The sequence below is a fragment of the Python bivittatus genome, unplaced genomic scaffold (assembly GCF_059951505.1).
Source record: "Python bivittatus isolate LINGU-HERP-01145 unplaced genomic scaffold, Pbiv_v1 ctg000330_np1212, whole genome shotgun sequence".
Lineage (NCBI taxonomy): Eukaryota > Metazoa > Chordata > Lepidosauria > Squamata > Pythonidae > Python > Python bivittatus.
In genome coordinates, this window is record NW_028277058.1 from 34,405,770 (window position 1) to 34,945,661 (window position 539,892).

Genomic DNA, 539,892 nt, shown 5'->3' on the forward strand with positions numbered 1-539,892 from the left:
TTTCAGTAATAGATACACACCCTTGTTCAGAATATAGTGCTTTGCACAACAATATCAAGATCTACACAATCCATTATTGTTTTAAATATATATATCCCAGTAAATAATAAGTTGTCTCTAAAAAAAAAACTTTTTACCACCAAGAAATACATCCAATATACTGTTGCTATAGAAAATGAGTTTGTAGAATATTTCTTTTCAATAACAATAATATAATTGGGTGAAGGTATAGTTTTGTAGAATTAATAGCAAATGATAGAGACAGCATTTTCATCACATCCTTCTAAAAATACTTAATTTTTGACCTTGGTGATGGTAGTTCAACTTGCTTCTTAACTCATGACAGTGACTGTTTTTGGTTTTTGGTTTTGTTTTTGGTTTTTTAGATTAATCTATTCAACAACTCTAAGGATTTGGTGTAATGGCCATAGATCAGAATATTTAACAACTCTAAAACACATTCCATGAACTGGGACTGCTAGTTGGTTCAATTAATAATCCTGCGTGTTCCTTTTCTTGTTTAAATTTTTGTTTTCTGAATTTAGTAGGTAGCAAATAATATGTGTGTTTTGTTTGGATAGGCTATGTTCAAGATGTAAGCTAAATGTGACCATATACAAGATGCACATTAATGAATTAGACATTTTTTCTGTATATCAGGAATACATATTACTTGCATATTGCATTCATAGTATCATATTTCTAGTTTGAAGTGATCTTCTGGAAGAAATATACTGACATCATTCCAGAATAGCTTTTGATAGCCTTATACTACACATTCTTATAATCTTCGAAAGCTGTCTCTTTTTGGTGACCTTTACAAGTAGTAGAAGCAAATTCATACTGTCTGAAGCAATACCTTTTCCTAAATGTTCTACAATATAGTTTCATTGAATTATCATGGGCTCTAGTATTAAAAAGGTGAGAAAAATCTATCCATTTTCTTAATACTTTGCCTTCAGGATACCCTTCATGCTGCCTAGTGAGAGAGGAAAATGTAAAAGGGAAATGTAAAATCTCTCTCTCACACATACACACACACACATCAAAATCTGTGACAATGTTTTAGAATGGCTTCTAAATAATAGTAATGCTGATACAGGCAGTCCCTGGGTTAAGAACAAGTTCTGTAACTAAACCTGTCTTTAACTCTAATTTGTATGTAAGTCAGAATTTGAACTTATGAACAGGTTGCCTGTTACAAAAAGTGGTGGTTGGCGTTCTCCTTCCTGGAGCCAACGAACTGCTGAAGCCACACAATGTTTTCATGAATCATTGAAAACAGGCTGTATATTAAAAATGCACGGCTTCAGCAGTTCATAAAAACAGCTTCAGCAGTTCATCAGCTCCAGGTAGGAGAATGCCAACCACCATTTTTTGTAACAGGCAGCTTGTTCGTAAGTATGAGTTGTCCATAACTCAGACATTCTTAACCTGGGAAGTGCCTGTACTCTCTTTAGTCTCATCTCACAGGCTCCTTTCAGAGATGACAGAATGAGATTTCTCCTCAGACACTTGTCACTGCTTTTCAAGTTAAATTTGTAGAGCATGTTAATTTTCTGATCAATGTCCTTTCATTTTCCAAATCTCTCACTTTTCCCCTTTCTATTTCTGTCAGTACCTGTGCTTCATTTAATTAAACTATTTCTGTTGGTTTGCTTTAATTTTCATAAACAGGTGAAGCATGAGTTGTAGCATATGTAGTAAGACTATCCTAAAGGGTGGAAAAAAACTAATTGGTTCTTGTGCTAGATAGTGCACTTCTTATGGGCAAAGAAAAGCCTTTGGGGGAGGGGAGTTATAGTAGCAACAGTGACACAATTCTAACACTTGAGGCTTGGTTACTTAAAAGCTTTCTCCATGCTGTTTTGGGCACTATTCTGGTCAAGAAAATGCAAAATATGAATGCTGTTCTTGCTTGTTTGCTTGTATGTAGAGGAAACCAAGTAGTAGTTTCCCATGAACAGCACTTGATACATCTTTTACCTGCCTTTACCTTTTTTTTTTTTTCCCTCAAATTAATTAAGATTTATTTACTGTTCACCACCATAGACCATTCTTAAGCAAAATGGGCAGGCTACAGTTGAGAATTTATGTTAATTTAATTTTGCTAAAATATGGCCTAGTGGTATACACACACATTAAATTGAAAAATTCGAAGTCTTGCCTATTGAACAAGGTTACCCTGTTAAGTGTACATATATAGACAGTGCATACTGGAGAGAAAGTAGTTAAACTCTAAAAAAAGGGATGGATGGGTGGATAGATAACTCTTCAACCAGGGTCAGATATTTATTACTGACAGTATACAGTAATTGGAGAATGGTAAATGTTTTTCATGCTCCAATTCCTACCACACCCAATACCAGCAGACCTGGGCTGCTGTCCAGAACCTAAGTAGGTTAGTACTTGATGGAACACCAGGAAATCCCATTATAGGAGGTGAGCCATGTTTGTCTAATGGCAAAAACTCAGGAGGAGCTGGGTAGCACTTTTCTAACTGTTATTAAAAGGCATAAGGCACTTCTTGAGCTCACTTTATCAGGTGCAAAAAATGTAGGATTTAAGTTGGAGTGAGGCAGGGGAAAGCGGAGAACTGGTTGGCCTGTCTTCGTATGGCTCTAAAACTAGAGAGTTAAAATAGATCCTGAAAGAACGCAGTGAGAAGCCATTGTTAAGAAGGCTATTTGGATTGCCCTTGAAGTCAGTAGAAACTGGAACTTTTACTTTTTAAATCTTTTAATATAAATGCAATTTATGATTAATATTCCATGTAACCTAATCCAGAGACTTTAAAAAATACAAGATAATTACGTACATAACGTTAAAAGTGACAAACTCGTAATAGTTCAATGGCATGCACACTGGTATTGCAGCAACCATGCACCGTGGTAATCAGCCTTGCCACTGGTGGTAACCACAAGGCAACAAACGCTATTTTTACAGTTTGGTAAAGCAGTATCGGGCAGATCAGATCACCCAGGCATCCCGCTAAGTAGGCGGGCCACCTCGGGGACGACCTGTACCCGCTCAAAAATTCTTCTCACATTGTTAGTGAGGACCCGGGCGTCACCCCGGATCGTTATTTTCCTTACTCATAAGTTTAAGGCATACTGTTTCTATCTTTAAAAAGGAAAGGTAGTTGACAACAGAGCCGTTCTACGTGAGGGTGAACGGTGTAAGGACAAAGAAATAGGATGTTAGCAATTGAAATCTCTGTTACGTATCTGATTACCCAGTAATCAAGAAACAAATCTTATAATCTGGAAAATTATTTATTCAACTTCTCATTTTATATATGCAAATTAAAATAATTGTCGCTTTGGATTATGGGAAGCTAACCTCCACAAAATCTCCAACCCCTTATTACGCGTGATGTTGTCAAAAGTCGCGAGAAGCCGTAATGTTGCGTGCGCAGGGACGAGAGCTGAGAGAAAAGGGAGCAGTGTGAGACCGGAAGTAGTTGGATCTCATGTCCGGTCTTCGGTCGCTACGACTTTTCTCCGGGCCTAGAGAAAATATGGCGGACTTATCTTTGGATGAACTGATCAGGAAGCGTGGCGTCAATGTGAATACAAAAGGGAGGTGAGCTGAAAGGATTATCAGCCTTGCAGAGAAACTACGGGACTGGAACCCAGTTGTTGGCGACGGTCCGCTCCCTCCGCCCCATCGTAGCACGCAGAATAGATCCGTGCTGTGTCCGGGAGGGAGGGCCCGCCCAGAGCGACATCCTGTCTTCTGATTGGTTTGTCGTTTTGTCAGTCGTAACCTGCTAGAGAGTTCGGTTCTGTTGACCCAATCTGAGTAGTGAGGGGGCGTCGGGTCGCAGGAAGGCTGCGAGAGCGGGGCTCCGGGCGAGAGGGGCACGCGGGTCGCAGGTAGAAAAACAGCATGCGGTATGTGAGGGCTGAGTAGGAAGCTTTTCGGGGTCCCCGCCGCCAGCCCCAGTGTATCCAGCAGTTGACTCCCTGTCTCAGGCGGTGGTTTCCGTTAGCCCCATCTTTACCTACTGCAGCTTGCTCTGGTTTTGTTTTGTTTTTCTTTTTGGAATGAGGCTCTTGGTTCTGTATAATGCAAAAAGTGTATTCCATGGAGGCTCCAGTAGAGGCGTCTAAAAACATTTTGCTGACATGTTATCCAAGAAGTGCATCTCTGGAAAAGCCATAGTGTACATAGGCTGTATCATTTACACCCTAAACAATTACCAATTTCAGAGACTTCTTGGGATTGTGAGCAAAAACACACCATCCTATTACTTTCTTGGCATCATTGAGAACTCTAAATCAGGCCATATAATGTTCTCCAGAGAGCCATGCAAATCAGAAAGATAGGAACTGCAGATTCAACAATGAAGAGACTCTCAGGTTTGGGGAGATTTGGCTAGTTCATACTTTCAGATTCTTTTTTGTCCCTAATTCTCTCAACATTTTTCCTATTGTCTTCCCACTTCTTCTGGCTAATTTTTTTTTTTTTCCCAGATTGCCATCCATCATCAGTCAGTTCTATTTCATACTCTGCATCTTCAGTGAAACTTTTCTTGAGGCACATCTTTCTTATTTTTATATTACTGGCCAGTTCATCTTTTCCATTTGTTGATTTCTGTTGTCCATTCCTTCAGCATACATTCAGCCTTCTGTGATGAATTGGAACTACTCAGTTATTTTTTAAAAAAATATTGAATAGCTATAACTAATGTCTGACATTTCTCTTTCAGACTGAACATGAGGCCAGTCTTTGGAGGCATCAGATCTCGAATTGGAATCCAGCAAACCTTTCTAAGCAGACCAGCACCTAGTGTTGGTTTTCAGCAGACATTTGATGCACGTCAAAAGATTGGTGTTACTGATGCCAGACACAAAATTGGTGTGAAAGATGCTAGGGAGAAACTGCTTCAGAAAGATGCCAGGTTCAAAATCAAAGGGAAAGTTCAAGATGCCCGGGAGATGCTAAATTCCCGGAAACAGCAGAGTATTGAAAAGGTGACCAAAGTTGTTGATGCTAGAGAGAAAATTAGTTTGAAAAGAAGTGCTCCAACTGCAGCCACTGTGAACACTATTGTGGAAACAGTATGCCCTGCTGTGAAGATCACAAAAACAATACAAGTAAGTTATTCCTAATTCACCAGCTTGGTTTTCTGGCTTCGGGAGAAATGGCTTTATGTTTTTCAAATAAAAATATTAGAGAAAGTAACAGTGCAGTTTGTATCAACTCTTGACGCTCATTTCAACTGAAATCAGGATTCTCGCAGAATGTTTTTTAACAAGATTTGATTGATTGATTGATTGATTGATTTAAATGTATTGGCCACCCAATTCCAGTGGACTCTGGGTACCGTACAAAACTAAAAAAACATAAAAACAAAATCAACAGGCAGCCCAGACTAAAATACTCTACTAAGAAAACCCACAAAACAAAATAGGGGCCATTAAGCAATGACAAATATCAACCCCAGGCCTGGGACCACAGCCAGGTTTTCAAGCCTTTCTGGAAACCTAGGAAAGAGGGCGCCATCCTTATCTCCAGGGGGATGCTATTCCAGAGGGTGGGGGGTGCAACAGAGAAGGCACACTTCCTAGACCCCACAAGATGGCAAAATTTAATGGAGGGGACCTGGACCGCGCCCGTTCTTCTGGAACACACTGGGCAGGCAGAAACAATTAGATATTTTTATTTATTTATCAAATTTGTCACCGCCCATCTCGTTAGGAAACAACTCTATATAACTGGTGTCTCAGGTTGAATTGCACTTCGAAGCCAACTAACAGCCATTGCAGCTTGCATAGCAGTGGTGACACATGGGCACATTGAGGTGCACCCATTACTGCTTGCGCTGCTGCATTTTGAACCAGTTATAACTTCCAGGTGGTCTTCAAGGGCAGCCCCATGTAGAGCTCATTGCAATAATCCAAGCATGAGGTGACCAGGGCATGAGTAACTGTCTGAAGGGTCTCCCGATCGAGGAAAGGGTGCAACTGGCACACAAAATGTACTTGTGCAAAGGCCACAGCTGCTACCTGCTCTTCAAGCAGTAGCTACAAGTCCAGAAGGACACCCCAAGTTCCATACCAGTCTTGACCAAGGATGGTGACATCCCTGACCTAAGGGGTCCAAACAGTTACAGCCACTCAGTCTTGTAGGATTGAGCTGAAGTCTGTTCTGCCCCATCCAGACCTAAACGGCCTCCAGACACTGGGTCAAGACATTGATAGCTGTGCCACTTGGGGTTGAGATACAGAGCTGGGTATCATCAGCATTGATACCACACCTTAAGCTGGCAGATGACCTCACCCCGTGGTTTCATGTAGATGTTGAAGAGGAGAGTGTTGAGCCCTGAGGTACCCCAGACGTGAGGGGCCGCAGACACGATCTCTCCCCCCTGTCAACACTGACTGGAACTGACCTGAGGAAGTAGGTGAACCACTTGAGCACAGTGCCTCCCACTCTTAACCCCCACAGCTGGTCCAGAAGGATACTGTGGTTGACAGTATTATAAGCCACTGAGAGATCAAGGAGCACTAGGATGGATGCACAACCCCCATCGTGGCTCCACCAAAGGTCATCAACAAGCGTGACCAGTGCTCTCTGTACTGTATCCTGGCCTGACACCAGACAGAAACAGGTCCAAATTTATTGAAAAAGAATAAGATAGTGTTACAGAAGTCTCAGCAGTGGATTGCTTTTAGATTAGAACTGGATTTATCTCTCAGCTGTTAAGACAGGGACTTCAGTTTTTAACAGATGAGCAAGGATGTCACTCTCCAGTGTTCTGAATATACAATTACAACTTTTTTGTAATGATAAGAGAATCGATGCATATGAGAAGTCTAGCTGTCTGTTCTCTAGATCAAAGGTGAGGAATTTGCTCATTTCAGGATTGTTCACCATAGTAAAATAATATTTTTCTTATGCAGTGTTCCCAGTGTTTGGGAAATACTACTGCAATTAAGTTTATAGCAGATGCAGATATTTCTTTTACCTATATGTAAGAATGTAATATGTATTACATAGAACTGCATTACTTATATGATAAATTTGTAATCTATATTTTCCACTTGCATAAGTTTCAGCAAGAGCAGGCAACTTGGTACTATGTGGCTGTTTTGGGCTTCAGTTCTTATCAAGACAGTATAAGCAGTATCCAAAGAGCCTTGTTTGCTTAATCTTGTGGTTATATGAAAGGTTATATAAAGCATTGATTTATGTTGTATCTTGAGTAAACAAAACAGTGTTTTATTTTAAAGAAAGTTTCCTTGAGTTGAAAGATTCCTTGAGTTGAGCTAGGCTCCTGGTGATCACCTCTTTGCAATTTTCTTGGCAGTATATGGAAGTAGCTGGCCCATGTCTATTTTCAGATCTAGTTAATAGTTTTGCAATTCCCAGGTTGTCCCCTTTGACAACTTTCTAAGATCAGCCAAGACTGGCTAGATGCTATTACCCGCTGAGGCAATGTTTATGAGTTTGATATAAGATGTCACTGATGGTTCCATTTACTTCATTAAATGTGCTATAAAAGAGAAAAGGGAAGAGAGACTGTATCTCTTGAAGCAGAAAGATACTCTGAAAATATCAGTATTGCATTACTCATTAAATGTATCAGCTTGCCATCTGGTTTACAAAGCTATATTGTTCAATGCTAGTAGCCCTTAACTTGACCATTTGTTTAGCAACCATTTGAAGTTACGATAGTGCTGAAAAAAGTGACTTACAACAATCCTCACACTTACTACCATTGCAGTGTCCCCATGGTCACATGATCATGATTTGGGCACTTGGCAACTGTCACGCATTTACGATGGTTGCAATGTCCTATAGTCACATGATCACCATTTGCGACTTTCCCAGACAGCTTCCAACAAGCAAAATAAGTGGAGAAGTCAGCATGGAAGGTTGCAAGTCACGTAATGTCTTGCTTAACTGGTGATTCGCTTAATGACCATGGCAAAAAAGGTCGTAAAATTGGGTGTGGTCACGTGATGCCTCACTTAGCGACCACACTGCTTAACAATGAATTTTCCAGTCCTTGTTGTGGTCGTAAGCCAAGGACTACCTATAATTTTAAGTTCACCCACAGAAACAATGTATATTGTGCACACAGAAATGGTGGTATATACATGTAAGTATCAAAATTGTGATTGTTTGTTTGTAAATTGTTATTGTGAGCCGCCCAGAGTCACCCATTGGGGGAGATGGGCAGCATACAAGTTTAACAATCAATCAATCAGTAAATAAAATGCTTGTGGAAATACCTTGACATAACTTCTTAGCAGTATGCATATGCCGCCTTACCTGCCATTAGCAGATGAAGGAACTAGCTCAGCCACTTTAGTCTTCTCCAGTTTCATGCTAGAAGTTTACCAATCTACTTTGTCTCTATGCCAGGCACTTCACGCTTAGGGCATTCTGCAACATATTAACAAGCTTATCCAGTTCTTCCTTCTTTGTTCAGTTATAATCCAGAAATTGTCAACTTAAAAATGTAGAGTCAAACAAATCCCAACAATTCCTTCTACTTTTTTAGTTCCATTCTAGGGAAGAAGCCCTTAGAACAGCCTCCTCCACAGAGGTTGATTGATTATGGTAAATGTATTGAGTCTTAAATGTAGAATTTGTTTTAAAAAGCAAGTGGTTGTTTTGAATAGTCTGATTGATAGATGATTGAGTTAAAGCTTGCTTTTCAGTAAAAAGTACAGTGTTCTTTCCCGGGTTTTGTCATCAGATCTCACAAATAAAACCAGGCTGATTCCAAATGTCTGACTAAAAGTCAGAAAAAGTTTGGGGTAATGATTCTATAAAGCAATGAAGCTTCTCTGAGAATCTTTACAAAAACCTTGGAAGCAGAGCACAACTATGGGACAGAAAACAATTCCTGCAGTTTTGCTTTCCTTTTCTACCTGTACAATATTATGTGCTTAATTTCTATACCATATTAAAAAGCCTTTTATTACAGTTATTGGAAAAGATTGTAGAATAATGTAGCTTTAAGGCTTCAAAAATTGGGTAAATAAGTAATTGATCTGTTTATTACTAGAAGCACTAAAGAATAACAATTCACATTTTTGTAATTTTCCTTAAATTAAGTCAGAAGTTGATGTATCCTGATGCTGATTTTATCTTTTTCCTCTTCTCTTATCACAATAACAGCAGAAGGCTGCAATTCCATCACATACTCATTCTGCAGGTATGAAGGTCAACATTGTGAATAATCACACACACAAACAGGTGCGTGCCTTTAAGTAACTATCAGTTCATACCTATTTGTATACATTTTGCTACCATGCATACAATATTGACAAATAACAAATCACTGAAGTATATTTTAGCGCTTTGGGATTCTTCCATATAGTTCTATACTCCTCAGCTGTGCACTATCTTTAGTTCTGCAATATTAGGCAAATATTAGGGTGCATCAGGAAATGGCTTGCCAGAGCCAAATCTACTGTTCCAATCCAGTCATCCAGAGGGCTGCGAAAGGTTCTTCTCTTCATGAGATTGATGGAGTATGGGTGAGATGATAGGCCTTCTGTATGGTAGCCCCCACGCTATGAAATATTTCCTGCCCAGAATACCCTGAAATTGGGGATGGTTTTAAGTACCATCAAATAAATAAATATTGCCATCAGTCTTCACTCTGCCTGCCCATCTATCATGATGCTAGTGGCAAGAGTCACTTTATGTGAGATGGGCGGCTATATAAATATGATAAATAATAAATAAATAATCTTCTGAGATATACAGGTAGCCCTCACTTAATGACTGTTTGTTTAATGACGGTTCAAAGTTACAATGACTTTGGAAAAGTGCTTTATGACCTATACTTGCACTTACAACCATTGCAATCCATCGCATACCCCCATCACGTGATCACGATTTGCAACCTTTTTTACAACAGTCATTAAGCGAATCACTGGTCATTAAGCGAATCATGTAGTTAAGCGAATTCCTGCAAAAACGTCCAGCTGAAGCTGGATTCGCTTAACAACCAGGTAATTCACTTAACAACCATCATAAAATTGGGTCCAGTCACGTGCTGACTTGCATAATTACTGCCCTGCTTAACAACCAATTTTCCAGTCCCTATTGTGATTGTTAAGCAAGGATTACTTGTAATGGTAGACACTGACATAGCTATTTTGATTGCCATTGGCTTATCTGCTATCACTTTACAAAATAATGCTCAGTTTTGAAAAGACTTGACGCCCAGTAAATAAATACCTTTGCATTTAATGTACTTGTTTTTGAAAATGTAAGCCACTAAATTTAGAGTACCACGTAGAGCAGCATGTTGCATAACATCCTAGTAAGTGAAAAATTCTAAGGACTAGCTCAGTCTTCAACATTATTTTCATTGAGTGGAAAACTCAAATCAGCTGCAAAGAGCAATATATGAAATATGAATCGCTCCTTGTAATCAGACCAGGAAAGAAAAGGTTACATTCCCCTCCTGTACTGTGATTCCAGTCCTGTTCATACACACTCCTCTTCCATTATCAATCTTCATTCCAGAAATCACGCATCATAAATGTAAAAGTCCAATTAATATAATAATCAGTTTGTTATTTAAAATTTGAATTATAGCATACATGAGCATCTTCTATTTAACTGTAAGTATTCCCAAGCTGTCCTGGGTTTCTAAATGGCTTTTGGAATTACCTGATTGAACAGTTTTGAAGCATTTCAATAAGCATGCAATATATGCGTGGAAATATTTATATTTTTCTATTAAAATAATCATATTTCTTCAGAATTGTGATATCCATGATAGCAGAATTGAAGCCCACAGCAGCTTACTTGTTGAGGTTAGCTGTTACTTCAACACAGCCCAATTCTTTTTAAAATACCCATTTCACAGCCACAATGAGAAATATAAAATTATTTCCATTATAAGTCACCAACTTATTTTCTATCTATTTTAGTGCCTATATGATACAGAGGATGACGACGAAACTGTATCTCCCCTTCCTAATAAACAGATGAAAATCACTACAACAAATAGCTTCCTGCAGAATGCAGTAAGGATCTGGTTTTATAATCTTCTTTTCTTTCTACCTATAGTGGGCATATACAGATAAATATGCATATTCTCTCTATTCACACTGGATTAACATCCTGGTTCCAGCTTTACAAGCCTTGTGGTCTCTTTCAGATTTGTACTGCTTCTTGCACCTATTCCAGGACAGAGTGACAATTGCCTGTATCTGGCAGATGTAGAGCCTCATAGAATTAATGTGCAATTAATTTGTCTTTCCATCTTTTGAGCTAGCCAGTAATTGAAATCTGTCCAGATTCTATTCTACTGCAAACTAACGCTATCATTTATCATTCTGATGAAGGATAGTTAAAAAGGCAAGTGGAAAGTTGTCTTTGGTAATCTAATCTTGTGTCTTACTATTAAATCAGCATCACCACAGTTCTGGGGCATAATTTCTGTTGTTTTGTTGTCTTGAAAGACCACATTATTGTGAGGAAGAGGTATTTCCCTTCCAAGTTTGATCATTGTCATGTTGAATCTTAATGCACTAAGTCATTTTAACCATGGGTTGTTGAACAAATAATAGTGATCTGGTCCAAGCATATTATCAATGATTTATCATTATGTTGGGGGTCATACATTGTACAAAGCCACAAATAAACCATATTATAACTTAGCATTATGTGTGAGTCCAGCCAACATCTTGTTGATAAGACAATATCTTATGGAATATATGTTGCAGATCTGTTAAAGAATGATCTCTGAAAAATATTGCTTCACTTTTATCTCTATTGGTTGAAGGCTCAGAAAGAAGTCATCATTGTTTGCTGAACTAGACTGAAAATGCTTTTACTGTTTACCTTAAAAACTTTATTTTATGAAATAATGCCAAAGATCCTCCATCCTAACTTAAATAAAACCATGAAAGGAAGTCTCAGTGTCCATCCTTGATCTAGCTAAACATCTGCCACTTAATTCTGTTCAGGGTAAAAGAAGCTATAGCTTTAAAAAACCTACTTGCAGCAGTGTTACTTCTCTTAAAGGGATTATTGTGACAGATAAATAGGCTGTGGGTTTCAACCAAAATTAGTGATCTGTGCTTAAGTCATTTTGCTTGCTTGCTTATATATCTACCTCCCTACCTACTTGTATGCCACCTCAATCACTGATGTAACTCTAGGTGGCTTACATATTAAGGTTAAATTAAAAAAAGAACAACAACTAAACAGCAATAGTAACTACAGCACATCAGGAGAAAGAATCAAATTCAAAGATCAAAATATATTACCAGGGAATAGAACATCTCATTCTATCATCATCCACTTCTGCTTTTATAACTTTAAACTCTGAATCTGTCAAACAGAATTGCATGCTGTAATCCAGAAAGATTCCTGCTGTAGCTTTAGAATTTTGGAATTTTGTAATAAAGAGCATTGAGGGAGGGTAGATAATGCTTTGAGCATATTAGAACTATATTTTCTGGATGAGTGATATCACCTTAGAATTCAGTGCTACTTTACAGTCCCTGGGGAGAAGAAAGTTTTCTTCCAAAGCTTCCAGAGTTTCATGAGTTAGAATAAGCAGAGTTAAGTGGATGAATTAGCTCCCAGATTGTATGCTGAGATTTTTAGAAAGAAATAAAACAAGATATTTCTTTTGCTTGATTAAAATATACTAACATCTGGTTTGACCATTATACTCAGTGATGGTGTATTTAACCATCCTTTATTAAATCACAAGTGGCTGGGTTCACAAAGCATGCTATCTTAAATGCAAACAAATCATGTTGTACCTTAATATGATGTGTGAACTTTTGGCTTGGTTGTATAATAGGGCTGTGCAGCACTTTGAAAATGAATCCAAAGAATTGCTTGGATCCTTATGTAAGCATAGCACCTCTCTGTTATTCATTAAAGCAGCCCAACCTTTTTCAGGCTTCAGTGGTGTTAATTTAAAGAATCCATCCATTAAAGTTAAAGCAACTCTTTTAAGATTATTTTGTAGAACAATTGTTGGGAAAGATGGAGCTACTTTAAAGAGTCGCAGACAAGTGCAACATGCATACTCCAAAATATATTTTTAGAATGAAATCCAAGTACTACATAATTCAGTGATTTTGCATTGAACATTATATATTTATAAATTAAATAATCAGAAGAGTTGGGCAGTGTCAGCCCTGAAGCCTAGCACTGCCCAACAGATACTGGCCATGGAAGCCTACACCAGTATATTAATCAGAAGAGTGTTAATTTTACAAAACATTCTATTATCTGTTTACCTTATGTTTCAAAAAAATCACTGGAAGAATCAGTGGTGTTTTTAAAAAATCTGAATTAGGAGCACATATTTCCCAAGAATCCCAAGCATTCAAGCTATCAATTGGTAATATTTTTTATTCCTTTGATCACAGTGGTAGGCTCAAAAGTGTATGTGCTGTATAGGCTGATACAGTATACAATCAGGTATAACAATAGCTCTTCATATACAGCTCTTTGATAGGGCTCATAACACAGTCCTGGAGCAGAGAGCATCATCTGTGAAAAGAAAGACAAGGTAGTCAAAGGGCTAGGGTTTCAGTATAGCTCTTTGTCCAACAACATCAGGCCAAAGCAAAATCTGTAATACAAGTGGAGTTCTTGGTTATTTGCTTACAGACGTTTCATTACCCATAGAAGTAAATGTGCATAACCACACTTCATTTATACACGTTGCAGTTTGGCTATACCTGGCCGTTTGATTCATTCTGCTGCTGAATTTTTGTGTAGATTGGGTTAATCAGTTTACACCACAATGTAATTTGATATGCTTCATTGTAGTATGTTGTATGAACTGAGCTAATTTAATTTGTAAATCATTTTATAGTTCAGGGTATTATGTGAACTCAGCCATTTGTGGTTGATTTTTGTGAACCATAGTTCAGCCAGCTATGGCTTAATATGCTGTATGAACCAGCCAAAATCAAACCAAACCACAGTAATACTTAATACAAGGTGTGAACCTATCTTGTGTTGTAAAAATCAATAATTCTGCCATGTGCTGTGCTGCCCTTGGGCTTATTCTAATTCAGCTATATACATTCTGACCATACAGCCTGAGAAAATGAAAATGTTATCAATCGTAATAATATAGTACTATACTACTTAGTATTATTAAATAGTATAATCTATTGTATCCTCCCCATGGGATAATTGGCCTAATCCTAAGGAGTCTGAATAGATTTTAAGGGATAAAGTGGATGATTTAAGCTTTTTCAAGGCTTAAGGCTCCTTTGCACCCCCAATCTCCCGATGGGTTCACAAGTGCCCAGTCTGAGGAGACACAGAAGGGGTATTACAGGGTACCTTTTCTGCAGGGAAAGGCAGCATGGTCCCATCTGTGATTACATACCACGCTCTTTCAGAAAGGAAGGGATGGAGAGAAGCATTCTGAAAAGAAGCGTTCTGAAAAGAAGCTTATTAGGATCAAAACGGTGAATAGCAATTTTGATTGCTACATTGAATGCTTATTGATTTTTGTTGTGGTATTATGATGTTCTTAGTGTAATTTGTGAGCTGATTGTTCTCTATACCATTTGGTTTATCGCAAATGATCCACATGTTTTGTTGCCCTAACAGCCTAAGTCATTCTCTGCCCACAGACTTAGAATCTGTAAATAAACAGGGCTTATGCTAATTAATGTCCTTTGGACTGCCTGCCTGGCTTTTAATATAAAAAAGGAATATATTTTAACATTTTAGCCTATACTTCATTAGGATTGTTGGCTTATTTTCTTGTTTCAAATATATGTTTACCTCTGAAAAATAGTTTACTTTTAACTCCTATATTTTGCCCAGCCAGTTTGTACCTTTTGCTATCCTCCATCCTATGATTATATTAGAAGAATTATTTGAAATGTCTGTAATAGTATTTTAGTATTGCCATTATGCCACAAACTGGCTGGGCAAAGTATAGCAGAACTATGTGATTTTTAAAAATATATCCTAAATTTGATAAAACATTTACTGATGGAAGCACCATATTTCAACAACCTTACTCTGATGCATGACATTTCTAGTGAAGAAAACTTCAGTAGAAAGATTGAAGCTTGATAGTGTGATAATCTGTTTTTAAAAAGAAACATGAAATGCTTCAGTTTTCAGTACAGTCTGAAACTCCAGCTGACAGGTCCTGGTTAGATGAATAACAAAGGAAATATTTTAGTGGGTTAGCTTAATTCAACAGCTGCAAGTCTTGTCTAGCCCACATGAGTTTACTCCTGCAGTTAAATTGTCTGACATGAGAGATCTTGGTTTGTGGTACTATTTGGCTGTTGGTCTTTTGAAGAAAAGAAATTGTTTCTGGCATTTCCAATATTTTATTTTTTATTTGTGCAGGCCGGACTCAGTGGCAACAAGTTTTCTCTCTCAAAGACAGTCCCTCTTACAAAAGTAGTCCAGAATGATGCATATACAGCCCCCCCAGTCCCACCCTCCCCCATCCGAACAAAGGCCCTCACAAACATGTCTAGAACCTTAGTGACCAAGGAGGAACCTCCTAAAGAACCTGCAGTGGTTGAGGTGAGTTGAAGATGCAGAAGGGATTCTTTGTGTGCTGGCCACAGGATTGTAGTACTTTTTAAATTAATTTTAGTCCTGTAAAATGAGATGAACAAATATTCTTTCCTTTTCCCAAATACAAACATGCACAACTTGAGGCCACACCCAACAAAGCACCTCCAGGGTACTGTTCCCAAAGAATTCCTGAATATGATAGAAATGGGAAAAGGACTAGAAAAGAAATATATTAATTATACTCGGTTGTATTACATTAAATTAAATTATGGTTAGTTTTTGTCTTGGTCCATACTTTTAAAACGGTGGCTTCCACGATGCCACTCATAACTGTGTGTGGTTCTCTGCCTGGAAAAAAAATTGTAAACACATTCACACACACACATACCGCTGAACCAAAATCCAGAATTGTATATAACATGAAGCACTAATAGAATCCGATATAAATTTTTGCTGAATAAATATGCCTTATATGGTGGTTGGATATGAGTTTAGAAGGAATATTCTGAACTTGTAGAAATTCAACTGTAGACGTTTTACTTTTCCATTTTGCTTGTGTGTAGTATTACATCACTGTTATGTTTCCTCTATTTATTTGTAGTTGACATTTGTCTTATTTTTTTCTGATAGCCAACCTTTAGTCCTTTAGAGGGTACTAAGATGACTGTGAATAATTTACACCCTCGTGTTACAGAAGAGGATATTGTTGTGAGTATTGTATGTTGAAGTCTGAGACTAGCCTGTTTTCTGAATCCATATTGTTCCTAGTGAATAGTGTAATAAGAGATATATACTTTTTTTGAGAACCTGGAAATTTTACCAAAAGCTAACTAGTAGTCTACTTAAGTTGATCCCATTCATCCCTTAGATATCTTCAAATGTACAATAATTTAAACACCAGGAGTAATTTAACAGTTCCAGGGAGAGTCTTATGTATGTGACACTGAACTACAAGGGCCTGGAATTCTTCAGTTTGTTGTAAGCTTGACATAGTATATAAGTATATAATATTTTCAAACTGTAAGGAATCTGGAACATATATAACATATAGGCAATGGTGTAGGGCCTCACTCATAATCAGACCTTTCCTCACATATCTTTTTTGCTATAAAAATTGGGAGCATGGCAACTCTTCAATACTAGATGTTTTGTTACTACGGATTTAATTTACTGATAATAAATGTGACTTCATAAATACAAAAACTGGAAGAGGTATCTAAATTACGTTATACAACTATGTGCTCCCTCCATATTTAGATGGACCATATATTTAATTATGTACTGGCGGCAAATAGAGCAGGGAGCTTCATGCCCTGACTTCCTGAATATGTTTGCCTTGCTAATGTGGGAAACAGAAAGATGGAATAAAGGCATGGGAGTATCAAAGCAGTGTTATGTTCTTAATGGGTTTTTTCCAATGTGATGGTGCAGATCAGTGTGTTCTCAATCTCAGTACTAAATATCCCTGTTCACTGTCTTAAAAGGAGGTACATGCATTAGGTAGTATTTAAATCTAGTATCTTGCTGCTATTGCTTTAACCATCCTGTCTTGTTTAAAGCTGGGACAATGCTATATTTTTTATTCCAAAAATGACAACTCTTTCCTCAGGAATTGTTCTGTGTGTGTGGTGCCCTAAAGCGAGCTCGTCTAGTGAACCCTGGGATGGCTGAAGTTGTGTTTGTGAAAAAGGAAGATGCCATCACTGCATATAAGAAATATAACAACAGATGCTTGGATGGTAAGTATAAGCCTCATATGGAAGGCTGAGCTGGGTGTGGGTTTTTTTTGTTTGTTTTTTGGCTTTGCCATAGATCCAAAATACTTTAAACATTTTCAGGAAAACAGAGAGTCAAACAATAAAGATGTTTTCCATTTTGCCAGGATTTTAGAACACAGATTTTTGCAAACTAGGTATTTTTCAAATTAAGAAGGATTTCTCATTTTATTATTAAAAGAAGAAAAATCATGGAAATGATGCTTCTGGCAGTGAATACAAAGTGAGGAAAAAGTGAAAGACTGCATTGAACATCCTCCAGACTTTGATTTTCCAGAATTTGTGTCCACCTTAGCAACACCTCTAATAGCAGTAATTTGGGTATAAAGCATTGCATCTTTTGACATTATCATGTTTATTTTTTTCTCACTAGGGCAGCCAATGAAATGTAATCTTTTCATTAATGGAAATGTCATCACATCAGACCAGCCTATCTTGCTGTAAGTATGTTACGTTCATAAAATTAAAGACCTTTAAAGGCAGAATATAAATGTAAGATGTAAATAAATTAAACCTCTCTTAGGTTATCAGCCTGAAAATGTAAAGAGCTGTTTCGGTTCAGCATTATAATTGATAGCCATTTCATTCCTCATTATCAGTAGGTGTTGGAGGTCCTGATATTTCTAGTTTTGTTCTTCCTTTTCCTTTCCGTTATTCTTGTATATAAAAAAATAAATACTATTGCTTGAGTCTGTATTCTTCCAGGAGGCTAAATATAATCTTATTTCTTGTTACTCTGCCCAGTCGATTGAGTGACACCCCTTCGGTGAAGAAAGAAGCTGAACCACGTCGAACAAGCACAGGAACATCCTCAAATCCAGCAGCTGAAGTGGATCCTGACACCATCTTGAAGGCGCTCTTCAAATCCTCGGGGACTTCTGCTTCTGTGCAGCCTACAGAGTTCAAAATCAAACTTTGAAAAGTAGCAGTCAAAAGTGAACTAGTAAACTGAGTGTGGAAAATTGGGAGACATGCGGGAACACAATTGTTGTGTTGGACTGCACTCAAACCTTTGTTTTTCTACAGTTGCTACCTTTCCTGTACAGTAGTGTTCCCCTAAATGTGTTTGTTGTTTTCATAGTTGGAATTTTTGTCCCAATATTTCTAATGGAATAATTTCCCCTTCCTCCACTGAGATCTGTATCACCATGTAACTCTTCCTTTATTTCACCTGCTTCCCCACTGCAGTATCCAGCCAGTTAAAGTACACCTAGTTAAGGGTGTGATAAGGATCTATTGTGGCTTTCATTCTTTTAGTAAGAAATAGTGTCCCTTTTGCTTTATACTAATAATAAACAACATTTCATTTCAATATATCTGTGTCTGTGGAAGAGACTTGGTATAATACTGTACTCCCAGGAATTTGATAATAGCTCTGTCTCCCATTCTAAAATTGGTAAAAAAGAAACAGCAAATGAAATGTTCATGCAGCAACTAATGGAAGAGATTAGGAAGACAGTGAGAATATGTATAAGTACAAGTATATAACATATTCTACATTACTTTCATTGCCATGTATTCATGTTATTAATACGTTGATGGAGGAATGGGTACTGGCGTTGTGAACTTCAGGACATTACATAGATGTGCTTTTCCCATGGATTTGTTTGAATGCCAGTAAAATATTTAACTTCATTTTCTAGTATCTATATTATGTTTTTTCCAATATCTTACAATGAAGTTGTATACTGCAGAGGAAAATATTGACAGTGTCTCCCAGTTAAGCAGAACAAGCCGATACTGTAAGCTAGTTTTTACATGGTGCTTTACCAGTAGAGGTCTGTATTCTGCCAGCCCTGATCTCAATAGAATTCAAGTCAGACCCATATTTTGCTACACTTAAACTTTTCTGAGAAATGCTGGCTCCAGAACATTTGTAACAGCTGTCCACAAGCTTATTCAATGCAATCTTCTCTAGCCTGCAAAACAGCTGATCACTTAACAGTTGATTGAGTCAAATATCAATAGAAAACAGCACCTGTTTTCTGTTCTTAAGGAGTTACATATTTGTATAAATTGTATCCCTAAGTCTTTCTCTCTGGATAAGATTCTTCTGCTGCCATGCAGCACTATTTCTATTAAAAAGTGGTAAGAGCACCTTATATTAACTATTTGACATAAAATAGAGAAAGGTGGGCAGTGAAAGAAGTTACCTAAAAGTAAGAAAGATGTATTTTTTGTCCATGTGCAATTTTACTTGATGTACACATTTTTGCTAAAAGATTTTAAAAAAGAAAAACCTGGTTTTTTTTAAAGCATCATGATAACACAGTGAAATAGTGCTGGATAACTCCTTGACTTTTTATTCTCTCAACTGCAAGATTTAAACATTTTCATGTCTGCTACAATTCTCTAGTAACAGCTTCTTCCACTGTAGGCCTGATGCTCAGTAGTTGCTCTTCATTCTGTATCACGTCTTGGTTTAATCTCACAGGGACATACCAGTTAAATTGTATCACTTCAGGACATGAAGCATTGTTCCCTATGGAATGCTAATCTGGATTACTAATTTTGGAATAATCACACTTCTCTCCTACTGGGGAAATGTACTTTTGAGCGAACAGGTATTTTTCTGCAGAAATGCTGTTCCTTGTATCTGTCCTTCATTAGCAGCAGTGGGGTTGGTTACAGGGAAGGTTAACCCAAGGACACAATGTAACATGTTTCTGAATAAATATTTGTTATACAGAGAATATTCTACATTCCTTTTTTTAAAGATGCAAAATATTAAGTCTGTAATGTTTATTCAATTTTGGGAGTGCCTCCCTTTAGTCTAAACAACAATCAACTTATAAGAGCATAAGGCTGTTTATGGAAGTGGGCATGTTTAGTACTCTCCTGTGGATGAGGAAGTTACTGTATTACTCTGCAAATTTAGAGTAAACATGTTCAGATCAACCTTCTCCCTTAGACATTACTTTTCACATGCAGGAAGATTTTGATGGCAGTTGTTTGAGAAATCAGGAGAAAATTGATGGGTTAAAATAACTATATCAGATAAGAATATATGATATTTAACATTTTCCATTACAAAATGGAGCAATTCATTCTGCCTATGTAGACTTTAAATCCTGTGCTTAAACTGAGGGACACTGGCACACTTTTATCCCAGTTAAATGGAAGCTCCTAGCCAAACGTGATTTAAACTGATCACGGTTCAGTTTCGTCAGAAATCCTGGGACTCTAGGGTACGCTGGTAAGGGTCAAACAGCCTAGAAAAAGGCAACAGCAAACCGCTTCCGTATCGCTGCCAGTCATCAGAAATTTTCCTCATCTTGAAAGGAAAATCTTCCATATGCTGATTTACTCATCCCATCAAACCGAGGGATCCTCTATGGAAGCTTCACACACACGGAGGACTTTCTACGATGCTTTAAAAACGATGTAACGCTAGAAAGTACACTAGTTTTCAGCTCCAAGATTAGCCGTGGAAACTAATTTCCCGCGTGTTTTTGGTCTCCGAAGCTTCTCTATTTCCAGGGCCTTCCCTTTCCTCGCCGGTTACAAAGATTTCATGGATATGAAAACAGGCTTTGAAAAGAAGCGTGTGTCAGCGCGCGCCATCCTTTCCAAACGAGCTTGGCAAAACATCTTTCTTCAGCTGTTTCTTGCCTTAATCTCATCATAGCCCTAAAACCTTCTCCTGCAAAAGGCAACCGGACGGCGTATGGCTAACCCAGCAGGAACACGCATATTATTAGTGTAGTCCTACGCCTGGCTCCCCGGGCATAAAATCCCTTCGGGGTTGTGGGACTTCGTTCCGGGTAACAAGCATCTTCGAGTACAACACCGCCCCGCGGATACGCAAAACGCGGGAACAAAACCACTCTTCGATTTCCCCGGGAAAGCGATCGGTCGCAGGAAACCTCGCGATACCCATCATTTGCGAAGGATGACGCAATTTCCCTCCGAACCAAGATGGCGGCTTCCGGAGTGAAGTGTGTGAGAAATGGAGAAGCTGTTGCTCCCCTGGGATACACAGGTGAGTAGAAAATGGGGCAGGGAGAAGGAGAAAGAAGTCTCTCTGTTACTCCTGCGAGCTACTCCCTCGGTTGCCTGACAGTTTCAGTGGCTTCCGCCCTCGCTGCGACAGTCGGCTTATATACATCCTTTTGTTTTTTTCAGTAATGTGGCAAACATAATTTATGTACAAGTGCAAAAAGCCTGCATACGAGTCAGTATAGTATTCCGCTTGTGCATGTGGTTGGGAGCTGGTTTTCCCCAGGAGGAGGGTAATGGAGAGATTAATTAAATAAATTGACTCTGCCGGAAAGTGGCTTAGATTTTGGACGGGGAATCTAAATAAATCTTGATTCCACTTCTGACCTGAGTATTCAGTAAATGCATACATAGTGTATACATACATACCCACAATAGAATTTGCTTTCACAGTAAGCAACGTTATATAGAGTGCAAAAAAGGTATGAAATAGTAAACCACTGAAATGAAACATACGAAATAAAAAAGGAATTATAACTAAATCTAGTTTACACGACCAATCACTATACCTCTCCATAGAGCAGCATCTGCAAGGAGGGCAGACAGGTTCGGGCTGACAAAAGCAGTGGGGCAGTATTGTGATGCAAATCCCATCCCTTTTCCACATGCATTGCACTGTTGCATAAATGCCTGGTGTGGTGCAAAAGCAACAAGATGCTGCAGATGCTGCTCTCTATGAATTTCTACCTTGCAAACCCTCATCTTCTTTTGTCCTTCATGTGCTTGTCTGTCTTGTTTTGAAGATCTCATCAATTCCATCCAACCACAACTTTCTTGTTTTTTCTCTTCCCCTTGATCCATCCATTGCTTCTTCATATATTTGTTTTGCAATTAGGTCTTCATTCATTTTCTCTTCATGATCAAACCATTTCAACATACTTTTCTAACATAAGTCGCTCACTTTTATATTGATATTCAGTACCCATACATTTTTTACTTTGTCTCTTCTTGTTTTACTATAAATATTTCTTAGGATCCCATTCTCATTGCATTTAGTCTACCTTTACATTTCTCCTGACATACCCAACTCTGACTTACCTGTAATAAAATGGGCAGAAAAATGTTTTTATACATAGCCATATTCACTTCTTTCAAAAAACATTCATTCCTGACAAAAGACCACATATTATCTACTAATTTTCTCCAGTAAATGTCTGAACATTTCTCTGTTTTCCCACTTTTAGTAAACATTTTGTCAAAGTACCCAAATTCATCTACTTGCTTTAGTTTTTCACCATTTACCTATAACTTGCAATTTTTCACTCCCTTTTCCCATAAAACACAGTGATCTTTGATCAATGGTCAAATGTGTATTTGTTGCCTCATATCATATATATATTCAGTGCAAATTATTCAGGTTCTCAACCAACAATATGAATATATTCCTATATATACTCCTATATATAGAAGTACACACATTCATGTCTTCAGCTAATAAACTTCTAATGTCCTCATAATTGTTCCTGATACATTGATCCATAAATACATTAAATAACCAATGGACATAAAAAATCTTTGTCTTACTCCTTGCTCAGTGCTGAACCATTCACTAAGCATTCCATTTATTCTCACACATATTTTCTTATTATGTGCCTTTGTGTTAGTCTGGACTTCTGGCAGCTACATTGGACAAGTTCAATGTAGTTCCCTTGTATATTCTCTTAGCACATTCAGCAACCAACTGCAAAACTTTCCATAATTCCATTCTATTCATTTTACTTTATCAACAAAAGTGAAATACATTTTCTTTCTCATTCATGCATTTCTCAGTGAAGAGCAAAAATCTGCCCAGCATATACCTGCAGCATATGTACTGTGCCTTCAGATCAGTCTTGACTACATAGACACATCCTTGCAGTTTTCTTGGCAACATTTCAGAAGTGGTTTGCCATTGCTTTCTTTCTAGGGTTGCTGGTGAATGACTAGCCCAGTGTCACTCATCTGGCTTCCAATGCCTAAGGAGGATGAGAACTCAGGTCTCTCTGCTCATTTTTTTTTTTTTTTGCTCATTGCTCCCTTATGTCCTTTTGATCAGAATTTTGTTGAACACCTTCCTAGGCATACTTAAAATATGAATCCCTCTGTAGTTTTTGCATTCACTCATGCTACCTTTTCTTTGTATAAGGAAACAATAACAGTATTATTTCAATTGTCATGCACAGATGCAGTTTTCACATGTATGGTAAACAAGTTGCACAGCTTTTCCATAAACAAATGCCACCCATATTTTAATCTGCAATTATACCATCTAACAGGCAGCTTTCCCACATATCAACATTCTCACAATATTTCTTAAGAAATGAACTGATTACAGGGCTATCAGGAGTGTTTGTCACCATTTGCAATAGGGATGTCACAAGTGAACTGTGTTTATTGGATTGTAAACCCACCTGTCACATTTATCCAGTTAAACTGGGCAACATTCAGAGTCAGCTACCCTGCAGAACAGTACTCTACAGTGAATTGTCCTTCCTCTGTTATTAAAATACTATTTTTTCAATTGTATTGGTGCTACTTCTTAAATATGGAAACATGTTTATTTAAAACTCCCACAAACTCACTGAGTTTAGATGTACATGTACACTCTGCATGCTCTTTTGTCCTGATGATTGTGGAGCTTTCAGAATGCCTTTGAAGAGAAAAATGGATTTACTGCATAGGCATCCTGAATCTAGACATCAGCAGAAACCAAGAACACAGAGTACTGATATACCTAAGCTTATCAGGCCAACCAGTATAGGGCATTTTGCATTTTAAATGCACTCTGAAGTCTCCACAAACAAGGTAGGGAACTAGTCTTCCGTCACCCTCAAGTGGGTTGATTGGGGGAAATCCAGCAAGGAAGGCAAGTTGCTTCACCAAGTCAGAATCCAAGCTTGAACAACAGGATATTGCCACGTAACCTGTTCTGAAGAATATGTTCTTGTTTAAGATGTTGGTTGGCAGGCAAGAAATTTACCACTGACCAGACCTTGGGATTGTTTGCCCCAATGAGTTTATTGAACAAAACTCAATAAAATTGGAAATTCATCCATACAGTACAACCACCCCTCTATCCCAATTATCAAAACAAAGACTATGCACATAGAAAGCTGAATATCAGGATTCAGTCTAGGACCTTTTTCTTCCATCTATGGGGATAATTACCATGATTATCCATTTTAAACGTGGAACTCTCAGACAAGGTTTTCCCATGTCAGTATACTGCAAATTCAGTACAATGGGGAGCCATGTTTTTGTTCATTACGTAACTGTCAAATTCGTGAAGCAAGAGACCTACTTGACAAAAAAAAGTTTGCTCAAGTAAGCAGTTCTCTTATGAATTTGTAGTGGTTCTGTTTAAGTATTTGCCTGTACAGAAGTAGAAATAAAGTGGAGAGGAGATATTGAGGCTCATGCAAGCCCTACTCTCCAGCCACAACTTTGTCTATTGTTAAAAGTTCAGAAAAAAGAGTTTATAATTGTCTATAGCCCATGAGGAGTAAGGTGGATAGATGCAGCAGATGCATCTGTAAGAGTGGGGACAGATCTTACATGCATACTTACATCCATTTTAATTTCTCAGTTTTAATGTTCTCTGTGTGGAGAGAAAAGTCTGCCTAGGCTTCCTTTATTTCAGGAGGTTTTGCCCCCAGTCTAATCAAAAGTCAATCAACTTAAAGAGAATATTTCTCAAGGAAAATAGTAGTATTATTTAAGGGACAGCCTCTGTCTCTTATGTTTGCTTTGTTTAATCAGTCTAATGCTTTAAGCAAATTACAAACCTCTTAAAAGAATTTAAGGGAAAACGGTTAAATGCAAAAATAAATATTGCACAAAAGAAAAATATTGCACAAAAGAAAAGCCAAAGAAGTAAGCCTGCACCTATCTTACTTTGCCCAGTCACATATCAACATAGTAATAAAACATTTCCTTCTTCACAAACCTACTAGCTTGGCCTCAAGCATTTAGTCATTCATCAGTGTACAGCTGTTAGTGCAAATAAACTTGTGGGATGCTGCTCCCCTCCTGGAGATGATAAGGGTTCTAATTCAATAATCTGAAGGGCATCAGATTGGGAAAAGCTGCTTTAGACTCTGTTCAGAGCTGCTACATGTTGCAGAGAAACTGTAGCACAGTTTTTTTAAAGGGGCAAAGTATTCTATTTATTGAAATAATTGGCTCACACATGTGACAGCACCTGCAATGATTATTTTTTTATCTATCAAATATTCACCAATATTAGTTTTTTTGCTGAAGTTATTTGACTAGAAAATGCTTCTGTTCCTTTTTAGCTATTCCAGTCAAGTTTTCTGAGAAGCACCAGTCACCTCATTATCTTTATGTGAAAGAACACAAAGTCAGAGAGGGCAGAGATCCTAAGAGGCCTCAAAACCGAACTCTTTTTGTCCTAAATATCCCTCCATATTTTACAGAGGTGAGTTTATTTGAGGAAGGAGAGGGGGATTATATAAGCAATGGGGACTTGGACATTCAGAACAGAGGTACAGTGGTACCTCAGGTCACGAATGCTTCTGTTCACGACCACTTCGGGTCATGAACAGCACCGTTCACAAAATTTTGCTTCCGTCCGCGAACTCCGCATCGGGTGACGAACAGGATCCGCGGCCATTTTCCCTCCCGTGACACGTGGTCGTGGCTTCCTGTAGGGAGGGGGACTCTCCCTCCAAGCAATAACCGCCTCCCCACCCGCCTTCCTGTCCTCCACGCCAGAAGTCACCTCAAGCAAGGTTAGCGTTCTCTCTCTTCGTACTGCACTGTACTGTATTTTGTTTTATATTTTTGTGGTTTAAAAAAAAAAATACATATGGTTCAGAACGGATTAACCGTAATTACATTGAACCTTATGGGAAAATTTGATTCGGGACACGACCAAAATCGGTTGGCGACCAAATTCGGAAGGGTCAGAACGGATTAACCGTATTTACATTGAACCTTATGGGAAAATTTGATTCGGGTCGCGACCAATTTGGGTCGCGACCAGAGTCGCAGAACGAATTAAGTTCGTGACCCGAGGTACCACTGTATTACAAATGTTGGTAACAAGATAACTTTGAGAAGATAATATACATTGGACTTTGATTATAAATGCAAATCTGCTGGAAAAAATGGTTGTCTTTGTCATTCTGTTAAGTGAACTTATTTTAGTCTCTCTGAACATCTGCTTAACATGGTCCCTCTAACTTGGTGCCCACAAGATTTGTTGGCTTTCAGCTTCCATAGCTTTATGGTACGGTATGGGACAGCTGATTGTAGATATTTGCAACAGTGGTTGGACTGAATGACCAAATAGTGTATCAAGAAAGCTTTGTTTCCGTAGAAAGTTTAGATTTTAAAGTTTGAGCAGATAAAGAAGTAGTACGGTGTATTGGTTAAAGGAATAAATATGCCTCTTTCCCTCTGTCACCCCCAGTCCGCATGAAGGACAGAGTTAATTCTCAGAATTGTGATCAGGTTTATTGCCAAAAGATAGGTACAGCATGCCAAGACCCCAGAAGAAAGGTACAGCATGTAAGAGCTCTTAAAAAAGGGATACACAACTTGCAGGGGGCCATGCTGAATCTTTGAATGGCATGTTGAGTGCTGGAGTCCAAAAAAATAAGGTGAAACAAACAATGAGCAGGATAAATGGAATAAAAATAAATGCAGTTAAATATATATAATATGACGTCTGGCCATTTATTTTATAATTTCCCTCTTCTCTCACATTAAAAATTACACAACCATGGAAACCTTTAGAGGGATTCTGGAAGCAACATCAAAAGCCACATACAATACTAGGTCCTCAAGTTGTGCACCGATTGAAGAGAAGGAAGATGTGAGCTGTAATCTGCCTGCTACAGATAGCTGAGGATGTTAGGCAAGATAGAAGAAACCATTTCACCCTCCAGAAATGTCCATCCTCTAACCATGCTGAAATCTTTTTTGCCTTCCTTTAAGGAATGTTTATCAAGGCTGTTCTCCAACTTTTGCCCTGTACAATCTGTGGAGATGTATGAAAAGCCAAAGGCAGGAGATGGGACAGAAACACCCAGGACCAAATTCTTCAATATCAAGACACCATTGGTAAATTGAGAACATGGAAGATAATAACACAATGAAGGAAACTAAGGCATTACCTTTTTAAGAAGAACAAATGAGAACTTTTGAAAAAGACCGGAGCAAGCGTTTCATTATGATGGTCAGGTGTTACCTTCTCCCTGGCTTACTGTTACTGATTCCTCAATGAAATCAGCTGGGTGCTTATTTGTGTGTCAAGATCTTTTAGACTAACAAACTTACTGTGTTCTGTTGTGGTAGCTTATAGCTGAAAGGGATTGAGTCCCTTTCTAGCTTGCCTCAGCTTGGCTTATAAAGGCCTCTACTGATTATCCTTGATAATTCTTGCAGGCTGATTTCTTGATTCTTTAAAGGGCGCAGAGGTGAGGCCTTTGCTTAAGAAGCCATTTTTGGACCTGACCTATTTTATTAACTAGTGTGCAGTATCCAATATATCATATTTAGCTAAGCTTTTCTGTGGGTTCTGGATTAGGCAGGATTCATAAATGTTTCCAGACCTATATTTGGGAGAACCTGAAACTAATCCCAGGCAAGACAGACATTACTGATTCCAGGGGCCGACTTTGGAATTTTAGAGATGTGTGTATTTTGAATGGGGTTTCAGATAGAAAACATAATGACAAATGAACAGCCAGGATGAGCCTGGAGCAGCTGTCTCTATGGCTACCACAGCATTCTAGTTTTTGGCACAGTGAATCCTAAAACAATGTGCTGCTTGCTTCACAGGGATTCCAAGTAGCTTATGTGGTATTCAAGAGACCTGCTGGAGTACAGGCTGCCAAATCCTCATCACTGCAAGGGCCCCTGATAATATTTTCAGACAGCCATCCTGTGCAAACTGGCATTCACAGTAAGTTAAGCAGAAATGCTATGCATTTTTCTTTTCCAAATCTGGCATATAGAAGTCTGCATTTGAGGCTGCACCCAGTAGTCCCTAAGAAGTATCAGACAGAACTGGAAATCCAGGGTTCAATTCTCTCTTCACACATTTGATTTCAGACTTGTGATTTCTCTGCCTGATCTGACTCATGATAAACATTTAGAATGAAAATCAAGAAGGGAATGGAAATACAGAAAGGATTTGAGTTCTGAGCAACAAAAAATGAAATGCAAATATAATAAAATCCTGCTGCTAGCCAAAAAGCTGCTTGTTTCTCAATTAATGATTTTGGATGGGATTCAAGATGCTGGTTATCACCTATAAATCTCTTCATGGCACAGGGACTGGTCATTGAAGGGATACCTATCTCCCATCAACAGAGTCAGCATGTTCTGAGTCCCATCCCTTCTCTGTCATGGTGCCTGCCCTCTGGAATGAGGGTCCCCTGAAATCTGGGTGTCTCCCACTCTGATGGCATTTTGGGGGGCATTAAAAACCTGGCTCTTCTCCCATGCTCTGGACTAGGGTGGTTGGAGTCCCTGTCGATGTTTATGTGTTGACCAGATTTGCCATCTGTTTACTGGTATAAGATTATTTTAATACTTCTTGTTTTGTGAGCTGCTCAGAATCAGTCTGGAGTCAGGCAGCACCTAAATCAAACAAATAAATAAATAAAATAGGTAAAATTAAATCGAAAAGGCAAATATCTTGAAGGATAGCGTTGACAAAGGAAGTTATAGAATAGCATGTACATTTGTTCAAAATAATACTAATTAAAATAAGACCCCATAAAATGTAAATCAGATTTAAATTCTTCTTAATCCCATTTGTCCTAACCTCAATATTCAAAGAAATTTTAGATTACCTATGGCTTGTTTTACTTGTATCAAAATTGGAGGTTTTGATTCTGATCCAGAACGTAGCAGAGGCAGTGATAGGCATACCTCGTTATGCCCACGTGACACCTCTGCTCCACGAACTGCACTAGCTACCAGTAGGTTTTTGGGAGCAATTCAACCAATTTTACTGGTTATCCCCTGTAAAACCCTTCATGGCAAGGGCCTGATCATCTGGAAGGCCACTTATCTCCCATCAACAGTCAGCATGCCATGAGTCCCATCAATTAAACAGTACCATCTGGTGGGACCCAGGAGTGAGCCTGCGCAGTCATATTGCCTCCTTCTGGAACACCATTTTCCCCAAGATTTGTATGGCCCTCAACATGGTCCTGTTTAAATAAGCCCTTAAGACCTAGCTCTATCCCCAGACCCTGGATTAATTCATTCATTCATTCATTCAATTTGTATGGCCACCCATGAGTGGCAAGCAATCTTAAAATAAATTTAAAAATTTCTGTCATAAATGTGGGTGATGCACTCCTTGTATGATGTTTCAGTTCTTGTTTATTGATTATTTTTTCCAGATTTTTGATGATTTCTGCATTTTACAGTATTGTACTGTTGTATTTGTAAGCCATCCAGAATCATAACAGATTGGGGTATCCTATAAATTTCATAAATAAATATTTACCAGTCAAGAAAAATGAATGAATCAGACCACAATATCTTAAAATATCAACATTATTACTAAGACCAAGAAGATCAAATCTCAGTGACATTGAGTTTGATTTATTGCAATGTATAATGTAAAAAGATAAGATATCAACTCTCATATTAATATAAAGAATGCATATTTTGGATTTATAAAATATAATATATGTTCTACATAGCAGTGAAAACCTGGGGTAGTTAAGCATGAGCAAGAAGTTCTAAAACAAGTTTAAAAAGGAGGGAATGGATATCTTTGATGAAGCATTCTATAAAATTTTGAAGAATTTACCTCAGGAGGGTCTCTTAGCAGTTATTCATTTGTTAATTGGACTCATAGGCCTTGATTTTGTTGCTACTTTTAAAATTCTGCATTTGTTAGAGGTTTTGGAAAAATCAGCTGGTGGCTTCTTATCAACTGATAAGTCATTTGAATAAGTTGAAAGAATTAGATGAAATTGATAGGGTTACACAAACCATTTGTAGCACCCCTAAGATCCTGCTAGCTGAAGCTTCAAGCCAGACATAAAATTCACTTCTGCCAGAATTGCTGCTGAAGCAAGCAATGGCCTCTTCACACTGATGTTAATTATTGTCAGTTCTTGTAAATAGTGTTTTTTTTTCTTCCTAGCATTTTCCCTTGGGTGCAGGATCTGCTTTTTTTTTTTTTTTCCCCGGATCAACCGAGTGTTGATCCATTGGTTATGACAGGAATTGACCAACCGGCTTGTCGCTCAAGCCTGACATTGTGGGCTGAGAGAAAGTGACTGGCCCAAAGTCACCCAGCCGGTTTTCATGCCCAAGGCAGGACTAGAACTCACAGTCTCCTGGTTTCTAGCCTGGAGTCTTAACCACTAGACCAGACTGGCTCTCATTCTTGTAAATAGTGTAAGGTTTGAAAAAGTGAATTAGATCCTTTTGCTATTAAAATGAGGTTATAGAACAGAAAATTTTGTTTTGTGTCTGTTGGACATCTCAGAGAATATTTAATAATGGTTGGCTGCAATTGCCCAGCTATTGGAGATGCAGTTCAGCAGTCTGACTCACGTGATTTGGCATCTCTTATTGCCATATTTTGGATTGAAATCCCTAATTTGATAACATAAGATTTATCACTGTATATCAAGGATGCATATCCTGGCTATATCCCCAGTATTTAGAATTTATCAAGGCTTGAGAACTTTTTTGCAAAAGGGAATGACCAAAATAATTGTTATATAACACTGGCAGTATAAATCCGCACCTGATTTCCAGTGGTGGATTGCCATTATATATTGCTAATATTTGAATTAGCTTCTCTGTGGGTATAGGTGTATGATAAAAGGGCAAAGCAATTTGTTCCACATTTTTGGCATTGTTGTTTATGATATAAATGCCCTGATATTTTTTTTAAATTTTAAATCACATTTATTTGTTAGATTTCTATCCTGCCTCTTGTGTAAGAGCTCGAGGCAGCAGGCATAATGCTCCTTCCTCCTGTTTTTCCCCACAACAGTCCTGTGAGTTAGGCTGTGGTGAGAACTGGATTGGCCCCAAGCCCCCCAGTGAGCTTTTATGGCTGAGGGAGGACTAGAACCTGGGTTTCCCTAATGGCAGTCCAGCATCACAGCATTACACCCCCGCTGGCTCTCATATTGGATGTATGTATGCATTTATATTGTTGGTTTGTTTGATGTAATAACATATTATAAAAATGTGTAAACCTCTGTGCTTACATGTAGTACAATTTGCCCTACAACATTGAATCTGGTTCGGAATATGTGAAGAGGAACTTCCAGATTCTCAAAGGACATTTTTCTCTTTTCATATCTTGAGAATTGCACCACAAAGTTGCTGATTATTTTGTTCCCACTCTTTCAGAATGGATTGCCAGATACACAGCATCAATTATGGATCCTGGTGAGCTGAAGACAGAAGTGGATTCTTTCATGCAAACCTATGATCAAAAGGTTGCAAAGGTACAGCAACCAGAGATATAATTGTGCTTGGAAAGTACTGCCTATCTTCAAAGGGTCTTTCCTTGATCCAACTCCTCCGGAATGGGTTAGGATTAGTAATGGCAGGCATGGTGCAGTGATTAAAATGTTCAGGTGGACCCTGGGAAACTGGAGTTTAGTTCCTCTCAGTCAGAAAGCTCACTGAGTGACCTTGGACTAGCCATTATTTGCCTGCCCACATTATCTCACAGAGTTTATTTGAGAATATGTAAACAGGCAGAAGAGAAACATGCATGTAAGAAAAGCAAAGTGGGATATAAAATGATAATATAAATGTATTCAATCCAAGGATTATAGGATTTTTTCAATATTGTACCACTTTATGTCCACCATACTGAACTTGGCCAAGGTCATTTTCTCTCCGACGTGTATCACATATCTAGAAAGTGGTTATTTGGACAATTACATTATCCATATTTCCTGAGAACAAAATTCTGCTTTTATAAGAAAGCCCACTTTGTACAAGGCTGGGATTTCTTCAAGTTAAGAATGGCTTTCTGGATTGTAAATACTGCTTGAAATCAAGTATGACATCAAACTGTTTTCATACAGCCTTGAGATATTTTTTTCTCCCATTTATCCACATTCCTGGAATAGGAAGAAGCCAAAGCTGAAAAAGAAGAAGGTGTTCCTGATAAGGAAGGGTGGGTGAAAGTGACAAGGAAAGGCCGAAGGCCTGGTCTTCCATGGACAGAAGCAGCCAATTTGCGGGCCCTAGAGAGAGAGAAACGCAAGAGAGCACGCAAGGAACTGCTCAATTTTTATGCATGGCAACATCGTGAAACCAAGAGAGAACGTGAGTAATTTCCCTTTCATGTACGTTTCAAGGCATTGAGTTGAGCACCACAAGGTTCAGGCAACATTTTTTATTAATCTCTTGGATGAAGAGTTATAAGGAATACTTATCAAATTTGCAGAATAAAATTATTATGGTGGAATAGCCTATAGGACAGAAATAACATTCAAAACTATATGAAAATTAGATTATGAATTTCAACAGATAAATGCAGAATTCTTCAGATGCACAGGTATAGAATGCAGGCTACCTGGCCTGTTAATAATACTTGATATGAAGTTCTTGGCATTGTAGTTAACTGCAGTTGAGTATGAGTCAGCATTGTGATGTGCTGCAAAAGAAAGGCAAATGCGGTTTCAGGCTTCATTAACAGAATTATAGTTTCAAGTTGTTGAAAGTAATAATTCCACTTTCTTGTACATTGGTGCAACTATATCTAGAGTTCCAGGCACTACACTTTAAAAGGAATTCTAGTTGATCGTTGGAAAAAACTTTCTAACAGTTAAGAGCAATTTAACAGTGAGCTAATTAAGCTGGGTGTGCTCAAGTAGAAGCTAGGCAGTTATCTATCAGAGATGCTTTAATTTGGATTTCTGCACTGAGAAGGCTGGACTCAGGGGCCTAAATGCCATTTCCTATGCTGGGATATACATTATTAGAAAAAAAATTAGCTCAGATTTGCTAGGCTTGTTTTCAGAAACAATTTCAACCAATTCTTGTCTGTTCAGGAGACAGCAGACAGACAGACAGATTTTATGCCTTTGAGTCAGCATTCACTGCCTGGACAAGTCCCTGCATTTTTCTTGACAAGATTTCGGAAGTGGTTTGCCATTGCCTCCTTCCTAGGGCTGAAAGAGTGACTGGCCTGAGGTCAGCCAGCTGGCTTTGTACCTAAGGCGGGAGTAGAACTTAGTCTCCTGGTTTCTAGCCTGGTGCCTTAACCACTGCACGAAACTGGCTCTCCAGGATATAACACACTTCCTAATTACAAAGGAGCATAGTTTGAATAACATCAGATGGTTTTGTTTAGGTAACATAGCCTCTTTCTAATCAATCTGGAGAGCAACTGAAGTTTTGGGTTTTATTTGGGTGAGCAATGATGATGCAGTAAAAACATATAGTACATTGCCTTGGTGAGCCAAGAGAAGGAGAACTGAAATTGAGAGGCTTTGTTTTCTTTTGTTCTGCTTAAGTCTCTTAGTAAATCATGGATCAATAGTGTAGAATCCCAATATCTCTTAAAGTTAAATGTTCAAATAATATTAGCATTATTAGCATTAATAATGACCAACATTTTGCAAGATTATGAGCAAAAACTGCATAATCTCATAAGATTTTGTTATCTTGAGAGATTTTGGTCATTTGCTTTATTAAGCTTTTTTTTTTTTTTTTTTTTAAAGCACCATTGCCTTTGTCTAAAACAGCTAACAACCCCTGCAGTAATTCAAAAAACTATAAAAAAGAAGGGTTGGTTGTAGCAGGGATTTGCCAAAGGGAAGCCACTAAAAATTGAAATGCAAAAAAACAAAAAAAACGAAACTGGGTTCCAAATTCAAGCTATGTATCATAGCAAGTCTCTAACTGTTGGAGTTCAGAAGTAATAGGCATTTTTGCTAAGCTCGGAGATAAAGACTTTCAAAAAACCAGGTAATTTGCAAATGGCAATTTCCAGTTACACACCAGAAAAGGATTTTTTTTTCTTACCAAACAAAAAAGGGTACGGTTAAGAGAGTTTATCTCTTGCAAGTTCCTCTTAAAAATTAGGCACTTCATGGCCAATCTAAGGTGATAGGGTTACTGTCTTATAAGGAACACTGAGGACAACAAGGCATTAAACAATTTTGGGGAGTTCCAGGGCAGCATCAATGGACACTTCTTTGTTGATTTTGGCAGGAGATAATATTTGATCCTAGCCCCTACAGCCTTTATAGTTAATCTTGGCAGATAAAATGTAGTAGAAAAAATATTGGGCTCTAAAATTAGAATTTAACATATGGCATAGAGATGATATTAAAGCTAAAATTGTTAAGTTTTAAATATTTCTTTCTGTGCAATATGCAGTACTCTGCAATTCAGCAAAAGGCCACATTACTTTGGGGAAGTTACCTGTTGGGACCTGTATGCTATTGAGGGGTTAAACTTGCCAGAGATGAGGCATAAGTCCAGAGCAAATGGGGTCTGGATCAATCCTTTTTTTGTAGCTCTTTTTCTCCCCAGTTAAAATGCTGCTGCCAGAGGGACAGATTATTCCTAGATCACCTGAAAGTCAGCTGGAACTCAACCATCACCCAACTCAGAACTGTTATACTAAATAAGACAAAATGGAATGGAAAGATTGCTGAGTGCAGAAAAATGTTTTCACATTCTCTGGCTTACTGCCACTGTGTTATCAGGTGACATAACAGCAAATAGGTTGGTAGTTGTGAAAGCATTTTTCTTCCTCATCTCTATTTTTCAGTAATAATTTGAATCACTCAGAGTAGTTACCTGCTAGTGGATAATAGGATTGAAAACTTAACTTAAGCAGGCTGGTTTAAGAGCTAGATCCTCACCTCTCCTTTCTAATGCCTTTTGTGTATCTTTCAGACATAGCCCAGCTAAGGAAGAAATTTGAAGAGGATAAGCAGAAAATTGCTCTCATGAGGGCACACCGGAAGTTCCGCCCCTACTAACTTGGAGAAGTCATGGCTGTTCCCAGGAGGGCAGTAGCCAGAGTAAGAAATTCATAGAGAGTTTTTCATTAGGAAACCAGCCCTGCTCTCTTGGATGGACTCTTGCTTCAGCTGCTAAAGCAAGAGGTAACAACTGCAGTCATTGTATTAAGTCTCTTTGAAGCTGATAATTCAATGTCAGAGAATTTTCCATTTACAAGCTGCATCTTGATTTCATCCTAGGACTTCCTATCCCCACAAACTGAGGACCTTTCAAACAGTTTTTATAATGAACCATTCTGTAGTGTATTTCTTTAGTGTCACTTAATGAAAGAATTGAAAGGCAGCTGTTCAAAAAAAACAAACAAACCCCAAACTGTAATTATTCTAAGCTATGAATGTCAAGGGGTTTAATTATTTTTTATTTTTTTAAAAAAAGAGAAAATGAACAAGCAAAAAAAGAGAAAGAAATTATGCAGAGATATTATACCAGTAAGTGGACAAAGAAGTTGCAAAAGTTGTACAGCTGATGCTGAGTATATTATTGATGAGAAATTAAAAACCATAATGCATTAAGTTATTTGTAACAATAAGGAAAAGGAGCTGAATGCCAAAGTCTCCACTAGTTTGTTATTTAAAGATATCATTAAAAAAGGACTACCAAAAACATTATAGGTAAATATTTAGTTTCTGACTTCCCCTTTGTTGTGCTCTGACTGATATACAACATTTATAAACATTTTTTTAAAAAATTCTATTTTCACTTCTTTAGTAATTCTTTTTCCCCTTAAAAACCACACATTAAATGCTTAAATTTACCTTGCTACATAATATGTAATATATATGGAAGCTAGTCTTGCTTAAATTTGGTCAAACTTCTGTTTTGTTATGCTGTTAAAATTTCCATTTCTGCACATTTAAGTTCCCAGTATGTTATCTTCAGTAACATATCAGTTTCCCAGGGCTTATTGGTGCCTTTTGGGTAGAATGGGGCATATTATGCAACAGCAGAATAAATGAAGATAGCTATATTGGTATGGTGACCATATTTTCTTGGAAACAAAGGACAAACCTGAAAAAGGGGCAAATCTGAAAGAGGTTCATAAGGATAAAAAAATGTAAAGTAATTATTTATGTTCATAACTTCTTTACAAAGGAAAATTCAAGAGCAAAACCAAGAAAAACTTTACAAAACCTTTTGCACTTACAAACCACTTTACGAAATAAAAACATCTAAAATCAAACAGTATATGTAAATTTATTTTAAAAAGACAGTTCAATTTCCATATTCTTCACATGAATGTGAAAAACTCTGCATTAAATACCATTAACCGGTAAAAGTTAAATGACCAAATAAAGGACAAAAATGAGTTTTTCCAAAAGAAATAAATCTAAAGGACTGCTTTCTGAAATAAAGGACCTTTACAATAAAGAACGTATGGTCACTGTATATATAGGTAACCTTGGTCTTAGCATGTTTTATGAACCAAACTATCAAATTAAACTATTTGATATAATGTATCTGTTCAGGCACGGTAGCTTCTGCAAACTCAGCAACTGAATTTGGCAACCCAGGTGAGAGCAAGTTCCACTGCCGTTGAACACCGCAATTCTAATCCCAGTGAGAGGCCATTGGGTTTTTCAGAGTTGATCGAAGAGCTCTGGCGATGGAAAAAACTTTCTATCCTTTAGGCCAATGCATTCAAATCTCATAGCATTTGACACCAGCCACAGTTAAAAAGTTGTATTGGTGAAGGGATTAAACTTAGAATTTAGCACCCACCAACCACATTCACAACACAGGGAAGAACTTACATTGTTCCCAAGAAAAGGAAAGAAGTCTCTCCTTCTGTGCCAAGTTTTGTAATGGGATGTTTGAGGTTTTGAGATGGAAACCTTCCATACTGAATGGCAGTATCACTCTGCCAAACATTACAGTGTTTATCCATGAATAAATAATTGAAAACATGAAACGGAATAGATACGCTACACTTCCCCCTTTCTTTTGAAGTTATTCTTGAATAATTTCAAGTAGTGAAGGGTTGTGTGCTCATTTTTTTCCTCTTCCAGCTTCTCTTTGACCATGTAACCTTGGGGTGTTATGTAGCACATTTGGAAATTTAAAAGCTTAATGAATGCCTCTAAACTGTGGCTACCACTATTGAGGGGGGATGCAGGTGGCAGCTGGTAAAAGTTTAAGAATCTACTGAAGAAGGCAGAAGGGACTGGATCTTGCCCACATACTGAAACATGCTATTAATAAAATATTTCAAGCCCTTTTCATCAATATATGATTATGGCATTTTTTTCAGATAATTCTCAAATTCAACAAAAGCAAAGTATAGTTTAAAAAATACAACATTAAGGAACAGAGTAACCAGCTGAAATGTTCCTTTCTGTGCTCTCTTTCTGGGATATTACCAGTTTTGAAGCTAAATTGACAGATGTAGACAGGGGTTCTGTGTACTGGCTACCCTGCTGCTAGTAATAGAGTTCTTCACTGAGCTGGCAGGAGTAGCATCAGAGATGGTGCTGGGGAGACTTCAATTCTCATGCTGATCCCACTGTGACAGTTATGGTTCAGATTCCCCATTTCGGAATCTGCCCAAGATACAGGTCATCCTTGAGTCTTATTTTTGTCCTGAAAGGACAAGGTCCATATATGGAGGGACAGGATCACAACTTTGCTGTTGATGGACCACTATCTTGGGAGACTTGGATTGTTGCAGCATATTCCATGCTCTAGGCCAGATTAAATTGTTCCACTCCAGAAGGTTCTATTGGGAAGTGTTTTCCCAAACCTATCCAGCAGCTTCACTGAGGCATGAATAATAATGTAACACTGAAAAGATAAACTTAGTGCCAGTTGTACATCCTTGAAGTGTGAGTTCCCTGCAATTCTCTTACAGTCAAACCAAAGGCAGAACAAAACGCTTCAGGGTTATTTTAAAGCTCTAGAAATGAATTATTTCCTATGTATTCTTCAGTTATGCAAAGTAGGTTTTGCTATAAGGAATAAAGTGAATAGCTAAAGCATTTATCCCAGTCACAAGGCTCATTTAGGTGGACAGAGTTCCCAGCAACTTCAATATGTTATCGGCACTAAGGACACAAGGGAAAAACAATTATAAATTGGCAAAAGACAACATGCAAGGACATGAAATACTGAAAGTGTGATGCTATTATATTTGTTACTTACCATTTAGAAACAATTTAAATGCAAAAATAAGCCAATCAAAAGCAATAATGAAATAAATGCAATTCATCCCAAAATTAAATGCTAATATTTTAAAACAACCAGACCTTATGGGATATACAGGTTTGAGAAAGTGGAAAGGAATGCCATATGGAATTCTTGGGATGATCAAGGAAAATATTTGATATGTATTTTCCCTGATGGGTGAAAGCAGACATTGGATAAGAAGTTCTGTACAGGAATTTCTGAGAGGCAATGGATCTCCACCCTACCCTACACAGAACATTTTCTCAGTGCAAGGGGAATAGGAGAGCATGTCTTCACCTCTTTCCCTGCACAGAGAAATGGATGTCGGTGAATCTGATTTTCCTTCGCTAAACTCCACATGTGATTTAGTAAACCAGTCTTCACAGAGGCCATGGTTAGCCATCACAAGCTGCATGCAGTCCTTTTAGTACCTTCTCTGCAGCCTTTGAAGTACCCTGAGATCTTGACATGATGTGGTCATTATTTTTTGTTTATTAGCAAATGTAATGGGTGGGAATAGAACATTTTCTGTACACTGAAGTCTGTACAGTACTTTGGAAACACAACTCACACTGTTTTGTGTTGATTTTTTTCTTCCTTCTCTACCTCTCCTATGTATGTAATTAAATGTGCTCTACAGTTTTGAATTAAACATACAGTCAGGTCCAGAAATATTGGGACATCGACACAATTCTAGCATCTTTGGCTCTATACACCACCGCAATGGATTTGGAATGAAACAAACACAATGTGCCTTAACTGCAGACTGTCAGCTTTAATTTGAGGGTATGTACATCCAACTCAGGTGAACGGTGTAGGAAGTACAACAGTTTGCATATGTGCCTCCCACTTGTGAAGGGACCAAAAGTAATGGGACAATTGGCTTCTCAGCTGTTCCCTGGCCAGGTGTGTGATATTCCCTCAGTACCCCAATTACAATGTGCAGATAAAAGGCCCAGAGTTCATTTCAAGTGTGCTATTTGCATTTGGAATCTGTTGCTGTCAACTCTCAAGATGAGATCCAAAGAGCTGTCACTATCAGTGAAGCAAGCCATCATTAGGCTGAAGAAACAAAACAAACCCATCAGAGAGATAGCAAGAACATTAGGCATGGCCAAAACAACTGTTTGGAACATCCTCAAAAAGAAGGAACGCACCAGTGAGCTCAGCAACACCAAAAGACCCGGGAGACAACGGAAAACAACTGTGGTGGATGACCGAAGAATCCTTTCCCTGGTGAAAAAAACACTCTTCACAACAGTTGGCCAGATCAAGAACACTCTCCAGGAGGTAGGTGTATGTGTGTTAAAGTCAACAATCAAAAGAAGATGTCACCAGAGTGAATACAGAGGGTTCACCACAAGATGTAAACCATTGGTGAGCCTCAAAAACAGGAAGGACAGATTAGAGTTTGCCAAACGACATCTAAAAAAGCCTTCACAGTTCTGGAACAACATCCTATGGACAGATGAGACCAAGATCAACTTGTACCAGAGTGATGGGAAGAAAAGAGTATGGAGAAGGAAAGGAACTGCTCATGATCCTAAGCATACCACCTCATCAGTGAAGCATGGTGGTGGTAGTGCCATGGCGTGGGCATGTATGGCTGCCAATGGAACTGGTTCTCTTGTATTTATTGATGATGTGACTGCTGACAAAAGCAGCAGGATGAATTCTGCAGTGTTTCGGGCAATATTATCTGCTCACATTCAGCCAAATGCTGCAGAACTCATTGGACGGCACTTCACAGTACAGATGGACAATGACCCAAAGCATACTGCAAAAGCAACCAAAGAGTTTTTGAAGGGACAGAAGTGGAATGTTATGCAATGGCCAAGTCAATCACCTGACCTGAATCCCATTGAGCATGCATTTCACTTGCTGAAGACAAAACTGAAGGGAAAATGCCCCAAGAACAAGCAGGAACTGAAGACAGTTGCAGTAGAGGCCTGGCAGAGCATCACCAGGGATGAAACCCAGCGTCTGGTGATGTCTATGCGTTCCAGGCTTCAGGCTGTGATTGACTGCAACGGATTTGCAACCAAGTATTAAAAAGGGAAAGTTTGATTTATGATTATTATTCTGTCCCATTACTTTTGGTCCCTTCACAAGTGGGAGGCACATATGCAAACTGTTGTAATTCCTACACCGTTCACCTGAGTTGGATGTACATACCCTCACATTAAAGCTGACAGTCTGCAGTTAAAGCACATTGTTTGTTTCATTCCACATCCATTGTGGTGGTGTATAGAGCCAAAGATGTTAGAATTGCGTCAATGTCCCAATATTTCTGGACCTGACTGTAGTAGGCTTAAAGCAGCAGAAAGCAGCATGTGGTCCGTGCAGCTTCCCTAACCCCCCTTATGCAAAACTGGGTTGAAATTTTTGTTCTTGTCCAGCTCAAGGGAGAAGTCATGTGTCCACCCTGTCTGAGATAGCATTAACTATTGATCCAGATAGAGTACTAGTACAGTTGTTAGCAGCCTCAAGAAACTCTGGTAATTTGCAGCCCTACCAGAAATTTTTTAACTAGTAATAGTACATCCTGTATCAGAAACATTCTCTGCCAATTACAGTGGGGCAAAAAAGTATTTAGTCAGCCACCAATTGTGCAAGTTCTCCCACTTAAAAAGATGAGAGAGGCCTGTAATTTTCATCATAGGTATACCTCAACTATGAGAGACAAAATGAGAAAAAAAATTCCAGAAACTCACATTGTCTGATTTTTAAAGAATTTATTTGCAAATCATGGTGGAAAATAAGTATTTGGTCAATATCAAAAGTTCATCTCAATACTTTGTTATATATCCTTTGTTGGCAATGACAGAGGTCAAACGTTTTCTGTAAGTCTTCACAAGGTTTTCACACACTGTTGCTGGTATTTTGGCCCATTCCTCCATGCAGATCTCCTCTAGAACAGTGATGTTTTGGGGCTGTCGCTGGGCAACACGGACTTTCAACTCCCTCCAAAGGTTTTCCATGGGGTTGAGATCTGGAGACTGGCTAGGCCACTCCAGATCCTTGAAATGCTTCTTACGAAGCCACTCCTTCGTTGCCCGGGTGGTGTGTTTGGGATCATTGTCATGCTGAAAGACCCAGCCACGTTTCATCTTCAATGCCCTTGCTGATGGAAGGAGGCGTTCACTCAAAATCTCACGATACATGGCCCCATTCATTCTTTCCTTTACACGGATCAGTCGTCCTGGTCCCTTTGCAGAAAAACAGCCCCAAAGCATGATGTTTCCACCCCCATGCTTCATAGTAGGTATGGTGTTCTTTGGATGCAACTCAGCATTCTCTCTCCTCCAAACATGATGAGTTGAGTTTAGACCAAAACGTTCTACAAAACCTTGTGAAGACTTACAGAAAACGTTTGACCTCTGTCATTGCCAACAAAGGATATATAACAAAGTATTGAGATGAACTTTTGATATTGACCAAATACTTATTTTCCACCATGATTTGCAAATAAATTCTTTAAAAATCAGACAATGTGATTTTCTGGATTTTTTTCCCCATTTTGTCTCTCATAGTTGAGGTATACCTATGATGAAAATTACAGGCCTCTCTCATCTTTTTAAGTGGGAGAACTTGCACAATTGGTGGCTGACTAAATACTTTTTTGCCCCACTGTATCTATGTTCTCCTCTTGTCAGGTTCTGTTGGCCCATCATAGCAATTTTTTACCTCCTGGCACTTCTGTAACCCCTTGCTACAGCAAAACCTTCCCACTCGTCTGTTAACTGGCTGTTTGCTTCCAGTAAACTAGCAAAGAAAAAATTATAAACTTGCTACTGAAAAATAGGCGAGAAAGATCATTCTGGAAATGCTATGCCATCATCTAATTGTTCCACAAAGTATGCTTGCCAAATACTATATCTTCAATTTTACTTTTCATTGCTAATCCACCTATGTATTGTTGGTAATTTTTTTGATCTGTCCTTTAAAACATTTGCCATTCTTGCTCTGTTTCATTCAGGGATGTACAAAATATGCTGTTTTCATCTAAGTATTGTATTGTAGAACTCAGCTGTATAATTAAATCCACAAATTTGTGGTTGGATGGGCAATTAGGGCATAGTTTTATTTCAGACCAAAAGAAGCTGAAAATAGGCATGGATTGCTTTATTAGCATCTGGTGCTGTTCAGCTACTTTACTGGCTGCCACTCTTGGATACCAGGATTATTATGATAATATGATCTTCTGGCAAATGAATGAGGTGATAAGGAGCATTTCATGTTTTACCATTGTTGAAAATAAAACTGAGAATATAGATTAGAAATAAGGTTTAAAAATGGAAGGTAGAACTTGAGTCAATGTCTTGGTCTAAGAAAAGTGAAAGCAGTTTTTCTAACTAATTGGCACTAGAGCAATCAATTTAAAGAATGACAAGCTCATTTTTTTAAAATTCTGCCACTAAAATCATGATGTTTCTGGAATTGAAAAATACAGGTAGTCCTCAATTTATGACCACAATAGGGACCAGAAAATTCATAGTTAAGCAGTGTGGTCATTAAGTGAGGCATCATGTGACTGCAACCAATTTTACATTTTTTTGTGGTGGTTGTTAAGCAAATCTCTGCAGTCATTAAGTGAATCACATGACTGTTAAGTGAATTACGTGATCAAGTGAATCACGTGGTTCCCCACTGATTTTGCTTTTTGGAAGCCAGCTGGGATGGTTGCAAATGGCAATCATGTGACCCTGGGATGCTGCAACCATTGTAAATATATGCCAGTTGCCAAGCACCCAATTTTGATTACGTGACTGCAGGGATGCTGCAATGGTTGTAAGTGCGAGGACCAGTCATAAGTTGCTTTTTTCAGCACTATCATAACTTTGAATGGTCACTAAACAAATTAAGAGGAAAGTTTATTTTAAAACTTATCAGATTAGTTCCAATAGGCCTAGAAAAACTTGAATATCTTTTAAAAATGATTAAGCCTAGTTCTATATAACAGTAATGGGAGAACTAAATAAAAGAGCCTACTACAGATCATGGCACCCCCGGATGCATTGGGACTGCAACCTCCCAGTTCAGGGTCATCCAGCTGGAAATACTGAGAGCCACAGGCCTAACACATCTGGAGGACACAAGCTGGCTACAGCAATACCAAGGGATAGCAGTTGTAGCTGGATGCTACAATACCATTGGGCCATCAAAATATTAATATCAAAGTATTATAATAAATCTCATCATCCTCATTCTCAGTTTGATTCCATATGGACTGGGCATTAAGGTATGGCTCCCTTAATTCATGATTTGCTTTCTTAACAAATATACTAAGCCATAAATGGTGGTTTACAAACTGCAGTGGCTAGGCTCAGGCACTACCTTATAGCTTATGACAATGAGTTAATTCAACCAATGAGTGAACTGAGCCATTTCTTTTTGGAGATTGCCAGAGGAAAGTAACTTAAATTTGTTGTTTCTAAGAATTTGGGGGTTGAGAATTTTTTTATTTTTTTTTTAATATGGCAAACCTTAATAAATTTAGGGCACTTTGAACAAGGTTTCTTCTGTGGCCAGTTTTTACTAAACCACATAGTTCAAAGTTAGGTGGCTTGATCCTCACCTCTGAACTTGACAGGGCATCCCTAGGGTTGAGGGGAGAGTTTGGCTTTCTTTATAATCTTCACCCTACTCATAACCTTGCCAATAAGAGAGCCAATGAACAAGAATAAAATTCAGTATGGGGTTTGTGCCATTGTAGGAACAACATTATGTATACATACAAACACTACTTCATTTTTTTTAGCTCAACAAGTAAAGGTCAGAAAGGACAATGTCATATTATGACAATATTTCTAGAATCAGTCATTTGGAAACCTGAGAAGGACTTGAAGCAGATATGAAATTCCTTTATATTGCATCACTGATACATGCAATTGTTCATTTTAAGAGAGTAAAATCTTCTTGGATATTTTTTGATGACCTAAGCTATCTGTGTGTCAAAGACTGACCCCAAGGTTGACTTCAAGCATTACGTAAGCAAAAAGGGCTGAAACATTTTTTAATTCTGAGACACAAGATAATGTTTGGAAATAGTTCAGGTAGACACCTCTCTGATTCATTGGAGTATAATGAGGATGTACAGCACAATCAGACTTCCAAGATTCTGTTGTTATAGCCAACCTCAGTGAAAGTAGTTCTAGTCTTCCTGTGAAGTTTATTTCCTGGTTTGGTCTATCTAGTGGGGCTGACACCTCAATTAAAACCATTCCAGGAACAGAGGTGAGAAAAAAGTTACTATCCCTCACCCATAGATCTGATTCATAGATTGTTTTATCACCCAATTTGCAGAATAAAACACAATTGGTTGGGTTTGTCCAATATCTAAACCAAAGTCAAGAAAACCACATTACTGTATCACTATCGATAGAGATAAGACCCTAATTCCAATATGAGAAGTGATGTGTAGTCATTAGATTTTTGTCTTGAAAAGGTTCTTCATTTTCTACAACAGCAGCCTCAAAATGACACATACTTATTACCCTAAATTATACAGCTGAAATGAAAAAAAAGCTTGGGATTTTTCTGTGGATGAACAGTGAGATCCATTCAGTTCCAATACTTAGGGGAAAAAATCCCTAGATCAGATTCTTACTGTACATATTTAAAATTGTCAGTAGATACCAGCATTTAGCTAACCTTGGCTATACTCAAAAACCTAAGCAAGGCTGAGGCAAGCTACTACTTGGATTGGAACCCTCCAGAAAATTCCAAGGCTTTGGATTAGACTGGGAAGTCTAAAAACATCCCAGAAGAAAGCAATGCCAATCCATTTCCATATTGGTTCCAAGAAAACAAGTACATGCCACCAGGAATCAAGCTTGAATTTACATGCCTTTTACATCTGTTTGGAGTGAGGTACTGAACAGGATGCTGCAAAGTTAAACCCTGACCACAAAACTCACTCAAAATTCCAAATGTGACTTCTAGAAGTTTGCCCAACCATAAAATAGATCGGCCACCCACCTAAAAAAAGGTAGAAATTAAATGGCAATGAAAAGAGCCAATTTCTGTGACTTCAAACAGGGAACAAATGAATGGTTTCCATCTCTGAACCAAATGCTGCAATAACTACCAAATGGATTAATCATTCAAGAACTATGGAAAAAATATCAAACTATTCTGAAAACAAGAAGCATATACCCAAACTGTGCCTCATGAAGGTAAACTGCCTCCAACTCAAGGCTGAAAAAAGAAACAGAAGGTATCACTCCTTCCCCCCATCTCATACTGTAGTTAACCCTTCTCATCGCAATCTTCTGAGTTTATGTACAGAATTTTGGTGGGATTAGGGAGATTACACAAGGACAGAAAATGCACAGAATACTGCTTCCATCGACCCAGTTCTGCACACAATTAAGGCTTGAACTAACAAACTATTTAAGAGTGCCCTCTGTATGTGTGGATTTCAACTCTTAGCCAGGCTGGCAGAACAGAACAGGTAAAATCTACACACCTGGAATGTTCTGTACCCTGTTTGGAGAAGGGTAATCTAAATTGTTTGGAAGCTTAGCAAACCACAATGGACTCAGTGCTGCAATCGGTACCATACCAGAGTCCAGAAAGGTTCCAAGTATGGGATGAACCAAAGAATATGCAATCAGTTTGTCTGAGTTTATTGAGAATGTATTTGAGAAAAGGTAAAGCATCTCACTGCTGTCACCCAGGGAAAAGCAAGATGATAGAAAGTCACGACAAAAAGATTCATATAGCCATTTTGTCTGCCCACATCATGCGATTCTGAGATGTAGAGCTGTGCACAAACTATTAGTCTCACATATACTATGACTGCAACGTCTGTAAAATATATGGGTTTTATGGACATATTAGCATCTCTATCACCACATAGGCACAGTGGCACCACTCCTGTAGGAGCTATATTCTTTACACTGAGATTAGTACTGATGCTCATGATTTATTTGTAATATATTGCCTTGGTGAAAAATCAAAGTTCTCAATAAAGCAGTACATTTTTAATTTGCAATGTTATGTTCAATGTCATCTTCCAGGTATTTATTCTAATGGTTTGGTTTATTTATTTTGTCTTTATAATTGGTTTATTTGAGCCTCATACAAGAGTGATAAAATAAACTTTTCGACCAGCAGCTACGTAAGTCAGGGGTAGTGTAACTAGCAAAACTAGCCTTCTACAAAAGCTAAGAAGTGCACCTGAGAGATTGCTGAAAGAGACGAGTTACACAAAAACCTACAACAATTTAGTAAAATTATTGCAAAATACAGCAGTAATTATTATTTTATTGCTACTAAAATGTGGCTCATTTTATTTGATTTGATTTTGGTGCTGCCCAAGTACAGAGTGACTGGGCGACTCACAATATAAAACAGAATACAGGTACAATAACATAAAGAAAAATTACAGTAAGAGAAATAACACATACTCCTTTCCCACAATGCAGTTACCATAACTTCTCCTCAACCAGCCTCAGCGGCGTCTAGATTCACCCGGCCACAGTGCTTCCCTGCACCTTACGAGCGCAAATTTGGATTCGGACTGCGCTGCAGTGCTGAGAAAACCTGCTTATGGGAGAAATGCTATTAGCAAAAAACTCACAGTCACTATTAGTATATATTTACGGGACGAAATGCCAAAGTTCCTTCTAGTTACAGATCTACTATCACACCGCACACACACGCTTTTTTCCCCCTCCGTGTATTAATATGAAAAAGGGAAGCCTCAGAGGGTAAAAGCCGAACGAGAGAGCCACCCCGCCCCATCTAATGTTATAGTTATCGCAGTAACCAGCCAACTCTGGCCCCGCAGGACGCAGGTTTCCCTCTCTCAAGCGAAGAGTAAAGAGCAGCTTTTCCCGCCGGCCCTAACTGGTTTCCGGAACCACCGAGGAGGCCTTTCTCGTCGCTGGAGACCGAAGGAGGGAGCTGGAGGCTCTTAAAGATACCAAGCGCTAATCCGCTCTGTTTTCTTGTGTAGAGATTTAAACAGATATCTAGTGTAAGGTAGGCCGAGGCATTTTACTTAGGAAGAAGTGAAGTCTTCTTTCTTTCTGTGAGGTTTATTCTCAAGCTAAACGCTATCCCTGATGACAGAATTCCGACAACAGCGTCCCCCAGACTGCCAAATGGCCCCCTTCCTACTGGCTGCCTGAAACGCCATTTTAAATGAGACAATTCGATCAGACCTTCCAGGGCTGGAAGGTTGAGAGTTTGTTCCCTCTGGCAGCAGCAGCTTTCTCTGTATCTTGACGGAATTGGTTAATTTGATTAATGTTCCTGGTGCTATATCTAGATGGGGAAGGATTATTTCTTACTTTTTTCATGTTCACAAATGCCCTTTCTGGAGTGAGTTTTATGAATAATTTTATTCATAAAATAAATTTTATGAGCTGGGAAGTCAGGTTTTTGAGACTGAGAGGAAAGGTTCCAAGTTCCACCATCTTGCCTCTAGCACATTCTTGTCACCAAAGGGGGAGAGCGCCACCCATGGCCTAGGCAGCGGCAGCAACAGCAGCAACTAATCACCTCTCTCCAGTGTGGGCAGCATGTCTACCAGCCTTGTTCCTCAGGCATGGTAAGAAGAACACCATGGGGGCAGCAGTTTTTAGAACAATGTATTTTCTTCCCATCTCAAGGGATATTGATGAGGGTTTATGAATGAGCCAAAAGTGTATTGAGGAGAGCATGTGCTAAAATAGCTGCTGTAGGCATTCTCTCCTTTCTCAATTAAAAAAAATGTCAACATTTATTTCCCTCTTGTAGAACAGTTTCAGGACTCCGTTCCAATAAAAAGAAATCCAGCTGAATGGGTTGCCTGTGTCATTCCAAGTGCATGCACTGGGGAAAGTATGGAAGCTGTGAAATTGCCTTTTGTTTCTTCATGAATGTAATATCACGGATGCCAGGAATTCCTGGTTTAGTTATTTGATTTATTACTACTCTTCTATATTTCCGTATTGCAAAGCCACTTCCAGCAGTTGATACCATAAGAACAATAAATACGTTTTTGGAGAGTGGGCACATTTGATACTTAGAAGCATGCTCTGGATGTTTAAAGAAAATCAGTTCCATTGGGAGAGCTTGCTCATTTACAAAATAGCTCTCATAGGAGAGTGTCAGATCATAAATACTGTAAACTAGGGCTGCTGTTTGGAAATTGTTACAGGTAGTCCCTGGGTTAAGAATACCCAGGTTACAGACAACCCATAGTTAAGAACAGAGCCTATATAACTATGGTAAAATCTGGAATGAAGTGAAAAAAGATTTGGTAAGATGGGAAAAATTACGACTGTCTCTCACGGGGAGAATCTCTGTGATTAAAATGAACGTTTTGCCTAGGATGCTGTTTCTTTTTCAGACTATACTGATTTTGACTACAGATTTACCGTTTAAACAGTGGCAGAGAGATATTTCCAAGTTTATTTGGAAAGGATAAAAACCGAGAATTAAATATAAATTGTTACAAAATGCCAAGGAACAAGGAGGTTTTTTTTTTTTTTAATCTGCGCTCAGTCGTTACCGACTCTGCAGTGACTGCTTGGACAAGTCCTTGCAGTTTTCAAGGCAAGGTGTTTCGGAAGTGGTTTGCCAGAGCCTCCTTCCTAGAGCGGAGCCCAGCTGGTGAGCGCAGGAGGCGGGGTTTCCGTTGCTTCACGCCCTTTTCGGGCGCGCACAGTTTTTCGCACTTACCGGCAACTGCTCCCGACTCCTTTTCCAAGGCGCCGCCAGCATTTTTCCTCCCACCGGAGTGAGAGTCCCCATTTATCTACTCACGTGAGTTTTCGAACTGTTTGGGTTTGCCTAATTTAAAACTGTATTTTGATGCTTGTTGTTTGCTTTGGATGAAGGAGTGGATAACCTTGGAGAATAAAGAACTATTACAACTTGAAGGTCATGAATTAAGATTTGGGTGGCATGCCTATTTGTGGTATGATAAAGTTAAAATTAATAAGGATTTTAAAGACCAATATATTAGGAATGCCTTATTGCCAATTTGGAACAAATATAAGGTAAGACTGTCTCCTAACGTACCCTTGTGGTTGTCATCTCAGGAAGCATTTACTAGAAGAGAAAATGTGGGAGAAATGAAGTGGTTAAAGTATAAAGATTTATTAAATTTTGAAGACGATGAACCAAGTTTTAAAACAAGAGAACAGTCAGAATCAGGTTTTATATGTCATTGGTTTACTCATATGCAATTGTCTGAACGTTTTAAGCTGGATAAAAAGAACTATAGATTTGTTAATGAAACATCTTACCTCGAGACTCAACTTTGTATAAATGATGAACATGTTATTGCTAAAATGTATAAGTTGTTACAGATGAATCTAGAAGATGAACAAGTTAAGGAATGTATGATTAAATGGGCTAAAAGCTTCAGATGCAATATTATGTTGGAACAATGGGAAAATATGTGGAACAAAGGTTTGAAATTTACATTGAAATTTAAAAGAATTTTTTTATAAAATGATGAACCGCTGGTATTTAACTCCTGATAAGTTATCAAAAATGTATACTGGTATAACAAATGTTCATTGGAAATGTTCGCAGGGTGAAGGAACCTTTTATCATCTTTGGTGGACCTGTGAAAAGGCTAAAAAATTTTGGGACCAGATATGTATTGCTATTCAAAAGATTCTCAAAGTGAGCATTCAAAAAAAACCAGAATTGTTCCTATTGGGTTTGATGGAGAAAGGACTGGAGAAACAACATGGAATTTTTCTTCTATACATGACTATAGCTGCAAGACTGTTATATGAACAAAAATGGAAGGATTCACAAATACCTACAGTCGAAGAATGGGTTATTAAATTAATGGGCATGGCTCAAATGGTGAAGTTAACAGTGTTAATAAGAGATAATACTGTTTCCAAATTTGTCTCCTCATGGCAACCCTTCTTAGATTACGTGCTTGGGTGGGAAAAAAATGAAGCTTTCATTGTGGGATTTAATGATTAGATGGTTTGTGTTGATAGAAATAATGTGAATTTGGATTAATTAGTGGTAAGAGATTAACCTTTTTTAAATTTGTATTTATATCTGTATTGGAGATAGTCGGAAGTCACTTTGTTTCATTTTTCTATCTGTTCTCACTATTTTAGTTTTTGTCTTTTTCTTTTAGTTCTATCTTCTTTCTTTTCTATATTCTCTGATTGTATTTTAACTGTGCTTTTTATATATCTTAATAAAAGTTTTAGAAGAGCAAAAAGGAACAGAGCCTATATAGCAAAATTTGAGTTAAATACACAATGATTTGAGTTAAATGCATAATGGTTTGAGGTCATTACACAATACTATTTATTCAGCATTATACAATAATACTGTTCTGGCTTAAGTACAAATTCAACTTAAGGACCTTGGGAACAGAACTTGTTCTTAAAACTGGGGACTACTGTATTCCTGCCAGAGATGCTACAAAGTAGTCACTGAAAGGTTGTATAATTCCTGTACTTGCCATATTCTGTTTTGTTATTCTGTAAACGACGAGTTACAAATAGTAACTGTGCATTTAAATTTGCAGAAATACGTTGTGTTTAACTTCGTATCGTGTAGAGCAGTGGTTCTTAACCTTGACAACTTTAAGATGTATGGACTTCAGCTCCCAGAATTCCCCAGCCAACATGCTGGCTAGGGAATTCTGGGAGTTGAAGTCCATACTTCTTAAAGTTGTCAAGGTTGAGAAACACTGGTGTAAAGGAATCCAGCACAGCTCTGAGGACAGAGTATGCTCAATACAGAACACAGAGTATCTATTGAAGCAAAACAATTTTGTGCATATGTGAATGAGTAGAAAGGAGTGCTGTATACTGAAAAACCATTATATGTAGGGGGATAATATTCTGAGTGGGAACATTCTAAATTACAACAGTTTGTTTCCTGTCTTATTTGTAACTGCTTACAAAAATACAACGTGGACAGTAATTTTAATTTTGTCCTGATTATGTCCTAAGGTTATTTTTTGCTTGTACCACTTCACAGTTGCAAATCCAGATGGTGCTCATACTATCCAAAATAAGCAGACTCTTTCTGAAATATAAACACATTCTAATTATGTCTCCATCCTGGCTTTGAATAGCTATGTTCCATCACAGATCATTAAGGACACAATGCAGACTATAGGAGCCTAGTAAAGTCATCTTTTGATCTCGAGGCATCACCGTAACAATCCCCAAAGTGTGCTTTTGAAGTTTAAGCCACTGGGCTAGATAGTTGACTCTGAAAAGTGTGTTTTATGTGTTAATGATTACTTGATGGGTAAGATTTGTCTCTTGAATTTGTAATTATATTATATAGCACATACTATAGCTTTTTTTTCCTTGGACTATATCTGATGCATTAGTATGAACATGAAAAAATATTCCTGTTAATAGTTTAGGACAAATGGTGTAAAAGTGTGAATTCATTTGTTCTGAGATTTATCCTACCAAATGAGTTAAATGAAAATGCAGTTTCTGCTTTATAGCAGATGTGTGATGTATATTAGATTTTCTCTCAGTTGTGTTCAGTATGTTTCTGCATTAAAAGGTTGGGAGATTTAACTTCTGTAATGTGTTTAATTACGTCTTCCAAGCAAAACACGTCTTAATCTGCTTTGGTTCTGCAAATCAATTAATAATTGCTTTTCAAGATCAATCCTTGACCACTGCTGCATCTCAAACATGGATACTCAGAGATTTGTAGGAAAATCCTCAAAAGCATGTTGCTGACTTGTTGTTGCTTTCAAGGATACATTTTAATACAAATTGTTACTGTCCAGCCATAATGAAAGACATATTCTGCTGGATTTTTTAAATAAAAAGAATGCTATGACTCTAGTAATCTTGGAACAGCTATATTAAAATGTGTTTAAAATATTAAAGCAAAGTGGAAATTTCCAGTTTTGCCAGATACTATCCATAAACATCATTTGTTGTGCTAGAGTAATGAAGACAATAAGGGAAATAGCATTATTTATCATTAGATGTTAAATAATGCTAGATGGATGACTTTACAGGTAGTCCTCAATCAACCACCAGCACTGAACAAATGGTGGTTACTACCAGTCCTCAGAGTTCCGGCTGTCCCAGCACCCCCGCAGTCACATGATCATGATCTGGGTGCTTGGCAACTCGTTCACACAACCAATTTCAGTGCCCTGTGATTCATGTGATTACCATTTGCAAGCTTCCCTGCTGGCTTCCCCAGAAAGTCAACGGGAAAGCCAACAGGGAGGTTTGCAATTCACTGGGGTAAGTCACGCACCCTCCCCCAGCCCCTCTGCACTTATGCCACACCGGCCACTCACACACACCCCGCACACCCTCCCCAACTTGCACCATACCTCTCGCACACCTCCTTGTGCACCTGACCCACACATCTCTCAGGCACCCCCTCGCACTCTCCACAACCCTCCCTTGCACTCTTACACACACTCAACCTGCGCTGTGCCTCTCATGTACCCCCACGTACCCTCCCTGACCCTCCCTCACATACCCGCACATCCCCTTGGTCCCTCCCCTGCAGCTACTTACCTGACTGCTGGCCTGGGACTTGCAACTTCCTGCCAGCTTCCCCACTGACTTTGGTTATGAGAAACCGGGAGGAAGTTGCCTCATCTAATGACGGTGGGATTCGATTAACAACACCAACTGGGACTGCAGTGCACATTGTCACTAAGCAATGTGGTCACACTTTACGATTGCATCACTCAGTGATGGAAATTCCGGTCCCAATTACTATTGCAAGTCAAGGACTACCTATAGATGTTAATAATTAAATAGATGGCTGATCTTGTCAGATTCAGCCGGCACGGCACCGCAAAGCGCTGCTCAGCTGCGCCTAGTCAATTTCACCACCCGGGCGCTAGCCGAGGAAAAGGGGAAGTGAAACTGTGAACTGATTACAGCCAGGTGGCAACGCCTAACTCAAACCGCAAGCGGATACTTTGTATCAGCGCCGGCTGCCCTCGAGTGCTGCAGACAAAGGGGAGTGCAGAGGATCAGAAGGGAAGCAATCAGCACATGATTGAGAACTCCCGGCTTTACGTGCAACAGGAAAACCCAACAAAGACAACAACCGCACAACCCATAGACGGCAATCAAGAACACAAAAGAACTGGATTGAATCTGCCATTTGGGCGAGGGGGGATTACTGCGGGTACTCTGTAACCAAGTAACGGGGAAAAGTGCAGGAATAGGTAAACTATAAAATACAATTGTAAGATGTGCTAAGCCAATCCTGGCTTTGTCTGTACTTACTTATGTTATGCTCGAGTAAACTGCTTTGCTGAACACGTGTCACGAGAGTTTCTCTGAGACGAACGGGGTAAACCTTACCGATCTAACTATAGACTGCAAGTTTATCAAGCCTTATTCAGGTTGAAAATTAAGGAAGAGACTATTGGAACTAAATGTGTTTAAAATTTTAAAGCATAGTGGAAATTTCAAGTTTTGCCAGGTACTATCCATAAATATCATTTGTTGTGCCAGAGTAATGAGGACAGTAAGGGAAATGGCATTATTTAACATTAGATGTTAAATAATTTAACATTAGATGTTAAATAATGCTAGATGGATGACTAACATCTTTACAGATAGTCCTTGACCATTCATTAAATGACTTAAGTTATGACAGTGCTGAACGAGTGGTGGTTACGATCAGTCCTCAGAGTTTGTAAATTTGCAGCTGCCTAGGATGTATATGATTTGGCCTTGAGCATTCCATTTTTATTCCAGAGAAGCAGAATTGGACTCTTACCTCATTATATGAAACTGAGGAAGAAAATGCTGGGAAGAGGAGATATAGGGCTTATCCATATCCTCTGGTTATCTTATCACCAGAATAGGCCGGCAACCCTTTCTGGAGGGCAGAAACAGATGACATCACCCTCTATTAATCCCCTGGTCACCACCAAAGGGACCTCAGGGCACATACTTTTCAAGATACATTGCCTTAAGCACTTCAGTCTGTTTGGGATAGCATGCTTCAGTTTGTTTCCAGGTATATGTCACAGAGACAGGAACACTTGTCAAACTGTCAATACTTATCAGGCTTTCTAATAACTTTTAGAGCTATCTTTATCCTGCATGCTATCATAGCATAGTTGCTATAAATCTTGCTTTATAAGTAGAAGTTTGCTGATTTTAAACCCAGGAGGTTTTTTTTAATTGCTTTTTTTTAATTACTATTTTTCTTTCCCAGAGTTTCCTACTTCTCACTGTGCTTTTTTAACAACAGCAAAAAAATCCAATGGTGCATCATTTCATTGTTTTTCTAGCCACAGCAAGTAGAAAAGTTTCATCTTTAGCTCCCAAATGGCTCATGGTTATTTAGGCTACTTGGAAACTGATAGTGAAACCTTCTATCTGGAGTGAGCAGAAAAACAATGATACATTGCTGTACTTATTTAAAAATGCAGGGAAAAGTAGGAAGCTCAGGAAAAAAAGATGTACTGATTATGACATAGAGTCTGGTTACATGAGGGACCACCTATCTCCCATAGTATCTGCCTGACCAATTTGATCTGGCAGGGTTGGTGCACTCCAGGTTCCTTCAATTAAACAATGCTATCTATTGGGACCCTGGAAGCACACCTTCTTTGTAGCAGCAGCTCCCCCTGAAATGAGGTTCCCCCCAAGATTCAGATGGCCCCCACCCTACTGGTGTTTCAAAGGGGCTTGAAGACCTGGCTCTTCTCTCAGGCGTTTAGTGAGGGTGAGCGAAGCCCCTTGGATTGGGTGAGTCTGCTTAGGTTTCCCCATTCCAGTCCAGTTTCTGTCATCTTTACTATCTTTTATTCTTTATTTTTTGTTTCTTATTGTATTTTTAAAAATATTTTTAGTTGTGAGCCACCCAGAGTCATTGGGAGTCAGGCAGCATATAAATGTAATAAAGAAACAGTTTAATTAAATTAAATTAAAAATCTGTTGGGTTTCAAATCAACTTTCCATAAAAATGTTTGTTCTCTTGCATGTATGTGCTTTTTGATACTTTACCTTTGTATATATACATTAAATTTAATGTGTGTGTGTGTGTGTGTGCGTGCATGTATAGTCTGCGTGTATACCCACACATACATAAATTTCAAGTAGTCCTTGTTTAGTGACCACAATTAGGACCAGCAACTCAGTTGTTAAGTGAAACAGTTGCTAAGGGAAACATTACAATTTTACGATCTTACTTCAGCTTTCCTTTGCTTTATAGACCTGCAAAAGTCATAAATGTTAGGACTGATCGCAAAGTTACTTTTTTATCACTGTCGTTACTGCTAATGGTTGCTATATGAGGCAGTCCCTAAAGAAGGACTACCTGTATATGATTATATAAAATTGACCACAGGAAAGAAAGGCAGGTGGGAGGCACAGCAGCAAGAACTGCTCAGTGGGAGGGCTTGATAGCCTGCTGTCCAGACTGAGTACTTTGCAACTATTGCCAAACTTTCTCAGTCCAGCAGGCTTTTCTTAAACCAGTTTAGAGTCAAGACAGCAAGACCATAGGACCAGAGCAGTTTAAATGGTAAGTGTGGATACAGGTAGTTCTTCTTTAACAACGATTTGTTCAGTGACTGTTCAAACTTACAAGGGTGCTGAATGAGTGGTAGTCACAACCATTCCTCATACTTACAGCTGTCATAGCATCCTCATTCGCACATGATTGCAATCTGGGTGCTTGGTGCCTGGCTTGTGATTACACATTGCAGCGTCCCACGGTCACATAATTGCAATTTGTGACCTTCCCTGCTGGCTTCTGACAAGCAGTCAATAGGGAAGCCAGCAGGAAGTTGCAAGTGACGGTCACATGAGTTCCTCACTTAATGACCCATGCAGTCCTTGCTTAACAATGGCAACCGGGACTGCCGGAACTGCCATCACTAAGCAGCACAGGCACGTGGTTTTTCAACTCACAACCTGTTGGACATTTGCAAGATCTACACCTTTAACAGTATTAACTATAGAGATTGTTTTTGGCTATGAACTATTAGAATCAGGTGGCAAACTCTGTATAGGAGAAGCATCCTTCCTCTTACTTGTTCTGCTGCTTTCCTGATTTTACCTTTTTAGGCTCACTGCTTATTCCCTGCTGTCTGGTATACAGTGGAACCTCGGGTTATGAACTTAATCCGTTCCATGACTCTGGTCGCAACCCGAATTGGTCACAACCCGAAGCAAATTACTTTCTTTGGAGCCATGCTGACAAGCACACCAAAAACCTTCCAAAACGCCACAAAACACACCACAAGCCTCACCGAACGTCTCCTTGCTACCGCGATCTCGCCCACAGGAAGCCGCGACCGTGTGGCAGCAGGGAAAATGGCCGCGGATCCGGTTTGTAACCTGAGGCAGAGTTCGCAAACCAAGGTAAATTTTTGCGGCCGGAGCTGGTCGTAACTCGAAAAGTTCGTTAACAGAGGCGTTCCTGACCCGAGATACCACTGTATTTATATTTGTATTATTTATATTCTTTGTTGTCACTGAAGATATATTTTATACTTAAGTTTTCCTTTTTGTATATTTTAAATAGATATAAAAGTTGACATTTATATTCCTTGTCTCCTCTTAATCTCATTACCCAACACAACCATGTCACTTAACAATGAAGTTTCCAGTCCCAATTAGTGTTGTTAAGCAAGGACTACCTGTATTCCTATAATCCATGTTTAGAGATTATACTGTTTATTAAATAACAAATAAATGGCCAAGGACTTAGATTTGGACTGCATCTTGTCTATGCTGTCAGAAAATGAGGTCTAATGGTGGTTATGTTTGTCTCAGAATGCTGGATGCCATTTTAATTCAGTCTGCAATCTTCATCTGGATGCTGATTCAAAATGTAAACTTCAAGAACACATTACAGTGGTACCTCTACTTACAAATGCCCCTACTTATGAATTTTTCAAGATACGACCAGCTCCAGCCCCAAAAATTTACCTCTACTTACGAACTCGCCTCTACTTACAAACTGGATCCGCGGCCATTTTCCCTGCTGCCATGCGGTCGCGGCTTCCTGTGGGCAAGATCGCGGTAGCAAGGAGACGTTTGGTGAGGCTTGTGGTGTGTTTTGTGGCGTTTGGAAGGTTTTTGAGGTTTAAAAATAAAATGCATATGTTTCAGAACTGTTTAGCCATATTTACATTGAACCTTATGGGGGAAATTTACCTCGGGATGCGACCAAATTCAGAGGGCGGATTAGCCGTATTTACATTGAACCTTATGGGGAAATTTGCCTCGTGGTGCGACCAAATTCGGAGGGCAGAACGGATTAATTGGATTTACATTGAACCTCATGGGAAACTTTACCTCGACTTGAGACCAACTTGAGTTGCAACCAGAGTCACGGAACGGATTAAATTCATAACTAGAGGTAAGACTGTATTTGCCCCGATTTTGAATCTCTTTATTCCTTCTAGTCCTTGTTCAAGATCTGGGGATCTTGAAAGCTTGTGGCATCTTAATACTTTTTAAAAGAAAATTAAAGTAAAATATATTAAATAAGTGAACAAAGTTATGCCAGAATGTGGGGATTTAGATTTTTTTTAAGGAGCATTATTGCATTTTTTTCTTAAAGCAAAAAATGCATTAAAAAATAGATCACTTTATAGCATCACCTTGTGAATGCAAGATATATATTAGAATTCAATGGAGCCTCCACTCTTGGTGAAATTGTTTAATAACAATAGTACTACATTTGTATTTTTATACAAACTGGTACTTAAAAAAAATGAAAATCTTTTGCTGTGCAGGTTTTGGGAGATGTTTTGATCTTCTAAAAGTTTGTTGTGTAGAGTGTGACAATGTAAAATTTAGTCTCTGAGCACTGTAAATTTGATGTTAACTTTTAATTCCCATAAACTGATACTGAATGTTTTTTATGGGCAGCACTAGAATGTGGACCATAGAGATTGATGGTTAGATGTTTTTCATTCAAGAGATATGTGCTAAGTTCCTTTTCCATATCCTCAGTGAATTTCATTTTTTTAAATCAAGATAGCATTTCCTAACTTTTCAGCATGCTCACTGAATGTTTGTTGGAATTTCCCCATGATTTCCCTCTAATATTTTAATCCTTTTGTAAACCTTGAGTTGCTTCCCAGTCACGCTGATACCTTTCTTTTGTGTACAGATGGTGCTGTTTGACTATAGAAGTTATCATGCTGTTAGTATATGACACTTTTATCTTGTTTTTTAAAAATTGTTGCCGATATTTGCAGAATGGGGTGAGAAATAAATACTAATTATACCTGTTTTGAAACAGGAATAGCTTTTCTGCAATTACATGAGTGTATATTGTCTTCTGAATTTATTTTCTGCTATCACAATCTGCAAGGAAATGTGTTTGTGAGGGACCATAATTGTTAATTTCTATAGGTACAGAGTGTTTGAATTCTTGCTTTTGGCTTATAAAGCAATCCTGTATGATGGATGCATGCAATCTCATTGAACAAGTAGGGTGTTGGGGATGTGAAATGTTAGTACAAAACCCATGAGGAGGAGAGAGGATTCATTCCTACCTGGTGGAGAGCTCATGTGAGACAGGCTTGGTTGAAACCCCATATTTTCCAACACCCCTTCTTTTCAACCTTGCATGTCTCCATGTCCTACAATATTTAATTTTTTTTCTTAGTTCCTGATAACTGGTTCTTGACAACGGCTTCGTGAAGATGTCCGCTGTCATGTTTCCTGTGGGACAGAGTCTAGTTTGATTAACCCTTGTTGTTGCAACTCTCTCACCACATGATACTTTACATCAATGTGCTTAGTTCTCCCACCTACTTTCTCTGACTGTGAAAGTCTGATGCAACTCTGATTGTGTTCAAAGATTTGTATAGGGGTTGGTTCCTCTATACGCATGTCTGCAAGCAACAATCTAAGCCACACAGTCTCATTACATGTGTCTGTTGCTGCCACATAGTCTGCTTCTGCAGAGGACTGTGCTATTGTGCTTTGCTTGTGACTTCCCCAGCTTACTGTTCCACCCCCATAGAGAAATACATAGCCACTAGTGGACTTACAGTCAACAATGTTTTCTGCCCAGTCTGCATCTGTGAATCCCACTAGTCTAGGATTCTCAGTGGCTGGCAGTTTTAGTTTTAGGTGCATGGTCTCCTTTAGGTAACTTCCCACCCTCTTGACCCCAGTCCAGTCTCTCTGTGTGGGCGTACTTGTCTTTCTGCATAGAATGCCCACTGTAGCTGCAATGTCTGGTCTAGTGGTGGTGGCTAGATACAACAATTTTCCTATGGCACTTCATTGTTCTCTGGTAGGAGATTGCTGGGTTCTTGTTGCTTGTAGAAAGCCGTTTCCATTGGTTTAGGCACAGGATTGACATTTTGCAATCCTAAGCTTTCCAACAGTTCTAGAATCATTGGTTCTGACTTAGAAGAAAGCTCCCATCTTCTTCTCTCTCGATCTGTATTCCTAAGTAGTAGCTGGCATTGACCAGATGCTTCACTTCTACTTCTCTATTAGTTGAGAAACAATATCATTAAAGTCCCTCTTGTTATTGTGGCAAATCATTAAATCATCCACATAACAAAGTATATACACATCCCTCCCATTTCTGTGTCTTGTGTATAGGCAGGGATCAGCTTTTCCTTGAACAAAACCCTGGTCAAGAAGAATTTGGTTTAACTTCTTGTTCCATGCTCTGGCTGCCTGCTTCAGGCCATAAATCCCCTTCTGAAGCTTGCAAATGAGATGCTTGGTATTGGGATTACTGAAGCCTGGAGGCTGTGTCATGTAAAGTTCTTCTGTCTCCCCGTGTAAAAATGCAGTTTTAACATCTAAGTGTTCGACGTCCATGTTCCTGGATGCTGCTAGACTTAGAAGCATTCTAATTGTGGTGTGTTTCACAACAGGAGCAAAATATTCATCATAGTCCTGTCCATATTTCTGTGAGTAGCCTTTTGCTACCAATCTGGCCTTGTACCTTGCCATTCTCATCTTGTTTTGCCTTGAACATCCACTTACAACCGATGGCCTTCATGCCTTTTGGTAGTTTAGTTAAAGTCCATGTTTTGTTTTTGTACAGAGCATCTAGCTCCTCCTGTGCTGTCCTTTACCACTTACATGCCTCATCTGCTGGCATTTGCAGCATCTCATTCCACGATGTGGGTTTGCTTGGTAGCGATGACCTTGTCAGCTGGAACTCCTTTGTTGGGTCATGATGAGCGTCTCAGAGCAGGTTCAGGAGTGACGACTGGTAGTTCACCCTCTTCTGCATCCTCAGCCTCATCATCTGTCTCTGGTGGAGTCTCTTCCTGGGCTTCCATCTCCCTCTGGGTTAGTGTGGTTGTGTCTTCTGGTGTCAGGCTGAACATCTCAGGCTGGTAACTGCTGCTGCTGGTTTCTCTGCAGATTATCCACCTGAGTGCAGCAGCCTCTCTCCCTCTCATCAAAGTATACCACTCTGCATACGCTTACTCTTCCCATCTTTGGGTTCAGGATTCTATATCCCTTGCTTCCTGGAGCATAGCCAATCATGACCCCTTCTTCAGCTCTAGGGTCTAGTTTGGATCTCCTTTCTTTTGGTACGTGGGCATAGGCCTTAGATCCAAACATTCTTAAATGTTTGACACTTGGTTTTCACCAATGCCAAAGCTCAGAAGGCGTTATCTTATTGGCTCTGGTTGGCAATCTATTTTGTAAGTATGTAGCTGTGATAACAGCATTTGCCCAGTATTTGTCAGGTAGATCTGCCTCTAACAGCATACACCTTACCACGTCCATCAATGATCTGTTCTTTCGTTCTGCGACTCCATTATTCTCTGGCGTGTAAGGAGTGGTTAATCTGTGCTCTATGCCTAGTTGTGTAAGGTATGTCTGCATGGTGTTAGAAATGAACTCACTGTCTCTGTCGCTTTGAAGGGCTTAAGGGGTCCAGTTGAATTTATTCCTTACCATAGCAACGTATGTCTTCAGCATATCCCCAGTTTGGGACTTTTCCTTCATCAGATAGGTTATACGATACCTGGAAAAATCATCTATAAAACATATTATGTATTTGTTTCCACCTGCTGACGTTTGAAGAGGTCCACATAAATCAGTGTGGATAAGTTCAAGTGGTTTAGTTGCATGCTTTCCCTTTGTTTGGGTATGGCAGGCCTTGTTGCCTTTCTTCTGATGCACACTACACACTTTGACTGGTATTTTTCGCAATTGCTTAGTTCAAGGTCTCTTACCATATTTTCCTTCATTCTAAAAATTGCATCAAAGTCCCTGTGTGCAAACTGCATGTGCCATATGGTGGTGCTGATGTCCTTCTTTCTCTGCTGCTGTTGGCAGGTGAGGCTGACATCTGGTGGTGGCTGTTCACAGTTCACCTGGCACACTCCATTTTTTTCAAAGCCTGTAACATAAATCTGCCTACCGCTGGTTACTTCACATGTTCTATTGGCTTTAAACATTATATTGAAACCTTTTCTGTTTAATGATCGCATACTCAGCAAATTGGTTGTCAATCGTGGTACATAATACACATCTGACACTATGAGGTCTTTGTTTTTTTCTCCATTAAAACATCTCAAGGGTATTTTGCCTTTTCCTCTTATTGAGATGGAATTCCCATCAGCAAGAGCAATGTTCCCTTGTGGCTCTTCAGTCAGTTCACTAAAGTTATCTCTATTCCCACAAAGATGTTGGCTTGCACCTGAATCTAAGATCCATTGACTTTTGGTTTCATTAGAATTAGCTCCAAGAGCATTTTCTGCTCTGAAAATTGTATGAACTAATTTTTCCTTGGAATGCATTCCTTTTGAAAAATCCTTTTGGCTTTGCTTTTACAAAATCTAGCTATGTGCCCTGGCTTATTGCAGGAATGACAAACAATGGGTTTATTGTTGTGCTGATGAGCAATCGATAGCTTCTGCTCACATTTCCCTTTTTCTGCCAGGTAACCCATGTCTTTTGTTGACTTTTTATGGAAGTACAAATAATTTTTCTATCTCCTCACTTCACTTCTAATAGCTCCAAACAATTGAGACAAATTCATCCCTTATAAATTCTGCGCTGCTACGAAAGGGTAATATTTGTCAGGTAATGAGCTTAATAGAAAAGCCATTTTTAGTCTTTAATTCATGAGATTTTGAATTGTGCTCAGCCTTTCAAAGATAGACTGCATTCTCAATAAATCCTCATTAATATCCTCATCTTCTAAAAAACTAGATGCAATCAGTTTTCTCAGTAACAAAATAATCTTCTGATCATCATTTTCTAAATATAATGTCCTCAGGTTCTCAATCATTTCTTTGGCAGCAGGAAGATCTTTTATTTCTGCCAGTCTGTGATCAGGTAGTGAACTAGAAATTAAAATCGTGGCCCTTTTGTTTTTCTGTTCCCATAATCTCTTGGCTTCCTCAAAATCCCCTGGTTGCAGTTGAGGGGAATCTAAACAATCTAGGCTGTCCCGAAAGTCCAATTGTAGCCTTAGTCTGTATAGCCAAGCTGAAAAATTATCTTCATTCAACTTTGGGATGGGGGGAAGCCATGGTTAAAAAGAGAGAAAAAAGAAAAATCTGAACTGAGCCTTTTTTTTAAATGTGCAAGCAGTTTCTTGGCTGTAAGACCAAAGAAACCTCCTGGGCTGATACACTGGGCCCATAACCCAATGTTGGGGTTGTGAAATGTTAGTACAAAACCCATGAGGAGGAGAGAGGATTCATTCTTACCTTGTGGAGAGCCATGAGGAAAAGAGAAAGAAAATGAGGGAAACAGGAAAAAAGGTGGGATCCAAGCCCCTCCCACACAAAGCAGCAAAGCTAGGCCACAGCGAAGCTGCCCCTCCCTTTGTGCTAGTGTGAGACAGGCTTGGTTGAAACCCCATATTTTCCAAGATAGGGAACCATTGAGAGATCATTATAAACTGAAAACTACCAATATTATGATTAATTGGACATCTCCATTTATTTCAGTGAGACTTGTGCAGTAGAATTTGAGTTAATTTTGTGATTAGATAACTTATAAATTGAATAAGTAAATGAACAAACTTCCCATGGATTATGTCAGTGATGGCAAACCTTTTGGACTCGGCATGTCAAAAATTCGGAAAATGCCTAACTTCTTAGCTGGCATCTCTCTCTCTCTCTCTCTCTCTCTCTCTCTCTCACACACACACACACACACACACACCCCAAACAAAAGAAAAACAATTCTTTACATATTCGTTTATTTTAAAAATGCAGTCCAATCATGTGTAGTGCTATGTATTATACAGAGAAACGTCAAAGAATTACAAAAATGAAATACAAGTAAAGCAAACTCAGTTTCTTTGGTAATTCAGGGAGAATAGTTGTTGTTGGGTGTTGGTGAACACTGGCATGTCACCCAAAACATCATGGTGTGTCACCTTTGACATGTGTGTCTTAAGTTTGCCATCACTGGATTATGCCATCTGACTTTCTGTCTTGTGCACCAAAATGTCATGGGCCAGCCCTGATCCCGTGTAATACATGACTTGCAATAATATAAGACTAAAATGTTATATCAGTTAATAATATGGTTGTCACTTTATGTACTTTCTACATTTAATTTCCTTCTGATTGCAGGGGTGAGGAATCTACAAGGAACTAGTATTCAATTAAACACTGTTCCTCCAAGAAAACAGAAGTGATTGAGATTATTTCTTAGTGTGCAGTAGCATGGAACCTGAGACAACTCATCCAATAATACATTTGCTGATAAAGTCATGGCTACCAGACTGTACATTATGATCAATCTTCTCTGGACTCTTCAGTGTGAAGGTTAAAAAAAAAAGTTAAATATAATGTTAGAGAAAGGATAGACTCTCCTTACAGAGAGTAAGGAGATTTCTTCATGTGTTATCAGTATAATACTAGATTGGCTGCATTTGGAACTCATGGGAAAGTGTTCTGCTTCTTTTAAGGGGGAAGAGGAAACTGTCTTACCAGTGGGATCTTAGATTCTGCTTATGAGTTCCATCGCTACAGTATATGTCTTTTTGACATGTTGACAGTTGCAAGATCTTCGGAACATACTAGAAAGGGTGTACAGGAATTTCAGTAGCATACTTTTCAGAGTGTTAGCTCAGTGTCTCCTAAATGTGAGGAGAAAAACCTGTGGTATGTTAAACAAAGGAGTTTTGAAAAATTCTCCCTACATGCCCACTGTCTCTCGACCACTGGTTTATAATACTGTGTAAGCTGAGCAATCAGGACATTTCAGCCCTCACTTTCCACATACCAGGATTAATAAAATAAGAGGAAGTTGATGGCTATATAGAGAGCTATGCTGTACCTTTCTACAGCAGCTTGTTTATAAGCTATGGATATCATTTGAAATTTCCCAGGCCAATGCAGATAGCTCCACAGTTCAGCAGAAGCTTGGTTTCTTATTGGCATTGACTTCTATCTGGCTTCCTGTACTTTGCTGGGCATATTCCAAGTTGGACCATAATGGGTGTATTCAGAATGTTAATATCTAAATTAAAAGAACTTGGGGAGGACTCATCACACCTTGCTATAGGAGAAAGAAACAACCCTTGAGTTCACCCTCCCAAGAATATTTAATCTAGATTTAGGACAAGTGTGTAACTTTTTGGGCAAGGGTGAGACTCGGCCCTAAGTGGCTACATTCCTAAAAGTAGATATATCCAGGACCCTTTAAGTCTCACTCATATATACGTTAAAATAAAATATAGTTATTGTTACTTTCTAGTCATGTCTTTATTTTCTACTTTTTTCATCTTAAAAATTAAAATGTGATTAAAAACTTTCGCAGTCATGTGATCGTGATCTGGGTGCTTGGCAACCAGTTCACAGTTATGATCAGTTGTCCCATGATCACAATTGCCATTTGCAACTTCCCCTGCCCGCTTCCCCAGAAAGTCAATGGGGAAGCTGGCAGGGAAGGTCACAAGTCACTGGGGTAAGTCTACCCCACCCATGCAACCTCTCCCAGCCACTCACGCACCCTGACACAAAACAGTATGACATTTGAAATACTCCAGGAGATTTTTGAAGCATAGGGTCAGAAATTAGCAGCTACAGATCAGTAATGATATCTGCTTCTCTGGATAGACTATGTCCAAAAGATGTTACCGAAGGAATCACAGATGTGAAACAAATTTTGCCTTATACAGAAATATCAGAACCAGAAATACTGGATAATAAAAAAAGCATGGGTTGTAAATACAGAAAAGGCAGTTAAGGTGAAAATAGAAGCCAAGAAAATGACCCAGATAAGGACTTTCTACTGGATATACAAAAGTTGATTAAAGCTTTGAAAATTGGAAATACAAATTATGTTTCTGAATTCAAATCAAAGTATTGCAAGTTCTCTACCTGCATTTGTTGTACAAATTCTTATCATTCAATAAGGAGACATTGAAATACCAATTTCTATATACCTTGACCAGTTTCTGAAACGCACAATTCAAAGTAATTGCATTATGGTCTACTACATAACAAACATCAATATTACATTCTTGAGTTTGGTGATATAAAGTCGATGACAATAAAAAATAATCAAGCCTAAAAAATTCTGGTGCATACTTGAATAAAATGTATATTCTCTTTTAGTTGGATATATCAAGCACCAAGGGTCTATTCAATTCAATTCTTCAAGTGCCCGAATTTTTGAATGGGAAGCATATAAATCATATAACCGAGATCAAATTATTGCTTATGCATTAGATTAGTTGTAGATTTAATAGACTTGAATAAAAACAAAGAGCAATTTGTAATTTTATCATTAGATGTTGAAAAAGCTTTGACAAAATATATAGACGGTATATGTTTGGTGTACTAAACAGGTCCAGATTTTCTTTGAAATTCATGAAATGGATCATGATATTATATGAGTCACCCACATCTAAAGTAAAGGTTAATGGCATGGTCTCTGCTACTTTCCTACTATTTAAAGGAACTAGACAAGGATGTCCACTTTCACCCTTGTTTTTTAATACCTGTGAGAAACTCTTGGTTTGTCCTATTAAACAACATAGGGAGTTATGTACGGAATAGTACATAATTCAGTTGAATACAAATTGGTCTTATTTGCAGATGACATTCTCCTATTTATTTCTAAACCTCACACTACTATTCCAGTGTTGATGCAAATGATAGATGCCTTTAGTAAAATAGCAGGATATTCTATTAATTGGTCCAAATTGGAATTGATGCCAATAAGTGAAAATTTGGTTGCCAATTCATTTAAGGAATATCAATTCCATATTTGTACAAAATCCGTTAAATATTTAGGAATGTGCATACCAAAATATATAACTCAGTAATATGTAATATAAATAAAATGTATAACGAGGTTTCTTCAGATATTGATAGATGGGAGTCATTGAACTTCATCCTTTGGGGAAAGGTGAATGCTCTCAGAATGAATATTCCCAGATTAATTTATATTCTGAGAAGAATTCCATATGTCTGGAAAATATTTTCAGAAAATAAACTCTTTGAACAGAAAATTTTTATGGGGTTCTTCGATTCTGAAATACCCCTACAGAAAATGCAATTACCAATGAATGAGGGAGGATTCGCTTTTCCAGATCTGGAGCTATATCATCAAGCTTACCTATTGTCAAGTATTAAATACTGGAAACCAGCAGTTGGTGTTAATTTTCCAATTTGGGCAACTTTGGAATATACATATATAGCACCTTTGGTTGGATGGACAGTGTTAGGATCTAAATACAATAGAACTCTAGTATCTCTGGAAACAATTATGTCAGTTCAGAAAGCTATGGAATGGAATGTCTAATAAAAAAAAAAAAAATTGACCCCTTTTCCCATGCTAAATTTATGGGAAAACCCAACATTAAAAATTAGGAAAAAGATGCCGATATGGAAAAATTAGATAAAAGCAGGGATATTGGCTTTGGATAATTGATAGATGATGAAGATGAATTTTTAACCTATGCTGTGTTTACAGCTACAACATTTGTTAACAACATTGTTTGGACCAGCAGCATTTTCAGCTTCTGAGACACCTGAGATACTAGAACAACTTTTTAAATCCTTTAAAACTAAAAAGCCTGCTATTAGTTTTTATAGATATTTGATATCAATAAATCAATTTGATATGCGGTTGCTAAGAAATTACTGGAATAAAGAATTAGAGGTTCCTATATTGCCTAGACAATGGAAGAGTGTCTTAACTTCTATAGCAAGAGTGGCAATGGACCTTAAATTATGAGTTATACAACAAAAAATAATATTTAGAATTTATTGGACTCCACTACATTTGTATAGAAAAGGACTATCTAAGACAGCATGTTGTTGGAGATGTAATAGGAATAATGCTTCTTTAAAGCACATGTTTTTACAATTTTTATTTTCATTTTATTTATTATTAAATTTATATGCCACCCATCTCCCCCAGCAGGTGACTTTGGGCAGCTTACAATTAAAATCCAAGACAATAAAAACAATAAAAATATAAATATCCACAATTAAAATAACAAGTAACAATTCTATATAAAAAGCCAATATACAATTCAAGATGATGGGGGGAACAGTGTCAATCATCCCACCAGCCAATTCCAGCAATGCGAGCCCCCATCAGGCCCCCAGGCCATCTGGCATTGCCATTTTTTACACCTTTTCAGAAGGCCAGGAGACTGGGGGCAGCCTGCACCTCAGGTGGCAAACTGTTCCACAGGGTGGGAGCCATGGCAGAAAAGGCCCTATTCCTAGACCCTGCCAGCCGGAATTCCTTGACTGGTGGGGTCCGCAACATGCCCCTTCTGCTAGATTGAGTGGGGCGGGCGGATATAACAGGGGCGAGTAAGTCCTATACTTACCAAGTTTTGGAAGATAGTAGTGGACTATATAAATGTGATTTTGCAACAAAAGTTAAAATTTTCAAAGGGTAATATTCTCTTGGACTACATACCTAGTACATGGAATTTGACAACTGGACAACGTAAATGGATTCTTCATGCCCTTATGATGGCTAAAAGACTGATATTACAGCACTGGAAAGATAAATGTATGGCCCCATTCACTCAATGGATTGAAGACCTGATTACACTTGGCACCTATGAGCAGATTGCCTCTAGACATAGACTTTGTATGGACAAGCATAATGAAATATGGGAATTTATACAAAATACAGTAGGTTAAAAAAAAAAGCATGATACTTATATAAGTATTAGAAATTAATATATTTATATTTGCATAATATTTGTATTAGATATGCATATAAAGAATTGAAACTGCTGTTATAATGATACGTTATATTTTGTTTCTTTTTTCTGTTGTTTTTTCCCCTTTTTTTTAAAGTACTTATGTGTTTTTTTCCTTCCTTGACAATGTATGTATTTCTATCCAATTATCTTTGTGTTTTGTTCTTTTTTTTTCTGTTATTATTTTAAAAACAATAAAAAATAATTTAAAAAAATAGAAATACAAGTGATAAGCCAAGAGAATGACTTGAATAATGACTTTTTATTGGAAAAAAGAGGTTTGCTAAAGCCTCGAAGAAGCCTTTGGGATGGGAAAAATTGAGAGACTAAATCCTACGACAACGTCTAAATGAATTAAAGATCATTAGAAATAAAGGGAAGGAATATAAAGTTGGTTTGTTTGACCAAGGTTAAAATAAGACATGCTTCTATAAAGCTCTGGTACCCCTTTACAGATTTTTTGCTGATACCAAGACTGAAAAGTTGATGATTTATGGATTTTCATATAGATAAGGAACAGGTTATAGGAAGAAGATATATTTGTTTGTAACCTCTTATGGGCTGAAGAGTTATTAAGTTTGTTTATACTTGTCATGAAATTGAAAGTCACTTCTTTAAATACTTCTTTATCTTCTTTTTCTTTATTTCTTTTTCTTTCCTTGCACTTTTTATTCCTTCTATCTCTCTTTTTCTTTCTGAGCTTAGTTTGTATTTGCTTTTACTATTGTAATCAAAAATTTCAATAAAATTTATTTTAAAAAAGAGATTGGGATTTAAACAGTTTTTATATGTTTTCTTTTCTTTTTATGAATGGAATTGAAAGTGAACATCTGACAGTGATGAAGCACAAATGAATTAATTACCTTAAAAACAAACCAATTTAATATGACACAGTTCTGTACCTGTCCAGCTGATCTGATCTGAATGATATACAAAGATCACACTGACAAATTAAGAAACAAAAAAATATGTCAGCTGTAAGAAAAAAAATACTACAGAGATTTTAAGACAATCTTTCTGTGGCTTCTATTCCATTGAAGAATTCACAACAGAAAGGAGTTAATCTATCTGAAGATGCTTTTTTAACTACAACACACTTCAATTCATATGGAAGTTGAGAAATTTGCAGGAAATTTGCCCAGCCTGAAATTATAGGAAAAAAGGAACTGAGGCTAAAGATTCTGAGAGGCATTTCAAGAAGATTGAGACTGGTTTAAAGAATACTTAACTGAACATGCATTTGAAGTCCAATACATCTGAAGGGCACCACTGCAATTCTATTACTTTTGCTCAAAAAATTATTTCAGATGATCAGATTTTTAAGATAACATGGTGAATTGCCAGATATAAATATGGGACAAACATATTAAATCAAACCTTATTACGGTCAAAGACCAGCATAATGGGATAAACATAGACACCATGTGTAACACATCTTCTTTTAAATAGGCTTCAACTTTGAATAAACTATCCTTTTCTTGACTCTTAACATGCACAAGAATGTGAAATTTTATATATACTGTATTTATAGAAAATATATTAGTTAGCTACTATGTATGGTGTGTGTGTGAGATACCTGGCAATTGCACGGATTAGTCCCTGCAGTTTTCTTGGCAAGATTTTTGAAAGAGGTTTACCACCGAGAGACAGTAGCTGGCCCAAGGTCACCAGCTGGCTTAACACCTAAGACAGGACTAGAACTCACAGTCCCCCATTACTAGGCTTGTGCCTTAACCATAGCACCAAACCAGCTCTCTATTATGCATGGTACATTTTAAAAAATTAATGGACAGATAGAATTACTATGGAATCTGAAGTAAATATTTAATATGCTAATAAAGCTAAATTCAATGTTGCACAATTAATTGGTGTGTTTTTTAAAATTATAGTCCCACAGCAGTATGCTACACTTACAGGATATGTTTGTATATTTTAGTCTTAAAAGTAAAAATAATCATTTTTATGTTGCAGATTTTCTTTAATTTAAAATTATTATTACTTCACAATGATAATTCCCATTTCTATACTGGAGATGTGCCTTCCTTTTTTTCTCCTTGTAGATAAAGAATATATAGCCCCTTTTGCTATGGGGATGTGCCTTAGCCCATTACCATTATGCTGACTGTTTTGAGGATCATGGGAACAGTCTTGTTGCTTTGGAGGAGAGAGACAGCTTTTCCAGCATATTCTTATTTGCTACTTGGGGTGCAATAAGATTATGACTATGCTAGCTGGGGAGTTAATGGCAGCTGAAATCCAGTATAAATGGAGGACATCAAGTTGCATAAGGCTGAATCCAACTATTTGTTTCAATGTTTGGAATGAGGCTTTTACATGATTAAGGAAAATGTTCATTAAGGAAATGAATTTTAATTTTAACACCGATCAATTAAATTGTGTTGGGCCCAACTTTTAATGAGTGTACAGATAAATGCCGCTTGCTAATGTTATTTGGCATTGCGGGCTCTAGTACCTTTAAAAACAGGGGACGTGGTGGCGCAGTGGCTTAATGACGCTGAAAGTTGCAAGCCAGAAATGGTCGACACTTCAGTGGCTCGAGCCCAGCTCCGTGCGGCAGAGTGAGCTCCTGTCTCATCCCTAGCTTCTGCCAACCCAGCAGCTCGAAAGCATCTGCGAGTAGATAAATGGGTACTCTCACCCTCACTCATCCAGGCAGTTGCCACAGAATTATCCACAATTGAGTGCGGATAAAAAAAAAAAAAGTACCTTTAAAAGTAAATGCTTAAAAATGTACTTAGGATGAAATACAGGAACATATTCAGGCTGTTCTAGACTCCTAAGTAACATTAATATCCCAGAGTACTGCCTCTGGTCTCTTAAATTTAATTTAAAATTTAAAAATGCAGGCAGACACTTAGCTGCCACCTCTGTTTAGAAGTTGGTATGGCCCATGATTGATTATCAATGTAATTCACTCAAAGCTTGCAAATTTCCAATTCTTCACTAATATCTTCTGACTATCTGGCCTACTAATGGTCCTTCCATCTTCATGCTGCTAGGGAAATAGCCACCATGATTTTGGCAACCTACTATTTCCATAATCAAATATTGAAATGTCCTCCCACTTGGGAGGCATTAGATAGAATTTTAGCATTAATACATTTATTATACATTTGTAGTGACAAGTTACGTTTCTTTCTGCACACATTTATATGCATACTTTGCTTCTCCTTTTGTATATTCAGAAGACAAAAAAGACAGATCTAGGCTTGGAAGAAATACTCCAAATCAGGAAGCCTATGAAATGCAGCTCTTTGGGGGTATCTTTTGCTGACTGAAGATCCAAAGAACAGCCCCTCTTTTAAATCTGTCCCCAGCCTTCCATATCTCAGAGGTTCAAATCTAAAAGCACTGACTCTTCAGTACCTCATGATCTTTTAAATAGAAATAGGTGTAGATAGAGAGTTATGGATTTACTCTGCGGCCTCTCTTTGTCTATCTGTCAATCTGTCTACTGTCTGCCTGCACACATACACAGAGCACATGCTCTTGGACTCTCCTCCATTAGGATGTCGCCTAGGTGCTCAGCTTTGCCTATATAATATTTATTTATTATTAAATTAAATTATTTAATTAATTATTATTATCCTGTAAATAAATCTTCTTTCTGCTACAATTATAAGATCTGCTTCTTTAATTGTGATTCAGGTCAGATTCCTGATCTCAGGAACACTCACGTGCACCCAGAGAATACTTCAACCTCCAACACCATAGAAAGTACAGGAGAAGGAGATTCTCACATATGAATAGAGTTATTGCATTATGCAGACCCAGTGTGAGGGTTCAGTTTTGCCTGAAGAGGAACTGCATGCTGCATTCTACAAAAAATTAAGTATTAAAATCAGTCTATTTCTTTGCCCACCTAAACTGCGATATTAAATATAAAATTTAATAAATATAGGATTTCACTGTTTATTATTGAAGTTATTTAACTCCATTTGCATCAAGACTGACATATTTAAATTGCATGCATTTAAAATAATAATTTATATAATGCATTATCAAAGCAATACAGTTCAGAAGTGGTTAAGATTATTTGCACTCGTTTTCTGTCATGGAAAACAACTTGATTAATATGAGGGGAGATCTAGGTTCAGGTCCACCATCTGCCATGAAGTGACTGTGAGCCAATCATTCTTTCTCAGCTCAACCTATTCCACCGGGTTGTTGTGAGGAAAGATAGGAAGAGGGAGCGCTATACACTGTGCCTTGAGCTCTTGAAGGAAAGGCAGGATTTAAATATAACCAAACAAGCAAACAAACAAAATAGTGAAGGGCCATTTTCTATTAATATTTCCATGGCATAAATCTTCCCCAACACAGGAAGTGGAATTAGAGGTGGGACAGAGATGCTCTAAGCATTTTCATTTCTCAAGCACTTCTAGGATTTGGCTCACCATCAAAGCCAATCTGGGTTTAGCAAACCTAATTCCATTCCCTTGGCATAAATAATGGGGAGGTAAAGAAGACACAGATCCACACAGCAGCAAGTTCCCTCAAAGACCTCCATCCATGGTAGAAACAAACCAGCAGGGCTTCAGAACCAGAGGCAGATTCAGTGTGGACAGTTCCAAAATGTGCCCATGTACTAAGTGTGGTTAGACAACTTGCATCCAACATTTGACACCCTGATATTTTAATGTGACTTCTTGGGACAGTTCCTGGTTCACTGCTAAAATGTGGAGGTGTTGTTAATTGCTGAAATGTATTTATGTAGGAATGGTGGAACAGCTTATTGCCAATTTTTATTAGCTTCCATGCACAACTTATTGCTTTTCCCACCCAAACTTTCTTCTTTTTCCCCCCATTCTCCTGCCTTCTGAGACTTGGAAATCAGACTGTTTGTAAGCAGAAGTTTGGTTTCTGGAGGCAGCTCTGTTCTCTCATCTATTCTGATAAACAGCAACTACTGTTAGTGAAAATTCTTGGTATTGTTAAATTTAGTACTGGAAATAATATTTGTTAGTAACTTATAGCATAAATAATTGTATTATTAGGTTGAAAAGTAATCATAATGGGTAAAAAATTAATACTGTACTAGATACAAATTGAAGATTTTAAAAAGAAAGAGGAAATGATATAAAAGTATAAAATTCATTATTGGATAAATTAATTATTTGGGAATTATCTGAGTATGAAGAAAGAACTAGTTAATTATTTTTATTTTTTGCTCTGATCTTGTCCACTATTTCATGCAGAATTCAGGACGGTGGCATACAAGATTGTCCTTGCCCACCCCCCAAGAGGTTATCCACCCCTGTGTCATATATTCTTATCAAGATTCTGAGAAGTTTTTAGAAGTCTATTTCACAAATAAGAGAGCGGTGTTAGCCCAAAACTTGAGGGCCTATCTCTTAAAGTTTGAGGCTAAAATTAGATTTAAACCAAAGTCCATCACTTTGTCTGTTATACTGAATAATTAATATATATAAAGGAGCAAGTACAATTTTCTTCTGAGGTTCAGTGGCAACTTATAGAAAATATTTTAGTCATATAAGGCATGGGAAATGTTTTGTCCCTTCAGGAAATAAATTGCTTTCTTCTCAGGGTTGAATTCAAGATATGTAACATGTTACAAGTACAGTGGTACCTCTACTTATGAACACCCCTACTTACAGATTTTTCGAGATACGACCAGCTCCAGCCCCAAAAATTTACCTCTACTTACGAACTTGCCTCTACTTATGAACCGGATCTGCAGCCATTTTCCCTGCTGCCATGCGGTCGCGGCTTCCTGTGGGTGAGATCACGGTAGCAAGGAGACGTTCGGTGAGGCTTGTGGTGTGTTTTGTGGCGTTTGGAAGGTTTTTGTGGCGTTTGGAAGGTTTTTGAGGTTTAAAAATAAAATGCATATGTTTCAGAACTGTTTAGCCGTATTTACATTGAACCTTATGTGGGAAATTTACCTCGGGATGCGACCAAATTCGGAGGGCGGATTAGCCATATTTACATTGAACCTTATGGGGAAATTTGCCTCGTGGTGCGACCAAATTCGGAGGGCGGAATGGATTAATTGGATTTACATTGAACCTCATGGGAAACTTTACCTCGACTTGAGACCAACTCGAGTTGCAACCAGAGTCACGGAACGGATTAAGTTCGTAACTAGAGGTACCACTGTGCTAGCTTTTTAGTCCCATGCTATCAAGAAAGGATCCCTAACAATGTACTGCTACTACACATAAACGAGTAAATAACTCAGAGCCATATTTTCATACCAAGACTATTCCACTGTAGAATCCTACACCGTATTATGTTTTGGGAATCCTGGGTAACATGCATAATTTACACTGAAATCCTATGTATGACAACTCGCAATAAATGTCATTTTTCAAATATATTTTTATAGGAAATTATTTTTTTCTTTAAGAAAAATATTTTCTTATTTTCTCTTTACCTTATATATTCTGCTTTAGGAGTTAAAGCCTTGTTTTTAAGGTTTTAAAAAGACCTTTTTGTCCATAAAAAATACAGTAATAAGATGCCCCCAACTAAGATGGGGTTGATATTATTATCTTTTTCTAAGCATTTCTTAATAGATTGGCTAGTTTTGAGAAATAATCACAGATTCTTCGTGATAAAAGGAGGTGAGAAAATAATGGAATTCAGCTCCAGAGCTTTTTATTTGGAGGAGTTAATCATCTGTCAGAGCTGCATTATATTTGACAAGCCCTCCTTCCACTGGCAACAAAAGGCCTTTGAGATATACTACCGTTTGGAGCAGATTACTATACAGTATAGGAAATTGGAGAATTAGGAAAACAATCTAACAGAGCCTGGATTCACATTTCTATTTCACTTTAATAATTTAAATTGTAATCGCTCTGTGCAAAATTATTGGAATCCCAATGAAAACCTGAATGCTGCATTTGAGAACTTTAAATGTGAACACAGTTTACATGTTGAACATTTCTAATTGGAAATAAGCCCTTAGTGTTCAATGGTCCTGAAGTTTTTACATATGAGTTTTCTACTCTTTTTCATTTTTTTCTATACCAGTTCTTTCAAAGGCATCATTAGAAATTGTTCAACTGAATTTTGGAAGAATCTGTCAGTATTGATTGCTATTTTGTATTGATGTGATTTATATTAGTCCTGTTTAGACCTAATTATTCATACATTGAGAGAATATATAAGCTTGTCAGAAACTAGAAGTATAGTAAGGCAATCTCTCTCTCTCTCTCTCTCTCTCTCTCTCTCTCGCTTTTGAGTCAGTCTTGACTCCTGGCAATTGCCTGGACAGGTCCCTGCAGTTTTCTTGGCAAGATTTCAGAAGTGGTTTGCCATTGCCTGCATACTACACAGTAAGTCATAGATTTTGCAAACTTTCGGGTTTACAAAATGAATTGTCACGCAAGATTTGCATTCATAACATTTAATTATGTCATTTAGATCCCTTTATTTTTAATTAGCAATGTGCTTTTCATATTAGAATTATATACAGAGCAAGAGACACATCCATTTTGCTTATAATCCAAAATATTTTATATGCTAATTTTTCTAACTCAAGTTATAAAGCGAACATTTGGATTTCAGTGTCATATATCTGTTATCTCATTTTCATGCTTGGCTCTGAAAGCGTAAAAAAGTTGCCAGAGCTTTTCTCTTTAGACAAGATCAGTTGGACTGCCAGCTGCTTAATTTCCAGATTATATCTGTGTTGCTCCTGGGGCCAATTTGAATGTTAGTTGTTCTCTGGAAAGAGCAGATGTGGAGTCAACTGTAGTTTAGAGTACCCAGAAAAATGTTATATATGAACTAGAAATTTGTAGATCTTATTCACATATTTAAGTGGATTCTGTACTATATGTACCACAGAATGAAATCTTTGCTGTTTGCTTCCAACATCTATATACACACACTTATTTTTTCCAAGGAGTTATGAGCAGAAATCAGATCTAATAGAATTAAAATGGATAGATCCTCCCCAAACTACCTCCAAATTAGAACTTCTATTGCTGTCCACAAACTGCAGAGTATAGACATTATTAGCTTGGTCATGATTCTTAAGATTTCCCTCAATCTACCAGCAAATAATAGGTCATTTCTGTGTCTTTGTGCTGTGGTGATGGTTTTGTTTGCACTTCATAGAGAAATCAGGTATCTCTATACTCTGAATTCTTGATCAGTGCTGTGATGCCACTGAATGTGCTGCTTTTTGCTATGCAATGTAGAGAGACAAGACTAATCTTTAATCTGAAGGTAATTTAGGAAGATTCTATGGTTATATATTTTATTTATTATACCAATTTGCTTACCTTCTTGCCATCTTATTAAAATAGCCTGCCTCCAGATATATGAATGAAATAGGTGTGTTTGTTTGTTTATGAGATTTATAAACCTCTTCACTCCATAGGATTCTAAAGCAGTTCAGGTCCTTCTGAAGGGATTTGACGATTAACTTTGAAGTGAAGTGAATAGCTATTTGATTGCTGGTCTTGTTGATCTTATGAAAGCGGAGGGTGTCAATGCACTTGTTCCTAGTCATTCTTTCTATTTCTATACTACTTCTTTAGCTTATTGAGAGTAAGGAAGAGTTGAAGTAATCTGGAGTACCGTCCAATGCAATTTTCCCAAAGAATAAAGGAAGCTTATATCATGGGACTTTTCCTATAGAAAAAACAGTCTGTTTTAGGATGTGCTGTCAGTAATTTTATATTTAAGCAGAGTCATTTGATTCTTTTTCCTACAAGAATCCCATTTGTGCTCATGAGCCATTGCTTTGTTTTGTTTTTGTCAAACCTTCAGAAATTAAAATGAAGGGGATATAAAAATAAATTACAAGTCTTAGCTGATTTCATCTAAAAATATTAACTTTTTTTAAAAAAAATTGTACCCTGTACCCAGGAATATTTTTGCTGTGGATAAAGAGGCTTTTTGGCTGAAGAGCAAAATGAAAAAAAACACTTAAAGGAACAAGGATATGTTAATATTTTTCAGATGGTCCACATAACGATCTTGTTTGAACATAATGCTAATATATCCTTTTTAATTAAGGGGTTACTTAATAAATCACAATGCTCAAAGTTTACATGTTACTCTAACCTAAAACCTAACAAATAAGAGTTTGTCAGAATATGACAATGTGAATCCAATCATAGTTAAATTCTACCATTTGAGGGGCCAGCAGGTAGATTCTTATAATTACATCAGTTTGTCATTGTCCTAGTGCTGAACTTATATTTCAGTAAAAACAAACATCAGGTAGAAAAAAACAAGATAATTAAATCCCACCATACTGTCTAAGCTTATATATTAGGTTGTACAAGCTATAAGTTTCAAAGATTCATTAAATAAATCTTATGGCCTATGATTATTGGCAGATTTATTGAAGATAGTCCTTGTAATGGCAATGCTTACTTCATCAGATGCATGAAATAGGCCTAGAAAATGCAAAATATTTTATTAATGTTGTTTGTTGGTTTGTTATAAAATTTAATAGAAAATTTAAGAATTTATAAAGTGATTCTAAAGGACATAGGGATGTTTGCTCCTAGATATGTTCATCCCTGCAAACGTCACTCTACCTGATTCTCCTCCACCCTGATGGGTAGGGACTGAACCCAGGATTTTCTACCCAATAAACCCTTGGGCATGCTGGCTGTAAATCAGAAAATTGTATTCCAAATGTCAGAAAACGACAGACACGGGTTCGGTTATCCAGTAGACAGAAGTTTTTATTGGGCACATTTGCAAAGGTGGGTCCCTCCCGCAGCAATGGAGGAACCCCGAAGCAAGGTCTGACAGGTTTTTATACCCCCTATCTGTCCTCCCCCTCCTACGAGGGCTTGGCTCACAATCTCACCTTTTTTACCACCCCGGAGCGCCGCTAATTAACCGCAAAACCGCAGACATTCCACTTTCCGAATCCAATCAGCTCAATACACATTCCAATCCCCACTTGACCCGACAGCCGCCCCCTGCCGTTTCTCTTCACTCTGGAGCGAACGTGCCTCTTGCCTGCAGTCTTTCCTCCCTCCTGCCGTCCCTCTCCACTCTGGTGCGAGTGTGCCTTCTGTCCATCCTCCCTCCTGCCACCCTCCCAAGGCTGCCCCATGGTGCACAGCGCTCTCCCTTAGCAAACATGGTTCGTTTGAGGCCCTCACTTCTCCCTGCCTTCTCACAATCCCCCCTTTTTCTTTTCACGCCTCTGTTGGGCCTCAAACCTGGCTAACAGGATTGCTCCCTCGTCCCGGACCCGGGGCTTCACACACTGGGACAGGTAATTCCCACAAGCAGGGAGGCATTGCATTAAGCAACATACTAGGACCAGTAAGGCAATGAAGCCAATGGCTAGTACAGAAAGTTGTTTTAACCAAGCAAAGTTAGGTAACCAACTAGTGAGCCACGACCAATTCCATCCCTCTGGATCCTCGGATATGCGAGAGGCTAAGGTCTTCAACTTGGCTAGTTTTGCTTCAATATAATTCTCATTGTTGGTTAGGTTAAAGCAACAAAGACCTTGAAAAGATTCACAGCCTTGTCCTGCCCTTAATAGGAGATAGTCTATAGCTATCCGATTTTGAATGACCGCCCTCCTGATCTCAGTGACTTCTTCAGTGAGGGCTGCAATGAGAGAGGATGTAAGGTTGACACTTTTAGCCAGGAGGCAGGCCACCTTCCTTAGGTCCAGGTAAGCCCTTCCACTTAGTGCAGGAACCCCTACTAAGGAGAGGGCCAGAGCCATGGCTTCTGTTTCGGACAAGAGTGTCACATCACTCTCACAATCAGATGGCAGCTCCCTTTTTCTTTTTCTCTTTTGATGGGTGCGCTTGCATTGGAGGCAGGGCATATAGAGAGGTCAGGCGCCCTATGGCACAAGGGCCCCCTGAACTATAGGCTGGAACATAGGTGTAAGCTTCATGTCCACATAACAAAAAGAAACCTTTAGGTAGGTATAGAGGGGTTGAGGCGTAAGGGATATTATAGACCCCTCCACAAGTGAAAGCAGGACCTTTTGAGGGCAATGGGGGGTACGGTTCTGGGTATTGTTGAAATATACACATTGAGTTGCATTGGTTATCCCCAAGAGATTTAGAGCCATTTGCCTTTGATTAGTCCAGGGTCTTGGTATGGGAGAAGACCCAAAATGATAGAACATCCCCCCCCCCACGGGGATCATCCCCAGTGATCAAAGCTGTCTGTGCCAATTCTACGCCTTTATGTTGGTCATCTCCTCCCCTGCCTTAGTTCAGTTCCTTTTAAGTTTTACTTTGAGTCCGTCTCCCGGTTGGGCAGTCCATGGTCGGGGGTCGGGAGCTCGCTTAACCCGATGGTAGTGGGTCCAACCCCCGTCGGGTCCGAACCGCTGATTCAGTTGTCAGGAGAACTTGGTATGGTCCCTCCCAAGACGGCTTCAGCTTCTCATCCTTCCACGTCTTTATCAGGACCCAATCCTCTGGCTTGTGGGGGTGTTGGTCTTTCAGCAAGGGGGCCGTTGAGCGAGGAGTCCCTGTTTTCTTAGAGACAAGAGAGATTGTGACAGTACCAAGAGATACTTTCTCAGGAAGGCATCCTTTAGCTCGGGGATAGGCTCTCCCATTGGAGCCAGGAAAGGTCTTCCCATCATCAGCTCGAATGGGGAGACCCCCACATCCTTGCGAGGGGCTGTCCGCATTCGAAGCAGGGCAACCGGAAGTGTCTTTGTCCAAGGTAGCCCTGTTTCCAATCCCAGTTTGGTGAGATGTTGCTTCAACACCCCGTTGGCCCTTCCCACTTTCCCACTGGAGTCAGGATGCCAAGGGGTGTGGAGTTCCCATCGAACCCCCAGGCTCCAGTACCACAGCTTTACAGTGTCTACCAAAGCCTGCCCCCCCGTGAGACCCTTCGTGCAGTTTCTCCACCATCCCCCTCATGTCAGCACGGCTCACTACTGGGGTCCCCTCAATTGTAACCCAATGACCTGCTTCCTCCCTGCAACCTTCCCTTTCCAGCAGCTGTGAGTAAACCCCGTTCCAGCCAAATTTTCCTGAAAGTGTGCACTACTCCCCAGGCGTATCGCGAGTCTGTGTAGACGGTGAGGGACACTCCCTTTCCCAACTCTAGTGCCCGTTTCAAAGCGTGCACTTCACACAGCTGAGCCGACCAGTCCGCTGGTAGTGCCCCCTTCTCTATTGTCTCTCCCTCCGCAGTCACTATGCGTACCCTGACTTCCTTTGTCCCTGCTCTACTCGGCTAGACCCATCCACAAACCAGACCTCACCCTCCTCCAGCGGGACCTCCTGCAGGTCCTCCCGGGTCTTTGTTTGCAGCTGCAACAGGGTGGAGCACTCGTGCTCCGCCGGCTCCCATTCTTTCCGCTCCCCTGCAAGAAACTCCGCTGGGTTCAAATTCCTGTCTGTTCCTACCACCACATCAGGACTTATCCGGAGAACTGTCTCATATTTCAACATCCTTCCTTCTGTCATCCAAGCAGCCGCCTGCTGACTAAGCACACTTAAGATCTGATGGGGTGAATGGACAATCACGGGGCTCCCAAAAGTGAGTTTTTTCCCTTCTGTCACTAGCACAGCAGCGGCAGCCACTGCCTGCACACAAGTCGGCCATCCCCTCACCACTGGTTCTAGGGCTTTGCTCAGGAAGGCCACTGGTTGATATTTCCCAGCCCGTCTCTGAGTCAGCACTCCAATGGCAGTTCCCCCATGGGCTGTAACGTATAGGTGAAAGGGGGCCAAGTTCGGTAGAGCCAGAGCCGGGGCCGTCACCAGGCTCCTTCGTAATTCTCCCCACTTCTCTGTGTCCCCGTCTGTCCATTCTACCCTGTCAGATGATCCTTTCAACTTCTCATACAGAAACTGAGCCTTGCTCATGTACTCATCTATCCATAGCCGGCAATATCCTACTAGACCCAGAAACCGCCGCACCTCCGTTTTAGTATGAGGGGCTTCAACTGCATTATCCCCTGTATCCGAGAAGGATCAATCAACTTCTCGCCCTTCCGGAGTACATGTCCTAAATACTTGACCTCCCTTTCCACAAATTGGACCTTCCCTTTTGACACCTTCAATCCTTCTTCAGCCAACCAGTTCAATAAAGCCACTGAGTCTTCTCTCACCTTTACTTCCTTCTCTCCAGACACCAACAAATCATCCACATACTGCAGCACCCGAGAACCCCCAGGGGCCCGGAACCCCTGGAGTTTCTCTTCCAATGCCTGTCCAAACAAGAGGGGGCTCTCGGTGTACCTCTGGGGCAGCACCGTCCATCTCAGTTGTTGCTTCAGCCCACGCCTCCCATCCCGGGACAGCGGGTATTGGGCTTGCCGCAAACCCGTCACCCCTGGTTTCAAGGGGATGCTAATTGGGGCGATGCGAAACCGACCCGCCCCCCCTCCCCTGCCCATACCTCAGGGTTCACTACCTCCACGTCCGCCTCCCGCAACAAACACATCCTTTCTGCCTGTTCCACATTCCACAACTCCACTACTAGACTACCCATTAGATCCCTTCCCAGCAAGTTCACTCTCGCCTGTGGGATCAGTAACACATCTGCAGTTACCTCCTTCCCATTCCACTCCAGTCTCACTCCCTCCAGTACGTCTGCCTTGACCGGAGAGCCTCCCACCCCCATCACCGATACCGACGTGCCCCGGGATTTCGCAATCCCTGGGATCGGTTGGCACAGCGATGTTCGAGAGGCTCCGGTGTCCACGAGGAACTGCTGTTCCTCACCAGTGGGACCCACCGTGATGTTTACCAAGGGTTCCCCGTGGGTCCCGGTTGGGGAACCATGACCCCCCTAGTCGTACAGGGGGAAACTCCTCTCATGTTCTCCCGATGTTCAGCATTATTGGGATCCCAATTTGGGTCTGCCAGAGGGAATTTAGTATCTGCGGCCGGGGCATTTGGGACATTTGCATTCCTTTGCTCCCAAGCCCCGAGCGCAGCTCGCCAAATCTGGCCCCTCTCTTCTGGCGTATAGAGGTGGGCTAAAATGTAATTCAGTTCCCCCAGGAGTATTCCACCGGGCCGAGAAAAAGTTCCAATTGTTCGGCGGCGGTATGGGCGTTCTCTTGCATACGAGGGAGGGTCTTTTTTTTTTTTAATTCCCTCAACTCACTGGGTTTGATGGGAACCGTTACGTAACTGGTGACGGTCACCCCCTGTGCGTTCGTTCCGTTCGGGACTTCCCGGACGGGGAAGGCACTGGCCGACCTTAGAATAAAGGGCAAGTTCTGAATGTCTTGGTTCAGCTGGTCCAGCTCTTTCCGCAGCCCGGGATAGGGTGGGGGCGCCGGAGGGGGAGCGGTAGGAAGAGGAGGAGGAGGAGGAGGTGGCGGCCCCCATTGAGGTCCAGTCAGCCAGAGGTCCTCCTCATCTTCCTGTTCTTTTTGGACAAAAATTTTGGCTAACTTGGGTCGAGGCCCCTCCCAATGAACATGGAACCAGACTTCCACATAGGGTTCCTGTGTTAACATTTTATGCTCCACGATGTAGTTTTTTTTAGTTGGGTCACCCAGTAATTACTGGGGATTCCAAGAGTATCCCAATGGTAGGGGAATTCGGGGTCCACTAGTGGATATTTTGGCCATTCTTTAGTGCACAAAGTTATCATGGTCGGTTTTTCCAGACCCCTGGTGAATGGACACAACCAGGGTGTCTCCCATTGTTGCAACAATTGTCCTAATGGAGAATCCGTGGGGATTCCCCCTACTGCGTTTTTCCCACTGGCCCCTGGCCTTACACTCTTACTCTGCGCCTTACCCATCCTTCCTGACTACGTTTCCCACCTTACAGAAGGTCCCGGACTCTTCTGTCCCCTTGCGGCGTCCAACGCCTCGTAACCACGCTAATCTCCCCGAGATTATGGGTAGGCTGTACTCACCAGACCTCCCAGAGGTCCCCTCGTCGGCCGGCTTCCTCTTTACTTCTGTCTGACTGGCGATTGGAGTCCCGTCCCGGATCCGACTTCGGGGAAAACGGGAGACACCTCAACGGGGTGTTACGGCCGATTACTCACCGGTTCCCCACAGTCCGGTCCACGTCGAGGACTCCTGGCTGGCTCGCCAATTTTGTCAGAAAACGACAGACACGGGTTCGGTTATCCAGTAGACAGAAGTTTTTATTGGGCACGTTTGCAAAGTGGGTCCCTCCCGCAGCAATGGAGGAACCCCGAAGCAAGGTCTGACAGGTTTTTATACCCCCTATCTGTCCTCCCCCTCCTACGAGGGCTTGGCTCACAATCTCACCTTTTTTACCGCCCCGGAGCGCCGCTAATTAACCGCAAAACCGCAGACATTCCACTTTCCGAATCCAATCAGCGCAATACACATTCCAATCCCCACTTGACCCGACAGCCGCCCCCTGCCGTTTCTCTTCACTCTGGTGCGAACGTGCCTCTTGCCTGCAGTCTTTCCTCCCTCCTGCCGTCCCTCTCCACTCTGGTGCGAGTGTGCCTTCTGCCCATCCTCCCTCCTGCCGTCCCCCCAAGGCTGCCCCATGGTGCACAGCGCTCTCCCCTAGCAAACATGGTTCGTTTGAGGCCCTCACTTCTCCCTGCCTTCTCACACAAACATATCTGGAACTGGAAGGTATCAGTTTAGGAGCTGCTCAGATATATCACATTCTGAATAATATTTAGCAGCAATGCTACTATTGAAAATATTATTATTAAATAATAATATATACTTAGACTAGATATGGCCAGCTGGAGTAAATCCAGTTGTATATTTTAGCATTTTGCAAAAAGACTAGATTCATTTAAGTTACAATTTTAGGAATAGAATTCAATTTAGTGCAGGAGAAGGGAAAATGACTGGGGAGGATATAACAGCATTTCTGAAATATCTAAATATTACTACAGCAGGGGAGAAAGGTGAGGGGAAGAAGAGAATGTTTACAAGGAAATAAGAAGCAATTGAGATTGCAGTATAATTGAAAAGAAGTATAGAAGAAAATGTTGTCCTTCCCTGATTTTATTAAGCAAGAAGAATTCCTATCGTGAATTCAACCTAACAAACATTGTCCTTGCTGCTAGATGATGATTAATAATCTCTTTTTATGTTGTGCTATATGTAATATTTACAGACAGGAAGGACGATGGATTTAGAAAAACTAACCTTTGAACCAGCAGGTGGTGCCTCTGATTCTCGCTGGCTCCCTTTTTTGTAGGTCTTATTTTTCCAAAACCTTCTGCTTTTACCATTGCTGGAATTGTATACATATAGCCTATGCCTATGAGAAATATAATCAGCTTGAGTATCTTTACTAATGCTTTATAAAACAACTGTGAATATGCCTGTATGGACATGAACAGAATGTTTGTTAAATATACTATTGGATAGGAGCTGTCAAGAATAAAATATTTTACACACAGTTTATGCCATTCTGATATTAACGTCTCAGATACGATATGTATTTTGGGGGTAGTAGAGAAGGGGGAAATTATTTCAGAAGCCAAACAATGGAAATATTTTGCATAATGGTCAAATCAATGGAGTAAGGCAATAGTCTCTTTGTGGTTGTTAACCTTCCTTAAAACTCTACATTGAATGTTTTGAGACAAGACTTTTTATTGTGCTATCACCCTGCCTCATCAATGCTTCATACTATTAATTGCCCCAGAGACATAAAAAACAAGGATAACATGCAAGATTTTTTACCGATACATGGGTTTTTCTATACATTTTAGATTTCCTTGGACAATTGCTAATTTTGCTGTTATTACTAACCCAGTCAGTCAACATTGCTTCATTGTAGGCAAATCATTATTTTGTAGAATGGTTAAGAATGCAGAGTTATTTTCTTCAGTTAATGATGTAGTTTATGAAGCATCCTGTTAAGGTAAATTTCCAGAGTTATAGCTCTTTCTGGTGGTTTCCCAAGTTCTTCTCTAATTTATTAGAAGAATATTAGCACAGTATTAATGCACACTGCTCTAGATAATTAACAGTACCATTCACATAACCAAATTGAACAGCCTTAAAGTCACTTTCTGCTCCCAACTCTTCCTTACTTGTTAGGATTGTAGGCATGTTGTATGCTTGAACATTCTCTACTTCAGTAGTAGAAAATTGTGGCCCTTGTACATCAAGTTCAATTTTGTCTAAAACTGGTCCATATAGGGATTACTATTAGGAAACATATCATCTTCCACTGCAAGCATGGTACAATAAGAATATATTTTCTTCTTTGCCTAAATTTTTCAGGATCTGCCTGGAGTTCATTTGCCAATACAGCCTTAGTGATGCCATAGTCATCAGCCTTCAAAACTTGAGACCTAAAGTTTTTAAATTAATTCTCCAGTCCACATATAGCAAAAAATGAGAGAGAAAATACCATTTCTCCAGACTGACGTATGCTCATTATTCACCATGTAGAGGCAACAAAAAATATTGGATATGTGTTTGCTTATCTAATGGGCTGTGAAGAACTGTTTACTGTCAGGTTTAAAAAAAAGAGAATGGCTTGCTCTGAAGGACTGAACCATCTTAAGGTACCTTCTAGTCGATGAAGATCAACATTTCAAAACACAAATAATAAATAACTACTAAATAAAGCTTTAGTTTCAGCTAAAATTATTTCCTCTCGATAGCCAAATAAGATAATTTGCTTTATCAGATAAGGTATGTTAAGATACCAAAGTCAGTCCTACTTCAGAAAAATCTTGCGTAGTACCTTTATCTCTTCAGAGCAACAGCACTCAGATGGGTGCACTTGTACCAGCCTTGTGGGTTGGTATGGGTTTCCACTATCTTTTGTTCATTGGTTACAATTTGGCATCTTCATCTAGTGGATAGAAGTTATATTGTGGCACCCATCAAAAAAGTTGGGTGTTGGTTCTTCTTTAATCTTCAATTTAGTTCTTGAACCATTAGCTTAAGATCTTAAGAATGTGATGGGACTCGATGCTGAATATAAATTGTTCTTATGGCTATCCTTCATAATTATGCAATGCATTACCAAAACTGATTTAAGTTGGTTAATCCACTGACTAGAATAAGTCTAATTTCCTGCCTTTGGTTCCACTATTTCTATAAACTATTGCAAGAGATTAGAAATTACAATGTATACAGAAACTATAAAATATTTGGGTTTATATCTTCTTGAAACATATCACAGTATGTTGAATTAAATGACTAAACCTATAGATACAATTTAAGTAGATATAAGTTGATGATTAAAACTTATATAAGTCTTTGGGCCAAGATTAATGTTATTAAAATGAATATCACATTGAGTAACTATGAGTTTTCCTGACAAAACCTAGGATTTGATTTTTTTTTTTTTTTGCAGGTGAATCTTTGTGATGATATTCCATGGACTGACACTTTGTTTCTGAATCATAATGATGGGTCCAGGTTTTGTTAGCACTAGTATTGAAAATAAGGAAAAAAGAAGGAATTGGAAAAAGAGAAAATAGTAAAAAGCAAAAGCACAGAAAAGAAAAGAAAAGAAAAGAAAAGAAAAAGAAAAAAATACAAAAGAAAAAGAATTGACTTTCGATCCTCCCCACAACAGATATATGTAACATTATATATCAAACTCTTGCTGTAAATTTACAACATAACCCATATTATTTCTAATCATCAAACCCATACAACATAATTTCATTTTTTCTATCCTGCAAAAAGTTCAAAAAAATTCCAATTAATACTAAAATTACACAATTTCTTGAGTCAAAGCCATCAATTTCACCATCTCAGCCAACTCCATCAACCTCACCAACCATTCTTCCACTATAGATAATGTCTTATCTTTCCACCTCTGTGCATTTAAAAACCTTGTCGCTGTTATCATATATAAAAATAAAGTTATAGATAATGTCAAATCCTTCCACCTTTATACATACAAAAACCTTACTATTGTCATATATAAAAACTGAAATTCCATAAATTTAATAACAAATATATTTTAACCTTAGCTAACTTTATATTGAGAACCTTAAAACATTGTCATTCAGTTCTGGTTGCAAAAGCAAATTCCATTAATAACTACTGAAAGCCTCAGCATATATGTTAACCATTGTCCAATAAATTCACTTTGTAAACCTTCTGTTTACTTTTAAAAAGCTTAAACTTTAAACCTTTCAAATAATGTCCCACAAGTTGATTCACCATCACCTCCTTGTCCAGTAACATCTCCAGTAATTTCTCTTTGTCTCTTCCCAGGAATAGCCTCACCAATTCAATACATTCCTTTTGCAAATCCAACATAAAAAATCTTTCCAAATCACTCTTCTCCATTAAACATTGTAACATCAGTTGATTCCATTTGGAATTCCATTCTGGCATCTTTTTCCACATCATCCTTTGACCATCTTAAGTCCATGTTTGAATCCACAACTTCTTTATTCATACCACCTTCACAGTCCAACATTTTTTTGAACTCCAATTCTACATTCAAATCAGTCTCCACCTCTTTTTCAAAGTCAACCATCTTATCCACTCTTTCTTCTATCTTTTTTTCAAGAGATGAATTTAGTTTCTAGTTCATCAAACATTGACTGGAGTAAACTTTTAACAGTTGCTCCAAAGGACCTCTTGTAGCCATTACTACTACTACTTCTTTTTTTCCTTTTAGACAAGTAAAACTATAGCCAGATATAATTAATTACAGTACAAGCAAAAGTAAACTGACAGTTCACGCCCTCTAGTGTCTTTCAAGCTGGAATTGCAGGCACGCTTCAAAGAGAACACACAGGGATGGAGTTACAGTCTCCTTCTGTTTTGGAAACCCAGCCAATTAACAGGGATAGGCTAGCACAACACAAAACTTTCCCATGGAAAAAGCAAACTTCATCACTTCAAATAGAGTTTTGTAAAAAAAATAAACTTCTAACAAATAAACCTTCCCTTTTCAGTGTAAATAACTTTTAAGTCTCTTCTAAATTCTGCTTATCATCCAGCTTTTTGCAAATTAATCAGATTCAAATTAATACTCTATTTCTTCTTTTAAAAGTATAGTCCCCAAAATAAGGATAAGCCCCAAGAGAATTACTTATCTGTTGCAAAGGAAGGTCTCTCTTAAGTTACAAAATAGTTATATTCCACAGTGTTTAGAAATGAGGTTTGGTTGGCTCTAGTGTCCTTAAAAAAGGCTGTGCCACAGTTCAAACAAAGATGGATCCCCCAACTCTCAGCCACTCAACGTGAAAGCCGTTTGCAGAAGCTTTTGTCTCCATATGAGTCAATTTCCTTGCTTCTTCCTTGATCCAGAGCAAGTTGGATGGCCAGCACTTGCCAGCTGTGGTGCTGTCTCCCCTCTCATGGAGAGATGATTAAGCCGCCATTGTCCCCACTGGAAGTCCTATGAAGAAATTCCTCATCTTCATTCTTATAAAGTGACAATTGCTGACAAATTTCAACTCTTCAAACTTTCATCTCTGTCATCAGCATTCCAGGAATCCATCTTGCATAAATCTTCTGATATTGAAGAATATCAATAGTGTGACCTGTTACACATAAATCAGTTCTTTCTAGTTCACCACCTGTACATTTCGGTGGCCCAACAACACACACTACTCATCTCAAAACAGTCATCCCCATAAACAACTTGGATTCAGTGGTGAATTTCATTTGGAAGGACTCCTTTGATTGATTGATTGATTGATTGATTGATTGATTGATCAAATTTATATGCCACCCATCTCACTATCAGTGACTCTAGGCGGCTCACAAGTAAAAAACATGAAAAACATTTAAAAACTACAACGCACATTAAAAGACTACAGACAAAAGATGGAGAGAGCATCCTCAAGGTGCCAGCCGCCCCCAATGTTGGGAACCCCCATTGGATCCCCAAGCTAGTCGGCAGAGCCAGGTCTTAAGGCTCTTCTGGAAGGCCAGAAGAGTGGGGGCCAACCTCACTTCAGGGGGCAAGATATTCCGCAGGGCGGGGGTGACAGCAGAAAAGGCTCTCCTCCTAGACCCCACCAGTTGAAATTCTCTAACCAACAGGGTCCACAACATGCCCTTCCTACCAGACTGAGTGGGGTAGGCCAATGTAACCTGGGCAAGGCAGTTCATCAGGTAATCTGGGCCCATGCCATGAAGGGCTTTAAAGCTCATAACCAACATCTTGAATTGGACCTAGAAGCAAACCAGCACCCAATGCAGCTCACGCAGCAGAGGTGTTACATGCGCAACCCTAGGGGTGCCCAAAACTGCCCACACTGCTGCATTCTGTACCAGCTGTAGCTTCTGGATACTTTTCAAGGGTAGCCCCATGTGGAGTGCATTGCAACAGTCCATCCAGTTAAGAATTCAATCAAGGCACATTGCTTAAAGGGCACTGATGAATACTCACTGCAGGCTTCCATTTCACAATAGCAACACCGCCTTTTCTCACAATTTTCCACCAATAATATGAAACAACATATGCTAAAGGACATGTCAGAGCTTCTAGTGCATCAGTACTGTCATTGTTAGCAACTTAGAACATTGGAGGCATTACTTTTCACTCAATTCTCCTGTGTGTCTTTCTATCTGTCTGGGATTATAAAAAAGGCTACTTGTCAGGACTCAACTAGATGTAATGGGAAAGATGGTGAGCAGAATCTGGTTTTTAAATGTAAAGCACCAACATGAAATAATTAATTTGATCTTGGAAAGGGCAATGGGAAGGATGATTTGATATTTTCCTCTTGTCCCCTTGTTCCAGTCTAAATCTTTCCTTCTCTAATAATTGTCTAATATGAGGATTCAGAGGAAAACCCAAGATGATGGAACCCTGAGTTAATGACCATATAGGTGGAGATGTATTAACAGGATCTAACTCTTCCATTGAGAAAGAAATTCCAACAAGCCTTTGTAAATTTAGAGTACAGAGTAGGTAGAACCATTTTCCCCAAGCTGGGTTCCCTTTAGATCTATGGCCAACTCCTAGAATTAGATATGAAATTAGCATACTGGTAGGAAAATTCTGGGAGTTGAAATTCATATATCCAGAGAGCTTCCAAATTGTGGAAGCCTGGGGTAGAAAGGAGTTGTCCACCTCCCGGGAAAGTTTCCTCAGGATAAAAAGTATACTCAAGAGTAGATTCATAAATAGTGTTTCTGGCTGGTTAAACCTGAAGGCAGGTTTTATTGAGACTGGGTGGTGCTCTAGGCAGGAGTACAAAAGCATTCAGTTTCTAACATGCCAGTGCTGGATTGTTGATCAAGCCTGAGGCCTTACTTTAAACATGTAATTCTGCTGTTAGTCTCCCCAAACTGTTATTAGACTGTTTTCAGATTCGGAATACTCTTCGACAAATGACCTGCTTGGATACATTATTTGACTTTTTGTTTAATTTTGGATTTCATTGTCTAGTGCCTGCCTGCCTGCTTGCTTTGCCTCTGCTGCTGCTCTATGCATTACTGTTGCAGGGCTTTTCCTGGAGAGTTTCCCACTCCTAGAGCTGGGCATTTTAGGCCCATATAAAACAAAGAACTTTTGATTTAATTTTCACCTTGAAACCACAAGCACATTGTGTATCAAAGCCAGCTTTCGAAAGCATCACTTCTCAAGAGTTGCCTGCAGAGTGGGATATGTATACTGTACCTGGTCTACATACTATGGCACACCATTTTTTGTTTTGAGCATTGGCTGGATGTGATGAACCTAGTGTATTTATGCCACATTATGGATTGTGGGAAATAATCTGGAATAGTTCCCCCCCCCCCCATTTTGGTCCTAATATGGCAAAACATGACTCTGGGTTTCAACAATTTATTAAGATTTCCCACATAGACATTTCTTATTAAAAATATGTAAAAATAAGTATTGTTTTTAAAAAATCCAAAAGGCTGTCCAAGGGAAGAGAGAGTGGATCTATCCTCTGTTAAAACAGAAAAGGATATGGACCAATTTTTTGCGTGTGTGTGTGTGTGTGTGTGTGTGTGTGTAATTAATAGCTATTAAGCAGGAAAACTGTCACTTAGGTTTTCAAATGGGAGCTAGATGGATCTTTGTTATATAGTATGATTCTAGGAAATGCTTTACAATTGAACAGATGATGTGATGCATTTTGAGGGTGTGGATGCTACAATAGGCAACAGTCAAAGTCCAGTGCCCTTTGGGACTGTTCGCAAATCTAATGCCTCACATTGGACTTTCACTGCCATTAATCCCCACTCAGCATTACTAGGGAATACAGGAGAAGAAACGTTCAATCTGGAGAACACCAGACTGGGGAAGGTTGAGTTAATTAACATTTCTGGGGTGCCGTAAAATAAGTATCTGGACCAGAGTTGCTGCTAAAATATATCAGAGGACAGGAACTGCTAGGATTAGCATGGATATCTTGGCCCTCATAAGAGCTAATCCCATATTGCGTTATTTGAAGTGGGGCCATTTCTCAGCTCCCCCCAAAAAGGGGGGCCCAAGCTACAGTAGCGCCCGCACCCCCGTTGCAACGAAGCCGGTTCGCCTTCGAAGACTCCACTTGGGTCTTCTCCGCATAGACTTTCCTTGCCTGGAGAAGCAGGAAAGGGAGGGGGAAGGGAAAGGGAGAATCAGGGAGAGTTACTCTCCTACACTTCAAGGCATGACTGTGAGATGCCAGACCCTAATCAACATCCACGGGTGCCTCCCGGCTCGAGCCTCTTCAGCCCCAGTAGCGGCGAGGAGAACCAAGCACTCCCTGGCAACGGCAGCCGCGCTCCTCCTCTCTGTCATCAGCCAGTTCTGTCTGACACATTGAGGAAAGGCAGCCGAGTATTGTCCTAAAACCGGGGGGGGGTGTTTAGGAGGAAAAGAGGGGTGGAAATAATTCAATCAATCACATGACTTGACAGGATTTCTAACCATTTTCTTTATCGTGCGGCGAAATCGTATCTATAGAAAAGCAGAGCGTCCCCTCCCCCCCCCATATTCCCACGCCCACAGAGAAGCTAAGATGGGGCAATAGAAAAGCATCTCAAGGTAAGCGTTTCCTCGTGGAAGGCAAATTTTAAGGAGAATTTGCTTCACCCCGCACCCCTTGGGCTGGGGCGACGGGGGTTGCTCGTTGTTCATGTGTCTGCGATGCCCGAGGAGAGAGGATCGGGAGGGTTGGAAGGGGCTCTGCCTTCGGGGCTGCTTTCCGTAGGTTCTCTTTCTGGAGCTGTAAAAAAGCCGCGCGAGCGGTATCCCTCAGCCTTCCGATCTCGGTGCAGAAGAAACACCTCCCTCCCGAGGTCTTTAGGCGTGAATATCGCGCAGAAGGAAGTGCGGGAAGGTATTCGGCGTTGAAGGCGCCGTGAGCAAATCCGGGGAGCAGCGGGAAGCCCCGAAGGTGAAACTATGCACGAAGGCACTTCAAACCAAACACAAAAGATGGCCAAGAGCAATAACCCATCAAGTGTAACTTGAGCCGATTCTCTTTGGCGGGTTTGAAGACAAGAGGGTTGTGTGACTGAAGGCCAGAGGGAGGGACGCCGTGAGCGGCGAAGGAGCGGCCGGGCTCGCGTTTCGCATTCTTCAGCTCCCTTCCTCCCCCTGAGTAAGCGTGAATGGAGGGCAGCCGCACGCGGGATTTCTGCCGCTCAGGCTTAACCCTTGAGAGCAGGTCTTCCCCTCTCCCAGCTGGAGGAAAACACTTCTGAGGCTGTGGAGAAATTGATGGTGGTCCCCTCAGCTCAATTTGGGGGGGGGCGGGGCGCGAATTAACTGCCATTTTTCCCTTGGGACGTTTTACATGGCCTGCGATTTCTCTTTCCTAAACTCCTTGCCAGGTGTGAACTTATCTTACAGAGGCTTGAGGCCCAATTCTCCACCATTACTATCGGAAATTTGCAATTCCGATCGAAATGTCAGTATCAAAAAAGGTAAATAAAAACCCCACATATTTCCCTCGGGTTTCCACTATTTTTTGCACAATGCATTTGAATAGTTAAAAGAAGAGTAGAGAATCTGGCTTCGATGAAGTCATTAGACTACAGCCTCACACAGGCTGGGGCTGATAGGGGTTGGAGTCCAACAAGTTTAAAAAGACCAGAGGTTCATCACAACGACTTTAAAAGATAGACAGTTGTTGAAAGTATGTTAGTTTCATTGCCCATTAGAGTAATAAGATCTCTGAGGAAAAACAGCTCACCTGGGCAGTGAGTTTCAGAGAACCACAGGCATTTAATGTAACCCATTTCCAAAATGTACTTCAGTCAGACATTATTTAATACAATAAAGCCCCTTCTTGCTTTGAGTAAGGTTATGGTGTTTTGAAAGGAGTAGTACATACAAGGTGAAAATTGGTTAGATTCAAATATCAAACTTAACTATAAACAAACTACCTTATGCCTTAGTCTGTTGGGTGAGTCTAATCAGTGATGATTCCTTAAAAGTTAATTATTACCATGGCTTAATGAAATGTGTGAACCCAATCTTGTTCAGAGACAGTGAAATAAATCACAGAAATGGTGCAGAAAGACAAGTTCACCAATATTAAAACATTAAATTGAAATTATTAAAATTGATTAACAGTTATAACCTTTTGAAAGAATTGCTTATTTTCATATTTGGGATATGAAAGGTGCCCATCCTTTTATATATAAAAGGTTGGCTTTTCCCCCAGGTGCTGGGATAGGATAAGGTTGGAGCCTGAGAATTGTATGGATTGATGGATTGGAGATGGCAGGTCAAGTGTTGTGTTTGGTTTTACTATTGTTGTGAGCTGCCAAGAGTTGTATTTTACAAGATGGGCAGCCATATAAATCTTTTAAGTAAAATAAATTTAATAAAAGCTGCAAAAAATGAGGCCAAATGCAACTCTCAAGCAAACATATTCCATAACCTAGGAGCAAGGCAGGAAAAAGTCCTTTCTTGTGTGCCAGATAATGGAGCCTCCAACAGCAGGGGCATTTTTTAAAGGGCTTCTCCTGTAGGTCTTAATGCCAGAGCAGGTTCATAATGGGAAAGGTAGTCAGATAATCAGACTGTAACCTTCTAAACGTTAATATCAACTTATGTTCAGTAAACAGCTGGCAGATCTTTCAGTGCAACCCTATTCCTTGTTCAATTTAGTAGCTTGGTTGATGCATTTTGGTCCACTTGCAACTTGCATAAACTTAAAAAGATAGTCTGTGTTAGGGTATGAATGACTGTTGCAAAATCTCACCAGTCTTCTGATAACTGGGTAAACAGGCTTCTTACCAGAGCTTCCAACCATGAATCCAGTGTCAACTGAAGATTAAGGACAGCTCCTAGACTGTGAACATTTTTATGGAGGAAGAGCAGCTCTATCCTAAAAACCTGAATCTCCATCCCAGAGTACAATTTTTTATTGACCAACAGCCATTCTATCTTGTTTGGATTTAATTTCAGCTTGTTCTCTTCAGCCCATCACTGAATTTAGGCAACATTCAAGGGTCTCTGGAACTGGATTATATGGAGCAATAGAACTTAGTGTTATCAATGTATGGATGCACTGCATTTAAAAGACAACCTTCTATGTTATAGCATTCTAAGCTACAGCTGTCTGTTATATCAGAATATCATACTTGAAGAACATTAACACTAAAACACTTTAACAATGGATCTTAAAAAAACACAAAAGGCCCATATAACTCAATAAAAATCACTGCATTTTTGAAGTAAGAAATAATAACCCAAAGAACTTAAGAATATATAATTAAATTTAGTTTGCATTAACATCGTTCACTATACCTTTCTATATCTTTCCCTCCTTGCAAATTATACCTGCTTCCACTGTGTCCATATACTAATTCATACATTATCTAATAATATCATCAATTCCATCCAGCTAAGACTTTCTCAATTTTTCCTTCCTTGGCGTAGTTTTTCCCAGATCAATCTACTTCTTTTGCACTGGTCACTCACCTTTGCATTCCATTCACATTCATTCAGTTCCCATTCATTCTTGATTCTATTTCTTCTTGTCCTACTGCACACATTTCTTAAGTACCCATTCTCATTGCATTCAACTTTTATATTTGCCCTGATATACCTCGTTTCATCTAGCCAAGTGGGCAAAATCCTGCTGATATACATACCTGCATTCTCTTTTGGCAGACTTCACTCTTCACAATAGATCACATGCTACTAAATGCCTTTCTGCCAGCATTTATACATCTGAAAATGTTTTAGTAAATGTTCTACCAAGGCATTCACATTTATCTACTTGCTTTAGTTTTTTGCCATTTATGTATAATTTGTAATTGTTCATAGCTGCCTTGATTTTTGATATGTTAATTTTTAGATCCGTTCCCCTTGCAGCATCATAAATTATAACATTTGCTGCAAAAATTGGAATCCTCAGCCAGTAATATGGTATTGTCTGAATACAAACAGAACATGTGCATTTATGTCCCCACCCTGTATGGCAGTAATGTCAGTATTTATTATTCATAAATTAATTTACATGTATCTGCATTTATTCATAAATACATTAAACAGCAGGGGGAACATCACACATCCTTGTCTTACTCCCTGCTTGAATGTTGAACCTTTTCCTCAGCATTCCACTTATACATGCTTTACTTCCATCTTATACTGATTTTATCTCAACCAACCTTCAACTTGATATTCATGTGCAACATTCTGTAGTTAAGCCTGTTCATTCTGTCACATTCTTTCTTTAAATCAAGCAATATACAATAAACTTTCACATCTTTGTACATTTTTCAGTGACCTGAAGAACAGAAATTTAATCAGCACACCACCTTCCTGGCATAAAGCCATACTGCACTGTCAAAATTTTGCTCATTGTCACTCTTTCAGTCAGAGCCAAACACTTTCTCAGGTATGTTTAACTAATCCCTCATAGCTTTTTCATTTGCTCTTGCTACCTTTCCCATTGTACAGAGGAAGAATAGTGACATCCTTCCAATCATCAGGTAGCGATGCAGTCTTCACACACGTATGGAACCACATAGCCACTTCATAAACAAACCATGTCCACATTTTAACATTTCTCCAGTTATGCCATGTACATATGCAGCCTGGTCATCTTCCAACCTTCTCACAGCATTTACAGTGGGGCAAAAAAGTATTTAGTCAGCCACCAATTGTGCAAGTTCTCCCACTTAAAAAGATGAGAGAGGCCTGTAATTTTCATCATAGGTATACCTCAACTATGAGAGACAAAATGGGAAAAATCCAGAAAATCACATTGTCTGATTTTTAAAGAATTTATTTGCAAATCATGGTGGAAAATAAGTATTTGGTCACCTACAAACAAGCAAGATGTCTGGCTCTCACAGACCTGTAACTACTTCTTTAAGAGGCTCCTCTGTCCTCCACTCGTTACCTGTAGTAATGGTACCTGTTTGACCTTGTTATCAGTATAAAAGACACATGTCCACAACCTCAAACAGTCACACTTCAAACTCCATTATGGCCAAGACTAAAGAGCTGTCGAAGGACACCAGAAACAAAATTGTAGACCTGCACCAGGCTGGGAAGACTGAATCTGCAATAGGCAAGCAGCTTGGTGTGAAGAAATCAACTGTGGGAGCAATAATTAGAAAATGGAAGACATACAAGACCACTGATAATCTCCCTCGATCTGGGGCTCCACGCAAGATCTCACCCCGTGGGGTCAAAATGATCACAAGAACGGTGAGCAAAAATCCCAGAACCACACAGGGGGACCTAGTGAATGACCTGCAGAGAGCTGGGACCAAAGGAACAAAGGCTACCATCAGTAACACACTACGCTGCCAGGGACTCAAATCCTGCAGTGCCAGACGTGTCCCCCTGCTTAAGCCAGTACATGTCTGGGCCTGTCTGAAGTTTGCTAGAGAACATTTGGATGATCCAGAAGAGGATTGGGAGAATGTCATATGGTCAGATGAAACCAAAGTAGAACGTTTTGGTCTAAACTCAACTCGTTGTGTTTGGAGGAGAGAGAATGCTGAGTTGCATCCAAAGAACACCATACCTACTGTGATCATGCTTTGGGGCTGTTTTTCTGCAAAGGGACCAGGACAACTGATCCGTGTAAAGGAAAGAATGAATGGGACCATGTATCGTGAGATTTTGAGTGAACACCTCCTTCCATCAGCAAGGGCATTGAAGATGAAATGTGGCTGGGTCTTTCAGCATGACAATGATCCCAAACACACCGCCCAGGCAACGAAGGAGTGGCTTCGTAAGAAGCATTTCAAGGTCCTGGAGTAGCCTAGCCAGTCTCCAGATCTCAACCCCATGGAAAACCTTTGGAGGGAGTTGAAAGTCCGTGTTGCCCAGCGACAGCCCCAAAACATCACTGCTCCAGAGGAGCTCTGCATGGAGGAATGGGCCAAAATACCAGCAGTAGTGTGTGAAAACCTTGTGAAGACTTACAGAAAACGTTTGACCTCTGTCATTGCCAACAAAGGATATATAACAAAGTATTGAGATGAACTTTTGATATTGACCAAATACTTATTTTCCACCATGATTTGCAAATAAATTCTTTAAAAATCAGACTGTGATTTTCTGGATTTTTCCCCCCCATTTTGTCTCTCATAGTTGAGGTATACCTATGATGAAAATTACAGGCCTCTCTCATCTTTTTAAGTGGTAGAACTTGCACAATTGGTGGCTGACTAAATACCTTTTTGCCCCACTGTATGACTGCATTCATTTTTTCTTCTTCAACAGCAATGTTTGTAGCATTTTTTTCCGTTCCATTCCAGTCTTGAACAAATTGTTGTCATTCCCATACAGATCTCTACAATTCCCCTTCCTAGCATCTCCTCACTTCAGTTTCATCTAGAAGCTCCTTGCTTATCCCTCCTCACTCAGTTTCAAAACAAATTTTTATTTCCATAAAAATTGCTTTGCATTTCTTCTGCCTGTTTTAATTATTCCTCACTGTGTTTGACTATATTCTGTGCAAATATCTTTTCCTCTGAATGTAATATACAATAAGTTTCTCACATCGACATTTTTGCAGCAATTATTCTCTTATGGAATGCAACAAAATGTGTGGACTTACACTACACTGTGTGCATAATTATTAGGCAAGTTGTATTTTTGAGGATGAATTTCATTATTGAACAACTACAGCGCTCTCAGTCAATCCAAATTGTTAATAAACCTCAAACCTGAATATTTAAAAAAGTAAAAGTGAGGTTTTGGCTTTCTTAGGAGCATATCTATATGTGCACAATTATTGGGCAACTATTAGTGTCCAGAATTATTATGCAACTAAATGAAAAACAAAAATTCCCCCATCTCACTCATTTATTTTCATCTGTTAAAGTGAGAAAAACAAACAACTCAAAATTTACATAAACATTTCTGACATTTCAAACAAAAAATCAGTGACCAATATAGCCACCCTTCTTTGCAATAACAGTCATAAGCCTTCCATTCATGGAGTCTGTCAGTTTCTTGATCTGTTGACAATCAACTTTTTGTGCAGCAGCAACCACAGCCTCCCAGACACTGTTCAGAGAGGTGTACTGTTTTCCTTCACCGTAAATCTCCCGTTTAAGAAGGGCCCACAAGTTCTCAATAGGGTTTAGGTCAGGTGAGGAAGGGGGCCATGTCATTATTCTTTCATCTTTGAGGCCTTTACTGGCTAGCCACGCAGTGGAGTACTTCGATGCATGCGATGGAGCATTGTCCTGCATGAACATCATGGTCTTCTTGAAAGATGCAGACTTTTTCCTGTATCACTGCTTGAAGAAAGTGTCTTCTAAAAACTGGCAGTAGGTTTGGGAGTTGATTTTGAGTCCATCTTCAACCCGAAAAGGTCCAACTAGCTTATCTGTAATAATACCAGCCCATACCAGTACCCCACCTCCACCTTGCTGGCATCTGAGTCGAAGTGGAGTTCTATGCCCGTTACTGATCCAGCCACGGGCCCATCCATCTGGTCCGTCAAGAGTCACTCTCATCTCATCAGTCCATAAAACCTTTGAAAAATCTGTCTTCAGATATTTCTTGGCCCAGCCTTGCCGTTTCAACTTATGTGTCTTATTCAGTGGTGGTCGAGTTTCAGCCTTCCTTACCTTGGCCATGTCTCTGAGCACTGAACACCTTGTACTTCTGGGCACTCCAGGTAGGTTGCGGTTCTGGAATATGGCAGCACTGAAGGATAATGGGTTCCTGGTAGCTTCACGTTTGATTCTTCTCAAATCTTTGGCAGTTAATTTGCATCTTTTTTTCTCAACATGTTTCTTGTGACCCTATTGACTATTTGCAGCAAAACGTTTGATGGTTCTGTGGTCACGCCCCAATATCTTAGCAATTTCAAGAGTGCTGCATCCCTCTGAAAGACTTTTTACAATTTTTGACTTTTCAGAGTCAGTTAAATCTCTTTTTTGGCCCATTTTGCCTGAGGAAAAGAAGCTGCCTAATAATTATGCACAGCTTGATATAGGGTGTTGCTCTCCTTAGGCCACACCCTCCCTCATTACAGAAATACACATCACCTGATATGCTTATATCCAATAAGCATTCAGGTTTATACAGCTTGGAGGTGGAAAATATGCATAAAAATGATGATATGGTCAAAATATTCACTTGCCTAATAATTGTGCACACGGTGTAGTAGGAAAACAGTGTTTGATGGAACGATGAGGTGAAAGGCTGTGAGTGAGAAACAAAAAGCATGAAAATACTGGTCAATGGAAAAAAATAAACTGAATTTCTATGAGAGGTTTGATTTTTAATGCTGGAAGCACTACAGCTGGAATTAAGTTGTTTGAAAATTGAGATATGGACAGGTAGAAGCAGTGTGTTATGCAGTATTTCAGCCTTTCTGCCTTCTAGATACATCTCAGGCTAAACCTAACATTTTTTTAAATGTCAAGAACGTAAAATCAACATGCTTATGCCTATTTAAAAACAAGTGTTGCTTTCCAAGAACTAGTATTAAAAAGTTTCATAGGATTGCTCTGTGTCTGCCCCATTTGTTGGTCCCCAGGTAGTTGCAGTGGAGAAGGCCTGAGAGATACAGCTGATGTTAACCATTTACAATATTATTTTTCATCCCCTCCTGTCCATTTTGTCTCCACAAGAACCTTAGGAGGAAATTAAATGCTGAATTAGGGTTTAAATTTAATCTGGGTCTCTCCAGTCTAACATTGTAACCACTGTATCATGCTCATGAACGAGTATGGCTCATCAGGGGCTGCACTATGGCTGTTGAATGTAGGGACCTTCAGGATTTGTTCCCTTAAATACTGAAGGAAGTTGAAGAACTTTGTGTACTATTTCCGTTTACGAAGGCAGAGCTAATGTCTCTGTGTGAAAAATTAGTGGGTTATCGCTAGTTGGGGAAAGTCAGATGAGAAAAAATTAGAGGCAGTTTTTAAAGAGGGGAAAATAGAATCTAGTGTGAAATTATTTGGGGTTAGACATGGAAAAGAAAGTATTCACTGTATTTTGTTTTTGAGATGTAAATGAAGGGGAACAATTTAGTTGCAATGAAATTGATTTAGCAGATCAAAATATGTGTGTTAAGCTTTTAGTAAGTTTAACTCATCTAATTTAGCTAAAAGAAAACACCTGCCAAAATGGGGGAAGGAAGGAAGGAAATTCTGCCCCTAACTCCTCTGATAATATCACCACTGTATCATGAAACTAAAAAAAACAAAACCTTCAAAAGTGCAGTTCCCAGGGGTGCAGAAAGGTTGCTCACCTCTGGCTTGCAATAGCTGGCAGCAGATTTCAGTAGAAAAAATCCTGCCAGGGCTTACCTGGAGTTGTTGGTGATTGAGCATTGTTAGTAATTGCTTTCCTGCCAAGTCATGTTGCCACTGCAGTTATAACTGACTGCGTTATTATGAGTTATGATGTTTGTCCCAATTTTTTTCCCTTCCTTTTCTTTTAAATGGACATTGATTCTTACCTAGCTTCTCAGAAGATAATACAGTATCTGTGATTCTGTGTAGTTGTGGGAAATTATCCATTAATTAATCAGATACCCTGGCACAACGTTGTTTAGTGCTTCCATTCCTCCCTTTCATATTTTTTCCTAAACTGAAATAGAATGACACGAGACTGTTAGAGTGCACTTCCTTCATTTTTGATGCTTCTGAAAATGCATTCCGTTTTCACTGTCATTTTTTAAAGGCTGCCCTTTTTAAAATCCTTATATTAACTTTTATGCTGGATGTGTGGTGTGTGTGCCTTCAAGTCAGTTTTGACTCCTGGTGACTGCCTGGACAAGTCCCTGCAGTTTTCTTGGCAAGATTTCAGAAGTGGTTTGCCATTGCCTTCTTCCTAGGACTAAGAGAGAATGATTGGCCCAAGGTCACTCAGTTGGTTTCAGGTCTAAGGCAGGACTAGAACTCACAGCCTTCCAGTTTCTAGCTTGTTGCCTTAACCACTACACCAAGCTGGCTCTTTTTATACTGGATCCCTTACTATAATTAGTCATTGATGTGGTGGTATAAAGTTGCAGCTCAATCCTCTTGATTTCAGTGGCTTTTGTCATATCTAACTTTGCATAGGATGAGTGGCTAATAGACTAGTCAATTACAACAAAAACAATATACATTTATCTCTGCTGTTCTGAAAGAAAGTTTTGGTGGTGAGTTGTGGTTCTGGGTGAGAGACAGGAGTGAAAGGGATGATTTATTTCATTTATTCTACTGAATTTTTATACCACCTAGTCAAACAACTCTGGGCTGTATAAATATGAATTCATAAAATATAGACTATAGAATAACTACTTGATTTATAGATACAGAGCCAGTCACTCTGTCTCAGCCCAACCTATATGACAGGGCTGTTGTTGTGGTGGAGAAAAATAGAAGGGGAGAAAGGTGTCTTGGTCATCTTGAACTCCTGGATTAAAAGTAGGATATAAATAAAATCTAAATAAATAAATATTCAAAGGGAGCTAGAAAAGTATATTGTATAAATCATATTTGTAGATTAAGCCAAAATTACAATGGTTTATTGGACTTGGTCCGGAGAATTCTGAGTTCAGATCACCGCTCTGCTGTGTATTTCATGTGTTATCTTATAGCATTCCTTCTGAGATCCCATGTGTACTGCTGTCATCTTTATGAAAGAAGGGAGGCATAAGTATATACCAAGTTAGGCCATTTGAAATGGCACCCATTCTTCCCTTGTGGCTTTCTGGAAGGAATGTTCATTGTGAAATTCAGCTCATAATAGGTTAAACTGATTTAAAAAATGATGGGGGGGGCAGACTTGCTTCCAAGTAAGGAATAGCAGCTGGCATGGTTTGTGTGGAGTATGTGTTTGATTTAAATCTGAAACCTCCCCCCCATGGGGAATGTTTGGATTCAGGTTTGAGGGACGTAGGTAGAGAACCCAGGAAAGAAGGAAGGAACATAGCCATTCAAGAACCACTGCTGCAGCATTGTATCTGCCACCATCGCCCCACCACTTTATTTATCATTGTTTCTGGTGCCTATCCTGTCATGGATGCTTGTTAGTTGTCTAGTGTTATTGGATCAATTTATGCCCATGCACCTTAAAAATATGGCATAATGCATGGATGAATTCAAGCCACTACATGTACTTTAGATCCAGCTTTCTCTTGGCTGATATTTGCCAGGAGTGATCCACTGAGGAAGATATTTTGCTTGATAATTAATACCTCTCTCAACTGGGAGGTGCCACAGTCTGCCTTGAAGGAGGTAGTGGTATTTACTGTTCTTGACCAATACACCTGTATTTTACCAAGATAACTACATGGAGAGACAATAAAAATTATTGATGATATAGTGCCAGATGGTGGGCCACTCAGGCCAGATGGCACTAAACATACTACTTAGGAAGAGCTGAGGGACTTTCGGAGTACTAGTGATGTTTATGATGTGGCTAGATTGAAGCCTTTGGGACATCTAGTTGCTGATGCTGCCATTTAGGAAAAGAAAATTCTGCAAAGTTGCAAAGACAGAATTATAAAGGGAATATGGAATGTAAGAAGCATGAACATGGGAAGACCCAACACAGTGAAAGATGAAATGAATCAACCACACATTGACCTCTTAGGCATCAGTAAATTGAAACGGCCTGGAATTGGATCTTTTCAGTCAGAAGATCACACTGTTTACTACTCAGGACATGAAAAACAAAGAAGGAATGGCATTGCTTTCATAATCAGGAATGATATAGCAAGGTTAGTACTTGGGCACATACATTCTTTTACTGAATCATATCAATTAGATTTCATGGACTACCCTTTAATATGGCATTTATCTAAGTTGGTGCTATAACTGTTGACACAGAAGAGGTTAATGAGTTTTGTGATGAAGTTCAATCTGAAATCAACAGAACATGGAAGCAAAATGTGCTGCTTGTGTTTGGAAATTGGAATCCCAAAGTTGGAAATATTAAGGAGGAAAATGTTGTTGGACTGTATGGCCCAGGAAACCAAAATGAAGCAGGAGAATGATTTATCAGTTTCTGCCAATCCAGTCATTTCTTCATTGCTAACAATGTTCCAACAACCAACATAATGTTTGTATAGAACAGAAAGTGGGAATTGCCAGAAAGAAGAGAAGCCAAAGCCAAGAAGAAATTTAACAAAGAATTTCAGAGAGCTGTTAGAAAATACAAGAAGCAGTATTACAATACAGGTAAGTCTTTGGCTTATGTCCATTCATTCAGTGACCATTCAAAGTTATGGCAGCCCTGAAAAAATGAATGTATGACCGGTCCTCAAAGCTGCAGCCATCGCAGCACCCTTTCAGTCACGTGATCACCGTTTGCAACCTTGCCTGCTGGCTTCCCACAAGCAGTCAATGGGGAAGCTGCCAGGGAAGGTCACAAGTTGCTCCAGTAAGTCACTCCTGCTTTTTCTCCCAACCACAGCACTCCGCAGCCTATGACGGTCCTCTACTGGCCTCCCTGTGAATGGAATATTCACAGAAATATGATAGCAATAGAAGGATCAGTAAAGGTTCTAACTGAATAATGCCAACAAATCTGGAGAATGATACAGCAGCCATCAGTTTTGAAAGAGGTCAATCTATATACCAATACCAAAGGTACTAGACTTAACAGAGGGTACAAAAGTATGTACAGTATCCTTAACTTCACATGCTAGCAAAATAATGCTTAGGATCATCCAACACAGATTAGAGCCTTAAATGGAAAGGGAAATGGTTATTGTTCAAGCTATTTTTAAAAAGGCCTAGGAACAATCAACTATCATTGATGCACATTGGATAATTGAGAAAGGATATCAGAAATAAGTCAATATGTGCTTAATTGATTACTGTATGGCCTTCAGTTGTGTCAACAATGTCAAGCAGTGGAATATCCTTAGAGAAATAGAAATCCCAGAACATTTAATTGTCCTCATGTGAAACCTGTACACAGGATAAGAGGCCACAATCTGGACAGAACATAGTAAAACAGGCTGGTTGCAGGTTGGCAAAGGAGTGAGACAAGGCTGTATACTCTCTCCCTATTTATTCAGTCTATCTGCTGAGTATATATTGAAGGAGGCTGGATTAGAAGAGTCACTTGGATTGAGATGGGCAGCTATATAAATTGCATAAATAAATAAAATAAAATAAGCATGGTTTTCAAACTGGAGGAAGAAACATCAGTAGCTGCTATGCTGATGACACTATTCTGTTCGCTGAAAGTGCATATGATCTGCAAGCTCTAGTAATGAAAATCAAGGAGTACAGTGAAAAAAACAGGACTAAGATTAAATATAAAGATTGAACTAATGACACCAGGTACAGCAACCAGCCTTAGAATTAACAGTGAAGATATTTATTTATTTAAATGTATTTATCTAAATAATTTATATGGCTGCCCATCTCACAACAGTGACTGGGCAACATACAAAGATTAAAGCCCAACAATTAAAACTATAACCCATAGCACCCGAGGTGAATAACACTTCCCAATCATAAAATCCCATCCACAACAGGGCTAGCCTAACCTTCTGACCTGAACACCTGGGGAAACAGCCAGGTCTTCAGAGCCTTACAGACAGCCAGTAGGATCAGGGCCATCCAGATCTCTGAGGGGATGCTGTTCCACAAGGCAGGTACTACCACAAAGATGGGAAGGTTCCTGGTTTCAACAAGATAACATTGTTTAATAGAGGGGACTCAGAGCATGTCCCCTCTGCTAGATATGATGGGTCTAGCAGAAACAACAGAAGGAAGGTGCAAGGACTTTATAGTTGACAACCAGCACTTTAAATCACACCTGGAAGTCTACTAGGAGCCAGTGCAGCTCGCAGAGTAGTAGAGTTACATAGGTATAATGAGAGACACCAAAAACTCCCTGTGTTGCTGCATTCTGGACCAGCTGGACCTTCTGAATCCTCTTCAAGGGCAGCCCCATGTAAGCAGAGTTTTAAACAAGTTTTGTAAGAAGGGCCTTTAATAATGGTTGATTTTAGGAAAATGTGTTATGCTTTTGGGACCTTTGCGAAGTATATACTACTAAAACTCTCATGTTTGATTGTTTGTAACCATCAATTGGGTGAATTGGTGCATCGTAGGGCAACAATTTTTCAACCAAGGTATCTCAAATGGGCTAACTTACAGAGTGCATCCAGAAGGGAGGGGAGGAAGTGGAAAGGAGGGGAGGAGGGGAAGGGAGGAAGGAAAATTTCCAATGTTTTCTGCCAGCTTCCCATAAGGAAAGTCAATGGGTCAGAAGTCGCTTCCACTCCCACTGCTTTTTTGCCCACCCATGGTCGTTCCGTTTCTCTGTTTAGATAAAGAAATACCTCTGAAACAATGACCCAATGGGTCACAGGTTGTTTAGTTCATCTTCTAAAAATCATTATTCTAGAAAAAATTTTCTGTGTCACTTCTCTCTTTAATTGTCAAACTCATTTGCCTTTAAAACAGGTGTTTACAATTACACATTCTCTACTATGCTTTCTTCCTTTGATCCTGCCCTGAAACTAAAATGTAAAATCTGTGACATCACGTTCATTCACCATGGCAACAGGCTCTGATTTACCTATTTCAGTTTACTTAAAAAGCATGTATCAAATGTTAGCTTAAAATTCTACTATTTTTAAAGAAAAATCACCAGAGAGTAGAAGTAGCATACTGTATTTTGTCCAATCTTAAAATATGTAATAATTTCTTTTGAAATTAATTTAACCTGGGTATGTTAGTTCAAGCATCAGGCTGTAATTCAACAGTAAATTCTAATTCTCTTAGAGCTTGGATTAAACCCTTCTTTTATTTGTTTAACCCAGAAGGATTCTAGATGAATGTTTCAGTACCTGAAGTGCTTTCTTCAAGTACCTAAGAGCTAAACAATATTCTGAGGGCTTTTCCATAAAACATGGTAGAGTACAGTTTCTGAAACATAATGTTTCTAATCAGTTTAGTTATGCCTACTGGTGCATTTTCATAACTCCCAAGTGTTTGTAGTCTTCAAAAGATTAAAAACTCCAGTGTGATACAAGCATATAACTCATGGAAATGTAGAGTCAAAGAGCAAGGGTTTTCCTTTACTTTTTTCATACTTGATTTTTAACTGGTAAATATTCATATACAAATGTCCATCTGCCTTTTTTATAAAAGATGTTGATTATTGGCTTCATGCCTGAACGAAGGAAACCAAAAACGAATGGAGTAACTTGACTTGAGAATTCATCCTTCTGTTGGTAAAAAGCCTGGTTTCTTAGGGACTGAATCCAAACTGAGTCTTTTGGGACTGTTTATGATAAAAATAATTGTGTGCATTTATTAGGCACCTGAACTATATAGGTGATGAAATTGTTGGCTATGTTCAGGTGAAGAATATGGCTAGAGTCCCATTACAACTTGAGCAAGCTTTTGTTATTTGGTTTTATAGTATTTTTATTAAAGATTATAATTACAATAGTAAAAACTAATACAACTAAAAGAAAGAAGAATAAAAAGAGCAGAAGGTAAAAAAAGAGAAAAAAGGAAAAATAGAGAAATTAGAAAAGAAAGAAAAGAATATAGTAAAGAAAAAGAAAAATATATAAAAAAATGACTTCCCACTTTCATCACAAGAAGTATAAACCATTTTAGTAACTTATCACCTCCTCTTAAAATACAACAAATCATCTCTTCTTCCCATATCCCATCTCTTATCTATAAACAAATCCATAAAACCTCGTCATTTCAGTCCTGGTGTCAGCAAAAGTCCATTAAGGGTTACCAGAAATAAGAACATATCTGTTAACCTTGATCAAATAAACCAAATTTATATTCCCCCCATTTACTTCTAACAATCTTAATCTTTAGTCCATTCAAATAATGTCCTAGAACTTGATTTCTTTTCAATTTTTATTTTTCCTTTTTCACAAGATTCTTCAAAATTTAACAAAGCTCTTTTGTAAATCCAATATAGGAAAATTATCCAGCTCACTTTCTTTATTATTTGTATATCCCTTTTAATTATTAAAACATCAACCGATTTCTTTTGTATGCCCAGTGTAACAGCTCTTTCTATGTTATTCTTGTAGCCTGTCACTTGTAAATCCACCTTCAACTTGATCTTGTCAGGTAAAACCTAGAAGCACCTAGGTTAACAGAGCAGATGTCTCTGTTAACACTATTAATATTAACTTCTGTGTCCATTTTTCAAAATTATCCTTCAATATGTCCAGTGTTAGAATATTTTGTTCCATTCTGTAATTGTAAGTCGATTTTATGTGTTCTTCTCCTTTACTTGTAATCTTTAATCCTCTAGTGTCCAATTTTTAAAATCTTACTATGTTTTTTAAAAAAAATTCAAAACAAAAGCATTTTCCCATGGGAAGGATTCTTTATAATTAATTCCAAAATCTTATTTCAAATGTATCTGGACCCTTAGTTCCTTTGTAACTTTCTTAAATCAAAGTTTTAATCACCCTTTTGCTGTTTATTCCAAAAAACATTTTTTTAAAGTTCTTAAACTTATAGTTAAAACTTTCTTTCACAAAGGATTGAAGGGAAATTCACCCAGTGCTGTCAAACATTTCGATCCAAAGGTTTCTAATAGCTGAAAATCAGTTAACAAGCAATTTCTGAAAGCAATTAGAAAAAGAAGTATGTAAACTTAGTGTTCTTTCAAAGGCGCCAACTGCAATTTGAACAAGATGGCTATTCCCTCATCTCCCAGAGCTCTAAACCCGCTGGAGACTGCTATTGTGCATTCTCCTCGTGAGAAGCACCTGTTTGGGGCACCTGTGGGCAATATCAAGTCCTCTCCTTGTTCAGAGAGGTCTGAAGAGCTCTTTGTTCTTTGCCATGGTTGTCAGCTCTGCTTTTCATGGAGCTGTCTTCAGTCTGCCATTTCTTCCTCCTGAAGTTCCATCTTGTGCAAGCTTTTGGAGGCTGTGGCTGGAGTGATGTTTCAAATGGCTGTGATTGGGCTTTTGGTTTTTTCCAGGGTTTGGGAAAGGAAAGTTTAGGGCTTTCCTTTATTTTAAAACTGTGTTAAACTTATGAGAGATTACTCTACAGTAGTTTTTCTGTCACTAATTTTCAGCAATTATAGTCAAGGGAGGCTTTGAAGGTTGCAAGTTGCTCACCTCTGAAAGAGCGGTAGAGAAGGTAACACTTGATTTGAGTCACTGAAACTTCTTATTAGTGAGGAAGAATCCAGAAAACTCATTTTGATCCAGTTTGCCTTCTGTGCAATTACCTGAGGTTACACTGTAAAGAACCTAACTGACTCGACTCATATATCATGCTAAAGCATCATGTTCGTTTTGGTTTTAGTTCACGGTGTTGTGTGAATCTAACCATTTAGTTTATAAACCACAATTTATAACTTAGTATGTTGTGTGAACTTCAGTTGTGGCTTATTCAAAAACCCATGTTTAAAAGTGTATGAACCCTCACTATTGGTTTCTATACAAATATACAGTGGGGCAAAAAAAATATTTAGTCAGCCACCAATTGTGCAAGTTCTCCCACTTAAAAAGATGAGAGAGGCCTGTAATTTTCATCATAGGTATACCTCAACTATGAGAGACAAAATGAGGGGGGAAATCCAGAAAATCACATTGTCTGATTTTTAAAGAATTTATTTGCAAATCATGGTGGAAAATAAGTATTTGGTCAATATCAAAAGTTCATCTCAATACTTTATATATCCTTTGTTGGCAATGACAGAGGTCAAACGTTTTCTGTAAGTCTTCACAAGGTTTTCACACACTGTTGCTGGTATTGTGGCCCATTCCTCCATGCAGAGCTCCTCTAGAGCAGTGATGTTTTGGGGCTGTCGCTGGGCAACACGGACTTTCAACTCCCTCCAAAGGTTTTCCATGGGGTTGAGATCTGGAGACTGGCTAGGCCACTCCAGGACCTTGAAATGCTTCTTACGAAGCCACTCCTTCGTTGCCCGGGCGGGGTGTTTGGGATCATTGTCATGCTGAAAGACCCAGCCACGTTTCATCTTCAATGCCCTTGCTGATGGAAGGAGGTGTTCACTCAAAATCTCACGATACATGGCCCCATTCATTCTTTCCTTTACACGGATCAGTCGTCCTGGTCCCTTTGCAGAAAAACAGCCCCAAAGCATGATGTTTCCACCCCCATGCTTCACAGTAGGTATGGTGTTCTTTGGATGAACTCAGCATTCTCTCTCCTCCAAACACAACGAGTTGAGTTTAGACCAAAACGTTCTACTTTGGTTTCATCTGACCATATGACATTCTCCCAATCCTCTTCTGGATCATCCAAATGCTCTCTAGCAAACTTCAGACAGGCCCAGACATGTACTGGCTTAAGCAGGGGGACACGTCTGGCACTGCAGGATTTGAGTCCCTGGCAGCGTAGTGTGTTACTGATGGTAGCCTTTGTTCCTTTGGTCCCAGCTCTCTGCAGGTCATTCACTAGATCCCCCCGTGTGGTTCTGGGATTTTTGCTCACCGTTCTTGTGATCATTTTGACCCCACGGGGTGAGATCTTGTGTGGAGCCCCAGATCGAGGGAGATTATCAGTGGTCTTGTATGTCTTCCATTTTCTAATTATTGCTCCCACAGTTGATTTCTTCACACCAAGCTGCTTGCCTATTGCAGATTCAGTCTTCCCAGCCTGGTGCAGGTCTACAATTTTGTTTCTGGTGTCCTTCAACAGCTCTTTGGTCTTGGCCATAGTGGAGTTTGGAGTGTGACTGTTTGAGGTTGTGGACAGATGTCTTTTATACTGATAACAAGGTCAAACAGGTACCATTACTATAGGTAACGAGTGGAGGACAGAGGAGCCTCTTAAAGAAGTAGTTACAGGTCTGTGAGAGCCAGACATCTTGCTTGTTTGTAGGTGACCAAATACTTATTTTCCACCATGATTTGCAAATAAATTCTTTAAAAATCAGACAATGTGATTTTCTGGATTTTCCCCCCCATTTTGTCTCTCATAGTTGAGGTATACCTATGATGAAAATTACAGGCCTCTCTCATCTTTTTAAGTGGGAGAACTTGCACAATTGGTGGCTGACTAAATACTTTTTTGCCCCACTGTAAGTCAGCCACTTTGAACCTGGGGTGTTGTCCCACAATGTTTAGTCAGAATGTCTAGAGAGCATGATAACTAAAAATTATGGAAGCTGAAGTCCAATATATCTTGTGATGTCAGTTTGGGGAAGATTGTTATAAAATGTGATGGGTGTGTATGTGTGTATGATAGCAAATTTAATAAAATAAGGAAAGCATTCAGAGCATAACTTCTGAATTTTTTTTGCAACCCACTTACTAGAATGGTCATAGAAGGCCCAACCTATTTACTAGCAGTGGTCTTCTAAATATTCTTCTATGTAATGAAGTATCTGTGTGTATTTCTGCTCTTCCCTTGTATCTGTGTGCACTGGGTCACATGACCAGGAGGGAGGAGGGCTTTCCCATAGGATGCATTAAGGGAATATTTTCTGGATTTTATTCTCCTTGGCCCCTGGTTGTATCTCACGTTGGATCTCACACACACTACAGTACTCAGAAGGGGCTTCAACCACCCTAGCCAAAAGCCTGGGTGAAAAGCCAAGTCTTCAAGGCCCTCCGAAATGCCAGTGGGGTGGGAGCCATCTGGATCTTGGGGAAAACCTCAGGGCAGGTGCTAAGACAAAGAAGAAAATGTTTTCAGGGTCCTGATAGATGGCATTGTTTAATTAAAGGAATCCAGAGCCCACCAACCCTGTTGGATTGAATTGGCCAGGCAGATACTATGGGAGATAGGTGGTCCCTCAGGTAACCAAGCCCTATGCCATATAGGGCCCTAGAGGAAAGGATTGGGATCTTGAATTGCACCTGAAAGCAAACTGGCAATCAGTACAGCTCACAAAGCAGAGGTGTTAATGGGCATTCCAAGACATGCCCATCACTGCCCATGCCTCTGCACTCTGGGCCAGTTGAATCTTCCAGGTGATCTTCAAGGGCAGCCCCATGTTGAGCATATTGCAGTAGTCAAGCCATAGGGTGACCAGGGTGTGAGAGATTATCTGAAGGACCTCCTGATACAGAAAAAGACACAATTTGTGCACCATACAAAGTTATACAAAGACCTTCCTTACCACAACTACAACTCCCCCTTTAAGCAGGAGCTGTGAATCCAGGAAGACTCCCAGATTACGGACCACTCTTGAGTAGAGAAGTGCTACCCCATCCAAGGTTAAAGAAGGAATATCCCTGGATAGGTGGCCCAAACACCCACAGCCATTTGGTCTTGGTAGGATTGAGCTGAAGACAATTCCTCCGCATCCAAACCCACACAGCCTCCAGGCAGTAGGACAGAACTTCACCAGCCTTAAAATCAACCATAACATATTGTAATGTGTGAATCCACTGCTGTTTTGCTGACTTTGAACATCTTGCTAGAATGGTTTGTTTAATCATTATTCATTGAATACATCACAGCTGTCTGCATGTGCAAAGCCAAAAGTCCATTATTAAAAAAACCAATAGTTGCATTCATATAATCAGTCAGAAAACAGATTTTAGCTTAATGCAATATGTGAACACAGTCTTACAGTAGCATTTGTGATAATCAGTTTTTGCAGTTTTGCAGTTTTGTGCATAATTATTGAGAGAAAACCTGACTGAATTCAGCTGGACTAACCTTGGAGCATGGGATTATGGGATTGTTTTGTAAAAAAAACCTGTGCCCTGAACTCTTTTCTAGTAATTTAGACCAACTAGAATAGATCAGTATGCCTCAAGTGGAAAAAAAGGTGCATTAGACATTAAGTATATCAATGAACATGGAAATAGAATTAATGTGCTACATATTTCATTAACTAATAAATGTTTGTGTGTGTGTATACAAATGTAAGGCATAGCCTATTCATTTTTCTTTCTGATAACTATCATCTTCAGCAAAGGTTGCGTGTAATTTAAAATAGCCTCCACCAAAAGAAATTATAATCCTCCCCAATACATCATGGTGATGATCGTAAATCTATAAGAATTTAAGTTGATAAGCAACATAGGAAATATAAGGCAAAGGAAACAAAATGTTTTGCAGTTGTGAAGCCACTGGGTGAGGTCATCTATTGGCACATATTCATTAGTATTGTCAATATGCCAATGATATCCAGATGTACATCTCACCCTGGGCTGAATGGGAGATGCAATGGAAGTCCTGACCCTGTGCCTGGAGGCCATCAAAACATGCACTGAGAAGAAAAAAGCTCAGATTCAACCCAAGCAAGACAGTGGGTGTTGGTTCAGAAGCCAACTGATTCTGAAGTGGTATCAACCTTGGCTCTTAATGGGGTTGCACTACCCCTGAAAGAGCAGGCTTGCAATCTGAGGGCCTCCTGGACCCCCAGCTTTTGCTGGAGGACCAGATGGAGACTCTGGTCAGAAGGGCCTTTGCCTAGCTTTGGCCAGTTTGTTATCTGCAGCTTTACATAGAACAGGATGCTCTGAAGATGGTTAGTTACACCCATGCCTGGATTACTGCAGTTCACTCTACATGAGGCTGCTCTTGAAGGTCACCCAGAAACTTGAACTGTTGCAAAATGCAGCTGCCCATGTACTTACTGGACAGTCATAATATTGTCACAGAACACCACTGTTGTGGAAACTGTATTGGTTACTGCACTATTTTCAAGTGCTGTTTATAACTTATAAAGCCCTATATAGCTCAAGACCTGGGTATGTATGTATGTATTTTGGTGCCTTCGAATCAGCGTTGAGCTGCCTGAACTAGTCCTTGCAGTTTTCTTGGCACAATTTCAGAAATGGCTTGCCATTGCCTTCTTCCCAGGGATGAGACAGAGTGACTGCCCAAAGCCACCCAGCTGGCTTTGTACCTAATGCAAGACTAGAATGCAGTCTTATGATTTCTGGACTGGTGCCTTAACTACTACACCATACTGGCTCTTTGGGTATTTTAGAGACTGCCTATTCCAAGTAAATCTGCCTGCCCAATGTGGGTTAATAGGGAGCACCTATTGAGCTCCTATCAGGAGAAGTGGCTGGAGAGAGTTTGGAGGCAAGCATTCTTGGTAACTGTTCCCCTAATATGGAATAGCTCACTCCCTAAGGCAAGAATGGCTCCAATCTTTTGGCCATCTGGAGAATAGGTAAAACCTGGCTTTTCTGGAAGGCCTTTGACATTTAAGCCACTGAAGGAAGATCCATGCCATTACTGTTGGTTATCCATTACAGTTTTATTGTTTTTATTACATTATTCCTTGTATTGTATTTTGATTTTGTACACAACCTGGAGTCTCTGGAGTGAGGGGTGTATGTGTGTATTTATCTATAAATCAAATAAATAAACACACACTTTGAGGAGCTACTTTCATGGACTGACTTGATGTTCCTGTCATAGCTTTATTACCCATCCTCTTCCCAGCACAGATATCAACAGTATTTGTTTAATAGGGCTTCTTTCTTATATTGGCGTATGCTACATTGTGTGGCTTCTACTTGCTGGGCATGCTCTAAATGCTGCATGCTAACAAGTCTATGTTGACAGAAAACTAGAAAGGAATATAAATTGGGGATTGCACTCAACATACAGTAAACCTTTTCACTTTAGCATGCAGCTGGCTTTCTGTTTCTGTAGTACATTTAGCCAAATTGAACACTTGTATATTGAGGACTTTTATAGAAGACTGGATTACAAAGGTGCTGTTCAGGAGGTGGAATGAAGTTCTGGAAGGATATAGAATTGTATGAAAGCATATATAGAGGGGGAAACTGGTAAGTATTCCTTCCAATACATAGTGTTGTTTCTGTAAAGTACAGAGAGCTTTTGTCAACAGTAGTCAGCATTGCTACACTCTGAACAAATTTGCAGATGGTCCAGAATATCAAAGAAGTGACATAGACTGGAGAAACAGCAAAGAATCAAGTCTCTTGAAGAATGAGATCCTCAATTTTGAGGGTGTATTTCCCCTATATTCTTTGCATTGTTTGCTTTAACTACTCTTCGTTGTTCCTCATTTTGTCCTGGGTCATTGAGATTTTTAAAAAATCCACTTACTATGTATGATATAGTAAGACAGGTGTATATTTACAGTATGTCCATGATCCAGGAAAAAAAAATGAAGGGGGAAAAAACACTTGTTGAAAGGAAGGGGAGAAAGTTGTGGCAAACAACTTTTTATTCTAATGTAATATTTTAAATTTAATATTTTCTTTCCCCACTTAATTAATCCTTTAATTATTTCCTTGTCTTGCTTTTTCCAGTGATACTTTTCGTATTTCTGAGGCTGCAGCATTCAGTGTAAATGCCTATCTTACATTTCTTAGGAGTTTTTGGATTTTCTTCATGAACCACACTGCTACACTTCCAGAATGGTAGCTTTGAAGAACTTTCTTGCATGAATGCATTGCCAATTTACCAATCTGAAAAGGATGCTTCTCCATCTGCTTTATAAATTGCTTGTTAAATTAGCAATTGTGCTCTTTCGTTATCGCTTTCAGCTCATATTTAACTGTTGCCTTTACTGTAGTACTGCTGCTACATTTTTTAATTTATTATTTGGGCTTATATGCTGCTCCAAGAGTCTACATAAGCATATGTACGTTTGTGAAATTTATTTATTTATTTATATTTCAAATTTAGTCACTGCCCATCTCACTCAAAGAGCAAAATGCCCTGGTAAAGAGTTGTTAGGATCCAGAAAAACCCTACTTTTAATTTTGATTGTGCCATGAATTTGGGTTGAGTCTTCTAGCTTTACCTCCTCCATCCCATTGCTACTAGACTGTGAGGATAATAATACTGACTAATTTGCAGAAACCGGAATGAATCCTGGTATCCTGAATGTACCAAAGGTATTCCTTTTGCAGAAGAGTGACTCTGTTCCTCAGCATGGCATCTTCTTCAATATGTTAAAATGCTGGTTTTAACAATGCTTCCAATTTATTTACTAGGGATAAACCCATCATTTCTCCAGATTACCTTTTAAAGACAGAGTATGCACCAGTACATTGCATGTACTTCCACGTTGGTGGGATAAAAGCAACAATATGTTGGTTTGCAAGACAGTATCTAAATTAGATGTCTTAGCTTGTGTAGAATAGCATGAGCATGCTTAGCCTTTGGTTGTACTTATGACATGCCAAAATGTGTCACAATTCACTGGTAATTATCCTTACCATTAGCAGGGAGTATTGCCTGTTGCACAGATATGTTTAAGGTTGATAACCTTGTCTTACCTTTTCTGTTTTACTAAAAAGCATTATGTGAAAGTGTCAATTGATCAAAGCCACAGTAGGCTGTGGAACTAATAACTTTGGGCCCAAACTTCCATGGCAAATGGAAGATTGCAACTTGGCATATAAGAGGAGTACAGAATACAGAGCAATAATTAATAAATGAAATAGAAATTAAAATAGATATGTTGTCTGTAAAACTAAGAGAAATGGGAAGGATGTAACAGATTTGAATGAAGGTAGTCTGAAGTTGTAGAGCAGAATTGATGAATACATGTGGGGAAATAAAGGTGTGAATTTAATTATGAATGAAAATGCTAAAATATGTGTCCAAGAAGTATGAATTGGTGCCATCTAGATTCCTACTGGTGCTTATGGAAGTAGGAATAAATAGGTTGATGCTGTGCTGGATCAGACCAAAGCTTGTCTGATCTAGTGTTTTACTTTCATGGTGCTATATTATGCTTTTACAAAGCCCACAAATAAGATTTGCGCACTCAGTCTCTTGCTTGAAAATAAAATAGCAAGCATATTAGTCCTTTTAAATCAATATACTATGCAGTGTGACCCATGACAAATATTGTGGTATCTTGGGTTGCTCCATCTCAGGACATCACTGAACTAAAAAAGATGCAGTAGTGTTTTTGATTTAGTGACAGAAGTCTAAAAACCCACTCAAATGAATGAATGGAAGGGCATCTGAACTGGCTGGTGCCAAGTTTTTGAAAGAGTGTACTGCTCAGGTCAGATGATATGAGAGGAATGAAGTAGGCAGTAGTCCAGGGCTGAGTTGTGAAATAACATGTGTCAAGGGCAAGCAGGCAGTCCAAAATACCCATTCTCTAGCAACAGCTGTAAAAGAAAAAGCAAAACTGAAAGAGAAAAGAATCAAATCTCTTTTGAAGAATGAAATCCTCATATTTCTGAGTGTATTTCCCCTGCCTTCTTTGTATAGTCTGCTTTGATTGCCCTTTGTTTTTCCTCAGTCTGAAGCCCTGGATAATAGAGATTTTCATCCAGTGGTGACTGTGTAAGCCAACCAGGGCAGACATATAGCTATATCCAATGACCAGAAAAAAGTAGAAAGAAGATATTGCAGTGAGGAATGGGAAAATGGTGGCTAACAGCTTTTCATTCTAATTTAATATAAATTATTCCAAATGCATTCTACATATCTACTTCCTCTTTTTAACTCATCAGCAATTATCAAACTAGTACACAAGAATATGAAGGGCAAGATGCATTCAGAATCAGGCAACCCATTGTCAAAACTGATCAGCATAAGGAACTGGCCCAAGCTGCGCTCACAATAGCAATCTTGTGGATAGCTTTTGGGATTTATTGCTCTGACAAGGACTCCAATAGACTAAAAGTTTTTATCTGTGTGAGTTGAGGCCAAATTAGGGAGCATTCCCCAGAGGAACAAGATCTTGATGTTTAAAAGGAGCTCACCATGCTGCAGTGTCTGATAAAGTGGTGGTAGTTCTGTCCTGTTTGTAGAGTCCTCAGAGTCTGAAGGCAAAGAGTTGTTTCTTGGCATAATGGAGGGAAGCTGATAAATTACATGGTCCATAAAGTTGGATTATGCCACCTTGGGGAGGGGGCGGTTGTTTGCTGATCTTGAGACAATTCAGTGTTTAAAATTACGAATGTAAGTGAACTAAAAGTGGGAAGAAAGGGCAATCAAAATTATTGTGTTTCAGCAGTATCTTACATTTGTAGAAAAGGCTACGGTGGTCTAGAGTTATTTTTGATAGAGAAAACAGGAAACACAAAAGATATTGTAGTGATTGATAACATTAGGTATGCTGTAGAGAGTTTCTTCCTACTAGAATCTGGAGTCACCCAATTAGATTAATAGATTCTGGACACAGTTGCTGTTCAAAGTGTAACTTAATTTAGGTAATTGGCTACCATAAGGTATAATGAAAGCAACTTTAAAGGATTTGAATTTTATGTCTGAAAATCTCTTTTATTTTCAAAACAGAATACTTGCCCTCTGCCAACTCCTTACTTAATTTATCTTCATAACAGTCGTGACTGAAGGTGATTGGATTAAATTTGCTCAGTATTCATACCTAAATGAAGTTTTGAACCTAGATCTCCAGTATGCTAGATTGGCTTTAGACAATGTATAAAGGATAGATCTGTCAATCCTGGTACATGTAGGAAACCTATGTTAGAAGTTTGTGTGTGTAGGGCAAGCAACATAGCAAAACTGTTGTCTTCCTGCCATGCTGTAAGTTCTCAGAAGCAAGGCTGTGATGTTTTTCATTGGTGGCACCTAGAACAAACCCAGCTCCATAGAGAGGTGGTCTACCATCTATGGCCAAACATACCCTTGATTTGCTGCACACCTTATGCACCGTCTGTTCCCATATATTGTGAATAAACTTAGCATACAGTATACAATTATTACTTACTTTATTTTCCTTCTACACCACTCTTTCTCTCAATCAAGCCCAGAACAATTTACAGGAAAAAAACTGGCTTAAATAGCAATACCACAATAAACTCGCAATCCTTTAAAAAGCATAAATAAAAAAAATTAAAAACTTCATTTTTCAAAAATTAAAAATAAATAAAAGGAGTATAAACGGCAACCTAGAAGTCTGGTTCCAGAGTAGTTGTTATCCCACAAATGCCTGGGTAAATAGACTTGATTTCAATTCTTAAAGCAGATTTTCCCCAGGAAAGAGTTCTGTAATTGGTGCACTAACACTGGGAAGATCCTACTCTTGATTATTGCGAGCTGCATCCAAAAGCAGGGCTTCTTTCCCTTGATATTAATGTACAGGTTGTATTATCTTTTTTTCCCACACTGATTTTTTGAGGGGGAGGGGGGATTAGTGCCTTTATTAAAAGGCAGGATGAATGGGATGTCATAAAATCTGTTTTAATCATTTTTGTCAGTTCTGAAATTGCTCAAAATTTGTGTTGCAAAATATAAAAAATAGGTTTTCAAAATGGAAGCATTCATTCATCAAAATAATCAACCAACTATTACTTTAGACTTGCACTATGGCAGGAATAGCACCTAGAAACATGCATGCAGTCAGAAATTTGCTCGGTTTTGCAGATGCAGAAGACCAATCTCCTGGTCCAATATATTTAATCACTATAGAACTCTTGACATTGAGCTCATCCAGAGGTGGTATTAAAGTGCTGTTATGCATTGCAGGACCTGCTTTAAATTATGCTGGCTTAAAGAAATGCTGAACTGAAGCAGAATAGTGCTTCTTTCTGCAGAAGAAATGAGGTAAGGGGAGAGAGGCAAGTGAAAACACTTCCTTTGCTGCCTGTTACTGGCAGTAGAAGACCTGCTTGTTGGGGTTTGCTTGGACAAGGGTCGATGGATACCTTGGACAGAGGCTTTAACCACCTTTCAAGTTGCCCAAGTGACAGGTCACTGGTGACTATTTCTGAGTACAGGTCTACCGGTTTTCTGAAAGCCCAAGTGATATTCTCTATCCACAGGGAGTATCTGAATAATCTCAGGGTAGTCAAACATGCTGACTCCTTTAGTACCACATAGTCATTCACTCCACTATTACAAATGCTGTTCTAATTCACAGAATCTAGAAGAGTTAATTGGGTCCATCAGATAGTGTTCTTGCTAGTGCTGCCAGGCTCTGCAGTCTGTCTGGACTGCAATCCAAGGGCAATCATCCTTGGGGAAATGTGACAAAGGCATCAGTTCCTTCAGTTATGTAAGTTTATGTCTTCCAGATTTCACATGGCTGTACTATAGGAGTTGTAGGTCAATATAGGCAGGCTTCCACAGTGGTAGCACCCACATTGTAGAATATGCTATTTCTGGAGATGCTGCTGGTTTTCAGGAAATCACTTGAAAGATTTCTTTTTATGTGGGTTTTTTGATGCCTAGCTGTGGAGGGTGGGGTTCCACCTTAATTTATTATTAAATTGGTGATTTTTAAATGTATTTTAAGGGATTGTTTTATATTGACATTATTATAGTCATTTGATTGGAGTGATATATAAATCCTATTTTTATATACTCTGTGTGTTTGTGTACCAACTTGGGAATGCTACATTTTTGATTCTTGAGCAATTCAGCTTTTATACCCTGAATATCCTAACAGCATTATATACAAATGCTGTATTTTTATACATTTGAGATGGTTGGAGGGGGAAAAAAATCTGTGAGAACAGGGCATTAAAACATCATGGAACAGGATGTTTGTAGAAACTGCAAAGACCCATACATCATTCAGCTCATCCATATATGCACCCTTGTTGTTGCAAAGGATTGCAACAAGGAACAACAGTGATACTTGAGAGACTAAGAAGAAAGTCTTATGAATCTGCAAGTTGATTATTTGTTCAGATGATCCCAATAGATTTTGTTTGTAGAGAGATCTGTGTATATCCAAACTGATGCAAGGAAGGAAATACTAGATCCCCTGAAAAATTGATTGCAAGCTGAAATGCTTGTTCTCCAAAAAGCTTTTGGGAGTTAATTGGTGTGGGTACATAGAAATAAAAGCTAAATGTAGTAGGTAGCTCTGTTAGATTGTCAGTTTTGTGCCAGCATACCAGTAGTATGCATTAGTCATGCATCAATTTTTATTTCTGAACGTGCTTTATGTTGCTTGAAATACATTAGATGGGGAGACAGAATAAATCTGAATTAGTGCAGCTTTTCATGCATTATGCTAAATGAGAGAGACAAAAAGTGATTTCAAGATAAAAGAGTCATGTTGCTGATGAGCCACAATTGAAGGCTGATAGAATTTATCAAAAATACTTTGGCTGGTCCATCTAGTGCACGATGTAATTTCTTGCAGTAAATTGCTGCTTTTGACGCTGTGCTTTCTTTGAGCTTGTTTTTTCTTGTCAGCCATTTTGAATCTGTGAAACATAGCTTTGCCAGTAATGGAAGAGCATAATGATTGAGGCACTACAACAGTAAGTGAAGAAAGCTATACCCCTCACTTTAACAAGGAGAGTGAAATGGAATACTGAAAGTTACAAATAATAAACAGTTGCATTCATTCATCTGCGTTCCATGTTACCCTGTTCAGCATTTAGGTATGATAGGTCCTCACCCAAACTGACTTCCATTCTTCTGGCTACAGATATGGCCTTTACTCTTTTCCATTATGGACTTCTTTAACTTCCAGAGAAAGTGGTGACTATTATGGAAATTATTCCCCTGCAGTTGTGCAAATTTTCAACTCTGCAGGATTTTAGAATGACAGGAACAGTTGAGTATTGGAAGATACAGAACCACTGTGCAGCCACACATTTCTTGTTTTGGGGGTGGGATTGTAAGTAAATTGCTTTGTTTATATAGATTTTGTTTAATTTCAAAATCATTAATATAGCCACAGTCTATCATTTGTTATGTGTTTTTAGTGAAAAATGCTAGTTCTGTCTTCCCCTTATTTTACCAAAATACAATCTTAAGGATTCTCTCCTAATTCTGTACATTTGAAAAGCCCCTCTGGTTGATTAGTGTGAAAACAGTTCTTTGTATGTATGTTCACTAAACAATCAACATGCAGTAAGATACCAAGATATAGAAAGATGTATATTTTCCAGATCAGAACATTTGACATGTGACTGAATTGTTTGGCCCCTGGAGAGACTGAGGAAAGACACTCTTTGGAACAGAAACTGTAATTGTTATTGTATCTGTCTATTCATTCTAACAGCACTTTAAAGAGTCTGGGGCAGTCAGGAAGGGGGTTTTGAACCCTCCAGCTTTTCTGCTCATATGTTTCTTCTGTCGCTAAAACATCAGTGTACTGCTCCAGGAAGCATCCATTCCCATGTCCCCTGTGCTAACTACTCCTTCCTGTTTGGCCATAGTAGCAGCATTTTAAAAAGAGCAAAAGAGCAACTATACCAAAAGGAAATTCTTCATGTTAACTCATAATTGCATTATAGACTTTGATGCCATGAGATTAAGATATGGCCACTGCTTGGCATGTTACCTAGATATGGGTGTGTTTTTTTTTTAATGATTGCTCATAAAATTAAAAACTTAAATCCATACAGAATAAAATCAGGTGAAATCAGATTATGTCAAAATTAGTTATGATTCCATTATAACAGCTATATTAATGGAGGAGCTCTGAACCATCTGTAGATCATTCTGCCTTCAGAACATTAATAGCATGTCTTAAACTCAGGAGGATGTTTGTTTGTTACGGTTTCTGTTTTGCTCCTACCTGAAAGTATTCTGTATGGCTTACATTCTCTTCTTACAATAGGAAGGTTAAAAAATTAAAATCAACAATAATTTTCCACTATAGTTAGAATTATAAAAACTTAGGCACCTATGAAACAATGAAACATGAAACAAAAAGCCATGATAGGAACTTACTACTCATGGTAGTTCTATTTCCAAGCTTCTCTTAAAGGTCACGTTTTAGCATCTTTCCTAAAACTTAAGAAGGTGGGTGCTAATTCAACCTCAAGAGATATTCTCCTCCAATGAAAAGGTGCTGCAACAGAGACGGCTTGACAGTGTGGCCCCTGAAGATGTTGGTCCCTAAGAGAAGAGGTCTGGCCATAGCTTAGTCTTCCTAATTGTGTTAGATGGCAGAAACCACTGGGGAAAGGCAGTCCTTCTTAGGTCCTAAAAGATGACACTGTGTAATTGAGGGGACCCAGAGTGCACCCACTCTGCTGGCACATACCAGCTGGGCAGAAACCAGACTTGCAAGATTCTGTTACTGTAGCCAATCTAAATAAAAGTCATTTTAGCCTTCCTATGGAGCTTATTTCTTGGTCTGCTATTCATAGTGGGGCTGACGTCAATCTTGCAAATCTGATTGTGCTTTACTTCCTTCCCCCTCTTACTCCTGTCAATTAGGGAGGTGAATGTCTGAGCCACTTTCACATTCCTTCTGCTTTTTTTGACTTAAGGCACATTTTTCCCTTCATCACTTTGGTAATGAATCTCCCCTATCTCTGTCAAGGTCATCTTTTAAAATCTATACCCAGATGTATACTGGCAATCAGTACAGCTCACACAACAGAGGTCTCACATGGGAATCCCAAGGGAAGCCTATCACTGCTTGTACCACTGTATTCTGGATCATCTGAAGCTTCCAAGTGGTCATCAAGGGCAGCCCCATGTAGAGCGCATTAGAATTGTCGAGCTGTGAGGTGACAAGGGCATGAGTAACTGTTTGAAGGGCTACCCAATCCAAGAATAGGCGCAGATGGTGCACCAGATGGAGCTGTGCAAAGACCCTCTTGGCCACTGCTGCCCCTTGTTCTTCAAGCAAGAGCTGTAAGTCCAAGAGGACCCCCAAGTTACACACCACTCCTGAATGGGGAAGTGCCACCCCAGCCAGGAGTAAAGATGAAAAGTCTCCATACCTAGGTGGTCTCACCAGCCACAGTCACAACCATTAGGTCTTGGTCAGTTTGAGCCAGAGTCAGTGTCTCCCCATCCAGGCCTGTACAGTCTCCATGCCCTGGGACAGGACCTCAGTGTGGCATTTTAATACTAGCTTAAAGATTGACAATGTGGATATAATTATATTAAAAGAATTTCTCATCAGAATTTTACATAAGAGAAAGGATTACTTTTTTTTTTTTTGATGGAGATATTGAAACAGAAGAAGATATTGTTTTGTTGGGATAAACTGGAGGGAGTGATTTTTACTTTCCAAAAGAAAAGATTTCAACTGAATTCTGTTCATAAAGCTAAAGAATTTCTGCAAAAATTAAAAGAAGACCTGGAGGAGATGCAAATGGAGGAGGATGAGAAGACAATCTCAAAAGCCAAACAGGTCCAGGAGGAAGAAGAAAAAGAGGACTCTGAGTTGGGTACCACAGGTATAGACTTTTCTAAATTATTAGCTTAATTATAGATTACAAATGGCTAATGTGGAATATTAATGGAGCAAATGCTCCACAAAAGAGAAGAAAAGTGTTTCATCATTTAAAAAAACTTAAGATGTAATTTGTTTACAAGAGACTCATATTAGAAAAATGGACATAAAATATTTGATTTGGAAGAATTTGGGACAAGAATTTATTTTGGCAGGTCCAAAAACAGTTAATGGAGTTGTGTTATACAGTGGGGCAAAAAAGTATTTAGTCAGCCACCAATTGTGCAAGTTCTCCCACTTAAAAAGATGAGAGAGGCCTGTAATTTTCATCATAGGCATACCTCAACTATGAGAGACAAAATGGGGAAAAAAATCCAGAAAATCACATTGTCTGATTTTTAAAGAATTTATTTGCAAATCATGGTGGAAAATAAGTATTTGGTCAATATCAAAAGTTCATCTCAATACTTTGTTATATATCCTTTGTTGGCAATGACAGAGGTCAAACGTGTTCTGTAAGTCTTCACAAGGTTTTCACACACTACTGCTGGTATTTTGGCCCATTCCTCCATGCAGATCTCCTCTAGAGCAGTGATGTTTTGGGGCTGTCGCTGGGCAACACGGACTTTCAACTCCCTCCAAAGGTTTTCCATGGGGTTGAGATCTGGAGACTAGCTAGGCCACTCCAGATCCTTGAAATGCTTCTTACGAAGCCACTCCTTCGTTGCCCGGGCAGGGTGTTTGGGATCATTGTCATGCTGAAAGACCCAGCCACGTTTCATCTTCAATGCCCTTGCTGATGGAAGGAGGTGTTCACTCAAAATCTCACGATACATGGCCCCATTCATTCTTTCCTTTACACGGATCAGTCGTCCTGGTCCCTTTGCAGAAAAACAGCCCCAAAGCATGATGTTTCCACCCCCATGCTTCACAGTAGGTATGGTGTTCTTTGGATGCAACTCAGCATTCTCTCTCCTCCAAACACGACAAGTTGAGTTTAGACCAAAACGTTCTACTTTGGTTTCATCTGACCATATGACATTCTCCCAATCCTCTTCTGGATCATCCAAATGCTCTCTAGCAAACTTCAGACGGGCCCGGACATGTACTGGCTTAAGCAGGGGGACACGTCTGGCACTGCAGGATTTGAGTCCCTGGCGGCGTAGTGTGTTACTGATGGTAGCCTTTGTTACTTTGGTCCCAGCTCTCTGCAGGTCATTCACTAGGTCCCCCTGTGTGGTTCTGGGATTTTTGCTCACCATTCTTGTGATCATTTTGACCCCACAGGGTGAGATCTTGCATGGAACCCCAGATTGAAGGAGATTATCAGTGGTCTTATATGTCTTCCATTTTCTAATTATTGCTCCCACAGTTGATTTCTTCACACCAAGCTGCTTGCCTATTGCAGATTCAGTCTTCCCAGCCTGGTGCAGGTCTACAATTTTGTTTCTGGTGTCCTTCAACAGCTCTTTGGTCTTGGCCATAGTGGAGTTTGGAGTGTGACTGTTTGAGGTTGTGGACAGGTGTCTTTTATACTGATAACAAGGTCAAACAGGTGCCATTACTACAGGTAACAAGTGGAGGACAGAGGAGCCTCTTAAAGAAGTAGTTACAGGTCTGTGAGAGCCAGACATCTTGCTTGTTTGTAGGTGACCAAATACTTATTTTCCACCATGATTTGCCAATAAATTCTTTAAAAATCAGACAATGTGATTTTCTGGATTTTTTTTCCCATTTTGTCTCTCATAGTTGAGCTATACCTATGATGAAAATTACAGGCCTTTCTCATCTTTTTAAGTGGGAGAGCTTGCACAATTGGTGGCTGACTAAATACCTTTTTGCCCCACTGTATGTTAACCCACAGTTAAAACCAAAATTAGTATTGGCTGATGAACATGATAAATTTATTGGAGTAGAAATTGAATTACAGGGAATCAAAACATTAATCTTGGGACTTTATCCTCCAAATGAAGATAAAGGAAAAAAATTTAAATATCTTAAGGAAAAGTGGATAAATTTTTCTAATGAAATTGGTGTCTGATGGGAGATTGGAATGGAATGGTATACCCACAATTGGATAGAACATCAGAGAAGGAAGTTAAAAAGAATCAGGGTAAATTATCTAAGACATTTTTTTTATTTGATGGACAATCTATCTTTAGCGGATAAGTGGCAACTCTAAAGAATATACTTACTTTTCAGAAAAACACAGATCATTCTCAAGGATAGATATGATTTGGATTTCAAAGACTTTAGCTGTTAATATTTCTAAAGTAGAGATTTGACCAAAGACTTTTTTTTATCATAACTCACTAAGTTGGACTTTTAAAAGAAAATCTAATTCATTCAGGTGGAAATTAAATGAAATGTTACTGCAAAAGGAAGAGATAGTGAAAGTTTGTAAAAAAATTAATAGATTTTTTAAAGAATAATCTAAATAAAGGAATGGACTTGAGAAGGGTTTGCGATGCAAGTAAACCTTTTATTAGAGGGTAATTCATTCAGTATAACATTGAGTATAAAAAGAGGAATCAAGAGAAAATGCAAGCTATTTTGGAGGAGATAAAGAGGAAAGAGGATGAACTAAAGTTAACACCAGAAAAGTTGAGTATTTCAAACCAAATTAAACTTTTACAGCAACATCTATCTATGTTAACAGTGAGAGAATTGGAAAAAAAGATGAACTATGTCAAACAAAAAACCTTTGAATTTGCAAATAAACTGGGGAGATGGTTGGCCTATAAATTAAGAAAGGAGAAAGAAAAGAAAATGATTATGAAACTTCAAGAAGGTGATGCTGTAATAATGGACAATGAGTCTATACAAAAACATTTTCCATCAGTACTAATTTATATAAAAGACAGGAACTCGCTCTGGAAAAAAATAAATTACTGCCTAAAAAACCAAAATTTACCAAAGCTTATGGATAACCAAAAACAGATTATGAATGGACCTATAACAATAATGGAGTATCTGAAGCTATAAAAAAAATTAAAGCAAGTAAAGCACCAGGACCAGATGGGCTTCCAGGAAAATACTACAACAATTTTGAGGATTAAATATTCTAACCTCTCCAATCTATGATGAACTCTATATTGGCAGAAGGTGGGATACCAGTCTTAGAAGGAGGCTAGTATAGCATTATTATTACTATTATTACGTAAAGAAGGACAAGATTTGAACCTAACTAAAAATTATAGACCAATATCATTATTGAATAATGATTATAAGTTGTTCACAACAATCTTAGCAGACAAACTGAAAGTTATATTACAAGAATTTATTCATGAAGATCAATGTTGATTTTTACCTAAAAGACAATTAAAAGATAATATCGAAGAGTGTTGGACATCATAGAATATTTGGAACACCACAATGAAAAACAAGCTGCATTAATTTTTTTGGATGCAGAGAAAGCTTTTGACAATTTAAATTGGCCTTTTATGTTCAAAGTTTTGGAAGATATAAATTTTGGAGGGAATTTTATAAAAAGTGAAATCAATGTATACATCACAGAAAGTGTAAATTATTGTGAATAGAGACTTAACCAAATCATGTGAGATACAAAAGGGAATGGTTGTCCACTGTTTCCCTTTTGTTTATTTTAGTTTTGGAAATTTTGAATAGAGATATAAGGAGAGATGAGAAGATAAGAGGCATAAAAATTAAGAAAGAGACATATAAGTTGAGACCCTTTGCGAATGATTTGGTGTTGGTGCTGGAAGGAGATCGAAACTTTAATGAAAAAATTGAAAGAATTTGGTGTTTTGTCTGGTTTTAAACTTAATAAGCAAAAGACTAAAATGTTAATGAAAAATATGAGGACACAAGAAGAATTGATGAATAAAACAGGTTTTAAGACTGAAAAAAAGGTTAAATATTTGGGGTGAATTTGACAAATAGTAATTGTATGTTGTTTCAAAATAATTATGTTAAGACTTGGAATGAAATTAAAAAAGATAAGATGGGGAAAATTACAATTGTCATTGCTGGGAAGAATTTCTATAATTAAGATGAATATTTTACCTAGAATGTTATTTTTGTTTCAAACAATACCTGTTATGACAACTGACGTTCCATTTAAACAATGGCATAAAGACATACCTAAATTTGTGTGGCAAGATAACCAACAAATTAAGTACAAAGTTTTACAAGATACTAAAGAAAGAGGAGGTTTAGGTCTCCCGGATTTGAATCTGTATTTTGTAACTTGTTGTTTGGTTTGGATGAAAGCGTGGGTGCTGCTGAGAAATAGGAGATTATTGTAACTAGAGGGCATGACCTAAGATTTGGGTGGTATGGCTATTTATGGTACGATAAAGTTAATGTACAGTGGGGCAAAAAAGTATTTAGTCAGCCACCAATTGTGCAAGTTCTCCCACTTAAAAAGATGAGAGAGGCCTGTAATTTTCATCATAGGTATACCTCAACTATGAGAGACAACATGGGGAACAAAATCCAGAAAATCACATTGTCTGATTTTTAAAGAATTTATTTGCAAATCATGGTGGAAAATAAGTATTTGGTCAATATCAAAAGTTAATCTCAATACTTTGTTATATATCCTTTGTTGGCAATGACAGAGGTCAAACGTTTTCTGTAAGTCTTCACAAGGTTTTCACACACTGTTGCTGGTATTGTGGCCCATTCCTCCATGCAGAGCTCCTCTAGAGCAGTGATGTTTTGGGGCTGTCGCTGGGCAACACGGACTTTCAACTCCCTCCAAAGGTTTTCCATGGGGTTGAGATCTGGAGACTGGCTAGGCCACTCCAGATCCTTGAAATGCTTCTTACGAAGCCATTCCTTCGTTGCCCGGGTGGTGTGTTTGGGATCATTGTCATGCTGAAAGACCCAGCCACGTTTCATCTTCAATGCCCTTGCTGATGGAAGGAGGCGTTCACTCAAAATCTCACGATACATGGCCCCATTCATTCTTTCCTTTACACGGATCAGTCGTCCTGGTCCCTTTGCAGAAAAACAGCCCCAAAGCATGATGTTTCCACCCCCATGCTTCACAGTAGGTATGGTGTTCTTTGGATGCAACTCAGCATTCTCTCTTCTCCAAACACGACAAGTTGAGTTTAGACCAAAGCATTCTACTTTGGTTTCATCTGACCATATGGCATTCTCCCAATCCTCTTCTGGATCATCCAAATGCTCTCTAGCAAACTTCAGACAGGCCCAGACATGTACTGGCTTAAGCAAGGGGACACGTCTGGCACTGCAGGATTTGAGTCCCTGGCGGCGTAGTGTGTTACTGATGGTAGCCTTTGTTACTTTGGTCCCAGCTCTCTGCAGGTCATTCACTAGGTCCCCCCATGTGGTTCTGGGATTTTTGCTCACCGTTCTTGTGATCATTTTGACCCCACAGGGTGAGATCTTGCGTGGAGCCCCAGATCAAGGGAGGTTATCAGTGGTCTTGTATGTCTTCCATTTTCTAATTATTGCTCCCACAGTTGATTTCTTCACACCAAGCTGCTTGCCTATTGCAGATTCAGTCTTCCCAGCCTGGTGCAGGTCTACAATTTTGTTTCTAGTGTCCTTCAACAGCTCTTTGGTCTTGGCCATAGTGGAGTTTGGAGTGTGACTGTTTGAGGTTGTGGACAGGTGTCTTTTATATTGATAACAAGGTCAAACAGGTGCCATTACTACAGGTAACGAGTGGAGGACAGAGGAGCCTCTTAAAGAAGTAGTTACAGGTCTGTGAGAGCCAGACATCTTGCTTGTTTGTAGGTGACCAAATACTTATTTTCCACCATGATTTGCAAATAAATTCTTTAAAAATCAGACAATGTGATTTTCTGGATTTCCCCCCATTTTGTCTCTCATAGTTGAGGTATACCTATGATGAAAATTACAGGCCTCTCTCATCTTTTTAAGTGGGAGAACTTGCACAATTGGTGGCTGACTAAATACTTTTTTGCCCCACTATAGATTTTAAAAATATTTTATTAGACATGCCCTATTGAGAATATGGAACAGATATGAATCTAGGTTGTCTCCGTAAGTTCCGTTATGGTTGTCACCACGAGAAGCTTTTTATAGAAGAGAAATGATAACTAAACATAAATAGTTAATTTATGGTGACATACTGTAATTTTCTCAAAGGGACTTTAAATTAAAGACAAGAGATGAATTGATATCAGAAGAATACATGTGTCAATGGTTTGCCTATATACAATTGCAAGAAAGACTTAAAATAGATAAAAGGACTTATACTTTTGAATATGGTAAGACTGAATTTGAAGCAGAATTATGTACTAATGATGAACACATTATTGTAAAGATGTATAAAGTTTTTTTGAAACTGAAGATAGAAGTTGAACAAGTTAAGGACTGTATAATAAAATGGGCTAAAAACTTACAGATGGAACAATGGGAAAATATATGGCAGAAAGGACTGAAATTTGCATTGTGTTATAACCTTAAAGAGAACTTTTATAAAATGATGTATTGTTGGTACTTGTCGCCAGAAAAATTATCTAAAATGTACAAAGGTACTTCAAATGTATGTTGGAAATGTGAACAATAAGAAGGGACATTTTATCATCTCTGGTGGACTTGTAAAAAAGCAAAAAAATTTGGAATGAGATACATATTTTCACATAGAATATTTTAGAGATTAATGTTCAGTCCAAACCAGAGACTTTCCTTTTGGGCTTGATGGATAAATACTTGGAAAAAACCTATAGAACTTTGTTCTTATATATGATAACAGCAGCAAGGCTTTTATATGCACAGAGGTGGAAAGATAAGATACTATCTACAATGGAAGAATGGATGGTGAAGCTGATGGAGTTGATTGAGATGGCAAAATTGACAGCTTTGATTCGAGATAAGACATTGTGTAATTTTAATGCTAACTGGAAACCTTTTTTGGACTTTTTGTGGGAAACAGAAAAAAATGAAATTATGTTGTATGGATTTGATGATTAGAAATAATATGGGTTAATAGAAATAATGGAAGTTATGTATATTTAGAGTAAGAGTTTGATGTATATCGTTACTTACATCTGTTGCAAGGAGGGTTGGAAGTCAATTCTTTTTTCTTATGTCTTCTTTTTTTCTGCACTTGATCTTACTATCCATTTTTTTCTAATTTCTCTTTTCTTATTATTCTTTTTCTTAATATTCTTGTTAGTTTTTACTGTTCTTTAAAATAAATTAATAAAGTTATTTTTAAAAATAGAGTACAATGTTACATGAGAGAACTTTGACCCATCACTACTTGAGCAGCTGCATCATGGACCAGTTGCAGCTTCTGGATGTTCTTTAAAGGCAAGTCAATGTACAGTGAATTACTGTAATCCAAACAGGAGGTGACTGAGCCATGAACAACTCTAAGCAGGCCTTCTACCTCAGGAATGGTTGCACCTGATGCACCAGATATTATTGTGCAAAAGCCACTCTTTCTTCCTGGAATTAAGCCTGAGCTGTTTTTCCAGATTAACAGCCTCCAGGTCCAGAGTAGAACTTCTACCAGACCTGTTTGGCCCAGGGTCACAATAAATAACTCTATATTATATGCATACTAGTGATACCTGACCCCTAGAGGCTTCATATAAATATTGAATAGGAGAGATTGATGCGTTGAGCCCTAAGCCCTTTGTTCGCCCTTACCACTAATTGGAACCTACCCCTCAGCAAGGAAAACCACTATAAAACAATGCCCCTCAGTTCCAACCCAAAGGACCAATCCAAGATGATACCAGAATTGATAGAATCAAAAACCAAAGGAAGATGCAACAGAAACAGAAGACTCATATGGCCCCTGTTCCAGTCTTGCCACAGGTCATCCACAAGAGTAAGCAATGCTTTGGTACCATATCAAGGCCTGAAACCTGAATTAAAGAGATGCAGATAATTTGTTTCCTCTGCAACTGCAGGTCCACTACCTTCTCAACAACGTTCCTCAAAAAGGGAAGGCTGGATGGTAGTTAACTAATACTTCTGGGTCAAGTTGTGCCATAGAAATCCACTGTAGCCCCCAGAGAGGAAGACAAACATACTATCTCAGATTACTCTCATAATTGTCCACTTCACTTCTCTCCCTGGGGAGCAATGCCTGAGCATTGGTTGAGTATCCTCGCCTTCCTCCCTCCCTGAAAGACCAGTTTGGGTTCCAGCTGATGATTTTTGTTTGTTGCTTTCTATTGTTTTCTCTACAGGCTGCTCCCTCATATGAACAGGATGCATCTAGCACCTGCTCTACACTGTAAATAACAGTAGGTGGTAGGTTCCAAATTAAAATCAGTGTTATGGAAGATACTATCCATTTAACCTTACTTTTTGTTTAAACTGCTGGCCAGGGCACTAGACTAATGAATAAGCAAGTATATATGTATCTTTACTGTAGATCAGTGATTCTCAACCTTTTTGAAGCTGCCGCCTCCCTAAGGAGCGGAAAATTTTTCAACACCACCCTTTGTGAAAATCCTGTAATTTAGGGTATGGGGGGGGGGAGTTACTGAATTATAAAAGGCAAAAATTTTAAGTAATTTTTTTCAGTAGACTTACACACCAAATTTGTTCGATTTAACTCGATACTTTTGCCCTTGAAGGTAATTGCATTCCTTTTATTAAAATTAAAATGACTAATGCAAAAAAAATGCTTAAATGCTCTTTTATGTAAATACATTTATTTCAAAATGCTGTAAATACGTTTATTTATTTTTTTGATGCTCTTTTTAAAAAATTTTTATTTTTTTATTTTTTTAATTTTTTTTGCAAATGCTTTTTTAATGTTTAAAAATTCTTTATTCTTAATTAGATAATTTTAAAAAACAGCAAAAAAATACGCTAAAAGAGTAATATCAATGAAACATGCTTGATATGTCAGTGGGATGGTTGTGCTTGATGGTTCAGAGCCAGTTTCTGAACGTTCGGTTCAATAATGTTAGAGAGATGAAGGCGCAAGTCCCCTCTTTCCACGATTTGGAGTCGACTTTTCTTTTTTGTAAAATTGTAAAAACAGAAATGAAGCGAACGAAAAGCAACTCAAGAAACACGGGTCAAATCAAACATTCATACAGAAAGGACGCTCAACGCATGCGCTGCGATTAATCACGCGGGAAGACAGCTGATGCATGCGCTGCGATTAATCGTGCGGGAAGGCAGCTGATGCACGCGCTGCGATTAATCGCGCGGGAAAACAGCTGACGCATGCGCTGTGCTGGTTGGGATCGGAGAAGAATCGTAGTGTCGAGTTCTTCAAGGTCATCCTACCTAGAATACAAATTCGTCTCACCATTCTTAGAAGTGCGTGAGGGCAGCCGTCGTGTAAGTTCGTTTTATTGCTGGTACAAATGGTGTAAACCGGATAATCAATTTAATAAATTTTTTGGGGAGTTTTAAAATTAAGTTCGAATGCCAAAACATGCTCATCGCCCCTCTACCGCCCAAAACATGCCCACCGCCCCCCTACTGCCCAAAACAAGTTCACCGCCCCTCAGCATCCTCCCACTGCCCCCTGGGGGACGGTACCGCCCCCATTGAGAACCAATGCTGTAGATAGTTTCAAATGTGTCATTTCTTTGTAATAGAGATTGGTAATAAGGGCCCTTCATTATTTTTGGCTTTAGAGACGTTAGGATGGACTTTGATGGGCACAGATGTTTTGATCCCTCTTTACTCCATGAAGAAATGTAAATGAGGCAGTAGCTGATGAGGGAGAAGGGAAGGTGAGTCCTGCTAAGATGCTATTCATATGCTTGACTGTTAGGCAAAAGTGGTGTAGGAGGGGCCCAGGAGAATTACTTGGCCCAGGAGGATCTAAACTATTGGTTCACATAGTATTCTCCTTGATTAACACAAATATATATGGATGCTAGTATACATAAGGGAAAGGAAATGGGCTTCTCAGCTTCCTAAATGTGGAGTTATAGCCCAGATTCAAAGCTGCAGTCCATTATGAATGTGATCACATCCACCACATTTAGCCTCCAATTATGTCTTGAGATTGGGAAAGAACAACATTTCATGATTCTGGCCTGTTGTTTTAACTGAGGAGATGAACAACTGTTCTATGGTGGTTGCAATATGGGTTCAAGTCTGAAGAGCAGCCTCTCTTGCCCAGGCATGTGTTCCTCCTCCCAACATTTAAATGGTCAGTGCGGATTTTTGTTCCTTTTTATAGCCGGAATTAAACTCCTGACTTCTGTTTTCCAAAATTGTGCACCCAGAGTTGTAGGAGGTTGTACTTATGTGTTTTTGTAGCTTCCCATTTTCAAGTACTCTGGCTCTTCTGATTGACTACTTGAGTCTTGTTTTGTGTGTGCCTTATATCTGTAGGTTAAGAAAACTGTTTGTGCTGCCTAAAGGCAGGTTATTGATATCCCACTGGAGCTGCAGTAAGTTGTGGGCTTTTCCTCTTACCCTTTGCATCCAGTGCCCCAAGTAAAGGTGTTATACAAATAAGGCAATTCAAACCTTTATCTGTAGGAATGCTTGGGAGCTGGCATACTGGAGATGATTGCTGGTTGTGCCAGTAAGTTGATGGAGTTATTAACATCATGGATCTGTGGTGATGCAGACAGGTGAATCCCTACTGTTTTATGTGTAAGGTTTGCCCCGTTCGACAGAGAAACTCCCGTGACATGTGTGGTTCACAAAAGAGGTTTACTCATGCGTAACGTAGCAGTCACAAGCAAAGCCAGGACTGGCTTGGTACAATTGCATCACTCGTTATATTCCCCCCTTCCTGCGCTTTTTTCCCCCCGCGATCACATTACCGTTGCGGATTATCGGCCCCCCAATAATCCCTCTTAATTGTCCATGATGGCAGGTTCGGTCAGGGTCCATTGTCCTTGATTGACAGTCCCCCTCCGGCTTGGGTTGGTCCCCCCCCGTTACGTGCAAGCCCGAGGGTTCTGTGTTGCATGGCGATCTTGTTTCGCTGCCTGCGGCCCCGTTCATTGTTGGCTTGCGCCATTATCAGTGTAGAGTTAAAACTTCCGCTGCGGTTTTCCTGTTTGGCTGGGCGCAGGTGGCCCATTAATTAGCGGCGCTTTCAGTTCCTCTTTCCCTCGCTAGCTGCCACTGGTGGAGTTCGCGTGGTCTGGCTGCGAGCTTCTCCGAAGCCCCGTGCTGACCGAACCTGACATTATGTTCATTGGCTCCTCTCTTGTATAGGCAGACTGTTTATGTATTATTTTATTTGTATGCTCTATGTCCTGTTATTCTGGTAAGTACTCAATCCAACTAACAAAATTAAGAAAAAACAGAATATAAAAAAGTTCAAAACACAGAGTAAACTTTTCAGTAACACAAGAAAGTGTTACATTATTCAAACTATTAAAAGCCTGGTGAATATGATATGATTCCTGTACATTGCACTTATTACTAGTCTAGCTGCTACATTTACATCAACTTCCAGATGCTCCTACATAGAGTGCATTGCAGTAGCCAAGATAAGCTGGACTGAAAATTATGGGAAAGTTATAGATATTCCCAAAAACCCTACAATGCTATGCTCTCCGCTTACCTGTGTTTTCCCATCATTTTTTCTGAACTGAACATGTGTTACATACACACAGGCAATTCACATTAAAAACGGGCTCAGATAACATCCTGGCCCAGGGGCATAGGGGAAGAACCACATCTTTAAGGCCTTTACAAAGGCCAGCAGGGCCAGGGCCATCTGAATCTCAGGGGGAATGTTATTCCATAGGGCAGTGTGGTGACAGGAAGGCATGCCTCCTGAATCCCATAAAATGATGCTGTTTAATTGTCACCTTGTGGCACCCAGGAAGCATGCTGCAGGATACCCAATCCTATCAGTTTGTGTTGGATGAGCAGAGATAATTGGTATCCAGTTCCTGTTCCACAAAGGGCTTTATAGATGACACCTGCCACCTTGAATTTCACCCAGAAGCCCACTGGCAACCAGCACAGCTTGCTTAATAACTGTGTTACATGGGCATACCAAGATGCAGCGGTAACTATTTGTACTGCTGCTGCAATTATAACTTCTGAGTGGTCTTCAAGGGCAGCACTATGTAGAATACAATCCATTAGGCCATGGATAAGACATGAGTGACTAAGGCCTCCTAAGTGAGGAACTGATGCAGTTGGCTCACAATATGAATTTGTGCAAAGGCCCTCCTAGCCATGGCTGCTACCTCCTTTTTGAACAGGAGCTGAGAATCTGTGAGGATGCCCAAATTGCTCACCTGTTCTGTCTGGGGAAGGGTAGTCTCATCCAGAACTAACAGTGGAAAGACTAAGGATCCAGGTGTCCCCAAAATCCACAGCTAGTCAGTCTTGCTAGGGTTGATCCTGAATCTGTTCCTCCCCATCCATATGCAATCTTGATGGCACTGCTTTGCCAGCATAGGATTGAGATATAACAATATCATCAGCATACTGATAATACCTAACCCAAAGCTGATGGACAACCTCACCCAATTGTTTCATGCAGATGCTAAATAGCAGGGAGAGCGTTGAACCCTGAGGTACTCCAGAAAACAAGGGCATAGATTTAATACTCTCCCTTTGCTGCCTGGAACCAAGCCTGAAGGAAGAAGAACCACTGCAACATCATATCCTCCACTCCTAATCCCATGAGCCAATCCAGAAGGATGCTGTGATTGATGGTATCAAAAGGTGCTGAGAGATCAAGGAGAGATCAAGGCCGTGATAGATGAATTGAAGGTTGGTTCCTGAATGAAGTAAGAATGATATATGTTGGAGTTAAAGCGCACATATGAATAAATGCTTAGCAAATGGTTCATCATTGTATGAGGAGTAAAAGGATTATAGTCCCCTTGGTTTAATGTATTTATGGATAAATGTACAAGGAATGCTTGTGATTTAGAGGTATATTGGTTGGGAACGCAAATGTGTATGTAGTTTGTATACAGATTATGCATGTTGCTGGCTGAGATTTGCAGGGAATGTTAAATTTTATGATGTAGCAGGGTGTATGCTTTAAGGATGGAATGGTGGGTAGAATGTTCCCCAAGGAAGTAATGCCATATTGCTGGGGTTTGGTTTAGTTTTTTATTTATTCCATTTCTGGATCTAATCTGACTATTGTACTGGAGAATTTGTAAACCTCTCCTAGTCATTTTTATTGGAACAGCTTATAAATTCAGTTTAAAAAATGAAGGTATAGCATAAACTAGGTATATTCCCTTTTCTTTTTCTTATCTTATGCCTTTAATTTCTTTTGCTTACTATTTCTTTGGCCTTTTCTGTGCTCTGCCATAAAGTTGTTTCTCCAAAAGGGATAAGCAAGGTATCTGTGCATATATGCTATCCAATAAAGAATATTTTCAGAAATGCTAGTTCCTAGTTTGAATTTTGAAAAAAATTGCTCCTTCTCTATATCTTTTCTAATACTACAAAATTTAATTTGATCTGTGATAATAGGAACAGAACTAAGTCCTCAAGAGCTGGATATAGACACTGCAATGTATATTAGCTATTTCTTTTATTTTGTAGCACTTCTTAGTATTCTTTACCTTAGCATACTGATACATATTTTCAGTGATTCCAGAGCTGCCTTCTCGTGTTTCAAGAGAATTAAGAATTCATTGACAGAATGTAGTCTGCAATCTCCATGCAGGAGATGCTGTCAAAATTTTAGTATCCATGTTTGGCAAAGAAATCAAGTGATAGCTTGTACACTCTACTGAGTCTTTACCTGGCTTCAATATTACAGGCATAGCAGCATCACAAAGACATTATTATGCATCTTCAATAGAACAGGAACAAAGCATGTATGTCTATCTGGGCCAGGAGCCTTTCCTGTTTTAGGGCTTTAATAGTGTCTGTAATAATAACGGTTCAGCCAGATCAGCAGTTTGATTTTGAAAAACTGTGAGAGCTTGATCTGTCAAAGTCAGAGACCGACTTCTGGAGAACAAACTGATTGGTTACCATAGAAAGGCATAGCTAGTCACTGCTCTTCCCAACCCAAAATATAATGCCCTTAACCTGTTGTGCTACATGGGGAGAAGAAACACAAAAATTGATCTTGCTTCTACTATTAATGAAGCCTGCATTGTGTATTTATTTATTTATTTAGTGGATTTATAGGGCCACCCAACTGCATGTGACTCTAGGCAACATACAATAGAAACAATAAATAAACAAAAATAACTATACAACGTTAAAAAAGAACAGCCTAATATATATAATATAAAATGGTGGCCAAATGAGATAATTAGACAACCAAAAGAAGACTGCACCCAACTGGATCCGAACACTTGGGGATAATAGCTTTTCTAATGGCAAGCAGAGTTGAGGCCTATTGCATATTGGGGGCGGGGGCGGAGGGAGAGATAATTCCAGACAACAAAGGAAGCCACTGAAAAGGCACTCTTCTTAGGTTCCATAAGATAGCAATATTTAAAAGGGGAACCTGGAGCATACCTTCCCTAAGGGAGCATGTGGGGTGGGCAGATGTTCTTGGGAGAAGGCAGTCCTGCAAATAACCCACTTCTATGTCAGATGTTAGGCAGCTATTTTTTTAGAAAGGTTGGCTACTTGGGGGCTATTTTTAAATATACTGTTATAAGAGTTCTAAAACTGTGTTTAAAAGAAGCCTGCCTAAGAGTTGACAGGCAAGGGGGAATGCGCAATATAGTGTAAGAAAACTCCCACTTCTCAGTATAATCCTGCAACTCCACTGGCTGTTAGTCTAACAGGTATGGCTGCTTTGTTCAGCTGTTCAATGCTCAAGGTTAACATTTGGGAATCTTTTATTCACGACATTTACTTTAATCAGTATATCATGCCACAACATTAAGCCACATGGAAATGTGAAGTTTATCTGCATTTCTGGTGATTACATTTCCCTGTGCCATTTTTCTCCCACAAGTAGTTCTTGTCAAAGCATTATATTTTAGATTGGTATCAACTAGAGATTATTTGATGTTTGATAGGCTTTATTACCTCCATTTGACTTTCCCATCACATGGCACTCAGTGGTTTCAGTGTTGGAGGTGGTATTTCCAGATTTTGATTCAAAATTGCCATTGATGAGTCAATGCAGAGAAAAATACACAGATGCTTAAGTTATATTAAAAAATTCAGCAACCTCACTAGAAATTGATACATCACTGACCACCAAGTTAAATGAATGAGAACAGCATAAGACAAAAAAAGCTTGAGGTTTTATCTCTTGGATCCATGTTTGCATTCCTCTGTTCTTCCTTTTCATATTGGCCCTGACCTCTCATGTCAGCTATAGTAATTATCATACCTACTAGCATTTTAAGAAGCACATTTGTTATTCCAGCTCCTGTAAGTAGCATCAATTTCAACAAATTCTAAAATATGCTCTCTGACAGTTACCACTGAAGGTGCATTTTCAGTAAGTTCTGCTGTTGTTATAAATCACAAAATCACATAGTATTTTTCTGTATAGCTAATGTCAGATTTACAGTCCAGAATAACAAAGTAATATCTTGCTGACTTCAAATCTTCCACAACTGCTGTTTGATTTTTTTTGCCAGTAATTGTATGATCTCATCTAAGAATTGTTTTTCCAAAGTAATGATTTGTTTAGATTTCTTGGGTGTGTCTCTTCTTAGATGTTCCTGGACCTGGAGTAACACATCAAATTGTGCTCTCAGCTCCACAATTTTAAATTTCAATTTTTCAGCATATATATCTGGTTGGAATTGTCATGTAGTTCTAGGTTGTGCTCTGATGCAGTCTTCTTCTGATGTTGTTCATTAATGGTGGAATTTAAAATTAGTCTCATTTCAAGCTGCTGCCACCTATGGAATGCTCTTTGGTGATCATTTCCTTCTCAAGACAATAAGATTCTAACCTGATTTTCCCATCCTTTCTTCCTTTGGAACCTAGTGTGGCTAGACTTAAAGAGTTTGCAACAAAAACAGTTTGCAGTATTCTTGGTTTGAGTATGTAATCCATGGCTTTTCCCTGTGATACTAATGGGGATTTTATCCTAATAAAGTATTGTATGAAATCTTCTATTTGTTCAGAGAACATTAAGGTTTTTTTTTTTACTTCCTGCTCAGTGAAACATGAAGTTTTACTGAGGCAGGATTATAAATACTGAGCTAATCACAGAGATAGTAGTCCTATATATTTGTATGATGCAATCTGAGATTTGGGTGGATGATGTAGAGGAGTGAAGTTAAGAGCCTTTCTTAGAACACAGTACTTTATTGTCGAAAATTGCTTCAGTATCTCCAGACAATAGCATTTTTTAAATCCAAGACAGTACTTTTATTTCCCTAAAAACTTGTGGAACTGAAATTAATATATTTCTTACCCAAAACAGTTTGATTTTCAAATCTTATTGTTGCATTATGCTGAAACCGAAATCCAAACACTGAACAAATTATATCCTTACTTTTGACCTTGACATGTTTGCAGGAATGTCACTGTCCGGAAGATCAAGCAAGAGATTCTTCTGCAGTAATCTTACTCTTTCTGGACTGTGAGCTTCTGGACTGTAACTAGCTTTATAGGTATTGTCATTATAGACATTAACTATTGTGGAGCAACACTAATTGGTAACTATTAACCTGATGTATGCAAAATTGCAAAAGTTCAAATGCATAAATGCAATAATTAATGACACTAAGATGCTCTGTTAAAATATTGTTCCAATTAAGTGTTTGCTGTATTTTTATTTTCTCTTGTGAGCTGCCTTGAATACCCTATTGCTAATAATGAGGGTTATAAATTTTAAAAAATAGTTAATTAGTTCCATTTCCTTTCCTTCTCTTCCATCCTTAACTGTATATCTCATAATGTTGTCAGAAATTATGTAAGTCAGGCCAGTTGGCTTGTGATTCAGCATATATGTGGATGAAGCCATAATAGAGGCTGGGCAACCCAGAAAATTCAGCTAGCTGTGTAGCCACATCTTGAATGCAGATGGTTTAATGTAAACTGTTATGGGCTTGCTCTGCATTCACATTTGGATTGTCTGGCTTAAAAGTAATTTTAGATTCCGTTTACAGGCTTTCTGGGCACTTATCCCAGAGATCCCTGCAGAGATTCCCAAAACAGTGCACTGTGGGTGGGACCTTTCAAACAGGCTGCATCCCCATTTGGATTAAAACAGCTGAGACAGAAACAGTCCTGAGTTAAATAAGCCTTTGGCCCTGCTGAAATGTGATTTACTCGGAACAGCATGATGCAAGTATGTAAATAATTTGGAATAGTTATATGGACAAACAGTGCTAAATTCCTAGGGAGAAAAAGCAACATGTTGCATGGTAAATTTCTTTCATAGGGCACATGGCATCACAATGATAGTGTGGAATCAGGACAGGAAAAAACTCCCAAAGTATGAAAAGTGTCTGTGTGTTAATCCTTGGGTTTAATTATAAAAAGGAACAATTCTGGGATTAAGATATCCCTTTCTGTCCAGAAAGAGGCTTCCCTGATTTGGTGGTGGGAAATTATTTGCAGCTTTCCAGAAACTGTACAGAAATGGAGTGAATGGCAATATCCTAAATTCCCTTAGTATTGCAAAATACCCCAAAGGATAATCCTGAAAGTACCTCAGTCTTGAAACTGACACAGTTAATTCCCTCTCATTGCTTTCAGTGAGAGGGAAAAGTTAAGAAAACAAATAACAGAAAAGAAATCCTTACAGGTAGGAATGGGGGGGGGGTGCGCAAAGGAAATGTCTTTATGTTTACCACTATGAGCCAGCAGTTATCTGAACGTAATTATATTTTCACTATGAATTCCATCTGCCCGCCCATAGGCATCTGTGTGGGCTAAGGGGGACAAGTGGTGAAACACATATCATGAAATCATGATGCAAACCCCACAACTTGCATCAGACTTTGAAACACAAGTACATTATGGTAGGATTTGTGTGGTGATGTCAACATTAGGATTGTCATTTTTCTATCATCATAAGTCATTGCAGAAGCCAAATATCCTCATCCACCCAACCTGGTACTCAGGATTCCTCTGTTTCTATTTTATTAAGACCTCTTCTAACCTATGTTAAAGCATTGCTTCCCAAACCTGGGTAAATTACCCCAAATTGGATAAAAGTGGTTTTTCTTTGGGTAAGAACACACAAACCCATTCACAACTGGGACATTTAAATTGACTTAAAGATTGCCACATGTACTAAAATATATTTGAAAATCTCCCAAAATATTCCTGTTAAGACGAAAATTGATGAAATTACCAATGGTAATTTGTTGAAATGACATAAAGGTCATTCAATTATATTGTTTTTATAACACAGGTAGTCCTCGAGTTACGACCCTTCATTCAGCAATTGTTCAGAGTTACAACGGTGCTGAAGGAAGGGACTTACGTCCTCAGAGTTCTACCTGTTGTAGCACCCCTGCAGTCATGTGAACAAAATTTGGGCGCTTGGCAACCAGTTCGCACTTATGACCGGTTGCAGCATCCCGCGGTCACATGATCACCATTTGAAACCTTCCCTAATGACTCCCCCCAAGCAAAGTCAGTGGGGAAGCCAGCAGGGGAGGTCACAAGTTGCTTGGGTAAGTCTCCCTACCCATCCTGGCCTTTCCTTGCTTGCATGCACCGCACTCTCCTTTTCCCCTTTGCTCGGACGCACACATCATGCCCTCCTTCCCCCCTTCACTTGTATGCACACACTGTGCCCTTCTTTCCCCCTGAGTTTTGGGTAATAAAGCAAAATGTTTGGGAAGCACTGCTCTAAAATGTTAATTGTATATAAAATTTATATTATGCTTTAGTTCAGGTTCATCTCTTTACCAGTTATCAAATTCTGCATAAATACTTTTTGTAATGGCTACAGAAATTTAAAAGTATATCCAAAGTGGGAAAAGTATTTACCTGTATCTTACTGCAAGTGAAAATAGGGCTAGTCTTAAAATTACTAACATTTATTTTTATCTATATATCTATATACATTCATATTTCCCCTTTATTAACCTCACCTGTCATTATTGCCTCCATAATCATATACTCCAGAAGGAACAAACTGTATGTATTCATGGGATTAGCTGTAGATGAATAAATGAACTTAAAAAATAAAAAATGTGATCATCCTGATCTAAAGGTTCTTACCATTGCAATAATTTTTAGCAAGCCAATGCTCTGCAGTCATTAGTTTAATTTGCACCGCAAGCTAATCCATAATATAGACTTGGTGTGTTGTATGAATCCCAACTCTCTGGTTTGTAGGCCCTGGTTTATGGTTTGCTGCAGTATGTGAACCCCCCATAATGTCTCATTTAAGAAATCATGGTTTAGTGTGATGTGTGAACTCAATCATTGAGTAGCACCTGAATGTGCTAATAACTTTGAAAAAGTAATGCCAATAGTAACTTAGTTACTATTTGTATTCCCACAAAGCTCAGAGCAAGTTCAGTTTCTTCATTATACAATCACTGATTCATATAAGCAATTTTGTATCTTCTTGCTTCAAATGAAAGTTATTCTTTATATAATTTTTCAGGTACCCCAAGTAACCTGTCATCTTCAGAAGACTTACCAGATATAAGAAATGTAATATGTAATATAACATTGTAAACAAATCCACCAGAGAATGCAGGGAGAAAGTTGGTTACCTAGGTGATGGAAAAAAACATTTGAAAGCCTCTGGAGAGAAAACTGGTGAAAAGAGTGAAGGATTAAAAAATGAGATGCTGTTGAAGAAGTCAACAAAAGAACTAGAGTTAGCAATGGGAAAGTAAAAAAAAGATTTAAATTTCAAGGGTGAGAAGGGACCATCCCTGAAAAAGATACAGGTAGTCCTTGTTTAGCAACTGTTTGCAGTTACGATGGTGATGAAAAAGTAACTTTGCAACCAATCCTCACATTTACGACCTTCATGGGTCTGTAAAACAAAGGAAAGCTGAAGTAAGATCATGAGCACAGTTGCGGTTTCACTTAGCAACGGCTTTGCTTAACTACCAGGTTGCTTGTCCCAATTGTGGTTGCCAAATGAGGACTACCTGTAAATGTAGAGATCTGCTTGTCAGGCCTGTAATAATTTGGGATTTCTTGTGTTTCTTGAAAAGATGCCATCAGATGTGGGAGTGGAAATAGTATTTGAGAAGTAGTTTTTTATGATAGCAGCAACTCAAATGCCCCTTTCATTGGTGCCTACTAAATAGTTCTCTTTTACATGCAGAAAACTATACATTTGAGACAATAAGGGTTTTATGAGATAGACTTTTTGAACCATTATGCTTGGCAAATACACAGTGCAACAAAAACATTGTTGCACAGTTTTCATAACCTGTTAAAACACAGCTGCTTTCAACATTCATCTTATTAGCCAGACCCAACTTGTCTTTGGAATTGGACTATAGCTGAGCTGTTGCTACCTGTGATTGAAATGGCATTATGTGTTTTATTAATCAAAGCAAGCAAACAAAGGTACTAGATGCTTTCAGATGTCAGAGTTATCCACTGACAAAGAAGCAAGTACAATACCCCATGGTTTTCCTCTGATAGGATTCGTCTATTGTTTTCCTGAGCTGCTCAGACATTGATCTGGCAATAATATTGTTTTAGTGTACTACCTAAGAGTTCTGCCTTTACATGAATTCTTGGATGACATCCAAGATTACCCTTGCTGGGATTTGGCACAGTGCCTTGTAGTTAAATAGGGTATTCGGAGAAGAGATTGGATGTGGCTAGTCTTCTCACTGATTGCCTGGAAAAGTAAAAACTATGACTGAAAACATTTTCATATATAATTATAGGATCTGAGAGGTTGCAGCAAAATGTAAAGGGGAAAAAATAACCTTTAGACATTTTCAAAAGCAAAAATTTAACATTTCAGGGAATTTTAGCAACATAGGAAAGTAATAGGAAAATTCCAGCTTTGGAGAAAAATCAGTGATAGCTGTGAAAAGAGCAAATTCCATATCAGGAATGATAAGAAAGGGGATTTAAAAAATGGCTATGTAGCAAGGGAGGTAGTGGTTATACATTTCTGTGTCAAACATTAACATGAGCCTAAGTTCCTGTGGGATCCGGGTGAAAGCTCCACCAGGCAGGTAGCTTTGCAATGCTACCACCTGTACTTGAGTGGATAGATACTTCTCCTCAACTGGAATCTGGATGGAGCAGAATAGGAAACCTCTCTCCCCAGGACTAAGTGGCTCCATTTCCCCCTTTTAACCAGGATTATGAGAGCCAGTTTGGTGTAGTGGTTAAGGCATCAGGCTAGAAACTGGGAGACCATGAGTTCTAGTCCCACCTTAGGCACACAGTCTGCTGGGTGACCTTGGGCCAGTCACTCTCTCTTAGCCCTAGGAAGGAGGCAATGGCAAACTACTTCTGCAAAACCTTGCCAAGAAAACTGAGGGACTTGTCTAGGCAGTCACCAGGAGTCAAAAACTACTTGAAAGCGGCGCATGCACACGCACATACACACACACAAAATTAGGCCTAAGCAGGGATAATATTAGCACAAACCCAATAAGATACAAAGAATTTTATTTCAGTAAGGGCAAGGGGAAAATATGAAAAGGGTTCATGTATAAAAAAATTATTTAAAAATTAATATAAACATTTTGGAAAAAAAAGAACAATTTACACAGGGCTTAGATCTGTATACTAAAGCCACCACTCATTAATCTGAGCAAACCAAGAGATAGTAGTTGAATTTTTATTTAGTAAGCATTTATATTTAAGTGTGGTACATGCAAAACAATAAAAATTACAGTGCAGCATAAACCAGTATCAGTAGTATAACAATATAATAATCTAAACCATTATCTACTTCCAGCACTACCATAGCTTAAATTAGTACTGACACTGACATTTCTTCCAGTTCATAAATGTCCTGAAAAAGAAGTGTTTTAGGAGCCTTTTTAAATCTCAGGAGATCAGACTCCAAATGTAATTCAAGGGGATTGGATTCTAAAGAGTAGGAGCTAGGTGGGAGGAACCTCTGTAACATGAGGTGGTCATTCTGACATGAACGGAAAACTAAATGATCCTGAATGCACAATTGAGACAAGCACACAGAAACATCAATTATAATCAAGTTATTTACATACCTAGGTGTTCTGTATACATGTCCCAGCTGGTAAGCACCAGCATTTGAATTAGTAATGTTCCTGAAGATCTAGCTAGTAGAAAGATTAGCTAGGAAAGAAGAAATAGAAGTACCACCAGGCCACTCATTTAAGAGTCAGCAGGTAGCCTGCAGGCCCCACTACAATCTTATAATTCCTTTATATAAATCTGCATGATGTAGTACTTAATGTAGAATTTTTTCCTTCTCATAAGGTTAAGACACACAGCCATTAAATGGGTGAATAGTGGAAGATCCAGAATAGACAAAAGAATGTACTTTGTTAGAGATTATATAGTTTAGATATAGAATTCAGTTTGAGACAAGGCACTGGCCATCAACATCAGAAGTTTTAAAACAGGGTCCAAGTAATTCACAGATAATTAACCTATGAGAACTACTGTATACTTCCAGAATTAGGGGGAACATACTTCTGAATATCAACTGCTAGAAAACAATAGCAAGCAAAGGAACTTTTGCTGAAGTCCTGATTCTAGACTTCCCCAGGTGTCCAGCTGGCTTATGGGAAGACATTTATGACAGACATTTGTTCTGATCCAGTTCTGCTCATTATGTTTTACCTGCAACAGTTGATGATATTCCCATAGAACTTTTATTTCTCAAAATGCACAATTGTATCATGTCTTGATTAGTAGTTTATATATATAAAATTGAAACTATAAGCGTGCTGTAGGTTGTTAATGTTTAGGTGTACAATCAGAATGGTATTCAGGGGAGTAGTTATCCTCTTGCTGTCTACCTCTGGTCAATTTCTCTAGGTACCTTGAAATCTAGGTAATATACAATGAGAATGTCAGTCTTCAAGGAAGTATTTGGCTAGTATAAACTGAGCTGGAGCCAGCACAGTTGTTCGTAGCTACTGGACCAAACCTAAGCCTTGAAAACAATAATGAACAGTTTTAGCTTGATACGATACAATAAAAAAAGTTGTCTTGTACAAAGCAAGAGCTAATTGTAGTTCATGAAGAACTACAAGGACTTTTCTGCTCCTACTACTCAGACTCCTTTAAAACTAGAGATGTTAGAGTCCTCTGCTATGCAGATCATATATTTTTATATAGAACTGCTAGCACTCCCCCAGCAGCTGACTGGGTCTAGTACAGATTTGAGAGCCATACATCATTCAAGAATAACTGAGATCAGAATCTGTAGGAATTACTTTGAATGTTCAAGAAAATATGACATTGGCAAGTGTAGGTATGTGGGTGGGGTGTGTGTGTGTGTGTGAGAGAGAGACAGTTAATCCAAAAGTTGAATATTATTAAAAAGGGAAGCTGTAAAGGAGGAACAGCTAAGCCTTCCTTTGGAAAACCACTGTCATTGTCTGAAGGTCAGAGGACATTATTATAAAATCAAACATTCCATAAGAAGAATCGAAGACTGTTAAATATTCATGGCCCTCTTTTGTATGAATGAGACTATATGATTCTCAAGAGATCCAGTCTAGTAAAATGCATACTTTCTACAAGTTTTCCAAGAGCTCAGAAATGAGGGGAAGAGAGTAAATGATCCCTAATACTTACAGAATTTAGGAGCCAGAAATCTTGGTTTACACATAGGGAGACATCTTTCTTTTTGATAAAAAAAAAAGTGAAGAACACTGATAGGGGAAGAAGAGGAATGTATAAAGACTTTTAAATGTTTATCAGTGACTTTTAGGCAGTGTAACTCTGCTTGACATTGGGTAGTAGTACTTTGTGGAAATCTGGGCTCTAGGGATGAGATTAACTGCAATCACAAAACTGATGAGGACAGTTCCTCCTTCCCAAACACATCAGCACAGTTTATGGGGTTTTTTTAAGTGATTAATGAAAAACATAATAAAAAAAAAGTCCATGTATGAGGCAGGCAAGGTAGGAGGCTATATTTGGTGAATGGTGGTAGGGAGTGGTGATGTTAGACACCCTGCAGGCTGTGAATCTTGCATCCCAAAATTGCTGTCATCCTCATTCCAATTAATATGTGGATTATCAGCTAGTCCTTTTCCACTATTGTAAGGAAATGTAATGAAGAGGCCAAATAAAGTTGCAGAAACTACTTATGATCATCTGTAGTGTGTTGTAGAGGTCCTGTGGACTCTGTGATGAGTCTTGAGCAAAAGAGGCAGCCATCACCAGACTCAACCCTAACAGAAAGTGGGACAAACTAGATGGGCAAAGTATATTTGCATGCAATATAAAATTCAGTGAAATTGCCTGTGGCATCAGAATCTACTATGGCTTGCAATTATATTCTAGTGCTATTCTGGTCTGTAAGATAAAAGGAATGACTAATATCATTTAACTTTGCATGTCTAGGCTTCACTGAATTTCTCATTGCCCCAGCCTCTGAACTGGGACTGCCTCATTTCCCAGCAAGCCAGATTTTGTATGTTTTGAGCATCTGCTTGCAAAATGTCTTCCTTTCCCACAGTATAGCAGTTTGCTGATGATTCAGGTGGGGATCTTAGCAGGGCACTCATGTGTGAAGTAGCCAGGTTCTTCACAATGTAGATACAGGCCTTGTATGTGGCAGCACAAGTTTTCTTGGGCAGATAGCAGTGTCTGCTGGCTTGCAGCAACATGGGTTCAGCTTCTGAAATCTGAAATGAAGGAGAAAAGGGATGAGGTAACGAAAGACAATAAGGATGCCTTTACTTACTGCCTATATTTTGTTGCAATTCTTTGAGTTTTCCACTGATGCCCAAGCAGAATTGTGTTTATGCTTTCACCCTATCAGAGGTGCCTTGATGAATGAGCTCATCCCACATTTCAGCTGACAGTCCCTCTTTGAACTGGTCAATTAAGCCTCTTTCATTCCAGCCCACATCCTGAGCTAACAACTGAAACTCAGCAGCAAACTCTCACACCAAACATTTACTCTGTTATAAGTGAAAGATTTCACAGTTGGCAATCACTTGCTTGACCAGATCCTCGAAGTTAGCTCTTAGGTGTGCCACAAAATTAGTGTAGTTGCCCAAGATTATGCTGTTTTAAATCAGAAGAAACTCCCTCAGTTATTTGGATAATTATAAATCCTACGTAAGTTAGGTCTGTGAGAAAATCATCTGGTTTCAGGGGAATATATAATTGCATTGAGTGAGAAGGCAGTAGCTTTTCCTTGGATTCTCATCATAATTGTCAGGCAAGGAAGTTGATACTTATGTTGAAGGACTGCAGCAGCTACTCCAATAATGGCTGAATGATCTTGGGGTGGATCTGGTATGGGAACTACAGGTTTTGGTAGATTCTGCCCCAGATTTGCTGTCTGGGCTAACTGGTCCATCTGAGTTGTCATGTGGGTCTGACTGGAGCAAAGCAGTATGGAGTTGGTTATTGGGGTTGCAGAAGGGTCTGTCACCCTTGTTTTATCCTTGGTCTCTAGGCAAAAGCACTCCTCTTATACGAGTAGGGGAGAGAGAGAGCAAATCAGACTTCACACCTGGAATGACAATAAATCTGAGTTTTCCAAATACTTAACCTCTTATTTAACAATAAGCTTAACTATGCAGAAGTTTCTCAGACATGACTTGATTAGAGTAGAATCTTTATTACAGACAAAAATGAAGCCTTTTACACAACAGAGGATTTGTTCCCTCTGCAGTACAAAGAAGTCATGGATGGCAGGAGAAGCAGAGAGAAGGAGGAGCTGATTACCCACCAACTCTTGAATCTCACAGAGTTATCTTTGTATTTGGGGACCTGGCAGGTTGAGAGCCCTACCATTATACATTCCCACTTTGTCAGCTTGAGACCCTACAGATTCTTGACTCTGTAAATCAGGGGTCTCAAACTCAATTTGTCACAAGTTCTTTAACCTGAGGGTCTTAACACTGAGACTTTGATACAAAAGCTACTTACTTTTAACAGTTACATTTTATCTGTGGCCCTGCAGATTGTAACAGTATGTTCAGAACTTGGCAACCAGCCAGCTGCATGTTCCTCACCTGTCAAGAAAATGATTAGCCCCCTCACCTATTTACAGACAGTCTGTGAAAAAGTTTTAGTATTAAACTGAGAGACAAATTGGGTTCTAAAGTAAAAACAATTCATTTGCTGAAATTTCTGTAATCTTATTGCATATTTTTCCAATAAACCTAGTTAAAGGAAAATCTGGGAAAACTTTGTTTTGGGTTGCAGTTGGTTGCCAAGAGCTTGATGCAGATGTTGCTGAATTCTCAGCTCCCAGCAGCCCCAGGCAATCTGGCCAAGGATGAGGGATTTTGAGTGCTGTAGCTCAACATTGTCAGAGGTGCTACAGGCTATCTACTGCAGATAGACTGTCTTTCAAAGGAAAGCTGCAGTTTCTAAGGAACCTCTGCTTCTGAGTCAAATTTCCAAATCTTTTACTACTGGAGGCAAAAGTAGAACAAGTGTAGAATTTTTAATTCTCCTCCCTGCTCCTCCTCCCAGTTCTTCTTTGCCAAAGAGGAGGTGGAAAAGGATTCAAACAGAAGTATGCAGCTCAGACAACTCATGTCTGCCATACATGAGAATGCACTATTGCCATCTCAGTGCAGGAGTGATACTTCAGCCCTGGTAGCTTTAGCGTGTGTTCACTTTGTTGTTGCCTATATGAAGTGGGAAGATATCACCATTGCTTCTGCTTTTTCCAATCTCAGCTCCTGCAACAGGAGCAGAATAGAGTCTCTTCCACTCATCCTTCTGCCACCCAGACCTTCTCTAACATGACAGCTGGATTCACAAGGATAATTCTTGGCAACAGTGTTGGGCTGGAGGAAGGTGAGCTACCAAGGGAGAAGAAAGGGAATGGCACTTGCCTGTGTCTGTTTGTCCTCCTTATCCAGTTGACTACCTCCTACCACAGAAAATCTTTAAGCTTTCTTGAAGGGAAAGGTTGCAAATATGGTACTGGGAACAAGTGAGCAAATGCATACCAACTGTTAAAGGTGGGTGGTTGGGAGCAGACTGAGCATATGCAGTCAGAAGAAAATTATTTGTATGTACATTGGACTTCAAATTGTCCTGAGAGTTTATAGCTTGACCCATAAGAATCTACAGAAGGAGTAAAGTTACTAAAAGGTCCTATATGATGAACATACCAGAGAATGCAGTTTTATCTCAGGAAATCAAATATTGATCTTTAGTTCAGTCGGTGCAAACAAAACCCAGATTGTTAAGGAAAGGCCATACTAGTTCGGGGGGGGGGGGGCAAGGAACTGAATATGTGGTTAAGTTCCCAGGAATCCAGTTTAAACTCATGAGTCTATCATGTGACTATCCTTAAGCTCTACTATGCATGAGAAGCTCTGATGTTTAACATCTTGGTATAATTAATTTGAGGAAAAGGATGTTCCAGATAACATTTGTTTGGGAGACTGAAAGAGTTACATGAAATCCCACAGATCTCAGAAGACAGAAGTCTGGCAAACAGATTGCTGCCTAGGCCATGACACACACAGGATACACTTCCCTAACCGCCACCTCCATTGATATGGATAATAGGTACTCTATTCAGGGCATTTGAAAGAATGCCTTTGAGAAGTTGTATCAGTGTCTGTGTGGTTACCACTTTTAATTGTAGATAGATCATGCTGTACTCTGATGGTTGTAAGAATTTAGTTGTGCAAGAATATAACTTCAGTTTTGTAAAAGACAAAACTAACTTTGTGGTAAATGTGCTATCCAGGGGGCCATACGAAGACAGCATCTGAGTTTATGAGCTCAAACAGGACATACATTTTCTATCACTATTCATATAACTTTTCCATTATGGTTATTAACTTTTCCTAAAAGTTCATTAACAGCTGATTTGGGTTTAGAGTAAGTCCAATAAACTAATAAGTTACGCCTCCTTTAGACATATTCTTCACCCTTAGCCTCAACTGAAAGATGGGAGTATAATAAATTAAGGGGACTTTTGATTTTGAGTGATGAGGCAGTGAAGGACAGGAAGGCCTGGCATGATATGGTTCATGGGGTCACAAAGAGTCAGACACAACTTAATGACTGAACAACAAGTGGTTATTTGGGGAACTTTTAAACATTGTCAAAATGTAGTCATTGTCTTTCCCAGCAAGAGAAAAGTGGGATTCAGGGGAGAGGAAGTTATGATTTCCTTGGTTTCTGGGTGGGTTTTGGTTGGAGGCCTCTGCTGAAAGCAGATACCTGAAGAAAAGAGATTTCATGCAACTGGGCCTGAAGATTCAAGGCCAAAGCTTTGAAAACACACAGAAAATGGGAGCCAGTAAAGAAAAGTTGGCAATAACTATTTACTTAGTTGCATGTGAGTTTTTTTAAATTTCTGTTCAGTTGCTGCATGCTTGATTTTGAGTGATTTTGTATATCTCCTTGTTTGTTTAGATTATTTACTTAGATTACTGTGTGCTGGTTTTGGAATTGGTTGTGAACCGCCCAGAGTCCCTCCTTATGGGGGAGTTGGGCGGTGATATAAATTTGATTTATAAATAAATAAATGCAGATCTCATCCACATGGCTTTTTTTGCAGTTAAACTATTCCCTCGTATTCCTATATTATTGCTTTTATTCAAATAAAAATCCTTCTTGATTACTTCAGTACTGGCTTTGTAACAAGCATGATACACTCCATTTAGGCTTGGTAGACCTGATTAAAATGGGAAATCTGGACCTATTCACTTAAAATCTGATTTCTAGGTATTCCCAGTTCTGCCCACCTGAACGCCAGATGAATAGGGGCATCTCCACATTCAAGAAAAGGAGTATAAAACTATCCACCCAGGTAAAACTCTTTCCCCTGGGTGGATAGCCATATTTAGATTCCCTGGAATTTAGGTAGAGGGATGTGTGAGGATAGAGATCCCTGGGAAGGGTCTGGCAGCCCCAGCTTTCTCCTTCTACTTTCTTTCTACAGGCCATCAATCTTTATAGTTACTTAGACTTTAGATAATCACTGGTTATATTCATTGTCAGTAAGTAAGGCCCAGGAAGAGAGTCTTTTCTGTTGTGGCACCCACCCTGATTCCCCCAGAATCAGATTGGTCTTAATCCTACTGGCTTTTTGGAAGGCCTTACAGGTGTGGTTTGGCCACTGGGCTTGGGGATCTGGGTGTGTGGTAGAGCCTGTATAGTGGTTATGTTGATTGTTGTTGTTATTGCTTTTTTATACCTTGGCTGCTGATTGTGTAGTATGGTTTTTATATGGTTTGATATATGATTTGTATGTTGTACTTTGTTTTTTATATTGTTTTCAGTTGTTGTAAGCTGCCCAGAATCATGTATTTGAGATGGGGGCTATATAAATTGAAGTAATAAATGAATAAAGCCATAATCCAAGACATCATAAAAATCTGACAGCCTTTCATATGTGGCGGAAGCTCAAAGATTTGCCTCTGGCATAACTTGGGAGTGCTAGAAATAAAAAAATAATGTTTTAAAGACAAATCTACGAAAGAATGTTTAAAATACATTTTGCAAAATCTGAATCATATTGGATCTGCCAAAACACAGTGGCAGCATCAGGCATAAGATAACTTGAGCACCTGCAAGTTGAGGAAGAATGTCATCTGTAGCAGGAAAGAGCTGCTGTGTTCAGTTTTGTTTTCCAATCTATGTATATGCAAGCTATGTCATTTTTCTGGGGATTTGATACTATTGTTGCACACTAGTCTGTTGGTGCAGTGTGTTTCACATTGGATCATCCTTTCCAGTTAGGCTTTATAGAACGGATGCCATTTTGGCTCTATGCACTGTTATAGAATACAGTCCTTCTTTAATCCTTTATTGGAATTATCTTCAAGGTTCCTAATTCTCTGTTATTCTCTGGTGAGTTATTCTACCTGGTGCACTAGTTCCATTATGATAGCTATCTTTTGGCTTAGAAAGCTATCTGATCATATATGATATATACTTTGTGCTCATATTTCTGACTTTGTACTGAATATGAATTGTCTATAAATTTGTGCTGCCAAACACACAAAGCACTTGATGATCTGTTGGAAAAGAAGCAAACTCTGGACACTTCTGTAAACTATTTCTGAAATCAGTTACATCAACCTCAGTTTCAGTTTTAACGCACGCTGCGTGGCTATTAATTTGCAAAGATCTACAGGGAGACAGATAGACTACACTCCATGACCAGAAAGCACAGTTCCAGAAAGAAACATTCATTGTTATCCCCATGTTTTTCAACTTTTCAAGTATGAGAGACAATTGCAAAATGTCCTACTGTCTTGCATTTACAGCATTCAGCAGTTTTAGGAGGACAGTTTTGCTTTCTGTGTGTATTCTTTGCCATGATTAGGTGCACATTGACTTGAACATCAGCTGAAGCTTGTCTGGCCTTGTTTTCTGCCTGTTCCCCCTATAGATGCTTATTTGGATGGCAGAAGCCTTTTAGCAACTACCATTAGCATTCCTTGGTCCTATCACAGGTCCTTGATCAGTTCATAGTGGAAAGTCTTATTTTTTTTAAGTAGGTTGCATCTCTGGTTTTTGGGATTAAGTCTTTCCAAAATGCCAACAACCTAAGTGTTGTTCCTAAGTGAAGGGTCTGAAAGAGCTCACAGCTGGAAAGTGTAAGAGATTTTCTCTCAAAGTCAAAAGTTTGTATATAGCTAATCTGAGAGCCTGAGAAAGAAGAAAGAAAGAAAGTTCTTAAAGGTACATTGAGAAAACTGAATAGTAATGGTCTGGAGTCTGCAGTCAAGATCTGCAATGCTTCGGGCATGTTTGTATTACTGCTTGAGAACAAGCTAATACATATTTGCAACATGTACAATCTCATAAGCGTAACTGAAGAAAGGAAATAGAGTACAACTATACTTCACCTGATGCAGGAGGACTACATTTTCTAATATCAGAAAAAACATTTGTGACTACAAGAGCAATGGAGGAGGTAACTCTCCATAAGAAAGAGAATCAAAGGAACAAGTCCAGTGCCCAACAGTGATAGTCAGAAGCAAGGGAAATAAAAGATATGCTCATTATTTTTATTCAGAAACAGATATCAGCCTCTCACAGATGAAATAGGCCCTGAGTCTTAGGGGAGGGGAAAGAGGCACTGTGTAGGTACTATGGGTCCTTGAAGGGCAGAGAGCATGCAGTTGTATTCTGCAAGAAGATAGAAGAATTGTGATAGCTAGTGACTTTCTCCTATGAGGAATCAAAACAAATGTGTATAGACCAGACCAACTATCTCATGAAGTATGCTGTTTGCCAGGAGCAAAGATCAGGGATGTGTCAGAACAACTTTCAACAGCAAATCCATTGACAATTATTTCTTCTTGCTAATCCACATGGGGACAAATGATATTGCAGCTACAACCATACCACCATAAACCTTTGAAGTTCTGGAAAGCAAAGTCAAGATCCTTGGAAGTTGAGATGGAATTCTTATCCATCTTTCTAATCCATGCAAGGATACTGGAAAGGAAAAGGAGAGTTCTGTAAATGATATTTAATGTCTGGATCCCAGATTATAGTTGTGTGCTATATAATTGTGCACTATAGACAGAAGTGGGAGTGTTGCTGTAATAGGACCCATTAAGCCATTCAGTGACAAAAAGAACATTCTCATAAAATACATGGCTTTATCTATACACTTATACTCAGAGTATAAGAAATAAAGAAGATGAATTCCAACTCCTAGTACACGAAGGCAAACATGATTTAAGAGATATAATGGAAACATAGTGGGATGTCTTCCATGAATGGAATATAGCAGTTGAAAGATAAAATTTATTCAAAATGAAAAGAAGCCACAGAAAGGGAAGAGGAATTGCACAGTATGTTAAAAGTATCCACCTCTGCTCAGAAATCCAAATGAATTAACTGGACAATATTATAGGTAGTTTCTGGAATTAAATCAGGGCCAGATTAAAGCCAACTGATGGCCTAAGCACAGCTCAACAATGGTGCACCTCAGCCCTTCCATTGCTTAAAGCCTGACAAGACATTAAGACTCAATAAGTGCTGAAAACTAAAGTTGAGTGTGGCAGTAAAAGACTTAAAGGCATGATAAGGAAAAAAAACCTCTGTGATGTTCCCTTGGTGCCATAAGCACATACTTATTTTGCTTAACTGTTAATCCAGGACTGTAGGAAGGAATAAAAGCAATACTATTATTGGTGTCTACAATTGCCTGTTCAGCTAAGGAGAATGTATGAGTGATGTTTTCCAAAAGTGAAATGCAGATCTTTTAAACAAGCCTGAAGTAGTAATGGTAAGGGACTTGAATTACCTCTACATCTGTTGAGAGAGAAACACTGCCAAGTATAGTTCTTTCAGACAATTCCTAACTTGTTGACCATTGTTTTCTTTAGAGGAAGGAGGAAGGAACTAGAGGATACGTGATCCTTGACTTGATATTAATCAAAAGGGAAAACTAAGTGAATGAAGTGAACAGATAATGAACATTGAGGAAACATTACCATACAGTTAAGGATAACTAAAGCTGAGTAAAATTGAATATATATCTTGGACTTCAGAAAAGTGGATTTTAGTAAACTCAGAACATAATTCTCATAAATAATTAGGATTCCACAGCAGGAAAAGCTAATGGGAAAACAAGCTTAAGATGAATAGATATTTTTAAGACTTTTTATTTGAAATTAAAGAGCCAGTTTGGTCTAGTGGTTAAGGCATCAGGCTAAAACTGGGAGACCATGAGTTCTAGTCCCACCTGTGATGGAATGGCGTTATGAAGGCCATGCTCAGGGAGATGCGTTTCCTTAGCCCTCACAGGAGCGTGGGAAGTTTAAGAAGATGAGACTGGCACCACCCTAAGGAATTCACGGTGTTGTGGCTTGCTGGCTTGGGAACTTAGGTTCAGTCTGGAGAGATTTCTGTCTTGAGGTGGAAGCTAATAAACGCAACAGACCTGTATTTGCACTGTCTTGTGGAGTTCTTTGGGCTGAACCTGACACCACCAGGCACAAAGCCAGCTGGGTGACTTTGGGCCAGTCACTTTCTCTCAGCCCTAGGAAGGAGGCACTGGCAAACCACTTCTGAAAAACCTTGTCAAGAAAACTGTAGGGACTTGTCCAGGCAGTCTCCAAGAATTGGACATGATTGAATGGATAGGGAGAAAAAACATTTTTTTGCAATTATTTTTTTACAAATGCAAACAATACAGTGGGGGGGGAAAGGGCATCAGAAGAAGTTGTTTCTGAAAACAGAAAAGGATACATATGCAAAGTGAAAAGTGGGACAGATCACTAAGGAAGAAGAGATATAGGGAGCCTGGAAACATATAGAGGGTGTCAGAAAAACTATCCCCCCTCCCAGTTTGTCACAGTTGGTTTAAATATACTTTTATTCCGATTTCCATGTCTCTCTTCTGGAATGTTCCATACAGGTAATCCTTGACTTATGATCACAATAAGGACTGGAAAATTCATCATTAGGTGGTGTCGTTAAGCGCACCCAATTTTATAACATTTCACACGGTTCCCCATTGATTTTGCTTGTTGGAAGCTGTCCAGGAAGGTCGCAAATGGCAATCACATGACCCTGGGATGCTGCAATCATTGTAAATACTTGCTGGTTGCCAAGTGCCCAAATTTTGATCACATGACTGTGGGAATGCTGCAACAGTCGTAATTGTGAGGACTGGTTGCAAGTCACTTTTTCAGTTCCCTCATAACTTCGAATGGTCACTAAACAAATGGTTGTAACTCAAGGACTACCTATGGTCTGTGATAATTAGGGGGGTTGTCTGTCAGAGACTGATTTTTGTGCTAATGAAGAGACCTGCTTTCTAAAATCTCCTGCATATCTTTTTTTAAAAAATGAATGCCTTGCATGTATAATTGAGAAGAAGGAAGGAAATAGTTAACACATTTAATATAGATTAGACAGAAGGTTGCATTTATTTTTGTAAAAATGTTGGTTACACCTTTTGCCTTGATAGCTGAAATGCTGTCTTAGATAGCAAATAAAATTATCCTGGTTACCTGAATTGTTCCCAAGGGGCCTCTTTTTCAACCAGCCTAGTCGTACTACTATATATTATTCCCAGAAGAAGGACGTTGACTAAACTCAGAAGGTAATCAAGAACACAGCAGTGGTATCTGACCTGAGAGAGTATCTTGAGAGAAGTGGAAGCCAGAGAGGATGGCAGGAGACCTGACAGCTGTGGGGAGATTTGGAGCCTGGATCTGAAAACTGTACAACTGCATGACATGGAAAATGTGCACAGGTTTCTGTAGAATGTAATGCTGTGTAACTCATGTCAAAAGGTGAAGGGAGAAAGAAAGAGCAAAGAGCAGAGACTTTCTGTGCCTGTCTCACGATCTCATTACATAAAGCTGCCAAAAGAGGTCAGCCATTGTGACTTGCTGACAAGTTGGCTGGAAGGGGCCATGATTTGAAAGGGAAATGATGTTGATCACTTTTTCTAAAAACGAAACAACCCTCTACTCAGCAGTATGATAATTAAGTGATAATGGCTGAGTTTTTTACTTTCTAGGGTTTTTTTTTTTAAATCTTAGAATAAGAGTTGTCTCTCTTGGGGGAGAGCCAAATATTTTGTGAGTGTCAGAAGCTGGCAATGAGACATTCACTTGCTTCTTTTCTCTAGTATAGCTGGAAAAGGGCTGTTTCAAATTCAAAATGGTTCAGATTTGAAACTTTTGTGTACCCCAGTTTGTAGTACTTGGGGTTTTGTGTGTGTGTGACTAAGTGTGCCTTCAAATCAGTGTTTACTCCTGGCAACTGCCTGAACAAATCCCTGCAGTTTTCTTGGCAAGATTTCAGAAGTGGTTTGCCATTGCCTGCTTCCTAGGGCTCAGAGAGAATGACTGGCCCAAAGTCACTCAGCTGGTTTTGTGCCTAAGGCGGGACTAGAACTCACAGTCTCCTGGTTTCTAGCCTGGTGCCTTCACCACTACACCAAACTGGCTCATGAATGCTTGTATTATCTCATAAATAATCCTGTGAAGTAGATTATGTTGAGAGATAATGACTGGCCCAGCATCACCCAGTGAATTTAATGTCTGGATGGACTATACATATATGAAATAAAATCAATGTTTGCATGAAATTGTGTGTTCGTGTACAAAAAATAAACTCATTCTAATTTAATCCACACTTCTTATAGTTTCTTCTTCTTTTTTTAGTGTTTTCTTCTGGTTCTGTTTCACAATGAGGATTAAAGGACTTTTCATTTCTTTGTAAAGGATAAAGGTATGACTAATGGAATGTTTAACATATACTTAAGATATAACTTTTTATTGTTCTGGAAAGAAGGATATATAGATAATTTACTGTGAGCTTTAAAGGCCATTTCATATATCATGAACAGGTAAAATGTAAAATTTGTCTATGGTAACATAACTTCCATCCACTTCTTTTTTATAGAAATGTATGCTTAGGATGCCAGGATTAGGAACTGCTTCAAGTCATATGCAATGTTAAACATGTATTTGATGTTGTATTAAGTGTAACATATCCATTAATCAGGAATCTGCAATCTTATTAAAACTGTATGTCATGCATAATAAATAGAGCAAATATGAAAATAGAAGTCTTAAAATGAATGGAATTCATTTACATTTCTTAGTATATTTTCAGATCCATTCTGAAACACTGGTTTTACTCATTACTGAGTTGTATTGTATTAATCTGTATACAATTTCAATAAAATACAAAGAAAATACAATATTTGAAACAGATCATCACTTAAGATTTGCTTTTTAACTATGATTCATGGCATAAATGCAGCAAATCACTTCTCACTCTGCCTTGTAGAATCAACATTTCAAAATCTCATGTTTTGCAGAGACAGCAATTCTTTCAAGAGCAAGAAAAAAAATGAAAAGAATGTCTGTTACCCATATCATAATTCTGTGTGCATTTGTCCTCTTTTTGGGCAACCTGTCAAAACTGAGCTAGTGATTCTAATTTAATGAAAAAAACACTGGATATATTCCATGTGAATTTAAACATTCACATAGAATATTTTACCAGAAAGCTTAAGGTCAGTATAAAGAAAGAGAAGCACAAGTTAATAAGAAACGTCAATAAAACATATCAGGGGGCAAAGGCAGGTTTGGAGGGATCTGTTTTTCCCTGTATTTCCTTCCACTTATTCATTATTGCCCCCCCAACCCTATTTTGTTCCCTTAATTGGATTGAAAGGTGCAGGAACTATCTGTAGTCAGTAAGTCACAATGATCAACTTATAGTGATTGCTGTTAAATCAGTCATTTGAGAGCAGGTTTTCTATTTAAGGCAACTGAGACAAGTAAAAAAAAAACAAAAAACCACCACAGAATTTATGCATTCTGGTTTTTATCTGGCATATTTAAAACATTAGGAATTTTCCTTAATAGAAAAAGTATACCCAAATGTCTAAGCATAAGATGGACCTTTAAGGTTTGTGTATGTATCAGTTAACCAAAAAATCCAGCCCTATCATTTATTTCAATAAGGTTCTATTACTTGAGGGAGTCTTCTAAGAAAGAAATAAGTAGAAGTCAAGCAAGGGAGGAGGATAGTAATGAGTGTTTAGGTTTACCTCCTTATGCATGGAATACATAAGTATCTACAGTACTGTTGACCTGGAACTGCTCTTCTCCTGACATGCATAACATTTACAGTTCACAGTTATTTGCTCTATTTAAATAGAGTAAAAATTAGTAACAGTAATGCAAACAACAATGTCTAAATGCTACCTAAATTCAGTGTCAATGTAAACTCTTTTCTTTAATCAGAATAACACCATGAGAGGCAGCCTCAGGTACCACTGACCATTGAACAAGATTTTATTGAGGATGTTTTAAAGTTATTCAGTGATAAAATGATCTAAACTGCTCAACTGTGGGCGTAATACATTGTGAAGATAAGCAGTATCTGTGCTGGTGAAATAAGAGAACTGGTACTTAACTTTTTTAAAGTCAGTTTTATTTGATTTCTTGTGCAGATCTTGAAACCTTCTATGCAAGTATTTATAAAATAACTGTAAAGGCCGATCTTTCAAGGGGTGGCCTTACCTTTCAGATCAATTTTATGCAAATAAATTGATTTTGCTAAAATAGTCTCTCTTCTGTTGCTATGGCAATGTATCCTTCCTTCACTGCTGCAGAGGCTTTCTATGGTTTTTCTTGTGTGTCTATTCCTTATATCTTATTTCTTTCCTTTTTTTGCTCAACCTATTACAACTAGTCCCTAATGTTTATTTTTGACATAGTAGAATTTTCTACTCATATAGGTGAGATATATGATTGACAGAAAAGAGCAAAATCAACATGAGGTCTATGTACCCTTTTTACAATGTTATTTCACAGTTTCACTATGTGTATCACTAAATTAGAATGAATCATCCAGTAGGATTGATAGACTACTTGTGGCATAGGATTCTGATTTTACAAGATTGGAACTAAAACCTTGAGATAATTAAGGCTTCCCTTGCTTAATATTGGCACTGACTATTCTGATATTATCCCACCATCTCAGGCTGATTTAGAGGAATGAACTGTTGCTGCTTAATTTTAGTATTTCTCTGTGTATTAATTTAGGAGGAGGTCAGACGTTCTGTTCTTAATCCTTGTGTTAAATTCACCAATTAAATAATTCACTAATGCTTGCATGTATGACCTAGTTAAAAGCATATGACTGCACACTGAAATCACTTTTGGAATAAAAACTTATTGCTGGAATGATACAGTTTGGGGTAGGAGCAGGAAAAAAGATTCAAGTTTAACACCATCAATGTACATGGCAATTAAGTATTATCTGAGTGTGTAACAAGGGACTTAGGTGAACTGGTTAGCTTTGTGTTTTTGATTCTTTGGAGAAACCTCTTTTTTCCTGATGCAGTGAAAGGCTTAAGAAAAACACTGCTGTGTTATTTTGCAAGAGTTTGGTTGCATTTGGCAAATGCTCCTGAGGGAAGTTGATTGTGGAAGGCAGGGACCTTGAAGCACTTTATTCTTCTAAAGTGTCATACAGAATAAAAATGTTAGCACTATGTGGCATAAATGCTCCAATTTGTAGGTCAGGCAAAATCACACATATCATGGGCTACATGTGACAACCCCCTTCCAAGACTGCACCATCAAGACTCAGTCTAACTGGATAGTTTCTACTATTCTGAAAGAAATCAAGTCCAACAGGCACAGTAGTTTGTTAAGCCTGTGATGAGGTTAACTTACATCTGTTTTGTAAAAAATATACAAAGAAGGAGGTTAAAAGTCCAGTTTGACTCCTTCAGTAATGTAACCATGAATCCATCAGTGCTGGGAGTCTGGGAAAAATTTCTGCTATATAAACCAGACTTTAATCTTATCATTAATGAATTTGCTTATCATATTTATATATCATCAAATCAAAATAAGTCACAGCCATTTACAGTACAAATACAACCAAAAATATAATATCCGAACATGTAATCAATAAAACAACAAGCAATAATATTAATAGGTTAGTGAAATAATAGTAACCTTGACCTTAGTGCCAAACCTTGTCTAAATGGCAGCACATTATAACTTAAAGTCTTTCTAAAAGAGTTCTTTTTTTAGCTGCCTTCTGGAAAGATGTCAGGGTAGGAACCAGCCAAGCCTTTACACCATGGCAAAACACTGTCCCTGAGCTCTGTCCCTATCCCATCTCTCATCATAGATGTTGGGAACGATGGGCATTTCAATCTAGGATTAGCACACAGGATCAACTGGTTTCTCCTCAAGAAAGCATTCTTGAAGATGTTTGGGAGCCAACCCACATAGGACTTTGTAGATTAAAACCAACACTTTGAACTGTACCTAGAAACATATCAGAAAGCCACGCGGTGCCTACAATACAACTGTAAGCAGTTCTTACCTGTCAGTATGCAGGCAGTTTTTGAACAATCTTCAAAGGCAGACCCATATAAACCACATTACAGTAGCCTCACCTGGTAGTGATGAGGCATAAATTTCTGTTGCCAGGTCTCCTATGCCAGGTAGGACCACAAATGGACAAAGGTTTCTGAGACCATGATTGCTCCTTCATGGGGAATGTCACCCCTTCTAGAGTTAAAACAGGAGCAGATTGAGAGCCAGAGAGTCCTGGACAAACAGCAGTTCTGTCTTGTTAGGGATCACATTCAAGTGTGCAAACTGGGAGTCCTCCTGGAAATATGGCTATTACTGAATGGGCAAGTGGAGGTTGTGGCCAAGAAGGTATACCAGTTGCAGCTCTAGCTGAGCTGTGAGGATCTTGCAATGGTGACTTATTCTTCATGACTTCTTCAAAGTGCTCTACATAGGGCTGCCTATGAAGAGCACTTGGAAATTGCAATTAGTTCAAAATGCAGCAGTCTAGCTTCTGGAGAATATTACCTGCTAAAAGAACATTACATGTGTGTTTTGGGCCCATACATTGATTATCAGTACGTTTCCAAGTATAATTCAAAGTGCTAGTTTTAACTTACAAGACTCCATATGGCTTGGCATCTAGGTACCTACAGGACCACCTTTTTCTTCCCAGATTGGCCCATCCAATATGTTCTTCCTGGGATAAGCTTTTGGTCATACCTCATTTTCATGAAGGAAAAGGAATGGAAGCTAGAAAGTGCTGTACTTTCATTACTGCTCCAGCGTTGTGGATTAACCTCCTCTTACAGTTAAAGCTTACTCCCTCCTTTCTAACTTCATAGAGGCTCCTGAAGACAGAACTTTTCTGAAGAGTGTTGGGTTGAATAGTTTATAATCTTTATTTTATTTTTAATTACTTATATTGATTTAATCATTGATATTATTTCATTTGGTTTGAGGATGATTTTAATTATTTTTCATTATCATCATTACTATAATTTATCCTTGTATTGTTGTTCTGGTATGATTAGTTATTGATTGTTTTAATTTATTTATATTTACTATGGACAGTTTAACTGTTATTGATATTTTATTGATTCTTCTGTAAACCTCCATGATTCTGTATTGATTTGGCAGTGTAGAATAAACAATAATAAATAAAAGAAAAAATTGAAAAAAATGATTATAACGCTAGTTATGTATTAATCCCAATTTGCATTTCAGATAAGTGATGTTCTCTTGCAGAAAGTTTAACCTTATGGCAAATTTAGAGTGTAAAGAGTATACTTTAGTAAAGAGAATTGTTAAAATAATACATGGCTTGGCATAGGGCCTGGTTACTCGAGGGACCACCTGCCTTGCATAGTGTCTGTCCAGCCGATCCAATCTGGCAGGGTTAGCATGTTCCAGGTTCCTTCAGTTAAACAATGCCATCTATCAGGACTCCAGAAGCATGCCTTCTCTTTTTTTATATAGTAATTTTATTAAAAATTACAAATACAACAATAAAAACCAATACAAACTAAAGAAAAAAGAAAAAAATAGAAGGTGCAGAAAAGAAGAAAAAGAAAGAAAAATAGAAAAGAAAGAAAAAATAAGAATATAGTAAAGAAAAAACCAGCAGTTGCTGGTAAGCGTGAAAAACCGCGCGCGCCCGAAAAGGGCGCGAAGCAATGGAAACCCCGCCTCCTGCGCTCGCCAGCTGGGGTCTGCTCTAGGAAGGAGGCACTGGCAAACCACTTCCGAAACACCTTGCCTTGAAAACTGCAAGGACTCGTCCAAGCAGTCACTGCAGAGTCGTTAACGACTGAGCGCAGATAATATGTGTGTGTGTGTGTGTGTGTATATATATATATACGCATAGAAAGAAGTGACTTCCCCTTCATCACAACAAATACAAACAATTTTAGTAACTTATCACCTTCTCTTAAAATACAACAAATAATCTCTTCTTCCCATATTCCACCTCATCATTTCAGTCCTGATGTCAGCAAAAATCCATTAAGCGTTACCAGAGATAACAACGTATCTATTTTAGCCTTGATCGAATAAACCAACTTTATATTCCTTCCTTTTATTTCTAACAATCTTGACTTTTAGTCCATTCAAATAATGTCCTAGAACTTGCTTTCTTTTCATTTTTTCTTTGTCCCTTCTCACAAAATTCTTCAAAGCTTTAACAAGCTTCTTTTGGAAATCCAATATAGGAAAATTATCCAGGTCACTCTCTTTGTTTGTTATTTGTAGACCCCTTTTAATTTGATTAAGATATCAGCTGGTTTCTTTTGTATGTCCAGTGTAACATTTGTTTCCATGTCATTTTTGTAGCCTGTCATTTTTAAATCCACTTTCAAATCAGTCTTGATCTTGTCGGGTAAAACTTGTTCCTCTTCCATAACATTTTTTAAACACAGTCTATCTATAGAGGCAGACACTCTTAATATTAACTTCTGGGTCCATTGTTCAAAAGTATCCTTCAATATGTCCAATGTTAAAATATTTTGCTTCATTTTGTGTATGGAAGTTGAATTTAAGTGTTCTTCTCCTTTAATTGTAATCTTTAGTTCCTTCTAGTTCCCTCTTGTGTCCAATTTTTAAAGTCTTATCTTATTATGTTTTTTTTAAAGAATTCAAAACAAAAGGATTTTCCCACAGGAAGGATTCTTTATAATTAATTTCAAAATCTTATTTCAAATTTATCTGGACCCTTAGTCTGTTTGTAACATTCTGAAATCAAAGCTTTAATCACCCTTTTGCTGCTTATCCCAGCAAAAAAAAAAATTAAGTCCTTAAACTTGTATTTAAAACTTCTTTCACTAAGGATTGAAGGAAATTCACTTGGTACTGTAAAACCTGTTGGTCCAAAGGTTCCTAATACCTGAAAAGCAGTTAACATGCTATTTCCACAAGTGATTAGAAAAAGAAGTACGTGAACCCAGTGTCCTTGTAAAGGCACTGACCATGGTTTGATCAAGATGGCTATTCCCTTGTCTCCCAGAGCTCTAAACCCACCAGAGACCTCTGTCTTGCAGTCTTCCCACAGGGAGCAACTGTCTAGAACCCTTGTGGGCAATCTCAAATTCTCTCCTTGTCCAGAGGAATTACAAAGACGGCTGGTGTGTGTCTTCTGGGCTGTGTGGCCATGTTCTGGAAGTTTTGTTTCCTAACGTTTCGCCAGCATCTGTGACCGGCATCTTCAGAGAGCAGGAGCACAGACAGGAGCAGTTCTCTCTGTGCTCTCTATGCCGGTCACAGATGCTGGCGAAACGTTAGGAAACAAAACTTCCAGAACATGGCCACACAGCCCGGAAGACACACACCAGCCATCGTATTCCGGCCGTGAAAGCCTTAGACAATACATTGAATTACAAAGAGCTGGTCTATTCACCAGCTCTTCATTCTGTCATGGTCACCTTCAGTCCACCATTTCTTCCCCAGACGTCCGAAAGCACGCCTTCTCTATGGAGCACCTGCCCTCTGGAATAAAGTTCTCCCTCAGATTCAACACCCTACAGGTGTTTTAAAGTGCCCTGAGGACCTGGCTCTTCTCCCAAGCCTTTGGCAAGTGTGACTGACAAACGGCCCCTTTTTTCTTTTTCTTTGTTCCTATCTGGATTTGCTATCTTTGCCATCTTTGTTCTTTCTTGTTTTCTTATTTTAATGTTTTTTCAACAATTTGTAGATCATCTAGAGTTGCTGGGAGTCAGGCGATAAATGAATAAATAAACACGAAGTCCTTTTTTCCCCAGTCACATCATATTCTGCAACTTAATTTGTTTCTGGAAGGATGAATAGGAAAAATGTAGAAATAAATGTAGAAATATGTTAACAATAAATGTTGTTTTTGGTCTTTGGCTCTCAATAACTGTTTATATACTGATTTGCTAATAGTGAGCTTTGTTATTGATGGAGATTCAGAAAAGCATGAATAATAGAAATCACTAGTTCAAATATAACTCAGAGGAATCTGAATTTTTTTTTTTATTCTTTATTTGGAATATGAATAAAATAACAAAAATCATTCCCCAGGTTAAGAACGAGTTCTGTTCCCAAGGTCTGTTCTTAAGTCAAATTTGTATGTAAGCCAGAACAGTATTATTGTATAATACTGTATAAGTAGTATTAGTAATTAACCCGAACCCAGGGCTGTGGGATCAGCATATAAAACCTTTGACTCTGACTCCTTTATTCATGGTACCTCTGACTCCTTTAATTATACATCGTTATAGGAAATAAATTATAAATATACTAATTATATATTTCCAAAATATGTTATATTTTGAAATTTTCAGAGAACTTGAAATTAAAATATATCCTGAAAAAAATAGGTTAATCAAATTATTATCTACGAAATAGGAAATTTTTACATATTGTATTATTTAATTATATACAAATTAAATTTATTATATACAATATAAATTTATTTACTGGACTGCAACTCCAGTAACCCAAGAATTGCTTCCGACTCTGACTCTGACTCCACGACTCCGACTCCACAGCCCTGCTCGAACCATTGTGTACTGTATTTAACTCAAATCATTGTGTATTTAACTCAAATTTTGCTACAGTAGGCTCCGTTCTTAACTATGGGTTGTCTGTAAATTGGGGTTTCTTAACCTGGGGACTACCTGTAGTTCTGCATTTTCTATTGTGAGAAGGAAATCAAACTCTTCCCCATGCAAGCAGGAGATTTGACTTTCCCACTTGCTCCACCCTGCCATTCAATCTTTCCACAACTATCAAGGTAAAAGGTTAACATTTACAATTAGAATGGGTTCACCTAAAAGATTAAAATGTGGTAGGAAGAGTCAACATTCCTTGAACCTAGCCAAAAGATCTCCTTAATCAAATAACAAAGGATCTGGCAGGAAGAGCTAACATTCCTTGAACTTGGCCAAAATCTTAATCAAATAACAAAATATCTCTTCCCCAAAGACATCTGCATCTCAATCAAGCAGGGCTTAGAAGGTAAATACCTCAGTTCAACACCAATCAGGCAGTGCTAGATAGGCAAACACAGGATGCCTGATTAGAGGGAAACCACAGTTCAGCAGGGTGCCTGACCTCAGCGGTCCCTCTTGGAACTCCAGCTAATTACACTTTTTTTAAAAAAATAAAAACTGTATTATATAGAAAGTACAATTAAAATACAAAACAGAGAGTACAGCAAAAAAAGAGAATAGAACTAAAAGAAAAAAGACAAAAACTAAAATAGTGAGAATACATAGAAAAATGAAACAAAGTGACTTCCAACTATCTGCAATACAGATATAAATACAAATTGAAAGAAAATTAATCTCTTACCACTAATTAATCCAAATTCTCATTATTTCTATCAACACAAACCATCTAGTCATTAAAACCCACAATCAGAGCCTATTTTTTTTTCCCACACAAGGACGTAATCTAAGAACGGTTGCCATGAGGAGACAAATTTAGAAACAATATTATCTCTTATTAACGCTGTTAATTTCGCCATTTGAGCCAAGTCCATTAATTTAATAATCCATTCTTCAATTGCAGGTATTTGTGAATCCTTCCATTTTTGTGCATATAACAGTCTTGCAGCTGTAATCATGTATAAAAGCAAAGTTCCATGTTGTTTCTGCAGTCCTTTCTCATCAAACCCAACAGGAACAGTTCTGACTTTTTTTGAATGCTCAGTTTGAGAATTTTTTGAATAGCAATACATATCTGGTCCCAAAATTTTTTAGCCTTTTCACAGATCCACCAAAGATGATAAAAGGTTCCTTCACTATGCGAACATTTCCAACTAACATTTGTTACACCAGCATGCATTTTTGATAACTTATCAGGAGTTAAGTACCAACAATACATCATTTTATAAAGATTTTCTTTTAAATTATAATTCAACATAAATTTCAAACCTTTGTTCCACATATTTTCCCATTGTTCCAACATGATATTGTATCTGAAGTTTTTAGCCCATTTAATCATACATTCCTTAACTTATTCATCATCTAGATTCATCTGTAACAACTTCTTATACATTTTAGCAATAACATGTTCATCGTTTATACAAAGTTGAGTCTTGAGGTAAGATGTTTCATTAACAAATCTATAGTTCTTTTTATCCAGCTTAAAACATTCAGACAATTGCATATGAGTAAACCAATGACATATAAAACCTTCTGATTCTAACTGTTCTCTTGTTTTAAAGCTTGGTTCACCCTCCTCAAAATTTAACAAATCTTTATATTTTAACCACTTCATTTCTCCCACATTTTCTCTTCTAGTAAATGCTTCTTAAGGTGATAACCACAAAGGTACATTAGGAGACAATTTTACCTTATATTTATTCTAGATCTGCAGTAAGGCATTTCTAATATAATGGTTTTTAAAATCCTTATTAACTTTAACTTTATCATACCACAAATAGGCATGCCACCCAAATCTTAATTCATGACTTTCAAGTTGTAATAGTTCTTTATTCTCCAAGGTTATCCACTCCCTCATCCAAAGCAAATAACAAGCATGAAAATACAGTTTTAAATTAGGCAAACCCAAACCTCCTCATTCCTTGGCATCTTGTAACAATTTATATTTAATTCTCAGTTTTTATCCTTGCCAAATAAACTTGGAAATATCTCTCTGCCACTGTTTAAATGGTAAATCTGTAGTCAAAATTGGTATAGTTTGAAAAAGAAACAACATCCTAGGCAAAACATTCATTTTAATCACAGAGAGTCTCCCCATGAGAGACAGTTGTAATTTTTCCCATCTTACCAAATCTTTTTTCACTTCATTCCAAATTTTGCCATAGTTATTCTGGAACAACACACTATTTTTGGTTGACAAAATCACCCCCAGATATCTCACCTTTTTTTCAATCCTGAAGCCCGTCTTACTCATCAGCACATCTTGATTAGGCAGGGTCATATTTTTTAATTAACATTTTTGTTTTTTGTTTATTTACTTTAAAACCCGCCAATGAGCCGAATTCCTTCAGTTTCTTCATCAGATGCTCGGCAGATTCCTGAGGATCCTGTAGTATCAAAACTAAGCCATCAGCAAAAGCCCTCAGTTTAAAAACCTCTTGTTTGATCTTTAAGCCCTTTATTTGTTCGTCCCTTCTAATATCTCTATTAAAAACTTCAAGAACCAAGATAAAAAGCAAAGGCAACAAAGGGCAACCTTGTCTTGTTCCTTTTTGTATATGACATGGTTCAGTTAATTCTTCATTCACAATCATACTGGCCTTCTGAGGCATATAAATTGACTTAATTCCCTGTATAAAATGTTCTCCAAAGTCCATGCTTTCCAAAACTTTAAACATAAACATCCAATTCAAATTGTCAAAATCTTTCTCTGCATCCCAAAAAAATAAAATAAGAGCTGTCTGACATTCATTATGATATTGTAGATATTCTGTAATATCCAGCACAACTCTGACATTATCTTTTAGGCAAAACTCCACATTGGTCATGATGAATAAATTCCTGTAAGATTTGTTTTAACCTTTCTGCCAACATTGAAACAAATATTTTATAATCATTATTCAGCAATGAAATTGGTCTATAATTCTTAATGAGGAAAGGATCCTGTCCTTTAGGTAAAACAGCTAATTACACTTTCTACTCTACCAGTGGACCAGTAAAACACTGGATGCATGAACAAAGAATGTCTAAGCAGTCTTGCACTCTTGTTCCTAGAGGGTGGGCATTCTTTTGCACCTTTCAAGGAACAATAGCACAATCTTCTCCATATAAAGTGCTCTTTGGGAATTCTTGCTTGTGCTTGTGTGTTGTGCTCTTGGAAATAAACTTTACCTCTGTTTCAAACAACCACCTGTGCATTTTATTCCGGGCTCAGAAACGAACTTGGTAAGATACCCTTCCAAGAATATCATTGCATTTACTGCTTTAGAACAGAAAATAAAAACATGCTTAATGCAGACAAGACCATTGTACTGAAGCTATCATTGTTTGTTACATAGTTGTTCTGACAATGAATCAGGGAAAGTCAAGCAAATTTTTTTGCTACCATTCTTACAAATTAACAGGAAGAAGGATTAGTTTGAAAAAAAAAAAAGCAGGGAGAGGCTGCACCTCTTTGGTATACTAATCTATGAGTGTTGGATTGGAGGGGAAATTTCTTTCATATTGATCTCATCTAGACAAATCTTTCTAGAGGTTTCATGAGCTCTCTAGAAGGCAGGTAGTGTAGTAATACAGCAGTTTCTGTAGCCAGAGAATAAAATCAACCAGGAAAAAAAAAATAGCACATTTTCTCTCAGCACAGGGGGTTCTTCCACAAGACAGCCTTCAAGTGCTTGTCTTTTGTACTAAAGACAAGAAATGAAGCTCATGGAAGAAATAGGTGTCTGGATTACAATCCATTCCTCCTCTTTAGCAGTGTTCCTGGCTAGGTGATCTGTCTGGACAATAATTAACACATCACCCAGAATTCTCAAGCTTCTTTCAGTGGATGGATAATTGACAGAATGAATTTTGAATGAGCCTGTCTCTGTTGATTCCTCCTTCTACTTAACAATTTTGAAGTTCCTCAGCCCAATGTATCCTGCAGCATCCGCAAGACTGCTAGACATTCTTTGTTCACACATCCAGTGTTTTACTGGTCCACTGGTGGAGTAGTTTAAAATGTGTTAGAAAAATAATAAGTCTTCCAGTGATTGCTAAGCAGCTGTGGTGTACAGTTGCCTGTAATGAATGGTCACCAGATTGGAAGAGTCTGTTATCTCACTTGCACTCAAGCACAACACAAACCTGCTCTAGCAACATCTTTTTTACTCCATGAGTTTGTCTTTATTTCTGTTCTAGTCGATGAGAAAGACATCATTAAGTTATACTGGTGTTAAAAGTAGCATTTTCCCCTTTATTCCAACACTCTACAAGAGCAGCTTTGAGGTCTATAAGGTCTGTTAGATTTTGTCACTCATGGAGACTATTCTTTGATGGATGTCTCCCCCTGTGAGTTATTTATTTTTTCCTCCTTGAAGCTGGCTACAAAGTTGTGGGGAGGCAAACTTGATTAAAGATGATGCATTGCTTAATTTAAGACCCACTACTTTAGGGCTACATGCCTTTGATGCCATAATGCAAATTATCATCAGGGTTGCATACAAATAAGTTACTATACCTTCATCTTAGTGCTTAATAGTCACCTGTATTACTTAGGGTTGGTTGCAGGGATTGACACTGTTGATCTGCCAACACCAGTCCTAGAAAAGAAAGTCTTTGTCTTCCCTGTTTCTCTGAGATGGACCTAGAGGGAAGCAGAAAATGGGCAACACCAAGAATTTGGAAGGAGGTGTGGCACTCGTTCAGGAAAGTGGGACCCATTTAGTCAGTTTTTCTCAAAAATCTGGAACACTGGAATTATTACACATATTATGTAACTTTTTTCTGCCGTGTAATTTCATGCGTGATTCATGGTATGGTGTAGTTTTAATGTAATTTAGTTTGGGTGGTTATTTCTATGCAGTAGTTACATATGGCTAGCAGTATCAAGATGAGGAAATATTCTCCTCAACCCAGTGTTTTCCAGATGCGTTCAGATTATAGCTCCCAGAAACCACAGCCTGCCTTGCTAAAGGCATCTGAAGAGCAGTAGGTGGGGAAGGCAATCTTGACCTGATCAGTTTTTATGGCTAGAGGTCTCTTTTTGGGAATCGTTTACATTAGTGGAATGATAAAGTTTTAGGTTTCAATAGGAGGGATATCCCAACCTTTAAAAGGTTCTAGAATGTAGAAAACTAAAATAATTTCAAAATAATTGTTTCAAAAGTTTGCATGTATTTAAAGAAACATTAATCAAGAGGAGAAAAATAAAGAAAAATCGCTCCTCTGATGAGTATAGAGAATATATATCAATATAATTTTTGCATGAAAAATGCCTATCTTACGGTTCAAAGGCATGTAAGCAATAGTATTTTTATAGGAATTATTTAATTGAAAACATGTATATAATTGCTTTAATGCATAAAAGAAAGTAAATTATTTCCATAAACAAAGAATCTTGAAATAATGAGGGAATGTTGCAGCAATACATGGAAGAATAAGAACTTGCATTTTTCCTCCATAGCAACAGAACAAATCAGTAGCTAGGAATGGAGCAACAACTGCCACAAAATAGTGCAAACTAAAGATGATTCTGTACTGCTTCAGTATAAATTAGCAAATTTCAATATTTTTCATTATGTACATTCTATTTCTCCATCAACAGAGGTTTCAAATGTATCAGATTGGATAATCCAGTCCTTTTTTTCAATCTATTACTGCCTAAATATATTGGGACTACCAACAACGGCTTGGCAGAGAATTTTGAGAAATGCAGCCCAAGCATATCTGAAGGGCTCCAGGTTGTGGAAGTCTGAGGACTGAGTCCAATGGAATAGGATGTTTTTTATTTCAGAGAGAGCCAGTTTTTAGCATGGATGCTACAAGCAGCATAGGCAGCAAGAGAATAAGGCTTATGGACCTACCGATGCTTGTGCTATTCTGTTGTGTGCTTAATGTTAATGTAAATCAGAGGCCAAACAATATTTCAGTGTGATACATGCATGGCAATGTGCTCTAAAATAACTCTATCTTATACTTTCAATGTTTATAAATATATGACTTGACCCTAGTGAAATATTGGTCCCAGCATTTAAACAACTATGATAATAATAGCATATACTTATGCTAGTAATAACAATACTAATAGACAAAATGATTAAGCAATTCCTCTGTGTGTAAAGATTGTGATGTTTGGGAATGTTTGATAGAAAGAAATAAGGTGGGGAGGTATGATAAAAGGTTTTAAAATTATTATATGTGAAAAGTGAAACGACTTTCCTCCCTTAAATGATAATATTAAACCTTAGAGTAAGAAATTCAGGGCAGGTAAAAGAAAATACTTCAGTCTGCAGGTAGAGTTTTCTGTCACATGATGATGATAAGAATAGTTTGTAAATAGTTACTGTATATTTATAGAGTTTGGAAGCTGGCTATGACCCCGAAAAAATCAAAACCCAGGTGGGCTTTAGAAGGATGAGAGAAAAGGGAGGGAGAATTGGCTGCTGAGTTGGAGAAATGTAAGGGAATTTGTCTAAAACAGCCAGAGAAAGAGGTCTCTTGCCATCTCTGGGGAAAGGTTAATTCAATGCTGGAAGGAAAAGACCCAGTGAATTCAGGAACAAAGAAGAATAGATAAAGAAATCCGGTATCTGTAGAAGGGTACATTAAAGCAGCATTTCTCATATATCCCACTGGGGGGATGCAGAAATCATCTAGGGGGGATACAGCTCCTCTTTCCAAATCAGGAAAATGCCCACAAGACAGACAGACAGACGGCGGGGAGGGGGACAGAGCAGCCAGCTTTCCATCAAGTGCAAGAGGCAAAAAGAACTGGGCATCTCAGCGGTACCCTTCCTTGAGTTCAGAACTGGGGTGGGCTTAGGGTAAGGCAGCTCTCAGAGTGGGAAATGCTGCTTCAGCCCCATTTAGCAATAGAAATTACAGAAAAAGCTCTTAAAACTGACAATAACTGGTAAATAGAATGACTATAAAAAGTCAAAATTATAAAGTATCTTTTGGGGACTAGGTTCTTTGATAGAATGACTAGTGGGACTTGAAATATAAAAGGATGAAGGCCACTGATTTAAAAATTTTCAAATTTCTGGTGCCTTTGCAACTCAAGCAAAGTATTTTGTAGGTATATATTCCAGCAACTATCTTCCCTTTTAATTGTTAATTCTAGTTGAAACAGTAAATTAAATACTGCTTGCTTATGAAAGCTAGGTTTGTAAATTTTGTTGTTTAAAGCCCAACTGTCTGTTTGCCCTCCTTACCCAGATATGTAACATTGTCAGGACAAGTTCAATAATCATTTAAGAAGGAAGAATTTACAAGCAATCAGAGGAAAAGAGCAGTGTTCTCAACAAAGCAGTGAGAAGCAGCAGTACTAAGGACACACTACAGGTGGCTGTCAGCTCAGAGGACTTTAAAGGGAATTAGGAAATTCATGAAGGATAAGACTATTAATCACTACAAGTTATAATGGCTATATATCCTAGGATAGAGATAGTATGCCATTCAATATTAGTGGCCAGTAAACACAATCAGAAGGGGCTACTGTATTCTTATGCAGCTTATGGGATAGTATTAGGTTTTGCCCTCTTTCTTTGTAGCCCCAAGAGGTACCCCAGATTTTTAAGGTAGTAGGAAATTCTACTACCCATTGTTAGAAGGAGTTCTGGCATTAGATGGTAAGATTTTTTTCCAGTCATGCATTTTATTTCACCACAAATGAGAAAGTGAAATGTGATATCATTTTGACTTGGCCCTACTTACAATCTAGTTGTTAGAATTTAGAATTGAAGATAATATAATTTCTATTGATGGAATATTGTAGTGAATGTTTCATCAAACCAATGTTGATTCTCCTCTCTGACTAATATACCTATATAATATATATTACCAAGCACATTTGTCTAACGCATACATCAGATTTTTAGGAATACACTTAAAATTAGAGCCAATTTGCTGTAGTGGTTAAGACATTAGGCCAGAAACAGGGAGACCGTGGGTTCTAGTCCCACCTTAGGCACAAAGCCATCTGGGTGACCTTGCACCAGTCACTCTCTCTCAACCCTAGGAAGGAGGCAATGGCAAACCACTTCTGAAAGACCTTGCCAAGAAAACTGCAAGGACTTGTTCAGGCAGTTGCCAGGAGTCAAGACTGACTTGAAGCCACACACACACTCAATATTTTTAATGTATACCTTTAAAAAAACTTATTTTGCTTCTTTGGTTTCATATTGAATTTAGTAAATCTGAAATTCAGGGTAAATATATTTAGAATCATATAGATGTTTTTAGTTTTTGCTTAAGAAAACATTGGTAATATATAGCTCAAAACAGTGAGAAGGATTACAGCATTAAAATACTTTTTCAATGTGCTGAAAGCACAAGTGCCTTCTGTCTTGAAAATCTTGTTCTATGACTGCTCTGAACCTCTCCTGCATAATATCTAATAAGGTTGAAAAATTGATTACTCTAGAGCAGAAGGGTTCATTCTGGAATATGTATGCAATCTAGTTCTGTTCTCAACAATCACTAATCATCACTAGTTTGTGAATTGGAAATGTGAAAAAATCCAGTCCTTTGTTATCCTGATGTTATGTATAAAAGATGTTTGAATCTGAAAAACAGGCAACTAATCAGAAAGAGTGATCTTCAGTCTAAGAGCAAAATATATTTTTAAATCCTTTTTCCTGATGGGGTTCTGGTTGAGATAATTTCTTTGCATCTAAAATTCCATTTGATAATCTATAATCTTCCCTGCTTTGGAGCTATAATGTAGGTAGCTGGAAAAGAGAACCACAGTTGGAATGCTATTCCTGTAAAGTGCTTTGGAATAAAGGGGTTATTTAGGAATGTAAAGGTGTTATTCAACACCTCTTTGGCTTTCTAATGTTTCCTTCAAACTGCTGTCTTCCTAAATCCACTGTCTCAATGTGTATTTGAAAGAAGTGGGTGTGTATGAGAGAGAGTGCAGCAGTCTCTCTTACTGTCTAAGAACAAGAAGAATGTGCTGAGCCCTCTGGCTGGGAGCCAGGATTCTCTGTGGAAGTATAAATCGACCGGGGGTGGGGTGGGGGGAGGAGATTAATGTCGGCCGTCTTCATTAGTGGGTCCCTTGAGGAAGCCAGGACTACCGTGAGCTGTGAATGAGACCAGCTGGGGAGGGGAAGGATGGGTTCACTGTTTTTATCACCTCCTTTAGTGTCTCCGGAGGAGAAGAGAGAGAATGATAGCAATGGAAGGACACAAAATGAAGGAAGCTGAAGCTTTCTAGCAGAACACTTGCTGCCTTCTCATTGGATGGAGAGGTATTTGGCTGCTAGTCTGCTTCTCCAATCAGTACCCAATGAGCTGTTTGGACTACTTGGCATGCTAATTGGGAGGAGAAGAGAGGAAATTGGCCCCGTGGCAGCATGATGCCCTGCCATGCCAAACAAGTGAGAGTAATTATTCTCGCAGCCCCTTCATTATATGGGTTTTCAGGGTAACCAGAAAGGAATAATTCTTCTCAGACCTGTTTTTTTTTCTTTGCTTTTTTTCACTGATCCAAGTAATTTTACCTCCAGCCCTTCAGAGCTCTTTGTATACTTAACTCCTTCATACTAAATCTTTGTCTTCCTCAAGCCCCCCCCCCTTTTTTGGTGCCTATAAGGGCCTGATTTTGCATGCATGCAAGTTTGCTTTAGCCCAAGCTGCTCAGTATGGAAATGATTGCATTTTTATGAGAGAATGCTCCCCCCCTCCGCTTTTTGTCTAAATCTTGAAGAAACATATTTCTTGTACAGCCCTTGACAGATTGAATTGTGATGGAGCTGCTACCGGTATGATCCAGTTAAAGCTAGTTGCTCCTCCCCTCCCTTTTCCTCCTCCCCTCTTTCTACATGCAGTGGAAGGATGCAGATATGACAGCTCTCGATCTTGGAGTTCTTTATCCATAAATACAGGTATGACACTCACTGCCTGTCTGAACTCTGATTTCAGGGGATCACAGAGAGGGAAGTTTGTTGTTTCTTGCCCCTTTTTAGTCCATACATGCTTATGGTCAGTCCCCAGTGGGATGAATTGAGTGTTTGAATATAAATGCATTTTATAGCAATGGGACACAGAACTGCTTAAGATATAAACAAAAGCTTGATACACTGGAGCTTTGTATTGTCTGCTTCAGTCTGGTTCAAGGCTAGATACAGTCCATAAATAGACTGGATTGTACATTACTGAGAGACTACAGAATTTGGGCCGAATTCATAATATTTCTTTCACAACTGCCTGGCACTATCTGTAACTAGGCACTTGGAACAGGTGCTGTTGCTTCCTTGGCTGAAATGAGCATTTAGACAGCCAGGAAAATTGAAGCTCTTGCTTTAAACGTCCACTTTTTCTCTGTGAAATGAGGCCTAAGTGATTCCTGTCCAGACAACTGATCAGACATTCTTCCCATTCCTGTTCTTTTTCATTCCTGTTTATCTGTAAGTAATTGGAGTCAAAATGATCATTGGATGGTTAAACAAGATCCAGTATTTGACTCCTTTTCCTCCTAGTTACAGAGTCAGAGATTTGTATTTAGAACAGAAGAGAGGTTCTGAAATTTTATCAGGAATTATGTGGGTAAACCTTTGTTGTCTTCTTGTGTGTTCTCCAGATAGTGACAAAATGGTTCATTTATTTCACAGGGCTTTCATATTACTAAGTTTGGCTCTTTTATAAATATTTTATATTTCTAAAATGCGTTAAATCCCTGTTATCTCCTGCTGTGTACATTGAAACTGAAATTACTTCAGTATCTCATGTCAGGAAGATGAAAAATGCAAAAACTATGTTTGAATAACAACAACAATAACAACAACAACAACAACAATTTGGTTTGGTCAGACTTTGATATTGTTACATTGTAGGAATGGTTCTTGCTATTTTATACTTGTAATCACTATGGCCTTTGAACAATGCATTTAAATTACTTAAGGCACATGTAATATTTATGTATTACAGTAACAGTATTCAGTGTTTATACAATGTATATCCTGTTTGCTTAAAGTGTTTCACATATATTTATTAATCTATACAATAGACTTATAAGGCAGGCGAATGTTAATGCCTGCAGATAATTCTGGTTAAAATACAGCAATCTGTCTAAAGCCATTGAGAGAGTTCATGGCTAACTGACATTAGTTTTATATATTTTTCTTATAACCACTAACATTGCTTCCAGAAAGCATTTTCTTGAATCTGCTCATGTAACAAGTTAAATAATACTTTTTGTTACATTAAGTAACCATTGGAGGAGTGCTACAGTACTTGAGGAAAAAAGTTTGAATTATTTGCTCCAGAAAGAGCAGGAATTGGGGAGGAAAGAAAAGAGTGAAAATAACTTAAAGGTGTCTGCAGAATCCAATCCTTTTATCAAAATGAAAGCAGTGTTGCATTGTTGTATCAGAGCTCCACCCTTTTGTGTGTGTGTGTGTGTGTATGATGTCATTACACATGTACAAAAGGGTAAGAAGGGTAGTCATGATGGCACAGTATTGATCTTGACACATACATCCTCCTCACCCCAGATGCCTGTGCACATAGTACAGCATACATATATCTATGTGTTGGTTGATCTTAAGAAAGAAGACAATAACAAAGGTCAGTGAGATAAGAAGTATATTTTTTAAAAGAAAGAGAGAGAGAACAGTTCTGAAAGGTTTGCATCCTGGGTCAGTGCTATGTTTTGTTAGAATTTTGCTATTCAACATACCTATGTAAAATTTTGAAGACTCATTGGGGAATTCTTCATATGAGTCTTCAAAATGTTATATAGGTGTGTATGATTTAGCTACTTTTTAAAGACATAAATTATGCTGGGATGTGTGGAACTCCAGTATAATGCATAGTGTGGCCCTCTGTACAACTGGATGGCAACAGCAAAGTCAAATAGACTGTATTACAGGATTTTAGTCATTATCAGATTGTCAGGAAGAATTGTGCTGTGACATTGGTAATTCTGGATTGGAAAAGAAAAGTTATTGCTTGAAGGGATTACAAATAGCCACTGCCCTTATATTCAAAATTTCAAATTCATTTTATGTTTCAAAGAAATCAGTTCTTTTACAAGGGCTTGGAGGTTAAACCTTCCTGGGGACCAACCCTTAAAAGACCATAAGCTCCATTTAACACATTTTCTTCATTTCTAGTTTTAATGCATTCCTGTGCTTCAGTATTTAGAAGTAAGTCACACTGAATGATATGAGCCTTACTCCAGGTAAGTATGAGGACTGCAGTCTACACATTTAACTCAATGGGACATATTTCTGAACAAACATACAGGGACTTGGAATGCATATGATTCATTAATAGGTAAAACTTGGAAATACAACACCTGAGGATATGTGGTAGAAGCTAGAAAGATTAAAAGAAAAAATTTCCCTACTCTGCTTTTTTTTCATAGTCTTTAGCCCCATTTCTTGTTGTTCTCCCAAGCATGAATATGGAATAACCCCTCCCCCCAAATTCTGGGCTGTTGTCAATAACAAGCATTTTTGCTGTGCCTTATTTGCCTATTTTTTTTTTATCCCTGTAGAAATGAAAAAGAGAACAAGAAGATGCTAGGGATTAAAAAAAAAAACGATAGGCAAATAAGGCACAGCAAAAATGTTTATTATTGACAACAGCCCAGAAGTTGGGCTCCTTAATCACAAAAATTCTTGGAAGTAAATGTTAAATATGTCCAAGACCCCTATCCCTTTTCACCGTTTGTTCATTATGATTTCAGACGCCCATGGGCAAGGTAAAGGAAAGAAACAGAGAAATGTTCTCATTTTGTTTTTAAATGTATATAGGAGAGAGAATTGCAGGCAGGCAAACTGTCAGCTTAGCAGCAGGAGAAAGAGAGAGACTCCATCTCTGAAAATGTGCAGTACATGTCTGTCAATTTTGAGTGATCTGTTTGTAGTGCTAAACATCATAGTTACTTTCCTGACAACAGTGGATCTGAATATTTCCATCAGCTTCCACTGTTTTTACAGGTTCAGAAACCAGGTGAGGATGAATGTCATAGTGTCTTTCGATATGACAACTTCCTCCCTCTGTCTCTGTGCTAGTGCTGTTGCATTTGAGCCAACAGCATTGTATGAAATCTCTGTATTATGGAAAAGAGGAAACTGCTGTGGGAGAATAGCTTGGTTGCTTGTGGTTCCCCCCCCCCCCCATTTTTATCTTAAGTTAAAAATAATGACCCTGAACCAAATCTAGGGGTAGAAGTGGATGCATATTTCAAATAAAGCAAAGAGTCCCCTCCAATAATTTTCCTTAAAAAGTAAAAGATTCAGAAGATGATTTAAAATTATTTTAATAAGAAGTAAATATATTTGCTAATATTCTCCAATTCTTTAAAGAGATCTTACCATTTATTGATATAATTGGAAAATTTAATATCTAAAAAAATACAATTTTTGAAAATTTTGTTGCCTATTACATACAGAGTATCATGCTTTTATCCAAAGTACCAGTAACTGCAACAGATGTAAGACTGTTGTCTTAACCTTCAGCAACTGCTTTTAACTTATAAATCAACCATTTTGTCTACTCTCAGGATATATTCTACTGCTTTGATCTTATTCCTCACTCTGTCTTAGAACTATTATCTGAATTCATTAGTTTGTATTTAAGATTTTGAAAATATCATTTAAAATTACATTATATTTGGGATGTTACGCACACATGGATTCCTAGGTTACAATGATTGTTGGTTTACCAGTTGTTTTCTTTTCTGAAGAAAGTGGAATATGCGTGACTATATATTTATTTTTTAAAAAAATCTTAAATTGCTCTTCAACTCTTCATCAGTTTCTTGATGGTTAGAATAAAAATAAAACATAGTAAAAGTATGAATAAATTAAAAAATGAAAACAACAACTACAACTAAAAAAATATAAAAGCTTGGGAGTATCAACATAACTTTACCCCTTATCATGTATACAGATTCTTGAGGCAGATAGCTTTTTACTGACAGAATGGGTACCTAAAAAACCCACCTGGTTACCTGGATTAGAAGTGAAGCGGTCTAAACATTTAATTCAGGAAGAAACTAAACTTAAATTATGGCTGTGCAGTGCTTCAAATTTTATTCCAAAAATGATTTTTGGAGCATGCAGGGGCACGAATGGAGCACTAGCCTGGAATTCTAAATCAACCATGTTTTTTTCTGGAATCACATGGGAGTTTCAGAAGGCAGTCATAGAATCCCAGGAAAAGACATGACTGCTTTAAAGAGTTTGCATTCCTATGTGCTCCAGAACACCTTTTAGGAATTGAATTCAAAGTGCTGTACAATCATATTTCCGGCTGTTCAAGATTCTGCTGCACTGCTGGTATAAATATATTAATATTGCCTGTGTTGCTGAAAATGGTTACAGATTTCAAAGGTGAAATTTGAATTTATATCAAGTGCAGGAACGTGATTTTATTTTTCTGCCTTAGTGGCCCTCTCCCAATTTAGTAATTGTTCAGACTTTATATTTTCAATCCTAGAACTTGCAACATAGTACTCCTATAAAGAGGAACAGAAGAATAGCCTGTAAATTTTATTTTTCTGTTATATCCCGGAGTATCATTGTTATCAGGCATACTTTGCTAAATATAAGCATTTTGTTTGGAAGAAAGCTTCCTCATTTTCCATTTATCTTATGACATTATTAAAATCTTCCATGCTGAGGCAGCCGAACAGTGGCTATGCATTTTTAAGAATGCAGCAAAAATAGTGGCTGCCTGCATCAACCTTCATTGTCACTGAGGTTCAGTTCCACTGGTTTCACACTGGAGCCTAGGGATGACTTGTTTTTATGACAATGGCCTATTTAGTGAAAATATGAGTACCACATTGGAACATGCCCCAAAGCTGTGCTTCATAGCAGACTGTTTGGCCACTGTGCTGTCTTCTCATCCCGTCAGTTGCTGCTGTAAGTTGTACTGACCTCAGACTTTCAGAACATCAGAACCAGTTAGAGATGATACATCATATACATTCATACCTAGATCCAAACTTTATATATTTTGGACACACACATACATACACATATATGTACAACCAGTTTTTGATCTTTCACAGAGATAAATTAGTTTATGACTTTATAGTTCTACTGTATCTGGTAATATCTGATGATATAATATGATATGATATGATATGATATGATATGATATGATATGATATGATATGATGTCTGCCATAAACAAGAATCAACTCCTAGGGATTTTCAATAAACTAAAAACTATAGAAACACACAATAAAGTCCCAAAGCAGTAAGAACTAATAAACAACACAGGTGCTAGCCCCAATCTCAGTAGCAGTGACAATGACAGGCCCAGCCCAAGAACCACGACGAGACAGTCTAGTCCAATATGGTTCCTTTATTAGCTCACTCCTAATAGACAGAATCTTGCCAGACTAAACCTATGCTAAAGCAACTAGTGGATATACCCTGTGAAACTCTAGGGAAGGGCTGTCCTTATCCTCTTTGTCTTCCCACGTTTCTGCTGTGGACTGAGAAAGCACTTGCTCTGGAATGTTCCCCCTTCCTCCTGATAACCTTGATCCTCCATTCCAGTATCTTCCTCACTCACGCCATCCATTACAGACAACCCTCAAATGCCTATAGAAAAAAAATTACACCTTTTCAAAAAGACACCAGGGGAGTTGCTCTATCTCTTCTGATGGCAGACTGTTCCATAAAGTGGGGGCTACCATAGACAAAGATTGTTCCAGGCCTCCACTGCTTCATTTCATGTGTATGTGGTGGTGGTGAGGGACTATGAACATCTTTCCCAGCAGTTTCATGTTACAAAATAAGAATGATAGAATTGAACCATGTGGTACCCCACAAAAGAGAGCCCACCAGACTGATCTGTCATTCCCCCCCCCCAATGGACTGGTCCATCTAGGGAGAGGCAGAATCACTGCAAAATGGTGATACCTGCCCCTAGCATTTCATAGGCAGTCCAGAAAAATACCATGATTAGTGCCATTGAATGCTGCTGGGAGGTCAAATAAGACCTGCTCTTATCTAAGTCCTGATGAAGGTCATCTATCAGAGCAACCAATGCCATTTCCATTCTATATTCAGGCATGAACCGTACCTGAAAGATCAAGATAATCTGCTAGGTCTACGCCACTCTGCACCTGAAGCTCCACCCACTTCTCAATAATCTTCCCTAAAAAGGGAAAGGTTGGAGACAGTGTGGTAATTGTCTATTATAACTGGATCCTGGGAAGGTCTGTTTGACACTGACTCCTCCAAGGCTTCCAGTATAACCCAGTCTCTTAAAAAGCTACTCCTAGTCCCTCTCCCAAATATCTAAAGGAGCCATAAAGGGGATGGGTTTAAGCCCCAAGTGTTGGATTACCCTGTCCACTTCATTAGAGTCAACAGGCTGAAATGAACCATACATCTGTAAAGGCCGCTGTATGCTTTATATGTACTGTACAGGGGACAGAGGTCATATCTTCAGAGGAATGTGCCATTCTGGAAGGATCCATCTGTCTTCATCTATGCTAACCTAAAGAAAGCCTGTCCTATTTCATCTTAAAATCTTGCTGTTTGGATTACCTCCAACAGATTGTGCTATGAATTGGCCAAGTACCCACAATCAGCAGGCTTATGCTGCTCATAAACCACTGACCTGTCCTTGATACTGTCATGATAGGTCTCCCAATGACCATATATGTTAGATTGCTGCTCAACTATATGTATGAATCATCAAGTCCACAATTAAATAGAACTGATTAATTACCTGTAACTGTAGAGCTTTGAGTAATTATCTTAGTGATGCAGGGGGAGGAATGATGGGAGAAGGAAAGTACTTGGCATATTCTAAGATACTTTTCTTTCTCTAGAAATGTGGCAGTGATGAATCCTGAAATTCAGAATAAATTTCATAGCTTAGTTCAAATTAAGCTTTGCCTCTCTCACTTTATAATTCCAAATAATTTATTTTTTTGGCCCTAACACTTTACCATCTTAGCTCAGCACTTTCTTACAATGGCCAACCAGATGTCTCTGGGGTACTTGCTAACAGGAGATGGAGACATACCTCTTTTATAGTTTCAACTGACATTTGGAGATATACTTCCCACAACCCCAGGGTAACACTGAGGCTTCAAGACCATTAGTCTTGATAGACCTGTACTCCATGCATTTATTTATCACTATTTAATCTAGTGCCCATCACTTCATCTTGTAATTCCACAAATTAATTACTCACTGTATGAAACAGTACTTTCTTTTATTTGTTTTAGCTTTCTTTCCAGTCAACTTTGTTGAATGACCATTGATCCTAGTGTTGAGAGAGAGAGAGATCTTAGCTGCTATAGGGGCTAATATTGCTCCTTCTCCAGACTTTCAAGAATATTAGCAAGGAGTGGAACATTTCTGGTGTAATGAACAGAGAAGAAAATTCCTGTCAGTGCAGGGATAAAGAGTCCCTTCATAGTTTTCCTTGCTTTGTCAATCAGGCTAAGTTCCCCCTGCCCTTTCTCTGTTGAACCAGAACAGTAGGGGTGGTGATCAGGAAAAGCATTTTGTTAAAATAGATGACCTGTACATTCTGTTCTAATTTTCTGTTATTCAAGGCTAGAAATGTACTTGAAAAATGAAAGGACAGCATCTGAGCTAGATGAATTACCCAGCAATAGTGGAGAACATACATAGCTTAGAGTTGAAATGTTTGGATCTTAGTGTTCACTAGCTTGGTTTTCTTCTTGCAAATGTTTCATTACCGAACTAGGTAATATTATCAGTGCTTTCATAAAAGGGAGTGAGGTTTACTGGCTTCTTATGTGTGGCAGCTTGTCCTACCTATCTTGATCAGGGTAGTTGTAGTATGTGGTGCCTGTTTCTGATCAGCCTACCTAATTTCGTTGGGTGCATTTTTTCATCTTAGATTGTTTCTGCCCATGTTATTGGTTTTTACTTATCTATGTGTTGATTACTGAATGTGCGATGAGGGACAAAGTGCTTTGGGCTGTTTGCTTTCTTCTTGGGCCTTTGTTTGTTTTTTGAAAAGTTTGTAGAAACAGGAGAACCTCTATGGGATCACGTATCTCAGGATCCATAGCAGATAGTCATGCAATGTCTGAAAGTGTGCAATGTCTGCAAGCAAGAGCTCTCCCATACATAAAACCCAAATTATGGAAATCATCTGAACAGCAAATGTAGCACAGGTAATATTTGCATAGTGGATGAGACCTATTCCTTCAGTTCCTAAATCAGTCTTTCTCAACCTGGATGTTTTCCACATGTATAATTTTGATCACTGGGAATGGTTGTAATTGTAGTCAACACATTAAATGACACCAGGTTGGAGGTGGTTTTCTGAAACTGTTCATTGGTGTAAACTATTAAATTCTTTTTCCTCTGCTTCCCTCAGAGGCTTAGAAATTGAAGCTTAAAGAAATGATCATGAAAGGGAAGAAAATGGATTGAAATCTCTTCCCCAAAATATATTTGCTAATTACTATATTTTAAGGGCTGTTTTATAAATTTGCCATTGTAATAATCTCTTGGACAATAGAGAATCCGGGCAGTTACTTATGTACTTACTATACATACATACATACATTCAAAGCAAGCTGAATTAAGTAAGGCTTGTTTGTTTACTTATTCATTAAATTTATATCTTGCCTTTACTTCAGAAGCTCAAAATAATATGCATAGTATTTCCTGTCCAATTTTTTTTCCGTACTAGAATCCTATGAGGTACCTTGGAGCTGAGAGATAGTAATAATATAAACAGGTTTATACCATATTGTGGCCTTAGCTTACACTGTCATAGATTCTTCATTCAAAATAATAAAAAAAAATTAACTTCAGACTAAATGTGAATACAATCAGATTATACACTTTATGGCCTTAAAAACATGGATAAGAGACAAGGACTGATAGGTCAAGATAGAAAGCAGAGATTTCTAAGAAAAGTATATTGAATTTTCAAATATTGAGAACATGATCTCTCTATAGCTTTGCATGCTCACAGATTCTCCTTTAGGTTTTGCCTTCTACACTTAATCCTTATGTTGAGAAGTAAGCCTTGAGAACTTGCAGAATTCTGTTCAAAAACACTGCTCATTTGCCCCTTGTATGTCTGTTTTGTAGTCTTCAAATAGTGTTGTCCCACCATAAAGTAGGATGAGTAGGTAGAATGAGATGGTTCATTTTTCAGCTGTAGTGATTTTAATAATAACAATAACAATAACAGTAATATATTAAATTTATATGCTGCCTGACTCTCAGTGACTCTGGGCAGTTTACAGATTGTTTAAAACATTTAAAACAAGAAAACTGTGCACAAGGCTGTTGTTATCAGAAGGCAAAACTTCTGAAAAAAAAACTTAGTTAAAATGCCTATTACTATCTGCTGTTGGATTTATATGGGAATTGCTACACTTCACTGAGTTCGTGCAGAGACTCATAACTAAACAATAATAATTGTTAGTGAAAGCAGTAAAAATATCCCTTAAATTAAAAAAAAAATCCAAGGTTAACCAATATCTGAAAACTTCCTCTGCTTGAAAAGTTACAGTTTGAAGATCATTTAAATGTTTTAATGTTTTATTGCTGCTTTAATTCTGAAATAAAATGTGTATGGGAATAAATAGATCAAAATTTGATTACAGATATGTGCCGGTTTGTATACTCAAATCGTATCCATCTTTTTGTATTCACAAAGACTGAGAGAGATGGGACTGAAGAATAACTGCCATAAGAACTGGAAAAATGTTCCAGTAAATAACAGCATTCACAACTCTTTGGCTAAGACTAAAAATAGTGTATATTTTATCATGAAAATGATTAGATCAGGTTTTGAAAGGATGTGTTATACCAAAGGAGGAATTTCAGCCTGGAACTTCTTTTGTCACTGTAACACTAAGATGGGAAAAGTCAGTGAGTTCTCCCTGTACAGGAAAGTTTCTAGTAATTCTCTGGGTTGGATTGGCTACATTTACAACTAAATGGATCCATTTTTCCCAGTGTGGAGTTATGATTGTGAGAAATGCTTAATCTGGCATTATTCTGCTTCTAAAACCCTGCCTCCCTTCCATTCCCCAATTCCAGATGGAGTGGAACTATAGCAGCTAAATAGTTACTTCCTTTCCCCCAAATTTCTCTCCAGGTTATGGCTGTTATGCTTCATGGTTTCTACAAGACAATTCTTACCACAAAGAAAAGTGAAATATTGCTCTCATCCGTGCAGCACGTTTTGCAATAGTAACATTTATCTCCTTGCATAACTTACAATAATAAAAGATCTCCCCCCCTCCCCCACTTTAGCAGTGAGAGAGGGCATCAACTTTCGTGTGAATGGTTGTTTTTGTCTGAAATGTCTCAGGCCTTTATTGCCCTTCTTCTAACATACTACATATCCAGATTTTGTGCTTTCAAGCCTAATTTACTTCACCTGTTCTTGTAGTATATTTTACATTGAATTTCTGTTCAGTACGAATTGCTTGATTGTTTCTTAAAATGGTGACCATATAATATAGCGAAGCTTCCTCAAGCTGCTGTGCTTCAGGTCTATTAACCAAACTTGTATCATTTCTATCTTGTATAGCCACCACAGTGGGGATCTGTAGTCACATGTGGGAGGTTTTCAGTTTGGGAAAAACTGACATAATGACATCCTAAATTTTAGTATTCCTTTCTTGAGCCCATGCAATTTCTTTAAAGAAATAGATTTACTGTTTAACTGTTTCTACTGTCATACAATTTTATATTTTTTCTAAAACAAAATTGATAGGAATTTATGTGTACATGTATGCATGCAGTTGCCGTATATGAGCTTCAATCATTTGCGTGGAAAAAACTGAGTAAATTATATATTGAACTGCTAACTGGTGTGAAGGCCTTGTGGTTTCCATGGTAACTGGGCTGGAAATAGCTCCATGTGACATCAGAATGGTACAGGTAAAGTGAGATCTAGCCTCCCCCTCCCCCTCCCCCTCCAAAGAGCAGAGTAGGTACAAAATACAAGGCGTGTATTAGCAAATACTAATACACTAGCATTTGCACTTAACATATTTAAATATTCAGACAACCAAAGGTGGATAAGTCTTCCAATTTCTAGTTAAATAAAAACAATTTTTTGATAAGATGCCAGAAGAATATCCCTCCCCCATATCCCTTCAGTATGGTAATATATTTTCTGTATACAAACTTTCCAGATAATGCAGTGCAAATGGGGGTTGGTAGAAAAAGAAGGGTGAAGGGGCTCCTTCCCTGTTCTATACATAAAGATGATTGCCATTGGTTCATATGCATACAGTTTGATCTCTCTGTCATGGTTTTTCAAAGTATTGTGTGGATGAAAGTGACATAAGTGTAAGAGGCTTGAATCAATGAGTTGATTGTTACAAGATAAAATATTGCATGGATATGAACATTTTTACATTTCAGTTGAAAGTGAGAGGATTTTTTAAAAGGTATCTCATAATCAAACTGTTAGTCATTAATTTTAAATAGTTGTACAGAATCCAGCAGATCAATTTAAATAGTCTGACTGAAGAGTATTGATATAGTATAGCCTACTGCCTCCCTTGGACCCTATTTTAAAGCAGCTACTTCCAACCTGGTGTCCCCAGTTGTGTTGGAATTATACCATGCCCAATTGCTGGGATTTGTGGGAGCTGTAATCTCAGCACATTTGGTTATATTAAATTGAAGGAGATTACAGCTGAAGTGGGCAGCCCCTATATATACACAGTCTGTGTGTGTGTGTGTGTGTGTGTGTGTGTGTGTATGATCTCCTTTCGCTATAATTTACTGCTTATGGGGAGAAAGAAAAGAATGTTGGAAAGAGAAAAAAGGAAAGAAAATGTGTGCCTCCACTCACTTTTGGCTCTGACCCCATCCATGGCGGGTTTCACACCCACCCACCCACCATGCAGCCCTAAGAGAATGTGGGTGTCTCATTTCAGATTATTATTTATTTTTTGGATTTGGGGGCTTACTTCATTTTCTTCTTCAATTTAGGTTTAAAATAAGATTAGGTTTGAAACAGAGCATTGCATTGGGGAGGGAAGCAGAATAGTAGGAGCTAGTGTTAATGATTTTACCAGGGTAAGTTCCTGGTGAAAAGTTTTTCCTCTCTCTAAGCATTAGGATCAGGGGTTATCCAGTGAAGCTGATTTGAAGGTTATTTAGAACAGACAGAAGAAATAGAAGTGGAATTCATTACAAAAGACATAGTGAATTTAGAAGACTTTAAAAGAGGACTAAATAAATTCATAAAGGATATATCTTTTGAGGGCTATTGGTCTTAAAGACTCCATGTTATTTCATGTTCAGGGTCAGCAGGCCTTCAGAAATCAGTTGCAGGGGAAGATTAGTCAATCTTCTGCTTGTGATCACCCCAGAAGAGTTTGGCTGACTACTATGAGAAATGAAATGGTCCATTTACTTTCGGGGTGGCTGGCTTCACACACATCACTGACTTATTTTTGGAAGTACTGATGTCTTCCAGTTCCCATCACTCAAATCACCTGCCTCCTACCTGGCAAGGATTTTGCTGCTGAGCATCTAAAGGGGTGAAGTGAAAGGGAAAGGTGAAATAAAAGGTAAGCATGGAATATCAAATCAGAGAAGCTTTTTTATCATTCTTGTGTAACATATTGTATGACTCCATCTGGAAGTACTCAGTAAACCCAGATTAAAAATCTTTGGTGGTTTCTCTGCTCCCTCAAATACTGCTATTGCAGTTATTTTCAAAACCAGGGAACAAGCAACAGGAGTGTCTCAGAATGATTAATCATATATAACAGAAATGAATCTTCAGGGAAAATAATTCAAGAGACTTGTGCTGCCTTTTCCCTATTTGCAATTTTCATTTCCCTGGTCTTGATGCTTTTTTTGACTGACTACCTCATTCCTCCCCATACCAGTGGGATAGAGAGAATGGTCCTAGAATTTATTTATTAGATTTTTAAACCACCTTAGACTTGTGACTCTTAGTGGTTTACAGGCTTCTATATCAATCAATCAGTCAGTTTATTACAGTCATAGACCAGTATATACAGGCCTCTATAATACAACAATACAAACTAAAATAATAAAACTAGAAACAATAATTAAATCAAAATTAAAATAGTAATTGTATTCTCTCTTTCTTATAAATATATTAGCAGAATTTTGAATTCTATTACATTAGAGAAAAAGAGCTTGTAAAGACAGCAGGTAGGATGATGGAGAGACTTCCAAACACCTATATTTATCTAGGAGAATATGTGACCTGTTTATGTAATGCTGAAAAGATCCTTCTAGTGCAATTTATTTGTCTTTCCCTCCTGTCATTTTTGTAAGGGGAAAAACCAACATAAGATTTTATAGCTCATGCCCTAATCACAAGGACATTTTTGTCATTTTCTTCTACCACCACACCCACAAAATTGTAGTAACATGTTGCCAGTGTCATACTGGGAAAGGTACTTGAATGAAAAAATGCTGACATGCCACCATCATATAAATGTCTGTATTCTGAAGTGTGTGGTACTAAGAGTTTGCTATAAATAGAAAAGCATAGGATTTCTTGCCTAAAGAGAAATTGGGATTCTTGATAAAATTCCATTTAGTACATAAGCCTCTTTGTAGAGCATCAAATGGAATACTCAGAAATCTCCTTTACTATTTTTTATCCTATCCAATAATATTGGAAGAAAATATTATCTTACAGACTCCAGGCAGGTTAGCTGATGGTTGTAGCAACAACTGCTCTTCTTTCTCATCTATATATGACCATTTTTGCTTCCTGCGATGGATCATATCCCCACAGGTATTTTAGTGTACTATCCTGAAGTGAAGTCTTCCCCAGTCCCATACCTCTCAGAATTCTCCACTGGCTAAGTGTCCCATCCCATTTTGAAAGTGCCAGATTGGTGAAAGGTACTATAGTATCATCTTGACTTTTCAGGTAGCCAGAGGAGAAGGAAGGATCTGGTAGACTTCTTCCATCTTTGAGGGGATCTAGAACCACCACCAACTACTAGTGTCTTTTTTTCTTTCTTTCTTTCTTAGTTCCCTGGGGAATGTAGAAGTAATGATAGAGATAGAATCTTAAGGAAACAAAACAGAGGTTATATCAATTATATCTACTTAGGATGGTCTATACCTGCCTCAATTCTATTTTTTTTTCCTTAATCAGATGTAAGAAGTAAACATCCCATCCCTAGTTTGCTGCTTTAAATTTTTTTGCATTTTATCTTTTCCTCGCATTAGAAAAATCTTCCAATATCTCCAGAAAAAAAAAAAAGGGTCAAAGACTAATTCAGTATGTAAAACACACATTTTTAATGAATGTTGCATAGGAGGATGGGGAAACATGTCAGAGACACTGGAGAGTTAATGGTAGGCTGAGGACATTTTCAAACGACATGCACACCATTTCTATTCCCAAGTCTTTCACTGATCAGTTTGTACCATCAATTGTAATATTATATCTTGTTTGGTTTTTATTTTATTTTTAATGTGTTTCTCTTTGCAATTCTGGTCAGTGACCTTAATAACAATTATATTCTAGGCTAAATTGAGGGAGATTACTATTAGATTAGCCCATCAATGGTACTATAACATATCTATGAGATGGCAAGAGAAGTTACATACTTATCAATTCAAATTTGATTCACATTAAATAACAAGCTACCAAAGTCCAAATAACCACTAGATAGCCCCAGAGGGATAGATCTAAGGTAACTGCATTCTCTTTCTTACATATGTTACTCACAACAAAATATGGGATACCAACTCACTCAGGAGCCAGTTACAATATAAGAGTCACCAAGTAAAAGCAGCTTTCATATACCAAGATGCACACCATGGAATTATTATCCTCTCCCATATATCTTTGGAACTGTAAGCATCCAGCAGGAGATTTGAAAGGGGGTGAGGAGAGAAAAAACAAAGGGCAAGCAGCGTGATATCCCAAATTGATCTTGGATATCCTTAAATAAATTTCTGAAGTTGAAGTGAGGCCTTCTGCTCTGAGGAGGAGAAGACAGTAAAATAGCAGCCCCTCTATATGAAGCCCTTTGCCCAACACTGTTCTTCTTGATGTCAAATATAATTTAGCTGGCTTAAAATTGATAAGTCTCATAAATAGATTTAAAATACAAATGTTAAATGGCCCTGTTAGAAATGATTTTCCTGGACAATATATATTTTGGTCAGCTCATAAATTTTCTACCATAGATTATTTAATAATTTCTAGAGACTTGGCTGCATGCCTTGAATACTTTGGCATAGGCCCTAGATCCAAAAATGATCACTTTCCTCTTAATTTTTACCTGTCAATGTATGCAAGGCTGAATCAGGAATCAAGTTAAAGTCCACTTAAATTGCCTAAAGGTGAATGGCTTTCATAGCCAGATGGAATGTCTCCCTTGGAGATGGGTTGTCTCAGTGGTTTCAGTCTGAGGAAGGAAGTGCATACTTTTCAAACCTGTGCATCTTTGGGGCACATTTCAATTCACCTGACTCCCAAGATAGTATTTGTTGTATATCATGCTCTTGTAGTCAGGCTCCAATCTTTTGTAAGGAGGACAAAGACCAGTTCGAACTGGAGGGGGCACCATTCCAATCATTAGTTTGACAAACCTGTATTGCCCCTATAATGGCATTATTGGACTCTTACACAACCTTACAAAAGGCCAATTTAATAGATTCCACTCAAGTCTTAAAGGAACAGAAGAGACAATATAAGGCCCTGCTTGGAAGGGAAAAAAAACTTTTGATCAGAAATAAATATGGTTGCAACTAATCAGAGCTACAAAGTAAACAAAAACAAAAACCCTCCCTATTGTGGCATGTTATAACAAGTTGTTCCTATACTGGTGTTACCCAATTGCATTGCAGCATTCCTTCCAATAGCTGGGTATGTTACTTCGAAACTTAAATTACGACTCTTATGTTGATGCCTAAATGATGGATATGTCTTTGTCCTCACTATCCCAGTTACATGCAAGGAAGTAAAACATGATCAACCAACTTAAGTGTGGTAAAGCTCCCAGTGGCAATTGTATCCCCCCGAGCTAATTAAATCTAACTTTAATAAGTGGGCACCAGTATTGACCTCTCTCTTTTTATATATTAATCTCACAGATAAGATCCCAGAGGACTGGAGGGTAACATTAATTCTTTGCCTATATAAAAAGGCCAACAGGAATCACACAGCTAATTATAGGCCAATTAGCCTATTGAACATCATTAGCAAATTACATGCCAGGTCACCAAACTCAATACCTGAGTGGTAGCTGAAGGAATAAGTAAACCCAAGCAAGTGGGTTTCCAATTGGGACAATGCATAATGCTACAACATCTAGCTGATAAATATACAAATCATTATAGTTTGACTTTATTTACAGCCTTTATTGATTTTAAAGCAGCATTCAGTAACATCTTTGAGATGAGACTCTGGGACATTTTGAGTAGATCTTCTATAGATATGGTGGGGCAAAAAAGTATTTAGTCAGCCACCAATTGTGCAAGTTCTCCCACTTAAAAAGATGAGAGAGGCCTGTAATTTTCATCATAGGTATACCTCAACTATGAGAGATAAAATGGGGGAAAAAATCCAGAAAATCACATTGTCTGATTTTTAAAGAATTTATTTGCAAATCATGGTGGAAAATAAGTATTTGGTCAATATCAAAAGTTCATCTCAATACTTTGTTATATATCCTTTGTTGGCAATGAGGTCAAACATTTTCTGTAAGTCTTCACAAGGTTTTCACACACTGTTGCTGTTATTTTGGCCCATTCCTCCATGCAGAGCTCCTCTAGAGCAGTGATGTTTTGGGGCTGACGCTGGGCAACACGGACTTTCAACTCCCTCCAAAGGTTTTCCATGGGGTTGAGATCTGGAGACTGGCTAGGCCACTCCAGGACCTTGAAATGCTTCTTACGAAGCCACTCCTTTGTTGCCCGGGCGGGGTGTTTGGGATCATTGTCATGCTGAAAGACCCAGCCACGTTTCATCTTCAATGCCCTTGCTGATGGAAGGAGGTGTTCACTCAAAATCTCACGATACATGGCCCCATTCATTCTTTCCTTTACACGGATCAGTCGTCCTGGTCCCTTTGCAGAAAAACAGCCCCAAAGCATGATGTTTCCACCCCCATGCTTCAGAGTAGGTATGGTGTTCTTCGGATGCGACTCAGCATTCTCTCTCCTCCAAACACGACAAGTTGAGTTTAGACCAAAACATTCTACTTTGGTTTCATCTGACCATATGACATTCTCCCAATCCTCTTCCGGATCATCCAAATGCTCTCTAGCAAACTTCAGACGGGCCCAGACATGTACTGGCTTAAGCAGGGGGACACATCTGGCACTGCAGGATTTGAGTCCCTGGCAGCGTAGTGTGTTACTGATGGTAGCCTTTGTTCCTTTGGTCCCAGCTCTCCGCAGGTCATTCACTAGGTCCCCCCATGTGGTTCTGGGATTTTTGCTCACCGTTCTTGTGATCATTTTGACCCCACGGGGTGAGATCCTGCATGGAGCCCCAGATCAAGGGAGATTATCAATGGTCTTGTATGTCTTCCATTTTCTAATTATTGCTCCCACAGTTGATTTCTTCACACCAAGCTGCTTGCCTATTGCTGATTCAGTCTTCCCAGCCTGGTGCAGGTCTACAATTTTGTTTCTAGTGTCCTTCAACAGCTCTTTGGTCTTGGCCATAGTGGAGTTTGGAGTGTGACTGTTTGAGGTTGTGGACAGGTGTCTTTTATACTGTTAACAAGGTCAAACATGTGCCATTACTACAGGTAATGAGTGGAGGAGAGAGGAGCCTCTTAAAGAAGTAGTTACAGGTCTGTGAGAGCCAGACATCTTGCTTGTTTGTAGGTGACCAAATACTTATTTTCCACCATGATTTGCAAATAAATTCTTTAAAAATCAGACAACGTGATTTCCTGGATTTTTTCCCCTATTTTGTCTCTCTTAGTTGAGGTATACCTATGATGAAAATTACAGGCCTCTCTCATCTTTTTAAGTGGGAGAACTTGCACAATTGGTGGCTGACTAAATACTTTTTTGCCCCACTGTAAAGGACTCTTGTTGCTAATTCATAAGTTATATGAAAAAAAACAGCTTTGGGGTAAGATGCAACCAGGGAGGGGATCTGTCTGATTCCATCCAGACATCTAAGAGGATGAAACAAGGAATATTTTAGCTCCATTGCTTTTTTAATATATACATTTACTCTCTGATTAAAACTCTCCAAAGAGTTGACGCCCAAAATAGCTGACCTCCCAATTCTACTTTAAGCAGATGATGCAGTCCTTCTCTCTCTGTCTTATCTAGGTATGAAGTGGGCTCTGAGAACCCTAGCATCCTACTGTAAAGAGCAGTAATTGGTCATTAATTACAATAAATCCAAACTTTTAGTTTTTTCCAATAAAAGACAAAAGCACAAGTGCATTATTGATTCTTATAAACTAGAGCAGGTTAAAATATTTAAAATATTTGGGAATAGTCTTTCAGGCTCCTAGGAAATTAACACCTCTGGTTAATTCTGTCACTTCTGTTGCCCAAAGGAGTGCATTAACTATAACCAAATTTTATAGACAGCAAGGGGCAAATTACATCCCAGTGGCAATTAAATTGTTTATGGTTAACTATTGCTCAACTATTGTATGGTATATAGCTTGGCCCCTTCACAAATCTATGGGCATATGAAAGCATTTAATTGAGCTTCCTTAGGACTCTGTTTGGTTCTCCAAAATGTGTCCTTAATGCAGTTTTGAGGCTTGAAGTTCATGTTCCAAACATTAAGGCTCAGGCTTGGTCCAGGATTTTATCTTCATGGCTCAGAATCGTGTTTGATCCTACAGGGCTGTTACCTCTTCTGTTTACAACAGCTACCATCTTGTTGGTATCAAATTGTATGGAGAAATTACATAATCTCAGTCTTTCTCCAGAATATATAGGCCAATTAATCCTTATGGAGACCAAATCAGTGGTAAAGCAACAAATTAGGGACAGTGATCATCAGAATAACTTCACCATTGTTCCTGAATTTTATCACCAAACTTTGCCCTTGTGGCTCTAGGGTGCTAGAAACACTTGCCTAAGTCTTCTTACAGTCTCCCTTATATGAAGATGCACTTTACTGTCTTCATTTATTCCCAAATTTTAGGGTCATATAGATAGATTTTATGTTCATTATTCTTTAAAGGATGTTAACTTTTCACTTACATTCCAGGTTGCCAAATACCTTTACCAAGCTTCAGAACTGCCCAAAATTTTGACTTAGATGTGTTGTTCTATCAATTTATGATAATTTCTTGGTAATGGGTTTGCTGTAGCAATCTATTTTCTTTCTCTTATTTGTAATACTGGTCAAAATCTGTAATAAATAAGTTTTAATTTCCAATTTCTCTATCCTTGTTAATTCTCACAGGCATTTTGTCTGTGACTGGTGAGTAAACAGTTCAAGCAACTATTCAGAATGAAGATCTTGATGGAGCATGCTCTTAGGTGCTCTTCTTCAAGACTTCAAGCATTTAACATCCAGCAGAATTTTCAGCTCAAGTGCTGGGACTTCCAGACAAGGTACCTCATGAAGGTAATCCGTGGAGAAGATGCGTCCGTCGGTCGGTCGGTCTGTCTGTCTGTCTGTCTGTCTGTCTGTCTGTCTGTCTATCTATCTATCTATCTATCTATCTATCTATCTATCTATCTATCTATCTATCATCTTGGTATGCTACTTCCCAATTAAAATCTTGAATCAGTTTACCATAGAATTAAAAGAGGTAAAAGCATATATTTTTACCTTTACCTTTCATTGGTAAAAGCATATATTAAATAAAATACAAAGTACTATAAACAATAAACAATAGCATAGGTAAACCAGCAGTAAGGAAGCTAAAAATATCAGAATGGCATTAACACATTTGCCATAAAGCAAAACTTCTGCACATCCTTTATCCATACCCACCCCTCTTCCTATCCCTCTGAGCCTTCTTTATGCTATTTTCTTTTGTCAAAGCACATTACCCATAAAGGATTTCTGTTTCTCCTCAATTAGGAAATGCTAATAAATCCTTAATCAGTTAGCTGTATCTCCCACACACATTGTATAAAAAGTATGCTATTAGCCATAAATCTCCAAATACAGTTCCTATCAAGTATCAATGAAGGCAATGGAGAGTAAAGCCGCTTTTGATTACCAAGCATTCACTTTTTTTCATTGCAAGATGAGAATTAAAGTACAGGGCCATAGCAAGGATGAACTAGTCGTCTTTACGGCCACATTATCTCCCCTTATAAGTAAATCTTCAAATAGAGAACATGGGGCTACTAATTAGAAAGTATGAAACTAAATTATGGAGAATGGAAAAGAGCCTTCCTAAATTCCCTGCTGCAATTAAGTTGTTGCAGCTAAAGCCCGAGCACAATTGCTATACGGGGCTCAATTGGGACCATATAACAGCATGATTACCTTAGAAAGAATACAAACAACATTTCTAAGAAACATCTTCCAGGTTACCCACTGTGTCCCAAATGCTGTACTTCGATGGGAAGCAGGAGTCAGGAAACCCGAATCTAATCTCTGGATAAATATCTTCACCTACTGGTTAAAATTACATCACAACCCCTGTGGCAGATAACTTCAAATCCTCTTGGGAAATAGTTATTCAAAAGAAACCGAGTCTCTATGGTTTCTCCAGTGATGCCATTTTAACCTTAGAGTTAGATCAATGTTAGGGCAAAGGATCTTAGATATAGAAGGCCAAACAGAAACTGCTGTATTTCCTCATAATATAATTGCTAAGAACCAAATCTTAGCACCCAAACCAGCTTCGTATTTATATCATATTACAGTCCCCAAATTCAAGACAGCCTTATATCTAGCCCGATTTAATGTCTTCCCCACAGTTGTTTTGGAAGGGAAGTATAGGAAAACCCCATATGAAACCCGATATTGCCCCTGTGACATGGGTGCCCTAGAAACCACAGCCAATGTTCTTTTGTATTGTCAGTTCTACAGGGGTCTTTGCCACCAGTTGATTACCCCCATTTTATTTAAATTTCCAGGGCACCTGATAATTTTTATTTGCTTTACCAAGATAAATGTATTTCCCTAAAAGTAGCAAAATTCTGCTACACTATGTATAAGCTTCTCCCACAAATGGTTGCTAACAGTAATTGATGTTAGGGGATAATTTTGCTTTGTTTGTTTTATAGAATGTACTTTTATTGGCCAATGACTGAAATAAAGTTTCTGTATGTCTGTCCTAAATCTTTTTTTTAAATAATTTTTATTAAAGAAATTTTCAACAGAATAAAAATACCAATTTTGAATTGAAGAAAAGAAGAACTGGGAAAAGTAATAAAGTGAAAAAGAAATAAAGCAAAAGAAATAGGAAAAAAAAGAAAAAATAAAGAACTGGCTTCCGATCTTCTTAACAGTTATAAGTACATTTATATTTTACACTCTCTCTATAAGGTTACATCATAATTTCCCTCTTTGCATAATCTACCCTTTTTAATCATCAAATCCATAAATCATCAGTTCATTTTTTTCATCAAAAAGTCAATAAGGGGTTTCCAGTCATTAATAAATGTAGTTGTTGATCTTTCTCTAAGCAAACAAGTTAATTTTGCCTTCTCTGCTAACTCATCTTCACCAACCATTCCTCTATTGTGGGTATTTCAAAGTCTTTACATTTTTGCACATATACTGTAGTAGTGTTGCAGCGGTGATCATATATAAAAATAATCTTCCATTGCTCTTTTCTGTCCATTAGTTCCAGCAAAGAAAGTTCTGCTTTCAGTTGAATATCAGTCTTTAAAATTCTTTGTATCATTGTACATATTTGAACCCAGAATTTTCTGGTATTTTATAAGTTCACCAGGCATGATAAAATGACCCTTCATTTTGTCCACATTTCCAACATAAATTGAGTACCTTTATACATTCTAGATAATTTTTCTGGAGTCATATACCAATGGTACATCATTTTATAAAAATTATCTTTTAAATTATAACATAGTGTGAATTTCAATCCTTTCAACCACATTTTCCCACTGTTCCAACAATATGTGATAACCAAAGTTTTTAGCCCATTTTATCATACACTCTTTCACTTGTTCTTCCTCCATTTCAAATTTCAGCAAGAGTTTATATATTTTACCAATTATGTGTTCATCATTTGTACATAATTCAACTTCAGATGTTGTCTTCTGGTGCTCAATTCCAAACGTCCTGTTGTCTACTTTAAATCTTTCCCTTAACTGTGCATACAAAAACCATTGAAAACTAAATCCCTCTGCAGCCAGTTGCTCTCTTGGTTTCATTTTATTCTCCATGCTCTTGTTCTAATAGGTTAACTATTTCTCTTTACCTGGTTTCCTATAAAATGCTGCTTGTGCTGAGACCCATAAAGGCATTTTCGGGCACAGTCTGGATGTATATTTATTCCATATTCTCAATATGGCACTTCTAATATAGAGATTTTTAAAATCTACGTTAACAACTTTATCGTATCCGCTTCACTTCTCCAGAAATTTGTTTCATCTCTCCGGCTATTTCTTTCACATAACTGTCCATCTTCTCTATTCTTTCTTCCATTTTTTTTTCCAAAATCACAGATTTAGCTCCTAATTCACCAAACATTGGTTTAAGTAAACTTAAAGCGACCATCTTCTCCTCTAACGGTTGCTCTACAGAGCCTCGTATTTCTCGCATTTCTTTCACTGCTTTCCTGGTAGCCATGATCTTTTTATTTTTTTTTCCTTTGCACAAGTAAAACGGCTAGCCGGATATAATTAATTACAAGAGAAAGTAAACTAACAGTTCACGCCCTCTAGTGTCTTTCAAGCTGGAATTGCAGGCACACTTCAAAGAGAACACGCAGGGATCAGGTTGCAGTCTCCTTCTGTTTTGGAAACCCAGCCAATTAACAGGGATAGGCCAGCACAACACAAAACTTTCCCATGGAAAAACACAAACCTCTTTACTGCACATAGAGTTTCGTAGAAAAATAAACTTCTAACAAATAAATCTTCCCTTTTCACTGTAAATAACTTTTAAGTCTTTTTAAAATTCCAACTTACATCCAGCTTTTTGCGAATTACTCAGATTAAAATTAAAACTCTATTTCTTCTTTTAAAAATAGAGTCCCAAAAATAAGATAAGCCCCAAGAGAATTACTTATCTGTTGCAAAGGAAGGTCTCTGTTAAATTGAAAAATAATTATAATTCACAGTGTTTAGAAATGAGGTTTGGTCGGCGCTAGTGTCCATAAATGGCTGCACCTCAGCTGCAAATTAAGATGGACCCCGTGTCCCAGCCGCTCAACCAAAAAGCCGTTCGCAGAGGCTTTTATCTCTGCGATTAGCTTTCGAGGAACAGCTGTCCAGAGGGCAGATGGGTTGATTTCACGCTTCCTCCTTGATCTGGAGCAAGTTAAGTGGCTAGTGCTTGCTGCAAGCCACCAATCAGTTGGGGTGCTGTCTCCCCTCTCGTGGAGAAATGATTAGGCCACCATTGTCCCCCCCCCCCCGGAGGTCTCAGCAGCATCCACTCTTTTATCCAAACCAAACAGCAGGCTGCAAAATACAACTTCAAATCAGGCAATCCCAGCCCTTCTCGTTCCTTTGCATCTTGGAGGACTTTGTATTTAACCCTTGGCTTTTTCCCTTGCCATACAAACTTAGATATATCTTTCTGCCATTGCTTACATGGTGCATTGGTTGTCAAAATACAGGTAGTCCTCACTTAACAACCACAATTGGAACCGGAATTTCTGTCACTAAGCAATGTGGTTATAAAACAAGACATCATGTGACTGCATCACTTAGCGACCGGAATCTGGGCACTTCCGGTTGCCGTTGTTAACCAAGAATCACAGGCCATTAAGCAAGTACCCACCCCAATCCGAGCCATTCTGGGCTTGGTCCCTCCCAGCCCCGAGCCTCAGTAAGGTAAGGGACTGCCTCCAACTCCCCCCCCACTTATCTCTCCCACCATCTCTGCCCTTCTGGTTGCCCTGCACCTTGCCTTGCAGGGCAGCAAGCAGCCCCAGGACTGCATGGCTCTGGGGCTGCTTGCCATACCCCAGGAAGCCACAGCCATCTCAGTCCAGTCCTAGCCACTGTCGCCCTCGCCACCCTGTACTCCAAGACCCCTGCCACCCTGTGCTCCACTGCCCCTGCTGACCTTTGCTGTGTTCTTGCTCCAAAAAGCCCCTTTGCAAAAAGCTCCTAGAGCATGGTGCATCAAAATGCACCTTTGCCAAAATCTCCTAGGCGGGGTTTTACTTTGCACTGCAAACAAACAAAAAAATTAAGACAAAAACCTAGTGCAGCCCTGCTGGAGGGCTAAGGCTGGCCCAGTCTACCTGGCAGCCAAAGTCAGGGCCAGTCTTATCTGCCTTCCTGAGAAGGAGGACCAGTCTACCTGCAGAAAATGGAAGGGAGGGGGTTGAAGGTGGCCGCAAGGGACCAGTCTACCCACCTATCACGGCCAGAGGACATTCTTGGGAGCAGGCCAGTCTACCTGCAAGGGAAGAAAAAAAAAAAAAAAGGAAAGGGAAAGAAGAAGGGGTGCTGCTTTTTTTCTTTTTTGCAGTGCGAAGCAAAAGCCCAGCCCTGCCCCGCCCAGGAGCTTTTTACAAAAGGCTTTTTGGAGCAAAAAGATGGTGAAGATCATCTGGGGTGGCAGAGTGCAGGGCGGCAGGTGGCCAAGAGTGACAAATTTGATATATAAATATATAAATAAATATAAATAAATAAAGAGGGCATAAAAGGAGGAAGAGATAGGCTAGTGGGGGGAGTTGAAGCGCCCCTGCAGTTCTAAGTGTGGACAGGCAGCCAATCATCCGAATTTTGATCATGTGACCACAGGGGCACCAGTCGTCACTTTTTTCAGCACGTTCATAACTTCATATGGTTGCTGAACGAATGGTCGTTAAGCAAGGACTACCTGTACTTATTGTTTGAAACAAAAACATCATTCTTCATTCATTTTTATCACAGAGATTCTCCCCAGCAGTAACAACTGTAGTTTCTCTCATCTTAACGTATGCTTCTTAATTTCATTCCATGTCTTAACATAATTATTCTGAAATAACATACAGTTATAGTAATACTCAAATATTTCACTTTTTTCTCAGTCTTAAAACCAGTTTTTTCCATCAGTTTCATTTGATTTTCCATTTCCATATTCTTTGTTAACATCTTTGCCTTTTAGTGATTTATTTTATTTATTAATCAAATTTGTATAGCCACCCATCTCTCAGAAAAGCAATTCTGGGTGACTTATAACAACCCAATAAAAACAACACACAAACAATCAGTATAAAAATCAATATTAAAAGATAAATATGATAAAAAAACAAATATACAAACCCTAGGCAAGAGAAAATAAGGATAGCTAACTCAGCAGTGGAGCCGTCTAAGCATGTCTCCAGCTCCCTGGGAGCCCCAGGCCTTCTGACATAACCAGGTCTTGAGGGACTTCCGGAAGGTCAAAAGGGATGGAGCTAATCTAATATTGGGGGGAAGAATGTTCCACAAGGCAGGTGCAACAGCAGAGAAGTCCCAACACCTGGGACCCTCCAAATGTATGTCCCTAGTTGTTGGTATCCTCAGTATGCTTTCTCTGCTAGATCTGATGGGGGAAGCTGATATAATCAGAAAGATGCAGTCCCTCAGATAACCCGGTCCCATGCCATAAAGGGCTTTAAAGATTAAAACCATCACCTTGAACTGGACCCCGAAGCAAACTGGAGCAGCTCATGGAGCAGAGGTGTAACATGTGCTGTCTTAGAAGTGTACATAATTGCTTGTGCTGTTGCATTCTGCACCAGCTGAAGCTTCTGGATACTCTTCAAGGGCAGCCCCATGTAGAGCACATTACAGTAGTCCAACCTGGAGGTGACTAGGGTATGAGTGACTGTAAGCAGGGCTGCTGGTCCAGGAACGGCGCAACTGACACACAGAAGAAAGCTATGCAAAGGCCCTCCTAGCCACAACTGTCACCTGCTCCTTGAGCTGCATCCAGCAACTTTGGAAATAGCCAGATGAATAATCGGAGGAGAAGGTTCTAACAGAAGTGTGTATAATACTCACCTATTGGCAATTAACTAGCATGGTTCCTTCCAAGAAGGTGACAGCTCTCCAAAAAAGATGGATTATAGTCAAACAAATCTGAGCCTCTGTGTGTGTGTGTGTGTGTGTGTGTGTGTGTGTGTGTTCTGCTACCCAGATTGTGCTGAGTCTGTCTGGGGTAGTACCACCCTATCGACCACCAAAGATGGCATAGTACCAGAAAAAGTGGCCCCCAAAACCCAGAGCCACTCAGTCTTGCCAGGGTTCAGCTGAAGCCTGTTTTCCCCATCCAGACCTACACAGCGCTGGGATAGTTCATGGCATCGCTTAATTTGTCTGGGGTAGAGATATACCCCTAGAGAGTTCACCCAGTAGCCTCATGTAGATGCTAAAAAGGAGAGGAGAAAGCACTGAACTCTGTGGTACCCCACATAGTAGGTGCTGTGGGTGGGACTTCTCCCTAATCAAAACCAACTGGAATCGGCCTGAAGGAAGGGGGCAAACCAGCACAACACTGTGCTGCCCACCCCTCCCCAATCCTCTGAGCTGGCCCAAAAGAATACTGTGGTCAGTGGTATCGAAAGCCACTGAGAGGTCAAGTAGGACAAGGATGGAAGCACAGCCCCCATCCCACTCAGGCCAGAGATCATCCAAAAGCACGGCCAATGCCATTTCTGTCCCATACCCGGGTCTGAATCCTGACTGAAAAGGATTCAGATAATCCACTTCCTACAAGGCCCTCTGAAGCTGTTGCACAACCACCTTCCTCACCACCTTCCTGAAGGGAGGTGAGATACTGGACGCAAATTGTCTAGTATGATAGGGTCCAGCAATGGCTTCTTGAGGAGGGAGCAGACTAAGGCCTCTTTAAGAGGTAGAGGAACAACCCCTCACTCAATTAACCGCTGCTCGAACCCACTCACACAACAACCCCAGCTGCTTTAACCAGCCAGAAGGGGCATGGATCTAAAGAGCAGGTGACTGAGGTCACAGACCTGAGGACCCTGTCCACTTCCTCAGGCCCAAAAGGATCAAACTCTTCCCAGATAACTGGGCAAGACTCCTCCCCAGGCATCTCCTCTGGACTTGAAGCAAAGCCAGCATCCAGCTGAGTGACTTTATCCAACAGATCCTATGCAAATCCCTCTGCACGCCCCTGTAAGAGGCTCCCCGCACCCCCTTTACCCAAGAGGGCCCATGTTACCCGAAACAGGACTGTAGGGTGGCAACCTGTGGATGCAATAAGGGCAAAGTACTGATGCTTCGCCACCCTTATTGCCACAAGGTCGGCCTTAATAGCGGAATAGTCTCTAACCTGTGTTCAGTCGAGTTTGTCCTTTGTTGAGTGCCAGCAACACTCCAGTTATCTCTTCTCCTGTTTCATCTCCCTTAACGCCTCCATGAACCATGGGGAACCATGGGATTATTAATTTAAAACCAGCTAATGCCCCAAAATCCTTTAGTTTTTCCATTAGTATTTCTATTCCTTCCAAAGGGTCTTCCAAGATTATCACCAAATCATCAGCAAACACCCATAATTTATATGCATCAAAAGCAACTTTGACGTCAGACAATCAACATTCCCATGAAGATCTGGTCTATTTATTTAATTGCAAATAATGCCAAAAGCATTTTCACCAAAATGTTAATCTTTCAAATTTATACAGTCCCCTTTATCTGTTTGTAACTTTCTTAGTCAAAATCTTGTTAAGCTCTTTGCTGTTATTTTAAAGTATTTTTAAAAATATTATTTTCCTCTTCACTTTTTGTAATTCGGAAGGAAGGCTGACTCACCGAGTGGTTGTTTTCTTTGACCCGCTGTTTCAAAGACCTCTTTTCAATTGTAAATTGATTGAATTTAAAATTGATTAAGAAAGTGAGGGTTTGCATACAAAAGGATGTTGATTTGTCTGTTCAGGATCTTTGGCATGTAAACATCCATAGAACAGAGAAATCCTAGATGTCATTGACATAAAGATTAAACAACATCGGGGCCAAAATGGATCCTTGTCTTACACCTTTGTAAGTGGGTATGCTCTGTGTAAGAGAGCCATTGACTCCAGTACGGACTTTCAGGCATGTGTTTGTATAGAGGGCCTTTACCAGGTATAAAAGTCTAGGTTCCATATTTAGCTTAGCAAACTTCTTCCATAAGATATCTCTGTTTATGGAGTCAAATGCTGCACTAAGATCTATGAAAGATATAAACAGATGTTTACCACCTATTGTATATTTAGTAATAAAATGGTGTAATACAAAGCAGTTGTCTATTGTGGAGTACTCAGTTCTGAACCCAGCCTGTTCTTCCACTAATATATTCTCCTCAAACGCCCAATTCTCTATTTTTCTCAAAAGATGTTTTGCGACATCTTAGCTGTTATATCAATAAGGCTTATGGGTCTGTAATTTTTCGGGTCTTCCTTATCTCCTTTTTTGTGTATGGGACCAATGATGGAGAGTTCCCAACCTGCTGGAATATGCCCAACGTTGTCTGTATATATAAACAGTCCTGCTAGCAGTGGAGCCCACCAGTCAATGTGTGTCCTGAAAAGTTCTGGGGGTAGGAAGTCTTCACCAGGTGCCTTACTGGGTTTCAGTGACTGAATAACCTCCAATATGTATTGCAAATTCAGGGAATTACTGTTCCAACATATTTAGAGAATGCCAGATTTTAAAAGTTTGGCATAAGCTCATTTCATGATTCTGTACTGACATTTTAATTATTTCCGAGATGAAAAGCTATCATGGGGGGGGGTTTCTCCTTTTCAGTTTCTATGTGCTGTGTTTGGTGAAAGAAAAAAAAGGGAACAATTCAATAAATTGTTGTATGTTAAACAGATATCTTAGCATCTTACCATATGGAGGGCAAAACCATTTCACTGAAAATATCTTTGTCCACTTTGATTACTAATTCAGTTGGCCCTTTGGAGCAGCTTCCTTATTTTGTCCAAGCTTCTTAGGAATTCTGGGAATTGTAGTCCCAGAACATCTGGAGAGGGAGGGCAGAACAGGATGGCTGATTTAGCCTATTACTCCCAAATGCATAGAATTCTTAATTACTGAACTGAATCTTCCATATTTCCCAACATGTGAGGAACTGTCTTGGACATGAATTTCCAAGATGGTATCATAAAAGCATTTCTATTGGCATGGTATTGTTTCACACAACAGGTTATATCATACATACATAGAATCAGAGAATGTAAGATTTGGAAGAGACCTTGAAGATCATCTAGTCTAGCTTCCTGCCCAGAGCAGGGCTCCAATATACAGCATCCTTGACAGGTGGCCACTGAGCCTAAATTTAAACACCTCCAGTAAAAGGCAGTTCATCACCTCCTGAGCTGGTCTGTTCCATTGTTGAACAGCTCTTACCATTAGGAATTTTTGTCTAATATTTAATCAACAATTACTTCCTTGTAACTGAACCCCACTGTTTATTTACTGTCTCCTAGAACAGTTTTGACCAATGTCATCCTGTCATCTACATGACAGCCCTTCAGATACTTGAAGAGAGCTGTCATGTCTCCCTGCAGTCTTCTCCGCATATCCCACACCTCCAACTGTTCCTCATAATTTTTTTTTCATCCAGGTCCTATATCATCTTGGTGGCTGTCTTCCAAAAATGCTCCAGTATGTCATTATTTTTCGAAAAATACAGTGCCACCAATTGAATGCAATATTCTAGGTGTGATCTGGCAAATGCAAAACATAAAGGAATAGTAACTTTTCTTGATCTTGACATTATACTTTTGTTGATATAGGCAGGGGTTGCATTTGATTTTTTGCAGCTATATCACACTGTTGGCACAAGTTTAGCTTTGATTCATCAAGATACCCAGATTCTTTTCATATATATGCCTGGTATGGTTCCCCCCACTGCCATCTTATATTCATGCCTTTGATTTTTCCTACCAAAATGTAGGATTTTGGATTTCTCTCAGTTGAAATGCACTTTGCTGTCTTTTGCACAATGTTCCAACTTTTCAGTTTTCTCCTAAATCTTGATACTATCCTCTAGGGCAGTGTTTCTCAACCTTGGCAACTTTAAGATGTGTGGACTTCAACTCCCAGAATTCCCTGGCCAGCATGCTGGGAATTCTGGGAGTTGAAGTTCACATATCTTAAAGTTGCCAAGTTGAGAAACACTGCTCTAGAGTGTTCGCTGTCCCCTCCCCACTTTGTGTATGTGTGATCTACAAATTGGATGATCATAATTGATCACCCAAGACATTTATAAATATGTTGAACAACCCAGGATCTATCAGCCAGGTTTTGATGTCTGTGTGATTATGATATACAGTACATGACCCTATCAGCCCTGACAGTTGGTCACACTTGTTGGCGGTAATAGGAATTGTAGTCCAAAACATCTGATCAGGTACCAGTTTGATGAATGATGCCTCAGAAAGGACTATCTGGACCGGTTCTGACCTTGAGTTTAACTTACCATTCTATGCATTGTATATTTTGCTGCTTGGTTAAAATCAGATTTTAAAATTAATTTTTCTCTCAACCTTTTTTGTTTAGCCCCAGCAGAAGCATGGAGTCTGAAGAGATCCTTCTGTTTTTAAATATTGCACAGAATACAGCATGTTATCAGATATGCCTTTTAGCACTGTAGCTTGCAAACTGCCTGCAGGAAATACAGTGGGGCAAAAGAGTATTTAGTCAGCCACCAATTGTGCATGTTCTCCCACTTAAAAAGATGAGAGAGGCCTGTAATTTTCATCATAGGTATACCTCAACTATGAGAGACAAAATAGGGGAAAAAATCCAGAAAATCACATTGTCTGATTTTTAAAGAATTTATTTGCAAATCATGGTGGAAAATAAGTATTTGGTCACCTACAAACAAGCAAGATGTCTGGCTCTCACAGACCTGTAACTACTTCTTTAAGAGGCTCCTCTGTCCTCCACTCATTACCTGTAGTAATGGCACCTGTTTGACCTTGTTATCAGTATAAAAGACACCTGTCCACAACCTCAAACAGTCACACTCCAAACTCCACTATGGCCAAGACCAAAGAGCTGTTGAAGGACACCAGAAACAAAATTGTAGACCTGCACCAGGCTGGGAAGACTGAATCTGCAATAGGCAAGCAGCTTGGTGTGAAGAAATCAACTGTGGGAGCAATAATTAGAAAATGGAAGACATACAAGACCACTGATAATCTCCCTCGATCTGTGGCTCCATGCAAGATCTCACCCTGTGGGGTCAAAATGATCACAAGAATGGTGAGCAAAAATCCCAGAACCACACAGGGGGACCTAGTGAATGACCTGCAGAGAGCTGGGACCAAAGTAACAAAGGCTACCATCAGTAACACACTATGCCGCCAGGGACTCAAATCTTGCAGTGTCAGATGTGTCCTCCTGCTTAAGCCAGTACATGTCCGGGCCCGTCTGAAGTTTGCTAGAGAGCATTTGGATGATCCAGAAGAGGATTGGGAGAATGTCATATGGTCAGATGAAACCAAAGTAGAACATATTGGTCTACTCAACTCGTCATGTTTGGAGGAGAGAGAATGCTGAGTTGCATCCAAAGAACACCATACCTACTGTGAAGCATGGGGGTGGAAACATCATGCTTTGGGGCTGTTTTTCTGCAAAGGGACCAGGACGACTGATCCGTGTAAAGGAAAGAATGAATGGGGCCATGTATCGTGAGATTTTGAGTAAACACCTCCTTCCATCAGCAAGGGCATTGAAGATGAAACGTGGCTGGGTCTTTCAGCATGACAATGATCCCAAACACCCCGCCCGGGCAATGAAGGAGTGGCTTTGTAAGAAGCATTTCAAGGTCCTGAAGTGGCCTAGCCAGTCTCCAGATCTCAACCCCATGGAAAACCTTTGGAGGGAGTTGAAAGTCCATGTTGCCCAGCGACAGCCCCAAAACATCACTGCTCTAGAGGAGCTCTGCATGGAGGAATGGGCCAAAATACCAGCAACAGTGTGTGAAAACCTTGTGAAGACTTACAGAAAACGTTTGACCTCTGTCATTGCCAACAAAGGATATATAACAAAGTATTGAGATGAACTTTTGATATTGACCAAATACTTATTTTCCACCATGATTTGCAAATAAATTCTTTAAAAATCAGACAATGTGATTTTCTGGATTTTTTCCCCCATGTTGTCTCTCATAGTTGAGGTATACCTATGATGAAAATTACAGGCCTCTCTCATCTTTTTAAGTGGGAGAACTTGCACAATTGGTGGCTGACTAAATACTTTTTTGCCCCACTCTAGCACTTGTATATGGAAAACTGGAAGAATTAATCCTGTAGCAAATGTAGAACAGAATAGAAAATATTTTGAACACTTAATTACTAAAGAATAGCACAATAATAAAATAAGGCGATCAAACAAAGTGAATTAAGTTGGCCCATTAAAAAATCCATAACCAGCAATAACTTTATTAGGATCAGCCAAATATGCATAAATTGTTGTTGCCACAAAATTAGTTTCTATGTATTGCTGCATAAATTTTGTTCCAAGATATGAGGACATTTTTCATTTTAAATTTTAACATATTATTTTTAACATTACTGAAAAGGTTGCAGTGAATAATTATGCAGTTATTCTGCAGATGCGCATATTTCTTTCCATGGGTAAAAAAAAGAATTTCCTTTTAAAACAAAGCAACCAATGTAGGTAGAATCTCACTCACTGTTCAGTGTTTCATAAACTCTGTTCACTCATTCATCCAGTCTTCATTTTCTCTTACCTTCTCAGCTCCATCCAAACAATTTCTACTATAGTATCTCATCACTTCTTCCTAAAAAAAACCCCTGCCTATAAGATTTGATTATGTGTCATTGGTGTTTACTCTTAGTGACAACATAGATAGACCTCTCCAGAATTATCTGTCTCCACCCCCGCCCTTCAGGTCTTCCAATGGTGCACCCATTGTTGCTGTAATCAAGTCATCTACCTTGCTGCTGGTCAACCTCTTCTCTTTCCTTCCACTTTTCCCAGCATTATAGACTTTGCAAGGGAGCTGGAGCTTTGCAAAATGTGTCCAGACAATGATAATTTGAGCCTGATCATTTGTGCTTTAAATGAGAACTCTGGATTGATTTGTTCTATGTTCCATTTGTTTGTTTTCTTGACTATCCATGGTATTGTAGAAGTCTTCAACACTGATGTTTAAAAGCATCAGTAGGCTTTTTGATCTGTGTCTTAAAAGTCCAACTTTTCCTTCCATGCAGTATAACAGGGAAAACCATTGCTTACATGATTCTGATCTTTGAAGGTATAAACACATAATGCAGATTAATACTTATGAAGGAAGAGATGCAGAAAGGCTAGATGGTGGCTGTAAATGGTTTTAAAAATAAAAAGGAGGTAAAGATTTGGTAGGAAGAAGAATGATTTTAAAGAAAATAAAAAACAAACTCAAGCTGATGAGGGAAGAGGGAAATCCTAAACAAAGATTTACACTAACATATATTTCATTACTCCAATCACCATCTTCTTTTCTTTTTCTCTGGATTGAATACTAATTCTACCACCCAGATATTATTTTGCTGTTGCAGAGATTTCTGGGGTAATTTGAGTTTTCCTAATGGGAAGAGCAATCAGCATCAATAGGTCACAATTCTGTTGTGTTCTTTTTAATTCTACCTAGAAAGAGCACACGATTCTTTTCTCTGCTTCCCGCTTCAAACGTGCCCCCTCCCCCCTTGGCACAGAGTGTCTTCAAGGCTCCTGCAATCTTAGTTAGGCTTCCAGGGCAATCCTCTATTTCCTGGTGAGAAAGCACCAGATAGAGTGGAGCAGCTACTCTCTCATGGCCAGAGAAGCATGAGAAAATAGTACTTCGTTTTCTTCATAAGCTACCTATCCTAGCAGAAAGTGAAATATTGTCTTACAGTTACATTCTAATGGGATAAGTGCCTGAAGAAGAAGTGGAAATCTTTTATATTTGCTTCTGCCCAAGACAGAAAAGGATGTAGATATTAGTAAATTACCATCTGGTTCTGATTTGGCATAATTCAGAATCCTTTCAACAGAGGCCCAGTATTTGGACATTAAATAATGCCTGTTTAACTGCCCAGAGTCACTTTGCAGTGAGATGGGCAGTGACAAATTTGAAATATAACTAAATAAATAACTAAATAAATAATTGTTCTGAGAAGAATCCATGCCTTTTCTTGAAATATTCTGAACAGACTCTTGTAGAATGTCATTATGACAGCCAATTTCAGTAGCTTTCTGGCAGACTAAATAAGCACATCTTTAGAAAGGTAATGAAAAAGCATCTCATCCAAGCCAAATAACCACATTATAAGAACCTCAAGGATGAAAACAGCAGAGTTGCCTACAATATTAGATTTATTTCATTGTCTTTTGAAATGCAGACTATTTCCTGTGATTTCTGGTTGTGGGCTTGGTGTCAAAGAATGCTATCTTTCAGTGAATGGCAATGTGTAAGGCTTGAATATCTGATTTAACCTCCAAAAGTGACTGTAATTCTGGGTATTATTCCTGTGGAGAGTCAGGTGTACTGGTACATTGATAAGTAACTATATGCCAAAGGATCCTGTTTAGAGAAATATATAAATTCTGTTCTTTCTTTATTAGTGACTAAGCTAAAACAAACAGATGTCCTATGAAGTGCATGAGTAAAAGGATGCATATGACAAAAAGAATATTATTGCCCCTAATATTGTTGGGTGCTGCCATAGCTATAGCATCACCAGTATGTATCCAGCATTGTGTTGGGGAAAAGTGAGCATTAACATTATGTTCCTGGATTTGTGACTTTATTTCAACTTTTATTATAAATGGCTTTACTTTATCCTACATGCATAAATATATTTTCCTTCTACTATATGTTAACTGAAAACTTATTTCAAAGCAGGATGTACTATATAAGAAAGGAAGTGGGACAGATAGAATATTTGCCTAAGAGATACCTTGAAACTTGCCTCTTCAGCCACTGTTGAACTGATATAAGCTTGGCAGACACTGCTGCAGTGTATTTATATTAAACTTGCTTTAAGTTAAGCAGTGTGTTAATTGCAAAAGGGGGTGTATAGTGTGACAGTAAAAGGAAAGGAATGATGAGCTCCTGAAGTATTGATATATAATCTGAAAGAAATTTAGACCACTCAATTAGACAGCTGTTTGGAAAGATTTCCAAGCATAATTCTGTCATAGAGATGCTGCCCAACTTTAATGCCTATTTTTAGAAATAAACAATCTAGAAATGTTAATATGTGTGTCTGTGAATGTTTCTATAGCTATAAATATAGTTATCTGTATAGTGTATCTATTGATATAGATACATATTCTTAAATGTCTGTAGTGTTCATTGGATTTTTAAAATGAGAGGCACGCTTTATATTACATATTGTGATCCAACACATAATGTTCAAAGGTTCTTAGGACAATGCATGGAATAATATTGTCTCACAAAACCTTTCTACAGAAGCCTGAAACCTATGTAAGATATTTATTCCTTCTGCCCCTAAAACACTGAAATTATTTTTGGTCCTGAGATTACATTTTCATTCAGCAGTATTCATTGCCTAGAAAGGAAATGCATCTGTTAATTCGAACATGGAAAACATATATGGCTTATCAGTGTTGATGTGGGCTGTCCAATATGACAGATTCAGGTATTACTGAATTACTGTTAAGGAAAGATGACTAATGATAAAGGTGAAAGAGGGACCAGGCAATCATTGTGGTTCAGTGCACACGTTAATGTTCCAATCACATCCTGGAAGTCTAAATGTGGGATAAAACCTTGATGTTAATTTTTCAGTGACTCTTTCACTTTCCAGTTACCTGCTTATTATTAACATAATCAATATCCTTTTCAGATAAAATTACTACATCATATTTTCATCTGTCATTGTGCTTCTTGTTTATTTTCATGATCTACTTTCATATCCAATTGTTCTACATATACGCTCTCACACTGATGCTAATATATTGTGGTGGATATAACTTCTACCTCTTTTGCCCATTATCCCCTTTTCTCATCTAAGTTACTTGAACTGGTGAGCAATATATGTATTTATATTTCCTTGTTCCAAATAAAAATAACTGCAAGAATCCTATTGTTAAGATACATACTAGGGGAGTGAGATTTCCATATATGAATGTTTTGTGAGGATATGTCATTTTATGGTAACTTTCAGCTTTGTTTGTTTGTTTTTATTTTTTGTTTCTTTTTATTGGTTTAGTATGGGGAAAGAAAGAAAAAAGATACAAAGAGAAAAAAGGAAATAAAAAAGGAAAAAGAAGCAAATGTATTTTATATTGCATTATATGCTAGATTGGAGGAGCATATAAATCCAGTAAATGAATTGCATATGTATTTAAAATAAACCTTTATAATATGCATGTGTGTGTGTGTGTGTGTGTGTGTATACTTATTTGTGTGTTTGGTTTTTTTTGAAAAACAAAGCATTAAACCTTGAACACACAGAATAATATTGATCAGTCTTTCTGTTAGATTGATAAAGCAAATACATATCATTAAATGAGAATTGTAAATTCAGGGTGATATTTTTTCCATTGTGAAAGTTTTTTTTTTTTTAACTAAGCCTCAGGCTCAGTGAATCCATAGTTCATCATATATTAATACATTTCAAATTGTTGCTATATAATTCACAATCACATTCACATCTTTCAATAATATTACTCTTTCAAAAACTATATTAAGAAATTTATGGGTATGAAACAATAGTGGAGCAGGTCCATATATATGAGTAAGTGTACTCTCAATCACTTTACTCTCCAGTATAATGAAATTGACAGAAAATCCTTTTTAAACACTTGCTGAACTGTCCAAATAAACATGAAAAAATATTTTAAGTTAATCTTAAGAATCATACTTAACCATTGATTTGTTAATATGGGATATTGCAACTCTTTATTCCAAAGTTCTTGCAAATAATTTATATCCATGTTAACAGTACCTTTTAACTGCCTTTAAAAATGCTGTAGATATAGAACAATCCAAAACATCTTTCAGTGGTAATAGTAATTCGGAAATTTTAGATGTTACTAATACATCTGAACCTAAATTATAAAATCAAAAGTTATTTTAATTAAATATACTGCTATTCCACAGTTTTAGAACAATCCGAATTCCTCTGGCAATTACTCAAGTGGTTTAAAAATGTGATTGGCATAAGCTGATCTAAAGTAATAACAACCGTATTAGCCCATCCATAGCTGGGGAATATTTAAAATAATATCTTTTCCCACATGCTAATTGGTATTTTTAACTATCTGTTTATGTTTATATTAGTCTGAAATAAACAGTTTGAAATATTTATATCTACAAATATTTATATTTATATATATATTATATTTATGAAATATATATATCTAATATATCTAATAATATATTTGTATATATAATATATATCTAATATCTAATATTAAAAATTCAAGCGCCAAACAAAGCTCCACCTTTTACAGATTTCCATAGATATCTTTGAGTGTATAGGCTTTTACATTTTCATTTCTTGTGGTGCATTGATGGCTATGAGCAATTTTAATGCTCACAATTTTCAACTATGAGTATAGAAGGACATATTTTAATAAATTATATAAATTTAATAAATTATTGATGTTATTTCAATATAAAATTAACATAGGCAATTATTTCACTATTTCTGCAAATCAACACAAATGACTCAGCCACAGGCCAGTACTGATAACACACAAGCGGTATCAGTCATTTGTCACTTAGTGGTGCTAACAGATAGGTGGTTTCTAGCATTATAATTCTATTTTATTTATTTATTTATTTATTTATTGTCCTGAATGGTTTTTTTTCAAAGTGAGGAGAGAGAATAAGAACAGAAGAAGCAGTAGGAAAATAGAAAATTACAAGTGGAAGATGATGAAGAAGTATAAGATGTTATAATTATGTGTATGATGCATATGATGCATGCAATTTTGTACATTTATACATGACCTTGTATAAAATTCCATGAAGGAGGCAGGACAAGTGCACAATAAAAGCCTTGTTTGGGAACACTGTAGTTGAAAAACTGTAAATGACTGGTACTAAAAATTCTTTTTTGTCTACTAGTACTGGCCAGAAGGGTCTCACATCTACTGCATATACATAAATTTTAGGGGGGGGAGGCTTTCTTCTTTATGATCTCTACAAAGTCAGATATGCCTTTAATATTTACATAATAGATACAGGTAGTCCTCATTTAGCAACTGACTCATTTAGCAACCATTCGCAGTTACGATGGTGATGAAGAAGTAACTTTGTGACCAGTCCTCACATTTACAACCTTTGTAGGTCTGTAAAGCAAAGGAAAGCTGAAGTAAGATCATAAGCACAGTCGTGGTTTCACTTAGTGACTGCTTCACTTAACCAGTTGCTGGTCCCAGTTGTGGTTGCTAAATGAAGACTACCTGTATCTATGACAGTACTTTCTGAGTCCTTAAAAGCCAGTTAGAGGATAACAGTTTTCATCTCATATTTTCTAATTTTATTATTTCCTTTATCATTTTGTGCCATTTTAAAATCAGGAGGAAAGAAGGAAAGTGATATATGGATGGTGTTCTATCCCCTAGAAGAAACTGCATGCTTCTGCAAAAAGAATTTGTACTCTGTGTTTCTCTGTAGCACCACTGTGTGGAAATGCCTTTCTTCTCTTCATTTCCATCTTCCTCCCTCCCTCCCTCCCTCCCTCCCTCTTTATATCTTTGCATCTTGCTTTGAAAAAAGGTGGAATTTAGAGATAAAGAATCCAAAGTGAAAGGGACTTGTGTTTCAACTGCATAACAATGGTTACCATCTGGAAAAAGACTAAGCTGGCATACAGTCACAGACAGACTTCCCAGCTACCAGTATGATTGTGTTTTAGCTCAGGATGGAAGAGTGCCAGTTTAGATTATTTACTGCAGAATCTGGAATGATTGAGGAATGGTATGGATGGAAAAGGAAGAGCATTGCTGAAAGAAGGAGACAAGATTGGAAAACAGAAGCAGATATATGAAATGGAGGCTTTTTAAGGAGACAGGATTGAATGAGGGAAAACAGGGGCCCTAGCCAGGAGGTGTACCTTGTGTGACTCAGGCCAAGAGGAAAAAGCAGGCAAATACTGCAGAAAGCATATTGTGTGGACCATCAGCACAGATTAAATAGCCCCAAAGCTATCCTGTACTTTTAGTAACTATGACTGCTATGCCTAAGGGGTGCCACCATTTGGGGACCAGTCAGTAGCCAGAATGGGAAAGGCAGAGACCAGCATGAGGAGCAGCAGAAATGGCGATGGGATCAACAAAACAGCTATGGCTAATTTTCATCTAGGAGGCCAGAGGAGAGGAAACAATGTAAAAAATGGTGGCAAGACAACAAATGAAGCAAGGGAGAAGGATCAAGAAATAAAGAAGTGTAAGGAGGGAAGAGATCAGCCATGAATGGACAGGATTAACAATGCATCACCTAGAATATAAATTCCTGTTGTGTGGTCAGGCTTGAGGAATAAATTAGAGATGCTACAGTGTATCATCTTCCAGCTATACAGTGGCATCCCTGTCTAAGCTGCTTGACTTCATTGCCAGAATGGTAGTTGATTTGCTAAGGCCTTTAGTACTGAAGGATATCAAACTATTGTTGCTGGGGCTGGCTCTTGGGAATTCATGGCCACCATTACAACCATTGGCCTGCCTCAGATTATTATGGGCCTGCCTCAAACAGGAAGCTACACATTAGATACAGTCATTATCTTGGAATAGGTGAATTGCAATCTGTTGGTAGGAGGTATTTCGATTGGATCTTATCATGGGCAGATTATTTTTTTTACAACTATGAGGTGCTGGTACTACCAATCTCCAGGGCTAGGGGGATGGTGTCTGGTGTACCCTATGAGCTTTTAAAGGGCACTTGATAAGTTTCACAATAATTTGCCAGACAGCTGTTAGGCCCCTAGTCAACCTCTGGAATACAAAAGACATGGAAGTACTTGATAGGATTATTCTCCTTCTTTGCTGATCCCAGGGCTCCTTAGCATACAGGTTCTGGAAAGTAATCAACAATGGGGAAAGTCTTAAGTTCCAAGGAAACATTCACAACACTGGAGCTATAACAGAAAAACAACTGTTGCTGGTCTTGATCTCTGTTACCTCAGAAAAGTGGGAAATTACCAAGAGTTTTTCCCAGGATGAGCATATCGGATAGGCCAACTCTGTCTGGAGAAGGCAGTCCTAAAATACCTTGGTGCCAAGCTGTATAGGGCTTTATAGGTTAAAACAAGCATTTTGAGTTGTACCCAGAAACCTACTGGCAAGCAGTGCAGGGCCCACAATAATATGTTCCTGGCAATTAGGATCAGTGAATAATTGGACTACCATATTTTGTACTACCTGCAGTTTCTGAGTGGTGGTCTGAGGCAATTCCATTTAGACAGCATTGCTGTATCCCATCTGGCTTGTGATGAGGGCCTGAGCTAATGCTGTAAGATCCTCCCACTCCAAGTCTACCTGGTACACTAGACACCTACAGTAGTTGTGAGTCCAAGAGGACCAAATCATGGACCTACTTCCTTAAGGGTAGTGCTTCTTCTTTGAGAAACAATATAGGGGCTGACAGATAACCCCAAAAAACAAACAGCAACTCCATCTTGCTTGAGTTCAAACTCCTGATAATGTAAGAATGTTCTGAGAATGAGGGGTATTACTATGTTTGAGGGGAGAGTATGTATAATGGTATTTTATTGTATAGTTTTGTTGTTTGTTATTTCCCTAACTTTGTAAATCTCTTAGAGTTGGTCCAGCCACAAACATCAATGTTACAATAAGTAAATGCAAAAATAAAGAATAAAATATATTTCTAACACTTTCTTAGGTATAAGAATATTATCATTGCCATAATTTTAAAAGAGCTAGATTTCTCACAACCATTTAAAAGTAAAATAGCTTTTTCCTGAACAATATTGTTACATCCCAATCCACAGAGTCAACCTTTCTCCTTTTAAAGAACAAGCATTGCTTTTTTAATATCATTGTAAAAATGTGCATAGGGGACAAATACTTGGTTTGAGTCTTGGAACGACCTGATTTAGCATTTAAATAAGCAGAACAGCAGACCTAAGACAATATGTGATGTCAGTATTACTGAATAAGAGGCAGTAACAATAATTCAATACCTGAGAGAATTAGGATAATAAATAATTTACCACCTCTTTGACATTGCAAGAATATTCCAAAATAAAAAATAATATATCTAAGATGTGTGCAGCTTCCTTTGGCTTGAGGGCTGCACCAGGCTTTGTGCAGAATGTTAAGGACTCCAAAAGTGAGTAATCAGACCACTTTACTATCTACTACACACATTCAACATATGAATTTGGTAACATAATGGAGCACCTAAGCACCATCTGCCATCCTGTTACACAGTCTTCCAGACACATAAGCTTGTATTTGGAGGGTGATAAACTCATCTGGAAAAGCATTGAGCTGGAGCAGATTAGGGTTTTTCAAATGTACAGAGCTCTCATGGGTGGGGAGAAAAAAAAATGAAAATGACCTGATGAGCTGGCAGAAAAGGAGTTGGAGAAGATGATAATAGCTAGCAAAGTATGCAGTACTTTGGCTACTGAAGATTTGCAGGTTCCTGGGTAGACTGAAGACACCAAAGAATTCCCTGGTAATGGGAAAATCAGCATGGTTTCAAAGGAAGTGGTTCCTTGCCCACAATTTCCAGAGGAAGAAGAGGATCTGGAGACAAGAAGATCCACATTCTGCTTAGCTATGAAAGATTCCCAGATAAGCATAATTAAAGCCCTTGATTAACTCTAAGAAGGTGAATTTAGTTCTATTGGCACACACAGCTATAGTTTAGAATAGATATCATGACATAGTAGCAGAAGTATGATTCTTGAAGGCATGGGTTGTCATGCATGATTTTTTTACTTCTTGATTATGTTCCCCACAGTCTTTTTCTAACCTAAAGAATTCTAAAGAATAAAGCTATAAATCAAGTTGCCACATTCCAGTCTCTCTTTTAAAGTCTTTGTGGGCTAGTGAAGAAGAGAGGGAATTGCTTGCTTAAGCTAAATGCTGCTTGTGTGATTAGCCTTGAAGGCTGAAAGGGAAACCAGTGCTTTCTATCTTTCAATAAGGTATTAGAAATAAATAATTCACAAGAAGGTCTTTGTGTGCTGTAGTTTGTCTGGGTAGATCTTGGGAACTTGTACACACACACACACATGACAGGTTGAATATCTAAGCACGACTTAGTATTAATCATAAATATTTCCTTAGAAAATGCATGCCAAATAATATAACAAACAGTAGCATAATGTTTTAATTTAGATTTGCTTGTCCTAACACCTTTGTAACGTTTGAGCTGGTTTTGTTTTTGACTGGGTAAATGAAAAAAGTAAAAGATGTATAGCAGTCAAATTGGGGATGGAGACTTTGCTCACATGTGGCAGAGTTTTCATTTTGTTAAGTATCTTCTCATAGGGAATGAAAACAAAACCAGAGTAGCAGGGACACTGTATTTTATGGATTCTCCTGTTATTAGGTCTACGTTGGGAGGCCAGAAAGGAGAGTCAGCCATTCTTTAATTTCTGTCTGAATTGGATGGCATATCAGATTGTGATTAAGGTGAGATAGTTTAAATCAAATAACAATATAGACTGTTATTAAGGAAGTCTATCTTAATCATAGTCTGAGTCCAGAGCTGGGTTCAGATGATATGTTAAGCCAGACCAAATGGCTTTGCATATTGTGTGAACACCCTAATTGATACTTCACCTTAATCAGATTGCTTCTATTCACTGAATGGCACTGAACATAATTGAAGGGCATCTGTAAAAAAAGAGGTGGTGTTTAAAAATATGCCAAGATGAAAATTCTGATTGAAGGCATTCTGCTGAGCTTTTTTAAACTGACAGAAAATGAGAGAGGAAGTATTTAGATTACTGTTTAATAGTCCTTATTTTTTTTAATTCTATGTCTGCATATTTGGAAACAATTTGCAAAAAGAAAACACTGCCTTCCTTTCTCCATCCTCCCCCCTTAATATGTGCACGTTTTCTCTTATCTTGCAATGAAAGTTTACCTTCTGTTCTGCAGTGTGGGGTTAGCCTCCAGAGCTCTCCCCAAAATTACTGTTTTATAATGTTTAATGTGACAGAAGGTAACATGTCATAAATTAACAAGAAATAATTTAAATTGTCTTTTCGCCTGTACCACTTTTTCAAGTGTGGTTCCTGGATACCACTCAAAGATTAAGTGCTGCCCTTAGCCTGAAAATAATAATAATAATAATAATAATAATAATAATAATAATAATAATAATAATAATTCCATGTTCTAATGTTAGAGCTATTAAATACTCGTGGAAGATGCAGTTGCCTCTGTTTTCCTGTTAGTATCAGTGCCACTTGCTTGCTAGCCAATACAAGAATGTCACTTAGTTAATAGTAAATTGAAGCTGTTTGCTTTTTCCCTTCCTTGGCTTAGTTCCTCTACTTCTTCTGTTGAGGACAAATCTCTTTGCAACCTTTTCAGTCATAACACACATTCCACAGACAGAACTGAGCTTTGGAATTCAGAACCCTGGTATGTATATGACTTTTAGTCCTCCTGCTGGCTGCAGATTGGTTTTCTTGCATCTTTGACCTTCAAGAAATCAGCATCCATTATTGTCATTTGTATATCCTGTGCACTGTTACAGCAACTATTCTAGTCGTCTAGCATGTTCTACTGATTTTAATATCTTTCCTAATTCTCTCCCTTTGTCCATTTCTTCCTGCCCATCAGTGTTTACTGATGTTGACTACTAATCTAGGCTTACTCTTGAAGATGGGAGAAGACATACACAGAAATATGTTTTCCTTAATTATAATGACTTCTGCTTTTTTCCTATTTTTTCCTAATCTATTTTGAGTTACTGTATTTCTTATAATTAAATTTTGTTCTAGTGTATATGTGCATGCATGTTTTGTGTATATTTATTTATTTACACCGACATATTTTGCTAGCATTTCTTCTTGTGATCCTTTGTTACTCTTGCAGATATGTGTTTGAATAAGAGCCTTTTCCCCCTCCCCTTTCCTTTTTTTAAAAAATCCTCCCTGCTCCATCCTGCAGTGAAGTCACAATCCAGTGTTTGTAGACTTCATGTGATGTCACAGAGTCAGTCTTGTGACTTCACTTGCAGTCTCAAACAGAAGGTGCAAGACGGGTTTGGAGGAGAGGGGAGAAAAAAAAACCCCACCTCTTCCCATTGCCCTCACTCTCTTCGTTGTAAATCCAGTAGCTGAGATAAATCGGAAGGGGGTGGGGAGAAGCAGCAGGAAAAAAAGCTGAGAATGATGCCTGAAAGCAGGTACAGTAAAACTGGCTTTATGTCTGTCTTCTTCTGGTTGGAAGTTCCAGTTGCCCCGGAGAGGCCAGATTTTGCAGACCATGCGCACGTGGGGGAGGGGGTGGTGCTGCTGGGGGTAGTGTGTGTGCGCGCGTGTCACCCAGCGACGCTCTGGCTGTATGGTGCCATCGGCTGTAGTGTGTTTGTGTGTGACAGAGAGAGTGTGCGTGCGGGGAAAGAGGCAGTGAGCGATGGCAGGCGAGTGAGCCGCTTTAGACCATTTCTCAGAGGCAGGCAGCTGGCGTCCTATTGGGCTGGCCGCGGCGAGCCTCTTCCTGGTCCGTTTCAAAAGGCCGCAGCTGCTCGCTGCAGTCTGTCTTGCGGCTTTGCGCATGTGACATAAATGGGTTATTGGGCTTGGGCGCCTCTTAGGTTGATGTCGTATTTTCTGTTTTACTTTTGCTTTGCAGGTTATTGGGGGCGGGGGTGGCAGCAGTTTGCCCAGAGCAAAGAGCGCAGGGAAAGAGGGCCTTGGGGTCAAAGACTTCGGTTGGGGGCCGACGATTCTTTGGCGAGAGAGAGAGAAAAAAAAACCTCGTTCTCCATCTTTTGCACTGACGACATCATAATAGCAATGCGGATGCAGCAACAGCAGCAGCAGCCAAGCAACACTCGGTTTCCCTCCCCCGCCGGCGGGTGCGTTTGCCTAAGCTTTCGCCGCCTTTCCTTCTCGTCTCTAGCGCCGTTTTTTGTCATTTGTACCAAGAAGAGGTTTTGTTTTACATGGGCGGCAAATGGGTGGCTTCCCCTGAAGGTTCTGGTATAATAAGGCTCTTGTGAAAGAATCAAACCGTAGGCTTTTAAGCGACGGAGCAAAGGTTTTTCTTTTCGGGCTGCCCAGAAAACCGTCATTTTCTATTTCCATTTTGTGCCTTGCCGGAGAAGGACGGGGAGGGAGCGCGAGGAGGAAGAGTGTGTAATGCTCTTTCGGCTCTCCGCACTTGTTAAATCCATGGCTCCGGAGGAGGGGACTTAAAGGGTGCTCTGCAGGTGAAGGGTGCCCTCCTGAAGAGGACCCTGTCCTCTCTCCACCTCTAGGAAGGCATTTACTGACAAAAAATAGTCCTCTTGCTTCCTATTCAAAATGTTGATTCCCATACTGATCTGCCAATGTTGTATGCCTTGCCATCACAACATCCAGGAAGTCATTCTGTCCTTTTGTTTGCTTCCTGGTCCCAGGCCAGAAAGGAAGAATAAGATAGCAGCATCTGGGAAGATTTGCTCTGATCTTAACTAGATTAAAGTCAAAACATCCAGGATACTGGTTTCTCAGTACACTTACTTTGCCACTTACTATTTTTCCTTTAATATTTTCTGCAGTTTTGCCAGCGTATTGAAGACCAATTCAGAAAGACAGCTTTGCTGGCATTGACCTGGTTTTTAAGAATAAATAACATTCATTGCATAACCCTAACTCTAGATAGTAATAATGGTGGGGGATTCCAAAGAAACAGGTCCTATGTGGATCCCAGACTTGTCTGGAAGTTACTTCCAAACTGTGACTCTGATTTTAGTTTCAAACGTGTGAACAACAGTCAAGAGCCATTGTAGGGTAATGAAAATGGTAATTTTGGATTATGAGCTGCCTGCATATTTTAGTCCGAAACGTGGGGGCCAGCACACTACAGTACTTGATAGTATCACACTGAGTCAGTGCACTGTCATCTGCATCTAATAACAGACTTCAGGTCCAATTCAAAGGCTAGATTTTAACCTTTAAATCTGGGTTGATTATCTGTTCTTTTGAACGGCATTTCCTGAATCTCTTTTTCCCCACCATTAGAACAGAAAGCTCAGAGATGCAAGCTTTTTATTATAGCAGGTACTGTAACTTAAATGTTACTTGTCCTTTTGGACTTTAAACATCTCCCTTTAGAAATCTTTAAAGAGCTTGGTTCTACTCACACATGCATGCTGTGCTAAATATGGACCCTAGATAACGAACTGGAGGATTCTAATCAGGATTACTTCAACATTTTGCCTACAAAATATTCCATGTTTTTTTCCTACAGCAGCTTGCGTTATGCCTATATTGTAATCCATTTTGGGTGCTAATGGAGACTTTTAAAAAAATTTCCACACATTTTTAGATTAATGCTTTTAGAGCTTGGTACTCTTTTTGTGCTGTCAGTTTTATTTTTATTGTATTTTTATTTTAATTGCTGTATTTTACTTCTATCACATACTGTTTGTATTAATTTTCTTTCGTGTTATATTTTCATTACTTTTGCACTTCATGTTTTAACTGATTGTATAATGCCCACTGAATTTCAGTTAGTAGGTAATTTAAAATGCAGTTATAAAGAAATATACTACAATAATTTGCTAGTTTTAATTATAAACCTCACAGGCTAGTGCCCACTCAGAAAAAAAGAAATTGAGATAGAGAGATGCTGAGTATTGAGTAAGTACTTAGATTCAGATCTTTGCTTAACTAAGACGTTTATGGGCTGAATTATGGATGAATGTTTTTCTCTGCACCTTTGTTGCAGGATTTCAGGGAAGCCAAATCACTTCTATAACCTCTCATCTGATTAAAGTGGGAATAAAAATGTAACCAAGATAAGCTTTTTCACTTTCCTCAGATGCACTTTATTCTTGTATTACATATTCTATCCCACCATTCAAAACAAGTTCTTAGGTTGGCAAATCACTCATTTTTAGTTAGTAAATTAAGACTAGATGGTTAAGGAAAAGAGCTCAAACTCTCCAGTCTAAGGGGAAAATGTAGTTCTATCAATTCAAAACACAGTAACATCTTTCATTTGCATAGTAGTAATAAATATGGCCTCTTTTTTTATTCTCTGTGTCTTCACATCATAGCATGTTTAATTTTCCTCTATACAAAAGGACTGCAAGGATGCTTCTGAACTAGACCAAACTGTATAGTTGTTAAGCCTCACAACTTTTTAGAAGAGGTAAGGATACATCTTCAGTTTGCAACCTTCCCGTGTTTTTTATTATATCATTTTTCATATTGGGGTTAGGAACTTAAAGGGAAGAACGAATAGACCCATAATGCCTTTTAATGGGGAGTGTTACCAATTACTTAAACATGCAGAGTCTACATTTTGTATCATTTATACAAAAGTATAAGGGAGTCAGAGGGTGGGCCGCTCCCAGGGAAGGTGTCCCTGGTGTTTGTTACCAGTGGTATGTTCTGGCCCTCTAGACTCAGACCCAGACCTTGGACAGCAGACCCACAGAGGTCCTGGCTTTTGGCTGCTGCTTCTTAATGCCAGGTCAGTTAACAACAAGGCCCCCCTTATATGTGATTTGATCACTGAGGAGCGGGCCGACCTGGCGTGTAATCACCAAGACCTAGCTGGGCCCTGAAGGAAGGGTGCCCCTTTCGGAAATGTGCCCAGCTGAGTTCATGGTCTGGCACCAGCTGAGATCCCAGGGCAGGGGAGGAGGGATAGCGATTGTCATTCGGGAATCTCTTTTGGCCTTCAGGGGCGCTGCTTCACAAGTGGCTGATTGTGAGACTCTGTTACTGAAGTTGGGCTCGTGAGAACAGTTGGGATTGTTGTTGCTGTACCAGCCTTCCTGCTGCGTAGCAACTTCCTTGCCTGAGCTGCTGGAGGCCATTGTGGGGCCACAGGTGGGGTTCCCCAGACTTATGGTCTTGGGGGACTTCAACTTGCCATCCCTAGGGTGAGCCTCAGAGGCAGCTCTGGAGTTCATGGTCACCATGGCAGCCATGGGCCTGTCCCAGGTTATTCATGACCCAACTTGGGACAGTGGCCTCCCGCTGGACTTGATTTTCTTGTCAGAGCAGTGGCAATGAGATCTGAAGGAGGAATTACATCTATCCCCCTTGTCATGGTCAGACAGGTTCTCCTATGCTACCCCCTCTGCAGGGAGGCGGGACCTATTCAACTGGTCCGCCCATGGGAACTGAAGGGTCCCATTGGGCTCCAAAGGGAGCTGGAAGTTATACCTGAGGGTCTGCTGCAGAATCCAGTGGAGGCCTTGGCCACTGCCTGGAATAGAAAAGCGGCTGAGGCCTTGGACAAGATTGCACCCGTGTGACCCCTCCTAGCCCATTGAGCCCAACACTCCCCGTGGTTCACAGAGGAGTTGAGGGCCTTGAAAAGGATTAAGAGATGTCTAGAGCGCCACTGGAGGAAAACAAGGACCAAACATGACTGAACACAAGCTAGAGCGATGATAAGACCTACCTTGTAGTGGTAGGAGCGGCAAAATGTCTACATTTCTCTGCTCTTATTGTATCCACAGAATGCCACACAGCCGCCCTGTTTAAGGTCACCTGATCCCTTTTTGGAAAGGGGGGCCCAGTGGCCTATTTACAGGGGTGCACTGAGGAGTTTTCTGGGCATCTAGAGGATAAAATCGCTCGCATCCAGTCCCAGTCAGATACCAAGCATGCAGCATGGTCTATAGAGATGCCCAGGTTATGGACTTACCCTGTTATCTGGGAACAGTTTGATCCTGTTGAATCCAAGGAAGTGGACAGGGTCCTCTTGCCTACCAGATCCATGCCCTTCCTGGCTGGTTAAGGCTACTTGGGAGATGACGTGGGTGGGTCCAGGCGATGGTGAATTCATCTTTGAGGGAGGGTGTGTTTCCAGCGGCATTTAAAGAGGCACTGGTGCTTCCCCTCCTCAAGAAACCATCACTGAATCCCACCATACTGGGCAATTTTTGTCCAGTCTCCTACCTCTCCTTTTTAGGGAAGGTGGTTGAGAAGGTGGTAGCATTGCAGCTCCAGAGGATCCTGGAGGAAACGGATTATCTGGACTCCTTCCAGTCAGGTTTCAGGCCTGGATTTGAGATGGAAATGGCATTGGTCGCATTCATGGATGATCTCTGGGGGGAGCGGGATGGAGGTAGTGCATCCATCCTTGCTCTTCTTGACCTCTCAGCGGCTTTCAGTACCATCAACCATGGTATCCTTTTGGGTCGACTTAGGGAGTTGGGAGTGGGCAGCGCAGTTTGCTGGTTCTCTTCCTTCCTCCAAGGTCGATTCCAATCAGTGTTGATTGGGAGCAAGAGATCCAGCCCACGGCCCCTCCGTTGTGGGGTGCCACAAGGTTCGGTACTCTCTCCGCTCCTTTTTAACATCTACATGAAACCAGTGGGTGAGATCATCCGCCACCATGGGATGAGGTATCGTCAATATGCAGATGATACCCAGTTATACATCTCCATCCTGGGTGACTTGAGTGATGCCATAATCACCCTTTCACGGTGCCTGGGGGCTGTGTGGGTCTAGATGAGGAGCGACAGGCTTCAGCTGAACCCTGGTAAGAGAGAGTGGCTGTGGATTGGAGGCTCCTCTGTATCCGAGAACTTACCATCTTTGGTTTTGGATGGGGTTGCACTGCCCCAAACAGACCCGGTACGTAATCTGGGGGTCCTCCTGGACTCGCGACTACTGCTCAAAGAGCAGGTAGCAGTCGTGGCCAGGAGGACCTTTGCCTACTTTTGGATGGTGGTGCCAGTTACACCCCTTCTTGGATCAGGAGTGTAAAATCGCAGTACTCAGTTCCCAATGAAAGCCACTCCCATTGAAGCCAATGCAAGTTCAAAGAAAAGTTCATTTATTGGAAAGTAGTGTACAGCTCTAAAGCATAGCTGGAACTGAGTCCCACAGGCGCCAAAACCCAATTTTACTTCATTCCCATTTTACTCCCCCTTCTGCCTTTGAATCTCTTCTGCTCATGTTGATGAGGTCCTCAGGTTCCCAGGTTGGTATGACCTTGGGAGTTCTGGGTGCCAGATAACCCATCTGTGCCTAACAGTTCACATTCCATTCTCCCCCCACCCCCGCTACTGTGATGGCAGAAACTAAGCAAGTGAAGTAGCAGTGCTGGATTGCAAGGTTCTGACAAGAAGGGGCTCTGGTCAGTCACTCATGCCTTGGTCATCTCTCGGTTAGACTATTGCAATGCGCTCTACATGGGGCTACCCTTGAAGAGTATCCAGAAGCTACAGCTGGTTCAAAATGCAGCCGTGGAGATGATATGAGGTGCCCCTAGGATGGCACATATAACACCTTTGCTGCGGGAGCTGCATTGGGTGCCAGTTTGCTTCTGGGTCCAATTCAGGGTGTTGGTTATTACCTTTAAAGCCCTACATGGTATAGGTCCAGGTTACCTGAGGGACTGTCTCATCCCCATTACATCAACCCATCCTACCTGGTCAGGCAGAGAGGGCATGTTGCAGATCCCATCAGCGAGGGAATGTTGGCTGGCAGGCTGCCATTGCCCTCACCCTTTGGAATATTCTCCCCCCAGAGGTGCAGTGGGCCCCCATCCTCCCAGCTTTCTGAAAAGGTTTAAAGACCTGGCTCTGTGGGTGTGCATGGGGTGATATGGGCTCTACCCGTCTCTGGGGGTGGTTAGCCCCCTGATGACGCTCCCTGGAATTACTCGCCAACTCTCCATCTTCTTGGAACCTATTTATTTTTAGAACTGTTTTTATGTTGTGTTTTAATGAATTTTATCTTGCTGTAAGCTACCCAGAGTCATTTCATGAGATGGGGGAGTGACAGATTAAATAAATATATAAATACCTATGTCCATACTGTGCTGGTGGCTACTAATAATGACATAAGAGCATAAGCAAAGCCCTCCTGGATCAGACCCCTGGCCCATCTAATCCAGCAGTCTGTTCTCACAATGGCCAACCAACTGCCCAAGTCCACTGGTCTCCCAGCCAATGGTCTTTAGTCACACTGCCATCAAGGTTAATAGTCACTGATCCTCATGATTTTCATGAATTGGTCTAATACTTTTTTGAAGCTGGTAGCCAGCACCATATTTCTTGGTAGCAAATTCCAAACTTCAATTATGCCTTGTATTTTAAACAATCCTTTTTTTCTGTCATGATTTTTTCAAGATTCAATTTCATTGGGTGACCTCTAGTTCTAGAATTTTGGAATGGGGAACAAAGATTCTTGTCCACTTTATCTAAACCATGTATAATTTTGTACACCTCTTTTCTAGACTAAAAAGCCCCAAATGTGCCAACCTTTCCTTATAGGGAAGCTGCTCCAGCCCCTTGATCAATTTAGTTGCTTTCCTCTGTACTTTCTCTAGCTCCATTATATGCTTGTGAGGTGTAGCAGCCAGAATTTCACACAATATTCCAGGTATGGTCACATCATTGATTTATATAAGGGCATTATAATATTGGTATCTCTATTTTCAATACCTTTTCTTATTATCTTAACATACAGTTGGCCTTTTTTTTTTACAGCAGATGAACATTCTGTTGACACTTTCATTGGGCTGTTTACCATTACTTCAAGTTCTTCTTCATCAGTCACTGCTAGCTCTAATCCCATTAGTTTGTATGAGTAGTTAGGATTTTTGGCATCAATGTGGATCACTTTGCACATTGAATGATATCTACTGTTTTGATGCCCACTCCCCTAATGTGCAGGAATCCCTTTGGAGCTCTTTGCAGTCCTTATTGTTATTACCATTCTGAACAATTTAGTGTCATCGGCAAACTTGGCTATTCCACTAGTCATGCCTGATTCCAGATCATTTGTAAAAATATATTAGAAAGCACTGGTCCTAGGACAGAACTCGGGGGGATCCCACTAGGTACATCCCTCCATTGAGAGAAATGTCCTTTTATGCCTACTCTTTGTTTTCTTTAACTAGTTGTTTATCAGTAAGAGGACCTGCTCTTTCGCTCCATAGCTCTTAAACTTACAGAGAAGTCTTTGATGAGGGACTAAAGGCTTTTTGAAATAAATAGACAATGTCTTTTGGCTGGTCCTTATCTGCATGTTTACAAACACCATAAAAAAACTCTAGTAGGTTAGAGGAAGAAATGGCAGACTGAAGTTTGCAGAGCTGACGACTGCAGTGGAATGAAGAACCGGCGAGAAGACCAGCTCTTTGATTATTCCTCTCTGGACAAGGAGAGAATTTGAGATTGCCCACAAGGGCTCTAAACAATTGCTTCCCGTGGGAAGACTGCAAGACAGCAGTCTCCACTGGGTTTAGAACTCTGGGAGATGAGGGAATAGCCATCTTGCTCAAAGTATGGTCGACACCTTTAAAAGGACACTGAGTTCTCATACTTCCTTTTCTAATCACTTTCGGAAATTGCTTGTTAAGTGCTTTTCAGCTATTAGAAACCTTTGGGTCAACAAGTTTTGGGGCACCCAGTGAGTTTCCTTCAATCCTTAGCAAAAGAAGTTTTAAATACAAGGTTAAGGACTTTGTTTTTTTTTTCTAAAATAAACAGCAAAAGGGTGATTAAAACTTCAATTTTAGAAAATTACAAATGGAATAAGGGTTCAGATAAATTTGAAATAAGATTTTGGAATTAATTATAAAGAATTCTTCCATTGGGAAAATGCTTTTGTTTGAATTCTTAATTTTAAAAAAAAAACTTTAAAAATTGAACACTAGAGGGACTAGAAGGAACTAAAGATTACAATTAAAGGAGAACACTCAAACTCCACTTGCTAATACAGAATGAATCAAAATATTTTAACATTGGACATACTGAAAGATATTTTTGATCAATGTACCCAGAAGTTAATTTTAAGAGTGTCTGCCTCTATAGATAAACTGTGTTTAAAAGATGTTATGGAAGAGGAACAAGTTTAACCTGACAAGATTGAGACTGATTTGAAAGTGGATTTAAAAATGATAGGGTACAAAAATAACCATGGAAAAAGATGTTACACTGGACATACAAAGGAAGCAGCTGATGTCTTAAGAATTAAATGGGATATACAAATAAACCAAGAGAGTGACCTGGATAATTTTTCCATACTGGGTTTCCAAAAGAGGCTTGTTAACGCTTTGAAGAATTTTGTGAGAAGGGACAAAGAAACAATTTTAAAAAATAAAGTTCTGGGACATTATTTGAAGGAGCTAAGGATCAAGATTGTTAGAAGCAAAAGGAAGGAATATAAATGGTTTATTTGATCAAGGTTAAAATAGGTATGTTGTTATCTCTGGTAAACCTTAATGGACTTTTGCTGAGATCAGGACTGAAATGACAAGGCTTCAAGGATTTGTTTATAGATAAGAGATGGGATATGGGAAGAAGAGATCATTTGTTGTAGTTTAAGAGAAAGTGATGTTACTAAAATTGTTTATATTTGTGATGAAGGAGGAAGTCATTTCTTTATATATTTCTTTTCTTTTTCTTTACTATATTATTTTTTCTTTTCTATTTTTCTATTTTTTCTTTTTTTTTCCTGGACTATTCTTTCTTTTTCTTTTCTTTTTTTAGTTTGTATTAGTTTTTATTGTTGTAATTGTAATTTTTAATAGAATTACTGTTTAAAAAAAAACTCTAGTAGATTAGTTAGCCAGAATCTTCTCTTAGTGCAGCCATGTTGAGTATCCTTGAGCAAGGCCTGTGTCTCCAAATCTTTGGTAATGTTATCTTTCATAACAGTTTCTAATTTCTTCCCCAGGACAAATTTTAAGCTGACAGCCATATAGTTACCTGGATGTCCCTGTGAGCCATTCTTAAATTGGAATTATGTTGGCCACCTTCCAGTCCTCAACTTCTGAGGCTGAGTGTAGAGACAGGTTACCTATTTTAGTTAGGACATCCACAATCTCAGCTTTAAGCTCATTAACCCTTGTGTGGATGCCATGGGGGTCTGTGATTTGTTAATGTCCAGTTTTGTCAATAAGGTCTAGTATTACTCCTCTTGTCACCACTATATGGCTCAGGTCATCCTTCCTGAGAACAGGAGCTCAGGTTCAGGGATCTACCCCAATTTTTATCCTGTGAAGACAGAAAACATGGAATTCGTTCAGCTTCTTTGCGATTTCCTTTTCTCTTCTTAGCATACCCTTGACTCCTTCTTCATCCAAGGGACCAATGGTTTCCCTGGCTGACTCCCTGCTTCTATTTTTTAAAAAACTTTATTAATTTTCAGTAAAGAATAAAATATAAGAAAACAGAAAAAAAAACAAAGAGAAAGAAAAGGTCAGAAAAAAAGAATAAAGCTGAAAGTGCAGAACAAGAAAATAAAAGGGAAAAGAAAAAAGATGACTTCTGACTTTCTGTGTTACAGTACAAATACAAAATACATAATCTTTTACTTTAAGAGTATAACTAATACAAAGTGCTTCTCTTATCCTAAACTCTATTAATTGTCAAACTTCCAAATAGGCATGTCATTTTTACAATTCCAGACAAATTAGAAAAATAAAAGCAATTTCCAAACAGAAACAAGCCTAACTCCCCCCTTTTTTAATCTCAATATAATCTATGTCACCCTTTCCACCACTTCCATTATTGTCATTTTCTCTTCTTCAATCATAAATATCTGTTCTTTGCGATCTGCGAGCCTATAAAAATCTCACTACTATTACCATATATATCATCCCTTCCCAAAGGTAATAGAAGGCACTTTCATATTACTCATATTTCCCATACACAATAACACTCCCTTATGTAATCCTAATGGCATCCTCATTCAGTCCTCATCAACCAGAAACCGCTCTAATAAGTATGAAAAATCATAATCTATATTCATTTTTTTCTGATAGTAACAATAATCCTAATAACTTCGTCATAAAATCCTGGTCCCCAAAAAATACCATTAATCTGTCTGAAACCACAGCCTATGTTTAAACCATAATCAAACAGATTTACTTAATACACTTTGTTTATTTTTAAGGAGTTCTATCTTTAGTCCTAGCAAACAGTGCCCCACAAGTTGAATCTTTATCATTTTCTCCTTGTCTTCTTCTTTCAGGAACAATTGCAATCAATTCTCTTTATCTCTCAGTGGTTTAAGATCTTCTTTTTGTAAATCCAAAATAGTATCATCATCAGGCTGTTCTGAAGTAACTATAAGTCCCAAGTAAGATTATTTTTCTTTAAAATCCTGTAAGGTATCCAACTCTCCTTCTTCCATATCTTTATTATCTGTATTATTGTCCAAAGTATCCAACTTGTAATCGACTTGTCTCACATCAACAACAGTCTCCTTTAATTTAGCATCCAGTTTCCTTTCCAAATTATCAAATTTAACCTCCAGGGACTGAATATTTTTTCCTGCAAAATTTTGGAAGGTAATCTTGAAACGCTCATCCCTGCGGTTTGATCTCTTAGTAGCCATGGTCAATAGCACTCTCTTATGTCAAAAATACAAATTACATCTTCCCCAAAGAAAATAGAGAAAGGAGGAAACTCCAATTATCTCATTTTACATTCTTCTCCAATCAGCACAAAGTAAGTAGAAAAACAAAACAGAGTTCACGTAGCTCCCATATTCACAGTCCAATAACACAAACCCAAGTGCAGATTCACCAAATAAATAAATAAATAAAAAGTCCTTTTCTCTTGTTTCTTAAAAATTAATAAAAAATCCAAGCCTTTGCCTTTTTTGCTGAATAAACAAATCTACTATCCCAATCAAAAAAGAAAAGAAAATATTTCCACAAAGTACCAATAATCACCAAAAGGAGAAAGTACACTGTAACCAAAGAAAACTTTTTTAACCATATAGAAGTTAAAAAAAAAATTATTTTAGAAATGAGAGGGTCAGCGCAAGTATCTGTTTTTCCCAGCTTCGTCATGGGTTAGAACTTGATGGTAACCCTGCCTCCCAGCTGATCACTCACCAGTCAATCCCGAAAGTCTTTGTTTGAGGGTCGTCTTGTTGTGAAAAGCTGTCCAGAGGTCGTGTGGGACGATTTCTAGGATTCTCCTTAACTTTGGAGAATTCTTTGGGCTCCCAGAAGCCTGCCTGAACCTTAAACTGCTGTGACGATGACTCTCCGCTTGAAAGCGAGGATCTAATACGCTGCCATTTCCCACCGGAAGCCTTCTGACTCCCTGCTTCTAATGCATTTGAAGAAGCTTTTATTAACTGTCTTAACAGTTTTGGCACTATGCTCCTTGGATTTTCTTTTTGCCTCCCTCACTGACTCTGTGCATTTATTTTGCCAGAGTTTATGTTCCCTTTTGTTTTCTTCATTAGACCAGGTCTTCCACTTTCTAAATGCTTTCTTGGCCCTAAAAGCTTATTTTATAATGCTGGTCAACCACGCAAACCTCTTCTTGGACTTCGGGACCATTTTCCTAATTTTAGGAAAAGATTATGTCTGAACCTCTGTTATTGTGGTTTTAAAAAACAGCCAAGCTTTATGGAGCTTGCCCTTCCAACCTTCCTTTTGAGTTTCCTTTTCACTAGTGTTCTCAATGTAGAGAAATTCCCTTTTTTGAAGTCAAATATGACTGTGTGGGACTTACAATGTAGGTTATTGCTTCTTTGAATGTTGAATTTTATTGCATTTTGGTCACTATTCCCAATCAGCTCAACTATATATATATGTCTCACAACCAACTGCTCCAGTGCACAGTCATTTATAGTATCTTACCTATCATGGTTTAAACACACATTCACTCAGTCAATGTGTGGGTAATTGAAATCTCCCAGAATTACAAGACTTCCTTTTTGGGGTGCTTCTCTGATCTTCTTCTCCATTTCCAGATCTTCTTGAGCATCTTGGTTAGGGGGACAATTGTACACCCCCAGTATTAGCCTACTTTTCTGACTTGATATTTCTACCCAGAGCCAATTCTGTTGAATGATCTGCCCCTTTGGGGTTGTCAAGGTAACTTGTTTCAATGAAGATAACTTGATTCAATAGATACACCATACTAAATATGACATAATTGAAGAGCAATCTTAGGCAGTGCAGTGATTGGAAGAAAAGGGAAAATCACTGCAGAAAGTAGTGCCTGTTTAACAATACCAAGGAATAGTCCCAGAAAGTCCCAGTGAATTCCACTGTTTCCCAACAATCAGGAGGTTATTTGCTGCCTGCATTTTCATTAAAATTATAAATCAGTTAACAAAGATGACAGATGTCAGCCAACCAGTTCAGTGGCTAAATTCATACTTTGCATTAAGCCATATGTCCTTTGTTGTTTTAGTGTATTGCCCTGTGTACATGTAGCCAGTCTGCACCAAAACATTAACTTCACAACATGAGTCCTTATATTGTGGCCAAAAAGCCCTGTGGAAGAGTTACAGTAATGCTAACTGGAGTGCTGAATGTTAATTCACCAAAGAAGTTTGACTGTATTCTCTCAACTGCTGTCAACAGTGCTAGGTAGCAGCTCATTTTCATTTCAGAGGTTTGTGGCCAGCAGGATCCTCTTTGGTGTAACCTGCATGCTTGCCCCATGTCTCTTCATAGGAAACATTGCAATCACCTCTTTAATTAGACATATTTAGACAGCAGATATTTCTATGGACGTTGCAAAGAGAAGAAAGACAGACTATGACTGAATCTATACATTATGCCAAAATGTTATTTAATTATGACTTTTTGAGTAAGCCACTGGGGCTGGGTCCATATGTTAGATAAAACCACAGATCCCCAATGTGGCACAAGAGTGACAGCATGTCTGCCAAAATGTTTCATGATACCTACCAAGCTTCTATCCCAGTGTCTCAACCTTGGGCACTTTAAGATGGGTGGACTTTAACTTCCAGAATTCCCCAGCCAGCCTGGCTGGGGAATTCTGGGAGTTGAAGTCCACCCATCTTAAAGCTCTATCCTATGTATTTTTGTTTTTTGAGATTCTTTTAAGTAAAAAAAAAAACATGAATGGGAAGTTAGCTGCCAAAATAAAAAACAAAAACCCCACAACCTCAAGTATAATTTTCATACCCAGTGATGTATTTTGGCCCCACATAAACCCCAAAAGCATAATTAGAAAACAAAATGGTGGGTGGCTATAGTCTATGGCTTCATTTACATTCTGGTATAGGGATAGAGGGATATTATGTGATATACTTACTATGGTAGACCCATCTTGTGAGAATCCACTAACATGCCCTCAGATGTTTCTGTTGAGTACCACTGCAACCTCAAGTTGGGGATGCCTGCACCAAGCCATTAGCCATAGCTTTTACAAACCAGTGGCTGAATTTCTCCAATGGACTGAGCCAAAATCAAACAAGCTTTCTAGCAGCATAGCACTGTGTATGAACCCTTTTAATTAATCACATGGGAAAGTGGAAAGAATTTTGCAGTTTTCTCCCCAGTAATAAATGGTGTAACTAGAAGATGCCTTGCAGGCCCAGTTAAAACAGTAGCATTTTGAGTTCCTGACTTATGTACTAGAGTCCTAGAACAAAGTACTGTATCCGTTTACATGCATTTCGAAGATATGGGTAGGCCTTTTCCACTTTTGTCAGAAAGCTTTGTGCAAAATACTCTTACCATGTTCCTTCTTCAGTGACATAAATTCTATGACTACAGCCATTCAGTTGTACTTAATAGATGTAAATTTAGTCAAAACCTACCTCATTTGAATCAATGGAGAAGAGATGGATGAACAGACCCATGAAATTGCCTGTTTACTTCACTAGATTTTAAATCTTCAAGTTGTATCACTTTTTTGCAGGCATGCAAAAGCATTTGGGATAGGAGAAACGTCTCTCCCCTTTCCACTTGGGTTGCAATACACTTCTGCAGCTCATTGAATGGGTTTTGGTGACACTTATTCCTGAAGAAGCCTGAGCAGAATTGCAGGTTTGGTGCAGTAAGTGTGAAAGTGTTTGTGTGTTGTCTAGGAGTGCCATTGGTGAACTTCAATTGTGAGTATGCATGCAATGCTTGACTCTAGAAAACTAATCTGAATGATCTCTAGATAGCAGCATTTATTAAATTTAATAGAATGATTGATCTCTTGGAAGACTGATACTCCTACAAAAATAGATTATTGTTGTACTTACGTCGAACAGCAGCCGCTGCCCACCCCCCGCCCCAATGTGCCTGGGTGATCAGAACAGCTGATTTGAAATACAAAGCAGAGAAGACTGAATCAGAATGTTCTCAATGCCATTGCGTTTTGTATGTTTTTTTTTGTTTCATCCTGAAGTAAGTTTTTGTTAGTCAGAATCCTTTTTTGTTAGAGCCCCTTCTCTTTCCCTCCCTCATTATGCATGTGTGTGTGTCCCATATACATCCCCTAATTTACAATCTGTCCTCCCATGCACGTGCACACATACTACTTATAATGTACACATGCACAAATAGCAGGATTCCTGACTGACAGAGCTATTCATCTCCTGGGAAATTGACATTCCAGTTAAAGAGAAAAAAGAAAAAAGTTGAGCCCCAGCTCTAAATACGCTTTTGAAGGCTTCTTTCCAACTATAGTGACTGGAAAATCTACATGTTGTTATTATTTTGAGGTGAGGAATTACAGAAATTGCAGTGTAGACTCTAAAATGTTCCTTATTTTTTAATTCTGGAAAAAAGTATACAGTATTTGCAACATTTCCCTAGGCAGGATTCCACAGCCCTTGTTTGAGCTGAGGATCACATATGACTTTTGAGTGGCATTCCAGAGGTCATATTACAAAATTTAGGGACTAGGACAAAAGCTAAAAGTAAATTAATTAAAATTACAATGATTAAATTAATTTGTTCTCTAAGTAACAATTGACTCCTGTCACAAAAATTAACCTTTGGAAGAACTCTGGAAGCTGAACTCGAGGATTGGGAGAATACATAGCCCTGAAGTCCTTCCCTCTAGCTAAATGTTGTGATTACCTACCATTCCTTCCTTTGTCAATGTCTTTTTTGAAGGGTACTTCAAAAGTTGCAAATAAGATCTTACCTTACTGTACTTGATCTTAGCCAAGAAGCAATCTCTGTAGAGCTCATGTGCAACACTGCCATCTAAAATTTTAGTTCAAATGTAGAGTTTTTTTCCCTGTTGGCTCCCTTGCTTCTCTGATCTTACAGAATAATTTTCTGTTGTCATGGAAGATTTATCAATTGACATTTGACTTTGACTGGTTCAGAAAAACCCCTGTTTAGAGCCAAAGCAAAAGACTTTTGACAATAACATCCAGAAAGATTTGAGCATTTTCCCCACTTTGTATGGGATGGGTCTATTTAGAAGATTTTCCCCTTTGCCAGTTATCTAGCCATTACTTTCTGACCAACTCAGGAGCATCTCCACATTTTCTAGATTCAATGTTTTACTGTTTTTGCTGCTGGATGAAATTTTTACAATATTCTAGAGTCAGAGTGACTATGTCTCTGCCTGTTGGGGGAAATAAAATTCTGAAGGGTTGTAAAGATCTGGCTGTTCTTCCAGGCCTTTGTCTAGAGTGGTTGGTGCCCCTTTGATGGATGTTAGTCATTGGTAGGATGCTTTGGAGTTTGCCATCTTGCTCTTTTCCTTTGTCTGAGTCTGGTTTTGTTGTCTGTTGCTTCTGTTATATTGTTTTTATATTGTTTACTATATTGTGATCCGCCCAGAGTCTTTAGGAGTTGGGCAACATCAAATTAAATCAAAATAAATAAATAAGGCTATCATAAATCTTTGATCACTATCCTAATTTGGCTGCTTTGATCAACTCTTGTGATCCTGCTTGCTATCTAGGTGGGGCTATTGTTTCATGGTAATTGTATTTTTGAGTCTGGCCTGTAATGTACTTGTTCGTCTAAATTTATGTTCTTGCTTTTGGTATAACACCTAGATGAGAATTTTGAATTATAATCCTAGTTTATAAATGGAGTTGCCCCATGTGGCTGCTATACCTGATCATGTACTAACTGAAGTTCAAACTTAAAAGGCAGCTAAACAATTACAGTAGGCTTTTATTATTGGAAAACATATCTAGCACCTGTAGTTATCTCTAGTTTATGACCTTCAAATATTGTCTGTAAAATGTCCACTCATTCAGCAGAACGTTAAGTAGTAATATTAAAAACTTCCTTTATTATGTATTCTAAATGCACCCAAGTGATCAGTTATTCCTTTTGAATATGATGATTCAGAAATTTCCAAATAGCAAGTTATGGGATACCATCATACTGTCAAACAATGCAAACTGAATAACAAAAGCTTTTAAAATCTAATAATAGATTAGTTTTAAATAATGGAAAGAGGTCCATTAAAGGACCATGTTACTATTCTTTCATCAGATATAGCTGATAATCCATATTTTCATGCTGTGAAACACTTCAGCTGGTGAATCAGCAGCTCAAATTGCTCTTAAACTTGTTGGGTTTTCCCCCACAATCAGTTGACAATATTAGTTGTATCTCTGAACCACTACCTTAAATCTCACATGAATGGATCAACTCTTGCTCAGGTTATATAAGTCACATTTAAATTATCAAACTACCTGTGGAAAAAAATAGTGTTACATTTAAGTTTAGGATGAACATGGTACCCAGGAAAAGAGCCTTTTTTGTTAGGGCGCCTGCCCTCTGAAAGAAGCAGAATTCCCCAAGAAATTCGACTTGCCCTGATCATGCTGCTCTTTCCTAAGGCCTGGTGCTTTGATTTGTTGCAAAATAAAATATTTTGTTTTAAATCATTGCTAGCTGCCCAGAGTCATGTATTTGAGATGGGCAGCCTACAAATTGAATGAATGAATAAATATATAAATAGATAGATGCACTTAACATCAATAGCCTCTCTTCTGTTATGGCCCTGATTATGGAACAACGCAGTACCTCTCCTTGTTACAGTTTAGCAGGGGCCTGAAAATACTCATTTTTATTCATACCTTTGGAGTTTTTAATAATTTGTATGTATTTGTAAGTTGCCTAGGCCATTAATGGGAATGGGTGGCATATAGCCTTTTAAAATAAATAGAATAATTTATTGTAGATATAGATGTTAATATGATTACAAAATATCTTTTGCCTTAAGCAGTTGTTTTAATATAGCACTAAAATTGCCTTTTTTTTTAAAATTAGAATATTAGACAGTGCTTATGGCCTGCTATTCAATTCTGGTGTGATTTCAAGAGAAAGCTGGTTGTCTAGCTGCTGTGAATTTCTCACTTATATGCGGGAATTTCTTTTTTCCCTGTTCCCCCCTGACGAAATAAACATGAAATCTGGTAGCACCTTTAAGAATAATCAAGTTTATAAAGGCATAAGCTATTGTGAGCTGCTGCTCATTTTGTGTTTATTTTCTTGTCACAGACTAACGAAGCTTTTCCCTCAATCTCCCTGATGGAGTTACTCTGTTCTAAAGTGGTATTTAGGGTAAACATCATGATTTGATTATATATTTTTTAAAAGGCTTAAATCTCCAAAACAATGTATACATACAAATCTTTCCATAAAACACACTGTAACTCAGCACTCCTTTAAAAAAAAAGACAATATAAAAAGATGAGGTATTCACAATAATAACATTTTTGTATACTGCCAACTTGGGATGTTTCTAATGATTTAGATAATGGAGATTTATTGACTTGCTGGCCTCTTCTGCTGTGCTGGGGACAATCCTTGCCAGCTAACTATAAATCTTGGGTAAAAAAATTATTGCTGTTCTGGCATCTGTTGGGGGAAGAGAAAGCTTCTCATTTCAACTCATGGTGGCTTTGTTCAAGGTAGCCAATGCCTTGTGGCATCTGTTACCCCAATATAATTCATGTGATTTAAGAAGAAAGGAATTTAGGGTGGAAAAAAATGTAGTATCACCTGTTCTGCACAGCCTTCCACAATATTATCCCACAGTTACCAAGTGTAAAATGTGGTGTGTTGTGATACATCTCTCCTTTGTATGAAATTGCTAAGACACCAGGTAAATTAAACAATATTTTTTATAACCCTCACATTCTTACAACCCACACATGAAGTTACAAATGACTGATTACATGAATTATCCTTGCAGTTTTTCTTCATGCTAAACTTATTCATAACAAACACATTCCTGGAAACATAAAAAAACCAACCTCCCATTCCTAGAAACGAATTCCTAAACAAATCTCTAAGTACTTCCTAAAATCTGCAAAGAACTCAGCAGGATATGCACTGTAATTTACACCATGTATGATGCAATACAAGTACTAGATTGTTGTTGGTCTTCTAGGTCTTGACCTCCCACCTTGTTATTATTCAGTGATCCATATTCATGAACCATTACAGGGCCTGCATAGATATTACTGTTTCTTCTGTACAGTTCTGTAAGGAAATGTCTGATTTTATTTTTCTTTTTGGGATGTTTGGATCAATTACGCTAATCATTATTCTGTATAATCATATTGATGATTTTAGTACATGTTTAGGGTAGATTCCCTTTCACCTGGAGTGTATTGGCATATTAATTTCTTATATGAACTTAGTTTTTAGCAACCCATGTATCTTGGGAATTTAAGATGTGGGTGTATTAGGCCTGTTATTCAAACCATTTGTATTGTTTAAAGAAAAGATTATATAACTTACACAGTGTACCATGGGACCAAGTCCCATAAAGTTTACTGCTCTGAATAAATAGTTATAGGATTAGGATTCAAATATGAAAAAAATGCATGAAGATTCTGATGGTAGAACATTTTCTGCAGCCCACTGATAATCAAATGGAAAGAGGTGAATACTGCTAAACACAAAATATTTTGGTGTATGAATATTATAGCATCTTCAGAAATGGCCCATCAAAGATGTAATTGCTTTTATCACATCACTACTGAATTGAGAAGTAAGCAAATAATTTATGCAATGTCTGAGAAAGCAATTTCTAAATCGCTGGTAAAATCCTAACTATCTCATTTCCTTTAAGTGAATCTGTAGAAGCTTACCAACTATCAATAGTCATCCATATCTCCAATTCTGCTCTTATCATATGCTTGTTTTCAATAAAACTGCCTGATTAGCTTTATATATAATTTCATTGTTTTCTGGGAGCAGGAGAGATATAATGAACAACCGCTACTTGGCTAAGCAAATATCTGAGATCCTTAAAGTGGAGAGAATGAAAGGTTGGCTTTGCCTAAGTAAAATCTTGTGTCTTCTCAGAATAGTTTCAGCATAGGATGTCAGCAAAATATATTTTTATCATGGGTGCTCTAATAAGATATGCTCTTATATGTCAAAAAGGTGCTACCCAATTCCTTTTAATTTTTAACTACCATAGTCTTAACATAGCTTGCCTTCTACAACTTGTATGTCAACTTTCTCATTGAAAAACTGTCATTATGGCCAAGGACCTAAGCTTACTTGTTGGGAAGGCAGAGTAAACTTGGTACATCAGGAGTAGCTAATGTTCACAGCAAATGCTTGCATAACAGAAACTGGAAATGAAAGCAGTCTCCAGGAACTTTTCCGATTTCTACACCACCCTTTATTGGATTAACTATCCAATGCTATCTTCCATATTTGTATGTATGTTGGGTGCTTTAGCAAAAGGATACTGTAATGCCTTTGTTTGGCCATTTACTTCTAAGGGCATCAAACAAATCCCAAACTTTACCATCCTGTGATTCCTCCGATAGGTTGGATGAACTCCAGACATTTTAGTGTTTTGTTCACAGCTTCTTGGTGGTGTGGAGATACTGAGTGGGAAGCAGTAGACTTGCTGTTGCATTCTCAGAAGGCTTGGTTCAGAGTTTTGCTTTCGAGTAATTGTGCATGGAGGTAAAAAATGAAAGGCGTTACAGTGGTGTCTATAGAGGCGGCAGAATGCCACGTTCTTTTCACAGCGTTTCCTCACGAGCAACAACTAGTACAGCGTAAGCTTGCGCTTCCTTTCCCATCACTGACCAAGGCACGCTTAACTGGCGCTGCCTCTTTAAATAATGCCTGATCTAGAGGGAGGTGCCTGCTGCTCACTTTTTCATGCGCCTTTGAGGCACGCACGAACGCATGCACGCACACTCTTTCCACCAGAGCCGCCCGCTGTCTTGTACTCCTCCCTTTTGCGCGCGCTGCCTCGCCGTCTCGTCATTGGCTGGGATTGTCAGCTGACCCTGTGTTATTTCCTGCGTGTGTGTCTCTGTGAGGGGAGAATGGAGAGACAAATCTTCGGTCTGTTGCCGCGGAGCCGCTCCCGGACAGAAGCAGATCCCTGCCGCCCCACGCGCCACTGAGAAATCTTGTCCACTCCGCGCTCCCCCGTGGGGGAGCGGGGAGGAGAAGGAGGCTTGGGTAATAACTTCCATACGTTTAAAGCCATCCCGTGGGCCTCGATGGAAGGGGCGGGGTGGGAGAAGGCGACGAGTGCCAGGCAGTTTCTGGGCCGCAGCATCTGTGTCCTTCCCCCAGCCTGTATGGATGCCTGGAGCAGAAATGCGCGCTGCTAAGGGAGAGGAAACACCTAGGGTGGATCGGAAGTGGGGAGACAGCAGAAAGTGCTTTATTTCGGCAAAATCCGCCTTTTCAGACCTTTCGGTTCCCTGTCATACTTCCGTGCTTGGCTCTTTACGTACGTACATCTCAACAGAAGAAAGATGTCTGAGAGGAAAGTATAATGAAGGGGTTTAAAGGTTTGATGCGGGTGAAGGAAGAGTGAAATAGCTTCTTTTTCAGTAGTTGAGTCTCATTACTCTTCCTAATTATTTTTGTCTAAGGAAATAGCCCTAGTCTCATGGACCAATTGTAACTTAAGCACTTGTATGTACCTCTACAAAAAATACTTGTGGATGTTTTTATAATAGCATTTGATTATTATTTAAAAATACATTATCAACTTCAAAAATAGTTGACTGAAGTAATTTAAAGACAATCTACCCCTCACACTTAGTTGCCTGGGCTGAACCATTACAACCACAGATCTGGTGCTTTTTGGCACTGGTGTGGCAGTTGGATTTGAGATGTGACTTCTCATCTTTATATGAGATCCACCTGGAGCTATTGCAGATCTGTGTGATTTGAACTATTATAATTATAGATCCCATGACTTTTGACATTACCATCCAGCTGCACAAGTTGAGCCATATCAAAGATTTAATGATTTAGTGTTGATATAGCCCAAAACATGGAGATACAGATGGATGAATTTTCATGACTGGTAAAATAGTTTTTAGGTGATAGATGTATGCATAAGCACAGTTTTTGTGAGATTTAACATAATAGCTTCACTTTATAAAATTATTAAAAAGTAGTATATGGTGAAGTATTATAGCACTTTCATTGTAGGTAGTTATATAATATAATCTAGACCATAATAATTCACTGTGGCAAACTGTCACAAGCAAAGTGTGGCTTCTGTTTCTGTTCAGCCATGAAGCTGTCTTAGTGGTTTAGTTTGCCATTACTATCTTCCAGTATGATCTATATCATATGGTGATTATAGTTGAACTATGTGCACTGAATTCCTTAATAAAAGGCAGAATATTATTATACAACCTATATATCATATATTTGGTATATAATACTGCCAGTTTTTGTGGAAGTGACTCAACTCTGCATGGTGATGTCTTTAGCAGTTTACATGACACTTTTTTCTTAGTCGCACATCTTCCAAATTCCTAACCTCTCCTGTAGCTCACAGCATCTTCTAAAAATTATTTCTTCCTCCCCTTTTAGTTTTTGAGTAACTTAAAGCAGTATAACATGATCCCCATTTTCCATCTTAGTAAAGTCTGTGGCTCCAATAAGCTCCAGAAGCAATTTGTGAAGAAGGCAGACACTACAGTACTCTTGGCCACCTGAGAAAAAAGAGGTCACAGGTATCAGAAGGTTACACTTTGGTCACAGAGAGATGTGTCCATTACTTCCATGTTGTCTCTTCCCAGTTTGCTTAATAGGTTTAATCTAGACTGCTATTTTTTGGACTTTGTTCTAGATAAAGAATTACCAGAGGTAGCAGTACTAAGAGCCAGCTAATACAGGTACCTATAAACAAGCTTGACTTCCAGTGACAGTGTTAGTTATGGATTTTGACATCATTGTTATGGAAAGCCCATTCTTGTCAGAAATATTGTTGCCATCACCACAGAGAGGCAGTACGTAGCTTAAAACTAGAGGCTACTTAAAACCGGAGAAGTAATTGTAATGAGACTGTTGCTGTTCTAAGTATATGTAGAAACTGGTAACATTCATATCTGTTACAGTTAGCTGGAGACGGGTTTTTTAACATGATGAGGTTGGTTCTCTTTTTGTGTGTGTGCATGCCTTTGAGTCATTGTTGACTCCTGGCAACTGCCTGGACAACTCTCTGCAGTTTTCGTGGTAAGATTTCAGAAGTGGTTTGCCATTGCCTACTTCCTAGGGCTGAGAGAGACTGACTGGCCCAAGGTCACCCAGCTGGCTTTGTGCCTAAGGCAGGATTAGAACTCCTGGGTCTCCCAGTTTCTAGCCTGGTGCCTTAACCACTACACCAAACTGACTCTCTGAGATTGGTTCATAGCCATTTCTTAAATTTTCCTAGAAAATGTATGTTGCCATCTTCTTATATAGATATTCTTGCTTATATAGTGAAATGATTATTCAATATAATGAGCTGTATGTAATTATATACATCGGGTTCCCTCACTGGTAAAAATTTAAAGCTTAGCATAGTGCATTTGCTGTCAAATGCTGCTGTATGACCTTTCACCCCTTCTCTCATAGCATATTAAGAATGTCCCTGAATCCATTGCACTTCTAGGGTTTTAAGGGAGTGTGATCAATGTTAAACAGCAAATGAAGTTCACTACATAATATCAGAATTGAAGGCTGTAAGTTGTATTGCAAGTTATATACTTTCTGACACTAAACAGATTCACTAAACTTGCATTACTGCAATATACTTACAGTAACGTAACATGCATCATAACAACCCTGCAAAATATTCCAGCACTTAGTTTCAGCTTGATGATTCTGTATACTTTTTACATAGGCATAGACTGGTAAATTCTAAACAGTGAATTCAATGGGTTCTCAATCCTCTCAAAGATTAATGTTAATATTAATGAACATTCTGGATAGTTTATGTTTTTAATTTTTCATCTTTATAACAGTCTCTATATGCTTTCTGGGTTACCTGTTTAGAGCAAACTCTTGTCTACCAGATCACTTTTATTCTTTGCAGTACTTTAAGATACTTTTTCTGATGCTTTTAGTTACTACATAATCTTTCCTGCACAGTCCTTGCTTTATTTTTATTGTTATGTATAGGAATGGAAAACCTGTGGCCCTTCAGTGCTTTTGGATTTCCTGTTTGCAACATTCCCACTAAAATAACCAGAGGGTATGGATGATCATAGAATCATAGTGTTGCAAGGAGCCATTTGAGTCATGGAGTTTGACTCAAGCTCAGTATACAGAAATCCAAAGCATCCTTGACAAATGGCTGCCAAGCCTCCACTTGACCATATCCAGTAAAGAAGAGCCCATTGCATCTCTGGCCAATTCTACTATCAAATTCTTCTATTATTTTCTCCCCTAACATTTAACTGCATTCTGCCTTTCTGTAATTTAAGTTTTTTCTTTATTCCAGGTCTTGTAACTTTGCAATAAATGAAAACAGGTCTTGGCTTTTTTTTTTCTGTGTGATATCCTTTCAAATATTTGAACAATGATTATCAATATTCTCTTCTCAAGGCTAATCTTAAATTACGTCAGTTTTTTTTCTTGGTTTCTAGTCTTCTTATCATTCTTATTGACCTTCTCTGAATTGTTCCTGTTTGTCTGAATCCTTAAAGTGTGGCCACAGAACTTTTCTGTTATTCTGTCCTTGCTCCTGGCAGACAGCATATTTCACAAGCCAGCATGGCTGATTGGCATATATCTGTTGATTCCTCAAGAGTAGTGGGTCACCAACTACTGTGATTCTTCTGTGCATATTCTTCAGAGTACGTTTGCATCCCTTGTGCCATTCTGGGATCCATTACCCTTTCTATGGTACTTTTTTTCCTTTTCCTGAAGGCTCATAATCCCTTTCTTCTGCCATAACCTGAAGACTTTCTAAGTGTCAGTGGTACAGAATATTTCTATAGTTTTGGTTGTAATGGGTGTTGTAGTCTAACTTCTGGATTCCTGAATTCTGATTAGATGGAACAAGACACATAATTTGATTTGGAACTCATGCCTAAACGTATAGATAATTTTTTACTTCTTTTGGTAACAGCTCTGCCACTCTTTTGATTGCAGTCACAGACCATGAGTCCTAAAACAATATTCCCTGTAGTCTTATGCCTCTGACATCTGCCAGTGTTGAGAAAGTTATTGTATAGTGCTTTTTCCTTGAGGCTTCAGAGCCTTTAAGTGCCTGCTTTGTTTTAATATTTTCATAACAGGACATTGTCTGTAGCTATTTAGTCATGTTTACAATTCCCTTCAAAGCTTTTAAATAAGAATATTTAATAATTGTATTCCTAACTAAGGCTTTATTTTACTGGTCAGCTTCTCTGATCTTGGACTTTTTCCCTGTGTTTAACAACATAGTCAGTGAAGTTATGTTTTAGTCCCATGAAAGTATCAACCTTGAAATGAAAAACAAAAATTGTGAGAATATGGTCTTACTTGACCAAAAATGGTCAAGCTTGATAAAATATTTTTACAGTTTTTATTTTTCAATCTTCTCCAATTAGCCTATGTATAATTCCCTGTTCCCTTTTACATGTTTCAGGTGCCTAGTTTTCAAAGACTGAAGGAATAGTCAGTTTCTTATAAATGAACCTAGGTTTTGGTTGAGAGCTTGCCAGTACAGTTAGGTCTGTGTGTGGAGAGCTGGGGGGATACTAGGGGCAGAGTTTAATGAGGAAAATATTAAGAGTCATTGCTCCCCATGTTCTCTTGCATAAAATACTCCATTTGGGATGAAATAAGGGTAGCTCTCAAATGAATTGATAGTTTTTCATGTCCTGTCTTTCTGCTTGAAATGGAAAGGATGAAGTTTGGTTAAAGTGAAATGGATCATGCCAATGCTTCATAATAGGTTTTTACATAACAAAACGCAGAATTCTCTTTTATTTGAAGTTTTATTCTTGCATGTCTTACCCTTGGAAGAAGCTCTGCTGAACATAGTGGGACTTATTTCTATGCAAGCATGCATACATTTGTTTATTAAGTCCACAAGGTTCTTTTACTGCCATTATAGCAGTGAACAGCCAAAATGCATATACTATTTGCACTTAGCTATCTGTGTAAGAAACATTCTTGAACATTCTGAATAATGATTAATGTTGCATTTTGGATTAAATAAATGTATTACCTTATTGGCTTTGTGAATTGTTTTATAATAGATCAGCATGACTGATTAATTTGTAGGAGATAGTATTTGTAAGCAAATGAAAACCACCCAGGGTTCTTTTCAAAATTGAATTACCATTCAACAAAGATACTCTTACTGAATTGGGACACTAAAAGTCCCAATTATGCATACAAAATTGTTAAAGTTTGGTACTTGCTATTTCGTATATTGTTATACGTAACATGCTGGATGATTCTTTAATCAGACTAGCAAATAGTAAATCTGAGTACTTGACATGCATTTTCTGTTTATTGCTGAAAACAGGAAGTATATAAAATCGTTCTAATTCAATATGCAGATATAGATATTTACAAATATAAAATATTTATTAAAATATTTTGCGATATCTCTAAAAATATACAAATGTTACATGGCATCAGATCAAATAATACAACCTGCCTGTGTAATCCAAATTCAAATTCACACTGTCCTACAGATGGTCGTGGTATGAATTTTAAAAAAGCTCTGTGAACTTTCCCTTCGACAATCATGTTTAAATGTAAAATCATGGAATTATTTCTCAAATTATGAGAAAATATAGGATTCTGAGCAGTGAGTTCTAAAAAGCTGATAAATCTAGAGTTTCCATCAAGGCTTTCTCTAAAAATTAGTGTTGTGGGGAACTCCCTTCATTGCCAGTTGGAAAATGAAGGCAAATGCATACAAGAATGTGCACTCCTTTAAATACAGAGCCAGAAAGTGGTTAGCACAGGCTCCCTCACTCTGATATCCATATGTATTACACTGCATCCCTCCCATCACCTACCCTTATGGCATGCTGGTTAGGGATCATGAGAGATCAGTCAAACTCATCAGAAGATTACCAGTTCATAGCCAATCCAGCAGTTTATTTAACTGACAATAACACAGGGAGAGCAATATATGAGTTTTTTGGTGGATTGCAGGGTTTAGCAGTTGCAGATTCCAAATAGTTTATCTTCCACTTGAAGTAAATTGTAGTAATCAAAATATGAAACAATGAAGCAGCATTAGTAGTGTCAGCATCTATCGTGACTAGATGGTTTATGAAAAGATGCTTGTATAGAATGTTATATCATGTAAACAATAAAGTTTAAATGCAAGGAAATGTTTTCTCAGAATGTTAACACTATGGAACATGTTTTCCGCAGATTAAGTTTCAAGATAGTTAAGTAATACAGTGTTTGCAAGACTAATAAAAACTACCAAGAGCCTTAATAATGGAAAGAGAATATATTTGATCCAAATCAAGCTAATTTTAGTCATGATTTAAATTACTAGTCAGGAAGTTATTCATGAATCTTGAAGGTTATAATAAAAGAACATTTATATCTTTCTGTAGATTTCATTTTTGGGATATATCCCACATCAAATAATATAGTTACAATTTTTTGGTAATATTTTGTAATAATTTTGGAATATAAGCAATTCTAGCGAATCATCACAAGAAAAAATACTAGATGGGTGGTGATTTCATCTGTATCTGTGTAATTTTCATCAATAGACATACCTCTTAAGTTAAAAGGTATTATAGCTGGTTTTAGGATGTATGATTGCTGGATGTTCTTGTTAGAGCCAACTCTTCTTCAGAAGTTAAGAGTTAACCTTAGTACTGCATACTAAGAATGTTGACAAGAAAATGAACTGGGAAGAGTTCTTGTTCCATTCATTATTTTAGTACCAGTAGTTTAACTCTGTCATTTCCTATTTCTCTTTTCAAGATTACACTCAGTTCATTTCAGGCCAACATCTTTAGAAACAAAACATTTCTTTGCACTTTACTGAGGGCCAGCAAAATAGGATTTAGGATAACTAATGTTTCTCTTTAACTTCATATTGAAACTGTTGCTCTTGGTAATTCTATTTCTTCATTATTTCATTCTTTGTTTCTTATCAGAATAGGCCAGTTCTTGATATAACACTCCAGATAGGCCATAGATCTATTTAGACTACTTGTGGGAGAGTTAATTTGATTCCCTTTGCTTTTTTCAGTGCAGCTGCTATAAAAGTTGTTATTGACAAAGTACTTTGCAATGTTGACTACACTAGCTTTTGCTGATGGAGCACTGAAGTCTTCTGCAAAGAGGTGCATTGAATGAATACTGCAACCATATGCTTTTAGCTTAATCACTGTAACCATAAGCTGTTATTTTTTTCTAAATTGTTGGATATATCATATTAAACATTTGAAATTCTTTTGTTAGTTTATTATTACTTTTATTCCTACTTCTAAAAATTTAAGAGTGTGTATATTTCCTGAAGTATCACATGTTTCAGTAAGAAAAAGGCTCCCTTCTATTGATGGACATATCAACCAAATTTGTTCTAGATATTCTAATATCTTCTAATATTAGTTGATCATGTTTTACATTCTAAGATTAATTCTTTTATATCATATCATACTTTCATTGCACTAACTCTTCAATTTAAAAATGTTAAATTAGTTAATGATAGGTAGTATTTTAATATTTTTTTACATGACAATTTTAATAACGTTTTATAATAAAACTTACAATTTTTTTGAAATATTTGCAATTCAACTTGTCTTCAAATGGTTTGGGATGCATATAAGGCCAACACAAGGGGCTTCATGCTTCCACAAGGAAGAAATTTAGAAAGTTTTGTTATTAGCAAATGGAAGACACGATTAAAGAAAGTTACTGGTTTATGCAAAAGAAACCCCCAAAAAACACAGAATAGACTTACAATCATTTATGTTAGCTAAGGTACAGTTGGGTGATTTTTACACTGAGCAAGCTGAATTTTTTTTTGTAGGAGATTGAATTTAACTTATTATGAATTGACTGAAGAAGCTGGTAAAATGTTGGCACATTATCTGAAGTAAAAGAGCCAACAGAATATAATTTCTGAGATAGTAGTAGGATGGTCAGAGATTCATTGACTCTGAATCCATTCACAGTTTTTTTTTTCTGATTTTATCAGTCGTATACACTGGATGATAAGATTGAGCAATATGATATTTTGCACCAAATTAATATGCAACCATTATCGCAGAATAATATTGAAATTTTGAAAGTGCCTCTTTAAGTCCAGGAGATATTAGAGATAATTCAATTGATGAAAAATGGGAAAGCCCCATGTCCAGATGGCTTCCCAGTTGAATGATGTAAATCTTTCATAGATATGTTAGTTCCTGTAATGTTAGAGATATTAATGAATAGTTTAAATCAGGAAAACTTCCTATATTTAATTATGATTTTAAAACCCAGCAAATATCCTAGATTTTATACAAATTATAGATCTTTTTCATTAATTAATGTTGATATTAAGATATTAATATCAGGTGACTGATATTTATTGGCCAGGTGACTGCAGGTTTTACCACATATAAGTCATCCATCGCCATTTGAATTTATTAAAAATAGGCAAGCATTGTATAATTTACACTGATTAATAGATATTTGGGATATAGCTCAAGCTAGAATACACTCTGGAATACTAGTATCTTTGATTTGGTCCAGATTAATTTTCTAAAGCAAGCGATGAGTAAATATACAGTTCTGTCTTATTTTATTAATTGGATGAAATTTTATTATCAGCATCTCTGTGTGAGAATTACAGTGAACCAGTTGATTTCTGTTACATTTATGTTAAGTGTGGTACCTGTCAGGGCTGCCTACTTTCCCCTCTGATTTTTCATTTAATTCTTGAATCCTTAGTGATATCTATTAATAATATCTAGTGATATTACTTGAATTATATTGTTTGGTTTTGAATATTAATTATTTTTGTATGCTGTTGATAGTTAGATAATGCTAGACAGCTATTTATTTGATTCTCAAACTTTGTATAGGTGGTTCAGTACTTTGGTAAATATTCAGGATATAAGATTAATTTGATTAAATCTTTTTTACTTGCTTTGGGTTCTGATATATCAATAGAATAAGAATTGGACTTTGTAATCTCTACAGAGTGTGTTACATATGTAGGATTTTATATTCCTAAAATATATATTTAAATATATGGAAATAAATATGCTAAAAGTTTTAGAGAAGATTGCCTTAGTATCAATAGATGGATTAAAACTCCATTAAGTTGGTGGGGTAACAATGTTATTAAAATGAAATTGCTTCATGTTTGATTTATATTTTAAGAGGTATTCCAGTGTTAATCCCAAATCAATATTTTCTTCAGATAGCTATATTGTTGAGAATTTTTTTATGGGAAATTTATCTAGGATTTGATTGGCCGAGAATATCTTTTGGGGATGGTAGTCTTAATTTAACATATTTTTTATTGTGATTTTATTTAAGATTACCATATACAACAATAAAAACTAATACAAACTAAAAGAAAAAAATAGAAGGTGCAGAAAAGAAAAAAATAGAAAAGAAAGAAAAAATAAGCATATAATAAAGAAAAAGAATAGAAATACATATAGAAATGACTTCCCCCTTCATCACAAGTATAAACAATTTTAGTAACTTATCACCTTTTCTTAAAATACGACAAATGATCTCTTCTTCCCATATCCCATCTTTTATCTATAAGCAAATCCAGAAAACCTCGTCATTTCAGTCCTGATGTCAGTAAAAGTCCATTAAGGGTTACCAGAGATAACATATCTATTTTAACCTTGATCAAATAAACCAACTTTATATTCCTTTAATATCTAACAATCTTGATCTTTAGTCCATTCAAATAATGTCTTAGAACTTTATTTCTTTTCATTTTTTTTTCTTTGTTCCCTTCTCACAAAATTCTTGAAAGCTTTAACAAGGCTCTTTTGTAAATCCAATATAGGAAAATTATCCAGGTCACTCTCTTGGTTTATATATCCCATTTAATTATTAAGACATCAGCCAGTTTCTTTTGTATGTCTAGTGTAACATCTTTTTCCATGTCATTTTTAAATCCACTTTCAAATCAGTCACAAGCTTGTCAGGTAAAACTTGTTCCTCTTCCATAGCATCTTTTAAACCCAGTCTATCTATAAAGGCAGACGCTCTTAAAATTAACTTCTGGGCCCATTGTTCAAAAGTATCCTGCAATATGTCCAATGTTAAAATATTTTGCTTCGTTCTTTTCTTTTTCTTTACTGTATTGAGTGTTGTTCTCCTTTAATTTTAATCTTTAGTTCCTTCTGGTTCCCTCTAGTGTCCAATTTTTAATGTTTTTTTTTAAGAATTCAAAACAAAAGCAATTTCCCAAAGGAAAGATTCTTTATAATTAATTCCAAAATCTTATTTTAAGTTTATCTGGACCCTTAGTCCATTTGTAACTTTCTAAAAGTTTTTATCACCTTTTGGTGTTTAACCCAGGAAAAAAAAATTAAAGTCCTTAACCTTGTATTTAAAACTTATTTCGCTAAGAATTGAAAGAAATTCACCTGGTGCTGTAAAACTTGTTGACCCAAAGGTTTCTAACAGCTGAAAAGCAGTTAACAAGCAATTTCCACAAGTGATTAGAAAAGGAAGTATGTGAACTCAGTGTCCTTTTAAAGGCGTTGACCATGCTTTGAGAAAAATAGCTATTTCCTCATCTCCCAGAGTTCTAAACCCACTGGAGACTGCTGTCTTGCAGTCTCCTCATGAAGAGGAACTGTCTGGAGCACTTGTGGGTGATCGCAAGTCCTCTCCTTGTCTGGACAGTTATTATGAAGAGCCAGTCTAGTCGCCAGCTCTTCATTCCACCATGGTCATTGGTTCCATTTTTTGCAGAGCCATCTTCATTTCACTTCATTTCCAGCCATTTCTTCCCTGGAAGTCCAGATTTTTAACAGATTTTCAAAAATATTGGGCTTTATTTTATCAGCTGTATCAATGTGAAATGAGAATCAACCTTTGTGGCCCTTTGTGGAGTTCTTATTTATTTTTGTTAAGGTCCTGGCAGTTGCTGGGGTCAATATATAGTAGAAAGGGAATTTCATTTCCAGAATTGTGAGCAGCTCAACATGTTTAGATCTTGTTGGATCTTAAATTGGATTTTGATATTGAAGCCAACAAATATTTAACTTTATGGGAAAACTCTACTTTAAAAATAGGAAACAACATTTTCTATTGGAAACTGTGGGTAGAATCTGGAATAGTTGCTTTAAATTAATTACTTTGCAAAGATTTTTTTAAGGATTCCTCTCGACTTCAGACAGAATTTTGCCTCCCTGTTTCACAACAGTGGCATATAATCAAGCATGTTTTGACTACTCAATATGGAACAGATGTTTTGGTTGCTTCCAACAAGTCTGAGGTGCGTTCATTTTTGATGAAGTCGATGGAGTCTAAATCCACCTTTATCAAAAACTAAAAAATATTTTCAAAGTTGGTATAATATTTACAATTCATGGTTTAAAGAATTGAATATTAGATAATGGTTGCTGGTCTTAAAAGTGTTAAATTGGTTTCAGTGGACTTAAGTTTAAAATTGATTCATCAAAAGATTTTATTTTGACTGGGCATGAGATTTTCTTTGTTGGCAGTGTGAAAAATTTGAGGAGTCATTGACTCATACGATTGGTCTTGTTAGTCATTGACATCTTTTTGAAATAACATTTTAATAAATGTAAAGATTTATGGAGAAATCTTTTAACATTAAAGATGTTAATATTATGTTGAATTATTCCATGTTCATATATATACACACACACACACACACATATATATATATACACCATGCACCAACATGATAGAGAGATTTTAATGTTATTTACCTTAAGGCCGAAACTATTATTGTAAAACAAATACCTTGATGTATGCTCTTTCTTCATTTTTTCATTTTATTATATATTCATTATATTTAATTTTGAAGAAAAGTCAAATAATTATAATATTTGTAACATTAACATTCAAAACTGTAATTAATATTGATAGAATATTCACTTTTTTTTCCTTTTCTTCTCTCTTATCTACATTTAATACTCTAAGGAACCTAATTAATAGAATTTAAAGGACTGAGCTAGTTCTATATTAACATTTTATGGATGCACTTTTACTTTCTACAATTGTCACCCATTTATTAATTATTCTACATTTTTTTCTGATTGTATTAGTACTGCTATATTTTTGTTTGTGTTTATCATATATTCTGGTTGTAATATTCATATGCGTGTGTGTGTAATTAAATTGAATTATGTCCCAAATCTGACTATTTTTGAGGAGTTACTATTATATTGGGCCCACGGTGTTACTAAGAAAATTATTTTGGGAAACTGGAAAAGTACTATTAGTGATACTAAGAATTGGATTCAAGGGATGTGTAACTTACTGTTTTTGAAAAGGCAGTTTTATCTCTTAGTCAAAAAACGTTACAGTATGTTTCCCTTTGGCATGGATTTCATGATTTTTTAATAATATTATTTATTTTCTTTAATTTAGATTTAGAAACTTTTACATTTTAATATTTGATAGGTATATGATATGCATAGATAGTTGTAATCCCTTTTTTTGCTTAGTTATTTTTTCATTTTTATGTATTTCTTTTAAAAAACTTAAATAAATAAAAATCATGGATGTTGTTCTCCCCATCAAATCTGGTGATATGTTCCCCTCTTATATCCTTTATTCAACAGTATTGCTGCAATATTGGTTTTGTTGGGTGGATGATATCCTGGTTGAAGTAACTACACAATATTGATGAAGTATGCATTCTCAACCAGAGAATTTAAGTTTTTATTATTATTTAAATTTCATTTTGTTTATTTTATTCAGTTTTTTACCAGTTGCAAGTTATTTGTTTTTGCATTATGGAGGGGAGTTTTTTCCCCTTTGTACCTGTAGATGGTATGCTAGATCTTTTTGCTGACATAATGTGTCTGAAACACTGCTATCAGGGAGGTCTGAAATGGTATGAGAATGATGATATAATCTTATATTTTGAGAATGGATCATCCCAAACAATAGAAATCAATGCGGTCAATATTACAGAGTACTAGTTTAGTATTATAGTGTGCAAATTCTGATAAAAGAGAACCGTTAATTTTTATTTAACTGCATTAAATTATGATACTGCAATAACTTTTTGTTCAAAAATGAAAATTGCAGTATAGTAGTGACTTGAACAGTAGTTTCTACTTCTACATATTCATTTTTATTTTTTGCTGGAGGTTTGAAGGTGAAGGCTATATGGAGACTAGGATCTTCATCATTCCACGTACTAGTTTGTTTTGGGGGATTTTCGGTAATAATTTTATTAAAAGTTTTAGAAACAACAATAAAAGATAATACAAATTGAAAGAGAAAAAAAAAGAAATAAGTGCAAGAAAGCAAAAAAGTAAAAATAACCCCCCCTTAAGAAAGCGACTTCCCACCCTCATCACAAGTATAAACAATTTCATAATCTGTTCACCTCTTAATTAACATATATAAAGCTCTTCATTCCATAACCCATCTCTTAATAGGCAAATCAAGTAATATCTTCTTTACCACTTATCAGCAAAAAGCCCAAACAGAGCCCTAAAATATTAACATTAATTAACATATATAAAACTCAATATTCCACATCTCAACTCTTAGCTATAAGCAAAACCCCATTTAAAAGGCATAAAATGGTCCTGATATCCTAGTATAAACAAACAAAAAACCCCCTAAAGTTTAACATGACAAAAAGAAGACAAACTCCAATACACAACATTTCTCCCATTCCAAATGCCAACAAATCCTAAGAAAACCATCTCAAATAGTAACATATCCCATTTAAATAAGCATTCCAGATCTCAACTCTAAATTTTAAACAAATCCACATTTCACAAATATAAAGTAATCCCATTATCCTGATACAAAAGACTAGAATTTAACATAACAAAAATCAATGATTTTTCCTTTAAAGAGATGAATACAACAAATGTTCTTTCTTTAAGTAAAGAGGCAGTTAGATACAGAGCCAGTTTAACTACTATAAACTTAGTATACATAGAGTAATTATAGAGGAAGAAGCTTAAACACCATATTAAATGTAAGCAAATCCGATATACCACTTTTTTGCAATCACGATATCAGTAAATCCAAAAAGATTTACCACCCAAAATAACAACGCATCCCCTTTTAATCCTGATCAAATAGACCAATTTTGTATTCCCCCTTTTTATATAGGATAATCTTTCTCTATAATCCATTCAGATGGTTATTGTTCCTTGTTACGAATTTCTTCAATACTTTAAGCAATCTCTTTTGTGAGTCCCACAAAGAGAAATTGTTCCAATTGCTCTCTGGAATTGTCATTTTTGTTTCCTTCTTGATTTTTAAAGCCTTATCCAATTTTCTCTTTATATCTGACGACAAATTCTTATTCAGAGTCTCGTTCATATTGTTTCAAGTAGAATTTGTTGCATATCTTTTTCTGTAATATCTTGTGGGAACAAGCTGTTCTCAAGAAGACACAGCATAGCTGACATAATTGATTCAAAATCCCGACGCAATTCCCTATGCAGTTCTCAAAGATATGTCTGAATGCCATTATAAGTTACTTGTCTTATTATGTCTCCAATATCAAAAACAAATTTTCCCACAGACATGCATTTTTTCTTAAAAGTAATTTCAAAGTCTTAATATTCAAAATCCAATATTCCAACATTTTGTGAGCCCTTAATCCGTTTAAAATTTTCTATAGCCAAAACCTTGTCTTGCTTTTTGTTTATTTTAAATTCTTAATGAATATAAAGATATGTCTTCATTTTTTTGTATTAAGGATTGAAGGCACTCACCTGGTGTTAACAATCTTGTCACTTTGAGAGTGTGTAACTTCTTTGAAGCAGTTAATAGTCAATTTCCGAAGGTGTTTAGCAAGGGAAGTGTGTGAACTAAGTGTCCTTTTAAAAGGCTGGAGCAATTATGGCGAATTCCCTCATCTCCCAATTCCCTGCCACCCCAGGAACTGCTGTCTTGCGGTCTCTTTGTGAGGAGCAACCAAAGGAGAAACAGTTTGGGTGATCTTATGTCCTTTCTTAGTCCAGACATGGTTGTTATTCAAGTCCGCAAACATCAGCTCCACATTTTTCATGGATCCATCTTCAGTCCATCATATTCCCCATAAGTCTATATACTAGTTTATTTCTTGGTTTGTTGTATTTCAGTTTTCCTCCCATTTTATATATCATTTGAAATTGGGGATTTTATATTTTTATATCATTTAAAATTGGGGATGAGGAAGAGGAAGGACTAGGGAAAAAATAGGAAGAATCTGGATTTTGCTTTTTCCTTGGCCTTATACCCCAGTAGCTATGATGTAAATAGTAATTTTGGGGGAGAAAAAATTCTATCTTAGAAATGTTTGGGGGTTCTTAAAAAATAAAATATACAGTATACTTACAAATCAAGTAATTCATACCTAAAGGGTTTTTTTCATGACAATGACTACTAAGTTCTCAGAAGCTGTTAGTTTTAGTGAACATATGACAGGGATAGGTAATGTTAAAACTTATTCTTACTATTCAGCTATTTGGGCTCTATAGCAGGTTTAGTTGTGCATTCCAGGAACTTGAATAATAATAAAAGAGGTCTTACATATTTTTAAAAATATAACCTCTTCCATGTATATGTTAACTTGTCATGTGTGACTGTGACAGGCCTCTTCATAAAGGGCATAATCTTGGATTTTTGGTAATTTATAATTATTCCTCTATAGAGCAGTAGATGAAGACATGAAATTATCTTTTGTGAGGCTAGTTGAGATCACTGAGGCATTTGCAACATTGTTTGCACAAAGGAATATTACAGTAGATAAACCTGCCAGCTTAGGGAGCTGAAGCATTTTTTAAAATCAAAATTGGTCAATATATTTATATAGATGACTCATTTATGCATATATGCTGTGTTTTTTCTCTAATTTGTTTTTGTTGTCCCTTTCTTCACTTTCTCTTCTGGGTTGGTGTCAAACTTTAAACATCACTAACCCATGTATTTTGATTTGTCATAACATGTGAAGTCAGCCAGTGAGATTTCCCTAGAAGCTGCAGTGTACTTCTCTTCTGGTTTCTCTTCATCCTTTGTGGTTGGTTCCTTCTAGTCCCTGTCTTCCCCCTTCCTTCTTTTTTCCTTTCTCCTATTTGAGTTGGAGTTGTTCTCCTACATGCATCTCCTTTTCCACCTTTTTGTTCCTTCAGGGAAAACAGTGTCACTTATAATAGAACTGCTGGGAGAATGGTGAAGATTTTTTTTCAGTGACATCAGTGATAAAAGCAGCCACATTTAAATTGTCAATTCAGGAAACAGTAGTAACCACAGGAATATCACCATTTATAGCAATAATATGCAAGAAAGATAGTAGCAACAGTAGTTACATTGAATGGAATAAATCAGTATGTATGTGTAGGGAGAGTGGTAGTGATATTTAGGGTTGATATTTTTTACTTGCCAAAATTGTGATCTGTGTAGTATCTGATTTAGAAATATTAAAATCTCAAGCAGGCTTGTTGCTTTTACCTTCTTACTGCTAGTTTTTAAAATTCAATTATGCAGTCAGTTTATTGTAACATTGGGAAGTATTATTTATTTGTGTAAGTATATATTATCCCTAAGTATATATTATCCTTCTAGTGTTTTAACTCTAGTCTTAGCAGCTTACAACAGTTCAAATACATTATTCCCACAATGAAACAAAAAATTAGTATACAGGTAGTCCTCACTTAACGATGGTAATTGGGAGTAGAATTTCCATTGCTAAGCAACAGGGTCACAAAGTGCAACATCACATGACTGCACCACTTAGCAAAGGAAATTCCAGCACTTCTGGTTGCCGTTGTTAAGCAAATCACTGAGGTCATGAAGCAAAGATATCACATGCTCATGACTTCCTGCCAGCTTCCCTGTTGACTTTACTTGTAGGAAGTTGACAAAGAAGGTCACAAATGGTGTACCACTTGTTCAGCACTGTTATACGTTTGAACAGTCGCCGAACGAGTTGTTAAGTGAGGACTACCTGTAAAGTAATTTGACTGATGACTTTGTATTGACATAACTTTATTTTTATTCTCTCTTACACTATGTACTTTTTTGTATATAAGTTTTAAATTGAAAGCCAGCTTGAATATTCATTTTGAACATATAAATCAGGTAAAGAAAAATAGTGTGTGTTACTGTGGATGGAAGATGTAAGGCTGATTGTTGGGTCCTTCTGTTTCTCATATTGCAATTTAATTTGTTTTTAATTTTAATTTGTTTAGAAGCTGAACTTAGATCAGGACTCTGGAACAGTTGTTAAATAGATATGGTATATTTCATACCACTTCCTAAATCATTGATTTCCTAGAACACTTCCTAGTAGGTAAAGTAGATAAGATTTGTCTTTCGTATCTTATGCGGATTTTGCACAAAGTTTGAAGGGAAAAAAGTACAGATTTTCCCACAGATTTGTAACTTTCTGCCACTTGATGCCCTTCATATGTTAGACTCAGCTCTCATCAGTCACAGTCAGCATCAGTCATCATGTATTAGGTTAGTAAAGTGTTGGAGTAACCGTGGTCTGACAATAAAGCTCACTAGATGATTTTAAGCCAGTCCTTCTCTTTTAGTCTCACATCAAGGATTGAAGAAAGTGGGTGGGAGGAATCACATATTTTTCCCTGAGCATCTAGGAGGAAAATCAAGGTATAGATATAGACTCTATTCTTAAGATGCACTTAATCACAAACTGGCCAGCCACATTTTTATTTTATCAAATAGCTGCTTAAAGTTTATCTGTTCATACTTCATATACTCTGTGTGTGTGAGTGTGTGTGTGTACACGTATGTTTCATATGATGAATATATCTGCTTAGAGTATGATGGGTATGAAAGGAAAGAATGTTAATCTATATCAGAGTAAAGCTTCCAAATGTTATTATCCGATGGTAATTTTAATATGACAGAAGGAATGGAGTTAAAGACATTACTGGAACATAATAATTTAAACTATTATTAATTTTAATGAATTATAAATGAGAAAAAATAATTTTAGTTTTTGTTCTGACCCCACCCACTACTTTTGGAATGTGTCCTCTGATGTGCCATTTGAAAGCCAAATAAAGCGCTTCGCCCAGAAAAAGTTAGACATCCTTGATTTGTGTATATTCCTTGAAGTGTGAATTTTTGTGAATGAAAAAAATTTTATACCCATTTTTAGTTTGCTGTAAAATTTGCAGAGTCCTTATATGACAGTATTTCATCAATTTTACATTTCACAAAAAACTGCCTAAAATGGAGTAATACTCTAATCCTGATCTCTTAATATATTACTTTTTCCCATTCACTGCTTCTCCATTCAGCAAATGGAGTCTGCAAATATTTTTAGTTTTCTGGCATTTATCTGGACATGGTGCCCATGCTCCATCACCCATTTCACAGAATGCAAATCTACACTTGAGATTCAAACTTGTTGAATGACTCCAATTTAAAAAAAAAAAAAGCATTTTCCACTGCTGGACATTGTGGAAGGCTTCCTTTGAAATTAAAATTAGATAATTTTCTTCATTTTTAATTTGCAGGTGGTTCAGTGTTGGAAATGCAATTATATTATTAAATTATCCATTTAGGTAGGACAAGGTAGGACAATAAGTTTATGTAGCTCAAAGTAATGTGGCAGAGTCAGTGCTATAATGTTTAGTTTAACTTAAATCAAGACTTGGAGAAAGTACCTTTTTCTTGGAAGGACTGATCTAATAACTGTGAACATGGCTGAATGTATATCTGTACCACGGAATAAATAAATTTTGAGAGTAACATTCCCATTTTTACATAAAGAGTCAAATTCCATTTTTTGTCTGTAGTTGCTAAGGTGTAAAAGTCCATTTTTCCCACATTGCAACTAAAAATAAATTCCAGGATCTTTAAATTTTTACTTTCTGATAGGATTTCCCCTACATTAAGTTTGAAGCATCAATTCCTTAAAGCCCTCTGCCACTGAATAAGATTTTTGTATCTTGTGTGATTTCTACCAGTGCAAATAGTTGTACTTACTTGATCCTAGAGACATGGCCTTTTCCAAGTGCTGTATATCTTAGCTTGCTATGGGAATTCATTTTTTCTCTGTTATCTCAGAGCAGAGTTGTAACATTTTGGAAGGCCTGCAGCCAGAACTCAATAGAAGTTCTCTTCTGTTGGAGTGTGCGGCTTCTATGGGAAATACTCCTATAATCAACCATGTTCATGTGGTTGTAGATCATAACATTACAACTTTTTTACAGAAAATCTTGCAGAAAAGTGGTTTCCATAATAAGAGAAGACATAGCTTTTTTTATTTTAAAACAGAATCAAAGTTCATTCAAATAAATTATTTCACAAATTTTACAACAAACTAAAAATGGGCATAACATTTATTTTGCTCACAAAAATTGACTGAATCTACATATTTTTGCTGTATAGTATAATTGATAGATGGGCAACATTGCCTAATGCTACTCCCCACCTAACATTGCAGTTTCATAAGGTATTTGCCTCTTCAGATGTGTTAGTCTATCCATTTTCTAGTCTATCAATATTTTTTCATATATATTTGCTATCATATCATTCTTGTGTAGTAAAGGTAGGGGCACCCTAAAGTTGAGCTTAACTCCTGGTGACTATATCCATGCAATACTATTGGCAAAATTACTTAAGAGGTTTGCTACTGCCTTCTTCTAGGATTTTTTTTCACCATTCTGCTCTAGCCTGATTGATTGATTATGTGCCATCAAATCATTGTCAACTCTTAGCAACGACATAGATTTTCACCATTATGATCTGTCCCCATCCTGGTTTTTCCACTCTTTCAGTGGAACACCCATCACCACTGTAACTGAATCTGTTCACCTTGCTGCTGGATGTCCTCTTCTTCTCTTTCCATCTACCTTTCCCCCCCTCAATTGGAACTTTCTCAAGAGAGCTAGATCTTTGCATAACGTGTCCAAAGTAGGATAATTTGAGCTTGGTCATTTGTGCTTCAAGTGAGAACTCTGGGTTGATTTGATTGATGATCCATTTGTTTGTTTTCTTGACTGTCCATGGTATTCTCAGGAGTCTTCTCCAGCACCAACATTCAAAACAGTATATTCTATTTTACTCTAGCCTACAGCTCTGGAATTCTTGAGCAATCTCCCATCCAAGTGTTAACCTACTTAGCTTCTGGAATCAGCCAAGTTTGGTTATGTTCTGGTGCCTAAAGATTGTTGAGGAGGTAAATTAATTGGTTTGATTCAATTATATATCCTGACTACTAATGGATTTATTTGGTTTCACTAGCAGGCCTTAGAATAATTTTAATTGTTTAGTACTTGCCTCAACTTTTAGTGATTTGAAATAAATACTTAGCTTTTGATGAACAAATACTTAAATCAGACTGTATTTATATATCTGAAGATAGACATAATCTGAATTAAATATATACAGAGTCACAGGGAAGCATTTTGGGAGTATCCAGAAGCTAACTATTTCACATTAATGCTTAAATTGGAAATTTGGTTTAAGTGCTGAACCTCTTCGTATTCAGATTTTTAGCTTTGCTGGGTGCATGACTGTGTACAAATATTAATATTGCTGTTTATGTAATATTATTTGAATTTTGGGACAGTGGGAAAATGGGAATGTAGGAACATCTTTCATAAAATCCAAAAGCATCATGGGTGACTGCACACTTGCAATTTTAAATTATGCCCAACCTAGTGATTATTTTTCCAGAGCTGGAATTCACTTCATAGATCATGGTATTTTCTCCTTGATTAATATGATGTATATTCTGTATTTTTCACACAATAGATACTTGTGTTTTCACACCAAATAGATATTTTAAAACTATTCCAAAGTTTATCCAGTTCAAATATCCTCTGCTGTGTCATATTATTGTAAACAACTGCTATTTTGGGGCTGGGGTTGTCCTGATACCTGTCACAGCAGTCTAGCATAGAATATGTGGAAAATAGCTAATAAAAACAATCTTCTAAAGTGTTCTTATAAAATATAATCATTGGTATCCTATTCTATTTCTAGATCAGAAATCCATGCCCTTCGTTTCCTAAAGTGGAAACAATAGTAGGTCAGTTAGTTGATAATATGTATATTTCTGTGAGTTGAGGAGTGTGAACTGTTATGCTCATTTATTTATCTCTTTTTTTCTCTTTCAGGCAGGCTGTTAAGCTGTCAGTACACAGCTGAACAGCATGCAGTCCTTTAGGGAGCAGAGCAGTTACCACGGAAACCAACAGAACTACCCACAGGAAATACATGGTGCATCCCGACTAGAGGAATTTAGCACTCGCCAGCAAGCTCAGATGTTTCAGAGCTTTGGAGGAGGTGGCAGCACTAGTGGGCGCCGTGAAGCAACAGGAAACTCTGCATCAATGGGTAGTGAGAGCTCTGGACATCAGAGCTATCAAGGTTTCAGAAAAGAAGCAGGAGAATTCTACTATATGGTTTCCAGTAAGGATCCTGTATCAGGAGGAGGACAACAGCTTCCTCAGCGTAGGCCTTCTGGACCAGTACAGAGCTATGGACCACCCCAAGGGAGTAGCTTTGGGAGTCAGTATGGAAGTGAAAGTCATGTGAGCCAGTTTCAAACACAACACTCATCACTTAGCGGAGTAACACATTATCAGCAGGACTATACTGGTCCTTTCTCCCCTGGCACTGCTCAGTATCAGCAGCAGACTTCTAGCCAACAACAGCAACAAGTGCAGCAAATGAGGCAGCAGCTCTATCAGTCTCATCAGCCTTTACCACAGGCCTCTAACCAATCTGCCTCTAGCACGTCTCATTTGCAGTCAATTCAGCGCCCTTCAACTCTGCCTTCATCTACTTCTAGCTATCAGTTAAGAGTAGGTCAGTATAGTCAGCACTATCAGCCTCCTGTTTCTTCCTCTTCTTCATTTCCTTCTCCTCAACGGTTTGGTCAGTCTGGACAGAACTATGATGGTAATTATACTGTGAACGCTCCTTCACAGTATGAAGGACATGCTGTTGGTTCAAGTGCACAAGCTTATGGGACTCAATCAAATTACAGCTTTCAGACACAGCCAATGAAAAACTTTGAGCAGTCAAAATTGACCCAAGGGAGTCAACAGGCACAAGGACAGGGACAACAATCACAACAGCAGCAGGCTCCTTCACAACATGCAATGCAGTATTCAAATACTGCTTCCAAGCTGTCTCTTCAAAGTCAAGTGGGGCAGTACAATCAAACTGAGGTCCCTGTAAGATCACCCATGCAGTTCCACCAGAATTTTAGTCCTATATCTAACCCTTCACCAGCTGCCTCTGTGGTTCAGTCTCCAAGCTGCAGTTCCACGCCATCTCCTCTCATGCCAAGTGGTGAGAATCTTCAATGTGGACAAAGCAACATTCCAGTCGCTTCTAGAAATCGCATTTTACAAATGATGCCTCAGCTTAGTCCAACGGCATCCATGATGCCAAGCCCCAGTGCTCAGGGTGGAGGATTCAAAGGATTTGGGCTTGAAAGCTTGCAGGAAAAAAGACTTACAGATCCAGGACTAAGCAGTCTAAGTGCCCTAAGTAGTCAAGTAGCTAATCTTCCTAATACAGTTCAGCACATGTTACTCTCAGATGCTTTGGCACCTCAGAAGAAAAGCTCAAAAAAATCATCAAAAAAGACAGAGAGCTGCACAAACTCAGAAGGCTCCTCCCAGGCAGAAGAACAGCTTAAGTCTCCACTAGCAGAGTCCATTGATGGTGGCTGTTCCAGTAGTTCAGAGGATCAAGGAGAAAGAGTGAGACAATTGAGTGGTCAGAGCACCAGTTCTGACACCACTTACAAGGGAGGTAATTTAGAGAAATCCCAGTCATCCCCAGCACCGCCATCTCAGAATGAACCTCCAAAGGTCACCAACAGCTCTGCAGTTGAGGAAGAAGTGGCCTCCCCTCCTGATGGAAAAGAAGCCTTGATTTCTGTGGAGACCCCCCCAAAGATCAATGAAAAGGCAGTTGGTGTGATAGTCTCCAGAGAAGCTATGTCAGGAAGAGTAGAAAAGTCAAGTGGACAGGATAAATCCCAACAAGACGATGCTTCTACAGGTGCTCAAGCACCATCTTCTGCCACTGCAATGAAAGAGACTGGTCTTATAGGAGCACAGCAAGAGCCACAAGGAGGAAATAAAGGAAGCAGAACTGGGGACAGCAGTACTAATCACAATGGAGATGGAAACAATCCACTTGGTCATGCTGCTATTGGCTCTAGTTTTTCAAGCAGAACAGAGCCTTCTAAATCCCCTGGTAGTTTGAGATACAGCTTCAAAGACAGTATTGGGGTTAGTATGCAAAGAAATGCCAGTACCTTTTCACAGTATCCTTCAGGTCAGGATAAAGGGGAGTTTTCAGTGCATAGTGAGCGAAAGGGCAGGAATGAGAAATTTCCCAGTCTATTGCAGGAAGTCCTGCAAGGCTATCACCATCATCCTGACAGGAGATATTCTAGAAATGCCCAAGATCAGCATGGAATGAGTGGAAGTTTAGAAAGTAGCATGAGACCCAATGTTTTGGTTAATCAAACAAATGAACTAAGTAATAGAGGCCTTTTAAATAAAAGTATTGGATCTCTCATGGAAGGTTCACACTGGGGACATTGGGATAGAAAATTAAGTGGCACTGCAGCTGAGATGAAACAGATAAATTTGGCAGACTACCCTATGCCTAGAAAGTTTGAGTTAGATTCTACAGCTCATGAAGGTGGGGGAGTCTCTGAGAGAAGATCAGTTATTTGTGATATATCACCTTTGAGGCAGATTGCTAGAGATCCTGGGCCACATTCTGGAGGGCATATGAGTACTGATGGCAGGAGTGCAAGAAGTGACCGTCTGACGTCTGGTTTAAATCAGTCGGTTATCCTCCCTGGTGGCCTGGTAACCATAGAAGCTAAGCTAAAGTCTCACAGTGCGCAGATTAAGGAGGAGGATTTTGAACAATCTAAGACCTCTGTCAACATCAGCAACAAAAAATCAGGAGATCATTGTCACCATGCCAGTTTTAAACATGAATCTTACCGAGGGAATGTTAGCCCTGGAGCTGCAACACTTGATTCCGCATCAGACTACCTGTTACAGCAGGATAGTCGAACAGCACAGTTGAGGCGAGGACCTAGCAGAATAGGAAGCCGGGAGGGAATGAGAGGTAAATCTCCTTCTCAATTTCATGATCTGGCAGATAAGTTAAAAATGTCACCTGGTAGAAACAGAGGTCCAGGGACAGATCTTCACCAGATGAACCCACATATGGTGCTTTCTGACAGGGTCAACCGGAGTTCCTTACATACTTTCCCTTCAAATTCTGAAAGTTCATCTTTGGCTTCAGCATATCACAGTAACTCCCGATCCCATGTTTATGGTGACCCTAATCAAGGATTGAATTCTCAGTACCACTACAAAAGACAGCTGTACCATCAACAACAAGAAGATTATAAAGAGTGGAGTAGCAGCTCTGCTCAGGGTGTGATTGCAGCAGCTCAACATAGGCAGGAAACAGCTAGGAAGAGCCCAAGACAGCAACAATTCTTAGATAGGGTAAGGAGTCCTTTAAAAAATGACAAGGATGGAATGATGTATCTCCATTCTGGATCTTACCATGATGCCGGATGCCAAGAAACTAGCCGTTGTTTGTTGGGGGGTGAAAGCACTCTTCAGAATAAGTGTGTAGAAATAAAACACATGAATCAAAAGATTCAGCAACATGAATCAGGTTGGGATCTCTCCCGTCAGATAACTCCTGGGAAGAACAGTGGTTCTCTAGGGACAACAAGTCAGAAGAGATTTGTTTCACAAGATAGTGATGCACATAGGCGTGATGATGTTGGTGATGTACTTAAATCTGCTAATACTATGGTAAGAATTCCTGGCCAAGAAGATCAATCTCCTCAAAATCCTTTAATAATGAGAAGGCGGGTCCGCTCATTCATTTCTCCTATTCCTAGCAAGAGGCAGTTGCAGGAAATGAAGACTAGTGGTACTGATGACAAAGGACGCCTACTTCCATCATCAAAGGATGGAGTTGACAAAACCCTCAATTCTTATGCCCACTCCTCTCAAAACCAAGATGTTGGCAGGTCACTCTCAAAAGGAGAATCCTCTAGGCATCTTCCAAGTCCTGATAATAGAAACTGTTCTGTTGTTTCCATCACAAGCCCAGCTAAAACAAAAATTCTTCCTCCACGAAAGGGACGTGGATTAAAGTTGGAAGCTATTGTTCAGAAAATCACCTCTCCCAGTGTTAGGAAGAGTACATCTTCAAATTGTGCTGAGGCTGGTGCAGATGCAGTCACTCTTGATGACATTCTGTCTCTGAAGAGTGGCCGTCCAGACAGTGGGAACGTGGCCAATCATGAAATAGAAGCAGAAAATATAAAAGAAGAAGTTGTGTTAGATCGAGAAAGTCAAGAACTGACTAGTGAAATTTCTCGGACAATATCTTCTGAAGAATGGCATGATGATGGAGATGAGATAGTGAAAAAAGAGGTTTCTGAACATAGTACTGTTGGCAAGGATGGTTCAGTGCCTGTCCTGATTCCAGCATCTTCACAGAAATCTGTTGGTCTAGTAAGAACAGATGGATCTATAAATTTTTCTGAATCAAAATCAATTCCCCCATCCAATATTTTGTCTCCTGAAACAAATTCAAAGCCTGAAGAAAAAGATGGAGGTTCAATTATTATGACACCGAAGCCAGATCCCTTTCCTCCAAAGGGATATTTTCCTTCTGGTAAGAAGAAGGGAAGACCTATTGGTAGTGTAAACAAGCAAAAGAAGCAGCAACAATTGCCACTTCCATTAGTGCCAGAAGCAATGCAGTTATCAGAGGAGGCAGTAGGTGGTGAACCAAAGCCTAAGAGGCAGCGAAGGGAAAGGAGGAAAACTACAGCACAACCACGAAAGCGGAAACCAAGACGAGCTGCTCCCATTGTGGAGCCTCAAGAACCAGAAATCAAACTAAAATATGCTATTCAATCTCTTGATAAAAGTGATACTAGGAATAAATCTTTTTTCCCCTATATTCATGTGGTAAACAAGTGTGAGCTAGGTGCTGTGTGCACAATAATTAATGCAGAAGAAGAAGAGCAGAATAAACTGATGAGGGGTCGAAAAGGACAGAGGTCATCAACGCCACCTCCCAGCAATGCTGAGAGTAAAGTACTGCCTACTTCTTCTTTTATGCTACAAGGTCCTGTTGTAACAGAGTCATCTGTTATGGGCCATCTTGTCTGTTGCCTTTGTGGCAAATGGGCCAGCTATCGCAACATGGGTGATCTCTTTGGACCTTTCTATCCACAAGATTATGCAGCCACACTGCCTAAGAACCCCCCTCCTAAGAAGGCCACAGAAATGCAAAACAAGGTCAAAGTACGACATAAAAGTGTTTCTAATGGTTCCAAGACTGACACAGAGGAAGAAGAAGAGGAGCAACAGCAAAAAGAACAGAGAAGCCTGGCTGCCCACCCGCGTTTTAAAAGACGACATCGCTCTGAGGACTGTGCTGGGACTTCTCGGTCACTTTCAAGAGGCACTGCTTGTAAAAAAGCAACTGCTGAGAGTGGCAGTGTTGGTGAAAATACTCCTTCAGACTCTAAACCCCCCATATCTACTTCTGAAGGTGGTCCTGAGTTGGAGTTACAAATTCCTGAACTACCTCTTGACAGCAATGAATTTTGGGTCCATGAGGGCTGTATTCTCTGGGCCAATGGGATTTACCTAGTCTGTGGCAGGCTCTATGGGCTGCAAGAAGCTGTGGAAATAGCTAAAGAGATGGTGAGTACTATACATTAATAATCAAATGTGTCTTTTACATCTGTTATGTTCATTCCAATCTGATTTTCTTCTTTTGCCTTTTTTTTTGTGCAAATGTAATTGTATGGATTGTGTATGTGAGCAAATCTCATTTTACATTACTCAGAATTATTTTGGATTGAAATTCACAGAATCATTTTATGCTGTGATTGTTGTATTTCTGTTGGACTATACATTTCTTTAAACAAATGGTATTGCTGGATTTAATGCTTGTAAAATGCTTATACTTCCTTTGAGTCAAGTTGAACTTTTGTCTTCAAGGATATGTCCATGTAGTACTGAACTCCCCAAAACAGTATAGATATGATTGCCATTGCCTTCTTCCAAGAGGTTTTTTCACTTCTTAGTCTATCCTGAAGCCCTGTAATTTCTTGATGGTCTCCCATTTAAATATTAACCGGGGCTGGTCCTGCTTAGTTTAGATCAGCCAAGTTCAGCTAAGGGCAGCCACTCAGCTGGTCTTAATAGTCCATACTATGAAGTATTTGTTGTTGGCATGTTAAATGCATTTTCATTACTTTTCACTCATTAATTGTTTTCTTCTTTCAAGTGGTAAAACTGAAAGAATTGCATTTTATAAAATAAAGTTTATATCTGATAACAAGGATTGAAAGGAAAGTTATATTATTTGCCAGAAGATACCTTTGCATTGTGAAAGAAATTAGTTCAGCTAGTTTCTATGTATTGTTGAAAGCTTTCACGGCCGGAATACGATGGCTGGTGTGGGTCTTCCGGGCTGTGTGGCCGTGTATATGTATGTATCTTCCTGGGGAAGGGTGTGTGTGTGGTGGGGCGGTGGGGGGGTGAGGTTTGGGTTAACGAGTGGCTGCTTGTTTTGGTGTCAGAATATGTATGTATCTTCCCCAGGAACGCCACTCATTAACCCAAACCTCACCCCAAAAACCTCACCCCCCCAACCGCCCCACCACACACACACCCTTCCCCAGGAAGATACATACATATTCTGACACCAAAACAAGCAGCCACTCGTTAACCCAAACCTCACCCCCCTAACCCCCCACCACACACACCCCCAATCCCCCCCCTTCAGAATACCCACAAAAGGGTACTTTATAAATACCCACAAAAGGGTCACATCATCCTGGGCACAGAGAGAACTGCTCCTGTCTGTGCTCCTGCCCTCTGAAGATGCCGGTCACAGATGCTGGCGAAACGTTAGGAAACAAAACTTCCAGAACACGGCCACACAGCCCGGAAGACCCTCACCAGCCATCAGCTAGTTTCTATTTAATGCTGACATATGAGGGTAATTTTGAAATTTGAATTATTTAAAATTAAGCTTAGGTGACTTTGTATGTGTTTGTGTGTGTATGCTTTATCTTCTCTCTTCCAGAGGGTTGTGGGGTTTTTTATCTCCAAATGTTCATTGATCTACAAAACATATACTTTACTAGTTTTCTTCCTTGTACAAACACTTTTTTCAGATTCTAAGCCTATCCAGATATTAGCCAGGATGGAAGAGGGAAGGAAGAATATATTTAATAATCGGATAGTGCAAGTGGGTTCTGACATCATGAGATAATAGAGGCAAATTTACAAGGACTTCTGAACTGTCAAGTGCTGTCAAGATGTTGTTTGCCACAGAAGGTGAATGGGAGGTTATTGGGCCAATTGCTGTAGCTGTTTCTTAACTTGTCTAAACAGTTTATGGTTTAGAAGTGATTTTCATTGCACATCTTAAGAGATCTTAAGACATTTTAATAGATTGCTATTCTGGACAGTAAGTAATTTCCTTCATTCGTATTGAGAGACTTTTCTTTCTTTGGCAGAGAAGGTTAGATATATTGTATGCTTGCTGGTTTGCTTTCGAGTGCGTCATCTCTTGCTTAATTAGAAAATTGTTGTCATTTTAAATAATTAAATATGAAGTCTAGCAATGTTTGCTCTTTTCCTTTCCCCTCACGTATGTATGCAAATCAATACTGAAAGTGTAATATTAATAATTATGGAAGTTGTGTTCATAATGACAGTATAGCAAAAGGACTATTGCTTGATATCCTCTAATTGTAGTAGGGTTCATGCTTACCAGTAGAAATTCAGTGTTAAATTCATATTGGAAAATCAAATTGTAGTTGCTGTTTTTCCTAGAACAATACAAAGGTTGAGAAACTAATATAACTACTACTGTCTATCTGAACATCAATAGTTCTAACCTTTCCAAAATGGTTTAGTGCAGTGGAATTTAGGTTATCGCTATATTCAGTATTTTCACTGTTCTCAGGGGGCCAGACAAAGTTGTGGAGAAAAGCAGAACGCCATGAGAAATTATGTAAGTAGTATAAAGGTAGAAGTTACTGCTGAAGACAAATAATTAAATTTAAAAAGTAGGTGTGACTACAGTTGTATCTGCATCATGAGGGACTTTGAATTTCCACACATTAGTAGATTTATAAAAGTTGTTGAAGAATGCTGCAGAATAGGCTACAAGGAAGCCAGCTCAGTAATAAGGCCTTATGTAACTAAAAAGCATTGCTGGACTCATGGAAAATCTTGTTACTTGTGTATTTGTAGCATTATTCATGTAAATAAATTTCTGAAATTGCTGAGATTTAATCTCTTACATACTTACTTTACATGAGAAAACTTAATAAAGCCAGGTAAATTTTGTCTTTCTAAAACTAATGTTTCTCTACTTTTGAGACCATTGTATGCTGATAGTCAAATGAAAGTTATTGTCACCTTTTCTCATATATTATTGAAGGTGTTTTTTAAATCCATGGGAATTATTTGATTTTTAAGCATTCACTTAGGCATTCATGCAAGCATGTAAAAGGAAGAAGGCCAGTTTAAAGCACTTTTTAACATTTTTGCACTATTTTTAAATAATGCACATATACAATTAAAACACTTTGGATACTTTTTTTTTTTTTTTACATACCCCTTGTATACTTAACTCTTTAGAAGGGCTAATTTACAAAAATAATACACAGGCGAGATGCTTTAAACATACAGTATTTAAAGCTAAAGAAAAAATCCAATGTTTTACAAGGCTTAATGACGCTGAAAGTTGCCGGCCAGAAATGGTCGATACTTCAGCAGTTTGAGCCCAGCTCCTCGCAGCAGAGTGAGCTCCTGCTTCCTTCCCAGCTCCTGCCAACCCAGCAGCTTGTAAACTTACGTAAGTAGATAAATGGGTACTCTCACCCCGGTGGGAAGAAAAATTATGGCGGTGCTTGCATGGGAGACGGGACCAAGTTGCCGGGAATGCGGAAGCCGTGCACGCCAGAAAAAGGCGCTAAGCAACAGAAACCCCGCCTCCTGCGCTTGCCAGCTGGGCTCTGCTCTAGGAAGGAGGCAATGGCAAACCACTTCTAAAACACCTTGCCTTGAAAACTGCAGGGACTCGTCCAGGCAGTTGCCATAGAATCGGTAATGATTGAGTGCGGATTAAAAAAAAAATTGGTAACAGAGAAAAATAATTATGTGAAGACATCCATTAATGACGTTCAGTTCTGGTACATGGTTTCTGCAAATTTCTGTATTTCTCTGTTGGTCTAGTTGCTGCTTCTCAACTTTTTTCAGTTTTTTTATTTATTACACTCCCAAAATAGGGAAAATAATAATCACAATATAATGAAACAAAAATGACAGGCATTCATTGAACATATATTTCAAGTATTCCCAAACCACTCTGTTTAAATTATTAGGGATAACAACTGGAACCACAATATATCATACATAAATTTAAAAAGGGGAAAAATAAAAGGGGGGTAGGGTGGAATTGCCTGAAAATGTATAATTGACCATTCTTGATAAGTCTGTTACTTATCACTAGTTCAAACATTGATAAAGAACCCTCATCAACAAGTCAACTTTCTATGTGTGTTTTATTAAATTGAGCTAAAATAATTTAGGGAGTTCCTTGCTTCTCTCATTGGTAATGGAAAATTGAGGAGACCTGACTTGCCCTTTCACCTGGCACTGGGATTAGTACAGTTGTGGAAAACAGATATTCCCACTTGTCTCTGTTTGTACCTGAAAATTTATCAATTGGATATCTGTCTACAATATTTCTAATTTTGGGAAAAATTAAGAGGGGAATTGTGATTCCGAAGAAAGGAAACAAGTTGCAGTTGAGAGAAATACTTTTTGAAGGAAGATGAAACTTGGCCCCAGTTCAACAGACTGGTAACCCAGATGTCTAAAGTTGAAGTCACTGGCTTTGGCTTCTTCTGAGCCATGCTGCTAATTGAAAACTCTTTACTTTTTCTTCTAAAAAGATAATAGAAGTCTTTCATTTTAATGAGGAAAACAAACAAATTTGTACTAACAGGAATTGTGTTAAATAAATTAAAGTACTTCTAACCATTAAAAATAGTGTAATTGTTGTTCTGACCCATGGTTTCCTGGTTAGTATAGGGTGATGGAAATCACTTGTGCTAGGACTGTCTTCACTTTGCTGCTTTGGATAATGTTGATGTTAGTGAGAAAGCATAGAGCTTTCCATCCACTGTGCCCCTGAGGCATCTATACTCTCTGCTCTGTTGACTTGAAATTGGAAGAAAAAAGCCTTTATTGTCTGCTGTCATGAACAAGTTACTTAGAGGATTCCTGTCTTGCTCTGGAAAATCTCCAGATATGGGATTCATTCTTCAGATATGCTCTGATGACTCAAGTCAGTCAGTTGTGATGTTCAGCGATCCTTTTATGTGCTGTACTGATACAGAAGCTAGATGTTTCTCCACATGTTAATAGTCATGTGTTTTCTTTCTGAAGGCCTGTGTATTTATTTATACAATTTATCTCCCACCTCAATCCTCATGCACTGTAAGCGGTCTGATCTGGTTCTGCCCTGATTGTTCACATAGACTTTGGCCATAATATTGTTTGTTTCTCCCCAATATTTGCTGCCCACTCACCAGGTCTGAAAGTATTTTGGGGGCTAGCTGTGCTGCTGTCAAGTTGTGGGGCAGACTTTACTCATCATGGGACTACATTCCCTGTCTTAAACTGGTTTTCAAAGTCAGTTTCTCAATCTATTAGGCTGGTGTCAGTAGTTACCTGATCCCTGTAATGGGTGCTCTGAGTCTCATGATCTGTACCAGATTATCTGGGAAGTCATCTGATATGATGGCTTTGATTGTTGACTTTAATGTATTCGCTCTTGACAGTCTTTTATTTTTCTTGTGAATTCCAGAGCATACTGTATCCCCCCTGGACTACTTCAAACACCCATCTATCTTTGCACATGTGTTCTCAGATATGCCAAAATTTTGCAGTCATCCACCCACCTGGGAGGTGACGGTATCAATTTGAGTAATGTTTTCCTTGATTCTTGCCTTCTCTGCCATTTCTGTTGATGGTGTATCTGTGTTAGCAAGCCTGGGAGCTCCAGTGGTTGCTTCTCTGCTTGCTGCCTGAAAAAAAGGTTGGAGGTCTCTAGGCTGAAAGGATGAAGCTGATATCCTTTTGTACCTGCTGTCCTACTTCTTCAGAGGTGAGGCCAGGATTTCTTTTTGTCCTTGTATTCCTCTAGGATTCTGTCAATAGACTTCCCAAATACTGTTTCTCTCTCCAAAAAAGGATCTAGCTGTGAGTAGGTTCACAATTGGTGTTCCACCTCCCAGTGCTTGAGTCACAGGCCCTACTGAGCTAGCATTCTACATGCCATGAATCTGACTGGAAATTATAAGCAATCTATAGAGATGTGTGCCATGAGCTCTACCAGTGCCTTTTCTTAGACATTTGGCTTCTGTTTGAACTTCTGAAAGGTTATGTGTCCAAACCATTGTAGCTCAGGCAATGATGTATGAGATACCTGCAATTCTAATTCCAACTCCCAGGGCTGCTTCTTTGTGGTCTTGTTTTAGTGCTCCGTCTGTTCTAAGTTGCATTGGATTTGCAAGTACCTCACCTCCGTCTTTTGGGGCAACCAATTTGGAAACCAGTACTGCTACTGGTTCAACAGTGCTAGTTACTGGTAGCATTTATTTCTTTGGAAAGGAAATAGATTTTTTTTCCTGGAGGTTGCAGTGACTTTGGCTAGTTCAGCCCACTCCTTGATTATCTCTGAAAATTTGGAAACAGCATTCTAAAATCCATATTACTGGGAACACTTCAGTGTCTTATGATCCTTTGGAGCCATTAATTATAAAATTGCTGGGGTCTTAACTCTGGTATGAGCATCTTAGTTGACTTATTCAAGTATCTTGAAATGCTGCAGTTGGTAAGTATTACTAGAAATAAGTCAGCATTGAACATTCTCTGATGTGAATATGCAGCTTGTGTGAAGTCATCCTCTGAAGCTGAGTTTCATTTTGTTCAAAACTCCACAAAGTATGAGCCTTGGATGCCTTACAAAACCCTCTCCTTCACTTGCTTACAGGCTATGGGGATTCCTCCTCACATAGTGTGTTGAAGGTGGAGAATCCCAAGCATGATGGGCTCTTTCATCCCTTCCCTCTGTTCCTGCCAGGTTAGGTGCCCTTTCTATGTCACTTATGGTATTTTAACTCATGCCTTTATGCTGCCTTATTCTCTTTTTTTGTGGGTGAGCATGAAGATGACTGTGAGTATGCAGCAGTAGAGTAAGAGCAGGATTTGTTTGATGAGAGTCTGGTAGATTTCCTGCCTTTCCCTTGCTGTGGGACAACTTCTATTCCCATGAGTTTATGTATAATGTTTCTGTACTATTCAGCTCTAAAGATTTACCCCCGCAAGGGGTAAAACTGGGGTCCCATGTTCTGTGTGGGTCAGCTGGACCCACAGGGACCTGAGTTGCCATGCTAGGCCTAGCTGGGTTGCCTTGTGCCTCCTCTGCACTATTAGGACTCATACGTCTCCAACATACCATCCATTCCAGTATTTGTTAGTTCTCCTATTGCCATTCTAACTATAGAGACAAGAATGATGTATCATCAATGTGGCCTGGAAGGTTTGGGTGTTATTGTGTTATTTTTTATGGCTTGCCTGAGGATCCTATCTGTTGAGTGGTTGCCACTGCTAGTTACTACAGTTGGTATTTGATTGTTCCTAGTCCATTGCTTGCTTCTACCACTCTTCACTGCCTCTGGAGCCCCTCTGGCTCCTGGATCAGCCCAGTCCATAAGACTAGGTGATAGTTTTGGCTCTGGTGCTTCCATTTCTGATCCTAAGCCTCCATGCAGTCTCTTGGCTGAGGTACATCTTTGACAGGCTGATCTGTCAGGTTTCCAGTGGCTAGAATCACCCTTGACTCAAACACAACATGTATTGCCTCTTTCATTTCAGCTGTAGCTCAGGTTCTCCCTCCCTCTCTGTCTCTCTCTTTAATTCTCGGCCCTCAAGATGGAGCCATGAGAAAAGCCACTGCTTCTCTCCCTAGGCAGAGCTTAAAGACTGGAAAAGGTTTCCTCCTAGGGTTGAAAAGAAAAAGAAGTCCTATTGCTGTTTGTGGAAAACTTTTCTGGCCCAATTCTCATAAAATTGTCTATCTAATGAATTTAGCTAAGGAGATATTTTTATGGAGGCTGGCAAGCTTCATTTGAGTAATTGCTAAACAGAAGAATTATTTTATCAAAAGTTTTGGTAATTAATTACACAATTTCTGTATTAAGTAACATAGTTTAAGTTCCAATAGATTTATACACTGCATGCACAATTATTAGACAAGTTGTATTTTTGAGGATGAATTTCATTATTGAACAACTACAGTGCTCTCAGTCAATCCAAACTGTTAATAAACCTCAAACCTGAATATTTAAGAAAGTAAAAGTGAGGTTTTGGCTTTCTTAGGAGCATATCTATGTGTGCACAATTATTGGGCAACTATTAGTGTCCAGAATTATTATGCAACTAAATGAAAAATGAAAATTCCCCCATCTCTCTCGTTTATTTTCATCTGTTAAAGTGAGAATAATAAACAACTCAAAATTTACAAATAAACATTTCTGACATTTCAAATAAAAAATCAGTGACCAATATAGCCACCCTTCTCTGCAATTACAGTCATAAGCCTTCTATTCATGGAGTCTGTCAGTTTCTTGATCTGTTGACGATCAGCTTTTTGTGCAGAAGCAACCATAGCTTCCCAGACACTGTTCAGAGAGGTGTACTGTTTTCCTTCATCATAAATCTCCCGTTTAAGAAGGGCCCACAAGTTCTCAATAGGGTTTAGGTCAGGTGACAAAGGGGGCCATGTCATTGTTCTTTCATCTTTGAGGCCTTTACTGGCTAGCCACACAGTGGAGTACTTCGATGCACGTGATGGAGTATTGTCCTGCATAAACATCATGGTCTTCTTGAAAGATGCAGACTTTTTCCTGAACCAGTGCTTGAAGAAAGTGTCTTCTAAAAACTGGCAGTAGGTTTGGGAGTTGATTTTGAGTCCATCTTCAACCCGAAAAGGTCCAACTAGCTCATCTGTAATAATACCAGCCCATACCAGTACCCCACCTCCACCTTGCTGGCATCTGAGTCAAAGTGGAGTGCCCGTTACTGATCCAGCCACGGGCCCATCCATCTGGTCTGTCAAGAGTCACTCTCATCTCATCAGTCCATAAAACCTTTGAAAAATCTGTCTTCAGATATTTCTTGGCCCAGTCTTGCCGTTTCAACTTATGTGTCTTGTTCAGTGGTGGTCGAGTTTCAGCCTTCCTTACCTTGGCCATGTCTCTGAGGACTGAACACCTTGTACTTCTGGGCACTCCAGGTAGGTTGCGGTTCTGGAATATGACAGCACTGGAGGATAATGGGTTCCTGGTAGCTTCACGTTTGATTCTTCTCAAATCTTTGGCAGTTAATTTGCATCTTTTTTTCTCAACATGTTTCTTGCGACCCTGTTGACTATTTGCAACAAAACGTTTGATGTTTCTATGGTCATGCCCCAATATCTTAGCAATTTCAAGAGTGTTGCATCCCTCTGAAAGACTTTTTACAATTTTTGACTTTTCAGAGTCAGTTAAATCTCTTTTTTGGCCCATTTTGCCTGAGGAAAAGAAGCTGCCTAATAATTATGCACAGCTTGATATAGGGTGTTGCTCTCCTTAGGCCACACCCTCCCTCATTACAGAAATACACATCACCTGATATGCTTATATCCAATAAGCATTCAGGTTTATACAGCTTGGAGGTGGAAAATATGCATAAAAATGATGATATGGTCAAAATACTCACTTGCCTAATAATTGTGCACACGGTATATGTATTGTAATTATGTCTAACAGCTACCCTACTTAGGCATGTATTATTTCTTATTATTTCTCATCAAGCAATAAATTGATTGATTCCTGCCTTCTAGCTAGATAAGGTGAAGATCACTTTTTTCCTTTTGGCTTCATCTTTGGTGATTGAGAATGCAAACCTTTTAACTTTCACTCAAAGTAGGCAATGAAAGCCATTTTTTAGTAAGAAAGTTGACAGGCTTGTACTGACAGAAATTCTATTTAACGCGCATCTAGCTCTTAAGAAGTAAAATAATTAAGTGATATTAGGTCAGGCATTCTACAGTGTCATGAAAAGGGCTGGATTTGATTGGGAAGTTACTTATTGAATACACTATTAATCTGTTGTTTGGCAAAAAGGCTCCTCAGGTGGCTCAGTGGTATAAGAGATCCTTGTGTTCAGGTTTATTGTCTTTTTCATAAAGGGAAAAAATACATAGGAAATCATTAAGGTGTTGACTGAGAAACTCTGGTTGAATACCATCCTTAAATAAGAAAGCTTATTAGATGACTTTGGCCAGTCACTGTTTGTCAGCCCAGTCTACTTTGCTGATGGTTGTTGGAAAAAATTGGAAGAGGGAGTTACCTATGCTACCTTGAATTAATGAAGTAATATAACTCTAACAAATAAATCAATACATAAATAAAGCAAATGCCAGCATAATTTCTTACTTATAGTACTTATAATGAAACTGCTGGGATGGAAATATTGTGTGTGATGTGTGTGTATGTATGCACATGAACATGTTGCTTTCTGGACTTGAGGCACACGACTATAAAGATTTCAAAGATGGATCATGGGTCAGCTGAACAGGAACACCATATGTAGGTAATGTTTATTACACTACATTATGGTATCATTTTAAAATAAAGGAACCACCAAAGGCTCTACTGTATGTTTCTTTAGAAATAATATATACTGTATCTACTAGGGTTATGGAATGCTTCAGATTCATTATCAAAAAGCTGCTTCAAGGTGCAAAACTAATGTTTGTCTGTTTAAAACAGCTGCGTCTTTTCCTGGGATTGTGTGGCTGCCCTCTGCAGCTGTTGTGTGATCCCAAGAAAATACATAGCAGCTTTAACCTCACCCTTTCTTAACAGAAAGTGATGTTAATACAGGTAGTTCTCAAGTTATGACCATTCGTTCAGCAATCATTTGAAGTCATGAGGGTGCTGAATGAAGAGACTTATGACCAGTCCTCAAAGTTCTGGCTGTTGCAGTGTCCCCATAGTCACGTGAACAAAATTTGGGTGCCTGACAACCAGCTTGCATTTACAACTAGTTGCAATGTTCTGCGGTCACATGATTGCCATTTGCGACCTTTCCCTGCCAGCTTCCTCCAAATAAAATCAATGGGAAGCCAGCAACAAAGGTCACAAATGGCTGGGGTAAGTCTCCCCCCCACCTTTCTTTGCTCACACATACTGCGTCTTCCTTCCCCCTTTCGCTTGCACACAACCCTGCCCTCTTTCCCTGGCCTCCCTGTGATCATACACACCCCACACCCTCTTTCCATGGCCTCCCTGCGATCATGCACACACACGCACACACACACACGTACCCTACACCCTCTTTTAACAGCCTCCCTATGATTGTACACACCCTGTGCCCTCTTTCTTTGATCTCCCTGCAGTCGCACACACACAAGCACATAACCTGCACCCTCTTTCCACAGCCTCCCTGTGGTTGCACACACGCATGCATGTATCCTGCGCCCTCTTTCCTCAGCCTCCCTGCGATCACACACATGAACCCCCATGTCCTCTTTCCTTGGCCTCCCTGTGATTGCGTACACGTACCCCACACCCTCTTTCCTCGGCCTTTCTGAGCTCATGCCACACTAAGCACCTCCTCCCCCAACTTGCGCAGCCTGCGCCAGGCCTCCCACGGTTTCCCTCACCCCCCCTGCAGCACCCTGACACTTCTTACCTGGGACTCCCTTCCCACTTAATCACCCACACATCTTGGGTTATGACGACATCCCCTGGAGTGCCATCTCTAAGTGATGTGGTCTTGTGACGTTGTGCTTTATGACCGCATTGCTTAGCAACAGCAATCCCAGTCCCAATTGCAGCCGTAATTTAAGGATTACCTGTATGGGGTTTTGGCTTAGTTACATCCCTTTGTGTCATGTAGCAGGGGAAAGGAACATATAGTCAAGATAAGTTGTCTTGTATTCTATTTAACAGATGGCCAGGAAGACCTTAGGGAACACAGGTTTATATATTTTTGGGTGTTCCTTTTCTTACTGTGATTTAGGTAGCAGGGTCTGGGTTTTTTGTTTGTGTTTTGTGAACTTAAAGACATTTCTTCAAAAATCAACTTTTCTGGAGATCTAGAAAAATCTAGATATTGAACATATAATAGATAATACATCTATCATATATTTGATAAATCTGCTTTGGTCACCTAATGCGAAGAGAGGACTCTTTGGAAAAGACCCTGATGCTGGGAAAGATTGAAGGCAAAAGGAGAAGGGAATGGCAGAGGATGAGATGTTTAGATAGCATCACTGAAGCAATGAGCATGACACTGAGCAAACTCAGGGAGACAGTGAAGGACAGGAAGGCCTGGCGCGATATGGTTCATGGGGTCACGAAGAATGAACAACAACAACAACAACAAAATATTGAACAACAACAACAACAACAAAATATTGAACATCTGCAATCTTGGAGATATTTAGTATGCAGTTATTGAAGAGTTCTATAAAATTCAGTGTTTCTAACCCAGCAGAACTAGAATAAATTATTTACATGTTAACTTCCTGTTTGAAAAAAACAAGCTACAGTGGTACCTCGGGTTACGAACTCGCCTCTACTTACGAACCGGATCCGCGGCCATTTTCCCTGCTGCCACGCGGTCGCGGCTTCCTGTGGGCGAGGTCGCGGTAGCAAGGAGACGTTCGGTGAGGCTTGTGGTGTGTTTTGCGAAGGTTTTTGGTGTGTGTGTTAGCATGGCTTCAAAGAAAATGCAGAGCAGGCTTGGCGGGAGTAAGGCTCTGAAGATAAAATTGCCTCGGGTTGCGACCAAATTCGGGCGGAGGGCGGAACGGATTAACCTGATTTACATTGAACCCTATGGGGAAATTCGCCTCGGGTTGCGACCAAATTCGGAGGGCGGAACGGATTAACCGGATTTACATTGAACCCTATGGGAAAATTTGCTTCGGGTTATGACCAACTCGGGATACGTCCAGAGTCACGGAACGGATTAAGTTCGTATCCCGAGGTACCACTGTACTTCTGAGCACAATTGACAACATAGCACGGTGTTGGTATATATCACCTTTCTGAATGCTGTCTTACAATAGTTCTCTCTGTCTTTGTTCAAAGTATAACACAAACTCAGAAAGGAGATACTTTTCCAAGTTTGAAATCCTAGCTACCTTGCCATAATTTAAAATTAAAGCAACCACTCATATGATTCACACATCTACTAAAAACTCCCACCTCAGATAAAATTCCTCTGAAGACTGGAATTGAGTTTCAACCAATTCTGATACAGAAGTAAATATATTATCAGGAAACTAAAGGAAGGTTGTGAAAAACTCAAAGGTGGAAGGATTCCAAGACTAGTAAGAAGAGAGATGGTGCTAAGAAGATGGGGGGTACCAGGGCCAGTAGGATATGCCATGCTGGGAGCTGCAAAGGGGGAAGGAGACAGTGCACACCAGCATTCTCCTGTCTGAGTTTTGTTTTGTTTCATCTGAAACCCAGAACAGCCAAAATGTTCTACAATTCAGTTCTGCCAGACTGGTTGACCCAAAATGGTTCGATAGAACCATTAGAACATGCTATTTGTTTTTTCCCCATTTTGTGCATACATACCCCTAGTTGCCACAGTTCTTTGCTATTTCAGGAAAAGCTGTTTAAAGGAATAAATAAATTTTCATTCTTGAAAGGTGCAAGTGATGCTGCTTCTACCCAAAAAGTCTGACTCTTGTATAATGGCATTCTTAGGGATGTCCAATGCACTGCTCTTTCCTCATCTGCTGCCTAGGGGAAACATGTCATCTTGTCTCATTGAAAGAGCCAGTCTTCTGTGAATCAGAGTGAGTTGATTGTCTGATGAGGAGAGGAGTTAATTAACAACTAAGATGGATTTTTAACAACTGCATGTGAAGATGAACCTCTGGCAAGTGTTCATGCATTTAATACACTTTAGTTATTTTATAATCTTAAAAATATGAAAAGGTAGAATCTGTTTATAGTTTATTGTTAATCTTGTGAAGACTTGTGGCTGTTTAGTAGCTTGTTTAGTCATCCCTTTATTCTACCTAGAAAATTGGGGTCTTTATGCATGGTTGGGGAGACTGCATTTATACAAAGAAACTTCTACAGTTGTTCCTACTTCATATAGTCTGTGATTCTCCAAATAATGGTGAACTGCAATTCTCAGTCAGTGATGAAAGATATTTAAAACTGTAATTCAGCAATTATTGTTTTTTCAGTCTTTAAAGTTTCATTGGTCTTTTTTAAAATGGAAAAATGGCCAGAATCTCATTGAGTTCTTTTGAGATACCAGCCATTTAATTTTTGTTTGTATATAATTACGTACTCTGAAATAAATATATATTACATTAATGTAAGAGTGTATATTTTGTTAGTATATAAGTACATAAGGCACGAGTGACCAGGCTTTGCATGAGTTGTTGGCTACCACATCCCAAAAGTAAGTAGGAACAGTTCCTGATTTGGGAGAAGGATTCAAGGGGTAAAATGATTGCCTTACTTATACTTATTTGCCAGGCGTAGGGCATCCATTTTGTTTCTTAAAAACCTCCCAAACCTTCACATTTAAAAAGTCCTAATTTTTGTCCCCATGTATTCTGTGGAATCATATAAGGGTATTGATGGGCCACACCTTTTGCACCTCTGATACAAGGTAAGGATCTGTGATGATAGATCATGTGATAAAGTTAGATGCCAGTCTTGGTACAGGTCCTGTGGAGGTGCCTGTGGTGCAGTCCAGCCATGTTACCTTGTTGGATCTCAGGAAGGGGACAGGGTCCTCATGGCTGTAAGCTCAGCCACCTGCTTATTAAACACATGCCCTCCTGGCTGGTGAAGGCTTCCCGGGAGGCGACGTGGTTGGGTTTTGGTGGTGGTAAATTTTTCTTTTGAGGGTAGTAGTGGTTCCTCCACCCCTTAAAGAGGCTTTGCTCTGCCCCCTCCTCAAGAAACCATCACTAGACCCAACTGTGCTGGACAATTTTTATCCTTCCCTTTTTAGGAAAGGTTGTTCAGAGGATGGTAGCACAGCAGCTTCAGGGGAACCTGAATGAAACAGATTATCTGGACTCCTTTCAGTCAGGTTTCAGGCCTAAGTATGGAACTGAAACAGCATTGATCGCGCTTTTAGATGACCTCTGGCAGGAGCAGGATGGGGATAATTCATCCATCCTTGCTCTGCTTAATCTCATGGCAGCCTTCAACACCATTGACTATAGTATCCTTCTGGATTGGCTGTGAGGGTTGGGGGTAGGCAGCACTGTATTGTGCTAGGTTCTCCCTTCATGGCCGGTTCTACTCAGTATTGATCAGGAGCGAGAGGTCCTGCCCTTGGCCCCTACACTGTGGAGCGCCACAGGGTTCGGTACTTTCTCTGCTCCTGTTTAACACTGGGTGAGGTCATCAATAGCCATGGGATGAGGTATCATCAGTATGCTGATGATACCCAGCTTTATATCTCGGTCCCTGGTGAAGTAAGCAATGCTGTTGACATCCTGTCTTGGTGCCTGGAGGCTCTAGGGGTCTGGATGGGGAACAACAGTCTTCAACTCAACCCTGGCAAGACTGAGGGGCCACCAAGATCTGGCAATTTACCATCTTTAGTTCTGGATAAGGTGGCACTGTCCCAGACTGATTTGGTACACAATCTGGGGCTCCTTCTGGATTCAAGACTCCTGCTCGAAGAGCAGGTAGCAATCGTGGCTAGGAGGGCCTTTGCACAACTTCAGATTGTGCACAGTTGCACTCATTCCTGGACTGAGAGGCCCTACACTCAGTCACTCACACCCTGGTCACTTCCCATATAGATTACTGTAATGCACTCTACATGGGGCTGCCCTTGAAGAGCATCTGGAAGCTTCAGCTGGTGCAAAATGTAGTGTGGGCAGTTATGTGTGCACCTAGATCAGAGCACATTACACCTCTGCTCCACAAGCTGCATGGCTACCAGCTTGCTTCCAGATTCAATTCAAGATGCTAGTGATGACCTATAAAGCCTTACGTGACATGGGACCAGGGTATTTGAGGGACCGCCTCATCCCAATCACAACTATCCATCCTATCACATCTGGCCGAAAGGGCATGTTGCAGGTCCCATCTACGAGAAAGAGATCCTGTTTGGTGTACAGGTAGTCCTTGTTTAATGACCACAATTGAGACCAGCAACTCGGTCACTAAGTGACACAGTTGCTAAGTGGAAAATCATGTGACCACAACCATGTGATCATAGTGGTTAAGGTGCTGGCCTAGAAACCAAGCAATTTTACTTCAGCTTTCCTTTTTCCCCACTCCCCCACCCTTTGGAATGCTCAACCTGGTGCTGGGGTAATTAGCAAGAAAGGAATTAATGTTTGTATTTACATTCATTGAGAGGAAGGGATTACAAGAGAGTAAGCAGGCACACAATGGGGAATACACATTGAAAGGAATGCGATAGTGCTGGCTGTTTGCCTAGTATGCTTCCAGCCTCAGGACACTTAGGAGGCAAACAACAGCAGAAGGTGTCAAAGTGATTAAAGTCTTGCCAGTTACAGGAAGCAGTTCTGAGCTGTCTAATTAAGGTCACAGCTGAGCTTGTTAACTTGTAGTTAGCACCTTTTGGGAAAGACTGTGCTGAGAAGAAAAACAGCTGAGGAAGAGATTGCTTGTTTAAGTAATCTCTTCAGTCTGTGAGGGAGGGGGAAGGGTCAAGCACAGGACAATGAGTACTAACTGTGTGTAATGGTGAACACATGACTGAGAGACAGAGACACGCTGCAAAGGTCGCAAATGTGTGCCTTTGTCACAAAGTAATTTTTTAGCACTGTCATAACTGAACTGTCACTGGACAAGGCAGTTGGTAAGGTGAAGTCTACCTATAGTGGTTAACGTGCTGGCCTAGAAACCAAGCAGTTATGAGTTCTAGGCCTCCCAAAGTAGGATAAAAAATATTATAATAATAACAACAACTAGAAACCCAACAACAACTAGACAACACTGTGGCCTGTTGGGTCATCCTTTGAAAAAAGGTAGTGTAGTCTGATGTGATCAGAATGAACATTAAATTTTAGGCTTATCGCTATTTTTTTCCCCCCCAATGCTGGACGGTCCCATGATCATCTAAGAAGAGTATATATCATAAATAGAAAAATAATTGTAGTGATAAATGAACTTCAATATTAAGTCAATAACTTACATAATCAGATAAACAGAATGACCACAGGCAGGCAAAACAGCAGGAGTGATTTCCAACTTCCTGCCAATTTCCCCATTGACTTTGCTTGTGGGAAGCTGGCAGGGAGCATTGGAAATCACAATCATGTGGCTGCAGGGATGCTGCAACGGCCACAACTTTGCAAATAAAACTGTTCTGAACATCATAGAAATTCCAATTCCACAGGAGTAATGGGTCCCAGATTTTTTACACATTCTTTAAGTTAGCAGATTTTAGGTACCTTGATTCAAAAATTGTTGTGGTATAATGCACCATTTGGGCTAACTTGAGGGGACAGACAAAGAGATAAACACAGTAAGAGTTTTAGTAGTATATAGATAATAATACAAAGGAATGTCATGTGACGGGAAACAGGAGGAGTGCCTTTTCAGCTGCAGTGCCCACCCTTTGGAACATCATCCCCCCCCCCCCCGACCTTGTTGGCCTTGTGGAAAATCCTGAAGACATGGTTTTTGTCATCTGGCCTGAAGATCCAGTGATGTTGGTGGAGAGCCTGTTAAGTGGTTGTATTTTTAGGAAAATGAATGGTGCTCTCCCACTGACTGATATTTTTAAGGCTTAAAGCTTTTAATAGTTTTTTGTTTTCTTTTGTTTTAAATGTTTTAAATTATTTTTGTGGTTATTTTTTGGTTGATTTTGTACTATTTTCTGTATTTTTAACTTTATAAGCTACCTGGAGTCACAGTAGTCAGATGGGCAGCTATATAAGTTTAATGAATAAATAAATACATAAATCTATGTTAACAGTGTTATCCAATGATAAATGTAATCATATAAATGTTATCTTTGTAATAGTTTCATCCACAAAGTCTTGCTATGGAGCATAAACATTATCAACTAATTTTTCCATTAGAAAACAAAATGGGATTTCTCTGTGGACACACAGGTAATATCTTTGTTATGGGGTTGGAAGGAATTTTCAGAATCTGTTATGCTTTACTCTGCAGACTGATTCACTATTTTATCTTGTTTTCCACATTCTGAATGATCAATTCTAGATTTCACATACTGAAATAGTTATTTTCCTGCATTTCAGATTAAAGTTACATTTGAGTGAAGCTTGATTTCTTGTTAGTTTATGGAAGTCACAGCCATACCATGTTTTTCATGACAATAGTGTATGTATCCAGTTCTAAAATCTGCCACGTAGATCCTTGGAGTGCTGGTTTTTGAAATGAATTATTCTTGTGCTTGCCACCTTCCTTCTTTAAATTTAACTTTCATTAGCTTTCCAGGTGACATTTTATTTCATTTAGGTCATATAGTTGCATTTACTACTCTTGGGTTTATGATAAAAATTGTGTTTTTTCAGCTTTTAAGACAATTGTATGGTGTATGTGTTTTAGCAATAGTTGAATGTCATGTATAACTACTAAATTATAATATAAAAAGTAGCTGTACATGCAGGATGAATTCTGGGAAAGAAACCTTTTAACAACTTATCAATTTTCATATTGGTTGCTTTAACTGGAGTTCTTATCTGAGTATTTACAACTTTTCTAGGATAGAGAATGGTAAACCTGGGAGCGATACAAAATCATATTTTCCGTAACACTTCATAAAAGTGACTCCTAATGTGAAAACAGGAAAGATCCTTGGCTTTAAAACTATAGCAGTGTTTTAACTTTCAAGAAAGTTGCTGCCATCTTCTGGTATTTTTACATAGAACAGAATTGAGCATGGCAAGATTATGAGCAGATAAAATATCCATGCATGGTGTTTGTTTATTTATTTATAAGCAATATTCTACCTATCTAATACTGTTTAAGGCTGCAAACAGTACAAATAATAGCAAAATCTGCAGAGAATAATAGCACATTCAAGGATCAGAAGCAGAAGGCATAAATCATCAATGGTTATGATTTCTCAGGTAACAAAATGTTAACAGTAATGGGGGAAGAAAATCTGCTTTAATTTCCTGGATTCAGAATATACTTACAGTGGTGCTTAAAAGTTTGTGAACCTTTTTGAATTTTCAATATGTCTGCATAAATATGACCTAAAACATGATCTGTTCTCCACACAAGTCCTAAAGCTAGGTAAAGAGAACCCAATTAAACAGATGAGTCAAAAATATTATACTTGTTCATTTATTTATTGAGGAAAATGATCCAAAGCTACATATTCATGTGTGGTAGCTTCATTCCCCATTGACTTTGCTTATGGGAAGCCGGGAGGGAAGCTTGTAAATGGTGATCACATGACTGCAGCTCGCTGCAACATCATAATTATGAGCTGGGCACCTGAGCAACTTTGCAGACTAGTTGCAAGTCCCTCTCATTCAGCGCCGTTGTAATTTTGAATGGTTGCTGAACCATTGGTCATAAGTCAAGGACTGCCTATAAGATCAGACTAATTAGACTTGTTCTTTACAAACGAATTTGTGGTTCATTTTTACATGCTGACTTGTGGTTGCTGCATTAGTGTTCTCAGGATTGTTTTCTTTATGATCTGGTAGAATCTTTCCAAGTATTATGTCAGACTGATTGGTATGTGTTTCCCAGAATCCTATTTTTGCCTCTTTTTGGAGAGAGTATTTGCCTTCCTCCAATCATCTGGCACTTCTCCTATTCTCCAAGATTTCTCAAAGATTATAGATGATTATGATGGCCAGATCATCAGCAAATTCCTTCAGTACCCTAGGATGCAATTCATCTAGCCTTGGCAGTTTAAATTCATTCAGATTAAATAGGGTTAAACACTGACAATATTTCTGTCAATCTCAAGCTTCCATTCTGCCTTTTTATTCTGCTCTTCATAATTGTCTGGGGACACACACATTCTCTTGGAGAAAACTGAGACAAAACAGGACTTAAGAAGCCTTATTTTGTTACTTGTTAGCATTTGGCCTTATTCATTGACCAATTGGTACCTTTATCTACTTTTTTATTATTATTTGAATGTATTTAAGGAAGTTATTTCTGCTCTTGTTCTTCAGCAGCTTTCTCTCACCCTAGAATTAACTTTCCTGACACCTTTTCAACTTCACTTTTTACCTCACTGTTCCTGCTGACTTCCTTTTGTTAATACATTCAGATATTTGATTTTCATCTCTCATATCACATCAGAATGATAGCTAACATTGTGATATCATGACTTTAAAAAAAATTGCACGGTATTAGAGATAGTAACAACTGTTAATATTATCCTTATTCTTGATAGCCATTGTTTATACTCAGGCAATACTTTCACTGTAAGATTAACATGTAATCTGAACAATAACAGAATAGCGGAATTACTTGATTTAATGAAGAGGTTTCAAACTCAAATCATCATGAATGCTGCATGAGAATTAGTTCATTAGCCCAAGGGATGCAGCACTGAAGATGTCTACAGTAAAAACATGAAGAATATGAAGAGTATCACTGTATTGCTTTAAACATGCATTCACTAAGTACAAAAAAACACTGTGGCAAAGCAGAGCTATGAAACAGCCATTTCATTTTCACAGTTTAGCTGTCAGGGCTTCTCATTAGTGAGAGGGCAATATTTGGTTATATTACTGGTTATTCATATGTATTTTTTTCATATTGAGGAATGATATAATTTAGGAAATTCATCCAACTAAGAGATGTTCATTGCTAATCAGAGATTTTTTTTCTTTAGTCTTTGTCTTGTTTGCGTTCCCTTCTTTTCTCCTTCCTTGATGTCAGAGTCCTTTCTTCCTTTGCCTAGCTCACTCATTCTTTTTCCCACTTCTTGCCTGGTAGACTCTTCTTGGCCTGTCCTAGCCTCTCTGCTGCCCCTGCCTGAGAGCTTAGCACGACTTCAGAAGCAGCACCCGCCATGGACCTCAACACCACAATGAGCAGAGGTTCCTGAGGGCAGGGCAGCTTGATGCAAGAGGCCTCAAGATGCCAACTGTGCAGCCCAGCTGACTTGGCATCCCTATTACCAGGAGACCCCCTGGGTTGGCTTGAAGCGAGCGATCAGATTGCTGCTACTAGGCTATTTGCTTCCTGTAGCTCACCTTGTGTTTCTGCCTGGCACTCAGCATTCTGCCTTTGTAGGCAGTGTCTTCAGCTCCTACAATGTATTGTTGTAGGCTGCAGAATGTTACTTGGAGAGCTGTGAGTTTGAAACAGGCAAAATATACTGGTGCTGTAGAGTGCAACACTTTGTATCTCCATCTGCAGCACAAATCAAAACATTTTAAATTCAATCAACAAATGTATAATAAATTACATTATTTCATTTTATATGCTTAATGTTTTTATAAAATGCATTATCCTTACCATAATGTATTCATAAAGGGTGACCTCATATTTGTGAAGAATGTTAAAAGTAAGTACTGTGTGTATTTCAGTTTTTCCTAAAATTGGTTTTAATGAGGGAAGGGAGCAACAATTCCTCCCCCAGGTTTTATCTATCGCTTCCAACTTTCTGAAAATTTGTCATTAGTTAATACTACAGCACTATGACGATTACAGATGTTCTCCCTTAACCATTTGCAGATAACTAAAATAATGGTGCACTTCTGTACCTGAAATTACACTAGCAGATTATCTCAGTATGTAGAATGGATGGAGAAGATCATGCAGCTCATCTAATATGGTAGGCAGTGGATACTTGGCCTGATCAAAATAAATGGTATTTCTGAAATAGAGATGTTTGACAAGTAAAGAACATTAGGTATGGGACAAAGGTTAGGGTGCTTTTTTAAAAATGACCCTTTCTGCCAAAGTGAGAGATTATTTTGTGTGGAAATTTGTGCTCTATGCGTTATTGAAAGAAGCAGATGGTCTCTGGTTCCAGAAGCTGGAGAGATTGAAGCTATTGTGTTGTCAGCAAACCGTGGAAAACCGCAACAGCTGTCAAATTGGAGACTTGTTTGAGGGAGAAGCAACAGATGAACTGTCCTTGGTACAGTCTGTGGAATTGCAGTTCAGTAGGAATTACATTTGTATGGGTAGTTTGAAAGTAATTCTAATAACATAGCAGCTTGAGCAGACCATTCAACGAAAAATATAAATCTCTGTACTCTGCTCATGCATTATTATCAAGATAATATCTAGATAATACTTTTTAAAGCAAGGGATAAAAAATTAAGTAAGCACAAATAACATCTCCACAATCTTTCAATACATTTTGATAAGGTTGAAGAATGTAATATTTCTTTAATTTGATATTATTGGTATGTTTGAAATATTTCCAAACAAAAGCTAGTGAATTGAATATTTATTGGTTATGTAGTAGAAACTTCTCCTGATAGTTCTTTAATAACAGGGATCAAGCACACTCTTCCCCTGAAGCACAGATTATTTATTATGATACTGGAGGTGGCGACAGCTAACCTAGAAGAAGGCAGGAATGCAATCCAATATAGACTTAACCAGAGGGAGAAAGAAATGAATGAATTATTAATACAGCAGAATCATTGATTGGATATCGTAACATATTTTGATTGGCTAGGTATGTTGATCAGGTAAGGATGGTGAGGTAATGAAAGTGGCTGTACAAGGACAAAAGCTCGTTAAATTAGACTGTTATTCTTTGAATAAAAGTTGCTATTGATGTGTTACTTTTCTAGATGTTACCTCCCAGTAGCCTTGCTCCCCAGCACTGTTTCTGTTGCCTAGTGCTCTAATCAACATTCTTTGTGTCTAAATGTTTATAGTTGAACTGACAGCTTGTTTTTCTTTGGAAAAATGAATTTGGGGGGGGGAGTAATTTACATGTGTTATCTAACATTTTCTTTCTACTGCAAATGCCCCTTTGGAGTTACAAAATGCCTAGTATCTTCCTAAGCTCCATTACTGTGGAACATATGTATTGTATTGGAATTGTGGTAACTCTATTCTTTGTTGTCTTGTTTGATTATGTAGAATCCAAAACTCTTGCCTCGCAATACTATTGTGTGGTCTGAGTGTGTTTTGCATTTTCTTGAAGCAGTTTTCTCATATACGTTACCCACATTGAACACCCAAGAATATACAGATTAATATGAAGATGATTGTTCTGACTCATGTAGTGCCTAAGTTAAGAAACAGGGATGTGAATCAGCCCCAATACCCACATCCCTCATCAATGAGGTTAGCTGCTTCATAGAAGAATTTAATAGTGCCCTTTAAAAATGTGTGCATTTTGTTCTTCACTTCCCCCTGTTGTCCACATAAAAATAATGCTGCTTCTACAACTGGGCACATGCTCCCTTTTGGACAGCTGTCAGTTAATCCAGGACTCTGCAATTTTGCAACACCACCTTAGACAAAGAAAGTACTTTTTCCTGAAGACCCTCTATGGAATCAAGGGTGGTATTAAAAATAAGTTCCAAATTAGCAGCAATTTTGTGCAAAACTTGTTTGATTTTCAAGACACTCAATCCAGGGAACATTGCTTTTAAGAAATTTGTGAAATAAAAAATAAGACAACATTAAAATATATCTATAAAACAACCTGACAGGGACTCATAAATGAAATCCAAAAGAAACAATCTGTGTCTAGGTTATAAATGAGATAATACCTAAAATTACATAAAATGTGGTATTTAAAGTTACATAAAATACATCTATGCAGCAGGAACTTGAGCTGTCAAGGTCTGGCAGATCTTACATGCTGCTGCACAAAACCTAGCCATATGCGCTCTAATAAATGGCAGTTCATCTGTAAGTAGCATCTGGGCATGGGCTGAATCTAAGCAATCAGGATATCTGCTGATCAGAGGGGGGATAAATCTGATTCAAATATCTCTATAAATGGAGTAACAAACAAGTACATGTTCTGTGGTTTCCACCTCTCCAGAATCACAGGGGCAGAGCCTTTCAGCCAATGCTACTTTTTTAGTAGCATTGCAGGAGGAGAGCATAACATTGGGCAAGGGAGAAAGCTTTCCTATGGCTGGGTATTTCTAACTTTGTGAGATAGACAGCAGAAGCGACTATCTAGTATTTGCTGATGATAGGAAAGCATAGAGATTGGAGCCCCAGTATACTCTATGCAGAGTGTCATTGAATTGTGTGGAGTTCGGGCAATAGATTTTGTTTATTGTCTTGGGAAATCCCTTGCTTCTCCAGCAATAGGCTTCCCAAGGCCCATTATCCCTCCACCCATAATAACAGATTTTATTATGTGTTCACATGCAGTAGTTTCATCAACCCATTTGGTTTCATTGAATGCATGCATGCATGCATGCATGCATGCAAACTGGGAAGGGGGATAGGGGTAGAAAATGTAACTTTGTGTCTGCTATTCCCATCCTATCAGAGTTGAGTCACCAGTGTTTTTCATATGTAATGATGGAAGGCTCCCAATTAATACTTCCACTACTTTGCAAAAAACAATCAGGCTCTCCCCCCAAACACCCTTTCCCACTGCAAATGATCAAAATGAATACAAAGCTAGCAATTATTTAACATAAGCAAATGGGGAAAATTCTGGTGCGCAGAATTCCAAGATTTTGCTGTTAGTCCAAACAGTTCAATAGAGATGAAGATTAATCTGATCATTTTCCAGCCAGTCCTTCTTTGCTGCAGTGAGTGTGGGTTAACCACCTGCTAGGTCAAGTGGGGCTGGACAGTGGGTCCTCTGCAGTGGGATGCTTGGTCCAGGCAGTTTGACCCTCATGCTTCACAGCAGTGTGAGTTGTCAGCAACACTTGGTAGGGTCCTGTGCTAGGCAATCCTTCCTCCAGTATTCATGGATGATGACATAGTCACCTGGTTTCAGGGAATGACATGCAATTGTGGACTGGAGTGGTCCCTCTTTTTGTGTCTCTGTGCCTGGTCAGAATGTTCCTTTGTTAATAGACACCAGTGCAACCTATTCTATTTTGCATTTTTCTCTCTTAACACAGCATCTCTTCTAAAGGTAGAAGTAGTATGAGAACACTGGAAAGTTAAATGAAAACTGTCTGGGATGACTACATCTTTGCCAGGATCATTACACAGTAAAAGCCTCATTTCAAGCATATATATGGGTGCTATATTATGGTAGTTTGATATTTATCAGGAAATATTATTTATGGAAGATGCATATTAGAATATCTTTTCATTTGTTACACTGCTCTGATATTTCATAGAACAACTAGTATTAGCCCTATGTCTCAGAATAATTTAAGCAAAATAGAAGTGATTTATTGGAGAATAATACGTTGGAAGTCTGGATAATTTGTCTCAAGTCTAATAGATAGTATTAAAAGTAGAATCAATGATGTATTTCAGATTCTGAAGATCTGAAAATTAGGAGAATCCCAGTTACTCATGTATAAGATTTTTAAAACTTACTCTGATATGAAACCTTTGGTGTGTTTGGACCAAACATTTTCTGCCAGCCAATTTCATTAAGTTGAGAGGATACAGTGAGACCTCAGAAGGAGAGCCTATGTGCAGTATTCTGAATTTATTTGACGAAGAGTGAAATAAAAATATAACAGCAATAAAATGGTGACTCAGAATTTCAAATGTTCTCCAATTCTTTGCAGAATTTATCCCAAAAAATAGGTGCTGGCTTTTAGCACTTTTCTGTACTTCCCATCCATACTTAATATACTCTTGAAGGGTACAGTGTAAATTTGACAAGCACTCTGTGAGTCCACCTTGCTGTCATCAAGGCTAACTAGATGACCTTCAGCAGTCTCAATATTTGTACCAGAGCAGAGAGCATCGTATAGCTTGATTCTATAATTTTCATAATCACTGACTCTCATCCTTAATGAAAGAGGATATTTATTCACTTCCCCAAATACAGATAATCCTTCCTTAATGACTGCCCTGTTTAGCAACCATTCAAAGTTACAACAGTGGCAAAAAAGTAACTTTACGGCCAGTCCTCGAACTTACAACCATCACAGCATCTCTGCAGTCATATGAGCACCATTCCGGCACTTTGCACCTGGCATGCATTTACAACTGTTACAATGTCCCGTAGTCACGTGATCACCATTTGCGAGCTTCACAGCCAGCTTCTGACAAGCAAAGTTGATGGAAAAGCTGGCAGTAGAATCGCAAGTTGCAGCCACGTGATGTCTCACAACTATCTCAGGTGATTTGCTTAATGACCGCAGCAGAACTGATGTCTTAAGTCTGGCACAGTCACATGATGTTTCACTTAATAACCATGTCACTTAGCAACAGAGTTGTCAGTCCCAATTGTGGTTGTTAAGTGAGGACTACCTGTAATGAGTTTTTCTGAAAGATTGCTTCTTTTCCTCAGTGTTATGTCTACCTGAAAGTTAGAAGGTATCATCTTAGAAGTGAGTCAACATTATCATGGCTTTGTCCATCAGTATCTGCTCTTTTAGTTTCTCTAGGTCAGCTATCTAAACCTCAAAGCAGATTTAAGAGACAGGAGTCCATAGTACTAGCAGGCAAATACATGCAATACTATGCCATACAGTGGATAGTCACCACTCCTCTGTTTCTACAAATGCTCATCCTTCTGAATGTTTTTCTTTGGTGAAGGGGGTACAGAAAAGCAGGTTTTAAATTTAATAGTTAATATTTTATTTGCCATGTTTATCTGAAACTTGATGTTGGCATACTGTGCCTGGAGAAAACATACAGGTAGTCCTTGAGTTACAACTTTGTTCAGTGGCCATCCCCAAAGTTACAGCCGTTATAGCACCCCTGCGGTCACATGATCAAAATTCGGGCACTTAGCAGCCCACCTGCACTTACAACCGCAGGGGTGCTTCAGCTCCCCCCACCTGCCTATCTCCCCCCCATCTCTGCCTTCTTGGTTGCCCTGCGTTCCTCTGGCCTTACTGTCCTGTGCTCGCTGGCCCTGCCACCTGCGCTCGCTGGCCCTGCCAGCCCTGCTGCCCTGTGCTTGTTGACCTTGCCACTCCTGCCAGCCTTGCTCCCTCCATATGACCTTCATCATTTTCTTCCTGCTGCTACTGATGATGCACACCCAGCGTGGCCCCTTTGTAACGCAGCTGCTGGCCATGCCAGGCCTTCTTCCTGAGGCTATCCCTTGTCCAGATTGTGGCCTTCTTACGAGGTTTAGGAAGGCTTCTGAGGCAAAGGTCATCTGGGGGTGGCAAGGTTGTCAGGGGCAGCGGAGTGCAAGGCAGTCAAAAGGCCAGAGATGGGGGGAGATAGGTGGGTGGGGGAGTTGAAGAGGAGGCAGTCTTTACTTTACCAATGCTTGGAGCTGGGAGGGACCAAGTCGGGAGTGACTTGGATCATGGTGGGCCTTGGCTAACGACTGGTAGTATTCGGTTAACAATGGCAACTGGGACTACCAGGATTGCCGTCGCTAAGCTATGCAGTCACATGACATTGCATTTTACGACCACATTGCTTTGCAATGGAAATTCCATTCCCAACTGCCATCATAACTCGAGGACTACCTGTACAGGCAGTCCCTGGGTTAAGAACATCCAGCTTATAGACCACTCTTACTTATCAACGGACTGCCTATTACTAAAAATGGCAGACAGCATTCTCCTTCCTCGAGCCGACAAACCACTGAAGCTGCACCTTTTTAATATACAACCTGTTTTTAGCAGTTCATGAAAACATTGTGCGGGTTCAGCAGTTGGTTGGCTCAAGGAAAGAGAATGCCATCCGCCATTTTTAGTAGTAGGCAACCTGTTCCTAAGTACAAGTTCTGACTTAATACAAATTCAGGTGAAAGGCAGACTTAGGAACGTATCTCGTTCTTAACTCAGGGACTGCCTGTACTTGAATATCTCTGCAGACAATCAGATTTCATACCTGCAGTCAAGGATGTGAAAATGGTTGACTCAGGGAAAGTGATTCAGACATTGCCCCAGGATGTTCTCAGTCTCTCTTGTTTTTTATTACTTAATTTTGTTACAAAGATTCCTCTGGACTCAGTTTTATACCTGTCCTAGGCTTTCCTTCAGATTTTCCCATTAAACTTAATTTACTGCAGTTCCTTTCACTTGCCTTGGATGTTGAGCTTTGTTCTGGATGTTGAGCTTCCTAGGACAACAAGCTACTCCCTTGTTAGCTCAGTGGATAGGCAGTTTGATTATGCCCCAGGGAAAGTCTGTTAAAAATAAAATATGTTAGTGCTTGTGCCTTCAGTTGCAGCAAAATGAAATGCTATAGACTATGCCATTTCAGACTTCTGGTGGAAGATGGTATTTCTGTTTCTCCATGAACTATTTTAAATAGAAGATTAGTGTATTATTTTTAAAAGGTTCTATCATAGCCATTTGAATGTTTCGCTACACAGTAAAAAATATGATTTGTCCATGTATATTTTGAAGTACTGAAGTCTATTTAACTTCTTTAGAGTTACATGTACAGATTATTAGATACTCTCACATTCTGGAACCAAACCTAATAAGCAGAGAAGAAGGATAGTACAGGTAGTCCTTGTTTAGTGAGCACAGTTGGGACCAGCAACTCGGTCATTAAGTAAAGTGGCACTAAGTGAAACCGCGACTGTGCTTATGATCTTACTTCAGCTTTCCTTTGCTTTACAGACCTACAAAGGTCGTAAATTCAAGGATTGGTCGTAAAGTTACTTTTTCATCACCATCGTAACTATGAATGGTCACTAAATGAGGCAGTTGCTAAACAAGGACTACCTGTATTTGGAAGAAGGTGATGTAAACTAACCGGTCAAAATCTGATTATTAAAAATGAAAATGGAAACAAAACTCTGGGCCAGGCTTCTTCAGAGTGTGAGACATGGATATAGTAGACATTGGCACCAGCTTTCCTTTTCTTCTATCCATTAAAACAGCCTGAAATGCATAATTGTACTTCTTGTGGAAGATTAGCAGGATAAATATAATCCAGACTTTGCTTCACCTTATTTCTTTATTCTGGATCCTGTAGTGGCAAGGCAATGCTCATAGGATGGAAGGCTGGATGTCTCAAAACTTCTTTCCCAGAAGTCATCAAAGACTTCGCTCCTTTGCCCCACTATGTTCCTTAGGTTGGTGACTTGATAATTCCTGCTGTTGTCACCTCTATTCCAGGGGGTGCCTCACCTGGTTTCTTTTCTCCGACTCCAGTATGAGAGAATAAGGCTTTCTCAATGTATGCTACCTTTCCAGTATTTTTTTAAAAAATAATATGTATAATACAACCTTCTGATCCTGAGGCATAGGTGTGTATGATTATTGGTATGAGCTTTCCTCCTTCTTCCCCACTTTGATACATCAGTCTTTCTGTGCTTGCGTAACAGAGCACAGCTCTTTCCCTCTTAAATGTTGATTCACAATAGTATTTATTTGATATATGCTATTCATTCCTCAAGGCTCTGGGTGGTTAAAAGTCTCAACATAAAATAAAATAACATCCACAAAAACTTAGACAGACAGACACACACACGTTTGTGTGTGTATAAATTAAAAAAAACAGGAAATATTAAAATCATGTGCTCAGGAACCCCACTTTCAGTCATAATACACCCTCCTCCTGTGTAAGATGTAACAGCTTTCTAAAGTCAAAAAGGGATGAAACTGACCAAATCTCTGCAGGAGGGAGTTTCAAAAAGAGGGAGCCACAACTAAAAATGCCTGCTTCTGAGACCCTGTCAAGTGACAATCTCACAGAGATGATGACTAGAGGAAATTGACCCTATTTGGCAAATTAATACAGGAAAAGGTGGGCACTCAGATAACCACGTTCAGAGCCATATAAACCTTAAGGTGACAACCTTGAATCATACCCAAAAGCTAACTGGCGGTTAATTCAAGTTCTGAAGCAGGGGGTGAGGGGGTGTCACCTGAGCATATCAGGATATACCCACCTCTGCCTAGATCCCCGTATTCTGTACCAGCTGAAGTTCCAGTTGCTCTTCAATGACAGCCCAATGTAGAATGTGTTACGGTAGTCCAAACTGGACGTGATTAGGGCATGAGGTGGGACTATTGCTACTGTGCCAGCCTCCCTGGCTGAGCTTCTTGACTTTGTGGCTAAACTGACAGTGGAGTTCCCCAGGATTATAATCTTGGGGGACTTCAACTTGTCTTCTCTAGGTGCAGAGTTGGAGGCAGCCTGGGAGTTCATGGCCACCATGACAGCCATAGACATGATCCAGGTCATTGACCTAGTGCATTACAGTGGACACACTTTGGATCTGGATCCTGCTGGGCAGTAGTAGCATGGTCTGGACTTTTACTCTATTACTGTTACTCCTGTCATGGTCAGATCACTTTCTAATCACTTGGAGCATTCTGGGGTTGCTGCCTGCCACAGAGAGATGTGACCTATTTGATTGATCAACCCCAGGCACCTGTTGGACCTGACAGGCTTCCAGAGGGAGCTTGAGGTTGTTCCTGAATATTTGATGCATGGGCTCACTGAAGCCTTAGTCACTGCTTGGAATGAGAGGGTAACCAGGGCCTTAAATCAAATCATGCCTATACAGTCTCTCCCCTCCCGCAGATTTTGGTGTTCCCTTTGATTTACAGATAAAGTGGGGGAGGAGGTGCTTAGAACATACTGGGGAATGACAGGTGAAGCAATCAAACATGAGCTACAGGTGCTGTTAAGGCCTACCTCAGTAGTAGTAAGGGTAACAAGCATTATTACTTTCCTGCTCTTATTGTGTCCACAGAAAACTGGCCAGTGGCCCTGTTTTGAGTGACCTGGGGAAGGTGGAGCTGGAGACTTATTCACAGGGCTGCTGTGAGGAATATGCTATGCAATTAGTGGATAAAGTTGCTCAGATTTGCTCCAAGCTGGACTCCAGGCTTCATGCAGGTCCTGCAGAGTTGACTGAAGCTTGATCTTACTCCTGTTAGTCCCAAGGAAATGGACAGTTCTTAGAGCTGTGATTTTGGCCACCTCAGTATTAGACCCATATCCCTGTGAATCATCTCTGAACAGGGGAGTACAACCCTGTTCAGAGACAAAGACAGCATTTCCTTGGAATCATTAGGTTCACAAACCCAAAGCTACTCCATCTTGGAGGGTGTCTGTTCCTCCCCATCCAGACCCTGACAACCTCCAGGCACTGCGTCAGCACTTCCACAGCACTACCTGTTTGGCCTGAGAGTGAGATGCATAGCTGGGTATCATTAGTATATTGATGATACAGTGGGGCAAAAAAGTATTTAGTCAGCCACCAATTGTGCAAGTTCTCCCACTTAAAAAGATGAGAGAGGCCTGTAATTTTCATCATAGGTATACCTCAACTATGAGAAACAAAATGGGGGGAAAAATCCAGAAAATCACATTGTCTGATTTTTAAAGAATTTATTTGCAAATCATGGTGGAAAATAAGTATTTGGTCAATATCAAAAGTTCATCTCAATACTTTGTTATATATCCTTTGTTGGCAATGACAGAGGTCAAACGTTTTCTGTAAGTCTTCACAAGGTTTTCACACACTGTTGCTGGTATTTTGGCCCATTCCTCCATGCAGATCTCCTCTAGAGCAGTGATGTTTTGGGGCTGTCGCTGGGCAACACGGACTTTCAACTCCCTCCAAAGGTTTTCCATGGGGTTGAGATCTGGAGACTGGCTAGGCCACTCCAGGACCTTGAAATGCTTCTTACGAAGCCACTCCTTCGTTGCCCGGGCGGTGTGTTTGGGATCATTGTCATGCTGAAAGAACCAGCCACGTTTCATCTTCAATGCCCTTGCTGATGGAAGGAGGTGTTCACTCAAAATCTCACAATACATGGCCCCATTCATTCTTTCCTTTACACGGATCAGTCGTCCTGGTCCCTTTGCAGAAAAACAGCCCCAAAGCATGATGTTTCCACCCCCATGCTTCACAGTAGGTATGGTGTTCTTTGGATGCAACTCAGTATTCTCTCTCCTCCAAACACAACAAGTTGAGTTTAGACCAAAACGTTCTACTTTGGTTTCATCTGACCATATGACATTCTCCAATCCTCTTCTGGATCATCCAAATGCTCTCTAGCAAACTTCAGAGGGGCCTGGACATGTACTGGCTTAAGCAGGGGACACGTCTGGCACTGCAGGATTTGAGTCCCTGGCGGCGTAGTGTGTTACTGATGGTAGCCTTTGTTCCTTTGGTCCCAGCTCTCTGCAGGTCATTCACTAGGTCCCCCCATGTGGTTCTGGGATTTTTGCTCACCGTTCTTGTGATCATTTTGACCCCACAGGGTGAGATCTTGCATGGAGCCACAGATCGAGGGAGATTATCAGTGGTCTTGTATGTCTTCCATTTTCTAATTATTGCTCCCACAGTTGATTTCTTCACACCAAGCTGCTTGCCTATTGCAGATTCAGTCTTCCCAGCCTGGTGCAGGTCTACAATTTTGTTTCTGGTGTCCTTCAACAGCTCTTTGGTCTTGGCCATAGTGGAGTTTGGAGTGTGACTGTTTGAGGTTGTGGACAGGTGTCTTTTATATTGATAACAAGGTCAAACAGGTGCCATTACTACAGGTAACGAGTGGAGGACAGAGGAGCCTCTTAAAGAAGTAGTTACAGGTCTGTGAGAGCCAGACATCTTGCTTGTTTGTAAGTGACCAAATACTTATTTTCCACCATGATTTGCAAATAAATTCTTTAAAAATCAGACAATGTGATTTTCTGGATTTTTTCCCCCATTTTGTCTCTCATAGTTGAGGTATACCTATGATGAAAATTACAGGCCTCTCTCATCTTTTTAAGTGGGAGAACTTGCACAATTGGTGGCTGACTAAATATTTTTTTGCCCCACTGTACATGATCCCTTGCCAACAGATAACCTCCCCCAACTGCTTAATGTAGATGTTAAAAAGAAGTAGAGAAGAGAGCCCTGAGGCACTCCCCAGAGCAGAGGTCTCTAGGCAGATCTCTTCCACCCCCTACCAACTGGAACTATCCCTTCAGAAAGAAAGAGAACCATTGCAAGACAGTGCCCCTCACTCCAGTCCCTTGGAGATGGTCCAGAAGGATACCATGGTCAATGGTATTGAAAGCTGCTAAGAGAACAAGGAGGACCAGGAGTGTTGCAGTCCTCTCTACAGATTATCCAAGACCACAAAGCAGTTTCCATGCTGTGAAGGCCCCTATGATATTGTGAAGCTTCTCATTGTGGAATTGTGATGGACATCAGAGGGCATTCTTTGAACAATAATAGAAGAATATAATTCAAATATCTGCATTGTTACAGTTTTTTGTGACAATTATTTAGTAATAATTATATTTTTTGAACTTGAGTTTAATGAAAACCATACAATATTGATTTACAAAATTCAAAATGCTACATTATAACAGTCCATATACTAGGTGAGTATCCCTGGGGAAAAGTAATGATGGGACACCATAATTGACAAGATTCTTGTTACCACCCACCGCATCCAAAGATGGATCCACCAGGAAATAGAAATGAATAATTACCTTTCATTTTTTAAAGAAAGAAATGTGATGCACTTAGTGATTGAACAGATGAAATTTTACCTGATGGCTATAAAAAAAAAGATTTTTATATAAGCTAGTGTCTGTATTTCCAATTTTTTTTTAATTTTATTTTTTTGCAGAAATGTTCTCATTGCCAGGAACCAGGAGCCACCTTAGGCTGCTACAACAAAGGCTGCTCCTTTCGGTATCATTATCCATGTGCCATTGATGCAGGTAAGAGAAATGAAATTATTGATACCAGAATATTTTCAAGAGAGAGAGAGAGACTAAAAGTTGTTTTCTGCTAAAGTGACACAGAATGACTTACAAGGACAAGAATTAAGAACATGGTGCTGTTATATAAGAAATTACAAACATCTACGAAAAAGAGTTTATTTTAAGGTATCACTTAAAATGCAGCAGCGAAAACGGCAGTATTTTATATATGAACAGGGCTTCTTTCAGATACGTTTAAAGGCAGGCCTTTGAGAGTCTTATGTGCCTTCTCCTTTCCTTATATGAGAAAGCAAGCTGAATTATATTTTTGCATTAGTATTCGTATCTTAATCATAAGGCATTTGACCTACCAGAGATGAAACTGTATCCCCAAACTATATATTGCATCTTTGGATTCTTACCAACTGGTAAATATGATTGGAACATCTGAAAGTAGTTGATGAAATTTGTTGCAAATTGCTATCTGCAGTAACAATATATTTATTAGATTTATATACTGCTTTTCCTATATCTTTCCCTCCAATTTTATTCCCATAACAACAACCTTCTGAGGTAGATTGGACTGAGAGATAGAAGCTGGCCCAAGATCACTGTTTCCATGGCTGAAGTTGACTTAAACCTGGAACTCACCAGTCCTAATTTTTCCATATCATAACCAGCACACTGATGCCTGGAATTAATGATACCCAAATTATTTCATTTACAGAGAAGATTCAGTGGGATATTTGTGTTTGGAATATTGATAGTTACAGTGAGGAAAAATTAAAGCATGTCATTATTTTAGAAATTTTGTTTGGAAAGCTGGTGTAGAAGGAATGGTGTTTAGCAGTAATTGTTTTTTCTGCTATTGTCCTAAACTGTCAGGCCTAGCCCAAGGAACTCCAGGAGACCATGCAGATTCAGTTCAGCAATGTTTATTAGCTACAACCTCTAGCAAGAATGTTCCCAGACTGAAACTCAGTTCCCATAGTCAGCCAGTCAAAACAGAGTGAATTCCTCAGGGAGGTGCCAGTCTCATCCTCTTATCTCTTCCTCGCCCCTCAGGAGACGAAAGAGCATGTTTCCCTCCCTGAGTCCGGTCTTCATAATTCCATTCCATCACATAAACTGACATTTTCAATTCAAATATCTTTGCTTTGTAAAAAATTGGGAACTGCTATCTTTGGAAATAAATATTTTTAAACATTTCATATTAGCAGTGTAGATTTTTTTAACCTTGATTCATCATTAATTTAAACTTTTTCTACTAATAGACTACTATTTATTCATTACTCATTTATTAAAAGGTGAGTTAGCCTTTAATCCAAGCAACTAATTGCTGCTAATTGGAAAGCCATGATAGTTTTAGAAAAAGGATAGTTGCTGAATAATTACTGAAAAAAGAGTTGTTTAGATTGTTAAAGGGAAAATATTCCAACAGATCAGGCTTCTTCAAGATGATGTTTGGACTAGAAAGACTGTTGGGCTGATCAGATTTGTTTTATAACAGTTCATGCTTGAAGGTACTTTAAAAATCAGTTTTTAAACAAGTAATAATATTCTAGAGAAAAAAAATTTAATTTGTGTTTTTGAAGATTCCAGTTTAGTGAAAGCTATCTTTATGTGTACGGTATCATACTGTAAACTGTAGAATCATTTAGTATCTCTTGTGTTTTGAAATTAGCTACCAACTGAAAGGAACTTTATCTTAATAAACTGCATTTTTTTCTTTTGCAAGCTTTCTTTATACAGCTCAAAGCAAATATATAACGTATAATATTTTATAATATTGAAGCAAAGCTGAGCCAGGATCAGAGAGGTTACAATTTTTTTTCTTTGCCAGGTTCATGCTGACTGTATAACTTTTCCAAAAGATTTCAACAGCAGTAAGGTATAATTAAATCACATAATTATATGTGATATATCACATGCTTTTTTATCACCATGAAAATTGCCTGGCGGTTGTAAGGATTTGTGAGGACTGCATCCATTAATGGTTTCCAGAAGGCTATTAGCATTAGATTCACCTCAGCCCAGAGAACAGTTGGAAAAAAATTTATACACAAATCTCTAAAGCTTGAATTGTACGTGTGTTTTGAGAAAAGGATGCCTAGGATGTTTTTTTATTGCTGCGTGGTTGAGCTTGGAATCTGGCTATTTAAAAACCCTCTGTCACAGCACTGAGAAAAAAAATCTGTTTGCAAAGCTCTGTTTGGCCTAACAAAGTATATTTAAAGGGGAGAGGTGTTCTTTGAAATACTGGCTGAGTTCACATGTAATGCTTAGCCAATATTTTTTAAGTTTGAATAAGCTATAGTGACTTGGTTTGCACATTAAAGCAAAGTTATAATGGATTGATTCATGTACTATGCCAAGCCAAAAGTAAAATCACATGTGGTTTAGAATTGTGTATGAACCATTCTATTCAGTTAGCACATTCCCAAGAGTTTCTGTTAGCTTTAATATATGCTTATCATGGTTTTAGAGATGCACATTTCCCCTTTAGATGTTACTTTTTACTATAATGTGATCATGTGTATTATATAGGTGAAGAAGCACATTCAGTACTATTGTCAAGTATTCGTTTAAGATTTCTTCATGCAGGTTGTGAAATTGTTTGGTTCCATTTGATCTTAGAAATACTCTTGATATTCTGTTGTTATCTTCTCTTCTAGATTGTTTACTAAATGAAGATAATTTCTCAGTGAGGTGCCCCAAGCACAAGGTAACTAAATTATAATTAACTTGGCATTGCCCTTTGTTGGATTCAGAATTATTTTAAAACAGTTTTGCCTCATAATGCTTGCTAAAAAGATATACTTCCATAATGTTACTTATGTTTCCTTCTGCATGTACGGTATTCATTGAACAATAAGAGAAGTTGAAAATGTACCTTTTTTAATGGAATTACCTTACTTTATTTTCTTTTTGTCCTTTGAACAAAACTTTGAGCTTGTATAATAATGTTTTGTAGTATAATATATATACTTGGGACTTCTTTTCCTTATCTTAGAAAATAGATTTGTTGATGACCAGCTTTCTGTCACTGTGAATGAAGTCTATAATACTCTGAGAGAAGAAACTTAATTGGCCAAGTTGAGAGCTTATATGCATAATTTCAAAACCATTTGGTTTATATTATATAAAATTGATCCTTATCAAATCAAACTACTTTTTTTGCACAGAATTGATAATTTTCCAATAAGGATTAAATTTTTGAAGCAACATTTAGAATATTTCAGGGTAAATTAGAAGATACTATAACATACTATGAAGTAGAGGTTTCCTTGCAATTTTTGGTAAGAAATTATCATTTAGTTTGATCCGTTTTGATGTTGGTGTTGAAAAAAAAAGATCCTTTCCATTTGCAAGTATATACAGTTTCACTGAGTAGTTCCAAAAATTATACTCTGTGCTCTAAAAATCAAATCTTTAGCATAAAGAAAAATTACTGAAGTCCATATATAAATTATTTGTGGTAAGGAGAATGCATTTTCTTATTTTGTACTATTTTGTTGTATTATACAGTATATTCAAAGTCTCATCTCCTAATAGCTTGTAAACTTAGTGTCATTTTTTTTTTACACTAAAGATCTGATCAGATTTTGAGATTTGCATTCACTTTCAGTTAGTCTTCACTACAATTTGTTTGAAAAAATAAGATATTGTCTCTAGGTTACTGGGGGGTTTTGCCCAATATCAATACAGTGGTACCTCGGGTCACGAACTTAATTTGTTCCGCGGCTCTGGTCACGACCCGAATTGGTCGCGACCCGAATCAAATTTTCCCATAAGGTTCAATGTAAATATGGTTAATCCATTCTGACCCCTACGAATTTGGTCGCCAACTGATTTTGGTCACGACCTGAATCAAATTTTCCCATAAGGTTCAATGTAAATATGGTTAATCCATTCTGACCCCTACGAATTTGGTCGCCAACCGATTTTGGTCGCAACCCGAATCAAATTTTCCCATAAGGTTCAATGTAAATACGGTTAATCCGTTTTGAACCATATGTATTTTTTTTAAAACCACAAAAATATGACACAAAGTACAGTACAGTACAGTATGAAGAGAGAGAACACTAACCTTGCTTGAGGCGTGGAGGACAGGAAGGCGGGTGGGGAGGCGGTTATTGTTTGGAGGGAGAGTCCCCCTCCCTACAGGAAGCCATGACCACGTGTCACAGCAGGGAAAATGGCCGCGGATCCTGTTCATCACCCAATGCGGAGTTCGTGAACGGAAGCAAAATTTTGCGAACGGTGCTGTTCATGACCCGAATTGGTCGTGAACAGAAGCGTTTGTGACCCGAGGTACCACTGTATTTGCTTTTTCTGGTTTTGCTCATGGAGCCCATTTTGTTCCGGTAGAGCGCTAAGGTGTTTGTGCTCTTTACAAGAGTGTCCTAATGCAGAAAAGGCTTGCTGTTTTAGAATTAAATGAGATACAATTAAAAACTAACTGAGAGGGAGAAGATTATTGTTTAAAGGTGTGTTGTTAACATTTATGTCATAAATGAATTTGTCCACAAAATGAAACTAGTTCAGATTTTATATGCCTGAATTAAATAGCAAAATTAAATATTTTGTTTTTGAGGCAAGCAAAAAGTCCTTTCAGAATATTCAGGAGGAAATCATGAAAAATGGAGCTTCAGTGTTTGGTTTGTGACAGTGCATTAAACTTCAGTGTTGAAGATTTGTGACTATGCAGTCAATTCAACATAATTGCTAAAATGTGTATTTTTATTTCAATTTTATTCTTAATTTTAATCCTTAATGTAATAATTTATTCTAATTTCATGGTTTTATAGTATGAAAATCCAGCATTCAGCAAAGTAAAAATACTAGCTAAATAAAAATAAATATTTCTTGATTCGCAAAAATACCTGCTGTCACGTAGAAATCTTGCCTGAAAAATCTGTATTTGTTTCTAAAACTGATAGTGGTACTGATGCTGCTTCATCTCTTTCACTCTCTGTATATTCTTTTTCTTTTTCTCTTTCATCTTATCCTTGGTATATTGGACAACAGCCCCTCCTCCCTTGCTCTCTTCCCCCCTTGCAGAACAAGATGGTGAAAGGCAGCTTCAGCACAGAGCAGTCGGAGCGGGGGTGAGGGGGGAAGTGTGTTCGTGGGAATGAAAATAAAGGCAAGCACAGGTGAGTGGAGGGAAAGACACTGAGTTTCCCCTCCTACTTTCTCTCCAGTTTAAGGGAGAAATAGACACTTATTTTAACTGTACACAGAGTTTCTTTCTTTAGCCTGCTGGTCTTTTCCAATTATTTCAGTACTAATAGTCATGCTTATTAGTTAAGGAAAAAAGTGAAGTGAAGGACTTTGCTGCAGTATCCTGAACTATTGCCTTGTTTATTTTGTCTAGTAACACAATTGTTCATCGTACAACTGTTTGAAGAATAAACTGTAGATTTGAGAAAACTTATCAGATCAGCTCCTTTTTTAATTGACAAAAAACAAAGCAGTATCAGCAAGGTAGCTCATGCAGTGCAACAGTATTTGAATTATAGAAAGGTAATTCAGGTAACTGTTGATAACCTGAAAAGACTGTGGGGGAAAAGGCATGCAATCATCCTCCACAATGATATTTGATTTAGCTTAGTAAAACCCAGAAGCCGCAGTTTTTTATGGATAGAGTGAAGGATGTATGGATGCATTCACAGTCTACCTTTATAGCTTTCATGACATAGTTTAGTACTGACTTCTTACTCTTTTGTGTCCATACAATAGTAAAAATGTAGCTGTTTCCCAGTTGGTACCATACCATCACAGGAGATAATTTAAAATCTTCTTGGCAGGCCCCTTCTTTCAGGAGTTCTTCAGTAACCAATCATTATAGTAGACTGCCACCTGCCAGGCTAAGCCTACTGACACATCATAGTCTATCCAGCTGGGAAGTTCTTCGACCTTTTACCCATGACTTCTTCCCTTAGCCAACTGTAGGAAAACTAAAAAGGAAGGTGTTTTGTCTCTTCCTGCCCAAAGTCCAGAAATACAAAACTTAACAAAGTATGCATCAGTCCTGAAACACAAGGGTAACTATGTGACCTTGCCGTGTTGCATGTGAAGGTTTTAATTAAATATTTCCTTCTAAAATGGATAAAGCCAAATCTCTAATTATAAAAAGGAGTTAATTATGAAAATAAGGAAAACAAGGGAAGGCAGTAGTCTCTCACACACACACTAACACACACTTCCAAATAAAATCAAAATAATCAGCTTAGGTTAAGTACAGGTAGTCCCCAGGTTAAGAATGCCCAGTTTACGGACAACCCATAGTTTAGAACAGAGCCTATTGTAGCAAAATCCGAGTTAAATATCCACTGATTTGAGTTAAATACACAATGGTTCATGTTAATTACACAATACTACTTATATAGTATTATATAAGAATACTGTTCTGGCTTACATACAAATTCAACTTAAGGACAGACCTTGGGAATGGAACTCGTTCTTAAACTGGGGTCTACCTGTATTTATTTATTACTCCTTGTACTCAGCACATGTTCATTGCATTGCAAAAAGGATTGTTGGGAAGAGATCATCTGAATCTTCTACTTACATGTTTGTAGGCAAGCTCGCCTACTCCTCTTTCTGAGCACTTTACAAAATGTGGGGATTTGAAGAGACTGTTGCTTTGTCCAGTTAACGATAGCACTCTTAGATGTATTAGTCTGATTATCAAATTAGAATTATCTAAAAACTAAATTTACCCTCCTGAGAATCTTGGAATTACAAAGGTGCAGCCTAATTTTCACCAGTTCTGCCTTTGTATGAATGAGACTATATGGGAGAGACAGTTTTGGGAAACGAAAACTGAATTCCATCTGTTCAAGCCTCTCAGCATGGGAATAATTAATCAGATGCTTTGGGGGGAACTGTTGTTTTATACCAGAATTAGGGTTTTTTCCACGTACAGCTAAATTGGAAAGCTAGTACAAGAAATGGGTTTTGATTCATGATGCATACTTTAGGTGGTTATCTTTATTTTGGAGTGCTTCCTAGTGCAAATTGGTATTTTTCATTCTTTTGAATTTGTGGTAATTGAAATCTCTGAAATGTTGTTAAAACCTTACATTGTAGACATTTATTGCTTTTTGGCAGCAGCAGAGAGGTAATTTTTGCAACTTGTTTAGATATAATGGTCCAAGTCCAATAATGATATTTGTACACATATTTATTGTTTCTCCCCTCCTCCAATCCTGGATTAAATTCCTGGTTTCCAAAAAGCTCTTACGGGTTTTTTTTTTCTTCTTCAGTTCAAACAATACAGGAAACTGCTAAACTGCTAAAAAAATGCTGTGTGCACAACTGAAAAAAAATTAATAGGTGGGGATATTATGTTTCCAGTTCTTTGTGTTTGAATATTTTCTGGTTGTGATTCTATGTTCATATCTTGTGTCTTAAAGCATCCCCAAAGTAAATTGATTCCAGTTTAGCACGCAGAAGAATTAATTCTAAAATACAGCAGTTTCCTAGACATGCAATACTATTAGCTAATAAATGTATTAAAAAAGTAGTGAACATTTTATTCTAACCTGATACCCTCCAGGTTATCCAGATAAGTTTCTGATTTTCAACTCCCATTCAGCTCTCTCAGCAGAATATTGAGAGCCAATACTTTGTGAGGATGCTATGTGGGGAAGATTGCTTTAGCTGATGTTTAAGGTTAAATTGGAGAACATCATACTTCTAGGTTAGTTTGCAAGAAAACTTGGAACAACTTCCCTAAGCCTGGTGTCTTTAAGATGTGCAGTGTGGCTGATTAGGGAACTATAGACATTGCAATCAAAATATCTGGAAGATACCAGTTTACACAGGATCGAATTAAACAGGCATTAACTAATTGTGTGATTTATTCCTAAAGTCCAGCTCCTCTAAAGGGGGGCACTTTGGTTGTTATATAGTTTTTCTGAGCTTTGATATGAAAACTGTTTATTTTATGTATAATATTATTGTGGTGAATTATAGACAATAATATAGTCTAGTTCACATGCATAATACTTAGCTGTAATGTGATATATTTGTTCTGGACTTCATATGATTGTGAACCCATGTATTGTGGCTTAGTCTTATATGCAGAAGGTACTGTATCTTGTTCATGGGATCTTTTTTAGGGAGGAAGGCATGTCAGTTTTGATGGGCCCAATAGATGGAGGGCATTTAGTATTTATACAGATCAATTGGAACAGTACAATTCAAGGCTGTAGAACTGGACAGGTAAAATATATGAAATCAATAATAAATGATAACACAAAAAGTTAAAATGAAATAAACCCTAAACAGCAAACAGACTTGAGAGACTGGAATTTGAACATATAAAGTGAAGGCTAGAAATACTACAGGTAGTCCTCGCTTAATGACCCTAATTGGGACTGGAATTTTCATTGCTAAGTGAAGTGGTAATTAGGCAAAACATCACATCACCCCACCACTTAGTGACAGTAGTTCCAACAGTCCCAGTTGTGGTTGTTAGGCCAGGACCATGCCATCATTAAGCCAGGACCTCACACTTTTCCTGCCCTGCCACGCTCACCCTCCACTTCAGCTCCTTCCACCTGCCTATCTCCCCCCACCCCCACATCTCTGCCCTTTTGGCTGCCCTGCACTCTGCCAGCTACCCCTGCCACCCCTCACGTTGGAAGCTGCTGGCTCTTCGCAAGGCTTTGCAGGAGGAAGGCTAGGGCAAGACCAAGCAGAGGGCCTGGGCATAGGTTCTGTTGGCCCTGGGCTCACCTCCACCATTCGTTGAAGCCTCATAGACTGATTCTCCAGGAGCACTTCCAACGTGATCTGCAAAGTGTGTGCCAGAAGTGCCTTTGGAGAACCAGTCTGTGGGCTTCAACGTGTTGAAAGCTGCTGGCCCTTTATGACACTTTGCAGGAGGAAGGCTGGGCCAAGAACGAGCAGAAGGCCTGTGGGTAGATTCTGTCAGCACTGGGCTTACCTCTACCCCTCGCTGAAGCCTGCAGGCCAGGTCTCCAGGAGCACTTCCAACGCGAGCTGCAAAGCGCGCACTGCATCTCCAGGAAGCCCTTGTCCCTCCACGTCCTCCAGTTCTGCCACCATCCTGAACAGCACCTCCCGCACAGTCTCCACCTATGCCTGGGAGCCACTGTCACCTCTCCTACCTCGCTTGGCAACAGAGCGCCACACCTTACCATCCTGCCTCCTTCCCAGCTGGTCCTGGCAAGCTCCCTTCAGCAGACGAGGCTCTGCTGCCCTGCCGCACTTGCTGCATGCATCACAGGGCTGCACCCTCACCCAGCACCTGGATCCCAGGCCAGCAGCAGGAAGAAGAAGACGGCAAAGGTCAGCTGGGGCAGCAGCGGCGGGGGGGCAGCAAAGGTATGCAGCAGAGTGCAGGGAGGCCAAAAGGGGAGAGATGGAGGTGGAGATAGGCAAGTGGGGGGAATTGAAACACCCCTGCGATCGTAAGTGTGGGTGGTCTGCCAAGCGCCCAAATTTTGATTACCTGACAGCCAGAACTTGGAGGACCAGTCATAACTACCATTTGTTCACCACCATAACTTCAAACAGTCGCTAAATTGAATGGTTATTAAGCGAGGACTACCTGTGCTGATTTGTATTTAGTTGAGTGAGTATGTATGTATTTAGCTGTGTATGTGCCATATAAAAGCACTACTTAAGGACTGGTAGGGATGGAGTCCTGATGCAATAGAATATTTTCAGGAATGAAAATGAGGTATGAATGGGGCTACTGCTCTGAATTGAGTTCAAGAATGGGGAAAGAGAAAAGTAAAAAATGTTGTATATGTCACTTCTCTTGTACTTTAATAGTCTTGGTTACTGTACTTATGTTTTTATATTCTGGATTATTTCCAGAGAAAAATAGAGAAATCCATAACTAACTATGAATGCAGTCACTTTCTTCTATTATTTTTTTGAAATTGTTACAACTCTGCTTGGCTTCAACTCTCAGCCTTTTCATATTGGAGAAATATATTTGCTCTGGGAGTGAGTTTCTGATAGGTAAAAGGTCTGGAAATTACTGAGAGAGTCGAGAATGGGTATTGAATGAATAAGCATAAAAGTATGATGAGTTGATTTGGTCAGAGAGAAAGAATGATTATTGAACTGCAAAACAAATATATGCAGGAAGAGTAAAAGGACTGAAAGGAAGGAGAAGACCAAGAGAATTGTGATTGGATTGATTTGATGAAGTCCTCAAAAGAAGAGAGGTGAGAAGAACACAAAGCACTATATGAATTAATATATTGATTTGGTGAAAGTCAGGATGACTTGAAGGAATAGAGTTATAAAGAAGTATAGTGAATCAAGTTGATATAAATCAGTTTTATCTATGTTTTCTTTGTTTTTCTCATACCTTTAATTTCTTTTGCTCACTACTTCTCACTTTTTTCCTGCACTTTGATAACATCTAACATTTGCATTCTCAGCCAACTGCACTGGATTATTTACATACAAATGTACACACACATTCCTATCCCCAGCCAACATACCTCTGACCTCAGCAACAGCTCTCTAATTATATTTATCCATAAATATATTTAACTATTATATACACTAAGGGGTATCACAAATCCTTGACTCAGCGTTGAACCATTTACTAAACATTCCATTTATTCTCATACATGCTTTACTTCCATCATGTTCCTCTTACTATATTCAGTAATCAACCTTCACAATATTTGCACAAACATTTCATAATTCAAACTAATCACTAACTTACTCTTTAATTAACATCCTTACAGTAAATGTTCTTTCTCATATGTGTATATTTCTCAATTACCTGCTAAAAGACAAAAATCTGATATGCACAAACTTGAAGTCACACTGAACTTCCTGGATTTTGCTCATTGTTGCTTCTCTTACTTTCAATCACAGCTCTGCCAAGCTCTTCCCAGCCACATTTAGCAAATGAATTCTTGTGTAGTTTTTGTCCTCTTACTTTTTTCTGTATATAAGAGAAAAATAAGAGCATATTACTGCCAGAGAATACTTTTATTCCTTTTTGCCCACCTCTAATTTTTTATTTCCATCAGAACCACTGCTTCTTTTAATGTTAATCTTTCCTTTGACTACATTTTTACAGCTGTCTTTTGCTCTCTGTTCTTTATACAGTATCACTTTGTCTTCATTTTTGCAGTCATTCTGTTCATTTTCTCATCTACATAATTCCACAACATATTTTCTATGTTTCCCTTTAGAGTAATTTTACAGACTTCTGTGACTCTGTCATATAGTTAGTCACCTCTTTTACCCCAACCTACTTCACAGGGTTGTTGTGAGGAAAAGTTGGAGGAGGGAGTTCCACGCATGCCACCTTATGCTCCTGGAGGAAAGATGGGATACCAGTCAAATAATCATTCTTGCTCTGTTCCAAACAGTTTCCACACTGCCTTGCCTTGTACCTGTTTTCCATTCATTCTGTTGGGAGATTAATTCTAACAATTTTTCAAGCAGGTCTTGTACTTTCTACACTCTATTTTCATTGTAGTTTCTTTCACTTTTTTTTCCCCAAGTTCTACTTCACAAGTTACATTCCTGACAATATGAAATAAAGCTCTGTGCCATATCCAGAACTTCTTACCATCCTTGTATCCTTCACTAATTCTTTCAGTCTTTCATCATAAATCAATCATATTCAGGTAAACATTCATTTGCCATATGCATAAATATGGTTGTGCTTATATCGTGTGTTTTCTGTAGTCTCTTCTTGATTCCACTCATCCATTCATGTCACCTAATAGAATAATATTTTCCCCTGATCACTTCATTCAGAATGTTGAACAGGTTTTTTTCACCAAAAACTCATCCCTGGTTCTTTGATTATCACCATTTACTAGAGCATAATTTGTAATTAAAGAAGCCTGTGCATTCCTACTTCCACAGTAATTTAGATGATACTAATTCAGACTTCCTAACATATGTTTTCTGAGTGAAACCTCTACCTTCACTTGAGGTTTATATTAATCAATTCCATTCCATAGGAACAAGTCACCTTCATTTAGATTTATTATACCCTTCTCCTTTCTCTTAGTTTGCAACACAGTTTATCTGTTTTTCCTTCATTAATTCATACTCTTTGCCATATCCAACTCTCACAATCATCACAAAAAGGGCCTATGAATATTGGCTTCTACTGTCCAACAAGGTTTTCACATAACAATTTTTTTGTAAGATAAAGACAGGGGAAACTAGGTTACCAGTCTTTGTTGTAGCCATGCCACATGCAGAGTTCCACAGTAATGGTAAGGATGTTACCTATCAGTTTTGGCATACTTTGGACAGTATGCAGTAAGCTGAGCCAAAGCCCAGGTTTTCCCCAAATATGCTCATGTTACTCTATGCAAGCTGGGATCTCAAATCTAAAGACTACCTTTCAAATTAACCCACCTCCAACCAACTAGGAGGTATGCATAATGAACCAACACACTCAGGATTCAATAATTGAATCTTAAGTCTAATTATACTACCTCAGTTGATTTTTAATTTTTTGCTAATTCCTTATGAAATGTAGAAGGATGAAAGGAGATGGTTCCCTTCCTTATTGCATTTTGAGGAGCCATATAAAACATGGGTCTTCAGAAAAACACTTGGGGACGTTTGAAGATTTTTTCCCTAAATGATGACATAGCAGGGCATTGTTGTTATGCTATTTTTTTAAATTCAATTTTACTCTTTTATAACAATTTTTAAAGAAACACTAGAAGGAAGAAACAAAAAACGATGTGGAAAAGGAAAAACCAGTAATAAAACATGAGTTAAAAAACATGAGTTAAAAAATATGGAAAAACTTTAATGACTTGTTCTCTGCTCCCATTTATTTCCCTAACCCCTGACCATAGTCTAAATATTTGTACTTTATACTAAATGTTGAATAATTGAAAATTATTGCTATTATCTGTTTAAGTCATTTCATCTATTACTTTTACTTAATCTCATGATTGTTTTCCTAGAAACCATATTCCAAATGTCTGAATGTGTCTTTCTGTATAATGTGTAGTATATGAGAGCCGTTCCTGCTTAAATTTAGTTAAACTTCTATTGAGATTATACAAGTAGTCCTTGCTTAACCACCACAATAGGGACCTCATCATTAAGTGAGGTGGTTGTTAAGCGAGGCATCATGTGACCGTGCCCGGTTTTATGACTTTTTGCTGTGGTCATTAAGCGAATCACATGGTCATTAAGTGAATCGTGGTCATTAAGCGGATCACACAGTTGTTAAGTGAATCATGTGGTTCCCCATTGATTTTGCTTGCTGGAACCTGGCTGGGAAGGTCACAAATGGCAATCGTGTGACTCCAGGACACTGCAGTCATTGTAAGTGTGAGCTGGTTGCCAAGCACCCAGATTGCAATCATGTGACCACAGGGGCATTGTGACGATTGTAAGTGTGAGGACTGGTTGTAAGTAGCTTTTTTCAGCGTTGTCATAACTTTGAATGGTCACTAAACAAATGGTCATTAAGCAAGGACTAACTGTACACTGTCAATTTTGCCATTGCTGCATATTCTTCAATTTTAGTCTCTCAAACTTGTATCATTGGCAAACTTTCTTTTTTCTGTTGTCAAAGTTATTCTTGCATCTACCAACATGTATCTTAACAAATTGTGATATTTTTCATCTATGTTTTCTGAAATTATACTTAATAAAAATATTTGTGGTTTCATTTCAGATTTTATTTATAGAATTTTCTGAATAGGTTGATGTATTTTTTTCCAGTACTTCTGAGGTTTTTTGGACCATGTGATAGAATGTTCTTTCTTTATTGTAGTGTTTCCAACATTTACTGTTATACGATTTGTCTGTCGTATAAATTACTCATGGAGTTACATATCATTGATAAAACATTTTGTACTAATTTTCTGTGAAATTATAGTTTAGAGTGGATGTTATTGATTTTTTCCCATCACTCTTCTCATTGTTGTACTGTGGTTACTTCTTTGAATTTTTATGTATCATACAGTTTTTATTTGTTCAATCTCCATCTCTTATTTCAGTAACAATATCTGTCTGTCTGTCTGTCTGTCTCCTAATAGGTGATTTTTATTTTTACAATGTTACTTGTAAGCCACTTGGAGTCTTCAGAAATGCAGTGGCATTTAAGCTGAAGGAAGAAATGTTGTCATTAATGGGATATATTAGCACCTGTAAATTTTAGTAATACTGTATTTTTCTCTCTTACAGGTTAGGCTGTTAAGATAAAAGCGATGGACATTCAAGATTAGATTGATTGTTTCCCACTGTGCAGTCATGTCCCTCTTTTGACAAGCCTACCAATGCCAGCACTTCCTCCATCAATTCTTTCATCACATTTGACTGACAACATCACAGAATATGATCAAGGAGTCTGAACCAGCTGTTTTCATGGACACACTCTTCATAATGACTATGGGTAGGGGAGGGAAAAGAAGAGAAAGTGGGAGAATTAAAGAGGGAGGGATAAAATATATATATAGATAAATATATATATATATATATATATATATAAAAGTTCTATTTTTAGTCTTGATAGACTTGTTTTAAATGAAAGGTGCGCTATCCCTTTTTATGCATTAAATTCCATTTTTAGGACCCACATAGGTTTGAAGTTGCTCATAAACATGTATTAACTAAAATTCAGAAAAGGCCTTTACAATGTAATCACTTTTCATTTCAGAAGGAGTGTTGGAGTTAATGAGTTTTCTTAATCAAACTTGTCTCTCTGCTCCATTTTCCACAACAGTTGATTCAGGTTTTAAAGAATACAAGTTTTTTGTTGCTGGCAAAGTTGTCTGCAGGGATGAGAGTGGGGATGAATGGTTGCTGGATGCTTGTATTTGTGTATGTGTGAACAGCATTTTTTTCCTTAAAAAAGAAAAAGAAAAAACACTATTTATTTTTATTAAGAAAGGAAGCCTGAGAAGCATCAGAAGACTACTATGTCATGTGGCTTGTGAAATAAAGAGTGTCTTCTACTTGCTTCATATTCAGATACTTTAACGTTATATACATAACTTTGTACCAAAACGTGGGAGATTGGGGCCATTATTGGCCACTGACAAATATTCCCAAATCATTCCAAGGAATTGCTGCCTTTTTTGAAGGCCGTCTAGATGAGGCTTGCCTACTGGAAAGGGGCATTCAACAGATGTTTGAATGTTGATATAATCAGTGTGTGTTAAGCTGTCCAGGAAAATCCAGTTAGCCCTTCTCTTTTGTTTCCCAAAAGGAGGAAGGGGGAATGTCAATTTAGCAGCCTACACCACATGGTTATTTTTTTGTTTGTACATTGTGTAATTTTAAACATTTGAGTTTTAGAAAACAAAACTTTTTCTCTTGTTAAGGCCTTAAGAAGGGGTTAGTGCATCTTTCAAGGATCACTCTGCCATGGGAATAAAATAGCTGTTTCACAAACAGTTTTATATATATATATTAAAAAAAAAAAACTAAAACAAAAGGAAAAACCCACAAAAAACCTAATAAACTTCATTTTAACCTAATTTTTATCTGTGGAATTTAATGTATTTCACTTCTTTGTGAACAAGCCATTTTTCCACGGTTGCTCTTTATAATTTATACTACTAATTTTACTGTCCAGATTTAAAATGAGTCTTCCCCCATGACTTTCTGGAATGGATTAGAGAGAGACTCTTTACATTGATACCAACAAATTTCTGACTTCTTTTATCTAAAGTAGAGGTGGGGAAACTTTTGGCCCATAGAACATTCCTGTCCCATTTCCAAGTGTCCTTTTCTTAGTCGTGACTAAAGTGCAAGCCAGTATGGCATATCAATTAGAGTATTGAACTAAGGTTGGGAAGATCAGTGTTCCGATCCCTGTTCAGTCATGAATCTCATTAGATGACTTAGGGCTGTCCTTATCTCCCCATCTAATCTACCTCACGGGATTAGTGAGGAGAAGCTACGGACATTGCCTTGAGCTATGGGAGACATTGCAAAATATAAATGCATAAGCCTCCTATGCACAACTTTTTTTAAAAGTTTCCACTGATAACTGTTGTCAGTGTTCCAGGGCTATGTGATTACAAGAGGCAGGCATAGCTGAGAGAGAAATGTTAACCCTTTGCATATGTTGTGATCTCTGCGTGAAATGTCCCCACAAGTAATTTACCTTTTTTCTTGTTTTTAAAAGCTATTTGATGCCCCAGATTCTGTTACATGTTTCTGAAAATGTTATTCTTTTCTTTTTTTCTACAGAAAGTAGGCCAAGCATCACACTTGGCTTTTGAGTGGCACCCTAGGACCCCATACTTAATAAAGTAGTGCATGGGAGCAAAACAAAACTGAATTTAATTTCAGCTCATTTAATGAAAATTAGATATAATTAATACAGTTTTTCTCCAAGCGTATATTTAATAGTTCCCATTTTTAAATTGCAATTAATGTTTACAGGTTTTTTTTTTAAAAAAACCTGGAGATACGTGGGGGATTTACCTGAGGCTTTCAGGAGCCAAATAATGGGTATCTTGTACCTCTGCTCTTATCCATGCAGATCTTTATCATGTTCTTCCTTTACTTCCTTGACATATACTCTACCTTTTAGTTGCAAGTAACTGCATTTTGCCAAAGTTTCACTAAGGGCAATAAGAAAAAGACTGTATGAAAAGACAAGAGGCACTAGCTAAGTCAACATGCAATTTAGAATTGAAGGATTTTATTACATTAGGATCCTAGTGAAGTCACTGCAAATGAATGGGTTTTGGACCAATTTCTAATACAAAATATATTCATGAAAAACAAAATTTGACAAACCAGAGGCACTGGAGACTTTGAAAGAATAACATGTTTTGCAACAAGTAGCAAGTTAATAAAGTTTAATATGTAACAATTTTGACTCCAAAATACAAAGTTGCAGACATCTGTCTCCCTGCAGCAGAAAAAAAATTAATGTATTTTTCTTAAAAAGATGATTTTAAAAACATTTGTATTTTAAAATGTTTGAAGTAAAATTTAAAATTCAGCAAAAGAAAGGATTTTATTCCTATTTTTATCCCATATGTTGGTCTTAAATACCAAAGCCTATTTATATACATATTATATTTAAATTTATTATATTTAATAATAAAATTCCAGTGGAAGTTCACAATATACATATATATATTTCAGGCTTCAGTACAAGAATGTCATTTCCCAGTCACATTTATAGGTTTGGTGCCAAAATGTTTAGGCAAAGCATACTTAAAAAGGAACAGTCCCAAATGTTTGGGGGTGTGTGTTATTTTATTTTGTTTTGTTTTTGTTTAGAATCTGAATAACTAGGTAAGAGCTCTACTGATTATGGAACAGAATATACAAATTTGGAAGAAACATTGAATCAGCTATCAGTTAAATGCTCACTCTGAAATTTTGAAAGTATGGAAAAAATATTCAAAAGAATTATCTTCAAGAGGCAACATCAACATTTAGATTGTAAACTTGACAGGGAACTGGCATTTGTTCACCATATAAACTAATGTTAGTGTACAGTACCATCTGATTAAATCAACATCATCAATGCAGAAATTTCTTGCTATTGGTTCCAGTACTATCCTCTGAACCAACAGCAAAAGCTCCATCCTCGTTTTCTCATTCCTCTGATATTTTAATAGTTTATATCTGCTTAGTCCTTTCTCCAAGCTGAAAACTCTGTCCAGCTTTCAACATCCCAAGAGGACTTGGCTTCCATTCTGGTTGCCTATCTCTGGATATACCCTGTTTAATACCCTTAAAATATGGCACCCAGTACACACCAGATGGAGCTTGATGAGTACATGATAGAAGGATGCATGATCCTTACCTCTAATTTTCAGTAAGACAAATGTGGGTTGCTGCCTTGAAAGATCAAAGCTAATATAAAATAGAACAGCAGGAGTACACTTTGAAGATCACATTGCTCTGGAATTAAAAACAATTTCACTGTTTTCCTGTTTGTTTCTGAGCACAAATCAAGTTCCTAGTTTTGTCTGACAAACCCTAAACAATTTGAAATTAGGAAATCTGAAACAATGCCTTTTTCCACATTAAATCATATAGAGAGAAGAAGCTCTACCATATGTATACTATTAAAAAGGTTTGGTAAGAGTACACGAGTTATTTTCAGTAGTAACACCCTAATGATGGAACTCTTGTAAGGGAAGCAAGATTGCCTGCTCACTTTGCTTTCAAAGGGTGGTAAAGATTGTTCTGTACTGCCAGCCTCTAGGGTGTCACTGTCTTTTTGATGCTGCTGTCCCATTTTATTGTATAGTTTTTGATTTTCTGTTGGTGTGATTTCTAAGTGTAATAAAATTGTTAAAAGATTGATCAACACAGGGTCTAGAAAAAAAGCCCTGCAGGACTCAAACGGAAGACCTCCTTCCAGGTTGACACAAAGCCATTAACAGATACTCGTGGAATATTGTCAACAAGAATAGATGATATTTTCTTAAGTATTTTGTTGCAAGCTACATCTCTTTTCCCATTTTCATTCCAAGTTCATCTATTAGCCATTTTTGTTTATTGCCCTGTGCTTAAGGTTACCTGTGACATTGTCATCAGGTCTACCTGCAGAGTTAGCAGTCCTGCCATTCAATTAGGGGTGGCTGAGGGGGCAAAATAACCAGGACCAAATGGAAATCGACATGAGTGGACTACCCAACCATTGTTTCCCCGCTGTTCTTATCTATACTGAATTATATCTCATTTTATATGTCATCTTCTCTTGTGCAGACCCTCTTGCCACAAGCAAGCTGCTATAGAAAGAGGAAAAAAAGTAAGTTTGTCCTATTAACCCTAGTCACAGGGTCGATTAGATAAAGTAAGCAACATTTTGGTCCAGAAGCCCTAGGCTTGTACTTGTACAGAATAAAAGCAGGGAAAGGTAAAATATGATATTTAAATAGTAAATATGAAACTTATTCTTTGTTAGCAAAATATTTTTAAGAAAGCAGAAGAAGGGGAAATGAGTGAATGCTGCCACCAGAAAAGACAAAGTAGAATGCTTTCTGACCTAGTTCTGAACTAGATAGCTACTGTCCTAATGGTACTTTTATTGGTAGTCACTGCCAATAAAAAAAAATTCTGCTGGGCTTGAAACAGATAATCTTGTGCTTATTAATTTATTAACATGAAGACGATAAAGGTTAGAGAAGACACTTCTTGATTATATCAGTGTAAAATGTAGAGAGTGATGACTGCATTTATACAGTTTTCTTGGCAGTATTATGGAAGTGGTTTACTCTTCTTCTACAGTGTTGTTTTCAACTTCCCTGTTGAAAAAGCTAGCTAAAGTCCTGGGATTCCCAAGCAGTTCTTCATCCAAGTTCTATTACCAGATCTGACTTGGATTAGCTTCTGAGATTAGCTAAAGTCAGCTAACCACTGCCACCTGTTGAAGCATGCCAGTGTTACTTAATGTTTATGAAAGGGGATCTAAAGGCCAGCTCAAGAAAGTGTTGAACACTTTCAATCAACTTCTTTTAAAAAGTGCATTGAGATTACTTTTTAAATTAAAATAAAAAACAGCAAGGGGTGGGTGAAAACAACACACAGTAAGGTTCAAGAATAGATAAAAGCCTATATTTGTAATGCTCATCTAGAATGAAAATGCATCTAGAATTATTTTATGATTACATGAAAAGAGAGTTCCCCTCACATTTTTCCCAAAGGAAAGAAAGTGAAAAACCTCTCTTTGTACTCCTTTTGGAGAGAACCAAAAGGCTTGCATGCCTATTTCAGAAGAAGACACCAAGGCTTGATAATGCCTCCCACCCCACCCCCTCTTTCCCATTGACAGAAATTCCTTTTCTCAGTCTCCCTTACTTAAAATATAAATGCTGCTGTCCTTTGAAAATGGGCTTCTCGCAGTAATTTTGGGTGCTGCACGAGTTCTGTTGGAGGGGAGGACTTTGTAATTGACTGGGAAGCTCTTTGTTAAGAGCTCAAAAAAGTGTTGAAAAATTATTTGACCCACTAGGAGTAAGAGCCAGTTCCAAGCAGCACCCCTTAGCAACCCCCACTGATCCTTTGAAACATTAATAAGGTGGTTTGTTTCCTGCCCTGATATAAACTTCTTCCTTAAGATTACTTTCTAACTCTTTATCTAACTTAGGATAAAAACTACCTTTCCAGGGACTAGAGAAAATAAGTGTACAGGTAGTCCCCGGGTTAAGAATGCCCAGTTTAAGGATGACCCATAGGTAAGAATGGAGCCTATTGTAGCAAAATTTAAATTAAATACACATTGATTTGAGTTAAATACACAATGATTCAAGTTAATTACATAATACTACTTATACAGTATTATACAATAATACTGTTCTGGCTTTACATACAAATTCAATTTAAGGACAGGCCTTGGGAACAGAACTCATTCTTAAACTGGGGACTATCTATATTCTGAAAATTATAGATATCTGTAAGGTTCTAGCTTTCTAGGTAATTCTGGAAGGAATCAAGATCTGTTGCTTCTCATAAACTGCTTGATCAGGAAAATACAAATTCCCTCATGGAAATGTTCTTGCTGTGTAATATAGACTATAGTCCTGTTTTTCCTCAAGAAACATTTAGCTCATGAAGTGCATTTGTGGTTTTGGCAGGAAACTGAGCAGAATGAGTATAAATTCCACTATCCATACTTACAAAATAGAATTATACTTTTAATGAGAAGACTTTTGCTGATGCCACTTTCAGAGAAGGCTGTTTTGTACACCCTTAAATACTAATTTAATTTACAAGTACTGTTTTCTAGAAGTCCCCATATTGACAGAGCCCATTCTCCTCTCCTAAGAACTATCCTGTCCTATCTTTTATTTATGTACTTATTTATTTAATATATGTCAAAAGAAAGGGCTAAGCGGCCCTCCCAAAACTTGAAATGGATCAGAATTGGACAGATTCTGTCAGAAGATCGCACTGTTTACTACTCAGGACATGAAAAACAGAGAAGGAATGGTGTTGCTTTCATAGGAAGGATATAGCAAAGACAGTTTTTTGGTATACGCAGCCAATGACTGACTAATTACAGTTTGTGGATGACCCTTCAGTATGATTATTCAAGTTAAAGCTTCAACCATTGATGCAGAAAAAGAGGAGGTTGATTAATTTTATGATCAAGTTCAATTGGAAATCAACAGAACATGCAAGCAAGACGTGCTGATTAGTGTTTGGAGACTGGAATGTCAAAGCTGGAAATCATAAGGAGGAAAACATAGTTGGACTATATGGCCTAGGAAACAGGATTGAAGCAGGAAAATGACTTCTTAGTGTCTGCTAGTCCAATTATTTCTTCATTGCTAACATAGTCTTCAAACAACCAAAATGACATACATACACATGGGCACTACCAGATAGAGATACAGAATCAAATTGACTATTATTGGTACAAGGAGGTGGAAGAGCTCAGTTATAAAAGCAATATGACTGTATTGGGACTGACTGTAGAACAGATCATAAACTGGATGGATATGAAAAGAGATTGCTAAACAAGAAGAAACAGAAGAAAGCAAACTGTCACAATCAACAGTAGAAATTGTCAAGAAGAGAAGCCAAAGCTAAGAATGACAAACATCTCAGGAAACAATTTCAGAGAGCTGTTAGAAGAGACATCTGTAAAGACATCAAAAATGGAAAAGGCCATGAAAAGATAAGGAATGTCTTTCAAAGGATCTCTGAACTCAGAGGGAAGTTCCAACCTCAAATTGCCATGCTAAAAGATGCCAATGGATAGATAGTAACTGATTCCAAGAAGATCAGAGTTGGAAGGAGTTTACTGAAATTCTGTACATTAGACATGTCAACATTCAAAATACCTTAGAAGATATTCCCTGTTTACAAAAAACTTTAGTACTAGAAGATGGAGTTACATCAGCACTTCAGATTCTGGGATGTGGCTATACCGCAAAGAGCTGAATCATATATGCAATGGTTTTCCCAGTGATACTTTATGGAAGTGAAAGTTGGACTTTGAAAAAGCAGGGTAGAAAGATTATTAACCCCTTTGAACACTGGTGTTGGAGAAGACTTTTGAGAATAGCCAAGAAAACAAACAAATGGATAATAGAAGAAGCAATTCAGAGTTTTCACCCAAGGCACAAATGACCAGAGTCAAATTATTAATATTTTGGACTCATTCTGCAAAGACCCAGCTTCCTTTTAAAGTCCCTACTGCTGAGAAAAATGGAAGGAATGCCAAGAAGAGAGCAATAAGCAGCAAGGTGGATGGACTGAATTACAGAGGTAGTTGGATGATCTGAGGGGCCAGGTTCAGGACAGATTATCCCCCCAAAAAATCTATCTCTGTAGTCACTAAGAGTCAACACTGACTTGATAGTACATCATCAATCAATTGGTCCATTTTATCCATTGTCTTCTACTACCTTCAGCCTTTCCAAGCATAATCATTTTTTCTAGTCCATCAACAGCTTGTGTCACATGATTAAAATGTGTTAGCTTCTGTTAGCTGTTCACACCCCTAAAGGAACAATCAGCTTTTATTCAGTCCAAGAGTAACTGGTTTTTCTTGCAGTCCATAGTATTCAGTGCCTTCAAATGTGAAGCTATCTACTTTCTCTTGCTGTTTCTCAATGTTGAGCTTACATAGCTATACCTTACCAAAGAAAGATCATAGCTTTAACTATTCTAATCTTTTCTATCATTTAAATTCTTAACTTTCACAATCTTGTTAACTTGTCTTCCTCCCTAGGATTAATCTCATTTTTACTTCTCCAGCACACTAACCATCTTTATTCTTGATCTTGAGCAAACCATCTGCCATCTTCATATCCTGTCCACTGTAAATTCGTTAAGCATGCTGGTTGACGTTACCTTTGTCTTCTTAATAATTAATCTTAACAGATTTTTATTTTCCATTTCACTTTCATAATGAATCCTTCTAAGTCTTCTTTACTTTCAGGAAAGTGATATTGTCTTAACATCACAAACTGTTAGTGTTTGGCCTCCTGAATTTCTTACTGTATATTCACAGTATAAGAAATGGGGACAGTATGCATCATTGTCTGTCTCCTTTCCTTATTGTGAATCACACTATTTCTTCGGATCCAGATGTTACAGTTGCTTCTTATTCATTGTAGATTCCTCAGAAAAATAAACAGGTGTTCTGGCCTATTCATTAGCCTTAATATGTTCATACTCTGTCACAATCTATACTGCTGTCAATAAAGCAAGAATAACCCTCCTTCTGGTATTCTCTTGTTCTCTCCCTGTTAGCGATCTGATCTGTGTTCCTCTGCTATTCTAAAACCTGCCTGTTAATTGACATTTTCCTTTCCATTTATGGCTCAGTTCTAACTACTGCTCAGTGCAGGATCTACTAAAGGATCTCTGAGAGATGACTATCTTGCTTCTGTTGCAGACCTCCAGTGATGGAGAACTCACTACATTGTGTGGCAGGTTGTTCTACTGATTGACAGTTTGTACAGTCAAGAAGTTCCTTCTGAACTTATTTTTATATACTGTAGTTTTAATCCACTGGTTCTGGTCCTCCCCAATGGAACATCAGAGAAGTTCATACCCTTTTCTAGGTGGTAACACTTCAGATATTTGAAGACTGCTATCATATCCTTTCTGTTGGCTCATCCATGGGCTAAATTTACTCAGATCCTCTAACTCAGGGGTCCCCAATCCCCAGGCCACAAACCGGTCCCGGTCCGTGGCCTGTTAGGAACTGGGCTGCACAGCAGGAGGTGAGCAGCGGGCAAGTGAGCAAAAACAGCTGCTTTCCATCGCTTGCATTACCGCCTGAGCTCTGCCTCCTGTCAGATCAGTGGTGGCATTAGATTCTCATAGGAGTGTGAAACCTCCTGTGAACTGCACATGCGAGGGATCCAGGTTGTGCACTCAGAATCCAACACTCCGCACATGGCCCGCCCATTATTTTACCACTTTCATCCGCGCCTCTTTCCCACACTGCGCACTTGTCTCAGTCACAGTTTTGGTAAGCCCACAAGCTTTTTTTTTTTTAATCCATTAAATCATGTCCGATTCTTCGGAGACTGCCTGGACAAGTCCCTGTGGTTTTCTGGCAAGTTTTTTTCAGAAGTGGTTTGCCATTGCCTCCTTCCTAGGGTTGAGCCCAGCTGGTAGTCACAGGGGAGTCGGATCTTCCGCTGCATCGCGTCTTTCTGATGTTTGTGTCTAGGCAGGACCAGCAACCGATTCCTATCCCTGCGCAAAGCGCCGCCAGCATTTCCTCTCACCGAAATAATAATAGAAATAATAATAATAATAATAATAATAATAATAATAATAATAGAGATAATAATAATAAAATAAAGAAATAAAGTGCACAATAAATGTAATATGCTTGAATCATCCTGAAACCATTACCCCCCCCCCCGGTCCATGGAAAAATTGTCTTCCACAAAACTCGTCCCTGGTGCCAAAAAGGTTGGGGACCACTGCTCTGTTCTTCATAGGGCTTGGATTCCAGATCCCTTACTATCTTGGTACCCCCCCCCTCTGAACTTGCTGCAATTTGTTATTGCCCTTTTCAAACTGTGGTGCCCCCACAATCCAAGCGGGGTCTGACAGACCAGAATAACTGCTTCCCATGATTTAGAGTGCTATGCTTCTGTATCAAAATGGCATTGCCTTTTTAGCAGCTGCATCACATTGCTGGCTCATATTTAATTTATGGCCTCGCTTGTCCTTTTTTTGGTATAGCTATATACACCAATCTTTTCCTATCTCTGGGCCACAAAGGATGTTTTGGACAATGAATAAGATTATGTGGGTCTGCAAGCAACATATGGCATCTTCTGGAGAGAGACAGGTTAATTTTATATTCAGCAGTCAATTTGATTTTGAGAAGTTTTGAGAATGCTGAATAACTGAAGAACGTGGCAAGATGCTTAGGAGCAAATTGATCATAAAAGAGTTTTGCATTTTCCTTCTCTTGAAGGTAAGCTGGTTGTAGAATTACTTAACTTGGTGAGATTTTCCAGAATGTTGAAAAACCACAGCAATAGTATATGCATTTATGAGTGGAGTAAGGATCCTACAATTCCTTAGAACTTAGCACCAAGTAAATATGGATAGGGATTTGCTACAATGGCAGTATAAAATTGCAAATTTGAAAGTAAACCCTGTGTAATAAATTATACTTCTGTACAAACATGACCTTACTGCGTAATAAGAAAAATTGGGGTAGGTAGACTGAGATACTTTTAGGAAGGCTAAGCTTCCAGAGAGCAGGGTAATTATGCAAATTATATGAGGCCATGCCACAAGTATGAATGGGCCAGAATTTCTAGTTTCTTTTCCCTGGTTTTCAAGACTTCTTTGAGGCTTTTTCCTCCCTGCCCCTCTCCCCCACCGCAAAACTATGTGTTAAAAAGGAATTGTGCCAATTGTTATGGCCTTGAGATATATTTTTCATTATGGAATATCTTTTGGACCATTCTCCTTTTACAAGGCAATGATATACAGATATGTATTGCTCAAAAAACAATCTCTGTCAACAATTCTGTGGGGAAAACTTAATGATTCTGAAAGTAACATTTGTAGCCTTATGTTTGTACAAAATGTACATTAAAATTATAAGAGCAGGATCATGAAGGCCCTAAGGCTTTTCTTGATTTATTCAGTATTTTGATACTATATTCTTGTTCTTTCTTAAATCTTTTCCTCCTGCTTTCCCTTGTCTTGTTACATCTTTTTCCATTGGATATTTTTCCTTTCTAACTTTTTTGTTGTTCTGTATTTTCAGAAAATCTACAATGGAACTAGCAGAGAAGGAGTAAAGAAAGCAATGAAGTTGACACAAGCATGATTCCCTGTAATTAAACATTTCAATAGGTGTGATGATTTCTTTGAAAAGGAGACATTTGCTTCAGCCCATAAATATGTCAACTTAATATCCATCAGTAGATGGCAGGTGCCATTTGCCTGACTCATTCTTGTCTTGTTCTCAGTAGTCTGTACAATTGCTGCTAATGCTGGATTTTAGGAAGTCATATCCAATATATCCAATACAGTTTTATTATATTATGGCTGTCCACACTTGTCAACATAATTTTTATTTATTTGAATATATGTTTTATGTAATAACAATGAAAATAGAAAAATAATAAAATAATATATATGAGCCATCAAATGTTTATTCCTTTTTTCTATAAATTATTCTGTTTCATCTCCTATACGTTCATACTGCTTTTTCTCTGGTTCTTTGCTTCTCCCCTTTGTTCCACATCATCCAAGGGACACATTGGCCAATAACAGTGGGAATTCAGGTCCCACACATCTGGACAGCATCAAGTTGAAAAGATAGTTTCACATTAATCAGCTGTATAAAAGGGAGAGGTAACTACAGCAGGGATACCACTGCCTTTCAATAATTATTTAAAAGACTATCTTGAAGCAAAGGTCTTTCAGCTATTTTTCTAGGGCAATGGGAACATTTTGCACCCATACCAACCCACTGCATTTTCCAGAGTTGTGAAAAGGAATAGAACAGATTGCAGATCACAAATAGCTTCTGTCCAATAAATGTCACTCTTAATGTAAACTAGCCTTTTAAAATCAGCTTGCATTAGCATATCTATGGATGAGATATGAGAAATGAGATATGAGAAATGAGTGTTGTTAAAAGACAATATCCCACAATGGCACAATGACAGTCATACCAAATGCCATATCAACCATATACAGGCTCTGCTTAAAGACTGGCAGACCTTGAGCCGGCAAAAAAAATGTGCTGCCTCCATTATGTATCTGCGTTCTGCCACAGTAAAACGGGTAGCAGATGGTGCTGTCCTTACTTAAAGAGGCCAAGTGGACTAGTTTATTTCCCCTCTCACCAAGCACTGGAAAAACCCCCACCAGTCTCTTTCTCCCTAACATGGGGTAAGTAGGGCGGAGTGAGTTAAACAGGTGCATAGAATGGTGGATTGTCTGTCTAATGTGTAGTAATTGCTAAGGGTGTGTATACTTCATAAGCACCCAGAGAAACTGCAGCCTGATTGGGGTGATAGTTGTAGCACTTTTGTGTGGGTTTTCAGGGATAATCAAAATTAAAAAATATAGCCATGGGAAACCCCTTGTTAGCAGAAGTGGTGGAAGACCTGTAATGCACCTGATGGTGATAGAATATATAGCTCTGGCAGCACAGGGCCAATGTCCTCCTGGTTTATAAGGAGCCAGCCTGATAAGTGCTGCTGAAAACATGGATCAGGAATTATGCAGTAGTTGCTGCTGTGGAAGCCTGATCTCCCCTGTCACTCAAGCTATACAGGGCAGTGCCTAGTGATCAAAGGGGAGGACATGTACCCATGGCAGCCCACAGTAGCCAATAGGAACCAGCCAGATTCCAACCACTGACCATGTCAGCAACCAAATGCTCAGTGAAGCCCTCATAGAAAATTACCTGCAACTATTTAAAAATTGCTGGTTCCAAGTCCAGAGTTATTGCCCCTTGCTCCAATATTAAATATTTATTTTCCTGAGGGCAGATGTACCCCCTCAAAAAATCAGTAGAGAGATAATTTCTATATTTGTAAGATTTAACCTTTAATAAAATGAAGATTAAATTTTTCAAGACCCTCTCCTTGGAAAAGTCAGGAAGGTCTCATTGGCTTCAATATCTTGAACATTTCAAAATGTTCAAAACAAGCTAGAAAAACAAGATGGAACACTTAGAGACCTGACTGAAATGGAAAAGCTTATACAAAATTCAGAACACCTGCTGAGGGTTATTTATAAGCTGTTATGGAAATATGATTCAGAAACTGAACAAGGCAAAGATTGTATGATGAAATGGATAGAGAATTTGAACAGAACAATCAACATGCAATAATGGGAATACCAATGGAAGACTATCAAACTTACAGTTAACATTACATGTAGAAAAAATTGATAGAATGTGTTTCACCGATTTCCACTAGTAATTGCTAAAATAGATTGATGTCAGCCTCGCCAAGTAAACCAGATAGGAATCACAACCAGGTAAGCTAATTCTATTTTATTGTAAAGCTACATTGACAGAACCTTGCAATTATGAAAATACAATTCTCCCCCCTCTGTCTACTTTACAGCCTGAGAAACTACAGAGGATCTCTTCTGAGCCTCTTGCCCCAGCCACTATCCAGTTGCAGGTTATGCTGTCTTTTATCTGACCATTCCCTTGGCAGCGTCTCTTTGCCCAGTGTCTCAAGGTCTTTCCCACATACCATTACAATGGTGCTAGGACATTCTGTTTCTCACTGGAAATTACATATAATCTCTTCTATAAAAGAATGGCAATTAAGTTGTGGGAGTATGATTCAATGTCAAATTTAACTTCAAACCTGAAAAATATATCAGATACAAAATTTAATTCAATAAAACCATTTCTGGACTACAATTTTATAATGGACTTGTATTGCATCTGAAGTTTGGGTTTCCCCTAACATGCAAAGTTTTAAAATGTTAAGTTCATTATGATTATTAATTAAGGATAGACTTTTCATTTTACACAGAAATTATTGCAATATTTTATCTTGGTTTATAATTTGTAATTTACATTAAACTGGCTACTCTCATTAGTTATTACATAATAATTTTAATATTGATTTAAAGTTTTAAATTGATGTAAGATATTCTAATATGTAGAGTTGAATCCTTGTTATCTGAAAATATTTTATCTCATCTCACAATGTTTGTACATCTTTCTTATTTCTCTTTTTTAAAAAAATAAATTTATTAATATTAAACTTTTATTACATATTTAATAAATGTTTATTGACTGACATGCACACTCCAAATCACATTTTCCAAAACACTGCAGAACCCTAATCATAGGTGTCTTTCCTAACTATGATGGCGCCAAAATGACAAAATGTCCATGATGATGTCACCAATGAAAGTGCCACCCTTTTGCATTAGCATTGCAACATCATATGCTGGGGGCAGAGTTTGTATCACACCTACATTTCATCATTCTCCCCCTCTTCCTTCCCTCCCCTTCCAAATGCCTATGGACCTAATAAATATTATAGGAAGTATGAAGCTTGTATATCTTATTTTAGGCTGAAGATATCTGGCCAGCCACTCTGGGTTAGATAGGTGCAGGGTTAGATGGACCATTGCTCTAATTGAGTTTTCATGGTCTTCTAGTTTTTGACCAGCCATTATACCCTTCTAGCCAAGTTCCTTTTGATTCATCCCATCCATTTGATTGTAATATGGCTTATCATAAATAAGAGCCTTCACTTCAAAAGATGGGTAATGGATACTGATTACAGCAATACTTCAAGTAGATTTTTATGTTTAAGAAACTATGGAAATAATTTGGAGCTATTATTTTCCATGTTTCTCCTTTTCATATGTATCTGGTGAGAAAAACAGGAAAGCTGCTTGTTTGACATACTATCCTAGCTGTTCATTGGAATCTAGGAAATTATCTGGGTAAAACTTGTATGGCTTCATTCATGTGTTCATCTTTTTCCACAGATCTCAGGTTGATCATGACTAAGATGCAATTTTCAATATTGCATATTTGAGAAGATAAAAGGAAGGTCTTCTTTTGTTTACATAAAAGCATAGGATTGCCCGATTATGTATCTTTCCATGCTGCTTCTCAGAATTCTGTAATCCTACTTTTTTGGGCAGCATTTGATAAGTTAGGAATATGAAAGGCAATATCATAACTGTAACAACTTCAAACAATTGTCAGACAAAACATAGAAACAGAGGAGATATTTATTTTATTTATTTACATTTATTATAGCTGCCCAACTCCAATGGACTCTTGGCGGTATACAACCCACCCCCCAAAAAACATAAAAAGAAATAAAACATAAAACCACACAGACAGCCCAGACTAAAATGATCTAAAAGCAACACAAATGAAACAAAACAAAATGTTTATTGATGGCTCAATTTATTTTGGATGGAATCCTCTGTCATGAGCACTGATCTATGACTAATGATCTGATTTATTCAGCATAAACAGAAAACCTGTCAGTGTCTTTCAGAGTTCATCTGAAACAGAGTTGGCTACTAATAAACCTTTTTCATGTATTTTGGAGTCCACCTCCTATCCTCTTTTGCCTGTATTTTAAGACCAAGCAGAGAGACATATCCACACTGTAACCTCTTCAAGGATGTAATAATATCTTTACAGTTTCCCTTGCTTGAGGTAGGATGAGGGTCAAACTGTTAAAATAGCAATACATGGCAATTAGCATGGCATCTGTGCTTCTGATAAGCTAAGTGCCCTGGTAGTACAGAATGTTGCTGTTTCGGACACAGGGACAACCTGTTCCTTGGGCAACCTCATCTGCATTCTCATCTAGCTGTAAACTAATTTTCTGACAAGGTTCATACTCCTCTCCAGTTCTTTGTACACCTATATAAGAACTGCACTGACTACCCTTTGTGCTCTTAGCTCTTTGAATTTTGCTGGCTGGGAGCTCAGTATTCACTGTAACTTACTAGCCTAATACAGAAACAAGTTTGGACCTTGCTTTGGCTTATTCATTGAGCTTTTGCCACCACACGCGAAAGTGGAAAATTGCCAGCAATGTCCAGCAAAGACACATGGGTAGGTGCGATGTCATTAGGTACAAACCTGGTATTTACCAGCAGCAGCCCAGAGGCCAAGATGACCTTGGAAGACAGGGTGAAGAGACTCAGCCAGAGGAACAGTCAGATAAAGGAAAAAGTAGCCCACAGCAGAAATGTGTGTGGGGCTAGCGGCTCAGAAGGGATCCTCCCTAGTTTCTTGGGCTGTAAAGGGGACAGGTGGAGGAGTGTACTTTCAGACTTGTAAGATTCTGTTAATGTAAAATCTGGTTGGGCTTCCTGTCTGGTCTATCTCACAAGGCTGACATAAGGTGCTGGAAAATTCAACCATATGGACCAGAGTAGAAGGAACTAGCTTAGAAGCAACAGCGTGCCCAGTGCCCCTTGCCATACTTTCCTTTGGCCACCACAATCCCAATGTACCCTCCCCACCATTTTTACACTTACCCCCCGCCAACATCTTGCACTGACCCCTTTTCTTCCCATCTCTTCAAGGCCTGGCCCTGGCAATCACTTTGGCTGCCATGTGTAGGATACTTCTGCAGACCTAGCCTGGTTCCATGCTTACCACACAGAGGACAATACTCTTCAGCCTACAGTCACACATCACATTCACTCCATTGCAGAACCTTCTTATAGTCATAAACCTTTCCATGTCCCTTCTCCCTAAAAAATATACAAATCCTTCAAAGACCTTCCAGGTATCTAACTCACTAACTGCACATCCACAGCATGCACTACAGTAGGAAGGGTGGTAACACTGCCCTCTCTCCTGTTCTCACAATATAGAGGGGAAATCTTCACAATTCTCCAGCTCTCACCCAAAGAATTTGATCTAAAAAACACTGGCAGGCCAAGCGCCCTCCGGACTCTGCTCCATCTTCTCCTCAGCTCTAATCTACACCAATGCCTCTCTCACTTCTTTGCTCTCCATTGCACTGGCCTTCACTCCAGCTCTCTGAGCCAGTCTCCTTCCACTCCACACATTTGCCATTGCCTCTCTCACTAGCCAAAGCAGCTAGTGAGTTGGGGTTGATGTAAATTTACTGTCTTAAATTTGATACCACCATCTTTCAACGGTTTTGCAGTCTATAAAGAAATATGTGAATATATTTCTCATTTAACTAAATAATGATTATCATATCTCAACTAAAGAATCATATATCATAGTTTGAGTGCCTAAAGCTGTGGCATCTTTTTTCCCCAGTACGTGTGAGTGCTGGAAAAAATCAGTCTGCTTTGATGAATAATAAAGAGGTCCCATGTACAAAGTTTGAAGCCCTTCATCTATATATTTTTCATAATGATCATAGTCCTAGTAGTTTGCCTTTGGGGTTTTTTGGGGTTTGCTCGGGCTACTAAGCAAATGTTTAAAACACACTTCAAGGTTTCTGAGTTTACTCGGTTACCATACTGAGACGGTTAAGCCATAATTGGAGATGTCAATAAATCCCTCATATCTCTTTGTGCATACCACAGTGCTTCCACCCCACATAAGCTTTGTTTTGCAGAACCATAAGATCAGCGTGGCGCAAGTCAACCGTGTTTATACTCCTGCATCTTGGGTTACTCAACTTCCGGTTTAGGTATTAGCAGAGCCAAGACGGAGCTACCTGTGCAGTATTGAGCTTAAATTCTCTCAACGCTAATAGAGGCGAATGTGCACTGAAGATGTTACCTAGCCGGGTAATGATTCGTTTGCAAGAAAAGAATCAAGTTCAGAGAACCCCAAGGACTCTCTCAACGCTGTTGGTCAGCAATCGTAAGGGGGAAGTCCTCTCTTCCACTCCTAAAACTAACAATTAGCCAATCGTTAGCCAACTTTAGGAGACTGTGATAGCTTTTAGCCAATAGAAACATAGTTAATTAACACCCTCCTACTCTGTGAGGAAAACGATGGGGGCGGGGTTTGTTTAGCTGGATAAGAAATATGGCGGCCGCCGGGGCAGGGAAGGTGGTAGGTGCGGCTGCCGGAGCTGTAGTAAAACCCATCTTCAGTCGGGATTTGGCTGAAGCCAAACGGCACGTGAGAGAATTATACAGAACTTGGTACCGAGAAATCCCAAATACTGGTGAGGGGCCGTGATTAAGTTCGCGATCTCCGCGTGAAGGTCGTAGGGACAGGAGACGTTTAGCTTGGCTGGCTTGGAAGGGAGCATCGCGGACCGGGGTTTCCTCATATCTTTCCTTCGTGGCTTCTCCGGTCTGAAGATGACAAAGGGGCACTTTCCCATTTTCACGGGAGTGCCTTAAATGTAATGGGCACTCTAAGATGCCTGGATGACTAGACGCATAAATAAGTAGGAGATAGTTAATTGGGATTAGGTTCATAGAGTTGGAAGTCATCTCAGAGGTCATCTAGTCCAACCCCCTGCACTCTGCAGGATTCACTACACCATCCCGGATAGATGACTATCAACGCATGCGTATACTGTAATTCAAACTGTTCTTTGATTAATGTTCTGTTTTTCTATATTCTTGTTCCATTTTCTTTGAATCCTAGGGTTCACTCATATTCATTCATCTTTATACAGTATTCATTGTCACTGTTGAATTCACATACTCAATGTATTCAGTAGCTTGAAACCAATTGGAACTGTATCATGAACCAGAAATAAATGTGTAAATATTAATTGCATATTAGCATGTTGTACAGGACATTTATTTGCAGAAACAACACATACAAAATAGTTGCTGTTATAGATAGTTTAATAAATAGCCACAGAGTGGAAAGAAAAACTTTAAGAATTAATATGTGGATTTAGAAGGCAGCAAAGGTTTCAGATATATGACTGATATTTTTGTACCTTTTATTTAAAAAAAACCCCACTTTTTCTTTCATTGTAAATGTAGTTTCAAGTTTTGATCAAACTGATCCTCAAGATACTTTACTTGAGAATCTCAAATATAAAAAAATCCTGCCTCATAGTCTAAATAAGATTTTGTATTGTATTGTGTTACCTCAAATACTACTTATTTTTTCTTTCTGTTTATTAAATGAAAGTAACTGCTGTATATATATATAACAAGTGTTTTTTTTTAAACACCTGTAGAATGCATTTCCACAAGTTATCTAGTATAGTATTTAATATTGGGATGGGGGGTTGTTAGCGTTGGGAAATAATTTTCCTTTTGGAAAATCACTAGTTTCAGTGCACTGATAGCTTGGAGTACCACTTATACATGGTAAAATCAGAATAATCTTGTACTTGATGTAGGCTTCTGATTTTCCTGCAGCTTAAAAGATCTTTTTCTATTAATTTTTTTTTTTACATATGTCCCATAAATTTCAGTAAAACAACCAGTGTACTTTTGTTTTATCAGAAGTGGTGATAAAGTTTAAGATACAATGTATTGTCATTGATTGATTGTTTTTTATTGTTGATCATTAATTCACTTCTGGTCTAGTGCATATATACCAGCTGGACATCACAGTGAAACAGGGGCGTGATAAGGTGCGAGAGATGTTCATGAGAAATGCTCATGTCACAGACCCCAGAGTTATTGATTTGCTTGTTATTAAGGTAAGACAAATAATACTTGTTCTAAATTCATAGCAGATGTAGGATTAGAGATGTTATGGAGATGATTATTTCCCCTTTTTGTCAGATCTCTATGAAAATGGAAAATAGAGTGAGAAGTTGTAACAGACATCATAAAATACCTCTCATTTGTATCAGCCATTTTTGACTGAGTTTTCTTCCTTGAATGCTAAAACATATTGGTAATGCAGTCCAGGTGTACTGTACGTATGGCATTCCCGTGCTCTACTAAGCAAGTAATTGTATCAAAGAGGCAGTTAAGATTATTCTAGCACAGTTGGTTTGTGACAATTCCATATTGGCTCCCAATAACTGTAGCTTGCCTACCCAAGTGCTTAGAAATGTGCTGCTTGATAATCTAGTCAAAGACCACCTACCCCGTATAGATGTCAAGCTGCCAGGTCTGAAGTTTCCCAGGTCTTCCTCCTTCCCCTTTTGGGGATAGGAATGACATTTGCTTTCCTCTAATCTTTTGGACCCTCCCTAATCCTCCAGGAGTTCTCAAAGATTATTGAGAGCTGGTTCTGCATTCACATCCATTACTTCCTTCAGTATCCTGGATGTAATCCATCAGGTCTTGGAGCAATACATTCAATTAAATTAGTTAAATTTTCTCTTAACTCTTTTTGTCTATCCTAAGCTGCAGTTCCCTCCTTCCCCAATAGTATAATGATGATTAGCTAGGGCTCCATTTCTTTTCGGAGAGAAGACAGATGCCTTTCCATAATCACCCATTAACAGTTCACCATTTGCATACATTCTTTTCAGCTTCCTTTTATTTCTAACATACCTAAAGAAACCTTTTTGGCTTTTTTAGATTTTTTAATCCTGCCTTTATTATTTTTATAAATAATTCAAGGTGACAAACATACCTAATACTCCTTCCTCCTCCTATTTTCCCACAACAACAACAACCCTGTGAGGTGAGTTGGGCTGAAAGAGTGACTGGCCCAAAGTCACGCCTAAGGCGGGACTAGAACTCACAGTCTCCTGCTTTCTAGCCTGGTGCCTTAACCACTAGACGCAACTGGCTGTAATTCTGTAATCTATCACAAGCTTTAGCTTTTTGTTAAGCTTTAGCTTTCCTGAGAGAGTGCAACTACCTTCTATTCTCCTTTATGTTTCCTCCTTCAATTTCTTACATGTCCCTTTTTATCTTCAGCATTTTATAAAATTCTGCATGTATTAATGCTGGTCTGTTTACAATGGTAATTGTGACCAGAATTTCCATCGCTAAGCAATGTGGTCGTAAAGCATGATGTCACGTGACCACATTGCTTAGCAACGGCAGTCTTGGCAGTCCCCATTGCTGTTGTCAATTGTGGGTCATTAACTGAGGACTCTGATCCAAGCCATTCCCAGCTTGATCCCTCCCAGCTCCGAGCCTCAGTTCTTCCAAGGTAAGGGACTGCTCCTCCTCAACTCCTCCCACCCATCTCCCCCCACATCTCTGCCCTTTTGGCCATCCTGCACAGTGACACAGCACAGTGGTGGTGCCAGCAGTGCTGGGGCTGAAGTAGAGCCCTGGGGCTTTCAGCGGTCTCAGCCTGCCCCTGCTGCCCATGGGCCTACTTCAGCCCCAGCTCTGCCATAGCTGCTGAATGCCTCCTTAAGTCTCCCACTGCGGCCAGCCACCCCTGCACTATGATGCAAAGTCCCAGCCATCCCCGCTGCAGCTGTCCCAGCCCCACGGTGCAGTGCCAAACCCCAGCTGCCCCAGCCCTGCAGCACAAAGCCCCAGCTGCAGCTGCCCCAGCCCCACGGCATGTAATTTTGAATTATCACTGAAGGAATGGTTGTGAGGACTACCTGTATTGCATGGCTCTTTGAAAGAGCTGTCATCTAACGTAGAAAGATCTCTGTCTTCTGTCTAACCAGGTGGATCTACAGCAGTATTACTTGTTCTTTCCATGCTGATTCCTGAATTTCTGGGAAGAACATACATATATATATTTGGCCCGTGCCATTTCTATTGGGTCTGTTCCTTTTGAATAACTTGCTGTGTGCCACTCAGGAGTAACACTCATCATGTTTCAGTGATGTCTATCACTGCATATTTGACTTCCTGAGGTCAGATCTCTTGCTCTCCCAGTTTATTTCCCATATGCTATGCTTTAGTACAGAAACATTGAGGTTTTCAGTAGCATATTTACCACCATCTCTTTTGTAGTTCCTCCAAACCTCTGAATCCCTTCATCGTGTCCTACTTCTCTGTGTTGTTTTCCTGGCCCCAATCCTTGGCTGCATATTTGGTTCTGGGCTTTTGCCTCTTTCCCTCCACTTGGATGCCTTCCTGATGAGACCAGTGAGGTTTCTGCCAAACACTTCTTCCCCAGTTTTTGTATCCCTTCTCTTCCCAAGCATCCTTCATGAAAGTATCATAGATAAAATCCAGACCCTTTTGGTGATATGTACAGAGCCTTCCTTCAGAAGTACTGAGCCAGTAGCAGCCTAGAACCATGCTAGGCTAAGAATTTCTTGCCAGGCAGCAGGAATGAACTTTTTTTTTTTCCTATGAGGGACAGCTCTTTTTTCAAGATTAATGTTGGACACTACAGGGTGGATAGCACTGAAGAAAGGGAGAGACAGAGGCAAAAGTGGAGCTCCCTTCTCACATCCTCTTTTTCCTGTCAGAGGGCTGCTATGATGGAACAGATTTCCTAGCAGAAGTTTGATTTTCTAAAGATGGCTGTGAGATTAGATAGAAGGCCATAGATTACCCACTTCTATACTGATCTTCCCCTGGACATAAACCTGCTGTTGTTTTTTAAAAAATAAGTTATTGCTAATGTGTGATAATTTTGTACTTAAAACTCTGATTTGACAGGAGATACTACCTGGCATATTGATAATTTAAATAATGATTGTTCTTTTATGCTTGATATAGGGAAAAATGGAATTCCAAGAAACAATTAATGTGTGGAAACAAAAGACCCATATGATGAGATATTTTCATGAGACAGAAACACCACAACCCACGGATTTCCTATCCAAGTTCTACACAGGCCATGATCCTTGAGCTAAATCAACTTTTACAGAACAATGACTCTTTCTGTTCCAAATAAATGCCTGTATCTTAAAACTCTTCAGCAGGGAAGTACTCATGTAGCATGCATTATTTATACTGATTCTGGATGCTTGTGCTGATATTTCATCCTTGATTCATTTTGCAAAGTCTACTTCAGTACAGTTTGAGTATGTTGTAGGACTTCTGTTGCAATTAATGTCTTAAATAATATATAACACTGCAATCTAAAAAGAAACACTAAATATCTCTTTAGTATATTGTGAGGTTCTATTGGATGTATATGCAGAACAGATTCTATTTGGGAGAAAAAGGAACAAAATGCAATTCAAAATATTACATTCCTAGGAGTCTGTTCAATTTTTAAACATTTATTTTAGGGGATACACTACAGTTTTCATGTGTTTACTGCCTCAAAATTGTAGGAATCTTCCCAAATTCTGGAATATAATCTCAGACTGTTTAAATGTTGGCAGCAGAGTTGGAGGTGGCTTATCACAGTTTTTTTAGAAATTTAACAACTGTAATACCTCCATTATACATTCTAATCCTACCATCTTTCTAAGATATTTCAGCTGCATAAGAAAATCATATAATACAAATAAAAAGCCAGGTAACTGGAAAAACCTAATAGTTATACAATAGATGTCCAAGCAGTTTCCTTTCACCAAATTTTAATTAAACCTTCCTCAAAGTTCCATAAAAATGTCTATTTACATTGGCAGCTGTTGTATAGCTGATTCAATTGAATCAAATAATCAAGACTGAGAAGTTCCTTTATGTACTTTCCTATAGGCTTGTGCTTTCATTCCTTTCAAACAGAGAGAAAACTATCATTCTAGTTTAAGTAGTATCAAAAGATGGATAGCACAATCCAAAGCATATTAATTCATAAATACATCTCAATTCAATAAGACATACATCCCAAAAGTTGTGGGAAGGACGGCAGCTTAATATAGAAAAGAAACACACAAGCCTTGATCGCTAAGTCTTCATTTACTATCCAGAGGAATTCCTCATATTAATTAGGGATCCGGTTCATTCAGAAATAGATATAAGCATGCAATGGTTGTTGAATGAAGACACATATATGTATTCTTAAATAGATATATCATTTAAACATCCTTGTTTACACATGGACAGTACAATCCCTGGTACGATGGGAAGTCCAGCTGCCCCAAAATACATTCTTTAGACGTCAGAGAGGAGCGGTGATTAAACATTGATATCAGAACACTTTATTATGGCTTTGTTCCTCTTTGTAAACCTGTAAGAAACAGGGAAATATTATTTCACACCATGGAACTATTTTTGTGATTGCAGGGTACTAGTTCTGCACCCTTTAGAGCAGGTATACAATTTGCAGCTTAAGACAAGAGGCTTGAGCACAATCCAGAGAACACTTTTAAAATTTGCAACTCAGTTTTTAAATGACAAGAGGGAATAATTATTGTGCTGACATTTATTTTTTGGAGTGCTGCTTCAGCCAGAAAAAAAATGTGTGCACCTGCTATAGATCAGGAAACAAATGAATACATAGGCTCAAATGGAAAAGATTCATATGTACATCATAAATACAATATTGTTGTGCCATCACACATACTATTAAATCAAATGTAATGTGTCTTTTGCAAGTGTTTAACAAAACATACTTCTACTAGCCTACTATAGAAGAGAGTGCCAAGTATCTACAAAGTCTTGGTGTATCTATTTCCATCATGCTATAATTATTATATATAAAGGAGAAGACTACTAGCATATATAACTAAAGGTAGATAAAGCATAACTTGTACATGCTTACTTCAGCCTTGCTGCAGAGCTGGATATAGAAGGTAACAGAAAAAAGAAGGTATCAGCAGAACAGGGACCATTCATGCTGATAATGAAAAGATGGGGTAGATATAGAAAAGGGTGGGGTTTTGTCCCCAGTTTGAAGCTGCAAATGTTCTTTAGAGCATGTATGGGCAAAACTCCAATTAGATAACAAACTTGTTTGACGTTGGTAGCAAGGGCTTTCTCTCAACTGTGTAATCATAAGCAATAATCAAAACTTCTTCATCCTAAACACATAAATTACGTTGTTAAAAAATACATGAGGGAAGAACAAAAATAGATTGTTAGATGATAGTGAATTTCGTATTTGAATTCACTACTAATACCTCAACTGACCATGTACAATCTTATTTTTAATTCCTACTATACAACTGGCTGCCTTGCTATTTTATACCTGCCTCTGGTTAGTCAACATCAAAGTTCTACTTAAAGCAAAAAACAAAACAAAAACAAAACCTACAAATCTGAAATCTGCACAATCTGCTTTGGAAATGGCATATTTAAGAACATTGTAGACTCTAAAGGACATATAGTAAAATGTTTAAGCAATTTTTATGAAATCTTAATGCCAAAACTTCATGGTATGATCTCTCCTATGTCTGTCAACCAACCACAGGGTTTCAGTTACACTTCTATTTAAACAGTGATGTACAACCAATAGTTCCAGAACCACAGGCATCTCTTGCATTGCTGTATGCACTTCCAAAAGTTGCCACTAATATAACAGAAGGGAGAAAATAACTAGTTAACTTTAATTAAATTTCAATTCGTTCAAATTTTTTATTTGGAGCTACCATTTTTTTTGTCCTAGCCCAACTATTTTTTTTAATCACTTCCCCAAACCAGCTCCCAGCATGCCACTCATAGGCTACATGCAGCTATAACACTGAAAAGGGTTGGGCAGGTATAATTGTACCTATTAGTCATCATCGTCATCATCCTCTGGTACAAAGATATCATGTTCTTCAAGTAAGGCTGCAAAATTTTTGCTGATTTGTGTCCCAACATAGAGGAAGGGAATTACAATGGCAAACACACGGAGAAGACCAAATGGCATCTACAGGAATTAATGAAAAGCTGGTTAATATCTCTTGGCACATATTATATACAAGTACACATGAACAAATGTATAGCTGAGTATAACAAGAGCTGATGGAAAGAATAAAAGAATCACCACACAACTGCCTCAGTAAATTTAACTACTGCCTTACTGTATTTATTTTCAGGTGCAATCATTTTTGAAAACTACCTTCAAATAAAAGAAATCATGAGGCAACTATAATCTGGATAAGAAGTATCAACACCACTAGAAAAATAAAGATGGTTAAAAAAAATACATCTTCAAGTTGTTTCCTGTTGTTGTTCAGTTGTTAAGTCGTGTTCGACTCTTCGTGACCCCATGAACCATATCACGCCAGGCCTTCCTGTCCTTCACTGCCTCCCTGAGTTTGCTCAGTTTCATGCTCATGTTTCCTGTACTAGGCATGAAATCTAGTTGTTTCAAATAATCAGCGCAGATATCACAGAACACAATTGTATCCGCATTTAGATTATCTCCATTACAGTCCTTATAACCAGCTAGCCCTTTGATTCTCAATTCATGCAAGGCTTTTGTGTCCCCTCTCCATCGCTCCTCCTCAAATCTAACCACTGTCAGGTGAAGCTGCCACTGAGTTTCTAAAATAACTGCGGTCTGGTTTACGGTGTTTTGGGGGGGTTGGGAGGGAGAATGGGAGACTGCTTGCAACGTGATAAAGGGATTCCTAAAGATCAGCCGGCCTGCTGCATAATTGCCCAACCAAATTAACAAAAAGCATTCACATCATGACATAACAAGATTAAGCGGGAAAGGCAAGTTCCTCTAGTAATATTTTCCCTTCCTCATGCTGACTAGCAGAGGAGAGACATAACAGTGGTCGACGACTTCGGCTTTTTTAAAAAAACACTTTTGGGGGGATGTCACAGAGAGGAACAGGGACCTGCTGCTCGCGATCCACAGTGGTTCTTTGACACGAAACGGAGTACTCGCCCTTTAACAGTACGTTATTTCCGCATCTGCCCCTAGTTCACCACTAGGCAACGATCAAACACTAAGATAAACCGCCCTTCCAAATAAGCTACACGCAATTGGCTGACACAACCTGCCAATTAACCCCATCCTTGCAAGGCGATTGCTCAGTTTGGTTCCTACCCGTTTCTCCTTTACAAGCCATGGCTACCCTTCACACTCACTTTGACGGGCTTAGGCAAGATGGCGCCAGTCCGAGTGACGGTTATATTTCGTGAAGATAAAACGTTGGCTAAGGGCGCCTTCTGGTTCTCGGCGGGTCGCGACCTTGCCCAAGACCCAACCGTTGACCACAACCGCGAAGCCATCTCCTCCGCGCAGCTCCTCCCCTAGAAACTGGGCCCTTTCTCGATATGTACACAGGACCTAGCGGAAGAATGGGCGGTGTTTTTTCAAAGCTCGCGAGATGTCAGTGGGCGAGCATTCAAGAAGCGGAAGGAGAATTTATTTAAACCGCAAGTGTCAGGAATGTTTGAATTAGTCTGTTTTAGTCTCCGCTCAGAAGGCATGTTTAAATTCTTCTGGAGCGGCATTGAGAGTTGCCAATAAAAACTGATAGAAAAATCCAATAGTTTAGCAACAGCGCTGTGCCTTTTCTTTGTGTCTCTTTGCTGTCCCCCCGTGGTGCGCTGGAGTCTTGGAACCTGGACAGCCTTGGCTTCTCTATCTGTGTGAGCCCTAGGAGGTAGACCAGGCTAAGAAATGGACACCGTGTTGGCCTAAAGCTGCTTTTATTGGAACAACTACAGTAACAGAATCTTGCAAGTCTGAAGGTGCTTCCTTTCCCCCCCTCTTTAATCTTCGTGTGAATTAGGGGGACTGTATGACCTATTTCTTGGTCTGGATTCAAGCCACGTTTATCTGATGGTTGCCTTGGTAAATTATTTTTCCTCTGACCTCCAAAGTCATCCTCTGTATAATATGTAAACAAGGCAGGAAAAACACAAAGAGTGTGACTTCTGGAATTCTTATAATAGTCAGTGATGGGAAGGAAGATGGAGGTGGGCTAATGGAGGACTGCAAAGTTCTGGACCCTTTTCCCACTGGCATAGTGGGATTTTTTTCTGGAATTCTTTGCAGCTTCTGGCCAGATCCAGCCCAAATTAACCCCAATGCTGCAAAGGAAAAGACATTTTTCAGTTTTAAAGTCAGCCAATCCAAGTGCTTCTAATTCCTCAAGTTGTACTTCCACCCTGTTTCATTCCCCAAAGCCTTAGAAAGTTTCAGAGCCTGTCTTGCTGCCAACTTTGCTGAAAGCATCCTGTATCTGACCAATAGAAGGCTCCAAATTGGACATTCAACCAATGCTCCTCATTCCATGTGCTGGGTTCATGTTCTGTACTAAATCTGAGCAGTCACTGCAAGCAGGAGGTATGAAGCCAGCAAGGCCCTTTTCCTCTGCATAAAGGACTGGTGAAATCCTAGCTCTGTGATACAGCCATTGAACTGTATCACAGTTGCTGCCAATGGAGGAACTGCCTTCCCAAGAGCTCCAACATTCCTACTGTAAAAAAGCTTTTACAGCAATTCCTCTTATGCTGCACCTGAGCTGGAGGCAAATCAACTCAATCATCAAACTCAGATGATGGCATGGGAATGTGCAGAAACTGACCTGATCAGAACAGTACAAACAGTACATATGGAAGTACCCTCAGTTCCAAGCAACAAGATTATAACAATGAGAATAAAACTCTGCAATTTTGGGAATCACTACAAAATATGATGGCCTCCAAAGATAAGACTTTGGAAGATATAGTTATAAGGGATTGCCACATGATAGTCTGTATGCTATTTCTAAATGCTAGTTGCTGGGAATCAACAGCAAGAGGCAGTGGTAACTCTCATCTTATGGGCCACAGACTTTTGGCCTCTTCTTTTATTCTTCTTTTAGAAGTTTACAATTTCGATAAACTCTTTCAACTCTAAAGTAAAAACAGTACTTTAAAAACCAACACATTTATTAATTCATATTTTTTGTAAATAAAACATGATTCATGAAAATCTGTGCAATTAATACATTTGTTGCTAAGGTAACACACTTCTTTGGCTTTGCTGCAAGAAACTAACACAGCTTCCCTTCTGGAAACTATAAAGTAAGTGAACAGTTCTTTAAAAAATTATTATTATTAAGTTTGAGCTACAAATAATTATAAAATAATATTGTACTTTCCTATTTTGGGTAAAATGCAATCCATAAAACATACACAATTTAGCAGTCTTTTTTTTTTTTTACTAATAATATTACTGGTTGGGATCAAAAATACTGGAAGAAAAACCATTTCTGGAATCAGATTTACATAAATTACAATGTGATTCATACATTTCCCTTAATTTAATTTTATTAGTATGTTTCATGACAACTTTATCTTACTGAGCAGTCAATTCTTTTTGTTCCTGAAATAATTAGAATATTGCAACTGTCCAATCAACTAAGTTTATAACTGATGGCTATTACTAGTACTGGATTATTCTGTGGGGTCATAAATAATTCTTATTTCATTGGTTCAATAATTAGTTAAATTCAAGGTCATAACTCTGCAGGACCATTACATTGGGAATGGGCCCCCATGATCAGAAAGCAGCAGAATGGTAGGTAGATTATGGATGCTGAACACCAAAGAATTAAACTCATATTCATATGAAATTATGGAAGATTGCTTTAGATGAATTCTTGCTATTAATCTGTAGCAATATTATGGGCAGAATTTAGAACAAAATGTTTATCAAAAGCAACAAACAGCCCAGCCTATTGTATAGAAGTGATGCTGAGGATGATCAGTTAAACTATCACACATTATATTAACAATTTGAGAGCAGCTGCTATGAATAATTTGGCTTTGTTATCCAGATTATGTTGCTTCTGTGACCCTCCTTGTGCTTTTTCTACTTTGTGTGTTAGTATATGAAGATTAAGCTCCAAAAGATAGAAAAAGCACAAGGAAGGTCAGGTAAAGGCATACCTAAGGAATGGATGTGCATCATATATTGTCCTTATATTTTATGAGAGCTACCCAGTGTTGCATTTGAGAGTCTGAGCTGGGAAGTTCATGAATAAAAGTTATAGTTTGACTATAAATTCTTGAGATGGTCTTAGGGAAGCAAGTATTCACAACTTTGTCCTCATCTGCATGAGGCCTTATTTCATGAAAATATAAAGCATATGAAGTGCCCGATATAATTAAAATCTGATATATAAATAGTATGTTCTGTTTTTCTAATGAATATTCAAGGCAACTCACTACTATACTGCCCCACCATCTATCAAAATAGCTGTAATATATAGATGAAATATCATTAATAGTATTGTATGGAGCATAAGGAAGGAAATGACCCACGGATTCTTCTCTTGCATCAAGAAGTTGCTTTTCTGAAATAAAGGCCTGGAACACTCTTTTGAGCTGATGTAGCAGTTTCTTAGAAATATCTTCTTGAATTCCGAATGGTATGTAATTAGAAATATGGTGTTTTTTTCCCTTAAAATTCCTGGCAATAATGTGTAGTAGCAATAAATAATAGTAAACAAGACTTTTATTTAATCCATTTTGGAAGATGCAATAATGGATGTTTCCTAGATTTTATAGGCTAGGAGAAAAACCTGCAAGTGACTCCGGAGGTCTGCAGAAACCTACCTAATGTCAATTTCTCTCAGTCCTGCAAAATGTATTTTCTTCCTGTGTTCCTATTTCTACTGTCTTCTTTCTTTCCATCCACTCTCTTCTCACCTCTGCAATTTCCTGTCCGTACCAATTATGCAATTTTGAGAAGCAGGTAGTCTCTGGAGATACAGGACTTTCCTGTGTGGCAGAAGCAAACCCAGCCAAAAATGCTCCACCTACAGTGCTGCCTGTCAGTTTTCGACGAGGAGGTAAAGGTGGGGGCTTCAGGAATCCGCCACTGAGGTCAGAATATGCCATTTCTGCAAGAGTACAACTATTGTCCCATGTGGAGTAACCATTCTCCAAGATGACAGGATGCTCTTGGATAGATATCATAGTGGGATTTGATAAATGTCTTTTGCGGCCAGAAGACAACTTCTTTGGTGATTTATGGCTAGCAGCTAAGCTCCTCTGGGCCTCCTCCAGCTGTTTCTCTAGTTCCTTAACCACTAGCCTCATATAATCAAAGCTGGCCCGTGAAAGTGCCTTCACCCAAGCCTCCATGGCAGCTTGACAGTCAGCAACCAACACATAAGACTTGCCACCACTGCCATCAAAGCGGATGGCAAAAGCAAATTCCTCAGCAGCTTCACACAGCTCCACAGTGCAGCCCTCTAACACAATGAGACCCAGGGGGTCACGGCTCTCCCGCTCTTCAAAATAGAACAGCAAGTTGCCCTTGAGAATGAACCAGCGGCGTTGGTAAGAGGTGATGTGGTGGTGGTGGTGGTAGCGTTCCATGCGCTTGCACAGAAAGCCAGTATGATCTGCTGGAGAGTCACATGTGGCATAATGTGCCACACTACGTTCATTGAGTTTCATTGTAGTAATCTACCTTGCAGAACAGAGAGAGGAAATTATTGAATTACCACATGAAACATACTATTAATCCAGATAAAATTTAATATAGCACTATACATACACATATACAGTCAGGTCCAGAAATATTGGGACATCGACACAATTCTAACAACTTTGGCTCTATACACCACCACAATGGATTTGGAATGAAACAAACACAATGTGCCTTAACTGCAGACTGTCAGCTTTAATTTGAGGGTATGTACATCCAACTCAGGTGAACGGTGTAGGAATTACAAGAGTTTGCATATGTGCCTCCCACTTGGTAAGGGACCAAAAGTAATGGGACAATTGGCTTCTCAGCTGTTCCATGGCCAGGTGTGTGATATCCCCTCAGTACTCCAATTACAATGTGCAGATAAAAGGCCCAGAGTTCATTTCAAGTGTGCTATTTGCATGTGGAATCTGTTGCTGTCAACTCTCAAGATGAGATCCAAAGAGCTGTCACTATCAGTGAAGAAGCCATCATTAGGCTGAAGAAACAAAACAAACCCATCAGAGAGATAGCAAGAACATTAGGCGTGGCCAAAACAACTGTTTGGAACATTCTCAAAAAAAAGGAACGCACCGGTGAGCTCAGCAACACCAAAAGACCCGGGAGACAACGGAAAACAACTGTGGTGGATGACCGAAGAATTCATTCCCTGGTGAAGAAAACACCCTTCACAACAGTTGGCCAGATCAAGAACACTCTCCAGGAGGTAGGTGTATGTGTGTCAAAGTCAACAATCAAAAGAAGACTTCACCAGAGTGAATACAGAGGGTTCACCACAAGATGTAAACCATTGGTGAGCCTCAAAAACAGCAAGGCCAGATTAGAGTTTGCCAAACGACATCTAAAAAAGCCTTCACAGTTCTGGAACAACATCCTATGGACAGATGAGACCAAGATCAACTTGTGCCAGAGTGATGGGAAGAGAAGAGTATGGAGAAGGAAAGGAACTGCTCATGATCCTAAGCATATCATCTCATCAGTGAAGCATGGTGGTGGTAGTGTCATGGCGTGGGCATGTATGGCTGCCAATGGAACTGGTTCTCTTGTATTTATTGATGATGTGGCTGCTGACAAAAGCAGCAGGATGAATTCTGCAGTGTTTCGGGCAATATTATCTGTTCACATTCAGCCAAATGCTGCAGAACTCATTGGATGGTGCTTCACGGTACAGATGGACAATGACCCAAAGCATACTGCAAAAGCAACCAGAGTTTTTGAAGGGACAGAAGTGGAATGTTATGCAATGGCCAAGTCAATCACCTGACCTGAATCCCATTGACCATGCATTTCACTTGCTGAAGACAAAACTGAAGGGAAAACGCCCCAAGAACAAGCAGGAACTGAAGACAGTTGCAATAGAGGCCTGGCAGAGCATCACCAGGGATGAAACCCAGCGTCTGGTGATGTCTATGCGTTCCAGGCTTCAGGCTGTGATTGACTGCAACGGATTTGCAACCAAGTATTAAAAAGGGAAAGTTTGATGTATGATTATTATTCTGTCCCATTACTTTTGGTCCCTTACCAAGTGGGAGGCACATATGCAAACTGTTGTAATTCCTACACCGTTCACCTGAGTTGGATGTACATACCCTCCAATTAAAGCTGACAGTCTGCAGTTAAAGCACATTGTGTTTGTTTCATTCCACATCCATTGTGGTGGTGTATAGAGCCAAAGATGTTAGAATTGTGTCGATGTCCCAATATTTCTGGACCTGACTGTATATCACTGCTATAAAATACTGATTGCCAACTGAGGTGACTGCATGGAGATGGCAGCCACAACCATGCAATCAAAGCCCTGTCCCTTTTTATGTGCACCACACAGATGATATACATTAAAAAGAGGCAAGACTTCAATCATGTGGTCATGCCCACAAGTTTGACTTTTAACACCATCTCCCCAGTGGATGCTCCTGTCTGCAATCTAACCCTCCTTTCTAAGGCTCATACTGTGGATATTTATAAAGTAACAAACTTTATAGAGCTAGATCATATAACTCTATGGTGCTAAAATAATAAAAAGAAGGGATTCTCTCATTGCTTCATTGTTTAATAACATGACAAGTTCTTGTTGATCTCTGTAAGTTGGTTACATACTTCATTCATTTGCAAACAGATTGCTACCTGCACTATAAAACTAAGTGACCATGGGTTTTAGTTATGAATTTTGGGTCCCCTGGATCCACGAGTTGGAGTGTTTCCATCTTTGGTTCTGGATGGGGTGGCACTGCCACATTCAGACTTGGTATGCAATCTGGGGGTTCTCCTGGACTCAAAGCTCCTGCAAATGAGAGTTGTGGACCAGAAAGCCCTTCTCATGGTCATTCATGCTTTAGTCACCTCCTGATTGGACTACTGTAACACTCTACATGGGGCTGCCTTGAAGACCATCTGGAAGCTCGGTTGGTTGAGAATGCAGCAGCATGGGAAGTTATGGGCACAGCTCGTTACACCCATGTAAGACTGCTATTTCGTGAGCTGCACTGGCTTCCAATAGGCTTCTGGGTGTGATTCAAAGTGCTAGTTATCACCTTTAAAGTCCTACATGGCATAGGACCAGGTTACTTGTGGGATCGCCTTCTCCCACAAACATCTGCTGGCCCCCACGCTCCCATTGGGAAGACATACTCCAAGTTCCCTCTTTTAAACTTTGCCATCTCAGAGAGCCTAGGCAGTGTACCTTTTTGATAGTTCCCCCTGTGCTCTGCAACCATCTGGCTTTTCCCCCAGGGATTTGGGTCCAGTTCAGGATCCCCTTTTGGTTATTTTTATTATTGGTCTTGGTCACCATTTTATATCTTGCATTTAATATTTATATAATGTTTGTTTTATGTTATTTGGCTTTTTTTCTGGTTTGTTTTTCTGTTGTATAGTGCCCAGAGTCACATTGTTTGAGTTGGGTGACCTTATAAGTCTAGTTAATTAATTAATTTAAAAAGCCACCCGGAGTATTTCCATATGAAAATAATATGTACAGGATCGGTCAGCTATGTTGACACTGAAATCCTGAATCCTGTTCCCAGATACATTTGGAAAATATTAAGATTCTCTGCATCATTTTTCTGAATAAGAAGTGTGGAATTGCTAACTCTCCAAATTACTTTGAACTACATCCCACATCAGCTCCAGCCAGCATACCTGGGTACTAGAAACTGTATTCAGCAACATGCGGAAGTCCTCCAGTTCCCTATTTATTTCTTAAAATCTATTCACAAGCATAAAACACTATTGGAAGTAATATACATTAACAGGAGACAAAATCACCATGACAATGCTTGGCTTTCAGAATATCTCAGGCTGAACTACAGTTCCATCATGGAAAAATAGCTGGGAACTGAACTAAGTAATCTTTTTTTTTAACAAGCTGTGGCCATTTACCATGGTTTACAAACCACAAAAGTTGAGTTTATACAACATACTTAGCTAAAAAGGGGACGTGGTGGCGCAGTGGCTTAATGACGCTGAAAGTTGCCGGCCAGAAATGGTCGACGCTTCAGCGGTTCAAGTCCAGCCTTCGCGTTAACAGGGTGAGCTCCTGTTTCCTCCCCAGTTCCTGTCAACCCAACAGTTCGAAAACTCACGTGAGTAGATAAATGGGTACTCTCACTCCGGTGGGAGGAAAAATGCTGGCGGCGCCTTGCAAAAGGAGTCAGGAGCAGTTGCCGGTAAGCACGGAACCGCGCTCGCCCGAAAAGGGCGCAAAGCAACGGAAACTCCGCCTCCTGCGCTCGCCAGCTGGGCTCTGCTCTAGGAAGGAGGCTCTGGCAAACCACTTCCGAAACACCTTGCCTTGAAAACTGCAAGAACTCGTCCAAGCAGTCACTGCAGAGTCGGTAACGACTGAGCGCAGATTAAAAAAAAAAAAAAAAACTCAGCTAAAACTGAGCAAACTACATTATGCCACAATATGACAACCCAGTCTTGATCTTACTTGATTTCTCTTCAGATTGTATAAATCTTTCACTTTTTGCCTTGAGAGACTGGCTGGCTGTACCTGTGTCTATTTGCTAGTGAAAAAAAAGGAAATAGGCGTTGTTTTTGTTTTTAAATAAACTTTTTGCTCTGTTGAGCTTTTGCTCTTGAGATATGTAGGGACTTCCCTTTCATAAAACAATTTGTATTCTTATTATTAATTTCATTAGCATTACTAATATTGCTGAGACTTTTTTTTCAATTAAAACCATGTCTGTAATGTTTTCCCATGAGAATAGGATCTATATGGTCATAAGACTGTAGAAACATCAAACTCTACCCTCTTATATGCCTATTTAGTGAAAGGGTTCTAACATCTGACCCACCTTTATTCATTGAAAAAAGAAAAAGCTCTGTAAGATCTGTGCAAATATATAAATTGTTTGTGAAAGAGAATATACCAAAAGTGCTGATTAGACTTCAGTTCTCTGATAATTTCCCAGTCTCAGGTTTGCTAAGCTTCATTTTTGTTTGATACTGATCTCAGTTATGCAAAAGCATGGAAGATGGAATTCCAACATTCTTGCTGAAATAGATAATTAACAATTCAGTCTTAAAATGTGCATGAGCACCCATACACCCCACAGAAATATATACAGTACCCAAGTCCACCTTAACACTGGATAGCTTTCCACTCTGAAGAGATGTGCTAACAAAAAGGCAAAGTTCTTAGGCTTCATACGTATATACAATATTCAGTTATACTAAGTTAAGATATTGTTGATCCTGATTAAGTTGACTTTCTGGTTTCCCTGTATACCTTTGGATTATTCCACTATCTAAAACCTCATCAGAAGCTCACAGCTATTCAGACTGATCCAAGTCTCTGAGCTGGGAAATGGATCAGATTCTGGAACAGGGAGAGAACCCAGTCTGAAAGAAACAGACTTACCTACAGCTCAAATCAGAATGGCCATGGAAGACAATGTCCAAGGATCAGAGGGGAGAGGAATGTCTGCACCAACCTAAAGTGGCCAGTAAGTGCCAGGCTGACCTCACCCCTTAGGGGTTGCCTAACTGCACCACCAACAGAACAACTAATGAAGCATGTTGGAGTGTATCCACCTGTGTCAGGAAAAGGTGGTAATACTAATGATGGACCTGGTAAGGACCCCTCAGGTATGGACTGGGAATCAGAAGGCACCATGATGAGGGCCCAGTGGAAGTTGCTGGGGCACGTGAGGGGCACGAAATTGAGAAATATGTGCGATTCCTATGGGAAAGCAAGAATCTATGCCTCAACCTATAATGGGTCTTTTAATCTTAGTAACCCATCTGTCTTTAGGGCAGGGATGTGGTAACCTCCCAGGGCACAGAGGAATTAGCTTGTAATTTCTCCTCCCTTATAGTAGAGAGAGATAATAGGTGCCTTTTCCTTATGGTAGAGATAGATAAATGCAAACTAACTTAGTGACCCTTCCCTGGATATTATCTCTTTCTGATGCCAGACTTCCTAGCATTGTATACTGTCCCTTGTAGGCATATTGTCTCTTTGTGATAACGAGATGTCACCCGACAGTCATTCATCATTATAACCTAAGTTTGCACCGGTATGACACACAAGGTCATAAAGAGGCTCCTAACCAATCACTGTCCTTTCTTTTGACTCTGTTTTCTTGAACTCAGTGTATAAAAACCTGATTTCTTTTGTGTTTGGGGTGCCTCTTTTGACAGAGGTAGCCCCTTCTAAAGGTTTCTCATGTCCAGTGAAATTATTGGCAGTCATCTCCGGGCAAGAACCCCGTTCTGGGTCCAACAATGCTTGTGCCACAGTTCTTTGCAAATGAGGGACAGCTCCAAGTGGAAGTACCACTGTGTTGTAAACAAGAGGCTGCAAGTTTAATTCCTGGCATTGTCAGGTAAAGATAGGAGGGAGAACCCAACCAGTGGCTCTAGAGTAGCCCTTGGACTGTCCAGACACGTGGAGCCTGCATTCCAGGGAAGTACCTTTCCCAAGTGCCCGAGGAAGGCCAGATGGATGGTTTCTCCAACAAAGGCAAGGAAAGAAAATAGCACTTCCCCATCTCAGGGGGACCTGGAGCAGGCAGGGACTAAAAATTACCCTCTGAATTTCCTCTCTTTTTCCTTTTCTCTCTCAGGATGAAAACCCTTTTCGAAACTTTTTAAAGCCGCAGAGGACAGGCAGGCTATCTAGTTCCCGAATGTGTGGCAGTGAAGTGAGGAGGAATCTCCGTATTAACGGAATGGGAAACATGTTTAAATTCAGGGACAGGGCTATCCTAAAAAACTGAAGCGAGCTGTATCCATAATCGTACCTTGTTCACACCGCTATGCGGATCGACGTTAGCCTCGGCTTTGTCAGCTGCCTGCTTCTCTTCAGCAGTCGCGTCTCTTCTTCTTTCTCTGCGGGACTCCCTTGTTATGGTGTCCGCGTCCTCGGGCAAAACCCGGAGCGCAGGATCATTATTGCAGAAACAAATCCTGGGACCATCCGGGGGGAGCTTTTTCGCAATCCAGATTTTCCAACAGCTTCCCGAGGGGAGGTTTCCCTCTTTTTAGCCCCCCCCCCCTCGGGGTCCTGAAAGCCACGTAGGAAAGAAGCAGGCCGTGTATCAGCAAGTAGAGGCTGCTCCATCGTTTTTCTGCCCTGCGCAGTGGTATCGCCTTTCCTTGAACACAAGTTGGGTGGGCGGCGTCGAAGTCGGCCGAAGTTTTCTCCTCCCGACTCGAAGAATGTTGTTTTTATTTGGAGAGCATGTATTTGATGCATACGTGATATTTTAATATTTATTTTTTCTATGCATTCCCACTTTTCCTCCAGGAGGAAATGAGTGTAGTTCCTCCCTCTCCCATTTTATTTTCCCGACAACACGGAGAGATCGGTTGGGAGTCAGTAGCGATTCCAAGTCGCCCTGCGAGGTTGGTCACTGAATGGGCACTTGAGTTTAGGCTTCCCCAGTCCCCGTCTAACTCCCCACTAGTGTAACTCTCTGTTCCGCAACGTATCTCCTGAAAGAGGCGAGGAGTTACTGTAAATCTCCGTTTTAAGTGTCCTTATGTCCTACAATTACGCGTGCAGAACTCACGGGTTTTTAAAAATACTTTTCGCTTTCGGCCACGAGAGGGCGCCGCGGGGCAACGTGTACATTTGAACCAGACAGAAGTCAGAAAATGAACAGGATCGGCAGACAATTGCTAAGAGGCGACTGCTTTAGCTGGCGTCGTGAGTCCGTAGCACCTTTGAGGAACGATCCCAATATGGGCTGGCACTAGAGGGTACACGTGTTACTGAACCCGACTTTTTAGGGCTCGAGAATGATGTTTCACGAATGAAAGGCATTGCATTGCATTGTTCAGCAGAGATTCCTTTGCACACACTGCTGCAGCAAGGGGATTTGCAAATGGACATGAAACAAACTGGACTGAAATTAGGCACTGTTCTTTTTCTTTCTTCCTGACCTTCCCTTCCAATATCTGAAAGACATTCTTCACCATAAACAGAGAAGACAACCTGTGCTGGCTCAAGAAATTCTGCTGCAAAGGATGAGATATCTCCCAGTCCCCCTCCCCATATTCGATAGAGAAGTTGACTGGACTGAATTTCCAGTACCTTAAAACACAATTTGCAACATGTATAGGGTTTGTTTTACAGTTGACTTTTAATGGATTAATTAATTTTAATTATTTATGGGGTATTTTTAATTGTTTATGGGTTTTTTATTTTAATTGTGAGCTGCCCAAAGTCACCCATTGGGGGAGATGGGTGGCATACAAATAAATAAATAATAAACAAATAAATAAATAAATCTGAAGGCAGCAGACTAGTTTTGTGGGTACGACATAAGCTATGATGTGTTCAGCTCTGTCTTAAGACATCTTTTGATTCTCTCATGGTGCTGCCTAGCATCTGCTTGCTGCTCACTCAAACAGATCCTGCAGTTGAGCAGTATTACTATCCCAGTAGACCAGCCACACATGGACACAAGCAGGGCCCACTTAAGCTGTCAGCCACTTTGTTTAAGCAGGAGCCTTTCCCACCACCGTTGACTTGCCACGTTGAAAAACAAAAGCCAGCACTTCTAGAGCTGGAATACCAACTGGGAATGGGGGGAACAATTGGCAGCCTCAGAGACAATAGCTGGTGGTAGGAAGCCTGCACTTGCCTGAGACACTCATCTCACAGTGCCTAGTGGTAAGGACAGCTCTAGGATAATTATAGAGATGTTGCTCATCTTTTCATTCCACGTTCTCACCTGTTATTACTGGTATTACTAGAAAGAGAAAAGAAGGGAAGGGGGGTGGCTTTGAAACAGTGGAGTAAAGGGACAAAAGGGATCTGAAGAATGGCTTCCATAGGCTCTGTAGCTAACCTGTCACCAGTGGATGTTCACAACTCCAGATGGGAGCTGTGTCTGGTTCCAAGCTGTGTTATTCAGCAGAGGGGTATAGAAGCAGCCTGAAACCAACCAAGCAAATTGTCCCACCTAAAACTTTGTTTTGAGGCAAGGCGCTCTCCTAATGTCCCTTCACCCGTTAGAATGACAACAGGACTGGCATCTCTGCTAAGGGACCTGGAAGAGAGCGCACTCCTCCGATCCTCGGGCAGTCCAAAACCAAAAAAAAAGGAGACTTGCATGAACGTCAGTTACTTCTAGCACCGGGTGAAAAGGGCCCAGCTCCGTCGACGCTTGCGCACGTCTGGCACTGGGAGCGGCGGCTTCCTCTTTTCGTTTTGGGAACAAGCGAGGGCGGCGGCGGCGCTGAGATCAGCCGCTTCTCGGCTCTTGGACACTGGCCGAGGGATCAGCTGATCGGCGGAAGAAAGCGAGCACGTGATTGTCTGCCTGGCGCAGGAAAGCGACCGCTGTCGCAGGCTTTCGGTGGTCGCGAGAACTGGTTGTGGCTTAATGTCTGATAGTGTAAGTGTTCTGATGTCTTGAAGTTTGGATGGGTAATGGACGTGAACGTTGGTAACAGTCGGGATCGGGAATAGTTTTTTTCCCTTTGCCTGATCAAAAATTGCACTATATGAAAATGCACAGAAAAACCAAAGTTGGTTCAAGAGTACCTACTGATTCCAATTCCAGTTATAGATTTGAATTAATTTTGGCAGTTTGTGTCATCGATAAAATAGGATTTCATTAAATGATAGAAATATCTAATTTACACAATTATGTCCGCTCGTCTTGATGCACCCGGAAGGCTAATCTGTTTCATTGTAAATGCGGAAGTTGGCTTGCAGTAGCCACGGAATAAAATATATAACCCAAGTCTTCAGTATTGATTCATTTTAAAATAGATTGTATGTTTCCAAGATTCAGAGATACACATGTGTTATTTAAAGCTCACCACAAGATTCTCTGTAAAACTGCAGAGAATTTGGACTGCATCTAATTATGTAGCGCAGTTGTTTGGATAGAAAATCATCAGGCTGACTAAGAATGTAAGTTTTCTGATTCTTAAGATAAGGTGAGTGAAGCCCTGAATAATACATTTAAAAGGGGAAAGCAGAGAAAAAGGATGTATTGAGAATATATGCCTTAATGTTGGTTAGTAATGCAGAAAGATGCATTTGCAATATATAGAGAACATGATTTGTATTACAGCAGTTCCAGGTTTTTGGCTGCACTTGTATTTACAGAGTAATTTGCTATGACATCTAATTAAGAATTATTTATTAAATGACTTGGCAGGCAGTTGTTTATACATATAGATAATAGGGATGTGCATTTTTCAAAAATGATTTAAAGAAGTGCTTTGAAGCTTGCAGAAATATAGTGCCTTTCTGCTATTCATTAAAGTAATCCATCTTTTTCCAGGCATGAACCTGGAAAAAATATGGCTGCTTTAAGAGTTACATTAACTTCAGTGAGTTGGCTCTTTAAAGCAGCTGCATCTTTTTCAGGGTCACATGCAACTCTTCCCTAATTTTTGAAACATGTCTAGGTCTGATAACTAATGAAGTGCAAGTATGGTTTTATTAGTATTTCTGCAGATGTTTCCTGAAATAATTTGAAATAATAATGAACAACTACAGCTTCACATTCAAAAAGTAATTCTTCATGCTTTTAATATTCATCTTAAGGACTTTCAAACATTAAACTAAAAGTGCTAGCTTACAATATGTAGCACTAACAAGCCACGGTGCTGTGATCTGGTGCCTTGCTAAACTGGTTTCCTATAATATCCAAACAACAAAAATGGTAAAGCCTATCCTGAGTTTGACTCCTGGTAACTTCATGGACACAGGGATAAATTTCTTGGCAATAGTTTGGAAGTAGTTTTCTATTGCCTTCTTCCAGGATGGGGTTTTTTTTTTTTGCTTTCCAGATTAGCCCACTGCCTTAATATTACCTGGTGGTTTCCCATTCAGATACTAACCAGGTCCAGGTTGACTAGGTGCTGCAACTCTATCTGGTCCTAAACAAGAACATTGCAATGTAATTGCTTCTTGCAAAGTTGGAAGTAGTACCAGGCATTGATCCTATGCCTCATTCTGCCCCTGAGATTCTGCCCCTGCTTATCACAGAAAGATTTAAATAATCACATGTAGCTACCTTATGCTGAGTACATAAGATTCATCTCAGAGAAAACTATATCACATGACTGGACGTAGCTCTCCAGAGACCTGGCAAGAGATTTCCTCTGTCTTGCTATCTGAGATTCTTTCACTGCAGATGTCAGATATTGAAACTGGGAATTGCAACATACTGATTACTCTGCCACAAGCCAGCCTTCCTTCCTTGATGCCCGTCAAAGTGCTGGGCTGTATCATTCCATGAAATCCACAGAGGCGTGCTTAGTTTTAAGACAACTGGATCAGGGGAGTCAGCATATTCTTTATGAAAGTGTAATGTAATAGATACTGGTTAGGAACTCTGTGTCTGTAATTTTGCTTCAGGATCCTGCTCTAACAGCAGCATGAGTCCTGGTATGCAACACTGGGAACTTGTGTGTGTGGCTTGAAACAGGGAAGAGTAGGTGGGATCATGTGCGTCCCAGAGTCAGTTTCTTTTTCAATTGTTGTCATACCAGTTTGCCTAATTCCTTCTGGAACTTGGGTGGTTCATTCTCAGATATTTAAATCACAAATAAGAGTGATAAAGAGAATCTGGGTTATAGATAAGATCTCCAAAGAAGAGAGAGCATCGGGCTGATGGCAACCAGTGGCATTATGCTATGAAATGGAACAGTACAGGTTGAGGCTTTTAGAAATTAGTAAATTTAGACGAGCTGGCATGGGGTGGTTGGTGGATGGATGTGGGCTTCTAGCTGGGCCTCAGTGAAGTTTATTGTTTTAAATGATTGTTTTATTGTATTGTGTTTATATTTTGTTTGCTGCTCAAAGTTCCTTTTGGTTGATGGGTGGCTATATAAATGTGCTTAATAAATAAGTTAAGTAAGTAAGTAAGTAAGTGGTATACTTACCAACAGTGCTCTTAAACTCAATCAAGTGTGTACAAATAATCTGCAAGAGAGAGCCAGTTTGGTGTAGTGGTTAAGGCACCAGGCTAGAACTTGGGAAACCATGAGCCAGCTGGGTGATCTTGGGCCAGTCACTCTCTCAGCCCTAGGAAGAAGAAGTCAAGGGCAAACCACTTCTGAAATCTTGCCAAGAAAACTGCAGGGCCTAGTCCAGGCAGTCACCAGGAATCAAAACTCACTCAAAGGCAGGGGAAAAAAAAAAAGGAAGAATGTAATGACAACTGTCACACAATGTTATCTTGGTGATATGCATGTTTTGCTTGTTTAAGATGCACACTGTGAAAGAAAGAGAAAAGGCACCAGACAGAGGTAAAAGCTTGTAAATATCTAACCTCATTAGATATGGCTGAAGGAATATGGCTGTTCCGTTGGAACAGAATAGAAATAGTAGAAAGCGATATTTCATTATGTTTTCTCCCCTCTCCCTCCACCTCTTTTGCAGCAGTCCTCCCTGAATCCACGGTCATGAAATGTGTTGTCTTCCTTCTTCTGCCCCATGCCTTCTCCCTGGCTCTGGAGAATGGACTGATGAGAACACCCCCAATGGGGTGGCTTGCATGGGAGCGCTTCCGTTGTAATATTGATTGCAAGACAGATCCCCATAATTGTATCAGGTAAGTGGAAGAACCTTGGAAACACAACCTTTTTTCAGGTATGTTCCTGAGTTTTAGAATCCCAAGATTCAAGATGAGGGGTGGTATCAAACATGAAAAATCTGAACCTCCAAGGCTGGATTTGCCTCCCCCAAAAGCTTGGGTATGTTCCCCCTCATACCCCTCTGAATGTTGTTGCCAAATTGTAATTTAATTTTCCTGCTGAGCATGGCTGGGAGAGGAGTACTGAATAATTTTGCTATGTAAAAATAAAAATTAAAACATTAGAGGAAATCACTAATTAACCACCCTTGTCCCCCAATATACAAACATGTAGTTGGGTTGAACAGGAACCAATAAAAAGGCCCAGCCTACAAGCGTTCAGTTTATTTTCATAATGACATTTGCTGAATGAGGCATATTTCTGAGAAAATATAGAAGGATCCTGACCATAAAGAAGGGCATAGCTGAATAACATAATACTATAGGAAATTCCGTTTTAATTTTACTTCCAGGTTATTGCAGAAAAATAGGAAGTATGAAAAAGTGATAGTGGGGACCTGACAGAGAAATTAATCCTTTATCTATTGTGGAAAGTAAACTGTAGCATAAATGTGGCAAAACACATCTGTGCAGTGTGTAGCCTGACATTGTCGGGACAGTATCTTCTATACCTGATAGTTTCCAATGGATATAAATAGTTCCAAGTTAGTCAGTTTGCTTTTTGTTCTTGTTTCCTGTAAACTGCTTTTCCATTTGTGGAACAGTGAGAGACTTTTCATGGAAATGGCGGACCATCTGGCAATGGATGGCTGGAGGGAATTGGGCTATGAGTATGTGAATATTGATGACTGCTGGATGGCAAAGAACCGGGATATGATGGGACATCTGATTCCAGATCCTGAGAGGTTCCCCAGAGGGATCAAAGCTTTGGCAGACTATGTAAGTGAATATTTCTGATGTGAGTGAGATCAGGTGATCCATCTGTGATTTTTAAAAAGATCAACTTCCTAGTCAACAGTAGAGAAACTCCAGAGAATCTTTGTGAGTTCCCCAAAGGATCAAGGGCTTGCTTCTTAATTGCTGCAGGAGATGTAGATTACTTCTTCAGAGTTGGCCAATTTGTAGCCACGGACTTGTACTTGTGCAGTAGGTTGGGCTGAGAGAAAGCACCTTTGCTCAAAGTTATCCAGTGAGCAACATCCAGAGGGTCATATTGTTGGCAAGAACCTCTGAATCTAGATCACCATATTATTCTGCTGAATTCAAAGTCTGTATTTTCAAACTTAGACCTTGGCAATGGATTTTTTAAAAAGCTCATCAAGTTCTCTATTGTGTCACCCAGCTTTTTCTAGCTTGGTACCCTCCAGATACTCAGGCCTTCAGTACTCCTAACTCATTTCCAGCATAGTGAATGGCTGCGCTGAATAAGGATGATAGGATTTTAATACAAAATACCTGAAGATCACTAGATTGGAAAAGAAAGGGTTGACCGTTGGATGAAAAGCAATAATGAGACATATACCTTTTAATGATTTGTCTGGCTCTCATCAACTTATGTACTGATGGGCAGAAGCATAATTTGAACTGGCCATTCAGTCAGCAGAAGTGTCTGTATTCATATAAAATGGGGAAAAATACTGCCACATACTAAATATTGCTGTATCAGTGTACCACCTAGTTCATATCTCTATCCTTTCATTTGTGGAAACATTTACAAATTTACATACTGCAAAATAAGAGTTCAGTCCTTGGGAAGTTTGTTTGGATAACTAGTTATTCATGAGATTTAACTCCCTACTCGTTAGGTTATCTACCCTTTCAGTAACAATTTCAATTAAAACCAATATTGTTGAGATGTTGTGTTCCATAAATTGTAAAAATAATCTGTAAATGCAGAGAAGGAGATGATCGATTAGCTTTTGAGTAAGTGATTAAAAAAAGATGCTCGCTAATACAAACAATAAGAAGTATTTCCACTGCTTCTTCCATCATATAGATTCTTGATGGGTCTTCTGTCTTGATCTCACAAGTCATGACATATTTTGGCAGGTGCATTCACGGGGCCTGAAACTTGGCATTTATGGTGACCTAGGCACCCACACTTGTGCAGGTTACCCGGGTACTACATTGAATCGGATTGAACAAGATGCTTTAACATTTGCACAATGGGGAGTGGATATGCTGAAACTAGATGGTTGCTACTCATCAGCAGATGAACAGGCCCAAGGTAAAAGTCAAGGCTTTAGCATGCCTCTGTTTTGCTTCATCTGTCAGTGCGCCAAAAGTTGCTAAAATAATACATCTTAATTGGATTTGTTCAAGATGTCAAATATACACCTAGGATATTAATTAAATTAAGCATCAACCACCTAAAAATAATTTGATTTAAATAAATTTTGAATTTAACTCAAATGGGCAACTATTTTTGTTTTCAAAAGGTTATCCTAAAATGTCCAAGGCTCTGAATGCAACAGGTCGTCCCATTGCCTATTCTTGCAGCTGGCCAGCCTATCGAGGGGGACTCCCACCTGAGGTGAGGTGTATTTGAAGAAGGGCGGGGCTGAGCTTAAGGCTTCTGTCCCTTGAACTTCTTCAGAGTTTTGAATCAAAGTTCTGCATCACATTTTCACAATTAGGTGTGACATGGGATCCACAAATGCACTCATTTAATTTGCAAGAGGCAGGCTTCTTGAATCTTGCACTGAGGTTTAGAATCCAACCACCTAGATCTGTTGGCACAATGTTTTAGTTGACTAAAACAGTAACTTTTGATTATTACTGTAATCAAAGCTTATTACTACATACAGTATTACGTAATGGTTCAGTGTTACTGGGTGTTACATGTTTTGTCAGTCGTGGTGCTGTAATTATGAGCGGTGTGATTATTCTCTTAACACAGCCCTTGAGCTGTTCTGTCCGTTTCCCTCTTTGCTATTATGACACGACTGTGTTACAGTGGGGCAAAAAAGTACTTAGTCAGCCACCAATTGTGCAAGTTCTCCCACTTAAAAAGATGAGAGAGGCCTGTAATTTTCTTCATAGGTATACCTCAACTATGAGAGACAACTTGGGGAAAAAAATCCAGAAAATCACATTGTCTGATTTTTAAAGAATTTATTTGCAAATCATGCTGGAAAATAAGTATTTGGTCAATATCAAAAGTTCATCTCAATACTTTGTTATATATCCTTTGTTGGCAATGACAGAGGTCAAACGTTTTCTGTAAGTCTTCACAAGGTTTTCACACACTGTTGCTGGTATTGTGGCCCATTCCTCCATGCAGAGCTCCTCTAGAGCAGTGATGTTTTGGGGCTGTCGCTGGGCAACACGGACTTTCAACTCCCTCCAAAGGTTTTCCATGGGGTTGAGATCTGGAGACTGGCTAGGCCACTCCAGGACCTTGAAATGCTTCTTACGAAGCCACTCCTTCGTTGCCCGGGCAGTGTGTTTGGGATCATTGTCATGCTGAAAGACCCAGCCACGTTTCATCTTCAATGCCCTTGCTGATGGAAGGAGGTGTTCACTCAAAATCTCACGATACATGGCCCCATTCATTCTTTCCTTTACACGGATCAGTCGTCCTGGTCCCTTTGCAGAAAAACAGCCCCAAAGCATGATGTTTCCACCCCCATGCTTCACAGTAGGTATGGTGTTCTTTGGATGAACTCAGCATTCTCTCTCCTCCAAACACAACGAGTTGAGTTTAGACTAAAACATTCTATTTTGGTTTCATCTGACCATATGACATTCTCCCAATCCTCTTCTGGATCATCCAAATGCTCTCTAGCAAACTTCAGACGGGCCCAGACATGTACTGGCTTAAGCAGGGGGACACATCTGGCACTGCAGGATTTGAGTCCCTGGCAGCATAGTGTGTTATTGATGGTAGCCTTTGTTACTTTGGTCCCAGCTCTCTGCAGGTCATTCACTAGGTCCCCCCGTGTGGTTCTGGGATTTTTGCTCACCGTTCTTGTGATCATTTTGACCCCACGGGGTGAGATCTTGCATGGAGCCCCAGATCGAGGGAGATTATCAGTGGTCTTGTATGTCTTCCATTTTCTAATTATTGCTCCCACAGTTGATTTCTTCACACCAAGCTGCTTGCCTATTGCAGATTCAGTCTTCCCAGCCTGGTGCAGGTCTACAATTTTGTTTCTGGTGTCCTTCGACAGCTCTTTGGTCTTGGCCATAGTGGAGTTTGGAGTGTGACTGTTTGAGGTTGTGGACAGGTGTCTTTTATACTGATAACAAGGTCAAACAGGTGCCATTACTACAGGTAACGAGTGGAGGACAGAGGAGCCTCTTAAAGAAGTAGTTACAGGTCTGTGAGAGCCAGACATCTTGCTTGTTTGTAGGTGACCAAATACTTATTTTCCACCATGATTTGCCAATAAATTCTTTAAAAATCAGACAATGTGATTTTCTGGATTTTTTTTCTCATTTTGTCTCTCATAGTTGAGGTATACCTATGATGAAAATTACAGGCCTCTCTCATCTTTTTAAGTGGGAGAACTTGCACAATTGGTGGGTGACTAAATACTTTTTTGCCCCACTGTACTTCAGTTGGATAGCCAAATAATTTTAGCTAATTATTTAACTTGGGTTTTCCCCTTTCCAGTACAGATTTCCCCAGATATTAAACACATCCAGAGTAGCCAAAAGGATGTAAACTGATGCTCATCTCCAAAAGATAAATCATGCCAATCTGACTGTAATTATTCTGTTTCATGTCTTTGTTTTGTTTTAGGTGAACTACACTCTTTTAGCAAACATATGTAACCTCTGGAGAAACTTTGATGACATTCAAGACTCTTGGGAGAGTGTCCTCTCTATTGTGGAATGGTTCTCAAAGAATCAGGGTGTACTTCAGCCAGCGGCTGGCCCTGGCCATTGGAATGACCCTGACATGGTAAGGTTGAGCTGAAGAGGATGATAGGAAAGCTAAGTGGATGAGGGAGCCTGTCTTTGGAATTCTAAAGCTAGGAAAAGCTAATGAAGGTGACTGTTGGCAGGAATTCATCTGTTCTCTGCATCTTACACTTTCAACTCTTGTATGTAACTAACTGAGTAGCAAGCCATTTGAATTACATTCTTAAAACTGCCGTACATGCCCATTGTTTTAATCTCAGTGACATATAACCTACGCTAGAAACTTCACAGAAAACCTGAATTCCATTACCAAAATAATTCATACAAATAGGCATATATTGCTAACTTTTGCAAAAACTTGTTACCGTGAAAGGATAAAGGGCTATATATAGTACTGATTCAGTTCCCCCACAGTCCATTGGAAATATAACTTGTTTTGCTAACGTACAGATTTTTTTAGTTTCTAAAGTTTAATCAACACATTGTCCCCTCCCACCCACGTTAATGCAGTAATTTTTGCACCTAATTCTTATATTGAAAAACTGACATTCCTAGGATGCTGGACTTAATAATCATTTATGTATTTGCCCAACGGGATACTGGAATTCACTCAGCCCTGATATTATTTCCTAAACTATCTTCTAGAAGAATATTTGGCCAGGTTAGCCCAATTAGAGGGCATTGAACAAACTTACCCAGTTATCTTTGTTCAACGAGAATTTTCTTGGAGTCAGCCCATATGCAGCTTGTGTCTCCTTTTGCTTTCATTCTTGAATTTATTAACCACCTCTGTGTTAACCTCTCCTTTGCCTTGCAGCTAATCATTGGAAACTTTGGACTGAGCCTTGAACAGTCCAAGTCCCAGATGGCCTTATGGACAATTATGGCTGCTCCTCTTTTCATGTCCACAGACCTCCGTATTATTTCTGAAAGTGCCAAGGAGATTCTACAAAACAAATTGATGATCAAAATTAACCAAGATCCCCTGGGAATCCAAGGGCGCAGAATCCTTCAGGTAAGGAAGGCCAAGGTCTGGAGAAGCATATACTGCAATGTGAATCCCTGGAACTCAGAGTATATACTCTTGCCTTTTGACCCTCTTATGTGGGAGGATCAGTAATTTAAGGCAAGGATATTTGTTACATTTATAATGCTCCTCTCTTCGAAGGAGCTTAGGAGAGGATGCCTCAGCTTTCAGCAATCTGGCACACTCCAGATCCATTGTGACTGTTGTTCCCAGAATTTATCTGGAAGGCAGAAGGTTAGGGAAGCTTGTGTACATGGGGCTCCCCATGCTATTTTTTTGTCCAAATTATAACACTATGAATTGGATATGAGCTTCAGAACTGTGAAATCTGTTGAGGAAGTGTCTTTTCCTATATAATGACATCACAGTTTACTGTTTATGTCCTGGGGAAGATGTCTTTTAGAAGAACATGCTGTTCAATCTGCTTTTGTAGGACAAATCTCAAATTGAAGTTTTCCTGCGGCCCCTTTCCCACTCAGCCAATGCTCTGGTTTTCTTTAGTCGGAGGACAGACATGCCATATCGCTACACAGCCTCCCTCGCACAGCTCAATTTTACAGAGGACACTGTCTATGAAGTAAGTAAAGAAGCACCAGTTTGTGGTCTTCTTCTCTATTGTTGAAAACATTTGGGGGGAGGGGGATGGCAAGCTGAAAACCTCAAATTCTGCACAGTATTGCTTACCTATATTTGCCCTGTGTTATTGAATTTAATATGGCCATATCCTGGCTTTTAAAAATTCTTTAATAATCAGGTTGTTTCCTGGGGTGATAAAACTGTACACAGCAAAATAAATCATAAACACAAAACTCCATTTCCCCCTCCCCCATACACACACACACACACACTGCCACTACCATTCATTTGTAGTGAAGGAGCAACAGGGTTATTTAGTATTTTAGAATTCAAGTTGTATGGCAATTAAGCTTTAGTATTTTTCACTGGGATAAACATTGCTGTGAAAGAGCTACTAAAATATATCAGTAGTTCCACAGTAGATGCACATACGATCATTTATTCACTTATCTGCTTTTGTTTTTGCTAGGCACAGGATGTGTACACCAGTCAAATAATCAGTGACCTGAAGATTACTACCAACTTCACAGTGGTGATTAATCCCTCAGGAGTAGTCATGTGGTACCTCTACCCAACAGTGTACCTGGGGCAGCCTTTCACCTCCATCAGGCAGCAGTCAAAAGCCAAGAAGTTTCATCCCTTTAATCTGTGACAGCCAGTAGTTGAAGGACGTCTTGCCAAGCTACTAAGGATTCACCACTCCCTATCATTACACTTGTGGTACCTCAGCAAAGAAAAAAATGGCTTGTGTAGGTTGGCAGTTTTCCGCAAGTAACATACAAACTCAGATCCACGTCTACACACAATGGAGAAGCTATTAGTTCATTAGTTTGCAGTCCAGTACTTCTAAGTAGACATAAATAAGAATATACATGTATTCTTATTTATGTAGATTAGATTGCTAATGATGGCCAGATGCATTGAGATAATCAACCAAAAGCCAGTTGCTCATATATGAGCATAAGCTCATATTTTATGTAAGGAATTTCCTACATTCCTTGCTTGTAATAGTATCAACTATTTCAATAGTTGATATAATTGCAAAAGCTCTGTTAGGGCTGTAAGGTTTCTTCTACAGTAGCTTATTTGTCTGGCTACTAAATATTCGAGGATTTTTGTAACTTTTATTCTTTTTATGTAAGCCACGCTTTCGGGGCTGTTTTTTTCAGTATATTTTCAGAAGTTTACATTTTACAATCAGTTTTTCAATAAAGACTATAGTTTCAGTGTTTTGATTAAAAAGACGTATAAAAATGAATATGAATGAAACAATAATAATTCTGTGATTTATTTAGTACAACCTTCCTAGATCACATGCCTTTGATGTAACTGAATTAGAAATCCCAGAATTCCCAGCCAAAATATAGTCTCTCACATCTGGAGATTACCAAAATCGGTTTCCCCAGTTTTATCCACCGCACTGTTCAATAATCCACTGCTGGTACTATGACAGTGTTTATACAGAAACTATTATTTAGGTTATTTCTTTTATTGCAGACAACATAGACAGCATGCCACTCAATTTTTAATTCAAAATGGGAAATAGAAAAGTAACAAGATTGGCATGCAATGTCTTCCCAAAATTTAAAAAAAAAAATCGATCCAGAATTGCATGACCTCAAATGTTTCTTGCTTCAGTGAGAAAGTTTAATGTTGCACATTAGTCCTGGCAAGAAGCTAGGTCACAGTGTCAACTTGACCTCAAAAAGTTAACTGGGACTTGCAAAGTTTATTTTTGCAGCTTGTAAACATATTGCTGTCAGCAAAATACTGCAAACATGATTGTATATTTTTTATCTTGTATGCTTTATTTTTTATGTTCTGTCTTGTAGCTCTACTTTGTAGGTTTTATTTAATAAGCTTTATTTAGTCTGGGTCATTGACCTGTAATAAAGAACTTGATTTGAACTGGGTCAGAACTGATTAGATCTTGGATGGGAATCTGAGTCAAGCTTGAGGGAGACCTTACTAGGCACAACATTCAAATAGATATCGTTTGTTTGTTTGTTTATTTATTTATTATCAAACTTGTATGCTGCCCATCTCCCCCAACGGGTGACTCTGAGCGGCTCACAATAATAAAAAAGAAAAAACACAAGTCCCTCCAACCATGGATAAAATCTATAAATAATTTAAAAACATATATTAAAAATGCCCTAAAACCTCCTACAATTTTTAGCCCTAAAAACCTGCAAGGTGCTGGCGGGGGGGACAAACCCATCACCCCACCAGCCATCTCCACAGGTGCAGGCCCCCCTCCGGCCCCCAGGCCTTCTGGCAGAGCCAGGATTTAATCCCTTTCCTGAAGGCCATGAGGGAGGGGGCACACCGGATCTCAGGAGGCAGGATGTTCCATAGAGCGGGAGCTGCAGCAGAAAAGGCTCTCTGCCTAGACCTAGGAGAGTTTTCTATACCATTCTTTAAAGAAAGGAACTATATCCTCTTCCAGCCCACATGAACTGATCCTTGCACAAACGACAAATTATCAAGACATCAATACAGACACAAATACAAAGGTTTCAATATTTCTGTATTAAAGTGCAATTCAAAAATAATATAAACAGAGTTAACTTTAGTTATGGAAAACATTTATGCCTTTGTGTTCAGAATGAAAGCATTTATTAGAAAAAAGTTTATTTCATATTTTTTACCGAGTAATAAGTTCAATTACTAAAGGGAAAATAGACAAGTATCCATGACACATACCAGTATGTCTTGAGTTTTTCTTTGTGAAGTACAGCCCTAGCATCAAGGAGGGAAGAACGGATTTCCTAAATGCAAATTGTATTCTCCACTATATTAGTGGAACAATAGTTCTTTTAAGAACAAATATAAGAGGAATATACATATGAAAAGTCATTATTAAATGCTTAAAACAACCCAGAATATTGGTTGCTTCTTTGTAGCTCATGGACAAAACCTATTTTTAGTTTTCTCTATTTCAAATTCAAATTCAAGCCATCTCTTCCAATACTATTTAATTGCAGAAATCTTATCAAACATGGTTTCTTATTCATGTATGGAGTTTTAATATTTTTGCTACCTCACTATCCCTGGTCTAATGCTTTCTCTCAATGGTGTAGTTCGGCTAAATCTGTACAGAAGCCTAACAGAGAGAAATTGCTTCAATATTCATGTCAGGACTTTACTAATGTAGTTGTTCATTCCCATTTTCTGTAGCAGAAAAAAGTATTTTCCTTTTAGATACAATATTCTGTGTTATATAGCTGCTACTAGTTAGAAATGAACTGATTTCCAGGAGATCAAAGATTTTGAGTCCTGTTCCTAGAATAATGAATGCCTGTTTATTGCTCTTACTTCTGGACCAGATATTATTACACTGTTTGCTTAATTATATTTTATTTTAGTCCTCTTGAATCCAGCTAGCTATAAAGCCATATCTTTGGTTCCAGTTCACATAAATGGTTTCAACTCTAGTTTCCTTTCTGCTGTATGGTCAGGGCAGACAGATACTCTGGGCTAATTTGAATAAGACTCACTGCCCTACTCTTACACCAGACAGAAGACATTTTAAAGACACAGGTCCTGCAGCCAAATTGAAAGCAGAGAAACCTGCTGTGCAGTTCTTCAGATGCACATACAGCGAGACTATCTCTACCTGGCATCCTTCCAGAAGGATAAAGTAGTGATGCTACAGAAAGTGGAGATAAATCTTTACAGCACAGCTGTATGTGGCACGATATCTAAAAACCAGAAGGCAGCAACAATTACTGAGAAGAAAAGGTAGGAATTGATTAATCTTTTGTATCTCCTTCCTGTCATCCCTTCCTCTTTAGCTGTCAATTTCTAGAAATCAGTGGAAAGCTTTTTTCAATTCTAGAGATAGAGGTGTCTGAAAATTCCCTGTTATGCATTAATCTGCATGGAGTGAAAATACCACGCAGATACCAATGGTATTAAACAGATATGCAGAAAAACAGAATGCTCCTTCATGAATATCTGTGTCACATTACTAAAGTGTTTTGTTTATACATAAAGTTTGAATATTTCATCCCTGCATAAGTGAAGTTGCTTTATATGTATTTTATAGCTCACCTTTCCCTCCAAATTAAGGACTAAAACAGTCACGGCAGTCCTATTCTAGCCTCAGGACAAAAAGCACTTAGTTAGGAAAGTACTGCTGTCACCGCTCTTTTGTATTGCCATGCTGAAAGTTTAACAGCAGGTGTAACATCGTCCAATACTATGCATGCTACCGACACAGGATGGCCTAGAGATAAAAAAAAGCAAGAGGCAGCAGCAATGGCAAAGTCTTCAAAGTCAAGAAACATGAGAAGGTGGTGCTTGGGCTCCTGTTAGTTGTTCTTCTTTTCCTCAGGTGGTGCATAAGGAGGTGGTTGATCCTAAAAGGAAAATCATATTTAATTGACACATTCCTACTTAACATACAGCACATTTGAGTTTTATTCATTTTCATAATTTCTGCCCGCTATTAAAATATCTCAGAGTTCTTAAAATTTAAGTCAATATTAAATTAAGACATCCCAGTGCAGTCCCTTATGTGATCTGTAACAAGATGGACAACTATAATGAGGGACTTCAAGCCACAAGATTTCTTGTTCTTCACATCTTTATAAGGGAAGTTCAGTGCTACCCAGTAATATGTGGTTATGCGAAGACCTAGCTCTCTTGAGAAGGCTCTAATGCTGGGAGAGGTGGAAAGAAAGAGAAGAAGAGGACAGCCAGCAGCAAGGTGGATGGACTCAGTTACAGTGGTGATGGGTGTGCCATTGGAAGACCTAAAGACCAGGTTAGGGACAGATGATCATGGTGAAAATCTTTCTACCTGGTTGTTAAGAGTCAACAACAACTTGATGGCACATAATCAGTCAATTTTATCTATAATCGATGGGATCAGATGGGATAGAAACAGACAATGAAACATGGATACCGCTGCTTCATTTAAAAAAAAAAGGAGAGGAACACCCTAAAATTAATACAGTAAATAACAATACATGGACACTCTATCTATCTATCTATCTATCTATCTATCTATCTATCTATCTATCTATCTATCTATCTATCTATCTATCTATATCACCTCATTTTCTCTAGAATTCAAAGCTTCCCAGTATTACTATGCTTGTACAGTAGAAAGCAAAAATGCCAGGTGTTCTTACTTTAATGTAAAAATTATGTTCAGTGTAAACAGCTGCAGATTTTATTTAGCTAAATGCCAGAACAGCAAAAATTTTAGAACCACAAAACCAAATCTGCTCCTCCGCTGTGCTACAGAATATCTATTCTCATTTGGTGGTTGAACCAAGTATTACAACTGAGAATTGGGTAGTTTAGACACAACTAAATTAACACAACAGAGGATTAGTCCATAACAGAACTCATTACTTATTTCTCAGAAATTCCTCTCCTAATTTTTCAAGACAAGATGGTCTACCTAAAAAAAGGATGGACAATCACTACTCCCTTGGCCCCACCTTCTGCCACAAAATTCTAGAGCAATTCCTTACCATAGGCATGTAAACATTATGAGGATTGGCTGGGTTATAATAAGCACTGGAAGTTGCCTCTGCTGCTTTATTGGCACCTACAAAAAAGAAAAAAGGCAGGCAGAACTTTTAAAACAAATGCAAACACTATTCACATTCACAAATGCTGTCTAGTGCCTTCCCATGATTTTCTAGATAAAATGAAAGTGCAGATTTGTAGCCTGAATAAGGAAGAATCTGGACAAGGCTAAGTACTCAAAATTTTTTAGACATGTTAACCACATATATTTTGGGGAGGCAAGAGACAGAAGATTCCACAATGATCAGAGACTGAGATCAAGAAGTGTCAGCTAACTGTATCTCAACAATTAGCGTATCAAACAGAGTATATAATTTATAAAACAGAATCTGGTCATATTTTTACAAGCAGGGGTCACACTCTTCCCCCCTTTATTATTCTTTAGGCAGCTAATGCCCATAGGTGGAATGGCACTGATGACCCAGGAAGGGATGGGGCCAGAATTTCCTACTTGGGTTTTTTCCAGGACAGGGTGGAGGGGGGAGTACCCAAAATAAGGAAGTAGTAAGCCTACCAGAGGCTTAACACCAAATTCCAGTAGCACAACCCTGCAGAGTTTCTAAGTACAAAGTTGGGACTGGGGGCTGCTGGGGGCTCTTGCAACTCATCTTGAGAGTTTATGTTTAAGATAGGGGTGTTTCAAAGAACAGGATATTTGCTTAATCAGAAGAAAACAACTTGGTTAAAACAACATGACAATAATTGCTCCTCAAATAACTTACTTAAAACCCAGAAAATAATAACTAAGAGCACAATGCAACTGATCCAGTTCTAAGCGAAAGCAATCCTGTATTCTTACCTGACATTCCGGGTTCTGTCCAGGTCCTAGGAGCTAAAGGTCCTGGTTCAGTGGGAGCTGAAGGTCCGGCAGCAGAAGGGCCAGGATATGGGGGAGGAGGTGCCATGTACATAGAGTTCATCCCAGGAGGTGGTGGATACACACCTAAAGAAAGAAAATGTATATATGTACAAACATATCACAGATGTATTTACAGTATGCTGGTGCAGGTTCACATGGACTATTTTCTTTCATTTCACCTTTTTCTTTAAAAATCAATCAGGAAGTCTTTTCCAAATCGTTTACATGTTCAAAGAGAGATGACTACTGTTCAATCTGTATGCTTGTGCTGATCCTGCAACTGTTCCTCTTGATGTATAATATAATATATAGGACAGCAGCAGAATCATTTGTGGAGAATGGATGTGGTAAACAGCATACCCAATACCTGAAGCTATGAGCCACAGAGACAAGCCTTAATTCTATCTTTAGTACAGGTAATCCCATTCAAAATGAATATATTCAATCATAATCCTTTTCACAGTGGCAGCTCTATAATGTTGCTATTCATATTTCCTAGATCTGGCTAATTTTTTCAGTCATTTCATTTACATGGAATAGTTATCTATTTTATAGTTCTATAGTACATTTTATAGACAAACATTATATAGGTCTGATATTTGATTGTTTAAAAACATTTTATACGCTAAATGAAGAGGAAAAAAAAGGAACAAGAATTTAAAAACCCACAAAACTTATCTTAGATAATAAACAAAAAGAGACAGCTCAGTTCTGAATAACAATATTTTATAAAGATGGTTAAAAATTCACCTGGAGGAAGTGCATATGGATATCCCATAGGCTGTGGAGCAACTCCATACCCATTCATTTGTGCAGGCATATAAATATATGCTCCAGAAGCTGGCTGTGACACAACGTAGCTCCCCGGTGGAGGTACATAAGCACCAGGAAAAGGTGGTGGTGCATACCCATAGCCGAAACTCTGAACTGGGACTCCCCTAGAGGCTAAACACAGTATATTTAATAAGCCAAATTCAGCACATGAAACCTTGGAATTTAAATAATTATGTCTTAAATCAATTAAAATTATACGGAATTTAAGCAAATTATCTGATTAGTTCACCCATCATGCTCGTTATGTTTTTGCAGGTAATGCACTCCAAGCAAGATTATGAAATTAAGCAAACTAGAGAGTACAGCTTCTGGGCCGTTTACCTGCAGTGGTCACTGGAAGCGTCTATATTTTCTTCTAAGTAACAAAATGTGTTTATATGCATGCATGGAAGCACAGGGGAGGCTGTGTATTCTCCCCTCTGGGCCATGTGACTGGAAGAAGAGAGGGGGCTTAGAATGGAACAGGCAGCATTCCAAGTCACTGCCCAACACCCATTTGCCTTTGCCATAGGGATACGATGGGGATATTTTTCCATAATGTTTTTCTCCACAGCTGCCAACCTAATCCAACCCATTCTTGAACTCAAGTCTTTATTTTGCCTGCTTCTCTGGACTCATTCTATTCAGAGAGTTATCCTGCTGATAGACAGATAGGGTCCAAGGCTCTTTACATAGTTTTTCTTCAACGTTCTGTTGGGTTGGAAATAATGTAATAAAAAACATGTAATGGAGGTGGGAATAGCAGCATTTAGGACTGACCTTACATTAGGGTTTAAGTATGACTGAAGAACTATCAGCAGGTACATCTGTCAAGTATTACCATCAGAAGCAGAAATCAACTCCAGAATGATCTGCCTCGGATGGAGGGAAGTGAGAAGGAAGTCTTACCATCACTTGCAAGCTTGAACATCATTTGTCCAAACTCTATGGCACCTCCACTGAAGAAGCTCATTTTAAATGAAGCCTGACCTTCCCAGCCACCTAAGAAAAAAATTATGTTAAAAGTCTTAATTATGGCAGCTTCCGAAAAGGTTTTTAAGACAAAAACAGGGATAAATTGAACATGATTTGACTTCAATCAACAGTTTACAAGGTAAGTTCAGAAATAGCTTCAACAAATAGTACCATAATAGAGTATCCTATCAGGCACACAATGAAGCAGCAAACACATGCCAATCAAAGAACTACCAGAAGAGCAAAACAAAACCCCCACCCTTACCAGCACTGGCAAGGCAGGCCACAGTACATAAACAGAGAGCAAATTCCATCCCATTTTAGCACTGAAGTTGTTACCTAGCTGGGTAATGAAATGTTTGCAAGAAAAGAACCAAGCTCAGAGAACCCCAAGGACTTCACAACTATCTCATTTTTGGCAGCCGCAGGTCCCTCAACATTGTATTACTGAAATCCAGAGATGAGCTACCAACTTTCAATAGGCGTATTAAGCCTCTGGTAGGATTAGCCTACCTATGTTATTAAAGAACCCTTTAAACTCAAGTAAAAAGGGCCAAAACCTCACCGTCTTTACCAAAGCTGTGGGATGGGAGGAAGATTGCCGAATAACCCTAACTTCACTGTATATCCCATCTTTTCACAGAGGAAGGAGTATTAGGCATGTTCATCACCTTGAGTTATTTGTAAAAATAATAAAGGCAAGATAATAAAATCTAAAAAAAAAATGTCTTTAAAAATAAGTTTTCAAAATAAAATCCAGTTTTACTTTTTTTCCCCAAATCAAGTTAGAGTGAATTGTGAAATTTCTCATAAAGTATTGAATGAAGGATAGCAGACATAACACTCAGCTATCAAAAAGTTCCATTACTGGTTTGTTTGTTTGTTTATTAAATTTGTCCCCACCCATCTCCCCCCAATGGGGGACTCTGGGCAGCTCACAACTCATTAAAAACAATAAATAAATATACAATTAAAAGCCTATATACACAATTACAAAAAATAAAGGAAAAAGTCCAGGAGGCCGATGGTTCAAGGCAGCAACGCCAGGCCTCTAAGGGGCTAGCCAACCCCACACTTGATGACTTCCCTCCTTGCCCCAGGCCATATGGCAGAGCCAGGTCTTCAGATTCCTCTGAAAGGCCAGGAGCAAGGGGGCCAATCTCACCTCCGGGGGCAAGATATTCCAAAGGGCGGGGGCTACAGCAGAGAAGGCCTGCCTTCTGGACCCTGCTAATCGGAGCTCTTTCGCCAAGGTGGTCCGGAGCACGCCCTCTCTGTGTGATCAGGTGGGACGGGTTGAAGTCGTGGGGAAGAGGCAGTCCCTCAGGTAACCTGGTCCCATGCCATGTAGGGCTTTAAAGGTGATAACCAACACCTTGAATTGGACCCGGAAGCAAACCAGTACCCAATGCAGCTCGCGGAGCAATGGTGTTATGTGGGTATATACCTACAAAGAGACATTGCCACAGATTTTCAGTGGATGTATAGTTCTGAGTTACAATGGAAGTTCAAATTGAATCCCTCAAGTTTGATTTTACATATGATTACTCCAAAAAAGTAAAAAAAAAATAATTTGCTTCTATAACTGATGATACATACCTCCTGGTTCTGCTTGTATTACTCCCTTGATATAATTGGCAGAAAATACTGGCTGTTCAATGGAGCATCCCTTCACCAAGTGGAATGGCATCATGAAGGACATCATTGGGTCTTTGTTTTTTGACACAAAAATAACCTGCAAAACAAATTTATGTCTTCACATTTTTTTTAAGAAAAGCACAGGAAAGCTAACACAGAAATGAAAATATTTGCAATCTACATCCATATCAAATCATCAGCTTAAGATTTACATTTGGAATCATAATATTTTTTACTCCAAAGCTAACACATCCTAAAAGCCTCTTCCTAAATGAGTAAAATAACCAATCAAGATAGGTATCTTTTAGAAGGCTGTTCAGCATGGTCTAGCTATACTTCTTATAACTTTTGTTTCTTGCTTGAGCAGGTCTTCAGTGAAGATCTCAATAACCATGCACAGACCAACTAAAAGAAAATCGTATGCCAGATCCTGAGATAATATACAAAAGATTTAAAACTCAACTCACAATCCTTTTAATTCACACACAAAAGCAAACATTTTAAAACAGTTTCAAAACAGTGATGAAGTGTGTCTATTTTTCTTTTTGAGCTGGAGACAGTTCCAGAAACAGAAGGATTCTATGCTATATAGGACTCATCTCTAGTGTCTGTCAACCTGATGGATCCTGACAGCAGGCCTGCAAGCAAAACACCATAGGCTACTCTTAAAGTCCACACAAGATGAGTGCAGTCAATCCTTTGAATAGTCTACTCTCAAGTATTTAAAACATTAAACTCTGTCTGAAACTGAATTGTTGATGCAGTTGGTACTATACCAGTGTTACCAGTTCCAAAAGCCAGACCACTACAACTATTCCAGTGGCTTCAACTGAAAGGTAATTTTAAAGACTTCCACATGGAAGGCATTAAGCAGTTCAGTCAGAGCGTGTAAATGATTAAAGCATGACTTGTTTTAGATAGGATCCTAGATGTGAAACACTTAAATTGGGGGGGAAAAAACACTCCTAACCACTAACTTCACTTATGATACTACAGGTAACTTTGAGTCAAGTAAAAGCACCAAACCGAGGAGGAGTTTTGCAGAAAACCCGTACTACTTTGAGTATTCCTAAAAATGTGTTTTCAGAAACTGAAAATATTGTTTTGGAAGCTTAACTGGGGAAATTTCCCCCCTTGTTTTTTCACTTAGGAAGGTTGGATTTCACTCAGGACTTACCCGAAATGGAGTGAGAAAAACCATTCCTTTCTTGGTGCCTTTGAAAATCTCTGGATTGCCAGTTACCTCAGAGAAAGTCAGCTCCACATCTTTACAGTGCTTGAGAATACTTCAAGGAAGGAGATATGATACAGATACATTAGTATATAACTAGGTTTATTAATACAGATGAAGAATCAACTTGCAAAACTTATTAAAGGGTGTTTACTAAACTCAGTCCAGAAAACGTGGCTCAGGAGATCATCTTTGTTTAAATTGCAGTACAAGTTTCCCAGTCAAACACTAGTTAGCAACGTTAGTGACTATACTATCCCCAGCCTAGCAATATCTATTATTATTGTTATTTGCTCTTACTGTTAAGTCCTTAAGATCTGCCTCTTTTGTGTTCTTTATTTATACCTATATGTATAAAACTGAAATCTGCATAAAAGCATTCCAGATCACTCAACAGCACTGCTTGGAAAATAGCTTTTGTCACAAATCACCTCTATTGGAAGTGAACTAAACAACTTGATAGTTAAGTACAGAGCCAAACAATTTTGATTGTGACAAGGGGGAGATCTCCTTCCCTGCATATAAAATGCTTACTTCTATGATGACTGGATCTGCCCACCAAAGTATGCCAAAATTTGGAACAAATTCAGCCAACTGTGACTTATTCATTAAGCTATTTTTCAACAAGCCCTGGATTAGTTTGAAAATTTATGGCTGTAACATTGTGCACTTATTTCAGAGCAAGGTTTGTTATACACCAAGCAGACTTGCATAAAATCAGATTATAATGAAACACAACTATCTATTCTTATTTCAATAACTAATATGGAAGATATCTATACTCTCCCAGCACCCCACCAAATGTATCAAATACTCATGCAGGATTATGCAAATAGTTTTTCTTTCTTTTTTATTCTCCAAAAACAAACTAGTTATTTAGAACTACAGCAGTTCATCATGAATTATTTGATATGAGTGCCCACAAGCAGCTCTGTCAGCCAAACCAGGGGACTCATTGGTTTACTGAGGACCTCCAGATAAAAGCATCAGAAATGATGCCTGTAGCACCACTGGAGGAAGATGAACAGTGAATCTGATGGAAAATAGGTAAGGACCCTTGTTCAGGCCTACTCCATGACAATTAGCGTGGCATAGTATCAGAACTTCTTTGCCCTTATTGTTGACAAATTATAGCCCAGTAGCATTGATTAGATGGGCTACTTTGTGTTGAACAGAGATGGGCAGGAAGACTTGCCATCAGGCCACTGTGACCTTTCTGCACAACATTTTGCCAATAAAGCCATTCACAGTCATGTAACCTTTGATTCTTCATAGGTAGGGTCTAAAGTGGAAATTGGGTCAGTGTCTTTTAATATTATTTGGGACTTCTTTCAGTGTCTGGACTCTAAGTTGAAACGGTGTTCTCTGGCACCTCTGGCTTAAATCCATGTTCCTTCTGGTTTCTTTGGATGGCTGGGGCAGATAGCTGAGTCCAGATGGCAGTCAGTGCCTCCTTTGTGGAATGGGTGATGCTCCCTCCTCAGGAGGCCTTCCCTGGCCCCAGCCATATTGAATAACTATTGCTGTCTCCAGATCCCCTTCTTGATCAAGTTTTTGGGGAAGAAAGTGGGTGTCAGTTGCAGAGCACCTAGCCAAAATGGATTATCTGGCCCCTTTCAGTCAGAAATCTAGAAGAAACAAAAGATGGAAACACTTTTCATCTCTCTGGTGGATGTCCTATGACTGGGACCTGGTTGGAGAGAATGGATCCCTCCTGGACTGCTCAGCAGCATTCATTACAATTAATCATGATATTCTTCTGCCAGGTTTAGGAGGTGGGGGCACTGTTTTACAGTGGTTCTGCTCCTTCAGGAGTAGGTAATTCCAGCTGGTGGTGATGGGTCAAGTTGGCCCAGTGTGTGCTCCCTTGTGGGATGTCTTCTCTCCCTTACATAAAGGAGTCATCAATCTGTTCAGGGACAGGTATCATCAATACACTGGTGATACCTAGTTACATATTTCCATGTTGGGCAGGGCCAAGCTGAAGTTCCTGACTCTATCTGAGGCTGTTAGGTCTAGATGACACAGAGCAGACTGAATTTGAATCCCGGTAGGAAAGAGGTACTATTCAGCTCTGGTTTTACACTCTAGACAAGATAGTGTTCCTCTGAAACAGCAGTTCTACAACTTGAAGTTCTTCCTGGTTTCATGCTACTGCTGGAGAGACAAGTGGAGGCCATGGCCAGAGGAGCCTTTACCTTTGGGTGGTGTGCCAACTCAGCCCTACTTGGAGTTGGAGGCCCTAGTGATAGTAACTCATGCACTTCTGTCCACTAGACTACTGCAATGTGCTGTCCATAAAACTGCCTTTGAAAATCCTCAGAAATTGAAGTAAATAAAACTAATGGGGAAAAAATTGCACAAAATTCTGAATATTTTCATCAAAAAGCAATCATTTGTTGTTCAGGATTTCTTTTTTTAAAAAATGGTGACCTGTTACTGCTGAAGAATGCTGAGAACAAGGTTAAGCTTTTTAATTTAGCACTCCACTGATCATGTAGAAATCATGTGATTCTGATTTAACTCTTGTTGTTTTTACTTCCAGGCCTATGTCAGTATCACAGCTCTGCTGTACCATTTTTTTGTTTGTTTTTGTATAATTCTGTAATTGTCTTTTTGTTTCAAGGAAAACAAAAGCGAAAAATGATGAGTTGAAAATATTTACCCTCATTTGTTTAATCAAGTTATTATGACATAGTCACTCATATTTCAGTACTGAAATGTACAATCCCACATCCAAGAGACAGAGACAATGCAACATAAGGAATTACTATCAAATGGTGATAACGTAAATTCCAGTACCAATGAAAATAGCAATAGCAGGGTTATTTATATTTAACAAACATGCGTAAAATGATGCTGAAACCACTTGGAAAATTACAATTGTGTTAACTCATCCAAAGTGTACTTTTACCATATGCTCCATTTGTGTAGGAAAAAAAATTAGTGTGGCCTTTATATGACAAACTGTTCCTTGGTCCCAAACACTTGATACCCTTTGAAGAGCAAAACTGGAATACCATATCCACAACTCATCTGTTTTAATGTATTAGTAGAGTACTACTATCTTAACGTAAGGAAACTACTTTCCAATGTTTTCCTAGGAAGCCAGTTACTTCAACATATTTCCTCTTAGGCGATGAGCCTGCCAGAAAAATCATACAGAAATGTATTTCGGGCCCAGGCTTTATTTCCTTCCCCCTATCAAATTGTACTTATCTATGGTATGATGGAAAGAGAACATGTATTCGATAATGCAGTCTCCTTAACTCTCTGCCCTCCACATAAGTTGCCCTCTAGATACACCCATTATTCCCAACCAGCCTAGACTGGGGAAGACTGAATTAAATTCGTACCTACTAAAGCTTAACAAGGGGAGGAAAAAGTATGTGTGTCACAATTACGGCCCACGTCATAAAACAACAACAGCACTACTGAACGCAGATTTCTGCACGGAAGGGAAGTGGAACTAAAGGCCGCGCAGCCTGTTTGGGGTTACAGTGAGACAGAACAGAACAAAACTAGCCGTGAAGGTTTGCTTTGCTACCACCGCGCTTCCCGGCCAGGAGTCAGAATCCCGGGGAGAGCAAGACCGGAGCGGGAGGGGCCTAACCCCCCTACAGTCTCTCGACAATCGGGCACACGTCACAATCCCGCTCCGGGTGCTGGAAAGATGCGAGCTGCTCTCGAGCTCCGGCGCGGCGCTTGAGGCCGAGGAAACCGGACGGCTTCCCAGGGAAGGGTCGCTCTGCAGCGCATTACAGGCGCCCATCCTGCTGCTCAGGTATAAGCGCCCCACACGTATCTCGTGGTCCTCGAGGATACACAACCCCCCGATTCTTGCCGCCGCCCCTTACTCGCCAAGTCCAGCCTCGCCTCCGGTTACCTTTCCCCGTGGGGCGGGATAACCCCGCCGCCGAGCGAGTGGTTCCTGTTCACCGCCATGTTCCCGGCCAATGGCACCGACCGAGGCGGTCCTTCTCTTTCGTCCCTCGCCAAATACGGCAGAGCCGCCCCGTAGAGGCCGTGACCTCGTGGCACGCAGGCCCGCCTCCCGGCGGAGTGGGGGCGTGGCAGCCGGTCAGCTGGGGGGGAGCCTGTCCCAGGGAACCCTCGTGGTTACTTGGGAAAAGCGCAAGGCGCGCGGTGCTGCTGATCCGGTTCTAGTTTGTGATGGGCTAAGTTGCTTCTGGAAGGAGGAGAAGGAAGACCTCTGAGCAAACAAGCAATGCCATTAGTGTTGGTCTATGAAAAACATCCATAGCTGGGTAGTATCTTTCTTGGGACTAACCTAAATAGTCATATTTTTATTTGCTATCTAAATACAGTACAACACTTGTTCCCCGCTTTCCCTCCACCCACCCTGGGAAGTAATTGGACTGGGAGACAGCAACTGGCCCAAATATTATATAATTGAAGTCTGCTTGAAATCAGCTGTCCATTTCTACACCTGTCGGTGGCTGAAAAATGTATTTAGAGTGAGGTCTTCTCTTCGTCTTGCTTCCTATCGTGCCCCTTTAACTCACCTATGTAAGAGCATAAGCAGAGATAATTTTGGTTGCATTTTTCTCTGAACTTGTTCTTTGTAGGCTCATGGCTGTACTTGGCTGGCCACTGTGGGAAGCCACAGTCCAGACAATATGGTGAAACAATTTGTCTCCTTATGGCAACCCTCCTTAGATTACGTGCTTGCATGGAGAAAAAATGAGGTTTTGATTGTGGGATTTAATGATTAGACGGTTTGTGCTGATAGAAATAACGTGAACTTGAATTAATTAGTGGTAAGAGATTAATGTTTTTTTATTTGTATTTATATCTGTATTGGAGATAGTCGGAAGTCATTTTCTGTTTCAATTTTCTATCTATCTTCACTATTATAGTTTCTGTCTTTTTTCTTTTAGCCCTATCTTCTCTCTTTGCTGTACTTTCTGTTTTGTATTTTAACTGTACTTTGTAATACAATATAATACGGTTCTTATTAAAAAAAAAAATATGGTGAAATAGGTTCCAGGCTGGCAAAGGAGTGAGACAGGCTGTATACTCTCATCTTCTTTGTCTGCTGAATATATATTGAGGGAGGCTGGTTTGGAAGAAGAAAAGTGCAGTTTTCAAATTGGAGGAGGAAACATCAACAGCCTTTGCTATGCTGATGTTTCACTACTCTCATAGGTGAAAATGTGAATGATCTGCAGGCTTTAGTAATGAAAGTCAAGGAGCAAAGGTGAAAAAATGGGACTAAGATTAAACATAAAAAAGATGAAACTAAGCCTTAGATTGACAGTGAAGACATTGAAGTGGTGGATAGTTTATCCCTTTCAGGATCGACTGTCAGCAGTAATGGCAGTCGAGAAATGTGCTGAAGATTAGTACTTGATAGGGTAGCAATGAAAGCCTTGAAAAATATATTTGGATACAGTGATGTGCCTTTACATACAAAGATCAAAATTGTGCAGCCAGCGGTTTTACCTGTGACACTCTATGGAAACGAAAGTGGTCTTTGAAGAAGCAGGATGGAAAGAGCTTCTATCCAATGCTTCTCAACTTTACTGTCGAAGAAGACTCTAGCATAGCATGGATAGATAGAAAACAAACAAATGAATCATAGTCCAAATCAATCCAGAGTTTTCAGTTGAGGCCCAAATAATCAGGCTCAAATTACCATATTTTGGAGACATCATGCAAAGACCCAGCCCCATGAGAAGTCCATAATGCTGGGAAAGGTGGAAGGACAGAGAAGAAGAGAACCACAAGCAAGATGGATGGCTGGGTCATAATTTGATCTAGTGTGATACAAGGGAGGAATTTGGAGAAAGACGATTCCATCAATTTCTGTCTCAAATTGCAATTTATAGAATTTGGAATTGTGTAATACACCTGCCCTCTGTATTAAATACTGAGGGACAATTAACATTTCTTTTGTGTTTGCTTTTTTATTTTTACATATATATTATTTAAAAAGCATTTACACTTAATGATATTCAAAGTTTCAAATATCACATACTTCAATTATGCTTAGTTTTTCCTCAAGCTAACAGAACACACAGTCCGGGATCCTCCAGAATACCAAGCTTCTTCCCCCAAAACTTAATTCCAAACAAAGCACCCTTCCTAAAACAAAGAATTATACCCAAACTGAAGGAACCTTGTCTTCCATCCTCTATCCCTATTGTCTCCTTTAACAGGACATTTACTATATTTTATATTTTGTGTTATGCTACCGTTGTGTCAAATTGTAATTGTATTGCTATCATGTTGCTATTTATTGACCCACATCAATATTTTTTCAACAGCTTTGAGCCTGCACAGGTTTTAACATCTGCCAGTTTCTAGTAAAACTTGCCTGTCTTTTGAGAAATGCCTGGTTTTGGTTCTGCATTTTGTACTGTTCCTAGAGTGAATGATTATAGGTTTCCTGTCCTACATACTTCTGTGCCATTGGTCTTCCCAAAACAGTGTATAGCAGAAGTACAGGCTATTTAAAACAAGTGTCTTCCCTATTTTGCTGTTCCTTGTATTTCTGCAAAAGCCTAACATAGTCTGCTATTTCTATTCAGAATTAATATGGTATCATCCATTTATCTAAATGTAGGTTATGTCTATAATATTAGTTAAGATTAATTTGTCTCCCTAGTTGTATTAATATTTATTTATGCATCATTTATACAGTCTCCCATTCCCCCTCCCCCCACCAAAATAAGGGTAATATAAACAGCCCTTACACTCCAATTCCTACAAAATAAATCAGTTTTCACTGCTTTTTTCAGTGATAGCAAAATTGGGAGAGTCTGGACTTTTGTGGGGAAGCCATTCCATAGGGATGGAATGGGCACCCAAACGTCTCCAGGTCACACACCTCTGGTCTGGTAACCCAAAGCATTGGCTCCTGCATCAGACATACAGGGTGGGCAGATTCAGTTGGAAGGATGTGGTCCTGAAGGTATCTAGAAGCCAAACTATATAGAACTTTATTCAATAAAACCAGCACTTCAAATTGTTCTTGAAAGCCTATATCATGTGAATGTAAGTATTGGTATATTAGTGACATGTATAATTAAATGTAAGAGCGTTCATGCATTATTCAACATTTATATGACGCCACTTGAAAGGATCATTGGCAGATTTAGAACTAGATGCTACTAATATGCTGACAATACCTAATGATAATTCCCTTTTCTGCAAGGCCAGCATTGGATGCCTCCAGGCTTCTGCATGTCTCCGCCTTATAAAGGAAAGGATGTGGGATAATAAGCTGAAACTGAGACAAGACGGAACTGTTACTGATTCTAGGGGGTGAACTTCAAACCAGTCGAGCAAGCAACTAATAAATCACTCAAATTACATGTTTTTAATCAGACAATGGAACACGAAAGTTAAGTCTAGCAACATTTACATCACTGTGGCATGTAATTTTCTCAACAAGGTTGGATCAGTAACAAGAAAACTTAATTATGATACTTTAATGGGCTAGATATATCAAAAGACTCTAGGCATTGTTCATGCCTGTATTTTTTTTTTAATACAAAAAAACCCCAGTTGTATTATAATCTACTAATTGTCCACAAATTAGCTTCCAAGACAATCTAGATTATCAAAATGTTTTAATTAGATTTTGGTATCCACAATGACAATGGAAGGTTTTCAGAGACTATAATAGGATATTTTCTTTCTCTATACCTGTATTTCCTTTATGGCTTGACTTACAATACAGACCCATGTGTAACATCAAAGAAAAAATATTATAAGGGAAACCACTATATTGCTATGAGGCATTTTCTTTCCTAACTTATTTGTGACAGTAGTATTGTGGTAATCAAGTGAGAGCTCCTTCTGTAGTTTTGATATCTTAGTTCATGTTTGAATTGGGGAAATGAAATTGAGAAAAAGGCAATTTTATAATAGTGCATACATTGGCTACAGCAGATGGCCATGAATACCTGATGCTCCCACAACTGGCTCAAAAATGCAAAGATCTGCGTTGGGAGCAGGCAGATCTTTGGCTTTTCTCAGCAAATTTAGACTAGTTATGATGTAGATGAGAAATTCTTTAAAAATAAATGGGCCTACTCAATTCAGTGTCAAGATAGAAGCTAATTTTACTATGCTAGAAGTAAAACTGATGAGCAAGAATATTCTACTATTCTTGGTATTAGAGGAAGCCAGAATTAGTCTGCAAAAATAGACCTTGACAAAACTCCAGTTTGAGATCCCCAAGACAATGTATCAAGGCAAATAACTTCATACCTCAAATTCATTGCCCCTATATACAGTCTAAGAAGAAAAAAGTTGAAATAGTTTAAGATAGAGTGAAAATCAAAGCTTTCCTCTTTGTACAACTCATCTGGAATATACCATGCCTACATAGGATAGTAACATCAGAGATTTGTATATTTTGCTGTGTTTATTGCCAGGGACTACACTGTGTGAAGAACTGTGTTTATGATTATAACCTGCAGTGCAGTGCAGTGATTAGAGAGTGGGACTGGGCTTTGAAAAACCGAGAATTCAAGACATCTCTTGACTATGACAGTCACTGTGCAAATGTATACTTGTCACTCTTCCTCAGCCCAAACAGCCTAGCAAACTTGTTGCAGGTATAGAATGAGTGGTGTCTGTTTGTACTGTATGCTCTTTAAGAAAAGACTGATAATGTTTGCTTAGGAACACTGGCCACCAAAACATTTTTAATGTGTTTAAAAAATATTTGTATTTGACAGAGGCAGTTTGTATATTAATATGAGAGAAGGGTACACAGGTGAATTTCCGGTGAGACTATCAGCTTTTGTGTGAATAGAAAAATAGCCGATATGCATGAATTAAAGCACCATTGCTGAGGTTTATTCTCCCATAGTAGGCATAATGCTGATGCATGTTAAAGGGCAGTAGAACTTATTCAGCTAGGTTTCTTATGCCCAGAAATTCTAAAAAGAGCAGATATAGAAGCAATATGCCTAGGGATGTCATGCTATGTCTGGTCATTCTGATTTTATGTCTGGGAGAATCAGCATAATACTGAAGAATTCTCTGATAACCTCTTCCATTGAACATCGGGTTTCTGAGTCTGTATCGTTCCAATAACATAGCTTTATATTTCCACAATTATATTAGAATATATTAGTCTTCACACTTAAATATATTGAACTAAAGTGGGACTTACTTCTGAATAAACATGTATGCAATTGCACTATTTTTTAATATTTGACAAAGGATACTGCTGCTATACTAAGACAGTCCTTCTCGTAAAGTTCTTTTCTGAATAACTATAGTGAAACATTGCTTCTGTTGCAATCATCAGTTTGTCATGGCTTTGACCATAGTTTTCAGAAACATCATGCAATTATATCTTGCAATGTTATGGAAAGGCTGAAAATCACCCTTTCACAAAAATCTGCTCAGGACCAGACCATCAAGTTCATTTCAGCTAAGACTTAAACTACATTTGATTCAGGATATTCATAACCTACTGGCTCACTAACCTCTCAATGGTTAAGCTAAGCTAAAGAAGTAAGAAATTCTGCACAGAAATAAATGAAAGGCCTGCCTCCTTAACATGCAAACGTGTTTCACTGACTAGGCCTTTGTTAAAAACAAATCTTATAAAGAGTATCATTTATGCAAATTCATACAGTTCTAGTGTTGTGACAATGTTGTGAAATAGAGAAATTGTCTGCTTTTGTTATTTGTCAGAGCTAGAAGTGGGGTTATGAGTCATCCTAGTAGATAATAAAAATATCAATCGGTTCCTTTAAATCAATCTCAACTCCTGGTAATTACATGGACATATCCAGGTTGTTTTCTAGGCAACAACACAGAAGTAGTTTGCCATTGCCTTCTTCCAAGATGTTTTTCTGATTTCCCAATCTAACTGACAACCATAGGAATTTCTGTAAGTTTCCCATCCAGATATTAATTAATACTAATTAATTATATATTAAATATTAATAGGGTCTGATTCTGCTTAGCTTTTGGGGACTAACCAAGTTGGCTATATGTAATGTATTGTGGTATAAAACAGCACTCAACAAACTTACCAAACAACTAGAAAGGATCCAAATGATCATTTTGTTGTATTGATACAGTGAATCCCATATCACTACTACTATATGGTTGCCATTCATTTTATGAACTGAAAAAGTAGTTGTTCCTCTCATCCTTATGTTTGAGTGGCTGTCTTAATCAAATATTGTCTGGGTTAATACTTCATATTAAGCCACATTTTGATTAACCATGCTTTAATGAATAAGCTATAATAGGTTAGGATCACACATATTGCAACATCATAAACTCTGTTTTACAGTCCAGAATAGCTAGGTTCACATCATATAGTAAGTCAAAATCAAATAAATCACATTATAACTTACAGTAGTGTATATGTGAACCCAGCCTGTATATTAAGGTCTATTGAAGTAAATCCAAAGTAATAGCAAACATTTTCCAATTAACTACTAGTGTGGTCTCATGAGGCTTTATGGAGAGTCCATACAACTACATCTCCTTCTATGGCTGTCTTGAAGGACTCCAAATACAGTTCTTCTTTGTTTTGTTTTTTGAGTTAATGGAAGAGGATTAAATACCATTGGACTAAGCCAGACTAAGAAACTGAAAAATATCTCAAAAGAAGGCATTGGCAAACCATTTCTATACTATTGCTAAGAAAACTACATTGCACTCAACTCAGAGGAGATTTGACATTTACCTAAGCTAGGAACAAAAGATCAAAATATTTCTTTGATTAAGTATGTTAATTTAAGTAGTTGTTATGTTGTACACATAATAGTTATACATACTGCAAAAGTATGTATATGTGTTTTGTAGAACCTGAAATATGGCAGTTAATTTATCCAGGTTGCTATAGCCAAAAATCTATTTGGAAGGACTGAAAACATTATTTTATGGATGAATTTAGGGACAACTTTTCTTTGTTGTGACCCCCTCTGCTCCATTCCTGATCAGATTCTAACCATTCGTAAACTCAAGAAGAGTTTTTGATTGACTTCTGCTATTGTGGCCCCAGTTCAATGAAACATCCTCCCTAAGGAGATTCTCAACGCATGGAACTTCAATTTTACTGTTCAAACTTTGATTTTTAATTTAGTGTTTGCTGACTTAGAATTGTGGGAATTAAATAGTAGATTATATAGCACTGGCTACAAATATTATTCCATTTTTAATATTTCTGTGATGCCTTCTATTATAGGGAAAGGCCATAACTCTGTAACGGAACAGACACTCTTCATGTAAAGAGTTCCAGGTTCAACCCTTGTCTTCTCCAGGATTAGTTGGGAAGAACACCTGCTTCAGAACCTGGGAAGCCACTGCCAAACAACAGGAACAGTACAGAGCTACCTGGAGCATTGGTCAGATTCAACAGAAAACAGCTTCTTTTGTTCCCAGTTTATATTGTTCAGTGCTTTCTGTTAGCTAATTTCCACTACGGAGAACAGTATGGAAGGAACATTTGACCTTGATGTTTAAATGCATCAAGGTGCATATTTAAAAATGAAAGAGGGTTGTTTTTTTCCCTGAAAAGTTGGGTCATATTGGTTAATATTCATGGCATTGTGGAAGACAGCATGAAAAAGCAAACACATGGTGGCTTTGCATGTGGCAGTGAAATTCTCCTGACCTGCACGAGTCACTTCTGTTTTCTAGGCAGTCCACAAATTTCCACATTGTTTTCAGTGTTTCACTGTAAAAACTAGGTACCTGCTCTTGCTTACAAAAGAGAACAAAGCAGAAGTTCTAAGGCTTGAGCAGATTGGCCAAATTCCATATTTGGAATCAGCAGTTCAACTGCAACTGAATGAACACTGACTGCCTAGGCAAAACCTGCAAGGAACCGTGTCAGAATTAAAATGCCACATTTTAGGATCAAAGAAGAATGTGCCTTAAATAGCCTCCTGCATAGCCTCTTAGTATGCAACAGCTGCAGGCATCTTTGTCATAATCTGCGGGTTAGAGGGCAAAAAGGCACAGTTGGAACATGTTGCATTCTTTGCTTTCCAGCTGCTTCAACCATCCAGAGGGATAGTTTCAGTAACATATCTCTCAAAACTTCATTAGGGTAGAACTGACAATATCATATGCCAGATTCTGGGGAGCGGGTTGGGAGGGGAATCTGAGATACATAATGGTGACTTAAGGAATATTATGGTACTGTTTAAAATGTTGCCCTAAGAAAACAATATTTCCAGATTAACTTTTATCTCTCTCTAGTAGTTTGCCTCCTATGAGACATATAATGAGAAAGAAAATGGTCAAAATCCTGGCATTGTTATCCACACTGACCCATTAATTCTAACTAAACACATTTACTTGGCAACTAATTCCTCCCATTGATTTCATTACACTTACTATTACACAAATGCCTGTAAGATCCCAGCCTCAGTCTAATTTTAACACTTCTACATTGAGAAGTGAATCTACAACACAAACCATCTACCACAATGCAAAGTATCCAGACCTGGAAAGCTTGCGTCCAAAGTATGTCTCTTTGTTTTCACCATAGTGCTTACAGTAAATTGATCTAATTTCCTACCAGCCCTTGGAGGCGCTTCACATGCCCTCAGAGTTTGCATCACTTCCAGGACTTCTTTGCATTTCCCACAATCAGGATGCACAACTGAGTATTGGAAAACAATGGAAGACTAGAATCTGTTGTACAAAATCAATAATAATAATAATAATAATAATAATAATAATATAACAAGATGAGGACATTTAGGGAAAATTGGAGATCCATATCCATGGTTATTTCCCCCTATGCACTCATGAAGGATATTCCACATGCTTCCAAGAGAGGCCTGAATTCAAATTAAAAAAACAGGATGAAAGAAATAATTATGCTTCTGAGACAATAGATAATAAGACTGGTCATTCACAAATTGCTCTCATGGTTTTCTTCTGTCTCTACGGTCACTGGGGGAAGTCCCCCATTGTCATTCAGTCGTTTCGCCCTGTAAGTTTCATAGTGGATGTTGTGAGTGACTTCTTTTAGGTCTTGAAGGTGGGTCCTGAAGAACAAGTGAAAAAAAAAATGAACATAAGTCAAAAAGTGGATCATTATATCATGGAAGTACAGGAGCACTTATTTATTTATTTATTTATTTAACATAGCAAATGATCAAGATTATCCAACAATATTAGCTTTATTTTAAATTGTTTGAAGACTGAATATTTCCTTTATTCTCCTGCTTCTTCATCTCTCAAGATTGTCATAGAGGGTTGATAAATTTCTCTAACCCTTTTTTAAAACTCTAAGCTTGTAGCCATTATCGTATCTTGTGGCAGAACATTTCATAAGATGTCTGTTATCTGAAGAAGTATTTTGTTTGTTCTAAATTTGTCCTATATTCATGACAAACTTAGCCAGCCTAGTGAGCTATAGGGAGCAAGTGAGAAAAAAGAGATATTTGCATCTCTCCATTCTCTCCTTTTTATTATTTTATTTGTTCCCACGTTGTGCAACAGGAGGGGATTAGCAAGTTGCTTGTTGTAAGTATCACCTCTCTGGAGATAGAGTTATGGCTGGGTGCTGGTGAAGGGAGCTGGATTCCTTACCTCCTCTGTTCCTCAACCTCACTCTCCCGTGGTGGGGAATCCAAATAATTTTTACCATGGTCATTTTACATGCTGTAGTGTGGCAATGGCTTATTTAATTTTTTCAGTTTACCAGTAAATCATTTCAGTTGAATAGGCAGCACCCTTAATAGTCAGTCTCACCTAATGACAAAATCTCGTAGTAGAGCAAATTCACAATGGTTGAGATTTTCCACTGTAAATAAAGGAAATTACATTAATTGTATCTTAAATGAGAATATAGTAATAGAATCACAAAACTGAAAGGAAACCTTGAAAGCTGATCCTTGCCTGAAGCAGCACTAATGTAAGAGGATATCTTGCCATTTTTAGATCTCCCACACTATCTGACTGGTAGTGGATTAGATAAAACATTTCACAAGAATTCCATATGATTGGATCTAAAACAAAAACACCCCCCTCCCCGCAGGAGACTAGAAGGTAGGGGGCTTTTTCCACCAACTTCTGCGCATAGTAGGTCTAGCCTCTCATGTTTATCAAAAGTTTTTTCTGATGACTGGGGAAACCACTCGAATAACATTGGTTGCTGTGCAGATAGTTCAGATACTATCATCAAAAATCAAGTGAAAGCACTGTATGGAGCAGAGATTTGTGAGGAGGAGAAATTTACCTTCATCTGCCTTCATCCACATTCTTTTCTCACTCATATTTCTTCACAACTCCCTATCTACTTATTTATTTATTATAAATGTTTCTATGGTAATTCAGTTACCTGACTCTAAGAGTATGAACACAAAGTAGTATAAAAATCCACCAAATATTTAAAAAAACAATATATCAGAAATAATACAACGAGCAATAATATGCTAATAAAAGCATGGTGTCATATATCATCAAAGCAAAAAAAAAAAAATCATCTTGTATTCAGATCTACACTCTCGTCTCCAAATGCAGGTTGAAAGGGAAATGTTTTTAAAAGCTTCCTGAGCATTAGAGTTTGGCATCTATTGTCCTTCCTAATGCTTAAAATGTTTAAAAGCTAATATCAACCCATTATACATTAATTGAGATTTTCCCCTATAATTTAAATTTAAAAACTGATCTAATAGAATTTCTCTTGTTCCTGCCCAAACAACTCCCTAGTTATTTACAGAAAATTTAATTCAGCCTTGAAAATAACTGCTGTATTTTCCTATTTTATACTTCAGTATTTCAGATAAGCATCTCACTATTTATTCAGCCAAATCATGAATGACTAATGAATCTAAGTGAACGAGGTAGAAAAGTTGGTGTACATGTTTGGTAGGGCATTGGCAGGAATCTTTCCCAGAAATGTCACCGGTACCATCTGGAAACTGCCTGCTATCGTTTCAGCATTTGCAATATGATGACATCTAAATATAGAGCAGTCAGAAATTACAGGATAATCATGTATTTACCTTCAATGACTCCCCAAGGTGTTTTCCTACCTAGGACTCTTTTCCCATTCACTTGATATTCTTTGTCACTGCCCACCACCGCAAATGGCATACTTTCCTGCTGAAAATACACATAGAAATTAATTTGCTTCTTTCTAGCATAGGTAAGAACGATTGTGTTTTTTCCAAAGCTTGCTCATACTTGGTTCTGTCCATTTCACTAAATCTCCTTTGAATCACATGTAGAATAATATATGTGTACTGCCTGTCATTGCTAGTTTCTTCCTCTGTACAGTATATCTATACATACAATGTATAATGGAACATACATTTGAATACTAGATATCTACTTTAAGCATTTAATAAATAGAAAGGCAGCACATAAATATGTCTAAACCAACAATAATTAAATAGGTTTGTAAAAATTTAATTAAAAAAAATTAGACTCCCCCACTAAATGCATAACATTCAAATATACATAAGGATAAAAATTCCATACTAACTCTGGATTCAGTCTCCAAAAGATAAGTATGATCTAATTTCAATATCAGGAACTAGCAAAAATAATACTTCATAAAAATCTAAAGTTTATATCTTCTCTCTCTCTCTCTGTAGTTCATATCAAACAAACTGAAGATGAAAAAAGAATAGTTAAACTACCTCAGAATCTACCAAAAAAAAGTCAGTCAGAATTATAAATACAGTACCCTGATTTTGTCATTCTCTGTTTTATCTTCAAGGTCTTCATCAAACTCTTTCTGGGGATAAAATTCAATTCCATTGACTTCTAGTTCCTTACGGACCTGGTTAGAAAAAATATTTCTGAAAATATTTCTGAAAAGCCTATGCAAGCAGACAGGATTGCGGACACAATTCAGAAAGGTATCTGGACTGGGTGCTTTGCGCGATGCTTTCCCAAGGGAGACTCACCCTCTGTTTGAACTCAATCTTCTCTTCCAGAGTCATGGTGTCTGCCTTGGCAATAACTGGAATAATATTTACTACTTTGCTCAAATGCTTCATAAATTCCATATCCAAAGGTCGCAAACTGCAGGAAGAAGATGGTTAAACAACCATAAGCTTCTCTACTGTGGGATAGCGTCTTAATATTCTTAATAAAATTAACGATTTAATAATAATTAATAATTAATAATTTAATAATAATTAATCTAATTAATGCCTCTAATGTATTCAGCTCCAGTTTAGAAGGTGGGTGGTAATATACAGGAAACTAGCTGATCTGTGACTCTAGACCCTTTCCTATTAATTTATGGCCATCAAAAACACACTTCTGAGTGGCAGAGAAAGAAAGAAAAAATAAATTCTACGCACAAAAACATCAAGGAACAGAAAATAAGCAAGAAAAAACATCAGGCACCTTGAGGTAAAGTGTGAAGTATGAAGATTACATAAGTGCCCATTTTGCCAAGCATCACTCTTGTTGGCAGCCATAACTGATAGCAGTTACTAAGGAGTACAGACAGATCTGGTAAAATAATTACTTCTGTGTAATCACACAAAGAATATATTTATGCATATTAAGTATCCAGAGGCGTTGTGTTCTCCTACTGTACTGTACACTCATATTTAGAAAACTTCATATATGAACCAGCCTTAAAAATATTCTGTCATGGACACTTGCAGACAATAATTATAATGCGTAGGAGTAGCTCTTCTAGGTCTTCATATGCATGATTAGCCATAGAGATATAACATATCTCAAGCATGAACTTTGCTTTGGCTGAAGCTTACCACCCTCTTCCTTTGGCCTTTGGAAGAAATATTAGAGTTACCATGAAATCCATGCTGACGTGATTACTTTAGCCTGCTGCGAAAGTTACTGGGGAATTTATTCCAACACTTCATCAGTCCCAAGAGGGTATTTTTTCCTCTATTAACACATCCTATCACTGCCAGGCCTCATCCCCCCACCGTCTTATGGACCAGCCCCAGAACTAGTGAGAGATACATACGAGTGGCCTGTGGGAGAGATAAAGTAGAGGCAACAGTGAACTCTTGTATCTGGGATTCGTTTCTTTCTGGCAATGTTCACCTCTTCCTTCAAGAATTTCTCATATTGCTCATTGATGTATTTTTCAATGGGCTCCCAGCTAAGCAAGCAGGAGAGAAGAGGCAGATAGACAACTCTTCATTTCATGTTCTGACATAGAGTAATAGGTTTTTGGGAGGAAACAAACCACAGGCAGTTTTACAAGACCAAAACAATTGTTGGGTTGTTCCATTCTATAGCCTAATAATCTGACATTCTGATTATTACAAAATTGTAACTGATATTACAGAATGAAACTGAGATGCTGCTTATATGATTTTAGATTTAGATTTTAGAATCTCTGTATTTTGTGATGGAGTCACCAGATATGCACAATTATGGCAAACTACTGAGGTATATATCACCTATGGAACAAAATATAGTTAGATCATGTTTTATGAGCAACAAAACAAATTATGTAACATGAAAAGCAGCTGGATGATTTTGTAGGGTCATGGAATATATACCTATGAGAAATTCCTAAAATAGCTAAAATGTATTCATGCTAAATTATTGTATAATTTTTCAGTATGTCCTCTGAATTTATTTGTAGTACCTCATTTCTATCTTCACGTACGTTAAGGAGGAAATTCAAAATTGCTTTGACAGCTTAGGGCTCTGGATGACACGTTTTTCATACTGAATTTGGGTCCCTTTATGCAGCATGTCCAATCTGTCATTTAGCAATGCAATATTCACAGAGAATAGGGGAACCATGCTACAATCCTTATGCTGGTAGGACTTTTCCTTATATTCCTTATATTTGGAATATAACAGTTTCCCAACTGCTGTCCATACTGGCAGCATAATAGTCCACACTGAAGGGTTTTGTAATCACACTAGTGTGACCACTTAGGGGGAAATTAACCTCCTTACCTGTAATCAGTAAATCAGTTTTTAGAGACTATCTTACCAACTATGAGAGTGTTGAAATATTCCTGTTGGGATTTGTTTAGTAAATATCATCATATCATCAAACCTATAGTTTGAAATAATGGAGTGCAAGACACATGCTATATTTCTGGATGCTATTTCTGAAAATACTTGTTTGTGTGTGTGTGTTTGTGTGTGTACTAAGTAGAGCCTGCAAATTAGAATTCTGCCATATTTAAAGCCTGCCCCCTTGTCTACTTATATTAGTCATTCAGGAGGAAAAGAAAGTTGGATTGAAACTGAAAATCAGTGAAAAAACAAAACACTTACCAATTTTCATTGTTGATCTGGTCACCAAATCCAGGGGTGTCAATAACTGTCAGCTTCATTTTGACACCACCTTCTTCAATAACTGGGAGAAAAATGTTGCTGTTACCCGCCTTCAAAACTAATATATATGTATTATATTTAGGGCATGATTATTTCTAGAGGACACAAAGGGCTACAGAGTTTTATAGCCCTTTAGAAATAATTCATTTATCTAGGTATATATTCTTAGTGACTGGTGAAAGCAGCGCAGTGGATCATGAGTGAAATGTTTGCAATCATCCCTAGTGAATGAGAGAGGAACAAATAACTTAAATTCATATTCACAGAGAAGCCTATTCACATTTGACACATATTAATAATTTAAATGATCTGATTTGGGAAATGTATTTATTTACAATATTTGTAATCCTTGATTGGTAAGAAGTAGAAGGTATGTGTCCTTCCACTAAGTGATTACCTATACTGATTCCAAATCTAGCCCAAATCTTGGCACTAAGAAATAGTCTTGACCAATAAAAACAATACTTCAAAGGCCATCTGATTGCATGGATTCAACCATGCCACTTCCATTCATCCATACTTGTACAACCACAGTATGTATAAAATTGTATGCAGGTAGGCAAAAACATGACAACAATAACAATCACACAGTTGATTTCCAAGATAATATCTAAGAACTGACTTCAGAATTCTGGCGTACTAATGTAGGATTATACCTGAATATACCTGTATATTCTTGAATATATCCTGCAAGGATGGGTGGGATAAGTAATAGGGATGGAATACTAGACTGGATCAACCTTAATTAGGTCTTTCAGATATATCAGTGCTTCCAAACCTTCTATAAGCCTGGTCCTGATTTCCCACAATGCCTTGGATCATTTTTGCTACTCAAAGGATTCTCTGGTATACATCAGTTACACCATTGTGGTTAATGTATAGTGTAAGCACTTTCACAAATGAAACAATGACATACAGTCAGGTCCAGAAATACTGGGACATCGACACAATTCTAACATCTTTGGCTCTATACACCACCACAATGGATTTGGAATGAAACAAACACAATGTGCTTTAACTGCAGACTGTCAGCTTTAATTTGAGGGTATGTACATCCAACTCAGATGAACGGTGTAGGAATTACAACAGTTTGCATATGTGCCTCCCACTTGTTAAGGGACCAAAAGTAATGGGACAGAATAATAATCATAAATCAAACTTTCCCTTTTTAATACTTGGTTGCAAATCCATTGCAGTCAATCACAGCCTGAAGCCTGGAACACATAGACATCACCAGACGCTGGGTTTCATCCCTGGTGATGCTCTGCCAGGCCTCTACTGCAACTGTCTTCAGTTCCTGCTTGTTCTTGGGGCATTTTCCCTTCAGTTTTGTCTTCAGCAAGTGAAATGGATGCTCAATGGGATTCAGGTCAGGTGATTGACTTGGCCATTGCATAACATTCCACTTCTGTCCCTTCAAAAACTCTTTGGTTGCTTTTGCAGCATGCTTTGGGTCATTGTCCATCTCTACTGTGAAGCGCCGTCCAATGAGTTCTGCAGCATTTGTCTGAATGTGAGCAGATAATATTGCCCGAAACACTGCAGAATTCATCCTGCTGCTTTTGTCAGCAGTCACATCATCAATAAATAAAGAGAACCAGTTCCATTGGCAGCCATACATGCCCACGCCATGACACTACCACCACCATGCTTCACTGATGAGGTGATATGCTTAGGATCATGAGCAGTTCCTTTCCTTCTCCATACTCTTCTCTTCCCATCACTCTGGCACAAGTTGATCTTGGTCTCATCTGTCCATAGGATGTTGTTCCAGAACTGTGAAGGCTTTTTTAGATGTCGTTTGGCAAACTCTAATCTGGCCTTCCTGTTTTTGAGGCTCACCAATGGTTTACATCTTGTGGTGAACCCTCTGTATTCACTCTGGTGACGTCTTCTTTTGATTGTTGACTTTGACACACATACACCTACCTCCTGGAGAGTGTTCTTGATCTGGCCGACTGTTGTGAAGGGTGTTTTCTTCACCAGGGAAAGGATTCTTCGGTCATCTACCACAGTTGTTTTCCGTTGTCTCCCGGGTCTTTTGGTGTTGCTGAGCTCACTGGTGCGTTCCTTCTTTTTGAGAATGTTCCAAACAGTTGTTTTGGCCACGCCTAATGTTCTTGCTATCTCTCTGATGGGTTTGTTTTGTTTCTTCAGCCTAATGATGGCTTGCTTCACTGATAGTGACAGCTCTTTGGATCTCATCTTGAGAGTTGATAGCAACAGATTCCAAATACAAATAGCACACTTGAAATGAACTCTGGGCCTTTTATCTGCACATTGTAATTGGGGTACTGAGGGAATATCACACACCTGGCCATGGAACAGCTGAGAAGCCAATTGTCTCATTACTTTTGGTCCCTTAACAAGTGGGAGGCACATATGCAAACTGTTGTAATTCCTACACCGTTCACCTGAGTTGGATGTACATACCCTCAAATTAAAGCTGACAGTCTGCAGTTAAGGCACATTGTGTTTGTTTCATTCCAAATCCATTGTGGTGGTGTATAGAGCCAAAGATGTTAGAATTGTGTCGATGTCCCAATATTTCTGGACCTGACTGTATCACTAAAACTGTGGAGTACCACACTGATATACAACATTTTGCATAGAATAACAGAAAGGATAGTGAAGATAACAGAGCATAAAAAAGAAAAATATGGAGTGGACCCTCAGATGATAAAGTTTTACATATATATAATCTTTCCAGATGTGGCCACACATACTCAAGCCTATGTCTACAAAATGGAGTCAAGTGTAATATACCATTCCCTCCTGTGTTACTTAAGAAATGAGTGCAAGGGGTGAGGCCAGTAGCACAGCACCACTATTCCTCTCATTCTTATAGTTACTTTGTGTCAGTAACACAGGAAGCATGGTTGTCTTACATGTAGTTCCATGCTATAGGCAATTGAGCAAGGGAGGTGAGTGCAGTGAGGTCTCCTTTTGGCAAGTAAGTGGGTTGCTTATTGCATTTTCAAGTTCTTCCAGGTGCATATCCACTTCAGCAAAACTATTGTTTTGTCTCTTGGACTACCAGCCGACTTTGAGTCTATCTAGCCTAGCATTTCCCCCCACAACTGACCCTTCATCTATTATTTCAGGGTAGGTGCTATAACTTTTTCCAAAGTACAGAAATAATGCCTAGATTGCTGAGTGCCCCACTCTAGGACTGGAACACCATAGCAAACTCTTTCAGGTTCTTCTCATTCTCCAGGGAGAAAGAGCCCATAGTACTAGATGAAAAAAAGGCAAGCAGTTCTATTTCAGCCCCTTCTTTCTACCATCTTCTTTTGAAAGCCATGTTGCCCTGACCGTAATTCCTTTTGTAAATAATAAGAAATGGCTTAAAAGCCTGGCACAACGAGTCACAGTTTATCTGCATACTAAGAAGAACTGGCTTTTACCATGACCAATAGCTTTGATCTCCACAGTCTTAGGGATCTTCTCCTCACGGTTCCAGCCTGAAGACTTGCGGCTTACTTGGGATTTGAATAGGGTGTTTACAAGTGTTGATTTTCCAAGTCCACTTTGGCCTAGAAAAAAAAATACAAACAATATAAAATTGGCAATTGGCTGCAATGTTAATTATTAATGTATTTTATTGCTTATTACTACTGTTTTGACTATGAAATCCTCCCAGAGAGCTCTTACTGATGGCCCTTTTTTTCACTTGCTGGTTCTATTGGTACTAGAATACCCCACCAATCCCAGTGTTCCCCCTTGATCACACAACATAGGCCATATCTTGTCTCAGCCTGAGTTAAAATAGTAATAATCTTATACCAAATCCTTCCTGTAACAACAGATTTTTCCTGCTTAGGCCAGTCAGGTCAACAAAAACACGAGGAAAGAAACTATGACTCTTACTACAGTGTATGATTTGGGGTATATCCAGGGCATGTGGGAAGATGTAGTTACACACCTCACTTAAGTTACTGGCCAACTGGATATATCAACCATTAATCAGATGTTGACCAACTACCAGTCTGAAATATATGAAAACAATAATTTGGTTATCAAGGCACTAAGAACATAAGAGGGTGCATAATCTAGACAACTCATTTTATGGCAGCATCTCTTTTTAACTGTCATAGTAAAACCTGAGTGGTGTAATAAACTGCTAGTGAAAAAAGAACCATTGGGTGGATTAAAAACATAATAAACCAATAGTGGCAGCCTTTCTCAATTTAGTACCTTCCAGACATGCTGGAATCAGAACTGCCATTGCCCATGCTGGCTGTGGAGTTTGGGAGTTGTAAGGCCCGTTTGCACCTCCTCCTTGCCTGGTGTGGGAATGCCCACCCTCCCTTTGCTGTTTCTTGATGACAGAAACAGATAACTTTGTCTTCAACCAGCCCACTGTAAAGGCAACTATACCTCAAAAGTTATGTTTTGTTGCTTATGCCTTCACAAGTGGTGTTGAGCTGTCTGCGTGCAGCATGACATTCATCGTAGGCAAATGCCTCTGCTCTAGCTGACTACTGTGCACTGTGGTGGGAACGCTCCTTTCCTGCTCACTGATACCCATGACCATGTTGGCCTGGCTGCCAGGCTGCCTGCCCCCTATTCTGAAAGGATCTCCCCTGGTGGACTGGTAAAATGCTGGACCTTTTTAAAAAAAAATAAAACAAAACAAAAGGTTAACTAATGGACAAAGTCTGGGGGTGGTCTGTTTCTGTGTGTTTATTTTTTACAATTTTATCTGTGGAGTCATGAAATGGTAGATTGTTTTCTTTTCCTTAACCAGGTGAAATTGACAAATGTTCTGCCAGGTTCCTCTTCTGTCACAAGTATCAGGAAAAATAGTAAATTCTTCTTTTTCTTTTTTTCTCTATCCACTGGTAGACGTGCTAGATGGGGAAGTGTCAAACACAAGAAGGAATCAATGGAGGCAGCTCATGCAAACACCACATGTCCTTAAAAAAGAAAAGATGTTTGTTTTCCTGGCATGGGTAGCAGGGGTAAAAAAGCAAGGGAATCCATCAATCAGGGTCTGTGGTTACTGCCCTCTAGGCAGAATGCCTGGCCAGCATTTTTCATTTCCAGCTGGTTTATGCAGAGAAGCAAGCAGTTTAAAGCTGTCATGTGGAAGCAGCCATAGTGTGGAGGACAGTCATCCAGGCAGAGGCTGGTTTAACCTTGATTATTGATTGCCATGAGAGAAAATGCTAGATCAAAAGAAAGAACTATTTAGGATGGGATACCTATTTCATATAGCAGCAATCAGGAGCAGAAGTAGAGTCGCAAAGAAATGAAGGCATGCTTGTAGGAAATGCTGCAAGGCAACCTCAGAGTATCTAGGTGAAGTCTCTCCCATCCCAAGCCCGTGTCCCAGTCTTTCCTACCTACAACCATGATGTTGAAGTCGAATCCAGTTTTCATGGTCTTCTTCCGCATTTGCTCTATGATAGTATCAATCCCAATGTAACCCAGTAGGTTGGAGTTAATACTGACAGGTTTCATTGGCACTACTGGTTTTTGCCGTGGCTCTGGTACCAGCTCAGACATAACTGCTTCAGACTTGGTATCTGCTGAGCCTGCAAATGGAAGGAAAATAAAAAATAAATTATATGCCACAAGCAAGATGAATATATAAGCATTGGTTCTCAGGGTTGATATTCATGACCAGTTTGCCCTGGCATGAGTATGGGCCACTGACCATTTTTTGCAGGAACACACAACATTGTCCTCTGTCTGCCCCAGACCATCAGGAAGGCTACCTCCACCTGTCTTTTTTCTGCTATGCATTAAGGGGCAGTTCACCTGTGCACTTGTTTTTACTGTGGCAAATGCCCTCACCCTGATGAGTTCCTGTGCACTCTGGCAAGTACAGCCCCGCCCCTCCAGTCACTGATTGCTGCCCTCCACCATCATTATTTTTTTAGTACATTCACTAGTAGAATGGTGAAAAGGGGGCCTTTTTTTAAAAAAAATCATTGATGGAAGAGTGAAATAACAAACCTTTTTGTCCCCTACCATGAGGTCCATTGCTGGAAAGTGGAACTGTGAAATGAGGAACTTGTCCATTTTGTTTTTAAACCTAACACTAACCCTAACCCCTTTCTCCTTCTAGTTTAGGAAAAATGATAAAATCAGTCTTCCTCCCTTCCCTCCTCTTTTTCTGATCCAGGAAGGGTAAATAAGAAGAGGAATCTGCTACATGGGAAATGTGGTCCAAACAGAATAGGCCATCATCATGGCCAAGACAGAAGGAACAGTTAAAACTGGAAAGGGGTTTCATAAACCAGCTTCCTTTCCAGCCATGAGTCCAGAAACTTAAGGCTGCAATATGGAAAAATGGATAAAGATTCAAGTGAATAAACAACCCAAACCCACAGACCCCAAAGAGACCAACCTCCTCCTCATCAAACCATAATGGTGCTGTATAAAGAAAAAAAATCAGTCCCTAGCAGATACACAGGCGTTTTTTGTTTGTTTGAAAGGGAAAAGAGCTCACTTGCTGGATTTTTGTAATGTACCTATCTTCAACTTAATAAAGTTTGCTGATGAGATCTCTGTGAATTCATGCTTGGGGAAAAGGTTTTATGTTTGGTTCAGGCACCTGTGAATGACTGCCATTAAATTATTAAATCTGCTTCTGTTTTACAGTAAAATAGAATAACTCCTCTCATCAAAGACCCTTTTCTCTTTATCAGATGGACTTGGGCTCTTCTTAGTGGAAAAACAGTTCAGCTTAAGGGCTAGTTCACAGAACACACAGTGGCTGGCCCTGGCAAGGAGCAGAATGAAAAACACCAACTGTCAGGCTCCATCCAAATAGTGGGACCGATGAAGGCATGACCTGGTGAGTAAGTGGTACAGCAAATTTAACCCTAGCAAGGGTGCTATTTGAACTTCACTACAGATAGCAAGATATCATGGTCAAGTACCATTTAGTGAAAAGAAAAAAATAGTATGAAACATGCTATATAAAAAGAAAGACATATCAATTTCAAATACCATGGTGGCAACAGCACTCTGTAATGAAACTTCTACAATACACACAATGTCAGTTTTAGGCATTTTCACACTTGAAACAAAATGTTAGCACAGCATCTCTACTCTTTTCTGTAGAGTAGAGCAGTTAAACAAAAACAGCAAAAACAGAGATGGAGGTTGGAGGCCAGAATATAGCATGATCAGTCAAATTCTTTGAAAGTCACTAAGATTTGCTTGATTGGATCAGCTTAAAAGCACACATAATAAATAAAACATTTCAAGAAATATCAGTCATGGTATCAAACCTTTTTTGCACTTGTCACCAAGTAAACACATCAACCCACAGGCCTGTGGGGGCCAACAACATAGGAAGGGGCCCAGCTGAAAGCTCTCTCTTGAGGCCCCCTTCAAAACCAGTCCTGCCACATCTGAAGACAACTTGATACATTTTAAAACATTATTTGCTCACTACTACTACTACTACTACTACTACTACTACTATTGTACTATTAAAAAGAATTCTTTGGATTGATCAGCTACCTCTATCTGGTCCTCTCAGACTGTTTGGATTAAAATGACCATGCTATTTTCCAATGTGTTGTTCCATGCTGGGAATTATGGGAGTTGCAGTCCAATGTATCTGAGGGACTCGTAGAGATCCAAAGCATGATCTAAACTTAATTTATCTTTCATTGACAGGAACATCCTCCTCCACCTTCAAATAATTCTTTTTCCTTAATGTTTCCAACTACCATTTCCACTGAATCTCCAGCCATGCTTCAATAGATGGGTACTGCTGCTTAAGACCTAAGTCAGACTTTGCTCTTCTATAGAAAGGAATCCGCAGACTGTAAATTGAAGCTGTGGGAGCCAAACTGAGCTGGCCAAACAGAACTGGCAGTCTGTTATTTACTATTTCACAATGAGTTTGGGATGTGATTTTTGTGTTGCCAGAGTATCCTCTGGCGCTTCTGTTGTCTTTTTCTTTCTTTTTCAGAATCTGAAAAAAAAATTAAAAACTTATCTCTTACTTTTTCTAACCAGAACACCAGGGGCATCCACAGAGTTGGGGCTGGGTGGGGTAGGATCAAAAAATAGATGGCAGTTTTCATTGACCATGCTGACATCTTGCTTTATTGACTCCCTCCCCCTGCCCTCACAGCTCAGTTCTTGGAATTATACCATGCCATAGGCTTGTCTTGCATAGGCATAATATATTTAAATATTTCCAGAGGAAATGTACCATTTCCGGAGCAGAATACGTATTCAGTTCAGCTTCTCCAAACCCTTGGAAGCCGCACCGTGCTAGGGCACATTGGAGTTGGTGCCAAACTTAAATTAGTGTAACACCCACATGTAGGGTTGCACGGGAGTTTGTTGTGCAAAAAGGAATTCAAACCACATGTATCCTTCCTTAGTAATAGTAGTAGTTTCAGTAACCTCCTTAAGCTTCAGACACTAAACAAATTTTAAAAACCTAGGAGGACTACAGCTATAAGTTTAAATCTTTATAAAACATTTCCTAGTGTATTGATGAATTCTGTGATCTAAGTATTAAATTAGTTGGCAACAAAATTTTAGTTAAGTATAAAAAACCACTATTATACCATAATATGACCACAGAACATATATTTATGGTTATCTTATGTATTTCCCATAGCTTTTGGCTTTTAAAAAAAAATTGCTACACAGTAAGCTCTATATCTATCTATCAATCAATCAATCAATCAATCATCTATTGCCTCACACATACATGAAAAGCATTCTTCTCTCCCCCTTGGCTTGTAGCTCCAGATGATAGGACATAGACAATATACCATTTTTCTTGAAGTGTGAGGAAATCTTCACACACAGGAACTCAAAAGGAAATTGAACATATCCTGGGAACCAAACTTTTGTTACTGAATTTGGTTCCCTGTGGTTTTCTAATTATTAGTTTTTAAAAACTCTATCCCAGGCAATTAAAGACTTACAAGATAACAGAGGTTTCCAAAAGTACTTCCAAACAGCTCCCCTTGTTACCAATCAAAGCATATTATGAAGTTATTCTGTCTTTCTCCTCTTTCCCACTTCCATTTTCCCCTCTCTCCTTTCCCTTCTAAATGACTATTTCATGTCTGAGGAAAGAAAATACTCACACCAGGGTAAGCCAATTCTGTAACAGAAACTATAATCTAGAAGCAGTCCAGAACTGTGAAAATATTTTTTTAATTTCTGTGCAATACAAAAAACATTTAGCTTTTAGAAGAAACTCTTCTCAGGTAAGTCATAGTCCCATTTTCATGGAAATTTAAGAGAAACTGATAAATTTAAGTCACCATTAAATCCCAAACGCTCAGAACTAGGGCATCAAAGCTATGTTTGCCTCATCCTTGGAACATATAAAGACAATTGAAGAAATGTTCCTGAGCTTTGCAGTATCTTTTATGTTGTGAGTAATCCCTTCACATGGCTTCTAAGAGGATCTGAACACTGATTTTTTATTTTCAAAATATTAAATAAATTACTGTGGAGTCTTATACATACCATTGTGAAAGTAAGTCCTGTGAAATACAGGGGTTCACTCCCAGAGATATGGGTAACAGATGGCAGCCTCTGTCTTATCCCATTCCAGCTTCTGGAGCTGGAGCTGATTCTGCCAACAGTTACTCTCCTTTTTCCATATTATATTCAAGCTATATAGAAATACAGGGAAGAACATGTACCATAGTTCTGTGAATTAATGCTTTGTATGCAGCAATTTGCATGGTTCATTCTCTGCATTTCCACATAAATGGGAAAAATCCCACCTTGCTAGCTGCTCTGGAGAGCTCGTATTGGTATATGATTTGTGTATACCAATATATTTGTGTATACCAGTATACAATGAGCTTGATGCACTGACTAGGATCAGTTTGCTGATTAGCGTAAGACAGTTTCCTGTGTTCCCATGAAAGACAGTAGGATACATTTTCTTGGACTGCCTATGATGGTGTAAATCAAAAGTGTGGTTTTTTCCCACCATCTTTCAAATTACCACAAAATATCTGCAACTGCTCATTAATATCAGTCATTTCTTTCTTCAGCCTTCCCTAATCTGGTGTATTCTCCAGATATACAGCTCTACAACTTCCATCATTCCTGGCCAGAAGAACCACCATGAATGGAGAGGATGGGAAGTATTAGTTGAACTGACTTGGATGGCTTTAGTCTTGGAAAAACTGCCTTAGTCTGTCAGTTCTTTATGTATTTCCTTTATATTTTGTTCATCTATTATCTCTCCCATTCTTTCTCCTCTGCTAATTTATGGACCTTCTGTTCCTGTTATCCAACCCCGACACCATCACACCCCTTCTTTTCCTTTCCTGTGGTCCAGAGTTGTTTCCACTGTCCATCATTCTAAGTCACACCAGTCCTAATAAATCTGCCATCCACAATTACCCACTGAAGTGCCATAGAACAAAACATTTTGCCATGCTCAAGATCCCCCGTGACCATCCCACAAGCCCTGTTCCAGGCTCAGTACCTGAGGATTCTTATGTAGGTTCAAATATTAGCTGCAGTTGCAAGCTGGTGGCTCACACCCCTGGGCCAACTGGGATGAATGCCTTCCTTCACAAAAGCCTCAGTGTCTAACGCACAGCAGCAGCAGGAGGGTGCTCCTGCTTCCCTCTTGATACCAGATGGAAAAGATGAATAAGAAGTGTAGCTTCTTCTTTTGGCAGGCTTCCCCTGGGAGCCTTGGATTAAAGCAACGGCCAGTCTCCATTGCAAACCCAAATGCACGGCTGAGCTGAGAGTGCTTGCAAGAGCACAGCATCCCTTCCTGCATCTCTGAGCTGAGCCAGATCCAGAAAGAGCATGCAAACTGCTGCAGGAACCACCTACCTTTGAACATGAATCTTTCTTTGTCTCTGGCTGTGAACCTTCGGGTGGGGTTTCTCCTGACTTTTTCCTGCCCCACAGGCTGCCTATGAGATCCTGGTTGTCTTTGTTTTTCTGTAAGTGCCTATACCCCCCTTTCTTTTCTTCTCCAATGAATATTTCAGATAAGCAGAGATGCTGCTGCTACTGCTGCTACCACGATCACGTGACCTGAATATTAAACATCGCTGCAAAGTCTCCCCCACACTCTGCCTCCCTCTCTTCCCAGGATCAGAGCTCTATCATTCAAGCATCTGGGAGACCTTGACTGGATTGATGGGCATTAAATTGTGTACTGGCTCCTGAAGGGAGGTGCTGCTGGGATACAAGGGTTAGAAGTAGCCTGGAACATGTCCCCTCCCCATTGCATATATAAATGCTTCCTTCTCTGCCTGGTCTCACCACCCTCCTTCCTTCTCTCTGTTCCCAGGCAGCATTCATATGGCTTTGTTTGCTGAGCATCTCTAGAGGCAGACACTAGTTAATGTAAGAGGATTATTAACCCCTTCATCAATCACAACGATCACACAGAAAGAAAAGAGGAAATAGATTTCGCACCTAAGTGTTCAGGGATTTTCGTCTTAGCACTTGCTTTCAAACAGGTTATGATAAATGTATCATTTTGCTTTCATTTAAACCTTCATTGTCACAAGGTTCTGGCAACAACAAGAAGTAATAAGGTACTGTATGGTGAGACATGGAGTATCTGTCAGCAATGAACTACATGTCAACAATGATGCAGGCATGGAGAAATCTGCCTTTGTGTCAATCTGAATGGTGCATGCTGATGTATCTCCATGTGCCTATAGGCATCTACATCCTGTATGTGTGTCTGCACATTTGTCATGATAAGCATAAGTGCCTTGGAAAAGAACGTTTCCATCTCTTTAATTCTCCAAGACATCTGGTATCTACACTTGCTTTGCCAGATATGCAGAGACACACACTATCTGCGATGAGAAACTTTGTGATCCAAGATAAATTCTACATAACACATATATACTGCTTCATGTGATCTTTATATATGTGTGAATTTCATTCCAGGTACCAGGCTGAGCAGGCATGACCTTATGGTAAATATGTTAATATACTTATTTGCAATTCTCACATATGATGTCTGATGCCCATGGGCAATATTTCTTAATGTACAAAATATTCTGGGTGCTAAAGGAAAGACTAGGAAGTAATATAACTGAACAAGATGTTTACACAATAATTCCCTATTTAGCTGGAATGAACCATATTCACTGAATTCATTATTTCCTCATTTAATATTTGGAGAACAAGAGTTCAGAATGGAGATGGATATAATTTGGAGTCAGGACTGTGGATATTATGTGCATTGAACAGGAATGCTTGGCTACAGAGAAACTGTGTATCTGACTGTTAAGTAGAGTGCATGTCAGCATGCAACAGCTCTTAGGTTCACCTGTTTGAATTCCTACCTAGAATGGAAAAGAGACCTCCTGGAGACTGTGGTGTTGAAAAACAACTACCAGTCAGCATAGCACAATTTTCTTCAACCAGGTTCCATCAGATACCACTCCTAGAATTCCTAGATAATGTTCTCCATATTATTTGAGAAATCTGGAATATATATGGAGAAGAACAAGTAGAACAAAGCTGCTGTAGACAAGATTGAGTTAGATGGACCAATTTTTTTAAAAATTTTTTTATATCAGGCAGGTTCTACTAGCTCCACTATACTGCCTAACTAGGACAATGAACAAATGTTCATAGATGTATTATGATCCTTCCTTCACTTGGCTCAGGCTCTCATATTGTGTTCACAGACAACTGGAGAAATGTCTATTCTGCTCCTAGCCACGAGTCTCTCAGAAATGGCTATTGTCACTTAACGGTACCACACATATACTTTGACAGTCTAGCCACTAAAGCCACCTTCAGTTGAAATGATATTGAGTAGCATAAAAGTATCAGGTAAGACAAGGAACCAGTCTGATGTGAGTGTAGTAGTTAAATGATTGATTTGCTGCAATGTGATTAATTGCTTTGTTTGGTCTGCATATGAATTTGAATAGCCTTCCTATATTTACTGAAATTCTGGGAGTTGCAGTTCAATATATTTGGAGGGCACACAGTTGGAGAATGCTAACTTACAGGCTACACTACTTAATGCTTATTTTTTGTATCACTTTTGTCTTGTTTTCTCTATTCTTATAATGCTATGTTCTTATATTGTCTGTCCTTTTCTATATAGAGGTTTATATTTCCATGGACTCTTGAATATTTGGAAAGAAGATAGTTACAAATCTTTTAAACAATAAACTATTAAAGATGTATCTACTTTATAAAGATGATGGCACTGCCCTTGAATTTCAATCTGGGAGTGTTTGAAGCTGCTTGTAGATCCTTGTTGGATCAGTTGCTTGCCTCTAGACTACCAGTCCTACTAGCAGGACAGAAGAGATCTCTAGAGAGTAATGTATAGTCAAAGCAAGGAATACAGATTCATATAGACCAATAATTGGTACTTAACATGTCTACTGAGGTTTCTGTAATGTTAGTTGTCCTCAACTAGGTGTCCTCCAGATGCTTTTCCCAGACTACTGCCAAAAGCCATGCTAGTTAAAAATTCTAGGAGTTGAAATCTAAGAATACCAAACTGGTGAAGAGAATCAGGGATGAACAACCTGGAGGCCTCATGTATCCCAAGCCCTGTTTTTGGGTCCCTGGAGGACTCCCAACTGCACCACTGAAATTTAAAGGCAACTCTTGCCAATTTTGATTACAGATTTTATTAAACAAGGGACTAAAATAGTTGTGTTAAGTCTTGTCTACCTGTTAAACTCTTTAATCCTCTGTTCCATGAAGAAAAAAGAAAAAAAGAAAAACCAGTTCATTGATGCCACTGTATCACCATCATGCCACCTCTTTGACTTTTTTTTTTTACATGCATACTCCCACCCCCCAAGTTGCCTTTTCTGGGTGGTTCTATGTATAGACAGAATAATGTGAGGGAAAAAAAACCTAATGACACAGATAACTCTCGTTTGGGAACTGGAACTGATTTTATATTTCTGCAGAGCCACTGGTCTCAGATAATAAAACAATGTTCAGCCAGAATACAGTTTCATGGAACATGCAATCCATGTTATGCCATTTATTAAATGAGAGGCTACTATCAATGATCCCCTATATGTACAACAATATATAGCAGCACTTACCACTTTGGGACTTTGCCATAACACGGTGGTCCACACCAGCTTGCTCTTCAGGACACTCCTGAGGAAAGGAAGGGAGTATCTTTACAGATCCTGCTAAGCCCTGGAGTGCAATGCCTGGAATGCCATTTCTGTCCATGGAAACCAGGGCTTTGTGTACAGCTTCTGGCAGGATAGAATTCATAGGATCCTTTCCCATGGTTTGAGCATGTGCCTGAGGAAGGTGTGATGGAAAGCTATCAAAGCCTATTTTTTTCTCTGAATCTGGTGTTTCTGTCTCTGAAATCTGGATTGCATCTTCAAGGCAGGAGTTGGTTTGTGAATCAGGAATGAACTCATCTGTACTCTCTGGCAAGGTTTGTGGACATGACAAAGGCTGGTTTCTGAACCTCCCTGGGGTTTCCTCTCTTGAGGGTATCTTCTGGAATTCTCTTCTTGCCATGGGATGCCAAATGAGTCGCCGGCTGGTTGGAGGACTGCTGTTGCTTTGATGAAAGGTAAAAGAAATGGAGCTGAGTTTCTGCGGTTCCAAACCATTGGCTCCTGTCTGCTGAAGTGACTGGGATCTGGTGGGAAGAGGACATGATGCCAGAACGTCATGGGTCCATGGAGATTTGGGAGGAATAAGCCTGGAAGCAGGTCTGGGAATTCCTTTGCCCTTCGCCAAAAGACTCTGTTTGGGGGAGCCCTGCATGAATGAGGAGTCCTTTTTCAAGCTAGGGCTAACAGACCCTAAACCCCCAGTCCCAGGTGAACAAACTGAACATCCCGGGATGCGGCTGTAATGAGATGAGGCACCTAAGATTGGAATGCACCTTCGGATCCTGCGTGGGGAGGGAGCAAAACCTTTATCCATCATGATTGGTGGTTCCCTTTGTTTTTCCTAATGAAATAAAAGCAAGTGAAAGATTAAAGAACAGCACCAAAAAGAGACAACAGAGCCCTGACCCATGTCCTTTGTTCTGCCAGTTGAGGTACTCGCCCCGGCCATTGTGCTTTGAGAGAAATTGGGACATTGCTTTTCCTCAGTATGCTATGAGCCTCTGTACCATATGCAGGAATAAACCCGAGAAGCTTTTTTTCGAAGCTATAGGTATAGTCCTTTATGCTCTATACATAACCATGGCAATGGCAAGAATGGCTTTTAAAAAGCTAAAGGTGTTAAGGACACAGCTTCCACACTTGGCATTTTTCCCCTTTGGAAAAACCATTACTGTAGTGCAACTGCTAATTTTATGAAAAAATTCTGTTCAGTCATAGTAGGGTATGAGGACTAAGGATTTTGAGTCCCAGAGAACATTGGTCTCACAGATCAGCTATTTCTACTGGAAGAAAGCTTTGATCAGAGGAAAAGCTCCAGTTCTACCATTACAAGTAGCAAGTACAAGGGTCTGGCAATCCAGAATGGAAATTTAATCCCCTGCCAAGCTCTCAGTTTAATTGTAACACCCCTTTGACCTTTAATTATAACCAACCAAAGTATATATTACAGTTGAGCTACTTACATGGAATGTTTAATATAATTAACTTTCTTGTAAAAGAATTTTAACTGGCATGCAGGAAAGGGGGTCTAAGTCTTTCTCCTACCTGAAGTCCCTTTCCAGATCTCTTCCTCATCCAGTTGCTATTAGACCCAGAAGGGTCTTTCTGCAGAAGTGACCAGGCCTTACCTCAGTTCATACTGTTGCAGCCTGCAGTTACTGTTGCTGCTGTGAAAAAAAAAAAGATAATAATTTGGGAGCACCCACATAATACGATGTTTGGTTCTAAGACCAGAATAATCAGAACTGTCTTTGTGCAAAGGTGGGCAACCAGGTTTTCAGCATTTATTTGTTTTTGCTGGACCTTTGAGTTCTAGTAGCTGGAATCCATCACAAAAGATGCATATCTCAAATAATTCTGAGCTTAGGAATTTGGGGGTACCAAACTGAACAAAGCTCACAGTCCTTCCATAGAAAAATTCACCCCCTTATTATGCCAATCATTCTTCACTTCAACAGACATTGTTTTGCTAATATTGTTAAACAATTGGGAAAACCTCACTGCTTTCTCTGAAAACCACCCAGAGATCTACCACCAGATAGAAATCTATTTTTGTTAACTATATCCTAACTGAGGAAAAACACAGTACTTTTAAATAGATAAGAATCATCTGTACTAAACTGCTGACATTTTCCCCACAGTACTATTGAATATTAGTAAAGAATTTTGTAGTACTGTAATAGAGACATACAGTACTTCATTCTCCCTGCTAGACACAATATATTAAAGAACTTGTAAGTGATAGGGTGGGAGTAGGAGTGGGTCAGGTGAGACCCGACTAGTGAGAGAGGCTGGCAAGGGGGTACAGTGGATGAGTGAGGTGAGGGTTAAGGTTCCAATGGCCTAAGAGCAGGAGCTGAAGTGCTGTGGAGCCCCCCATCACCCCTTAGTTGATTGGGTGTGTCTGTTGGTGTTTAGTTGGATGGAGGGACCTCTGACCAGGGAAACTGGAGGGCTGGGATTGGGGGGGAATGGAAGCTTTGTAGGGAAGGTGGTTGAGAAAGTGGTGGTGTTGCAGCTCCAGAGGATCCTGGATGAAATGGATTATCTGGACCCTTTTCAGTTGGGTTTCAGGCCTGGATATGGGACAGAAATAGCATTGGTCACACTCTTGAATGATCTCTGGTAGAAGCAGGATGGGGGTAGTGCATCCATCCTTGCTCTTCTTGACCTCTCAGTGGCTTTTGATACCACTGACCATGGTATCCTTTTGGGTCAGCTTGGGGAATTGGGGGTGGACGGAACAGTTTTGTGCTGATTTACCTCCTTCCTTAAAGGCCAGTCCCAATTGGTGTTGATAGGGAGTGAGAGGTCCAGCCCACAGCCCCTTCTTTGTGGGGTGCCACAGGATTCAATACTCTCTCCACTCTTTTTTAACATCTACATGAAACCACTGGGTGAGATCATCCACCACCATGAGATGAGGTATCATCAATATGCAGATCATACCCAATGATACATCTCCATCCCAGGTGATTTGAGTGATGCTGTGACCACCCTTTCGAGTTGCCTGGAGGCTGTGGGGGTGTGGATGGGGTGCATCAGGCTTCAGCTGAACCCTGGTAAGATGGAGTGGCTGTGGGTTGGGGGCTCCTCTGTATCTGGGAATTTACCATCTTTGGTTCTGGATGGGGTGGCATTACCCCAGACAGACCTGGTGCGGAATCTGGGGGTCCTCCTGGACTCATGACTTCTGGTCAAGGAGCAGGTAGCAATCATGGCCAGAAGGACCATTGTTCAACTTTGTGTTGTGTGCCACTTACGCCCTTTCCTGGATCAGGAGGCCCTCTGGTCAGTCACTCATGCCCTAGTCATCTCCCGTATAGACTATTGCAATGCGCTGTATATGGGGCTACTCTTGAAGAGTATCTGGAAGCTACAGCTGGTGCAAAATGCAGCCAATTTTGGGTGCCCCAAGGATGGCACATGCGGGTGCTGCATTGGGTGCCAGTTTGCTTCCCAGTGTAATTCAAGGTGTTGGCTATTACCTTTAAAGCCCTACATGGCATGGGACCAGACTACCTGAGGGATGGTCTCATCCCCATTACATCGACCTGTCCCACTTGAGTCTAATTCCTTGTTAACATCAGCTTCTTGGATGATATTTATTATTCATATAGGAACCTTTTGTAATGTATTTTTAATTAATATTTATTCTATTTTAATTTATATTTATTCTTTTTTACTGTAAACCACCCAGAGTCGCTCGGCAGTGAGATGGGCAGTGACAAATTTGAAATATAAATAAAATAAATAAATAAATGAAATAAGTTCAGTTCTCCAGTTTTGATATAAAGCCTATGGCTGGAAGAGAACCATAAACTGGGGAAGTTAAAAGTGAATTGAAACAAGTGACTTCCAGGGAAGAAATGGCAAACTGAAGATGGCTCTCTGAAAAGCGGAGCTGACAACCACGGTGGAATGAAGAGCCAGTAAGTAGACAGGCTCTTTGATAATTCAATAATATCATAATGATACTGATAATCATTATGATAATTTTATCAGCTGCTGTATATGTTTATTTTTGTATTGTTTTAACTGTTTTTATTGCAAGGCAGCAGTCTCCAGCAGGTTTAGAGCTCAGGGAGACAAGGCAATAGCCATCTTGCTCAAACTGTGGTTGGTACCTTTAAAAGGACACTGGATTCGCATATTTCCTTTTCTAATCACTTTAGGAAATTGTTTGTTAACTGCTTTTCAGCTGTTAGGATCAATGGGTTTTACAGCACTGGGTGAGTTTCCTTCAATTCATAGTGAAAGAAGTTTTAAATACAAGTTTAAGGACTTAAAAAAATTGTTTGGAATAAACAGCATAAGGGTGATTAAAAATTTGATTTTAGAAAATTACAAACAGACTAAGGTCCAGATAAATTTGAAATAAGATTTTGGAATTAAGTATAAAGAATCTTTCCTGTGGGAAAATGCTTTTGTCTGAATTCTTCAAAAAAAATAAGATAAGACTTTAAAAGTTGGACACTAGAGGGAACTAGAAGGAACTAAATATTACAGTTAAAGGAGAAGAACAAACTCGACTTACTAATACTGAATGAAGCAAAATATTTTAACACTGGACATCTTAAAGGATATTTTTGAAAAATGGGCCCAGAAGTTAATTTTAAGAGTGTCCGCCTCTATAGACTGTGTTTAACAGATGCTACGGAAGAGGAACAAGCATTACCTGACATGACTGAAATTGATTTGAAAGTGGATTTAAAAATGACAGTCTACAAAAATGACATGGAAAAAAATCTTACACTGGACATACAAAAGAAACCGGCTAATGTTTTAATAATTAAATGGGATATACAAATAACAAACCAAGAGAGTGACCTGGACAGTTTTCCTATATTGGATTTACAAAAGAGCCTTGTTAAAGCTTTCAAGAATTTTGTGAGAAGGGACAAAGAAAAAAAAAATGAAAAGAAATCAAGTTCTAGGACATTATTTGAAGGGACTAAAGATCAAGATTGTTAGAAGTAAAAGAAAGGAATATAACATTGGTTTATTTGATCAAGGTTAAAATAGATATATAATCTATTAATCTGGTAATGGACTTTTGCTGACATCAGGACTGAAATGACAAGGTTTTATGGATTTGTTTATAGATAAGAGATGGGATATGGGAAGAAGAGATCATTTGTTGTATTTTAGGAGAAGGTGATATGTTACTAAAATTGTTTATACTTGTTGTAATGAAGGGAGAAGTCACTTCTTTTATATTTCTTTTCTTTTTCTTTACTGTATTATTTTTTCTTTCTTTTCTATTTTTCTTTCTATTTTTTCTCCTTTTTTCTTTTCTGCACCTTCCATTTTTTCTTTTTATTCTTTTATTTTTTCTAATTGTGTTAGCTTTTATTGTAAATTGTAATCTTTAATAAAATCACTATATAAAAAAAAAGAATTAAGAAATACAATTCCTGGTCATCACTCATCCTACTTTTATTGCTGATCAACAAGTTTAGTGATCTTTTGATAGTCTTTTTGTCATCCACAAAGACTATTTGATCAGGGGTGCCAGTGAGAAGAAAGAAACACATAACTACAGCAGCTTTTACCATGACTTCCAAAATTCTGTAAGTTTTAGACCTAGGGCTTTTGAAGAACATCTGGCTGGGAAAGGCTGGTATATGCGATTGAAAGAGATGATCTCTAAGGCCTCCTAAAAGCTCTTGGGTCCAAGATACAGGTTGGCTGTTCTGATCCTTCATTTCTTATTTTCTCAAAGGATTCTTATACAGTACTGAAAAAGAATGGTAAGCACTTACCTGGAAATGTAAAGGTGGGAAGCAGCCGAATGCTTATCAGTGAACATCCCAGAACAGTCTTCCATAGATTGCAAAGGATCCCAGTAAAATATTTACATGAGCTTTAAAAAGGCATATCAACCTTAAGATATCCAAACCTCCTGGATGCTATGAAGAATATGTTTGTCCCTCCTTCAAATGTTTTGCCTTCTCCTTCTCTGCCTATTCTCTTAACTGTGGAGTGTTTTCTCATGCTCTTTAAGTGGGAGAAAGAGGAGCTGGGGAGCTTGGAACAGCACTCTGCTGGATGCAGAGGCAAGGAGTGGGCACAAGCATTGAATGAGAGCACTCATGGACAGCTTTGAACTGGAAATTGTAAAAAGGGAAGAAGTAGGTTCTACAGATCTCAGTGCATGTAAACATCTAGGAACAGCATTTAATGTTATTCTTCTAAAGCACTGTACAGACAATAAACATAGGAGGAGGCACTGTATCATAGGATTCTTCCTCACTGCTGCATTAACATGCGTTCCTCTAGTCACTGAGTTGGCAAAAAAGTATGCCAGCTAAATAGTGCTGCACCAATAGCTTCAGCGACAATGCTGGTGACTGGTGCTGTCCTTACAATTTCAGTATGAGACACTTTAAAGGCAGCAATTGCTGGAGTCCCCTGGCTGCATTTCCCCTCCTTCCAGTGTTACCTGACAGTAGGAAAAACAACCACCAATTGCTGTCCTTAACATGTGGTAGGGCAGGCTTGGGCAATTGTAAGCAGATGTCTGGAATGGAGCTTTTATCCCCTTTCAAGTTACCTGAGTGATATATAGCTAACAAAGAAGTAAGCCATGCTACTGACCTGTCAAGTTGGGCTATATCTGAACACAGATCTACTGCCCTTCTGAAAGGGTGCTGGACCTGTTTTAACTTGCTTCTAGTTGTCTTTCAGAAGAGTGCTATACTCCTGTGTACTGGTTGCACATGCAACAAGGGAATGGGGGTTGAAGCATGAAGGAATAATAGCCACCGTTGTTATCTATTCCCATGCAGCAGAGCAGATATACATTGGATTATTTTTTATTGCTAAATAAATGGATGGAGATTTGATGATGTGAAGGTTAGAATTGCTCCTGTGTCATAAATAGATTACTATTTGATAGAAGACACATTGTAATCTCTACAAATGGGTAGCATGTCCATGTGAAGAAGAATTGAAATTGGTGGAACTTGAAAAAGATACATATTTCTCTACAACTTAGAAAACACCATGTCACGTTTAGATATCATGTTCCAGACATTTTTATAGCACCCCTGCTTCTCCAGTAGAGGCCTGAAAGCAACACCAGTCTTCATACCAAAAACAGCTTTTTAGTTTTTTAAGTATATTGGCATGTTTGAAAGAAAAGGTCTGCAGCTGTTCAATGAATGCTTCCCTGGTCAGTTATTCCTAGAACAAGAGAACAAAGAAAAGAAGTAACGTACACAGGGCTAGGGTGCACTTATTTGTCTTGGATTCTGGCTTCTGCCTGTTTTAGGTTTCTTTTTGAGGCATTATTTGGGTGTTTTGAATCATCTATAGCAGCGTTCATTAATTTGGCTGAGGATTATGAGAACTGAAATGCAGGGTACCTGGGCAGAAATTTGGGAGGGACCTAGAGCCTTTGACTTACATAGTAGACCTATCCAGTTTCATATGGAAAGAATGTATCTACCAAGTCATGCCCATTTCCAACCATCCAGCATTTGTTTACAGGGCACAAGAACAGGAACGGGTGGAACAATATGCTTTTTGTGTAACGCTTGAAGGGCCTAGAATCCTAGCATTACTTCCATTCCAGGCCTTTGAATCTCCCACACTCTTGCTAACCTAACTCTTTAACCACTGGAAAAGTCTAAATAACTGCCATAAGCCAATGATGTATAGTTTTCTTACTTTTAGGTGAAAGAATCATGCTATATAAAAGTTATTTGTGCAGCATGTATAATATTAATGCCAGAACATGATTTTATTTAAATGGTAACACTGGAATGTGTTTATTTGGTATACCAGATCTGGGCTGCAAAATCTGGACGATATTGGACGATGGCAGAAAGATACAGAAAAAGAGTTTTTTTGTTTGCATATAATCATCTTCAATCTGCTAGCCCTAGTTTATTTCCATAGCATCAATTCAATGTATCTTTACTCTCAACTGATAGAAAGTGGGGAGCAAAGATTTTTGTTCTGTATACTGTATCCTCTCTTTTATTTAACAATGGAATATGAGGTTATAAATCCATTTTTAAAAAGAGGCAATAGGTTCACCATTTGAAAAATGAGACAAGATGCTGGTTGTTTCAGTTCCTTTCAGTAATATTATATCACAAATTAGCCTATATGGACATTCATATTAGGTCAGTATAACTTGCATGGGATCTTAGAATTCATGACTGATTATTGGTTGCAAATATTGCAGTTCATTAAGATATTTGTGATATTGGGTTCTTGGTGTTCTCTGAGCTTGCTTTTCTTCTTACCTTCAGCACCAGGCCAGGTAACATCATCAGTGCACAGAAGAGTGAAGTTTGCCGGTTGTTTATACATGGTAGTTTGCTTTACCAACCTTGATTGGGTAAGCCACATCCTGTATATTCTGAGCTACATATATTCTCCACTTTTGCAAATATTTGTGGATTTGGATGTTAATTTTTTTCAAGAAGACCCATCCCAGATGGCTATGAATTCATGCAAATGCTGGCTATATTCATAAAAGTACATGGGGCCAAACTATACATACTACAATCATACAATTTAAATAGAAAAAAAAGCAGGCAGATGCCTTGATTTTGTATGAATTCCTGATGTGGATTAAAGCCTGCTCCAGTTTTGTAATGAATAACCCTCTTCTGGATGCTTTTTGTCCCTAAAAATGTACTATATGTGTGGGTGGGCCTCCTATTCACCTTCATTCATTTGTCCTCTATGGCTGAGTCTTCATTAGCTGTACCACCACACACTTCTGACTGTACTAAAAATAATAGTATATAATATCAAATTGTTTTTTGATTACTTAAAAAGATATGTAAATAAGTAGTTTCACCAGTGAGGTAGTCTACATTTAATTAGATTAAGGATTATGTAAATAACAAAGTCTAGTTACAATATTCCAAATATTGCATAAAGACTTTACTTATCAAATTTTCATACTAATATAGAAAGAGAATGGTCATTTTCCAAATTAAATTGCATCAGAATTTACCTATGTTCCACAATATCATAAACAAAATTAACTCACCTATCTCTACTCTCTGTTGAAAGTGAGTTATTAAAAGAAATGCCCATTGATAAAATAATCCAAGAATGTGCAAATAGAAAATACTGTAAAAGTAAAATTTAGATAATAAATTTGCATTCGTACATGGAAATGTTGTTGTCTGAATGGAATGATATTTACTTTTCTAAGTTCTTATAATTTAATATAACAAGCTCCTAAGAGAATTATTAAATTATCTTGGTAGCATTTAATATATGACTGAGCTTTTAATTTGAACTAATTTGTCTTTTATGTGTTGGTATTGTACTGTATTTATTGTGTATATTTTCAGGGCCAAAAGGCAAGGCATGAAAATAAGTAACTTCTACTTCATTTTTATTCTTTCTGATTTAAAAAGAAATTAATACATTTTCATGGGCCCTAGGCACTATGCCTCTTGTGCTTAATGGATAAATTGGTCCTGCAATTAATATAGCTGGTCATATATATCAAAAAGAGAAAGCTCTTTTTCCCAAACAGAACAGTACACTACATTGTCCTTATGTAAACTTGTGTATTGTTACAAGAACAAAACACTAAGATACTGTATTTGATTGACTCTGGATTGTTTATTAGAATTCTAAGCCTGTTCAAAATAAGCATTACCATTATAAAGCACAACCATTAACATTACATTTCATCAGAACAGTTTATACCAGCAAACAAGTTAAACTGATAATCTACTTTGCAAAATATCACATAGAAGGTGCTATTTTAGATTTTATTTTAGTTTCTGAAGCAAATGAGTTAAATTCACAGTACTAGATCATCTGACAGTGGGAGAAACTGGTAATATAGACTATCGTGGTGGAAGCTATGGTCACAGTTTATTAATCTTTCTGCCCATCTGTGTCCCCTGCAAAATATTCTCAAAAGCTTCATTCAATCTAACCATCTCTTAATTGTTAAGCTTCAAAGTTCCCTTAATATATAATATTCTGTAAGTATATTTCATAGATTTTATCTGCTATTAGAATGACAAGGACAAGGGGAAAAACTGGATTAAAAGTTGAAGCTTTGCTTTAACATAGCCATCTGAACTGTTTCTATACCTGGACCAATGTTATAGAGTTTAATAGTCTGACAGTGTTAGGAGTTAGCATCATTGGCCTTTTTGTATGATTGTGGTGGTCTAGAAATCTGATAGATAGATAGACAAAATTCTAAGGTCCACAGTTCTATAGGGAGCCTCCTTCTGACCACCATAGCCTATAGCCCTCAACACTTTCTCCTTGGAAGTGAACTGTACGGGAGAATATCTGTATTCTCCCAAACTGTTAAATAATGATGACTGAGCAGGAGCATAGTATGCACTCACCTTGTGCTTTACTCTTCCAGGCAGTTGTTTAAACTGTACAAAGCTTACTTAGTGAAAAGCTCCAATCACCCTGTGAACGTCACATGCCAGGCACAGCTACATAGCTCTTCTTTGGATCAGGACCCACTGGATGCAGTCACCTAACATCACTCTTACTACATGAACATAATTATAACAGCTCTAAGGCAGAGAATCATGAGCACATGCAATTCACCACTAAATAATACAGTCCAGAGAATGAAATGCCTTTTTAATAATTCTAAGAAGTCAGGACAGATGGATTCTGTCCCAGGACCCATCCAACTTCCATACTCCCAGCAGTAGATCAGCATTATTCACAGCATTTATCAACTCAGGGGACACAAAAATGGGATACTCCAGAGCTGTTGAAGTTACACTGTCAAGTAGCAGGTTTAACTCTCATTGAGAAAGACCAATGCACACTTTTTCCTTCTGAGCAAACTTTGGTTTAGGGCAATATTTGAAAGATTCCCCAGTAGTCCAAAGAAGTACAACTTGTGATGCTCCCAATTACCCATTTTTTAAACTAAATATATTGTTTCTGGGTTTGAGGCATTTATGTTTTTCTTTGCAAAAGTTTCTTTGCTGATAATAAAATAGCTACAACCAGAACAGATCTAGCATCCAAAAATAAGTACCGTATATGTCAAATTGACCTAATTTTGTACAAATATACATGCACTCCTACGCCTGTTTATTCAGTATTAACACTTAATGTTTTCTATAGAATTTGCTTCTTGGTTAAATGCAGTTAGGATTACAGCATTTTAATCTGAAATATTTTTTTAAATTAATGGTTTTAAGTATGACATTCATTTCAAAATCAGCCAGATCCAAAGACAAACCTGTGTTCTTTTAATTGTAGAGTATGTGTTTTTTTTCACAAAAGCTGCACCACGTGGAGTACACGGCTGTCCATTTCACGTGTGCTATAAGTAGGAGCTCAGAGCTAACACTGGTGTTATATTTACACATGAAGTTCTCATGAGTAAGAGGTGAACACTTCATATTTACACATGAAGTACTCACAAGGAAGCTGGCACTTTATAGACAATACAAAAACTTGGCAACAATTAAACAGTTAAAATTTGGTGCACAAAACAGGAAAAGCAGCCGAGGCTTGAAATGGTACAGCTACTGGCCTTCAAGGTGTTGTTGGAGTTGAATGTCCATCAGGCCCAATCAAAGGGGTATGAGCAGGGACTGAGAGAGTTCAATAGTATCTGAAAGGCCAGCCATGTTCCAATCTCTCTTCTAAAATAATTCTCAGTAACTTTTGAAAAACAGGACTTATGATCTCCTCTTTATAGGTGGTTAAAAAAATTCCATTTTAACACACGTTAGTCATATTGTAGTTTTGTCTCTTTAATTTGTTTTCTGATAATAGTTAATAGAGGTGAAATTTAAAACGTATTGTGGATTTCATACTGGTTGCCTGCGTGAAAATGGAGTTTCTCCATTTTCCCCTCACAATAGAAAGTATAGAAACAGAACAGAGATCTCTCAAATGTTAATGAATCTCTCATTCAATACTTGATGATGGAAGGGGATGGAAATTCTACAAGAGAATTGATGAGTCTCAATAGCTGTCAAGGTCAAAATTAAGATTACTAGACATACTTATCGAACGGCTGGGTTTTACCGCCCCCCCCCCGCCCATTTTAGCTGGGTAGTAGGATAAAGAACATTGCTTATTCGCAGCACATATCCTTACCAATTATTTGGACTTTCACTGAAATCAAAGCACCTACAGAAAGCTGACATAATTGCTTAATCACTCCTTAATGGTTTCTTTGACACTCTGGGTAATGCTATACTCAAGTGTAATATGAAAGCATGCTCAGCACATTGACTCATGATGGATACTGGACATGCTGCAAATGCATCCCATTTTTATATCAAGTGATACAGCCCTGAGGGAAAAAAACTTGGAATAGGAAAAAGATTGTGAAAGTTTAGTGCAAATCAGTGCCATAATGCCCCTATGCCCATATATCACCACTGTACATTAGCTACAAAGGAATACTGACACCTGTTTCAAAATCTTACATGTGTTAATAAGATAGTTATTGCTACCCCATTGCTCTGCCTGGGGGTTGTTCATTTGCATTGGTAGTCTAGTTGCCACAAAAAGAGAATCAAGGCCCAGAAAAGAGGTCTCTAAGTGTCACTCAGAGACTATGGCTGTAGCTAGCAGCAGTGCTAACGAATCGGTCACAGACAGAGAAGAACGGCTGTTTATATACAGTGATGTGAAGAGGAGGATATTATCTTAGGAACTTTATGGTGCTGCTGTTTCATTGCCTCCTTATAAAACAGACAGTATCCCAATACAACAAAGGAGATACAGATGCAGAAGCAGGCTTGTATTGGTATACCCTTTCTGGCTCAGTCAAAGGATGCTGCGCTTACTGGCCTTGCACAAATGCATGCTTCCTTGCCCCTTCCCCCACTCTACTGTAAATACATGACACTTTTCCACCCTTTGATAGCATCAAAAAGTTGCAATCGTAATAGAAAGTCTGATCATTTTGTTGCATGTACAAGAATCTCTCAACTGGGAGCGCTTAACATCAATTTAACCATATGAGAAAATTTATCAAACACTTCAGATACTTAAAATGACACACACAGCACATGATTCCATGCCAGGAATCCATTTTGCTGTTTCAGCCATTTTTAGAAATGGAAGTTATCGTACCTGTTCTGTGTATTTGAAGCTAAAGAAGTCCCATGCAAATGTTGCTTTAAGTAATGAGACCTGGAATAATATTTACATTAACATAGCAAAAGGGCTTTGAGACAAGTTCCATTCTATACAAAAACAACACAGCTCTTCAATAATACTAATAGTATCCTCAGACATCTACCATAAATCACATATAGTGTCACAAACTGCAGTGTACTACACTTAAATTCAGTCACTGCTGAAAAACTGGGCATCTGTTTTCAAGTAAGAGCAATGACTGGCCATGTGATTTGAACCCATGACAATTCATTGTGAACTGGTCAGAAAAGCTAGAGGAAGGAACTGAACAAAGTCCTTCTGTGCCATATAGTTGTCAGGGTCTATGGCACTGCATTAGACAATGGAAGCTGTAGAATGTAATGAAGTGTAGGAGTTGTAGATGTGAGGGGAGATTGCAGATGTAGAAAAGATCTATACGCTGCACCATGAATTCCAATGAAGCATCTAATGTATAGAAAGATGTCCAATATTTGAGGAACTGTGGAATATACAGATACTATAATAACAATGTTTACACATTCTTAACTTGGAATGTGTACATGTGAGCACATTGAAGAAACAAAGGCACGTGTTCCTAGCATGGAATGTGTACAAGAAGAGTTGGTGATTACAGCATACTACCTCACAAAGATATAATAAATGGAACCAATGTATTAGGTTAGCACAGTTTGAGACACTGTGTCATCAAGGGAATAAAACTCACTCTGCAGTCAGTGATGCCCTAATGCAATTCAGAGAAAACAGGACATAGTAACATCATGGGGATATTTATAATGTCACAGGGCTCTAGAGGTTGTTATTATGTAAACTTCCTAGAAGCAGGGATTACTAATAATCTCTTTTGTCCATGCAGTTATGGTTGCATACAGTACTTTAGTAATACACCAGCTTTAAAGAAAATGTGGACAATGTGCAAACATTGTACATGGATACTAACCCATATCATATACCATGCACCTCTAGAAAACTGCACTGGAACTACACAATCATTGTCTGCAGTTCAGTAGCTCTTATCTAAGATGTACATAGGTAGACTGTGTAATGCATTTTATAGTTTGAAGATCAATTGTAAATATAGAAAGAACAGTGCTAGAGGGGGCATTTGAGTTTTAAGAGTCTTGTCCACTTCAACAAACACAGCAGGACAAAACTGGAAAAGAGCAGCATTTCTCATAACAAAATTCTAGGTTTCACAACTATAAGGAAGTGTGAAAGATCCCCTGCTGAATAAAGAATTTAGAGGGTTATTTTTTTCCCCATCCTTAACCTACACAGAGTACTTCCTACAGCATATCTGAGCTCAGTGCTGGAAGTGAAAAAAGTATGTAATTAATCAGGGTTTTTTTTGTTGTTTTTTTTGCTGTACCCAGGTGATAAAGAAAACAATGACATAATGTCAGAAGTGTTTTCAGGAGCATTCAGAATCTATGTTGGTTGCCCTTGGAGTAAAACATAACCATCTAGTTTCTTTTTTGGTATAACAATTTCTAGCAGATTAACAAAGACTTATTTATGGAGTATCCAAAAATTCCAAATGATGGTGAGATGTACAAACCTTCATTATTTGAGTTTAAAACCAAAAGCTCCAAAGTGACACTATTTGAAAAGGCGTGTTTTAGAGATAGTAACAAAGAATGCTTCATTAAAGGAGACCCACATCAGCAAAGAATGAAGTTACAATCTGACCATATAACTTGTAGCAAGAAATTGTCCTGAGCAAACAAAATGTGACCTTATATCTTCTAAAAACTGAGCAGAATACTAGACTTCAGGCACTCCAAATGCTAGATTGTCTCGTATCATCAATGTTTTCCGGAGGTCTCGCTCCATGATTGGTCTTTGTGTTCTCCACTTGTGTGCTTCCTGAAGTCCTGGCTCAAAATAGTATATACAAGCTCCAAAACCAACCAATATGAGAATTGAGATCATCAGATACATTGGCACAAACCAATCCAAGAAATGAGGCATAACCACTAGACAAAGAGAAAATAAATATAAAGAACTGGTGTTGGTTGATGAATAGAAAAAGTACAATCAAATGCATAAAATAGTAAGCCAAGCAATCTTGCACAGCTTCAATTTTAGCTTTAGCTCATCAAATATTATTATGAAAATGAGCTAAATGTAGTTCAAACCAAAATGTAAAACTTTCATTTATACAGAATGCACAAAAAGGCTTGAACAACACCTAGAGGTCAGCTGAAAGAGCAACAGCCATGAACATGATTTCTTTTCCCCTCACAAATTTGTTGTATCAACTTGAAGAACATACAAGTTTTTTATCAGCATTTATCTCTACTTTATCCCCATATTCTCATTCTCTCTCTGCAACATACTTTCTCAACTAGCACAGATAACAACCTCTCAGAAGAAAGGAAGGAATTAGTTCAGAATGTTCAGCTGTGATTGATTCATTCATTATAGCAGCTCCTAATTTCCTTCCCCCCCCTTTTTCCTTCAACCTACGTTACATTTTAAGATTTTTTTTGTCTTCTGTAATGTGATAAAATTAAATTTGTCATAAAATAATCTTTTGTCTATCAAACCCAAACAATCTTACCTTGAAAAGCTGGCCTTTTTTTCTCTAAAATGGCTTATTTTAGAATTCTTTGTATTCCTGAGAAGAAATATAATATATCAGAGTAAATTATACAAATGTGCATATTTGCCTCTTACCAGTTTTCAATATTTCAAAACAGATTTATTGATCATTTAAAACAAACTTTATTCCTCCTTTCAATCTTGTTACAATATCCAAAATAAAAATACAACTACAACAGCAGTGTTCCTCAGTCTGCTGCTTCAGATGTGTGGAACTACAACTCCTTCTCCTCCTTGATCTGGTTTAATGTTGGAGTCCTCATGTCTTTTGGTGTTGGGTGACTTCAGTCTCTGTGCTTCCCACCTGGGGCTAGGAAGGCCATGAATTTCATGGCCTACATGGTGACCATGAGCTTGTCCCAAGTAATCTTTGGCCCAAGACTGGCAGGCAATCATACATTAGATGATATGTTCACCTTGGAGCAATTGTGTTATGTGAATATGGAGGGGATTACTTCTAACCTGCTGCCTTGGCCAAAATCACTTCCTGGTCCAACTGAAATGTACTGCCATTTGGGGCCTTCACAGGATATTAAAGTTTTGATTTATAAAACGTTATATGGCTTGACACCTCTGTATCTTCAGGACTCCTCTCTAATCAATGTTGACCCTTTTGAGGAGATCCTCTCAGGAGAAGCTGCTTGTGAGCCCCCAATTCCACAAGGTGAGGGAGATTGAAGCCAGGAGGTGCTGCTTTTCAGTCATGAAAAATTAGCTTGAAGCAAAGCTGGTTTCCTCAGTGATAGTGTTCTGGAAGATAATGAAAGCCGTGTTTTTTTGGAGAACCTTTTTAGAGTGATTGCGCACCATCTGGAACTGGATTTTATTATATATATTTAATGTGGCTATTTTACTTTACTTTTTTAACTAAATGTTTTGAAATCAAATAATTCTAATTTTGTCAGCTATTTTGACAATTCCATTGGTATTGCTCCTACTGCTCCAATAATTACAGGGACATGATGATGATTCATTTTACTTATGTGCTAGCTTTTTTCCAGGACCAGAGCACTTCCTCCACCAACTTTTCCCCACCACAATAACCTTGATATATACCGTAGGCTGGATTAAGATATTACTGGCCCAAAATCACCTAATAATCTTTCTTGACTAAAGGTGACTTGGGTCTTGGCCTCCCAGTCCTAGCCACTACTTAAACCATAACTCTCTATTGGTTAAAGCTCCCCATCCACTTTGTGCCTTGTTTTTTAGTTTGTAAACCTGAGGGCAGGACCTATGTATTTTCATTAGAATCACAGAATTACAGAATTGGAAGGGATCCTCTAAGTCATTGGATCCAATGTTCTTCTCAGTGCAGTGATCTAAATGAAAGCATATCCAACAAATATTTAGCCTCTGGCCAAACACATCCAGTGAAGGGAAACATAGTACCTCTCAGAGTAAATTTTGCAGTTAAACTGCTTGCACCATTAGGAAGGATTTTTGTTGCTGATGGTGTTTTTCACTTTCAATTGGAATCTGCCTTTCTTAAATCTTTTATTCAGTATCCTGCATTCTGGAATGAGAACAGATTTTCTGTGTAGCATCTTTTCAATATGCTTTTTCAGTCTTCTGTGCTCAAGATTAAATGCTTCCAGTTCATTCCATTTCTCTTCACAGTTTCTAGTCCCCTGAACACCCTCTTCTCTGAACCTGTTCCAATTTGTCTGAATTTTTTTTAAGTGCCCAGAATTGACTCACACTGTGGTTAAACCAATATTTTAATCAATGTAAGTGGCTTGGGAAGAAAAATAATTGTTTGAATCTAGGGATAAAAATACAGTAAAATATATATACGTTTGATAATAGAGAACTATAAACCACAAGCCTACAAACCTGTAGAATCCTAGGAGTCAAGAGATGTGCTTTGTGTCCAGAGACTCGCCATGTTCACTGCATTTTTAAAAAGAAATGTAGAAACGTCCATTTTCAACAAGAAAAGAATGAACTTGAACCTCATTTAAATCTTTGTATACTATTAAATGTCTTGCTGTGTTAAAAATATCTTCAGGGAGACACATTTGATGAATTTTATCATGTGCTAAGTCTAGTCAAAGGTAGTTTTCCTAGCTTATGATCAAGCTATGGTGAAGTACCCAACTAGTCTGGGCAAATCTACACTTCTAGCCAACAGAACTGGATGTCCCAAAGCCCCAAAGTTCTGTCCTGTTCCTCTTTTAGAAATATTCAGTACAAACCATGATGGTGTGAAAATGACAAAGTATTTGCTGTGATGTCACAATGCAAACTCTGGCCTTTTGTATTTGTATCCTGGCATTGGAAGTGGTTTGTGCCATGTGGTGATGCAAGTTTTATCGTTTATTCTCCCCTTGCCTCATGCACAGAGACCTATGTTCCCCTTACAATGATTTCAGGGGAAAAAAAATAGAGAAGCTATATATCTATAAACCACTGCTTTTGTGGAATCCTTGGTTGCCCCAGAGACAAAAGATTCCTGTAGGTAGATTAGAAAGCAATTTCCCTATTTCCCCAGATAGAACCAAACCTGGTCCCAAAAGGCTCTTTTGTACAACCCTTGTACAAAAAATTTTGGACAGAAATATGGGGAGTTTTTAAAGGGCTACAATTTAAAAAAAAACATGGTATAAAGGAAGAGCAGAAAAAGGAATCAAATTCCAGAGCTTTGCAGCTTTGGTAGTTCATTTGGATCCTTTTAAAAAATTATTTTGTGGTCTAGATCCAGACTACCTCTCCTCTCTCTTTAGATCAATCCAATGGGACCTTTATGAAAAAAAAATGTTTTGAACCCTTTCTTCTGTCTCCAGGGAAGATGCCTTCAAATTTGCATGCCAGTGGCCTTGAAGTAAGAATCCTTTTGCTCTTTTTCTATTTTTGACTTTGCATTTCAGTTTGTTTTGCATTTTGAACTGAATTACTATTTTTCCCCAGCTAAATTAATCACAATTTAATTTAATTTTAGTATTCTCTATTAAAAACACGTGTATACTTTGATTCCAGTAAAAAAATATAATTGGAAGAGAGCGTTGCATGCATGATAAGTTATTTTTTGATAATAGGTTATTATTTGAAGATCCTTTAGTGAATGGATTCTAAAAGAGGTAATCTAAATCTCAAATCATGTTCTTGAACATATCTGATAACCCTGGAAGTAAGGCTCAATTAACCCCATAGCAAAAATAACAGAACCAACCCAAGAAACTCCTCCACGTAACAAGCACATTTGCCAAATGGCAACCTTTTTGACCCTAAGAATTTTAAAATCATTCTTGGGCACTGGAAATAATCTAAGCAATAGCAAGAAGCAGGTGGTAATAACATCTGAGACCACAGCAGAATAGTGTATTCTCCATTGTGTCTAATGATCTTAAGGATCTACATTTTGCAATACAAAACTCATAGTCACTTCTAGGTTAATATTACCATCCTGACTCTATAAAGTATTCACAAATATTGTTGAGTAAGCAGCATTCACTCCCTAAAACATGTGCTTAGATTGCAACTAAGTTATTAAGATCTCAGTTCTATACTCACTTACCTGGCAATAGAGATTTTCTTCAAAGTGAACACTCACTGTAGAAGAAAACAAAACAAACTATGTAGGGATTATTAGCATTAAATATATCTGAGAGAGCAATTGATTTAGCAATTTACATATTTCAACTGTCTTTTCTCTTCAGCCTCTTGCATAATCCTACCCATCTCTATCCCTCCCCACAATATGATGTCTGGATTTGAACATGTCTGTACTGTGAGGTTTTTTTGTGCTGGTTTATGAAATGGCTGGTGATGTTTAAATGGCTTTTAAAGATTTGAAAGTAAACCTCCATTGCATGTTTGTGTTGCACTTCCACAGACATACAGGTACAAGATAATCCATTCATAAATGGATAAATCATAAAATCATTCTAATCCTTACTCTGCTATGGATAATTGCATCTACGTTCGTTTCTGATGTCTTAAACTGGTGGTGTATCTAAGGAATGTAACATCTGCAGAGTACAAGCTCAAAGGAAGTTCTAAAACACAAGAAGCTGTGTATCATGAGATAATGCAATATTCCATTTTATTTATTATGCCATCATTATGCATTGTAGAAGTAGGTTCAGAATTATCCCAGCATGGAACTCACAAAGATCTTTTAAAACATGACCTAAGATTTGTTATGTGCTGACAAATAAAACCTGTGCACACATATCCCCACAGCAATGTCACAAAAGATGCATCGCCTACCTTGATTCACATGCATACTTCAGGAGATCACTGCTGCTAAGCGAGGTATTCTGGCACCAGGCAGCTTTTGAAGTCCAGTAGCTCGCCACTGTGCACTCAGATGACAAGGCAACGTGTTTCTTCGCCCAAGGCAGCCTGAGTCCTCCAAGTGCCAGAGGAGATTGGTCCAGATCAAAGACAGATGGAGCTGCACTTGTTCTTCATGCAGCATGCTGGTGCATGCGATTGTGAATCATACCCTCAAGCTCACTGCCTGATCATCTGCTGTTGCCAAAGGACACTCCCCCCTCTTCCCCCCATAGATGTACGTTATGCTCTGGACCAGTTTGGCATCTTTCCATCCTGCTCACATTCTAGTGGGCCTCCTCCCTTTCATCCTCACAAAAGAGGCAACATTGTCCCCGACCAATCAAAATGCCAAAGCAAATGAGGACTATCAACTGTTGTCATAGCAACAAGCCCAGAGAGCTCTTCTGTACATGTGAAACAAAGGATAAAGGAGAAGAAAGGGGTTGAGAGATGCTATAAGCCTTGGAAGCCAATTTTTAATTTGACATATGCTTTCAAATGGAGCAACATTGCTAAAATATAACACTTCCTCCTACCTCCCACCCCAAGCCCCACATTCAGGCCATTGCCAAGGCTTTTCTCCAGAACAGTAATAGCCTTTCACATGCATGTTAGGACACAGTGGTGGGGGTGGGCTCAGAGCAGACACCCTGGGAACCTATGAGCTTCAGTGCTGTCAATCAGCACATTGCATATCTAGATATTAAGGTTGCTCGAACTCTTGGATTCAATCTCCCAAAGGGGCTTTGGAGTGCATGCCCTACAAACATAGCCTCTGAGTGCAATCCCTGAAGCAGCTGTATCTCAGGCAAGGATTGCATGGCAGCTGTGGAGGTAGATATGGCTATTCAAAAGTTCTGCAGGGAGGGACTACATCCACACTAGGAAATGCTTTTTGGAGATTGACTCTATCACCCTACATAGCCCTCTTAAACATGCATTATCATGCAGTGAAAAACTATCAGGCACCAATGCTTATAATCATCAACATGAACATGAATTTTGTTCATTTTTCTAAATGTTTTTGAGTACCTAGCTATAAAGCTAGAAACTCTGTTCCATGTGGATTTTTAAAAGTTTGTTACGGAATCAGTCAAACATCTTAAAATATTACTTTCATCCTCCTAAACTCTCATTAATTTTCTGGGGTGACCACCATGGAATACACTTTTGCTTGTTTTTAAGGAGAAGCAAACTAATTATAATGGTTTGTGAGATTCGGTGTCACAAAGTGAATGGTTTCACGGCTTCAAATTCTGGAGTGGTAGTTACTGTTGTAATTATGGAGATATTGTTGTTCTTTTGGGGAGTAGTTTTTGAGATGTTAAAATTTATCTTCTTTATGTCCCGTCGGTTGGCCAAAAATTCTACAGTATACAATAAAAAGCAACTTAACAACACTGAAACAGCAATATTGCAAAAGCATATTGGAGATTTATCTTTGCTTAGAATAGGGCTTAATAGTTTGAATCATGTCCCTAAAATGGCAAAAAGATTGGAATAACTAAATGCCCAGTGGACAGCTACCTTCTAGGCATGAAATCTTTATAGTTACTGGACTCCTCCTCGTCGTCGTCCTCCTCCTGCTGATAGAATAGTAGAAATGTAGAGTTTTCAAATGAAAGCACACTGGCCAGATCACCTTAAGACTGAATTTTTATTGAAAACTCAGAAGACAGTCTGAGACAGTCTGAGCATTTGTCTCTGGCATTTGGCAGCTTTTTCCTATGAAGCAGCTCAGCAAAGTAAACATCTTCACTCTGTTTGAAAATCTAACTTCCCTTGATTTTAATTGTAATTTTTTAAACTATTGTTCATGGGTACTTTTTTTAGCGCTTATAACCTGAATTCTGCCTATCAATTAAATTTTGGTGTTTTTATTGTATAACTGATAAATTACTAATAAATGCATATTGCTATACCCTAAGGGTTGGGCTGCAACAAATAAACAAACAAACCATGGAGTTGTAAGGGACCACAAGGATCATCTAGTCCAATTCTCTGCAATGTAGAGGAAAACCAATTAAACCATCTCAAGGGATGGCTGTCCAGACTTCTTAAAACCTTCCAGAGAGACAGAACTCACAGCCTCTATAGGTAAACTGTTCCATGGTTGTACAGATCTTATTGCCTTGTGGTTTGTCCTTATTTCAAATGAAAACTAGGTAGCTGCAACTTATATCCATTATTTCTGGTCCTAATTTCTGTGGCAATGGAAAATGGTTCCTGACCATCTTCTCTGTGGTACCTTTTTATGTACCTGAAGAGTCACAATATGAGATGGGCTGCTATATAAATTTAATAAATAGCAAACAAACAAGCATTGTTATGTCTCCCCTCAGTCTTCTTTGCTCAGACTGAACTTCCCAGGTTCCTTCACCCTGGCCTCACCAGGTATATCTTCAAGTCCCTGTGTCATTTCCTTAGAACCTGTTTTATCAATATCCTTCTGAAAATGTGGTGCACAGAATTGAACACAGTAATCCAGATGTGGTCTCACCAATGCAGAGTAAGGGGGAATAAGGACTTTATATATCTTTGATACAGTGCTTCTTCTAATGCAGCCAACAACTATGTTATTTCTTATATGAGCTGACCCACACTGCTGGCTCATGTTCAGATTACTGTCAATGACCACACTCAAGTCCTTTGCCAACTAAGGCTTCCAAATCTTGAATCCCCCATCTTGTATGTGACAGAGAATTATGGTTATATTTTTAGTACTCTAAAAGATACCAAATTGAGAAATATGGCTTTATAAGACTCCCAGGTATGTCAAGGGGAACAGATAGAGACACATGGAATGCATCACTGGCAAATCCTTCCAACATCCCCCTACAGGGGCAGAACAGATAATTTGCATGATGGATGCTCCTGCCCAGGAAGCCCATTACAGGTTGTTATATATTAAAAAAGGAGATGGAGGAGAACCAGACACATTTATAGAGCATGGATCTTTGAATGGCTATAATGTAAACTAAATGGAATGAAGTCCAGAGATAAACTTCAAAGAAACACTTTTGTCCCCCCCACCCTCCCCAGGCTTGTCTGCAGTCTTCCCAAAGCCATCTGACTGGCCACCGCTGCTAATAGCTATACTAATGAACTAGAGCAAATCTTCTGTTTTGAATGTGAAACCAAGTCTAGGAAGATAGGGTATTGTTGAGGAAATCTTTGACTTACTCCCAGTCCTTCTGCTCTTCTTCCTATCCACTATTCTCTGCTGCCATTCAAAGATCCAACCCATTCAATCCTTGTGTTGGCACGTTTCATCTTTTTGATCATAGACACGCAGTCCCAGGTGGAGCAGGATGACTCCTAGCTGAGTCAATTAACACTAGATCATTAAGAGAAAAGGGGGGAAAGAATACCTAATCACACTCATCTCCATATCCTTTTTCCCTGGTGCTCTCCATGCCCCCCTCAGGCTTCCAAGCAGAGCTGAGCAGCACTAGTTTCAGTTTCTCTAGGGGTTAGCCAAATAACAGCAGCAGCGGGCAGAAGGTTGTTCCTGCATTTTGAACAACTTCTTAAAGAAATACATCTGCCTTTGTCATTGTCTCTTACCCAGGAAAGAGCTCTTGGTTTCAGACCAAAATTACAGCTCCATATCCAGCATAGCACTTGAGATTTACATTTGAGTAAACATGTATAAGCTTGACTCCAGATACTGGTCTGCTTGAGTTCATCCATTTCAATTTCCTGCCTATTTTTCAAAAATAGTGACTCATTCCTCTTGCCTTGAATTTTACATTTGGAATACTGTCTTAACTTTCTACAGTGATTGCAAAAAAGCTTATTTCTGGATTGAGCTGATGCTTTTTGATTAGAAGTCAATGAACTTGCACAGACTAATATAGAATTCATTTTAAGAATTCATTAAATCTGGGAGCACAGATAAGTATATTCTATCTTTGAAAAGAAAAAACCCCCAGTAATCCCCAAATCCAAGGCTGCAAAGTAGTATGATCAATTGGAGCAAGTGACAGCCTATCAAGGTTGCAGCTTGTTTCCTCTAACTTTTCTCACAGGACTCTATCAAATGCTGTCTTCAAGTCATTATTAGGTGCAGGTATTGAACTGAGTCCATAATTGTGCTGTTCTTACTAGCAGATATTTCCATATAAAATTTTTAAGAAAGTTGCTAGGTTCTGTTTCATTGCAATTGCCATCAAAAGTCAAAGGCCTTAAATTCACCTAAACCTAGATCAACTGGCTGTCATTTTGTAGACAAAAATTGTAGTTTTCCAATCTCAGTTACTGCCTTATTGGGTATCATTATTTAATAATTTGGATTTATGCATTTACGTACCTTATTTGATTCCATGTGTTTTTAATTTACTTATTTTATAAGCATTTTTAAAATTTGGTCTTTGACCATAAACAAACTTGTAAAAAATAAGGCTGCAAAAGTGTAATGGAAAAATCAAGACAATTGTTTTCCAATACAAAAACAAAAGCCATTTTTGACAGGTCAATGCAGTTTTCTTTCTGTTTTGGTCTTCTTCTATAGACTAGGATGGACAAGAACACCCCTAATCCTCCAGGGTTTTAAGCTTCCTTCTACAGTGTTCAAAATCTGTGCTGCTATATACTTCAAAGTCAAATTGATGCTATATTGAGCTGTACTAACAAGCATTTAAAGGATACAACCCAAAAGAGTCTTCCTGGAAGCCATAGATGACATTCTAGAATGGAGTAAAGGTGCGGCTTTTCCAACAAATTCTTGGAACAGGACACTGTCCCAGTATATGCAGAGTTGATGCTTTACAGTTCTATTTTGAATATTGTGTTTGATTTGTTATTTTAATGTGGGTTTATATGATTAAATATAGTGTTACTGTGAATCACCCAGAGTTTAATAAGCAAGAGACATACAGTATTGTGCAAAGGTTTTAGGCAGGTGTGAAAAAATGCTGTAAAGTAAGAATGCTTTCAAAAATATATATTGTAATTGTTTAATGTTTATCAATTTACAAAATGCAAAGTGAACAAACAGAAGAGAAATCCAAATCAAATCAATATTTGGTGTGACTACCCTTTGGCTTCAAACCAGCATCAATTTTTACACTTGCACACTTTGTACACTTGCACAAAGTCAGGATCTTGTAGGATTAGAGTCAGATGTATGATTAACCAATTATACCAAGCAGGTGCTAATGATCATCAATTTCATATGTAGGTTGAAACAGTCATTAACTGAAACAGAAAGAGCTGTGTAGGAGGCTTAAAACTGGGTGAGGAACAGCTAAACTCTGCTACTAAGGTGAGCTTGTGGAAGACAGTGTCATGTCACAGATCATACACCATGGCAAGACTGAGCACAGCAACAAGATACAAGGAAGTTATACTGCATCAGCAAGGTCTCTCCTAGGCAAACATTTGAAAGCAGACTGGAGTTTCAAAACGCGCTGTTCAAGCTCTTTTGAAGAAACACAAAGAAACGGGTAACACTGAGGACCGTAGATGCAGTGGTTGGCCAAGGAAACTTAATGCAGCAGATGAAAGACATATCATGCTTACTTCCCTTCAACATCAGAAGATGTCCAGCAGTGCCGTCAGCACAGAACTGGTGGAAACCAGTGGGACCCAGGTACACCCATCTACTGTCCGGACAAATTTGGCCAGAAGTGGCCTTCATGGAAGAATTGTGGCCAAAAAGCCATACCTCCAATGTGGAAACAAGGGTAAGTGGCTCAACTATGTATGAAAACATAGGAACAGGGTGCAGAAAAATGGCAGCAGGTGCTCTGGACTGATGAATCAAAATTTAATATTTGGCTGTAGCAGGAGGCAGTTTGTTTGCCAAAGGGCTGGAGAGTGGTACAATAATTAGTGTCTGCAGGCAACAGTGAAGCATGGTAGAGGTTCCTTGCAAATCTGGGGCTGCACTTCTGCAAATGGACTTGGAGATTTGGTCAAGATCAATGGTGTCCTCAATGCTGAGAAATACAGGCAGATACTTATCCATCATGCTGTACCATCAGGGAGGCATGTGATTGGGCCCAAATTGATTCTGCAGGACAACGACCCCAAACATACAGCCAATGTCATGAAGAACTCTCTTCAGCATAAAGAAGAAAAAGGAGTCCTGGAAGTGATGGTTTTGCCCCCAGAGCCCTGATCTCAACATCATCAAGTCTGTCTGGGATTACATGAAGAGACAGAAGGATTTGAGGCAGCCTACATCCACAGGAGATCTGTGGTTAGTTCTCCAAGATGTTTGGAACAACCTACCTGCTGAGTTCCTTCAAAAACTGTGTACAAGTGTACCTAGGAGAACTGATGCTATTTTGAAGGCAAAGGGTGGTCACACCAAATTTTGATTTGTTTTTTTCTTCTGTTTGCTCACTTTGCATTTTGTAAATTGATAAACATAAACAATTATAATATATATTTTTGAAAGCATTCTTGCTTTACGGCATTTTTTCACACCTGGCTAAAACTTTTGCACAGTACTGTATAAATGTTATAAATAATCAGGACATAAGCAGTCAATGTTTTTAAAGAGAAGAAATTCCTTTAAAATCAATACACTGAAACATTTACATTTAGTTTTACAAATAAATATACAAAATGAATTTTTAAAAATATAGTAAACCATTTTATTAAAATATTTGTATATCATGACCCATTTAAAAAAAAAACTTGAAGCAGTTTACAATAAAACACACCTTATTGCTACATAAAACAGTACTGGGGCTAACAACTCTGCCTTCTTAAATATAAAGAGAGCAAAATAAGAGAAAATTCCATGAGAATTACAAGCACTTAAGTTTCCCTTTTCATTATTCTTTCAATCTCCTCTTAGCCCATTCAGTGTTCAAAGTACCTGATCCTTATCAAGAACTGAATTTGGGAATTTCAAACAAGGGATAGCAATTTTCTCTCAATGTAGAGCACTGGGGACAGATAAGAGCAAAGGGATTTTACAAGCCTGAACAAGGTAGGCGCAGGTGAACCGGTTCTGAGTTTTCCCCCTTGAGAAGCCAAATAAAAGTAAGTAGGTCATGAAAGCAGCAGCAGCAGCAGCATTGTGCTCTTGGGAGTCTAGGTTTCATGAACAGCCCTAATTTTAGCTTTCCCTGACAACAGAACAACTGAGTTAAAACTGGGTGGTGCTGTTTGATGAGCCACTAAACTGCCTAGGCCGGAGAAAGGCACCTTTTGGTAGCCAAGAGCCACGCTTGTTACATGGAGGAGGTGTGAAATATGATACTGGCATTTCGCTCTCTTTCCTTTTTAATGTGATGTGCCTGCTTGGGGGGTTATGCTCCAGTTTTCATTCATGCGACGTTTCCAAGCCATCAGTTTTCAGTTCATTGTTACCCAATAAAAGCAAAACGGAGATTTCGGGCTGCACGTAGCCTTTGGAGGATCGGCTACCCACACTGACTTAGCAAGAAGAGAGGGATAAGGAAAATTAAACCTGTGCCAAAATTCCCTCTTTTATACAAAATGCATGTCTTGTCCTCTTTCGGGGCCACTAAGTTTATGATAACACAGAGGCTCATGCTTGCAGATTCACCTGCCGTTGCAGATAGTCGCCCCATTCAGGAGACCCTGCAGGAAGCCCAGCGCTGCCGGTAATTACCCCTGCCGCCCCGTATCCTCAGAAGAGGCACCAAAGAGAAAACAGCGCATGCTCCAGAACGCCGGGCTCGCAACCGGTTCTGCGGCAAATGGCGAGAAAACCAGATCTTCTGAAGTAACGCGCCTGCGCACAATGTCTTACATTCGCCGCGCCACCGTCGAGTGCACATGCGCAGTAAAGAGTTCTAGTTCCTGAATGCGTCTTCCAACCCCGCCCTCTGACCGCCCGTAGGGACGATCTAACAGGCGTTATGGTGACGTTAGTTGGCGGTAGTTTGAAAAGGAGAACGCGCTTCTCTTAGTTGTGATAATGTCGATGTTGGCTGCTTTTGGCAAACTCCCGACGCTTAATTCCGCGACCATTTTGGTACGTATCGTAAAATTTATAAAATAATAGTTCATGCAGGTGACGTCTGCGCTGACGACGTCTCTTCCTCGGCTAGCACTTCTGAGGTCCTTACTTGAAAACGGGTAGAAAAAGTGAATCCGTCGCCCAGCCAACGGTCGCGAGGCTGGTCTCTTTTTAGCCCGCCCACCAGCTGCTTCTAACTGGATGACTTATGCTCGACGCGGGAGTTGCGCTGAAAATCTTCTTTCCAAGGCGCGACATGATTTCGCTTCGTTATGGAGTAACGATCTCGATCCGAAGGAGAATTCTGCAACGGCAGATGAAACTCTGCGAGCATGAACTTCTGTATTTATTACTTTTAGCATGCCTGGTCCGGGCAGTTGACAGCAGCTCCTTAGCCCATCTCCAGAAAAGCTCCCAAGGCTTGGAACATCTGGAACTTCCAGATGTATAGGCTAGATTAGGAAGTTGAAAAAGCATATTGGATGCAAATCACTTCCTTAGTGTTGCCCAGGAAACTAAAGGGAGTGTTGAACATGACACGTTTTTGACCTGTTATATTGAAGAGAAAGACTGTTATCTACTAAATTCCTCCCGGTTAATGGTAATTTTTTTCTACTGAATCTGATAAGATTCAACAAACAGATTGGATCTGATAATAGAAGAATGACGGCAGAGAAAGTATAGCAGACTAGAACTGATCACTGTTTTTCTTGCAGCTATTTGGACTAACTGTTTTTTTTCCTCATTAATAGTTGGTGGGAACAAATGATATTTTCCAGCAGCAACTAGCAGAAACTATTCTTAAGGAAAAACAAGATTTGAAAATAAATATGTAAGTAGTGGAAAAAAGAGTCCACTTAAAAAATCATTGCCTGAACTTTAGTTCTTATATGCATTTTGTGGAATTTTATAGAATTCTATTCTATTCTAAAGTGATGACTGTTGTGGTTTATGGTAAAGTGTTGTGTTTAAAAATGAGGAAATCTTTGCCTGTGGAGCTGGGTTTTTTGTTTTTTGTTTTGGTCAATTTCTGGGAATGATTTGGACTGTACACTAATACATTCTGTTTTCTGTCAAAAAAAAAAAAGAAGCAAGGGGTAATCCTAGCTATCTAGATAATTAATAGTTTGCTGGTTGATGACTGAAATAAAGAGACTTGACTATTTAATGGAGCTGTTATAGTGTTCAGCAAGTGTAGAAATAATATTTCCTGCCGCTATCTGATACATTCCAGGTTTATGTCACCTTTTGGCTTATTATAATGGGATTGTAGTCCAGCACCCTCGGAACATGCCTAGTAGAAGAAGCTATCTTCAGATATAGTCATTTAAAACTAGTACTTAGGTATAACCATACTATGTCACATTTGCTACTAATTTTTCTTTCTGAAGTGCTGTGCTGTACAGAGTAGTCCCTGGGTTAAGAATGCCTGGTTTACGGATGACCCATAGTTAGGAGTGGAGCTTATTTAGCAAAATTCAAGTTAAATAGACAATGATTTGAGTGAATCATTGAGTGAATACACAATGGTTCAAGTTAATTACACAATACTATGTTTACAGTATTATACAATAATATTGTTCTGGCTTACATACAAATTCAACTTAAGAACAGACCTTGGAAACAGAACTCATTCTTAAACTGGGGACTACCTGTAGTTTCGTTTAATACTTCAGTATTAATATTTTCTTTTCCTATAAAGCTTCTTTAGAACAAACTTGTTGGTTTCGGACTGTTGACAAAAAATGCAGTGTTTTTTTTTTTAGCCATTTGGCAGCTTCTCTTCCTCTACCTGTGGAGAGAGACCACATTCGACCAAGGATTGATTTGATTGTCTTTATGATTAACATTCAAAGCAAATACAGGTATGAACAGAAATAATAAGTTTGACAGAAGGGAGGTGTTTGTTTAATTGTTAATTTGGGCAAAGTGCAGCAAACACAAGGGGGGAACATAAGTTTATATATTTGCACTGAATAGGTTTACAAGTTATAAGTTTTCATTTTCAAATATCTTGCTCAAGTATGTTAGAATGAAATCCCATTTAATGTATTGTTAGTATCTTACTAAAATAATAGCTTTTATTTCTTCTAAATCTGAATGATATCTAAAAAAATTGGCTCCTCCAGGAATTCAGTAACATGAAAGGGCTATATAGAAACTGAAAGAGCAATTATTTTCTAATCAAAATGTAGAAAAGAACCTTTGAAACATAAGCATTTGAAACATAAGCATTTGAAACAGGGCCTCTTTCTCTTTTTCTTATGATTTATTATAAGCTTTTATCACTATATCATGAATACAGGGGTTTCTTTTGCATTTGTAAAAAAAAAACCCTACATTTTATTTCCTTTTATCTGCTTTTCTGCCAGTTTTGAGGATATAGAAGCTTCCCTGATACATGTAGATGCAAACTTTTTCCTTGGAAAAGTGTGCCTTCTGGTTACTGGTGGTATGTATGAAATACATTTGCTGTTTAAAACACAATCTGTCAAGTCTTTGATGTATTAAAGTCAGTTTTACTTAGCAACTGGTACTTTATCTCAAATGTAGCAGAGTTGCTACTTAAATTCTAACTGCTAACTAGTGCTCCATCTCTTGCATACTTGTGTTCTTCTGCTTAATAATCTGTAACCATTTGTTTCTATTGGAAGAAAGTAATTTATTATTCCAGGATCAGCTATGTTTAATGTACTTTTTATTCAGGGCTTAAATATATATGCTTACTGTTTTTACAAGTAATTTATTATTGATGATATTAAATAAAAGTAAACAAAATAATATCATACCCGGAAAAAAATAAGACTGAAAATGTCTTCCTTTCTTGTCTTTTTAAAAAAATAGTAGGTAGAATGAATCAAATCAGTGTGGATATGGATGCTATCTGGAAGCTAGCAGATCGTTACTGTAGCCCTGTCTTGTTCTGTGAGCTTGAAGTAAGACCTCTCATTTTTTAAAATTATATATAATTGTATCATTTTGGGCAACAAATTCATTTTGCAGTCTAATACCAATATATGCCAGTATGTAAATAATCAGCCTTATCTTTTACATAGGTTAACATTCTTCTTGTTTCTGTTTCCAATTATTGGATCACTGTCCCTGTTTGTTATCCATCTCAGTGTTCATTTAACAATCTGGCAAAGGTTATTTTATGGTATTTTCACCATTGTCAGTCTATGAGTAACTGCATGCTTGTGGTCAGTAGGGTTCAGTTTTTTCCACCTTGCCCAGTGGGTTGCTTGGAGAAGTTGGCATAACTTCTAAAACGAAGCACAGCTGATTGGCCCTTGATCTGCCAGTTCCTACCCTTGAGCTATAAAAATAACCAAGAGTGAGGAAAGCTTATGGACAATTATTGATTTCACTAACAGTTATAATTCTTGTGCTTATTCATAAAGCTAAGGTATTGTGGTTGTCAAGAATTGCTTCTGCCCTGCTCAGTATCTAGGTGAAATCTCCCTTTGGCTTTTCCTGGTAGAAGAGGGTGATCTGGAATAATCACAATTAATGTAACAGTCAAATTTCCAAAATTTTGAGCTTGGAAGAAAGAGAGATTATAGTGCAACTGCTTGGATGATTAAGGCCTGTTGCTCACCAAGGGTGGCATCACTTCTGTCACAGCAAACAAACCTACTTTTGACTATAATTGACTAACAGCAAAGCATATTTGCAGTCCTCATTTTCAGTTGGGATGTTAGGGTTCTTCCTTCCTTGCCCATGCAAACTGAATTCTGGTTTGGAACTCTCTACTTGCTGCAGAGGAATGGTTGAAATTTGGCTTGCTTGCATAAAGCATTGTACAGATCTGCTCTGTGTGCAACTGGCAGTGCACTTCCTCTGGCAGATCATGAAACTAGCTGCAGTAATTCAGTATAAGTGGCCTTTTGGACTTACCCAGTTCTGCAGAGCAAGAATATATTTGACTGTTCCTGCTGTCTTTACATCAGATAACAGTTATGTGTACCTATTAAAAAGGTTGTTTGATCTTTTGTTTTCCTTTTTTCAGTGCGAAAAGGTCAGAACTGTCACAGCTCAGAGACTTCTCCGGATGTTACAAGTATGCGCTGGTCATGTACCGGGGATCTCTTCCCTCTCTTTCAGTTCTTTAATGAAAAGCTCCATTGATGACTCAAACTATATGGCATAAAACATTTTTCAGTTTTATTATCTGTGATTTCTGAGGGAACTGAATTTTTCTTTTTTAACATAAGCATCACTCTGTCAGAAATAAGTCTTATGTACTATTTTTCATAAGGGACAGGAGCTGGAGAAATAGACTTTAGGTGTCTTAAAGAAACCAAATTAGCCTGCACTTCTCAGGCAATTTGGAGTTGGGATTGTCTTAGTCGGACATCTTATGTTCCCATATATGTTTGGCCTAATTAGGGAACTGTGATATCCCATTCTCAGAGCCTAGTTCTCAGGTATAGAGCAGGCAGCCAAAATGGTTGATATGTAAGCCCAGGTACAATACATGCAAATTGTTGTTTCCAGAATGAATTGCTAGAGCAAGTTTCTTAATTCCAGTTATGTACAGATAAATATCTCCAGTGTCTTCAGGATCTTCATTGAGAAAAGTGTCTTTCTCACAGATCTGTATATCAAGCAAAATGAAAGCCTTGCAGTCTTTAACAATAAGCATTATTCTATAAAGCAGAACCTCACCGATACGTTGGGCAAAAAAAAGAGTAGATATTTGATTAATTTTAGAGCAACTGGCCTTTTGGATAATTAGAGATACATATCCAATCAAACTGAACTATATTATTTCCATTCATAATAGCAAAACAGTATCAGAAAATCAAGATTTAGCATCAAGATAGTGCAGCTTCTTTAAGACTGTTTTGTATGGAAAACAAGCATTTTTTTCAGAAGAGTTTAGCTTTTCTATTCTTGAGATTAATGATTGGATCTGTAATTGTAGATAGCTTTAGAAGTATTTGGCGTTAGTTGTGTTAAAAGTCTTCTTTGTTATTAAAAAAAGATGTTCTACTTGCAACATAGTCTGTGTATTAAAGGATCGACCTTCTAATCTGTAATCCTACACAACTGAATGTGGAAGCATTGTAGTAATACCTTGTGACAAAATAAACAGATTTTATTTATGTTTACATTTGACCCTACCTTATTTTCAGTCAGGTATATGTGGGGCTGCTTGCTGAGCAGGAATTTGCAAAAACTTATTAGAATACTGCCAGCCCCATTACTTTTAATAAGAGTATGGAAGCAACTACTACCCTGTCATAAAATGTTAAATCTGGAAAATGAAGAGTAGATGTCATAGCATTAAGCTGCTGTATACACAAACATCTGACCTGCAAGCATCTCAACATGATTTGCTCCTTCCAAACCCATTTCTGTGAAACTAATGAAATACTGAATTCAAAGTGTCAACAGTATGTTAAATGTTCCTATAATTAACTCTCATATGGGTAGCTGGAAATGGATGGGAGAGAAGAAGAATGAACCCATCAGATTGGCCAGAATCAATACTGGCTATTTGGCTAAATTCTATTTCTAGTTTATAGTTATAATCCAGACATAGCTGTATAACTGCTTAATTAGTACCACCACCTTGCCCGGAGAAACCTTGTAGAAGAAACCAAATCAATAACAGAGAGAAAGAGAGGGAGGTGAATATCTTCTGCCAAAATTATTGCAGCACGGTAGTTTTTGAATATGTGCTTCGGCATGCACATATGCAGGTAGAGAAAAATAGAAATGATAGCACTAAATAAGCATGAACTATAAAAACTGGTACAATTATTACAGAAAGTAGATCTAATCTTTCTGGATTGGTGGGCGCAAGTTTGAAAGTATGTTATGAATCCACTTTAGCTTTGCTCTTTGCCTACACCTATGGTCAAATTCCAAAGGAGTTGCATCTAGTGAACATTGTTCCTATATATATAAAAAGGGTAGAAATGTCAACACTGAAAATTGCAGACTATCAGGCAGCTCAACACAGTTAGCAAGCTCAATGTGAGACACCTGGCATAGAAATTCCACGACTGGCTGGAGCAGGAAAATCTACCTGCAGATGAACAGGATGGCTCCAGGGAAGGCCAATCCATGACAGTGTCTAATATTCCAGCAACTCATTGAAAAAGACTCCTCCTCCAAGGTGGCATCTCTTTATGCTGCCTTCATAGATTTTAAAGCAGCATTTGATTCCATCTCATAAGTCAAATTGTGAGAGAAGCTGGAAGCCCCCTTGATTGACTGGCACCTGTTATACCTAATATAGATGCTACATGAAGGCACATCTCTCAAAGTAAATTGCAACTCCCAGAGCTATTTTACTAGTGCTACTGAAAGCTGGAAAGCTGTCAAGCCAGGCTACATACTGGCTCTAAGTCTTTTCAACTTCTTAACTGTAAGCTAGGCCTGCTCAACAACCCAGTCTTTTATTGACTATATGTGCAGTGATATTGTCAAGGACTTCTACTGGCCTTAAAAGCCCACTGAAAGCCCTAGCACAGTATTGCAAAAAAAGACCTACTGGAACTAGAAAACTAAAATGGTATTTGCCAAAAGGCCCAAGACCTATTTATGGAGTGTAGATGGCCAGGTTTTCTGCTTCAAATACTTGGAAGTAGCCCTTCACTTTGCCAGCAATAGGAAACTCATGAGGACTATGTTGCTCAAAGTAAATAGAAGAATTCATCTGCCATGCTCAAATGATTTAGGACAAAAGGTGGCCATTACATGCCTGCAGCTCTTCAATTGGTTGAAACTGAGCCACTAGCACAGCTTCTTTAAGGTGCTTAGCTAGGCCTCTTTTACACTTTTGCCCCACTAGACCTTGTACAATCAAAATTCTTCAGAGCTTTCTCATTTCTACAAATTCTAATTCCTAAATGTATCTCCGTTGCCACCCTGCAACTGGAGAGAAACCTCATGAAAATGGAGGCTAGATTATGGTTGGCCATACTTAGCTGTCATCTTAGATTATTCCTCTTCCCCCTGGTCTTGCCTTCCCTAACCACAAGTGATGATTTCCAATCCAACTGGAAACAGATAATTGTGACTAAATCTCACCCTTTGGCCTAATTGTATCTTTCCCCCCCATATGGGTTATGATCAGGCCAACGGTATCATCAAACAGTGCATAACAGGTATAGAGTGCCAGTCTAACTTAACCAGGATCCCAAACATCTTCATCAGCAAAGATCTCAGGTATCCTGCCTCCCCCATGGCATATCTAACACAACTGGAAGTCCCAAGGCCCAGAAGGGCCTTTATTTTTTCGTGATGGCACACTCTCCTTCAGCCATGCACGAGGCACAATGCAGGTACGTTCCATTCTCAGAATGGTAATGCCCTTGCAATCCTGGGCATGGAGGAACAATACAGCATGTTCTCCAGTACTCATGTTAAAGAGATACTCACACCAACCTCATCCAAAGAGAGTATCCAGGGCACATGCAACAATTGTACATTTCTCTGCTACTTTTGGGCATCAACTGTGCCACAACATACAGCATTGCCAGGTTCTGTGCAACAGAGGACAAAATCTGCTGGATGATGACTTCTAGCTTAGTCTCAATGTGCACACTCCTAGTCTGCCACCACAGAACACTGCACAACCTAGCGGTTTATGCAGTCTCTTACTTCATCCTATTTCCATTTAATATTGTATATGTTATGTCTTTTACATAACTTTTTATGCCTCCCTATACCTTTTAATAGCTTTTACACTCCTATGTCTTCTTTTATTGACTGTATTCCTTCCCCATGCCTATTCTGGTCTATGACTGTAAGTAAGTAAAGATTTTTGCTTGTTTTGTTTTTTTCCAAATTGGCATGAGGTTCTGGAGGCCAAGAAGATGCCCACGGGCACTTCTTGAGTACCAAAGGCTCCACAGTATTGTATTAGGCTAAGACTATCCAGATTCACTGTAACCTATATATTTTGCTGAGCATAAAATGGGGATGAGTAAGGACATGCCATTTTGAATCCTAGAATAAAGATAGAATATAAAAGTAGTAATTTTAAAAGTAAATGCAGATTGCACTTAGTGTTTCACACAGGCACACGTACACACACACACACATGCAATTTTCACTATAACCACAAGATGGTGACAGGAGACTTATTAAATACGTATAATTAAATTTAAAGATTCCAGGCTAAATTTCTTATATATATATGCCAATATCACTGCATGAATGGAGTGTCTAATCCAGAGGTTAGACATACATTCTTTAAACACATATAAAATATCTTAATAGATTGTTTCATAGCCATTCTATCTGTACCATTTCTATAAAAATAACCTTCTCTTTGCTTTTCTGTCCTTATCTCTCTTGAAAGAATAAAGCTATGCTAGTTAACTAAGATTTATCAGCTGTCATACTACTAGGTTGAGTTCTAACTTAAGTCTGTTCAAATGCTTATATAATAGGTCCATCCATGTAATAATAACAAGAAGCTGAACTGAATTTAAGCAGATCCATTTTCTAATGGAATATCCCTGCAGGCAGCCTATACAACTGGTCTTTCTTTGGCTACTTTGTCAAAGCAAGGTGATTGGTGAGGCCCTATGATACTCTGTGCAGCTTGGTTAGGAAGCTGCACTTGGTTGTAGAAGACTAATCATTAGCAAACACGAAGCATAACAGCAGACAGCATTTTTCCCACAGAGATATAAAGCTGGCTGGGAAAGACCATTTTAGGAGAACAGGTAGAAATTGTATTACTAAATCTGTTAAACACTGGACATGAGCTTTAGAGAACAACATGTAGTGAATAATGCTGCACATTAGTCAGAGGCAATTATGCATAAGAAACACACATTGCCCACTCTGTCAGAGGTGTCTTTTCTCATCTCTTAATTACTTTAATTTTTATGCTGCTCAACATAGTAGTGCTGAGTAGTTAGTAACCGCCTTTCCAAGAGTACAGGGAAGGTTAATTAGTCAATGTCCATGCTGTGTTTTGAAGGGGAGGGGGGAAGCTTGATGGCTGGCAATGTTTTGTGTGTTGAATGGGCTAGAGGATGAAAGCCAATTCCAAATGTTTTGTTCTTTTAGTTTTTACATGCTCAATTTCAGATAGAAGCAGGAACAAAACAACTAGCAACCAGACAAGGACACCTTTCCAAGTCGTGTGGAAATCTTATAACAAACTAACTCATATTAGTTTTCCCCTTGTGCACATGGGGTGCCCCATACACAAAGCATCTGTATTTACTGAGGAGGGGCTGAAATGGAATTTTAGAGTGACTAGATACATCCCAATGATAAGTATAGCATTGGTACACAAAGAATACTATTTGTTTGCTTACTTTTCCTAAATAAGCATATCCATACAGAAAAAACAATGGTAGCCACAATCAGGTTCAAGGCAGAACTGGGTTCAAGATAATGAAGCAGGGCAACCAAACGTTCTTTCTATTAGTTAATGTGTGTGTGCGCCTTCAAGTCAGTTTTTGACTCCTGGTGACTGCCTACAAGTCCCTGCAGTTTTCTTGGCAAGGTTTTTCAGAAGTGGTTTGCCATTGACTTCTTCCTAGGGCTGAGAGAGTGTGACTGGCCCAAGGTCACCCAGCAGGCTTTGTGGCTAAGGCAGGATTAAAACTCACAGTCTCCCAGTTCCTAGCCTGATGCTTTAACCACTACACCAAAGTGAGAGGGTTTGTATCTATAATTATCCAAAAGGCCAGTTGCTCTAAAATTAATCAAATATCTGCTCTTTTTTTGCCCAACATATCAGTGGTTGTTCATGCTGGCTCTAGCTGATAGGTATAGCTGATGGAGTTTAAAGTCTGAAACATCTGCATGCCAACAGCTTATCTACCCCTGGTTTAACAGTAGTTTGATGTGCAGAAAACAAGCAGGTGGACATTTTCCTCAGCATTTCACTTCTACATTAAGTTTGTTATTTTTCCTATTACTTATGCTCTCCACTGAGCTAGTAATCTGTGAATGGCATCCAAAGCAAGAAGTGTATCTGAGTCTTCATATTTCAGGCAGCATATGTGTTTTCAAAAGTGGGGGTTATTGTCTCATGATGCTAAGCTGATCCCTGCAACAGCTACTTGTGAGTAATTCAGTCCACAGCCTCCTACAGATTGCCTTTCCCCATAGCTCAGTTAAACTGCTATCTACCCATCTTTGAGCCAGCAGAAAACATATAGCATAAAATTGTTGTACCCACTGCCGATCCCTATGCTACTTCTATAGCCTCGGTTCTGGCTTGCTGTTCTGCCCCTGAGATACTAATTTTGTATAGGATATCTTAAGCAAAGCTGCTGGTAAAACCTTCTGACTGATGAGCACCTGTCCAGTTTGTTACACTTTTTTTTTTTAAGCAAAGATTTAGTTCTTCCTCTCCTATAACTCACCAGGCACCAGATCCACAGACTTCAGGAGATAAGAGGTTCAGCTGAAGATCCCAGTGTGAAACAGCCAAACTCTCCAACATCCTAAAGCCTTGGAGGTGAGCGGCCGAGTTGATCCTATCCCCTTTGGTCACTCAGCTGCACTGACAACAACTAATGCAGGTCAGATTTTCCACATCTGAAACTGATGTAAGTTGGCTTTGGCTTAAGAAAGAAAACATCACTTGACACTGTAACAGGTAAAAACAGTTTAAGGTTGCCTCTGGTATGAGTTGTGGATGAAATGCAGGCAACATCATGGGGATTCAGCAGAAAGAAGAGATTGCCAGGGCATGTCTGCTTGTGTTTAGATGCAAATGAGAAACGTCCTGAGTCTGAAGAGCAAATTGCAGAACTCAAACTCTTACCTAATATGGGGAGTCTTTTTTTCCCCCCTCAGGTGCTTACCGTATTGCATCACCTTCCTTGCTCAGTGGAAAATTCTAGAGAATTTGAGAAGCTTATCCATGCTTTTAGGGCAGTTCAGTTTTATTTTTAAAAAATTATGTTTTTTTTTTAAGGATAGAGTTTTCTTTAAAAACAAACCCTAAGGATATCAATCTCAGAATGCCTTTCTTTTTCTGCTTTGCTTCTCTAATTTATTTATTTGTATTTATTTTAAATATTTCTTTGTGGTTTTCTTTATAGCTTAAATAGCTAAAGCATAAGAGAGCCCGTGGAAGGAGGCAATGGCAAACCACTTCTGAAATCTTGGCAAGAAAACTTCAGGGCCTTGTTCAGGCAATCACCAGGAGTCAACACTGACTCAAAGGTACCAGGTATGAGGTCAGGTGACTATTGTTCTCCCGCAATCTTGGGTTTTTAAAATGTTTATTAAAGTTTGACCGCTGTTAGATTGTTATGTAGTTTTTAACTGTTGCTAGGTTTGTACGCTGCCCAGAGTCATGTCTGTGCAACTATATATATATATATATATATATATATATATATATATACACACACATACACACACACGTATATATATATCAATCAATCAATCAATCCTACAGTATAAAACCTGAAATAACTCATTCTGGTAATATTAACCCATTAAGATTGATAGTCCAGCAAAACGTTTGTGAAACTTCAAACTTTTTTTTTATGTAACATTAGTTTCTCAAATTATCTCCAATGCACAAAATAATTTTCTTCTAGACTGATTTGCTACTGGATAGAGTATCTACGTAAGTTGCCATTAAGATAAGAACTCACACAACTAAGCATGATTCCTTTTATAATCAAAAGTGCTTCTTTTTTTCAACTGAAAAAGCAAATAAGCAGTCGGTCACCCTTGCAAGATAGACCCTGCTAAAACTGTATGGATTGGATTTGGGGTGTATATGGCAAGGAACCTACAGCTGGATTGACATCAAAGATGTTTTATTAACCTGAGTTATACTACTGGTATTATCTAAATTTCAAAATATAAGAGGCAGAGTAGGAGGCAAGAGAGCTCTAGCCAAAGTAGATGCAGCATATACTACATCTGCCCCAGCACCCTAGATTATCAAGAGAAGAAATGCAACTTCACAATTTAAAATATTGCAATGATGATTAGACCTGTCATAAAAGTAGAAAATATGCTGCATAACTGTCAGGTGTTGGGATACCTGATTTAGGAGCTACTCATTCAAATTCCAGTAACTCAGTTATTCAACTAGTACACAAATCCAGTCAATCAATCAATCAAAGTCTGATAGCCATAGCTAATCACTAATTATGTGCAGGTGAGTGCTTGAAATTCCATATAGTTATGTGGGCAGGTAATGGAAAAAATATTCTGTCTATCCTCTGCATCCAGAACCAAAATCTTGGAACGGTAAAATGAAATACCATTTTCTTTGTGTCCAAAACAGTAATAGCTTTTGTGACTATATTCTTCTAGGTACCAACACACTGGTAAACAAGCTAGTAATTTTGGGAGTATTATTTATGAGGCTGAACTAGCATATCTTAAATGGAAAAATGTGCAACAAATATGAAGTACTAATATTGGCCTATTTTGTTCTCCCATCTGACATGATGAGGGTCCTAGCTGAGAATAGCAGATGTCTTTGTTAATGCACAAAACTTCCCAAGCTGTGTTTGGTTAGTGGCTGAATTCAGTTCAGTGTAATTATATCCCCACTTGCACCTAATTATGGCACAAGCACACCCTGGAAACATTTTTTCCCTGTAGTGTCCCCATAATGTTGCCTTCATCTCATCCCTGTGTCCCCAAGCAATGAGAGATAAGGTTAGATCATCCTTAGTTGTATCAGTATTATAGACTCTCTTTCAACCTGGGTAAAATCTGTTAGGTTTTATCACCCATTATTTTGGAGAGGTCAGATGACTCCAGGAGCTTAAAACAGAAGCAACTGAGATAGAACAGGGATTAACAACAAGGCCAGCAAGTTTATGCCAGGATAATTTTCTGCCAATTCACATCTTTCCGACAGAGATATGCAAAACTATATTAAGTGGGCTTATAGGCCACTCCAATCACAACTGATTCTATGGCTTCCCTGAATTTATCAACAGATAACTTCAACCAGTTTATTTTTTCCCATTCTTTTTGTAAACAATAGGGAAAAACCAAGCCAAAGTTAAGAACATTTTTTTCTTTAATTTCTGCAAAAGAGTTGACTCTATTCCATAAAAATTCATAGGGATGAATATGCAAGAAGAGAGAAACAGAAAGGGAGAGATCTCCCTGACATTGTTTTCTCTTGGGGAATTTTGATCTTTATGAACTTTGTCACATTTTCAGATTCATTCATTATTCAGAATAATTCAGACATGTCCCATGAATAATCCTTGGCCTGTTGTTTAGCTGTGGGAAAAGATCTTGCAAATGCTTCTTTTGTGAAATGCAAAGTGATTTGGTTAAATGTTTGGCTGGATGGTTTTCTTTCCTATTCCAGCACAACTGGAGGACACCAAGATGGGGAAGGCTGCTGAGGTTCTCATGAAGGATTGCGGCTGCTTAAATCAGCTTGTGAATCCCTTCTTTGTTTGACACTATCAACAGTGGTATATGCCTGATTTTCCCAAATTGCTGTTCTCTGGATTGGCTACAGTTCTCATGCTAGCAGGAGATAATGGAAGTTGTTCTTTAACACATCCAGAAGATACCAAATTGGGGATTATACAATACAACTAAGCAGTTTTCAGCTACTGAGTCACAACTATCTGCTGGGAACAAGAATAAGAGAATAGCTGGTTGCTCCAAGAAGAGCTTTTCTGGATCAGGCCAAACTTCAATCTAATCCAGCACTTTATTTCCTACAGAGAGTAACCATGGCTATGGGATAAGTAGAGCAGGAAAGCAAAAGTGCTCTCTTTTGTTGAACCCCAGCAACTCAAATTCAGAAGCAGAGGCTAGATTTATCCATTGTGCTAAGCCATTGTTAGCTGATTTCTTTAAAAAAAAAAACACAATTAGTTAGCTTCACACAAAGCCATAATAAATGGTGTTTAAAAATAACAGTTTGATTGACACAAAGTACTAAGCCAAAACCAACAAATGACGTTATGGTTTATTACTGTGTGCAAACCAGGTCATACTATGTCTCGGTTTGGACATTCAAGCTACCTATTATGATGAATAGTTATGAACATCTCTATTCACCTGCTTTTTTAAAAATAAGAAACAAAACAATCATTGAAATTTGCCCATCATCATGCATTGTGGCTGTACGCTCTACCCATTAAGTATTGCCCAATACATGAAAAAATTAGCTCCTCAGATATGATATCCCAGAAGTAAATAAAATACCAAGACACCTCAATAATTGGAAATATAATTACCTTCTCAACAAACAAACTAGTCTCTTTAAACTGAGGAAGATTCACAGATTTTTCCTTAATTTTCTGTCAAGAGGGTTCAAAAAAGCAAGTCAAATAGTACGTACATTTTAAGTTCATTTACTTGGTTATCTTGCCACCAATTATCTTTGGGCTAAACAAGATCAAATCTTCAGAATAACTTCTTGAATCCATAGTCTTTACTGAACTCCCAACTCAGTAACCCAACTATGAGCACACAATGATGAAGAGGAAGAGGAAGAGGAAGAAAAGACTGTGGAGAACTTTGAAATTTGGAGTTTCTGGAGTCTCTTTGAAATTAAGAAACAATCATGACCATATTTATTCATGAGAAAACAAAAGCAAAATCCATACAGAAGCATAGCCAGATGATATTTTTATTAATACAGAAGTATATGCAAGTTTTCAGCGTTTTTCTTCAACTATATGTTATTAAAAAAAAAAAAAAACCCCATTGTGGGGAAAAAATTCAAAACATAGCATTGGATGTTTAAAGCCATGCTTTAAAGGCATAATGTGACTCCTGAAGTGGAAGTAGTGCACTGAGTGTAGTCAATTTAAGTGAGTTTAGCTTGACATTATACTGAATAATAAGGGGCAAAGGAAACAGCAGCTTCCCCCCCCACCTCTTTTCAGCTGATTCAGTGGCAATGTGTTGATCTCAGGATGCTGGCAGTTGCTCACCTTGCCCTCTCCAGGAGCTGATTGGATCACTTCATATACGGACACACACACAGAGAGCAGTACTCATAGCACATGTGGATGGTGGTGGAATATGCATAAGCCCAACGCTCTCATGTGCATGCAAGATTTTTATATGAGGAAGTAGGCATAAATGGCATACTGATGGCATGCTGATTCCACAGAACAATAAGTTCACATTTTACAGTTTGAAAATACTGGCTGAATATTATTTTTCTGTATCTGAGATAACTATTAAATAATTATTCTACCTCAATAGTCTTCGCATCTTCAGAAGGTGAGACTTGACTATTTCATGCATAACTCTTTTGATTTGATGCTTTTGTTCTTACAGCTACAAATAAAATTTTCTGTTACAAATAAACTTTTCTGATCTAGGTAAGTCCAACTTTCTGTTTATTAAACTATTGAAGTTCTTGCTCTGGCCTATCAAGTACATATACTTGCGCTGTGTTTGTGTATTTTGCATGTAGGCCAAGTCTTCCCTTGCAATAACTCTTCTATTTTCTTTCAGGAATGAGGCACACTGGGGTACAAATACAATTGTGAAAAGCCGTTTGTTTTATTAAAGCAAATGCTTGGGATAATTATTTTGAGGCATTTCTCCACATGAGTAGTATACCACATTTTTAATTGCTACTTTCATATTCTTGCTGTTTTATATGTTTAATAAAATTCACTTGGTTAACTAGACCCCAGAGTTCCTGGGGTTTTCACGTCTGCATCAAAATGAGAAGTGCAAGTTTGGTTATGGACTGTGCCAGACTTCTGATTTCATTCGTTGTAATCATAATTCCCAAGACTGAGGTTCCTTGGTTATCATTATTGTTAAAGATGCATGTTTGTACCTTACTTTGCCCCCTCAGGAAGTTAGGCAATTGGATCAGTCTAGGCCCTTGGAAATTATGTGATGAGAAGAACTGCATTGCTGATTAAGACTGAAGAATCATCTAAACATTCTGTCTCCAGCAAAGGCTTCCATGAATATATAAGCCATACATCTTGCATTTGGGGGCTCTTGTTGAGAATATTATGCAGAAAGTCTATGCTCAAAGCACAGATGCTCTGACAAAAATGAGGACAGCATATTGCAGAATTCTTCTAAGAGCAGAATTGCCATAAAATAGTCACTGTTTGGTGACTTCAGTTTAGTAGGATGCATCTGCCACCAAATTAATAGAGCAGCTCCTATTCAAAGATAAGCAACAACTCATAACACCTCGTTGTAATTTACCATACCATCTCCTACCGGCCCAAAGCTCCATCCCCACCAGCAACTGTCCCTCAGCAGATTAGCTCAAGAGACTGAGGGTCCTGACAGGTTATTCTATGGGGCTTATTATTAAGGACACTGGGTGGAGATCTAGACTCATTAATACCCAAGGCTAGTAGCCCCAGTCCCACAGAGAGACACAAATTAGCCCTGGACTTTACAAGAGGAAGGAAGGTAAATGCTCCACCATCTGTACTATAATGAAACAAGAGGAAACAGAAGCCCTATCAGGAGTGTCCTCTTCACATCTGCCACTAACTAAAATTAGCCCCAAATCAAAGAAAAGAAGAGCAGGCCTTATTTTCAAGTATGAAAAGGAATTCCTTAAACTGCTTGTTCACCAGATTGGCAGGTTTTTCCTATGAACTCAGAAATTCTCCTGGGAAATGAGGATTTGCACCTGCTCTATCAGTACAGCATCCTGCTATTCCTGGGTTGGCTCTTCCTGTAAACATGGAGGATTCTATTCTGCATAGATTGATGTACCCCAGGGCCACTCCTTCCCTCAGGCTCACTCCTATGCCCCTGTATCAGCTACAGCTTTGGGGTAATTTGTCCATCAACCCAGCAGCTATTTAGGACTTCTACATTTCTTTGTCTTCCTATTGCTCATGGCATAGTGAATAAGGTTAAGGGGAGGGGATCCTCCATGATTTTCCCTACTAGAGTTTCACTTAAGACAGCTCTCTATCTATATTATAAAAGCTATGAAAAAATACTGGTGTGTTTTTCAGAATACAATGGCACATGGATGTATATTTAAAGAATTTGGTTCATACATGTGTAACCTTGTTTAGCATAGAATTTTCAGAAGGATATACAGTATATCAAACTTGCCCAGCCTGTACCCTCCAAATATGTTAGACTTCAAATTTCAGAATCTTTAGCCACCATAGCCAATGGCTAGAGATTCTCAGTCCAATAGAAACAGGAGGGGGAAGGCTGATTCACACAGACTTATTTGAGGTCCACATGATATCGATTTGTTTCAGGGAACAGTGGTATAACCCAATGTAATTTCCTGCAGCAGGCTGTGATGTTTTTAAATTATTTCAAAAGCTCATTTCAGCTTTTCTTCCCTTCCTGATACAGGTGAACAAAAATAATAAGTAAGAAAATATAGGAGAACATTCTAAATTTGCATTAAAGGACAATGTGAACCCAAGTTTGTTAAAACTTCATGTTAAAAAGTGTCAGGGGCTTAGAGCATTTTCATATGCAAAGTTTACAGAGAAATTTGCTTTTGACTGTTTAGTGGAGTTTTGTCCCAGAGAAGTATAGGACCGAGCATTTCTCACTTGGTTAAGCTAATTCAAACACTGCTGATGCAGAAAGAGAAAACAAAGGGGAGGAAATGTTGGGGTCACCTTCCCTTGAACTGTAATGTAAATGAACATTGTAGTAGCTCAGTAGTACAAACCTGACTGAATAAATAGTCAGGTTAAAAGCATTCACAACTTGTGTGTGTCCCATTGTACCCATTGTGGTGGTCAAGGGTGACACTGTGCTTGCCAATACATTCCTTGGCATTTACAAAGTTCCCTGCTTTACTTAATTTTCTTGTTAAACATTCTTTTAATTAAAAAAAAAGGAATGGAAAGCTACCACATTGCAAAGCAAAGCATCAGCTTCTAGCATAACCTGTATTTCCTACTATGACATTTCTACTCACATTCCACCCTGGAGACATTTTTAGAAAATAAAATGCAATCTAAAATTTTATTTGCCCCACTGCTAAATTGGAATTTTATGATTGGCTATACCTACAATGACTTATTCTGGGAGCCTGCCCATAACAGGCTGTCAACATTCCAAATGTGCCTATCAGCTTAAATAGATTGGTGTATATGTATCTATTGATGGGACTCTGAAAGGTAATCTTTGTTAGGAACCACAATTGGGAATGGCAACTTAGTCATTAAGTGAAGTGGTCACTAAGTGAAACTGCAACAGTGCTTACGATCTTACTTCAGCTTTCCTTTGCTTTACAGATCTGTGAAAGTTGTACATGCAAGGATTGGTTGTAAAGTAACTTTTTCATCACTGTTGTAACTGCGAATGGTTGCTAAATGAGGACTACCTGTATACTTTCTTCTTACTTCCCTAATTAGATAAAGGTATAATTTAAAGCAACCACAGAATCTTACTTCCCTTTAGAAGAATAGTAGAACAACAACAACCGCAACATCAACTTTCTGCTGCTATCTCCCAATTGTGTGTAGAAGGAACATGCTTATCCTAGCAGTACCTACTAGACTGGAAAAACTGGACTGAAAGAACCAAAGGCAAGATATTTAAAAAATAGGCACTCATTTGTCCTTGCTCAAAGTGTCTTACATTACCATCCTTACCCTTCCCTGCCTCCAGCTGCTTTGTTTTTTAATCTTGTATAAACTAGGAGCACTTCAGGCAACGTCTTATGAAATCATTTGGAGGTGGTGATACATCTGAGATCCACGGAAGATATGTGAATGGGTTCTGTGGTATAGTTAAATTTGGAAGCATGGAGATATAAGTGTATGGTGGCAGTGAGCCAGGGGCTATTCATCATGTTCTTTCTTGACTTTTAACAATCAAGATTATAGGAAGGGAAATGAAGTTAACAATGGGAAAAGTTAGAAAAGTGTTGGAAAACTTATCCATGAAAGTGTATAAACAACTATGTGATTAACTCCACCATATCTGAGCTGCAAAAATCCATATGACCACTACATGGCAGCAGAATCTTTTCTTTTTTTTTAAATTAACTCTTAGAATGTACTTTGAAGGGTTGTTTGGATTTTGGCCACTCAGTCATGGTAGTCTGACCCCAACATAGCTTCTACCCCCATGGCACAGGCATATCTTAATAATCTTCTGGAAAAGAAAAGAAAAAAGAAAAAAGAAAAGAAAAGAAAAAAGAAAAGAGGCTGATCATTATAGGATGGCACTGCCAGCTGATTTGACTTCTTATGCCGTTCCAAACAGCAAGTGCTTTAGGAGCATAATAACTAAGGACTAGCATGTTCTATGGCGAACAGCATCACCTCAAAAGTAGCAATCATTATGATGGCCTAGGCCAAAGCGCTGCCTTGGCATCTGCTCCTGTAATGAAAGCTACATGTAATTGAAATAATTACACACTTTCCCCCCATTTCCCCATTGTGTCATTTATCCCTTTCCTCTTAGATTGTTTTGGCCTCTTTTAAATTATAAGTGGGGACCTGTCTTTACCTGTAAAAATTATGTGCATAAATGGAGCTATATAAAGAAATAATGTAGGAAAATACAGTTAACAGGATTGTATTGCATAGATTAAAGGATATGGCTAGAGAGAAGATGGAAAGTAGCCAGTTAGGTTGGCTCCATAATCTGGAACAGCAAGTAACCAAAGCTGGGCTGTTATTAGCAGTATTCTGAAATACAGATCCAGGAGAAGCCTTTGTCTCTTAACCTGAACCTATCTATTCAAATGGGACAATGTAGCCATGTCCAGTTGTCTGTTTCCCATCTATGTGCAATTGGCTACTCTCTGTGGGAAAAACAATTTCATTCATGCACCATCCAAAAATTAAACAGGAATTTTAGTAAGACAGCGGGAACACTGCTACTCTAATGTTCCCACAGGGTGTTTAGATGTCTCTACTGCTTCCTGGGGTATCTTGGGGACCCCAGAAAGAATGATTTGCTCAGAGCAGTGAGCTCTGGGGTATACATCGCATGACTTTAACGAAGCTGGTACTAGTTAGTACTTTGAAGAACAATGCATAAATAGCTAGAATACATTTAATATACATTTTTTTCCTAGAACCAAAGACAAAGAGCTCTTTCATAAACTGCTTCAAGCTATTTTTAAATCTGACAAACAGTATAAGTAGATTAAATAAAATGCATAAATAAAAATAATGTTTAAAGAGAGGAAATGTCATGGATTCCAAGGATGGAACAGACAAAAGACAGCCCACAATGATGTTCCTGTGAATCAGTTCAAAGTTTTTCTTTACTTGTAACATTTCAGTGATAGAAAAAGTTTTAAAGCAGAGCTTCCAAACATGGTGTGTGGGGGGTGCGTTTGCAATGGGCTGGGAGTGGGTAGAGGAGTGTTGTCTGTTCTTGCACTGCAGAAATGGGAGCTGCCTGTACTGGGCATGGGGCAAACAGAAAGTGCAGATCTGGCCTCGGTGTTCTCCTATAACTTCCAAAATGTTGGTATACCATTCAAAATCTGGAGGTGAAAGCATTCTGTGTGTGCATGTGAGTATTCCAAGAGTGGCAATCAAACCTGGGCAATAAATAGCAAAGCAGATTTTATAACTGTAACAGAAAGGAATTTATGTACTTGAAATATATTATAAGGATAGGCAAAACTTATCTAACTTTGCTAATTACATCTGACCAGGAAGAGACTCAAAAGAGTATGTGCTCTGTGCGTGTGTGGCTGGAAAGAAAGACTGGAAGAAGTAACTATAAATTCTGATTAGTAATCTCTCACATCCAGAGCAGGGAGAGCAGGACATAGAATAAATCCATAGCTCTCAGTCTACACCCTAGTGCACCCTTGTGGTCAGTTGCTCAGGATATGCTGCAGAGTCAGTGCCACTGATTTGGACCTCCAACGATAATCTTTAACCATCTATTAAAAACACTATAGATTTGGAAAAATCGAAAAATACCTTTTAATATTGCTAGCAATTTGGGAGTTTTAGATGCTGCTAATGTATTGGGACCAAATGGTGGAATCATCATGGTTTAATTTAATTAATTTAATTTATTTATTTTGCCTCTTTCTATACCATAGCAATGCATATATTTTTAAAAATATCCTTGGGCAAGATGCTCCTCTCTGTACTCCCCCACTTCAATAAAGCTCTAGGGAGCCCTGAAAAAAACTACTGAACTCCACGGTTTGCTGATTTCTCATTGAGGAAGCATTTGAATCATTTGTTTTCTGGTTAAACCTTGACTGCTTTCTCTTCCTTTTGACGCTCAACTGTGATGAAGAGCAGAAGCAGTTACGACGCAGCCTGTTCTCACCCAGGCCTCTGCTAGGATTGTCCGATTCACCAATGTTAATGGACCAAAGCAGGCACCCCAATCCCAACACCACCTGCCTTCATCCCAGCCTCTGCTACGACCGGCTGATCAAACAATGCTTGAGCTGCAAACGCATGCAAAGAGTTTCCAGGAAGGAGACAAGTAAGGAAAATATAAAATCCTAGGCTTGAAAGTGTGGGGTGGACTTAGGGGTCTGAAGGCAAGCTGAAAACAGATTCTGTATCAGCAAGAAGAGAGTCCAGGGGTAGAGAATGACCCATGAGAATAGGAAAAAAGATCTCCCAGGTAAGGGCCCAGTTCTGCTCCTAAGAAGGCAATTCTCACCTTATTAGTCTGTTAAGTATAAAGTCATTTACAAAACAGAGAAGATTTGATTGATTGATTTTCTCGTTACAAAGAATCCTCAGATAGTTTTAAAAATCTGAAAATATTTTAAAATAAAAATGGAGGAATAAATGTCAGGATAAAAACAATCCATAAAAAGTTAAACAGTAGAAGGAATTAATGGCTGGGGAAGGTCAACAAAAGAAAATAAATTTTTGAAATATGTCTAAAACCTGTCAGCACTTGGGTTTTGCGAACCTCACAGGAGAGTTTATTTCATAGGGCAGGTGCCACCTCTTCTGGTAAAACAGTCAAGTGAGGGTGATTTACAGCCTGAGGTCATTGTTCAATATCTATGAGAGCAATAGGGTTAGATGCATGTGGGTATTTAGTTGACCTGATTTGCATCACATGTATGACTCATGTATAAGGGTTGATAAAAATGTATCTAGAGGAATTATGTGTTATGGAGTTTCTCAGGCTAGCATCATGCATTGTTTAAGAGATCGGAATTGCAATAAATAGGTGTACTGCTTCTTCCAACTCTTATATAAACTGAACGAGTTAATGACATGTACCTTTGTTAAGGTCTCTACTTCTTGGGCTGGAAGATACATTTAGAAATTTGAGAGAATATTATGGGCACTTTCACAAAAGATGGTTAAGGAATGCGGACATGGCCAATCATAAAATATCAATCTACTAGAAGACATACTGAAGTTATCCTTCACTGGCTTCTTAGCCTCCTAGGAAGCTACTACCTCAGTTCTTTTTTTGTGTCTCTCCCCTCCACCCCCTTGCTTAAGAATGCCTCTGGGATTTATGTAGGGCCCAGAAACACTGAAGCATAGATAATACTTATGGCTGAAGTTTAGATGATGAGGATGAGGATGATTTTGTTATCTTAAAAATAACATCAATTGGAGTAAGAACCAATGAAAAACAAGTTCTGTTGGGCATATTGGTAACTGGGCATCCTGTTATGGCCCCAGGTACCAATATCTCAAGGTAGGGTTGTCAAAGAGCCCTCCTGTAATCTAACGCCAACAGTAAAAAGCGGCCTTTCCCAATTGGCACATTATCTACTGGCCAACACTAGAAAAAGCGGATTGTGGTAAAATAATACTGAGCTGGCTGGTCTATCTTGCTCTGCAGCAGACTCCTCTATAAGGGAGGATGGAAGGCTACACTGAAGAGAGTTCATAGAGGAGTCTTCAGCTGGGATTTTACAGGAGTTCATTCCTTTACATGCTCTGGTTTCCAACATTCCCAGAAGAGCGCCACCACGTAGTGGCAGAGCCTAATTCCCAGCCTCCTCCATGAAATGGAAACAGTTAATGGGGAAAGGTCTGCCAAAGTCAAGGATGTGATAGTGGATTTTAGTGAATGCCCTTGAGACATATGTTGGCTTCACACCACAGGCCTGACTAAGCTAGAATAGAATTGTTCAGTTGTGAATCAGCAGGTTGTGGAAAACTCAGTCATTGTTTTAGTGTATTGTGTGAATTAGGCCATAATATGAAATCATAATATGGGGTGGAGGGGATGCAAACTGTTAGATGACTGCAGAGGTTGTGTTTGGTTAACCTGGGTTTAGGCTTAAACATATTATGTAACTCCAGTAAAAGAAGCTATAAGCAATGGTGGGTAGACTTCAGGTTTGTAGTATCTGCTTGCTATTTTACTAGAAGAGATGCAAATGGTGCAAATCCCTTTTCAGATTTGTTTAAAATCTGTTTCCCTTCTACAATGTGTGGGTTTCCTTCAATTTCTAATTGTACATAAAAGGGCAAACATGTGTTTCCCTCTTACCCTAGGTGTCATGTGTTTGCTACATTTTATAGGCTTTGATTTTAGGAGTTTGGTTTATGGCCAGTCTCTGGGAGTGCAGAAAATAATTTGGGGTGGTGCAAAATTCAACAAACTGACAACTTCCTCTTTCATTTTTAGCAAAGCTAGTTTATCTCTCTTTCATTAGTCAAGATAAATGTGCAAGTATTTGTAATGAACTCTCAAGTGAAATTTTAGAAGGCAGCTGATGCTAACACGGCAGAGTTTTAGCATCCTTTTAGTTCTTTCCTCTTCCCTTCAATAAAGAGGAAGAAATTATGCAAATCTATCTATTTTAACTCTCTTCTGGTTCAGAATTTTAATTTTAATACAAATATATATTCTATCCCTTGCCCTTAATGTTTTATCTCTTTGAAACAAAGGGCCCTCATTCTCTTTTTTTCCTTTCTATTACTTTCTCATTCTTCACCCAAAACACATTGCTTCTAATTAAAATCTTAATTCATAAAACAATGTGGCCTAAGTCGCTTAAATTGTGGTTCAGTGAGTTGCCTAAGTTTACACTACACATTGTACCACACACTAATCACAGAGATTGCATTCACGCAACATGCTGACACTTGAACTGGCTAGTAGGGCTGGGTCTCTTTCAGAAATGATTTGGAAGAGGTGTTCAGACTATTCTGCCGTTAATTAACGTAGGCTGGCTCTTTTCAGACCTTCACATGAGCCTGAAAGCAAGGTGCATCTGCTTTAAGAAATTCACTTATTTGTGTGGGACCCAAAGCACATATTTGGAATAATGTTTTAAGTCTGCACAGCTCTTGTAGCCAACCACGGGTTACTTCTGTGTATTGTGCATGAGCAGTCTCTGAGAATGTAAGTCTGTAAATCTGGACTTTGTAAACCTCATGGTAAAGTCTTGCCTCATGGTTTAGATCAGCCTTCTCTATCTTGGTGCCTTCTAGATACATAGGTAAGATGTCCCAGAACATCCAACCATATGGGTAAGGATTAGCTGGTGGAATATTTTGTTTCATCCCATACAAACCCGTATGAAGGCTGTAATCAACATGAGAGGGCATCTCTCAACCACTGAGATGCAAGGGTGGGAATGCATAATCAAGAGATTTTGCAGTAGATATGCCTAGGCTTTCACATTTATTTCCAAGGAAGCTGCTTTTGGAGTCTCACCCTTCAGGCAGGGAGTTGGCAGAGTGTAGTGTAAAAAAAAAAAAAAAAAGCAAGATAGTGTCCATGAAGGTGCGATTGAAGCTCTGCGTGCTTTTTATGTGTGTTGCATGGGTATTGGGCATTGGTTGTTGAATACTGCAAGATAGAAGGGCTGGTAATAAAGTGCTCTAAAGCAAAGGTTTTGCTTTTCACCAGGAGACATTCCCTGTACAAGTGGAAAATTAGTTTTTCTATCAAGCAAGTAATGGTATTTAAATATTTAGCCATTTATTTTCAGTCTTCTACTTCCTGGATACAGCAAATTTGAGGAGTCACAGCCTGAGCTCAAAAGGTTATGAGTGCAATTGTAAGATTTGCTAGCTGCAACAAGAACATACTGTGTGGCTCCTTGCAGCTACCCACATATTCAATCTTAAGGTGCTGAGCTTGTTTATCTGTTTATTTATTTATGACCTTGCTCTAATCTGCTGTATTTTTAAGTAAATCAGAAACATTGTGAGTGTCCTGCTCAACTCCAAATGCTCCTCTGTAGAAGGTGAAATGCGAATCTGCAGCTTGATATATTAACTAAAACAGGCTTTCTGGGGTGAATCGCTGGCCTAGTTCACTTTTACTGATAAGTTTATTTCTATCTGGAAGAAAACCACAGCCAATAATTTGTCCTTCTGCGTCTTCTCTCCCTTATTCCTAATATCCCTTGGAACTGATAAATCCAAGGAAACAGTTAAGTAGAGAACCCTTGATCTGGATATACAGAACAACAGGTTTAACATTCCATCATATTGTTTCCAGGGCCTTCTTTATAGCCCTTGCATGACCACTGTCTTTAAAGCATTACATCTGCTGCACATAGAAAAGCACTCACATTATTGAGGTTTAATGCTGCACAGAGGGGAGATATGAAACATTTTGGCTTTATTTTGATAGCACAATTGAATCAGTAGCACATGTCTTATTTCATTGCCCCTTTTACTGAGCTTACCATGCCATCAACCAAAATGGAACCATTCTCTTCTCTTCAAAAGAAGAAACATCTTTGTTAAGATGACCCATTTACAGCTGTTGTTTCCCTTCACAGCTACTATGCTTGGAATGACCTCCATTACAACCCAACCAGTGCAACTTCATCCTGGAAACCAAAATTGTTCAGCTTTAATATTTGGTTTCTGTGCTTTTGTGGGGCTAGTAACCATCATGGCAATGTTATGGCTTGTAATCCTGAAACAAAGGAAGAGGATGAGAAAAACTGGAAAGGAGAATTCCAAAGGTAGGTATTAATAACACTTCAGATAATAGGTTTTAATTCACTTAATCTGATCTATCCTAACTCTTTCCAACCTGATTGGTTGGATTGTGGGAACTGCAGTCTATCACATCTTAAATGAACCATGTTGAGGAAGGTTGATCTAGTCTAGTCTCATACACAATTAAGTAATGTGTGAACCAAATGACTGTTTTCTTCCTCTTGTTTTACACATGTTCTAAATGAAAAAGAAGAAGGATCCAGAGAGATCCCTCTCTGGGGATGCTGAACTAGATTGGTAAATTTCACGTTTGCCAATTTTTTTTTTAAGTAGATTGCTGAGATTCACCATACAGGCATCTTTTCCTAACCACACTTACACCAGTAGGATGAAATATGTGTCTTGACATCATGATCCAAGCTCCACCCTTTCATACTTGTGTCATGATATTGCACACAGGTATGTAAGGGGCAGAATTTGTGTCACACATCACAATGCATGCTTCATCATTTTCCCCCTTAGACCCCTTCCTGGGGAAGCCTACAATCCACCAGTTGGAGCCAACTGCAAAAGAGGGGCTAAAGTGAATGTCTCAGCACATCCTCACATAAATGTTCATGTACAGAACTAAGATTTCATGCCTTTTTACACAAAATCTACTCTTCCTCTGCATTCTTGTTTTAACAGTCATATTGGGGATGTTTTAGTTATTGCCACAGGGACCATAAAAATGTTAACACTGTTAAACAGCAGGAAATAAAAACCCTTACTGATCTACTACAAATTATCTACCAAATTAACAGAATATTATTTTTTTCTGCCTATTTCTGTCTTACATCTCTTTTTAAAATGTGCATTCATTTATTACTGTTTGTGATTTACTAATTAAGATTATTGTCTATTTATCCAACAACTAACAATCTTTAGATTAGGCATTTTTTATTATTTGGGTTCCAATCTTGTCTTGGAATTATGGAGGTGTCATTTTAGTATACAGGAAGTTCCAAGCAAGCTGGTTGGTGGTGTCAAGTCTGGGAAATTTAAAACTTCCAAATATTTGGTGAATTCCTTTGGTATGGCTCCAAGTACTCCAATTACTATTGGTATTAGAGTCTTCCAGATCTTTGAACTTCAGTGTTAAAAATCTCAATGTTTTGTTACTTTTTCTATTTGTTTTTCATCAATGCTACTATCTCCTGGCATTTCTACATCTATCTATGAACCACACTTTCTTCTTTTCAGTAATAGTAATTCTGGTGTGTTGTGTCTGTAGGTTTAAATTTTAAAATCTCACATGATCTTGACCTCATTTTCTAAGACTTTTTCAAGCATGTGGTCCCAGTATTTTTTGTTAAGACTAAAGCCAAAAATTTTACATAAATTCCAATAACAATGCTAACATGGCATTGCTTAAACTCAACTGGGCAATTTTGCTATAGCCAGCAATAAGGTAATCAACAATTACATCTTTGATTTACATAAATCAGTATTTGTTATCATTTGAAATATGTTCAATTTTGGTTTTATGTTTATTTGCATAGCTGTTCTTGTGCTATCATGAGTATTCCTTCAGTTTGTTTTTAAGAATTTCAGTTTTCCAGCAAATTTTAATTTGATTTTCCTTTAATATTATATTTTGTTATTAGAAAATGGGAACTGCACAAGTTTTCTTGCCAATAAAGCTCATACAAGCCATGACTACAGACCAGGAGACTATGACCCTGGACAGCTTCGATGCTCACATTTAAATGGTGTTACAAAGACTACCCAAGATAATGTCTTAAAGGAGAATATACCCTGCATTGTTTTCACAAGAAGTCAGGAGTTTGAAGTGATTCCCATGTGTCCCCATGATGCAAAATGCAACTCTCCATTTCCACTGCCTGCAACTGAACTTGGAGCAACTATGCTGGTGACTACTAAGACAACCCAGGAGAACATCCTCAGTGAGGAGCTGCCATAATAATTGTTTTAAAATGGCTCAGACTAGCAGATGCTATCTCTCAAACATTATCTGGCTCATGATTGGAGGCAGGCCAATTCACCTTGGTGTAGAAGTTTGTTTTATTGTAACTATAATTTGGAAAATCACAAGCTTTACTTCTAATGAAGTCATCTCTTCAGCTTCCAAAAAGTCCAGTTATGACTATGGTGAAATGAGAGGACATATTAGGACATATTACAACCAATCCATCAAGATCAAAGAATCTAGGAAAGAGTCATGTTCAGGGGAGTAAAATATTCTTGCCTTAATTTCTGCATCCTGAAATTCATCCAGTAAGATACTTGTAAGTTACTATATGTTCTATAGTTAAGAATGAAAACTTATAAAAGAAATATGAAAAAATAGAGTAAGAGCTTAAGTGAAACAATTTTAATCACAAAGAGACACATTTAAGCCATTGCATTTTTAAATATGTAACATAACAATGTTAATATGAGAGCCAGTTTGGTGTAGTGGTTAAGGCATCAGGCTAGAAACTGGAAGACTGTGAGTACTAGTCCTGCCTTGGACACAAAGCCAGCTGGGTGACTTTTGGCTAGTCACTTACTCTCACTCCCAGGGACTTGTCCAAGCAGTCACCAGGAGTCAAAACAAACTTCTTTTTAAACTACTCTCTAAACCATCATATCTCATTGTAATTATGTTTTTTTAATTATTCTAAGGTTGTCCTCATATTGTAATACAATATTCTTACCAATTAATAACATACTCACCTGGGCAAGTGTGCAGACTGATAGATGTCCTGTAATCTTCAATATATTTTGGATATTGCTGTTCATGGAACTGTTCTTAAGTATTATTTATTTTACTCAGTTTAAGATCTGCCTGATTCCAAACCAACTCTGAGTAGCTCACAATATAGTGAACAATAAAAACATAATACTGTACAAAGCAAATAAACAAGATGGGATCTGGTTGCTCAATAACATATGCAAAAATTCATCCAGCAAGGGGCTCCATCCATCCTACCCAAGGCCTAGGAGAACAACCAGGTCCTTGAGGCCTTCTGGAACACCAACAGAGTGGGAGCCACACATAAAGAAACATGAGAGATAGAATTTCAGAGTATGGGGATGAAAATTACTAGGCTTGATCACCTGGAATTGGAATCATCAGGACCAATGATTTATAATTGTATCTGAAATGCAAAGCTGTTATATTACCAAGAGAAAAAAAGTGTTTTTCACAGCAAAATTTAACAGGAAGCAAATAATGTGATCAGATAAAGGAGAGAGTTGCATTGTGCTTCTTAAAAAAAAAAAAAGTATAAATACATATCCTGTAAAAAAACATGGTACCCCCAAAGAGGAAGTTTATTACAAAATATGCAAAAAAAATTAAGAGAATAAACTTATCTTTAACTTATCCTTAAAAATCGTGTACAACTCTGACCAAGAATCAGCCAGTATCAGCCTTAGCATCCATTATCAAATATATTCTCTCATCTTTCTTAATAGTTTTCTTCCTATCTCTAAATGAATCTGGAAAAGAACTACAGACAGTGAAATTCCAGGTGAAAAGGGGCTGTGCAGACATATGGTTGTTGGTGTGTATTTAAAGAACCTAGGTTACCTAAGTATGTTGCCTTTGGACATCTGATGCATACACGTTAATCCTTACACTTGCCAGTCTGCTAGTTCACTCCCACAAATATTAACATTCATTTAAAAAAAAAAAAACCCTTTGCTTTATTTTCTCACCATCCTGCCAGTATGTGGGCTAGGGTATGTGCGTTCACATATTGTCTATGGCAGGGTGCTGAATGTGTTAACAGCTGCACTTACAGATCTGTTTAAGTTTCCAAAAACATTTTTTTCAGTTCCCTTTCATGAGGTGCCTCTTTAAAACAGAGTCTCTATCAGTCATCTAACAATGCGCTACAAATGTGTGCTGGGCTGGCAGATGCAGAAAGGTTTTAATTGGTTTGTGCAGGGAGATGATTTGCAGTACAAATTGGGGAAAATCATAGTAGCCAATTTGTAGAAGGAAACTTTTACTGAGAGGAAAAAAACTGAACTATACAAAGAATGGGTACAGAGTTTCTATTACAAAGATGAATAATTAGCTGTCATTATAGCCAGCCTTCTCCAACTTGAGGTCCCTCTAGGATCCCCCAGCCAATATGGACCTGCCTGCAAATTTGGGGAATGGAAATTTAGAGGGCACTCAGTTTGAGAAAAATTGGTTTAGAGAATGTGGTTTTGATCAAATTCATCCTTGGGTGGAAGTTAGTTATCAGGATTCCAATGGTTCCAGAAGAATTAACTGGACTGTTTGATACTGCATCAAAAATACATCATGATGGTTTCATAATATCCAGCCAGTGCAATTATTAGGTATGAAATCTGCCACTTTCCTATTTTCCTAGATGTGATTTTTTTAGGGAAACCCCAGAGCTCTATTCCATCCAGAAGAATGGAGAGCAAATGGGGTTACAAAGCTACAGAGAAATAGAGAGCACCAGTCTGGCACTAGGTGGCACTCCCCTTCCACAGGCATAATTCAAAGGCGAGCTACAGGTGCTATATCAACACCTATATGAGAATTGCTCTGAGTGGCTTTTGAGCAGACTTCTTGGTTTTTCAGTGCCTAGAGCGATCCCTTCCCTGTGGACAATATAGAACCCATTTAGCGGAAGTCATAATGGTATCATCAAAACTGGATGCTTACTCCCTGAATATAAATGATTGTCAATCAGCTAAATAGTAACTTCAGTATCAATCTTCTCCATTATATTTACCATGTTTGTCTATTGTAGCAATAAGAGCAAAAAGCCCCATGATGAATTAAAGCTTTAAAAGTAATAGATTTCTAGCAGTTAGAAATATCTTTGTTCATATGAGCCTATTAAGTTATAGTCCACAAAATCTTATATCATAATAAATCTTTATGGCATCACAGAACTTGTTGTTGTCACTGTACATTTTATCTACCAAATGAGAAAAAAGAAGCTCCTGTTCTGATCAGCAAAGAATAACAAGGAAGTCCCAAATGAATGAGTGATAACTAATCATTCCAATAATGCTGGAAAAAAGTCAAAACTTCATCAAGATAGTAAAAGAAAAATAGTAGATTGTAATTCACACACACACCCCTCACACACTCACTATATAGGTTCTTATGAAAGGCTTTTTTCCAAGCCTATTTTTCTTTCTCTTTCATACCTGACAATAGGCTTAGCAACTGTTCTAACAATAACAGTTTGATTCTTTGCAGAACTGTCAAAGCAACAGAAGCTACTCACACTCTCAAACATACAAACAGGAATGTATGGAGAGGGTGATCTGCTGGACAGCGTTCTTACATTTACAGGCAGATTAAAAAATATTAGCAGTGAGTCATACCTGCAATGGTTTGGACAGTTCTTGTCCTTCTACATCCTTCCACAAAAAACTTTCATTTACTGGAGCTGAAGTGCTTCTGTGCACAATGTATTTATAGCCAACTGGTTTAATTTTCACTCTCATGATTAAGCCCTATAACTTTTGAGTTGTTGTTGTTCAGTCGTTAAGTCATGTCCGACTCTTCGTGACCCCATGAACCATATCGCGCCAGGCCTTCCTGTCCTTTACTGCCTCCCTGAGTTTGTTCAGTTTCATGCTCACTGCTTCAGTGATGCTATCTAACCATCTCATCCTTTGCCGTCCTCTTCTCCTTTTGCCTTCAATCTTTCCCAGCATCAGGGTCTTTTCCAAAGAGTCCTCTCTTCGCATTAGGTGACCAAAGTATCTGAGCTTGAGCTTCATTATCAATCCTTCCAATGAGCAGTCAGGGTTGATTTCCTTTACGATTGACTGGTTTGACCTCGTAGCAGTCCAGGGGACTCTCAAGAGTCTTCTCCAGCACCACAGTTCAAGGCATCAATTCTTTGGTGCTCAGCCTTCTTTATGGTCCAGCTCTCACAGCCATACATTACTACTGGAAAAACCATAGCTTTGACTATGCAGATCTCTGTCGGCAAGGTGACGTCTCTGCTTTTTAATATGCTATCTAGGTTTGCCAAAGCTTTCCTCCACATTTCTTGTGGAGCAAGAAATAAATCCCATTAAGTTCAGTGACAGTAACTTCCTAATGAGGTCAGAAATGTATGCTATATCAAGCAAAGGCATATGATTCCCCGGGAACTGCTCGCTGGAAACTCTTGGGGATAGGCAAGCTAATATCTTCCAGGTGTTTTTGTCTCTGTTTTACATACAATGCAGCCATTGTGAGCAATAGTCAGAGATTATGGGATGTGTAATCCATAATATATAGTTTTCTACTACTGTTCTAAAAAAAAACAATTTTGACAACAACAAAAACGGTACAAGCTGCTTGACTCTTTTTTTCCTGAGTCCCTGGCTATCTTTATACTGCAGTTTCTCTTTCCAGTTGCTTTCAGACATAGTGTACTTTGAACTTGCAAATATATTTCTGGAGGAAAAGGCCTTGGGATGAGGTCTGTTGCAGAGATGGAAGGAGGAATAGGTAGGTTGAGTTGCTTCTCAGCTCAAGCTTGCCTCCTCTCCAAAGAAAGAGCCACTTGTTTCTAGCAGAACATCCACTCTTTTTGTTGTGGTGGTTGTTCCCTGCTGTTGCAATTCATTGCCTTAGAATCATGTGCCGGAACTTGTCTCCTTAAATAGCAAGTTAGGTCAAAGCACAGTGAAAGAAACAGAATATATTTTCAGCAACCTTTTTTTAGGTTACAAAGGATGCTGGATTTTTTTTCCCCAGTGTCAAATGTTGTGAGGACAAATGACTTCATTCCTAGAAATAATTGTCTTACCTTCTCTGTTTCTGGATATTTGTCTGCCAAATACTGTACTGTAATGTGAAGCTTCTAACCACTTAGAAGTGTTAAGAGTTCTAAACTGTTTCTTTTTGTCTTATGTTGATGAAGATTCTCAGTCATCCAGGTGGAATTATCTGGGGGTTGAGTCAGTAAGTATAAATGTAAAAGCAAGTGCCCTTTCTACTTTGTAGAATCCAGTTGTGCCAGCTTCCATTGCCTATTCTGTCCCTTCATACCTAAATTTAAAAATAATGCATCTTCCATTATCGCCAAGAATTCATAAACTTTAGATTATCAGCTCTGCTTTGTTGTTGTTTTTCCTTGTTCCCCTTTAAATAATTTCAGGGAAGAAACTTGGTTCTTCATCATGAATCTATAAGGGACTAGGCCTTCCTGATATCTCTCATCAGAATCTATCTGTAATCACTACCCATTGCCTAATGACAGTAATTAGGAAGAGCAAAAAAAAGTCTCAGGACTGAAAGAGCTGACAGAGTAAGGGGAGCCAGATGGTGTTTGCACTTAACAGGAGGGGTGGGGGAGAGAGAAAGAATTCCCTTGGTAAATCACTTTCATTTCTTTTATTTAACATCACAGTCATGTTTGTGGTAGAGAGACTCCAGAAGAGCATGACACAGTCTGCATGTCAGCTACCCTCTGAGTGATTGGTTGGCACAGAAGGCCACTACACACCAAACTAGGACTGAAGATTTAGTATAGCTTGATCCAACCTGTTTCCTTTAGATGTGCTTGAATGGCAACTCCCCAAATTCCTAGGTCAAAGAGAAAAGCTGTGCTGCCTGGTACTGCCTGGAAGTTTTACTTGCAACCTATTCCAAGGGTGCCAAATTGACAAAAATTGACTGACTACAGCACCATGCAGGCAGAACTTATTTGAAAGGTGGGACAAGGGACTTGGGAAAGTCAACATGTCTTTTCACCACAAATTCATTAATGACAATTGGCTTATGTTAATAGCTTATGTAACAGAAGCTATTAATATTTTGATATACTACTCCTGTTCTCTGATCTCCTGCCTAATGTTGTACTGGCAGGGAGAGAAATGATGGGGCCCTTGTGGCATCGGGTAACTTGAGGATATATAAGCAAACAAGAGCTAATCCCTTCAACCTCCCCCCAAATGTTATAATATACCTTTCCTTAACCTGGTGCCCTGCAGATGTGTTGCATACCATCTTCTATCATCCTCTGTGGCTATGTTGGCTGGGGATAATGAGAAAAACTGGCTAACGCATATGTAGTCAAGGTATCTTGGGGTTCTAGTTTTTTACAAAAATTACACCCCGCAAACTTGAATCTATTCATTTGCAAGAAATGGAAGGTTTCAGGAGGAAAAGTATGGGGTGGTTAAAAGGGCAAGGATATGGTAGCTAAAGCTTCACTGACAGCAAAGAGAAATTTCTAGGGAGTACTAAAAGGAGGGAAATGTGCTTTTATTCTCCATTTTGAGCAACTATGCCATGCGATATCATGGAGAAGAGGCCCTCAGTGCTAAATCTCCCTCCATTTTCCCTTTTCCTTCCACGCTCCAAATGCGCAGCTCAACATTTGATGGATTATGGAAGTTCAGCTGTTGGCCCATAGGAGAGTGCTGTTCAATGTTTTCTTTTTTGTTGTTGTTGCATTATTTAAGCTAATATACTTTTGCCTATCCTAAAATGAGGTCTTACTTTGGGTTAAATTGTGCCGTGTTACTTTCCAAATGAATTTAGTGTTAGGATGACGAAAGATACGTTCTTGCACTTGAATACATGTAAATGTATATGCATAAAGTTGGAGAGGGTTTTCACTTAGATGTTTTTGCTTGGTTTTTGGTATAATGACATTCTGGTAGAAGAGGCGCTTATATAGAATGCACCTTAAATAAAAACACAAGATTGTAAGCATGGTCCCTTCAGAAGAACAGACAAAATTATTGCTATCATTCCCCAACTTTTCTCCCTGGTGGCTAATGCTTAAGGAGAATCAAAGGATGCTGTCAACATGGGAAAAGCATCACCTAGGGATGTGGGTTGATGGAGGGATGCACTTAACATTTTTGAAAGGGGACAAGACTGCCATGGAGAAAGCAATAGGCAAGTGGGTAGGGTCAGATCACAAATGAGACAGGACCAAGATTCTCTGCTTCTCCCCCCACCTCCAGATTAGTAAAGGGGAAATTTCTTCATTTTTTAAAACTAACTTAACCTTATTTTAAGAGCCATGCTGCAGGTTTTTTGTGTATTTCCTGTCTCAAAATAGCAGAGAACTGAATCACCCTTTTTCAATCATCTGGAGAGGAGACACACGCAGTGCTAGTTTCACCTCTTTCCAATAGTACAAGCTTTTTCACCTCTGCATCGTACTCTCTGAACCAACATGGCACTGACAATCTCTCTTGGAACCTCTGAGATATTTTTATCTGGTGGCTTGCTTGCTTCCCGTCTGGAATTTGTGAGATACTAAAAGAGTCTTAAAGAACAAAAGGAGAAAACCAGCAGGGGAGAGATTGGCTGGCTGGTTCGCTGGGTTGGGTGGAGCGAAACTGTCATCTAAGATCTATAATTAAGGGGCTGCATCATCTGAGTCTTCATCAAAGAAGTCTTTACTTACTTATTCCTCAGAAAATGGTAGTTGGGAAGTATGACATATCATGCAATTGAACCTATTTCAGTGGTGCCACTGGGCAATAAAAAAGGAAAATAAAATATAATGCAATGAACAACTTTATCTTGCACCATTGTCTCTGTGAAAAAGAAAGTGCTACAAGTAGCAGAATGGATGCGAGAGCATTGTACTGCCAATTGTCTGAATATCAAGCTTTGATGTGGATTTGGAAACCTGGAAACTTTGTTTGGACCACTTCCGGCCCTGGGCAGTTGCTCAGAAGGTTAGACTCCCCACAGTTACTGCCTGGATACAGCAATCTTCTCCCATTGTATCTTCCAGATATATTGGGATTGTATTTCTGGGACCCCAGCCTATTTGGAAAGTACCATGTTTGGGTAAATAAAAGTAAAAGTAGGTAATTTTTATTTATTTATTGTCCTCATTTCTACTCTGCCACAATCCAGAGATTTTCAGCAGCTCACATAAAGTATAAAATCAAATAAAATATCCAAAGGAACACAATTATAAAACAATAAAACAACACAACACAACTGTAAGGTTTTGTAGCCCAGAATCTATACTTTCCAATGAGACTCTAGACCAAGGTTTTTCCAGAGAAAATACAGCTTTTATTTTGGCCGAGAGAAAAGCAGGGTGGACCACTCTCTGTCCGACTGGCAGAGGGAAGACAGAGAACAGCCACACCCTAAAGCAGTTTACAACAGCTTTTATATCTTTTTTTCATCAGGAAGCATCTAGGAGGAGGGCCACACACACAAGTGTGCCCGCCTTCTAAGGCTGACATAACATTAACTTAAGCAGCATAAACTAATAGTCAAGTCTCTAGTCCTCACTTGTTCCAGGGGTTCCTCATATAAGGCATTGCTATCTAGCTTGCTCAAATCGTGCAGAGGATGTGGTTCCATAGTGTGGTTAGAAACAAGAGCAGGTGCAGAAGTTCATGCATGCTCAGGAAATGTGTCTAGGAGCTGGGAGGAGGAAAGGGGAAAACTGCAGACCTTACCCCTTTTCAGGACCTCTGATACGAGCAAGCAAGACATTTGGCCTTTAGCTTAACCACATCCTCCCATTTCTTTTTGCAACTCTGCAAACTGTTAAAATGTCCTTTTACAATCAGCATAACTTTTATATGCTTAGCACCTTATAACTTTTATAAAATCCCTACTTGCAAAAGCATTCCTAGTTTCTTTAATAGCATCTAGACTGACCCTTAACCACACAGTCACTAGATCAGCAAAAGCTTGAGGTACAGAAGCAAAGAAGCAACAGGCTGTTAACGCTCCCTACACAACAAAAACACAAACAATAAAAATATAAAATAAATATGGCTTGATATAATTAGGAGAAGGCTCTCTGGAACAACTGAGAACTGACCTGTCTGTTCAAGAACTGAATAAGTAGACATAATTCAGTGAGTTAAGAAGAATATTAAGAAGCATCCAACAGTCATGTGATCGCCATTTGCAAACTCCTGCTGGCTTCCCCATTGACTTTGTTTGTAGGAAGCCAGCAGTGAAGGTTGCAAACAGCAATCAGGTGACACTGCAATGTCATAATTGCGAGCTGGTTGCCAAGCACCCAAATCGCAATCACATGACTGCAGGGATGCTGTGACGGCCACAACTATGAGGACCTGTTGTAAGTACCCCTCGTTTAGTGCTGTTGTAACTTTGAACAGTCGCTGAATGCATGGATGTTAAGTGAGGATTACCTATAATTGGAAATAAATGCATTATATCCAGTTGGATTCAGAACTCTGGACCATCTAATCTAAGACTTCTTTAGGGGATAATATCTGAACAGGACTTCAATAGTATCATTTGTTATGTAAAAGCGTTTTCTCAGTAGTGTAATTCTAGGATATTTTAATCATAATCGTAAAAATTATCATTTAGTTCTGAACTTGTGATTTTTCTAGTGTGTGAAATGCCATTACACCCTATTGTCTCCCAAAATTGGACCTAAAGTTTGTGCTAGTGACTTGCCCATAATGATATTGGGACATCAACAATAAGAGCCCCATCCAAACTAGTAGAAAATTACTACTCTGCCCTGTATCTATTGCTGGGCATTGCAATTTTGAAATCAGGAAACAGAGAAACTGGGTCAACCTCCCATATTCAAATACTTTAACATTTTCAAGCGATTGATTTCATTTCTTGTTTTATGGAACATATGTTTAGGCTATTAATGCAGAAGGAGGAAATTGTTCTTACCAACAGCAATCGAATCTTAATTAGAAAGCTTTCCATTTTGCTGTTAAGAAAATGGTGGTTTCAAATCTTCATCCAAACCTGTTCTGTTAGATTTGGGTGGTAATGGGTCCACTGATACAGTATTAATTTGGCTCTCTTTTAGGATTACAGACTGAACAGCAACAATGTTCAGATCTATTGGAAGATGCAAGTGCATCTGCTTTAGCAAATTTGCCCATCAGAAAAAAAATTCTTGATAACTGTTTTGCTATCAACACATAGCTTATCAATAAGGGATAATAAAATGTGATCAGGTGTTAGTTCTCCCACAACTCAGTGCTCTTGTAACAAGAGAACCATGCCTGGTAAATGTTCTTTTCTATGCCACTTAAAGGTGAGCCCATTACTATCCCCATAACTAAAGGTGGAAGCTTCCTACTGTCAGAGCAAATGCCATCACTTCCCTCAGCAATAGCTGGGAAAAATGTAAGTATTGTTCCAAGAGACAGCAGAAGTCTCAGCACAATTGATTTCTGGCTTTGTAAGGGATGGAGGGGGGATTGAATTTAAGCAGACTATGAATAAAGAACTAATTATAGGATCATTGGGGCTGGAAAAGAGCCCTTTAATTGGTTTCTAGGAGTGGTGGAAAGGAGAAATAAAAGGAGCTAAGGTTTGAGTATTGTTTGGCCTTGGTTAAATGAAGAGAAAGGAAAGAAAAGTTCTAAATAGTAGAATCTTGAGATGAGAAGTATGCACAAAAAATGAAATGAATCTGAATTCTGTAGGGTACCCAGAAAAGTATGTTTTAAGAATAAAATGGAGTAAGGGAAAGGAAAATAGCAAAGAAGAACTTTGAGCAGAATGTTGGAAAACCCTGCCAAATAAAAGTATTTTGGACATGCAAGAGAAAGATAATATCCTCTTTATTTAATTAATTAATTAATAAGGCCACCCAACTCCATGACAACTCAGGGCAGCATACAATTATAGTAAAATCATTACCAAAAATGATACAAATTGAAAACCACAGGTGTCCAGAAAAAGAAAGATCATTCATTCTAAAAATAATACAACACATAGGACCCACCACCCAGTCAAACCCAAGACTTGAGGGAATAGCCCTCAAGTTTTAGGAGCTATTTTAAACATGGTCAGGGATCGGAGCCAGACAGATCTCAGGGGAATGTTGTTCCAATGGGCAGGCACTGCGACAGATAAGGCATGTTTTCTAGATTCCATCAGATGACACTGTCTAATAGATTGGACCTAAAACATGCCATCTCTGCCCAATCATACAGGATGGACAGAAACTTGGAAGATAGTAGTTTCCTAGACAGGTCCAGACCTTTTGCCATGAAGGGCTTTATAGATAATAATCAGCACCTTGAATTGCACCGAAAGCCTACAAGTAGTCCTAACTTAACAACCCTAATTGGGACCGGAATTTCCATCACTAAGCAAAGTGGTCGTTAGGCAAAACATCATGTGATAGCACCGCTTAGCAACGGCAGTTCCAGTAGTACCAGTTGTGGTCATTAGGCAAGGACCTCATGCTTCCTCCTGTCCTGCACGAAGCGCTAGCTGTCCTGCTGCCTCCTCCTCAGCCGGGCCTGACGAGCTCCCTTCAGCAGATGAGGTTCTGCTGCCCTACTGCTCTCATCTCTGCTTCATCTCCCCCACACCCGCCTATCACCCGCCTATCTGCCCTTCTGGACACCCTGCACTCCACTGCCTACCCCTGCCACCCCCCTGCCGCCCCCAGCTGACCTTTACCATCTTCTTCTTCCTGCTGCTGACAAGGTGTACCCAGCCATGGTAGCTGCTGGCTCCATGAGATACCTCCTGAGAGGAGATAAAATCTTCAAAGTGTTAAAAATTAAAAAAACAAATATACTAAACATATCATGGAGTATATTCCTCCAGGGACATTTTAAATGTGTACCACTGTGATTCACTAGACTACTTTGCTCTGGAACCCTCTATCCCACTAATCTTTTCGTAATATGAGAACAAAGAAATTACTAGCACCTTGATAGATGCAGAATAAATTGGACAGGATGCAAGAGCAAGGAGATGCATGTTAGAATAACAAATGGTTCTTGATTCCAGAACAGAGCAAAAGTAACTGGAAGATTGCAAAACCTGGGCTGATGTGTGTGCATTCTGTGAATAGGAACCTGATCCTTGGACTGTTGCATAAGAATAAAGGAATCCTCTATTTATGTGTACTACACTTGTCAGTAAGATTTCCCACCCACTCTCTTTTTTCTGTTTGAACAAACAAGATCAACCTGATTGTCAGCTGATGAAACAGAGTCTAAAGGGCTAGAGGTCCCTGAAAATGGTGACACAACTCTGTACCAGATGGACTGGAAGATGGGCCACTAGCTACCACATGGCATTGGTCACTTTTAGGATTGTACTGGTTACTATATTTGTACAGTAATAAACTGAGCCCAAGGATGCAGAAAAGCTGAGGTCAATGTGTCTTACTAATATTTCTCAAATATGCAAATTAAAGTTACTACTTCTAAAAAGAGGAACAGTTACAGCTTCATTGCCTGGAAATGCCACCCACTTTCTTCGTAAAGTATAGTACAGTACAATACAGGAATGAGAACATCTGGTTTGTCCTCATTAACATCTGTTCTCATCAGTGATATTTTCTCCCATCAGTGTCTCACAATGTGCAAAAGCATAGTTTCAAATAGTGTGTAAGTCACTTATTGGATCTTTTCACCAGTTACAATTAGAAAATTAGACAGCTAGTTTGGTGAGTGGTTAAGGCATCAGGCTAGGAACTGGGAGACTGTGAATTCTAGTCCTGTCCTAACCACAAAGCCTGCTGGGTGACTTTAGGTCAGTCACCCTCTCTCAACCCTAGGAATCGGGCAATGGCAAACCACTTTCAAAAAACCTTGCCAAGAAACCTCCAGGGACTTGTCCAGGTAGTCACCATTAGTCAACACTGACTCGAAGGCATGCATGCATGCATGCATGCATAAATAAGTAAGTAAATAAATAAATAAATAAATCCATCCATTCATCCGAAAAACTCTGCAGGGTCTGGCTAAAGATGATCAAGTCCATCATTCTCTTTTTTCCATTGATGACTCTGGTTTTCCCATTGACTAACCATTTGCATTTGAGCATAAGAGCACCCTCCCATTCTTGTTATCCAACAACTCCTAATACTGCAAGTAAAATAGAGTACAGGTGGTCCTCACTTAACAATTACTTGTTCAGCAACCATTTGAACTTGTAATGGTGCTGAACAAGTGGTACTTACAACTGGTCCTCAGAGTTCCGGTCATCACAGCATCCCACAGTCAAGTGGCCACCATCTGTGACCTTCTTTGCCGGCTTCTGACAAGCAAAGTCAATGGGGAACCCAGCAGGAGGTCGCAAATGGTGACCATGTGACATCCTCACTTAATAATGTGCAGGATTCGCTTAACGACGGCAACTGGAAGTGCTGGAATTGACATTGCTAAATGGCACGGTCATGTGACATCACACTTTATGACTGCATCAATTCTGGTCCCAATTGCTGTTGTTAACCGAGGACTACCTGTAAAGCTTCTTCCGCCATCATTCTGTCTAATCCCCTTTTTAAATCACCATTGAAGTTGGTAACCCTCACAACATCTTTGGTAGAGTTTTCAGCTATGCAGTGCATGAAGATGATTCTTCTTTTCAATGCCAGCTGCTAGGAAGTGTCTGCTTATTGAGAATTATTTCCCAAATTCTCTCTTCCCACATTTATTTGCCAAGAATCCTGTTTTAAAAAATACAGGTTCATAAATAAAGATAACGACCATCTCACTGATAATCTCCATTTTGCAGGATTGCTAGATGAACATGGTTGATAATTAAACGTTTTGCTGTTGGAGAAGTATCTTTTATCACTACTGATGTCACATGTGACTATTCAGTAGAGAGTTGAGGCACTTAGGCAGCCATTACTCTACTCTACTCTACTCTACTCTACTCTACTCTACACTACCCTGCTCTGCTCTGCTCTGCTTTGCTCAGCTCTACTCTACTCTACTCTACTCACAGTCACTCACACCCTGGTCACCTCCAGAGTGGATTACTGTAATGCGCTCTACATGGGGCTGCCCTTGAAGAGTATCCAGAAGCTTCAACTGTTGCAAAGTGTGGCTGCACGGACAGTTACATGTGCCCCTAGGATAGCACACATCACACCTTTGTTCCGTGAGCTGCACTGGCTGCTGGTCTGCTTCCGGGTTCAATTCAAGGTGCTAGTTTTGACCTTTAAAGCCCTACATGGCATGGGACCAGACTATTTGTGGGATTGCCTCTTCCCAATATCTACCCATTCCATCAGGAGGGGTATATTGAGGTCCCGTCTGCTAAATAATTCCATCTGATGGGAACTGAACTCTTCCTCGATGGATAGAAGATTACTGTTTCTTATATATAAGCTTTATGAAAACTCTCGGATGAAAGTGCGGTGTAATACGTATGGACATTGCACCAAGGAAATTCCAGTCAAGAGAGGAGTGAGACAAGGGTGTATCCTAGCTCCCCTTCTCTTTAACTTATACATTAACTCCCTTGTAGACAAACTGAATAGCCCATCTCTGCATCCCCCAAAACTGGGAAACAGACACATCTCTGTTCTTCTATATGCAGATGATGCTGTGGTGCTTTCTCGGACATAGATTGGCCTGAAGAGGGCACTCCGTATGCTTGATGAGCATTGTGGAGAAGAATGGCTAGAAATTAATTACTCGAAAACCAAGATTATGGTTTTTGCCAAGTGCCCTAAGATACATATCTGGCGGTTAAACAATCATCTAATAGAGCAAGTCAAGATTTTTAAATACCTGGGGATTGTTTCTCATGCCTCGGGTAACCGCAAATTTCATGCCAATTATGTCAGTCTGAATGCACAAAAAACAGCGGCAGCTCTACAATCTTTCTATTTCTTCAAAGGGGCTCAATATATACCAGCAGCGATAAAAGTTTTTTCAGCTAAGATTCTAGCTCAGCAACTTTTTGGAGCTCAGCTGGGCCCTTATAGGTCATTCCGTTCTCTTGAGAGAGTCCAATCCAAGTTTTTAAGATCTATTTTCCAAGTTCCTTGCAGTGTCTCCAACGTGAAGCTACGCCGTGAAGCTGGCCTACTAAAAATAGAAACTTCTGCTTGGATTTACATTTTCTCCTATTGGCTCAAGCTCTCCTTTTTCCCAGATGGCCTAGCTCCCCTAATTATGACCGATAATTTTCGATCCTCTTGGTGCCAGGCAATACATGCTAAATTGCAACTATATGGCTTTTCAGGGGCAGTCATTATCCTGCTGGGCTACGAACATGAACCAGAGAATCTTAAACAATGGGTCATTGATCTAGAGCTACAATCAGATCTATCACTTCTACCTAAGAACAGTTTCTTGGGTCATTCTGCACACCTTCTCCAACCAGCTAGATATCTTACCTGCATAACGATTCCAAAATTTAGAAGGGCCTTATCTCTGGCCAGATTCAATGCCCTTCCAACAGCTATCACTGAAGGCAGATATTGAAATACTCCCCCAAATCAAAGACTATGCCCATGTGGCAGAGGAATAATCGAAAGGATGGAACGCGTCATCTTATATTGCCCTCTCTATGCAGATGCTCGCCAGGAACTATTATCCCAGTTTTTTGACAAACACCCAGGTTGTTCAGACTCCTATCTCAAGTTGCTCCTATCAGACCAATCTGATCTTATTTCATTGTCCTCAGCTAAATTCTGTTTTACAATCTGTACAATACGCTGTAACATCCCTAATCAGGTGTGAATCTTATGTCTAACTTCCTACTCTGTGATCAAATAATAATTGATCTGATACGACAAGTTAGTATAAAAATTTATTACTCTTGTAGTCTTTTATAAATTTTAGTATTATTTACACCATTTTATAGTTATTTGTTTTAGTCAGTTATAGTATTTAGATTATTTATTGTAAAATTAACTGTAACCACAAAGGATTCTTTTGTTTATAATATCTCCACACTGCAATTTTACTTCACTAATTCTATCTTCATCCTATTTTATGCTATTAACATGATTTTTGTCTTTATATTTACTGTAGCGTAAGAGCTATGTCATTGGTTATGTGCTGGTCTATGACCGAAGTAAAATTGATTGATTGATTGATTGATTCCATCTGACGGGACCCAGATGACATGCCTTTTCTGCTGTGGCTCCCACCCTCTGAAACATCATTCCCCGAGGTGAGGTTAGTCCCATTCCTGTTAGCCTTTCGGAAAGCCCTGAAAACATGTTTTTTCCAGCAACTTTGGGGATCCCATGAGGAACCTGCAAGATGGTTGTTCTGTGCTTAGATAGATGTTCTTCTTCTGCAATCTTACTTTGTATTTATTTTTATTATGTTTATTGTTTTAAGTGTTTTAATGATTGTGATATTATTTTAATTATTGTTGTACACCACCAAGAGTCATGTCCAGTGAGATGGGCAGCCATATAAATTTGCTAAATAAATAATAAAAATATTCTGCAATACTCATGCTAGTTCAACTTTTCCCAGTGTAGTGCCTTCAAATACCATAGTTCTGTTACACTTATCAGCTGGGGTATATAGAAATTGAAATCCAACACTTCTGAAACACACCAACCCAGGGAAGGTTGTATTACTTGGGCTAAGAATTAAGTTTTGCCAGTGCCAAAATATTGGGTTTCAAATGCAGGGAAAATGAGGCAAAAAAAACCCTCCCTGGGAAGTGGTTGTTTTCACCCTAGGCACCTGAGAAACATCAACTGTTTATGTATGAAAAATATATTGCATAAGAAGACAATTCACATTCTTGGAAATGCTAAACAGTATCCTTCAGTGTATACAGTAGATGAAAGCTCTAGTGTTTACTACAGAAGTTCTTGAATACCTGAGGTTATTTTAAGCATCAATTAATTACCTGGGCAATGCCTTGTTTCCACTAAGAAAGCAATGAATAGCTAGGATTTTTACATGAACCCAGAAAAAGGAAAGAGGGAATCAAAATTCATTATATGGGCTTCTTATTCAAGTTACAATTGAATAAAATCAGACCTGAAGTGCAAAGATGGGAGGCAAATTGAAAGGTTACCTGAAAAGAACAAAGGGGGTATACTGCTGGTCCTTCCATTGGAAGATTGATAAGGAGGAATTGGATAGCAGTGTGGACCTCTTTTCCCTCGGTGCATTATACACAGAATTATATATGATTTTATATTTTCATGTAATGGTTCAGTACTGTAACACACAATTAAGCAAGCATTTATTTTAGTCACTAAAGGGTCATATTGGGGTTATACTTTGTTCACCCTTATCCTTGGTGAGACCCCTGTGTGGAGTAGGATGAGCTTTCTCATCTTCAGTCCAATTAACTCTGAGAAACAGATACTCCTTAACTTTGAGATGGTATTTTTTGCCACCTGATATGAAGGACTCCTCAACTTTGATGGTTTCATTCTTAGCAGGATTCCTCAAACTTGAACCTTGTTGGTCTCATTCCTGGCAGAAAGGCAAAGCAGTCCAAGATAATACAGACTTCTCCTCCTTGTCCTTGGTAAAATCCAGGGAGATGAGATCATTGAAAAGCAGGTGTGCTTAATTATGGTTCAGACCCTATATAAGCTAGTCAGAAACCTCCATGGGATGGAACTTTGATGCAGACCTAACTGGGAGGGTGCTGTGTGTTTGCTGACAGGCAGAAGGGGCATAAGGTCTTTCTTTCTTTGTCTTATTGTACTCTTCAGCACTCTTGAATATTCATTGATTGCCATCTCATATTATGTTATTCTGTTATTTTCTTATACTGCCTTGGAGTAAAGCCTTCAGTACTCATGCTGTGTGATCATTGTTTCTGAATCCAAAAGAACCTTGACCCAACACTGCTGGCTTGGGGACAGAACAGAACAGGGAGGTGAGGGGTGGGACATACATGCAAACTAGATATTAAACACTGTAGTGATAATCTTTTATGAAGTGGATTCACAGAATGCAAGAGAAGACTGACTCTGGATTAACACTTCAGTTTTTCTGTATAGTAACTGTCACGCTCTCATTTAAGGAGTCATGGACCCATATGTGCTACCTACTGGGTCTTATTCCCCCTCACATCCTGCTATGCTGCTTCATTGTGGTGGTAGCGAGGTGATCCTGGGACAGAGGAGCAAAAATGGGGGAGTGTATTCCAAGGCAGGAAGGTCATCCCAGCTGTCCAGCTAAAACAAACAGGCATCCATATTGGGCAGCAATGATATAGGAAAATGCTGGAGGTGGATGATGATTTTAGTGACAATGGCAAAGGCATCATTTCATTCTGTGAAGGAGAAAGTAAACAGGAATGGTTTATAGGTTGGTAAGATGGATAGACTGTACAAAGTCATTGATGATAAAGTGCCAGGTGATGGCCCTTCAGGTCACATGGCATTCAACATGCTCCGGAGGAAGAGCTGAGGATCTTTCGGAGTACTACTGGTATTTATGATGTGGCTAGATTAAAGCCTTCAGGACATCTAGTTGCTGATGTTGCCATGCAAGAAAATCCAAAGCTGCAAAGGCAGAACTACAGTGGGAACATGGAATACAAGAAGTATGAACGTGGGGAAGCTCAACACAGTGAAAGATGAAATGAATCGCACATTAACAGGCATCAGTGAATTGAAATGGACAGGAACTGGCACTTTCAGTGAGAATATCATACTGTTTATTACTCAGAGCATGAAAAACAAAGAAGGAACAGCATCACTTTCATAATCAGGAAGGATATATCAAAGGCAATACTTGGATACAATGCTTTCAATGACTGAATAATATCAGTTAGACTTTACAGACAATCCTTTAACATGACAATTATCCAAGTTTATGCTAGCCACTGGTGCAGGAAAAGAAGTGGCCAATGAGTTATATGGCCAAGTTCAATCTAAAATCAACAGAACATGGAAGCAATGTCAAGGTCAGAAATAGCAAGAAGGAAAATGTAGTTGGATTGTATGGCCTCAGAAACCGAAAGGAAGCAGGAGAACAACTTTTCAGTTTCTGCCAATCTAATTATTTCTTTGTTGGTAAAACAGTTTTCAAACAATGAAAACAACACTTATATCCATGGACCATTGTCAGATGGAATACAAAGAAATCAAATTGACTATATTATTGGTAAAGGGGTGAGGAAGAACTCAGTTATAACAGCAAAGAGGCAGCCAGAGGCTGACCATGAAACATGCCATTAACTGTTCATGTGCAAGTTCCAAGTCAAGCTAAAGCAAAAGAAGAAAACCAATCAATTTCCATGGTGTGGTCTTGAGCATGCCCATTTTCAAGGAGGCCATCAGGAACTGTTTTGGTCTTGAACCTCAGGAGGAACTGTGGAATGAAATCAAGAAAGCAAAGAAGACAACCAGCAGCAAGGTGAATCAACTCAATTACAGCAGCAATCAGTGCACCACTGGAAGACTTGAAGGGCCAGGGTGGGAATAGATTATTCTATGTGGCCACTAAGAGTCAATATGGACTTGATAGCACATCATCTATCACTGAGTGTTATGGATCTGGCATCACATCTAGATTGCGATAATATGTTCTACATAGGGCAACTTTTGAACAGTGCTCAGAAATTATGACAAATCCTGAATTCAGTGACCAGACTGTTAATAGGGGCTACAAAAAGGAAAGATGTAGCTATCTTGTTGAAACAAAGTACTAAGTATTAAATCACCAGCGATTAACTTTAAACCCCAAAATTGCTTGAAAAAGCGATTTCTGAAAGGGCATTTTCTCTCAAATAAGTTCCTCATCTATTAAAATTCCCTTTTAGATGTGTTATTTCATTTCACTGATTTTGTATTTATACTGATGAGAGAAAGGTTCGGAGGAGAGGCAGGAACACAAGTTTATTATAATTTCAAATACATTCATCCATTTATAGTCCATGTTAAACTATATCCCTGAATCATTCTCAAACTGTTATTACATTTGACACATAATCATGAATTAAGGGTTATCTTTCTTTCCTTGTAAATGCAGCTTGAACATACTTCACAGAATTAATGCCTTCCCATGTTGGACAGCGTCCACCATCCTCAGTCAATGTTTGGCTAAGGTGATGGGAGAGGTAGCCCACCCTATCTGGAAAATGTAGTTGGGGAAGTTTGTGCTCCAAGATGCAGGTGCTAAGTACCCGCCATGGTTGCTCTTTCTGCCTGCCTGATTCCAGCTGCATGCCCTCCACATGCTTACAGGCTTATATATGACAAGTCTGTGTGTTCAGTCCTCCTGCTAAGGGCAATGTCATAAATCATCTTCACTGACTTGGAAAGACATTGTGTATCCTTTAGGAAGATTTCTTATAGGGAGCCAGGCGGCAGCACTGCCTATACTCTTTCTTTGTGACCTGTCTATTCAAGTCTTGTCCAAGTAAGGATCAGATTCATGATCCAGAATGGCAAGCTGGGGGAAAAAAACCCTCCCAGAAATCCTGCATTTCTCTCTGCACCTAACCAGCAATGATAGCTCACTGGAAAGAAACTTCCAGTTGCTTAGTAACAAGAAGGTCATGGCCAGCAGCCAATGAGAAAACAGGAGCAATAGCCTATCTTTCCAGTATGAGGCAAGACAAGTGCACTTGGAAAACCATCCTGCACAACCAACATATAGTGTTCACTTAGCCACTTCAGAAGGAAATTCGACTGGGAGGCAAAGAGAGAGAATTGTTCCTCGCTTCCTCACTTAACCTGAGAATGGGGCATTATTCAGTGATACTATTTATTTATTTTATTTATTGGATTTCTCTCCCGCCCATCTCCCCTACAATAGGGGATACTAACTGGAAGCAATACAAAACAGGTAAAAGAAATTACCTAAAAACACTTTATTAATTATAGAAGAATTCATTGCTGCTTCATGTACAAATGGCTGTCAGTTCAGAAGACCTTAACAAAGAGGTTTCAACAAATTCATGGAGAAGAATGAGGAAGACCCTTTTCTATTTTAGCTATTGATTTGATTTGATTTACATTTGATTTGATCTGATTTGATTAACATCCCAACTTTCAGCTCAAATGACTGTTCAATGGAGTTAATAATTTTTTTAAAAGTATGCTTTCAAATCAGTCTTGATTCCTGGTGATTTACATGAACAAGTCCTTGCAGTTTTCTTTAACCAGCTCTCTATAATTAAAAAAACAAAATACAAAAAAGCTTTTAAAAAGTAAAATTAATGCTCAAATTAATTACTAATCAAAAGTCTGGTTTAAAAAAGTATCTTAACATATTTTCTAAATGCCATATTGGAGCCTAATACAACTCCCAGGAGAATTCATTCCAAGACCTAGGAGCAATACAGGAGAACAATCTCATATATAAGAGTGGGGCTACCTTCAGTGGGATTATTCCTACAGATCTTAATTCCTGGATAGATTTGTAATGGAAGAGGTTGTTTCTCAAATAGTCAGGCCCTCAAGTTAAGCTATCACCTATGCATCCAGTTGTGAAGACATCCAACTCTGTGCCCCAGCTATGCAACTGCCCTCCTTCCTCCAAAATCACTGTCTCAAGAACCAGTGTAATATCTTGATAAAAATGTACGATCTTTGTTCTGTTCATAGTTCATTATGTAACAGTTCATCACAAAACATTATGTGGAAGCTGCTGAAACCCAAGAATTAGTGTTTAATTTCCCTGGTGATTCAGCTAGTCTAAAAGAATGTCTATTGCATTGATCATGGGCTTTCATTTTCTAGAAATCATCCTACTGCTTTGGCTAAGTTGTTCAAACTTTAGTCTCCTTGCCTGTTAAAGAGATCAAAGGAATTACTATGTTTGCTTCCTTGCTTTACAAGTTCAGTCTTAGAGGACCCCGAGGGCTGCTCCTGAAATAGTAGGTATGTTATTATACCCATTAGGAAATCACTGTCTGCTTTTAGGTATTTATAACAAGCTAATACAACATGGTAACTAATAAAATTTAAATTACAGTAATGGAGCAACCAGTTCATGAAATGCACATAATAAATATTCAGATGATGATGAAGCAATGTGCTACTATGGACTTTTATTTTGATATAAGAGAAAATACTATTATAAGAAAGAAAAATATATATTTGGGGAGCACCACTCAGTTCTTTCAAATGTAGCTAATGATAGAGAAAAGCAAGAAATAGAAAGCTCTAGGTATTCCTATAGACTCAACCTTGTACTTTATTAAATCATGGGTCCTATGACGAGACTTCATGATGTTTGAAATTTCTCCATCTTTAATCCTCATTTTAAGCTATGCCTATACCATGATGTAGACAATGATGTAGGCAGGCCCAGACATTTCCTGTAACCTATTCAGCATTGTTCCATTGATCATAGAATCATAGGACTAGAAAGGACCTTGGAGGACTTCTAGTCCGATCCCCTGCCCAAGGCAGGAATCCTAATACCATTTCAGACAAATAGCTGTCTAAACTTTGCTTGAAAACTTCCAATGATGGAGCAACCACAATTCTAGGAGGCAGGCTGTTCCACTGCTTAATAGCTTTCACTGTCAAGAAATTCCTTCTTATTTTGAGTTTGAATCAAATATGCTTTTAATGCTGCAACTTACAAACCTAAATCCAATGTCATGATGCAAGTACATAATTGTGTGATGACATTATCTCACACATCATTTTGGTGTCACTGTTTTTAAATGGATGTCACTGTTGAAGGAGGGCAATGTCCCTATTTCCAAAATAGGAGGAAAAGAGGATCCAAGAAACTGCAGACCATTCAGTCTGACATTTGTACCTATGAAAATTCTAAAGTAAGTCATATAGTGATCAGTCTGTACCACTCTGAAAATTATGTGATGATTAATAGAAGTCATCATGAATTCTCAGTCAGCCTGCCTGGGAGTTGTAGACCAAACCTGTTTGGAGGACTTTGGGAAGAAAATGATTTTATACCCTAATAAATAAGCACGCATTGTTGCTATACTATACTCACCTAGACCTGGATCTACCATTTACTGCTCTGTCTCCTATTAGCAAGGCTGTGGATATGAATTTTATATTATAAGCAGAATTCCAGATGTGTCCTGGCTTCTGGCAAGCTGAACACCGCTGCTTTAACTGTACCGAAGATACTAGCAAGGAGCAGTGTAAGCATGGGTACAAAGAGGATGTAGGATTTCCAGGGATCAAGTATGCTTCATTAGAACATCAAATCCTTGGTGCAAAACAACCACGGCATTACTTTTTCTTTCCAAATTCACTTACTAGAAGTATTGATTTTTCCACATCTTCTACTGCTTTGTCATAACAGAACTTTTCCAGTGTTGTTATAGTCCCAAGCTCTTACATACTTAAGAAACTTGCCCTTTGGCTGGAAGTGTCACTGGAAATTTACTTCTCATTAAAAGCAAAACCTATGGGCTCCTCATAGCACGGTGCTTTCAAACTGCACAAGAGAGCATTCTGTCTCTTACAACAGCAGGAAAGAAATTAAATGGCTCTCATTAGAAGAAAGCAAAACCCAGCCAGTATTCACAGTCAATTACATGTTTTGCTGAAAATCTAGTTATACTTCTGCCAGCACTCAAGCTCAGTGATGAATGTGAGTGATTTAGTTTGCTAGGGCTCCATACTTACTTGTATCTGCCTATCTGTACCTGTCTATTTTCATTATTCACTCAAACTGAGGTCGGTCTAATTTCATAAAACTGAAAGACAAAGAAATGGACCTAATTATTTGCTTATAACCTCTCAAAAGACATTCAGATGCCATGATGTGTCTATACCTACAAAGATCAGAATAGTGCAAGCCATGGTATTCCCTGTGACACTCTATGGAAGCAAAAGGTGGACTTTGAAGAAGCAAGATAGGAAGAGTATTGATGCTTTTGAACTCTAATGTTCGAGGAGATTCCTGAGAATACCATGGACAATGAACAAAACAAACAAATGGATCACCAAACAAATCAACCCAGAGTTCTCATTCAAGGCACAAATGATCAGGTTCAAATTATCCTAAATCAGACACATTATATGAAGACCTAACTCTGCGGAGAAGGATCTAATGCTGGGAAAGGTGGAAGGAAAGAGAAGAGGATGGCCAGCAGCAAAGTGGATGGACTCAGTTACAGTGGAGATGAGTGCATTATTGAAGTCTTGCAGGACCAGATTAGGGACAGATCATTATGGGAAAAAAATGTATCTCACATGATTGCTAAGAGTGGACACTGACTTGATGGCACAACATAATAATCAACCGCCTAGTTTTAAAATATTTGAATATATTCCTGAAACACCACTCATCTTAATGTCTAATATGTTGTATTCCTGTGTTAGTTAAGATGACCTTGGTTTGGCATTAGATTATCCTAATTACCTTGTCCTACAGTATATCCTAATTACCTTGTCCTAGAGTATTTCAGTGCTTATGCTGAGTTAGGAATAGTTTACAATTTCATATCCATTATAAAGATTATTAATCTATCCTAAGTTGCACATGGCCCTGTGCTCACAGCTATCCTGAACTGAGTCACAAGCAAGCAGGAAGCAATTAGCACCTTTCCAACAGTTTTATTAGCTTGATCATAAATCAGTTGACATACGATACTAGAATTGAGGGGCTATAAATTATGCAGAGAAAGAGGTGAAGAGAAAGAACCTTTTGCTTGTAACTAGTAGTGGAAGTTAAATGCAGCCAAGAAGAACAGGTCTTGCAGTCTAATAGTCTAGAGCTGATAACATCCACAATAGGCAATTCAGTTGTAAACTGAAGAATCCATTTGCAGGATGAGTTAGGAGAAACCAGGAATTAGAGGTCAGAATAATACAGGTCCATAGTGAAGAGTTACCAACAATAGGAGGGGGTCTGGAATACACTTATATAGTAAGAGTTGCTGTCTTTGCCAAAGTAGAGAAATTAACATTCCTTCCTCTATACGAATTATGCTGTTCTCCACTGCTCAGCCCTCTTTAGCCGGCAGTATGATTTAGGTCTTGGCATTCTCCCAAGGTTAGGCACTGATTTCTTGCTATGTGAATCATCAGCCACCTGCACTGAGTCTGATTCATCACTCACAGGTGGCTGATAACCTGTTAGCTCCTGAGCTATCAACTGTAAGTCCACTAAGTTCTTCTCTTTAGCCTCATAATCAGAGGAGTCTCTAACAGCTGTGCAGTACATAGTAGATTTTGGCTTTCTGTTCAGATGGATCTAGTGATACAAAAATGGGGAAACTCCATGAGACTTGTCATGGATAGTTCACTCCTTACTCAGACACAAGCAACTGGAATAAATCTTTGCAAGATGGAGGACCAATTAAAATAGTCCCACCTACATACCTGATAGATTTGAATGATTTTTGTATGTACTTGGGGAATTTACTTATTTTATTTATTTTATCATATTTATATAGCTGCCCATCTCACACAAAGTGACCCTTTCCAACCTTATCAGTGACACTATTGAAATCCTGGTTGAGATACAGTTGGGCAAAAAAGTATTTAGTCAGCCACCAATTGTGCAAGTTCTCCCACTTAAAAAGATGAGAGAGGCTGTAATTTTCATCATAGGTATACCTCAACTATGAGAGACAAAATGGGGGGGAAAAATCCAGAAAATCACATTGTCTGATTTTTAAAGAATTTATTTGCAAATCATGGTGGAAAATAAGTATTTGATCACCTACAAACAAGCAAGATGTCTGGCTCTCACAGACCTGTAACTACTTCTTTAAGAAGCTCCTCTGTCCTCCACTTGTTACCTGTAGTAATGGCACCTGTTTGACCTTGTTATCAGTATAAAAGACACCTGTCCACAACCTCAAACAGTCACACTCCAAACTCCACTATGGCCAAGACCAAAGAGCTGTTGAAGGACACCAGAAACAAAATTATAGACCTGCACCAGGCTGGGAAGACTGAATCTGCAATAGGCAAGCAGCTTGGTGTGAAGAAATCAACTGTGGGAGCAATAATTAGAAAATGGAAGACATACAAGACCACTGATAATCTCCCTTGATCTGGGGCTCCATGCAAGATCTCACCCTGTGGGGTCAAAATGATCACAATCCCAGAACCACACAGGGGGACCTAGTGAATGACCTGCAGAGAGCTGGGACCAAAGTAACAAAGGCTACCATCAGTAACACACTATGCTGCCAGGGACTCAAATCCTGCAGTGCCAGGCGTGTCCCCCTGCTTAAGCCAGTACATGTCCGGGCCAGTCTGAAGTTTGCTAGAGAGCATTTGGATGATCCAGAAGAGGATTGGGAGAATGCCATATGGTCAGATGAAACCAAAGTAGAATGCTTTGGTCTAAACTCAACTCGTTGTGTTTGGAGGAGAGAGAATGCTGAGTTGCATCCAAAGAACACCATACCTACTGTGAAGCATGGGGGTGGAAACATCATGCTTTGGGGCTGTTTTTCTGCAAAGGGACCAGGACGACTGATCCGTGTAAAGGAAAGAATGAATGGGGCCATGTATTGTGAGATTTTGAGTGAACACCTCCTTCCATCAGCAAGGGCATTGAAGATGAAACGTGGCTGGGTCTTTCAGCATGACAATGATCCCAAACACACCACCCGGGCAACGAAGGAGTGGCTTCGTAAGAAGCATTTCAAGGATCTGGAGTGGCCTAGCCAGTCTCCAGATCTCAGCCCCATGGAAAACCTTTGGAGGGAGTTGAAAGTCCGTGTTGCCCAGCGACAGCCCCAAAACATCACTGCTCTAGAGGAGCTCTGCATGGAGGAATGGGCCACAATACCAGCAACAGTGTGTGAAAACTTTGTGAAGACTTACAGAAAACATTTGACCTCTCTCATTGCCAAGAAAGGATATATAACAAAGTATTGAGATGAACTTTTGATATTGACCAAATACTTATTTTCCAGCATGATTTGCAAATAAATTCTTTAAAAATCAGACAATGTGATTTTCTGGATTTTCCCCCCCATGTTGTCTCTCATAGTTGAGGTATACCTATGATGAAAATTACAGGCCTCTCTCATCTTTTTAAGTGGGAGAACTTGCACAATTGGTGGCTGACTAAGTACTTTTTTGCCCCACTGTAAGTCAGGTTATTTGACACTTCCTGCTCAAAGTGCAACATCAATCTCTTGTTTTACTGTTTTGAGCTCTGTTTCATGACATTGGAAGGAGCAAGGAGTTATTTACTCTGCTTCCATTGTGTCTACATAAAACAAGCCAGCATTTCCTCTATACTGAATGGATGCAAAATGTTGCAGTGGGGGAACAGAACAGGTGGTGCCTCACCATGAGCAATTTGCAATGCTTTGGCTATACAAATAAAGAAGTTATTTTCAAATAAAATCACAGGATCTGTCTTTATCTGGATTTCAGTGTTGGGGAAAGTCATGAAATGTAACATTGACAATTAGTTGTCTTAGTTTTGATTTTTTCCAGCTTCTAGGTCTTAAAGATATGGACAGATTGTTTGGAGAGAAGAGGGTTACTACCTGCTTACTTAACTCTTGGGCTTTGGGAGCTCTCTGTTGTAGTGTGTTCGGCCCCTCCTGTTGAGCTGTGTCCAAAATGTGATTCTGGGAAACTACTTTTCACTTCCTCCTCTCCATTTTGCTTAGACGTATTTGTATTCAAGACTTGAAGAATCCATTCATCCTTCAACTATGAATAATGCTATTATTGTTACACAAACCAGGACATATTTATGGTATTGTGATGGACTGGAATGGAGGAAGGGGGGTGAAAACGGTGCTCTTATCTCCAGAGCAACGCTCTGGAGATAAGCAGAGAAAGCTGGCGCATCCCTAAACATTCCAGAAGATAGTAGAGACTTGTGCCTGGGAACTGCTGGTCAGTCTGAGAAGATTTCTGTAAACAGGTGCTGGCAAATAAACCTTGCTGATTGAACCTGCATGGTCTCCAGGAATTCTTTGGGCTAGGCCTGACAGGTATGCTAACTAAAAGTAACATCCCCTTTTCAGCCTCCATGAGAATCAGTCTTTTTCTAGTGTTCCTGTAGATATGCTTCATCTCGCAGATGGTCCCTGATTTAGGAAGGAATAAGGTGAATAAAGCAAAACTGAAAAATAACCTTGTGTGATTAGAGAAATAAGGGAAAGGGTGTCAAAATCAAATGCAAAGAGGGTCACTAATAAACCACATATTTCTTACCCTGAGAGAAGAAAATAAGCAGCAAAGGAGCAGGACAAACTAGGTTGGAGGTAGAAATGAGGAATGCACAATGGCTTCCTCCTCCTTCACATTAGCTGATTTTCACTTGTCTTAGCAAATCTGTCTTAATCTTGTTTTCATGTCAACCAGTACTATAGTTGCTCTGGGGAAGATGAGAAGTGGAGACTAAATTGGCTAATATGCAGATGTCCATAAGATCATTCCATTGAGAAATGACACAGGTTCAGCATGAAAATTATATTCCATTGTATGACATGTGCAGACATGCCTGCACACAAACAAGAATTTAGAATTCAAACCCTCTGATATGGCTGTACAAGTTTCTATTCTGTATGAAATAGAACTGCATTTAAAAATCTATATAATCATTCCTCTGATGTAATTTCATTAGGTACAGATGTCTACTTATGTGCAGCTTTGTTTGCAATTCTACCTAATACAATACTTTTTGCAAACCATTTGATTTTTCCTAATATGTGCATTGTGTATATTATCTTCTGAATGTAAGTACTTTTTTCCAGATTTTTTTCTTATTCTCATTTAACATATTCTTGCTGGCTCCTTGGTATGTTCTTCATTTTATCCTTTTGAACTAACTTTGGAGTCTGTCTGTTTGAACTCTGTAAATAGATCTTGGTGTGTCTGCTGATTCAGATGAACAGTACCACATCCAGTTTTTACACTCAGCAAGGAAACTGTCATCCCCAACAGTTAGACCAGACCAGGAAATCAACTCCAAAGGAAGGCTAAAGCTACTTTTATTGAAATTGGCTATAATAACAGAATCTTGCAAGTCTGATTGTGCTGCCCCTCCTTCTTATACTCCAGTGAACTAGGGAAGCATCTCTCAGAGCCATTTCCAACTGTTAACCTCACTGCTCTGGACTTTAAAAATGTTTCAGCCCCTTTTGCCTAGGTAACAGTTCTTGCATATTTCTGTCAAGATAATCATCCTTACTCCCTACAGTAACCCAAGCAGCACTTGGGTTACTGCAAGTAAAAGAATGGAGATTTCCTTCTGATTTCTGTGCTGGGGAGTGATGATGGGAGTTCAGTCCAACACACTTTGGAATGTACAAGGTTAGGTTCCAGTATCAAACCTACAAATCCTGTGCAGGTGGGGTCAATAGTTTTGAAGGTGTTGATCAGCTATAGAACAGAACTGGAGATCTTAAATTCAATTATTCCCATCTTCAATTAAATATTTTGCAGATCCCTCTGTACTGAATTTCTATTTAGGGAAGGTTATGGAGAAGATGGCTGTGCAGCAGCTTCAGTGGGTCCTGGATGAAGCAGATTATCTGGACCACTTTCAGTCAGGATTCAGGCCTGGACATGGGACAGAGATGGCATTGGTCATGTTTTTAGATGATCTCTGGCAGGAACAGGAGAGGGATAGTGCATCTGTCCTTGCTCTTCTTGACCTCTCAGCGGGCTTCAATACCATCAACCATGGTATCCTTCTGGATCAGCTCTGTGGGCTGGGAGTGGGTGGCACAGTACTACTCTGGTTCACTTCCTTTTTGTGGGGGTGGTACAAGTCAGTGTTAATTGGGGGTGAGAGGTCCTGCCCTGACTCTTATTATGTGGGGTTCTGCAGGGTTCGGTACTCTCTCCACTCCTATTTAACATCTACATGAAGCTGCTAAGTAAGATCATCTGTCACCATGGGGTGAGGTATTGCATCTCTGCCCCTGGCAAACTAAGTGATGCAGTTGATGTCTTGTCCCAGTGCCTGGAGGCTATAGGGGTTTGGATGGGGAACAACAGGCTTCAGCTGAATCTTGGCAAGACTGAGCACCTTTGGGTTTTGGGCCTCCAGGTTCTGGGACCTTACCATCTTTGGTACTGGATGGGGTGGCACTGCCCTAGACAGACCCGGTGTACAATCTGGGGGTCTTCTTCAGGACTTCTGCTCAAGGGGCAGTTGGCAGTTGTGGCTAGGAGGGCCTTTGCACAGCTTCATGGTATGTGCCAGTTGCATCCCTTCCTAGACTGTGAGGCTCTACTCAGTCACCCATGCCCTGGTCACCTCCAGGATGGATTACTGTAACATGCTCGACATGGGGCTGCCCTTGAAGAGCATCTGGAAGCTTCAGCTGATGCAGAATGTGGCTGCAGACAGTTAGTGTGACCCTAGGAGGGTACACATTACACTTCTGTGAGCTGCATTGGTTGCCAATCTGCTTCTGGGTGCAATTCAAGGTGCTGGTTTTGTCTTTAAAGCTCTTCATGGCATGGGACCATGTTATCTGAGTGACCGCCTCCTCCCTATTACATCTACCCTTCCCAACAGGTCAGGCAGGAGGGTTATGCTGTGCGTCCCATCTCCAAAGCAGCTCCATCTGACAGGACCATGCCTTTTCTGCTGTGGTCCCTGCCCTCTGGAACATCATTCCCCCCGGGGTAAGGTTAGCCCCATCTCTGTTAGTCCTCCAGAAGGCCCTTAAAACATAGTTTTGTTCATCAGCCTTAGGGATCCCATGGGGAGCTGTAAGGTAGCTGTATGAGGCCCAGTGACGGTTGTTCTCCCACATTCTTGGGTTTTATGTATTTATTTGGTCTGTTTTTAGATTGTTGTGTAGTTTTTAACTGGTTATGTTTGTACACCACCCAGAGTCACATTTTTGTGAGATGAGCAGCTATATAAATGTTCTAAATAAATAAAAATAAAATTGCTGATGATAGCAGCTTTTTCTGTAGCAAGGCTGGACAACCTACAGCTCCCAGATGGTGCTGAATGCCAATTCCCTGCAGCTTCAGCAAGATGGCACCAGAGAAGTCATGAGTATAGTAGCTCAGAGGAAGCATGCTGCTTAAGCTATTATTAATGTATTAATAGATATATTACTCCAATTGGTGAGTTATGGTAAGCTATGAGGTGGATAAAAGAGAAATGGAGCTGGTAAAGACAGAAACTAAAAAGGGAATACAGGTAGTCCTTGGTTAACAATGGTAATTGGGACCAGAATTTCCATCACTAAACAATGTGGTCACTCCACTGATCAGATGCAGTATTTAAAGTGACCCATCTTATTAGGAGGGATGGGCTGGAAGATCTGCCTAGTTTGGACTGACTATCTGGCTGGTCATTTTGGAAATCAGATGGACAAAGTCTGATTATTTGGCAAGATAATGTCTTGAGGTGATAAGAAGTTGGATCCTGTCTGTAGTTAACTTCTTGCAAAAGAGATGTTGGTGACCTTGAAAGAGTGCTAGTTCGCCCCTTCTTCAAAGGGCTTGCTTAGTTCCAACATTAATGGATAATTGCCTGCCTATATGTAACCTCCCCTTTTGTTGGAAGGTTATAGAGAAAGTGGTGGGATAATAATTACAACTGACTCTGGAAGAAGCAGATTATCTGGACCCTTGGTAGTCAGGATTCAGGCCTTGGTACAGAACAGAAACTGCATTGGTTGCTATTATTGAATAATGGTGGGATCCAAGTGGAGAGAGTTCAGCCATCCTTGTCCTGAACTTCTCAGCAGCCTTCAATATTCTTGACTGTCTAATAGGATCACCTGTAAGATTAGGCGTAGAGGACACCATATTGCAGTAGTGCCTAAGCAAACATGTCCAGTTAATGATTGTGGGAGGGGGTGAAATCAAGCCCTCAGGTGCCCCAAGTCTTCATCCTCTCCCCCATCCTGCTGAGGGAAGTCATCCATTGGTTTAGGTTAAAGTATCATCAAGATGCTGATGGTATCCAGTTGTATACAGTATTGTGCAAAGGTTTTAGGCAGGTGTGAAAAAAATGCTGTAAAGTAAGAATGCTTTCAAAAATATATATTGTAATTGTTTATGTTTATCAATTTACAAAATGCAAAGTGAGCAAACAGAAGAAAAATCTAAATCAAATCAATATTTGGTGTGACTACCCCTTGGCTTCAAACCAGCATCAATTTTTATACCTGCACACTTTGTACACTTGCACAAAGTCAGGGATCTTATAGGATTAGAGTCAGGTGTATGATTAACCAATTATACCAAGCAGGTGCTAATGATAATCAATTTCATATGTAGGTTGAAACACAGTCATTAACTGAAACAGAAAGAGCTATGTAGGAGGCTTAAAACTGGGTGAGGAACAGCCAAACTCTGCTACTAAGGTGAGCTTGTGGAAGACAGTTTCATCTCACAGGTCATACACCATGGCAAGACTGAGCACAGCAACAAGATACAAGGTAGTTATACTGCATCAGCAAGGTCTCTCCCAGGCAAACATTTCAAAGCAGACTGGGGTTTCAAGATGTGTTCACGCTCTTTTGAAGAAGCACAAAGAAACAGGCAATGCCGAGGATCGTAGACGCAGTGGTTGGCCAAGGAAACTTAATGCAGCAGATGGAAGACACATCATGCTTACTTCCCTTTGACATTGGAAGATGTCCAGCAGTGCCATCAGCACAGAACTGGTAGAAACCAGTGGGACCCAGGTACACCCATCTACTGTCTGGACAAGTCTGGCTAGAAGTGGCCTTCATGGAAGAATTGCAGCCAAAAAGCCATACCTCCAATGTGGAAACAAGGCTAAGCGACTCAACTATGCACGAAAATATAGGAGCTGGGGTGCAGAAAAATGGCAGCAGGTGCTCTGGGCTGATGAGTCAAAATGTGAAATATTTAGCTGTAGCAGGAGTCAGTTTGTTTGCCGAAGGGCTGGAGAGCGGTACAATAATGAGTGTCTACAGGCAACAGTGAAGCATGGTGGAGGTTCCTTGCAAGTCTGGGGCTGCATTTCTGCAAATGGAGTTGGAGATTTGGTCAGGATCAGTGGTGTCCTCAATGCTGAGAAATACAGGCAGATACTTATCCATCATGCCATACCATCAGGGAGGCATATGATTGGCCCCAAATTGTTCAATTACACAACTGCAGAGTTTATCCTAGGGGGCTGCAGGAACAGATTAAAAAACCTAGGGAGTGGTTTTCTTTCTCTCTCTCAGGGGTATTTGCAGGGTATGTGTGTAAAAAAAAAAAAAAGGCAGCTACAAAAGCCCACCCCTTCTTTATATCCACCCTCCTTCTGTAGACTGCCCTGCTCTGTTTGTGAGGAGAACTTCGAATAAGGATGGATCCAACAGAGGTGAATACGTGTAGCTCAGGGTTGAACTGTGGAGTCCTTGGGGTTCTCTGAGCTTGCTTTTTTTCTTGCAAACGTTTCATTACCCAGCTAAGTAATGCACTGAAGATGTTACCTAGCCGGGTAATGAAACATTTGCAAGAAAAGAACCAAGCTCAGAGAACCCCAAGGACTCCACAAGGATGGATCCATCATCCTACTCCACCATCCTACATTGTCTTAACATGGAACAAAAGTGGAGAGTCCATCATGCCGAACAGTCTCAAGGGTAGAACTGATATTCTCCAACCAATTCAAGAGGAGCAACTTCATGCCCACCCCACCCTTTCCTCTGCAAAAATAATCAGACATTATTTCCTGAAAAATTTCAACCTTTTCAGAGTTTGTAGGCTAAAGGCAAAGTGATGAAAGCAGGATTTTTTCCCTCTCCCTTGACTTTCTCACCTTCTTTTATATCTTTGTCTGCCTCTCTGTTACAGCCCTGTTGTGGGGGAAAAAATAACTTTGGCACTAAAAGCGAAAGATGAAAGGTGTGAGATGGTACACTATACATCTTCAGAATAATTTAGAGCAATAGGTTTTGTGAGTTAATTTACAGGTTAATTATATTGCTCACACTGCTGCTAAGCGCAATGGAAAAAATATTCCTTAAAATGTTATTATGGGAATATAAAACCTTCAGAGCAGCTTCACCCTGCTGGGGCAGGCAAGATGATAAGGAACTACGAGCATTTTCTCAGAGTGCTTCCTAGCTCCTATTTGGTGCATATTAAGTATATCCAAACAGGTTCTTCCAAGTCTTTCTCAAAGCTAAGAAATTTGCAATGTTGATGACTTATAGAGAAGGGGTGGGGGCGGGGGTACTGAACAGTCGTGTCATCTTGCTTGCAGTTTACCATGAAGAGGATAGGATTAAATTAGTTCTACTATATTCATAGTTTGACCAGATATTCAAGGACCAGAAACCGAAATTAAAACTCCCATTATACTGACAAGGAGTTCCAAGGCTAATGGTGAAGACCCTGAAGCTCCATTCACATGTTATGAGCAGTGAGTGCTCTGGATTTTATAACATATGAACAGAACATGAGACTATGAGACAAATTAGATTTTCTGCAAAATGTGTAGATTACACTTGGGAAAGAGGCCATAATAGACTATTGCCTCACACATTTACAATTCCATTGTGTGTTACCTTTGAACTCCTACTGAAGGAATGGGTGAACTTATGGAGTCTGCATTCGGAATACAGAGCTGTAGTAGATGAGATGATATTTGTGAGGGGAGAGAAGGAGGGATATGCCTTCTTTATCCTGGAATGTTTCTTTATCTTAAAATGCAGCAACCTTGTCCTTCTTCATTATAGTGTCCAGAAAATAATGAAGGATGCTGAGACCTTAGCTAATGACCTTGTGGGTGAATCTTCAAGTTTAAGTACTTTCAAGACTGGCCTATGGGGCATGGGCTTTCATAAATGAAAATTTTCACAGCCAGCATGGTGGATAAACAGATTAGCAAAACCAGTCCTCCTCTCAACCAGTGTAGTGTACTAATTAAAATAATTATACGAGGGGGGACAGTTGTATATCTCCATTTAGCCCAAAATCCCCTTGAGCCACATTGTTATTCTAATCCATCTCACAGGATTATTGTGAAGATAAAATATCTGTCTGTATTGAGCTATGTCTATTGTACAGGTTGTCTTGGAGGAGGTAGAAGTAAAGTAAATAATAAATACAGACTTAGCAGAAAAAGTGGCAGAATCCCCCCCCTTTTTTTTGGTAGCTAGAGTTCCCCATTAAACTTCTTTCCAGGCCTCGCATGGAAGAATTGTATGAGCTAGTTTAATACACCATAAGCATTATAACATACTGCAAGAGTTCTCTTTCTCAATATATCACTGCCTATCTCAAAGCCAAGACCATTTAAAAAGGTGGAAGAGGGGTATAAAAGGCATCCATTCTTGTAGAGATTGTGTGCTACTCTTCCATTACTCTGAAAAGAGCAGACTTTCTGTGACTCAAACAAACAAAAGAAATAAACACTGGATGATAGCGTGCCCCATAAAATGAGAGTGAATGAATCATGGCAATACTACACTGAATGCCTAGAGCTTTTCCTCACTAGCAATTCTTAGCCAAACCCAGATCTTGTACAGATTCTCTTCACTATCGTATTGGTTTTGTGACTGCCAGGAGGAAAACAGTGGGATCAGACCACATAAATCATGACCTGGGATAAGGGATAGCACTGGAATTGTTAGTCATTTGGATACATTTATTTATTTATTTATTTACTTTAATAATTATAATTATAATAATAATTATTATTTATTCAATTTGTATGCCGCCCATCTCAGCAAGTGACTCCTGGGTGGCATAATATTGTAAAGAACGAATGAAAACCTGTGCCTGGTGTGGAATCTCCTTGACCTGGGTTAGTGACCAAATTAATTGGCACAAGAGTTCTGGCGCTTCTGCCCTTTGTAATGGCCACTTTAGTTATATTTTTTAGACAACTCTAGCAAAATCACAGTTGTACTGAAACTAAAGAAGGTGGAGTAGGGGATGGAATTTACAGATTCAGGCTCTCCATATCTTCCATTCTATAATTAAAACAATAAAAAAGCTCTCCTCTCTTCCTGCCTACTAAGATCTCTACGTGCAATGACAATGAACCTAGTTTTAAAACAATAATTTGCTCAATATAGAAATGTACCTTTTTTACAACTCCCTGTGAGGTGAAACTGTGGCTTCTACAAAAATACAGCAGAGCATTTTCGGCTGCTGGCCACCCATCACTGCCTGCCACATGCTGTTTGCAGGCATGTATCACCTCTTATATAACCTTATTTAGACAGACAGAAGTATGCAAAGAAATTTTCTATAAACTCATACATTACGTGCTCTCCAGTGTAGCTGTTGCCAGTCCCAAAATGGAAACTGGAAGTTATGAGAGTAATTTCCTATCTAACAGTAATATCATCATTTAAACTATGTCCATATACGTCCAATTAAAAAAGATCCTTTTTCACAAGAACTGACTTAAATTTTCTACCCATTTTAGAATTAAAGTGTAGAGGAAAAGTACAAGTATTTCAGTTGGAGGCAAAGAATTTCCCCTTCCTTGTACCGCTCTGTGGGACTTACTTCCAGATGTACATGCAGAGAATTGAGCTCAGTATCTTATGGGCAGAAACAGATATAAAAAGCAAACATATAATTTACAGCCTGATTAATCATTGGTTTTGGTCAACTGACTATCCATTCTATGTAAGCTGCCAACATTTTGGCTTCAATTTCTGTTCCAGAGGGAGGAAAATACTTCAATATCATATACAGAAATGACCCCTTAGGTTTTTCCACACTACAGCTTTCAGCTGTTTGTCTCCTATGCATAAACCAACTGAAAAAAAACTGTCAGCCCTTCGAGGTAGTCCAGACAGGAAACCAAAACCATGAGTACTAACACTACCTTTATTGTAAGGTTACAGTAACAGAACCTTGCAAGTCTGAAAGCACTTCCCCCCTCCCCTGCCTTTACTTTCCAGAGACCTAGGGAGGGTCCCTTCTGAGACGCTGTCTCCACCCCATCCCTCCTTTGGGCTCAGATTTCTCTTATCAGACCCTTGTCTACGCTGCAGCTCTTCCTCCTGTCTCCCAAGGTTATTCTCACAGCCCATTACACCAGCTGAAGAAGGGCTTTCCCAGTTGCCCCCACTTCCTCCTGTTTGGCCACAGTGACGGCCAGGTGTGCTATCCAGACAACGGTTACCAAGGTGCTTGACCAGTGGGTTCCCGTGCTTCTTTTCCTCTCCCAGCCACGCTAGGACCACCACTGGCAATTGCTTCTCTTCTCTGGGCATGTCTTTTGAGGACTGGTGAGGAAACAATGGCAACGGTTTTCCATTTCTTCCTATCACTTGGGGTCTGGAAGGGGAAACTTGGCAGCACTCTTGTCAATTTCATCCAGGAAGAAGAAAAGGAAGAATAGGAGGAAAAGGCCAGCATTTCAAAGTTCCTGGGCTGAATCTATTAAAAAAAAAAAGGAATGGCCAGCATTTTACCATTCCTCTACTGAACTTGTTAAAAAACGAAGAACTATCCAGCATTTCACCATTCTATTACTGAAGCCAGGGGAAAAAAATAAAGGTCTGGGCTTTCCTGTCAGGCAGCCAGCAGCACCAAATGGCCACTGAAGACTGAAAGCAGGGACTTGGGGACATGCCTGCCAAGCACACACCAGTCCCGTGAATGGAGACCTTGGGGTGAGAAACAGTGAAAGGCAGCAAGCAGGGCAGACGGCCCTGCTTGCATCGAGGAGGAGGGAAAACACTCCCTTGGGTGCTCAGCAAGAAAACCTGGGTGAAGGTCACCTTCCCAACAGGTTAGGGGCAGACTGAGGATGATGTCATCTGTTCCTGCTCTCCCAAAGCAGGAAAATAGGTAGGTGATCTATTTTCATACCGGGGCAAGCAGGAAGAGCAGATCAGCCCTAAGTAAAAGATCCTGAAATACTCCCTAAAAGGGAATTAATTGCACAGTAGGCCGATATGGAGTGGCAAACTATGTTGTTTTGTCTTGTTTAACAGAAGTATTTAATGCTTTCTCTATGAAATACAAATATCACTGTTAAAGTTTTCTTATAAGAGAAATCAATTATTATCTACCTATTGTTAGAATTGGCAGACGTTTGATCTCAACAAACAAAACCAAATAGGCCTTCATTATTTCACCCCAGTGATACTGAAACCTGAGAAGGCAACTTGTAATAGTTAAAAATGGTAAGACTGGAAAAGGTTCGCACAGATTTGGAAGACAAAGGAGAAAGAAATGGCACCCTGCAGTCCACCAAATGCGTATCCAACTAGCCTAGTTTTAGAAAGCTAGATTGGAAAAGAGAAAAAGAGAAAGGAAAAAAAGAGGCTAAATTGAAAAGTCAGAGTTGATCCTGGCAAAAGGGCTAGATTCATGCGAATATTCATCAGCTAGCTTTCTGCACTGCACCATCAACACAACCTAACCGCTTTCCTAAGAAACAGGAAGAAAGGATGGTATCGTCTATGTGAAACCGGCTGGGGAGTGTTAGGTCAGCAGAAAGTAATGAAACAAGAGCTATTAATCCCCACGCTTCAGGGTATAAACTGATTACCAGCTGGAATCAGAAAGAAATGTGCCCCTGTAGTGTAGTATTGCACAGCGAAGTGCAGGATGGGAGGCTTGTTCTTCTATACAGCCTGCAGGTACTGACAGTGGAAAGAAGGAAGCTAACAAAACTAATGGGTCATTGAACCACTAGTCAGCTGCTAAGCCCATCTTTTACAGCCCCACTGGACTTTAGCAAGGATGCAAGAAATGACATGAATAGAGCTGGCTTTGAGGATGGGAGCAGAGAGACCAGGTCTCATTTCAAGATTTCCTTGCCTATTCATTAGCCATAATCCACCTGGTGCATTATGCCTTCCTTTGCTCCCTGGAGCTCTGGGTGAAGCTCTGCCTTTCTTCTTTGAACTGGCTCACACTGGATTCTTTTGCTCTGTATTATTCAAAGTTTCTGAGCTAAGAGGGCTGTTAATATTCTCAAAAGTGTTTTAGTGCTTTTGACAGAAAAATTAGCACTGGGTTGATATGCCTGTGGAAGAGTTTTTCCTTCTTCTCTTGCAGATAGGAAGTATTTTCAGGTTGAGAGAAAGTTGCTTTAAAACATAATTATCAAATTATCATCTGGCTCACCATCTGTTTGCATGTTCACATAAGGTTTCTTACATGATTGCGTGCATAATGGCACATACGGCAGATTACAATGAAGCTAAATGTCACCATGTAAATGCTTCAATTATGCCCTTGCATCTCATGCAAGTACATGTCACAACATCTGCATGATGACACCATCACATACATTTCTTAATTTGTCCCCTTTTCCCTTCTGCAGATTCCCAACCGCATAGAATGCTCAAAAGCATCAAGACAAGATAATAAGATATCTATATTCCATGGAGAGACAATTAGATATCAACAATTAAATTCAAAGCAAGGTAGCATATTGGTATTATTGCTTAGAGGCTGACTCCCAGATGAAGAGCCTTTAGCAAAAGAGACTCATCTGAGTGGAAATTAGGGAGAGCTCACTGCCTATACCTGGTTGAAGCCTATGTTAGATTAATCATTAATGTATTTGATGTAATAAATCCAATTATTATTTGGCAATCCTACTACAGTATGCTTAGTCCCTAACTCTTTGGCCAACTCCAGAAAGTTTGCTGGAGTCCCCAGTCTTTTCAGGGCCTGCTGTCTCTTCATCGCTAACATTGTCTATAGCAGTGTTTCTCAAACTTGGCAAGTTTAAGATGTGCGGACTTCAACTGCCAGAATTCCCCAGCCAGCCATGCTTCAAAAGACCTGCCTGCACCCCCTTCCTCCATCTTGCATTAGAAAAAAAATAATTTAAATCTAAGTTTTTAAATACAATTCAAGAAAAAGACAAATCCAAGAGCTCACTATCTTTGCTTACTCCCATACATTTCCTTTTGTTACAGCAACTGAAGTACTCTAATAACCCAATGGCCCTAGAGTGTTCCATCTAGGGAAGGCTACAGTGCCAGCTAACTCGCTGTGAGGATGGTTGCTCTTGAGGAAGAAATGGTTCAAAAGAGCTCGTTTGATTGTTTCAAATGGGATGGATATATTTCAGATTTCCAGCATTTTTTTTTTTTTTTGAACCCTGACATCCATCAATTGACCTTGGTGCAAAAGTACACAATTAAGTCATCCTTAGGCCAGAATTGTTTTCAATACTAGAAAGCAATAGAGCTCACGGGTCTTCCTTCATTTCAACTTTTCAGTGGGCAGGTGGAAAAGAGTTATTTTGTTAGTATTGTTGTTAAATGATTTGGGGGGAAAAACTGAAAATTATCCAGAGGTCTAATGTGAAATTCCAAATGACTTCTTATTCATCCCTGATGTAAAAATCAGAAGCTGGAGAAAGGAAAACTGCTGCAGCCTTAGATTTATGGGACTCTTATGCAACTGGCTGCCTTATTTCCAGTGACTGACTGCTGGACCATTTATGCTGTGTGAGCTGGTTGCATGGGCAATGGACTGTTGGAACATCCATTTCTTGTAGATTTTTTACAGCCTAGTATGAGTCACCTAAAAGCATCTTTCAACATGCTTTGGTCACTCAGTTATTTCATCACAGGTTACTGTAAGTTGAATACTTCATTAGCAGACAGTTATTTCCATTTTATCTCATCAGGATGGCATTAAATAATGACTGTTACAATTAAGAAGATGTGGTGTCTTGAAGGATAGTATTACTAAAGCTGGTCTTTTACCTATAGCTGTTAAAATCTCACACCCCCCCCAAAGAGACAGGCTATTTTACAGGGCACTTTTGCAATTAAGTCCCCCATGGAAGAAAAAAGAGAATTATTTTTTGCTGCTTATTATAGTACTAGCTAAAGGACCTCTTGGAATGACAAGGCCAGGAGTGGAACTAAATTTCATTCCTGGTGGCTTTGCACTCCTGTCCTCAGTATCTTGTGACAACGAAAACATGAAGGGACATTTTAACCATGCTAGGTGGACTTGCGAAAAAGCAAATAAATACTGGATACAAATATATATGATGATGCAGAGAATTTTAAAACTTAATATTCAGTTGAAACCAGAGCTTTTTTTACTAGAACTTAAGGACTTAAGAAAAGACTCATGGACGATTAGTTTTATATACAGTAACTGCAACAAGGCTACTATATGGACAAAGATGGAAAAATACAGAAATACCCACAATGGAGGGGTGGAATATGAAGATGGTAGAACTTGCTGAAATGGCTAAATTGACCTGTTTGATTAGGAAGGAACAATAACTACTTTTATAAAAGACTGCAAACTCTTTATAGTCTTTTTGCTGAAAATGGACAAAAATGAATTGGTGATTTTGGGATTTACCAATTAAAAAGGCTTGTTTATGGGAAGAAGGGAACCATGGTATGTAATTTGGGAGAGTGGAAATGGTAATAACCACATTTGTAACTGCTACAAAGAAGATCGGAAGTCGCTTCTTTAATTTTTTTTTTTCTTTCTCTTTCTTTGACCTTTTCTTTTATCTTTTCGTATCTTTTTCTCTTTTCTAATTTTCTTTTTATGTTTCTGTTTTTAATCCTATACAAACTTCTTTTTCAATAAAAATTATATATATTAAGTGGATAAATGTTTAATTTATGCATTTTCCCTAGATTGAAGTTATCCTTCCATCTATTCTGACTATTCTGGCCACTATTCTAACAAAGCTTCCATTTTAAAATTCTATTTGAGCCTTGCTAGAATAAAAACCGAATAGAAAATTCTACTCATTTTTTAAAACTTACATTTGGCTTGGGATTTTTTTTCTGATATATATCCTGGAAACAATATTCTGCAGAGAGAAAATAAGAATAAGGATCAGGCACCCCTTTTTCATTGCAACTATTATCCAGAAATAGACTGGGGAATGTTCTCAAAATGCATTGCAAGGTTATTATTTGGCAACCTATATGATTCTCCTGTGGCTTTAATACCTGCTTTTATACTGCTCCAAATGCTAGGAAAGTGGCCTATCTATATATTACATTCATATAATAAAGTCAAGGAAGAAATTGGAAGAAACTATTTCTTTGGTTGTTATGATACTGCATAGCAGCTCTGCTCTTCCCTTTGTAGTTAGCCCAAAAGCTATACTGTAGATACAACAAAGTCTCTGGGCAGAAGGGAAGTCTGTATAGGCAAGTGCCTATTATTTCTTCTGTCTCCTTACTCATATACACATACATATCCATACTTCTAAGAGTAGCCCTAAAAGGAGGATCCAAAACCTGGCTTTTACTTTAGCAACAGTCAATCTACAAATGGGGGACAAAAGATTTTTAAAAAAGTGTTTTTACAATCCTGTCCTCAAACATGACAGAGCAATAGTCATGCTGCCAGACAGAGTTCTTTCTTAAGCACAGCTATTGTCCCTTTCATAAAATAACTGCGCCTGTGAAGGACTAATCTGGTGAACTGCTGGCCAGTTTCTCCTCTACCTAGTACACCACCTGGAAGAGGCAGGCAGAGGAGAAACTGGCCAGCAGTTCACTGGCTCTTCACCCTTCTGCACTAGCACCACTGGGCACAGTCACTGTTGCCATCCTCTTGCATCCAACCTGGCCTGATGGGAACAGCCTCTGGCTCTTAGCCAGGATTCTGCATGGACGATGCTAACCTGGAGAAGACTCTTCTCTGGGCTGCTTTGGAAATGGTCAGGCAATAGTAGGTCTGACTTCAAAAAGGAGTAAGAACTGTTTTCATTCCTCCTATACTCTCTCTCCTTCTCTTCCCCTCCACCCCTCCTTTTTTTTCTTTCTTTCTCTTCTGATAATCCCTCCCTTCTCAGTGGTGCAAAGGATTTTTTCCCTTCCAGAAAGCACAGTGTCTCTGAGAAAGGGGACAGAAGGAAGAAGAAAGGGAAGGGCTGCTTTCAGAATTTGGTTCGAGTCAAGATGAGAATATAGTCCATGAGGGTTTTCAGTGCAGCTTTTCAAACGAAATTAGAAGCCCAATATTTGCTACTGAAAGAAGAGGAGGAGGAGGACTGCGTATCTTCCACCTTTTGGGATTGTGCAAGAAATTGTGAGGCTATCTTCTGACGGTACTACACATTATATTGATTTCTTCTCCTACTCTCATCCCCTGCTTTTTTTTTCAACTTCCAACCACACTCCCACCCATCCTACTTTTTTTTTTTTCTTGACTAGAAGATTTGTTTTGATTGTGCCGTTTGCTTTGGAGAAAAAACGAGGGGTGGACCTATCTCTTCTCCACTAGAAGTGGCTTACAAAGAAATATATTATCTTTCTGTTTGCTAGTTTTTGACTGGGATTTTTAAAAACATCCTCTTTCTTGCATTTCTAAACAAAACAAGGTTTTCTCCATTGTGGAAGTTAGTCTTGGAAAGAGAAAGCAGTTTGAATGGTGAGCTGGAGTGGCATACAGATGGAACGGTGCATTTTTGGATTCTATTGCCTAGTTCTGATGGACCCAGGACAGGTTTGGACCGGAACACTTAATCCTCAGAAACGTGAGTCAGAAGTGCAGGTAGAGGTCAAAGGCAATACCACATTGGGTCCCATTTTAGAGGACACAATTGTAGCCCCCACAGAGTCCATCCCTGGGGGAGATCGGTGCCTTGGTTATTATGATGTGATGGGCCAGTGGGATCCTCCATTTAACTGCAATTCAGGGATCTACAAATTTTGCTGTGGGACCTGTGGTTACCGCTTCTGCTGCCAGTTCACAAGTGGAAGACTTGATCAAAGTGGTTGTTCAAATTATGAGACACCAGAATGGGTCAACACAGGCCAACCACCACCTCGAGTGGACGAGACTCCTCAGAATCCTACCAGGGACAAGACCAACATGATTGTATACATTATCTGTGGTGTGGTGGCCATCATGGTACTGGTGGGTATCTTCACCAAACTGGGGCTGGAGAAATCCCAGAGCCCTCAAGCTGAGATTACCATGTCCAGGTAAAGCATTATAATATACTTTCACCCTATATCCCTTATGTTTATCTCATTTTAATTTTTTCCCACAGCAGTGGATATTCAAATGTACTCCTCCTGTACTTTATTTTCACCTTCTGGGTGGTAAGATTTAAAAGTGAACTAAAGTCTGTACTTATTTTTTTTCTCCACCCCCCCCCACCCCATCCCCAAATACCTTTATCTTCATGTCCAAATTCTCAGAATATAGGATAAGAGAAGGGACTCGTAAAGGGTAACAGAATCATGGAAAGAGATGGCGAGAGTCAAAGAAGTTTAGCAAAATACATTTCTTAAAAGGGAGAATTTATAGATAGAAAATGTCCATATTGCTATAAAATGTTATACGTGAAAAGTTTGGGACCTGAAGAATAGTGCTACCAGGACAGGTATACTCCTTAATTGATATTTATGAGACTGAAATTGAAGTTGGTACTTTCAATAAGTAAATGCAGAGAGAGAGAGAATCTCAGTGCTTCAAAATGCACTATATTTCCCCTCACAGTTTTAAAGCAAATATAAATGTACAAAACTCTGAGTAAGTTCGGTATGGTCCTGTGCCTGTGTTCAATAGGGGCTTGGTCAATATGAGGAAATATGCTTGCAGATTGTTGGTGGATTGCAGAACAATTTCAAAGCAAGCTACCAACAGCACCTTAAAAGCTGAATTTATTTGAAGGAGGGGGAGAGAAAGTTCGAAAGGCTTTACCACCATTGGGGGGCCAAGAAGCCTTATAGGAAATTGAAGTGGATGCAATCAATGGAGTTAATAATAATGCAAGCAAGAATGGCAGGGGTTAGAGTCTGTACCTCGGCCATTTAAGAAGCCAAACAACTTCATGGTCTTAACGTGCCAGCTCTTTGCAAGTTGACGGGCGACCCTTGCCCAGGTTCTCGCTCTATTGTACTCGCTGTTATACTCTCTTATTTCCATGCCGTTCTTATATTCCTGCTGCTGCAAACTCTTTCTGCATCATACAGACGCTCGCACAAAAGGGGGGGGGGGAGGCTGCATGTGGCCCTCCTCCCACTCCCTTGCCTTAAAACTTCATTGCTTTTCTTTGATACCGCCCCCCCGGAGTTTCCCCAGAAGGTTGCCCCCCGCCCCGCAGCAAGAGAAAAAAAGTCCCTCCCGAGGGGGAAAGTTGCGTCTCCCGACGCCGTGCAGGCTTACGAGTCACGAGCGGAGCCTCCCCCAGCCCGCCTAGCAACATGCGCAGGAGTTTCTTTCATCCGTTGTTGCGGGAACCGGGAAGGTGGGGGGTCGGCCGCGATGAACCAGAGCGTGGAGGAGAAGCGGCCGACGAGTCCCTCTCCTCCGCCTCTCAACCCTGTTCAATGCCTGCACCTGGGGGTTCTGCGCCCGGGCGGAGCAAGCGGGCTTTTCCTTGCTTTGCGGCCACAGCCCGAGGCCTCCGGGCCCCGCAAGAGCAACTGGGTTTTGGGCCTAGGGCGCAGGCGCCAAGTGCCGTGTGGTCCCTCGAACGGCTCGCGCAGCCCGCGTCTGCCTGACCCCACTGCTCCTGCTGCTGCCCACGGAGCGGCTGGCAAGCAGAGGGTGGGCAGCCGCGGAAAAGCGCGCGAGAGCTCGGCAATCTTAGTAGCGCCAGGCCACGGCGTCCTACGAAGGGCGCCCCCCCACACACACACCGGTTGCAGTGGCTCTTTTCCGTGGGGCCTCGTCCGAAGGGAGCGCTTACCCGAGCCTTCTGGCTCTTTAGCGGTCGAGACCTGTTCTGTAGGCGAGGGTGTAACTTCTGCTCTGCTGCAGAAATCCAAGTTGGAGGGTGATGGATTTGTGGCTGTTTCCGGAGAGATGACTCCTGTATTGCCAATGAAAAGGCAACGCTTCTACCCACCGTTTCCTTCTGAATGGATTTCAGGAACGAGCGATAACGAAACAGAGGGAAACTTTCGGGCGATTTCAAGTGGGAGGCAATCCTATAATTTTGTACTTCTCTCCATAAAATATCCACTATTTGCATAGAGGGGAAAAAAAGAAAAACGAAAACCTTCATTTAAGTTTAATACATCCCCCCCCAAGCCTTCCTAAACCCAAACGAACTCCCTAGAAAGCTCCTTCCCTGATATCGTGATTGCTACTCTCTGTGGTCCTTGGCCACCAAGGTTTTTCAGCTGACACCAAATGACAGCCTCTCCCAATCTGGGACAAGTTCCAGTTCTGAGGGCAGAGTCTCTGTTGTAGGGTGAGCAGTCTTAGCCTTGTGAAACCTAAGGGCTATCATTCATATTCTTAGATATGCAAAATATCCCTCCAGCTGGTGAACAGGAGTTTGGAATTAAGGAAGGGTGAGTTTGAGCACATGGTCAGCCCAGGAATTTCTGATCAGTTTTAAGAAAACACAACTGACTCCAACTTCCTTCCTTATCCAAATCCACTCTAGGTTTTTCCCGAGCCCAGAGTTCTGTTTTCAACAACCTAATTTAGAAGGAAACTTGTCAGGTGTAGTTTTCAGACACCTGGGAATTAAATCAGCCCAGGATCTATCAACATATATTATTCACCACTTTCCGCTACCCCTGCTCTATACTAGGAGTAATTTTTAAGACATGCAAAGTTTAAGACATGTCCTGTTACTGAGATGTTGAAAACTGTACAGCGTAGATCAGAATTTTTTTTTTAAGTCTGAATTTGCATGCACAATGGAGAAGGAATAAAAACTTGTTCTTTCCTCACTTGTTGTAATTAGATACTGTGAGTAATTGAAGGAGCCCAAGAGGAAGAGAAAAGGGCAGTGATAGAAGAAGATGCTGTATAGCAAAGTAAGGGTGATCTGAGGATCCCCAGGTGGAGAAATGGCAACTGGTGGGGGTGGGGGCTCTGGAGAGGATAAAAAGGCTGTGTTTTGCCAGGTAAAATTGTAGTTGTCTTGGGAAAAATACTGCATTGTCACAGTGAGCATTAGGCTAAAGCATGGCTTGTTTTAATCATGATTTGTGTAACTACAGCAATTTGGTTCACACAAAACACTTTAAACAGTGATTTACAAACCATAATGACTGTGTTGCCACATTATGCTAAATCAAAACTGAACAATACATTGGCTTAGGTTGTCGCACAAATTTTGCTGCCACATTTAAGGACAAATATCTGAAGATGTATCAGTTCACCTAAGGACACGGTGCTAGCGGACTACAGGCCAGCTGAATATACCAATACTATTTGTTGTACTCCAAAATAAAGGCATCCAAATTGACTGACAGATACATTTAACTCCATAGGATATTGTGTTTATAGGCTATTTTAAATTTTGCAATCAGGATTTATTTCAGTGGCCTAAATAGTACCTGCAACTTTAGATAGGAATGTGGCTAATAGAACTCAATTTTTATTTGAATGAACACCTAAAGCTTGAAACAGAAACTTTCTATGCTTGGCAGAATTACAGACTATTTGGATAACTATTCTATTATGCTTTTATAATAAATGGAAAATGTGTATTTTGGATATAGTTTTTCTAATATGACAAGAAACTGGGATCTTTGCTAAGCACCATTTTTCCATGTCTGGCTGGAAAGGAGACATTTAAATGAAAGTGATTTGGTCAACTTTGATGCAAAGAGCAATTACTTAATTTCCATTTCTTGGAGTCCTGTAGGGTTTGGGAAGTAGAAAATGCAGAGGAACAGAAATATTCTGCTGAACAAAGGACAAAACAAGTGTTTTATTACCTGCATTTTGCCAGACAAGAACGAGGAAGAACCAACCTTTTATTTTGGTTCACTCTTTGCATATAGTCTTCCCTAACTTGGCAGTCTCCAAGTAAGTTGGACTATATTTCCCATCATTTCCACTCTGCATGGACTCTGGACATCTTCCTGGGGATAATGAGGCTTAAAGACCAGCACATCTGAGGGGTGCCAAGTAAGAGAATTCTTGCTATACATAGTTTACATTTTTTTAGCTTATCCTAATAGTCATTCACATTAAATGAAGTCAGAAACTATTTGTATTTAATTCCATGCTCAAAAATATCTAGCCCCAGTCTATAAAGGCTTAATTACTGCACTCCTGAAACCATTTATTCTGGAATAATGAATGGTTTTATTTGTTTACAAAAGTTGTTGTAAAATAACTTTTACAACAGTTGTTTACAAAAAGTTGTTTACAAAAGAACTAGTGTAAAATAATTCATTTTGTTTGTTTGTTTATTTATTTCTTTATTTGCAAGCAAAAGGAAGAATGTTAAAATACAGCTCTTCTACATTGATTATTCACACATTTCTGTAGTAAAATCCCTACTAATGCCAAACCTGGGTAGCTAACTAGTAATTATTTTAAATAAAAACATATAACAACCAATGAGTCTCTAGAACCTATAGAATATTGGGGAGGTCAGTTTATGAAGTTGGAAAGGGAGGGACTGAAAAAATGAAATGGTGGAAGCCCTCACATTTTACATTAAATGTCCACTGGACTTGCAGGTGGGGTTAAGTTTGGAAGGATAAATGCTGTAAAATCAAAACACCTTGCACCTTTTGTTCAGGGATCTTCCAACAGGGAGGAAAGTAATTTCCTTTAAAAAGGTATCATTTTCCTGCCCTTCCTTTTTCTCTCTCCTAATATCTCACAAGCTCATGGCAAGCCAGGAACAGCACTGCTTAACGTCTGTCCCAGGCCAGCTAGGGTGGAAATGAGTAATATTCAGGTGTACAATGTCTTTTTAACTAGAATCCCAAAGTCAGATGCAAGAAATATACTTAACATTTGACACTGCTAAGGAATTTGTCTCTGACAATATTCTGAAATATTCCAAATTGAGAGGGTACTAGGTTGAGGAAGGCTGAAGGTGGCATTCACAGATATAGTGTCAGGTCTGTATGGGAACCAATGGAGCCCCTTGTGAATCAGTCCATGGTGTTGTTGGGTGGTTTGGGTTATGTCAGGTCCTGGCTTATTTCCAGTTCATTTTGTGCAAATGTCATCAATCAGCAGGAGGGCCAAGCCACTTCCTGAATGGATCTGAAAACATGTCAGGAAAGCTAAATTACATTATTCTGGAAGGTTTCTTTCTCCAGTTTGTCACAGGTGAGCTTTTAAAAGGGAAGGAAGCAGCTCTATTTTGCTTTTGTTCTTTTGTCCTTCATCGCAAGAAGAGAAGGTATTTATTCCCAGAGTCTGGTTGGATAAGAAAACTCTCTCAACCTGAAGAAGGATCAGAGAATCAGAAGACAATAGTCGTTAGGATCAATAGAAGAGAATATGTGTAGTTCAGGGTTGCAATGTAGAGTCCTTGGGGTTCTCTGAGCTTGGTTGTTTTCTTGCAGACGTTTTGTTACCCAGCTAGGTAACATCTTCAGTGCTAGAGCTGAAGGATCATTAGGATCAGTACAGCTAAATGAAGATTGGGATTCTTTTGCTGAAGTATTTTATTAATTGAGCGGCACTCCGCCTTTATATCCTGATTCCTACTTTGTTCTGTATGTATTGTATGCAGAATGTGTATTCCTACCTAAGAAAGTAGCCACTGACTTAATGCCAGTCATCATCATATTTCCTTTTTCTCCCACTGTCTCATTTGCTTCCTCATCCTTAATCTGCATAATATAAGCCCTGTTGTATCTTCTTCTAGAATCAGGACTCTCATTATGACAGAGAATTTAGCCTGTAACATGTCCTGACTACTTTGTTAAGCTACCACAAATGGAAGAAGCTGAGGCAGGAAGAGAGTTCACTTTCTTTCTTTTGAAAAATGGTGCAGAAATTGATTTCGTCGGAATAAAAGTGAAATGATAGCAGCCCACCTAAAAGGTTTTCCCTAGGACTAGGCAAGGATACAGGAGGTTATGCAAAGAGTATCTAATCTGCTACATTTGCGGGTGTGCCTGTACTTACTTGCAAGCAGCACTTGCCATTACACAGGCCGTAAGTCATAGGTTATACACTGCAATGGCTGGGTTTGTGCATCAACGTAAGCTAAAACCAAGCATAGCGCATTATAGCTTCTTATGATATTTGAATCAGAAAGAAGACTGCATCATCATCATCATCATCATCATCATCATCATCAAAAAGCAAAACAAGATATAAATAAATACAGTGTCTCAGGCCCAAAGAATGCTGCCAAATCTGCCAACAGTATTGTGAGAATTATGGATCACAACAAACTCTGCTGCCCAAATAAGGGAAGCCTTGATTGGCGAGGGAGCCCTGGTGCTCTATTTGTACAGCGATATACATGCAGAATGAAGACTATCTAAAGGACAGGTGCATTGGTCAAGGTGGCAAGAAGAGGCAAAGGAGGGATCAAAATAGCATCATTATGATTTATGCCCGTATTATTGTTTTACAAGTTATTTTATTTCAGGTAATATTGTGTTGTACTTTTAAATTAAATGCGTTAAGGGTAAAATTTCTCAGAATGAGCCAAGTGCTAAGAATGATGTCAGAGTGAGAGTGTATAGAACTGGGTGTTAAACAAGCTTCTTAAACACAGTCCTATATTTTTAGCTTCCGTCCGCTGGTGCAGATAATATTCTCATTTAGATTAATCCCACTCCTGGTGTGTGTCTTGGCTCACAATATTCTTAATGTCCCAGCAAGCTTTCTTAGTAAAGGTTAGTATAATGAGAAAATGACAAGTGATCCCAAACCAGGCAATTCAGGGAGCATTTCCACATATTCAGGGTTCAAAAGGTGCAAAAGAGGAGGCAGATATGCATGATTGCACCTCTGGCATTATGAAGCTTGCCCAGGACTGGTGTTAATGCTTGGCTTTTGCTATGCCAAAGAGCAGGATCTTCTTCCTGTTCCAACACAGCCCTTGAATCTCAAGATCCAGGGCCAAACAATGAGTACCTTCTGTCCTGCAGCCAAGAACTCCAAGGCAAATGATGCTTATATAGTTACATCTCCAGAGGGGGCAGAACTGATGGTGATGGTGGGGAGGGCAGTTAGAGGATAGGAGGAAATAATGTAGTAAGTTCTACAGAAAATTATAATACCCATTTTTCATGTTTGGAAATTATAAAAACCCCAAATAACACTAGTGCAATGTTGTCATGGAAATTCCAGGACATGATCTGGGAGAATGCCAGGGGCATAAACGTAGGGCTGCAGAGATATGTGTCTGAATTCAGATGCTGAAACCTACAATCTGGATTTGATCCTTTATATGATTCTGCATCTTGTTTCACAGCAGTTTCCTAGTTCAATTTTTTCCCCCTATCCAAAACCATTTGACTCTGTGCTGGCTGAGTCATGAAGCAGAGTGAAGCAGCCATCTCATGCCGTAGATGTAGGATGTAACAAAATGGCAGCATACAGTTGTATCATTTGTTGTTATTCAGCACCAGGGTCAGCGTTGGGGATAGGTTCCATACAAAATGCTCGTGGAAATGTTGATTGACCCCATGGGCCAGAATAACCTGGCTTGGATATTGTGCATTTTGACTTTTAGGCCTGGCCACGGGGCACCTTTTGCTTTCTCTATGGCAGCAAAGTAGCGATTTGATTCCTACCCTGGAGCTCCTTCACATCTAAACTGTATTGATTCCCTTCCAAGCAAAGATTAACCACACATTAGCGTTGGAAAGACCATTGTTATAACTATTTTAATACTTGTTATCATTGACGTGTTGTTATCTTTTCTAGGTTTGCCATTGCCTTTTTCTCTAGGATTAATCTCCTCTTTATTTCTCCAGTACACGGTCCTTTATTTATTCTTAAACCCAACGAAACTATCAACTTCATTTTTCCCCCATGAACTATACATTCATTAGGCATACCAACTGACATAGCATTTGCTTTCCTACTTTGGCTCTACCCAGCATAAGGATCAATTAGGAGAATTTGTTTATTTATTTATTTCATTAAATTTGTTATGACTACCTACTCTAGTAGACTCTGGGTGCTTACACATGATTACAATAGTTAAAAATATGAAGAAAACAAGACAGCCTGGACTACAAACAACCACAAAATAAAAACAAGACAGCGGGATTATCCTATATCCTAGATAGCTGGAAAGAAAGTAAGAATTGATGTTAAAGAGTGGGTTCAAGAGATGTGTTCTCTGTCTATTTTCCAACTCTCCTTGTACTGTAGAAATTAGATGGAGCACTATGTTTTTATGTAGCATGCTTTAACAGCATGTTAAAGGACTGAGCCTGCTCTATATTTTCTTCATTGAGACTTGCTATTCTTTTTCTTTTTTCACTCTACTTTTTGATGGCATTATCACTATCATATTATTTTATTTCTGCTAATTAATGTCACATTAAATAAATAAATAAATAATAAATAATTATGTCTTAATATTTAACCTTAGCCTGGATTTTTCACTTTCCATTTTATCTTCATTATGAGATCTTCCATATCTTCTTTACTTTTGGCTAACAAAATGGTGTCATCTGCAAACTCTTAAATGTTTCAACCTCTGGTTTTCTTTCCAGCAGTCATTCTGCCATTGTTAAACAAATATGAGAAGGATATGTATTCTTATTTCATTCTATTACCTATTCTGAATCACTCAGCTTTTCCAAATTTAGTTCTTGCAGTACCTTCTTATTCATAGTAAAGATTCCTTACAAGAATTATCAGGTGTTTTGGCACAGTGATTAGTTTTAATATGTTCTACATTCTGTCATGATCTACACAAAACACCTAGCTTTAGTCAGTGAAGCAAAGGTAAATTTTTTATTCTCTTGCTCAGTCCATTATTCATCTTATTAGCTATCTCTTTCTACATTTTCTGAAATCCTCCTCTTCACTTGATATCTCCCTGTCCATGCATGGCTTTATTCTGTTTTGTAAAAATTTAAGCAAAACTTGCTTGCCTGAGGGATTAGTGCACTAATTTGGCATTTATGCATTCTTTTGCACCACCCTTCTTCGGTTTAGGTACATACACAATTTTTATATACTATAGCCCACACTGCCTAATTCTATATGTGTTGACATAAAGCTGTTAGCACTTTAACTGCCTCTTCTCCTTCAGTTTTCATATCTGACAGCCGGTCTACTGCATGCCATAACCCATTTTGTAGCAGAACTGTTTCTTGAATGTGTTATGTCTCTACAGATGTTTCTGTCATTTTATAATCCCATTTGCAAAGGAATTCTGTACTGCATTGAAATCTTTTCACCTATGAAACATGACATGATTAAAGCACTTAAAACAAATGAAGCAGCAGAACAATGTAAACCAACTACAATGTATATTAAAATGCATAAATCCAGCAGCAAAAAAACAACTAGTGGATGTTGTTGTTGTTGTTGTTACTGACAAACAAAATCTGAGTAGGCAAGATAATGATGTGATAACGTAATGTAAGTCGGCTTGGATTTCCAGGATGATGGGGAGGGGTCATTGGGTAGAAGAAAGAAAGGTGTAAGAAAATAAAGAAGGGAATAAGAGAGAAAGGAGATGTCAAAAAGAATTAGAATAGGCTGGCCCCACCCATAATATGTTCACCTTCTAAAAAATTAACCATAAGGTAATGCAGATATCAACAGAAAAAAAGCTTGTTCTAGTTTAAGTCACCCTGAACTAGAATCTCCTTCCTCTGTATATTTTTCAAGCATTATCCTAAAATGGCAACTTTACCCATGTTTTGGGATGCTGATAGTGCAGACTGTGACACTTATACTACAGCTTAATGTATAAAATATTGGTATAGTGATCACTCACAAAACTGTTGTGACCCAAACACCCTGACTTAACACAGACTACTTAAAGCAATAATGGGATTAAAAATAATTATTCCAGTTCAATCCACTTATCCTGTCCCCCATTTATTAAAAATCAAAATGGTGGTTTCTTGAGAATTTGTTAGTGTTAGAGAAAGACACAAAGGTTGAAAAAATGTACATAGAGAGAGGAACATTACATTTTTTTCCAAAAAAAGGGCTAGGCATTTAATCATGCTGTGGAGAAATGGGATGTGAGTCTTATTGGAAATGTGATGAAGAAGTCACAGTTCATTAGGAAGATTATCAGTAATTGAAATTTCAACTTATACTAAAGGCTTTGCCATAGAATTGTCAGATCACAAGCTGCCTAAGAAGTCTGTTGCAGAAATTCATTTCAATTTCAATTTATCTTAGGAAAAGCTTCAAGAGTTCTTAGAAATATACATCTTAAACATTCCAAAGCATTAGCCTAGCCTTCCAAAAATATGAACTGTATTAGAAAATATGGATGATGTGAGGTCTTGCTGACAACCAGTATCTCCTTCTAATACAGCATTTCAAAAATGGAATAACATTTGTTATGCGTACTATATGTCTGCCTTGAAGATGGTTTTAACATACTGAATGTTTATACAAAAGATACAATTCTGAGTTGCAGATTGGAATTCCTGGGTGACAAGTGCTACTGTTTTCAATAGAACCAGAAAAGGTAATACTGTACTACCTTACTTGCCATAACCACTGAGAGATAATGATTCTCAGCTACTGATGGACTTAATTGTCAGCCATTCCTTGTTCTTCATGGAGTTCAACTCTGCAAAAAGCAAAATAACATCCACACAGAGTTTTCTAAGACCATTTTAGCATATAATTATTACTGCCCAGTCTTGGAACAACTTTCAGCTTATCTCAGAAACAACCCAAAACCCCAATGTACCCAGCCTATTCTGGGCTTTTTCTTCCATTTCTTCCACTTTCGAACTACTTAACCTGATAAAGAAGGATTGTGGAGAACTCAAAAGGTTGTACACCCTTTTCAGACATATTGCTTGTTCCTGATAAAAGTTATCAGCTAACTCTTTTGGAATCTCTGTTTCTCAGAAAAAGGTGATGTACAGAACGGAAGTAATGTATTTACTGCAGAATTATATTATCTTCTGTACCGGGTTACTAAGGCATATCTTTTGCAGGTAAAAGGAAAGAAGTCCTTAAAATGTTGTTATTGTCAGGGACTAGATATTGGCACCCTCTAGGCAATGTGCAGAATTCATCTGTTCAGAGATGGAAATGGTGGTGGCTACTGGTAATGTCCAAATAAGGATTGGAAAGCTGAGATACAGCTGGGATCAAGCCAGATGGCCTAGTAATGCAAGCCAAGAAGCCAGCAGTGAAAGGTGGTAGGACTAACAACCAGTCCCCTAGGCAGATGGTATAACTGTGGGGTGGATAATAATATATTTCTAAAGTGAGTAAAAGCACATTGTGGTACTGGCTGAATGAGGAACAGCAACTAGTAAGTAGTGATGTAGGAAACACATTTCTGTTTTTAAAGTACTCTACTCAATCATTCAATCACATTTCTACATGATTGTGCAGTTTTAAAAAAATTAATTTGAATTGATTTTTTGTGCAGAACTTTCTGAAACATACATATTACATATGCATCTTTCCTTAATATATATATATTTACACAGAGCTTCTGGGCCACAAACTTCCTTGAGAAACTCTGAAAATCTGAATCATTTGCAGAGTCAATGTCTGTGTTCTGTCTGCAAATTAATCTGGGAAATGTTAGACACTTTTCCGTTTGCTTAAAAATGTGGACCAACCTGAAATTTTTATCCTTGCTATGACCATGAATGGTGCTCATGATTTCAAAATTTGATCTGAAGAAAATTAAATGATTGAATTGAGTGACAGTGTTCACAATGGAATCAGTTTTGCCATTTCTCTGCTGTCCACAGGGTAACATGTCTGTGTTTTTCAGTGTCATTCTCTGTAGGTCATAAAATAGAAAGAGTGAAAATAAACACTGTGCAGAAGTAGCTCTATAAATAAACCATAATGTGGTTTTCAAAAACCATTAAAATGATATAAATTAATATTTTGAGCATATATTCTCAAAATACACTTCTAAATATGTTTGATCAATTTGCATATTTCTAAACAGACTTATAATCAACTACTTATTTTTGAACACATTTTGGTATATTTTTAGAAAAGTGTGAAATCTAAAGGATAATTACATTCGAACTTGTGTGCTACGTTATAACTGTTATAAAGATTGAAATCTATCAGTATTGACAGCCCTGGGCTAAATGGGGCAATGATCTGACTCAGTATAAGACTGATTTCCATGCAGCTTAGAAGTTTTTCATGGGCAAACCAGCACCAGATTACAAATAAAAGGAATACCTACACTCTGTACTTTTGAAGCTAATTTAATTTTAATTGAAATATCTTATCACCTTTCAGAGAATATTAGAGATCCCTGTAGTTTTGTAAGGTTATAATTTTTTCTTATAATCACTAAATATCAAACAATTCTCATTCTTCCCTTATGTTATGCTGATTTGAAAGTACAGCACTGATAAAGAAGATGCAGAGCAAGGTGGAAACTACAGCTTCGTCTTTCTAATATTTTGTGCCCACTAAAAACATTCTGATCCTTAATTTATTTTTAAAGAAGCTCACTCTGCTGATTTCAAAGGCATGTAGTATGTATGGATGTATGAGGATCTAAGATTAGGACAATAATATTGGATCAGTTGTTCCCCTGTCTAACATTTTCTTCCTTAGCACATTTAAATAGAAACAATATCCAATATCGGTGTCAATTTAAAATCACCATGATGGCACATTGCTCATGAGCGAAAACATGAGCATAAAGGAGCCTGCCAGAAGTGCTAAGACGGAACTCAGTGCCCTTCCCCCAGCCCTTAATTCGAGTTAATTTTCCTGTATCTTTATATCTGTCCTAATATTATGCTTAGCTGGAACCTGGGAGTGCAATATAGCTGCCCCAGGAAATGGCTTGATTGGTTGGTAGTGACATGATGTCTCTATCTCTCTATCTCTCCTCAAAGAAATTCAGTGCAAGGTGCCATGTTGTTGGAGAGGCACCATGTTTAGGGAATTCTGTGAAATAAAAGGAATATAATAACAACTATCCTCTCCAACTGCAAAAAAATGGATTCAGAAAACATAGGAACAGACAGACAAAGGAAAGTAGTTTGATCCAGTGTTTTAGATAAATGAGGAGAATGTGGGTTGGGCTTCCATTAAAGCTTTTTCCTGAAAGCACAGATTCAGGAATCAATGGCCCTCTAGATACAGGTAGACTACAGTTCTCATTATGCTGTGTTGTTATCCAGGGCAGATAGGATTTGGAATCCAACAACATCATAAGGGCATCATGTTCTCTAACTCTGATAGGAAATGTCATTCTCTCGATTCACTTCCTCCCTAAATCAGAACAGTCATATGACTTTTAAATGTGACTCATACCTCTGAATTCAATGATATTTTTTCTGATCTCTTCTCCTCAACCCTAGCAGAGCACTCTCTCAACCTAATAATTCAAAAGTCAGTGTGAAGCCCTAGTCTATAAACTGCTACTCTGTGCCAGTACTGATTATGCCCTTCATTGTACCCTTGCTTGCCAACAGCCCTCCACTCATCTGGCAGTGATTCATGAAAGGTCTGTGACCAGTTTCAGCTCTAACCATGCAGGCAAAGAAGACCTGCTGAAGGCAATGTCATCTTCTGCTGTTAGATATTTACTGTTTCTTTGATGGACAGTCTGTTATCCCCACAGAATTTCTTCTAGCTTTATTTCTGAGCTAGACAGAGATGATACAAACCTTTCCTCCCCTGTGCCAGTTTAGATCAGTTCACAAGTTTAAGAGATGAGCAAACCTCATTAAAATAGGAGTGCCTTTCAGTTCAAGTCTAGCTCAGCACAACAAATGCCCAAGCATTAAACCCTTGTCAGTTAGTGAGTCTTCTCCCCAAAATCCCAGAAGCAGCTTCCCCCTCAACTCCCATGGGTCAAAAGAGAAAGACAAAAAACACAAGTCCAGGAGCCTACACCTATTTCATACCAAAGAGTCACTATGTTTTTCGTATCAATTTTGCTGCTTAGCTCAGCAGAGGGCAATAGCTTTAATACAGTCAAGGCAGGTCTTGTTGCTGCCTTGGGGCCAGCTGTGCCTTCAGTCTTAAAAAAAAAAAAAGCCAGATATGGTCATGATCTGCTGCAGGGTTAGTGTGGCCCATACAGGAACCAAGGCACTTGCCCAGGGCGACATGATGGGTTGGGTGGGCTGGCAAGTGGAAGAAGGCTGCAGGCAAGTGTGCAGCCTCAGCACATACTGAGAAGAGCAACCACTAGAGCAGTAAAGACCTATAGAAAACTCCTTGTTGCTGTCTGGTGGCCATCCAGATTCTTGTAGCCCAATCTGCTGACCCCAGAACTGACACAACCTGCTAGCACCTCTTCTCCCCCGGGGGGGGGGTGTTGGTCCTTGAGCTGCTGCCATTGCTGTTCCTCCTTGAGACCGACTTTTCTGTCCAAACCCAGGCACCAGGACAGGTCTGCTGCCTCTAGCTCTAGAGACGTAAGGTTCCCTGTCTGAGAAATTTGCCATGGGGCTCAGGGAGCTCTAGTTTTTTTTCCCTGGAAGAGAGAGATTTCCTCTTTGGATGTGTGCACAGATGCATCATATCTATGTGGGTGTGTAAGAAAAATATATTTAAATAAGTAGGAAAACTAGAGGCAGTGTATGTGTGCACATACCAAACGAAGAAAATCTGTGCCTGCCTATCAACAAAATTAACTAAGCAAGAATGTTGGTGTGGAAAATACTGTCCCTGAAAGGGGACAGGTTACACACTCTGAGGGATTGAGTGATTCCTTGGTTTCCCTTAACTATCTTGCTTTCTAACTTAACATCCTGGGTCCCTTCTTTAGCCTGATTTACAAGTTTACTGATTTACATGGATTGTAACAACTTTTTTGCCACAGGGCCTTGACTGTTCATGCACTGGCTTGCTTTCACAGGCTTATTAGCCAACCCTAGGATGCCAACACCAGTTTTTGGTTTGAAGGATTACTCATGACTGTTTGACCCTCTGCAGTGGATCATTTTTTGGGAGCTCATAAATAAGTTGTTTAATCAGTATGTGATAACTCATTATAGTAAGCTCTTTTGCAGATGCCCAAACATCTACATGTATGAGATTGCTTGTGATTCCTAAGCTGGTCTGTAAGCCTAGTACAGACTTACAGACCTGTACATCTGTACTACCTTTTTATGAATCCTTTGATGTGCCCTTGTAGGGTGACTTCAGCTATTTCTTAGAAAAAATAATACTATACAGACTTCCTAAAAAAGAAATCTGGGTGTTAGGGGAATCATAGTGTACTTCACCACATGTGCATGCAATAAACAAGAGAAAGAGAGAGCTGTTTTCAATTCAGTAGAGCTGGACTCTGAGGTCTGCTGCTGGGAAAAGTCTATGTTGTAGTTAGTACAAGGAATCCACAGGAAAGAATTTGAGAGTGGGGAAGAGTTGCCAGTTACATTGGTCTCCTTTATCTGCATGAAAATGATCCACTTGCATTAGCAAATGTAGGATGGATATATTAGTTTTGTCTCAGAAGGTCTGTTTTTACACATGTTTGAACTAGGACAGTTAAATGCATAGTTTACACAATGAGTAAAGTGATTATTTTTAACCTTAGGGGGTTGGTTGGTTGGTTTATATGGCTTAGCATGTCATGTGTACCCAGGCCATTTACTTTGTTTATGGTTCAGTACAGTGTGAACATAGAAAATGGATTAATTCAGTAGCCAGATTAAGTGTTGGCCAAATGCAATCAATTCTTGGCTAGCATGTGGTTAGTGACAAGCTAAGCTTACCAAGTAGCCAAAAGTACAGATGGGTATGAGAAGATAAGATATGCTCTGCTATGGTATTTCTGTAGAGGCTGGGTGGTCACCCATCAGGGATGCTGCAGCTGCAAGGGCCCTGTCTTGAACCCAGGAATGGAGAAGATGCCCTCTGTAGTCCCTAAGATTCTACCTTGGGAATTTTGAAATGTTGCCAGGAAACAAACAGTCAGAGCTTCCCCCACTGTGAAACAAACAATTCTCATTTATCACAGGAACAGAGGTCCTTGCCAGTTGAAAGAAAGCAATGTGAGTCACAGACTGATTCAATTTAATATTGTTTATTACATTTATGCCCCCTGCTTGGTTGTTCCTGGGAGCCCAACAGGATGTACAGACTCTCATGTTTGCTCCCAACAATGTTATGAGGAAAGAGAGAGGAGGTCAAGAGTTAGTGACTGCCTTGAAGAGCTCTTCATGGCAGAAAAGAGGTTTGAACTTCTGTCCTTCCAGTTGTAGCCTAACACTGTATCAACATTGATTAAAATGTGGAGTTCAACTCCTAGTGACTACAAATTAGCACCTATTAAAAACCTGAAGTCATAGAAGGGAACGTGAAATGAGAATCCAAGACAGATCTTTTTAAGACAATTTGATATCTTTCCAATACAGAATTTTCTCCTATATGTGTTCAATAGTTTATCTTATTCCTCTCTCAAACCATCTCTTGCGAATTGTCACCGTTTTCTTGCGAGGCTGTTCTGTAGCTCATTTCCTAAGGGCCCCTGAAAATTATGCAGTACTGTGCTGGACTTTATCTGACAAAAGAATAACATTGTTCAGCACCAAAGTATGCCATTATAACATGATTGGTTTGAGTTGGGTTAACCCACTGCAGGAACTAGCTATCGCTGTTTGTAAAGCAAGTTTTATGGCTCAGTATATTGTATGAACCCAGTAAATTGTGGCTTGTTCATCAAACTACTGTTACACAAACCTGAGTTCATTGCTGTGTGAATCTATCCATGGAGTAGAATGTAGACCAGATTTTGTAATACTGTATTGGGTTGTGACTGGGGAGATCTAGATCTAGATCTGTCACATAATTCACAGCTATTGTGTTGTGATGAAGCATATATTTCTGGCTCATATCCTCCAGCCCCTCCTCTTAGCTTTCTGACACAGCCAATCCCTTTTCCCCACCATTTTTCAGCAATGTGTTCCCAGAGATGCCTCTTGGTTCCAAAGTTAATTCTTTACAAGTAGGTTACTGCTATCTTTTAAAATGGGAAATAGGTCCTTCCTCCCCATCCAAAGGGGAAATTATGCTTATCATATATGGGTGTTAAAAACCACAACTATCAGATGGAGCCAAGTAGCATTTTCTATATCTCTTTACTTTTACTCTTTACCTAGTGGTCAACTGGATTTTTGCAGACCACATATAGTATTTATTTTCATGTTTTTACTCTCAGATATCAGATCACAATAGAAAATCTCATGGCTGGGCCTTGGCAGTGACATGGCCCTCAAGGCATTAGCTTTCAATAAGCATTCAAAGTTCATGTATGTTATTTTATTTTGTATTGATTTTCATCCAAGGGCAACATTTGGGAAAAATGATAATACAAATATGTAGCTATAGTGGAAACGAAACACTTTGAATAAAAAATAAAAATCTGGCACATCTCTTTCTATAATTCCTTTGATAAGACAGAAATGAATTTTATGTTTATATATTCCACTAACCACTTCCAACAGCCAAATGTCCTAAGAGAGAGTGGGTTTTCCTTGGAGTCTTTCTCCTCCCATCCTTTCTGATAAGGATAAAGAAGATAACCCTTCAGCAGCACTCAGCAGTTACCATCCCAGGCTACTTCACAATATCATTATTGTCACGATAAAAATAATGGGTGACCCCATGGTCTTTCTTTTGAGCTCCCTAAAGGAAAACCAATGCATACATTAAAATAAGTTTTTCTGCCAATGTAGGAACTCTGCTTGGCGGTCATCTATGTTCTGCTTAAAAGCCTCCTAGAACATTCCTAATGTAGTTTCAAGTGCTAAGAAAATATACCATCCATACCAAATATTTCCTGGGTGCCCAAGTAAACAAATGAGCAGCAAAAAGCAGATATCAATAAGTGAGAATCTTTTTTTGCGATTGTTGTCAAATAACTTCTTCATGCACCTTTTCTAGAACACTCACAGATCTCCTAAAGCAGCCTAGTCACAGCTCATCTGATCACTTGCCTGATGGCCATATCAGCAGTGTGCAGGTCCAGATCGGTGACAGTCTTTCTCGGGGATCTCCCACAAGTAGCAAAGGTAAGATAATCTGTCTCCCCACCTCCATGCATTCACACATGCACGCACCCATATCTATGCTAAAAACAAAAGAGAGACTTAGAATTGCAGAGATTATTTATCTGCCATAAGAGTTAGAAGAGATGCCATTTTATAAATAACTGGGATAGAGGAAAGAACACCCAAAGATTAGCATGTAGCATCTGTTCTAGAGAATAGGCAGTCTGAAAAGGGACTGCCATCCCTATGCTTATTCCATGCTCTCCCTTCCTTCCACCTCACTGTACCAAGCTGGCAAATGGAACTTTGCAGAACTTTTAACTTTTTTCTTTTCTTTTCTTTTTCTCTTTAAATGGTATATGACAACCTTCTCCAACTTGGCAGCCTCCAGATATGTTGAGGTTGTAACACCTGAAACTCCCAGACAACAAAACCACACTGACTTGGAATTCTGAAAATTGCCACCTCAACATATCAAAACAAAAAAGCAGAAGCTTTTATAGTTCATCCATAATACATTAGTTGTACTACACCTGTTGGCCTTTTTGCTATGGTCAGTATATCCATGAGTAAATGAATACACTTTAGAAGTACTTGTCAAGGAGTGTTTGTTAGGAAGACCTGGCAGTAGTTGTGTCCCTTAATCATTCCATTTCTGACATTTTGGAGCAGGAGAAGGTGGGTCTTTTCTGCAGACACATGCAGGCTATTATCATAGGAATGGGGAACAAAGTCAGTCCCCATGCATCCATAGGTGACTATATCTGCCAGCATGAAACAGTCTGTAGCCAAAGATCCAATTTGTCCAAATAATATATGCTTAAAAGCTCTGTCTTGCTAATAAGTGGGAGGGGTGTGTCTTCTTATTTACACTGTACAAAAAGGGATGGTATGCTACTGTTTCTTTGGCATGCTTATTATTGTTACTCAGTTCTCTGTTGGGCAGAGCTGTCTCTTCCTTTCTCATTTGCCCATGGTATTTAAATGCCAATTTCTTATATCCTCCCATTGCCCTGCCCATCACCTCTGACCATGATATAACTAAGGGGGGAGCAGATGAGTATTATGTGCTTGAGGGACTGGCGAATGTAATATAAACTACTTAAGGTGGGCTATTTAAGTTTACACTTGCCATCCTTTTTTACCTTCAGACCAGAACCACCTGAACAATGCTATGGCCAACTCCTCCACAGTTTCACAGATTGGGCTTTCACACTCACACAACAATCAGCTGCAAATGACAAGCGTTTTGCCTAACCAGGCTTCAGATTATGCCAAGTATGCAACTCTCAAGGCTGTAGGTAGGTGCCATTGTGCTTGCATGTCCTGTTCAGTAAGATAGCATTGGAAAATTTGGGCTGAATGCAGTGAGAACTGGAACACCACCTTAATGTTTGGGGCTGAAGCTCCCTGTCTTCACGCTCGCCCCCACTGCAGTGCCAAGATGACATCACCTCATTGTTGTTGACATTCCATTCTGCTGGGTTGTAGCTGCTGAATTTCACTAATGTCAGAGAGGATTAGATGAGGTGGGAAGGAAAGGACAACCCTGATTACAGGGGAAGGAGAAACAACTAGAACTAAAAATGTAACCATTTTAGAGACATGAAAAAGGCTTGAACAGGGCAAAGAGTGTGTGCCTCTTAGCCTTACTGCAATGGGGGTGTTGAATACATAGGAAATGACTAAGAAGTGCTCCCAGTTATACTTTAATGTTTATTAGCTGCTCTTTAACACATATTAATCACTACATTATGCACCTGTACATGTGGGTTTTCCCCTCCTTCTTTGGATGAGTTTTACACACACTAAGCAAAGAGTGGCTAAGCCATGGCACGCCTGCCATGAGTAGCTCGGGTGGTAGCTGGCTGTCATATTACTGGAAATAAGTTGAAGGGCTTAATTATTGGTTAAATTAATTATAACAGTCTTAACCCACTTGTGACACTAACAAAAGAGGCAAACAGCAAAAAAAGCAGAGGAACTAGGGAGGGTAGCCATCAGGAAAGCTACCAGAATCTCTATCATGTTATAAGAATAATTGTTTTTCATTCCCTCCCCACCCCACCCCACCCCACCCCACCCTTCGCCACCCCACACCATATATTCCCCTGTAGAAAGTGCCCCAGAAGAATTCTACAAGAGGTTTCCTATGGTGGATATGCCACCATATCCCCTGACGCTACATCAGAATGATCTCCCACCTTTTCCAGAGGGTGGTGCCCTCATTGGCTTGGGGACACCAGGACAGAAGACTAAAGTCATGAAAACCAATGCAGGCAGCCCTGTCTTCAAAGGGGGCTGGGATCACAGCCATCCTGAATTTCGACGACAAGCTTATGCCACCAAGCGTCAGTTCAGTATTGAGAAGCTGCCTGAGGTCTTCAGCCAAACACCCACTCACTATGCCCAGCAACAACGGCTCTTTTCCACTAATAGCAAGACTGAGGTCACTGTCTAGGATGGATTTGTTGTTCACTCCTATATTCTTCCCTTTGAAGTAATTGGTGGAGTGGGGCCTGACAGCCTGGAATGGAGTTGCTTCCCTCAATGTGTCACTGCTAGGTTCTGGGAGGAAACATAGAAGATATGAAGACAAGCAGAATGCTTGCCAGAACTGATGGTAGTCTACAATTTAACAGAACTTATCTGTTCAATGAGGTCAATCTGTCTTCTGACAAAACTTGGTTAGCATGCATGGTGAAGCCAGCATGCCTATGCTACCCCATTGTTTGATGCACTGCTGTTGTTTCTAATTCACCTTTTCATCATATCACACTCATGCCAGAATCATCAACATCAACAGGAAGCCTTCAGGACTCCACTACTGTTCTGCATGGAAGTGCATCAAAAGAGGGAATAATATGTTTCCTCCCTTCCCACTTCCCCAGTAAGAACAGCCATCAATGCTCCAACAAAAGACAAGAATAACTCATGCAAAAATTAATCAGTACCTTGTGTTTGGACATTTGCCCTATACTACATTTCTTCTTAAGTTTCTATGTAGTTAAATTTCTGCGGGAAAACAAAATAAAGGCAGGATATAAATCTAATAAATAAATAAATAAATAAATAAATAAATAAAAATAAAAATAAAAATAAAAATAGATAAACGGTCTGAAAAGAGAAGCACTAAGGACTGAAAGAAAATGTACATCATTTCCTTCACTCTTAGCTTCACTTTTTCTTTCTCTAGCATTTGGTTTAATGGTATTTGTTAATGAGTCATTTTGGCTTTTTGCATATAAATATTCTATGCAATGAACATGGTTTGCATTCCCTTGATATTATGGCTCTCATGTTTAAGTGGATTACTTTAGAGAGTTGAAAAGATCTGTGGCAGAACATAGGGTATAATTCCCACCAAATTATGAGATTTATGTAAAGTATTTGATAAGATGATAAGGGAATACGATCACAAAAGGCATGCAAGCGTGCAAGCGTGTGAACAAACATGTATGAACATATATTTGTAACACTATATGTCATTCCCCATTCCCCATTTCTTTATTAGTGTACAGTAACAAAATCAAAATGAGAAAGTTGGTATTTCAGCCACCACACTTCATTTTATTTCACATTTCGTACTAAATAAGCACTCTGGCTCTTTCCACTGAGTCTTCTCTTATTATCTTTGGACCATCAGATCAGATACAACATGCTCCACTACTTAGTTTGTGTGTAACTGAAATTGTAGTCATGTTCTAATGCATCTTCTAGCGTGGAAAAAAACATATTTTTAAATTAAGTTCCTGCTATTAAAATATACAAATGCTGATTTTCCCTGTGATGCAACCAAAGGGCACTTGTGGCAGATGCCAACCAAGTCAAGCAGTAGCAGGTTGACTTAAATTCAGCCACTGCTCTATCACTTCTGCTTCTTAATTTTGTTCTAAGCTCTCACTGCAAACAGACTCATGTCACTAGGCATTTTACTTCATCACATGATTGAATCATTGTGGATTTCCATTTTTTTTCCAAATAACAAAACACCACTTCATATTTTCATAACACAGCTGCTACTTTAGGATTATTGCCACACAGAATTGATTTGAACTTTTAATTTGTATTTTAGATTATACTGCTGTATATGTATGTCATCTGTGTGACACAAAAGTGTCTAAAGACTTTTGATCTTTATTATTATTACCCATTTTTATAGGTGTGTATGTTAATAAGTCTAAGGTATGTGTACAAAATCCTGATCAGCAATTAATATAAAGCCAGAATTGGCAGCCCCTTCATATAACTATCAACAAGCTGAGATAAAAGTTTCTAACAAGTTAAAATATATTTGGGGATGACTGGCAAGGGCCCTTACAATAGTAACAAAACCTACAGAAATAAACCACAGTAAATTCCAGCTCAATCCATGACAACATAATGAAATAGAAAATAAATACTAAACATAAAATTATGGTGGGGGCAATCAATTCCCAAAGGCCCTGCAGAAGAGTTCATTAGCTGCCTTCCAGAAGGCCCCAACTATGGGTGGCAATCTGACTTTTAGGAGGAGGCTGTTCCATAGAATGGGTTCAATGAGAGAAAAACTATTTCCTGGCTTCAATCACCTCATCTCACAAAAATGGGGAACAACTAGTAGCTTTTCCTGGGAAGATCACCTCAGACAGATTGGCTCATGTTGGACTAGGTAGTCCTGTACATAAATCACTGCTTCAACTTTGTTTGTAGTACAGGTAGTCCCCAGTTTAAGAAGGCATTCTGTCCCAAGGTCTGTCCTTAAGTCGAATTTATATGTAAGCCAGAACAGTATTATTGTATAATACTGTGTAAGTAGTATTGTGTAATGAACTCAAACCGTTGTGTATTTAATTTGAATCATTGTGTATTTAACTCAAATTTTGCAACAATAGGCTCCGTTCTTAACTATGAGTTGTCTATAACCTGCGCGTTCTTAACCCAGGGACTACCTGTATTGTATCAGTCAACATCTTTGAGAAGTCATCTGCTTTATTCTGGCTTTTGATGAATGGAATAGTTAAAAGACATTCTGACTTATCTCATAGGTTTTTGTGCACAGCCTCTTAATAGACAGAAGGGAGGGAGAGTAAAAAAGTCTTTGTCATTTGTAGGTGCAAAAGATCTCCAATTTTGTGAAGTAATTGTTTGGATCCAGTTTAACAGTCATCACAAATTGTTCTTTCCTGGGCAAATATTACTGTTTACGGCTGAACCAAGCATTAAGATGTGGGGAATTATACAAGATACAGGAAATATGCTACTCTAGATAATTTATAAGGAAGTCTCATTTTATGCCTATCAGAGAAAGTAACTTCTGTTGAATTGACTTCCCAAAGTTTCTTCCTTTCTCTGCCTACGGTGTCCTCTCTGGATAGCCCAGCAATAATCGTAGAAACAAAGGAAACAAAATGATGGGTTAGTTTAAACAAACACTAAAAAAAATAGATTTGAAAAACTTAGGAACATTTTATTGCAGTCTCACACCAAAATACAAATTGAAGCATAGTCATAGAAAACCCAGGTTAATAGAAAGAAACATAGTAATAAAAATAAGTGAGTATTCTTATACTTAAAAAAACTTAATTCAAAAATTACTTGACTGATTCTGATCAATCCTGTAGAGATTACAAGAATGCCACAATTTTGCAACTCAGTAACTAGCTTTGGAATCTCTGCTAAGACTTATTGAATACAAAACCCATCTGGGTGGCTTGGAAATTTTTTCACAAAGGCTGAATTAGCCTTCTCTGAGAGTCAGAATAAAATTTGCAAGGTAAAGGACATATTCTTTTGAATCAGTCTCACCTGATTTGCATTCAAGCAAGTTCTAGAAAAAAATCTATCAATACTTGGAGTGAGTGAGGATGAATGGCTTTGAAATTTGAGTAAGGTAATTTTGTAACTCTATATTTTCTACACCTACAAAGATCAGAATCATGTAAGCCATGGTATTCCCTGTGACGCTCTATGGAAGTGAATGTTGGACTTTAAAGAAGCAGGATAGGAAGAGTATTGACACCTTTGAACTTTGGTGTTGGAGAAGACTCCTGAGTATACCATGGACAGCCAAGAAAACAAACCGATGGTTCATTGAACAAATGAACCCACAGTTCTCACTTGAGGCACACACGACCAGGCTCAAATTATCCTACTTTGGAAACATCATGCAAAGACCCAGCTCTCTGGAAAAGGCTCTAATGCTGGGAAAGGTGGAAGGAAAGAGAAGAGGATGACCAGCAGCAAGATGAATGGAGTTAGTTACAGTGGCAATGAGTGCACTGTTGGGAGACTTGAAAGAACAGGTTAGGGATAGATCATCATGGAGAAAATCTATCTATGTGGTCACTAGTGTGGAATCAAAACACAGGACCCAAAGCAAATAATCAAGGCTCACTGCAGTGTTTATTATATAAACAATATGTACTGGAGGGGACCCAACCAACAGAATAGTGAGAGACACCCCTACAAACAAAAGAGATGCACTGGTATTTATACATTTCAGAAAAGGGGAAGAAATGATGCATGTATGCATATTCATGAGTAATATCTCGGGTTACTTCCTGCCCTTCCACTGTCTACTTCAAAGGAAACAATTGTCTTAGTGAGTAGAAACAGGTCAAAAGGAAGGGGCAATTTAGGGTGCCAAATGCCAGGAAGAAGACATCCTTCATTGGCATCTTGAGGACAGATTCCTGGGTTGCCATGGATATATTCTGATAAGATTTACAACAGGATGGTGTGAACTAGGTGATAAGCTAGCTCCAAGGCTATTGCAAATTCCTTATGTTTCGATTTGATTTAAATATCTCACTAGGAAATGACTTGATGGCACATAATCAGTTTTAAAAAATGCTACATCTGCTGTTTGATTTTATCTTTTACCTTCTCAAATCCTAATGTTAATAGGTGTTCCAGCAAAAGGCCGTAAGAAAGCAACTGTTTGCTTGTGATGGTCTTCCATCACACAGTATATAGTGATATTAAGGAGAGTAGCCCATTTGCAGCCAAGTTAAGTCTTAGCTAAGCAAATTAAATGTCTAGTCAAATGTTGGCTTTGATTCTCAGCAGTCCAACTTCCAATCTAAGAGCTGCATTAGGGACACCCCTAGGGGTTAGAGTTCTTTAAAAAAAACTCTGTTTTTTTAGGCTTAAAGGCCTAACTGCATCCCGTATAATAATTCTGCATCTAATGATATCATATCATGATAGATGATATTGCTGCAGCAGAAAAAAATGAAATTATGTTGTATGGATTTGATTTATTAGAAATAATATGGGTTTATGGTAATAATGAAAGTTATGTTGTAAACGTAGAGCAAGAGACTGATGTATATTGTTACCTATGTCTGTTGTGAGGAGGATCAGAAATCAATTCTTTTTCTTTCTTTATCTTTGTTTTTTTGCACTTTTGACCTTGGTCATTTTTTCCCCTAATTTTTTTCTTTTTCTTATTTTCTTCCTCTAATATTAGTTTTTGTTAATTTTTACTGTTTCTATTTTAAAATTTAATAAATTTATTTTTAAAAAATGTTATTGCTGCGGCATATTTGGAGAGCCACAAAATTATACCACCTTCAGTTGCCAAGATTTCTGTAACTTAAACCCCTTTTTCCCTTTCTTTTTTTAATAGTAATTTTATTAAAAATTACAATTGCAAAGATACAAACTAATACAAACTAAAAAAAGAAAAGAATAAAAAGAAAAAATAGGAAGAAAAATAGAAAAGAAAGAAAAATAAGCATATAATAAAGAAAAAGAATAGAAATACATATAGAAATGACTTCCCCCTTCATCACAAGTATAAACAATTTTAGTAACTTATCATCTTTTCTTAAAATACAACAAATGATCTCTTCTTCCCACATCCCATCTCTTATCTATAAACAAATCCTTAAAGCCTCATCATTTCAGTGCTGATGTCAGTAAAAGTCCATTAAGGGTTACCAGAGATAACAACATATCTATTTTAACCTTGATCAAATAAGCCAACTTTATATTTCTTCCTTTTACTTCTAACAATCTTGATCTTTAGTCCTTCAAATAATATCATATAACTTTTTAAATTAATTTTCTTATTACAAAAAAAGGAAAAAAAATACATAAAAGTGCTTTAATGCAAAAGTGAAAAAGTACAACAAAAAATTTAATATATTATTATAATAGTATTATAATAGTACACAATTCCAATTCTATATATGTTTATATAATTCAAATGTTATTCAAATACATATATATTTCTTATAGAGTCATATGAATATCCTGGGTTTTTTTTTTTAACCCAGTGTATTTTGTATAAATGAGTCCCATATTTCATTATACTTGTTCATACAAAGTCTACATCTATAGGCAATCCGCTCATAAGTAGCAAGTGCAATCAGGTCTTCCATCAAATGGGCCCATACATTTATCTTTCCAATGTTGCAATATCAGTCTTTTGGCCAAGTAAGGGCACAGAGAATCCATTTACATCATCTAGTTGTCAAGTTCCATGTACTAGGTACATAGTTTAAAAGAATATTATCCTCTGAAAATTTTAGCTTTTGTTGCACAATCATATTTGTATAGTCCAGTACTTTCTCCCAAAACTTAATAAGCATGGGACATTGTAAAAACATATGTTTTAAAGAAGTATTGTCCTTATTACATCTCCAACAAAATGCTGTTTTTGACAGTCCTTTTCTATACAGACGTAGTGGAGTCCAATAAATTCTAAATATTATTTTTTGTTGTGTAAGTCATAATTTAAGGTCCATTGACACTCTTCATATAGAAGTTAAAACACTCTCCCATTGTCTAGGCAATACAGGAACCTCTAATTCTTTATTCCACTCATCCCTTAGCATCTGCATATCAAATTGATTTATTGATAACAAATACAATATGCAAACTAATAGTAGCTTTTTTAGTTTTAAAGGATTTAACAAGTTGTTCTAATGTCTCAGGTGTCTCAGTAATGTCCTAGAACTTGATTTCTTTTCATTTTTTCCTTTGTCCCTTCTCACAAAATTCTTCAAAGTTTTAAGCCTTCAAAGCCTCTTTTGTAAATACAATATGGGAAAATTATCCAGGTCACTCTCTTGGTTTGCTATTTGTATATTAGTTATTAAGACATCAGCCAGTTTCTTTTGTATGTCCAGTGTCATGTCTTTTTCCATAACATTCTTGTAGCCTCATTTTTAAATCGACTTCCAAATCAGTTTCAATCTTGTCAGGTAAAACTTGTTCTTCTTTCATAACATCTTTTAAACACAGTCTACCTATAGAGGCAGACTTCTTCATTTCTGGGTCCATTGTTCAAAAATATCCTTCAATATGTCCAATGTTAAAATATTTTGTTTCATTCTGTATTAGTAAGTCAAATTTAAGTGTTCTTCTCCTTTAATTGTAATCTTTAGTTTCTTCTGGTTCCCTATAGTGTCCAACCTTCGAAGTCTCATCCTATCATTAAAAAAAAAAAAAAAAAAAGAATTCAAAACAAAAGCATTTTCCCATGGGAAGTTTTCTTATTTATTTATTTATTTACACATCACATTTATATAGCCACCCATCTCACACAAAGTGACTCTGGGCAGCTATATCTAATTAATTCCAAAATCTTATTTCAAATCCATCTGGACCCTTAGTCCATTTGTAACTTTCCAATATCAAAGTTCTAATCACCTTTTTGCTGTTCATTCAAAACATTTTTTTTTAAGTCTTTAAACTTGTATTTAAAACTTCTTTCACTAAGGATTGAAGGAAACTTACCCAGTGTTTTCAGACTTGTTGATCCAAAGGTTCCTAATAGTTATATATAGGTAGTCCTTCGGATTTGAAGAAGACATGCTGTTGTGTAGTTCATCTGTGAACATGGAGGTGGCTCTGCAGTTCCAGTCTGGAAGTGTAGAATGTAGCACAATGGGGGCATTAGAAGTCGGTTGTTACAATAACTGTAGGTGTTATTCTGTGATGCTACTCATGGTTTTCAGTCAGTTTTTGATGGTGCCTATCTTCAAAACTGGTGTACGCTTCATAGCACAGGGCTCACCAGCAGGTTCTGTCAGCAGCCGCAGCTTCTGATTCCCTTGGCTGGATGTCACAGTAGCATAGGGTTTCCTTCACAGCATCTTTGTAGCATTTGCATGGACAACCTCGAGGTCTCTTTCCAGTTTCCAGTTCATCATACAGCAACTGGCAAGGCATATGGTGGTCATCCATTCTGATGACATGTCCCAACCACCGCATCTGAGCTGTGATGATCAGGGACTCAGTGCTGGTGGACTCTGTGTGATCCAAGACCTCCAGGTTGGAGACACAGTCTTGCCAACAAATGCCAAGGATGGAACGGAAGGCACGCATGTGAAATTTCTTCAGCTGTTTGATGTGTCATCGGTACAGAGTCCAGGACTCACATCCATATAGGAGAGAAGGGATAACCACAGCTCTGTAGACTTTCAGCTTTGTGGAAATGTGGATATTGTGTTAATTGAGCACTCTGGTATGCAGCCGCCCCAGAGCCTGGCTGGCCTTGCTGATCCTGGAGTCAATTTTTTTGTCCAAAGATTCATCACTTGAAATTATACTTCCCAAGTACAGTGGAACCTCGGTTTACGAACTTAATTCGTTCCGTGACTCTGGTCGCACCCCGAATTGGTCGCAACCCAAAGGAAATTTCCCCATAAGGTTCAATGTAATTACCGTTAATCCGTTCTGGCGTGGAGGACAGGGAGGCGGCTATTGCTTGGAGGGAGAGTCCCCCTCCCTACGACCACATGTCAGGGGCGGAAAATGGCCGCGGACCACGTGTCAGGGGCGGAAAATGGCCGCGGACCACGTGTCAGGGGCGGAAAAATGGCCGAGGACCACGTGTCAGGGCCGGAAAAATGGCCGCGGACCATGTGTCAGGGCAGAAAAATGGCCGCGGACCACGTGTCAGGGGCGGAAAATGGCCGCGGACCATGTGTCAGGGGCGGAAAAATGGCCACAGACCATGTCATGGGAGGGAAAATGGCCGCATATCCTGTTCGTACCCCGAGGCGGAGTTTGCAAACTGAGGTAAATTTTTGCAGCTGGAGCTGGTCGTAACCCGAAAAGTTCACTAACAGAGGCGTTTATAACCCGAGGTACCACTGTATTTGAGGCTGTTTACATTTGTCAGATGGGTGTCATCAACAATGATTTTTAGTTCTATGGGGTTGGTATTTGGCACAGGCTGGTAAAGTATTTCAGTCTTGTTCAGGCTGATTGTCAGGCCGAAGAGTGTAGCAGCGTCTGAGAATTTGTTCAGCATCAATTGTAGATCACTGTCTTTGTGTGCCAAAAGTACACAGTCATCAGCAAAGAGGGTTTCCTGAATGACTGTATAGAGGCACTTTGCCCAAGTATTCAAGCGGCGAAGTTCAAAGAGAGAGCCATCCAATTGGTACCTAGTGTACACTCCTTCCTCCAGAGCTTGGACAGCATGTGACAGCATGCAAGCGAAGAACAGATTGAACAGGACTGGGGCTAGTACACAGCCCTGCTTCATCCCATTGGAAATGGCAAATGCAGCTGACATGTCACTATTGTAAAGGACTTGTCTTGTCATTCCATTGTGGAGCAGCTGAATCAACTTCATGAATTTCCTCGGGCATCCATAACGTCTCAGGATGATCCAGAGAGCCTCCCTGTTTACAGTGTCAAATGCCTTTGCCAGGTCAATGAAGAAGAGTAAAGAGGGTTGTTCTGCTCAATGCACTTCTCCTGGACCTGCCTCATGGCAAATATCAGGCCTGCTGTACTCCATTCTGGCCGAAAGCCAGACTGCACCTCTGGGAAGTTCCTTTCTGAAACAGTGACAAGTTTGTTCGGGAGAATGCGGACAAAAATCTTGCCTGTGATGGACAGATACCCCTGTAATTTCTGCAGTCTGATTTGCTTTCCTTGTTTTTATAGAGAGACACAATAAGGGCATCGAGGAAGTTGTCAGGCATATCCTCTGTGAACCAGATGTCTTCCAAGATGTCTTGAAACGCCTGTAAGGCATTTGGAATTAGTGCTTTATAGACCTCAGCAGGAATGGCTTCCTGCCCTGTTGCTTTATTTGAATTAATCTGCAAGATTGCTTTCTTGATCTCATCAGTAGAGGGTAGCAGGTCTAAGTTATCCAAAAGTGGTTGCTGAGGAATCTGCTGTAAGATATCAGGATCAACTATGGACGGCCTATTGAGTAGGTTGAAGAAGTGTTCAGCCCAATGGTTTTTCAGTCCTTCCTGATCTTTGATCAGGCTCAACCCATCAGATGACAGCAAGTGGAAGCATCCTTATTTAGAAGGACCATAAACTGACTTCATGGCACTGAAGAACTCTCGGTGGCATGTATGTCTGCATAGCATTCCACCTGCTCAGCCTTTCTCTGCCATCACTTGTCCTGCATTTGCAGTTCTGCCTATACTTTGGACTGCAGGTGTTTAAACTTGTCTTTGAGACAGATGACAGGGCATTCTAGCAGTGTGCGTAGGCAGAACTCCATAATATGTTCATTTATTCCAGTGGATAGAGATGCTCTTCAGCAGAACAGTTGTGATTGCAAACCCTACTCCATGGGTCCTGTCGTCAGTCTGTGGTTTCCCTTTCCAAAACAGCATGTATCCACTTGCTGCTTCCTGTAATGAACCTTGGTCTGCAAGCCTGGTTTCACTGAGTGCAGCAATATCAATGTGATAACAGCGAAGTTTGGCCACTATGAGCACTGTTCGTCTTTCAGGCCTTGCCACCTTGTCTCTATCCAGCAAGGTGTGGGCATTCCTGGCTCCAAGATGAGTTTTCTTTGATTTGTTTTTCTTAATACATGTCGTCTATTAAGGAGATAATCCACCAGCCGCAGTTAGCTAGTCAGATGTTGTGGGCATGCAATATTTAAAAAGCAGTTAACAAGCAATTTCCAAAAGTGATTAGAATAGGAAGTATGTGAACCAGTGTCCTTAAAGGCACCAACCAAGGTTTGAGCAAGATGGCTATTCGTTCATCTCCCAGAGCTCTAAACCCAATTCACCGTTTCTTCCCTGGAAGTGACCCCTTTCCCTCTTTCAATATTGTAAGGGAGTCTGTAAGCAGCTACTAGTTTAGTGTTTCCCAGGCTCCTGAGTGCATTTAGTTTAGCACTCCATTTATCTTTAACTTCATTAAGATGGAGATTTCTTGATCCTCTTGTTAACTGCGTAGTGATACAGTGGGGATGTAATTATCCATTTTACTGATAAAGGAGGAATTTTCCAAATTGCCATCTTCTTTCTGGCTCTGACAAGTCCATGACAGCTTCTCTGTCAATGGTAAGAGACTGTTCACTTGCCTGAAAATTGAGGAATGTGATCAAGGGACCTGGATATGAGTCTCTCTCAACCTCTGAACATGATGTATAACTCCCATGCTCCACAGGTATGCAGCAAGCCAGCTGCAATGGACCAGAATTGAATGACGTGAG

At 38.8% G+C, this 539,892-nt stretch overlaps 14 protein-coding genes, 1 long non-coding RNA gene and 1 other non-coding gene across 40 annotated transcripts; 9 read left to right on the top strand and 7 right to left on the bottom strand.

The window, feature by feature from the left end:
- Window positions 1-2,962: 2,962 nt before the first annotated feature.
- On the bottom strand, window positions 2,963-3,112 carry LOC112541662 (U12 minor spliceosomal RNA). Its single transcript, XR_003085646.1, has one exon. It is a non-coding gene; the product is annotated as a U12 minor spliceosomal RNA (small nuclear RNA).
- Window positions 3,113-3,428: 316 nt separating this feature from the next.
- POLDIP3 (DNA polymerase delta interacting protein 3) lies at window positions 3,429-20,002 on the top strand. 4 transcript variants are annotated; one of them, XM_007436587.4, is made up of 9 exons: window positions 3,429-3,585; window positions 4,715-5,102; window positions 9,145-9,219; window positions 10,914-11,009; window positions 15,343-15,525; window positions 16,150-16,227; window positions 17,129-17,258; window positions 17,668-17,734; window positions 18,039-20,002. In XM_007436587.4, the coding sequence occupies exons 1-9, from the start codon at window positions 3,473-3,475 to the stop codon at window positions 18,211-18,213; spliced, it is 1,305 nt and encodes a 434-aa protein (XP_007436649.1). In that variant the 5' UTR covers window positions 3,429-3,472; the 3' UTR covers window positions 18,214-20,002. The 4 variants fall into 4 exon arrangements, with proteins under 4 accessions (XP_007436649.1, XP_007436648.1, XP_007436650.1 ...); XM_007436586.4 differs by having other exon boundaries at window positions 9,142-9,219; window positions 18,039-20,001; XM_007436588.4 differs by lacking the exon at window positions 3,429-3,585 and adding an exon at window positions 3,753-3,896 and having other exon boundaries at window positions 9,142-9,219; window positions 18,039-20,001.
- A 1,184-nt stretch (window positions 20,003-21,186) lies between these two features.
- On the top strand, window positions 21,187-39,173 carry RRP7A (ribosomal RNA processing 7 homolog A). The gene is made up of 7 exons (XM_007436590.4): window positions 21,187-21,276; window positions 25,568-25,710; window positions 27,234-27,359; window positions 28,080-28,203; window positions 31,641-31,738; window positions 32,375-32,573; window positions 35,160-39,173. The coding sequence occupies exons 1-7, from the start codon at window positions 21,213-21,215 to the stop codon at window positions 35,243-35,245; spliced, it is 840 nt and encodes a 279-aa protein (XP_007436652.1). The 5' UTR covers window positions 21,187-21,212; the 3' UTR covers window positions 35,246-39,173.
- A 53,053-nt stretch (window positions 39,174-92,226) lies between these two features.
- On the top strand, window positions 92,227-328,985 carry TCF20 (transcription factor 20). Of its 11 annotated transcripts, none has more exons than XM_088140977.1 (8): window positions 133,372-133,470; window positions 136,209-136,441; window positions 158,833-158,899; window positions 263,425-269,043; window positions 302,060-302,153; window positions 304,811-304,860; window positions 307,167-307,294; window positions 316,329-328,984. In XM_088140977.1, the coding sequence occupies exons 4-7, from the start codon at window positions 263,461-263,463 to the stop codon at window positions 307,248-307,250; spliced, it is 5,811 nt and encodes a 1,936-aa protein (XP_087997103.1). In that variant the 5' UTR covers window positions 133,372-133,470; window positions 136,209-136,441; window positions 158,833-158,899; window positions 263,425-263,460; the 3' UTR covers window positions 307,251-307,294; window positions 316,329-328,984. The 11 variants fall into 11 exon arrangements, 8 of the variants coding, with proteins under 8 accessions (XP_087997102.1, XP_087997105.1, XP_087997104.1 ...); XR_015796166.1 differs by lacking the exons at window positions 133,372-133,470; window positions 136,209-136,441; window positions 158,833-158,899 and adding an exon at window positions 242,236-242,395 and having other exon boundaries at window positions 316,329-316,536; window positions 320,832-320,874; window positions 326,784-328,950; XM_088140976.1 differs by lacking the exons at window positions 133,372-133,470; window positions 136,209-136,441 and adding an exon at window positions 92,227-92,425.
- A 5,530-nt stretch (window positions 328,986-334,515) lies between these two features.
- Window positions 334,516-339,265, top strand: NDUFA6 (NADH:ubiquinone oxidoreductase subunit A6). Its single transcript, XM_007428439.4, has 3 exons — window positions 334,516-334,693; window positions 336,030-336,145; window positions 339,051-339,265. Exons 1-3 carry the CDS (start codon window positions 334,552-334,554, stop codon window positions 339,180-339,182), a joined length of 390 nt encoding a protein of 129 aa, XP_007428501.2. The 5' UTR covers window positions 334,516-334,551; the 3' UTR covers window positions 339,183-339,265.
- Window positions 339,266-339,846: 581 nt separating this feature from the next.
- On the bottom strand, window positions 339,847-343,458 carry SMDT1 (single-pass membrane protein with aspartate rich tail 1). Of its 2 annotated transcripts, XR_015796167.1 has the most exons (4): window positions 343,254-343,458; window positions 341,938-342,078; window positions 340,990-341,248; window positions 339,847-340,455 (listed from the first exon to the last, which is right to left on the bottom strand). XR_015796167.1 is itself a non-coding variant. In XM_007428440.4 (3 exons), exons 1-2 carry the CDS (start codon window positions 343,395-343,397, stop codon window positions 341,941-341,943), a joined length of 282 nt encoding a protein of 93 aa, XP_007428502.1. In that variant the 5' UTR covers window positions 343,398-343,455; the 3' UTR covers window positions 339,847-340,455; window positions 341,938-341,940. The 2 variants fall into 2 exon arrangements, 1 of the variants encoding a protein (XP_007428502.1); XM_007428440.4 differs by lacking the exon at window positions 340,990-341,248 and having other exon boundaries at window positions 343,254-343,455.
- A 1,231-nt stretch (window positions 343,459-344,689) lies between these two features.
- PHETA2 (PH domain containing endocytic trafficking adaptor 2) lies at window positions 344,690-356,163 on the bottom strand. 4 transcript variants are annotated; one of them, XM_007428437.3, is made up of 3 exons: window positions 353,850-356,163; window positions 351,975-352,099; window positions 344,690-347,576 (listed from the first exon to the last, which is right to left on the bottom strand). In XM_007428437.3, exon 3 carries the CDS (start codon window positions 347,565-347,567, stop codon window positions 346,725-346,727), a length of 843 nt encoding a protein of 280 aa, XP_007428499.1. In that variant the 5' UTR covers window positions 347,568-347,576; window positions 351,975-352,099; window positions 353,850-356,163; the 3' UTR covers window positions 344,690-346,724. The 4 variants fall into 4 exon arrangements, with proteins under 4 accessions (XP_007428499.1, XP_007428500.1, XP_025022567.1 ...); XM_007428438.3 differs by having other exon boundaries at window positions 344,690-347,580; XM_025166799.2 differs by lacking the exon at window positions 351,975-352,099 and having other exon boundaries at window positions 344,691-347,576.
- Window positions 356,164-356,299: 136 nt separating this feature from the next.
- NAGA (alpha-N-acetylgalactosaminidase) lies at window positions 356,300-367,701 on the top strand. Of its 3 annotated transcripts, none has more exons than XM_025166797.2 (9): window positions 356,300-356,453; window positions 359,462-359,633; window positions 360,380-360,554; window positions 361,665-361,842; window positions 362,054-362,148; window positions 364,363-364,524; window positions 365,302-365,499; window positions 366,013-366,088; window positions 366,557-366,696. In XM_025166797.2, the coding sequence occupies exons 2-8, from the start codon at window positions 359,485-359,487 to the stop codon at window positions 366,085-366,087; spliced, it is 1,032 nt and encodes a 343-aa protein (XP_025022565.1). In that variant the 5' UTR covers window positions 356,300-356,453; window positions 359,462-359,484; the 3' UTR covers window position 366,088; window positions 366,557-366,696. The 3 variants fall into 3 exon arrangements, with proteins under 3 accessions (XP_025022565.1, XP_007428498.1, XP_025022564.1); XM_007428436.4 differs by having other exon boundaries at window positions 356,301-356,453; window positions 365,945-366,088; window positions 366,557-367,701; XM_025166796.2 differs by having other exon boundaries at window positions 356,334-356,453; window positions 359,465-359,633; window positions 365,945-366,088; window positions 366,557-367,701.
- Window positions 367,702-368,600: 899 nt separating this feature from the next.
- On the bottom strand, window positions 368,601-381,181 carry WBP2NL (WBP2 N-terminal like). Its single transcript, XM_007428435.3, has 8 exons — window positions 381,037-381,181; window positions 377,097-377,205; window positions 375,881-376,016; window positions 374,216-374,308; window positions 373,244-373,438; window positions 372,434-372,577; window positions 371,577-371,653; window positions 368,601-370,451 (listed from the first exon to the last, which is right to left on the bottom strand). Exons 1-8 carry the CDS (start codon window positions 381,093-381,095, stop codon window positions 370,404-370,406), a joined length of 861 nt encoding a protein of 286 aa, XP_007428497.1. The 5' UTR covers window positions 381,096-381,181; the 3' UTR covers window positions 368,601-370,403.
- Window positions 381,182-381,249: 68 nt separating this feature from the next.
- LOC112540672 (uncharacterized) lies at window positions 381,250-401,890 on the top strand. Of its 2 annotated transcripts, XR_003084744.2 has the most exons (4): window positions 381,250-381,418; window positions 388,345-388,504; window positions 392,845-392,986; window positions 401,551-401,890. It is a non-coding gene; the product is annotated as an uncharacterized LOC112540672 (long non-coding RNA). The 2 variants fall into 2 exon arrangements; XR_015796168.1 differs by lacking the exon at window positions 392,845-392,986 and having other exon boundaries at window positions 381,261-381,418.
- SEPTIN3 (neuronal-specific septin-3) lies at window positions 388,493-401,027 on the bottom strand. The gene is made up of 9 exons (XM_088140983.1): window positions 400,766-401,027; window positions 398,825-398,953; window positions 395,358-395,439; window positions 394,078-394,215; window positions 393,035-393,152; window positions 392,812-392,907; window positions 392,126-392,225; window positions 390,870-390,921; window positions 388,493-390,160 (listed from the first exon to the last, which is right to left on the bottom strand). Exons 1-9 carry the CDS (start codon window positions 400,926-400,928, stop codon window positions 390,025-390,027), a joined length of 1,014 nt encoding a protein of 337 aa, XP_087997109.1. The 5' UTR covers window positions 400,929-401,027; the 3' UTR covers window positions 388,493-390,024.
- A 7,186-nt stretch (window positions 401,891-409,076) lies between the features above and the next one.
- LOC148215943 (uncharacterized) lies at window positions 409,077-410,353 on the bottom strand. Its single transcript, XM_088141509.1, has 2 exons — window positions 409,451-410,353; window positions 409,077-409,084 (listed from the first exon to the last, which is right to left on the bottom strand). The coding sequence occupies exons 1-2, from the start codon at window positions 410,304-410,306 to the stop codon at window positions 409,077-409,079; spliced, it is 864 nt and encodes a 287-aa protein (XP_087997635.1). The 5' UTR covers window positions 410,307-410,353.
- A 14,019-nt stretch (window positions 410,354-424,372) lies between these two features.
- SMIM45 (small integral membrane protein 45) lies at window positions 424,373-424,579 on the bottom strand. Its single transcript, XM_088141547.1, has one exon. The coding sequence runs from the start codon at window positions 424,577-424,579 to the stop codon at window positions 424,373-424,375; it is 207 nt and encodes a 68-aa protein (XP_087997673.1).
- A 12,728-nt stretch (window positions 424,580-437,307) lies between these two features.
- On the top strand, window positions 437,308-442,536 carry CENPM (centromere protein M). 4 transcript variants are annotated; one of them, XM_015888108.3, is made up of 6 exons: window positions 437,308-437,453; window positions 438,191-438,270; window positions 439,190-439,303; window positions 439,811-439,890; window positions 440,283-440,374; window positions 441,448-442,536. In XM_015888108.3, the coding sequence occupies exons 1-6, from the start codon at window positions 437,397-437,399 to the stop codon at window positions 441,586-441,588; spliced, it is 564 nt and encodes a 187-aa protein (XP_015743594.1). In that variant the 5' UTR covers window positions 437,308-437,396; the 3' UTR covers window positions 441,589-442,536. The 4 variants fall into 4 exon arrangements, with proteins under 4 accessions (XP_015743594.1, XP_007428496.1, XP_025022561.1 ...); XM_007428434.3 differs by having other exon boundaries at window positions 439,205-439,303; XM_025166793.2 differs by lacking the exon at window positions 437,308-437,453 and adding an exon at window positions 437,492-438,039.
- Window positions 442,537-458,573: 16,037 nt separating this feature from the next.
- LOC107326135 (uncharacterized) lies at window positions 458,574-468,100 on the top strand. The gene is made up of 3 exons (XM_015888107.3): window positions 458,574-458,786; window positions 463,033-463,221; window positions 464,845-468,100. The coding sequence occupies exons 1-3, from the start codon at window positions 458,657-458,659 to the stop codon at window positions 465,159-465,161; spliced, it is 636 nt and encodes a 211-aa protein (XP_015743593.1). The 5' UTR covers window positions 458,574-458,656; the 3' UTR covers window positions 465,162-468,100.
- A 39,077-nt stretch (window positions 468,101-507,177) lies between these two features.
- SHISA8 (shisa family member 8) lies at window positions 507,178-528,930 on the top strand. Of its 2 annotated transcripts, none has more exons than XM_025171459.2 (4): window positions 507,178-508,598; window positions 526,363-526,490; window positions 527,621-527,770; window positions 528,587-528,930. In XM_025171459.2, exons 1-4 carry the CDS (start codon window positions 508,039-508,041, stop codon window positions 528,928-528,930), a joined length of 1,182 nt encoding a protein of 393 aa, XP_025027227.2. In that variant the 5' UTR covers window positions 507,178-508,038. The 2 variants fall into 2 exon arrangements, with proteins under 2 accessions (XP_025027227.2, XP_087997674.1); XM_088141548.1 differs by having other exon boundaries at window positions 526,363-526,481; window positions 527,591-527,770.
- Window positions 528,931-539,892: the final 10,962 nt, after the last annotated feature.

Excerpts from the sequence above, each read along its gene's own strand:
- POLDIP3 (XM_007436586.4), top strand. The coding sequence starts at position 3,473 with ATGTCCGGTCTTCGGTCGCTACGACTTTTCTCCGGGCCTAGAGAAAAT. Across the intron at positions 9,220-10,913 it reads ATAATCACACACACAAACAG|TGCCTATATGATACAGAGGA; the intron begins GTGCGTGCCTTT and ends TATCTATTTTAG. Across the intron at positions 17,259-17,667 it reads TAACAACAGATGCTTGGATG|GGCAGCCAATGAAATGTAAT; the intron begins GTAAGTATAAGC and ends TTTTCTCACTAG.
- RRP7A (XM_007436590.4), top strand. The coding sequence starts at position 21,213 with ATGGCGGCTTCCGGAGTGAAGTGTGTGAGAAATGGAGAAGCTGTTGCT. Across the intron at positions 27,360-28,079 it reads TCAATATCAAGACACCATTG|GGATTCCAAGTAGCTTATGT; the intron begins GTAAATTGAGAA and ends CTTGCTTCACAG. Across the intron at positions 32,574-35,159 it reads TCGTGAAACCAAGAGAGAAC|ACATAGCCCAGCTAAGGAAG; the intron begins GTGAGTAATTTC and ends TGTATCTTTCAG.
- TCF20 (XM_088140976.1), top strand. The coding sequence starts at position 263,461 with ATGCAGTCCTTTAGGGAGCAGAGCAGTTACCACGGAAACCAACAGAAC. Across the intron at positions 302,154-304,810 it reads TCCATGTGCCATTGATGCAG|ATTGTTTACTAAATGAAGAT; the intron begins GTAAGAGAAATG and ends CTTCTCTTCTAG. Across the intron at positions 304,861-307,166 it reads TGAGGTGCCCCAAGCACAAG|CCCCTCCTCCCTTGCTCTCT; the intron begins GTAACTAAATTA and ends ATTGGACAACAG.
- NDUFA6 (XM_007428439.4), top strand. The coding sequence starts at position 334,552 with ATGGCGGCCGCCGGGGCAGGGAAGGTGGTAGGTGCGGCTGCCGGAGCT. Across the intron at positions 334,694-336,029 it reads CCGAGAAATCCCAAATACTG|TGCATATATACCAGCTGGAC; the intron begins GTGAGGGGCCGT and ends CTTCTGGTCTAG. Across the intron at positions 336,146-339,050 it reads TTGATTTGCTTGTTATTAAG|GGAAAAATGGAATTCCAAGA; the intron begins GTAAGACAAATA and ends TGCTTGATATAG.
- SMDT1 (XM_007428440.4), bottom strand. The coding sequence starts at position 343,397 with ATGGCTTCGCGGTTGTGGTCAACGGTTGGGTCTTGGGCAAGGTCGCGA. Across the intron at positions 342,079-343,253 it reads TCTTGCCTAAGCCCGTCAAA|ATGCCATTTGGTCTTCTCCG; the intron begins GTGAGTGTGAAG and ends TAATTCCTGTAG.
- PHETA2 (XM_007428437.3), bottom strand. The coding sequence starts at position 347,567 with ATGAAACTCAATGAACGTAGTGTGGCACATTATGCCACATGTGACTCT.
- NAGA (XM_007428436.4), top strand. The coding sequence starts at position 359,485 with ATGAAATGTGTTGTCTTCCTTCTTCTGCCCCATGCCTTCTCCCTGGCT. Across the intron at positions 361,843-362,053 it reads AGCAGATGAACAGGCCCAAG|GTTATCCTAAAATGTCCAAG; the intron begins GTAAAAGTCAAG and ends TGTTTTCAAAAG. Across the intron at positions 365,500-365,944 it reads AAGGGCGCAGAATCCTTCAG|GACAAATCTCAAATTGAAGT; the intron begins GTAAGGAAGGCC and ends CTGCTTTTGTAG.
- WBP2NL (XM_007428435.3), bottom strand. The coding sequence starts at position 381,095 with ATGGCGGTGAACAGGAACCACTCGCTCGGCGGCGGGGTTATCCCGCCC. Across the intron at positions 372,578-373,243 it reads TCCATATGCACTTCCTCCAG|GTGTGTATCCACCACCTCCT; the intron begins GTGAATTTTTAA and ends TTCTTTCTTTAG. Across the intron at positions 371,654-372,433 it reads GACAGAACCCGGAATGTCAG|GTGCCAATAAAGCAGCAGAG; the intron begins GTAAGAATACAG and ends TCTTTTTTGTAG.
- SEPTIN3 (XM_088140983.1), bottom strand. The coding sequence starts at position 400,928 with ATGTCTGAGCTGGTACCAGAGCCACGGCAAAAACCAGTAGTGCCAATG. Across the intron at positions 398,954-400,765 it reads CTTCAACATCATGGTTGTAG|GCCAAAGTGGACTTGGAAAA; the intron begins GTAGGAAAGACT and ends TTTTTTTTCTAG. Across the intron at positions 390,161-390,869 it reads CTACGAGATTTTGTCATTAG|GACCCACCTTCAAGACCTAA; the intron begins GTGAGACTGACT and ends CTTGTTCTTCAG.
- LOC148215943 (XM_088141509.1), bottom strand. The coding sequence starts at position 410,306 with ATGATGGATAAAGGTTTTGCTCCCTCCCCACGCAGGATCCGAAGGTGC.
- SMIM45 (XM_088141547.1), bottom strand. The coding sequence starts at position 424,579 with ATGCCTCATTTCTTGGATTGGTTTGTGCCAATGTATCTGATGATCTCA.
- CENPM (XM_015888108.3), top strand. The coding sequence starts at position 437,397 with ATGTCGATGTTGGCTGCTTTTGGCAAACTCCCGACGCTTAATTCCGCG. Across the intron at positions 439,304-439,810 it reads AACATTCAAAGCAAATACAG|TTTTGAGGATATAGAAGCTT; the intron begins GTATGAACAGAA and ends CTTTTCTGCCAG. Across the intron at positions 439,891-440,282 it reads GTGCCTTCTGGTTACTGGTG|TAGGTAGAATGAATCAAATC; the intron begins GTATGTATGAAA and ends TTAAAAAAATAG.
- LOC107326135 (XM_015888107.3), top strand. The coding sequence starts at position 458,657 with ATGTTAATGGACCAAAGCAGGCACCCCAATCCCAACACCACCTGCCTT. Across the intron at positions 458,787-463,032 it reads AGTTTCCAGGAAGGAGACAA|CTACTATGCTTGGAATGACC; the intron begins GTAAGGAAAATA and ends TTCCCTTCACAG. Across the intron at positions 463,222-464,844 it reads TGGAAAGGAGAATTCCAAAG|AAAATGGGAACTGCACAAGT; the intron begins GTAGGTATTAAT and ends TTTTGTTATTAG.
- SHISA8 (XM_088141548.1), top strand. The coding sequence starts at position 508,039 with ATGGTGAGCTGGAGTGGCATACAGATGGAACGGTGCATTTTTGGATTC. Across the intron at positions 508,599-526,362 it reads GCTGAGATTACCATGTCCAG|AACACTCACAGATCTCCTAA; the intron begins GTAAAGCATTAT and ends CACCTTTTCTAG. Across the intron at positions 526,482-527,590 it reads TTCTCGGGGATCTCCCACAA|TTTACACTTGCCATCCTTTT; the intron begins GTAGCAAAGGTA and ends GGGCTATTTAAG.